Here is a 469911-nt window from a genome sequence, read left to right as displayed (position 1 = left end):
CTCGGCATGAAGGGTCAATGAGGCTGAACCACTGCCAAGACACTTTCATGCCCACAGCAATCCTCCCCTCCTCCCGCCTTCCCGTCCCTGCTTTATGCGGCCTGTCACTCGTCTCCAAAGTGATGTGGCCAATTTTCAGTCAAGCAGCCAACCTTTTCAGTTCTAAGTTCCGGCAAACCTCCTTCTTTCCAAAGGTTTCTACCGTGACTCTGAAGTTTAAATTTATCCTGAGAATTGTTGATACAAGATAGATCTGCTCTTCAATATTCCTGGAAAAAGGGTAAAAGTCAGATCTACACAGATCTTCAGGAATTCATATGATTTTTACATTGAAATGAAATCAAACCACTATAATTCTATAGATCCTGTCTTAGACTATAGACAGGACCACAAAAATCATGCTTCCATGGATTCGTGGCACTTCACCAGTGCAAAAGCAAGGTTCCAAAGCACAGATCCTCCTGAATTCATATGATTTTTACAGTGAAATGAAATCAAACCACCATCACGCTGTAGATCCTGTAGTAGACTATTCGCAGCACCGGAAAAATCATGCCTCCATGAATCTGTGGCACCACAGCAGTGGAAAAACATGTTTCGAAACCACAGTTCTTCATGGATTCTCATGATTTTTGCCTTGGATTCCCCCAAACTCACCATGCAATCATCATCATCACATCACATTTTATTTGTATCCCGCCCTCCCCGCCAAAGCGGCTCAGGGCGGCTAACAACAAGAACTTAATGCATACATTGTACAATAAATAACATTTTAACTACAATTGATTAAAATCTATTAAAATTCTAAAAAAGGACATCATCAAATATCGTGTCCATAGGCAGAGCTTGCAATACAGATTTCATGGATCCACGGCTTCTTGGCAGCGTGGTCCAATACCAAAACTTGGTATTGGACCACGGAACCTCATGGATTCTCATGATTTTTGCCTTGGATCCATAGGCAGAGCTTGCAATACAGAAATCACGGATCCACATCTTCGTGGCAGCACGATGGACCAAAAACTTGGTATTGGACCACGGATCCTCATAGATCCTCATGATTTCTGCCTTGGCATCAGAAAGTTCAAAATGCAATTATTTGCAGTGAAAGGTGTGGACATGATTTTGATTTCTCATGTTACTGCGGTGTTCATGGTAGAACCATTACAGATACTTTTTTGTTTGGTCATCTTTTTTGTTTGGTGTGATGTCATAATGCACAAGCCTCAAAGTATTTGAAGCAGTGTTTTGGCATCTTGGCAGTGTCCTGAGGTTTTTGTGGTTTATTCCTTGGTCATGGACGTGCAGTGAAAGAGACCTCAGGGAGACCACGCATGATGAGCCCAACTATTCAAAAATGAAAAGTCACAGGATTTATGAAGATTAAGTGTTTCAAAGTATGTAAGCACACTGTGACAGCATACAAGGTACTCGAAATCCAATTTGTATTTTGCAAGCGCTGGACATAGACGTGACATTTGGATGGATAATGAGTGTGGTGAACAATAAAATTGTGGATGTGTGATAGTTGTTCAGCAAGCTGTGACCATGGATATTACATGTGGTTTAATGTCGAGTTTTCCTTGATCCAACGCAAATACCTTTAGGGTCAAGAAGGATCTGCACTTCGAAATCATATTTTGGCTCCTTGGTGCCGCCACAAAGCCATGGACCTGTCATTCCTGTGGTGCAAGGTCTGCCAAAAATCATGGTGGGATCCAAGGCAAAAATCATGAGGATCCAAGAGGATCCGTGGTTGAAGTCCAAGTTTTTGTTCCATGGTGCTGCCACAAACCCATGGATCCATGATTTCTGTGGTGCAAGCTCTGCTTATGGACATGATATGTGATTGGATGGTGTGCTTGGGGTGGCCCAAAGAAGAAATTATGAGGATCCATGGTCCAATACCAAGTTTTTGGTCCATGGTGCTGCCATGAAGACATGGATCTGTAATTTCTGTATTGCAAGCTCTGCCTATGGACACGATATGTGATTGGATGGTGAGCTTGGGGGGATCCAAGGCAAAAATCATGAGGATCCATAAGGATCCGTGGTCCAAAATCAAGATTTTGGTCCATGGTGCTGCCACAAAGCCATGGACCCACGATTTCTGTGGTGCAAACTCTGCCCATGGACATGATCTGTGATTGCATAATGAGCTTGGGGGGAATCCAACACAAAAATCATGGGATTCCATGAGGATTTGTGGTTCATAACCAAGTTTTTCATCCTTGGTGCTGCCATGAAGCCATGGATCCACAATTTTTATGGTGCAAACTCTGCCCATGGACATGATATAAGAATTGATGGTGAGCTTTGGGGGATCCAAATGAAAAATCATGAGGATCCATAAGGATCCGTGGTTCAAAACCAAGTTTTTGGTCCATGGTGCTGCCACAAATCCGTGGATCCATGATTTCTCTGGTGCAAACTCTGCCCATGGACATGATATAAGAACTGATGGTGAGTTTGGGGGGATCCGAAGCAAAAATCATGAGGATCCATGAGGATCCGTGGTTTGGAAACATGTTTTTCCACTGCTTTGGTGCCACAGATTCGTGGAGGCATGATTTTTCTGGCGCTACCTATAGTCTAAGCCAGGATCTACAGAATAATAGTGGTTTGATTTCATTTCAATGTAAAAATCATATGAATTCATGAGGATTCGTGCTTTGGAATCCTGTTTTTGCACTGGTGAGGCCCCATGGATCCGTGGAGGCATGATTTTTGTGCTCCTGCCTATAATCTAAGACAGGATCTACAGAATAATAGTGGTTTGATTTCATTTCAATGTAGAAATCATATGAATTCATGAAGATCCGTGTAGATCCGACTTTTACCCAGACCCTTTCTTTCTTCTTTAATTCAGACCACAGTTTAATTCCGGTTACTTAGCAGCATGACTGATCTTTTTTTTGGTACAAAAGTTTTTATTTTGCAATACATTGAGAGATATTCTACTATCAAAATTTAAATATAATTCTTTAATACATTACATAATTCCCCACCCTCCAATTTATAACATCCGCCGGTATAGAAAACAAATTAAAAACCTTTTAAAAGTAAAAATTCACATATATAGAATCTTAACTAAAATTTATCATTCACTTAACTTTATCTTAACTTCAATATAACTACTATTATTTCTTAACTTAATTCTTAACTCTTATTCATCAATGTTGCATATTTAATCAAATAACCCTAATCCATTCTTCTTTCCACTTTAAAAGTTCAATTAATACTTATTAAACATTAACCATAAAGTTCATAATCATGGAGTCACCACTAAAAATGATTCAAATCTTAATCTTATCTTAACTCACATAAGTTTACTATATTGACTCAGCTACTTATATTCCACTACTAGAACAGTACTCAATAATCAGTCCTTCTTTCTCCTTTAAAGTTCAATTGTTATTAAAAACCACTCTTCACCTTCCATTGTATCTCCACATAATTTTGGAATTTATTCCAGTCTTCTTTAAATTTCTCCAGATTACAGTCTTTTAAGATTCTAGTAAATTTGTCCATTTCACTCCAATTAAGGACCTTTAAGATCCAGTCCCATTTTTCAGGTATTCTGTCTTGCTACCACATTTGTGCATACAATGTTCTCGCAGCTGAAAGCAAATACCACAACAATGTCCTGTCTTGTTTCGGAAAGCTTTCCATTTGTAATCCCACCAAGAAAACACCTGGAGCTGTCTTGATATTATATCCCAAGATTTTCGATATCTCTTGTTGAATCATAAGCCAGAATTGCTTCGCTTTTTCACAAGTCCACCACATGTGATAGAAAGAATTTTCATGTTTTTTACATTTCCAACACCTATCAGAGACTTGATTACTCATTTTTGTTAATTTTTAGGCGTCATATACCATCTGTACAGCATTTTGAAACAGTTCTCTTTTATATTATAACACGCTGAAGTTTTCATATTCTTCCATAGGTGTTCCCATGTCTCTATTTGTATTTCTTTGTTAAAGTTTATTGTTCATTTAATCATTTGAGGTTTCACAACCTCTTCTGTAGACCATTTCAGTAACAACTTATAAGTCCTTGAAATCAATTTTTCATTTTCACCCAACAGCATTTTTTCCATTTCTGTTTTTTCATATCTTATACCTGTACTTCTGATATCTTTTTCTACCAAGCTTTTAATTTGAAGCAGTTGAAACCAATCAAATTTTCCCTGCAATTCTTCAGCCGATTTCATTTCTACTTTACCTCCCTGAAATTTTAGCAGTTGTTCATATGGTACATATTTCTCTTCTCATGGACTTTGAGACAATTTTATAACTTCAGTTGGCACTATCCAAAGTGGTTTTCTCTCATCACCATATTTATTACATTTTTTCCAAATAGTCAACAAGTTCCTCCTTATATAATGGTGTGAGAAAAATCCATCCATCTTCTCTTTCCCATAATACAGATATGCATGCCAACCAAAAGTACTTCCCTGACCTTTTAGAGCCAATAATTTTTTATTAGTCAAAGTCAACCAGTCCTTAATCCATACCAAACATACTGCATCATGGTATAGCATTAAGTCAGGTAATTGGAAGCCACCTCTTTCTTTTGCATCCATCAGGATTTTCATAATTCTTGGTTTCTTGCCTGCCCATATAAATTCTGAGATCTTTCTTTGCCAAAGATTAAATTGTTTCTTATCTCTCACAATTGGAATGGTTTGAAAAAGAAACCTAATTCTTGGTAGAACATTCATTTTAATTGCAGATATCCTCCCTAAACACAGATAGATTCAGTTTATTCCATTTTAGCATATCTTCTTCAATTTTATGCCAAAGCTTTTCATAGTTATTCTTATATAAATCAATATTTCTCATCGTAATCACACCTAAATATTTTACTTTTGAGGCAACTTCACAACCTGTAACATTTTGTAACTCTTTCTGTTTGCCTAAAGACAAGTTCTTAGTAAAGATTTTCGATTTTTCTTTATTAATATAAAAACCTGCTAACTCACCATATTCATTAATTTTCTTCAACAACAGGGGTGTTACTTGTAACGGATTTTCATTAATAAACATCACATCATCCGCAAAGGTCCTATATTTATATGAAAAACCTTTCAACTTCAAACCCTCAATCTCCTTATCTTCATCAATTTGAGACAACAAAACTTCTAGGGTCATTATAAACAACAACGGAGATAGAGGGCAGCCTTGTCTTATGCCTTTGCTAATCTTCATTCGTTCAGTCAAGTCAGTGTTCACACAGAGTTCAGCTTGTTGTTCTGTATATATTGCCTTGATCATCCTTATAAAATCATCTTCTAATTTCATTGTTTCCATCACAGCAAGCATAAAGTCCCAATTAAGATTATTAAAAGCTTTTTCCGCATCAGCAAAAAATAAAACCACCTCTTTTTCTGGATGCTTATCATAGTATTCTACAATGTCTACTACTGTTCTGATATTGTCTCTTAGTTGCCTTCTGGAGAGAAAACCTGCTTGTGCCTCTTGAATAGAAATGTTCAAATGCTATTTGAGTCGTTCTGCTAGAATTCTAGCAAATATCTTATAGTCATTATTCAGTAGTGAAATTAGTCTGTAATTTTTTCCATTCGTGGAATCTGTCGTCTTTTGGAATCAAAGAAATAACAGCTTATTTCCATGTATTTGGCACCCTCCCATCTCGCCTAATACAGTTCATCAATTTTTGAAGTTCTGGTACTAATATCTCTCCCAAGACTTTATAAAATTTTACTGAAAAGCTGTCAGGACCCGGAGCTTTTCCTAATTTTATTGAACAAATTGCTGCTTCTATTTCTGTTTTTTCAATTGGATCATTCAGGATTTTTTCCATATTTTCACTTAAGGATTGTACTTTAATTTTTTGCAAATAGGCATCAATTTTCTCTCTGTTTACTTGTTAACCTTTAAATAATTTGCCATAGAATTTATAAAATTCCCTTTTAATTCCAGCTTGATCCACAATTTCTTTACCTTCCAAAAAAATCTTGTTTATGAACTTTTTCTCCCTTTTTTTTTCAGTTGCCAAGCCAAATATCTCCCCGGTTTGTTGGCACCTTCAAATGATTTCTGCTGTAGCCTTTTTAAATTCCACTCCACCTCTTTATTCAATAAATGTCTCAGTTGATTTTGTAAAATTGTTATCTCTCACATTATTCCCCCCCCCCCCCCGGTCTTTTTTTCAACTCATTTTCTTTTCTGCCTATTTCTGCTTGCAAGTCCTTCAATTGTTTTTCCTTGGCTCTTTTATCTTTATTATTCAATGTAATTAGTAGTCCTCTCATAATAGCTTTATACGCATCCCATACAGTCTGAATGTTAACCTCTTGGTCTTCATTAGCCTGGAAGAAAGCTTTGGTTTCTTTTTCAAGAGATTTCACTACTTCAGCTTTTAACAACAGGTCTTCATTTAGTCTCCATCTTCTTCTCTTTTCCTTCGCTGACCACATTAATGGATTGTGGTCTGCACCTATTTTCGGAAGAATCTCTATTTTATTAGTAATAAGTCCCAAATCCTTCATAGTCCATATCATATCAATTCTTGAGAAGGAGTCATGCCTTGCTGAAAAAAAAGTATAATCACGTACATTAGGGTTATATTTTCTCCGTATGTATTCCAAACTTTCTTGCTTTATTATTTCAAAGAAAGACTTTGGCAGTTTACCATCTTTTTTCTTTTTATTCCTCAATCTATCCAGAGTTCTTAATTGTTCCATTAATGCCTCCCATTAACATTACCTGCTCATAAGTCATTGGATCCAGTTGTTGCAAAATGTCTTTTAAAAAAGCATCTTTTGCCCCATTAGGAGCATATAGTCCCAACAATAGAGTCTTTTTAAATTCATAAACATCTCCACAGCAACGTATCTGCCTTCATTGTCTTTAAAAACCAATTTTGGCTCCAATTCTTTTTTTTTTTTTAATCTCCCCTTTTCTCCCTTTAGCTAATGAAAAAAATTCTTCCCCCAAAGACGTATTCCACAAAAAATTATAATCCAATTGCTTAATGTGTACTTCTTGTAAACATACTATATTACATTTCTGCTTTTTAATCCAATGAAAAATTGCTTTTCTTTTTTGGGGTGAATTGAGTCCATTTACATTCCAATAAATTAATTTGTAATCCATAGTGATTTTTCAATTATTTTGTATTCTCAAATTCTTTATTGTCCGCCAAAAATTCATTTATGCCTTGTGTGTCCACTATTGTTTTTCTCAGACTTTTGTATTTAAAGCTAAGACCTTCAGGTAAAATCCACCTGTATCTTATGCCTTCATCTCTTAACTTGTCTGTCAGCTTCTTGAATTGTTTTCTGATCATGATGACTTTCCTCGGCAGCTCCTTCATCATTCGCACTCTACTTTCCTCCACCACTAGCGGGCTTTCAAACTGCTTACTTAAGATCTTTCCCACCACGTCCCTTGTGGTAAACTTTACAACCACATCCCTAGGTAGCTTACACTTTCTTGCGAAGTCTGAATTGACCCTATAGACATAATCACACAAACGTCCCATCTCCACAGGGTCATCTTCCATAAAGTCAGCCATTATTGTAACAATATAGTTCTTTAAATCCTCTTGGTCAGTCTCAGGTACTCCCCTTAGACGGATAATGTTCTCCATCAGCTTACAGTCTTGTAGTATTGCTTTATCCTGTATCTTCTTAATGATAGCATCTTGATCTTTTATTTTTACTTCAGTCTCCTCAGTCTTTTAGCTATTGCATGAGATTCTTTTTTTAGTTCATCAATCTCTTTTTTAATATCCTTCTTTACTTCTTCAGCACTAGAATTTATTTCTTTAGTTATTTTTTTAGTGAATTTCTTTTCAGTTCCTGTTATTAATTCCTTCATTGCTTTTAACAGTCTTGCTTCCATAGCATCCAGTTGATCTTGCACTTGTTTAGACATCTTTCCCTCTCCCAACAAGGAGGCTCTTAACCATGTAACTCTTGCTCCCAGCTTCTGATCAGATATTACTGACTGCCCATTGCAAATAATGGGTCTCAAGTTGGTCTCCCCAATCCACAATCTGATGGTTGCATTTGATAGATTGGAGCATGCCTTTTCCAGCAAGGCCAAAATCACCATCCTCAGAGCTCCCTAGGTCAAGAAATTCTTTTTAAAGTTTTTAAAAATCCAAGATGGCGGCCGCGATATTTCCAAGCCTCTCTTTTTAAAAACTTTTCCTTTTTTCCCTAGGGCTTTTTATTCGTTTGCAAACATACAGTCCAAATTGTTTCGCCTTTTGGGGAGTATTTATGTTAGTCTTGAGTGTTATTACAGTACAATTTCAGTTTATTTTATTAAAAAACTTTGACCTTTCTATAATGGCCTCCAGTCTTTCTCTATGGTTTCTGGTTCTTGAAAATACCCGGATGTATGGAAGTTCCTCTTTCTCTCAGCAATTACTTCCTCACTCTCTGGCAATGAAGTCTTGTTCTCACTGGTTGTAGATCTCATGATAGTTGAAACACACGTCACTTCCTGCTTTGTAATAGGAGACTGCAGTTTTTGTTATGGCTGTTTTTTTTTTTCAGAAGCCGCAGGAATTTTCAACAGCAAGTATTTTTCTGCACTTTTCTGCTTTCTCTTAGTTCCAAAAATTCAATTTTCACCCCCTTCCACTTCTCTTTAATATCATATTGTAACCCATAGATTTGGATCTTAAATCTTTATTTGTTAACAGTCTTAGTTTAGTCCCGAAGTGAAAGATAAGGATCTTTTACCTTAACGACGTTTATCATCAATTATACCATCCACTCTGTCTTCAGATGTTATTGTAGTCCATAGAAAGCTGGAACCTTGATGAGTTTATGTCAATTGAATGACTCCAGAGATTCTTTGTAGACGATGGAATGCAAATTCTCATCGGGGATCCTTCAAAGCTGAAAAAAAACCCTCCTGAGATCTCTCATCAGCCAAAGTAAGTCCCCTCAAAAAATTTATGCACGTCTTAGATTCCCTTACTGGAAAATGTAGGCAGCAGGCATTAAAATGCCTTTTATGCCCAAAACAAAGATCTCGGTCTGCTCCTCTAAAGAGAAACAGGTCAGCTCCGGAAGTCACAGCACGACTGTTCTTTATATTTATATTCTAATTGCTGAGAGCCACAGCACGACTTTCTCGAAAACAAAGGAACAAAGTTTGAGTCCGATGGTACCTTTAAGACCAACAAAGTTTTATTCAAGGTATAAGCTTTCATGTGCAAGCACACTTCTTCAGATAAAAGCTTTACCCTCCCTCCATACAGTTTACCTCCACTCCTGATTGTTCAACGAAGGCAATCTACATTCACTTCCCACACTTCCCTGTAAGAGCTGCTAGAGAATTAGAATTACCCTCTTCCAGCAACACAAGGAAGCGTGAACATTTTAACCTGCAGGGTGTGAACAGTCTAGCAATGAAGTATGTAACTGTGGTGCTTACTATAAGGCTGAGCCTTCTGATGGTAGATTATTTGAAATAACTTGCCATACATTTGGTGGCAAGTATCTAATAAATTATATCTGCCTCAGCATTAGTAGGCAAGGCAAGACGCTTGTTGGGAAACTGCTGCATGTACACTGTACATTTTCACACACGTAGACTACAGCAACTTACATGCAGTCTAGTGGGTAGACTGGACTCTAGGAGAATCCAGTTCAGATTATCATTCTGCCATGGAACTTCACTGGGTGGCCTTTGGTCAGTCACTCTCTGACACATCACAGGATAGTTGTGAGGAGAAAGCAAGAATGACTTTGTAAACTACTCTGGATCTCCATTGGAGAGAAAAGTGGGTTCTAAAAATAAAAAAATACAATCACCACACTTGTGGAATAGGGTGGGATATAAATTAAAAAAATTAAATTAAAACTATGATTTATAAAGCAGATAGTATTGTAACAAGATGCAGTCTTAAGCATGAGAGCTTGTTCAGACATTATGGATCCCCGACTTTACCTCTGGGAATCCATCCCCTGGCTTAACATTATCAGCAGCCCTTGCTGTGCCTGCCCTTTGTCTTGGTTTTCCAACTTTCCACCCTCCTCCTTCATTAGACCTCCTGTAAGATCTCCCCTTTTGCACGTTGGACCCTAGGATCCTCAACTTCCATGTCTCCTGGTGCCAACCCCCATGGCTTAACATCATCTTATTTATTTATTTGGCTTATAGTCCACCCTATCCCAAAAGTGGGCTCAGGGTGGCTCTCAGCAATTAGAATATAAATAAAATAACAGTAACATATAATAAGAACCAAGTTAAAACAATCAAAGGCAAGATGGCAGCAAACAAAGACAAAACTTCTGACTGCTCTCAGATACAAACAGGTCCATAGCTAGGAGGGGGTCTAGGCGGCACAGCTCCCAACTTCTGGTAGGCCCCGCAAGAACTTCCCTTTCCTCCCTGCCACTCTTGCTGCTGCCACCTTCCTTTTCCCGCCACTCAAACTGTGTGCGAAACGGGTGGCAGAAACAGCACCAGCCTCTGGCATGAGTTAAAAGACCTGTTGATCAGCTAATCGGCTGACCCTTTAACTCACGCAGGAGACTGGGGGCGGGGGTGCTTCTGCTGCTCACCTTGCATGCAGTTTGAGTGGTGAGGAAGGGAGGGCAGTTGCGGCAAGAGCAGCAGAGAGGGAAAGGAAAGTCACTTGGGATGCCAGCTGGCACAATGGTAGTTCGGGGTGGCCAGGAGAGCAGCTGGGAGAGGGGTAGGAAGGGAAGACCTTGCAGCAGCTGTGGGGAGGAGGGGAAGGTCCTGGGGAAAGCTAGCAGCCCGAGAGAATCCTTACTTCTCAGGCAGCAGTGGGAAGGCTACGGGAGTGGGGCTGAGTGCCCCCCGAAAAAATTAAAGGCCCTCCAAACTTCCAAATCCTGGCTACGGGGTTGGATACAAATGATCCTGTCACCCTCTCAGTGGCAAAATTCATATGTGCAATAATCAAGTACAAGTGAAATAATACTGAGTAAGGTCTTTTAAAATATTTTGATTCTAACTTCTTAAGGCAATAGCCATATATGCAGTACTAGACAGACAGACAGACAAAAGCTTCAGGGTAGTCCATAATGTCTCTTGCAGGATGATGACGTATTTCTGTGGGCAGAGAAGGCTGAGATGGATTAAATGTCCGCCACCTCAGCCAAAGGTCTGGTGGAACAGCTCTCCATTTTACAAGCCCTGCAGAACTGTAACAAGTCCCATAGTGCCTGCTTGTTCTCACATGGTAGCATGTTCCAACAGGGCTAAGCAGACATCTTTCAGGCCAGGGACTCCAATATCATCCGCCCATGCTGCACCTGCCCTTCATCCTGATTTTCCAACTTTCCACCCCCTCTTGCACCAGGCCTCCTATTTGATTTTCATGCAGCTCTGTATGTTCCGCCACCCAATCTGCCTGCTGGCGGGCTCTCACTATGGCTTGGAGTCCCACCCCAGTAAAACTTGGCAATAAGGGAGCTTCTCAGCTTTGAAAACAGTTTTCACAGTGACCAATAACAAAACAGAGAATTCACTAGCAACACAAAAAGGGAGCTTAGCAGCCGTTCTAGTCAGTTTCTTTCACAGGACTGAACAAGGAGGATTTACATGGAAGGTGGTTACTGGATGCTACTGAGCAGCTGCAGTAGGGCAATTGCATAAATTAAAAAAAACTTTGGACTCTACTCCTCACATGTCACAACAAGTACTATTCCCACCCCAATTAAGCAAAATATGCGGGGTTTGGTTGTAGATGCAGAATACACTGGAGAAAAAAGAATGGTACATATGGTGGGCACACAAATCTAAAGTCAAGCTTAAAGGCTTGACTGCTTAGATTCTCTAGAGTAGGTTGTCAGTGCATAATTGGCCTGCGTTACAGAGAAGCGAAAATTTAAAATGAAGTTGAGATAAAAACTGTAAGATTTTGTACGCTGAGAAATATCGTATAAATCAGGGGTGTCAAACTAATCTGTTATGAGGGAGGGATTTGACATAAATGAGCCCTTGTTGGGCTGGTGTCATGGGTGCTGGGGACCCTGCAGAAGAAACCGAGCCTGCAGAGCCTGCAGAAGGAACTGTGCCCCTGCCACCTGCACCAGTGCCCCTGCCTCCTGCTGAAGAAGGTCCAAGCCCCCCTGCCTCGCCCTCTCGGGTGGCTCGTGTGCGTGACCGCCTTCGTCAGGACCTCAGGGATCGGAGGAGGGCGGCACGCTCACAAGCAAGACGCTCCCTGAGCCCTGAGTGGTGAAAGGATTCTGGCCCTTCTAAGTGTGAGGATGCTTAAGTTTCGGCAGGATCCTGGCTGCTGCTCTGAGACAGCAATTAGCCCAAATGAGCAACAGGCAGCAGAGGGCTATATAGCTGTGGGCTTTGGGAGGAGGCTTTGTGGAAGCAACTAGTCACATACCTGACATCCTAGCATCCACTCCGGCTCTTGACTTTGGCTTTTGGATTCCTGACTTTGGCTTGGACCTCTGGACCCCCTGACTTCGGCTTCTGAACCTCTGACCTGTGATACCTGGATTACGATTCTGTTTTGGCGCCTTGGACCCTCCTTGCTCACGAGTTGCTGACCTTGGACTGCCCCTGGACTTTGCCTGACTCAGCCCCAGCTCGTGACAGATTGCTTCCACCCACAACCAACACCCATTCCACAGGATGGATGCTGAAGCAAGTGGAACCACAGGACTACTGGCTGCGCTCCAAGCCCAGGTACAGCAGCTGACACAGGCAGTAGTACACTTGCAGCAACAACCTGTGGCCAGTGCTCCAGCCAAGTGCCCAGTTCCCCCACCTGACAGATTTGGGGGTGCCGTGGAAGAATTTCCTGCTTTCCTAGCGCAGTGCCGGCTGTACTTCGAACTAAGAGCTCGGGACTTCCCCAACGACAAAACAAAGGTGTGTTTCATCATCAGCCTGTTAAAGGGGCAGGCGGCCAAATGGGCCACACCCTTGCTGGTTGCGTCCTCTCCCCTGCTGACTGATTACCAGGGGTTTGAGGCCCACCTGTCTGCTGCCTTCTCAAACCCAGTCCAAGCAGCCACAGCCAACCGGAAGATCAGGGCGCTGAAACAAGGCAAATCCTCAGTGGCTCAGTATGCCACCGAATTCAAGCTCCTGGCCCAAGACTTGGCGTGGAATGAGGCTGCCCAGATGGACCAGTTTACCGAGGGGCTGGCAGAGGAAGTCCTGGATGAACTGGCCAGGGTGGAGTCGCCACCCACGCTCCAAGGACTTATCACCCTCTGCCTCCGCATTGATGGCCGCCTGGAAAGTCGCCGCCAAGCCAAGACCAGAGGGCGCCAGCTCCCTGCGCCGTGCCACTTGGCTCCTCACCCATCCCCAGTTAGTACCAGAGCCGAGGAGGAGCCTATGCAGCTTGGAGCTGCTCGACCCCGCCTGACTCCAGAAGAAAAGGCCAGACGCCGCACGCAGAATCTGTGCCTTTACTGCGGTACGGCAGGCCACTATGCCTCTGGCTGCCCTGCTAAGCGTCGGATACCCGGACCCTCGTTGCCACCGCCGCCAAAAGAGCAGCCCCAGGCGTAAGTGGGCCCTCCAGCCTGGGGCGACTAGCTGGGTCCTCCGAACAGCAGACTGATACCCCGGGCCCGTTCCTGCTACCAGTCAAACTCCGTCTGCCTGATGAACGCTGGCTGTTTGTATATGCCATGCTGGACTCGGGAGCGGCCCACTGTTTTGTAGATGCTGCCTTTGTAAAGCAGCACCAGATACCAGTGCAGACAAAAGAGACTCCAACGCTGGTGGAGGCTATCGACGGGCGCCTCCTCCGTTCTGGCCCCGTCACCCAGGAGACCTGCCCCATCACCTTCCACGTCCAGCAGCACCAAGAACAGCTGCAGTTTAATGTCGCCCGCATGCCTCGCTTCCTGCTGATTCTGGGCCTTTCCTGGCTGAAGCTGCACAACCCCATCGTGGACTGGGCCCAGCAGGAACTACGTTTCCGAGACCCATGCCCCCATCTGACTCCTCCCACCACTCTAGCAGCCGGCATCCCGAGTGGTGGTCCTCAGCTCCCTCAGAAGTATGCGGACTTCGCCGATGTCTTCGAAGAGACAGGAGCGGATCAGCTTCCCCCTCACCGGCCCTATGACTGTGCCATTGACCTAGTACCTGGGGCACCACTCCCGGTGGGGCGTCTGTACCCGATGTCGGAGCCTGAGTTGGCAGCTCTGCGAGACTACCTGGACAAGAACCTGAAACGCGGATTCATCCGACCCTCAACCTCTCCCCTGTCTGCTCCAGTCCTCTTCGTGAAGAAAAGTGGGGAGCTGCGGCTGTGCAATGACTACCGGGCCCTGAACAAGATCACCATCCGCGACCGGTACCCTCTATCACTGATCCCTGAACTCTTGGATCGCTTAAAGGGGGCCCAGATTTACACCAAGCTGGACCTCCGTGGAGCGTACAATTTGGTGCGCATACGGCCCGGAGACGAGTGGAAGACCGCGTTTGGGACCCGATACGGGCAGTACGAGCACCTGGTGATGCCCTTCGGATTGACCAATGCCCCCGCTGTCTTCCAGAGGTTCATGAACGACATATTCCGGGACCTGCTCGACCGCTTCGCGATCATATACCTGGATGACATCCTAATTTACTCCCGCAATCCTGCCCAGCACGCCGAGCACGTCCGCCAGGTCCTGCAGCGCCTACGAGCCCATGGCCTCTACGCCAAGCTGGAGAAGTGCGACTTCGACCTGCGCTCCGTCGAGTTCCTTGGGCACATTGTGTCACCGCAGGGGATCCTCATGGACCCGAAAAAAGTAGAAGCGGTCCTGACCTGGCAGGCTCCTCAGAATCGCAAAGACCTGCAGCGGTTCCTTGGTTTTGCCAACTACTATCGGCAATTCATCCCGGCCTACGCATCCCTGACCACACCCCTGACTCAACTACTCCGCCCCAAAGAACCCTTCCGCTGGTCCCCAGAGGCCGATAACGCCTTCTCCACCCTGAAGACTCGCTTTGCCACCGGGCCACTCCTGAGATACCCTGACTCCCAGCTTCCCTTTACGGTGGAAGCTGATGCCTCCAACGTGGCCCTGGGAGCAGTGCTGTCCCAGCGCGAGGAGCCGTCCCAGCCACTCCAGCCCTGCGCCTATTACTCGCGCCAGCTCACTGCTGCAGAGAGGAACTATACCATCTGGGAGAGGGAGTTGCTCGCGATCAAGGCGGCGTTTGAGGTTTGGCGACATTACCTCGAAGGGGCTCGCCACCCTGTTCAAGTGCTCACCGATCACCGGAACTTGGAACACCTCCAGACCACCCGCCGTCTCAACCAGCGCCAGATCCGGTGGTCCCTATTCTTCTCCCGCTTCGACTTCCGGATCTCCTACATCCCCCATACCCAGAACCGGAAAGCAGACGCGCTCTCCCGGAAACCGGAATACGCCCCTGCCTCAACTGAGACCGTGCCCGCTGCTCCAATCCTGCCACCCTCAGTATTTGCAGCCACCTCCACTTCACCAGCACTCGTGGAGGACATTCGGGCTAGCCAGGCCAATGATCCCTGGGTCCAGCAACACCTCCAGGCTCTCCAAGATGACCCAACAGGCGAGTTCACGACTCGAGGCGGCCTCTTGCTACACCGCGAACGCCTCTATGTGCCGCCCGGGCCCTTGCGAGCAGAAGTGCTACGCCTGACCCACGACTCGTTACCCGCCGGGCACTTTGGACAGCATAAAACCACCCACTTGCTGACAAGGGAATTCTGGTGGCCACGAGTTCGCGCTGATGTTGCCCGTTATGTCAGCTCCTGTGACGTCTGCCGACGGGCCAAAGACATCCCAGCCAAACCCTCAGGGTTGCTACAGCCCTTGCCCACATCTTCAGGACCCTGGGAGACCATCTCGATGGACTTCATCACGGAACTTCCGCGCTCCAAGGGTCAGACTTGTATCTGGGTGGTCGTCGACCTATTTACCAAGATGGCCCACTTTGTTCCGTGCCCGAAACTTCCCACAGCTCAGGAGACGGCCCAGCTTTACCTGCAACACATCTTTCGTCTGCATGGACTCCCAGCCCATCTGATCTCCGATCGGGGCCCTCAGTTCTCCTCTCGGTTCTGGCAAGCCCTCCACTCCAGCCTGGGTACTCGAGTGCACCTGTCCTCAGCCTACCACCCACAGACAGATGGCCAGACAGAGCGCACCAATGCCACGCTAGAGCAATATCTCCGCTGTTACACCTGTTACCAGCAGGATGACTGGACCACTCTATTGCCCCTAGCGGAGTTTGCATACAACAATGCGGTCCATTCATCCACCCAAATGACCCCGTTTGCTGCAACCTACGGGTACCACCCTCGGTTCTTCCCGGCAATCCTACCACCCACGAATGTCCCCGCCGTCGATGCCTACCTGCAAGAACTCCGCGCCAGCCAAGACTTGCTCCGAGAGCAGCTACAGCAGGCCAAGGAGGCATATAAACGGGCTGCGGACCGAAAGAGGCAAGAAGGCCCTCCAGTGCTGCCGGGGGATCAGGTGTGGCTCTCAACTCGCTACCTGCGCCGGCCTGGTCGGTCTCACAAGCTGGATGCACGGTTCATTGGACCCTACCCCGTCGTAGAACAAATAAACCCCGTCGCCTTCAGGCTCCAGTTGCCACCCCACCTCCGCATTCACCCTGTGTTCCATCGCTCCCTCCTTGTTCCAGCTGCACCCCCTGACCCAGCTCGGCCTCCTTCCCCACCGCCGCCACCACCGGTGTTGGTGGATGACGAGGAAGAATATGAGGTGCGCCAGATTCTGGACTCCCGGTACCATCGTGGAGGCCTCCAGTACCTTGTGGACTGGGAGGGATACGGCCCAGAAGACCGGTCCTGGGAACCTGTGGACAATCTTCATGCCCCGGACTTGGTGCAACGATTCCACAGCGACCACCCCGACCTTCCAGGCCCCTCGACGGAGGGGAGCCCTGGGGGGGGGGGATAGTGTCATGGGTGCTGGGGACCCTGCAGAAGAAACCGAGCCTGCAGAGCCTGCAGAAGGAACTGTGCCCCTGCCACCTGCACCAGTGCCCCTGCCTCCTGCTGAAGAAGATCCAAGCCCCCCTGCCTCGCCCTCTCGGGTGGCTCGTGTGCGTGACCGCCTTCGTCAGGACCTCAGGGATCGGAGGAGGGCGGCACGCTCACAAGCAAGACGCTCCCTGAGCCCTGAGTGGTGAAAGGATTCTGGCCCTTCTAAGTGTGAGGATGCTTAAGTTTCGGCAGGATCCTGGCTGCTGCTCTGAGACAGCAATTAGCCCAAATGAGCAACAGGCAGCAGAGGGCTATATAGCTGTGGGCTTTGGGAGGAGGCTTTGTGGAAGCAACTAGTCACATACCTGACATCCTAGCATCCACTCCGGCTCTTGACTTTGGCTTTTGGATTCCTGACTTTGGCTTGGACCTCTGGACCCCCTGACTTCGGCTTCTGAACCTCTGACCTGTGATACCTGGATTACGATTCTGTTTTGGCGCCTTGGACCCTCCTTGCTCACGAGTTGCTGACCTTGGACTGCCCCTGGACTTTGCCTGACTCAGCCCCAGCTCGTGACAGCTGGGCCATGTGTGTCATAAAATGTAATGGCAGGTAGTGGAGATATAAACACAATTAAAGATGTTTTTTTAAAAAACTTAAAAGATGCTTAAAAGATTAGCACTCTTGCAATATTTTGTTTATTTAACCGTCTCTGATAACAGACACTTCTTGGTCTAAATTATTGCATCAAATCTGGGGAAAATGTCTGTGCTGTAGCAATCTTGAGTATGCTGTTCAGGTGTTCAAGTATGTGTGTGTAAGTTACAAACCTAATTTTTATTTATTGATGGATATCTCATGGTCAGTGCTTTGAGCCCAAGACCCAGGGGAAAACATGAAGTGGCTGAGCATTGTGAGCTTTTCTACATAAGTTACTTCATGTGCTGGTCAGTCAATGGAGAAAATAGAGGCTTCATTCTGTAGCTCTTTTATTTATTTATTTGGTTCACTTGTATTCCGCCCTTTCCCAGAAGGGCTCAGGGCGGATCATATTCAGATAAAAAACCAATCACCTACAATAAAATCAATAAAGCCAATAAACACATTTAAAACAATAGCATTACAACAACATTAAATAGCAGGAGCAGCCGGCACATAGTGCAACTTTAGGTGTAATCTTTCAGTGGCCCAAATATAAAGATTCAGATGATAGATTGCTGTGGTAGATCACTGTGTGTGGGGGTGGGGAGCCGATGATATAGGCAACAGAGTAAAGGACGCCCACCTGCCTCAACTAAATGCCTGGCTCCGTCTTGCAGGCCCTGTGGAATGGTAACAAATCTGGCAGGGCCCGCACCTCCACCAGGAGCTGATTTCACCAGGTTGGGTTCAGGGCCTGTTGGGGCCATGGCCCTTTTGGCCCTGGCCCTAGTCGAGGCAAGCTGGACATCCTTAGCAAAAGGTGTTGGTTGGCCGATCGCAACATCCTTCGGGGCTCATATGCGGAGAGGCAGGTATGTTAGTCCCAGGCCGCGTAAGGCTTTGAATGTCAATACTAAAACCCTGAAACGGATCCGGTACTCAACCAGTAACCATTGCAATGCGTACAGCATCAGTCAGCTGCTTGCCCATACAGGCAATCCAGGTAAGAGTCGAGACCTTATCTGTGAAATAGGTTGTAAAAGCCTCACAGCCTATATCCAATTCTTTAACTATTGGATTGCCAGTTGGCAGTGTAGTCAATGTTCAAATCGTTCTAAATAATTGGGCCGGGCGTGATTTCGCTAACGCAATGGAGGCCGCATAGAATTTCTTCTTAGCAAACTTCACTGCCTTCTCATAAGCCTTCATGAATGCTCTATAAGAAGTTCTAGACTCCTCGTCATAAGATATCCACCACACTCGCTGTAGCCATCTAAGTTGCTGTTTCATCCTTTTCAGCTCCAAAGTATACCATGGGGCTGATTTGGTACAGTGACGTAGAGGGCATCAAGGAGAGATGTCGTTGATGGCAGCAGAGAATCGGGAGTACCATTGTTCAACTAGCTCATCTAACGACCCACTAGGGGGCATCGGATCCTGCAGAGCTCTGCAGGAGAGCAAAAATCTGCCTGTCACCTAAATAGGAGGAGGGCTGCAGGTCAACTCGGACTTTCAGGGTATAATGATCTGACCATGGAACTGGAGTGGCAGCTATCAGATCAGGTATAATCCCAGCCCCAAAAACCAAATCCAGTGTGTGACCAGCCTGGTGAGTGGGGGTTGATATAATCTGGCTGAGTCACAGTGTCTTCATGGAGGACATTAGGTCCTGTGCCTGCACGGACGCTGCATTGTCAACGTGGACATTGAAATCCCTTAGGACCAATAACCTGGGGAAGTCCAATGCTCAGGCTGATACCGCGTCTAGCAGGGCAGGCAGGCTCTCTGGGGGTGTGCTAGATGATTAATTAATAAATCTAATCAAGCATTTAATTGCAAATTAATTAAGCCTTTAATTGCAAATCTAATTAGTCAATCCAATTAATCAATCCGTTTAATCAATCAATTAAATCTAATTTAATCAATCTGGTTAATCTAATTAATCCAATCTAATTAGTAACACCACCCTCCCAAACTACTCGCCCCAATTAATTAGCAAAAAGCCAAATTCAAAATATAGTAGCAATTAAATGGTTCAATTCAACTAAATCCAATATCACTACTTAATCATAGCCCTCCCCCAATTCCAAATAACTAATCAATCACATATAATCAATTAGCGCAAACCAATTTAAAAAACAACCACATAAATAATCCAATTCCTATAAAGTGGAGACAAAGTGCTAGTGCTAAATGTTAAAGTGCAGTCATATTACAGTCATAACGTAAATGGGGTTGATAATCTGTAAATGGCATCAGCAGCTGGAATTGGGCTCATAGGGGTTCATTTGATGGAATTGCCTTTGAGTATGGATGTCTTGAACTGTTGTCACACCCCACGCTCCCTGCCGTGCCACCACTGTGCCCCAGACTCCCTGCACTTTACCTCTACCTTCGGTCTTCGTCAGCGTCCGTTGAATCCGACAGAGGCCAGCCCCGGTGTTCTCCCGCAGGGGATTGGGTACGTTTTCTGCGGGGCGCCGAGGTAATATCATTCCTTCGTAGCATGGCCAGGCCAGCTCAGGTTATGTTGCTCCTCCGTAGTGTGACCAGGCTGACCCGACAGGGTCTCACAGCTGCAGCCTCCGGTGTTGTGCTCAACCTGGCTTATCCAGCAGATCTCATTTCCGGGGTATAGCCATTCCCGTGTTGCCGCAATGTCCCCAGCCACTCACCCCCTTCAGCTTCCCTTCAGCATCTAGCAATGGCCAGCAACACCCAGCAGCCAGAGGCTTGCGTCAGTATTCTGCGGATGGGCATTGGGTGAGTTTCAGCCCAGCGTCGCGGCTGCTTTGGTTCTCTGCTGCATAGCCAGGCTGCGGTAGTAACGCTTTTGGTCAGTTTCGTAGGTCCTGGCGCGCTTGCAAATGGAACCTCCATATACTTATTATAGTTCTTAAATTCCGTAGAAGACTGCACTGGCACCTCGGATTGCAGGAGGTTGAATTTTAGGTTAAATTTAGTCGATGTAGAGTGTGTAGAAAGTAATAATCACAGAGCTTCACCACCACTGCTCCGCCCACGCCGCCATCTTGTGTGATTGAGCAAGCCTGGCAAAGCAAGCTGTGATGCAGAAGGAAGCAAGAGAGAGAGAAGAAAACAGCTGACAGCACAGTGTTTGCAGGCCTCATAAGAGCCCTCCGAGGGCCTTATCCGGCCCTTGGGCTGCACGTTTGACACCGTGGTATAAATGATAGAGAGCATGAACCTTGAAATCCACATAAACTGACATGTACTCAGGATAGGGATGCCAGGCCTCCCCAGTGGAGGTGGGGTCCCTAGCTCACAGGCCCCACCTCTCTGCTGCTCCCACCAAGGGGGACTTACTGAAAAAAAGGGAGGAACACTTGATGTTTTAGCAAGGTGCCTATGTGACTCCAACATGATTCAAAAGTGATGTATGCACGTCAGGGACATCAGGGTAATGCTTTGGTTTTTGGGCGAAAATTCCATAATAGAAGCTAATTTTATTATAGAGTTTTTGCAAAAAACCAGAGCATTACATCACTTCTGGGTCATGTTGGAAGTCATGTGGGCATATTGCTGAAACATCAGGTGAGACTCCCTGCTCCTGGTAAGCCCACTCCTTATCCCTCACCAGCTGCCAGGAGGGACCTGGCAACCCTTACGCAGAACTGCCTATGAAATAGCAATTCCTAGGAGCCACGGCAGCATTGCAACAAAGTAACAGAATAACATCACAAAGTGACCTACTCTGACATTCTTCAAAGAAATGCGAGTGTGACAGTATATTTGCCTTTCTACTTTCAGAGAGGAGGTATGATTTACTAACTGGCTTTGTGCATACAAGTAAACTTAGAAGTTGGCTTTCATTATACAGAAGTTTATTAATTAATTGGATTGTACCTTCTGTGACCTCAGCCTGTCCTGTCTACAGTGACAAGGTTTCTGCTTTATCTGTTATAAAATATGCAGTGTATCTGGCATAATTGTTATTCTAAGTAGGTACATTTGACATAAAAATCTCACTTTTGTAAAATCACTTAATGAAAAAACGTGTTAGCAAATGCTGAAAAATAAAAAGTTAAGACAGTATTACAAGGGAATGAGGTGTTTTCTAATCTTTCTCCCACCCTCCCTTCCACCTGGTACAACGGTAAACTTTGCCTTTTACTACATTAAAACACTATTATACTCTAGATACTCTCCTCTTGACATTATTAAATTAACTACTATCGAACGAGTTAATTATAACTAATATTCAACTTTAAATATGGATAGGAATCTGATAAAACCACTGCCCAATAAAAATGTCTGTTATCGTCACCTTATCTATAGCAAGCAACTACGCAATATGCACAAGGACTTCACTTGCCCAATCTTGGCTTATTGAGCAATTAAACAGGGATTTGGATCAGATTTACTCATTTCCAGCTGTATGCCAGCAGAATGCTAAACTGCTCCCTTCACAATGTACAAATATGCAGTTTCATTTTTTCTTATACAGAGATGAAGTTGATTCCGTCCTATTACTTTACTTGGATGAAGCATGATATATTGAGAAACATTCCTATATATCACTATTTTATTAAATTCTGCGAAGAACACTAATACAAAATTATCAACCACATTATTTCATCAATCTACTTTAATGTTCATCCGCATTTTTACAATAGAAAACATTATCCAATTATCAAAGATTTCAGGTCAGAGCGCCTGCTCCGGCTGCAACGCCACTGAGGATGTTCTCCGCAGCTGAGAACGAAACGTCTGGAAGAAAAACTTTCTTCAGTAGAACACGGCACTTGAGCCCGAAAGATTCTACAAACCCTAATTATCCAATTAATCTACGTACAGTTAATACACCCATTTGCTAGCCAAGAGTCATATTCTATTCTGAATCTTATTATTTTATATCACCCATTTCCTCTATACCATTCAGTCCCCCAATTTCATTTTATCATAATCATCATAACAATACTCATATCAATCTGATTACTTTCCTCCACTATCATTGCTTTCCCCTGATCTATTTATTTTCCAAGAAGTCAGCTTCACTTAGATAAAAAAACAAAACAAGAACCAAATGGCTGCCTCTCATTCTGGAGCCGAGAGAAACATTTTAAAAGGATAATTTCATCCAATATTTTCTTTCTTCTTCTTCAGATTTCCCAGCCAACAGCTGGGATAGAAAGTCCAGCTCTGCTGTTTCTAGAATTTTTCCCACCGAGTCCATTCTCATGGGAATCTCCTGAGATTTCCATCTCTGTGCCAGAAGAATTCTAGCTGCTGTGTTAAAGTGTGGCAACAAATGTCTCATTTCTTTGGAATAGTCCTCAGGAAATATGTTCAATAAAAATAGTTCTGGTTTGAAATGAATCTGTGTCTTCATAATCTTTTATACTATTTCATGCACCATTTTCCAATAACCCTTCACCATCTCACATGTCCACCACATATGGTAAAAAGAACCAACCTTAGTGCATTTCCAACATTTGTTAAGACATATTAGTATAAATCTTACACAATTTCTGTGGAGTCAGGTACCATCTATAAAACATCTTAATTTTCTTTAAAAGTTGCTGACCTAGTTAATTTAACGTTAGGCTTCCACAATCTCTCCCATTCTTTTAATGTAATATTATGACCAAAATTTTTTGCCCATTGGACCATACAATCTTTTACAACTTTGTCTTGTGTCTTCATTTGAAGTAGATATGCATATAATTTGGAGATTAGTTTTTCCAGTGGACCCAAAAGGATTTTATCAAATAGATATTGTTCTGTATTGAAACCTGTCACCTTGTCTTTGGCATATCTGGATTCAACTTGCATTCTTAACCACCAGTTCATTTTAACATCCATATTTTCCAGCTCTTCTCTGGTTTTCAATTGATAATCTTTTCCTAACAGATCTTCATACCTATAAGTCTGTAGGAGATTTGGATGAGTAAATGCTTCTACTGGGGAAACCCATTTTGGAATTTTTTGAAAAATTCTAGTCTTTAGCCATGACCATGTATGATATAAGGATTTTCGAAACGAGTGATTCTTAAAATAGGAATGGCCTTCAAGTCTTTGATACCATAAATATGCACGCCACCCCATAGTAAGATCATGTCCTTCTAATGACAATTGTCTCTTGTAATTCAGCAGTATCCAGTCTCTTTCCCATAGAAGCGCAGAGGCTTTATAATACAATTGCCAGTCTGGAAGACTCTTAATCTAGAGTCTTGTAATTGCTTTAATTTAGTTTAAGGTTTTTTGCCTTGCAAACATATTTAGCAACCATCTTGTTCAGTTCTTGAAAGAATCCACTATTTAAAAATATTGGAATTGTTTGAAACAGGAATAGTAACCTTGGAAGGATATTCATCTTTATTAAGGCTATTCTTTCCATTAAGAATAGTTTCAAGTCGTGCCATTTTTCCAAATTTTTTAAAATTTCTTTAATCAGTTTGTCATAATTATCTGTTTTCAAATTACTACACTTATTTGAAATAACAACACCTAGATATTTGATTCTTATTTCATACAAAACCCCTGATCTTTGCTGGAAGGATTGAATTTGTTCCATCATCATATTCTTTGTCAGAAATTTTGTTTTATGATAGTTAATATTTAGTTCTGCCCAGTGACCAAATTGTTTAATCTTATTTATAAGACAGTCTATTGAGTCCATCAGTTGTTCTAGTATAAAGACCAGGTCATCTGCGAAAGCTCTAAGTTTGTATTGTTCATCTTTTATCACAGCTCCCTTTATACTTGTATTTTTCCTTATTTGATTATTTAATACCTCTAGAGATAATATAAAAAGTAGAGGTGACAATGGACAGCCTTGTCTTGTACCTTTTTGAATGTTAATTACATCTGTTAGTTTGCCATTCACTGTCACCCTTGCATTTTGTGAAGAATATATTGCTTCCACTGCTCTCAATAAGTTTTCACTACATTCTATGCCTTTCAGTCGCTGCAGCATAAAATACCATGAACATTATCGAAGGCCTTCTCAGCATCTAAACAGATTAAAGCCATTTGTTTCTCTGGATGAGTCTCATAATATTCCAAGTTATTACAAACTGTTCTGACATTATCTTTCAAATATCTTCTAGGAAGAAATCCTGCATGATCATAATGTATTATAGACTGTAGAACTTTCTTCAAATGTTGTGCCAGTATTGTAGCAAAAATTTTATAATCCACATTTAAGAGGGAAATTGGACTATAGTTTTTAATACCTTTCAAATCATTATTTTCTTTTGGAATCAAAGATATTGTAGCTTCTTGCCATAAAACTGGTATTTGGCCTTCTTCTTGAATCTTTTCAATAAGACGCTTAAATGGTAAGAGTAAAGACTCTTCATAAGCTTTGTAGAATTCTGCAGGTAATCCATCTGGACCCAGAGTTTTACCATTCTTTTGAAGTGCCATTGCATCTCCAAGTTCCCTTATTGTTATTGGCTCATTTTAATTTTTTTGTTGTTCTTTTGTAAATTTATTGAGATTATTTTGGTTGATATATTCTTCTAAATCTATTTTATGAACTTGCTTATCTTCATATAATTTTTTATAGAACTGTTCCACAATTTGACATATTTCTTGCTTTTGAGTTTTCTCTTTGTTGTTCTCATCTTTAAGTGTCATAATTATTCTTTGGGCCTTTTCTTTTCTCATCCTATAAGACAACCACCTTCCTGGCTTATTGGCATGTTCAAAAATTTTTTGTCTCGCGTACCTCAATTTAATCTCCTTCTCTTCCATCAGAATTAAATTCAATTTGTGTTGCATTTCTTTCCTTTTTTTTTGAAATTCATACTTCGTTGGCTGTTTTTTAAGATTCTTTTCAGCTTCTCCAGCTTGTGACATTAAATTTTGAAAATTTTCAGTTTTCTTTCTTTTTCTTGAATACTATATCTAAATCCAAGGCCCCTATAATAAGCTTTAGCAGTGTCCCAAACTACTTGCATCTTTACCTCTGGTGTTATGTTCTGTTTAAAAAAAGATTCCATTTCCACCTTAGATTCTTTGAGAAAGTCTTTATCTTTCAACATTGAAATATTTAGCCTCCATGATCTTCTCATCCGTGGACCTTTAAGCTTTATCATTACAGGGCTATGGTCTGAATTTTTGTGTCAACTAAGTCTTTAATCATACTTGCAGAAAGCCAACACATCGATTCTTGACCAAGTTTTATGGCTAGAGAAATAGTAAGTAAAATCTTTGGAGTTGGGATATCTTGTTTCCCATACATCAACCAGATCAATTTCTTCTGCTAATTTCCAAAAACTTGTTCGCAACTGAATATTTTTACTTTTTATCTTTGTGCATTTTTTTGTCCAGTTGTCTGTCAGAAACTGCATTGCAATTGTGGGTTAAATTTATCTTTAATATATATTGCCACTCCCCTTTTCTTCTTATTCATGTCTGATGCTGTAAATAAATTACCAAGTCTTGTGTTTTTCAAAAAATGTGGATCTTTAAAATATGAGTTTCTTGCAGGTAAATTATGACCATTTCAATTTTTGTCACATATCTAAAAGTCTTCCTCATTTTGGCAGGAGAGTTAAGTCCATTCACATTAACTGAAACTATTGAAGCCATTATGGGTTTTGTTTATCATTATCTTTTTTTGGAATGCTGTCTTGTATATCTCCGAGGTTCATTTGGATTTTCTTCACCAGAACTTTCTTCCTCCAGCACCCCACCACATTGTCTACACACCCTCCACCTGCACTCTTTATATTGGTGATTCATGTCGATATAAGACCTGCATTTTTTACACCAAACCCTGGAGGAATAGGCAATTTCATTCTTGGCAGCCAACTCCCTGTGTAGTTTTAAACAAAATTCGCTGCTACAGTAGAAATAACAGTTGGGACATTTCAGAGGTGCACTGCTGATGTTTTTACATTCAGAAGTCCCACACATTCTGCAAAATAAAGAACAATCGTGCTTATGGTGGTACAGGGTGTGACAATGCTTACAGAAATTCCTAGATCCCATGAACCCCTGCACAATCAATATGCCAAGATAATGATCTTGATACAAAAGCATAAAATTAGTCTCTGCATATCTTGGAGTCTATGTTTTAAATAAACCCCACCCATTCTCTGAACACTGCACCACTTGGATGTTCACTTTTAAATGCTCCTCAACAATTGATATGTCATTGAGACCCACTTGTTTCTGATCAGACCACCGCAGTTCAGCGTGTAATTTCTTAGCTAAGACTTCTGCATTGGTAGGACTCTCTGCTCTTTTCATAACACCCATTAGCCCTGTCGCATAACAGAGGTTGTTGTCGTAAAAGGAATAATCTAACAGAAAGCGCCTCTTTTTTTCAATAATTGAACTGTAAGGAATAGACTTGATTTTACGGCGTGCACCACCACCACCCCTGGGAGGTTTGGATATGGTCACGATTAAACATAGAGTATCATTGCTCAGAACTTCCCTGTTACTTTGGAGCATATTAACTACAAAATCCAGAAAATCAGAAGCAATTAGCTTATTTTTTTTTAAATGAAAAGAGCGGATTCTGTAGCCCTCCTCCCTCAAGCCTGAATTGAACATAGTCACCCTCCTCTATGCACCCATTTATCTTATCCAAAACCTCCTGAACCCCATGTGTTAACGCTTCAATGGCATGAGCAAAGGAAAGCACATGTTCTAAATTGACAAATCTGAACTCCTCACTGATTACCAGGGATCTGAATCTATCATAGGGTCTTTGCCACCCTCTAACACACTCCACATAGACTTCTGGAGGCAGTGGGGAGGCTGCTACCATCTCCTCCTCTCCCCCCACCCCGTCAGAGCTAGCAGAGACTTCTGGAGGTGGTGGGGAAGCTGCTACCATCTCCTCCTCTCCCCCCATCCCATCAGAGCAGGTAGAGACTTCTGGAGGTGGTGGGGAGGCTGCTTCCAACTTCTCCTCTTCCTCTCCCCCCACTCCATCAGAGTTAACAGAGCCTTCTGGAGGTGGTGGTGTGGTGTTTGATGCCTCAGTGGCATTCTCTGGCAGAAACCCCCTCCCCTGCATGCTGGGGACCCCATGCTTAGATTTTTCATTCATTTGGGCAACATAATTCTCAACAAATCAATTGTAGTTCCGGTATTTTGCATCCAAAATAAATTTTTCAGCTTCCATCATGAGGACGTGTTTTGTTAATTCAATACTCTCTCAGTCTATCACAGTCTCATGGTTATTTATCTCCGTCATGAACTCAGAGATCACTTGGCTGAATTCCTTGTGCTTTTTTGAATCAGGACCCTTCCAGGCATGGTCTGGCAAAGGACGCTTCTGGGGGTTGTGGCTGACCAGCATGGAAGAGGTTCCACGGACATCTAAGGGGAAAAATATATAATTAAAATATATAGTGGAAACTTTACCCTTCCTCCCACTGTTTAAGAACTTTTAAACTAGAATTAATTTATCCCCTCCAACTACACATGCAGGTACCATTTTGGTCACCACACCACAAAAAAGACTTTGTAACTTGGAGAAACACTGCCTGAGGATGGCCGGATAGAGAAAGAAGTACTTTTTCTCCCTTTCTCACAAGAACTCAATGACATGTGGAATTCACTGCTGCAGGAGGTGGTGGCAGGCTTCAAAAGAAGATTGAATAAACATGTGAAGTTTGCTCTGGAGCCAGTATCCTGGCCCCACTGTGTGACACAGAATGCAGGCCTCATCCTACATGGCTGTTCTGCATTTTTGCTGACTCCTTAAGTTGCATCAGACACACACAAAAACATAGAACAAAAATTGTGTTAAAAATTGGCTATTTACCCTAAACACAATGGCAAAACTGTTTAAGAACTTTTAAAAATTTTACCAGGTTCCACAGCTGGTTCTGGAACAGGCCAGGCTGTCACATGTTGGTCAGCTGTACCAGGTATATTTTTCTCCAGGGAAGCTGGAGATCTCCAGGGTCTGCCTGGAGGTCCCTGCTTGTCCCACTCTCCACATTTAATAAAAAACACCTCTGCATAAAATGTTACAATTGGGTAAAAGACTTTTAACTTCTCCCCCACAATGGTCAAGCTGTTTAAGAACTTTTAAAAATCTTACCAGGTTCCACAGCTGATTCTGGAACAGGCCAGGCTGTCACATGTTGGTCAGCTGTACCAGGTATAGAAGCCACCTGCTGGGGATTGGCACTGCCCACTGAAATTGGCATTTCCACTGTTAAAAGAAAGGAAATTAATCCTTTGAACTCAATGCCATAGAGTCTACCCTTTTTCTCCAGGGAAGCTGGATATATCCTGGCTCTGTCTGGAGAATGGCAACATTGCATATACCCTCATTCTCAGCAATGTATAGGTCTTCTGCAGAAAATTGGAAAGCATCTGTGGCATAGGCAATGTTGTGAGCAGGTCCCTGTGTGTTCATTTCTCCATTTAGAATGTCTGTAGACAGAAAATATAAGTGGACTGAGAAATAAAAGAACTCTGGCACCCATTCGCATACAAATTTTTTGAAACAGGGGCATGACACATACTTTCAGAATACTCAAAAAGCTGCTGCTTTGGGGGGGTCCATGCTGAAATTTTGTTGCACAGAAATCCTGGAAAGCTACAGCCTTGTTTAAAATGCAACTGTCTGAAAGCCCCCCTTTATCCTCATGGTTGACCCACGCCCATTCTTATCTATGCAGTCTGAGACAGCCCTGTGCCTGCTCTGCAGGGGGGCTGTGCCAAATGTTTTCCACACAGCTCTATGCAGAGTTTAATTTTTATTTTTAAAAGCACCCTAGCAGCCACTATGCAAACTTTTAAAATTGTGAAACGTGTGTTTATTGTTTCATTCAGAGCCCGTTTTTTGGTTTACCTTTGCTTTATTGCTTAAAACTCCACCACTTGCAGCTGTTGGAACAGCCATGGGTCAGCTGTGGCTATCACAGAGCTTGTCTTGAAAGGGCTCCTTTTAGGAGGGCTCTCTCACATCCACCTGCCTCACAGGGTGTTTGTTGTGGGGGAGGAAACTAATGTGAGCCGTTCTGAGACTCTGTGCGCTGGGCAGAATATAAATCCAATTATTATTATTATTTATAAAGTGTGTGTGTTTTTAACAAGTCAGAGAGACGGCAGCAAACGATGGGGAAGTGTTCCTCTTCAGCGTTAGAAATGCAGGATGAAGGGTAAGCTCCCATAGGGTGAAAAGGCTCATGTGATTCCCTGCTTTCTGATTGGATAAAACCCCCATTTCACCCGGGATAAATTCTGTCTGGTGAGCTACATTGATTGGCCCAGGCTTCCTAGTCCCACCCTAGCAGCAGCGTGCTTGTTCAAGTGTTTAGTAAGCTCCCTGCCTCGCCTCCAATACACATCTCAAGGGGGGGGGGGGTGCGGCTGTGATTTAAAAGCCATTTTTTTTTCAAAGCTGTGGTTGGTAAGCAATTGCATTCTCTCTCTCCTCTGCTGAGCTTAAAAGGGGGGTGGGAGGTTGGCTTAAACTTAAAAGGACAGTGAACCTTACAAGAGCTCTGTGTCTGCTTGCTGGGGTCTGGAGAAACGGAAGCTTGCCTGTTTGCAGTCGCTCTCGCTCTCTGCTAGGGTTGCCAATCCCAAGGTGGGGGCAGGGGATCCCCGGTTTGGAGGCCCTCCCCCCGCTTCAGGGTCGTCAGAAAGCGGGGGGGGGGGAGGGGAGGGAAATGTCTGCTGGGAACTCTGTTATTCCCTATGGAGATTTATTCCCATAGAAAATCATGGAGAATTGATCCACGGATATCTGGGGCTCGGGGGGGGGGGCTGTTTTTTGGGGTAGAGGCACCAAATTTTCAGTATAGCATCTAGTGCCTCTCCCCAAAATATCCTCCAAGTTTCAAAATGATTGGACAGGGGGTCCAATTCTATGAGCCCCAAAAGAAGGTGCCCCTATCCTTCATTATTTCCTATGGAAGGAAGGAATTGAAAAGCTGTGCCGTCATAAGAACATAAGAGAAGCCATGTTAGATCAGGCCAATGGCCCATCCAGTCCAAACGTCCCTTTAAATGTGATAGCCAGAACTCCCTTTGGAGTTCAATTATGCTTGTCACAGCCTTGATCTTGGCTCCACCCCTAATGTCTCCTGGCTCCAACCCCAAAGTCCCCAGATATTTCTTGAATTGGACTTGGCAACCCTACTCTCTGCTTTAGGAAGCTGAAGGGGTTTTTTCCTGAGAAGTACTAAAATCCTGAATGAACCTGTGTGTAACTGTATTTTAAAATAGATCTGAAGCATTCTATGGCTGGCTGAAGGGATAACAGGTATCTCTCTGTCTCTCTCTCTCTCTCTGTTTTAACAGGAGTTTCTAAAGGGACTTGAAACACTGCACGCTAAAATCAGTTTTCTCTGTCTCTCTGTCTTAGAATGCTTGAATGGTTAAACTTTGCTTTATTGCTTAAAACTGTGCTGAAAACTTTTTGCTCTTGTGCTTTGCAGTCTTTGGAGCTGCTTGTATGAGGGAAAGCTGTCTCTCTCGGCATTTGTGCAGGCTTTAAAAAATAAATGGTGTCTCTTCCTTGCAAAAGAGAACACTCTCAAGGGAAATGGCTGTGTTTTATAAAGAGAGGAGCTGCTTGTATTGCAGCCTCTCCATTCTAGTGCCTTTAAATTTAAAAATTGTACTGTTCCTTGTGGGGGAACCACTGGGGCTTGCAGGAAGAGAGAGCTCCTAGCAAAACATTCTCCAGGTGGGAACTGGAGATTTCCAGGAATTTGTGATTTCAGCTCTCTCTCCTTTTCAAATACAGTTTTCAAAGCACACTGAACATTTTCCCCACAATGTACAAAAGCACATTTTCCAAAAATAAGCTGCAAACGCACAAGTTTAAACCCACTTGCATTTCCATTGTACAAATGCACAGCTCCCCCCAAAAATAAAGTTTGCACCAAACAATTTTTCACCTAATAAAAACACCCCCACTGTAGCCATTTTGCTACTTTTTCTTCCCAGAAGTCCAAGCCCCAGGGGGATGGCTCCACCTACCCCTGACAGTCCCTGGTGGGTGGGAGGGGGGAGCCAGGAAGGCGGGACTTATCTCCTCATCAAATCTTGATTTGACAAAAGTGTGTCTTAGTTCCTCCTGCAGTATCCCAACTTCACCCCACGACATGGAAGATGGCATTTGAACAATCGTGAAATGCAAAGCAGGAAGATCACAGTGAAACAAGTAAAGCTCAATGAAAATAAATTTTGATCACAAAGCACTAATAAAGTACAATGGCATTTACTAGTAAGTAATAGGCAAATTAGTTCTCTTGAATAATCTCACCAGTATATGATAGTTACAATAATCAAGTCCATACAAAGTTTTCAGCAACATAACAGCAATGTATCCATATGAGTCCTATGTAGTGCAAGAGCAATTGAATATAAACATGCATAGGATTGGGCTATTCAGCTATAATCCTATATAAGCCCATTGGTAAGGTCATAAGGATAATTTATAATATATGTTTGTTGTTTGTTGATGGTTTTAGCAACCAGCTCCTCTCTTTTTGCATATTTAATTATTGACTTATATTTCTTTAGAAGATTATTTAGTCAAAATAATCTTAATAAATTTACAGAAGAAAAACAAATTCTAAATGAACCAATAACAATAAGGGAACTGGGAGACGCAATGGTATCTCAAAATAATGGTAAAGCCCAGGGGCCCAGATGGATTGCCTGCGGAATTTTATAAAGTTTATGAGGAGTCCTTACTGTTACCATTCAAACATCTCCTTGCAAGACGAAGCCCAAATACCAGCTTCTTGGCAAGAAGATACAATAGCCTTAATTCCAAAAGAAGGTGCAGATTTGAAAGATATTAAAAATTATCGCCCAATTTCTCTTTTGAATATGGACTTTAAAATTTTTGCAGCAATATTGGCACAACGCCTGAAGAAAGTTCTACAGTCCACAATACATCAAGACCAGGCTGGATTTCTTCCTAGAAGATATTTGAAAGACAATGTTAGAACATTCTGTAACATATTGGAATATTATGAGACCCACCCAGAGAAACAACTGGCATTAATTTATTTGGATGCTGAGAAGGCCTTTGATAATGTTCGTTGGTAATTTATGCTGCAACAATTGAAGGGAATGGAATGTGGTAAAAATTTCCTGAGAGCAACAAAATCAATATACTCCTCCCAAAGAGCAAAAGTGATGGTGAATGGTGAATTAACAGAAGCAATTGATATCCAATTGATTGCCCATTGTCACCACTTCTTTTTATTTTATGCTTAGAGATATTGAATAATCAGATAAGAGAAGATACAAGTATTAAGGGAGCGATGGTAAAAGGTGAACAATATAAATTGAGAGCCTTTGCGGATGACCTCGTTTTTATACTACAGTAACCAATAGATTCAATTGACTGTCTTATACACAAGATTAACCAATTTGGTTACTAGGCAGGAATGAAGATCAACTACCATAAAACAAAATTTTCGATAAAGAATATAATGATAGAGCAAACTCAACTGCTTCAACAAAAATCAGGATTCTTGTATGAGAAAAGAATCAAATATTTAGGTGTACTCATCTCTAATAAATGCAGTAGTTTAAAAATGGACAATTATGATAAACTATTCAAAGAGATTAAAAAAGATTTGGAAAAATGGCATGTTTTGAATTTATCTTTGATGGGAATAATAGCTTCAATAAAGATGAATATCCCACCAAGACTGTTATTTCTATTCCAAACTATCCCAGTGTTTTTAAATAGTGGGTTTTTTCAAGAATTGAATAAGATGGTTTCTAAATATATTTGGCAAGGCAAAAAACCAAGAATTAAAGATATTGCAAGATTCTAAACTGAGAGCAGGTATGGGGCTTCCAGGCTGGCAACTGTATTATAAAGCTTCTATGCTCTGGACTTCCGGGCTTGGATCATGGAGAGTTAGGACGCTTCTCCAAGGAGCGGACCAGAGTCTTTGTTTTGGGCAGCGAAGGTGACTTCAATGCCTGCTGCCTACTTTTCACAGACAGGAAAAAGACCAAGATATGCTTTGGAAATTCTGAGATTTACTTTGGCTGACGAGGAGTTCCAGTGGGGCTCCTCTGAGGCTTTGAAGGATCTCCAATGAAGGATTGCATTCCAGCAACTACAGAGGTTTCCGTGGTCATTAAATTGACTTAAACTCATCATGATTCAAGCCTTCTTTGGACTATCTTAATATCTATTCATTTATCTTTAGTAAGTACGGTATTAAAGAGGATATATTGGATGCCAAGGTAAGAAGATTGTTATCTATCACTCCAGGACTCAAACTATTTGGGAAATAAGGACTAAAATCTGGAATTAACGACAACTTTCTAAAGTTAAGAAGAAGGGAAGGGGGTAATTTTGGGACTATTGGAATTTAAGAAGTCAAGTTAAAAGTAAAAACAACAACTTACGTTTGGAATACCTGTGGTTTCTGCAAAAATCCCCATCGTCACAGAGTTGCAGCACTGGCAGACATCACAGGAAGTGGCGTAATAAATAAAATCGTGAGAATACCTGATCATAGAGAATGGGACTTCATGGCAAGAAAAGCAGGAAGGAATCATTGAAAGAAGGGCAAGTTTCTAACTTCCTGGACTCCTCTAGGACTAATTAACCATAGAAAAACTTCGGCGGCCATTAAAGGAAGGTCAAAAATTAAAAAGCTTTTTTAAAAGAACGGAACTTTAAAATTTGGTGGAGCCAGCAGAGACTGTCATAAAAAGGTGAAATACACTGAACTATATAAGAATTAATTTTGGTGAGCCCAAAGAGAAAAAGGAAAAAAGTTTTTAAAAGGAGCCAGAAAAACCGCAGATGCAATTTTGAATGAATTAAAAACTTTAAAAATATCTGGAGCTAGGAAACTCCAAGAACGGTGATTTGGGGCTTATTGTAAAGGGTGTGCTCCAATCTATTACAATCTGTGTTTTAATTCTGAACTGTAGAGACCAACTTTGGAGCCTATATTTACAATGCAAGGACAGTAATATCTGAGCATAAGTGGGGATTGAAGCTTCATCCGAGGTCTTTGGAAGAGATAAAGTTGGCCAAAATAAATGAACAACTTGAAGCCATGGAGGCGAGATTGGCCAAAGTGGTGAAAGAATTAATAACTGAAAATATTAAAGAATTAAGAAATGATGTTAAATCAAGTGCAGAAGCGGTAAAGACAGAAATTAAAAAAGAAATTGAGGATCTCCGAAAAGACTCACAAGCAACGTTGAATAAAGTGCATGTGGTTGAAAATAAAGTAAAAGACCAAGATTCCATGATTACTAAACTGCAGGAGAAAGTAGTTCTACAAGACTGTAAGTTAATTGAGAACCAGGTACGTCTGAGAGGAGTTCCTGAGATTGAAGAATCTGATTTGAAGACATACATAATAGGAATCATTGCAGAGTTTTTAGAGATGGACCCTGAACAATCTAGTTACTCCTACGACTACATATATAGGGTCAATTCAATGTATGCCAAAAAAAATAAGCTACCAAGAGATGTGGTAGTAAGATTTGTATCAAGAGACATGGTTGGAAAACTTTTAAGTAAACAATTTGAAAAAGCAATGGAAGTGAAGGGAAGCAGAGTAAGAATTATGAAAGAGTTGCCAAGAAAGGTCATGAAGACTGTACAAGAAATTAACTGACAAACTATGGGACAAAGGACTGAGATATAGATGGATATTACCAGAAGGTCTAAGTTTTGAATCTGAAGGAAGGAGGATTACAATTAACAATGTTCAACACCAGAGGAAATTTTTTGAGGAACATAGTGACTTTGGGGATACAGAATAACTGAAGAATCATTATGGATTACAAATTAATATCTTGGAATGTAAATGGACAAAATTCAATGCAAAAAAGAAAGGCTACATTTCATTGGGTCAAGAAGCAAAAATGTAGTATAATTTGTTTACAAGAAGTGCATATTAAACAAATGGATTATAAATTTTTATGGAACAAGCAATTGGGTATGGAATTTTTTTCATTGGTTAAAGAAAAAATAAAGGGGTGTGATTTTTTTTATATCAAACAAGAACTTAACCCGAAATTGGTTTTTAAAGATGATGATGGGCAATATGTAGCAGTGGAAGTGTCATTAAATGACAAAAAGACATTGTTAGTGGGATTGTATGCCCCAAATGGGGCAAAAGACTCTTTTTTAAAAGAAACTGTACAGCAATTAGACCAAGTGGCATATGAACAAATAATGGTGATGGGAGACTTCAATGGAACAGTTAAAAATATTTTGGACAGATCTGGAAAAAGAAACAATGAAGGGAAATTACCAAAGTCTTTCTTTGACTTAATGAATCAAGAAAGCTTGGAAGACATTTGGAGGAAAACTACTGACGCTAGAAGGTCATGGAAATATTTTTGGTTGGCATGCTTATATGGGACGTTTCTTTTTCACATCATTATATAAGAAGAAATTTGCTGAACATATGATCAAAATACAAAAGATATGGGGATGAGAGAAAACCGCTTTGGATTGTGCCAACAGAAGTAATAAAATTATATTCAGATACCTCTGAAGTGAAGTGGTTATTATACAATCAATTGTTAAAGATGCATGGTGGGAAGGTTGAACTAAAATCGGTAGAAGAATTGGAATATAAATACAATTGGTTTCAAATGCAACAAATTAAGAGGTGGTGGAACAGGATATTAAAAATGAAGGCATAAGACAAGAATAAACAGAATTGGAAAGAATGTTGTTTCAACCTCCAACTCCCGGACGGGAGGTTTCCGTGGCCTATTATTTGAGGACCCTGACCCCCACGAAATGCAACTATGCCCAGATAGACAAGGAGGCCTTGGCAATAGTGGCGAGTGTGCATAAATTCAACGACTACCTGTACGGTAGGCATTTCACAATTGCCACAGACCATAAGCCGCTACTGGGCCTCCTTGCCCCAGACCGCCAGACACCGCAAATTCTGTCACAGCGTATCCTGCGGTGGAACCAGTTCCTCAACTCGTACAGATATGCCCTGGTCCACCGCCCCGGCAAAGCTATGGGACACGCGGACGCCCTCAGCCGCTGCCCTCTATGGACCCAGATCCCGCTTCCACCCACCATGTGATGCTTATAGAGACTCTACCAGAGAGGCCCCTCCACGCCGCTGAGGTAGCTAGGGCCACGGGTAGAGACCGCATCCTCGCACGCGTTTTATACTGGCTGGGAAGGGGTTGGCCCACGGGCAAACTGGATGCAGAATTCAGGGCATTCGCATCACGCAGAGAAGAACTGTCCATGCACAAGGGGTGCCTTCTCTGGGGTAGCAGGGTGGTGGTCCCCCCCCATTGCGGAAGCAAGTGCTGGAAGCCCTACAAGAAACACCCCCGGGGATAGTGCGCATGAAGGCCCTGGCACGTAGCTATGTATAGTGGTCGGGGATGGACAAAGAGATAAAAAGGTGGGTTCGAAGGTGCCAACCCTGCCAAGAGTTCCGACCTGATCCGCCCAGTGCCCCTGTCCATAGCTGGGAGTCCAACAGGAGGCCGTGGTCCCGGTTACACCTAGACTTTGCGGGGCCATGCCAGGGCCAAATATTCTTCATCTTAGTTGATGCATACACCACGTAGTTGGAAGTGATTTCCGTAGCTTCAACCTCCACTGCGGCGGCAGTCAGAGCCTTGCGAAGGGTCTTTTGCACGCATGGGATTCCCGAGACCCTCGTCACGGACAATGAGACCGCTTTCACCTCCCGGGAATTCTAGGAGTTCTTGAATCGGTACCTCATCCAGCACATTCGGTCCGCCCCTTTCCATCCAGCCACCAACAGCCAAGCAGAGCGCATGGTGCGCACCACTAAAGAGGTCCTGGGTCGCATTGTACAGGGAGATTGGGATCACCGCCTGGCAGCCTTCCTATTTGATAACAGAATCACCCCCAACCCTGTCACCGGGTTAAGCCCTGCTGAGTTACTAATGGGGAGGAAGTTGATCACGAGGCTAGACAGGTTGCATCCTGACCAGGCTACGGACCTCCGCAGTTTCCCCGAAACCAGGGAAGCCGCTAGGGGGTTCTTTCCAGGGGATCTGGCATACGCAAAGAACTTTGCAAGTGGGCCAGAGTGGTTAGGTGCCCGGGTGCTGTAGGTCACCAGGTCCCACTCCTACGAGGTCTCGTCGGAGGGGGGCCAGATCCTAAGGAGGCATATCGACCAGCTGTGCCGTCGCACATTGCCAGAAGAACCGACGGCGATCGGGGGAGTACTAACATCAACACCCCTGGAAACTGCCCAGCCTATGCTGGCCGCATCGACTATGTGGGCGGAAGAGCACCACAGCAGAGGGAGCACCCCCTCCCGAGCGGAGATTTCAGAACAGCAAAAGGCGATGGACAGCCCTTTTCCAGCGTCACCCCACCACGAGGAACCAGCCACCCCACCAGCCACGGTGGCCACTCCAACTCCCCAAATAACCCCGAGGAGGTTGACCCGAGAACACAGGGCACCAGCCTACTTGAAAGACTTTGTGTCTTGAACTAGGGAGGGAGGAGTGTTGTGTCTTGCATTTCAGTCCCGAAATTACAACACAGCGGACGCTACAGAGGTGACCAGTGGAAGTCCACTGGTCCCCGGATGTAGCTCCGCAAATACGCTCCATCAATCAACGTCTGTGGTGGGAAGTTTAACTGGCCAGGATTGGACCTGGCCAGACTGAAGGTTGTTCTGGGGTATGTATATAATCGGGACCCGGCCCACGTTGCCTCGCCTTGTGATGTACTCGCTAATAAAGCATGTTGCCTTCAACACGTCTCGTCACTCAGTACATTACAGTTATTATCACGGCTCTTTTTGTAGCAAAAGCCCAGCAGGAGCTCATTTGCATATTAGGCCATACCCCAGATGCTAAGCCAGCCAGAACTGTGTTCCTGTGCAGCATAGTATCTATCTGCTTTACTCACCTCTTTTATTTCCTTCTCAAGATCAGCCTCAATGGTACTATCAGGTGAGCCTCACTTTTAAGTAGCCTTTAGCATCCCGTATTTGCATGCACATCACTTCTGTTAGGAAGTTTATTCGCCTGAGATTTTCTAACTTATTTGATTCTATGTCCTCTTTGATGTACAATGCAACATTTCCCTCAACCAGTCCCTCCCTGTCCTGCCTATAGTGCTTATATCCAGAAATGACCGTATTCCATAGATTTTCCCCTTTCCACCATGTTTCTGAGATACCTACTGTATCTAAATTGTCATTGAGCACCAAGTACTCCAGCTCTCCCATCTTGGCTCAGAAATTTCTAGTATTGGCATATAGACACCTATAACGTGTTTCCCTCTCCAGTAATGCTTGCCTCCCTTGGCCCCTTAGTTGCCACCGTGGCCTTCATTCTCCATCCCACTCTCACCTCAAACTGCTATTATGTTTCTATCAATCAATCAACATTTTATTTATATCCCGCCCTCCCCGCCGAAGCAGGCTCAGGGCGGCTAACAACATCAAATACAATAAATTATACAATAAGTATTTAAAAACAGTAACTAGTTTTAAAACAATCTAATTTAAAATTTCCTAAAATTAACATTCTGGTGCTATTTCCAATAAGCATAGTGGTGAAATCACTTAGGCGAGTCCCTCTGTCATTTAATCCCTCTGTCCCTCTGTCATCCCACTCTCACCTCAAACTTCTATTATGTTTCCATTAATGTTACCCTGGGTAATATTGCCAGGGTAATGAAAGCATCCCTTTGGATGAACTTTTCCTGAACTGGAGGATCCTCAGCTCCTGTTGGCTTCCCCCTTGGGATTAGTTTAAAATTTCTCTGCCACCTTTTTGATATTATTCACCAGCAGCCAGGGTGCCCTTAGTTCAAGTGATACCCATCTCTGTTGCACAGGTTTGGCTTGTCCCAAAAACTTCTTTGGTGCCTAACAAATCTAAATCCTTCCTCCAAGCACCACTTTCTCATCCATGCATTGAAACCTCTGACCTGTGCCTGCCTAGCTGGTCCTGTGCATGCAACCAGCAGCACTTCTGCAAATGCTACCTTTGAGGTCATGGCCTTTAACAATCCAGGTGAGGGCTGCTTCTCTCTTACAAGACAGAAATAAATACCGTTTTCGCACACAGCTTACCTCGCAGTCACAATCCTGTTCCCTCCGCAGAGTCCGGTCGGATTTCCCACCATCTGCGGCAAAGTTACAGGAAGTGCCGTGGCTTCTGCGTAGCTAACGTAAAATGCTAAAACCCAGTTTACGTTTGCTACGCAAAAGCCGCGGCACTTCCTGCAACTCTGGCGCAGATGGTGGGAAATCCGACAGACGCTGTGGAGGGAACAGGATTGTGACTGCGAGGTAAGCTATGTGCGAAAACGGTCAAAATGAAAGTGAAGAGATTCTTCTGAATCTCTAGTAGAAAGATAATGTGTGAAAGCAAGCGCTTAAGTCTTCATTCCACTAAATATTTATCTACATAGGGAGCTGTTAATCCACTCAATTGTGAGTTACCAAATTATTTGTAACTGAAAGATCATATTATATTTTAAAGAATGCTTTCCTTAATATCTTTCAGAGGCTACTTTTCTCACAGTGATCATATTGGAGAATTCATTTTTAATCCCCAACACAGCTGTTCTTATTGTTAAGTAGTGTCTCCCTGATGGTCAGAATGAGAAGAAATGGGGCTTATGCCCACACTTATATAGGCTTCATCACCCCTCACCCAAATTCATCATAAAGGCAGCAGTATCATGCTGTTGGGCACTTCCTTTTGTCTGCTGTGGCAAACTGGTCTCCTTTTCCAGGGCCTCGGTTCAAACAGTTGCCTTTTATGTTACTGTTATTGTCTGTAGCCAGCAAATAAATCCTAGGTATTGCTACTCTCACTCCTGCCCAATTTACAGCCAAGAGGACTGTCCAATTTTATTTTTTTTTAGCATGCAGGAAAAGTGTTCAGCAACCATTTGATTGGATGAAAAAAAATACTGCCACCTAGTGTGCACTAAAAAGCACACTTTTACAGAAAGCATCCAAAAGACGAGTATCATAAAGACATAAGACAAAAGAGTACACTATGGCTCCGTGAAAGGAATTTTGAATGTGAGAGAGAAAGCAGATGAAGGTTGCGAAACTGCCACAAAGGTCTAGATTTCTCTCATCCTCTTCTGTGAATTATTTTCTTCTGTGGAATTACTGTCCTCTTCTACTGGTTTGGAATCTTCAGTGACCACCAGCAGAATATCGGAACTTGTTTCTTAGCTACAAGCACGGAATTGCCTAGAAACTTTTCAGTTTAAAAAGCCAGTATATTTCAGTATACCACAGGACGACGGAAGCTATTTGTCATTAACTTTTTAAAGCTGTACTTATTGCATTATTTATTGTGTGAAAGGGTGATTATATAATTTGCATTAAGATAACATGTTCATTGTTTAAAATATTGTTTATTTCAGTGAACTTTTATTGTTGTGCTGTCTACACACCAAAACTATCACTGTGATATGTCTCCCTCTATGGCTGTCTCCAACCAGCAGATGAAGCCTTTGTTATTTGGTTTGGCATTCCCTCACTAACTCTATTTAGTCCTTCTTGTCTGTGTATTTTTATGCATTTATGTTTTCACTGTTTAAAATTGTGTGTTTGTGTGTGTGTGCGAGGCTTTTCCCCTTGGGGGAATGTGGTGCAACAGAGTTCCAGAATCTCTTTGTGCAAAAAAAAAAAAAAAAATTAAGAAAAAGTTTAAAAGTTCATGAGGGGCACCTGTGTATTTCTTCTTAATTTCCCTCTTGAGAGTTCTGGCACCTCTTTTTCCAGGAAATGCCCCCCCCCCCCCCCCGTATATGTATATATGTATTTTAAATGTTTTGTAGTATCTGAAATGTTCTAATGTTTGACACGTTGGGGACCATGAACTGGCTGGAAAGCCAGCGTAGAAATGCTGTAAATAAACAGAAAGTTTCAGCAGAACGTGATTCAACTGGCATCAGTGATAGTAGAAAAGTATTTTGTCACCATTACCATTCTCATAAACTGGTAAATAGCCTCTATGCCACACTCAGTAAGAGTTCCCAATAGTGTCCCTGCTTCACAAAAATATTGTTTTTCCATTGAGAAAATAATTGATTAAACACCAAAATCCATACAGCCTTTGTTCACTGTCTCATTACTGCCATCTGGTGTTTTCACACAGAAAATACATTCACTAAAACTCCTAAACAAAAAAGTTAGAGAAGTTTCACTCCCTGTATGTGTGTAAAAACTTACATATTGGAAGAATCCTTAGATGCAAGCTGCACAGCTTTTGATTATTTTTTGTATAAAAAATAAATTTGAGAAATAAACCCCATTTGACATGGCTGCATCACATGAAAGTTAGCAGGCTAATTTTTAAACACAAGTTTATTTTTATTCATTTATTAACGACATGTACTTGATATGAATATCACCTGGAAAATAATACAACCCTCTTAAAAATGTTACACCCCCCAATATTACTAGACTTAACTTTAACTTTAATGCTAATGCAAGACAACCCCCCCCCCTTTTTTTTTGATTGCATACATGTAAGAAAAAATCCTAGGGATTCAAATCTAATCATCCCAGATCTTGGATTGACACTCTAACTAATCACTACACTACACCAACCCTGGACTATGGTCACACATAATATAGAAATATTTTCAAATCTAGAAATTATGAATCAATAAATAAAAATAAATTTTAAGTTTGGCTTGAAACAGCACTATGTCCCTTGCATCAATTCTCTCTCTATTAGACTGCAAGTCTGCAATTTGATTACTTGGATTTTAGAACATAGCAGCTTCAGGTACTTGATTAGCTACATTCATTATTACAAATAGTACCTTACAGGCATCTAATGTCAACCCCTGATCAAAACCCTAAATTCAGATGTAAAACCTTTCCCTTTTATGTTGATTCTGCATTGTGATATAACTTTTCACACATATTCTTCTCTGATTGGGCAAAAAAAGCAGAATGTAAATTTTAATAAAATATTAAAATATATATGCTTCCATAAATATACTTCCAAAAATATTACACAGAGAGAAAAGAAAGTGTATTTTAGAGAAAATTGCTGAATATTCAAAATGATCAAATGATTTACTGCACCCAGATAGCAGTTTAATGCGGCCATAATCCAGCAAAGAATAATCCAGCATTTACTCCAAGTCCCATTGATTTCCATGAGCAAAACTGATAGTATAGTCCTATGCAGAGTGTAAAAACAACTGAATATAATCATGCATAGGATTGGGTTATTCAGTTATAATCCTATTTAACTTTACAGCTGAGACCAATACAGCTAGGTCCATCAAAGATCACTGGTAGGGATAATTTATAATACATTATAAATCATAATATAATATAAAATATATTAATATTGCATTATTTGTTTCTCTCTAAACATACATAGAATCAGACTGAACACCTCATGACAGTCAATGGGAGTTATGAGTAAGCATGCCTAAAATTAAACTGCTTAGTCCTTAACATAACATGGATCATAGAATGGGTCCGATCAGTTTTTCTGCTAGTGAAGAAAGGAGCTGTCCTTTCTGACTGCTTAGAAAGGCTGTGGCTGAGAATCCTGGGATCTGCATGTACCATGTACAAAAGTCATGTAGGATGACAACAGTAGTTTGGGCAGAATTGAGTTAGACTAAAAACTGTCCAGATCCCATCCCAGTTCAAAAACACTGAAAACCTCTGTGCTAGTAAGATTAATAATATTGTATGCATAAGGGAACTTCAGAGAGCATCCATGAAGCCTGATATAAGTCTAGAAAAGAAGAAAACTTTGCAAAAAGCTAGCAAGATAAACTAGCTAGGCACAAATCTTCACTCCTGGGCACCCTCTTCTCACCTCAAGGTTACATGCCAGTATTTTGTTCATGAATGGGAATGTAAATTTCATCCTAAATCCAGTGTTATATATGTCTTTTGGTATGAGTACCACAGATCCCTTTATTTTGAAAGAAAAATATCCCAGCAAGATATCTGGAATAAAATGAAAAAGTACTACATCTTCATCTGAAAAACCAAAACGCTGACTTGCCACAGCTGCCAAGTTGGGAGGGGGAAGAAAATGTCACATCTTTACATATTATTACACTTTAATGTGTTTAAGAGTTTTCAAGTGTTTTCTGAATTTTTAAAGTAACCTGGAAGCTCCTTTACAAGTGTGAGTCTACAGTTACAAAGGCTATTACTTTATTATTATTATTATTCACAGGCTTCAAAGAATTCCTCAGTTTGGCAGCTAGCTGCTTAAAGAAGCAAGTCCACCTGGTTATTGTCTTCAAGGTTCTGAATAACTTGATTGAAAGGCAGGGCATAGATAGGTTTGCACTTATTTTACCATGTAAGGATAGCTAGTGCAGCTTAAGACATAAACAAGGACGTGCCAAGTGGATGCACATTGGGTTCCATACTAGTATGCCTGTTCTTACAGTAACAATGCCACAAGAGCATAAAAGGACAATGCCTTTTGACAATTGTAGTGTTGAAAAGCTAATTTTGTTAACAAGGGCTTATGAACCGAAATTACTTTGTGGAAATAAGAAGTCCTTGAGCTCATCTGGCAACCTTAAAAACCAGAAACCTGATCTAGAAAAGCTATCCAAACACTGAGGGTGGGAGAAAAATGTCATAGCATATGCTCAAAGGCACAGTATTTATTTTATTCAAGTTATAGGTGCACTGTGACATTGAAACCATATTTTGGCTGAAAGTTAGATTTAAATTAGCAAATGTAATGATTTTTTTTAAATAAAAAAACACTAATACCATTTCACATGGACACAAGTGTTTGTGTGGGAAGGAGTCAAGTTTGTTAGTCTGAAATACGGAGGTTTTAAAAATAGTTTTCTGTAGAGCGCCCTTTTTTTTACTTCAGGTGCAGAGCGCCCTCAAGTTTTTACTTCAGGTGTAGCTTCAAAGCGAGATCATGGCCATCTGGCATTTGTTTATTCTGCAGAATTCTTACCTGCCTTTCCTAGATTTATCATTAGGCCGACGCGAAAGGCCAGCTGGCGCAGGGCAGACTTGCCACTAATCTCAGCAAGCCTTCCTTCCTGCCACCTGCCACAGCACCGCTTGACTCCCAGCGCCGAGACTAGCTCAGCCAAGCCGAACTGACGGGTAGTGAACAAGTGCGCACGCGCAAAGCAAGATTTCAGGCAACCAGGCGCGCGCTACCTGACGCTGGGTAACCGTCTGTAATATTCAGTGATGGTACAGCAGTCAACGACATTCAAAATCGCTATGCATCTCAGCCTTCTTTCATTCGTGGCTGTCTCTAAAAACGAGCTGCTATATCCCTCATGGCCAACCCATGTGACGCCACAACCTCAGGATTTCTCCTTTCTTTTCTAATCCCTCTCCCGGCCCGGAAAACTTTAGGGATGCTAAATTTGCAGCAGAGCGCAGGTCGGCGACTACTTCCTTAAGTCACGTGGCCCCAGAGGCGAGGAGGCCAATGCGAAAGCGTTTTACGTCACGTAACGCCACAGCGTTGCTTCCCCAAATCTCTCGGCAAAAAGGGGGAGGGAGGAGATCTTCACGGAATAGTTTGCGCGTGCGCAGGTCCTAGCTGTCAACTGCGGACGGAACAACAAGTCCCACCAAAGGAGGGAGGGGGAGATTGTGGGGACGCAAATAGTTATAATTGCTGAGGAAGTGCGGCGGTCTTGGCCGGTAGCGTTCGGTTCGTGCTCGAACGCTCTGGCGCTCTTCTCTCGCGCTCAGGTAACAGGGGAGGTGGGGGAGGAGATACTGGCTATTTGGGAGGATGAGGGAGGTTTGGTTGGAGAGCGGTCGTGTTGCTCCTGGGAGAGAACAGTAATCACAGGTGCAAGCAACAGGTAGAAGAGGAAAGAAAGGAAGCCCAAATTGGAGCACTGGCTTAGATGGGCTGCTGGGGACTGCTCTAAGCTGGGGGTCGAAGGAAGTAGAGTGATGGGCAGAGGGGGTGGCCCTGCGGTAGCTGGGTCTGAGGAAGCGGGTTGCTGGTGGCACTAAGAGGGATGGGTGGCAGAGAAAAGGAACATGAAGAAGGTAGATGAGAGAGCACATCGGGAATGTGCAAGGTGCTGGCTGTGGTTCATCTGAGTGGGATACAGGAGATGTGTGAAGGGGTTGGATAGGGCAGGATTTATGCCACATCAGTAAGTGGAGAAGGATGGGGTGAGTGTCGTTGGAAGTGTCTGAGGAAATACAGATCTGTGTCCAAGAAGTTACACAAGCTGGTGGAGTGTGTAGTTCAAGTCTCCCTCTCTGGCACAAGTTCATGACCCTTTGGTGTCTCCAAGGGTTATCCTAATAGTAAGACAAATTCAGGAGCATTGATTCCTGAAGAGTAGCTAGGTAGAGAGATTTGATGTTGATAAAATTCATTAAAATAGAGAAATGGTTGGTAGTTGGTTTTGTTTTCAGTTTCTTTTACTGAGAACCTTCAAACATAAATGGGTGGAGAAATCACACAGGAACACAGTCTATAACATCCAGCTGTTAATTGAATTGCCTTTGTCCTCAAGATTCAATGAAGTGTTGTCTCTAGGTATTTATTTGGGTGCAATTCCTGAAAATAAGAAAATACGTAGTGAGGGTTTGTCTTAATGCTATGGGAAGGTGCGACTGATGCATTGATTTGCTTTTCCAGATGTCCCTTCAAAAACTGTTCTCCTTTTGTGTTTTGAAAATCTGACTGGCAGGATTTTTATTTAAAGAATAATGCTTTGTCTTTCTGACCTCCCCTGGCCCATCAAGGCATTTTTTTTCACCCCAGTGTTGATCACTGTAACACTGAATCTAATTTGTTATTGTGCTGTCCATTCTAGTCTACTTGGGTTTTCATCTGTTTGAATAATTGAATGTCATCCACGAGTTTAGCTCTTTTGCTTTTCAGCCTCAGTCTCTATGATTACATGTGACTAAATCAGTAATACTAGTCCTAGTATAAGTCTTTGAAGGACCCTTCTCACTTTCCTCCAGTTGTCCTTTTAACCCTTACTTTCCACTACCTTGTCTTTAAATCCAGTTACTGGTCAGTGAGAGGACCCTGCTATTGTCCCATGACTGCTAAGTTTTTTTTAAAAGAAATCTGGGGAAAGGGGGGATTTTGTCAAAAGCGTTTGGAAATTCAAGCATATAATATCTGCAAGATCAGGACTGGCTACTTCAAGGGTGTGTGGTGTAATATACGAAGGAGTTCCTGCTACAAAAGAAGTCCTGATTTCAATAATTATTTATTACTTCTGATGAATTTCAAGATTTTTTTAGTTGTTTGTATATTCCAGCAATGTGCTTCTTATATGTTTTGTTTACCTTATACTCAACTTAGTTTTCTTTTGCCAACATCTATGGTATTTGTTCTCTTGACTTGTCCAAGAGTTCTGTTTTTAAAAGGGAACCATTTTGCCTTTTCTAATTTTCTTGACTCTGTGGACTGTTGGATTTGTTGACATTTTTTGTATATAGTTGTGAAAAGATTTGACCTTGAATCTTTTAAAATCAAATCTCACTTTTGATAATTTCAGTAGCTTAAACATGACTGTATTAGTTCTTTGGGAGAATCTGCACATATAAATGTTGAATTTTAATGTAATTATTTTTATTTACTTTATTTTACCTACACCCCCCCTTCCTCCTATGTGGGAAACCATAGTGTCTTATAACATTCTCCCCTTCTCTATTCTGTTGTAAGAACAGCACTATGAGGTACGTTAGGCTGAGAGTATACAGCTGGTCCAAGTTCCCTCAGCAAACTTTCATGGAATAGTGGGGAGTCAAACCAAGGTTTCCCAGATCATAGTATGACACTAATGACTACATCATGCTGGGTCTTTCTCTCTCTCTCTCTCCCTCTCTCTCCTATTCTTATCGGTTTGACACTTGTGTGCTTCACCAGATCATCAGCTCCATCCTGATGATAAAGTCCAGGGTTACCTTTCCTTAGCTGTGTTTTAACAAACTCTTCCAAGGCACAGTTGCTTATTGTGCTTAGAAATGTAGCACAGACCTGAACCTGAGCCAGATTCTGGACTGGACTTTGACTCATGGATCAAAATCGTGATCTCCTTCCCCCAAATGCTCATTGAGCTTCTGTTTGGTTTGGGAGTTTGGACCCCTGACGTGCCCGCATCACTTCTGGGTGGCATTGGGCACTGTCCCTGGTGCACCCATGTCATCCAGAAGTGATGTAAGCGCATTGCCTAGACATGCTTGTGTCACTTCTGGATGACCAAATGCCACCCAGAAGTGATTAAGAATGTCAGGGGGTGATGTGCTTGCAATACTTTTGGACTACATAGGTACCACCTGGAAGTGACATGAGCACATCGTCAGGGGACCCAAACTGGTTCAGTCAGGGGTAGGGTTTTTGACTCAGCAGGTCTGGTTCAGGCTTTCATGGTCTGTGCCCATTCCTAGTAGTCTCTTTGTAGCCTGAATTTACGCTTAGTGTGTATAATATAGTGGGTTCAGTGCAATTAAGAGATGCTGTTGCTGTGATCATAGCTCTTTTATTACGTACAGCATGGTAAAGGCTGAACTCTAAGACTGAAGAACTGGGGCAACGGGGCCAACTATATACACTTCAAGATTCCCATGCAAGGATGCCATTGGATCATTCAAACCAGCAAGAGGCCCGTGATTGGAGCAGAGGCCCATGATTGGAGCAGGGTAGCAGGGATTTGGATCCTACTGCCCATTGTTCCTGAGTCCCCAAGCTCAGTCCTAAAGGCTCCATTGAGCCAGGCAGTAGCACCATTAATTATACACAACCTAGTCCCCATACACAGCAGTGTGAGACTAGCTTAAGTTCATTAGCAGGGTTGACAAGAGCTACCCTAGCACCCCAAGAATTTCCTCAGCCCCGTCCATATATATCTGCTTTACTTACGTTCAGAAAATGCACAAGTTTCTAAAATCAAATAGGTATTCAACGGCTATTCTCACCAATACCTTTCTTGGCCATCTAGAGTTACATGGGCTCTTAGAATGCTGATGTCCTCCTCTCTCAGCAGCCCTGCCCACTAGTATAATTGTTCATTTGGTTGATTTGCTGTTGGAACGTCAAGATTACCTTCAGAATTTAGGAGTGGAGAAGAATATAAACAACATTCTAAATATTAATTACCGTAATTTTAATTTTTTATATCCCCACAATAGGGTGACCATAATGTCTGAAGGCCAGCCAGGGACACCTGGGGGGGGGGGGGAAGGTAGGGGTGTGCGCGTGCGAAGCCGGAAACAGGAAGTGACGTCACTTCCGGTGATGTCATGCCACCGCCGGAAGCAGGAAGTGACACCACTTCCTGTGACATCATTTCCCCGCGTCACCTGCCGGAAACGGGAAGTGACATCACTTCCCCCAAATGACATCATTTCCCCCAAATGCCACTGCCGGAAACAGGAAGTGACTTCACAGCACTTCCTGTGACGTCCCCAAAAATCCCCCAAATATCACCGCCGGAAACAATTTTGTTCTCAAATCCTGTATATACTTCATCAGTATATGGGATAAGGCACTTTCTCAACTGTGCTGCATAATGCAGCCTATTTATTTTGTCCTGTTTGCTCTGTTGGCTCTATCTGCGCCACCTTCATCACTTTCGGGGTGTGGATCCCCCAGTGGGGTGGTCTCCCGACTCCCTCCGCCGGCTGTTTCCGATAGCCCTGCGCCCCCTCTTTCATTTGATATGTGTCCCGTGCGGGTGCCACCCTCCCGCCGGGAGATGCCGCAAAATGAGCCCCCTTGAGGCTTATGGCGGCAGGGCTCGGGGGAAGCGAGCTAGACTGCTGTTCTTTTGAGGGGTTATAGAGTGTTTCGAGCCCGTCCCTGTGGCATCGGTCTCATCGTTGTGGGACCCAGGGGGCCGGCGCAGCGGCCCGCCGAAGCAGCCTGTCACTAATAACACAGGTCGAGATGCAGGACAGGAACCCGGAAGTGACCGACAGGCTGCTTCAGCAGGCCGCTGCGCCGGCCCCCTGGGCCCTACAACGATGGGACCGATGCCACAGGGACGATGCCACAGAGACTCTGGAGGGCCTCCAGGGACCAGCGGAGGCCGCGGGGAGGCCTCCGCCACCGCCGCCGGGCCCCGCACGCGGGCAGGGAAGGCGGCGAGTGAGGGAGGGAGCGTCCCTGCGCAGGCGCAGGGACGCTCCCTCCCTCACTCGCCGCCTTCCCTGCCGGCGCCCGCGGCCCACCGCCTCCGGGGCTGGCTAAACCGGGACCTTTAATGGTCCCGGTATAGGCAGCCCGGGAGCCGGGATTGGGTGGCCAGAACCGGGAATGTCCCGGGAGACCGGGACGGTCTGGCCACCCTACCCCACAATCATGTGGAAAAGTTTATTCCTCTTTTGAGCTCTGAGTTTGTTGGACCTTATGCTTTTGTTGCCATACATAAGTGACACCCCCCCCCCCCCATATTCTTCACAGCTTTTTCTATAGATTTCATACATAGGTTATCATATCTCATTCCGTCTCTTATACTGCCAGGTTTCTCATGTATCCACCATATCCATATACTCTTTTAGTGCTGGAGCACTCCAGTGCCTGTATCTTGGCTTGGGGCCTGCTAGCATTAGCCTTTAAATGCATACAGAGTCTTTCTACAGTTGTCCTTTTTGTGTCCATTTGCATCTATATTTGTCTAGTCTTTTAAAACTGCTGCCATTTTTTCTGTAGACATTGCCAAGTACTAACTTGTCTCCTCTTTAAAGATCTGAAATGTTGGAAAATTCCTGGTGATTTGGGGATGGAGCCATGGGAAGCCAGGATTTGGGGAGGGACCTCATCAGGATATAATGCTGTAGAGTTTGCCCTCCTGAGCAGCCACTTTCTTCAGGGGAACTGATCTCTGTAGTGTGGAGATCAGCTGTAATTCTGGAAGATATTCAGACCCAACTTGGAGGTTGGGAGCTGTAGTCCTCATACAGGGAGCAAGCAGCAGTCAGCTGACAGGAATGCATACCTCAACAGAAATTTTGGAAGAAATTGGAATATATGCAGTATTTACTGTCATATCAACCCTAAGCTAATTTTACTGCTTTAACAACATAAAATGACTCATTTATTACTTAGTATGTAAAATTGTAATATTTGACATTTATGGAATTTAAAAGTTATAATACCTTAGTTTTCTACAAGCAAAATTGCAAATATACCTAATATTTGAGAGAAAACTGCAAGCTGGTAAATCCTATGTTGTCTTAGTGCATGTACCTTAATTTTTACTTTTTGATTAGACAAAGGTCAGCTCTCAATGAAACTTTCAGAGCTTTGTTCTATGGCTTTGGTACAGTTTTCGCCCTATCTCATTTTGATCTTTTTTCTTTCCAGCAAGGTAGGACAATAAGCTAGTTACCCAGTATGTAGGGAGTCCCGAGTGCAGAGTGCTAAGCTGTAGTACTGCAGTCCAAGCTTTGCTCATGACCTGAGACTGATCCTGGCAGAAACTGGGTTCAGGTAGCCGGCTGAAGGTTGACTCAGCCTTCCATCCTTGTGAGGTCGGTAAAATAATGAGTACCCAGCTTGCTGGGGGTAAAGTCTAGATGGCTGGGGAAGGCAATGGCAAACCTCCCCATAACAAAAAATCTGCCAAGAAGACATTGTGATGTGACATGGATCAGTAATGACTTGGTGCTTGCACAGGAGGCTACCTTTACCCAGTATGTGGGTTTATATGTCACAGTGGTTGGAGGCAGAGTTGAAAAGCTCATCCACAAATGGGGTCAGAATGAGGCATATAACAGTTGAAAAACAGAGGAAGCCCTGCTTGCTCCTCTCCTGAAGATTAAGAACTCTTCTAAGTGCAGAAAGCTTAGATATAAGAGCAGCATATGTCTTAGGGTTGCCAGGTCCAACTCAAGAAGTATCTGCGGACTTTGGGGCTGGAGCCAGGAGCAAGGTTGTAGCAAACACTATTGATCTCTGAAGGAAGTTCTGGCCATCACATTTAAAGGGACTGTGTTCCTTTTAAATACTTCCCCTCCACTGGAAATAAGGGAGGATAGGGGTATCTTCTTTTGGGGCTAATTGAATTGGACCCCCTGGTCCAGTCTTTTTGAAACTTGTGAGTTTTTTTTAGGAGAGGCACCAGTTGCTATGTTGAAAATTTGGTGCCTCTACCTAAAACAAAACAAAACAAAAAAGCCCCCCCCCCCCAAGCCACAGATACCCAAGTTTGAGTCTCCGTTATGGGGTCTGGTCTCCATAGGGTATAATGGAGTGCCCAGAGGACATCCCCCCTGCTTTCTAATACCCCTAAAGTGGGGGGAGGGTGTCCAAACCAGGGGATCCCATGTCACCAACTGTGTACTGAAAAAGAAAATTTTATTACTATTTATTGATGCTGTGCATTGGAAAGTGAATGATATGAATACTTGGATGTGTAATTTGGAACGACTCCTGAGGATACCTGTTTGTGAAACACTATCCTGAGCTAGCGGAAGTGTTGAGGAGTGGTTATTTTCTTGTGGAAATTTTCTTTCCTGGAGCAAGTTGTGGTAATTCCAGTGGACTTTAATCAGATTTGCACCTAGCATTTTGTTGTGAATTTCAAAGTGACTTTGAGAAACAACAGGTGTAAAATCATTGAGTTTGGAAATGGACGATCTTTTTCTGTAGTGAATAATGTATGCCGTTTCTATTGTTTTATGAAATAATGGAAGTGAATTTTTCAAAATTGTAAACAATTTTATTTTCCATATTCTTGTGCACAGTGGTTTTTATCTTTCCTGTTTGACACACTGTGTATTCCTGTGAATTGTTTGTACCAACTGTGGATTAGCAACTCTAATATGCTACAGCATGCCCACCTTGTCTTTAAATGCATTTCACTCATTCAAAAAGAGAAAATATTTCAAGTTTTTTTCAGCATTCCTCACATTTCCAGAGAATATTTATTTTTCCCTTGAATTTTTCCGGCCCTTCACACCTGCCAGCTCTAGGTCGAGGAATAACTGAAGATTTTGGGTGTGGAACCTGAGAAGGGTGGGATTGAGAGGGGAGGGACTTCAGTGGGATTTATTTTATTTATTCAATTTCTATCCTGCCCTCCCTGCAAGTGAATGCAGGGCGGGTTAAAGAGTGATCTAGGAAACATGACATATTACAATAAATAGAAATTTAACCATAAAATGAATGCTAAATAAACTATAAAATAAACCAGAGCAAGTCCTATCCATTGCTGCCAACAGGAACAACTCCCTGCCCTCCTCTAAGTGACAGCCTTTCAAATTTTTAAGGAGACCAATTATGTCCAACCTCCTGTTCTCCAAAGTGTTTCCTTTTCTCCAAAGTGTCCCTTTCTGCATAGGTTTCCAGTCCCCGATCATCTCCAAGGAAACACCGCCCCCAAAGAGGGAGATTGTCATATGACATCCCTGACACAATGACATCATCTGGAAATTATACTCCTCCAACATCAGTGAAGCAATGATGCCACTCCCTGGTGATGTCATCACATTGGGGACGTTGGTGGCAACATTCCTGTTTGGGGGTGAATCAAAGCCATCAGAAGCGAGGGAATACCCATCGGGACCTGGAGGCTGGGAACCCTGCAAACCAATAAGCTTGTCACTTGATTAAAGAAGGAAAATGCGGTTGGTCTGGCAGGACCTGTTGGGGACAAATCCATGCTGATTTCTGTGGATTACCAAATTGCCTTTTAGATGTGTGCAGAATGATTCCTTTAAAATCTGATCCTATGTCTTCCCTGAGACAGAGGTCAGCCTGTCTGGTTTATAGTTTCCTAGGTCAACCTTCCTTCCTTTTTTGACGATTGGGTTAACAGAAAAGGTCCCTGACTCTCCAGCTTTTTCTCATGGGAAGGATGCTCCACCTCCTTAGTCATTTTGGTACATATTGTTACTAGGTTGTTGTGAATAATCCAGATTAATTGGCTGAATAATCAAACTGCAACACTTTGTTTTTAGTTAAAAATGCAACACGTCTCCTGAAACACATATTGCAATAGTAAATACTATATAAAATGTAGTACTGGATATATTGTTAGTACTGTGTATGTTGTATGGGACCTAGAGTTGCCAGGGCTAATGGGAAAAACCTGTCCTGTTCCTGTAGGAGTTCCTTGATATTCAGAAATTAGTAAATTAAGTTTTTTATCATGGCATATTGTCACAAGCAGAAGACCAAGGAGGGGCTCTACTGGCTGCCACCACTCTGGTACCCTTCTCAGCAAACACCTTTTATCTGTGACCAAAGACCCAGGCAGTATAAAAATAATGAGATTATTGTAAGTGCTCCTGAACAAACAAGTGGGTTGTAACTTTTAGTGCAGTAGTAAACATGGAAACAGTTAAGGTGTTACAAAGCAAAATAAAAACCCTGATTAAACTAACTATACATTCCCTTCCTCTAATTCCAACTGACACCACTCTTTGGATGAGGGAGCTCTTATGTCTTCAGCCTTCCTCAAGCCCAGCCCTGCTTCCTCTCCAGGTAGACCTTTTATTTCCTTCCTTCCAGGTCCCCCCCTGCAACCCCCCCCCCCCAAACTGCTGCTTCCCTAGAGCCTGTGGGCCTCAGTAGGCTTAGGGCAGGGGTGTCAGATTCATTTGTTATGAGGAACGAATCTGACGTAAATGAGACCTTGTTGGGCTAGACCATGTGTGTTATAAAACTTAAAATACACAGAGGTACTTTCTTTTTTCTTCATTTTAAAAAGATGCTTTCTTTGTATCTCATGGGATCAAGGGGACTGAGCAAAGAAAGCTCTGGCTCTTTCCCTCCCTCCCCAGGAGACAAGTATCAGCCAATAGAAGGAAGAAGGGGTTGGCTCAGAAGCTCTGCTGTGTGATTGAGAGAGCCTGGCAAAGAAAGCTATTCCCCAATGGAGGAGCCTAAGCCAATGGAGAAAATAGAGGCTTTGCTCTGTGGCTGTTGTGTACTTGAACAAGTTGTAATACAGAAGGAAGCTGAGCAAGTTGAAGGAAGCAAAAGAGAGGGAGAAGGAAGCAGATTTTCTTGAGGGCCTGATAGGAGCCATCCAGGGGCCTGATTCAGCCCCTGGGCCACATGTTTGACACCCCTGGCCTAGGGTCATTCAGTTATAGATATATAGATTAGATATAGATACACACACACTACCAGCTGTTATTATCTGCAGAACAGGAATCCAGGTCAAGAGTGTTAGCAACCCTATAGGTATTTATAGGATGAACAATGATACCGTTCCTCTCAAATTCTGATAATATGCTAGTTGAATTATTCAGTAAATGTAAAGATTTAAAAACATGTTATTGCTACTTCTCTGCCAGAAATATAGACCAAAACATCTTCAAAGGGAGAGTAGCAACAGAATCCATTCAAATACAGACCTAGAGTAAAGTAAAGATAATTGCTCTTTATTGCTCTTTTATATGAGACTAGGAATAAGGCCCATTGTGAAGAAAAATACAGTGGGTTCTAGAAAGAGGCTCTGGGCGAGTACCCTCCACTTGCTGTCTTCCCACCCACCCAAGTGAAGGCATTCACTCCCCTCTACCTCAAGGGGAGCTGATCTCTGCCACCTGGGGAGCAGTTTTAATTCAGAGTGATCTCCAGCCCTCGCCTGAAGATTTGCAACGGTGGTTCCACAGGAGGAAATGGATGGCTTGGAGGGTGGAGTCTGTGGCATTGTACATGTCTGAGGTCCCACCCTGTCCTCAAACTCACCGTCTCCAGGCTCTACCCTTCAGATTGTCAGGAATTTCCCAACCTGTAGTTGCCAGCTGCTAAGTCACATTGACTGTCATGGGGAGGGGGCAGCTGCCGAACAGAAGCAAGCAGCCGGGCCTAGTTAAGTCATGTCAGTCAGAAATATAATTATGGGAAGTGCGGGGGGCATGATGACAGTCACACAGATGCTGAAGCTCAGTATTCCTTTTGTTTGCAATGCATTGTTGCCACCTTTTCCTGTCATGTTCAGCCTTGCAGTGCTTAGCAGCATGAGCGTGTGGCATAACCTGGGTTTTTTTGGCCTCACCTGGTTGTGCTATGGTATACCATAGAGTATACACCTGAAGGTGGCCATTTTCTGTAGGGCCATTTTCTGATCTGACTTCAGCTTTCAGTCTTCTCCCTACTTCTTACAGCCTCTACCTAGGAAAAGTACAGTATTTCTCTACAGTGGGGACCAAAACAGGAGGGAAGCAACCTTAGGAGGGTATAATGACACAGGGTCCAACGTGTGAAGCAACCATTTTTTCCAGGGGACCTGATTTCTGCCATCTGGGAGCAGTTGCAATTCTGAGTAATCTTCAGCCTTTTTGCATATATAATCACAGTTACAATGGTATCCTGAAGCTGAAATGACTCTATTACTTGAATATTCTAGAAAAAAGTTGTTTTAAAAATCCAAATATAGAGGCCTCAGAGTCACCAGGAGCTCACAGGAGCATAGCTCCTGAACCTTTCTGAGGGTTCCCCCTCCTTCCCACCTATCTTGTCCATTGAATAGTAGGTGCAGCTGCATAACAATCCCTGAATTAGGAGAGTGGCCAGCCACCTCATTAATTCCTGGAGAAGCCCATACCACCCTTTCTCCACTTTTTATGTGATTTTGGGCAGTGGATGGCTTGCTGGTCTTTTGAATGGGGGAGCAGCACATTAAAGCCCCAGGCAAGCGAGGCCTGCTTGGGCTGGCTGGATCTCTAGCCAGCCCAAGCAGGCCTTGCTTGCCGAGGGGTTTCCTTTGTTGCATCAGGTTGTTTTTGGCTGAGGGTGGTGGCATATGCTAATGAGCTCCACCACCTATTTTTCTACAAAATGACCCCTGCAAATATATATTGCATGATCAACATAACTATCTAAGGAAGCAGGGCTTTTTTTGAGCAGGAACACACAGGAACGCTGTTCCGGCTGGTTTGGTGTCAGTGTGTGTGGCCTAATATGCAAATAAGTTCATGCTGGGCTTTTTTTTACAAAAAGCCCCATGTGAAACATTGGTAATGTCAGAGGGTGTGGCCTAATATGCAGATAAGTTCCTGCTGGGCTTTTTCTACCAAAAAAGCCCTGTGAGGAAGTATGTGCACATGGAAGCTCATACCTTGAATAAAACTTTGTTGGTCTTAAAGGTGCCACTGAACTCAAACATTGTTCAACCACACTCATGTAGTCTGTATTTTAACTACATTATGAACCCCACTTATCTGTTTGCCTTTTGTTCTGTTTTCTAATGGTTATATTTTTTGTTCTTAGAATTAAAAAAATAAAGATCTCTTGCCCCCATTTTCCTCTATTTGCACAACAGAATTAAAAACGAATAAGCACAAGTAATTTAATAAATTAATGTTTGGCAAGGCAGGTGGCTAAGAGGTATATCAGATTCTGAGGTGGTTTCCCTTTTAATGAGTTCTTTATTATGCTTTTGGTATAAGCAATGTGGTAATGGTGTTTACTGCCATGAAGGCTACTAATGCTTGAAAAGTTCTGTGTCTAATACTGACTTGAAATTTTCTCATTTTAATATCTAATCATAGCATTAATTTCTTAAACAATGTAGTCAGTAATCTAAATTTTTAACAAATTTTGAGATATCCAGCGGACTACTGTACAAGCTTGACATTTAGCGGTGTGTAAGTCAAAAGTATAAAAAAACCTCTTACTGCTTCTGCTAAAAATATATGGATTTGTCTAAGTAGCATCATTATGTGTGCTTACAACCTATGTATGTTTTTCTATACTCAGATGGGTTTTTAGTATCAATTCTATAATTCATATAGTGTGGCATCTGTTGCAGTGCTTTATCTGAGCTGTATGATAGGGCGTGTCATAAGAGGCATTAAAAAGCATTTGGAAAAGAAGAGTCTTTTATAGCGGTTTATATGGAACGGATTTCTAAATGTGCTAACTATGGTCACAGGGAATTTATGAGCTTCACTTTCATTCTGTCACATATGGGAGAGGTTTTAAAAATAATATTTAAAGTTACTGATGCAAAATAAGATGTTCTTTCAAACTTCTGGAGCATTAGTTGTTCTGAGAATGAAGGGAGTATCATGGAAACGAATAGGCAACAGAAGAACTCTTTATCCTTGGCAAATTGAAAAAGTGAAAAGCTTGTAAAATACTAACACAGACAACTTGCATTCTACAAGCCTAAGTACCTTCAAGGCTGCCAGTAAAATAAACCCTGCTACGCTAATTAGATTTATAATCATAGATATTGCTACAAATCCCTCCTCTCACCCCTGCAGACCTACAACTTCTTCAGAACTTCCAGAACCTAATAGGATGAGTTACCATATGATAGAGAGCTGACCTCTACCGTGAGGCAATGTTTGTGGCTGATATTTGGACTGTTACAAGAGAACTGAGCGCTTTTCACAGCATAAGTGCAATATTGCAACCACAAAGCATTAATAACTTTAAGAGAAAAAACATGAGCCTATACAGCCCATATCCCACAGGATGACAACTAGTTCATACCTGTGCAAGTGCTGACGTAGCAGCAGAATCTGCAGCTTTACAAAGTAGCATGATGCCAAGATACCTTGAATCTATTTTATTTTTATTTGTTTATAGCCCACTATCTCCTTGAAAAGTTTGAAAACAATGCAACCAATCAACTGCCTAAGGCATGTGATGTACCAAAATGCAGAAAAAGGTTTTGGTAGTCTAAGGAATAAAAGTACTATGGACAGGGCTTATTTTCTGGAAAAAGAGGTGCTGGAAGTCTCTAGAGAAATGAAAAAGAAACACATTCTTTGAAACAATATTATTTTCATGTGCTGTGGACTTATCTCTACTTTAAAGCAGTTTCCAAACTTTAGACATGTCACCAACTTCCTCAGTTCTTTTTCGGGGCTTGTTTTGGTGCCTATTGCTGAGGGTGATATGGGTGTAATTTGGCTGTTCCAATATCCCTGATGTTGTCATTGATCTTGCTGAAACATGCAGCCTCTTGGATGTGTGCAGATACTACATGCAGGCTTACTTTTTTCCTGCTTTGTACTGAATATATTTTACTTAAGCCACGTTAAGTAATATTTCTTTTCTTTGTCTTCCACTATTTTAATTGATTCTTATGGTAGTACTGCTCAGTCAAGACTTATCACTATAGAGCAGCTTTCATTAGTCCTTATATTTGGTAATATACGTCACAGAAAGCTAAATGCATTTGTGTAGTGTAGTTTCAGATGACTTTCAATCTACTGTCACATCAGTGAAACTTAAGGTATTCTCTCATTTCCTTGTGATTTGAAAATGCAAGTTGCCATAGGATATTGAATAGCTTGGCAGCTTTGACTCTTGCCAAGGTTTTTACTCAACAAAAGATGATCCTCTTGGCTCTCCTTGTTTAGAAGAAAGTCACAGCTGGTGCACGGTAATTTGGACATGTGAGATTTGGTTAACTATGGTTGAGTCTGGAGGGCCTTTTTTCTTTGTTATGAGATAGAGAGGCAGTGTAACGTTATATTCTGCTTTGCCCTAATTGAGATTAAGGCACTTAATTCAACATGGAATATAGCATATTTTAGATGTTCTATAAACCTAGATGACTGTTACTGTACATCTCTTGCTGGTTTGTTTTTCATCCTCTCACTGACAGTTTCTGGTGTAGCTGAGCTTTCAACACTTTCAACATCTGCAAAATGGAAAACTGTAGTGACTATAAACTAAACAAGCAATATGTAGAGCAATATGTAAATCTGCTGTCTGCCCCTGGCCCAAAAGAAGCCAGGCTATGCACAACAAGATCTAGGGCCTTCTCGGTGGCAGCACCAGAACTCTGGAACACCCTCCCAGAAGCTATAAGGGCCCTGCGGGATCTGTCGGCGTTCCGCAGGGCCTGTAAGACCGAACTGTTTAGACAGGCTTTTCTGGTTGACTGAAAATGGGCTGCCACCGGACATCCTACAGAAGCTGGTGGTCATAGTCAGAACCCAATACCGCCAGACTGGATTGAGATAGCGTAATAGTTTTAAACTGATAAATGTATTATGGTTTTATATGATTTATGGAATTGATTGTTTTTATGATACTGTAAGCCGCCCTGAGTCCGCTTGCGGAGAGGGCGGGATATAAATGCAAAGTAATAAATAAATAAATAAATAATAGAGAAACTCAAATGGTAATTATACTGTGTGAAGCTTAAAACCATTCAGCAGTTTTTGGGACTCATTTGCAGGTCCAGTCTAACAACTGTAGCAAGACTAGTTAAATTAAGCAAGTAAAATGATAAAACAAAGCAAATAAATTATTGATAAAATGAATCAAATCGACATGGAGGTTTGCCTTGAATGAAAAGACGTTAAAGTAGTATTTCATTTTGGTTTGTTAAAACTGGTTAACACTTTATTTACTTTTAGAATGGGAGGGGAGGGTTCAACACTGGGATGCTATAATCTGTGGACAATGGAGGTTTTGTCATAATATCATTTTAAACAGTAACTGCCTGTAGTTCTGATAAATGAAGTTAGTGTACTTTTTGCCAGCGGCAGGGCTTTTTTTTTTTAGCACAAACACACAGAAACACAGTTTGGGCTGGCTTGATGTCAGGGGGTGTGACCTAATATGCAAATGAGTTTCTGCTGGGCTTTTTCTTTAAAAAAAAAAAGCCCTGGCCAGTGGTACATAGAAACATAGATGCTGGAGTAAGGTTACCCAGTGTTGCACTCGTGGGCACCTTGGCCCTCATTAATCCTGTTAACAATAAGCCCAGGGGGACTGTTAGACTAGTGTGGCACTTGAGCCAGTGAGTCACACCAAGGCTGGGATGCAGGTTAGCAGAGAGAAAAAACCCTTTATTAATAAAGGGTACTTTTTTCAGAAGGCGTTTCAGCTTAAGAGTTCAACTTTGCAATGGTACACCATATTTTTTTGTAGAACAGGTTGATCCACCCACTATGACATGCCAAGAATTCCTTTTTACATTATTTGGGCATGCTCAGTTGCAGTTTTTTTGTTTGAAATCTGGGACATGTGTAGTTACAATTTCTTTTGTTGAATTTACACATGTGTACAAGAACCCTACTCATTAGTATTTTTGGACCATGGCACCATGGTAATAAAATGTATTTCCAGACATATAGATGCCACTTAATGAGCCAAACATGAATACTGGCTATCTGCAGGTTTGTGGAAATTTTGGCTATCACCTATATGTTTTCTCATAAATAATTCAGATATAACCAATTAATATGCTTAGGATATCTAAAGACATTTTGGAACATATAAAAGCTCACATAAGTTGCATTTAATAGAAGCACTTGGCTCCCTTTCAAAAGCCAATTATTTCTCTGTCCTTTTCAAGACACGTAGATATCTTATAAACAGATTCCTTAATTAAGCTGTTAGGGGTGTGTGTGTGTGTATACACACCCACACACCAGTGTTATTTCTCTAGCATTCGAGCATCTTTTTTAAAAAATTAAAATCATTAGTGTTCTGTTTTAACATCAGGGAAGGGAGGAAAATTTTACTGGCAAGTAGCCATCCATAGTCAAAGCTGAAAATACATTTAAAAGAGTTGCTTGATTTTCTGGCTTTAACAAGCTCATATCAGGGTTTCTAGCCTGCTTCACAATACTTCCCTGGCACCCACCAAACTCGTCACGAAGTGGGGCCATTGTAAGGTGGAATTTGTTATTGTCCACTCTTACTGAAATGAAAGGATTTTCCAGCGAAGGATCAGGAGCACTAGTAAGCAAATGGAGGATATTCCTTAGCCAGTGTGTGGCCATTTCTCCTTCAAACTTTCCTTCACAGGAGTTTTGAGAAAGATGGTATTCTGTTTGGTTCTGCCTCCAGAAGCAGCCATATTGGGTTGGGCTTTACTTCCTGTGGCAGCCTCTCAAAATTCCAAAGGTACTTGGAGGCTTAAAGCTAGTTTGGTGTAGTGGTTAAGTGTACAGATTCTTATCTGGGAGAACTGGGTTTGATTCACCACTCCCCCACTTGCAGCTGCTGGAATGACCTTGGGTCAGCCATAGCTATCACAGAGCTGTCCTTGAAAGGGCAGCTTCTAGGAGAGCTCTCTCAGCCCCACCTACCTCACAGGGTGTCTGTTGTGTGTGTGTGTGTGGGGAAAGTAAAGGAGATTGTAAGCCGCTCCGAGTCTCCGAGATTCAGCCAAACCTACCTCACAGGGTATCTGGTGTGTGTGTGGGAAGGTAAAGGAGATTGTAAACCACTCTGAGTCGCCGAGATTCAGAGTGTAGGGCGGGGTATAAATCCAATTTCTCCCCCTCCTTCTCCTTTCCTTCCTTCTTTCTTCTTCTGGTGACTGTTGATTCTTGGAGAATATTAGTATCTTCACACCAGAATTCAAAATGCATTTGGTATCATGAGCAAATCCCTAAGGTAGAACAGTAACAATTATACCTTCTGGATATCAGTTGCATGATAGCTTTCAAACAATCTTTAATTGGAGTTTGCTTTATAGTATTTTATTGTCTACATATTCAGATTCCTCACATTAGTTTTTACCAGTTATTTTTAATCGGCTCCAATGCTTAATATTTTCAATTGTCTTCTGCTGACTGAAACTTTTTCATAATCAAGTAGTTAATAAATTTATGTTTACAGAATTGCTCCATTTAAATTGGTAAAAGTATATTGCTAGATTTGTAAATTTATAACAACTTGCATTGCTGTTTGATAAATCTTTCTTTGTTTTTCTTTGCACATAGGTGGAACTAGACTGACTTTGATGCAGAAGGTAGATCTTGAATTAGCAGGTAAAAGCTATACTTTTAGCCTCTCCATTACCTTTACTCAACCTATATATTTATTCAGAATTGTTGAGGGCACTAAGCAATGTATTTCCTTCTGTTTGTTTCTGAATAATAAGTACACAAAATGCAGGATATACAATTATAGCTTGGATTTAGCAGGGCACAAATGGAGCTTGCTGTCAATAATTTTTGGTATAAGTTTTTTTATTTAAACTGTACCCTGCATTTCAGAAAATATGGTAATGCAGCCCACAATAAAATCTTAGAAACAGCAATTTCATTGGTACATTTCAAATGAAAGCCATATATAAACAATTGATAAAATGCTATGAGGTAAGAGAAAAGCTGCATAAAAATAAAATTGCCTTATATTACAATCAGCAATTCAAATTCAGATTTAAAATTCAAAGCAAAACCACTATAAAAAAAGATTGTGCAGCCATGATGGGAGGGGAAGGATGGATGTTGCTGCACTCAACAAAAACATTTCACATGCAAACTAGATGTCAAATTCTACAGATTATATGATACTGTGTTTGTCTGTAAAATATCATGGAAATAACCACTGGGACATCAAGTTAAATCATACAGTTGGTCAGATTTATCCAGGGCTTTTTTTGTAGCAGGAACTCCTTTGCATATTAGGCCACACACCCCTAGGGTTGCCAAGTCCAATTCAAGTAATATCTGGGGACTTTGGGGGTGGAGCCAGGAGACATTGGGGGCGGAGCCAGGAACAAGGGTGTGACAAGCATAATTGAACTCCAAGGGAGTTCTGGCCATCACATTTAAAGGGACAGCACACCTTTTTAAATGTCTTGCTTTCATAGGAAATAAGGATAGGGGCACCTTCTTTTTGGGCTCATAGAATTGGACCCCCTGCTCCAATCATTTTGAAACTTGGGGGGTACTTTGGGGAGAGGCACTAGATACTATACTGAAAATTTGGTCCCTCTACCTAAAAAAACAGCTCCTTTAGAGCCCCCGAAACCTCCAGATTAATTCCCCATTATACCCTATGAGAATCTATCTCCACATAGGGAATAATGAAGTGCTTAGCAGATGTTTCCCTCCCTCTTCCCCCCTCCTCCTGTTTCTGGCGACTGAAGGAGGGATTGGCCTCTCTACTCACGAGTTGTTGCCAACTTCTTCAAAGTAACACAGACACACCATCCCAAGAGGAAGCCTTGCAATCAGAAACTGAAGCCTCCGGAGCTGGAAACACACATGGCCCCCTGGGGGTGGGGCTTCCCCCCACCAGCCAGCTGACTGGGGGCGGGAAGTAGCCTGGGAAAGCGGAAGAACCCCCACTGGGACCTGGGGATTGGCAAGCCTACACACCCCTGATGGTAGCCAGTCCTCCTGGAGCTTAAAGTAGGCCCTGTACTAAGAGCCCTGTAATCTCTTGGAGGATTGGGTACATCAGGGGTGTCTGGCCTAATATGCAAAGGAGTTCCTGCTACAAATAAAGCCCCCTGGATTTATCTGCCACAATAATCACATGAAATAAGGGAGGTGAAGATGCAAAAACATGTAAGCAATGTAACCATCTTTAAAAGTTCAAACAAAACACCATTGTGTTTTGTTCAGTTTTAAAAAAATGTCAAGTATTGTTCCTGTGTTCTGAGGGAGACAATGTTCCTTTTAGGGTTGTCAGCCTCTAGGTGGGTCCTGGAGATCTCCCGGAATTACAACTGATCTCTAGATTACAGAGACCAGACTCCTGGAGAAAATGGCTGCTTTGGAAGGTGGACTCTATGGCATTATAACTCATTGGTCCATCCTCTCCCAAAACTCTGCCTTCCCCAGGTTCCATCCTCAAACTTCCAGGAATTTCCTAACCCTGAGTTGGCACCCATAGTTTCTTATCTGTTTGCAGTATGCATGGGCAAACATCAATACAGCAAGGTATCAAAAATCGTCACTTCACTTAGATATAACTGTAGTGATATTGCACATTAATCAGTCAGTTTAAATATTTTCACTCATTTCTGCCTAATGGTTTGCTTGTTAGCAGGTGTAACTTTGAGTAGTCATGGCTGCTCAATCATTGGACCCCCCTCCAAATGCAAGTTGTAAAATTATGACTTTTCGACCTTCAGTGGATGAATTCCGGGAGTTTAACAAGTACTTGGCTTACATGGAATCAAAAGGTGCTCATCGTGCTGGACTGGCAAAGGTAAATACCTTAAGGGTGTAAATCAAAGTATTGTGAGGTTTGATGCATCTTTCTTTATTAAAAGGTTTTGTCTAAAGCTATTCATGGCTAATGCAAATATATTAGCATCAGAACTTTTGATACTTAGCTTGCTAACTATAGTTTGAAGAAATCTTGAGTTCTTGTTGCAGGCGTGGGGCCTCAGAAGTACACATGGAGTTGTCTTCACATGCAAAGAAGTGCTGAAAAAGTGAAAAGGGCAGACTTCATGTTGGGGATTAAGAAAGAGACTGAAAATAGAACAGCCTATATTATAATGTTTCTATATGAATATATGGTATTATTCCACTTGGAATACTGCGTACTTCAGGTCACTGTATTTAAAAAAAAGGTATTGAAGAGCTGGAAAAAGCATGGAAGGTGGCAACCAAGATATTGAAAGGATTGTTGTACATACCTTTCCTATGAAGAAAGGCTTAAACTCAAAAGAACAGGCTAAAAACAGTTTAGCAAAAAGATAATGAAGTATAGATGTAGAGATGTGAGCCCTCCCCACCCCCCCAAAAGAGAGAAATATTCAGAAAAAATGACTATTTTCCCCAATACCTTTTTTGATTTTTCAAATGGAAAATTTGGGAGAACAATGAAAAGAAACTCTTATGAGATATTTCCTCTTGTATAATGAATGAAATGCTTCTTAAGGCAAGGTTTTTCACATTCTTAAGTGAATAGCAAGAAAAGTTAACTAGCAATTTTCTCAATTTTGAGGAGCATTGAAAAAAAATCTTTGAAATATTTTTGCTTTTCAGATGTGAGAACTCCTGTCTTAATAAAACAATTCCACTCATTGCAAAGGTACATTCTCAGTTCTTTTAATGGAAAAAATGGAAACATTTTTGGGGAAAATGAAACACTTGCACTATAGACTTAAGTAGTTTTATCAAGATAACAAAGTTTGGGTTAAGTGGTACCCTTAAGATCAACAAAGTTTTATTCAGGGTATGAGCTTGAAAGCCACTTTATTCAAACTTTGTTCTACTACTTCAGACCAACACAACTACTCTCCTGGAAATATTTTCAAGGTTTTTGGTTTAAATATAATGATTTTGGCAACAATAAGCCGTAATATTTAACATTGCTACATTCTTAAAGAGTTCAGTGTTTGCATAAAATTAATATCCAGAGATGGTGGCAGTCCTACCTATTGAGACTCAGAATTTCTGTCTAAATAATACTTTGAATTTCTACAGAAGTTGTTTTTTACCTTAAACTTGATTTTTTTTAAAACTCTTAAGAGGTTGGGACACTTAAGTTAAATGTACTATAGTTACATAGGATGAAGCCCTTTCTCAAGTATTGGGTATACTTGCAATTTTTCTTGTATAAAATAAAAACATTTATACTTTTAAATTTCATAAATATGCTATAAGCCAAATTGTACAATATTATATGCTAATTTATAAATAATGCATTTCATGTTTAGTCACTAAAAGTAAATATTGTGTATATTTCTGCTTCCCTAAATTTTTTCATTTTTTTTCCTGGGGGGAAAATGAAAAAAAAAGTGTTTTGCCCATGGCTTCAAAATTGGTGGAAATGTTGCACTTCTAGGAGGGCATGATGGGGGTTTATAAAATTATGCATTGGGTGGAGAAAGTGGATAGGGAGCAATGCTTCCTCTGTGGAGTCTTGTGGGCAAAAATTCTACTTTGGTAGCTACTGGCATTAAACTTGTGAGTGAGCAATTTGGCTCCTGCATAAATTAGTTTGTTCTGGGGCCATCCTTCCTGAGCTAAGACAAAAATGTGTGAGCCAGAAGCTAAAAAACTGTGAGCTAGGTCACACTAACTCAGTTTAGAGGGAATGCTGATAGGGAAAACTCTTTTGGTTCTCCCATAATATTGGTATTTGAGTGTTGATAATAGATTTAGGACGTTTAAAAGGAAGTACTTATTTACTCGTTGAATAATTTAAGTTGTGTAATGCTGCCAGTGGATGTAGTGATGCCCATAATAATATGTGGGTTTAAGAGGGAGTTAGAAAGATTAATAGAAAAGAGAATAGAGAATAGAGAAGAGGAGACTGGATTTATACCCCACACTTCACTAAGAGTCTCAGAGTGACTTACAGTCTCCTTCCCTTCCTCTCCCTACAAAAGACACCCTGTTAGGTGTGTGTGGGGGGCCCGAGAGAGCTCTGAGCAAACTGCTCTTGAGAGAACAGTTCTGAGAAACTGTGGCTAGGCTAAAGTCACCCAAAATCTGCATGTGGAGGAGTGGGGAATCAAACCCGGTTCTCCAGATTAGAGTTCTCCATTCTTAACCACTACACCAAACTGGCTCCCTAAAGGATAGGTGCATTAATGTCTACTAACCAGGACAACTAAAGTCTTCTATTACTGTACTTTCTGTCTGATTAAATTGTATGCTGGTTTTAAGACTGTAATAAATCAACAACAACTAAAGTCATCCTCCACAACAAGACAGTAAATCTCTGAATAACAACGCTAGGAGGCAGCATCAAGGTTTCTGTGGCCTGTTTCTTTGCCCTCCAGGCCAAGTGGTTTGGCAGCTGTGTGAATCAGGATGCTGGACTAGATGAACCTCTGGTCTGATGCAGCTGGACTCTTATGTTCTTTTGTTGTGTTAGGCCTTCTGTTCACTTCACTTGAAACTGTATCTGCACTCCAGGGAATGTATTATCTTTAGGGAAATTTTTAAAGCAAAATAAGGATTAGATTTAAATTAATATTTTATTTGATAGCTGTGTTGTGTGTATAACAGGTTTCAGACAAATTGGGATGGCACTCTTGGGATATGGTTTTATACACTGGAGACCATAAGTCTAGTTTGCAGGGTGGGGAGGTGTGTGTGTGGAGGGTACGATGGGATTCAGGTAATGAGGTCTGAACTGCTTAGCTTAAGTAACAACCATACAAAACTGATTGAATAAGGCCTCATGAGGCCATTTTGCTTCAAGTTTGTGACCTAAACATCTTGGAGCTTATCTGTAGTAATTATGACATCTAATTTCACATTATGCCATAAGAACAGTAGGAAAGTAAATACGGAGTTATTCCTCAGCTTTTATGTGGCAACAAAATTAATTAGCTGTACACTATTGAATATAATTTGTACAATTCAGTATATCTTCCTGTTGCACAGACATCTGACAATGTCTAGTTTGCAGGGTGGGGAGGTGTGTGTGTGGAGGGTACGATGGGATTCAGGTAATGACAATGCAAAAAACCCTCTAAAATCCAGTTTTGCCTTCTAACTTTTGATAGCTGTCCTACATCCAACTTTATTTTGAAATCCTTAATCAATGTGTCTGAGTCCTACTGCAGTAATGGAATGGTTATGATTTTCAATAGATTATTATGAAGGTAACTACAGTTGTTTGTATTGAATTTGTCCATTGTCTGTAGTCTTCTGATAGGAGACCCAATATTAGCCTTAAATACTGAAGTACCCTGGATATTTTGTATAAAAAGCCTACTCCTACACTTCTGCAAATATTGACACATCATCTGAGCAAGGGAAAATTAAATAAAAAATAAACTCTTCTCTTGAGCTGAAAACTTAACCCCATTAGCCAGTGAAGCAGGAACTTCAGAATGGATTGTTTGCATTTGTTCTCTCTGCCACTTTGTTGGCCTTCTTCTTTCTAATCAGGTGCTCTCATATTCTCCTGTTTATCTATGTGCATTTTAGTTTCCCCAACGACTAGGGTTGCCAATCCCCAGGTGGGGGCAGGGGATCTCCCGGTTTGAAGGCCCTTCCCCCGTTTCAGGGTCATCAGAAAGTGGGGGGGGGGGGGGAGGAAAATTTCTGCTGGAAACTCCCATTATTCTGTATGGAGACTTTTCCCCATAGGAAATGATGAAGAATTGATCTGTGGGTATCTGGGGCTCTGGGGGGGGCTGTTCTTTGAGGTAGAGGCACCAAATTTTCAGCATAGCATCCAGTGCCTCTCCCCAAAGTACTCCCCAATTTTCAAAATGATTGGACCAGGGGGTCCAATTCTATGAGCCTCCAAAGAAGGTGCCCCTATCCTTCATTATTTCCTGTGAAAGGAAGGCATTTAAAAAGGTGTGCAGTCCCTTTAAACGTGATGGCCAGAACTCCTTTGGAGTTTGATGATGCTTGTTACACCCTTGCTCCAGGCTCCGCCCATGATGTCTCCTGGCTCCACCCCAAAGTCTCCTGGCTCCCCCCCCCCCCAAAGTCCCCAGATATTTCTTGAATTGGACTTGGCAACCCTACCAAGGACAGAGATTCTCTCTAAAATGCCTGAAGCCACTCCTCTGTTCCTATGACAAATTATTAGGTAGAAAATTATTAGAAGATTCTTTTTCCATGCACTATTTTCTTTCCATGCACCTTGTGCTTGTGAAATAGCATTGTTGGTGGGCTTGGGGGGTGTTGCTGAATTTCCTGGCTATGATACACACTGCCAAATGAGATTTCTCATCAACATTAGACTGTCAGGAGCTCAGGGTAATTGCCTTCCCTGGGTTTCTGTGCTGCAATTCCTTCCCCCCACCCCCATTTGTTTCCCTGTTACAAAGGGTGTGACTGCTCTCCCCCCCACACACTTCTTTTTGGCTTGTCTGTGCCTGAATCACTTTGGAGTGACTGTTTTGGATTTCCTCAATCTTCTGCATCTCAAATCCTCCCCCTCCTTTCTCCTGGGTTTTCTGCCAGAATTGTCCCACAGTCATTGCCTTGGCTTTGTCTCCTACCTCTGGATCTCCCCCCCCCCCCACCAGTTGTTGAAGTTTTGCTGTCTGGGGCACCCTTTTTGCTTTTCTCCAATACCCTCCGCTTCTCCATGGATTCCCTTTCTCACTTGTTCCACAGTTATCGCATTGGAGTTGCCTCCCTCATCTGCATCTTTATCACCCACCCTTCCACTTTCTGGGTTCTACTGCCTGTACTGTTCCATAGTTGTTGCCTGGGGCTTCCTTTCTGTTCTTTTCCAACACCCCACCTTCTCCTAGGGTTCCTGCTTGAATTTTTCCACAGTCATTGCCTTGGAGTTCCCCCCATTTCCTGTACATCTCTAACACCCACCCCACTGCTTTCTGGGGTGCTGCTGCCTGGGGTTTCCTTTCTGCTCTGCTCCCATGCACCCCACTTTCTCCCCACTCCACACCAAGCATCTCTCCAAAAAGTACCTTTCTGGGGTGCATGAAAAAAGTACCTTTCTGGGAAGGAACCTTTTGCTTGGGGGGTCTATAACTTGGACCCCCCCAAATCTAACTTGCATGTAACTTGTTGAGCATATGGAGGGACATCCCTAAGAGGCACTCTGCAAGGTGTATGTTAATCAGCATGAAAAACCTCAGTTTGAGACCCTGGAGAGCCACTGCCAGTCTGATGTAGACAATACTGACTTTGATGGACCGAGGGTCTGATTCAGTATAAGGCAGCTTCGTATGTTCATATGCTTTTACTTCACGCAGGATCTGTTTTATATACTCCTGAACAGGTGCATGACCTTTCACTGAAAAGCATTGTATGGGGGCACTTGTTTCAGGGTCTGTAACTTGGACCCCTGAAGTCCAATTTGCACCAAACTTGGTGGGCACATAGAAGAGAGTCAGCTAGGGAGCTCCTGTGATTTTGGAGCCCCTAAACCCCCAGGGGCATTTTTCATTTGAACCAGTTTGGGTTTGGTTTGTGAACCAATTCAGGAATTGAGCTGGTTATGTTCATGGATCCAACCACAGTTTCCCAGTTTGTGCCCATCCTTAAATAAGTAATATATCAGAGTACAGAAAGAAAGATGTTACATGTCTTGTAACTGGAAGGTAGAGAGTATTTCTGCTCAGGCTTCGCTTCTTTATACATTTTTATTCAAGATGTTACATTTAAAACTTATTTTTGTTCTGCTTCTCCTTTTCAATACACTTGTGTACAATTTTTTTGAACTACTTCTCTTTCTAAAATTGTCTCTTGCTTGCATAATATACAACTATGTCTCTCCTCAAATTTTGTGATAATCTATTTCTCAGATGTTAATTTTGCTGTTACTGCATATTTGGTGAGTAACTTGGACTCCTCATGTCCAACCTGCACATAACTTGTAGGGCATGTGGGGAGGCATCCTGGGGAGTAGCACTGTATGTTGGATATCTCTAGCTTACACAGGGTCCACTCTGTATGCTCCTGAAGCTGTGCCTGATACCTCCCCGAAAAGCACTTTCCTGCTGGTGCCTCGCTTGGGGTTCTGTGACTAGGTCGGTGGGTAGAGGAGGATCAGCTGGAGATGCCCTGTGATATTGGAGCCTCTAGGACCCAAGGGAGCCACCCTGTGTCCTGAGGTTCACAAACTGGTTCAATTCATGAACCAGGCTAGTTTGAGTTTTGGGTTAGTGAACTGGTTTGGGACACAGGCCATTTTGGTTCATAAACCAAAATGGGGTTTCCTGGTTTGTGCCCATCCCTAATTGAGAATTTACAGATTATAGTTAATGAAAAAGCACAAATTGGAGATGAAAACACACACAGAGTTTGAATACACATTTTTAAAAAATCATACAATTCAAAAAAGAGTTAAAAGAAATGCAGCCAAGTTTGTTGGAACAGATTTATCCTCTACCAGAGCTTTCAGGAATAAATGTGTGTTACGTGCTTTCCAAACTGTAGCTAATAAAAATGCCTTCCACATATATTTTGGTCCCAAAGAACTGGACTCATCATGAAAAAAGTCTGTGACCTACCTTTTGCCATATGAACAGTGCTATGGGAGGTTACCGTGAGAAAAAGACTGAAGAATGTAGTCGGCATGTGGGAGTTTAATAAGTATGAGGACCCTAGACATAAAGGACTTAAAGTCATAACCAGAACGCTGAATTGGGCCCAGAAGCAAATATGTAACCACTGTAGTTGACACAGTTCTGGAAATGTGTTCTAAGCTGCTGACCCCAGACAGGAGTCTCACTGCTGTGTTTTCTGCCAGTTGAAATATTCAAGACAAAAGGCAGCCCTTTGTTACAATAGTAGGATGAGTAGTTTCCCCTTACATTAGCTCCTATGGGATCTTTGTGAGACAGGCCAGGGTTTTGGTGTCATAATATGTAAGCAATGAGGGTGTTCTTGGGCCTAGGAAGTCAACTACACCCTTCTCCAACCATGACTAGGCAGGCCATGTCTCCTGCTATAGCAGGAGATGTCCTGCTGCTTACCCCCTTTCCCAGCTAGCACTTCCAAAGCTGGTGGGAGAGAAAGGGAAGGGGGCTGAATGCAATGTCACTGATGGCCAAAAACTGGAAGTATCACCATTACATTGGGGTGCTGCTCTAGGATTTGCCCCAAATTCTATCATTTAGCAATAGTTTATGGTGAGTTCTAGAGCAGAGGTGTCAAACTCATTTGTTACGAGGGACCAATCTGACACAAATCTCACTTTGTCGGGCTGGACCATGTATACCAAAATGTAATGCCAGGTACTAGAGATATAAACTTTATAAAGGACACAGGCAAACCCAATTAACGATATTATTTTTTACTCAAAATACAAACATTCTTACAGTATTTCCTTACAGTATGTCCCTGATGCCCAGGCTCCCATTTCCACCACCTATTACTCATTAGCACTGGGACAATACACAGGGACATCATGCATAGCCTCTCTCATCTGGTAATGAAGTCAATGATCAGTTGCTTGTGGGCCAGATGAGAGCTCTGGAAGAGTAGTTTCCATCCCACTAGCCGTATGTTTGGCACTCCTGCTCTAGAGTGATGGCATTTAATTTTTTTTTTTGTTAGAAGTAAAATTGTGTAATGCTAGTGTGTCTATCCCTGCCTTAAAGTTCTTCTTGGGAGTTTCCTGGATGACATGTCCCTAGTGCTACCTAATTCTGTGTTGGTGCAGGGGTTATACTGACATGATACTAGCATGGTTTTCCATCATCATCTCTAGATATGCTGGCATACGTTTGAGTTGTGTCTGCATAGGGCTTAGTCACCATTCTATGAGAGGGGTTTACTGTTGCATGACAAGTTACCAGATCATAATTTTATATGGCTGAAAGCTTGAAATCATGGAATGTGTGAGGAAAAGCCCCCTTACAGAACATCGTGATTACCAGCTTGGTTGCCAGAGCACCTGGAGAAGTGACTCGCACATGTCTGGCCAGAGAGTGTGGGTAAACCTATCCAGGGGCAAAAGGCACTTATGCAGTACAAGCAGCCAGGATGCTACTAAGACACTCTAAGAATGTCCACTAGGAGAATGGATGGTTTCCCGTCGTTCTGTATAACAGCCATCCCAGCATTGGAGTGGAGGAAACTGCGCCGCCAGGAGCTATCCAGGCGAACGGTTATGAAGTTCTGACCATGGAATCCACCATGGAGGGCTAACACCACACGCAGCCATCTTCCTAACAGGCTTGACTCCATTCCAGCGAAGCGAACGGCTCGCGTACAGACCTGTGCCTGCAAGCAACCCACCCACCTCAAGAGTGGTTAAATCGTCCAACCGCCACTTTCTTTGTTTAACGGAACTCTAGACAAAGACTGGTGCCCAGAATAAAACAGAAGAGGAAGACCATCTTCAGCCAGAGCCAAGTTCCTTTGTATAGACTGGGTGTTACTAGGCCATGATTTGACTCTCTATTGTCACCCTTTTAGACAAGTCCAATAGTACTAAGTATCTCCCCACCCAAGTAATCTTTCCATTCTTCTCCCCAACTGTCACTTTGGAGCCTCCCCCTGGTCCGTTTCAACCTGGAAGTTCTCTCAGGTATCCAGGATCCAGGCAAGTCCATTGGTCAAGAGCAAGCACCAAATTAGGTGACACCAATGAACTTCCCATTGGCTATCGTAGTAGTCCAGCCCTTATGGTCACTATGAAGCCTCCCCTTTTTGTGAGGTCACGCACCAGCTGACCCCCTTCCTCCTCCCTCGTACCTCCCATCTCCTAAGGGCTCAAGAGAGTCCTTATAATCTGTGGACTAGCTACCCACAGCTGTGCTTCTATCAGTATCCCAACTTCTGCTGCATAGATCCATCCCCGATTCCTGATCAGTTTCGGGCCCCTTCTCCCACTTCCTCGCTTGTCGCCATTGGAGCCTTCCTTGAAGACTATGATAGGTAAATATCGCCCTGTTTGTCTACCCATGTGTTCCCCTATCTATCTATGTTTCCTAGGACTGAATGTGTGTTTTGATGAGTATTTTATCTTGTATGGAAGCCTATATTTTTCTTAATAAATTATAATTGCAAAGGAACTGGATAAAATAGAGAAGTTGGATTGACAACTTCTACCCCAGAGTGAGCATTTTATAAAGTGTATTTCCTGGAATGTGTCAGGCTGGTTTAATAAAACCCATGACCCCCTGTTTTTGCAATATATAAGGAGCCATGATATAATTTTTATACAAGAGTCCTGGCTAACAGTTAAATTGATGCTAAATGGGTTTATTTCCTATTCACTTAATGCTCTCTCTACCCCAGCAAAAGGTCGACCTAGTGGGGGTCTGGTTTGTCTGGTTTCAACCGCTTTGATTTGTGAGGTGTTATTGTTGCCTTCGCTGACCTCCATAGCCATGGCTTGCCTTTTTAAATTTAAGGAACCGTCTATTTTGGCAGTCAATGTTTATATCCCACCCTATACTTCTCATTACTGTGATAAGAATTGTTGGACTGATTTGGAAAATTATATATGTGACCTTGAAGCCAATTATCCCAATGCACAATTGATTTTAGTAGGTGATTTTAATGCTCAAATAGGTATGGGGTCTATTGGCAAATTTTATAATGGTAAGAGGCGCTCGAAAGATTCTGTTGTATATAGGCATGGCCTGATGCTCAATCATTTGATTGATAAGCTGGGACTACTGGTTGCAAATGGTAACCTTGAGGGCGATAAATATGGTGAATTTACTTATTTTAGCCATAAGGGGGCCAGCGTGATTGACTATTTATTAATTTCCCCTTCTCTCTATTGTAAGCTAGTATACTTCGAAGTTGGGGCGCTACCAGAGAGCGACCACCAACCTCTTATATTTTTGATTTTGGCTCGGGAACCAATATGTGCTGAGGTTATCTCTCCTGATATTGAGATCACGACAAATATACGATTGAGATGGTCAGTTGCACTCCAAAATGAATTACATCAAGTGCTTTATAGTGACCCACTCTTGGAAATTAAAAGAAAAATCTTGGATTCAGATGATTGTGAGACTATCTTGTCACTTTACGAAGAATTAACTGGGTTTTTAAAACCCTTCTTAGTAAAGAAAGGCAAACCATCTGTTGTTAGGCAATATATTAACAATGGATGGTTTGATAGGGAGTGCGCTGAAATGAAGAAACAGCTTAGGCGTGCTGTCAGAAACCATAAGCAAAAGGAGGAAACCTTTTTACCAAAATCCTTCTTTGAGCTTTGTAGTAGCTACAAATCTTTAATCAAAGAAAAAAAATAACATCAATAAGAGATTCTTGGCAAGAACTCGCCTTGTCTCTAAATCAGAGAGATATGTCAAAATTTTGGAGACTTCTAGCATCTATAGAAGGGAGGGTTCAATGTGAGTCTGATTCTTATGTTTCTAAACGCCAGTGGGAGCACTGTTTTTTTTTTAAATTATTCAATCTACTTAATTAGAGTCCCTAATATTTTAAGCATTACTTTTCTGGACGTGGTAATCCTGTATACACAGGTAAAAAGATCCTGAGTGAGCCAGGTGCCCACCTGACAATTTCCCAACCTCGTTTTGAGGGCATGTTGGCTTACAAATGTGTATTGGGAATTTCTATAGTCTTGCAAGTACAGTGTAGGGTAGGGAACTTGTCTTGATTGGTGAGTCGGAACCTATGGTTTCTCTTTGGATCTTGTTTTTCCCCACCCAGAATCACATAATACTGCATCTCTTCATTCTCCACATTGTTTGGGATGGAGGCTCTCCACTTGTTTTCATAGAGGGCAGAGCCCAATGGTATATTGCTATTACATAAATTACCAGGATTTTATTCCTCTTAACTCCATGGGGAGATATTTTGAGAATTAAAGTAGTGTGAGCTTTGTAGCCTTCAAAAATAATCATTGACCTTGAATTAAAGAAAAGAAATGCAAATGTTCTCTTAAAATATTCACACTGTGTAGGCCAAATCACAAGTGCATGCTTAATAGTCATGAAAATGAGAATCACTATGCACATATTTGATTTTTATGCATACATCTTAAATGCATGGCTTCTTTGCCTCCCAAAGCAGCATTTAGGTCCTTTTTGTGTGTGCATACATTTTCTGAAAACTTTCTGGATTATATTAATAGAATTGGAGAGAATCTCATTGAAGTGGGTAAAGCTCCTATCATATGCACGCACCTGCTGTACATAAAACAGTAAACATGTAGTAATTTCAAGGCTGTGCTTTTCTAAATCTTTGGCATTACTTTTACTTGGTAATATTTGAAATGAAACCATGTAGTTAAATTATATATTTATTAATATAGTCCATTTATTGATATTTATTAGGAAAAAAAATAACTTCTGTGCCCAGGAAGGACTCATTCTGCGACCTTAAACCAAGATGCATGTATCTGATTATTTTGCTGAATTCTGTAAACCATGGAAGAGGAGGAACAATGTGCTGTGTTGTGCAATGAAGCACCACTCCTGATATCAGTATTTATGCTCTCTCCCCAGTGTATTGAAACTTATTATCTGCAGCTATGAAATATTGTTGGTCTAATTGAAGATGAATAGAATACAAACATATAGATCAGAACAGAATAGAAACATATATACTAATCCAGGGTGGCAAAACTGTGGCTCTTCCACACATGTTGTGTGGATCTCAAGGCCCCCTCCATCCAGTCAGCCTGCTTGGAAAAGACATTTCTCTCTTTAAATCACTTCTCCAAGCCAGCTGGTGGCTTGGAGAATGCATTTAAAGTTAAAATTGCTTTCTTTCCACCTCTCCACTCTCCCTCATCTTCTTCCCTTCCTCCCTCCCTTCCTTCCTTCTCACCTACCCACCTACCTACATCTGACATTCATGTCTTGTGGCTCTCAAACATCTATAGCTCTTAAATTAAAAAAGTTTGGCCACCCCTGTACTGGTCTGTTTTATATAGATCACAGATAGCATTGCAATGAATTAGGGTTGCAGCATATCCATTTTGATTTCTGTTACCATCTCTGTAACATGTAATAACACCTACCCTGTGATGTGGTGACATCATGCGTTTCCCTGGTCATGTTCTACATTATTTTTAATACTGGTGAGGCAGGGAAGATGCACAATGTGGTGACAATCATGCTATAGTATTAGTGCTACTTGGGGTTGGCAACTCCAGTTTAGGGAATTTCTGGAGATTTTGCAGTGGTACCTGTGAAGAATGGTGGTTGGGGAGCAATGGAAATGTGATACCACCTCTATGGTTGCCATTTTCCCGGCGAATTGATCTGTGTAGTCTGGAGATCAATAGTAATTTTAGGACAATTCCACTTTGAGGTTGGTAACTGTGATGAACAGGAGGCTGTCCTGTCCCCATGAGGCAAAGCAGCCATTCAGCTGAGTCTATGGAAGTGCTGCTCCAGTGTTCAATCATCTTTCAGAAGGGGAATGGAATTTTCAAGGGAAGCACAGCAGGAGCCAGTTCAGGTCTGCCTTAGGGAGAGTGCAGAGAGGAGTTCAGGTCTGCCTCAGTAAAAGATAGGGTTGCCAAGTCCCCAGCTTCCCACAGCAGGGGACTCTCATGTGCAGAGTGCGTACGTGACATAATGACATCACCCGGATGTGATGTCATAAAAATGGCAGCACCCATGCGGGGCTGCTCTAGGCGTTTCCAGGAAAACTCTATGGTTTTCCTGGACGATCTAGCCATTTGGGAGATAAAAACTCTATGGTGCATCATCGTGCCAGCGTTGTTGGGGGAGGTTCCCCCCACTGGCCCAATGTGGGCCGGCGAGTTTGGAACCTCCCAGGAGGGAGAACCCCCGCCCGGACCTGGGGCTTGGCAGCCCTAGTGAAAGAGCAGACAGTTAGAAGGATAGCTCTGCCTAGTAGTGTGGCAGAGTGTTTTAGCTCTACATTTAAGAGAGAATAGAATTCCCAGTTGTTAGGTTTATCTTTGGTAATGAGCAGACCCTGTACCATTTAGTCTGACTCTTGGGCAGGCTGGTATGGATGGAATCCTGTGTGTGGGAGAGGATCCAGCCTAGTGGTTAGTCAATAAAAGTCTGTTTCTCCATGGAAGTATTAAACAAAATTCAAACCATCCTCTGAAGCCATAACTATCTTAAATTTATGTGCCTCAGCCAGGTTTTTCCTCTGTCAATCTTGAGGCACGTGTTGTTGATCTGTTCCAGTCAACAGGTTTAACCAACCTGTAAATAAATAACTCGTAGGTGTTTATATGCAGTTTTGCCTTAGTGATCTCCATATTCTACTTGCACACCACAAAACATACCTCATGGCAGTGAATTCCTCTCTATACACTTGCTATCCTAAGAATACTTGCTAACTGAGGGGAAGATTTATAGTTGAAAACAAACCTAGTTTCCCCAAATCATAGGAGACTATGTGAATCCCCTCAGCTGGCAGAAAAGGCCTGTCAAAATAACCCCAGTGCTACTACATGTTATGGGCAGTCTTGGGTTTACTTTATTCAGAAATACAGTGGGTCTGTGTCTTTGATAAAATGTAGTTCTACCCTTAGACATTCATGCAATATATGCCATGTTTGTGGCGTGGGAGCAATATCATGGTCTGTTCCCTTGTAGCGGTGCAGCAGTTGGTAGTTTATGGTAGTCGGAATGTGTAAAAGTCATTGAAATTGGTATATCATTCTGTTCACTGTTCATAAATTGGAGAGAAATTTAGCGAGAGGAATAGTGAATGTGGGCTAGACTAAACGTGATTCTTAGTCACATGAATATTTTCCTTTTTCAACTCACAGATGTTGCAGGAATTTGCAACATGAAGTGGCAGTTTGTGCATAGAGAAGGAGGCTTAATTTTCCCCCCTCTCCGAGACATTTTTCTTACCAAAATTACTCCCTTCCAAATTGCTTTTTTCCAGATCAGGAGAAAATATGAGTACCTAGCTCATCAGGTTAGCCAAACACTTCAGTACCACAAGCAGAATACAATATAAATAACAATTTTATACAATACAGTTACTGCATAATTAGCATCCAGTGGAGTAAGCATCTATCGGCTTCTCCTCTTAATTCAAAAGTCACAGGAAGATCAGCATGTAGGTATTGTAACACCATTATTATCACCTCCTTGGCTGCTTATGCAGAATATTAGTAGAATAATACTTATCCTAATACAACTTGTATTATGTGGAAATTAAGTTTCAGGGTTAAATACTGGGTCTGTTAACATATTTGGCACCATGGCTATAAACTGAAGAACACACAACAACTTCTGCATGTTCAGCAAAGTTTAAAAAAAATGAATAGCATTTTGCTTTGAAAACTCAAATTTCAAAGGCAGACTCTACTGCTCAAAGAAAAAACATTAAAAACCCCACTGTTGGGTTGGGTACAACCCCCCCCAAAAAACATTGAAGTGCAGCCCAATATATAGGTCAGTCTTTATTCATTTTGTATGAACTTCCTTGCTTTATATGTTGTCAAACAATTTTTGTTCTCTGTCGTCTTATAAATATTTTGGTTTTGCTGTTGTGTTCCTCTTCGGAATTTCTAGGTGATTCCTCCTAAGGAATGGAGCCCAAGGAAGTGTTATGATGACATTGATGATTTGATTATCCCTGCTCCAATTCAACAAATGGTCACTGGTCAATCGGGGCTCTTCACTCAATACAACATTCAGAAAAAGGCAATGACTGTGAAGGAATTCAGACGACTTGCAAACAGTGACAAGTATGTATCCTCATTTGGTGCTTTAAGTTAGATATTGTGGCTTCCCATTTTACTACAGTTTCTGTCCTGTTGGGCATCAGTCTTTAGACATTTTACTTTAGAACACTTCTGTGCTGAGTGAGTGGCTTACAGTTTCTGGTTTCTGGGAGAACACTCATTTAGAGAAACATGCCAGTTAAAACAGCACAATTTCCTAATCTCCATACAGCTTGTTATAACCTAAGGGAGGAGTAGCAAAATAATGTGGTAGTACAGTGGGCCTGGGATTATATGTAAAGTATTCATCCAATAACATCATATAAAGTGTTCATCCAATAACATCACTTCAACAGTGGACTTCCACTGTTGATTTCATGTACCAAACCATGCAGTATATGTTAGTTATTCCTCACAAAGTATATTTCCACTGACAGCACATTTTGCTTTGGATATTGCATCACTGAATATATTTTGATCCATTTTCATGCTATTTGTTCTGATATGAAAACATCTGATTTTTTTTGGTCATAGTTATAATAGTTTTAGATGACCTTTAAGCACTTTAGAAGCACTGAACTACCTGGCGAAGAATTTTGGGCAAAGCAAAGCTAAAACCAGTATTCAGTTGAAATATGGATAATCCCAATGCTTCTTTAAAGAGTGTTATAATGAGAATTCAACGCTTTTGTTATTGCACATAATCTCTAGCTATAATTCTGGTTTTCATCTCTACATCTGCAGCTTTGAAATAAATATACAAAAAACTGACTAATAGTACAAAGTTAAAAGGGACTGGCCGTGACCTGGATAACCCAGGCTAGTGTGATCTGGTCAGATCTTGAAAGCTAAGTATGGGTGCTATTTGGATAGGAGACCTCCTAGGAATACCAGAGTCATGATGTGTAGGCGGGCAATGTTAAACCACCTCTGAATGTCCCTTGCCTTGAAAACCCCACAGGGTTGCCATAAACCAGCTATGACTTGATAACAAATAAAGAATAGGGATCTGCCTCTACTCCAGACAATCTTATATATATTTTGAGATGTATATGGTACATACATAATCTCTACAAAATTTGCTGTATTAATATTAATATCATGCTTTGTTTTCAGTTTTCTTTAGCCGGGTATATTTATGCAAAATTATGTATGTAACTGATTTTCAGGTTGTATTGCCATCCCAAAGACTCCTGGAACTGCTTACAAAATATTAAAAAAAACATATCAAAGCAATTAGGATTCTGTGTTAAAAATTTAGGTTTATAAAAACAGGCCCGTAGCTATGAGGGGGCCTGTGGGGGCACAGCCCCCCCAACTTCTGGCCGAGGCCCCCTGACTGGATGCCCCAACCAGCCCCCGAGGCCTCTGCCATGGTTCTGGGGCTGCGGCTGGCCCCGTGAGTGATTTGGCGGACTGGGGCAGAAGCAATCTCAGCCTCCCGTTGGAGTTAAAGGGCCCACCAATCAGCTGTTTTGCGGGCCCTTTAACTAGCACAGGGGCTGGGGCTGCTTCTGCCTCCAGCTCCGCACGCTATTTTAATGGTGGGGAAGGAAGGGAGGGTGGTGGCGGGGAAAACAGCAGGGAGAGGAGGGAAGAGAAGCTCTTCCTTGCCTGCCATTGGCCACCACCCTCCCTTCCTTGCAGACTCCACATGCAAAACTCTTCCAACTGCCACCTCTTCCTCTCCCGCCTCCAAGTCCTGGCTGCTGCCTGCCTGTGCAAAGACATTCCCACACAGGATCCTCTGGGCACTGGTGCTGCCTTCCCCCTCTCTGCCCACTGCAAAGCCACCTGCGGGTGCCTTTCAGCCTGGCAACAAGCTTGGAGCCACCCAGCTGCGCCGGCGCATGCTGTCCTTTCCCCAGTGGCCAGCAGGCAGCAGTGTGCCTATTTTCTCAGCTGTACCAGCATCCCCTGATTATGTCCAGGCTAGTGATTTGTCTTTGGTTCAGGAGGGGGCGGAGTGGGAGCGCGCGGCAGTAGCAAAACCCAGTCTTCAGTGTTGAGAAAGCTCTGTTTGCCTCTCAAGCCTGGCCGCCTGGAGGAGTGTCTTCTTGAACCCCCTTTTCCTGCATTTCTCCTCTGGCTGGACTTGGTCCTTTCCTTTGTGCAGTGGGAGGCTGACAGGAGTGTCCCCCCGTACCTGCCCTGGAAGAGGCAGAGCTCCTCTGGCTGTGCTGTTCAAAGTGAGCCAGGCACCTCTGCCACTCCCCTTTGTCCCAACAGCACCGCCCCTTCTTTTGGGCTCCCCCCCCCGTGGGAAGCAGCGGACGCTCCTCTGAAGATCCCTCACCCTCCTTCTCCTGCTGCTGGGTGCCACTGGCACTGCCAGGCAGGACTTGCAGGGAAAGATGTCCCTTTTGGCCCCCCCTGCCCTCCCCTCCTTCCTTGTACATCTGGAAAATTCTGCAAAACTTGCCCTGAGCACTTCAGAAGTTCAGCTGTGTGCTAAAATTCTGCCAGCATTGGAGCCTTGACATCTGGCTTGCCCATTTAAGAAGCCCAGGATCACCCTGCTGTAGCAATGCGGTGTCTTGGTTGGGCATCTTTTTGCCAGGATGGGTCAACCGGATGCTTTCAGGAAACCCAGAAGCAAGGCACAAAAGGCAATTACCCTCTCCTGAGGTTCCCTCTTCCCAGGAAATGGTGCTGAAGGGTGAACTGCCCCTGAACATGGAGGTTCTACTGTTTTAGTTATGGTTAACGACTACCGATACCCCCCACCCCTTTTAAAGCCTTCTGAGATCTGCTCAGCATACCTCTTGGTGGTGGAAAATGCTGTGAAGTCACAGCTGACTTATGGCAACCAAGCCCCATGGGATTTTCAAAGCAAGAGAACAACAGAGGTGGTTTGCCATTGCCTGCCTTGTTGTAGCAACTCTGGACTTTCTTGTTGGTCTCCCATTCAAGATCTAACCAGTGCTCCCTCTAAGTTATGGAGTCTTGTGAGCAAAATTTCAGTTTTGTGAGCTATTGGCATTAATTTTGTGAGCTACTGCATAAATTAGTTTGCTCTGTAGCCATTTTTCCTGAGCGAAGACAAAAATGTGTGAGTCAGAGGCTAAAAAACTGTGAGCTAGCTCACACTAACTCAGCTTAGAGGAAACACTGGTTCTAACTCTGGACTTCCTTGTTGGTCCCCCCTTCCCAGGAAATGGTGCTCAAGGGTGAACTGCCCTTGGGGAGGGAGGGGAGGGTGTCGGAGAGGGAGAGCAACTAGAGGGAAGGTCGTGTGGGTGCTAGGGGGCATCAATGCCCCCCAAATGTAAATGCCCCCTGACCTTTCAAATCCTGGCTATGGCCCTGTATAAAAATGTATTTTTATAGAATTTTTCAATAGTTTGGAATTATGCTGAATGACAGGCAAGACTCCACAAACTCAATTAAAACCTTCATAGAATAAGAAAAACATTTAAGCTGGAGCTGAAAACTAAGTTTCTTCATTGACCTAACAGCTGTGTGTATGGGAAAGATGTATAAGTTTAGAGTATTTGTATGGCATTTCTCTGGTAAAACTTGAGGTAACTTACAGCAAAAACAATGATATAATCAAGAACAAATAAGCAAAATATCAATGCAACAGTCAGTAAACGCAAGCTACAGTGTAAAAGCAGTTAAAACTGTCTAAAACTATCTAAAACAACTTTAATAAAACAGTCTGCAGGCTCAGAGCTGCCCATCAGAAAGCTAAGCACGTGGAACCTCAGAGTTAAGTCTGGGAAAAATAAATGTTTTGCCCAGTGCACAAAAGATTAAGGTAAGGCCAGACAAGTCTCAAAGGGGGAGAGCATTCCACAGCCTGCATGTCACCACTGAAAGAGCCCTGTCTCTGGTTGCTGTCTACCTTGTCTTTGTAGTAGGGACACAAAGAGCAGGGTTTACAAAGATGATCTCAGCTGGTGGGCTGGCCAATATGGGAAGGAGGTGGTCCTTGAAGTACCCAGGCCTAAAGCCATTTAAGACATCACAGGTATGAATCAGCACTTTGAATTGTGCCTGGAAACAGATGGACAGCCAATGTGATATGATCTATGTATCCAGCCTCTCACTGTAACTTGTACAATAGTAATGATAAATACAACTGGAACAGGTGTCAATAGTGAGTTATATATGAATAAAGACCTCTCTATAACACCATATATGATATATATGATAACCACTTCCAGTGGTTATCATATATATCTCACTGTAACCTGGCTGCTGCATTCTCAGCCAATATGGTGACAAGTTAAATTACAGAAATCTTCCTCCCAGAACTATGTAATCCTTTCTTGATACAGAAGACAAAACTGAGTACATTATTATTTGCCAATTGTGTAGGAACCAAGAACAGCGCTAAATTACGTAGTTATGACTGTCTTTGTTCAGTGAGGAAGAGAAGATTTCAAGCAGCATCATGAGCAGCTAGGCTACTTTTTGTAGGCTATGTAAACTGGTAGTGGCGTCAGACCCAAGATTCTTCAGTCTAATAATTTGGTTTTGCAACAGGCCTCCTATATAACATTCCATGATCACTTGAAAGGTCATGACACATATCATTTGGATTTTGAACAATTAGTTGCAGAGGGACAATTCATAGATATAACCAGGGCTTTTTTTTGTAGCATGAACTCCTTTGCATATTGGACCACACAGCCCTGATGTAACCAATCCTCCAAGAGCTTACAGGGCTCTTCTTACAGGGCCTACTATAAGCTCTTGGAGGATGCCTACTACAAGCATGTGTGGCCTAATATGCAAAGGAGTTCCAGCTACAAAAAAGGCCCCGGATACAATGCAAACGTAGTACGTATGGCTTTGCTATCAATGATCATGAAAAAGACAACTTGAAAACCTTGTTTGCCTTCAGTAATTATTGCCTTTTTGTCCCCTGTAGATACTGTACTCCAAGGTATATAGACTATGAAGACTTGGAACGAAAATACTGGAAGAATTTAACTTTTGTGGCACCAATATATGGAGCTGATATTAATGGAAGCATATATGATGAGGTATGTGTTCTATTCTACCCTGATAAATTATCTGATTATTTTGCATTGCGGAAGAGAATCATAGTCTGAATATTGTCTGTAATTCCCATTTCTGAGTTTCAATTTTATTGTAAGCTTCTGTTTTCCCAGTGAATAGCATGGCCTCTTAAGGCTGTTTGGTGGAAGGAAGATTAAAGTATAGTGGAAAGTGTTTATTTTAAATCAAAATTAATGTGTCCTTAAATTCTGAATTAAATATTAACAAAAGTTTGTATTTACAGTATCTTAAAACGAATTAATGACCATTTGTGAAACACATGAAGTAAAGCTAAGACTGCTTTGGCATTAAAAAAGGAATCTTGATAAAGATTGGACAAAATAAATATGGTGTTATAGAGAGGTCTTTATTCACATTGTTATTATTGAGGGCCCAACATTGATTTCTGGCAAATCATCACAAGTTCTGGGATTCAACACAACTCCAAGAAATAGTTCAGAGAATCCATATTCTATGGCCACTATTTTATGCACTCTTAAACTATCCAGGCTCTAAAATTTGCTCAGTTCAATCTGATTTGAAGTTGTTTGCTATGTGCAGAGAGATTCCTTCTTTCATCTCAAAATTGATAGTAATACTGCAGTGCAAAAGGTAAGCAAGGGTTGTGGATTACTGTCCTGGTTAGTTTAAGTATTTGGCTGCAAATCAATGTATTAATGGTTATTAGACCAAGGCAGGGGTAAAACCTAAGAGAGTAATGTAAAAAATCCAATATGTGCATATGCTACCTTGTAATTCTGCAGAATAACAGTGGTTTGGATTGAAAAGATCTGAGATTTTCCTATTTTTCTTTCCTACCTGAGTTCCTAGATCCTCTAAGAACCACCGCTTTTGAATGTTGCAATGCAGCTTGGGGAGTGGATGCAGCTAATCAAAGGCTGCTTCCTTAAGACATTAGCAGAAATGGTTTCTGCCTGTGAATAGAGCACTTTGGATCCAAACTTGACTACCAAAGTGATACATTACTAGTCAGGATTTTTTTAAACTAGTGATTTTTCTCTAACAAGCAGGCTTTCTCAAGCCTTTGCAAAATCTCCTTGAGTCCAGACTGTGAAAAGAAAGGCATAGTTTTTGTCTGCATTGCTGTTCTCTTGGAAGTTTAGCAGCACTGCTAAATAAAGGTGCTTTGTCCAGCAACAGCTCCAGAGAGGTGTGGGTGGGGAGAAAATTCAAATGTAAGAAGTATCAATGTTATGTGGAGGCTTCATGTTTTCCTCCCATTGTTAAACTCTTTATTGGCTTTTGTCATCCACGTTGATTCTTCAGTTCCCTTTGTATTAGCAGTGGGGTGGGTGGAAAAATGGGCTCAAGAGTACTGCAGCTTTACCACACTGTGCCATGGGACTCTTGTTAATAATCTTGCTAATGAATATTAAAAATCTTTGTTGTACTTTTAGGGAAAAAAAGGGGGGGGGGATACACTTACCTTAGAACGTGCATAGATGTTATTCATTGCTAAGCAAACTTACCTAAATTAGACACAAAAGATTGAGTTTTTATTGAAATAAGACATTATACTATTTTATAGATTATTTGTAATGCTTTATTTATTACTTGCTCTTTGTATGTAAATATGTTGTTGTTCTGTGTTTTATTGTTTTGTTTTTGAAAAATATAAATTATATTTGAAAAAAATAATTATCACTAAAATATTTCATAACAGAAATGTGAAACATCCCAAATGTAGAATAAGTGACTGGCATTAGAGCAGCCAATGGGAGAGAATAATCTTAGCATGAGAAGAAGAATAAACAGAAAAAAAGACAGGCAAAAAAAAAGTAGCTGAAGAGAATTTTGAAAAAATCAAGCAAAGGGAGGAAGTGGTGGTAGAAAAGAGGGCAGGGATGCTGCAGCCTGTAGTGCAGAGTGAGGGTATAAATGAAAAAGGTGAGTCCTGGCATCTGTGTGTTTAAGAAGTGGAATCTTGGAAAACAATTTTTGGTTTTCCATTTTTGTTTGCACGTGTCAGTTTCTTATTCTGCCACCAGATGGTACCCTAGCACAAGGATTCATGTTCATGTTTTTTATGCTGTTAGAGAAATCTCTTCTAAATTTAGAATCAGGATCTTTCATATTTATTCACTGTAGGGGTTTTCATATATTCAGTAAGGATAGATGAAATGCAGCTTGTCTAGAAATGAGGCAAAGGATGAGCAGAAAGTATATGGTGTAATTACGGCCTCATGAGAAACATGTGATAAATGAAATATGTGAATTGTATTAATGTAAAAGCAATGTAGACAAATATAATAGAGGCAGTGTAGTTTCCACAATGTGATAAATTTCTTATTCTGTAAGTTTTCTGTATTTTTAAAAGTCCCAGCCAAAATACAACAATTCTGCATATTATATAGCATTTTGTGTTACGGATCTTTGCTGTTTTACCAAACCAGGAAGTCATTAAGATTAGTACAGAATCTATATCTAACAAGCCATTGTTATTTTAATGGCTGAGCTCCAGAAAAATAAACCCAGTAGAATTTTGGACATCTGCTCAGCACAGTGCAAGTCATATCAAATCTGCTGTTTGTGATGGAATAAGCTATGTTGCACCAAACTATTTTCAGTCATAAATTTTCCATGGAAGTAGATAGGACAGTTAAATGAGCAGTTAAATGAATGATAGTTAAATGAACCCCTTCCCAAGCACAGAACATCCTGCTTTTGTAACTTCCCTCTGTTTAAATTCTTTTGTGACATGGAAAATGCTGTTTGAGCAACATGAGTCCAGTGTTTATGGAACCAGTTGTACAGTTCTTTGAATCCTAGCTATTTTCTTGTTTGGCAGAGTTGAACTGGTTCAGACTAAATATCAGCACATCCAGCAATCTAAGTCCAAGAATGGTGCCATAACAAGGATGGCATAATAGTCCTTTCTGGCTCTGAAGCATTACAGAGCTACTACCCCAAGTATAGTATTCTAGCGTAGCTCTCATGGTTAATAACCATTGATAAATCTGTCTTTTGTGAAGCTACCTATTTTGTTTGGAAAGAATGAGAAGCACTATAGTAAAACTTTTAAACTCTATAAAATAACATGGAGTAATGTAAGGCATAAACCTATGCTTCCCTTTCTGCAACGCTGCAGAATTAAAGCCAGTGTTTCTCTCTTGATCTACTGTGGTACACCCAGCACTTCTTGAATGCATTGATAGCATTGTACTTCATAGATATAAATGTGTGTTTTGTTCAGTTATGAAGGTATCTTCTGTATATTTCAAGGGTGGCCAAATTTGCTTAACATAAGAGCTACAAAGAATACACATCAGATATTTGAGAGCCATAAGACATGAATGCCATGTTTGAAAGCCGGAAGGCAGGCAAATAGATGCGGGGCAGAAGCAGTAGAAAGAAAGCAACTTTAATGCATTCTGTAAGCCATCTGCTAGCTTGTTGTGAAGAAATGATTTAAAGAGACAAATGCCTTCTCCAAAGAGAGCCCATGGCGATCTTTGTTATCATTATATTTTTGATAGGGATTGTAAAATCTAACATGTTTTTATACCTTCAGCTGCAGAAAATCAAATGAGTCAGCACATTGGTACTTCATTACATAATGTTTAGCTCCATACTTACAACTGCAGTCCTTTAGTTACAAATTTACTATTTTCAGCCTGTTCCAAGCAGTTCTTCTATACAGTTCCCCTCATTCAGAAAACCCATTTCACTTTAGCCTTTAAGCTGTCAGCGTCTGTGTTGCTAACCTCTACTGTCATTTTTCAACTGCTGTCTTCATGTCTTCTGCTCTCAAACTTTCCATCAGCTTTCCTTGGTTGCTGTTGGAGAGAAGTGGCACCTAGCCTGTCCAACATACCTTTTAAAAAAGATCTATTTCAAGATATTAGGGCTGCCGATCTTCAGGTGGGGCCTGGAGTTCTCCTGGAATTATAGCAGATCGCCACATGGCAGTTCAGCTGAAGGAAATAGCAGCGTTGGAGGGTGGATGTTATGGCATCTGTCCTCCCCAGGAAACACTTCCAAATCTCTAGAATTTTCCTAAGCCACAGTTGTCAGCCCTACAAGAGCCACAAAATGCCATTACATGGAAGTCTCATGTGTCCTTCCTCTCTATTGTTTCAGTGCAAAGCTACCAGGGTTATGGTCCTCATCCCCCTGGGGTGTGGCTAGAAAATAGCACAGCTGTGGGCAGGACTTTCTAAAACATCCACTTCCCATTCATATGGCTTGCTAACATGCCTGGAGTGCATCTTATCTAGAAAGATCATAGCAAATCAGATTTGAAGAACATAATACAGCTGGGGAAAAGGACAGTTAGAGCATGCCATTGTGTGGGTGTTCAAAAAAGAAATCTTTCTGTGAATGCAGCCAAATATATGCAAAATGTGGATTTCGATTTCTAAAGTAGTAAAATTCTAGTCAAAGCTCTAGAATTATAAATTAAACATAGTTTTTGCTTTAAAAAATTAGCAGCTCAACTAACAAGGGGCCAAGAGGTTACTTGTTACAACACCCCATGTATATGTGTCAAAATAAAGTTAGCTTGGTGTTCATGTTTGTTTGTCTCCATGGAGATTATGTCTGTGTGAGAAAAATGTGCGCAAAGGCCCTCGTGAGTAGCCAGTAGTACATCACTCGGGGGGGGGGGAAGGGGGAAGATAGGTAATGCTAATAATGGAGAAGACTGAGTGTCACAACTCCAGAGTAATCCCCTTGAAGGAGAAGGGATGGAGCAGGGGCATAGCTCTAAGGTGGGCTCCAAGGAGAGCACACACTGCTGCCCTGCTGCTCTTGCCTGCATAGACCTGGGAAGAGAGAGTGATGGGGAAGGGAGTGCCTGGCAGTGTGCCTGTAGGCAGGTGATGTGCTAGGCGGCCATCTACCTGGCCAGCTCCTACATGCTCAAAGCCATCTCATTTCACAGCAGACGCACAGCAGATAAGTTAATTTTTTTCATCCAGGGCTATGGCATCTGTGGCAGCCACCAGGACAACCTTCTGGCTCCAAGCCTTGCAAACCGACTTCCTTGCCAAACCTATAGTTACAGCTTACCAATTTCAAGGAGACTGTTTGGGGTTGCCTTCAACATAATGTAACTCCCACCCACCCATTTACATGATGCCCTTGAATTACATGCACTTGGTGATTACTCTGTTGGCTAAGATAAGTCTTAGCAAAATGTCCAGTCTTCTTGCAATATTTGCATTTATTCTCCTTTTGCAGATCAATTTATTCTCCTTGTGCAGATCAATTTATTCTCCTTTTGCAGATCAATTCTCCATTATACCCTATGGGAATCAATGAAGTTTCCAGCAGACATTCCCCCCCCCCACCACTTTCTGATTACCCTGAAGTAGGGGCGGGCTCCAAAATGGGGATCCTCTGCCCCCAACTGGGGATTGGCAACCCTTTTCAGTATGTTCCTTCAGTTCCTTTGTAGCATCTTGAGTCTGTATTGAAGCTTTCTGCAACATCCACATTTTGTATTTTATTTCTAGTTCCCAAACTTATCATCTTAGTTTCATTCAAAGTTGCCTTGGTTTGAATTGCTATTGCTACAGATAGCTTTCTCCAAAGAGAGTTCTTCTAAATGCAGCCATTCTTTTATATGAGATATACTTGTATTTTCAACTTGCTGGTCTCTAATAATCATCTCATCAGCCAATGCTCCAAACTCACAGGGGCCAATTAAGTGTCACAAAACAGCAATATATTGTAAAGTTGACTCTCCTGGCTTCTGTTCATGCTGACAAACTTTATGAAGATTAGCTACCACATTAACTTTGGGCACAAAAAAATCCTTTGGTGCAGTAAGGGTAGTCTCATATTTGCCATCTGCAAGAGGAAGTGTGTAAAAAAAAAATGTTCTACTCCCAAGGAATGAATAAGCAGTGCAAGTTTTCTCTCTTCAGACACATCTGTGTCACTAATTGCAAGCATATAATAATTACAAATACAAATCCATGAAGTAGAAGCAATTGGAGGCTCACCTGGACTTTTCAAAAAGGGTGCTGGTGGATTCAAATGCAGAAAAGTCACCCCATCTTTGCCGCCAATTTGTTATGGCTGTTCAGTAATGCCTCCATCAAATTTAATAACCTACTTTTTAAGGTCTCAGCCAAATAGCAGTTAAAAAATTCTACAACTACATGGTCTCCTTCTTCCTACATCAGAAAAATACAACTCTTTCCATAACAACAGTTTTCTTGAACATATACACAATTGCATCACAGTATTATATTCTGATGTGGCAGGGATTAATTCCTACATAACTCTTTCTACAGAACTCCTACACAACTACATAACATTGAATGTCAGTTACCAGTTACTTTTTGAACAATTATTTTAGTGAGGCATTTGATAGCTTAATGGTTTTCTTTTGACAGTTAAAACATAGGCCGTTTTCCCACTGACCTTACTCCGGAGCGACATCCCTCTTCACTGCGCAGCGTCTGCGCGGATTTCCCACCAACTGCTGCGCACAACCAGGAAGAGCGTTGCAGATGTAAACTGGTTTTTAGCGATTTACATCTGCGACGCAAAAGCCGCAGCACTTCCTGGTTGTGCGCAGCAGTTGGTGGGAAATCCACGCAGACGCTGTGCGGTGAAGAGAGACGTCGCTCCGGAGTAAGGTCAGTGGGAAAACGGCCATAGTCTTACTAGATCAAATGTTTTGACAATGTTTCAATAAATAATAATTATAATTGGCATTTATATAGTGCTTTGTGTAACTTCAACCCTTACAACAATCCTGTAAAGTGGGTTAGGATTATCTTTATATTGCAGATGGTAAAGATAGTAGTTTACCTAAGCTCACTGAATATCTTTGTAGGAGAGGCAGGATCTGAAGTAGCATTTGGTGGCAAAACTTAAACATTTAGAATACTGTATACTATTCTAGTTTCAAAGTTGGAAGTAGATACCAAATAGGGCAATCAACATGATCAAGGAGTTGGAATACCTTCCTTATAACGGAAATGCCTTAAAACTTGGACTTTTCAGGGGTTTTTTGGGGGTGTGTGTGGAATGGTAGGGAGACACAATAGAGATTTATAATATTGTGCATTTATTTAGTTATTAGAACACTTACCTTGTCTATCTCATTAAAAAAATAGATACAGAACAATCCTGTGGTGTGCAGGCACCGTGTCAGCTGATTGCTGTGTAACCATAGTGGCGTTAATCCATTCTCTTCGGGATAAGTTACACAGCAGCCAGCAGACAAATTTGATGGATTTGCAGTGTTTTGTGAGCATCACTGGGGTAGCATCTGTAGCAACTGCAATCAGTGGAGGTCTTGTGTGGAGATGATGGCACTACGAAAGACAGAGCTGCCAGAGCCAGTCAGGGGCCATGTGATAAGGGGGTGGAGTCCAGCATCCATCTCAGGTATGGGGCAGTGAGGGGCAGGCCATAAGAGTTCTGCCTCATTGAAAGCAGCACCCCCCCCCATTCTCTTAAGGAGACCAACTTCTGTCAGATGATCCAGGCATCTGATAATGGGAAGGGGGTTTGAGCTCCACCCCACAGGCATCTGCAGGTGCCTCAATGTCCACACAGAGCATAGGGTCCCTAGAGGGCAGAAAAAGAAGGGGGGTTGTTATTACCACCCTACTAACTTGGGGTGTCTGTTGCTCCTGGCCACATAGCTGAGGGCACTCCTGCACCACCCCTGCAAGTGCCCTCTCCAACCCCCTCCAAAGACATCAAGTCCACCTGCTTCATTGGCTCTCCCTCAGGCACTGACTCCAGGAACCTCTGCGATCCCCTGCCTTCACAGGTATCTTCTCCCTGGATGGCAGAAGTTCCTCCTTTCCTGGAGTGGACACACAGTTAAGAACTTCATTCACTCTATTCATTTCCTAGTGTTCTGCTCCATGGAGATCACAAGTGGCTTCCATCATTCCCCTCTCCTCCATTTTATGCTCATAACAACCCTCAACAACTCTGAGAAGTTGGTTAGGTGGAGAGTGTGCAACTGGCCTGAGGAAATGCACTGAGCTTCCATGGCACAAGTGGGGGATTGGAATCTCATGGCTGCAACAGGGGAGGGAACTTGATTTTTCAGTTCAGTTGGTGCCTATGGACCACCCCATGTTTTTTGATGATGTAATTTTCCATCTCTGATGGAGGGCATTCCCAGGCTTATAGGACTCAGGGAGCCAGCTAACTTTGGCCTTGCCCCTGAAACCATCCACAACTGCATGAATGCCTTGGTTGCACCAATGGATGGCCGTCTCTGGCTTCTGCTGGTCCCCAAGAGCCACTGAGAGGTGTTGGAGGCCTGCACCATCATTACTGGCCCTTATGCTCTGCTATTTTGGAGTTATGGCAGTGTATGTATCAGCCAATTTATCCCCAAGAGAATGGATTAATGCTGCTGTAATTATACAGCAGTCACTGACACGGCACAGGTACAGCACAGCATTGCTCTGTAAGCCACCTTGAGTATCTGTTTTTAAACAGAAAGACAAGCTAAACCCCCCTTGGGATTGCACTGTTATTATATTAAATTCTGTTCAAAACCATTAAAATAGGTAATAACTTAGAAATTTACAAGCACAAGATTTCATTCAAAAACATTCGGAATAAAGAGGCTGGAAGGCCTCTAGGGCAGAAACCACCTTCAGTACAGTGGAGATCAAGTTCCAAAGAGCAGGGATAGTAGTTCCCAAGAAAGCCCTCATGGAGATTCTTATTGATCAGATTTCTCTGACCAGAGTTCCTGGAGTAAGACTTCTGCATTTGACTCAGAATACAAGCTGGTATATACAGATTGAGGTGGTCAGTCAAGTACTTTGGATTCAAACCATTTAAGGCTTCAAACATGAATACCATTAGTTTGCATTGGGCCTAGAAGTACACTGGCAGATAACATAGTTGGTGCAAGATGGAAATAGAATGTTTGCTGCAGCCAGAACCTCTAAACTGTAACTGTGTAGCTTAGAAGTTACTGCATCTTAGATCATCTACTGTCATCTACTGTCAAAGTGATGAGATCATGTGACTGTGATCACAGGACAGGCTGATGCAATGCCCGGTAATTGCCTGTAGTCACAGTGAGTCAGCATATTTGCTGATTAGTGGGCTGAGCTATAAAAGTGCTAACTAGCAAGGTTACTTTCTCTCTCTGTATTGATGATTGTCTGGCGTAGCACTTTGGAGCTCTGGATTGTAATTATACTGCACTTATCTGTAAATACTTGTAAATACACTGATAGTTTTAGTAGAACCAGTGTGAAGTCTCTTCTTATCTGCGTTACCATTTTTATCAGCCTAATAGCACACCGCTCTGCTAACACGCACTGTCCGTCATAAACATCCTAGCTGCTGTATTCTGAACCAATTGAAGTTTCCAAACTGTCTTCAAAGGAAGCTCTATGTAGAGCTTATTACAGTAGTTCAGCCTGGATGTTACCAAGGTGTGTATACTTGTGACCACCTCTGTCCAGAAAAGGCTGCAGTTGCTGAATCAATCTAAATTGGACACACACTCCTGATTATCTCTGTTACTGGGATATCTAGGATCAATGAGGTATCCAAGAACACGACCAACTGCAAGCCTTCACGGGGAGAATAAGATCTAATGGTCAGTCCAAGTTGAGAGCTGGTGTAGTGTAGTTAAGAGCGGTGGACTCTAATCTGGAGAACCAGATTTGATTCCCCACATGAAGCCAGCTGGGTGAGCTTGGGCCAGTCACAGTTCTCTCAAAGCTCTCTCATCCTCACCTACCTCACAGGGTGTCTTTTGTGGGGAGAGGAAAGGAAAGTGATTGTAAGCTGCTCTGAGACTCCTTTGGGTAGTGAAGAGTGGGGTATAAAAACTAGCTCTTCTTGTCCTTTGCTCCTCCTCCTCCTGTTGGATAAGCAAGTGGGAGCTGTGGTCTGGAGTGCCTTCCACCAGCTCCAGCTGGTGAGTCAGTTGAGGCCTTCCTTGGTAAAAAAAGACCTTGCCACTGTGGTGCATTTCCTGGTAACATCTAGATTAGATTACTGCAGTGTGCTTTGTCTGGGACTGCTCTTGAAATGTGTCTGGAAACTACAATTGGTACAGAATGGAAAATGCTGGTTGGAATGGATTGTAGAGACCATACTGCTCAAGTCTTTTTTCAATTACATTAGCTTTCAACTTGCTTCTAGACACAATTCAACATATGGATATTGACATTTAAAAAACGATATGACATGGGGCCAGAAAATCTTTCTGGAGGACAGTAGTGGAGGGAGGTTTTGACCTTATTGCCCTGTTGTGGACCTTTGACCAGCCATGGTGGAAAAACAGTATACTGGAAACAATTGACCTTTGGTCTTATCTCACAGGGATCTTATTTTATGATAGTAACTGCCTGCTTATCTAGGTATCTGGTTTTGTTTTTTTAAATTACCTGAATCCACTGTTTGACATAACATAAACAGTTAGTTATGTTTAAGTCCCTACTTTTCACTAAAAAAAGGCAAAAGGGCTTTTGGTGCTTTCTGTGTGCACTTTATAAGAGCCCCGTGGCACAGAGTGGAAAAGCTGCAGTACTGCAGTCCTAAGCTCTGCTCACGACCTGAGTTTGATCCTGGCAGAAGCTGGGTTTAGGTAGCTGCCTCGAGGTTGACTCAGCTTTCCATCCTTCCGAGGTCAGTAAAATGAGTACCCAGCTTGCTGGGCGGAAAGTGTAGATGACTGGGGAAGGCAATGGCAAACTACCCTGTAAAAACTGTGCCATGAAAACGTTGTGAAAGCAATGTCACCCCAGAGTCAGAAACAACTGGTGCTTGTACAGGGAACTACCTTTACTTTTATGTGCACTTTTAACTACCCTGCTCTGAACAGAGGCCTAACTTGTCCAGTGAAGTCACTTGGCCAAATTATTCAGAGAAAAGTAATTGTCTCCCATGATGCTACAGATGTTTTTGCCTTTTTAGTGAAAAGCTAATTGTATGGGTTTGCATTCATTTATTTGTATCCTACTGATCAGATATAATGTCTTTGTTCCAGAATGTTAAGGAATGGAATATTGCTCATCTCAATACTATATTGGATGTTGTAGAAGAAGATTGTGGAATCTCTATTGAGGGTGTCAACACCCCATATCTGTACTTTGGTATGTGGAAAACAACGTTTGCATGGCACACTGAAGATATGGATCTCTACAGTATAAATTATCTTCACTTTGGAGAACCAAAATCATGGCAAGTTAATCTGTTTATGAAAGCTAATTTTGGTAAAGATTTTCTTTGTTTTAAAAGATTAAAGTATACAAAAAAGCAGTTAGTTATGCTTATTGCTATATATGTGTACAGAAAGATTTAGTTAAAAGTTGCAATAGTGGAGGCTGAGATTTGTGAGGAAAGACATGCCTTAAATTTATTAAAGGCTACCCATGCACAAAGTAGGGGGTTGCTGCTGCTGTGTGTGGAAAAAGTGACAATAGGTAAGAACAATAGATGATAAGCTTATCTCACTTTCTGCATCCCATTGAGTCTGAACACAACTGCAGCAGTGAAGGACATGTCTTGTTGTGTACGGTGTCACTTCCCTACTAGTCCAGGTGGTGGGGGAGGGAAGTAACAGACCACCGTGGGGAAGTGACAGTGCTGCTGATACTGGGAGCAGTTCTGTGTGTGTGGCTGTGGGCCCTGAGCAATCACCCCTCTTTTGCCCATTGGATAAAATTGCCTTGATTATTCTTTGTATTTGGAGTTCCCTGACTATGGAGAAATTCCCACCAGTCAATGGGTAGTTATGTTACACTATCCTGCTGATAGGCTCTCAACCTTAGTATTGTTTGTTTTAAATTGACAAGTGGAGGACTTGCAAGAGGGAGATGTGATTTGGGAAACCTTGCCCATGCCCAGTGTCTCTCTGTCTCTGGGATTTTATAAGTTCTCGGGACATAGAGCTGTCTAATTTTCCCTTTCCCTCTGGGTTATTTTCTCCTTAACTGTCTGCCAACTGCTCTCAGAATTCTGGGCCTCTTGGGATATGTCCAGCCATGATCAAGCTGGTTTGTTTGTTTTGGAGAAGTGGACTTTTTGTTAATTTTGTTGATGGCGCCCCCCTCCAAGTCCCCTCTCCTCCTGATCTCCAGCCACTGGCCGACAACTCTACTCAGCTTTTTACTTGCTGCAGAGCTGAGAGGTAAGCCTAACTCACTGGATTTGGGCAGCTGTGGGAAATAATTACTAAATGTTTGGTATAGCCTGTCCCTTTTGACAGGGAAGGCAATGGCAAACCACCCCGTAAAAAGTCTGCCATGAAAACATTGTGAAAGCAACATCACCCCAGAGTCAGAAATGACTGGTGTTTGCACAGGGAACCTTTCCTTTCCCTTTGACAGTGAGCAGTAAGATTGTTAGTTTTTGTTGGAGTCATAATTCTGTTAGATTTACCATAGTGTTGAACAGAATCTGTAGCCAAATGGCAAAGAAGGTTCTTACTCCCCCCAACACAAACCATGTCCCCAATTAACATAAACCATGTCCCCAATTAAGAAAGGATAATGTGGCCCTGAGAATAATATAGCTTTATAAATTAAAAAGAACAAGAAGTTATTTTTCTCTCAAAAACACAAGGTGCTGTGAATGCAGAGGGCAATGGGGGGCAAACAATGGGAGATGGGGAAATAGATCTGTTCAAGTGCAAAAGAGCTTATAGTATCCTGGAGGGAGAGATTTGGGTCAGGGAGAAGTTTCCTAGTGATTTATTTCTCCCTTGATTCCTTGTGGGTCCTCAACTTGTCAATATATTGATAGCAAAGTCACAACTTGTTTTTGGATGAACAGTTAATGCATTTCTTGCAGTTACAGGAGTATGAAATGTGTCAAAATAAAGCACAGAACACACAGGTTTTCTAAAAAGTAATTTTGCCAAGAAAGTCCAGAGGAAATTAAAGCAAATAAAAGAGATGACTGCAGGCTTGAGTCCTGCAAAAGTTCCCTGCCTCCTCACTCAGCCATTGGCTGATCATCTGACTGTGAAGGAATTACCGTAAGTTGTTAGGTCCAAGGACCTAAGGACAGAATAGGCTGCTGGTGGCAGGGGACGCAGAGCAACACACAGCAGCACTATCACAGGGCAGTCAGCATATGCATGTCTGTGCAAATGGAATAATGAAGGGTTTAGAAAACAAACACTAAAAATGATTGGAGGTTTCTATTCAATCATTTAACTTTAAGCTCATATCTAATTGATGTAACCAGGGCTTTTTTGTAGAAAAAGCCCAGCAGGAACTCATTTGTATATGCCCTGATGCCAAGTCAGCCGGAATTGCATTCCTGCTCAAAAAAAAGCCCTGGATGTAACAGTAGCCAATGTTTGCTTTCTGGGAAGGGTCTATTTAAATACAAGGCATTTATTTCCAAAGAAATATCTGTGTTCTGCATAAATGGAATTCATATAAATGAGATGCTACTCTTGATTTTTTTTTTTAAATTAAAGCGTATCAGTGCCAACCTTATGTACGATTTCAACACTTGCAGTATTGACACTTAACCCTCAGTTGCTTTCAGGTGAAGTAATAAAGCTAAACCAATTAACTATGTAGCATTTCTGTTTATTTAAGCTACTAGCATGTTGGCCAGGTTTTATTTCAAGGCTAACTACTTTGATTTAAGGGAGCAAAAAAGCGATTATATTTTCTGTCAGTAATGATGTAGCATGACATCAGTAGTGTAACATACAGTATGTCACAGAAGTGAGTACACCCCCTCACATTTTGTAAATATTTAATTATATCTTTTCATGTGACAGCACTGAAGAAATGACACTTGGCTACAATGTAAAGTAGTGAGTCTACAGCTTGTATAACAGTGTAAATGTGCTGTCCCTTCAAAATTATGGAACACACAGCCCTTAATGTCTAAACTGCTGGCAACAAAAGTGAGTACACCCCTAAGTGATAATGTCCAAATGGGGCCCAAAGTGTCACTAATTGTGTGGCCACCATTGTTCTCCAGCACTGCGTTAACCCTCTAGGGCATAGAGTTCACCAGAGCCTCACAGGTTGCCACTGGAGTCCTCTTCCACTTCTCCATGACAACATCACATAGCTGGTGGATGTTAGTGACCTTGCTGGAGACTGGTGATTGGTGACTCTACTTAATTACAGTCAGAGGAAAACTGCTTGCTCCTGGCCTAATCAGTCACAACCCCTCACATCTAATAACTCTTTAAACTGCAAAGGGCATACAGCTCTAACTAGTTAAAGTAAATTAGAATGGGAGATTGTGGATCAAGGAAGTATACCGTAAGGTATATATTCTCCAGTACCCCAACCCTATGGAATGGGAAAAGGAAAGGAAAGGTCCCCTGTGCAAGCACCAGTCGTTTCCAACTCTGAGGTGACGTTGCTTTCACAACGTTTTCACTGAATGGGGAGGGAGTGATAAAACAGAGGCTTCTTCAGCTGAAGCTTAAGTATTTCTTTTCTCTCTTAGCTTTTAACCCCAGCAGTCAGAGCAATTATGCTAGACTGTAGAACTTCATGCCTAGGTGAGCAAAAATCTTCAGATCTTGCTCAGAACTCCATAGTGTTGCACAATGAGAAGGTGGACAGAAGTGTTATGTGAGAGATTTCCTAATTATTTCTCCTCATACAACTTTAATGATTTTAACTACTCATACAGTGGGATTTCAGATAAACAATATTTGTCAGCTTTGCTTTACTGTTTACTTGAATTTATTTTATTAAAGCATCAAGATGCATTATTACTTGTGTTCTTTTTTAAAAACAAAACAAAACAATGTGTTGTTCTTTCAGTTGCTCACCATAATTTAAGCCAAGCTATTCACAGCAAAATGTGAAAAGGATGAAAGAAAACTCCCAACCATCTTTTAGAGTAATAACAGATGAATTTTACCCCCATCCTTCTAAACTGGAAATTAACAATGACTATTTTGAGATGCATTTTTATCACTGTACTTAGCTCCTCGATCTTTGTATGCCGTGTATACACGTTGGTCAGTTTATCGAGGTATTGTCTTTCCTGCCTATTGCATTTATACAGTAATAATTGGCTTGCACATCATTTGGATTCATTTTCCCCCCTGGAGAAAACAGATTAGATGTAATAGGTATAAATGCTTTCTTCTTAAGTATTTTTAAAGGAAGTTAAGCAAGAGAACCGTTTTACTGGCTTTATAATTTGCCTTGTTTCAAACTGAGATTTGAAAATGCTGTGGAATTTTTCACAAATATACTAGACTACATAGATTACTTGTAGCCCATTGATTGTCACTGAATGCTATTGCCCTTAACAATGAGTGTCTTCAAATTCAGGTGTTCCAACCAAAAATGTTGGAATGCTAGTTATCCTTGAATGCTATAGTTTGAAGATGCTGAATGGACATTGCATTAATTTAAATATAATTCACTTAGAGTGTCCCAGATATTTTCAGTCTAATATTTCTTCTATTACCCATAAACAGATTTCATACTTTGCCTTGAGAACCAAGAAGATGTATAATCTCCTTAGCGCTTCTGCTATCAAGAGAAAGACTCACTGACTTGTTGTCATATTAGATTTCAGTTTTCTTTACCCTTCCTGCTAGTGATGCACTGGGGTTATACATGATAATGTTAGGTCAGTTTCAGGATATATATTATTAAAATGAATTCACTTTCATGTAAACTTTACACTAGAGTGACAGAGAAGTTGGTACAATATTAGCAATATGCATTGCAGTAGTATGCTCCAAAGAACTTTCTTGACTGGTCTTGTAATGTTTGCTTTTCAAGCATTTAAGGAAACTTAATGAACAATCCTAAACAGATTTATTTAGAATTAAATTCCGTTTTAATAATGGGGCTTGTCCCAGGGAAGTAGATTTAGGACTGAAGCCGTAGATATGGAAATGTTTTTCAGTATTTTGGTTGCACAGCCCTATACTGCACTAAAACTGAAATGTAACAGAATGATGCATGTTTTGGAGAAATTACTAAGTCCGTTAGTAATTTCAGTTTTTGAAAGGCAACACTTTCAGTCTATATTTTTCCCCATACCCAGAATTGCTGTTTCAGCTCATTGTCAGGTATGGCTTCTATTAATCCCAAAGCAACTTTGATGACAATAGTTTTAAAGAAAAAGTTGCTATTCGGAAAGTTTTGAATATTAATGCTACAAATTTCAGTGAATGTTTGTTTAGGACTAACAATGCAATAGGCAGGGAATTGTCAGATTTTTTCTCTTTTTTGGACAAGTGCAGGGGTATAAGAGCCACATAGAATAAATATCAGATATTTAAGAGCCACAAGACATGAACATCAGATGTCTGAGAGCATGAATGAAATAGATGGGGAGGGAAGGAGAGGTAAAAAAAGCAACTTCAACTTTAAATGCATTCTTCAGGCTCCCAGCTAATGGGGCTGTGGAGGCTTCGAGAACCGCACAATATGTGTGAAAGAGCCACATGTGGCTCCCAAGCCACAGTTGGCCAGCTCTGGATAGTGGATACTTTATGTGCTACGTTTAGAAGATTATGTGGGTGCATCCCAGCTCCATAAAATCAGCTGAAGTTTTGCCATTCCATTAATTTGACCTAGCCATGCTATGTGCAAGTGCATATCATTGATTCTGAAGCCCCCTTTGTTTGTTCAGTGAAAACCACTTTGCAATAGGCAATCTGAGGAGAAGAAATGGCAGAGGAGAGTGCTCTATCACTTGTCTACTTCACCCCCCCCAGCCGCTTTCCCCCCTAAGCGGTTTCAAATAATGTTGTTACATCACCTCACCCGAAGCAACGTTTGTTGGAAAAGGCAAGAGAGCATTCAGATCTACATTCATGCATTTGTCCTTCAACATAATATAGTTTTGGAGTCCTTCAACATAATATAGATTTTATCCTGCATTATTAAAGGCTCAGCATCACCTCATGTTATTTAACAGGTAACAATACTAATAAGCAGAGTTTGTAAGCCCATTGATTTTAGTGAACTTAGAAGGGCGCAGCTTTGTTTAGGATTGCACTAAGTTACGTAAACAATCTAATTGCAAATAGCTTTGCTTGTCTCTTAGGGGGGAAAAAATCCAAAATCAGTATTTATTAATTACATTTATATCTTGCCTTCTGCCATGGAACTCAAAGTGGCACACCTAAGGTGCTCACCCAGGCAGCTTTACAAGCTTAGCTTCAGCAATTATGCACAGTGGTTATGTAATCTAAAGGGGCATGGTAACTTTTAAGTCATTGTACACAGGTACAAAATGCCAGTGAAACTTCTGGTGGGTAAGGCACAAGTGTTTCTATCTGCTTAGGGAGAAATGTTGGCTAGAGGGCCAGTAGGTATTGCTAGTCTGCCTTTTCCCCTTTCTAATACTTTAATTGAGGAATTTGGGAAATTGTAGAGGACTATTTATTTAAAATATTTTAATGCTGCCTTGCCACCTGATAATGTCCCCAAAATGTCCTTGTTTAATAAGCCTTGTTTAAGATACACTTGTATGGACAGAGTGCCTAGGATTGCCAGCTCCAAGTTGGGAAATTCCTGGAGATTTGGGGGTGCAGGCTGGAGAAGTAGGATTGCCAGGTCTTACCACAGTCCTCTTCCTGGAAATCTTCAGTGTGCATACAAAGCACACACACTGCAATGACGCCACCAGGAAATGATGTCATCATGCCAGGCACATCATGCAGGGGGCACTCTATCATTTGGGGTGAACTCTGTGGTCACCATAGAGTTTTATCCAAATGCTAGAGTGTCCCCCCTGTGGTGTCATCTCTGGGTGATGTAATTGTGCTGGGCATGATGGGTGCACCAGAGCTCTTTGGGGTGGGGCTCCCCCACCAGCCAGTTCCATGGTAGTGAATTGAAGGCCTTGAAAGTAGGGGAAATCCCACCTCCATCAGGGGAGATGGTAACCCTATGGGGAGGACAGGGGTTGGGGAGGGGAGGGACTTCATTTGGGCATAATGCCATAGAGTCCACACTCCAAAACAGCCATTATTCTCAGGGGAACTGATCTCTGTAGTCTGGAGATCTACTGCAGTTCCAGGAGGTCTTCAGGCCCCACCTGGAGATTGCCAACACTAAGGGATCCTCATGATAATCAGCTTATTTGTTTGGTATGAAGGATTTCCCATGTATGTGATGGGAATTAATGACAACTAACATAAGAAAATGTTATGCTTTAACTGAATGGCAAATTAGCCCTAGTTCACATTGAATTGCTAAAACTGTGCCCAGGCTGTACCACTCTAGATGGGGCTCATATAACTGAATTGTCATCGAAAATTGAGAAGCAGGATTTTACAATGGTTGGAAAAATCACCTAATATGTGGCACTGCATAGTCTAGGTATTGGTGATTTGTGTCCTATTTCCCCTTCTCCCTCAGCTGTGTGAATACTTTTGGATTGTAACCACGCAACATACATTCCTGGAAATACTAATTGCCTTGGTTTTTTTGCAGTTACTTCAGTAGAAATTTAGTGGTGAGGCCTGACCTGAGGGGGGGGCGGTGTGGGATGGGGGAAAGTCCATATTTTTGCAGATTTGAACACAATAACATATTTTCAGTTTGTTAATAGCCAAGCAGTTTCTAAAAGTATAGGCTGATTAATGAACAAAATCAGACTTCTGTATCTTCTCAACAATCATATCAGGGCAAACATTCATAAAGGGAAAAGAAGAAAATATAGATCTGAATTGTATCCCCTGTGAACTTCATAGTAGGAAAATATCTTAAGTGTCAGCATTATTGTTCATGTGCTTTGCACTCGACAGGCACTTAACATTTGAAACTAAAAGTAATTCAAAATAAAACAAGCAAGAAAAGACTGACATTTTCACTGCTGATATTTTGGTACTCATTATGCCTGCAAACTGACACTTGTCATCTAAGTTGTCACTGGATACATGTAGGCTTAAACAATTCAGAGAAAAAGAAAAGTTAGCTTAAGATAGCAGACTTGTATTCCCTAACCTCCCTAACAGATATGAGACATTACAACACATGGTGTAACATATAAGGGTTTTTTTAATGATTGCTTGGTAGGTTATTTTATTTAATTTTTCTGCTCTAAGTTTCCACCTTATTTAGGATGAATTTAAGAAGAAACATATTAAGCATATTAAAGCAGGGGTAGACAATCCCTAGTTGCCGGATCTTTTTGAACTGCATGCAGGGTTGGTTCTCTGGCCAGCTGAGGCCCGTCCCTTTAGATGCAAGTGGCAATGCTAGGACCAAGGGCATAAGAGTTAGCACAATGCTCAGCCCCTTTTCTGTTTATCACATCAGTTCCACTTAGGTTCCTTCAGCCCTCCCCCAAGGTTTCAAGAGGTGTGTTTATTCCTGTAAAATATTTGGAAGGTTTTGGGTAAACCTTGAAACATAGAAGCAGCCAGGTAAAGGGCTGAACATAATCTATCTTTGCTATTCCTCCATCCTAATTAATTCCAATATACATTTTCACATTAAAAAGGCCACACAGATGGAATGTTGAGTTGGGTCCATAGACTGAGTTACATCCATAGCAGGGGTGGGCAATGGGAGCTCAGGGAGGGACATCCTCTGCCCCAATAGGGTTCCCATTCCCTAGGCAGGGGTGGATGATCCCTTGAGTTTTGGGGCTTCTGCCTGCCATTGGCCACCTGGCTGGTGGGAGAAACTCTGTCCCCAAATGGTGACATCCCCAATGTGATGTCACACTGAAGTGACATTATGTCGGGGACATCATGCAGTGATGCTGGCTTGAGGGCAAAACTCTTGGTTTTAAGGCAGTTTTACACCTAGTTTTGCCCTCAAATCAGAGCATTATTGTGTGACACTCCTGACATGATGATGTCACTTCCCTGTTATGTCATCACATCAGGGACATTGCTGTTTGGGGGCATTCCCAGACCACTCCCTCCCACCCCCGCTGGTGAGTCGCAGGAACCTGGCAACCCCTGCTGTCTGGTTAAACCTGTGCTAGCATCTGCTGATGATTCCTTCATTGAGCACATCTGCATTGCCTCTGCCAAGGCCATCCTCCCATCACCTTCTTCCCTTTTCCACCTCTTACCCATGAACAACCCAGACTTTGCCATTGTGCCTGCCTGAGACAAACAAGGAGTAAATGGTAAGAAAGGAACATGTGTGAGCTGCTTCCTCACTTAGGCTGCCTCAGAACATAGTGGTAAGTCTTGCCAACTCTGGGTTGGAAAATTTTGAGGTGGGGTTTGGGCAGGGAGTTCAGTGGAGTATAATTCCATAAGCAGTGGTGCTGAACTCATTTGTTATGAGGGCTAGATCTGACAAATGAAATCTTGTTGGGCCATGCCACATGTGTCTTAAAATGTAATGCCAGGTAGCAGAGATAAAAACTTTATAAGGGACACAAACACAATTAAAGTTTTTAAAAACTTACCTCTTGCTTAAAAGATTAGCACTCTTGCAATATTTTGTTTATTTAACAGTCTCTGGTAACTAACACCTCTTGCTCTGAATTATTGCATCAAAATCTGGAGACAATGTTTGTTCTGTAGCAATCTTGAGATTGCTGTTCAGGTGTGTGTAAGTTTCAAACCTACTTTTGTTTTGTTGACATTCATGTCATGGTCAATTCTTTGAGCCCAAAACCCAGAGGAAAACGTGAAGTGGTTGGGCATTGTGAACTTTTCTACATAAGTTGCTTCTTGTTCTTGTCAAGAACAGGTGAAGGCACCATAACACAGACTGAAGGCTATGTGTTTGTCTACAAAACTATAGTCTTCTCCAGAGAATTATCTACAGTTCCTGTGAGGTAGCTCAAGAATAGACAGACAGCCATGTATAGTAGTCAGTATCAGCCTACAATCTTGGAAGTCTTAGTTCAGAATCCCCAGTCTGCGAAGGAAGTCTAAGTTCAAAATCCTCAGGCTGCTGGGTGAACTTGGTCTGGACATGCACACTCTCAGGTCTTAAAGGTGCTCCCATGGGATCAAGGGAACTGGGCAAAGGAGACTCTAGCTTTTCCCCTCATTCCCCAGGAGACCAGGAGGGGGAGGAACTTCAGTCAATAGAAGGAAGAGAAGCTTGACTCAGTAGCTCTGCTGTGCAATTGCGACAGCCTGGCAAAACCAGCTCTCTCTCCCCTTTTCTTCTTCTGGTTGGGCCTGGCAATCTTCTGCTTTTACAACTGATCTCCACTTGTAAAATCAGTTGTAAGAGAGCCAGTTTGGTTTAGTGGTTAAGTGTGCGGACTCTTATCTGGGAGAACCGGGTTTGATTCCCCACTCCTCCACTTGCACCTGCTGGGTTAGCCATAACTATCTCAGGAGTTGTCCTTGAAAGGGCAGTTGCTGTGAGAGCCCTCTTAGTTCCACCCATCTCACAGGGTGTCTGTTGTGGGGGGAGAAGACATAGGAGATTGTAAGCCTCTCTGATTCAGGGAGAAGGCCAGGGTACAAATCTGCAATTCTTCTTCCTCCTCCAGCTGGCAGAGGTCATCTCCCCTTGAGAAAATGGCTGCTTTGAATGGCGGACTCTGACATTGTACCATGCTGAGGACCCTCCCCTCCCCAAACCCCCCCTCCCTCTCCTGGATCCACCCACTAAGTCTCCAGGTATTTTCCAAGACAGACCTGGGAACCCTATTCCCAAAGGAGGAGCATCAGCCAATGGAGAAAATAGAAGCTTTGCTCTGTAGTTCCTGTGCGATTGAGCAAGCATGGCAAAGCAAACTGTGACCCAGAAGAAAGCAAGAGAGAGGGAAAAGGAAGCAGAGGCCAGTGAATTGCTAGCAGGCCTGGCAGGAACTCTTCAGGGGCTGGATATGTCCTGAGGGCCACACATTTGACACCCTTGCCAGAAAATCCACTATCCAAAGCAGCCATTTTCTCCAGGGAACTGATCTCCATAGTCTGAAGATCATTAATTCTGGGAGATTCCCAGGATTCACTTGGCGATTGGCAGCCCTAGGCCTTTATAGGAAGGGCCTCACTTAGCTCTTCTGTGTGATTGTTGGTTGCAGTCTTCCAGTGTGTGTCTTAATATTCTCCACCTGTAAATCTTCTCTCATGTGAAAGCAATAGAGACCTGTTACTGAAGCTGCCACAGTCTCCTGTGTGCTGGTTACTGAGTATAAACTGAAGAGTGGTTTGATAGTAAGTTTATCCCAAGAGTTGCTGACTTCTGGGTGAGACCTGGAGTTCTCCTGGCATTACAATTGAAAATGGCAGTTTTGAAGGGAAGGGATTTGACTGGAATCAGATTCCCACTGAGCTGCTGTCCCTCTCTGAACTTCACCCTCCCCAGCTCCACCCCCGCAATTTCCTAAGCTGGAGTTGGCAACCCCAGAGTAGCATTTTTAAAATTCCTTTGCAAAATGAAACTAGGGTTTCCCACATGCAGAAAAACACTAGGACCTAAAACTGCAAGGCTGTACAAATATTACAACTTTTAAAATGGGTAATGATGCCATATCCCAGGGATGGGGAACCTTTTTTCTGCCAAGGGCCATTTGAATATTTATAACATCATTCGTAGGCCATACAAAATTATCTACTTAAAAATAGTGCTCTGTCGAGGGAGAACGATTCAGGCTGTCAAGATTAATGCAAATAATTGTTTTTCTATTTGAAGTCAATTGGGGAGAGCCTAATTTGGCGCGCGTGCGCGCACACACACACACTACACCACCACCCTAGGCAAATGCCTAGGTCCTGGGCTTTTTTTGTAGAAAAAGCCCAGCAGGAACTCATTAGCATATTAGACCACATCCTCCAATGTTAGCATATTAGGTCACACACTCATTAGCATATTAGGCCACACCATCTGGGATAATCAAGTGCAAATTGAACTGGTGGTAGCTGGGTAATAAAGGAAAATAAAAGGGGGAAGAAAGGGAAATAGATGGGGGGAGTAAAATGGGAATAAAGAGAAATAAAGGTGGGGAAGAAATGGAAATAAAGAAATGGGGGAAGAAAGGTAATAAAGAAAAATAAAGAAGGGAAAGAAAGGATAATAAAGAAATGAGGGAAGAAAGGGAAATAAAGAAAGGAGAATTAAGAGAAACAAAGAAATGGGGAGAAGAAATAGAAAAGGAAATGAAGAAATGAGGAGGAAACTTACCTGAGCTGTGACAGTGACTTTTCCAGGCCCAGCAGTGATCCTAGCCAGCCAGCCAGGCCCCAGGGAGGCCACTGCATGACTGGCCCCCATGATCCCTGCCGGCCAGCTGGCCCCCGTGGAGGCTGATGCATAGTGCTGCTGCACCTCACAATCCTCACCAGCCAGCTGGGCCTCAGGGAGGCTGCCATGTGGCTCGGCTCAGCCCAGCAATCCGTGAGGGCCAGACAAAGTGGTCTCGAGGGCTGTAAATGGTCCCCGGGATGGACATTCCCCACCCCTGCCATATCCAATACACAACATTGATTAAATATGCAATACATTACGTAGTACTCCTTGAGCGCTTTCATCAGCGCTGCCTTCGCACCATCCTCAACATCCACTGGAGTGACTTTGTGACCAACACTGAAGTCCTCAAGCGGGCAGAGGTTACCAGCATCGAGGCACTGCTGTTGAAGACGCAGCTGCGCTGGGCAGGGCATATTTCTAGGATGGAAAACCACCGCCTTCCCAAGATTGCCCTGTATGGCGAACTCTCCACCGGCCATCGAAATAGAGGGGCACCAAAGAAGAGGTACAAGGACTCCTTGAAGAAATCCCTTAGCACCTGTCACATCAACCATCACCAGTGGTCTGACCTAGCCTCAGATCGCAAAGCATGGAGGCACACCATCCACCAGGCTGTCTCTTCCTTTGAGAACGCACGCATAGCTGGTCTTGAGGACAAAAGGAGATTGAGGAAGAATCGCACTGCTACAGCACCAACCCCAAATCAGACTTTTCCCTGCAGCCACTGTGGCCGGACCTGCCTGTCCCGCATTGGTCTTGTCAGCCACCAGCGAGCCTGCAGCAAACGTGGACTATTGCACCCTTCTTAAATCTTCGTTCGCGAAGCCAAGCCGAGAGAGAGAGAGACATTACGTAGTTAAGACTACACTGTCACACTGGGTTGCAGGTTAACAGTAGCTAATCTCACAAATGATACATTGCACCTGAAAATGCACAATACCACTTTTCACATCTGAACTGATGCTTTTTAGATAAATACCTCAAACATAAAAGTACTAGCATATAAAACCTGTAAACTGAAATGCGTATTGACTTCAAAGGGAATGCCGCATTTTCAGTGTAAAGAGTGTAAGCTGTTAATAACAGTAGCTCCAATTTTGCATTATGATGTGCTTTTAAATGAAGTCTGAGAGTAGTCTTGTTTCATTACTAAGATTTTGATCATGAAGGCATTCAAAATGTGGTGTTATCCATATTTGTTTACTTCTGTAGGTTTGAGGAAAATCTCAAATAGTGACAGTTCTTCAAATTAAGAGTGAAAATATCTACAGATGCATGCTTTTTCATGAATAGCATCTATTTTACTTCATTTATAGATCTGCATTTACAGATTGCAAGCTGAGTTACAAATTGAAACATGATAATTTAAAAAGAAAATATAGCAATGTCTGATTGCATTCATATTGAGAACTTTTGCCAGGGAATCTCTGTAATGGAAATAGCATTTCCTGAAAATAATAATTAGTCAGATTCATAGGGTTTTGAAAAGAATCTGATGGTTATGAATATACATAAATACAAAACTGACATGCATGATCTGATCCTGTTTATCAGTGCTCTGGAATAAGACCTAGTCCTATAAGGTCAATGAGTTCTATTCTGATTAAGTGTTCATGGAATTGCTGACCTGGAGTTTAGCATTTATACGTGAGATTTTTTTTAGAAAATCTTAAATGAAACGTAACTTTACTCACAATTTTAAAATGAGGTGCATTATTATTTATTTAGCAGGCTCAGGGGCGGATAATAGCAATAGAGTTATAGAATCATTAAACACCAGTTATAACAAATAAATTAGTTAAAACAATTAAAATATCAGGTAATACAAATGGTAGACGGTTACAGCAATAATAAATGACTGGCAGCAACTTGGGCCACAAACCAAGAAGTGATGATAAATTTTATTAACGTGGACCATATTGGGAGGTTTCAGCAAGAGAGGCTAAAGAATTGGGTGCCTACCGCCTCAACCAAAGGCTTGGTGGAACAGCTCTGTTTTGCAGGCCCTGCAAAACTATAATAAGTCCTGCGTAGCCCTGATTTCAAATGGGAGCACATTCCCCCAGACCAGGGCAGCCCTGGCTAAGGCTAAGTAGACATCCTTTGGGCCATGGACAATCAGTAAATGTTGTCCACCAAGCACAAGGTTCTCTGGGGGCACATATGGGGGGGGGGAGAAACAGTCCCTTAGATATGTTGGTCCCAGGCTGCATAGGGCTTTAAAGGTTAATACCAGGGGTCATTTTGTAGAAAAATAGGTGGTGGAGCTCATCCAGGGATTGTTATGCAGCTGCACATACTATTCAATGGACAAAGAGGTGGAACTCTCAGAAGGAGGAGGAGGAACTCTCAGAAAGGTTCAGGAGCTGTGCTTCTGTGAGCTCCCACTGAATCTGAGGCCTGGTTAACACCAACACCTTGAAGTGGATCCCATACTCAATTGGTAACCAGTGCAACTGGTGTAGCACCGACTGAATGTACACCTGCACAGAAGTCGCAGTCAGCAGTTTCTCTGCTGCATTTTGCACTAGCTGGAGTTTCCGGACCAGATTCAGAGGTAATCCCATGTAGTGCAGGTTATATTAATCAAGCCTGGAAATGATCATTACATGGGTCTCTGTAGCCAGGTCCTAGGAAGAGAGATGGGGGAGGTTATCTAACCTGAGTTGCAGTGGAATTGAATAAATGTTTAAGTAGAAGTGAGTAAATTCAGTGGGATTTATTCAATAATATGAACTTTTAATTCCCATGCTGAACTCACACACACTGAAGTAAGTGAAACTGCTTAATTTTGGCTAGATCATGCCTGCAATCTATGTAAATAAAAATAAAATAAGTAAATATATGCACACAGGGCTTTTTTTGTAGCAGGAACTCATTTGCATATTAGGCCACACACCCCTGATGCAGCCAATCCTCCAGGAGCTTACAGGGATCTCAGTATAGGGCCTACTGTAAGCTCCAGGAGAATTGACTACATCAGGGGTGTGTGGCCTAATATGCAAAGGAGTTCCTGCTACAAAAAAAGCTCTATATGCATAGTATCTTTACTTATTATATTTGTGTGTTTTATTAGCTTCATTTGGACTTTTCGTTTGTTAATGGTGGTTGTAAATTCTTCTGTGTTTTCTCTATGTGATTTTAGGTATGCTATTCCTCCAGAACATGGAAAACGACTTGAACGGTTAGCTCAAGGTAAGCCTTTTAACACACACTTTGCTTTATCAAAGATGCGTTTTTAGTGATCTCTTATTTTAGGAAAGTCATCCCACAGTTAATGGTGTAGTTACAATTTTAAAAGTGCTGCCTTTTCTGTACGTGTTTGATTTCTTAGAATCATGTAGCTGAATGCATGAAAATATGTTATAATTTTTTAAAATTAAATAAAAAGCTTTATTTAAAAACTTCAAAAATTTACAAAATATTTGGCAATAAGGTATATAAATAGGAGCAAAATAAGAAACCAGAATGAACAAAAAGACCTAAAAAACAGATACTGCATATAAATTCAAGGCATAAATATGCAGTTAAGGATAACAACATAGATAAAGCATCATAAAAATTACAATCATTGTTCAGACTTTTTATCTCTCTTGTTTCTAAAAATATACCATCTTGCTATACAAAGGGTTAATTGGGAGTATAATTTTGAGTATTAGTTTGTATCTATTGTATTGCCATGAAATCAAAAGATGTTTGCTTGTTGGGAGGACAGCTATGGCGAACCTGGGCTGTATAATAAAAAGTAGAGGCATCACCCTGCCAACAAAAGTCCATATAGTCAAAGTGATGGTATACCCAGTAGTAATGTATGGCTGTGAGAGCTGGACCATAAGGAAGGTAGAGCGCAGAAGAATAGATCCTTTTGCGATGTGCTGGAAAAGATTCTTGAGAGTCCCTTGGACTGCAAGAAGATCCGATCAGTCAGTCCTAAGGGAAATCAACCCAGACTGTTCACTGGAAGGACAGGTGCTGAAGCTGAAGCTCAAATGCTTTGGCCACCAAATGAGAAGGGAGCACTCCCTGGAGAAGATCCTGATGCTGGAAAGACAGAAGGCAAAAGATGAGATGGTTCAAACATGAATTTGAGCAGACTTCAGAGGATGGTGGAAGACAGGAGGGTCTGGCATGACTTTGTACATGGGGTCGCAAAGAGTCGGAATTGACTATGCGACTGAACAACAACAAAGCTGCTTCCGGCTTCTTATTGTACCCACATTCTTTTTTGTGAGCAGACAGATATAAATATTGCATCTGTAAGCAGACTACATGTTATTCTGTAGCTATGTATACTGAAGCCCCTAGTGGCCTTTCAAAGATGGACTGTTTGCACCTGAGTAGGGAAGGAACAGTTTAATCCTTCCTTTGCCTGTGACTTTTCCTTGGAAACTTGCTCCCAGCTCATTTACGTCACAGGTACAAGTCAGATGACCGACATACAGACCATGAATGGAGACAGTAAAATGGGAAGCATTAGAGTAGAACTATGCTAGCTTCATTACAATACATGGTGTTTCCAGACTAGGGTTGCCATGTTCAACTCAAGAAATATCTGGGGACTTTGGCTGGAGCCAGGAGCTAGTTTGTGACAAGCACAATTGAACTCTGAAGAGAGTTCTGACTGTCACAGTTAAAGGGATTGCACATCTTTTAAATGTCTTCCCTCCATTGGAAGTAATGGAGGATGGGGGCATCTTCTTTTGGGGCTCATAGAATTGGACTCCTGGTCCAATCTTTTTGAAACTTGGGGGCTTTCGTGAGGAGAAGCACCAGACGCTATGCTGAAAATTTGGTACCTCTGCCTCAGAAGGCATCTCCCCAGAGCCCTGGATACCCATGGATCGATTCTCAATTATACCCTATATGAACCAGTCACCATAGGGTATAATGGAATGCCCAACAGACATTCCCCCCCTATTTTCTATTAACCCTGAAGTGAAGGTAGAGCCTCCAAACCAGGCGATCCGCTGCTCCCAACTGGGGATTGGCAACCTTATTAAGAATGACTATTCACACTGCTTCAGTTCTGTAAAAATTAAGAAATGGAAAAAATATGTTCACAGCACTTTTATAGAATTTTTGATTATTCTGGCTGTAGCACAGAGCCTGTTCTCACATGTATACTGGATTTTTCCTTTATATCAGAACATCAATCCCCTGAGCCATTTCATGAGATCTCTTGATGTTTAATAACGGCTTGCTAATTGGTGCACTGGTCCCTCTGTGAAGCTTGCTGAATGTAGTTTTCCATACTCTTTCGTCTGGGTGTTTTAAAATGAAGGCATCACATTAACAATACATTGTTACCTTGATTTTTGTCTAGTTTTTTTTCAAATTAAGCATGTGTTCCATGGTCTTTCTATTTAAGTACTAGAACAAATAATTAGATTTTAGTAATGCTTTAGTAAGAATTCTGACATTCTTCTAGCTGCATTCTTCTTTCCTTTTGCATTTTTTGGGGGAGCACTTTCCTGTTTTGCTACTAACAATATGGGAATGAGGTGTATGTGGTTTTCATTCTGTAGTCACTGTCCATAAAAATCACAATGGAAATTTTAGAACAAGCTGTTTTAAAATGATGAAAATGTCATGACAGCCTCACAGCTACAATTTGCATAATCAGCAAAGGTTAATAAACTTGCAGAGTGAATAGATTTCAGGCTTAATTACATATTTATATTAAAACTGTTGTGCAGAATTGCGGTATCTTAAAAAAAAAGCTGTGAGATGCAGGAAGGTTGGTCCTGCTTACCAGATGCCTACTGAATTAATTGAATTTCCCTAAATAATTAAAATGCTAAAATAATGCAGTAAATGTGGTGAAGCATTGCAGGTTATCTAGGTCAAGTCAGTACTTGATACATAAAATTAAAGGAAGGCTAGGATTTTTTTCCATTATCATGTCTGCCCATCATAATTATCACATTGCCTTTTATGCATGAATGCTTTCATCTTTGGAATCCATTGAAAACTTGATTGACTATGGCACCTACAAATATTTTATCTGAAAGACATTAGACTTGCATCTAATAAAGGCAGCAGTTTGATTTTGCCCTTCAGGTGCTTTCTCATTTATGTAGTTCTTTCAATTTTATGTAGACACAAATGTAATAAAAATCTCTAGTGAGTTGTTATTGCAATTTTGAAACTAGTTATGGAGCTTTGTATTGCAACAAAATTCTTAAGGTATTGGATGATATAAACTATTGTTGCTCTTCCTTGCATTTTCTAAACAAATTAATGATTTTTCAGATTTCTTAACTATATCCTTTAATACTATGGTCAACTTTCAAAGAGATACCTTTTTGAGATGAGCAATTATGTTCACCTAAGTTGCAAGTGAAGCATATTTAATGTTCTGTATTGTGTGTATGAATAATAATTTAGAAATCTGTCTCAAATGTAGATATGTCAGTTTGTTCCATAAAAGACATTTTGTACATTATATTTTGAGATTTAAGATAATGTTTCTTGTTTTCATTGGCCTATGTTAACGTATGTTGTACTGGTAGGATCTTTAAATAAAAACAATTGGGCTGTGATGCAGCGCATTAAGCCTTGGTTGGTTTGTAGGTCAACAAGATTTTCCTTTTTTTTTGTGGGGAGGAGGAAGAGCTGTGAATGCCTCATATTGTAGAATTCTAGAAACTGAAGCAGGCTTGCCAGTTCCCAGGTCTGGGTGGGGGATCCCCTAGTTTGCAGGCTCCTCCCATCCACCAGCCCACTGGCTGGTGGCTGGTGGGGGAGCTCTGTCTCAACAGCCACAATATGTCTGTAAATCTTAGAAAGGTTCAGAAGCTTGCAACTGCTTCTGTTTTGGAAGGTGTGTGAGTGCCTTTACATCTCAGCAAGACGGAAGCTCTGGGCGGGGAGAGGGGTGGGCACGCAGGAAGACCAGTGTGTGTGTGTGTGTGGGAAGTCAGAGAGTTCAATCTCTGTGTTTGTTTTCTATTCCTTTCAGGAGCTGTTTTGTAGTAAAAGGGATAGTAAAGAGTTAACTGGAACCTGAGTGGGATAGAGGAAAACTCTCCCCCCTAGACCTCTCCCTTTCTGTAAAAAGAAGAGATTGGATTTATACCCTGCCCTTCACTCAGAGTCTCAGAGCAGTTTACAATCCCCTTTCTCCACAACAGACACTCTGTGAGATAGGTGGGACTGAGAGAGCTCTCCAAGAGTTGCTCTTGAGCAGAACAGCTCTGAGAGAGTTATGACTGACCCAAGGTCATCCCAGCAGGTGCATGTGGAGGAGTGGGGAACAAACCCAGTTCTCCCAGCTAAGAGTGTGCACACTTAACTGCTACACCAAACTGGCTCTCTTAGTTGAAATATAGCAGATTGTTACATTCAGCAACTCCAGTGAGTGAAACTATCTATACCATTGCCCCAAGGAGATCACAAAAGTGTGGGCATGTAAACTGTTATTTTGGCTGTTTTGTGTCCGTGTGAGTTCACTTTCATTTTAGTTCAGCTGCTATGGGACCATTTGAATGCAAAAATAGAGGAGGAGGAAATGAAAACTGTATTCAGGGGAACTGCAGTGCTGTGTTCTTTAAATTTATTTTTAGGAAATGGAAAAGTCTCTTGGCTACACCTCCAAAGTCCCCAGATATTTCCTGAGTTGGACCTGGCAACCCTAAACTGAAGCAAATTTGACGAATTGTGCAACTCTCAGTGTTGCTGTCTTAATACAAGTCATTCAACAGTGCAGTTCCCTGGGAAGGGTGCAGCCAACTAGTTTTGTACTGTTTGCCAAAAAATAGTTGCCCCTTCAGCTACTATGGCAGATATCCCTAAGCTGGTGGCAGTTTAAAATGTAAAATGGTTACTGTTTTAAAGAAGTTGTCAATCATGTGAAGAGGTAACTGAAATAATGAAAAGGAAGAAATCTGTTATTTTTCATTACTTTTAACTAAGGCACGCATGCACACAAAAGCTCATACCCTGAATAAAACTTTGTTGGTCTTTAAGGTGCCACTTTAAGGTTGGTGTTTAAAAGTGAAGAATATAAGAGCAGTGCAAAGCAAGGAGAAAATAATAACACCTAAATAACTAACCTAAAATATTTAGACAGGCTTTTTAGTCATCTGACCCAGATGTTAACAATCTGATCAAGCTGAAATAGAGTCCAGGTAAATTTTCAAAGATCAAAGTCCTACAACAGATATTTCAGCTATGTGAAGCCTAACCCAGACAATCATGGAAAACAAAACATGAAAGTGGGTAGTGAATCCTCCCCACTATTACCCCACTACCCACAAAACATGAAAGTGGGTAGTGGGGTAATAGGCTTCTTCATTCTTCACCACTCTAACACTACTTTGCACAACTAACGTTAGCATATCTATTGATAATTTTTGTTTTTTGATGCCATTTAGGCTCAGAACAGAATACTGTTGTCTATGCTGTATTAAAATTTACATGGAGTGCATATAATATGCCCTTTGTAAACACTATGGCCACAAGTCATTAAATTTTAAGCATGTTTATGTATGATACATGGCTAATTTTGCTATGATTTTGCAATAAAATGGAGTTTTACTTCTGTTTCAACTCTTAGCATGCAGCTGTCTAAAGGTAAAGGTGAAAGCACCAGTCGTTTCCGACTCAGGGGTGATGTCGCATCATGATGTTTTCATGGCAGACTTTTTATGGGGTGGTTTGCCATTGCCTTCCCCAGTCATCTACACTTTACCCCCAGCAAGCTGCGTACTCATTTTACTAACCTCAGAAAGATGGAAGTCTGAGTTAACCTCGAGCCGGCTACCTGAAAACCCAGCTTCCGCTGGGGATCGAACTCAGGTTGTGAGCAGAGGTTAGGACTGCAGTACTGCACCTTTAACACCTCAGAAGGATGGAAGACTGAGTCAACCTTGAGACAGCTACCTGAACCTCTGACAAAACCAGGGTGTTTTTTGAGCAGGAACACAGATCTGTCTGGCCTGGTGTCAGGGGTGTGTGGCCTAATATGCAAATAAGTTCTTGCTGGTTTTTTTCTACAAAAAACCCTGTGTGAAACAATGGTGATATCATGGGTGTGGCCTAATATGCAAATGAGTTCCTGCTGGACAAAACTATTTTTCAACGCTTTCTTCTTGCAGCCTTCATGCTTTTAGGGTATATTTGTGTGGTTGCTTCTAATTGCTTCCCGTAATCTGGACTGAAATGCTCCTTCTCTGTTATAGGAGTCTAGATGTGCAATTGACTCTTTCAAGAACTGACATTTTTATGCAGTCTGTTTGTTCCTTTAAATCTGTACTCATCTACTCTAAAGAGCTTTCACTTTTTTTCCTACTGCTGATCTATTTCTATGTCTTCCACTGCCACTTTTGGAGTATATGTTTTATACACTTTAAAATATTTTAATAAGGTATGTAGCAGGAGGAACTGTGGTTTTTAAATCATGATGGTGATTTTTATTACATTGTAATGATTGTGCTGGGAGAAATGAAATATATATTCTGGGTCCCATGGTTATTTATCTAAATTGTGCATCAACAGTTACTTCAGGAGTGGAATAACGTAGAACTCTGCATTTGTGGAACTGCTTTTGATTTTGTGAAGAGATCTTTGATTTTGTAATTCCAATGATTAAAGAAGTGCATGCAAATTAATTAGCTCTGAATTTTAATAAAATTTGACACAGTAATTAGCTCTCACAGACTCCAGAGAATTTGATCAGGCTTCATTGTTCTCCCATTATTGATGTGGTGACATCTCTTCTGTTATCTCAATTTACCATGCTCTAAAGAATATTATGTTGCTGAGATTGTAGAGCAGGTCACAACTATTTCCTAGTTTTTAGCAGTGCTAAGGCAATACTTCTGTTAGAGTCATGTCAGATGTGAATAAATGTTTTGCTGATATAATGTAAGTGTAAGTACTTAATATGTCCAAAATAAAATAATATCCAAAGCACTTTGGATATCATCTCAGCAGTTATTACAATAAGGTATGTAAGCCGAAATGCCCTCAAACGAGGTTGGGGAATTAGTCAGGTGGGTACCTGGTTCACTAGGGATCGTTTCCCCAATGTATACAAGATTAACCAACCAGAGAGTAGTGCTTAAATAATGGGGACTCTAATTTAGTAAAACAATTACAATTTATTCTAGAAAATATAGACATACATACAAGATAGAATACTCATACAATCATACATACAGTCCTAGGAAATATAGAGAGATATAGAGACAACACATGGGTAGACAAACAGGGTGATATTTACCTATCATAGTCTTCAAGGAAGGCTCCAATGGCGACATGAGAGGACGGGGGAAATGGACCCAAAACTGTGGCCAGAATTGGGGATGGATCTAGACAGCGGAACTGGGGTACTGCTGGATGCACACATGAGTGGAGTTGGGTCAGATGTTAAATAGACTACCTTAGACCCTCAGGGGCTGGGAGGTATGAGGGAGGAGAAAGGGGAGGCTCTGCAGTGACCATGAGGCTGCACTTCTGCAGTAGCCAATAGAAAGTGCATTGGTGACACCTAATTGGGTGTTTGCTCTTGACCAATGGACTTGCCTGGATCCTGGATACCTGAGAGAACTTTGAGATTGAAATGGACCAGGGGGAGGCTCCAAAGTGATAGTTGGAAAGAAGAATAGAAGTGATTACTGGGTGGGGAACACTTAAGATTAAATAGACTTATCTAAAAAGGTGACAATAGAGAATCAAATGTTGGCCTAGGTAACACCCGGTTTACAATGGAACTCGGCTTTTGGCTGAAGATGGTCTTCCTCTTCCTTAGTCTTCTTTCTGGCACCAGTCTTTGTCTTGAGTTCCATTAGACAAAGGCTTGAGCGGTCTGGCAGGATCCATGCCTGGATAAGCTTGATTGCCTTATGCAGAAGTTGAAGCAGCTGTTGGATATGGAGTCAGGAAAACAAGATGGATTCTGGTGGTGTTAGCCTTTGGTTCATTGAAACAGGCTGGGAACATGGTGGCATGGCTTCTTCCACTGCAGCGGCCAAGACTGGGCACACAAGGAGCAGCTGGAAGCTCGTCTGTAGTTCTGGCTAACACCTATCCAGAGATATAGAATGCTGCTGCAAAGCTGAGGCTTATAGTATCCATATAAGCCTTAGAAACTGTGGGCAAAGTCCACTTCTTAGAGCAGATGTGTGCGAGTTAAAACTCCAGGCACCCTGGCAACCATACTGGTGATCACGATGTCCATATGTATGAAAAGTAGAGGGCTTTTCCTTATAGGTAGGTCAGTACTATTGTCCCAGGGACTGAGGTTTAGAGACAGCAGCTTGCTTTTGGCATTTTTCTGCAAATCTGTTAAAATGTGCCTTACTTGAAATTTGAAGATATCCCCAGGTGTGCTGCAAAATCTCCCATCTCTATACATGGCTCCTTTGCATGAATTTCTTCATTTACTTTCTGGAGCCACTGCTCAAAATGAGATATAAAGATGGAGATTGCCTTTTGTATGGTGGAATGATGAGTTCTGCGATTATCATATACACATGATCACATACTTAATCTGGAATAATTTACCCATCTCCCATTTCATATTCCCAATTTTTCTTCATTTCCCCCTTTTCTAAGTGTGAATAAGACAAGATAGTTTAATGGCAGCATCTAATAGTATTATTGTTTTGTTTTATGTTTGTATTTTTAATGTGTGTGTGTGCGTGTATCTAGAAGTCATGGCGACCTCTGGTGACTGACCCCACTGGGGGCATGGAGGATATTCATAGAGGTGGCTGAATAAAGCCTGTCGCCCTCCCAACTTCTTGTATTTCAAGGAGGTCTCCCATCCAAGTACTTGCCAGAGTCGATCCTGCTTAGCTTCCGAGATCTGACAAGATCTGGCTTGCCTGAGCTATCCAGGTCAGGGTTAATAGATTACCTTGATGATCTGTATGTGTAAAGAGTGATTCCAAATTTCACTAGTGATTTACAGTGTGTGGAAATTAAGCGTGGCAGCTTTTTGGTATTAATGTGAATTATATAGTACAACTTTGTATCAGTGGTATTTGTATATACTTTTGCCTAACACTGTAACAAATTCTGGTGCCAACTGTGTCCTCATATACTATCACAGGACCCATTAAAACTAGCTCTATCATCAATAACTCATTCATTTGCACATCTTCTAATGCAGGGGTCCCCAGTGTGGTGCTTCTGGGTACCATGGCACCTGCCAACACCTTTCCTGGTTCCCACCATGTATCTGTGGAAAGTGGGTGAGGCCTGGTTGGTATTTTGCATAGCAGGGCTTCTGATCGGATATTTGGTCAGCTGTGCAGATTTTTTTAAAAAAATCTTCTGCCAGATCTGCCATCATAGCATAGCATAAGGAACTTCACTTCATAGCAAGAAACGATTTAAAACTATATGTTCATTTTGAAAGTCATTGTTAAGCAGAACTTCTGCTTGAAATGTTAAAGGAATTTTATATAACCTCACATCCTGACATTTTGTGGTTGACTCCACCTCCTGCAACAGCCATTTTGTAGTTAGTTGCCTCTGACTTATATAGAAGCCATTTTGTGCTTTCTGTCACCACCCTGTGCCAAAAAAAAGAAAAAGAAAAAAGGGAAACCTCTGATTAACTGAAAAAAGCTTGTGTATTAACTACCAGACCCTCTGGTACCTATTATCCACCTTTCCCCAGAATTCTAAAGGTGCCCACAGGCTTGAAAAGGTTGGGGACACCTACTGCAAGAGATATTTTCACTTGCCAGGAATGCCACTCTTTTGTTAGCCTAGGTCAAACTGGACAGTTTGTATATGAGAGAATAAACAAGACATGAGTCAGGTGGAAAATGGAAATACTCAGAAACCAATAGTGCATAATTTCAATTTCCTGGACATTCAATAATAGAGTTAAAAGTTGCAGTACTTCAGCAGGAAAGTTCAAAGGAAAACTCCAGTTAGAACTTGCTGAATTGGAATTCAGATGTAGATTTGATATTATCATACTTGGACTCAGTAGTGACTTGGGATGGTTAGCTTACTGCAAAAAATTACTATCTTACAGGTTTGTGTATGCTATCATTCATTCTTCTTTGTCAGTTCGTGAACAGCTGTGAGTAGTCCGCATCTTCTGAGTATACCTTTTATGCTTTTGATTTGATCTTATAGTCACCTGAGCCCTGCATTATAAAGTAGCTAATAATGTTTGAGTGCATGCCATTTCACTCCACATCCTGCTCACCCACCACCCCATGTCCTGCTCACCCATTACAAATAGGGAGATTGATTCTTTAGTCAAATTCAAGCAAATTCAGATGTGTCCATTTTGTGCGATTACTACTTTCTACATATGTTGGAAAGCATAGTGGTTTCTTTACAATCTCTAAAAAGCTCTAAAGCAATACTATTGTCCTTATTATCACTAATCCTGCAAGATTGAGATCTGGGATGATATGGAATGTGAGATGCAGCAAATTCTTCATATACTTTGTTTACTGACCAGGGTCACTAAACCCTGTGGGTTTATTCCTGATCTCATGCACATGAGTGTCTCTGTTTTCATCTGTGAAATGCAGGGAGGTATATCATTTATTTAACCCTTACCTGCCCACAACCTTCTTTTGTTTTACAAATATAACCTTAAATATTCACTGACGACTGTTTTTCAAAAGGTATATCTTGCATTGTACATCATGTGTTTTTTCCCTGCTGAGATGATATAGGGTATTATTTTCCAGGGTCATTTTAAATATACATTCTATGCTGATATGCTGGGCTTAATATACTGTGCATTACCTTACTCCAGTGGTTTTCCAATTTAAATTAACTTATGACCAGTCACCACATTTGTTCAGGCTCTGATTACAAATCCATATAGAAAAAGATTTAAATAGACTCTTCTTTGTTCATTGATTTTAATTTAAAACTTAATTTATTTAATGCAGCTCAAACCTACAGATTTTTTAAAGTGTGATGATTTCTTTTGAAGTATAGGACTTTGACTTTCACTTTTTTGCATTTCAAAATAACCAATCTTATCAGTACTGTTCATATCTAATGCTATATAGGATTTTACTTAACAAATGGAAGAAGTTTTATAGCGTTCTTTTGTTCATTTTCTTTGTATTAAGCTGTCTGCAATTAATTGTTCTGCTGACATTGTTTTATAAGACTACAATCCTACACCCATATAGAAATCTTTTGACTTGGTGGAAGGAAAAAAGTAACTGAAACAATAACTACTTTGACTGAATGCCCTAATCTAGCTCTTTAACAACACTGTAAACAACTTGTACATAATGTATTTGGGGTATATTTCTACCTTCTACCCTAAACTTAATTCCAATTAATCTTGGGGTAGAAGAAGTCCCAGAAAACATTTTTGTTCGTGATGGCATGTGTTTCACAGTACTAAAACATCCAGAGTTTAATATCTGTTAGAATTCTTCTATGTAGATTCACTCCTCCTCTTTTGCATCACACACACACACACACACATTCCCCTATACATATCCCCCTTTCATCTTGGCATCACAGAGCAACCTGATTGGTTGGGACTGGGTGGGAATGTGGTGCATCAACCTTTGGCCTGTCAAACCATTAATCAATTGCCCTTGCATTGCATTGGCTGACTCTGCTCTCTCCCTCCACCCCCACTGCTGGCCCCAGGAAACTGGGAAAACTGCTAGGCAGGGGCTGCTGCTAGGCAACCAGCATTGCTTCTCTCAGTAAAAAAGCAACTAAGCTTGGTTCTCTCACTAGAAGCCAGTGGGGGAGGCCCTTTTGAGTCCTATTTTGACCTTTGAGTGAGAACTCATTGATTGACTCTGTTCCTCTCTCCCACACAAGTAGCAGTTGCTAGTCAGCCAAACTGATTATGTCAGTAAAAGGCAATCAGCAGTTCTGGCATTTGCTGCCTTTCCCTACTTTCCCATTGGCTAAGCTGCCTGTTGCACTGCTTTGCAGAGGAGAGAAAGAAAGCCTTCTCTTGACTGGCTGAGGGAGGGGAGAGGATAGAAAGAGCTATTTAGAAAGCCTTACCACGATTGGCTAAAGGAGGAGGGAAGGCTTTCTTTCGATTGGCTGAGGACTCCTCCTTATCCTCCCCTGGGAAGGAAACACCCAGTGATGGGGGAAAAATAGTGCCCTGTCACAGTAGACCAGATACAGAGAGACTGATAGGGAAAGTGAGAGACAAGAGAAACTGAAGTCAGTGATAAGAGAGAGCAGAGTGTTGTTCTGAAAGGTATCACTAAAGGCCTCTGAGGGAGAACTCATTGGGGCCAGTTCTGACTAGGACTGCCAGTTCCAGGTTGGTGGGAAATCCCTGGAGATTCTGTGGTGGAGTTTGAGGAGGGCATAGGAGTTAGGACTTCAGAACGGGGTCTGTCAGACCCATTTCTGTTGTGGAAGCTGACTGTGGAAGTGTCACACACTTCCAGCCTCACCTACCTTGCAGTGTTGTGGTGCAGTTCGATGGGGGGAGAGAAGACTGATGTAAGCTTCTTTGTCCCCCCCATCCCACTGTGGAGAAATACTGCCCTTTTCCTATGTAGAGGCTGCAGGGAGGGGGTAGGCAGTGGAAAGCTGAAAATCATAGGGGCAGATAAAGGAGATAGGGTTGCCAACTCCAGGTTAGGAAATTAACTTACACCAATAGGATTGCTTTACAAAGCTAGATTTTTAAAATTCAGAACAACAAACTATGGTTTAAATCTAACATAGTGGGCAACTAACATAAGCTTTCCTGAATTTAAAGGAAAATCCTAACCTTTTTGATGTTTGGAGTATTTTTTTTTTTGCCCCAAAATAACATCTCTGTGTGGTATCATCATATAGATAATAATTCCTCTATGGTCATGGGCAAAAAGAGTGCTCCCATTGGCTGATGGGTGCACTCAACAAACCATTGGCCCATCATGCATCAATCACCACCTCTGGGTTCCCATTGGCTGACTCCCCTGTCTCCTACCTACTGTAGGCCCAGGAACACTGATCAAACAGCCAAAACAGTCTTACCTCAGAGATAGACACATCTTCTTTGTGTCCTCTCCATCAGCTGGCCTCAAAAGGGGCTGCTGCTCTGCTGCGGCCCCATGAAGCATTTCCTCAGAAGCTAGACGGCTGTTTCCTTCCTATCACACCCTCTCTCCCTCCTCCCACCAGCTTTGCTCCAGGACAGATGAGGATTGGGCCACTGTGGAAGCTGCTAGCCAGAGGCTGTTGCTAGATAACCAACTTCTGTCAGTAAACGGAGAGCCCTAAGCTAAATATAATGCCATAGAGTCCACCCTCCAAAGCAGTTATTTTCTCCAGGATGGGGAGAGAGATCTGTTGTTTGGAGTTCAGTTGGAGTCAACTCAGCATATGCAAAGGATAAAGACCCGCCAAGAGACATTGTTATAAGACTAAGATCAAAAGATCTGGCAGGAAAAATTTTGAGCAAAGGTTTCCAAAAAACTTGGACCATAGAAGGGAGCAAAATTAAAATAATGAAAGAGCTACCAAGACAAGTGATCAGCGATAGGAAGAAATACAAGAAGTTAACCGACCAGCTGTGTGCAGAGGGCACAAGATATAGATGGATAATACCTGAAGGTCTTGGATTTGAACAACATGGAAAAAGGAACAACATGGAAAAAGAGAACAAAAAATCAACATTATAATGGAGTACAAGCTACTATCTTGGAATATAAATGGACTAAATTCACCACAGAAAAGAAGAACAATATTTCATTGGATTAAAAAACAAAAATGCAACATAATTTGTTTACAGGAAGTTCATATACAACGTAAAGACAGTAAATTTTTGTGGAATAGAAATTTGGGATTGGAATTTTTTTCATTAGCAGAACAAAAGAAAAGAGGGGTAGTTTTTTATATCAAAGAACAACTTGAGCCAAAACTAATATTTAAAGATAAAGAAGGAAAATATATTGCTGTAGAAGTGACAATTGAGGCGAAAAAAATGTTATTATTAGGATTATATGCGCCCAATGGAGCGAAAGATAATTTTTTTAAAGATATAAATCAGCAATTGGATGAAAAGACATATGATCAGATTTTGATGATGGGCGATTTTAATGGGACAATACAAAATAATACTGACAGATCAATCCAAAAGAAGAATGACAAAGAAGGAAAACTACCAAATTCTTTTTTTGAATTGATTAAACAGGAAAATTTAGAAGATATCTGGAGAAAATTCAACCCTGAAGTAAGAGACTATACATTCTTTTCAGCGGGACATAACTCTTTCTCTAGAATAGACATGTTATGGGGTTCCAAAAGTTTGGGCCTCATAACAAAAAAGATTGAGATTCTACCAAAGGTTTGGGCGGACGATAATCCAATATGTTGGTCTACAAAATTGCAAAAGAAAACGAGAAGATGGAGAATTAATGAGGACTTGCTACAGGACAAAGACATTGTGACATTTTTAGAAAAGGAGACTGCAGCATTTTTCCAAGTAAATGAAACTGACGATATGGAATTTCAAACAGTATGGGACACTTACAAAGCAGTAATGAGAGGACTATTAATCACACTGAACAATAAAGATAAGAGAGCCAAAGAAGAAAGGTTGTCAGCATTACAAAATGAAATAAATAAAAAAGAAAGGGATTTGAAAAAAAGGCCAGGAAAAAAGAAATTAATAAAAGAAATTACGATATTACAATCCCAAGTCAAACATTTGTTGAACAAAGAATTAGAATGGAATTTAAAAAGTTTGAAACAGAAATCTTTTGAAAGTGCGAATAAACCTGGAAAATATTTGGCCTGGCAATTGAAGAAAAAGAAAGAAAATAAAACCATAAATAAAATTATGGTAAATGGGAAAGCAATAGTAGATCAAGAAGGAATCAAAAGAGAATTTTTTAAATATTATGCAAATTTATTTAAAGGTGTGAACATTAGGAAAGACGGCTGTTTCCTTCCTATCACACCCTCTCTCCCTCCTCCCATCAGCTTTGCTCCAGGACAGATGAGGATTGGGCGACTGAGGAAGCTGCTAGCCAGAGGCTGTTGCTAGATAACTAACTTCTGTCAGTAAACGGAGAGCCCTAAGCTAAATATAATGCCATAGAGTCCACCCCCCAAAGCAGTTATTTTCTCCAGGATGGGGAGATAGATCTGTTGTTTGGAGTTCAGTTGGAACCCCAGGAGATCTTTAGGCTCCACCTGGAGATTGGCTACCCTAGGCCTGGCAGCACCCTCTGGGTGTCTTGATGCCACCTGAATAGCATGACTTAACTAGACCTGGCTGCTTGCTTCTGTTCAGCAGCAGCCTCTCATGACAGCCAATGTGACTTAGCAGTTGTCAACTCCAGGTTGGGAAATTTCCAGAGATTTGAGGGATGAAGCCAGGAGAGGGTGGGTTTGAGGAGGGGTGGGACCTCAAACACAATACCATACCAGACAGTTACAATACCAATACCAGTCTCCAGGTGAAGGCTGGTGATCACTCAGAATTACAACTGCTCTCCAGATGGCAGAGATCAGCTTCACTTGAGATGGGGGGAGTGAATGCCTTCACTTGGGTGGGTGGGAAGACATCAAGGGTGGCCCAGAGCCTCTTTCTTGAGCTCATTGTATTTTTATTCACAATGAGCCTTTTACCTAGTGTTAAATATTCTCCAGGTTGTTGGACAGACTCTTCAGGCTATCACAAAAGGCTGTATCTCTGCAGGAGGCTATATCTATGGTGGAGCCTGGGGGGGGGGCAAGGCCCCTCAATTTAACCCCCCTTGCATGTGTATAACACCCCCCCCCCCATATGGTGGCAGAGCCAGCTATAGGACCCAAGGAAAAGGAGGCGGCAGCAGGAGAGGTGCTGAGCAAGGCACCAGCAGTGGGAGGAGGAGCCAGAGCTGCCATCACCGCCTCAGCCAATTTTCCTCAGTCAGATCTTATTGGAGTTGATGAGGAGGGGCCGGAGTCAGACCATGAGGCCCTGATGGCTTCCCCGGCACTTGCTGCTGGCCACCCTTTCCCTCTTCTTGCTCTCTTCCTCCTTCCTCTCCTTCGTCTATGTGGCACCTGGCATTAGTGAGGGAGCAAGAGAAAAAGACCCTGGCAAGGGCACAGAGAGAGAGAGAAGGAGGGAGGGAGGGACTGGCTGACTGAGGCAAGGAATGAATTGATGGGGCATGTGGAGGAGGATCACGTTGCTGCCCCTCCAGCTTAACAGTCAATGGGGGGAGGGGAAAGGAAGCCCTTCTCTCTTTGGCAGTTCTTGCTGCTGGGGCCTGGCTGGCCGCTGGAGGAAAGAAGCAGCCAAGTCTCATGGGGCTCTCCCTCTAAAATTTTCTGGCTATGGGCCTGCTCCTCAAATAACTTTAAAAGTTTCCTAGACCAGAGTTTTCTTAGTGAACTCTTGCGTTTTTTTTACTCCAATACATTAAATGGGTTTGGGGTAGAAAAATTATACCAATGGCAACATTTCTAAGATTTCTAAGGTTGTTTTTTCCTGCTGTATTAAAAAAAAATACAGAAGGCAAACTGCCAGTGAGAACACTGTATTTTGGAGACATTATTTATTGCTGTACGAATGATAATGTCCTCAGAATTCTAGCTGCATGTGGATCTGCTGACCTGTGGGGCCAAAAGACATGGGAATGGTAAACCTGTATCACATCCTTCAATTCCCAGTGATCCTAAGTCAGCAAGTGATTGCTTTAGGGTTCAAGCATATCCCAAACAATGTTGAAGTCTTTCTTGTGGTGTCAAGAAGGAGATGATTCACACAGTCCTCCTCCTTGCAGCAGTTCCCCATGTTTCATGGCATTTTGTTAAGAAGGCTCCCTGTTCTCCCTGTGTCAGTTTTTCATGGGTCATGGGATAAAACAGAGAGTCCATCTGTACAAGTGTCTTCTGTTTCTGCTTTGTAGTAGGCAACCCAGAATGCCTGACATCAACCAAATAGTAATTTAATGTATTTATATTATTTATTTATTACATTCTATTTACCAGTGCCCCCCAACCTTTTTGGCCCCAGGGACTGGTCCCAGGACCGGCCTGCCCACCACGGTCCCAGGGCTGGCAGGGTGGGGACACCCAATTCGACCTCCCCACCGCCCCCCGTTTTCACGATTTTAATGCCAGGGAAGAGGCTGTGAAGTTCCTCCCAGGTTGACCCCCCCCAGCCAATCAGGTGATCGGAGAGGAAAATGTGGCAGCAGTTGCGAGCGACCCACTGAAAAAGCGGTGCTCCCAGTGCCGCTCTTTCGCCACTGCTGCATTTTCTTTGCCAATCACCTGATTGACCAGGGAAGGGGTCAGCCTGGGAGGCACTTCACGGCCTCTTCCCTGACCTTAAAATGGTGAGCATGGGGGGCGGAGGAGGCATTGGGGTGGGTGAGGCTGCACGGAGGGGAGTGGCAAGGCTGCGCAGCCCTTTGGAAACAGGCCGCAGCCCGGTACTGGTCCCTGGCCCGGAGATTGGGGACCCCTTCACTAGGCACCCTTCCCTGCAAGCAGGGCTCAGGGCTGCTTACATCAGGAGTGAACACAATACATGGTAAAAATTAGAACAATGTTAAAATTCATTAAACAATTAATAAAAAAATACTATATTAATAAAAAAATACTATATTATAATCAAGATGCCGGATAATTTCAGTATTCACCAGCCCCCTGGGTGGAGGGAGACAACGAAGAAAGGGGGGAGGTGGGAGAGTGCCAGACCATCACTGTCCTCAACCAAATGCTTGGTGGAACATCTCTGCTTAGCAAGCCCTACTGAAAGGTAATAAATCCTGTAGGGCACAGATGTTCTCTGGCAGAGAGTTTCACCAGCCTGATCTCTCTCTGGCCACGACCTCTAGGAGATTCTTGTTACTAGAGCATAACGCTCTTCCAGGGGCATTTTGAGAGAGGCAGTCCTGAAGATATGTAGGTCCCTGACTGCTAATGGCCTTAAAGGTTAAGACCAGGACCTTGAACCTTGAAGAATGTACAGTTCTTGATAGAGTGAAAATATGTGGTGGTGATGGTGGTGGTAATAATAAATAATAATAATTAATAATAATAATATAGTGTGGCAGTGTCATGCACCACTAGGTGGCAAGCTAGACTTGTTTTTAAGGCAAGAGACATTTCAGAGGTGGTTTGCCTTTGCCTGCCTCTGTGTCATGCCACTGGTGTTCCTTGGAGGTCGTGCATCTAAATACTAGCCAGGGCCGACCCTGCTTAGCTTCTGAGATTTGATGAGATCAGGCCAGCCTGGGCTATCCTGGTCAGGGTTGAACATATGTAACTGTATATTATGAATTAAGCAAAAATGTAAGTGATCTATACTTACTGGGTTTGTTATGATTCTGTTGTTGTTGGTTTTTGCCTTACCAGGATTCTTTCCAAGTAGTTCTCAAGGATGTGATGCCTTTCTGCGCCATAAGATGACATTAATTTCTCCCTCGATTTTGAAAAAATATGGAATTCCCTTTGACAAAGTGAGTTTTCCGTAAAATGTTTGTTCTTTATTCATTATATTTAAGTATGAACAGGGGGCTTGGAAACATAACTTATTGACACGGATTTCAACTCAGGGACTGAGTTAAAGCAAGATTGGTAGCTCTTATTACTGAAAGAGCATGCATCTAATCCTCCTCTTCCTTCCCCCATCTCTAATGCAATTTTATTTCACCTGTCCTCTAGACCGCAGGGGTGGCCAACAGTAGCTCTCCAGATATTTTTTTTGCCTACAATTCCCATCAGCCCCAGCCATTGGTCATGCTGGCTGGGGCTGATGGAAGTTGTAGGCAAAAAACATCTGGAGAGCTACCATTGGCCACCCCTGTTCTAGGGAGTTCAGAATGGCATTTTCTCTGCATGAGGATATGTATGTCTGAACAGTAAAATTCTTAATCTTGGTCTATTTATTGAATAATCATTAAGATTCTACTCTTTATATACACCGATATCATCATTATCCTGTTCTAAAATGGCTGATAGAATTCAGTTCTTTGGAGTTGAGTTCATTCATTTCCTTGTAAAGATGCTCAGGGTTGGGGTATAATATCAGTCTGCATTTGTAGTACTTTTCCCATTATGACAGAATGGGCCCACTGTGGCCTGGAGGCCCTGTTCCACCATGTCCTCCAAGGTTTCCACAACACCTAAAGAGGCTGTTCTCTCTCTCCAGTAACCTGCTGCCACCACCTGACCTTTGTAGGAATTGCCCACTGGGAGGGCCAGGACTCCCAGCTTCCCTTTCAAATTCTAGGGCCTTGCCTCTGAGTCCCCTGCCCAGCACCTGGTCACCACGTGGACAATTTACTATCTTATGCTCCCTGGAGGAATAGCTGCTTGCCAACTATCTTCTCTCCCTCTGGTGCTCCTTTTAAAATAGCATGTCCAAGATGGTAGAGTTTTGTGTGGTACAGAGAACCACTACCAGCATCAAAAGGTATAAAGTATTTATTGAAACAAAAATGTTCACAAGCATACTTTTAGCACAGCACCAGATTCAACAGAAATGTGTAATATGCAGTTCCTCTGTCCTTCTTTCTATTCAGATATTAGTATATAGGACAAGCTACTTTACTTAGGTAGTTACAGGTCTCTACAGAGTTATCATTACTGTGAAGCTTGCCAGGACTGTGCATGGTGAAATGGCTGCCTCAGTTCAGAGTTCTGCCTGCTCTGTTGGATTCTGCACCAAAAAGAGCTTCCTCCCCTGTATTTTATCTCCTCTCCTTGCCCCACACTGAGCAGGCCAGGCTGGGTCAAAGAGGCTTTTCCTAGAGATCTTCAGTATTTTCCTTCCTGAACGCTCTCTAGTATTGAATTCTTCCACTTCTCTTTTCCCTGCTTGAGATAGGGGGAGAGCTTGATCCACCCATTATATTCTCTGCTATAATTTATTTATTAGCTTATGTATGAAGATGGGCTGAGGTACAGCTGGAATATACAGTAGAAGACAGAGACGTGATGATCTTGACAGACTGGAAAACTGAGCTAAAACAAATAAAATTAATTTTAATGATAAACATAAAGTTCTGCATTTAGGTATGAACAATCCAATGTATAATTATAGGATGGGGGAGACTTGTCTTGGCAGTAATAATATCATTTATTCACATTCTAAGCCAGCATTTAAAACAGTAAAATCATACAAAATTAAAATGGAATGACCATAAAATGGTACATAAAAGGCATAAAATACTGTTGTAAAACTACAAATATAACAGAACATGGCAGTGTCTTGGCAGTAGTATATGCAAAAAGGATCTAGGGCTCTTAGTAGACCATGCACTGAACATGAGTCACCAGTGTGATATGGTAGCTAAAAAGGCAAATGTGATTTTGGGCTGTAGCAACAGAAGTATAGTGTCCAGATCACATGTAGCGATGGTATTGTTTTACTCTGCTCTCGTTAGACCTTGCCTAGATATTGTGTTCAGTTTTGGGCTCCACAATTTAAGAAGGATGTAGATAAGCTGGAATGTGTCCAGAGGAGGGCTATGAAGATGGTGAGGCGTCTGGAGACCAAGGCCTATGAGGAAAGGTTGAAGGAACTGGGTATGTTTAGCCTGGAGAGGAGATGATTGAGAATGATCACCATCTTCAAGTACCTGAAGGGCTATCATATAGAGAATGGTGCAGAGTTGCCCCAGAAGGTTGGACCAGAACCAATGGGTTGAAATTAAATCAAAAGAGTTTTAGGTTAAACATGAGGAAGAATTTCCTGACAGAGCTGTTCCTCAGAGGAACAGGCTTCTTCAAGAGGTGGTGGGCTCTCCTTCTTTTGAGGTTTTTAAATAGATAGCCATTTGGCAACAATGCTGATTCTGTGAAATTTAGGTAGATCGTGAGAAGGAAGGCAGGAAGAGTTGTGTCAGTGCTTAGTTCTCACAGCCCTTTCTTACACACCCAGAGAAATGCTGGTTGCAACTTTGGACTCAGTCAACAATTTTTCTCCAAACCAGTTTGGCCAGAGATCATGGAGTTTTTTTGCCATCTTCTGAAGCAGCCATTGCAGCATTGGAAATGTATGGGGGAGATATTTGTTAATTTCCTGCATTGTGCAGGGCGTTGGACCCTGGACAGCACTGGCCTGAGGGTGTGTGGTGCCCAGGCAGGTTCCCTGCCCACTGCCCTCTGCCACTGGCCCCCACCATCCTCCCTCCTGCGCTGCGCCAAGTCTGGTCCCTACCGGCTTTGATATGGCTCTAATCTAATGGTTTGAAAAGCCCATGGGAGGAGACTTTGCTCCCCCTCCTTCCTGGAACTGGAAGTGAGGGGGAGCAAAGTCTCCTCTAGTGGGCTCTTAATTAGATGCCGCACCAGCCACATTGAAGCAGGTAAGGACCAGCCTTGGAGCGCTCCTCTGATCACGCTGGGGCGGGGGGAGAGGCAGACAAAGCTCAAGGGAGGTGGTGGCAGTGGTGGTGGGGAGGGATGCAGGTAGGCGTTTGCCATGGGCACTGGAAGGGGGGGAGCCCAATTTGGCACCTCCACCTCCAGGTGCCCTAGGCAACCACCTAGTTTGCCTAGTGGACAAGCTGGTCCTGACCCTGGAGGTCTCTTCCAACTCTGTGATTCTATGATTCTGTGAACTGACTTCCATCCTTCTCTGCCCTGGGGGAGACTTTTAAAACCCAGAGCGAAGATTTTGTTCATTTCAAACCTCCAAAGAGAAAATGCATTTTTTAATGCTCCCTCCCCAGATAAATTGGACTTGCAAAGGTGAATGAAGGCGTATTCAAACAAAACTGAATTTCAGTACAGCTTCTCAATTTCCATTGAAATATCTAAAATCTTCTAGGTCATTAATTTTTGTAATATGCATCCCTTTACAGTTTTAAAAGGTTTTAAGTTATGTTAGTTTCACAGTTACGAGTTGATTGTTAAATGCTCAGTTTCTAAAACTGTAATAGTGATATTATTCACAATCTTAATTTATCTAAAGTTCAACTTGATCAGGAGCTATTAGATTTTGATTTTTAACCTCTTTAACCAGACATGTAACCTGGTGTCTTGGTATCTATGTGATGCATATTTTAATCTTCATGAATGGAAAAACAGCTGGGAACTTGAGAAGCTCAGCTGTAATTTTTCTTTAGGTAGACTAAACAGATAATTGTGAAATGTAGCCATTGCAACATTGGAAACATATAAGGCATAAGATGTTTAGAGTGTAAGTGAATAGAGCAGGCTGACCCAAGAATTATCAGTTGTAATGGTAATCATTGTCTCTAGAAAACAGATGCAATACTCCCATGATAATATTGTTTAGTTTAAGTATTGGATATGTGTGTGTGTGTGTTTTAAAGAGGAGTCCTAGTGTATTCCCAAACATAAAACCAAATTGTCTGAGAGTAGGATTTAACTGTGCCAAAGAAATGAGATTATATCTTCCGGGACTATCTAACATACTTTTGCACAAAGGCAGCAACAACAAAGTCTACTTTTTTGGTATATTTTTTAGGATTAAAAGTATATAGGAAACTTTCCAAATCAGTTAAAAAAACCCACCTTGTGACTAAAAGTTTGCTTAATCTCTGATAGGAGTCTGTCCATAAGAAACTTGTACTTTTATAAACTAGAACTAGTTTCTGCATGACTGTCTACTTGATCATTGCCATCTGGATTCCAGGCCTTGCTGAGACAGTTAAATAGGATACTGATGGCAAGTTCTCAAGAGATTGACCATCTCACTATAAAAGCAAGTGAGAGGAGGAGGAAAACTTTAATTTAATCAAATCCCTTTCAAGGTTTGAGATAACTGGAGCTACTTCCTGTAGTTACATACAATATTTGTATTATTTCCCCTGTTTTCTAAATCCTGTAATTTACTACTGGGAACCATTTTTTTTTTTAGAATAAATCTTTGCTTTACCTAGGTGCCAGGCAGTAGAAGAGATAGTTTTCTTGCAGTAGAATTTCATATCATGCGAAGAAACCTTTCAGTAAAGTCAGTGGAGGTTTAGCTGTGCAGTGATTTTACTCTTCTTATTCTGAAGATGGGGCAACTCTGAATGTGCTTCATTGGATTTAGGAATGGTTGCTGTGTCCTGATGTATCAACTGGAAATACCACTCTTCTGGTTTGGCTGGGACAAACTGAAGTGTGTACTACTTACAAGGCATCACTAGAAATTCCTAGTCAATGAGTAGTTTCTTTATGTCTTTTTTTGTCCAAGGCTGGAAGATGTAATGGTCTTAGAATGCCTGTGATGGAGGCATGACAGACCAGAGAAGATTAATTTCACAAGACTCTCTTACAGCCTTGATGTGGATTATATTGTGATTCTGTGTTTTTACATAGGTTGAAGTGATTCACCACTATCCTGAAACTACAGTTGGGTATCACTTATTTAAATACAATTGTAACAATATGATGTTTAAGTATTGTCACTTACAGGCGGGGACCCGGTTAGACTTGCAGGTACTGTTTTTTTACCTTCTTCCTCCCGCCCTCTCCCCAGCGGACCTTTTCTCTCCCTTTTTCACATTTCTTCTCTTTTTTCCTTTTTCTGCCCCCTACTGACATCTCCTTTGTAGCTCAGTTGGTGATGGCACCTCTCTCGCTCTTAACCACCTTCTCCTTCTTCCTTCCCTGCATCTTCTCTGGTCATGCCACATGCATATACACACATACGGCACCCCTGCCTACCCACAAGCAGCACTGCTGCTTCTGCCTCTTCCCCACTACCTCCCCCCTTTCTCTGTCTTCTGTACTATCTGAGAGCAGCACTTTCCAGTCTCTCTGGCTGCTTTTGGTTTCTGTAGCATTGCCAATTGCAGCTGAGATCTCATGATGTAGTGTCATAAAATATCAGTTTCCCCACCCAGTAAGTAAACATTTTTAACACTTTACAAATCCCCCACCTCTTTTTGTATTTTTGTGCAAAGCTGGGAGCTGACCCAGGTTTGTACAAACATCACTCCAGCCTGGACTTGACTGCAATGTGTTGGGTTTTGATCTATACTCCTAGGTCTATCCAGGTTCAACATTTGATACATGATACTGATTATGGGGAGGGTGGGGAGATGAGAGTCATCTATGAACTATTTTTAAATGATTTACATAAATATATAGTTGCTTTATTCATATATTGTGGGACACATTTTCCTCATGTCTTGTATATTCTCACATATAAACTAAAGCCTTTCAATTCAGATTTTTCATTTTGTGCTGAGCATCCAGAAGTCAGAGCAGTGTATCTTCCATAGAGAAATGGTGAGGCTATCAAATAGCATAGGCAGATAGATTCCTATTAACCTCTTTAGATTAAGTTTTACAGGAAGTGAAGGGTATTCAGTGCACAGAGGTTGCCTTATTCCACTGCTTTGAACTCTCCAGAATTCCATTTAAACATTTCAAATAGTTAAATATAATTTTATGTCACCTTGTGCCACCAGAGAGCAGTATATACCCAACTGTAGCTCTAATTAATAAGCTTCTGTGAGAATGTGAATAGAAAGAATCAGGCTGTGATCTCTTGTGGCTTAGACTGATAGAACTGGAAACGTGCTGAACACAGATAAGCCAGCCTACACCTACGAGGTGACAGCTGAACTGCCGGTTATTGCAATAGCACACCTGCTAAACTGTCATCAGTGGGGTGAGTGACATGATAAATTTGGGAATTGCTGACACAGAAAATGTTCATACTTATATGCACTCTCACTACACTCTTAAAAACTCCAATCATGATCTCAGCATGTGCATTTGTGTGCGATCACTCTTATTTGTGTCCTTATGCTTAAAGCATGCAATTGCTACCAATTTGTAATGGAGCTATAGGAGATCATACATATATATTTAAAGTATCCCTTTTGCTATCATCTAGTATAAACTTTCAGTTTCATTCTTTTCATTTAGTTATTTAGTTGTACGTGCACACACACACATCAGACAAAGATAGAATTACAATATTACCTGTCATCACATCAGAACACACACATGCACAAAACATCATGCAGGTTTCAAGAAATTTGCTAATGGTTTTCTGTTTTTCTTCTTTCAAATGAAAATTAAAAGCCAAACTATATTTTAATACCATAACGTAGGTAATAATTTGAGTGTATACGTTTTTATTAAGTATTTTGTTGCCCATCTATAGTAGTCCTCAAAGGAAATATAAAATGTCTACCATACGAGGTAAACTCTACTGCTGTGATGCTTGCTCAGTTTGGAAGCCATGCTAACTGTGGTGCTTGTTCAATGTGGCACCCTTCCCTCATTCCAGGAAAGTAAGTGCTTGGGGTTGGCAGATGGTTCCCATCTTGAACCAGCTGCCACTGGAGGGTGTGGAGGATAGGTAAACAGTGAGCCTTCCTAAGCTGTGAACCTTGCTCCAGGGATGGAAGTAATGGCCCATCCTCTCCAGCATCTACCCCACTTCTCTGCAACCTCTGTGCTCTCATCTTAGCACTAGGGCAACTGCCAGTGCAACAGCAAGTTGACTGTGGGGATGAGAGAGTAAAACCATCCCCATGGCAGCCACCCAGGAAAACAGCAAGCTGATCACAGCAGGGTGATGATAGTTTTACTCCCCTTTCTCCATGGCCAGCTTGTTCCTCTGGCCACCTCAGCAATCTCCATCTTTTGCCAGAGGTGATGCACCTCATGCTATAGAGGGAATAGGAATGCAGATGGCCTTTCCCCTCACTCCAGATACACAAAGGCTGGCTACGTTTCAGCAGCTATGGGGAGAGACAATCCTACATGCACAGAGGTGCTGTGGTAATTAAAAAGTTATAGTTGCACACAATATTAATAATTATATCTTATTGTTGTGTGTGTGTTCCAAAGGGCATGGCTATTTATTTATTAGTATTTGTGTGTGTGTATGCATGCATGCATGCCTGGAAGTCACTTTTGGCAACCTCTCTCAAGGCTACGATGTTTCAGAGAGGTTGCTTGATATTGCCAGCCTCTACATTTTCGGCCCTGGTATTCCTTGGAGGTCTCCTTTCCAAGTGCTTGCCAGGATTGGCCCTGATTAGCTTCCAAGATTTGATGAGATTAAATTTGCATGAGCTATCCAGGTTAGGGCTGTCATGTGGTTCTTTTGACTGCTGTTAATTGCAAATGTGGCTCTCTGTGAGATGCAGAGTGAGAACCATTGACTTAGTGTCTTTGAATATTTTGCTCTTCTTTTAAATAATAAAAAATTACATGACAAAGGCACATTAACTTCTTTCTTGATGATATTGACACCTAAAAACTACCATCCTGTTGATCTCTGAAGAAGTCCTCGGGTTCTCCACAAGGAAGAACAAGGACTGGTTTGACGAGATCAAGAGATCCAAGAATTACTAGCGAAAAAGAGATCTGCCTACCAAGCACATCTTGCTCAGCCCTCCTGTCCCGGGAAAAAGCAATCTTTTGCGCTGCATGTAGCAACCTCCAGCGCAAGCTTCGAGACATTCAGAACGAGTGGTGGACCAAGCTTGCAGAGAGAACCCAGCTGTGTGCAGACACTGGTGATTTAAGAGGGTTCTACGAAGCCCTGAAGGCAGTATATGGCTCATCATATCAGGCTCAGAGTCCCTTGCGTAGTGCAGACGGCCAAGTGCTCCTCACAGACAAGGCATCCATACTGAACCGGTGGTCGGAGTATTTTCAGGTTCTCTTCAGTGCCAACCGCGTAGTTCAAGATTCAGCAATCCACCTCACCCCACTTCAACCAGTGAAAACAGAGTTGGATGAGATCCCCACCCTAGAAGAGACTGTTAAAGCCATCAAGCAACTGAAAAGTGGCAAGGCAGCGGGAGTTGATGGAATCCCACCAGAGATCTGGAAGCATGGGGGCACAGTACTACATAGCACACTTCACAAAGTACTTGTCACCTGCTGGGAACAAGGCAAACTACCACAGGACTTTCGCGATGCAATCATCATCACTCTACACAAGAACAAAGGGGAAAAGTCAGACTGCTCCAACTACCGGGGGATAACCCTGCTCTCCATCGCAGGCAAAGTCTTTGCCAGAATACTCCTGAACAGACTGGTGCCCACCATTGCAGAAGAACTCCCAGAGAGCCAGTGCAGCTTCAGAGCTAACAGGAGCACCACCGACATGGTATTTGTTCTCAGGCAGCTCCAAGAGAAATGCAGAGAACAGAACAAGGGTCTATATGTGACTTTTGTTGACCTTACCAAAGCTTTCGATACCGTTAGCAGGAAAGGCCTGTGGCAAATCTTGGAACGTTTAGGATGTCCCCCAAGGTTCCTCAGCATGATCATCCAGCTACATGAAGACCAGCGAGGCCAAGTCAGACACTGCAACGACCTCTCGGAGCCCTTCCCAATAGGCACAGGTGTCAAGCAAGGCTGCGTTCTCGCGCCAACTCTCTTTACAATCTTCTTTAGCATGATGCTTCAAAGAGCCGCAGTAGATCTAGATGATGACGATGGTGTCTACATCCGCTATCGCACCGATGGCAGCCTGTTCAACCTGAGGCGACTAAAGGCTCACTCCAAGACAATGGAAAAACTTATCCGAGAGCTACTGTTTGCTGATGACGCTGCACTCGTCTCCCACTCAGTATCAGCTCTGTAGCATATGACGTCCTGCTTTGCAGAGGCTGCCAAGCTATTCGGCCTAGAAGTTAGTCTGAAGAAGACAGAAGTTCTCCACCAGCCTGCACCCCAGGAAGATTATCACCCTCCCTGCATCACTGTGGGTGAATCAGTTCTGAAGACAGTCCAGCAGTTCAGCTACCTGGGGTGCATCATCTCCTCAGATGCCAAGATCGACAAGGAGATTGACAACAGGCTGGCAAAGGCAAACCGTGCATTTGGCCGACTGCACAAAAGAGTGTGGAGCAACAAGCATCTGAAAAAAGGCACAAAGATCAATGTTTACAAAGCGGTTGTGATGACAACCCTCATCTACGGCTCCGAATCGTGGGTTTTATACCGTCATCACCTGCGACTCCTTGAGCGCTTTCATCAGCGCTGCCTTCGCACCATCCTCAACATCCACTGGAGTGACTTTGTGACCAACACTGAAGTCCTCAAGAGGGCGGAGGTTACAAGCATCGAGGCACTGCTGTTGAAGACGCAGCTGCGCTGGGCAGGGCATATTTCTAGGATGGAAAACCACCGCCTTCCCAAGATTGCTCTGTGTGGCGAACTTTCCACCGGCCATCGAAATAGAGGGGCACCAAAGAAGAGGTACAAGGACTCCTTGAAGAAATTCCTTGGCACCTGTCGCATCAACCATCACCAGTGGTCTGACTTAGCCTCAGATCGCAAAGCATGGAGGCACACCATCCACCAGGCTGTCTCTTCCTTTGAGAACGCACGCATAGCTGGTCTTGAGGACAAAAGGAGATTGAGGAAGAATCGCACTGCTACAGCACCACCCCCAAATCAGACTTTTCCCTGCAGCCACTGTGGCCGGATCTGCCTGTCCCGCATTGGTCTTGTCAGCCACCAGCGAGCCTGCAGCAGACGTGGACTACTGCACCCTTCTTAAATCTTCGTTTGCGAAGTCAAGCCGAGAGAGATGATATTGATGATATTGATAATGCTGCCTGATAAAAGTAGTACTCATAGAGCCATTATATTCTGCAAGCATGGCTAGTCAGGTGTCCCCAAGTGGTATGGAGGGTTGATAATCAACAGGAGCTGGAGGCAAGGAACTGGAAGCAGGGAGCTGAAACAGGGACACAGACTTATACCTAGTGGACCAGTTGATCCGGAAATCTTCTCCTCTTAGCCAATAGGCTGACAGGACAGGATCTCCACCTGCTCTGGAAGGAGTACCTAAGTCATCTAGCCAGGCTTAACTGGGGCCAGAATCCTGCAGTGGATTGCATCCACCATTCTCTGGCCCAGGAGATAGAGTACGGGCTGCCACTGTGGCACTGTGCCTTTGCTGGGCTATCACAGTCCGAGTCCTCTGCCTCCATCACTCATACTGGGTGGAGACAGATTCTGGTGGACTTGTAGGCCATGTCTTGGACTGACACTTAATTGTGCCAGGACCTGGAGGGAAGGTCTGGTAGAGGAGCTTCCTCTATATGCTCCTCAGGGACAAGTTCTGAAGGATCTCCCACTGTAGGTTCCTTGGGATCAGTTCTGGAGCAGATGGGCCAGGAGTATCTGCCATGGATGGGTTTTCTCCTTTCTTCCAGGCCATGCCTCTATCTTCTTGGAAGCTTCCGAGTTGGAGGTCAGTGGGAAAATGCATGACATTTTTTCCTTTGTGAGGTAATGTGCAAGAGTTATACAGCAGACCCAAACCGAGTCCCTTCTTGAGTGTTCATACTGTCTTTTATCAGCACATCTCCAGCAGACTTGCAGAGCAATCCTAAACAGAGTCACACCTTTCTAGGTCCGTTGAATTTATTGGTTTTTGAAGGCTGTAGCTCAGCTTTTGATTGCACTATTTATTTGTGAGACTTGGCAAATATGTGCTAAACCCATTTCACTAGGTGAAAAAAACTAGTAAGGTGAATTTTGGGCAGCTAATGAAATCGAGGTGTAGGTATGAGATGTTTGGTGCATATCTGCAGATCTAATTACTGTCAATGTTGTTCTCATTGCAATAGTAGGGTGGTGGTGGTAGTGGTAGAAAGTGCTGTCAAGTCATAGCCAAGTTATGGTGACCCCATAGGGTTTTCAAGGCAAGAGATGAACAGAGGTAATTTGCCATTGCCTGCTTCTTTATAGCAACCCTGGACTTCCTTGACAATCTCCCATTCACGTGCTAACCAGAGGTGACCCTGCTTAACTTCCGAGACCTGATGAGATCAGGCTAGTGTGGCCATCCAGGTCACAGCTACAGTAGTGTAGCCTACACATATTCAGAGAAGCAGAAACTGCTGCCTAATATTCATGTGGCATGGCTCCATAAGAGCTCTGATGCAGAGGATCAACTTCTGAATGCCACATTCTGAAATGGACTTAAAATAATTTGTATTCATTGTTGAGGCTAGTGCTAGTTTTACTGCAGCATTTTTATTGTATTGCATGTTTTGTCTTAAAACCTGTGGTTCTTTTTGCATTTTATATCAATCCTCCTAGCTTCTTTGGCTGTTCATTGTGTTAAGACAAACACAATATAGTGGTGAGTTCTTGTCATAAAATCCTAATTTTCCATGTTCTCCATGTCATGTATGTCCACTCTGCCTATTCTTCTTCTAGCCTTATAAATTGTACTTTTTAAGAAAAAGTCAAGCCTTGTATCAAACAAACCCTTTTCTGAATTTGTAGGTTAGTTTTTTGTGATGTTAGAAGGCTGTGAAATAATTCATTCTAGTTCCTAATTTCATACACTGTCATGACACTGATATAACATTAGTATTTCAAATAGTTGCTTCTAGGCAAATGCATATTTTGCAATGGTAATAATAAGTTCATTTTGAAGACATATTTTCTAGCATTAATATAACAGCGCTTGAGTTATTTGTCCTAGAAGAACACTGTCAGTACAGCTCAGATGCACTATATTAGTTATTCCATCTAGAGCTCAAATAGTTCATAAGGGTCCATTTTATTAGGAAACCCAGTAGAAGACTGACCAGGTAGAGAACTCTAGTGCACTACAACATTAGGAAAATGGGCTTACTGAAATGTTAATATAGGAAGAACTGCTTGGGCAGGTGCTGAACAGATTAGAGAAATAGCATAGAAAATTCCTGTTGAAAAGTTGCTTGGGCAGAATGAAAAGAGGAAGGGAGGCTGGGCAACAATGAGAAAGTATCACAGATTGTTGAATTCTAATTCTGTAACTTCTTGCTCCAGTTCTCTCTCAGATTTCCTTTTCTATAATAACCAAAATAAGTAAGGGAATGTCTAGTAATGAAATCCCTTGAAATCTCCCCCACAGTTCTTAATGTCCTCATTTTATTGCCTGATTTTTGTAAATTTATTCTGTTGTGCAGAGTTATGTCTAAGTCAAATAACTGTTACATGAAAAAGACCTGCTGGATCAGTCCAACCTGTTGATCTGGGGGACCAAGAAACAGGGCACAGAGTCCAAGGCCTTTACCTTTAAGTTGTTTAGCACTAATATTCAGAAATTTATTGCCTATAGATGTTGAGGTGCCCTTTAGTCATCATGGGTAGTAGCCTGGGATGGCTTTATCCTGCATGAATCTGCCTTGACCCTTTTTGAAGTCATCTGTGCTAATGACCCTCATTGTGCCCACTGTGTATTCTGCAATTTAATTACTTGTCAGGTGAACAAAAACTTTCTTTTCTGTGTTCTGAATCTATAACCCACCAACTTAATTGAGTGCCCCTGTATTCTAGTATTACATTCTAGTAGAGGGAGAAAAAGTTCTGCCTGTCTACTTTTCCTACCCATGCATAATTTTATATACTTATATATAATCCCCACCCCCTTTAAGGACCATGCGGTGCGAAGGGCGGGGTATAAATCCCAATATAAATAAATAAATAAATAAATGACCACTCCTCCATCTGAGACTTCCTTGGTCAGTGAGACCCCCCCCCCTTATTTTGGACTTAGTTGTTTGAATAGGCACCCCTTTTTAGAGCCTAGGTGCCAGGGGATCTGCAACTTAGGGAGTCTCCTAAAGGATCTTGGATACAGCCATGAAGGCCCAGGGAAGAGGTAGGGTGTGTTGGCATTACAAACTGCTTAAGTGCAGTCTCCCCCAGCTCAGGGTTCTCTGTAGCAATAAGACTTAACTACATTCTCAATAATAAAAACTTCCCTAAAACTTCCCGATTTCCTTACTTTTCCTTTTTATCAAGTGCACCCTCTTGAGTCTGTGTAGGTGCATTGGAATATCCTGGTCTATCCCAGAGGTGTCTGCCTAGCCCAAGGAAGTTGCTATTTCATTAACTCATGCTCAGTTCATCTTTTCTCTTTTTTTGCTCAATCAAGAAGGGCACTCAAGTCACTAATTTGCACTGCAGCCTGTTTCAGGAGCTATCCTGGCTCACTCAGACTTCGTGTCAATGAAGATCTGGCTCACTTCATCTTTAAGTATGACCGTTTTCGCACATAGCTTACCTTGCAGTCACAATCCTGTTCCCTCCGCAGCGTCTGTCGGATTTCCCACCATCTGCGCCGGAGTTACAGGAAGTGCCGCGGCTTTTGCACAGCAAACGTAAACTGGGTTTTAGCGGTTTACGTTTGCTACGTAGAAGCCATGGCACTTCCTGTAACTTCGGCCCAGATGGTGGGAAATCCGACCAAACACTGCAAAGGGAACAGGATTGTGACTGCGAGGTAAGCTGTGTGCGAAAACGGTATATGTTTATCATGTTTCCTCACCCAGGCTCTTTGTTCCCATGCAGATTTGGCCCACAATTGCCTAATCAAGGTATTCCACCCCACCCTACTTTTCCCCACCAATGTTTGACAGCAGTAAACTTTAAACCAGCCAGTGAGATTCAAACATTTTATCTTGGACCAATCCTGTTCCTGGGAAAGTGGGTTCCCATGTCCAGATATCTTCCCCATTAAAAGACTATCCCAAGTTAGTGAAAAATGTGCCAGGTTTTCCCCACTACCTGAACATCCCTGAAACTGTGCCTTGGACCTTTCCAGACCTCAAGCCCAGGATTTCAGGTTGTATGTCTCTTCCCTAAAACTTCCCAATTTCCTTACTTTTCCTGTTTATCAAATGCACCCTCTTGCTGGTGAGTATCTATATAGGTGCATATTTACTTAGATAATTAGTTCTCAGGTGCTCAGTGTAGGTTCTTTACATTTTTACCTATTTTATATACAGTAAAATTGTCTGTATTTAATCAGTCTCACTCTCTTTCTTCCTAATTTTATTTTGGGATATCCCCACTGAGATCCACTCTGGTAGACACAGACCTACAAGGACCTGTGTATTCTTTTCTGGGACCCCTTTAAAGCTAACCCTCCCTTCTTTGGGTCCAGTTTGGGTAACATCCCCATTATAACTTTTTTCTGTACTGCAACACACATAAATATGCCTTATGCTGAATCAGACCATTAGCTCATCAAGGTCTTTATTGTCTATTCAGACTGGCAGCAGTTTTATAGAGCAGAGGTGTCAAAGTCATTTATTACGAGGGCCAGATTTGACGTAAATCACTTTGTTGAGCCAGGCCATGCGTGCCATAAAATGTAAAACTAGGTACTGGAGATATAAACTTTACAAAAGTGATTTCAGATGTCAAATGGCCATGGTTGGCACGTGGGAATAGATGAGGTAGGTGGCTGCCTGAGGCGCCACCTTGCCTACAGAGTGCGGCTGGGTGCCCCCTCTACCCTCCTTGCTGATCTCAACTTCCTGGGAAGCTGAGAGCAGCTGGATGGCATGCCAGTGTGTGCTCTCCTCTGAGCCTGGCTTTGTAGCAGGGCTCGGAGGAGAGTGACCTTACTCCAAGGCTGCCTCCTCTTGCAGGTGAGACAGCCTTGGAGCAAGGCAGAACAGCCCCGCTGCCCTTTTCACCAGCCCGAGACTCGGGCAGATGAAAGAGGCAGCATGGCCTCCCGGCTGCCTTCCCTTGCAGGGGAGAGAGCCTCAGAACCAGGCAGAATGGTTCTGTGGCCCCTTTCACCTGCCTGAGACCTGGATGGACAAAAGAGGCAGTGCAGCCTTGCTCCTGGCTGCCTCTTCTTGCAGGGGAGACAGCCTGCGAGCCAGGCAGAACATCTCTGCAGCCCCTTTTGCCTGCTTGAGACTTGGGTGGATGAAAGAGGTGGCACGACCTTGCTCTGACCCCCATAGGGGGTGCAGGCATGGGGGTGCCTGGGGCAGCAAAACCTCCAGCGCCACCCCTGCAAATGCCAATAGCAGGTGAATTACAATAGCAGGCTTGATTGGATTAGGTATGATATGCAGAGGGGTAATAAGTGTGGACATACCAGCACTGGTAATGAGAAAGGAAACCTAGGTCTCAGTTCCATCCAGGAGGATTCAGTCCAGGAGGATGCAAAGAATAAATGGACATAATTTTGACATTACAAATCACAGCATTAGGTTGCTGACCTAAAAGCAACAGTGCTCTTACAAAGGAATTTTAAAGAGTTAGAAAGAGAGACTGCTGAATAGCAATTGATAATAAAGTTCAAGACAATGACTCTTCCTGGACTGAATTGAGATTTAGTTTTCCTGTCTCATTATCAATGTGAGGTATTAGCATTTAGCATCTGAAATCACTCCAATCTCCAAGATATAAGGACCTATGCAAATGTTCTAATTCCTAACCAGGGTCTTTTGGGAAGAAAAGAAATCCAGATAGGAACAAAGAAATTAAATCTTTTTTAAAAAGCTTTTCAGAATAAGCCAAAATAATGTCCTCAATGTTCATTGTGCTTGTCAGAAAAATCCACCCATGCTCCCTGCCTCCCTAGAGGAAGTGTGCTTGCATACAAAAGCTTATACCTGGAATAAAATATTGTTGGTCTGACAGCTGCCACTGAACTTTCTTTCCTCCTTCTCCCTTACTTCTCAAAAAAGGAAGCAGAATCTCTCTCTCTGACAGAGAGAGACAGAGAGACTTGTCTTTGTATCTCTCAGCACAAAGCAGGAAGCAGCTACTGAACTCTCTATGTGCGTCTGTATGTGTGTGTGTGAGAGAGAGGGAGGGAGGCAACAGGCAGGCAGCAGGAAGCAAAGAGCCACTGAAGGAACTGGAGGAAAAGCAAGCTATGGTGTAGCTGTAGAAAAGGAAGCAAGAGAAAGAGATTGCTTGAGGGACAGATTTGAGCCCTGCATAATCTGGGTCCATCCCATGAACTGCATGTTTGACACCCTGCTCTAGCATGTGAGGCAGAGATCTTTTACATCAGCTGCTATCTGATTCTTTCCATGTGAGATGTCAGGGATCGACCCTTGGAACTTTTCTGATGACAGACACTCTACCAGTGTCTGCTGTTTTATTTTCAGTCTCTTTCCTAATAATCCCCAGAAAGGAAATTAACCTTTTCCACCAGTTCTGTACACTGAGGCAACACTTTCATTGACAACATTCCAAAGATCTCTGAGCATCTACCAGTACAGACCTGATCAGCAAATATTGTTAGGAGTTTTTGCTCTGATGTGCATCATTTTGCAGTTTTCTGCACTGAACTTTGCCACATTCTTGCCCACTGACTCAATTTGGAGAGATCTTCCTGGAGCACTTCACAAACTGTATTTGTTTTTACCATCCTGAATAATTTAGAAGCATCTGCAAACCTGGCCACTACATGATTCGTCCCCGATTCCAGTTCATTTATGAACAAGTTGAATATCACTTGTTCTGATATTGATCTTTTTGGGATTCTCCTGCTTAGCTCCCTTGTGAGAATGATTTACTTAATCCTAGTCCTGTTTTGCATTGTTTAATCAATTTTAATTCACTTAGTTCTTTGAGAAAACAAAAAATAGCCCTATGAATCAAGAAATATGCAGGAAGGTCTTAGGTTAAAAAACTCAAGATGTCTGCATGTCAAAAGCAGGATCAAGCATGCAGAAGCAAGAGCAGAGTCATACATCTGCACAGGTAAAGAGTGGAATCAAGAGCAGAATCATAATCATGCATCTGCCCTAGGAAAGAGAATCCAAGAAAAGAAACAAAAAGGAAAGCTCAGGGGAAGCATGGATTGTACTGCTAATGCAGTTAGAGGATGTTGACACATTGTTGTTTGTTTTAGATCACTCAGGAGGCAGGAGAATTTATGATCACTTTCCCATATGGATACCATGCCGGATATAACCATGGTTTCAACTGTGCAGAGTCAACAAACTTTGCAACAATCAGATGGATTGATTATGGAAAAGTAGCTAAATTGGTAAGTCAAACTCTCTTTTTAAGAACTAAGCTATCTAATTAGAATTTGCTAAAAGGAAATTATGCATTTTTAAGTATAAGCATGATACAATGGCAGAATTGCTTGAAGAACTAGCAAAAGTTTTAAACTAGCAAATTTAATTGTTGCTGGTTTGGTGATGGAGTTAGGTATATCTTTGGGATTATTGATAGCCAAATATTTTAGGCTTTCTTCTTGCAAATGTGATGTCTCTATCTGTTTTGATACACTAATTATTTCAGTTAGTGGTGTATTCTACCAACTCAGCTTTCTGAAGCAGTGTCACTTTAAAGGGTTCAGGTAATTTTTCTATTCTATTAATGTGAACATTCTGTTCAGCACATAATACACAGATCTTTGTAGAGATATGTTTCTTTTCTGTTTGCAAGCATCCAGTGTTAGTTCAAACAAACAGCAACTTTCTAGATCAGGGAATCCTTTCTCCATCACCGAACCTGCTGAGGAATGGCTGCATATCTGCCATGAAACCTTTGTGTATTGAAAGGATGCAGTGTTCTAGGAGAAAGTTGTAGAGTGCAAACTTAGTTCATACAAGGTACTAGACTGACTTCTCAGGTCAGAAGCTTCTTGTGGCTGTGGTTTTCAGGTAAAGACTGGTTGTGCTGGGAAGCTGATTTCTGTGACAGCTTTGATCATCTTCCAAGGAATAACAAGGTGGCCCAGAATGCAGTTTTAAAGATATTCTGTTAAAGCATCCCTGTTATTCACTTAAGCACCAATATGCCTAACTGTTGCACCTTATATAGCACCAAGCAAAAGTTTACCCACATGATTTGCCTTTTGCCATAATGCACCTTATACAACCCCAAACCATTTTATGTTCTGTTTTGAATGAATATTTGTTATACTGAGGCCCCTGAGTGCATAGAGTTTATCAAATGCTAGGTTTGATAAAAGGGCAGACTTCAGTAGGTTTCAGTGTTTGCTCTATGGAGTTTATATTCATCTTAGCTAGCTGGAGCTCTGCCTTTTTGTGGACAATATTGAGTGCATTTTGTTAATGTTGGTAAAACGGATGAACCAACCATGATTACTTTGTGTTTTGCTTGGGTCTCCCTTCATTGGTGCTGATCTGGCAATATTTGTGCTGAACAGTATGCAGATGGTAAAAGTGCCAAACACAAATGTTTACATACCATTTTGATTATTTTTCTGTTTGAAAAATTCTTTGTATTCTTTGTCTTTAAAAACCATTACTTCAATCGTAATCAAAGCATGTAGGTTTTTCTATAGCCAAGATATACTATTTCATAGGGCTTTTTTTAAAAAAGAGAACTTTGTGGGAAATCACTGCCTTTCCCCAACTTTTTGTAGTTATAAGAACATAAGGGAAGCCATTTTGGATCAGAGCAATGGCTCATCCAGCCCAACATTTTGTGTCAGACAGTGGCTAAAACCCAGGCACCTTCAGTAGATCCACCAGTGGGACCAGAATTTCAGAAGCCCTCCACTGTTGCCCTTCAAGCACCAACTTAGCCACTTCACTTCACAATAAACACTATACTATCAAAACCAGGTTAGAATCTGGCATTTATTACAAGAAAGGCAAAAGGCATTTATTACAAGAAAATAATAGGGTGATGAGAAAAACCTGTGGTCTCTACTTCTAAGTAGCTATAATAGAAAATGTTGGGAATTCTTCTTAATTGCCAAGATTTTTAGTGAATTATCTGCCATGACTCCAAGATCTCTTTCCTGGTCAGTCTCCGCCAGTTCATATCCCATCAATATGTATTTATACTTAGGATTTTTTGCTCCATTGTGCATTACTTTGCACTTGACCACGTTGAACCTCATTTGCCATTTTGATGCCCACCTGCCCAGCCTCAACAGATCCCTCTGAAATGCCTCACAAGCTTTCCTGGTTCTCACCACCCTGACCAACTTAATGTCAGCCCCAAACTTAGCCACTTAACCCTAACTCTCAACTCCAAATTATTAATGAACAAGTTAAAAGCACTGAAGCCAGTACTGAGAGCCCTGTGGTACCTCACTGCTTATCACTATCCACTGTGAAAACTGCTCACTCTCTGTTTTCTGTTAATTAATCAGTTTTTAATCTACAAGAGGACTTGGTCTCTTGTCCTATTACTGCTGTGTTTACCTTTGATGTGCCTTTGATGTGGTATTTTCTCAAAAAGCTTTCTGGAAGTCTAGGTAAACAATATCTAATAGGTCAGCCTTGTTCACATTTTTGTACACCCCCTCAAAGAACTCTAACAGGTTAGTGAGACAAGATCTTCCCTTACAAAATCCATACTGACTCTTTCTCAGTAGGTTTTGTTCTTTATTTTATTTTAGTATATTTCTATTCTGCTCATTCCCCGTAGGGTTCAGGGTGGAGTACAACATATGATAAAACAATAAAATACAATAAAAACATTTTATAAACAGATAACTCAACAGCACTCAGAAAATTTATCATAATCACATATTGTCCAGCCTGGCTGTCTCACATCATGATATCCCATAGCGATGGCAGATATTATTCCATTTTATAGCACAGCTGGCAGTGCTGGCAGGGGAGGCCAGCCAGATCAAGAATAGATGCCCACAGCCTCAACTAAAAGCCTGGCGGAACAACTCCATTTTACAGACCCTAAAGGAAGGCTAGTAAGCCAAGTAGGGCCCGGATCTCTGTAGGGAGCTGATTCCACTAGGTTGGGGCCAGGACTTAAAAAGCCCTGGCCCTAGTTGAGGCAAGGTGGGCATCTTTTGGACCGGGGATGGCCAACAGATGTTAGGAGGCCGAATGTAATGATCTCCCAGTCATATATGGGAGGAGATAGTTTCGCAGGTATGTTGGTCCCAGGCCGCATAAGGCTTTAAATGTTAAAACTAAAACCTTGAAGCGGATCTGGTACTCAATGGGCAGCCAGTGCAGACTGCGGAGTGCTGGCAGAATTCCCACTCGTAAAGGTGGTGCAGTCAGCATTCTGTACCTGCTGCAATATGCCTGCTAATTCTGTCTTTAATAACAGATTCTATAAACTAACCTGGTATTGACATTAGATTGACTGGCCTGTAAATTCCCAGTTAATGTCTGGAACTTTTTTTTTTTAAATAGTGCTTACATGAGCCACCTTCCAGTCCTCAGGAATAAAGGCAGATTTTAATGATAGCTTGCATATTTTTGTTAGGAGACTCACAAGTTCACGTTTGAGTTCTTTCAGAACTCTTGGGTGTATGCTATCTGGGCCTGCTGATTTGTCAGTTTTTAATTTGTCTATCACTTTGTTGTTTATTTTATTAGATTTGTATATTCTTTTAAAAAAATTATGTTGTTTTTACTTGTTGTCAGCCGCTCTGAGCCTGCCGGGAGGGTAGGATATAAATGTGATAAAATAAAATAAAATAAAAAGTATGGCAGAAGATGCAGAACGGGCAGACCAACCTCAGTGTCGGTGGGAAGTTACTTTTGAGGGGTGTCAAAAGGATGGGGGAAGATTTGAGGGAATCTGCAAGCTTTTGAATTACCTTCAGCTTGGAAGGAAAACAAGGGGGAAATTGGTAAAAAAGCACTCTCAGAAAACCTGAGGAAACAGCGGCCAGGAAGTGAACTGAGTACTGAAGCAAGGCAAATCAGTGCAGAATGACAAAGAAAACCCAACAGACATGCATGGGGAAATACCCATGCACAACAGCCCTATGTCAAAAGTTGTTGCTTTTTCAACTCTTAATTAGGGTAATATTTTTTTATTAATCCTGGTTCAATTCTATTCTTATTTGGGATTACACTATGAACTGGAAGCGGGCTGCTTATCTCAAGGCAATATAAAATTCAGTTCCTATCCCCCTTGCAGCTTCTTGGCTACACTGTTCCAAATCATAATAAAGCCATGACGAAGAACCTTCTAAGCAGCTCTTAAAGGTGGAGGCCCTTGTACTACTTTGATTTCCTGGTCAGGTTAGAGCTGGGGAAGATGTTTCTCAGCTCAGGATCCTGGAAATCTTCTACCAGTCAACACAGATATTATTAATAGCATGGAGGGGCACAAGACTCATGGGGGAATTCCATCTCCTCCCCATCACTGAGCCCATCATGACTCCAGGTCCCACACTATCCACCTTTGAACTTCTGGAGTGAGAAGAACTTACGGTGATAGAATCTCTTTCATTGTATGAGTACACTTTCATGAAATTTATGTAAAATTTACCTAGTTAAGCGTGTAATCCATTTCCTATTGCAACTGAAAGGTCAGTAGGTGGTATGCTAAGGAACTTGATAATGAATTATGACTTGTCTTCTCCCCAAATGGAAATAATTGGAATCAGAAAGGACATGAAAGAAAATTCAGAACAGTTCTATTTCTTTCTCTCCCTCTGCATATCTTTTTCATCTTTGCCACTTCTTCAGATTATTATCAATTCTAGTTCCAGGAGCAAAATAAAATAAAATATTCCATGTTCCTTGCCTGCTTTGTCTAAAGCCAGAATTGAGCCTTTTGTGGATTTTTTTTGTTTGTTTAGGGCAAAAATATTTTACAGAGCATATAGGTCTTATTTCCAAGAGTGTGGTTACGATGTTTGCAAGTTTGAATAACATACCTTGACGTATTCTTATAATCAATTTGTAAAACTTCTTCCACCTGATCTGATTTTCCTTTTCATTATGAAATCTGATGCCCTTTCTCTTATAGCATGACAGAGTTTTATAACGTATTTTCAAAGTGGTCTAAATGGACTAATAAAAGTAAAAAGAATATGCAAATGTGAACACACAACTATTAATTTTTGGACTTTGATTGTTGTTAATTATAAACAATAATTTATAAAGTGTAATATCTGTATCTTTTCCTTGTTTTAATGTACCAGGATTAACTATACAATGATTACTGTAGTACATTGTATACTTCAAGTGAACTTCAAAAGATTTTTTCCCCGTATGATTATCTCTTATTTAAATTACTAACTTGTGCCTGAAAGAAGATATTTGGCAGTTTTTTCTTTTGAAATCTTGCTTGCTAAAAATGATAGCTCCTTTTTGTGAAATTTAAGTCTATAATTACTCATGCATATTCTACAACAGAAGCTGTTTAGAGACTTTGTGTGTGTGGATAGGTTAGATCAAAGTGCTGGCCTGCAGGTTGTATTTTGTGCCCCCCCCCCCTTTGGTGGGATGAAGTGCAGTTGTTTTGATGTTAGGTTTGATGGATTTGTTTGCCACTGCATTCATTAGCTTCACATCAAAAAACTGACAGGCTGTTAAATGAAACTTTGGCTTAGATTTTCAGCTTGACTGTTTGAGACATTTGTGAAGATATTTTGTTTTTGTGCTGTTGTAGCCTCAAGCACCTATGACTATCTCTAAAGGGAAGAAAAATTATTTACGTAGTTGATTTTTTGACTTTAAAAAGTGTCTTGAGGACAGCCACATCTCGTTTGTCCTATCAGTAGCAGAGCTTTCACTTATGCTATTTGTAATACCATGGCATACGTCTGAATACATAAAATGTTAGAATTGACTGAAATTTTACCAGGATTGATACCAGCAACAATAAAGCTTGTTGATCTTTTTTTGGCAATGAAAGCTTTTACGGCGTTTATTTATTATACAAGAACATCATAATCCCTTATGCTCTATTTTTTTAAAAAAACTCATCCTTGACATTTGTTTCATTTCTAGTGCCTTATTGTTTTAGGAACTTAAGACTAATGCCATTTTACTGTACAAAGACTGCCCGCCTATAATGTAAATATATGATTTTTTACTGGTGGCACTGTAGCTTTTCCTGGCACTGTAGCATATGTAAAAGTAATGGGGAAAGCTGAGTACTACAACTGAGATGTCTCTTTGTCAGTTACACGATTTAGTAATTTGGTTGCAAGAACTGATGACAATTAGGAAATAAATCCAAGTAGGCAGCTGTGTTGGTCTGAAGCAGTAGAACAAAGTAGGAGTCAAGTTCACCTTTAAGACCAACAAAGTTTTATTCAGAATGTAAATAAGATTTTTCTTTGTTCTGTTTCTTAATAAAATCCTGTGAAGAATAGATGGGCAATAAGAGCGAAGCATGGCTTTTCTGGTGATAAATTTATGAAACAGTTTCACTTTTGAAATGTTTCTTGACTTCAGTGGAGATTGCATCTGGTCTGATACTGTGCCTTTCAAATGCAAATATCTAATGCTGCCTATGAGGAAGCTACACCTAAATACTTTGAACACTGGAAATGTTCTGTACAACTATTAAGGAGATAATCCAACCCTGTGCATGCCAAGATCAACAGAGCCCCCTTGCCTGTTGTCTTTCACTGCATGCAGCTTTCTTGACCCTTCTGTAAACCCATAAGAACAATTCTTCTGCATTACAACTTTTACATGACAACTGCCTCAGGGTTACCAGAAAGTATGTGTGTGTGCAGGGTTGAATGTCCACTGGGCACTTCAGTATACCCTCTGAAGTCTGCTCTCCATAGGGTATTATGGAGAATAGATCTGTGGGTATCTACGGCTCTGGGGGAGCTGTCTTTTGAGTAGAGGCACCAAATTTCAGCATAGCATCTGATGCCTCTACTCAAAAAAAGCCCCCAAGTTTCAAAAAGATTGGACCAGGGGGTCCAGTTCTATGACCCCAAAAGAAAATGCCCCCATCCTCCATTATTTCTAGTGAAGGGAAGATATTCATAAGGAACACAGTCCCTTTAAATGTGATGGTCAGAACTCCCTTAAGACTGCTTGTCACAACCTTGCTCCTGGCTCCACTCCCAAAATCCCCAGGTATTTCCTGAGTTGGGCCTGGCAACCCCGAGGAGAGGCACAAACAGCTATGCTACAAATTTGATGCCTCTGCCTAAAAGCCCCCAGCCCCTTAGCCCTAGATACTCCTGGATCAATTCTCCATTATTGCTTATGGGAACCATTGACTATAATGGTTCCTATCATCATAGATAATAATTTCCTAATGGAATTGGAAATACGATGTCCCCATTGGCTATGGTATGCACTCCCATCAGTGATTGGCCTATCAGCTGCCACTCAAGAGAACTTGGCTGGGTCCAATTCTCTCTCCTGCCCATTGTTGCCTACTCAGTCTCTGTGACATTGTAAAGAGAAAGCAGACAGCAGCAGTGGGAAAATGGTGAACTTTAATAAAATGTTAATTAGTAATTTAAAAAAATTAAAGGCAACAGAAAGGCAGCATCAAAGAGAGAGAGAGAAACAGGGAATGAAAGTAGTAATGCAGCTAGGCAGCAAGGCCTGGCCCTGCTGAGAGCATTTCCTCAGAGATCATGGTGGCTACCACTTTCTTGTAACTCCCTCCCTACCTTCTCCCCTCAGCTTACCCCAGGACAGATGACAATTGGACCACTGGGGAAGCTGCTAGCTAGAGGTTGTTGCTAGACAACCAAGCTTGGTTCTGTCAATAAAGCCTCAGCTGAATAGAATGCCATAGAGTTGACCCTCCAAAGCAGTTATTTTCTCAGGGGAAGAGAGATCTATTGTCTGGAGTTCAGCTCTGATACCAGGAGATCTTCAGGCTCCACCAGGAGGTTGGCTCCACCAGGAGGCTGCTTCTGCTTCTGAGAAGGAGATAGGTTGCCAACTCCAGGATGGGAAATTCCTGCAGATTTGTCTCCATTCTGGGCCTCTTTCAGGGCTTTGAGTCACCACAGACACCGGAACACACACACATGCGGGAGAGGAGCCCGCATCTGTTTCAGCTGTGGGTTGGGTGGGAAGTCAGGATGGGGGGGGGGGGGCGGTGAGTGAATGCCAAGGGTTGGCCGTGGTTGGTTCAGTATAGCTGAACCAGAAAAATACCACTTAGGGTGTGTGTGTGTGCCTAGATATTACCATCACCAGTCTGGATCTTGACACCAGTGTGGCATCAGAAACACAGAATGTGCTTGTTCGTTATCATAATAAACAGTTAAGCTTGTGTATCACATGATCCTACTTTTGAATAGTTACGTACATTCTATAGTGACTACATATGGTGATTTAAAAAAAATGAATTCTGTTTCTTTTTCTAACATCTGACAATTTGATCAGAACTTTGAGGGAACTGGTCTATTTCATATCTGCAGCAGAGTCAATTTCTGTTTTGTAGGTAGAAAGCATGTTAAAAGTGACTTCAGCCTCTGTTTCCCCATGGTAGTACACTTCATATTACCTCTAAGTGATAAGATGGCAAACTATAAAATCCTGAAAATCAATATTTTTTCTAATTTTTCAAGGTATAGTCATAGTGCTTTCAAAACCCTTTACAATTTGGAATGGAGGGAAACAGTCATCCCCTGACTCTTTCACCTAAGACTGCTCAGTCCTGTATTCATAATAGCTATGCAGAAGATACAAATAAGTTTCAATTTTAATGATATTAAATATGGGAGAAAAACAGACTTCTGCTTTTTATTAACTGTATGTTTGGGGGAGGCTATGTTCATAATCTATAGGTATATGGATTCTGATTTTTTAATGAAAAAGAATGATTCACATATTTTTTATATGTTGTGGCTTCCCAGTATTAGTTTTTTGCACGGGAGTGGAGTTACTTGCCTTACTGTGGATCATGAAAACCTCTGTCTATATATCCAGAATTAATATGTTGGATTCAGGTAGGCTGCAAGCTCTTGCTTTTTGTATAGCTGAATATTTGAAATACTTCAGAGAATAAAAAAATTTGAATATATCAAAATCTTAGATCTGTCCATTTGTGCAGTGTTACAGAGTGTATAATCTGTATGCGTGAATAATAAACAGGAATTTTTTTTCCCCTAAAGTCAGATTTTATATATGTATACTGCTATAAAATATATGGGGATTGAAATAATAGGGTCTAATTTTTCATGGCCCATTCAAAGCTTAAAAATCATAAACACTTTGTTTGTCAAGTTAAGAAATGTACTGAAGTTGACAGATTATTAGGAACTGCTTTTTAAGGCAGCTATAACTCAGGATCAGCTTTAAAACATACAAGCGGTCAATAGTTGTTAAGGATTTCAACTTGTATTTATGTATTTATTCAGTACATTTAATCCCATGTATCTCTGAAGAGTCCAGAGGGGCATACATTGCACTCCTGCCTTCCATTTTCTCCTCACAACAACTCTATTGAGATAAGCTGTGAAAGGATGACCAGCCAACAGTTTATGGTGAATGAGGATTTGACTTTGGGTCTCCCTAGCTTTAGTTCAGTACTCTAACCATTACACTCACAATTATTCATATTTGAATAAAATTCAGGGAAGGTCAAGCTGTGTGTCTTTTTTCCATGTAATACCGGAAAGATGAATTACTATGGCTTGATTTGTAGCCCTTCCATACGTATCTTTTGCAGCCTTTAGAAGGGCATTTTTGCTGCTCTTAGGCATTAAAAAACCCTTTTGGTGATTGAAACAAATATACAACATGATAACACGTCATATGAGCCCAGAAGGCCATTATGATTGGCCAGTCACTATCTTCTGACCATCCCTGGCCCAAAGGACATCTGGCTTGCCTCAACCAGGGCCAGGGCTTTCTCGGCCCTGGCCCTGACCCGGTGGAATCAGCTCCCTGAGGAGATTCGGGCCCTTCTGGATTTGTACTCTTTTGGGTAAGGTCATAGAGCGGGCGGTGGCGATCCAGCTACAGGGATTCCTGGATGACACTTCCACACTGGATCCATTCCAGTCCGGCTTTCGGCCAGGTCACAGGATGGAGATGGCTTTGGTCACCCTTATGAATGACCTCACGAGACATCTGGACCGGGGCAACTCAGCGATACTACTACTATTAGATCTGTCAGCTGCATTCGACATGGTTGACCATTAGTTACTGTCTAGCCGCCTCGCTGACATGGGTATTCAGGGGTCTGCCTTGCAGTGGCTGACCTCCTTTCTCCAAGGTCAGGGACAAAGGGTGGTGATAGGGGAAGAATCATTCCAAAGGCACCCACTTATATGTGGTGTGCCGCAGGGTGCAGTTCTGTCCTTGATGTTATTTAACATCTACATGCACCCCCTTGCCCATATTGTCAGGAGGTATGGGCTAGGTTGTCACCAATATGTAGATGACACCCAGCTCTATCTATTGATGGGTGGCCATTCCTGGAAAATCTAGACCTGGCTCTTCACGCCATAGCATCTTGGCTCAGGCTAAGTTGGTTGAAGCTGAATCCGATGAAGACGGAGATCCTCCATCTGAGTCACAGTGGCCCGGAAAAGGTGTTCCCCTTGCCGGCTCTTGATGGGGTGCCACTAATACCGGCTGCTAAGGTCAAGAGCTTGGGAGTGCTCCTGGAATCCTCTCTGACAATGGAGGCCCAGGTAGCAGCCACTATCAAATTCACCTTTTTTCATCTTCAGTGGGTATGGCAGCTGGCCCCTTTTCTGGAGCATGATGACTTGAATGGGAACACATTCTGCCAGTGTTGAAAGAGCTGCACTGGCTGCCTATTGTGTTTCAAGTCCATTTCAAGGTGTTGGTTATGACCTTTAAAGCCCTTTATGGTCGGGGGCCTGCCTATCTACAGGACCACCTTTCTCTACATGTTCCCCAGAGAGCACTGCGTTCAGGGACACAAAATCTATTGTCCATCCCTGGACCAAAGGGAGCCAGGTTATGCTCCACTCAGGCTAGGGCTTTTTCGGTGATGGCACCAGAAATGTGGAATGCCCTCCCAGAGGCCATAAGGGCCCTGCAGGATCTTTCACAATTCCACAGGGCCTGTAAAACTGAACTGTTCTGGCAAGCCTTCAACACCTGAATCTGGGAGAGAACCACCACCTCTCACCGCTGAGGAGCTACGAATATCACGGGTTCATCAATAGAAAAAGAAAGATCCCGCCATATCAAAATGTATAGCACCACAAAATGTTTTGAATGTATTTTATTGGTTTTAAATTATTTTACATAATTGATTGTTAGCCACCCTTGAGTCCGCTTGCGGAGAGGGCGGGATATAAATTTAAATTAATAATAAATAAATAAATAAATAAATAAATAATAAATTACCATCCTGGAGGGCCTGTAAAACGGATCTGTTCCGCCAGGCCTATGGTTGAGGCAAGTGGGCATCCTCATCATCTTTTTACACCATCTAACTGGCCTCCCAGCAATAATTTACACCTGACTGGGGCCAATACTACTGATATCTTTGTGCAATCTAAGTTGCCTACGATAATTATGCCTTATGTGCTTACACCATCCAGGCTGTCCTAAATTTATTCTGATCTGTTGTTTTAATTGTGTAATTGTACTGATGTTGTATTGTTGGTTTTAATGGTTTTATTATGTTGGAATCCACCCTGAGCTCTCATTGGAAAGGGCAGAATATAAATTTATGGAAATAAATAACAACTGCAGGTGTTAGGTATTGATTATCTTGGAATTAAAAGAATATTTGACACAGGCCTTGATAAATTTCTTTAGTTCTAGTAGCCAGCCAACAAATTAAAAAGCCAGATTCATGTTTCAGCTGTCAGGGTTTTGTATTTTAATGACTGTATTTTCTGATAATTGTACTCCAAAACTAAAGTCTAACCTCTTCAGTTTCCTGTAATTTTATGAAAGTTATGACAAAAATGTAGTATATAAAAAACAAGTGAGGGACTTGTAGGGGAATCTTATGTTTTTCTTTCTTCTTGCTTTCCTTCCACCCCTGGCAGTTCTTGCAGTCTCTCTTCTCTCCCATCTACCTTTCCTACATTTCCTTTCTCCACAAGAAGCCTCTGTCCAACACCGTACTTTCAACTCTCCCTTTTTACTTTTTCTGCGTTTTCTCCAGTTTTACTTTTCCTCCCCTACTGTCTTATCTTTTTAGCTTTCTTTTTACTGTCTCTTTTCCCCCTCCCCTGCTTGGACTCTTAACCGAGGCTTGAAATCCTCAGCAATGTTTGCAGGTTACTTAGCAATCCCTACAATGGCCTTGAGATCTCACAATATGGTCTTGAGAGATCTCAGTGACATATTTTTTCTTCCAGAAGTAGATATTACTTCTTTTGGGTTTTTTTTTCATCCCCAGCATATTTTTTATTACATTTAATATTTTTCTGCAAACCTAAGTTGTAGAACAATACTGACTAGTCCCCCCCCCCTTTTTTTTTTGTTTAAATCAACACTCTGTGGTCTGGTTTAGATTAAGTATAATGATAATGGGGTTGTCATCATCACAGCAATAAAACTTACCTCTAACCCTAACACAACTTCTCCAATTTCTCATAATTCCATTATTGCTTTAAAAGCCTCATTTAGTTGAATGTTGCACGCAGTATGGAAAGCAACTGATTAAGAAATTAATACACCAGTCCTGAATTGCATAAAGTTAAGTTTACACAGGAACAAACAATGTCAAGAATTTCATGTAACAGTACAATTCTAAGAATTCCTTTTTTTCTTGAGGCTTTTACCGAAGGATTTTTAACTTTTAAATGTTTTATGGTCTGCTTCTGGCTGAGAGGGTAACATCACTCTGGGTTTTATATGGCAAAAATACTCTATGAAAGAGTGACTCATTCTTACACATGCACACAACTCACAATCACAAATACACAGGACTTCAAGAACATGCATGAAGAACAGTCCCTTGACCCACAGGAGCAGTGGGGAGGGCTGTCTAGGAGTCTGTAGAAGCATACAAATTTGTATCCCACTCTGTTCTGGAAAGTCGTCTGACCTCCAAGAGCGGCTTGGGGGGGGGGGTGCTGTCTAGGAGTTTGTAGAGTGAAGAGGGAGTGATAGAGTCTGTTCTTAAAATTCCTTTTGTTCATAGCTCATAGTACCTAACTTACTATCTTGTCATGAAGGGCCATAAATGGAACAAACACAGCAAAAGCTTCTCAGTATAGCGAAGTCCATGACTCACAGCAAGGTGCTGAGAATAAGATTTGTCAACATGTCTGTGGACAGTTTTCCAGATCCTACAGTATGTGATACTTTCCAGATAGTATGGAATTTCTCTTCAAGTAGTAGGTTATCTGTCATGTATCCAAGGCAACAGAAATTTGATTTCTTCTAAAGGATTGTTATCTAAAAATGTCATTGACTGTTGGCAACACTTTGCCATATGACTATGATTTTCTTAATTTTCTTAATTTTATTAGATTTGTTGTATTGCCCAATCGTGGCCACGGCCAGGCTCTGGATGATGTACATAGAATCATAGAGTTGGAAGTGGCCATACAGACCATTTAGTCCAACCCCTTCCTCCATGCAGGATTTGCCTAATGTATTACATCAGGTGAGGTGATACATAATTTTTAAAAGCACAACAATACAGATTAAAACAGCAAAACAATAAAAATTCCAGGAATCCCGATGGTGTCCAAAGTATTACTCTTTCAGATGGTCAAAAGCAACACATACTGGAGGGGGGAGGGAAGAACTTTGAGAGGGATGGGGGAAAAGTCAGGTGTCCTCAATTGAAAGTTTAGCGAAACATCTCTGCCCTGCAGGTCCTGTAGAATTGCATGAGGTCCCGCAGAGGCCAGACGTCATCTGGCAGAGAGTTCTACCAGGTTGGAGCCAGGACTGAGAAGGCCCTGGCCCTTGTTGAGGACAGCCAGACTTCTATAGGGCTGGGGATCGCTAGTAAGTGCTCTACCAGGGACATAATGGAGGAGTTATTCCCACAAATACATTGCTTCCCATGGATACATTAGTTTCAGACTATTTAAGGCCTTGAATCTGACTTGGTACCCAACTGGATACCAGTGTAGCTGGTGCAGCACTGGTTGAATGTATGCTGTCTGTGACATTCCAACATCACTGAACTGGTATTAATTAATTGTTAAAATTTTAATTGCTTATTTACTGTTTTATTGTTTTAGTTTGACTGTTGTGAGCCGCTCTGAGACTGCTTCGGCGGGGAGGGCGGGATATAAATCTGGGAAATAAATAAATAAATTCCTGACAGAACTTGTGCCATTGCATTCTGGGCTCATTGGAGTTTCTGAGTTAGCTTCAAGGGTAGGCCAGCATAAAAAGTGAGTTACAGCAGTCTAGTCTGGAGGTGACTGTTGGATGGATCACTGTGGCTAGGTCCAAACAGAATACGAAGGGAGCTAATTGCCAAGTTTGGCGAAGGTGAAAAAATGCATCCTTGGCAATTGCATGACCTGGGCCTCCATTGAAAGGGAGGCATTCAATGTCATGCCCAAGCTCTTGATAGATTGTGTCTGTGTTAATGGCATCACGTTAAGAGCTGTTAATCTGCATTCCAACTCCATCCTCATTACCCCTAGCCACAGGACCTCTGTCTTTGATGGGTTCAGCTTAATTAGCTCCTTCTTAGCCAGTCCACCATGGCCTCTAGTACCGTGGCCAGATCTTGTGGGACAGTGGGTGATCAGTCACCCAATAATAGAGGGAGAATATAGCAAATATTTTATGAAAGCAAAGTTTTAACTGATATTTTTATATAATCACTCCTCTGTATTTTTATTTTACTAGCATAACCTTAAATTTTATTCCCTCAAGAAAAACAATCTCATTTGTCTCCAGTAGAAATTTTCGTAGTGGCAGTCCTGCAGGATCTTGTTTGTCACTTATCACCAGAGACTTCACTCATCTGCTTAATGGAAATTAAACACCATGCATGATTGTAATAATCATTAAGAGTGGGACTGCTCAGGCAGGAAACGAAGAGAAGACTGGAGTCTGAGTATTTCATCAACAATAACTGCACAAATGTGCTTCAAGTGATAAGAATATTTGAAATTCCTTAATGTTTATGTTGATGGCATTAAATCATACACAATGTGTCATGTGGTAGATGGATGTACCTAGATAGCGCAGGCTAGCTTGATTTCGTCAGATCTTGGAAGCTCAGCAAGGTCTGCCTGGGCTAGTATTTGGAAGGGTGACCTCTAAGGAATACCAGTGTCATGACGCAGAGGCAGGCAATGGTAAACCACCTCTGAAATATCTCTTGCCTTAAAAAAAGTCTATCTCACCCCCTAGTAATGCATAATGCTAAAAGAGCTAGAACTTCTGGCTGCCAGACAATCTTAGGATCTCCTGGCTATACTACACACAAAGAAATAGTAATAGTAATAATAATAATAATAATAATAATAATAATAATAATAATAATAATAATAATAATAATAATAGCAGTATCTTGTGAAGAAACTTTCATTGCCTGTGTTACATGCCAGAATGCTGCCAGAATTTGATTTGTAACCTACAAATTGTCTGATGGGGAATTTGGTCAGGGAGGCCAGATTTACATATAGTAAAATGGATAATCTCTCAGTTGATTAAAAATAATAATATTGAGGTGGGAGGTGGTACTACCGCAACACATATGGTTAAATATCTGGCAGAAATGGCTAAATTTTTAAGATAGATGGATAGATGGATAGATAGATAGAGCTGTGGTGCTGGAGAAGAATCTTGAGAGTCCCTTGGACTGCAAGATCAAATCAGTCAGTCCTAAGGGAAATCAACCCTTACTGTTCTCTGGAAGGTCAGATGCTGAAGCTGAAGCTCAAATACTTTGGCCACCAAATGAGAAGGGAGCACTCACTGGAGAAGATCCTGACGCTGGGAAAGACAGAAGACAAAAGAAGAAGGGGACGGCAAAAGATGAGATGGCTGGACAGCGTTACTGATGTAACTAACACAAATTTGAGCAGACTTTGGAGGATGCTGAAAGACAGGAGGGCCTGGCGTGACTTGGTCCATGGGGTTGCAAAGAGTCAGACACGACTGTGCGACTGAACAACAATATATATGTGTGTGTGTGCGTATGTGTATAAAACTGTAAAATGAACAGATGGATTGCTTCACATTTCCTCTGATCTCTCACATTCATCCATCCCTAACACCAGTAGAAGGAGGAGCAATAAGAATTAAAAGAATAAAGCCATTGACTGCATTTAGTATTTCCTTCTGAGCAGATTGCTGAAAGGAAGTATCTAAATAATTGTTTCTTATCTCTACCAATGCATTCTGTAATAGCTGGATTTCTTCGAAGAAAGATGCTACTACACTACAACCGTATGTTGCAGTAAATAGCCAAATCTGCACAGTCCTCAGGAGGAAGCTTTCAGTGGTTAGGCATTTGTCATTGAGATTTCAAGGAGATAGCTGCACTGCCTTTTCTCAATCTGCACCATCATCACTTTTAAACAATGAAAAAGCATACTTTAATGTTTTTGTTACTTCAGTGTTTTTTAAAAGTGGATGGATTCTCTTAAAATGCCAGTGGGAGTGTTCATACTGAAATTATTCCCTGTTCCCACCCCAGGCTCTCTAACCTGTCTACCATTGGCCATTCTGTATGAGAATTAAAAGGTCTGTACAATTTGGAAGCCTTCTTTCTGTTTCTCATACAGTTGTTAAGCGAGAATGTAAAAGTGCTCTCAGAGAAGCACTGGAAAATGAAAAAGCAATGTGATACTGCTTTGTTTCAACTACACATTTTGTGAAGTCTGCTGTTTATCTTGTTTTGCGGGCGAGAACTGTTTGGGGTTGGAGAGTGGCCAGATGATGGCTTATATTTATAGTGTGTATGAATCTTCCTTCATCAGGGGATATGACTGCGGAAAGGGACAGAATTTCATAAGCGTCTTCGTTGATCAGGGGATGTGACCAAGGAGAGGGACAGGCAGGGCTGGCCATAGACTGTCTGGCCCTCTAGTCAAGGCTAACTTCTGGTGCCCCTCCCCATTGATAACATCACCAAGTCACATGGGGGCACCCAATTTGGTGCCCCCAGAAGGCCAGCACCTGTGAGAATAATACCCCTATTTCCAGAACATAGTAGTAACCCGTTTGGTTGCCAGGGTGCCTGCAGACTCAACTCACATACATCTACCAGGAGAACGTGGGTTTTGTCTACCAGACTGGAAGGGACTTATGAGTACTAACAGCCACAACGTTGCAGCAGCACTCTGTGTCTCTGGAGGAGTGCTAACCAGGAGAACAGATGGTTTCCAGTCGCTCCGTGCGATCCCCATCTCGGCCATAGCAGCGGAAGAAGGTGCGCCGCCAGGAACTGTCCAGGCAAGAAGTTTCCAGCCTCAACCATCTTAGGAGGCTAAATCCACCAGCAGCTATCTTCCTGCAGTGTCAGACTCCATAACAGCGAAGCGGGAGGCTCACATACTCAACAGATGTCACCTATGCATAAACCCATCAATCTTATCTTAGACATGGATCCTGTCAGACCACCTAAGCCTTTGTCCAACGGAACTCAAGACAAAGACTGGTGCCAATAGAAGATCGAAGAGGAGGAAGAACATCTTCACCCAGAGCCAAGTTTCTTTGTATAGACTGGGTGTTACTTAGGTAGCAATTTGGCCATCTATTGTCACCTTTTTAGATAAGTTTGATAGACTTAAGTACCCCCCCACCTTAATAATTTTTCCCATTCTTTCCCTTAATGGTCATCCTGGAGCCTCCCCCTTGGCCCATTGCTACCTGGAAGTCCAATCAGGTAACTAAGGCCAAGTCTGCTCATTGGCTAGCTATGAGCATCCAATCAGGGACTGCCAATTAACTAGCTATTGGCTACTGCATAAGTCCAGCCCCTATAGTCATTGCAGAGCCTCCCCTTTTTCTGAGGTCATGTACCAGCTGACCACTGTCATCCGCCCCTGTACCTCCCATCCCCTAAGGGCTCAAGATAGTTCTTATAACCTGTGACCCAGCTTCACACAGGTGTGCATCTAGCAGTAACCCAGTTCCGCTGTCTAGATACATCCCCGATTCCTGATCAGTTGAGGGTCCCCTCTCCCTAGTCCTCATTCATTGCCATTGGAGCCTTCCTTGAAGACTATGATCGGTAATTATCACCCTGTTTGTCCATCCTTGTGTTGTCTCTGAATCTCTCTCTATTTTTCTTAGGACTGTATGTATGTTTTATGAGTTTATTGTCTTGTATGTGTGTTCTATATTTTTCTATAATAAATTTTAATTGTTTTTACTCAGTTAGTGTCCTGGTAAATTTAAGCAATAATTTCTGGACGTGTGTCTTGTATACATAGATTCAAAGATCCTTTTTAAACCAGGTGCCCACCTGTTAATTCCCCAATCTCGTTTTGAGCACATTGTGGCTTACACACCTTTTAAGGGGTGTTCTGATCTCCAAGCCCCATCCTGGTTCCCCTCTTCTAGTTTGTTTTATAGAAACAAAGAGTTGGAAGGCTCAGCAATATTATTGTGATTGCCTTGCAATCTGCCAAATGGTCCTGAAATCTCAGAGTATCAACTTGGTTCTGTTTTCATAAAGGTACAGGTGTTGTTTCTGTTATTTGGTGAGGGAGCCAATCCCCCAGTTTTTTAAATACCGTATTTTTCTGTAAACCTTGGGCTCCCTTCAAGTCTGTAGAGAAATCTCCCCTGTCTTTTGCTGACTCAATTTTTTGGATTTTTTGATCCACTCTTAGTTTGGAATTTAATATGGATAGGATTTTATCAGCAGATGCACTTGCTTACAAAAGGTGTTTGTAATGCATGTCTGGAGTATTGTTTTGCTGCCTGGATATTTCTATATTCTTTATCAATGTGCCTGGATCCATACAATCATGCATCCAAGGGGGGCTTAGACTTGTACTTCTCAAATACCAGCGTTACTACTAGTGGTCAGGTACATGTGTAGTCCAGACACATGCTTATATGAATATATTTCTCTTTAAACATAGCCCAAATTCACAAAACTGGTGTCAGAAACTCAGTATGACAAAATTGCTACTTTCCTGCTTGCTTTGATTTATCATACTCTAAGACAAAATGTTTTGGGAAGCATTTCTCTTGTGTGGTTCTACATACATATGATAGTAACCTTAACATTGGTAAATTTTTATTTATGTATTTTTCAGCTTTCTTTCTGTCCTCCCCAAAAGGGCTCAGGGTGGTAAAGGTAATGACTCTCATTCCAGCAGTAGTGATTTTTTGAAAACTTGATGATGAAGCACTGCCACAAGGTTGGAAGTGGTACATAGAGCCTAAATAAAATAACAGTAAGATAATAAACTACTGATCCTGGGATCTAATGGCAAGTCCAGTAACTGATGCTGGTGTCCTGGTGGCTAAGCAGCCAGTAAATCCAGCAGGGAAAATGCAGAACTACACATCGTGCATCAGATGTGGTTCTGCAATTCATATGACTTGTGCAGTTTTTGGGCAGGCAGTAGTGTGCTTGGGGAATTTTTCACCCTCCTATTGTAAGGTAACCTGGCAGGGATCAGAAAGGAAATATGAGTTCTTTCTGGGCCTGGAAAACAAAGGAGGGGGAGGCAGGGGCCAAGTATATGATGCAGTTGTGTATATGGGATAGAATTGGGTTGATCCTAGAGGGGAGAAGAAGACAGGACATGAGGCCTGGAAGTCTGTGTGAGCAAAGAGAAGAAAGTAAGCAAATCCCACTGGCCATGCCTAAAAGAACTATATGAAACACATCCATGGACAGCAATGATGCCTTCTTCTGAATCTTTCTCTTCACAAAAGTACACCTTGCCAATTCCTTTATATGTTTCCATATAATAATAAAGGCATTTCATTGGTAGATGAATATGTAGTTTTTGCTTTTGACACAGTTTTTAGAAGAATTGATTCATCCTGCTAGCTGCTTTTCATGCATGTATGTACTAATTTTGGGGGAGTTTTCTGTGTATAATTTTATAGGCCACTGCAGGAGCCCCATTGTGACCTGAATACTATGAAACAGAAATATAAAAATAAGTGAAATAATAAATATAGTGCTGTGATGCCTACATTCTCAGTAAAAATCGTTTACTGTATAGGATTGTAGTTTTTAAAATAAAGGTTTAATTGAATAGGGACAACAAGAGTGTACATTCATCCTTGGATCGCTACATTTGGGCAAAATAAGAACTGCCCTATGTATTACATAGTATTCTGAAATCAATTATGAAAACTATTAGAATGTTGGATTTATTTTCAAAGGGCTCACATATTACTGTATTCTGTGTGAATGGCAAATACTCAATGCTTTTCCTCTTCTATCATGGCGAATGCTCATCCAGGAAAGTTGAATACCCCACCGATTCAGAGCAATAGCCAGAGTGTGCATCAACAAATAGAAAGCAGTGGTACCTCTGAAGAGAACCAATTAATTTATTTGAATAATATGGTTCTTGGTAATGAACCTATGGATGGGAGTATGCAGAATTAGCACTGAGACTAAACTACATTGAATGTTTACTAGTGATGTATTGCAGTTGAACTCCTACATGGAGCAGAATCAATATGCTGCTATGCTCAGATAGTATGGATGAAGTATAATTGCTCATTAAGAATAATACAGAATTCTGCTTCACTGTTGTGTTACTCAGAAAATTTTTACAAAACATTTTAAGTTTGTATTTGCTGGAATTCAAAGGAAACAAATTTAGTGTGATTTCTTTAATTAAATGTCTGTATATAAATAATGTAATTTTTATTGATTATATTGCAGTGAAAGAGCTGGGCTTTTATTTTTAATTAGGATCTGATCATCTTGTTTTACTTTTCAGAGCTATTCCCAAAATGAACATGTAAAGAATTCATGTTAATTAAATTAGAATTGGTGTATATTACAGTAAAAATAGACCTTAAATTTGCCTCTTTTTCTGTGTGGAGGGGAAGAAATTAGGATAGGGTAATATACTATAATTCAACATGAGAACTCTGTTGGTTTGTGTTCCAGTTTAGGGAAAGTATCGGTTTGCAAGGGTGCAGTTGTTATCCTAAATCTCAGATCTAGCTCTCTGAAAATTAACATATGATAAGAAATGTGTGCATATGAACATGAACATATGAACATATGAACATATGAAGCTGCCTTATACTGAATCAGACCCTTGGTGCATCAACGTCAGTATTGTCTACTCAGACTGGCAGCGGCTCTCCAGGGTCTCAAGCTGTGGTTTTTCACACCTATTTGCCTAGACCCTTTTTTGGAGATGCCAGGGATGAACCTTCAGCTTACCAAGCAGATGCTCTACCACTGAACCACCGTCCCTCCCCAACATATAAGGAGCTTTTGTTGTTGTTTTATATTTGAATTTTAGATTATCTAATGCTGAATATGGATGTAGGTATAGATAATCAAATCCATTTATTAGGACTATGTTCAGAGGAGATCTTTCAACAAACTTGGGGAAACACTCAGATTTGCAGAAAAATGTTACACTGTAAAACAAAAAGAAGACAAAATGGTAAAATGATTTAAAATGCTGACATCTAACAAGATATCTTCACAAAATATTGGCAGACATTTTTTTCATTGTCTAGGCAACTCTGCTAAATCTTCACTTCAGAATTGAAGGTGAATTGGGCAAAGGAAAAGTGAGCAGGCAGGCAAGGCACAGGACAAGGTATGGAAAAGAGAAAGGAGAGAAAAATCAGGGGAAAGTGGAGCATGGGAACTACAGACCACAAGCTAAGCTGGGCATCACATTGTAATGTGAGACCATCAACTTGGCTAAATGTTCGGTTGCTCAGATCAAACAATTTTTCTTTGCTGGGGCAACCAGTTAGTCCTGGCAGCAATTAAAGTGTTCAAAGCTAAATGCTAGCCCAAATTCTCTATGGTATCTCTCTATGAATCTCAGCATTTACTAGGAAAGTGGAGGACATTCAAGCCTCATTCTTCAACAAATTCTTGGTATGCCAAAATGTGTATCCTACTTTGCTCTCTGCTCTGAAGTGGGTCAGTCTTTGATGGAGACAAAAAGCTTGTATCGCAGCATTTAAATTCTGGCTCAAAATTCATTTTAGAACAGATCCCAACAGCCTTCTTGATTGTCTGAAAAGAGATCCAAAGGTCTCATCATGGTCTGCAGTTCTTATATCCAGACTTAACCAGTTGGGGATAGTGGTTGATGATTTTCTTACATCTGATGAGTCATATATCTTCAGATGTATTAAACTGAGATTGTTGGAGTTGGAGGAAATGAAACTATGCCCAACAGACCCTTATATCTGCTCCCCAGCTACCTTAGGTCTCAAAGTTTTTTGTGATAAAATGCCCCATTATCTATCAGATTTAACCAATCTTCTTCGTGGTCTCTGTGCATCACACCGATGGGAGAAGGCGCCAGCGCCGATCATGATCGGTAAACTTCAAAGCTGCGGATTTCCGCGCCTCCCGACGCAGTGCGCACGCCCAGCCGCCCCACTGCGCATGCCCACTGAGACGGGAAGCGGACATCTCGCCAGTTCTCTTCTGACCGCCGCGCTGATCAGTCGATCTTTCCGGCTACGGTCGGTGAACTTCGTTTTCTCTTATTGTTAGCTGTAGTTAGTGTAGTTATAGTTCCTAGTTAGTGTTAGATAGTATAGTTAGGAATTTTTTTGTACCGCGAGGTGGATTCTCCCCTTGTCGGGGGCTTTCCCCTCCTCGCGGTTTTTTCCCGCCTCGCTCTTTCCTTGCGTATGGAAAGACGGTGGGGTTTTTTCACTGGCGCACGAAGTGCAGTAGCAAAATCACACCACCCGACAGACATTCCCTTTGTCTGCTGTGCCTGGGGAAGGGCATAAGCCGGACGCTTGTGGGCACTGCGCCAAGTTTTCCAAACAAACCAGGAAAAACTGAGCGGCGAGGCTCGCGGCGGCGCTCATGGAGCAAGCCCTTTCTCCCCGCAAGATGGCTGCGGAGCAGACCGATCTTGAGGAGCCATCGACATCGAAGCCTGTCGACACCGAACGGCCCTCACTGGATGCTGATCACCCCCGTAAGCGTGCGGGCCCGGCAGCTGCTGCAGAGTCCCCCGTGCCAGCTAAGCAGCACAAGGACGATAAGGCGACTTCTGGCAAGAAAGTCAAAAAGCCTAAGAAGGTCGAGAAGGAGAGGCCTCTGGTATCGACGCTACTGACTTCCCCCGAGTCGCTTCTGGAACCAATAAGCACTGTTCCTCCACTGAAACTCTTCGCTGCGAGCTGCGATAGTCCTCCTCGTTTAGCTTCGGCACCGACACAACTTGTTATAACGGACTCGGATTCCGAGATCGAGTCGGCCCAACGCACCGGCAGAAGCCAGGACCGCCGCTCGTCGTCGGGTCGAGAGAGTTCCCGATCCCGAAGTCCGGTTCGGAGTCGATCAGATCGGGATTGATCTAAGGGGCGTTCGCCACGGGACGTCGGTGCAGATCGCACTCCACATCAGCCGGTGCAGCAAGTGCCTTGGGATCAGCGCCAATGGCAATATCTATACGGCGCTTATCCTCTGCAACCCCCTTTTCCTTGGTTCGCCCCAAAACCAGCGGAATGGGACCAGCGTTCAGCGTCTTCTTACCAGTCCCGCATGTCCTACCATCCTTCGAAGCACTCATCGGCGGCAGCGGCGGCGGGGTCGGCACTGGCAGTGCCGTCGGTCGTGAAACCACCCGAGACCGAGCATCGCACCCGAAGCGACCCAGCTCCCCTGTCGACACCGGTCGAGCAGGCGTCCCCTCCTAGACGCAATTCATCCGATAGATCGGAGTCTGCAGAGGCATCCCCCAGATCTTTGGATTCATCACATGAGGAGCTGGAGGAACCATCTCCTGGGGAACCCTCCCCTCCCCAGAAGACTTCTGATGAGCAGCCTATCTCTCCATCAGAGGACCTCAAGTCCTATGGGGATCTGGTTCGGCGTATGGCCCAGACACTGTCCCTGTCAACAGAGCAGCCACAACCAATTATAATGGACACTGTCTTCGACATTGTTCAGAGGGATACGTCCACGGCTGTGGCGTTACCTCTCACCAACGTTATGCTCCAGACAGTGAAGTCCTCCTGGGACAAACCCGCCTCCACCCCAGTGTCCTCTGGGCGCCTGGATTATATGTACCGGATCCAGGAGAGTACTGTCGATTTTCTTTACACACACCCTAGGCCCAGTTCGGTGGTGGTGTCCTCCTCGTCGAGGGCAAAGAAGACACACTCCACGCCACCGGATAAGGAAGGCCGGAAGTTGGATTCCATGGGTCGTCGGCTCTATTCCGCAGGCTCCCTTGGGGTAAAGATAGCCAACTACTCGCGTGCATGGGAAGATACCAGTACGCTTTGTGGGAGCAGGTGTCTTCTATCTTGGGTGTCCTCCCAGAGCAGAGTAGAAGCGCCCTTAGGAAGTTGCAGAAGGAAGGGATGCTGCTAGCTAAGCAGCAGCTAAACTCTGCCAAGCACTCCGGGGACGCTTGCGCCAAGGCACTTACTACGGCCATCTCCCTTTGGCGTCACTCATGGCTGAGATCCACGGCACTGCAGCCGGACACTCAGATGTACGTGGAGGACCTTCCCTTTGATGGGTCCGGATTGTTTAGCTCCACGACGGACTCTGTTCTCCAGGAGCTAGACAAAAGCATAAAAACCTCACGTAATCTTGGTGTTTCGGCTTCCCGCCCCCAAACGAAGAGGCAGTGGACGAAACCGTGGCAAAAGAAGCCGTATGCAAAGTCTCCGGAACGCTCTTGGAGGCCCAAGCCCTCCGCATCCTTCTCACGCCAGCAATACCCGTCTAAGCAGAAGTACTCTCCCACTGCTTCCCAGCCTCGTCAGAAAGGTTCCAAGCAGGGTAAACAGAGCCTTTGACTCCCCTTCTCCTCCAGTAGTCACGGACTCTATTCGCCTCTCCTGCCACCTGCCGGCGTGGTCCCGTGTTACGTCGGACCAGTGGGTGTTATCCATCATCCAGCGGGGATACGCGATAGAGTTTCTGCGTTACCCTCCAACCCCCAAGTTCGTCATCACTCCTTCGTCCCCATCCCTCCGGTAGGTGGACTCCCTTCTTTCCAAACATGCTATCGAGGCGGTACCGGTGGACGAACGGGGCCACGGGTTTTATTCCCGTTATTTCACCGTTCCAAAGAAAGATGGCGGTCTCCGCCCGATAATGGACCTTCGGGCTCTGAACTATTTCGTCCGCTGCGACAAGTTCCGGATGGTCTTGTTGCAACACATCCTTCCCCTGCTTTCCCTGGGCGACTACATGGTCACGCTGGATTTGAAGGATGCGTACTTTCATATCTCCATCCTTCCTGCCCATCGGAGGTTCCTGCGCTTCGCCATTGGAGGGACCCATTTCCATTACAGGGCCCTCCCTTTCAGACTGTGCACGCCTCCGAGGGTCTTTACCAAGACCATGGTCGTAGTTGCCGCCCACCTGTGGCTGCAGGGGGTGACGGTCTTTCCTTATATCGACGACTGGTTGATAGTAGCGAACTCGAAAGAGCTCCTGGAAAGGCACATCGACCTCACCCTCGAGTTGCTCGTGCAGTTGGGGCTGCAACTCAATTGGACAAAATCCCATCTCCTCCCGTCACGAAAGGTGCAGTTTATCGGTGCGATCCTGGACACAGAGGCCTGCAGGGCGTTCCTTCCTCCAGGCAGAGCGGATGTCGTCATTCAGACGGTTCGCTCCTTCGCGAGAACCCGGTGGTTCCAGCTCGGCAGGTGCAGCGACTACTGGGGCTCATGGCGGCCACGACATCAGTGATTGGCATGGCGAGGCTTCGCATGCGGCCTCTGCAGCTCTGGTTCCTCGGGGCTTTTTGGTGCAATGTCGACTCCCTCTCTCGCATATTAACGATTCCACCGGAGGTTCTCGCGTCTCTACGATGGTGGGAGGTCCGCTACCACTTGACGGAGGGCGTGCCGTTCCAGTGCCCACCTCCTTCAGTGACGGTTACGACGGATGCCTCCCTCTGGGGGTGGGGAGCGCATGCTATGGGACTTTGCGTGGGCGCACCGTGGCCCAGTCGTCATCTTCAATGCCATATCAACTTTCTGGAGCTTCTGGCTGTGTATCATGCACTTCAGTCTTTCCAGACCATTCTTCGGGACAGAGCGGTGCTTGTCATGACGGACAACACCACAGCCATGGCATACATCAACCGACAGGGGGGGCATGGTGTCCCACAGGCTCTGTCTTCTTGCAGTGACTATCTGGAATCTCTGCGAGTCCTTGGGGGTATCGCTGTCGGCGACCCATGTCCCCGGGGAGCAGAATGTTCGGGCGGACTTCCTGAGTCGGGGAGGGGCATTGCTCCACGAGTGTGAGATCAATTGGGACTACCTGCGCCCAGTTTTTCGACTGTGGGGGACTCCCAATCTGGACGTGTTTGCGACCAGGGAGAACAGGAAGTGCAGGCTGTTCTGCAGCAGAGGGGGTCAGGGCCTGGGATCCCTGGGCGACGGGCTCCTCGTCCCTTGGAGCCATCACAGGGTGTACCTTTCCCCCCCGATCCCGCTCATAACCAGAGTCATGCAGAAGATTCTGTACGACAGGCCGGTGGGGATCCTCGTCACCCCTTGGTGGCCGAGGCAACAGTGGATCTTCTTCGTGGTCATCTGTGCAGTCACACACATGGGTCTTGCCGCAGGCAACGGATCCATACCTCGGAGCTCCAATAGCTCGCCTATAACGTCTTTTGGCGCGCTTTCCTCCCGCCCTGGGGAGCAGGCAGCGACCGCGCATGCCTAGAGCGGGGGGAGAGCGCCCATTCCACTCAGTTTCTTTCCTACCGCCGCCCGGACAACACCCTCCTCGCTGCGTTCCTCCTTAGCTCGTCCGTCACCTCATCTTTCGTCTTCCTTTCTTCACCTGGTATTTCTCTTCTTCTTATATCCCCCTTTCGTCCCGAAAAAATTAAAAAAAAAAAAACCCCGCTTTCTGCGCTATCTTTCCCTTTTTCTCCCTTCCCTCCCCTCCCTTGTCCGGAGCGCATGGAAGGGAAAGTCACCTTTAAAAAGTGCACGCGCTGTGGGACCAAAATCCCTTCCTCAGACGGCCACAGCCACTGCCTATTTTGTTTGGGGGAAGCTCACCGAGTCGACTCCTGCCCTCACTGTGCGAACTTCGGCAAGCAGGCCCGTAAGAACCGTGCAGCTAGGCTCCGGAGTTTCCTTATTGAACTGTCCCTGAGGGCTATGCCCGCGTCGGACTCGCCGCCTCCCCAACAACAAGCGGGAGCTTCGGCCTCTACGGACGTGTTTCTCTCTAAGCAGAAGCACAGGTCCGAGAAAAAATCATCGAAGCACGCCGATACCGGCCATAAGGCTTCGAAAAAATCGCGCCATCTTGAATCCACGGATCCGGCGCCCAAAAAATCTCGTCCTTCCGAATTGGCTGATTCGGCCCCGAGGAAACTCCACCACTCACACTCGGCTCCTAAGAAGCCTCGGGCTCCGGTTTCGACGTCTATGGATCCCGCGGCCCCGACGCAGCCCGCACTTCCGCTTGAACTGTCGACTCCGTTGGACGTCATCACCGACATGCCGCAACTGACACCTCACTCATCCACAGCAGTAGAGGTTATACCAGTCCACTCTCGTTCACCTTCGGTGCACAGCGTGGTTCCTTCCGACTTCTTGCAACCCGACCTGACTACCGATTCTACTCAGGCCTACTTTAAACCTCCGCTTCGGATCGGATCCTTCCGAGACATCGGGATTTCTCCCCTGTATAGGGACTCGGCTACTCAAGCTTCAAACGAAGGTCGCTCTCGTTCGCCTCCTCATCGAGTCCAATCCGGGTCGCCGCCTCTTAGAGGCCGCTCCAGATCGCCACGTCGGCGTCGAGACTCCGACTCCTCGGGGTATTATCAGGACTACTACGCCCCTTCAAGGTACGACCGCCACTTTTCTCGGTCTCCTTCACCTAGACGCCGGCCTTACCATCATCCTTCTCGGTCCCCATCAGTGGAGGGTTCAGGTTACTCACCGTACTCTGCAATCCGGTACGAGGACTCTCCCAGACCCCGTGATCGATTCCGTGATTCCCCACGTCGACTCCGTGATTCCCCACGACTCCGGGATTCCCCACGACTCCGTGATCTCGATCGGTTTCCAGATTCACCTAGACCCCGTGATCGATATTACCCACGGCCCCGTGGTCAAGATCGGACCCGAGAACCTGATTACTCTCGCTATTCCCCTCGACTCCGTGAGCGACTTCGGGAATGTGTTCGCCACTCCAATCTGCAGCGATCCCGGGACCACAACCAACGGGAAGGTGCTAGGCCTCGCACTCCGTCAGCCTCGGCTTCGATTGCTCCCCCGGTTTCCACTCCTACGGACCGGCGCAATCAGATAGCAAAGCCTACGACCTCCCCTTCGGACCCGATCCCGCCTCCACATCCTCCTTCGGGTGAGGATTCCCGCTCCGACGCCGATTCCTTGGCATCATCAGACTCCGACGACCATCCAGACTCTGTAGTCTCGGACTCGGCGCCACAGCCCCGACTCTCTCCATCTGATGCCTCCAAGGCCTATCTCCATCTAATCACCACTATGGCCGAAGCCTTGAACATTACCCTTCCGTCGGACTCGCCTAAGGTCTCGGACATCGTACACGACCTCGTACAAACGGACTTTCCACCTTGTTCATTGCTTCCTATGCTACCGGTGCACCTCGAAGGCCTCCGTGAAACCTGGGACAAACCTGCTTCAATCCCACCTACCTCTAAGCGCTTAGACTCTCTTTACAGAGTTCATGCTCCCGAGGCTAAATTTCTTGCTTCTCATCCAGCACCCAACTCTATTATTGTGCACTCAGCCACCAAGGCTAAGCCCTCCAGACATCCGACACCTCCAGACCGAGAGGGCAGGAAACTGGACACTTTGGCCAGGAAAATGTTCAACCTTGCCTCCACAAATTCCAAGCTGAACAAATATCTAGCCTACTTTTCGGCTTACATCTTCAACTTGGCCAACCAATTTACGCCTCTCATCCCTTCCCTTCCGGAACCTTCTCAAAGGGTGGCCTCTGGATTGGTATCAGAACTGTCTAGAGTGTCGAAGCAACAGATAAACACCATACGCCACGCTGTCTCCTGCTCTTCCAGGGTTTTTGCGTCCTCTGTTGCCTTGCGCCGCCACGCCTGGCTAAGGTCCACCAACTTACAACCGGACATTAAGCAAAAGATCGAAGACCTTCCGTTTGATGGCCTGAGCCTCTTCCATGCTTCTACCGACGAGGTTCTCACCTCAGTGGATGATGGGCGCAAACGTGCGAAGCGTTTGGGAGTCTCCCAACCGTTTTCCCAACAGTCCAACCGTACAAAACCCTGGAGACCATCATTCCAGAGGCGTCAACGGTCACCCAAGCGTAATGACTTCTGGAAAAGGAAGAGTGGACAGCAGAAGCCTCAGTTTCAAAAAAGGCCTCGGTCACAACAGCTCAAAAAGTCCTCCCTTCCTTCTAAACAGTCTCTTTGACTTTCCTCACACCCTACCGGTATTCCGCACCCGTCTCTCACCATTCCTTCCCACTTGGAACTCGATAACAACCGACTCCTGGGTGCTGACCATCGTGCGCCTAGGTTACGCAATCGAGTTCATTTCTCCACCTCGCCACCACTATTTCATAGCTACCCCCCCGTCTTCTCTCCTACACCAGGAGATTCTGGACTTGCTCCACAAGAACGCCATAGAGCCCGTCCCTCCCCTACACCGAGGGACAGGCTTCTATTCAAGATATTTCCTAGTCCCCAAGAGGGATGGAGGCAGGCGTCCCACTCTAGATCTGAGGAAGCTCAACAAGCACATCCAATACAGGAAGTTCAGAATGATCTCCCTGCAGTCCATCTTGCCCCTTATTCCCAGGAATTCCTGGATGGCTTCCCTAGATCTTCAGGACGCTTATTTCCATGTGACCATTCGACCTCAACATCGGAAGTATCTGCGGTTTGCCATGGGCCGGGACCACTACCAATATGTGTCCCTACCATTCGGCCTCTCCACTGCGCCTCGCGTCTTTACCAAGTGCATGGCAGTGGTGGCAGCTGCGCTTCGCATCCGGAACATCCCAGTCTTCCCATACATCGACGACTGGCTTCTTGTAGCTCCGACCCAACAACAATTGGAGCACAACCTCGACACAGCTCTCACTCTCCTGAGTTCCCTGGGCCTCCGCGTGAATGCATCAAAATCACACCTCACACCTACCCAGGACCTCAAGTTTATAGGCGCCCTTCTATGCACTTCCCTGCATCGTGTCTTTCTCCCCGAGGATCGGGCACGGACTATCATTGCCCTAGCCAGGTCAGTTCAACAACAACCCTGTCAGTCTGCGTTCACAATCCAGCGCCTGCTGGGCCTTATGGCCGCCACAACATCTGTCCTTCACTTTGCCAGGTTACGGATGCGACAACTACAGATCTGGTTTGTACGAGCCTACCACCCTCAGACACAACCACAAAGCTTTTTGCTCACTGTTCCACAGAGAGCGCTTCTATCCCTCACGTGGTGGACGGTACCCAACAATCTCCTCGAGGGCAAGCCGTTTCTACCGACTTCCCCGATGGCAACAGTAACAACAGATGCCTCCAAGTGGGGATGGGGAGCCCACCTAGAGGACAAAACTGTCAGAGGACTTTGGACAACCTCCGAGACAGCCATGCATATAAACTGCTTAGAACTGATTGCGGTACACAGAGCTCTTCAATCCTTTCTCCCACTGATAAGGGGCCGGCACGTTCAGATCTCCACGGACAATATGGCAACGGTTTATTACATAAACAAGCAAGGCGGCACCAGATCCCTCCGTCTCTGCCGTATAGCCGTAATGCTCTGGGAATGGTGTGTCAAGCACAACATATACATGACTGCCATTCATCTCCCGGGTGTGGAGAATACTCTGGCCGACTCCCTCAGCAGGGTTCGCATAGACGACCACGAATGGTCCATCAATCCGACCTACCTTCGGCGTATCTTCCGATGCTTCGGAACACCCAAGGTGGACGTCTTTGCATCCAGGGACAATGCCAAATGTCCTCAGTTTTACTCCAGGAGGGGCAACGACGCCTTCCTACACAACTGGACAGGTCCCCTTCACTACTTCTTCCCACCGACCCCCCTTCTGACACGGGTGTTGGTGAAAATAGCTCGGGATGGCACAGACTGCATCCTCATTGCGCCATGGTGGCCTCGGCAACCGTGGTTCACGAGGCTTCTTCAACTGTCCCGCCACACTTACCGCCGGCTTCCTCCTGTGGGCGACCTTCTCTCTCAAGTCAACGGTCAGGTTCTTCATCACAACCCTTGAGTACTGGCCCTGGCAGCCTGGAGAATACATCCACCTACCTCTCTACAGAGGTAGCCAACATCATTCTCAACGCAAGGAAGCCTTCCACGAGACTTTCCTATCAACGTAAATGGAAGCGCTTCTGTTCCTTTGCGACATCTAATCATCTGCAGCCGGAATCAGCACCCCTTAACCTGATCCTGGACTATCTGCTTTCTTTACAGAAATCAGGACTCTGTTATTCCTCCTTAAAGGTTCACCTTTCTGCAGTGTCTGCTTTCCACAATCCGATTGATGGCAAAACTGTGTTTTCCCATCCTTTATCTAAGTCCTTTCTTAAGGGCATGTTGCACCTCAACCCACCTATTAAGCCCTTTGTTCCGACTTGGAGTTTATCGTTAGTCCTTTCCTGCCTGATGAAAGCCCCTTTTGAACCTATGGCTACCATAGACCTCAGCCTTCTTTCCTGGAAGACAGCATTACTCGTAGCCCTTACCTCAGGTAAACGGGCAAGTGACTTATGCGCTTTCCGTTACGATCCTCCCTACACCATTTTCCACAGGGACAAAGTTGTTTTGCGACCGGACCCGACGTTCCTGCCTAAAGTTGTCTCCCAGTTCCACTTATCAACCTCAACCTCTCTACCAACGTTTTTCTCCAACCCATCTGACCAGGGACAACGAGCCCTACATTCTTTGGACGTTAGAAGGGCTTTATCCTTCTACCTTGATCGTACACAACCTTTCCGTAAGGACCCTAACCTGTTTGTGGCCTACGGGAACCCTCACAAGGGACTAAAAATTTCTACCCAAAGACTGTCTAAATGGGTAGTCAGTGCCATCAGGTTGTGCTACGAACTGGCTAAACAGCCTTTGCCCGAAGGTCTTAAGGCCCACTCTACTAGAGCGGTCTCGACGTCTTTGGCCTTTCTGCAAGGCGTTTCCCTAGAGGACATTTGTGCGGCTGCATCGTGGTCCTCTCCATCCACGTTCGTCTCCCATTATGCGCTAGACGTTCGTGCGAGACGTGACGCCTCCTTCGGTCAAGCGGTCCTCAGATCCATCTTCCACTGAAGCCAGGGGTGAGTGCATCCGCTTCCATCTCTACGTTGCATACCATGTCGCATAATATCACGTGATTGCATTTGATGTGATTGCATTTGATCTGATTGGGTTATGTGACTAACTTTCTTCTTTACCAGCACCCTCCTCCAGGACATTTAGCTGGCTAGTCACCCATGTGTGGGACTGCACAGAGACCACGAAGAAGATAAACAGGTTGCTTACCTGTAACTGATGATCTTCGAGTGGTCATCTGTGCAGTCACACACGCCCACCCAGCCTTCCCCGCTGCTGGCCTCTTGTAATTGTTGCTTAACCTTGTATAGTGTCAGTGCCAACGGCGGCTGGAAGAAACTGAGTGGAATGGGCGCTCTCCCCCCGCTCTAGGCATGCGCGGTCGCTGCCTGCTCCCCAGGGCGGGAGGAAAGCGCGCCAAAAGACGTTATAGGCGAGCTATTGGAGCTCCGAGGTATGGATCCGTTGCCTGCGGCAAGACCCATGTGTGTGACTGCACAGATGACCACTCGAAGATCATCAGTTACAGGTAAGCAACCTGTTTTTTCCGGTAGTCTCTCGCCTGGCCAACGGGAACTTCCACCACTTCCCGAGGGCCCCGGACCTCCTTCTTTACCATCAGGGCCAAGTTCTCCACCACGATGTTCCCCACTTGAAGCTCACGGCTTGGTGCCTGGACGGTTATCCGGCTATCCGAGCGGGTGCAATTCGTCATGCTGAATTGTAGGAAGGAGTCCACGAGGAAGTCGTACTTTTACAAGTGGGCTCGGTTCGTGAAGTTTGCTATGGACAGAGGGGCTGCACCCCACGAAGCGGGCTTACCGGTAGTCTTTGACTTTGTTTTATCGCTGCTTGACGGGGGCCTGACGGTACCTTCCATGCGGGTCTTCTTGGCAGCCATATCATCGGAACACTCTAGGGTGGACGGTCACTCAGTTTTCGCTCACCCGGACTCTAAGAAGTTCCTTAAGGGGATGGCTAGGCTATACCCAGTCATCAAGGTACCTGCCCCTGCGTGGGACTTGGTGTTGGTCCTTAAGACCTTGACTGGGAAACCCTTTGAACCCATGGCCACTTGTGCGCCGCATCTTCTGGCTTGGAAGACGGCGTTTTTGGTGGCCATCACATCGGCCAGGCGGGTGGGCGAGCTGGTTGCACTCCGTAGTGATGCCCCTTACTTGCGTTTTACCCCGGAGGGGGTTTCGCTTGGGCTGGACGTCACCTTTCTGCTGAAGGTTGTCTCTTCCTTCCATCTCAATGCGGAGATTCACTTGCCTTCCTATTTTCCGGCTCCGGCCACCGAGGCTGAGCGCAGGCTGCATGCGCTAGATGTGAAGCGGTCGCTGTCCTTCTACTTGCTTCGGACAAAGGGTTTCCGGAAGGATCCCCGGCTGTTTGTGCCATACGCAACAGCTTCGCTGGGCAAGAGGATATTCTCTCAGCGACTGTCGAAATGGATTATTGAGACCATTCGTCTCTGTTACCTCCTCTGCAAGATGCCGCTCCCGGGGCCAGTGCGGGCCCATTCCACGAGAGCCATGGCGGCGTCGGCGGCCTTCATGAGAGGTGTTCCTCTTCAGGACATCTGCAGGGCTGCGACCTGGGCTTCTGCACATACTTTCGTGTCCCATTATGCGCTGGACCTGAGACGGTGCCAAGATGCCTCGGTGGGCCGTGCTGTCCTGCAGTCTATGTCTTCGTGATGGACCGTTGCGCCCTCCTCCAGGTAAGACCTTGGCTTGCTACTCTCCCATCGGTGTGATGCACAGAAACCACGAAGAAGATAAACAGGTTTCCTACCTGTAACTGATGATCTTTGAGTGGTCATCTGTGCAGTCACACTACCCGCCCTCCTTCCCCTCCGCTGCCGGTCCATCTGCTTGGGCTATTGCAGCGGTCGGAAGGAACTGGCGGGATGTCCACTTCCTGTCTCAGTGGGCATGCGCAGTGGGGAGGCTGGGCATGCGCACTGCGTCGGAAGGCGCGGAAATCCGCAGCTTTGAAGTTTACCGATCGTGATTGGCACAGGCGCCTTCTCCCATCGGTGTGACTGCACAGATGACCACTCGAAGATCATCAGTTACAGGTAGGAAACCTGTTTTTCCTAGTCATTGCAGGGCATTTATGTTGGCTAGATTAAATGCGTTTACCTCCAAAGTTTTACAGGTTAGATATCATCGAGTCCCTTTATGTGATAGACTCTATTCCTGTGGAGAGCATATTCCCAACTCAATTCAGCATATCATAATCTCCAAAAAGAACTATTTTGCAAGCTTTCCTTCTGCCACCATGTCATTATTTACTGAATGATACCGAGTAGAAGGTTAGCGAGGCTGTGGCAAAATTTTTGGTTGAAATTCTTAAATTTAAATCTGACCATATATGAATGTATTTGTAATCTCTGTTTCTTTTTGATTTTATCTCCAATGTTTAAACTTTTTACATTCCATGTGTCTCATTTGTAATTGTTATGCCATTAAAGGTTTGGTGTTGGGAGCTGTAGGCAGCCATAAAAACAGGAAAAACACAAAAACTGCAAGAGGGGAAGAAGGAAGGAAAAGAGAGTGTGTGGCAGATGGGGCATGCGACAAATAGGGAAGGAAATGAGTGAAACTGGGGGGGGGGGAGAAAAAAAAAGAAACCGTGGAGATGTGATGAGAAGAAGAAGGGGAAAGGAGACAAGTTGTGAAGGGAATGAATTCCGCTAATCCTTGCAGTTCTAGCATTGCCAATCCCCAGGTGGGGGCAGGGGATCCCCCAGTTTGGAGGCCTCCCCCAGCTTCAGGATCATCAGAAGGTGGGAGTGGGGGGAAATGTCTGCTGGGCATTATTCCCTATGGAGACCAATTCCCATAGGGTATAATGGAGAATTGATCCTCAGGTATCTGGGGCGCTGGGGAAACTGTTTTTTGAGGTAGAGGCACACGATTTGCAGCATAGCATCTGGTGTCTCTCTCAAAACACCCTCCAAGTTTCAGAAAGATTGGACCAGGGGGTCCAATTCTATGAGCCCCCCCAAAAGGTGCCCCTATCCTTCATTATTTCCCGTGGATGGAAGGCAGTTCATTTATTTATTTATATTTATTTATTTTAGGCAATTTATAGTCCACCCTTTCCCAAGGATGGGCTCAGGACGGATAACAACATTCTAAAAACAGTATAAAAACAACAGTTAAACCTAGAGTGATGTGGACAATACAGTTTGACAGAAGGCATTTAAAAGATGCGTGGTTCCTTTAAATGTGATAGCCAGAACCCCCCCTGGAGTTCAATTATGCTTGTCACAACATTGCTCCTGGCTCTACCCCCAAAGTCCCCAGATTTTTCTTGAATCAGATCTGGCAACCCTACGCAGTGCCCTGCTTGTTCTAATTTTATTTTCTACCATTCCTTTTCTGAAAGGCACAATTCAAAAAAGCAACAATAACTGCATCCCAGCAAAACTAAAATATAGTTTTAGTGTTCTATATATAATGATTTAGAACTACAGTTAAACTACCACAGAATGAAATCAAATCACAGTATGAATAAGAAAATTCTGAAGCAAAACCATTTTTGCATTTTTAGTTTGCTGAACAAGTAGTAAATAAATTTAGCCTTACAATATTATTCAGCATTCAGAAGTTGCACTGTTACTACAATGGCCATGTCATGTCATACTGGTACTTTGATAAATATTATACCGCTCATAATTCACTTGAGTAAAAGCTAATTTATTTCTAAGTATTGTCAGCACTCCTGACAGCATTTACAACATGTGTGCTATGGGCACTGGTTGTTTCAAGATCAGGCCTTGGATTCAATGGGAGCTCACAGGAGCACAGCTCCTGAACCTTTCTGAGAGTTCCACCTCTTCCTTCTCACCTTGACTATTGAATAGGCTTCCCACCCACCCCCCGCCCTGCCGGAGGACCCCTAGATTAGCAACCTCCTCCCCCACTCCCCAAAAATCTGGAAGCGGGGGTGGGGAAACGGCGCCGTGTCTCTTTCCCTGGCTGCCTCCCTCCCTCGTAGGCTTCAGGCTTCTCCCTTCCTCCGGGTCACAAAGACCCGCCCACTGCTGGCCTGCTATTCGCTCCAGTCTGGCCTCCCTTCGCGAGGTGCATGCTGGGACTCGTAGTCCTTGCGTCCTCTCTGACTGCCACAGGCGTCTCCTCGGGGAGTCTGGCCGGTGGGGGGAGGGAGCTCCGCCCCCAGAGGACCATGTGCGTTTCTACCTCTGTTGCTGATTGAAAGGCTTCCTCTTGGGATGGGGTGTCTGTGTTACTTTGAAGAAGTTGGCAGCAACTCGTGAGTAGAGAGGCCAATCCCCCTTCAGTGTTGCCAGAAATGGGGGGGGGGAGTCTGCTGGGCACTTCATTATTCTCTATGTGGAGATTGATTCTCATAGGGTATAATGGGGAATTGATCTGGAAGTTTTGGGGGCTCTGGAGGCGCTGTTTTTTGAGGTAGAGGCACCAAATTTTCAGTATAGTATCTAGTGACTCTCCCCAAAGTATCCCCCAAGTTTCAAAATTGGACCATGGGGTCCAATTCTATGAGCCCCCCCAAAAGGTGCCCCTATCCTTCATTATTTCCTATGGAAGGAAGACATTTAAAAAGGTGTGTCGTCCCTTTAAATGTGATGGCCAGAACTCCCTTAGAGTTCAATTATGCTTGTCACACCCTTGTTCCTGGCTCCACCCTGATGTCTCCTGGCTCCACCCCCAAAGTCTCCTGGCTCCATCCCAAAGTCCCCAGATATTTCTTGAATTGGACTTGGCAACCCTACTATTGAATACTAGGTGCAGCTGCATAACAATCCCTGGATGAGCTCCACCACCTATTTTTCTACAAAACAACCCCTGTTCAAGATCAATAGTAATTTTAAATTGTGTCATGTTTTGTTTCCTTCTTGGTTAAATGATCATTATGCACATCCCCAGCACAAGTCTTTTTGTGGCTGTTGGTTCACAGAACTGGATCCAGGTCTGCCGTGTCACTCAGCTTCATCTGTCATTGGAAAAGCCCTTTTGTATACAACACTTTAGGCTACAATTTGTTAAAGCAATATTTGTGTTGTTCAATGCAAAGGCTAAGCATACCTCTGTCAGGCTTCCCAACATTCATGTATGAATGTTTATGTAGTAAGGTGTTCAGTGCAAAATAGATACAATTGGTTAACTGCAGTCATTTGGCATGTAACCAGTATTTAAATAAGATATGGCAGAAACTGCATAAGCAAAGTAAAATATTTTATGTGAGTAAGAATAAAAGATAGCTTTCATAAAGCAAACCCCCCCCCCCCACTTATCTTTCAACCAGGTGGGGACTCCTAAGATTGAAGACAGGTATTGGCTTTGCATAATTATGTGACAAGACCTGTCCTTTACCAAAAGTTTTAGAAGAGCAGACTGTGTGAATTAATGCAGCTGAACAGCATTTTATTTTCTGTTTAATACTCAGCTATTTCCCACTGTTCTTCTGTAATATCTGGCAAGTTAATTTCTGTTGACTGAGAAGTCACACATATATGTAGAGGTAATAGCAAGCCTTGAGTTGGATCCAGCAGAAACTTCCGCTGATAGAAGGAGAGGGCTGATTTTTTTTGTTGATTCTCTTTGTATGCTGTTTCTGCAGGGGCCTTGTGCCCAGGAGAATCTTGGGAGAGAGGGCATTTGGGTTGCACTGGGAAGACAGAAAATCCCATTTTGCTGATGGAGTTCTCTTCCATTGGTGGAGATATTGCACCACATCCTATTCCTGGTCTTCAAATTATTAGCCACACAGACGAGTACTTGTTTGCATGGGCTGGTGTACATTTACTCTTGCAAAACTTTTGAGCAGTGACATATAATTGTAGAATTAGAGAAGAGCAAGAGTCCAGTAGCACCTTAAAGACTGACAACGTTTGTGGCAGGGTATGAGCTTTTGTGATGCAAACAATGGCTCACAAAAGCTTATACCCTGCCACAAATTTTCTCAGTCTTTAAAATGCTACTGGACTCCTGCTCTTTTCTACTGCTACAGACAGACTAACATGGCTACACATCTTATAATGTAGAAATTGTGCTATGAAATCAGCTTGTTGTGTATTCTCTCTAGAAAATATAATTTATGAGCAAATATAAAGTACTAAAATAAACCCGTTTTTCAATCTTTCCTCTTTAGTTTCTTGAAAACTTTTGCTGCAAAATGGCATATTTCTACCTTGTATGATAACTGTTTTTAAAACAAATGACACCCCTGAAGGAGCCATATTATATGTCAGGAATAACTGGTTTAACAAAATTTATATAAGGTTTTCCACCCTTGTTACACTAATTTTGGTCAGAAGGCTTTGTCACTAGGTAGTTCTTTACAATACCCATGCTGTTGACTTCCTTTGTATTCTTTGTTTAATCATAACAGAATGTGCATAACGTAATTAAAGATGACTCATGACACATTGTACATTATTCTCATGATATTATGCCCCGCAATACTTAGATACTTAAAAGAAATATAGCAATGTATGACATCATGAGAAAAATGTGCATAATACCACAATTCCAATCTCTCTCATCCAACTGCTCATATTCAGCACAACTCTGTTCTTGTCCTGATTTGGTAATTTGTGGGTAATCAGCAGAAAATGGTGAGTAGCTGTTGATACAAATGTTAATGTAAGTCAATTCAAAATGTTAATGTAATTCAATTCAAAATCAGAAGAATGAACTATGGCCTTTTACCATCTGTGGCTGATCAGGCAGTTGGCCCCCTACCTCGATCGCAGCAACCTGGCTACAGTGACCCATGCTTTAGTCACCTCTAGGCTGGATTACTGTAATTCTCTCTACATGGGGCTGCCCTTGACCCTAACACGAAGCTCCAGCTAGTGCAAAGCACAGCTGCAAGGATTCTCCTTGGGGTCACTAGGAGGGAGCATATTTGATCAGTGTTACAACAACTGCACTGGCTGCCTATAGCATACCGGGTTCACTTCAAGGTCTGCTTCACCAGCCTTTTCAGCCATGGCTCTCAAGCTGTGTAATACTGAGGAGATCAGGCCCCTGTGGGACTTGCTACAGTTATGTAGGGTCTGTAAAACTGAGTTTTTCTGGATGACTTTTGGTTAATATCTTGAGGCCACCAGCAAGAGTGATCTAGCTCCCTACTGATGTTACTGTAAATAAGAACCATTTATGTGGATATGTCACATGGCCACTACCACCACCTATAGCCTGTACAGCTTTGACGTCTGTTTTATGGTATATTTTGTTATTTTGTGCTTTATTGTATTCTATATGATCTTAATTATTATGTTGGAAGCTGCCCTGAGCTGTTCGCAGGAGGGGCGGGGTATAAATAAATGGAAATAAATAAATAAATGATAATTGAAGGCTGTTTTCAGTTGGATAATCCCATGTCTGCAGACCATGGCAATGTAGAAGTATGTATTTAATCAGTGTTACTGTTTGTTAGACTTCTGCTAGGCTAAAATACGAATAACAAAGAGGGACTTTTCTTTTTTTGCCAAATTCTGTTTGAAGTGAAGTCTATAAGACCTCAGTACAGAGATAAGTATAGAAATAAGTATTGCCTGAAGATTAACTTTATAAATTCTGTGGATGAGCAATGCATTTAAACTTGTGCAATTATTTCATCATGTATCTGATAACCAAGAAAACAGGTTTTTTTTCTATTTATATTACTTGTTAAGAACTGAATCTCTGGCATGTAATAAGAGACTTAAAAGTAGTAGGAATCTGTGTAAGATTTAATTGTTGTTCTTCATGTATATTCACTGCTGCTTTATAGCAGAAATGCTTACTTTGCATTGCCTCACCTCTTAAACACAACTCATTTGTGGTGACCTGTGCAGACCACCCCCCTTCACCAACACAAAACTTTGATCTGTCATGTTTGTTATGGTTGCTTTCCCCCAAAAATTATTCCTGCTGATTTGCATTCCAAATCATTAACACAGGTTCACATTTCCAAACTTGTATTCTTTTCCACCATGAGAAAAATAAGCAGCACAGATTATTTTACAAAAACATAACTTTCAGTCAAAATCTCTTGAATTTTGTGAACATAACTATGAAAACTTGGACAGCATTTATAGTGCACACTACAAATCACACATTAGATTGTCTGCTGACTATTGTTTGCTTGTTTAATTAGATGCCCCTGGTGGCACTGAGATGAAGCTTTTTGTGATGTGAGAATGGTATGAGACACTGGAGGGAGTGAAGGTGGAGGAAAACGAATAGACTACAGACACCTTGGCCAAGCTTTTATTGAGTACAATCACAGGAGCAATTGACAGCACTGAGCCTAGCATTGGGTGACCCTCCTGCCAGCTGCCAGGAAGCCCTGTCCCCCCAGCCACCTTTTGGAGCCAGATGAAAGGCAAGCTCTAGCACCACCATCCACTAGCTGCTGCTAATAGAGCTAGGAAGCATCCTCCTCCCTTAATCCGCCCCCAGGTTGCTGGCCACAACAACAGCCTTTGGTTAAGTCTGGGGCTGTTGCTTCCTGCTGTATGATGACTTCTACTGTGAAGGGAATATCAATGATGAGATTGATTAAATGGTTACCAATTGCTTTTAAACCTTGAACATTAAAAGCAGTTTCTATAGCTGAAATAGGGCTGTTTACACCAGACTAGACATTGCTGCATCAGGTAGGAAGAAGGAAGACAAGCTGTCTTCCTGGAGTTTGTCACTTATAAGAAAAGGCTAGCTCAGTGCTTTCATACTCAGCCAGAGACACTGAACCAGTCACATACCGTAAGCCTAACCTTCACAGGGTTTTGTGCAGATAAAAACGAGATAATAATGTAAGCTGATTTGGTCCCCATTATGGAGAAAGACCTCAGTTTTCCTAGGAAGAGGATGAAGGGGAGAGAAAATGGAAAACTGAAGACGGGGCCAGATAAAGGAAGGTTGGCTATTGGGTAGGAGATAGGTTTGCCAACTCCAGGTTGGGAAATTGCTGAACATTTGAGGGGTGGAGCCTGGAAGAGTGGGGTTTGAGGCGGGGGAAAGAGCTTAGAAAGGTATCTCTCTCGGCTTGGCTTCGCGAACGAAGATTTAAGAAGGGTGCAATAGTCCACGCCTGCTGCAGGCTCGCTGGTGGCTGACAAGACCAATGCGGGACAGGCAGGTCCGGCCGCAGCGGCTGCAGGGAAAAGTCTGATTTAGGGCTGGCGCCGTAGCAGTGCGATTCTTCCTCAATCTTCTTTTGTCCTCAAGTCCAGCTATGCGTGCGTTCTCAAAGTCACTCCAGTGGATGTTGAGGATGGTGCGAAGGCAGCGCTGATGAAAGCGCTCAAGAAGTCGCAGGTGATGACGGTATAAAACCCACGATTCGGAGCCGTAGATGAGGGTTGTAATCACAACCGCTTTGTAAACATTGATCTTTGTGCCTTTTTTCAGATGCTTGTTGCTCCACACTCTTTTGTGCAGTCGGCCAAAGGCACGGTTTGCCTTTGCCAGCCTGTTGTCAATCTCCTTGTCGATCTTGGCATCTGAGGAGATGATGCACCCCAGGTAGCTGAACTACTGGACTGTCTTCAGAACTGATTCACCCACAGTGATGCAGGGAGGGTGATAACCTTCCTGGGGTGCAGGCTGGTGGAGAACTTCTGTCTTCTTCAGACTAACTTCTAGGCCGAATAGCTTGGCAGCCTCTGCAAAGCAGGACGTCATATGCTGTAGAGCTGATACCGAGTGGGAGACAAGTGCAGCATCATCAGCAAACAGTAGCTCTCGGATGAGTTTTTCCATTGTCTTGGAGTGGGCCTTTAGTCGCCTCAGGTTGAACAGGCTGCCATCGGTGCGATAGCGGATGTAGACACCATGCCTTAGAAAATTATAATGCTTTCACCCTCAAGAGCAGCCATTTCCTCCAGGAGAACTAGCATTGCCAGCCTCCAGGTGAGGGCTGGAGATCACTCAGAATTACAACTATCCTCCAGGTGACAGAGATCAGTTCCCCTGGAGAAACTGGCTACTTTGAAGGATGGAGTATGTGGCATTATACCTGAAAAGGCCACTTCCCTCCCTAAACCCTACCATCCCAAAGCTCCACCCCAAATCTCCAGGAATTTCCCAACTTTGAGCTGGCAACCATAAGGAAAACTAATCTCTGCAGTTGAGAGATCCATTGTGATTCTTGATGAGCTGCTGTTGCTGTCTGTGTGTGGGGGTGAACAGGTGGGCAGCTGGGAGCATTGCTGCCACGACTTCTGCTGTGGGTAGGAGGAAGCAGGCGGGAGGCTGGGAGAGTGATGGGGGAAGAAAGAGAGAGTGATTGGGTGGAGGACAGAAAGAGAAAGAGTGATGGGGTGGGAAACAGAAAAAAAAGAAAGCATATGTGTTGGGGGGGGGGACAGAGAAAAAAAGACAGTGATGTTGTAGGGAATCAGAAAGAGAAAGTGACAGGCATGGAGGAGAGAAAGAAAAAGGGTGGCAGGAGAGAGAAAAGAGTGTGAGAGAATTGGGTGGGAAGGGTGGAAGCAAAGGTGGGGGGAAGTTTTTGTGGGTTCCCACTTGTTTAGATATAATAGCCACATCAGTGCAACTGCAGTCCGCAATCATATTATAGCTGGTGATTCTTAAAAAAATATAATGTATGTAATATGATAATGGGCTTCTGCACTGTAATCTTATAATAGTGAAGTTTACCACATCTTTGGATACTTAAATCCAGTGCCTGAAATTGTGAACTAACCAGAGCAATCTTTCTACAAAGCTAATTAGAACCCTAGGTTTGCAAAAAAAAAAAAAAAAGCGAAATCTTAGGGGAAAAATACTAGGGAGTTTTAAAAAGCTGAAAATTATAAAGGAACACTTGTAACTTTAAGCAATGGATTCTGTCAGTTGCTGTTGCTAGGCAACCACAGCATTCCAAGTCTTGGTTCTGTCAGGGTAAGCAACGGGGAGGGGGTAGAGCTGTTTCCAGACCTATTTGTTCTTTGAGGGAGGGCACCTTTGCATCTGTGGAGGGCAGGGTATATGGAGGGAGAGGCTTCTTCTGAATATAATGTCATAGAGTCCAAAGCAGTTATTTTTTTTCCTCAGGGGGACATTTTTTTGTCATCTGGAGTTCCATTGTAATTCTGGGAGATCTCTAGGTTCTGCATGAAGATTGGCCACCATAGGCCTGAAGGCAACCTCTGAGAGACCTGATACCATCCAACCCCCAAGAATCAACTAGGCCTGACTGCTTGTTACTGTTCAACACTAGGCACCCTATGAAAGCAAGTGTGGTGAAGCAGGTAGAGCATCAGAGTAGGGCCTACAAGACCCAGGTTTGAATCCCCATCTTGATGTGGAAACTCATAGGGCGATTTTGGATCAGTCACATACTAACAGCGGATAAAAAAGAGGAGAGGAGAATAATGTAAACTGCTTGGGTTTACACTGTGAAGAAAAATGAGGCATAAATGAAATAAATAAATAAATAAAGAGTAGATTGCTGAATGGCTAAGAAGGAGAGAACGAGGCCTGGAAAGGGTAGGGGATATGCAGATTGCCAGAAGGGAAATAGGAAGTAGTGTGGAGAGAGGAATAGAGAGGAAAGTGAGGTGCTTGCTATGCAGGTGGGCCTTGCCAGTGACTGGCATAGGCTTGCCAGCTCCCAGGTCCCAGCAGGGGATTAGGCTTCCCAAACCCCTGCCCTGGTCGGGGACCCCCCGATTTGGAGCCTCCTGCCCTGCTCGCCAAAAATCCAGAAGCAGGGGAAAATGGCGGCCCTTCCCTTCCCACCCAACCCCGATTGCAGCAGCTTCTCCTCACCCCTTCCCACCCAGCCCCATTGCAGCAGCGTCTCCTCACCCCTTCTCTTCCCACCCAACCCCGATTGCAGCAGCTTCTCCTCGCCCCTTCCCTTCCCACCCAACCCCATTGCAGCAGCGTCTCCTCACCCCTTCCCTTCCCACCCAGCCCCATCGCAGCAGCATCTCTTTGCCCCTTCCCTTCCCACCCAGCCCCATCGCAGCAGCGTCTCTTCGCCCCTTCCCTTCCCACCCAGCCCCATCGCAGCAGCGTCTCCTCGCCCCTTCCCTTCCCACCCAACCCAGATCGCAGCAGCTTCTCCTTGCCCCTTCCCTTCCCCTCCCACCCAGCCCCATTGCAGCAGCATCTCCTCGCCCCTTCCCCTCCCACCCAGCCCCATTGTAGCAGCTTCTCGCCCCTTCCCTTCCCCTCCCACCTAGCCCCATCGCAGCAGCTTCTCCTTGCCCCTTCCCTTCCCCTCCCATCCAGCCCCATCGCAGCAGCTTCTCTTTGCCCCTTCCCTTCCTCTTAGGCTTCCCAGTCCCCAGGCCCCAGCCAGGGATTCCAGGTTTTACAGGTTTTCCCCAGCCAGCTGGCCGGTGGGGGAAGCTCCTCCCCCATAGCCACCCTGTACTTCTAGATCTTGGGCAGGACCTGCAAACTGGTATAGTTTTAAAATGTGTGTGTGCCTTTAAATTGGAGCAGGAAGTACTTCATGGGGAAGGGTTAGCAACAGCAGACCTCATGAGAGTGCAGCCCCTCTGTTTTGCTTTCCTTTCGGACAAGTGAGTGTGTGTGCAAAAGAGCAGCATAGCCCCTGTACTTTTCAGACCTGGTTGTGGAGGCACTAGAAACTCCTGTTTTGTTCTACTGCTTCAGACCAACACGGCTGCCCACTTGCACCAGAGACAGTTAAGTGTGTGTGTGAGTGAGAGAGAGAAAACGGGGGGAGGGGAGGGAACTCTATTATTCCCTATGGAGACTTATTCTCATAGGAAATAATAGAAAATTGATCCGCGGGTATCTGGGGCTCTGGGGGGCCCCCCTGTTTTTTGAGGTTGAGACACCAGATTTGCAGCATAGCATCCAGTACCTCTTCCCAAAATACTCCCTAAGTTTCAAAAAGATTGGCCAGGTGGTCCAATTCTATGAGCCCCCAAAGAAGGTGTCCCTATCCTTCATTATTTCCTATGGAAGGAAGGGATTTAAAAGATGTGTGCTCCCTTTAAATGTGATGGCCAGAACTCCCTTGAAGTTCAATTATGGTTGTCACACCCTTGCTCCTGGCTCCACCCCAATGTCTCCTGGCTCCACCCCCAAAGTCTCCTGGCTCCGCCTCCAAAGTCCCCAGATATTTCTTGAATTGGACTTGGTAACCCTATAGGAGATTCCTTGGTTTTGCGGACTCCTTCCCACTGCCAGCTGGCTGGCTGATGGGGGGAAGCCCACCCCAATAGCCACCATATACTTTTAGATCTGTGCAAGCTTAAAAGAAGCCTACAAGCTGCCTGTGTTTAGGACTGTGTATATGTGTCATTAAATCTAAGCAAGAGGCAAGCTGAACGTGTGGGGCAAGTAGGCAAAGCCATGTGGGTCTTCCCAGTGAGTGTGTGAAGTATGTGAGAAAGGAAGAGAAGCAAGCAGAGTCCCTCTGTTTGTTTAGAGGAAAACTCCATCCCCCAGGCTGCTCTGCTTTCATTTTCCTATTAGTCTGAAGAAGTTGGTTGAAATGCAGCAGATGGTTACATTCAGCAGCTTCTGTGAGTAAATTGCCCTGAGATCACAAAAGTGTGTGCATTGTCACGGCTGGGGCCGGGTCAGGCAAAGTCCAGAGGCAGGCCGAGGTCTGTAGCCAGCAAGCAGGAGTGTCCGAGGTGCCAAATCCAAATCGCTGTGCAAGTATCGCAGGTCCGAGGTCCAGAAGCCGAGGTCAGGGAGTCCAGAAGTCAAAAGCCAAAGTCAGGGAGTCAGGAACCAAAGTCAAGCCGGAGTGGATGCTAGAACGTCAGGGAGATGACCAGTTGCTTCCACAAAGCCTCCTCCCAAAGCCCACAGCTATATAGCCCTCTGCTGGCTGTTGCCTGTTTGGGCTAATTGCTGGCTCAGGGAGGCAGCCAGGATCCTGTTACCACTCAAGCATCCTTGCTCTTAGAAGGGCCAGAATCCTCTCAGAACTCAGGGCTCAGGGAGCGTCTTGCTTGTGAGCGTGCCGCCCTCCTCCGATCCCTGAGGTCCTGCCGGAGGCGGTCACGCACACGAGCCACCCGAGAGGGCGAGGCAGGGGGGCTGGGATCTTCTCCAGCAGGAGGCAGGGGCACTGGTGCAGGTGGCAGGGGCACAGTTTCCGCATCAGACTCAACTTCCTCTGAAGGGTCCCCAGCACCCATGGCATGCATGATAACTCTGTTTATTTTGGCCGCTTTGTGAGAGTGTGTATGTGTGTTCACTTTCATTTAGTGGAAGTGCAGTTGCTGGGGATTGCGGAATTGAAGACTATTCAGGGGAATTGCACTGCTGTATTTTTATTTATTTATTTTGGGAAATGGGAAAGTCTCCTGGCTCCACCCCCAAAGCCCCCAGATATTTTCTGAGTTGGACTTGGCAACCCTAGACTGACAACCCCCAGCTGGGTCACAGTTTTCTTATGTAGAGGCTGCTGGTATGTGGAGGGGAGATGAAGACAGAGGGACAGATAAAGGTAGGTTGGCTGTTGGGTGGGAAGGAGATATGGTTGCCAACTCCAGGTTAGGAAATTGCTAGATATTGGGGGGGCTGGACCCTGAGGAAGATGGGATTTGAAGAGGGGAGGGACGTAAGAAGGGTATAATATGATAGACTCCACTCTTCAAAATATCCATTTTTTCCAGAGAACAGTGATTGCCTGTTACACCTCAACTAACTTTTTATTGGGGGATATTAATATTTCTTAGCTCAAAATGGTGAGTCTATGAGAGGTGAGGTGAGCAGGGATCTCTGTCAATGTCTACGGAGATAGACCACTGAAGATCCTTTGGTTAATAATGGATTTTATTATAGGTATAGGGTTTCAAATAGTTACATCCCAATCAAACAATTTCAAGCATACAAGAGGAATACAGAGATTAGCTGAATAGGTATGGATGGGGGGGGGGGTTATACAATACCTAGATCTTGCAGGGTAGGCTCAGTCAGAGGAAATGCAAGGCCTCTGGAGGGAGATTTCTCTTGAGAAGAAAGGGGGGTGAGGGTAGGAAGGGATGGAGGGAGGAGAGGATGGAGGAATTCCCTTTTCTTTTCCGACGCCTCCTTTTCTCTCTCTCGATCCCAAACCTGACAAGTGGGATTTCCTGTTTTCTAGGGTTAATTATGTCACATCAAGTGATTCAATTACCCAATGAGGAGGCAGAGTGTCACACCAATGGAAAATCAGAATGTCATATGTGGAATATCCAATCAGAGATCATTGTGTCATAGATCCATACCCCAACATAGGAATTTTAATTACACTGGCCAAATGACTTTTTATGGCCCTGTTTTCCCAAACTGATTCATTTGAAGCTCCCCAAAAGTGATAGATTTCTCTCTAAGTGTTAAACATGGATAGGCATCCATCAAGTGTTCAGGAGACTGGCTGACTTTGATAGCCTTAGCAGTGATTAAAGAAAAATAGAAATTTTGTTAAAAGTCAGAAATGTGAGATCAGTTTGCAGTTATACCACTCATTCACAACAAGATGAGCACTTAACCTTTAACCTTTGTGTTTCTGCTGTCTTGTCCTGAAGAATAACAGAACGTGTATATATATATACAAGCCATTTATTTGTGTTGCAGGGTTCCTGGTCACCCTTATTTCTTTATGCTTTGATAACAGAATATAAAAGGTTGCCAAAAGAGTGAAGGAACTTTTACAGCTCTGCCCACCATTTGTCCCTCTCTGGGCCTGGAATTCTTCATTTCCAGGAGCAGAAAGATGGATGCTTCTCAACCGTTCAGCATTTGGCCACCATGTCCACCTGTGAACCAGACTTGACATCATTCCAGCCTGCCTGGGGCCGAGAAGGAATTGGATTTTTCTCCCTTATGTGCAAGAAAGACCATTCCAATTCAAATGGGCATTGCTGTGTCATATTAATATTCTAGGGTTACATTGCAATATCACATTCCAGGGGTGCATGGCTTGGGAATCAGTACAGGGGTGTCTTTCTGGATATCATGCCAACCTCCAGGTGGGGAATGGAGATCACCCACAGTTACAGATGCTCCCTAGATGAGGGAGATCTGTTTCCCTGGAAAAAATGGCTGCTTTGAATGGTGGACTCTAGAGCATTTTATCCTGCTGGGGACACTTCACTCCCCAAAGCTCACCCTACCAAGACTTCACCTCTAAATTTTCAGGAATTTCCCAGTCTGGAACAAGTAATCCAAAGGGGTAACTGATCTGTGTAGTTGGGAGATCTGTTGTGATTCTGGGAGATCTTCAACCTCCACCTGGAGGCTGGCAACCATAGAAGAAGAGAAGGGAACATAGGGAAAAGAGGAAATAGTGGGGGATATTGGGAAAAGAGGAAATAGTGGGGGAGAATGAAGTGAGATGCCTCCTGCAAGGCCTCACTTGAAATTTATATAAATGTTTTAACGTTCTTTCATTTGCCCTAAATCTTTTCAAGCATGTTGTTTTAAACAATATATTTATGTATTTCCTTCCAACTCTACTCACATTGCAAAAACAACATACAACTCTAATGGGAAAATCTCTGCAGTAATAATTCAATACCTCTTTGTTGTTTCAAGGAGAATCTTTATTTTAGTTTAGAATTAAGTTTGATCAGTATATTTTCTAACCCACAAAGCAGAAAGTCTAAAATTACATGTTTTCCCCTTTCTTCAGATCCACTTTGTAGTACTGTATTTTGTGATTTTCCCTTCTAAAATAGAACTGACAGTTGCTATCTGTAGGAATTATATTCAAGCAGCAGATACTGAATATCCTTATAATGCTGCATTTAAGAAGAGGTATTCTAAACAAGTCTATTAGGGTCTGTATTCTGCTTTCATATCATGTTTTACTGATTCATCAGCAGAGGGCAATATAACATCATGGATTTGTCGACAATAAAGACTATTTATGGTTGGACAGAACTTTAAACTGTAAGGACAATACGTAAATATAAACACAGAACATAGCATGCAAATGTGATGATGAAAAAGCATTGCACTTTCAGGGTAATATAATTAGTACTACTCAGTGGTATAGTGAAGCTTACTGAAGGTCTTGTCTGTGAAAAATGTGGTTTAAGTTAACTAAAAAACTGGCAGCTTCTGCCCAAGCTTTAATATATAAATACAGAAATTTATCACTGTTTAGAAATACAACTTGTAACCAGTTCTTGCATGCATTATAGAATTACTCTTTATGTTCATTAATCATGCAGTCAGATGTGTGTTGGGCATCTGTTTTGATGTTCTAGTTTGTTCCTGTGGTCTACAGTGTTATTACAGAGAGAGAGAGAGAGAGAGAGAGAGAGAGCAGTAATCTCATTCTCTCCCTTTTGCTTCCGCACCTCTTCCCCTACTTCTCTCACACAACATACAACTCTCCCACTTACCACTCTGTTTCTTTCTCTCTCCTTCATGCCTGTCATTTCCTCTCTCTTTCTGCCTCCCCACCTCATCATTCTTTCTCTCTCTTTCTTTTTCTCCCTCAGCCCCATCCCTCTTTCTTTCTGCCCCCATCATTCTCCCAGCCTCCTGAGTGCTTCTTCCCCCTGCACAACAGCATTGGTGGCAGCAGCACTTCCAGCGGTTCACCTACTTCCATCCCCCACAGTACCAGTGGTGGTGTTGGATCTCCAGGAATCACAATTGATCTCCCAACTACAAGTTTCACTTAAGGTTGCCAGCTCCAGGTTGGGAAATTCCTGCAGATTTGGGGGCGAAGCCTTGGGAGGATGAAGTTTGGGGAGGGAAGCAACCTCAGCAGGGTAAGGAGACCATTCTGCTTATCATATGACCAGTGTCTTGGTCATTGATAAGACTTCCTCTGAGCAGGCACAAAAGACAGAGCTTTAGAATTACTCCCTCCCACAACCCTCCCCCCCCAAAAAATTATAGTGAGTGTGAGCAATCTAGGCATATGGGTAGAATATGAATAGCAATCTGCTTTCTTAAACAGGAAAGAACCTTTATTACTACAGATTAAGTTATAGCACATACATGGAAAATAACTGTCATGTATAGTATGTAAAGAATAGAAATGTAAGTTTAGTTGAGTTACAATATAAGACAGTTACCTCTGGTGAAGCAAGCACATTCCCAGACCCCTTTACTGTGCTCTTTGCAGAGAATTCTGGGTCCCAATGTATGGGTCACAGCATCTAGACAAAACATTTGAACAGATAACAAAGGAAGGTTCCACCTTTTAAGCCTGCCTGTCAAAGGTGGAACCTTCCCCAATCCAGATTTAGGGCTCCTGCCTTCATGGGAGATTCCCAAAAACTCTTCCCCACTTAGGTTAGATGTCATGGACTACATGCTCCATACCACAGATCATGTTTTACACCAGTCATCCTCTCCCTTGTCATGTAAATCAAATGGCTGTCTCTGAGCTGAAATCCTGCTTGCTCTGACCTTCTGATGCATTTTAATGCCATTCTTTTGTGGAAGCAAACAGTTTTCATGGTTTCAGAGATTATTCAATGGACTCTAAAGCACTCTATATCTTTGAATACGATTCCACATTATAGGTTGTGCATCAAACAAGAGCTTGCACAGTTCTGCAGGGCCTGTAAGATGGCGCTCTTCACCAGGCATTTGTTAATTAAGATCACAGGCTACAACAGACTTTGAAACATCTAGACCAGGGATGGCCATACTTGCTTAATTGAAGAGCCACATAGAATTGTAGTGTATCAGCAGCGCGTCAGGCCTTGCGCGACGGCGACCAGGTGGCTGGACGCCCAGCGCAAGGCACGACGAGCCCCGCCCATCACCAGCAGCAGCAGGAAGTTCAACAGGCCACTATTGGCCTGACCTGTCCAGTAGGCTGAACCGGGGTTTTGTATATAAGCGGGGCCCGGCCCGCGTGTTCGCTCTCTTGCAACGTGCTCTCAATAAAGAATGTTGCCCGACTCGCGTCTCCTGTCCGAGTACGTTACAAGAATAAACATAAGATGTTTGAGAGCTGCAATTTAGGAAGGAAGGCAGGCTTAGGTTTCCAGCCTCCAGGTGCGGCCTGGAGATCTCCCATTTTTACAACTGATTTTCAGCTGGCAGAGATCAGCTCCCCTGGAGAAAATGGATGTTTTGAAGGATGGACACTATGACATTGGCCTCTCCTCCCCTCCCCACACCCCACCCTCTCCTGGATCCACCCTCAAAGTCTCCAGGTATTTTCCAACACAGACCAGGCAGCCCTAGGAAGGCAGGAATCATGGCAGGAATATGGAGAGGTGAGGTAGAAAATAAAACAACTTTAAATGTGTTCTTCAAACCACCAGCTGGCTTGTCTTGGAGAAGTGATTTGAGCGAAAGGGCTTTGAGAGCCACACAATATGTGTGAAAGAGCCACATGTGGCTCCCGAGCTGTAGTTTGGCCATCCCTGATCTAGACCACCTCTAGCATGAACCTAAGATCTGTTTCTATATACAACATCCAACATTCCAGAACAGTAAAACGTGATATAAAAACAGATTAGGCAACTATTAGGTATCTTATCAAACAGATGACCATCCAAAGATTAATTAATCACCTGAAATGTTTTGATTTTTATGATTTTATGTTTTTATGTCTTAATGTACTTTTATATTTCATGTATATACATGAACATATAAGCCGCTCTGAGCCTGCTCTGGTGTGGAGGGCGGGTTATAAATAAAACAAAATAAATAAAACAATCAGATGTTGTAGCGCACCCATTCATTTAAAACAAACTATAGCTTTTCATGATCCACACAGTGAAAAGCTTTACTGTAATCTATGAATCAGAAACTGATTTTTTCCTGAAATTGTCTTGTATACTCCAGTAAACATTGTAAATTTGCAGAACGATCTCTGGTGCCTCTTCCTTTTCTGAACATCTGCCATCCTCTTCACACTCTTCAGGAATGTTGCTTAGATTGTATTTATGATGCTATGAATGTTTCGGTGTTTTTCTTCAGCTTTATTTTAATTTTCAATATTAACAATTCATAGTTTGTACTAGAATCAGCTCCTGATCTTGTTCTAACAGAGTGAATAGAGCTTCTTCATCTTCTTCTTCCAAGGATGTAGTCTGTTTGATTTCTGTATTGGTCATCTGGTGATGTTCACATATGCACTTGTTTATTTGCTTGCCTGAAACATGTTCACTATTAACAACTTCTTGTCTTCACAGAATTGTGTGAGTTACAGTTTTGCTTCATTTCGTGCTCCTAGACCAAATTTTTGACAATATTTGATTCTATTTTGTTTCTCACTTTTGCATTCCAGGCACCTATGGTTATCAGCACATCCTGTTTAGGTGTGTGATCAGCATCTTCCTAGACCCTTGTATAAAAGCTTTCAATATCTTCCTCATCAGCTTCTGTAGTTGGGGTATAAACTTGAATGTGTGTTACGTTGATAGGCTTACCATGATTGATATTGCATTATAGCTGCTGTTTGTCTTACATTCGCCTCTCTATGATAGCAACTCTGTTTCTTCTGTTTGTCTTTGCCAGTGTAAAACAGTTTGTAATTTTCTGACTGAAAATGTCATTATCTAGTGTGCTTTAGTGAACTCACTCCTATGTTTGCAACATGTTTCATTTGTATTCCCAGCACCTAGAAGAAGGGAGAGGGCAGTGAAGGTGAGGACCTTTTTTACAATGTCACGTCAAAACAGGGCCTCCCATCAATGTGAGATATCTGAATGCTGAATCCTGTGGCCCCCCATTGCCTTCATTCTCCTTCCCAAGCCTCTTGTGCCTTGTTACATCCAACTTTTTAGGGCTTTCAGCCCCATGTCAAGAGTGCTGCTCCAGCTAGTTTGATAAAATGAATGTTGTGGCTGGGAGCTCCATCTGTAAAATCCTCAAATCAACCTCCACATGGTGTGCCAAGTCAATGCCTGTGCGGTCTCCCAGGTCATTCTCACCTAATTTTATCACCAATGCATTCAGGACCAGTGCTGTTCCCTGTGACAATGGACCATAGGCAACAGTGCATTCCATCACATTCGCCTTATGCTAACCCAGGTGATTTGTAGTTTCTACTCCAGACCTAGGTCCCTGTCCCATCTTGACAAGGCCGCATAAATTTCCACCCAATGCACCATGCTGCGCCTGCAGATTCATACTAATTTGCACTGCCTGCCCGAATCTGAAGATGTGGCCTGATGTAAGTCTTGTATGCCTCAGAAAGCCATCTCCCAATAGTCTGGTTGCATGCTGGCTGGAGGACCAAGCTGGTGGCTGTTGCTGCCATCCCAATACAAAAGGAATGTGGCCCACACTCCTCAAAAGGGAGGCCCAGGGCTTCTATGCTTGGCCTAAAGACACCCGCAAACTGATATCTCATAAACAGACAACTATCTCTGTGACCTTCTTTACTCTTTACTCTATTCCATCCATCTTTTCGTCATTAATTTTACTTCTATTTTCATTATTATAGACCAAATGTTAATTTTATAGACCAAATGTTATTTAAAAATGAAAAGCAGTCATTTTGACAGGCACAGGTTCAGGAGGTTCAGTGTAGAAAGGATCCTGCACAAGCCAGAGAAAACAAACTCTTATCATCTGTTTTTGGCATGATCTCTAATGAAGATTCAGGTCTTGTTCAGATCTTCAATTGGATCTAAAATATGATACTCTGTGAAACTTGGTTAGCTATTTGAATTAATCACAAATGGCAGAAATTCAGAGTTTGGCACTGTCATGCAAACTTACTGGCAGAATTTAATTTTCTCTTGGTCAACTCTTCTCCAATACTTTCTCTTTAGGTTGTCAGACTGGAGTGACTGTGTAAATACTTGCAAATTGTGCAGTGTGACACGATAACTGTTTTAGTATGACATAGATCTTTATTCTTTTTAGCAGAGAGCCTTAGAGTGCACAGAAAATAGTTCCATTTTGTCTTCTTTTTTCTTTTTTTCTAGGTGATCCAGAAATGACTCTAGAAAGTGAGGGCAGACATCCTAACCTATCAGGATCATTCATTCTAGGTGCTAATTAACTGTGGACAATTATTACTGTTCTGCTACCAAGCAGGGCATGGAATAATCAGTATTAAAAATGCTTGGGGTCCACTTGTTTTTCACCAAAGGAAGGGGCTTCCACTGATGGCTATATAGAGCAGTGTCGATCACTTGCAAATACAAGCTATGGAGCATGGTGTAACAATGCCCTGTACTAGAGACAAACATATAGCAAGTTGACTGAGACAGATTCAGCTAAAGATCAAAATTGTTTGAAAGAGCAGTTGGTTAATAAGACCCAGTCCTGGGTCAGGCAAGGTCTGATGATTCAAAAAGATTTGGTCAGAGACAGGCATATCAGTCCCCTGGACGGAGCACAGAGATCTTGTTGTGAGAGCATCCCAGGTGTAACTGATCTCTCCCTATATTCAATGCCCTTTCTACAGAATGGAGTGCCTTACAGGCTAGATGTGACTAGGGATCATAATTCTCTTGATGGTGCAAGTGATGATGAAGTCTCAGGACTGCTGTCTTTGGGGTACCATCTCTAAGGCTTTTGGCTAGGTGCCCCCCAACTGATGGGTTTGGGTTGCTTATTCTGGTAAGGATCCAGTGCTCTGCAGAGAGCCAGTATGGTGTAGTGGCTAGAGTAATGGACTAGGATCTGGGAGACTTAGGTTCAATTCCTCGCTCTGTCATGGATGCTTACTGAGTGACCCTGAGCTCACATACTCTAAGCCTAACCTACCTCACAGCGTTGTTGTCAGGAAAAATGGAGGAAATATAAGCCACTTTGGGTCCAAATACAATTTCCCCCCCTCAGCAGTGCTGCCCCCCAACTGTGGACCATCTACCACTATATTGTAGTCTGGGTCACTGCTTTTAACCGTTCACTTTATCCAGACTCAGTTAAACATTTATTAAAGAATTTATTAAACCTTTACCCTAAGGTAATTTAAGTGTATAATATAATATCAAATTTTATTTCATCCTAAACTTTATGTAGAAATGATTAGAATAGGTTGTATCATGTTCATCAAAGTTTTTAATTTTAATGGTGTTGGAAATTTGTGACAGCTGATAAAGATTAATTTCCAATTCAAATTCACTTCTCTGTTCGAACTTATTAGAGCATGTTAAGGAAATACTACTTGAAGCATGTTCTCTGAGGCTGTAGTCTGATGTCATTCCTTTCCCCTTCTGCTGTCTTAATGGAAGTAATCTCAACTCTGCTGGGTTCCTGACATTTTTGAATCAAATCATGGCCTTTATTGCAGGAATAAATAGTTACAAAAAATTGGCAGCTTTTTATTATATTACTATAGAATATAGAGGCAACTTCTTGCAAATTTAAAGCTGTTTTAGCAATAAAAATATGAGGAAATCTAACACACCTCAAGACTGAAGCCAGTTCACTATACAGTAGGGTTTTTTGTAGTGAATTCAATTTTTATTGTTTAACATTTAAACAGTATTATTGTTGCAAGTAGAAAATGTGACTGTGACAATGGAATGAATGTAAGTAATACAGCATTTCAAGGTATGGATTTATCTCCCATTTCTCTTTCAGATCTCTCTTCCCTCCTGCATTTTATCATCACAACAGCCCTGTGGTTTAAGTTGGGCTAAGAGAATGACAGGCCCAAGGTCACCCAGCAAGCCTCCATGGCAAAGGAGGGTTATGAGTCCTAGTCTTCCCGATCCTTGTCCAGCATTATTAACTACTTCATCACTCTGCCTCTTAAAGGGCAATGAATGATTTTAGTATTCTGATTGACCAGGCTTCTTTTGTTTAGGACTGTTCAGTCTGTGATTTTAAAACTGGCATTAAGAGTTGTATTTCTGAATTTATATGCTGCCTGCCCAGAGTGCTTCTTGAAGCAGCTCACAAATTGAAACAATACCTTAACAACAACACAAATTATCAGGATCATTAAATTATCTCCGTACTTTAAGCAAAACCGTAGAAATGTTATTGAACAAGTTAAACTGATAGTGTGTTTTTATAAATATTAAGGTCCCTACATAGTATATATCAGGGGTTTCGAATTCATTTGTTATGAGGGTCGGATCTGACATAAATGAGACCTTGTTGGGCCGAGCCATATCGAGTTGGGTCAAGCCATGTCGGGCTGGGCCATGTGTGTACCTATATAATATTAGGTAACAGAGATATAAATTTTGCAAAGAACACAGACAAACACAAATATATATTTTTAAAAAGCTTAAAACATGCTTAAAACGTTAGCACTCATTGGTTTTAAAGATGCTTTGTATTTCTCCCATGGGATCCAGGGAACTGAGTAAGGGAAGCTCTGGCTCTTTCCTTCCTTCCCCAGGGGACTGGGGGGAGGATCATCAGCCAATAGAAGGAAGAGAGGCTTGGCTTAATAGCTCTGCTGTGCAAAGCAAACTATTCCTCCCCAAGGGAGGAGCCTCAGCCAATGGAGAAAATAGAGGCTTTGCTTTGTAGCTCCTGTGCAATTGAGCAAGCCTTGCAAAGCAAGCTGTTATGCAGAAGGAAACAAGAGAGACGGAGAAGGAAGCAGATGACAGCCAGTTGCTCAGGGGCCTGATAGGAGCTCTCTGGGGACCTGATTTGGCCTCCGAACTGCATGTTTGACACCCCTGGTATATGTAGCCTGAGATAGAGGCGAAAGTAGAGCAGGCAAAATATTTGAACATCAGCTAGACTCCACAAATTCTCTCAGATGCAGTGCTTTTTATATTGACATATTACCTTCAAAAGAAGAGTGAAAACTTCAAAAAAAAGTTGTTTATACGTATAATATTTACAGTTGCATCTAGAATAAACTTTCAAGTAGTTTTTTTTAAATCTTTGAAAGAAGAATATAGACGTTCCTGTAATGTTTAGGAAAAGTGATAATGTATACAAAAACACATTGTGCCTCTGCTAACCATAATGAGAACTGTTTTACTGGTTTATGTCATGATTAATTGGTTAAACTCCAAAATTGTCTGGGTTTTTTTCTAGCTGCATGAACCATGAACAGCTGGAAGTTTCTTTGAAGTTTTTTTTTACCACTGAACCTCCTAGTGCTTTAAATGCAAGTTACTTCTAAAACGGGCCATACTAATGACATTTGAAAGTCTATTTAAGATACTGACCCAGATCCAGAGTCTGTTGGTTATATGCACTAGCAGTAATGCAGAGATATCTTTTCAAACTTTTGTACACAGCAGGGATTCTAGCTTTTATTTCTTGAGACAGAATTCCTTGTGCTGTTTCTGATACCCATCACCTATGTTTCAGGAGATGCTGTTGTTAATCCCCCTCCATAACTTCTTTTATACATTCAGCCAGGTAGCTGTGTTGGTCTGAAGCAGCAGAATAAACTTTGAGTCTAGTGGCACCTTTAAGACCAACAAAATTTTATTCAAAGTATAAGCTTTCATGTGCAAGCTCACTTCCTCAGATACTGAAGTGTGAATGCACACAAAAGCTTCCACCTTGAATAAAACTTCGTTGGTCTTAAAGGTGTCACTAAACTCAAACTTTGTTATTTTATATATGTACATCTTGCCACAGATATTTCTAGGTGACAGGCAATGACTTCTGCTTTCTTCCCCCTTGCAGCCAAAATATTCTTTTATTTCTATGATTGTAAGATAAGAAATGTACATCGGACTGGAGAAGTACAGTTTTTGTATTTTTTTTAATTACAGTGTAGGTAACTTCATGGGTGTCAAGAGGTTACGATCAACTTAGTTAGCAAAATGAAGTCACCCATGACAATCAGAAGGGTGTCAAACCAAGACCACTCACAAGTAAGAGAGTAGCTTTTTCACACAGGGGAACACCTATGCTGATTTCTCCACAGTTCCCTTAATGCCCTACTCCAGTGTGCCAGAGAACTTTGCATGCAGTATTCAGGCTGCCCAGATGCCATTTGACTGAAAGGAAACCCATTTCCATACCCTGCCTCTCTAGAATTCTTGAAGTTGTTAGGAGTGTCTTTAAAAAATTCCTAAGGGTCATGGGGTACATGCCTTCAAGTTGCAAACTACAGGGCAAGTGTAATCTGTGCAGATTTGATCTGGTGCTATTGCCATACAGCACAGGGAAAGGGGTTTAAAATATCCCATTTTTCTTATAGCAGTAGAAAAGAGCAAGAGTCCAGTAACATCTTAAAGACTAACAAATTTGTGGCTACAGACAAACATGGCTACCCATCTTGATCTATCTCCATTTCTCTTGGTATGCTACTTTGGGGCTAACTGTTCAGCCAGCTGCAGACCTGGACAATTTAGAGTTCTATTGCCAGAAAAGCAGAAAGGAATGTTTCACGAGGCATGAAAGGACATCTTTTTTCTTTTCTTTCCTGCTTTCTATTGCTGAGCTATATTAAACATAAAGTATTCAGTTTGTCAGCCCTGAGACTTCATGAATTGGCACAGGCTTTGGAGGGCGGGAGGGACAAGGAATCCCTTTGGAATCACTAGGGAAAGGTTTTCTATGTCTTCTCCCCACAGCCTTGTAGAGAACCACTGCACATTCTGTATGCATAAATCTCTTTGTCTCTGGCTAAGGTGGCCCTGGAGCAAACTGGCTAATCTCATTATACTTCCAATTTAGAAAAAAGTTCCTTAAGAATTATTTTCCTGGCCCTCCAGCCTTTGTCTTCTGTCAATAACACCTCTGGGTGTATCTGTATCTATATTTCCTGGCAACACCTTGTCTCCGATTCTTGATTCTCCTGCTCCATCTCAGAAATTGATGTCTTTTCTGCTCCTATTCAAATTATCTAACCCCCCCTGCCTAGTTTCAGTTCTTCTTGCTCCACTTTTGCAGCGGTGGGCTATCAACACCTTTTAGCTCCCTGAGACCCTTTGTCTGTCTCCTGGTTCCATTATCTGAGCAAACATAGAACATTACACTTTTGTGTCCAGCACCTGGGTAGCATTCTGCTCACCCTCACTACACAATGGGAATCCCATCAACCTATTGTGTAAACCACGTAACACACCCAGCCATACCTCCAGGTTATGTTTTTTACTATTTAAGGAAGCATTCTGGACATGGTCGGACCTTCAGACTTGCACCCTCAAACTCTGTTTGGGTACCTTCCACAGTAGAGCGCTGGTTGTTCTGCTGCTTTTCTCCATGGAGTTCAACTGTCCAGGACAGATAAACATAATCTCTTCCCCCCACAAATCTTACTCCCTATTGGTTTCACTAAAAACCTATTTTTCCAGTGTTCTTGTGCGTGTGTTTAATTGTGTGTGTGTTATCATATTATTTCAATTTAATAAAATTCCTTTCTTAATGACAATTGGCTTGGTCATTTCAAAATCTCTCTCTCTCTCTGAACTAGTACTGATAGACACTTTGTGAAATCCCACTCCTAAATAGCTCTACCTAGATCTGCCTCTGCTAATTCCCTCCATAAAAAGTGGAGGCCCCCAGCATTTCTGGTAACAATAGGAGAGACCAATCAGGTGAAGGGCCTGTACCACAACAGTTGGCTACAGGGCCAAATTATGTTGTTCTAATATTATCCCTTCTCTTTATGTTATTGAATAAATACTTGTTCTTGAAACAAACATGAAGCTAAATATTTTGTCAATGAAAGCTATCTGTTATGACATGTCATCTAAATATTCTTAAAGTGAACAAATTATATAGGCATACACTCTAACAGCAGCAAATGGTGTTTAGACATTTGAAAACAAATGATTGTCCTTCTGCTCAAGTTGATGCACTCACTAATAGCAGTAAAAATAAATCATACAATAAATACAGCTCAGAGGGGATTATCCCAATATTAGTTGAAGTATCTAAGAACTAGTGAACAAGACGTTCTTCACAGCATCTTAAACTATGTAGGAAACTTATTTGGTGAAACTTGGATGACTCTGTGGTCACTCTAACACAGCTTATACCAGCTGGGTATAAAGTCATTTACTAACATCGAACGGGAGGTTTGGGGGTGGGTGAATGGGTAGCATTTCTTTTCCATGAACATTTCTCCATCACTAGATACCCAGTACAGACAGAGGCTGATTTTGATTGTATGTACCTGTGTTGGGCACTGGGGTAAGATTAGGGACCATCCACCTAGTTTACCAGCAGGATCTTTGGCTGAGCTGATGAAATAGGTGTTGGACATGGTACTGAGAGCTCCAAGGATGATCGCCCTTGGGGGTTTCCGTTTACACAATGAATCTGTCTTATTGGGTCAGACTCAGGAATTCATGGCCTCCATTTCACCAGTGGGTCTGTCTCAGATTGTAATGGGTCCAATGAATGAAAAAGGATATGTACTGGACCTTCTTTTCTACACCATGCAACTGATCTGATTATGGGGCTGGAGGTTCAGCTCTTGTTGTGGTCAGATCATGGTCTTCTGAAGGCATATCTGAGCTTGTTGCCTGCTTGTAGTAGTAGTAGTGCCAAGGCTTTTTTTTTTTTTTTTGTAGCCAATGATGTAGCAAATCCTCCAAGAGCTTACAGGGCTCTTAGTACAGGGCCTACTGTAAGCTCCAGGAGAATTGGCTACATCACGGGTGTGTGGCCTAATATGCAAAGGAGTTCCTGCTACAAAAAAAGCCCTGGGTAGTAGACTAATTCAGATGGTCTGCCCCTGATGATTAAGGAGTCCTGCTGGTTTTCAGATGGTTCTGGGGAATTTTGGGAGCCTCCCCAGTGGTTCTGTAGAGGTTGTTGTAGCTGCATGGAGTAATAGGCTAACTGGGGCCATAAACAGTTGCTCCTGTTCCATGCTCTGTGAGCAGGGCTGGCCCTCGACTGTCTAACACCCTAGGCAAGGCTAACTTCTGGTGCCCCCCTCTGCACTGATAGCATCACCAAGTCTCATGGGGGGGGCACCCAATTAGGCACCCCCAGAAGGCCAGCGCCCTAGGCAATCGACTAGTTTGCCTAGTGGCAGAGCCAGCCCTGTCCGTGAGACCCCTACCTTTGTGGTTACCAGGGAGCTGGGTGACATGAAGCAAACTTGAAGATGAGTAGAGTGGCATTGATGGATGACTCGAGATGAATCAGATACATCCTAAAGGCCATTTGCAGATCTATGAGGTGGCAATTATGGCAGTAAGGAACATTTTCTTCTCTGCCCCCATTGCGTGAACATACTCTTATCCAGCTCATTTGTTCAAAGTGCTGTGTGAGACTTGATAACACATAAGTTGGACCTTGTGGGAGATGAAAATTTGGCCCCCAGCTGTGATGTTCTTGCAAGTTTTTTGTGCAGACATAATCTCTCTCATCTGTTTCAACTTGAAGACCAAGTTAAGGGAGTCCTGCTGCCTGAGGTGTCAGAAGTGCCTGCTTGTTCTTCTCTTATGGATAGTTTCAGATTGATCCTGCCTAAGGATGCTGACAGGGTTATTGGAAGTGTGAGGGCCACCATTTGTGCTCTGGACCATCATGGTTTTTAATGTCTTGCTGGGAAAAGGTATTTGGAATCATTAACGAAAATCATTGACTCCTCCCTGATTGAGAGGGTTCTCCCTCTATCTTGAGGGAGGCAGTTATTAGACTTCTACTTTTAAAACTCCTTCACTGGGTAGGGTTGATGTTGCCAATTATAGGCCAGTCTCCAGTTTATCTCTCTTTTTTAAAAAATATAATTTATTTACAAAGGAGGAAAGCATTTATATAGCATGGTTGTTTGTCAGCAATTCAAAATATCGGTTTTAAAGAATAAAAGCTCCCCATACAACTTATTCTCTGGCATTACATCATTCAAAGTTAAATATTCTACCACTGGATGCCACAATGCAACAAATTTTTCCTGCTGTTTTACATAGTGTGCATTGAAAGTGTGTCTAGTACATTTACTTTGCACAAACATTTCCCATAACTTATTCTGCCACATTGAAAGTGAAGGTACTCTGTTCTCTTTCTACTTATGGACAAGAGTTATTCTCGCTGCCACTAAAAGCAAGGAAATCTGCTTAACAATAAATCAACCAGAAAGAGATCCAGGAAAAAGACTTCAGATAGAAAAGGTAAGTCTGTATCCACAATTAATTTTATCTGCGTAGCGATTTGTTGCCAAAACGATGTTACTTGAGGACACGACCACCACCAACAATGAAAAAAAAATCTGCTTTCTGTTCACAAAGTTTCCAACAAAGTCCATTCATTTTTGGGTTTATTGTAGCTTAGCCTTGGGGTATTAAATACCATCTAGTTGTTATTTAAATTTGATTAAATAAATAAATAAAATTTAAAAATTGGAAGCTTATTAAAAAGATCTTTGTTGTATTACTAAATGAATGCCAGTTTTGTGCCCAAGGATCGCTCTTGAATCTATTTTCACAATCCATCTGCCAACGGGTCTGAAATTTTAATAACTGTTGTTTTTTTTTTTGCTATAGCTCCTGAAAGTAGCAGTTTGTACAATTTTGAAATTAGGCCTTTTGTTTGTACTTCACTTTGTTTGATTAAAAGTTCAAAGTTCAATAAAAGTCTTTTCAAGGATTGTTTAATTGGGGCGTTGTGTTGAATGTATAGAAATCTTGTCAGGTAATATATTTTGCTATAACTTAGCATTTTCATATATTGACTGGATTTGAAGGAGAGATGTATGAAAAACGCTTATAGAAATATATGATTATATGATAAGAATCTTGCACACTCTACACATTGACATGTATTAGCATATTCTGAATATTATAAAAAACAATTATCAGTAGATGTTTGTTTGGAGACTGCCTCCTCTGTATATTGTCAGGTTCTGTCAGATCACTTTCCATAAACATTAGCTGTAGGGTTCTTCCCCACAACTAGTGCTTGCAGTCTGTTGCTTCTATGCCCATTCTAGAGTCTCCCCCAGGCATGTGGAAACTGTGGCTGTAGCTGACATTTATGCTGTTTTTTGTGTATGAACTGTTTCAAACAACTATGTGAGCTAAATCTTTAAAAAATAATAATAATAAGGAAGCAATGAGCCTTCTTTAGTTTAGGTAGGAACTAAGGCAATGGGATTACAGGACTGTAGAATTCAAACAATCTGTTAAAAAGGCTAGACAGTCTTTGCCATGTTCTTCTGTTATGTTACTGAAAGAGTAAGAAGTTTGATCTCTGTGTTTTATAATACAACTATGTGGTCTTTAGATTATTAAGATGGAAGGGTTCTTAGCTAGTCTGATGTATTTATATTTTTATCTTTTGTCTTTGTGTTTTGAGTGAGAATTAAGTTTAGAATAAATAGGGTTGCCAGGTCTCTCCTGGCAAAGGGCAGGGAGATGGGAGGGCTTACAAGAAGATGGCTGGTGTTGCATAAGAAATGACATAATCATACCAGTGACATCTGGATGATGCTCTGGTATTTGGGCAAAACTCTAGTAAAACTAGCTTCTTCCATAGAGGTTTTGCCTGAATACCCAAACCTCACCCAGATTTATCTGGGGTTATGACATCACTTCCTATGCAACATTGGCCATGAGGCCTTGGTTTTCAGCTTTCTCCTGGTATGTCCATCAGCCAACTGATCAATGACTGGAAGTAGGATCTGATGGTGATGGATCTCTTTCTCCACCTGGTGTGTGTGTCCGGCAGCCCTAAGAATAAATTCTTAAGCTGTTTCTTTGAATATTTACCATGTATTTCTCAAACTACTCTAAATGCTTTTGATGATGTATAATTTTTTTTGCCTTTGAGTCACTATTCCAATTAAAGCAGTATAGAATTTTCTAAATGGAACACGGGTGTTATTCTCTTCATAGCCAATTGACTATTTGGAGAAAAGAGTAAGAGCACTTTAAAGATTAACCAAATTTGTGGTAAGGTTGAATATTGATACTGATCTTAGTAGAAAAGGTGACTGAACAAGGCACAAAAGTGGTATATGGGCAGTCTGAGGCTGCAATTGAAGCCAGTCTTGATTACCCCTTCAGATTCCTTCTTGCTTTTTTCCTGTTGCTCTTCTTCCTTTGGACCACTCTTCTTTCCAATCCTTGTTTCCTAGTTTCAGCATTAATTACTTATGGTGTTAGCATAAAACATTTTACTTTCTTTTTTTTTTAAATTTAGTTTTGTTTTAAAAACATTCTTGCTCAAGATACAGTGGGATAAAAAACAGTTCAGGTACTAGTCAAATCACTTTGAATCAGTGGCTTTTGCAAAAACCCCATTTTTTTAAAAACAGTTCTGCTGTTTTTAAGATGCAGTTGAGGAAAATCTAAAAAATATTGCCCCTAAAACAAAATATAGGCCCAAACAAAAATAAAACTGCTGTTTGGATTTAAGGAAAGCTGTATACTTTACTCTTCTGTTTTATGTATATGTCTGTAAAGGACTCTTAAACTATAACTTTTAGTCATGGTGTCTTGGTTTAAATACAAAGCTGGCAGTTCAGTGCCTTGAACTTTTTTGAACTGAACTGTAACACTTAATGTATGAATATATAAATATTTATGTATCATAACATAATCAGGCCTGATCCTGCCAATACCAGCTCTTCTGAGATCCATAGATATCAATGGAAAAGTTAAGCATATGTTTATATCTCTTCTATTAAATCAGTGTGATGTAACAGTGCTTAACTTTGGGTAGATTGTAAATATTGGTGTGTGTATGTGTGTTTACAGTCAGTACAGTCAGTGCATCTGCTTCTGCATGCATGCCAAAATGATGATGGAGATTTTGATCTGGAAGAGAATGAAAGTTGTAACCAGTGTTCCCTCTAAACTGAGTTAGTGTGAGCTAGCTCACAATTTTTTCACCTCCGGCTCAAGGATTGCCCCAGAGCAAACTAATTTAGAAAGTAGCCAAATCACTCACTTACAACTTTAATGCCAGTAGCTCACAAAGTAGAATTTTTGCTCACAAGACTCCACAATTTAGAGGGAGGATTGGTTGTAATTTAAGGATTGCTGAGCAGCTGAACATATATCTGTTACAAGGCTGAACCACATAAGACTATAGGTGGGAAACTTCTTCTTTGTGTGGTATCCTACTTCAAAAATCTGCCACACCCATACAAAAATAGCATGCCATGTTTTAGTCTAGTCTTTTCAAATGATTATCTTCCCATGTATTGAAATGGCCTGTACATATCACAGAAGGATGCTCAGCTATTTTGCTGAGCCTTACTTTTGTAGAAATTTGCAAATGTGTAGCAGTTTTTTTCTGGTTTAAAAATATCTATGTATGTTTTCCATTGGTTTAAATAGGAAACACATTCTAGACCAGGGATTCCCAACACGGTGATTGCTAAGTGTTTTTTGGAAGTAGGTTTTGCCCAGCAGGAGAGCCAGTTTGGTGTAGTGGTTAAGTGTGCGGACTCTTATCTGGGAGAACCGGGTTTGATTCCCCACTCCTCCACTTGCACCTGCTGAAATGGCCTTGGGTCAGCCATAGCTCTGGCAGAGGTTGTCCTTGAAAGGGCAGCTGCTGTGAGAGCCCTCTCCAGCCCCACCCACCTCACAGGGTGTCTGTTGTGGGGGAGGAAGATAAAGGAGATTGTGAGCCGCTCTGAGACTCTTCGGAGTGGAGGGCGGGATGTAAATCCAATATCTTCTTCTTCTTCTTCTGATTGGCTGTGGAGATTTTTAAAAAGTTGTTTTAGGGTTTCCAGCCCCCAGATAGGGCCTGAGATCTCTTGCTTTTACAACTGATCTCCAGCTGACAGGGATCCGCTCCTCTGGAGAAAATGGGTGCTTTGAAGGGTGGACTCTATGGCATTGTATCATACTGAGGCCCCTCCCTTCCCCAAATGCTGTCTCTCCCTGATCCACCACCAAAGTCACTGGACATTTTCCAACCCAGACCTTGGCAACCCTATTAAACAACAGGAGTCGCCACAGCACAAGGATCTTCGCTATTACTGTGTGTGTTCAGATTCAGTTTTAGATTTATTGTATGGGGCCAAAGGCCATCAGAACTTTGGTATACCACCAGGAAATAAAAACAAGGTTAAACAACACTAGCAAAAAACATTAAAACTTGGTTGCTTCCAGAAAATATTAAAACTATTTAAAAAGACAATTTTAAAACAGCTAAAATTGATTTACTAAAATTAATTCTATAAAACCTGTAAATATTCTGCCATTAATAAGAACAACTATGGTAAACAATTAGCTTAGACTGCAGGCTCTAATGTTGACTAAAGGGACGTAGGGCAAAAAGAGCAACCTTGTTAGATACTGAAGTCACTATGTCCACAAGAATAAATAAAATTTTCTCTGTTGCAGAACTCAGTCCGAAGCTGGCCAAGATTGAATCTAATTTTTTTTGCCTGGGATAGGGTTGCAAGGTCTTAGGCTTTTTGGCGGGGGATGGTTCTTTCATGCAGCACAATGACATCACCTGGAAATGATGTCATCATGCTGGGCATGTTGCAGAGGGGGCACTCTAGCACTTGGGTAAAAAAACCCTCTATGGTGCCATAAAGTTTTTACTAAATGCTAGAGCTTCCCCCCACCTGACATGCCTGGTGTAATGATGTCGCTTCCGGGTGACATCATCATGCCGGACACATTGGGTGTTGACAGAGCTCTTTGGGGGTGGGGATCTCCTACCAGCCAGCTCCATGCTGGTGAGTGTGTGGAGGGTACCCCCTCCTCCAGTAGGAGGCTGGGAACCTTACTTAGGGGCTATATATAGTGGACAAAAAAGCAGATAGTGGGAAAGATCTGCCAGTTCTGCACAGATGCATAAATGCTGTTCCACTGGCTCATTTGTGTAATGTCCTATGAGCATGGTGGATTGCTTTGTTTGAAAATGAATAGCTGTAAGCAGGGCTTTTTTTGAGCAGGAACGCACAGGAACAGAGTTCCAGCTGGCTTGGCACCAGGGGATGTGACCTAATATGCAAATGTATTCCTGCTGGACTTTTTCCACAAAAAACCCTTTGTGAAACAATGGTGATGTCAGGGTGTGTGGCATAATAGGCAAATGAGTTCCTGCTGAGCCTTTTCTACAAAAAAAGCCCTTGCTGTAAGGGTTAAACAAAGTTTGTAGAAGATGATCTTGGTTAGATAGTTCTATTATGATCCCTTTAATTAACGAACCAAGGATTTGTTTTTCAGACAGTTTTGAATTAAACATTCAAAGACTGGTGCTTTCCCCAAGTTCACTTGAAGCTTAAGAATGCAAAAACAAGGAATTTCGAATAACTTGTCTCTCAAAAATGGCATCATGTGCTAATATCCAGGTCTGACAGTTAAATTCAATTGGATAGGTCCCACAAATAACATCAGGCAACGTATACAGATGAACATTTTTAGTTAGTAATCCAAATAGGGTCTTGTTGGAATAAAATACAACAGAGACTTGAAAGATGACTAGTTGGCACTCTCTTTAGTTTAAGCCAATAATTAAGAAATGTGCAAAAACATCTCTTTTGAACTAGCTGAATGGTTTGGCTTGCAGGTAAACTATCCATGTCTGTGGTATATAGATTTCTATTAGAATATTTTATTCTTACATTAAATGTTTAGTATGAGTAAGCCTTAATTCTGCCTTCCTTTCATGTATTTTACATGAGTCTTGTTATCATCTAGTTGATTTTTGATAATGTCTGACTGGATGGTTGGAAGAATATCTGGCTAGTAGAGGCTGGCATGTTTTTGCTATGTTAATATTGTTACATGCATCTCACTTTTCCAAGAGTTGAAAAGCTCCAGAGACCTACCCAGGTAGGCTTCCTTTGAATACTTACAGGGCTATTTTTGTAGGAAAAGCCCAGCAGGAACTGATTTGCATATCTGTCTATCTATTTTATTCATTAGGTCGCACTCCTTGGCATCACCATTGTTTCACATAGGGCTTTTTTGTAGAAAAAGCCAGGCAGGAACTCATTTGCATATTAGGCCACATCCCCTGACACCAAGCCAGCTGGAACTGCATTCCTGTGTGTTCCTGCTCAGAAACAGCCCTGAATATTTATAGGCACTCATCTTACTCCGCCCTCACGTCCGTCTTTTCTGCGTGGCTTCCTCCCAATTTTCCACTATTTGCGGCAGGGCTGCAGCAAACATCGTGGTTTTTGCGTAGCAACGGAAACTGGTTTTTAGCAGTTTCCATTTGCTGTGCGAAAACCGCAATGTTTGCTGCAGCCCTGGTGCAAATAGTGGGAAATCGGGAGGACGCCGTGCAGAGGACAAGAGGGCGGAGTAAGATGAGTGCGAAATCAGTCATAATGTATTATAACTTACAATGTTTTGTGTAGAATTTGCTTTATTTACAGTAATGCAAGTGGAAGCATTGAGGCACTTCCACCCCACATCAGATTTCCATGGAGAGTTGCTCTCCCAAGGTGCTTCTGCCTATTCCAAGCACAGTCTGTCTGCTTCTCTCTCCAGCATCAGAATTGTACTTTCTTTGAGTATTCATACACACACCTTTGCCCATTCCCTTCAGCCAAGGAGTGAGGTGACACTTTCTCCAAGTCCTTATGGGCTGTCTGATCAGAGCCAGAGGTGCATTGAGGAAGATATCTGCAATCGAGCAGTGTCACTAACTTCATACTGCCTGTATTGGGGATTTGGCACAGAGCAGAAGTATAATATTGGAATTAATTTAAAAAATATATGTATATATGTATATGTAACCTTGTAAGAGTATTCCGGTTGGTTATAGGGTTTGAGCCTCGAAGAAATTATTGTTAATCTAGAAGACATTTTTGTCAATGTTATACCTTTAAGAAACTCACAGGTAACACACAGCTGCATGGCATTATCAGAATTGGTCTTTAATTTTTCAGTCTTTTGCATAGGGCAATTGCCAGCAAATTCTAAGAAGTTTTAGGATACAGGATAGGCACAGTACTGACCTGCTTAAAATCATACACGTGACTTTGAGCTAAATTTGCTTTCAAAAGAATGACTTGCTTGCAATTAAAATTAAGAATGTACAATTTATTATAAAGAGTATAAGAGCACTGGCCATCTAAAGAACAGTTTGCCTTTAATGTATTGTAAAGAGCTATAGGCCAGCAAACTCCAGAAGGATTGTGCATCTGGTTAAATGAATAAGTTTGGACTGGCTCAAGCTCCTATATAAATATATATATATACACTTAAGTGTCATTGAGGGGTAAGTTTTTTTACAATATAAAAACTTAAGAATTTTTTATTTCCATTCAACTTTGCGGTATCTTTTGTTATTATCTTGGTTTATTCCAGAATGAGAGAGATGTTGCAGAAGCACATTAACATTTGGTTGGTATTAGAGGCTGTGAACCCTGGAAGAAATATAGAAAGGATTACTCCCGAGGAAGTCTATTGACAAAATGAACCTATATCCTGGTGCTCATAGGACTTTTATTGTAATATGAGAATATTAGAATTGGACCTCTGTTACAATATGAAGTATTAAAATATATGAAGGTTTTTAAATGGTTTTATTAAACTTTGGTAGCCAACATATCACAGTAGTTGTTTAACTTTCATTGCTAATCCCCAAGTGGGGGCAGGGGATCTCCCGGTTTGGAGGCACTCCTCCTGCTTCAGGCTCATCGGAAAGTGGGTGGGGTGGAGACGGAAATGTCTGCTAGGCACTTCATTATTCCCTATGGAGACCGATTCCCATGGGGTATAATGGAGATTTGATCCACTGGTATCTGGGGAGGGGCTGTTTTCTGAGGTAGAAACACCAGATTTTCAGCATAGCATCCAGTGCCTCTCCTCAAAACATCCTCCAAGTTTCAAAAAGATTGGACCAGGGGGTCCAATTCTATGAGCCCCAAAAGAAGGTGACTCTATCCTTAATTATTTCCAAAGGAGGGAAAGCATTTAAAAGGTGTGTGGTCAGAGCAGAATTTTTTTGGGACTTCACTCAGATTGGCTAAGAGGGAGGCCTTTTTCATCTGCTCTGCATGGCCAGAGGAGGTGAGGTATAAATAGGTCTGGTAAAGCTGATTAGACTCTAACTGGGAAGTGGGACAAGCATGGATTGAGAGGATTTTTAGTTGCAAGCACCCCAAGATATCAATGATGGGGAGGGGTCTGCAAACTGGGTACCTGTGCGTGACTCAGCTGGGGGTCTCTTCATGGTTGGGGGAGCATATGATGAAGCTTAAGGCTTTGCAGTCAAAGGCTAGAATGTGCCCTCCCTCCCCTCTATGCACTGGCATGTGGGCCATGATGTAAGGTATGGAAGGACCCAGGACCTGGCTCTGAGCTGTGGTGGGCTTGCAAGCATAATACAACCCATGTTTTAATGTGTTAATGAGATGGTGCAGATCAGCTTATATATAAATAAAATTCCCAGTTTAACCCATAACTTGTGTTTTATTCAAGGGGTGATGGACAGGCGAGTAGCAACTGCAGTTCATAGTTGAAATATTTTTCTTTCCCCAAAAAGAGCACTAAATCAAAGGTACCAAGGAATGAACAAAGAATAGTTTAAGACTGACTTACAACATATATTCCTTGTAAATTCTCTGAAATGTTCTTATATTTAGGCAATTTATGCTCAAAGCTTGAAGCAAGCAAGGGGACTTCACTGCCACCGTTGATCTTAGTAATGTGCCTCTTCAAGGCAGTAATATTTGCTTGTTGCATTTTTAAATATATAATTTCCATTGAAAGAATTAGCTGTGTAATAATGGTGCCTGTATTGCCATTTCTGATAGCTCAGTCTCATTTTTTTTTAAGTGTACCTAATTTCCAGAGAAATATAATTTTATGGAAATTGAGAGATTTCCTTCTTGATGCATGATCTTTAGGATTTTCCCTCTGCTATACGGATGTTTGCCATGTAGTGTTGTTGTTTTTTTAAAATCCTGGAAGATCTGTTTGCAGTGTTCTGAATGCTTGGCATCTCCTTTTGATTACTTCTCTCGTTTTCTTAAATCCTTACTTTTGCTTTTGTTTGATGATTTATCATGTATGCTGTCAATAATAATCTGCAGTTCTCAAGCAGGCCTCTTTAACTAAATGTGGGTTGTTAGGAGAGTGTGCCAGTGGGAGAAGAACAGAAAAATGGAATAAAATAATTATGGTGGTGGAGAACAGAACAAAATGTGCATAGGAAACCTGTCTGAAAGTGTTGAAATATTGCTTGGGAACCCCTCAGTATGAGGTCATAGCCAAAGGTCTATCAAACATTTTCTTTGAGAAATCACATTTAGTATTTGGTACTTGCTATATACTAAGCATCAATGTCTTTTAAAATTTTTCAGTGGAAAAGAGCAGTGTGCTATCTCCCACTGCAAGAATCTTAATTTCTTCTCAAGCATATGTCATTGAATTGTCATCTTAAAGATGGAGGAATGTGGTATTAATTTGGAGATGTAGCATCTGCACAGTAAAATAACATGCTGATTACATTGGAACAGTTAATGCAAAAGTTTTATTCCTGCTGTTCTGACATCATCAGAAAACCGTTATCATTCCTCTGTGGAATGTTAAAATTTAATGATCTAATTTAGCCATATCATGTGTAGTGTAAATAAAAAATAACCCTATTAAGTATTCAGAACCCATGCCAAATACAAATGTTTAAGCACTATATTTCAAAATGGTATTTAAACACTAAACACATTCACTGAGGGAAAGAAAAAACTAACATTTTATTAAAAATGGGATGACTTTATGTTGTTTAACATGTACTTATATGAGACCGATTCCCCACTAGCCTTATGCTGCTCTCACATTCCTCTTCTCCGCGGGGCTTCCATCGGATTTCACACTAGCTGCCCCAAGGCTGCAACTCACTTCGCCTCTTTTGCGCAACAAACAGAAACCAGTTTTTAGAGGATCTTGTTTGCTGCGTGAAAGAGGCAAAGCAGGTTGCAGCCTTGGAGCAGCTAGTGTGAAATCCGACGGCAGTCCCATGGAGAAGTGGAACGCGAGAGAAGCATATGGCTAGTGGGAAATGGGTCTGAGAACCAGGTATTCTTACAGAGAATTCTGTAGTTTTGCCATAGTCAATAAGCCAGACAGAACACAGAGCTATAATACTAGTGCCTTAAACCACACTTTGAAGCCTTCATTACAGAAAGAAACTTCGAGAAATTAGGATTGTCAGCACAAGGTTTGCAACCAGCAGGAAACTAACCTAATAAAGGGTGCTTAACTTCCAGGGCAACCAAAAGTAACATTATTGTGTCACCAAGGATGCTTTAGTATTAAGCCCAAACTCTGTGTTTTAATTGTGAATGCTAGAGTGCCCCAGTGATACAATGTCACTTTGGGCCATCTTGGAAGAGATGTCATTGTACCCCTGATAATAACTGATGCTGTGTCTTCCCCATTTTCCTCCTGCTGCCTAGTGGGAATGGCCAGTAGGGGATGGAAGTTCTCCTGCTGAAGCAGAAAACCTGGTAACTCTGAAAGAGTTTTTAATTTTCGCAAAACTTCTGGGCTATCCATTTCCACCTCATCTTCCTTAAAACTTGGCAACTTTGGAAAAGTGGGAGGTAGAGAAGCCAATAACTGAGAGGATTAAGCCAAAATTTAGAGATGTAGGTGAGCAATTTCTAAATGAGTCAGCTTGTTTCTAATCCCTCCCAGCCTTCTCTAAAGTTCACTGCCATCACTAGTTTCTTCCACAAATGATGGAGGGAGATAGGTGAAAGCAACTTGTGACACGGCGGCAGCAGCCCCAGGGAAGAAAACAGGAGAGAGCCAGTTGCTTGCAGGATGGATAGAAGCCCTTGGTGGGCCAGTTCCAGCCCACAGGCCAGATGTTTGACACCCCTGCAAGACATCAAACAAGGGATATTGGTCGCTGGGGCCAGGCATCATTATGCTACTATTGCAGATTGACCAGGCAGCTACCAGTCTAGAAGGAATAGAATAACAGCAGAAGCCAATAGGATCCCATTTTGCTTTATAAATTTGCTGATTCTGAACTGACTTTTTGGTCTTACCCACTTGTCATTCAGGAGCATGACCTTCTTCATTTGCCTTACCTTCTTATTTCCTTTCTGCATCTACTGGCCTCCAGATTACCAGCTCTGACAGGCAGTTACCTCAAAGATATATCTGCCAGATTCAGTCTACTCATGATGTTGTTTTATTTTTTCTGTTCTAGCATTTCTAAAAAAACCAACAACCATTAATTGGGGGAAGGGGGATGAAACTAGGCAAGACTATGGATATATGGAGAAATGATGGGCATTGTTTTATGTAGGTTGTACATTTTTTAAAAAGTTTTCATTGTTGATACAGTGAAGGCATTATGTCCAGTAGGGGAGTGATAGATCTCCCTCCTTTAGTGGGCCTTCCCATTGGCATTCTAGTGACTGGCAGGAGAAAAACAATTAAAAATTCGCTGTTGATGAAAGTGTGATGTCACTTGCAGATTTTCCTGCAAGTGACATTAGTCCTCTCCAGGAATTGCTGAAAACTGTGATTTTACCATAGAGTTTCTAAGCATTCCTGGAGGGGTGTGACACCATGTCTGAGTTTCCCACGTGACATTATGGCATTGCTGATAGCTGCTCCCATATCTCTGATCCACCTGGTCTCCCACTGGTTGCAAGGCTGGACTTGGCCTGGCAACCCTGTACAGAGCTGAAGAATGGGTATGAACCTTCTGACCTCCATAATCTGTTGTCACCGGCTGCTCCCTAAACCTGGTGTGCTAACATTAAGGTGTCAGCAATGGAGTAACTATCCATCTTATACTTTGCTTGGCCTTCCTTGATTAGGCTTCCATTGACTACTGTTTTGCCTTGCCACTGCAGACTTGCATATTCATAGGTGCTTCACAGTGGAGGGAGAATGAAGCAGTAGGAAACTGAAGCTAGGCATTGTGATGTGAGGAGTAAGAGCAGTTTGTGCGTTACCACATTGTCTAGATTTCCAAGGACGCTGTCCTTTTGTATCCTCACATGCAGAGCACAGACATATTTATATGCCCTCGTCAGAAATCAGTTTACTCAGACTGGATCACTTTGCTCATGATGCTGTGAGGAGGGGGACCAAGGAGTAATTGGACTAAGATGAGCAGTAGTGGGATCTCTGCTGCTTGCAGTCACCCCCTTACCATAAGCAGTGATTCCACTCACCTTCTTCCTTTAAGCATCCCCCGTGTTATTTGCCCTATATATATGTGGGAAAGCTTTTAGCAAGAAAAGATCAATGTGCTTTCTGTCATGACTGGGTTCAAGAAGCATGCAGACATAAAGTGAATGTGAAATGCCATAGGACTCAAGCTCTGGCATGCTTTGTTTTCTTTGGGGTAGTAAGAATGGGTTTAAGCACATATAGTCAATGTACTTTTTAAAAATGCCTTTCTCAAATTTCTTATTGTGAAGGTAGGACATATTTCTTCATGTTTCTCTCTTGGCTGTGAATAGACCACAATAGGCAGCCACGTTTCAAGATGTACATAAAAAGGCTGTCACATCATGATTTCTTCTTTACACATCTATATTAATAGCCTTTCTTTTTTTGTTACTGTATATTGTGTACAAATGTCTCTTCTGGCATCAGAAATCCAATTGCACAGAGGAAGATAGAATTGTCTTAAAATGGTCTTTACTGCTTGCCAAAATACTGAACTGATATCAGCTGGTTTATTTATGGTTGATTTCAGATAAGAGCAACTATGTATAAAAATACTCCTTTCGAAATCTGTAAGCCTGAAAAATGAATTCATAGTTGAAATAGGATTTATTTTGGACATCCTGAGTGATTAATGGGCATTTATAGACTAAGAATAGCTTGCATGCCATACAAAACATTTTGCCCAATCTTATCAGCTGCCTTCATGTTAAGATATAGCACAACTCTGAAAGCTACTGCTGAAATTCACACAGAAATGGTATAGTGAACAATAGTATGTGCGTATTATCTTGGATATAACATAGGCAGAAGTTTATCTAGATGTTGTGACTGAATCTGAAGCAATGAATTAGTATCAGGAAGCTGAAACCAATTTTTAGTGGATATAAAAATATGAGTCTTAACCAGGCCTCTAGCTACAGGAGACATGTGGGGGCCCTGCCCCCTGACTTCATTTGGGTGTCCCAACTCAGGTGCCACTGTCTCTCCCTCCCTCCTCCTGCCACCGTTGCAGGGGTGAAAGCTGAGAGGCTGGGAGTCACAACCCCCCCACAATTTAAATTGCACAGGAGGGGTACCCAAGAACAGCTGCTGCCCCTCCCATGCCATTTAAATTGGGGGAGGGAGGGGGTGGCCCCCAGCCTTTCAGCTTTCACCCCTGTAGCCCCTCAAGTAGTGGTGGCAGTGGTAGGAGGGCATGGGTGCGAGGGAAGGTCAGTCACCCTGACTTGGGCACCCTGAGTCACAGCAGTGGTGGCCAGGGAAGGGGAGCCGCTAAGTGCCCCCTGACTTTTTCAAATGTTCCCCAACTTTTAAAATCCTAGCTACAGGCCTGAAACAACTGCAATCTTTTAATGCGTAAATGTCCAGGTCTGTGGATAAAGTAGTGAATAAAATATGTAAACTCTATAGAAGCTTTGTTAGAAAGATTTTTACAGTATGCACAGTTATTTAAAAGGAATTTATTAATGGAATATATTTAGACAACCATAGTTTTGTCTAAACTTTGTGTATTTTAGGCGGGCTAGTCAGTCTGAAGCACCAAGAGTGCTGACCAGTGAAAACATGGTCTTCTAGGCTCTGTAGTTTCTAACATTTCCTTTGTCCCTGAATGAATATATTTTGACAACCTGACATCTCTTAAAAATGGAGTTCATATCTCCAAATAAATAACTATACAGGCTTCAGGAAGATAACTAGAAGTACTTCAGTTAAAATTATTGTCAAATACCAGTGCATTTAAAATACACACAACTCTCTTTCCACCCTTTCTTCAAGAGAAAATGAGAACATGAATGTTGTGTCCAGGGTTTTGTGCACACATGCGCTCCTGCAGAGGTTCATTGGAGCCATTTACCGAGCTTGGGACTACCTTTGACAATAGAATCAGGATCCTAGTTCCTGTGCTTCCACGACCAATCACAGGTTCTCAAGCTGGTTCAAACTGGCCTATAGTGTGGCAGCACGGGAACCCGATGTGTATATAGTTGGCCCCGTTGGCCCCTAGTTTCCCAGTTCAGTTCATGCCTAATATGCTGTAATCACTAATAAAAAGCTGTGATCACCATGATCAGTGCCTCCTCATGTATTGGACCCAGTATTTAACTATGAGTATATCAGAAAAGAGAGAAGGCTAAGATTTCTAGAGGGCTTCTATAAGTCCTCTTAAAAAATCTGTTTATTCAGGAAGAAAATGGTTCCAGAGATTAGTTTTTGTAACCCAGTCACCACATTGATATTTTTCTTACTAAAAGTTTTCCCACATATACATATGGCAGTATCCAAACTGAACTCATCACTGATTTCCAGATCTGAAATGCTGGATGCATTCACACTTTGGAACTGGTTTTTACTGTGTATGAATAGCAAAATCCACTTGCAAACAGTAATAGGCATTTCAGAAAAGAACTATAGGATTATTTAGCTGGCATCCAGCGCTTCCCCCCAAATCCATAAATTGGCTCAAGAATTGTGAAAATACTGAAAATAATTTTGTTGTATTGAGGAGGGACTCTACCTGGATAACCCCAACCTAGCATGATCTCATCAGATCTCAGAAGGTACACAGGGCTAATGTGGAGGCAGGGAATGGCAAACCAGCTCTGAACATCTCTTGCCTTGAAAACCCTACAGGGTCACCATAAGTCAGCAAAAGAAGAAAAATCCATCACACCACTCATGTTCTGAGCAGGCATTTGGAAGGGTTTCTGTTCTCCATTTTGAAGCTCAAAAGCTGACCATCCCAAACATTTACATGGCATTTTTGAGATCTAGAAGTATACCTTTGTACTAACTTTTACTATCTAACATTAGCCAAAGCATCACAAAATAATTATTACAAGCTTCACCCATCCTCTGTTGTTTCCAAAGGTCTAAAGTCAAACCAGAGAATCTCTGCACTAGAAACTGAAAAGGGGGAAGGGACTTATGAAGCCCAGCAGGACCAGTGCAATGTACAGAATACACAGAAATACCAGTGCAATCTCAGGGTGCCCATCAGAACCCAGTGTCATAATGGCAATGCCAGCTCAGCAGGACTGATATCAAGCACAAAATCACAGTCCAAGCAATGGGTTGTGTTTTTTTAAGCCCAGCAGAATCAGTGCAATGTACAGTGCTCAGCAATCCCAGTGCCTTCTGTTCATAATATTATCAAAGGTTTTCTACATACTACTCTTAAATACATTCTGTTCTCAAGCAGAATAAGGATAAGAAGGTCTTGAGACCAAGAAGTGAAAATAGGGCTGGGGGCACAGAAAAATTTGGTGAAGGTAGAAGAAATGAATGAAAAAGGTGCGGAGAAGAGGGAGAAAAATTAAGAAAGAGAATGGTTGCTTTATCTTGATACAACACCCTAAGTACTGCTTTGCAAGATCTGGCTGAGCTGGGTACAAGGAAAGGAAGAGAGAAAGGTTAGGCTATTGAAAAAAATGACCTTCAGGTTTGCAGTGACTGTAGCAGCTATCAGCATGATGGCTTTGGTTGTTGTTAAAGAAGTTGCATTAAGTGTACATTTTTTTGGGGTAGAATCTAAACCTTGGTCTTTTGGCTTTCAGAAGGTCGCATTAGCACAGTACGGACTGCTGTGCCTGTGTGTCAATCATGAAACATCCCCTCTCCCTTTCTACAGCTGGGTTGTGTACTCAGCACTGGGTGGTCCTTATGGCAGTAGCAAAGCTCCTGAAAATCTGAAAAGATTTTTAAACTAGTGTGAAAAATCTTAAAATGTGTTCTTCCAGTACTCAACAAATATTTGATGGGAAAAATGTGGCACATACTTGAAGAAAACAGCCTAATGAAGTGGCCAGTCTGCTGAAGTATAAGTGAGGAAGGCAAACAAGAAGAAGCAATCAGAATTTGATCTACTGGCGGTCTTTACAGGAATGAAACAGTGAAGTGTCAGAGTGAATCTGTGTGTGTTGTGCCACTTCTGATGATTGTACAGTTGGTGGGACTTCCCTCATGGGTTCCCTCTATTCTAGGGGAATAATGGGAATTGATCCGCGGGTATCTTGGGCTCTGGGGGAGGGGCTGTTTTTTTAGGTACAGGCACTAAATTTGCAGCATAGCATCCAATGCCTCTCCTCAAAGCACCCTCCAAGTTTCAGAAGGATTGGACCAGGGGTTCCAATTATATAAGCACCAAAAGAATGTGCTTCTATCTTTCATTATTTCTAATGGAGGGAAGGCATTTAAAAGGTGTGTGGTTCTTTTTAATGTGACGGCCAGAACTCCCTTTGTAGTTCAGTTGTGCTTGTCACAACCTTGCTGCTGGCTTCACCCAATATCTCCTGGCTTCACAGCCAAAGTCCCCAGATATTTCTTGAATTGGAACAGCAATCCTAGGTGCTGAAGTGTTTAAGCATTTTAGCAGCCTGGTTCACTCTGCCTCTCTTCCTTGGAAAACACCGTGGAAGTGCAAAATCCTTACATGCAGATTTGCATGACAGTAGCCCCACTGGCTTCAGTACATTTACTCCTGTGTCAATCACAGGAGGCTATCAAGTGGCAACTCTGAAACAGAAAAGTTAATTTATTTGCTCAGTCACATTGATATTTTAAAACTGAAAACAGCTTGTTTCAATGTAGGCACCTTCCCATAGTTATTTCTCCACTGGGATGCAGATTAAAAAAAAACAAACCCAAGCCTGCTGCCCACCCCTTTCTGGGCAGAGCTTGGAGGGTGGGTTGTGCTGGACGTCACCAATGCAAAAAACTTAATTCAGATTATGACCAGAGGTTTTGTTGAGAATACATTTCACATTGGAAAAAAGTGTGAGAGAAACCGATCTTATTAGGAACAGGAAACGCATGAGATAGTGGTGGGATGTTTACAAAGTTGTGTGAACACACACAAAATCAGGTAATGCAAGTGGATTTTTAAGGCAATGTTAAAGATGGCTCTATCACCAAAACCCTGAGATACTATGCCTTTTTTTACTCAGAGGAAGAACAATCATTCAAACATCTCAGCTATGACACTGAAAAGGCATTTATTTGTGATTGAAATTGCACTTGCAGTGCACTTAAGAAGAAATTGGTCTAATTTGGTTCATATTAGAATTTGAAACAATGTGTTGAGGGGGAGATACGTGTGTAAGAGTCATACACATTTAGTATTTGCAACCAAAATTCCATATCCTGAACAGTGGAGGGCCTTTCAGTAAATTATACTTTTCTACCTGAAGGCATTTATGTCTAGTTGACTTTAATGAAATTTGAAGCTTGTTTTATGCTCAGAGAATTTCAAGTGGAAAGAGTTTGGGCTAATCAGACAACATCCATGAACCAGCATTTACAATGGAAGGTTGTTTTGATTGTTGAGGCTTTGGTTTTAAGAGCATAACAGGCATTACTTTCACCTCTTGAAAACATAACATGTACTTTTTTGCTAAGAAACCAAAGCAATCTCCAAAGTGAACCAGAACTGTATTTACTGTTTTGGTAAAGTTTTTCCAAATGAGCTTTCCTCTGCTTAGGATCCAGATTTTTCAGGGGTGGAATTCTAGCAGGAGGTCCTTTGCATATTAGGCCACACACCCCTGATGTAGCCAATCCTCCAAGAGCTTACAAAGAAAAGCCTTGTAAGCTCTTGGAGGACTGGCTACATCAGGGGTATGTAGCTTAATATGCAAAGGAACTCCTGCTAGAATTCCACCCCTGCCTTTTTTCCTTATACAACATTGTTATGTATTGACAACATACACGTCTGTATACTCTTTATGATTGTTTTAAATTTTTAGCTATTTAAATATGAATTCATTTTTACTATAAGCAAGCTGTTTTTGTTTTGACATGTTGATAATAGCTTGTATTTTTGGTAGCAGATATGGTAACATGAAAAAGTAATGATTTTTCTGATGTTGGCAGTAGCAGAGAATTTTGTACAAAGTGGCAAATTTTGAGATGTTTGTTAGGTGGGAGAAGATACATGGACCAAAGAGAGAAAGAAATGCTTGCTAGCTGGAGATGCTTGCCTGGGCTAGTTCTGGTGATACTATAGTTGGATGCCTTAGATTTGAGTCTGACCTGCCAAGGATAACCAATTCATTTGCATTGCTTTCAGTGATAGCAGTTTAAACACAACATTTACTTTTTCATTCCTAGCGATTGCATAAAAACTCTAAAATATGAATAAAATTCCTCATTGGCCTGTTTCCATAGGTCATTGAACAAACAAATGTTTCTCCAATCTGCAGTAGGATCTAAATAGCATCTATTTGGAAAGAATTTCCTTTTTCTACATCCTGGATGTCAGAATTGAAAGGAGTTTTTTCCTACTTGTGATGGACTGGAAAGCAGTCTGAGTGAGTGACAGTTGAGACATTCACTGTGATTGGCTAACCCCCTCCATGGTAACCAATTTAACAAATTAAAGGAGGAAGGGAGAGAGAAACCTCCTGAGTTCCAATTTAGTTCCAGTGGAGATCAGACTGAGAAGTCTGAGTGAGATTGCAGACTGGGCTGTCTGAGATAGAGATGGTTGTTTGATTAGAGCTCGTTTGTGGAGAGTTTGTTTGTCAGAAGGAGCGAACAGTGGCTCTTTCTGGAAAGATTCTCAGAGTTGTGTCACAGAATGTCACAGGGGAGAATGAGGTTAAAGACCCTGCTGATGAGGTTAAAGACTCTGCTGAAGATTTCTGTCAGAGCCAAAGGGCAGACTCCTGGTTCTAAGAAAGAACATCAAAGCGCACACTGTGAGGAGGACAAAAGGGTTCTTGTGTCTGTGTGAAATCCCAGAAGTCAGACAGATATCCTAATGGCCTGTTTCCATTGGGCAGGGACAAAGGGTGGCAATTGGGGGAGAGCTGTCCCAGAGGCACCCACTAGTGTGTGGGGTGCCACAGGGTGCAGTTCTCTCCCCGATGTTATTTAACATCTACATGCGCCCCCTTGTCCAGATAGCCCGGAGGTTTGGGCTCGGGTGTCACCAATATGCAGACGACACCCAGCTCTATCTGCTAATGGACGGCCGGCCTGGCAGCGTCCCGGAGAACCTGGACTTAGCATTGCAGGCCGTGGCAGGTTGGCTCAGGCTGAGTGGGTTGAAGTTGAATCCAACGAAGACAGAGGTCCTTTGCTTGGGCCGTGGTGCTCGGGGGGGGGGGAATCCCCCTTCCGGCTTTTGATGGTGTACCGCTGAAAGCGGCCCATAGAGTCAGGAGCTTGGGAGTTCTTCTGGAGCTTTCATTATCAATGGAGGCACAGATAGCGGCCACTGCCAAGTCCACGTTTTTTCATCTTCGATGGGCGAAGCAGCTGGCCCCCTTCCTTGGGCGCCAGGACCTAGCAACGGTGATCCATGCTATGGTCACCTCGAGACTGGACTACTGTAACGCCCTCTACATGGGGCTGCCCCTGTGCCGAACTCGGCGGCTGCAGCTGGTGCAGAACGCAGCGGCTAGGCTGCTGTTGGGGCTCCCAAGATGGGAGCACATACAGCCGGGGCTACGCGGACTGCACTGGCTGCTGGTGGCATACCGAGTTCGTTACAAGGTGCTGGTTATTACCTTTAAAGCCCTATATGGCCGAGGACCTGTCTACTTGAGGGACCGTCTCTCCCCGCATGAACCCCAGAGAGCGCTGAGGTCCGCTAGAAAGAACCAGCTGAATATCCCTGGGCCAAAGGAGGCCAGATTGAAGTCCCCCCCCCCTGATCAGGCCTTCTCTGTAGCGGCCCCCCTACTGTGGAACCAACTCCCGGAGGAGGTACGGGCCCTGCGATGCTTAGATCAATTCCGCAGGGCCTGTAAGACCCACCTCTTTAAAATAGCCTTCACATAAACCGAACCAAGAAAGTCCTGTTGGATATGTTCTATGTTTTATGTTTTAATCACTGGATTTTATGAAAGATCTTAATTATAGCACCATAATCTTAAGTTTAATGTAATTTTAATGATTTTAAGGATGATTTTATATTGAAATTGTATATGAATTTATAATTGATTGCACATGGTTTTATTGTATACTGTATTCACATGTTGTGAGCCGCCCTGAGCCTGCTTGCGGGGAGGGCGGGATGCAAATAAAAAGTTGTTGTTGTTATTATTATTATTATTATTATTATTATTATTATTATTATTATTATTAATGTTGGAAAGGGACTTGGCACGTGTATGAGCTGTCAGTGTGAAGAGCCCTCAAGGGTGTCAGAGTCCAGGGTATAGCTCTTCAGACAAGAGGATACCTAGTTTGCTAGGGGAAAGGGTCTGTGGTGGGAAGGTCTGTCACAAGTTCAGTTAGTCCACTCGGTGTGTGAAGAAATTATAAAGCTAACACCATCCTTCTAAATGATCTATAGTTTAAGAGTGTTATCCAGTTGAGGGAAAACACTGAGAATTGTGAGAAAAATACCCCTAATTCCAGAACATCATAGTCACTTGCTTGGTTGCCAGGATGCCTGGAGATTCAACTCACACACATCTGCCAGAAACTGTGGGTTTTTGTCTACCAGAATGTAATGGACTTATGTGAGTACTAACAGCCACAACGTTGCAGCAGCTCTCTGTGTCCCTTGAGGAGAGATAACCCAGGAGAACAGATGGTTTCCAGTCGCTCCGTTCAATTCCCATCTCAGCCGGTGCAGTGGAAGAAGTTATGCCGCCAGGAGCTGTCCAAGCAAGCGGTTTTCAGCCTTGACCACAGAATCTCTAGGGAAAGGCTAACAGCACCAGCAACTATCTTTCTGCAGTGCCAGACTCCATATCAGCGAAACGGGAGGCTCACATACTCAACAGACGTCACCTGTACATAAAGCAATCAAGCTCACCCCAGGAGGGGACCCTGTCAGACTGCATAAACTTTGTTCCACGGAACCCGAAACAAAGGATGGTGCCAGCAGAAAAGTAACGTCTTCACCTAGAGCCAAGTATCTTTGTGTAGATCGGGTGTCACTTTAGGTAGCAATTTGGCCATCCATTGTCACCTTTTAGATATGCTAAACAGTCTTCAATCACCCTCACCCTAGGAGTTTCCTCCCATTCTTTCCCTTAATGGTCATCCTGGAGCCTCCCCCTTGGCCCATTGTTACCTGGAGGTCCAATCAGGTAACCAGGCCAAGTCCTCTCATTGACCAGGAATGGGCATCCAATCAGATGCCCCCTCCAAGCCGGCCATTGGCTACCGCACAAGTCCAGCCTTTATGATCACTGTGGAGCCTCCCCTTTTTCTGAGGTCATGCACCAGCTGACCACCTGTCATCCATCCCTGTATCTCCCATCCCCTAAGGGCCCAGGATAAGCTTTATAACCCCTGACCCAACTTTTTACACGTGTGCATGTAGCAGTACCCCAGTTCCGTTGTCTAGATACAACCCTGATTCTTGGCCAGTTGAGGGTCCCCTTCCCCTAGTCCTCATTTTTCTGCCATTGGAGCTTTCCTTGGAGACTATGATTGGTAATTATCACCCTGTTTGTACATCCCTATGTTACTTCTATATTCTTCTCTCTGTTTTTATTAGGACTGTATGTGTGTTGTATAAATTCATGACCTTGTATGTGTGTGTTCTATATTTTTCTGTAATAAAGTTTTGATGGTTTCTCTTAGTTAGTGTCCTTGGTAATTTAAGCAGTAATTTCTGGAGGTGGAATCCTGAATACATAGATTCTAGGTCCTTATTAAGCCAAAGGTGCCCACCTATCAATTCCCCAACCTCTTTTGAGGGCATTTTGGCTTACAGTATTCATATTTATATGTAACAACAGTCTGCCAGTATAAAGTGTTCTTGAGTATTCTTAGTTTGATTTTTTGCCTGCCATTGATTTTAATATTACAAACTTCTGATATTTCCTCCCTTCCCAGCCTATCTGTGTATAATAAAACTTTTGAATGTAAAAATGCTATCTGTGCCATCATTTATTTTTGACAAGGTTAATTTTGGTTCGCCTGGGTAAAGGTCTGACAGGATTCAAAGCGATCCCCTTTGCGTGCGGACCCTGGCTCCCGCACACTCCTGTTTTGGGTAAAAGTATTGTTTGTATTTTTTCATCTTCACATTTTTATTGATAGTTTTTTTCTGATTAGGGATTAGAACAATTTTTCTTGTTTGTTTTAACTTTAAACTTTGGAATTGTGATATTATACATTTTTTTCTTTATGGATTATTTGGTTTTCTTGGGTTTAGTGGAAAAACATCTTCTATATAACTGCCCATACTCCATCCAATTGGGATGAAATTCTTAGTGATTATACTTGTTATCCAAGGGATGCACTCTGCCAAATTTCAAGTAGATAGGGTAAAAATGTCTCTTTATATAGGCAATTAAAATGCTTGTGACAGGAATTGTTTTGCAGATTCCCCTTGCCTACTGTCAATCAAATCAATCTGTCCGTTTGTCATTTTTTTCTGAACAACCCTAATTCATAAATTACCTGTGCTGTAGCAAAATTCTTGGCTGTTATTTCTTAACACAATTCTGGCTATGTTTGATTTTAGGTCTAACCTAAATTTAATTCTGATTTATTTTGTCCATTTAAATCCTTCTGTATATCTTCTATATCATGCCATTAAAGGTCTGAAAGTGAAATTGAATTGAAATTGAAAATGCTTGCTTGAAGATCAAGCTAAACAGATGCTTGGAAATCAAGGAAATGAGAGGTCACAAATAACGCATAACTTTAACAGGGTATTCTTTCTAACTGTGTGTAAAACAAAAACAAAGCATGCAGATGATGGATGCTAAACCCTAACCTTATGCATGGAGACTGTTAAAGTTGAATGGAAGAACTATAAGTTCAAGAGAGCTTTTAGTAGCCCTATCCCTAGCTGCAACCACCAAGAATGCATCAGCAGAAAAGAGCAAGAGTCCAGTAGTACCTTAAAGACGAGCAAAACTTGTGGCAGGGTATGAGCTTTCATGACAGCAGTGACTCATGAAAGCTCATACCCTGCCACAAATTTTGCTAGTGGAATCTTGTTCTTTTCTACTGCTAACATGGCTACCCATCTAGATCTATTAAGAATAAATTGCTTCACGAATGGGCATCTCTTTGTCCTGAAAGATATTCATGAAAAACTAGTATTGTAAAAGGATTAAATCAGTAAATATGTATTAACTAGGAATAAGGCCAATTGTGAAGAAAAAAACAATGGGCTCTAGAAAGAGGGTCTGGGTGACTGCCCCCCCCCCCACCCTTGCTGCCTTCCTACCCATGGCAGCTGTTTTTCTGTAAGGCAATTGATCTGACTTCAGATTTCCATCTCCTCCCCGCTCCCTGCAGCCTCTACCTAGGAAAAGTATAGTATTTCTCCACAGTGGGGACCAAAGCAGCTTCCATCATTCTCCTCTCTCTCTTTTGATATGCACAACAACCCTGTGAGGTAGGTTAGGTTGAAAGTCTATGACTAGTCCGAAATCAGTGTGGACCAAAGTATGAGGAAAACAACCTCAGCAGGTTATAATGACACAGATTCCACTCTGTAAAGCACTTCCAGGGGAAGTGATCTCTGCCATCTGGAGAACAGCTGTAATTCTGAGTGATCTCTAGCTCTCACCTAGAGATTGGCAACAATGGTTCCCCAGGAGTAAATAACTGGTTTGGAGAGTGGAATGTATGGTATTGTACCTGTCTGAAGTCCCACTCCTCCTCAAACACCACTGTCTCAAGCTCCACCTTCCACATCTCCATGAATTTCCCAACCTGGAGTTGGCAACCATATCTCTTTCCCTTTATTTGCCCCTATGATTTCAGCTTTCCATCTTCTCCCCACTGCCTGCAGCCTCTACTTAGGAAAAGTGCAGTCTTTCTCCACAGTGTGTGTGTGGGGGAACCTAAGCAGCTCACATCATTCTCCTATTCCTGCTTGGATCTACACAACAACCCTGTGAGGCAGGTTAGACTGAAAGTCTGTGACTGGTCCAAAATTATCCAGTTAGCTTCAGTAGCAAGAACTTGGGTCCAGTAGACCCTGCTCTGAAGCCCTAACTCCTATGCCACACTGGCTGTCATGGGGGAGGGGTGTTGCTGCTACAGTAGCAAGCAGACAGGCCTAGTTAAGCCATGCCATTCAGGTGGCATCAAGTCACTCAGAGGGTGCTGCCAGGCCTAGGGTAGCCAGCCTCCAGGTGGAGCCCAAAGACCTCCTAGTATCACAATTTAACTCCAGACAACAGATCTGTCTCCCCATGGAGAAAATAACTGCTTTGGAGGGTGGATTCTATGGCACTGTATCCAGCTGAGGTCTCTTTCCTCCCCAAACCCTGCCCTCCTCAAACTCCACCACAAAATTTCCAGGAATTTTCCACCAACCTGGAACTGGCATCCTAAGTCAAGACTGGCCCTAGTGACTTCTCCCTCAAAGGCCTTTAGTGATTCCTTTCAGACCAACACTGTCTCTGTGATAATGTTATTGGTCTTAAGCACAAGACTTTCTCTTTTGCTTTCCCTCCCCCCTCCCTGTTTCTCTCTGTATCTGGTCTACTGCAACAGGATGTCATTTCCTCCCCTTTCTCTGGCTGTTTTCCCTCCAGAGGAGGAGAGGGAGGGGCCCTCAGCCAATTGAGGGAGGGTTCTCTCTGGCTTTTTCCCTCCTCCTCCCCGAGCCAATTGAGGGAAGACTTTCTCTGGCTATTTCACTCCTCCTCCTTCCCTCAGCAAATTGAGGGAAGGGTTTTTCTCTCTCCTCTGCAAAGCAGTGACTCAGTCCTTGTCTGTCCTGGAGCTAGAGGATGGGGTTTCTCCCCATTGAGATTGAGTGACAGGCAGCTTAGCCAGTGGCTGGAGGGAGGGGAGTTGCTCTCCATTGAGAATGAGTGACTTTGGCTGAGTGCAGCTCAGCCAAGGAGGTGAACTGTGACCAGTCTGTCTGGAGAACTGTATTATAGGGGAGATTAGTGTAAAATGTATCTGCTTCTGGTTCTCCCTCCACTGATTATAGAAACAACTAATAAGATATTATGTTGCCAACCTCATTTTCAAAATTTATACTGTACATCATTATCTAAATGTATCATATTAGCATTTTTTCCCTGAAATAGACCTAATCTTTAACATTTCAGGGCAAATTCTAAATAGCAAGCTGAATATTTTTCTGTCTTTTTTGTGTGACTGGCTGTGTCAGTGAACAGAGTGTACTTTTCAAGATTTTGTACCAAAGGAACACTTGTTTTATTGAAGCTTGTACAAACGGATAAGTGATATCAAAGGTTTCTGCAGCATTGCCTACATGTTGCCAGAAGGTCGGTGTAAAAATATATCACTTTCTGATTCTGCTAGGGAAGAATGGCTATTGTTACAGCATGCTCTAAATCCTTGCCACGTACGAACAGTGCCTGTCAAATGTTCATTCTGTAGGTAATATGGGAAGTATAACAGTCTCTCTGTTACAGCTCCTGTAACAAGAAGTTTATCAGGCTATATCTTTTGTACTTCCTTAGGTATTGTGAAACACCTGCTGGCTATAAATTAAGGAGTCTTTAGCAGAATAGCCTCTTTGCAGCTCTTAGCAATAATTGAACTTTTATTCTTCTTTTCTTCTTCAGTAAAAGCTTTGATTAGTTAATTGGGAATAATTTTTTGATTCCTAAAATCTCTTTTAGCCCTGTTTTATATATATATTTTGAGCCTGTATCATATACAAAGTCTGCATATCTCTTTCTGTCTAATGTACATTTAGCCAAATATTTACCTTTATTTGTCGAGAGAAGAATGAAGATGGATTGTATCAATTGAACTTCATAGGAGTCATTGTATGTAGATTCTCATGTTGCCATGCAAGTTATTTTTTACTGCATACAAAAAAAATATTTTACTTTGAATTTGCCGGCCTGCCTACCTGAGAGAGGTTTATAATATTCTGAAATATGTTTGGAACCAAAACTGTGACCTTACTGTAAGAAACCTAAGTTATATAATTTGTCCAGATTAAAAATAGTAAGCTTCAATAAGTAATGGCACTTCCTTCCTCCTCCAGTAATATTCATTACAAACCCTTAATTCATTCTTTGCATTTTAATGCATCTTGACTCCAAGCTACTTGAAAGATTATTTTGCAAATGCATCTGCATTTCTATCAAACATTAACTGTGGGGAATTTGAGCCAGAGGGTCACATGGAGATCTTCTATGCCTGTGCCAAAACATTTTAGACTTTCTTTCAAGCTTAGAATGTGTCTTGGCACCCAGGAAGATTTTCTTAGAAGAATATCTTATAGGGCGACATTTAAGGCAACAAGAGGAACTACCACTGTGGGAGAAAATTATAGAAACCTCTTGATGTTTGGAAGTGTTTGGGCACGTATACACATGGATCTTTGGAACCCAATTTCTGTAAGAAAAAGGTCATGTTTTAGTTCATTTTAAAATGATATTAAATGGCTACAGTACTTTTTAAAAAGGTGTTTCTGATAATAAGGCCTCTTGAAGATGATGTCCCTGAATAAGGCCTCTTAAATAAATTTGGACTTAAGTCTGACTAGCTCTGCTAAGAATTGCTCCCAGAATTGTATAAGTTTGGTTCTAGAAACATAGAATGCCCGTTACAAGAGAAATGTGAACTCAAAATATGGCCCTTTTCACACTTACCAGTGGAAACCGAAAGGGAGTCGGTATTGTGCCGCCTGCAGTAATCCGAGACAGGGATGGGAGTTTTCAGACACATGTTTTTTTTTTCCGGTAGGGTTCCGTGATTGAAGCGAGCCATTTCACACTGTTCCACTCTTATCTTGCTTCCACCAGCGCCAGCCGTTTTTGCCTGCCGGCTCGCGATCTCCAGCTTATTTTTTTTTTTTGGAACGTCGGGCTAAGATCGCTATAGCGCTATAGCGATGTATCACAACAGCAACACCATAGAGATGGCTAGGCTCTATTGAGATAAGTTACCAGGTTTCAGCGGTGGCGATATCTGGCATCTTAATGGAGCCCAGGCATCCCTATGGTGATGCTGTTGTGATACGTCGCTATAGCGCTATAGCGCTATAGCGATCTTAGCCCGACGTTCCCCCCCCCAAAAAGCCGGAGATCGCGCACGCCGGCGGGCAAAAAAGGGCGCGAAAACTGCTCCTGGGTTAGATACTGGACATTTCACACAGCACCCCATAGCGATTTCAACCCGGAAGGAGGGGTTGAAAAGTGGAAGAAGCTGCTCTTTGTTTGTAACGACTCAGGCACGCCTCACTACCGGGACAGCCGCGGGAGTGTGTGAAAAGGTGAGAGTATTCCGGTAGCAGCCAGTTACTGAATCGGGTCTGTCTGAAATGCCAGCAGAAACCCGTTACTGTTCAGTAACTGACCAGCTTCCATACCGGAATACATAGACTGTGTGAAAAAGCCCATACTAAAGGAAAGTAGTATGTTATCACACTAGAAAAAAATTTTTTGGCAATTGTCACACAGAGAGAGTTCTTATGTGGGTTATTCTACATGTGGCTTTATTTAATGGTTTTTAATCATTTTCATGATTATTGTGTGCTCATCAGGGTTTGGTGGCACAGCTTTGGAAGCACAACTGTTGAAAATAGGAAAAGGAATTCCAGATTGACTATAAACAAATAAAGCATAATCCAGCAAAAAATTTTTTTGCTAAAGATGGGGAAGGGGAATTTTAAATCAGAAGTTCAAAACTAAAGTATCTGAAAAAAAGCAGGGTAGTTTAGAAATTCGTGGGAGAAATAGTAGAAGATAGAATGTAAATCAGCATATTATGATAGCAAGTAAAATCACATGAAAAGGTGATGCTCTGGTATGTATGCCCATAGAGAATATCACAGCTAAACTATGAACTACTGAGATATTGCTGAACTCATTTCTTGTATGGCAGCCTTTCTTTGGAACATCAGCCCTGACAGAATATGATGGAATATTTTCTTAGGCTGCTGATTAGTTATGACAAGAAGACTTTGGAGGCTAGTTTTGTAAGATGGATGTAATCTATGTAATAAGAAAAACACTTTCAGAATTTATAACATGTTTAGAACTGTGTTGAAAACTATTTCAGTGAGGTGAATATTTTTCCTAAATCTATTTATTGAATATTTCTCCTAAATATATTCAGTCACCTTTTTATCTTCCTCAGTACCGGTTTCCTGCTGATGACTGCTACTTCTCCTTTAGGTTAGGCAGTTGGATGGTCATGTAGTGAATAGGATATTTTAATGCTACATATACATAGATGTGAGAATGTTGTTGTACACAAGTAAAGGCACCCTGACCTGGATAGGACAGCCTAAGAAGTTGATGGGGAAAACAGGAGTCCTCTTGTTTTACTCTTTAAAATGGCACGTCAGATGGCATCAGGGCTTTTTTTGAGCAGGAATGCAGAGGAACGCAGTTCTGGCTTGTTTGGTGTCAGGGGGTGTGGCCTAATATGTAAATGAGTTCCCACTGAGTTTTTCTACATAAAAGCCCTATGTGAAACAATGGTGGTGTCAGGGAGTGTGGCCTAATATGTAAATGAGTTTCTGCTGAGCTTTCTCTAAAAAAAAAAATCACTGGATGGCATAACATTTAAACAGAAATCTTAAATTTATTTAACAGGCGGTGGATGAATAGGTGTAGTCAGGGATTAGAAAAGCTGAGATAAAACTTGTTGGTATTTCAAAGTACACTTCTTTTAACAGGCAAAATAGTGATCTTGAAGCTTGTTTGCATATATTCTAATGCTATATATTTAAACCCGGTTCTCCCAGGTTAGAGTCCACGCACTTAACCTCTACACCAAACTGGCCCTCCTTTCTCACATCAGACTAGTTAATACAATTCAGGCTATCCCTGTAGTTTCCAAGGGTAGCCATGCTGGTCCATAGTAGAACAACTAGATTTGAGCCCAGGAGCACCTTAGAGACCAACAAGATTTGGGGGAGGGGGCACAAGCTTTCCAGCATTAGAGCTCCCTTGATTAGATAAAAGGGGCTTTGACTCTCAAAAAACTTGTTCTCTAAGGTGCTGTTGGACTCAGATTTAGCCATATAAATCAGTGGACTCCTTTCATCAATTTAATTTATTAACTAACATCATATATCCCCTGCCTTTCTCCCCCCAAAGGACACTGAAGTGGTTTGACACACTCTCCCCTTCTCTTTTATCCTCACAACGAACCTATGAGGCGGGTTAACTCAGAGTATATTACTGGTCCAAGGTTTTTCAGCAAGCTGCCAGGGCAGAATGGGCATATGAATCAGGACCTCCCATATCTGATTTGGGCACCCTAACTACCAGCTCCTACTAAACACACTATATTTTAGTGTATTCTTTTTTTTCCTAATGGCAAACTAGAATTATGTTTATAATGTATGTTACATGTTCAAAAGTAAATTAGGTGGACTGGAATACCTCTGGGAAAGGCATGTTCTCAGTTTAACCCAGACTTGCAAGCAACAGAGCAATTAACAGCCTCCATTTATTGCCTTATGACACTCTCACCATCATTCTCCCATTCTGACATGTTACTGTTTTGTTGGTTTCCTAAGCAAATGCTATCCAGACCAAATGTTTTTTCAATTTGTTAATTTTACTATGAGTTGTTTTTTCTAAACTAAAACCTCAGTTATTCAGGTTAAATTGCCATGTTGGCACTTTGCGATAAATAAGTGGGTTTTGGGTTGCAGTTTGGGCTCTCAATCTCTAAAAGATTCGCCATCACTGTTCTAAGCTCTTAACAGTGAGAGATGTTTCACTTAGTATTTTAGTTACACCAACAGTGTTTCTTCAGGGAGTTTCCTATGATAGTGCAGTTATTCTGGAGCGGATCTCTATCTCTGAGCACCTGACTAGCTCCTTTCTTGAAACTACAGTATTTCTGTCTCTTGAGTTGTCTAAAACTATTCCCCTTCACATCAGACCTAGGATCCTCCTCAGGGCCAAATCACCAGAAAAACTGGGCAGGAATTAATCTTTTGCTTTTGGCTAGAAAGGGAGTTTCAATATACTACCCAATCACTCTCACGAAATCACCATTGCAGTTCCAGTGTCTGTGTAAAGCATACTTCAGCTTAGGTTGACACTTAAGACTCTCAATTTTGTTAATGAATTCTTCCTCAGGATAGGAATATTATAGTTAAGGCAAAGAAGTCTTTTCCCTTTACTCTAAGGTGAACTTGTCTGACTTTTCCTGTCAGGCTCACTAATTCCAAACTCTGTCAGAAACTGACTGCCTTCAGAATGGTTCCAACTGACAGAACCTCTGGAAAGGAATGAACCAAACTGAACTGTCTTCAGTGCTTGACTGATCATATAGCTTTTCTCAGTTGGCACCGGCCAATCAGAAATTAGGAACAGCCCATCACTCAACAGAGTGTTCACCTCCCGTATCTCTGATTCTGCTGCACGAGGAACCTGGATTTTAAGTGCACTCTGTCACACCAGAGTGCTTAGCTGTCTGTCTGAGTGGGTAAGCAACAATGACTTCTAAGAGAAGTAAACTCTTCTACCAACACTATGCAGGGGGAGAGAATAGGTGAACTTATACCTTCTTGCTACCGCTGATCACTCCTTCACCCAGCTAAGCAGGATCATGTGTGCATTTGTGTGTACATACATGCATTTGGCTTGAATAACACAAGGACACAAACTTACTGAACACAAATTCTAATTTGCAGTAGTAACTGCTGCTTGCTCACCTGTTCTTTTCTTGTGGGCAACAATGGTGGCTACTGTAGCTCCTAGCATTCTTTACATCTCATTTGTGAGCTTCTATCACAGGAGGAAAAGGGAAATCCACTGAATGGCATCTTACTGTGCCTTTCCTACACTGTAGTGAGCCCTGGCAAACATCAAAATCATTGTGGTAGTTAGGCAAATTTTGTGTGGAGTACTTTTGTGGGGCAGATAGTTTGTGGAGTACTTTCATGGTTTGGATTTGGATTTTCCTGTTGCTTATAAACTTGTTTAAACATATCCATCTCTTTTGTTTTCTAGTGTACCTGTAGGCAAGACATGGTGACAATATCAATGGATGTCTTTGTGAAGAAATTCCAGCCTGACAGATACCAGCTGTGGAAACAAGGAAAAGATTTATACACCATTGATCATACAAAACCCACCCCTGAAATGACACCTGAGGTAAAGGCCTGGTTGCAGAGAAGAAGGAAAACAAAGAGATCTTCCAGGTGATAACGAACATCTTGTGCTCTGTTTAGTTTAAGTTAAATATGCTGTGATTTCCATGCTTTTTAGTGCTTTACCCATATACTCCCACCTCTTCTTCCACCCATTTCATTTGAGTTGTTCATTTATTTTAGTCACAGTTAATTTGTGTCTTCTTAAAACCTAGCAGTGAGCTTGAGGGAAAGAGAGTCATATTTCATAATGATAATACTAATTGAAGAAATGTATTCATTTTTTAAACTTTAATGAGAATGTATTATGGAAGCTTATGTATGTGGAGCTTTGAGCATTAATATTTGTTCTTTTTCTTACCATATATATATATATATATATATATATATATATATATATATATATATATATATTGCTGAATCTTGGTTTGTTTCAGTGCTTAAAACAGCAGCATTGGAGAGAGTTGGGTTAAAAACTAATTTCTGAACATTACAAGAAAAGTTTTCAAATGCTGCAAAATCTTTAATTGTTTATATATTCTTGAGAGTTCTGTAGCCTCTGGCCAGAGTCCTGTACAGAGGCAGATATCTAGTTGGCAGACTGTTCAAATGCTTGTGCCAGTACCTGGATATTCAGGAGGATTTGAATTGTTTTACTGAAAATCCTAATGCTAATTGTCAATGCAGATTTTCACAGTTAGTAATCCAAAATATTGTTCTCATTATGTATGCAGGCTTTTCCACAATTGGGCAAATTCTGGAATAATTTTTTGTGTATTATGAGAATCTTTTGACTTCATTTAAATTGATATGATTCATTAACATCAAGGTCAGAAGGGGTAGTAGACATTTTCTGAATCATACTTTTGAACAGCCATACTCTTGACCTATTATTAATTTATCAAGGCTACAAACCATTTCACTTTCCAAAGGGACTTCATATTATTTAACAAGTATTGGAACCTCACCACCTGTTTTGGCATCCCCCGCCCCACCCGGAGAAAAAAAGCACCCTTTCTATCTTCTATTTGCCCTACTTTACACTGCATTCATAGGGTCTTGTTATACATTTTCCTATTACTTCCTATTACTAGGAGGCTATTTCCTATTTCCTATTACTAGAGGCTTCAATATCCTGATATAATGCATTCCAAGAATGTTTCTTCACACAAAAAAAGTTTCTTTAAGCACTCTTTACCACTTATTCAGCAATAATGCTTTCCCAAGCAATATATAGACTCAACTCCTCCAAACTACAGTAAGCCTAAAAATAAACAATAGTCCCCCCTTGTCCCCCTGACATTTTCTAAATATATCATATTATCAGATTATGACTCCTTGTGGTTTTGATCTAGAAAGAAGAAAAAGTGGGGAGTAATAGGTGGCACTGACTGATTCCTAAAGGTTGGATTAAGTGAATTCATAGTCATTTCTAGCTACAGTCATCTCTAGCTATACCAATTCATGATTCATGGATTCATACTAATCTGTGGCCCAATTTTAGAGCCTGGGGAGTAGCAGCTGTCATTAGAGTTGCTATACCTTTGTTTGTTAGCAATCCCTTACATGGGGTGCTTAATAAATAAAGGAAATGAAAAAGCAGTGGTGGGAAGGAAATAGGCCTGAGGAGGATTTTATATGGGCATTTGAAGAGGCTTTTCAAACAGCTCAGGAGCCCAGTCATTGGCATGGTTGTGCTTGTGCAGTTTTCCTTTGTAAACTGCATGTCCAGAAAATGGACAGCTTTGCAAAAACTAAGTGGAGAATGCTGCATTAGATTTTGTGGTACAAATTATTGTGAACTTTTCAGTCTTGGCTTACCTCTTACTTCCTGGTTTATTTATTTTTTAAAGACTGTCAGAATTATCTGCTTTAAACAAATGTATAGCATTTAATTACCAGTCCACATATGTCCTTTCCATTTATGACTCGAGAACCTTCATTTTTAATATATATGTCACATAACTGTTCAGTGATGTTCTTGTATTGCCACAGAGCTTGGAATCTTTATTATACAACTGCCATTTGCACTTGGCAGAGAAATTATTTCCTTGTCAGTACAACCCTTATTTATCTGAATAGCCAATTTAAAAGTTAAAATTAAAAATGGAGACATTATAGTAATTATGTTGAAAGTTTTATCAGATGAGTGCATGCACTGAATTTATTCACTGTGCTAAACTGGTAGATGCATTTCTGTGCTATTTAATTAGTAGAATTGGCACAAGTGCAAACACAGCGAGAGATGTGAATCCCCCAAATGAAGATAAAATGTTTGTTCAGGTTCACCTCTGCTCTAATGTGTCAAAGAAAAATATGATGATTTTAGTTTTGGGAATAGTATAACTTCCCAGTAGAAATACAGAAGTATCAACTCCAGGAAATTAGTGAGGTGATAATATTTGTGTACTGGGTTGCATGTTGTTCTGGTACTGTGTTGCTAATGAAGTACTTTTACATCACACCTGCAGCAAGAACCAGCCTGGGGTAAGGATCATGTGTGCATGTGTGTGTGCATACATGCATTTGGCTTGAATAACACAAGGACACAAACTTACTGAATACAAATTCTTTGGGTTTTGTGTAACCTAGGCAGGGAACTATAAATGGTACTGACAGTGGCTGCTGACAGTGAAATCCCCAAGCTGCTGGTTGGTGATCTCCAGGGGAGAAATAGTAGGAGTCACTGTTTATGCCCATTACCAGCAACCTTGGCAGCACAGCTCACATATAAGTATTATCCTTAAAGAGCCCTGCTTGCAGGAAATGGAGCAGGATAGAAATCGAATAAACTATAAATCAAACTAAGTTCCTTAAGTGAACCCAGTGTCATGAGCCCTGACGAGGAGGAGTTGGAAGGGTTAACAGACCTGGAAGAGTTGCCGGCCAGTTCCTCAGCTGAACAAATAGCAGCTGGCCCATCAATCACTCTCCAGGCACCAATGTCAGCTGTTGATGATCAATCTCCTCCAAGCTCTCTTCCTCCCATCCCAAGAGTTTGAAGCAGGCTCCAGAAAGAACTTTCAGAGCGAAGACATGAGGCACGTCGAAGCTTCAGATCTCTCAGCCCTGAGTTCTAGCAGAGTCACTGCCACCCAGGGAGCAGGCTGATTGAGACTCCCATATAGCTCCCACCCAGGACCTGGTAACCTTGTGGAAGCAACAAGTCTATCCTTTTTCTTGCATCCATGCTCCTTCCTGATCCTGACCTGCTTGATTTCCTTGGCACCCTGACCTTTTGGCTTTTGGACATTGACTTCTGATTCCAGATTGTGATTCTGTATTGGTGACTTGGCTCCTGCTTGACTTCCTAGACTTTGACCTTGGACTGGCTTTGGATTCCTGCCTGCCTGCACCCTTAGAACGTGACAGATTGCTTCCACCCACACACTCACTCCACAAGATGGATGAGAAGGCAAACAGAGGCTCTGGGCAGCTAGCAACCTTGCTCACTCAGGTACAGCACCTCACTCAAACGATGGCTCACCTGCAACAGCAGCAGCAAGCCACGTCGCTGCCCCACCCAAGTGCCCGGTGCTTCCCCCAGAGAAGTTCGCTGGGAAGGTGGAGGAGTTTCCTGCATTCCTGGCACAGTGCAAACTGTATATTGAACTACGTACCAGAGACTTCCCCAATGACAAGACCAAGGTATGCTTCATTGTCAGCCTCTTAAAGGGGCAGGCAGCTAAATGGGCTACCCCCTTGCTTCTAGCCCCATCGCCCCTGCTGATTGACTACCAGGGCTTTCTGGATCATATGGCGGTAGCTTTTGCTAACCCCCAGCAATCGGAAGCAGCTATTGCCAATCGGAAGATCCAGACCCTGAAGCAGGGCAGAGACTTGGTTTCCCAGTACTCCACTGAGTTCAAGCTTCTGGCCCAAGACCTGGCCTGGAATGAGGCTGCCCTCATGGACTAGTATATGGAGGGGCTGGCTGATGAAGTCCTTGATGAGCTGGCACAAGTAGACCAACCGGCCATGCTTCAAGGCCTATTCACGCTGTGTCTCTGCATCGATGGCTGCTTGGAAAGCTGTCGCCAAGCGCAAAGCAGCATCCGTCCCTCTCAGCTGCCCCACCGCCTAGTGACGGTGACAACCTCAATGCACACCAGGCCCAAGTGATGACCCTGAGCCCATGCAACTTGAGGTTGCACAGCTGCGGTTCACCCCCGAGGAAAAAGTACGGCACCGCTCACAGAATCTCTACCTGTATTGTGGAGGGGCAGGGCACTTCTACGGCTGCCCTGCCAAGTACACCCAGCCCAGTACCGTGCCACCGCCGCCAGTAAAAGACCAGCCTCAAGTCTGAGTGAACCCCCCCCCCCCCGACTTGGGGAACCTAGCTGGGCTCCCTGAATCCTACGTTACCAGCCAGGGCCCATTCCTTGTACTGGTCACACTCAGCTTGCCAGGTGGGCGCTGGCTGTTCGTCTACACCATGGTCAACTCCGGGGCCACCTGCTGCTTCGTCAACGTGGCCTTTGTGAAGCAACACCAGATCCCGGTGCAGGACAAAGACACCCTGACCCTGGTCAAAGCCATTGATGGGTGCCTCCTCCGCTCCGGTCCAGTGACCCAGGAGGCCCACCCGGTCACGCTCCAGATCCAACACCATCATGAGGAAGTACAATTTGATGTTGTTCGCATGCCCCGCTTTCCCCTCATTCTCGGACTCTCCTGGCTCGTAAAGCTCAACCCCCTTGTGGACTGGGCACACGGAAAGCTGAGCTTCAAGGACTCTTGTGCTCACCAGGCCCGGTCAGCCATTCTGGCCACCGTTGCCCTGGCTGCTGGTCCTCTACTCCCCCTGGCCTACACAGACTTTGCCAATGTCTTTGAGGAAAAGGGGGCCGACCAGCTCTCCCCGCACCGGCCTTGTGAATACGCCATCGATTTCATACCAGGGGCACCCCTGCCTATGGGGCAGCTCTATCCCATGTCTGAACTGGAGCTAGCAGCCCTGCGGGACTTCCTCGCCAAAAACCTGGAATGGGGTTTTATCCGGCTATCTGCATCACCGCTGTCCACCCCTGTTCTCTTTGTCAAGAAGAAAGGCGGCGAGCTCCGGCCCTGCAATGACTACCGGGCCCTGAAAAAAATCACCGTCCGGGACCGCTACCCTTTGCCACTGATCCCAGAACTACTGGATTGCCTTAAGGGGACTCAGGTCAATACCAAGTTGGACCTCTGGGGCACATACAACTTGGTGCGGATCCGCACAGGAGAGGAATGGAAGACGACTTTTGGGACCCACTATGGCCAGTACGAGTATCTCTTGATGCCCTTCGGCCTGACCAATGCCCCTTCCAAAGGCCGATGAACAACATCTTCCACGACCTGCTCGACTGCTTTGTGATCATTTATTTAGATGACATTTTAATTTATTTCCAAAGCCCCACAAGGCATGTCTGCCAGGTCCTGCAACGCCTGTACAAGCATGGTCTCTAAGCCAAGCTAGAGAAATGTGCCTTCGACTTAACAGCAGTCAAGTTCCTTGGCCACATTGTCTCACCCCATGGGACTCGGATGGACCCGAACAAAGTCAAGGTGGTCCTGACCTGGCAGATGCTGCAGAACCGCAAGGACATACAGCAGTTCCTTGGCTTTTCCAATTATTACCGCCAGTTCATCCCTGCCTATGCTGACATAACCACGCCTCTGAACCAGCTCCTCCAGCTCAAAGAGCCATTTCACTGGACTCCAGAGGCAGACCATGCCTTCACTACCCTGAAAACCTGCTTCACCACAGAGCCGCTCCTGTGTTACCCAGACTCGCAGCTGCCATTCACAGTAGAAACTGACACCTTCAGTGTGGCCCTTGGCGCAGTACTATCTCAGCAGGAGGACCCCTCCCAGCCGCTCCAACCCTGCACATACTACTTGCGGCAGCTGACACCCGCAGAGCGCAATTACACCATCTGGGAGCAAGAACTCCTGGCCATCAAGGCTGCCTTTGAGGTTTGGAGGCATCACTTTGAAGAGGCCTGCCACCCCATCCAGGTCCTGACTGACTACCGGAACCTGGAGCATCTACAGACTGCTTGACGCCTCACCCAGCATCAGATCCGGTGATCCCTCTTCTTTTCCCAGTTTGACTTCTGGATTACCTACATCCCGCAGAACCAGAACTGGAAAGCAGATGCTCTCTCCCGAAAACCGGAGTACGCTGTGCCTCTAATGGAGGAGACCCCAACTGGGCTCATCCTTACACCCTTAGTCTTCACTGCCACCACGACTTGCCCGCCCTTGGCTGCAGACATCTAGGCCAGCTAGGCCCAAGACCCCTGGTCTCAGCAATGCTTCCTGGAAGTGCAAGATGGCCTGGCCGGGGACCTCTTTACCCGCCAAGGTCTCCTCCTGCACTGTGGGTGCCTATATGTGCCTACGGGACCCCTCTGGGCTGATGTGCTCCGCCTGACCCATGACTCCCCTTTTGCGGGGCACTTTGGCCAACACAAGACCCTGCACATGCTCACGTGGGAGTTCTGGTGGCCTCGCATCCATGCCGATGCGGCCCGCTATGTCAGTTCCTGTGAGGTCTGCCGGCAGGCCAAGGATGTACTGGCCAAGCCCCCAGGGCTTTTACATCCCCTACCCACGCCTGCAGGACCCTGGGACACCATCTCCCTGGACTTTATCACCAAGCTCCCCAGGTCCAAGGGGCACACTTGCATCCTGGTGATGGTGGACTTCTTTACCAAGATGGCTCACTTTATTCTATGTCCCAAGCCGCCCAGCTCTACCTCCAGCATGTCTTTTGCCTGTATGGGCTCCCGGCACACTTGATCTCAGATCGAGGCCCCCAGTTCACCTACCGATTCTGGCAAGCCCTGCACTCCAGCTTAGGCACCCAGGTGCATTTGTCCTCAGCATACCATCTCCAAACAGATGGGCAAACTGAACGCACGAATGCCATGCTGGAACAATACTTGCATTGTTACACCAGCTACCAGCAGGATGACTGGGCCGCCTTGCTACCCCTGGCCAAGTTTGCCTACAACAATGCCAGACATGTGTACAACAATGCCGTACATGTGTCCACGCAACAGACCCCATTTGCTGCCACCTATGGGTACCACCCTCGCTTCTTCCCTGCAGTGCTGCCCCCCACAGCAGTCCCTGCTGCTGATGTGCACCTGCAGGAACTCCGGGCTCTCCAGGACTTGCTCCGAGAGCAACTCCAACAGGCTAAAGAGGCCTACAAGATAGCCGCCGACTGAAAGCGACAGGTGGGGCCCCCACTGAAGCCCGGGGACCACATCTGGCTCTCCACCCATTACCTGCATCAGCCTGGCCGGTCTCACAAGCTGGACCCTTACTTTGCGGGACCTTACCTGATCAAGGACAAAATCAACCCTATTGCTTTCCGGCTATAGCTGCTGGCCACCCTCCACATCCACCCGGTCTTCCACCGGTCCCTCCTTGTTCCTGCTACACCACTGGATCCCACCTCCAGCACCGCCGCCTCTTGTCCTGGTCGATGATGAGGAGAAATACAAGGTCCACCAGCTCCTGGACTCCCGAATCCACTGCAGGGACCTCCAATACCTTGTGGACTGGGAAGGCTGTAGCCCCGAGGACCGTTCATGGGAACCCACGGACAACTTACACACCCCAGACTTTGTGCAGCAGTTCCACACAGCCTACCCTGACCGGCCTGGCCCGTCTGTTGGGGGGGGCCCTGCGGGGGGGGGGGGTAGTGTCATGAGCCCTGATGAGGAGGAGCTGGAAGGGTTAACAGACCTGGAAGAGTTGCCAGCCAGTTCTTCAGCTGAACAAACAGCAACTGGCCCATCAATCACTCTCCAGGCACCAGTGTCAGTTGTTGACGATCAATCTCCTCCAAGCTCTCCTCCTCCCATCTCAAGAGTTCAAAGCAGGCTCTGGAAAGAGCTTTCAGAGCGAAGACATGAGGCACGCTGATGTTTCAGACCTTGGACTGGCTTTGGACTCCTGCCTGCCTGCACCCTGAGAACGTGATACCCTCCAGATAACAACATGAAATCCATAGGCAAGAGTCAACAATGGATACTGCATTGCCTCTTATCTTTCTACCCTTCCCTCTTAGCCAATCACAGTAGGATGCCTTTATTTACCATTGGGAACCAGCCATATTGAACATAAAGGATTTCAATATCTGCGCTATATATATTTTTTAAAAATATACTGACCACAGTCTCCAAATTCTTGCATTCCAGAGTGGTAGCTATGTTGTTCTGAAGATGCATGTTGCTTTAACTTTGACTTGCAGATTATGAATACATACATTCATATTCACATATATGTATATAACTACAAATGAAAAAAGAGAGAATAGTTATGGGTATAGGTATAAGTATGTTGCATATAGAGGCAAAGAATAAAAATGAGATCTAGGCATAAGAGTAACATATCAACTGTCAATTAATGATGAATTAGCAAAGCAAAAGGAATAGTGTACATAAACCCTTTGTATATATAACTTCCAGACAAATGATTGGCATGATTAGTTTTTCTTAATCACTTGCGAAAAGATGAAAAGGTGTTAGCAATAATTTTTTTTTTAGAGTACCATAGTCTGGGTGTCAGATATTGCACGTGTAGTCTCTTTGAAGCTACTTCTAGAATTAAAAAGTGCCAGAATTCAGTGCAGTATAGAAGTTTTTGTTTTCTGACTTGGAAGCACTTCTCCCTAGTCCCAGTTTTATTTGTTTTTTTAATGATATACATTCTACATATATTCAGAAAAGCTTAATACTATATTATCCTTACCTGGGCTTAAGTAACAAAGCCCCTTCAAACTGGTTTTGAATAGATTTTTAAAAATGTATTTATTTATTTGTTTGTTTTTTAGTTATTTATCTTAAAATTTATAAATCGTCCAATCCCTGCTGCTTCTGGGCTCTGGGCGATGTACACAAAGCTTTTTTTGTAACAGGAATTCCTTTGTGTATTAGACTACACCTCCCTGATGTAGCCAGTCCTCCAAGAGTTTATAGGGGTCTTCTTAAAGAGCCTGCAGTAAGCTCTTGATGGATTGGCTACATCAGGGGGGTGAAGCCTGATATGCAAAGGAACTCCTGCTACAAAAAGGCCCTGGATGTACAAGATCCATAAAAAATGCAGTAAAACTAGTTTAAAACTTCAGCAGAACATTTTAACAATCACATGGTGACTAGAAAACAACCAATTCTGACTGCTGGCTACATTTATGGGCAGGGGGGAAGAGGACAAGATAGATGCATTTAGCAGGGGAGGGTGTCGGCCAGATGGAAGCCATAGCTGTCCTCAAAGGCCTGGCAAAACATCTCTGCCTTACAGACCCTATGGAATTGCATCAGATCCTGCAAGGGCCTGATGGTGTTATGCAGAGAGGTTGGGGCCAGGTTGGGGCCAGGGCCAAAAAGCAGCCAAAGAGACAGAGGTCATTAAAAATATGTTCCAGGGGTCACAAGATTGTTCACATGAGATCCTGATGGCAACAATGACAGAAAAATGACTAAAATTTTCCTAGTTACATAGCTGCCTTATTTATTTATTTATTTAAGCATTCTTAGGCTGCTTTTCTCCCCAGAGGGACATGGAACAATTTATTAAAAAAAAGGGAAATAAGTTTCAAATCACAAATATAGATACACACACACACACACCTCTAACACACAAACACATCAAGTTTATTACTGCTTTTAATGTGGATCAGGCAATGTAACAGAAGATTTGTTTCACTTACCATGAATTTTCCTTCTCAGTGGTCCAGGGGATGGGCAGTCTCTACTTTTGGGAGAAGGCAGGTTCACTGAACTTGTGTGATTCCTGGAGAACCTGGTTTGGTCATACCCTCTCAAAACAACAACAAAACATTAAATGACATCTGGAAGAAACAACCGACTGAACATTTGAGAAAACAACATAACTGTTCAAAACACCAACATGACTCCAGACAACTCCTAGAGAAGCTCACCAGGAAGAGGAAGGACGGTAATCAGAAATCCATACATCATGCCCTCTCCACACCAGGATCCTCATCAACTTATTTATCCTTGGGTGGGAAGAGATTGCCCCACCCCTGAACCACAGAGGAAGATTCATGATAAGTGAAACAAATCTGTTCTCCAGTGGTCCAGGGTGGGGCAGTCTCTGTTTCTGGAACATAGAAAAGCAGTGTGCCCAAGGGAGGGTGGAGACTCAGCTCCTAGACTGAAAGGACTTGCTGCAATACTATTCTTCCAAAAACAGCTTCCAAAGAGGCCAGTCTATCAATCTTATAATGCCTGGTGAAAGCGTGGACAGACCTCCATGTAGGAGCCTTGCATATGATCTTTAAGGACAGAAAGGATCTGTACGCTACTTAAGTTGCCACCCCTCTAAGGGAGTGTGCCATAATGCCCAAAGGAAGGTCTATGCCTGTGGACTTATAGGCAAGGAGAATGCATCCTCTAACCTACCTACTATTGGTGGACATAGAGACTCTGCAGCCCAAGGAAGCTTTCCTATAAGAGATAAACATAGAATCAGTCTTATGCAATGGCTTGGCCCTATAATGTAGAAACTCAGAGCCCTCCTCACATCCAAACAGTGCTACTTTCTCTCTGAAGATGTTTGGGATTGGGTCAGACAGAGGGGACAACCAAGTCCTCCGACCTATGAAAGGCTGAATTTACTTTCAGGAAAAAGGCTGGATGCTGGGTGAAGAACCACCCTATTATTATGAAAAATACAGAACTCCTTGTCCAGAGAGCTCCAAGCGCTGACACCCTCCTTGCTGAAGTAATGTCCACCAGGAAAGTGACTTTAAAGGTAAATTCCCCAAGGGGACAAGTGGCCATTGGCTCAAAGGTTGTCCTGGAAAGAACCTTGACAACTACATTCAGGTTTTAAGTGGGGAAATGATGGACCTGTGGTGGAATGATCAGGGAAGTCCCACTCAAGACCCTCGTAATGGGGTGCTGATATAAGAACCTCTGTTTCTTAATTCCCTGATGGCAGAGATAGCTGTCACCTGCATCTTCAGGGTGCTGGTACTAAAACCTCTTCCCAACCCTTCTTGTAAAAAGAAGAGCACATTTTTCACTTTAGCTGACAGATGATGAAGAAGTGTTGGATTTATACCCTGCCCTTCACACAGAGTTTCAGAATGGTTTACAATCTCCTTCAGTTTGGTTTACAATCTCTCCTTCAGAGAGCCAGTTTGGTGTAGTGGTTAAGTGTGCCGACTCTTATCTGTGAGAACCGGGTTTGATTCCCCACTCCTTTACTTGCAGCTGCTGGAATGGTCTTGGGTTAGTCATAGCTATTGCAGGAGTTGTCCTTGAAAGGGCAGCTGCTGGGAGAGCCCTCTCAGCCCCACCCACCTCACAGGGTGTCTGTTGTGGGGGGAGAAGATACAGGAGATTGTAAGCCGCTCTGAGTCTCTGTTTCAGAAAGAAGGACGGGGTATAAATCTGCAATTCTTCTTCTTCCCTTTCTCACACCACAACAGATATAGGTGGGGCTGAGAGAGCTCTGAAAGAACTGTTCTTGAGAGAAGAAGCTCTGAGAGAATTGATGTTAGCTACTGGCTGCATGTGGAGGAGTGGGAAATCCAGATTAGAGTCTGCTGCTTTTAACTACCACGCCAAACTGACAGGGTTCAAGCCCCCGGCTGGAGCACCATGACTGGAAAATCTGCCAGCAGTTATTGTACACCCTGTTGGTGGAACCTTTCCTTGAGGGTATCGTAGTGTCAATATCTGTGTATCCTGTTTCTTTAAGTTGCTCCCACTAAACCTCCAGGCTATGAGGCTTAGTAACCTGGCCTGGGGGTGAATGATGGATTCCTTGCAGAAGGATTGATTGGTAGTAGGAGGTTCTTCCTGATACATAAATAAGCCTTTTACAGATCTATGGATGTGAGAAAGTCACCTTTCTGTACAGGACAAAAATGTATTTGGGTGTGTCCATTGTGAACTTTTTCTTGATTCTCCTGGGGTACGTTCAGACGTACCATTAGTGGCGACACAGCTCCGTCTCACTGACGGATTAAATATGTTCGTCCAGACATCCACATCTGGCAATCGAGTGTCATCTGGGGTCATCCCGTCTTGCTCTAGATCAATGCCACATTAATTTGATAGCGCAGAAAGTCCGGCCCTTTTTCATAAAAGCGGCACACGATTGGTTTTTTCCTGTTTGGACAGCTCATACGCAATACTGCCCCTTGGAATGTTTATTGCTCCTCCCACCTTTTTTTTTTTAAAAAAAGCTCCAGCAGACATGCGCATTGCCAGATCATCCGGGAATCTGAGATGATGCTTCTGCTTCTTCGATCAACACAGGATTGGAGGGGGGAGAGAACATTATCCCACTATTCAGAACAGAAAAAAAATCTTTTTTTTCAATGTGGAGGATTTCCAGATATCATTGTCACTGCCAATTTCCAGGAAAGTAGTTCCTGGCAGTCCCCTGGTTTGAATTGGCAACGTTAATTCCGGAAACTTCCCCCCTCCCCCCCCCACCTCTTAAGCAACATTTGATTTCTCACCTCCAAACAGTTGGGTGCATGTTCAATGGACCCACCCCCCTCCCAGGAATCACCAGCTGATTACACATGCTCCAAGAAAAGAGCATGATAGTATTGGATGTCTGATCGCTCAACAACAGGATGAGTTGCATTCTTGGATGCTCGTCTGATCAGCCCTGCATTGAATCAATATTCAGTGGTTCAAATTTGAGTGCTACACGCCCACTTTTAATGTGACGTGTGACCGCACCCCTGGTCAGCCATTTGAGGTCTAAAATGTCCCTCACATCCCTGTTCTTTTCTGGGACTATGAAGAAGACTGCATAGACCACCAAAGTCTTTTGTTCCTCTGGGACAGGTTCTATAGCCTCAGTGTCCAATAGAGGTTGTATGGCATTGTGGAGAAGATGTTTCTGTGGATGGGGATTTCTTGGAACCTGCAAAAATCTATCTGGTGGAAGCATACATAGTTACAAGGATCAGTCATTTGACATGGTGTATAAGACCCACCTGTAACCTACTGTAGTCTCCCAGTGAGCTTCAAGAAGCTGAAGATGACCTCTATTTTTGTTCAGTCTGTGATAGTCATGCTGAAGAGGTCTTTTTGGGTACATGTGGGTTCAATCCTGGTGTTCTGGAGAAGGAAGAACTACTAGTACCCGACTGCATAGGCTGCCACTTCCCTTTTGGGGTTTTGGAAGACCAAAATCCGGGGGTGTGCTTTGATTCAAGAAAAAAAGGGAAGTGCTTCTTAGGCTAACTGTCCTTGCAGGATGGCAGTGACTTCTTCTTGTCCTTATCCTCCAGTAGGTATCTGTCCATGCCTTCTCTGAAGATACATACTCCTCTGAACAGTACACTGGCTACTCTAGCCTAAGATGAAGGGTCCACTTTCCAACTGTGAAGCCAGGTATTTCTTCTGGCAGTCATGTTAAAGGCCATAGTTCTGGCTGACAGTTGGATTGAGTCAAAGGAAGCATTTGCTGAAAAAACTGCTGCAATCTTCTTTAGCTTGTCCTTCAGTTATTTGGATATGCCACTGTCTGCAGCTGATAAGTTGAAGCCCAGGAATAGATGGCTCTGGCAAACAGGGAACTTGTGGTGGAAACTCTGAGGGAAGTTGAAGATGCTTTAAAATTTTCATGCAAGGCCTCTTCAATCTTCTTGTCAGGCCATCTGTTCTGCAGGCAAAACTGAGTTGGAGCACAGACTAGTAGTCAATTACCAGCAGAAGTTTGAAGCGCTCTGCCACATCTGGTACCAATGTGCAGAATTTGGAAATGGTGGGGTGGTTTGACTTAAGCCTGGCTGGTGGTTCCCATTTGGTCTGAACCACCTTATCAAAAACAGCTGGAAATGGAATTCTAAAGGGGACTGCGCCCGCCTTAAGGAAGGCTCTGGCAGAACTAACTAGCTTTTCTGGGTTGGTGTCTCCACCTGTGTATTATTAAAAGAATTTCCAGAATGTGTAGCACTTTCAGAAAATTTTTGTAAAAGGCTTTCTGTTGGAAGAGACATGTCTGCATAGTGGTGATTATGGGGTCTTCCTCATCATGAAGCTCACCCTCTTTTTTCTGTGAGATCAGAGCTTTCCAATTCCTAATACTCATGGCCCAAGAGGGACTTGTCTCTCTGCTCTGCTTGGTAAAAGAGTTTAATCTTTTTTGGCTGGAAGGAAGATTGAGAAAGTCTGTTCGCCCCTCTGCTATGGGAGGCAGTGCAGGAGGAAGAATAATGATCATGCCTACTTGGCCCTTTACAGGAATTGCTGGAGTTAGAACATAAGAACATAAGAGAAGCCATGTTGGATCAGGCCAACGGCCCATCAAGTCCAACACTCTGTGTCACACAGTGGCAAAAAATTTTATATACACACATACACTGTGGCTAATAGCCACTGATGGACCTGTGCTCCATATTTTTATCTAAACCCTTCTTGAAGGTGGCTATACTTGTGGCCGCCACCACCTCCTGTGGCAGTGAATTCCACATGTTAATCACCCTTTGGGTGAAGAAGTACTTCCTTTTATCCGTTTTAACCTGTCTGCTTAGCAATTTCATCGAATGCCCACGAGTTCTTGTATTGTAAGAAAGGGAGAAAAGTACTTCTTTCTCTACTTTCTCCATCCCATGCATTATCTTGTAAACCTCTATCATGTCACCCCGCAGTCGACGTTTCTCCAAGCTAAAGAGTCCCAAGCGTTTCAACCTTTCTTCATGAGGGAAATGGTGGGGTGTTTTGACTTAAGCCTGGCTGGTGGTTTCCATTTGGAAGAGCCTGGGAGATGGCTTCCCTAATTTTTTTTGCATCTCCCCTTTGATCTATGCTAGGAGATTAGACTGAGCATTATCTCCTGCCAGATCAAACAAGAATCAATGAAGACAAGACAAACACTAACAACTACTTGAGGGTAAGTGGGAATCATAGCTCTCAGTCAAAGCACAGCTGATGGCATCCTGCTGCCTTGAGGCAGGGCCAAAGACTGGGTTCTGGGTGAGAAGCCCCTCCCTTTTCAGGAATCAAGTTCAGCAACTGTGCCTGCCCATAGGGAGGAGCTTCTCCTAGAAGTCTAGGCTACCCCAGAAGTCTCCCAGAAGTCTAGACTAGCAAAAAAAGAAGAGATTGGATTTCTACCCTGCCTTTCATTTGGAGTCTCAGTGGTTTGCAATCTCATTTCCTTTCCCTTCCCCACAACAGTGTAAGCCAAAATGCCGTCAAAACGAGGTTGGGGAATTAGTCAGGTGAGCACCTGGCTCCCTAGGGATCTTTTCCCAATGTATACAAGATTAACCAAACAGAGAGTAATGCTTAAATAATGGGGACTCTAATTTAGTAAAACAAATTAAAATTTATTAAGAAAAATATAGTCTTCCATACAGGATAAAATGCTCATACAATCACACATACAGTCCTAAGAAATATTATTAATAATAATAATAATAATAATAATAATAATAATAATAATAATAATAATAATAATAATAATAATAATAATAATAATAATAATAATAATATAGATGGATAGGGGAACATAAAGGGTAGACACACAGGGTAATATTTACCTATTGTAGTCTTCAAGGAAGGCTCCAATGGTGACAAAAGAGGACGGGGGAAATGGACCCAAAACTGTGGCCAGAATTGGGGATGGATCTAGACAGCGGAACTGGGGTACTGTTAAATGCACACATGAGTGGAGTTGGGTCAGAGGTTAAATAGACTACCTTAGACCCTCAGGGGCTGGGAGGTATGAGGAAGGAGAAAGGGGAGGCTCTGCAGTGACCCTAAGGGCTGGACTACTGCAGTAGCCAATAGAAAGTTCCTTGGTGGCACCTAATTGGGTACCTGCTCTTGACCAATGAACTTGCTTGGATCCTGTATACCTGAGAGAACTTTCAGGTTGAAACAGGCCCTGGGGCGGCTCCAAAGTGACAGTTGGGAAGAAGAATAGAGGTGACTACTGGGTGGGGGACACTTAAAATTAGATGGGCTTATCTAAAAAGGTGACAATAGAAAATCAAATCTTGGCCTAGGTAGCACCCGGATAAGACAAAAGACTTGGCTCTGGCAGGAGATAGTCTTCCTCTTCTTTAGTCTTCCTGGCCCCAGTCTTTGTCCTGGGTTTCGTTAGACAAAGGCTTGAGTGGTCTGGCAGGATCCATGCTTGGATAAGCTTGATTGTCTTATGCAGAAGTTGAAGCAGCTGTTGGATATGGAATCAGGAAAACAAGATGGATTCTGGTGGTGTTAGCCTTTGGTTCATGGAAACAGGCTGGAAACATGGTGGCATGGCTTCTTCCACTGCAGCAGCCAAGACTGGGCACACAAGGAACAGCTGGAAGTTCTGGCTAACACCCATCCAGAGATGTAGAATGCTGCTGCAAAGCTGAGGCTTATAGTATCCACATAAGCCTTAGAAACCGTGGGCAAAGTCCACTTCTTAGAGCAGATGTGTGCGAGTCAAAACTCCAGGCACCCTGGCAACCATATTGGTGATCACGATGTCCATATGTATGAAAAGTAGAGGGCTTTTCCTTACAACAGATGCCCTGTGAGGTAGGTGGAACTGAGAGAGCTCTTTTGAGAACTGCTCTTTCGAGAACAGCTCTGATACAACTTACGGCTGACTCAAGGTAACCCAGCAGGTACATATGGAGAAGTGGGAAATCAAACCCTTTTCTCCCAGATTAGAGTCCATGCTCCTATCCACTATATCAAACTGGCTTTCCAGTGCAGAGTCACAACAGTGGGCTGTTAAATGGAATCTTAATCCTCGTTAGACAGAGGTACGGTTGGTAAATGAATGATTAGTTAAGCATGGGGCTGTTCCCCCTGTTCTGAATATAGTTACACTCATCCTTAGGGATCAAATGCATCTATTTGAAGCACTTTTAGATGCAGCTTTAAGAGCTGATGCTCAGGGAGCAACTGTTGCATAAAGCATTTTACGTTAGCTTTGAATTGTTTGTCAACTGTGGCTCTTATTTGGTAGGACTGATCTTTCCACACTTATTTCATATAACATCCCAGGTGATTACAGAATGATGCCCCATGTTCTATGTGAAGCTACCTTCATTTGAAAAATGTGCAACTGCTCAAGGATTGAGCAGTCAGACTGTATAATTTCTGTTATACAAAGATAAATGTTCTAACGTCTGGTTTATTGAAGGTCACAGTTCAAGAGTATTGATATTCACTGATAAAGGCCTAAATTATCTTGGAATGGGGGTACCTTAAGATCCATTTACTCCTGTATGAACCTGACCACTGAAGCAGAGAAATAACGAGGTCTGTACAGACTTACTGGTTTGAAGTGAGGTTTACTTTATGATACCATAAGCAGAACCCAGTCGGGTACTCTAAAACGACTGAGTTAAAATCCTTCTACATACAGACAGTTTTATTCACACAGAAAACCAACAGGCAGGCACTACAGGCTTATCTGATTTCAAAGAGTCCCACCTCCACTAAATTCTCCCTGGTAAAATTCCATGATGAAGTTTCCTTATTTATCTATATATAGCAAGTCGCCTGTAGGAGGCTGTTCCCTTATCTAATCTTACAGCTGGAGTCACAGGAGGAGGAGAGACAGTGATTAAAGATGGGTCACGGGAGGAGGAGAGACAGTGATGGGATTATCCATTCACACTGGCACATCCCAGTATTTTTCCATCTAGAGAAGATGTGTGTGTGTGAGGGGGGAAGGGATACATATGCAAGGACATCTGGGACATATGCAAGTGACATGCTATAAACTGGATCAACTCATGTGTCTTTATGGCAAACACCTTGTTGTAATCTGGGTGATTAAGATACACACATTCAGACATAACTGGAAACATTGCCAGTTGCAGGCAGTCCACATTTGGCCACAATATTTACAATAGAAAAACCATTCCCTGACTAATTCCTTGTTCCCCTCCCCCCTTAGTCTAACAAAAGGTCTTCTTTCTTGAGTTCATGGAGGGTTTGTGTGCTCTATGCATGACAGTCTTTTCACAGGGAAATCTGTTTTTATTGCAGCCAAAAGGAATTCTTTTTCTAGAAACACAACTTGGCAGTGGGGCTGTTGTTGTGATCAGCTGAGGCAACTAGCCTTTTGCTAGGCAGAGGAATTTCCCTGGAAATTAGTTTTCTCCACAACTCAGTTTGGATGGGGTTCTGAGGGAGGCCTTCCTTCCAACATCAATGAGGCATGGCCAGGCAAATTTCAGGACCTCTGGATAGATATGGAAGAGCCTGGAAAACATACTTGGAGAAACAAACAAACAAAACAACAATAGTAGGTGCTTTTCCCCTTTTAAGCTTTCCTTGGCTGTCCACAGATTGACATAACTTGAGTCCAATCCCGTTGAGATAGGGTTGCACACATTAGCTAAATTACCACACTTGCTTTGGACAGGAGACTTCTCCTCACATGGAGTTTCAGTTTGACAAGGTCTCTACCTTCCAATGATAAAGAGCAGATTTCATACACCATACATTATGCAGGACATAAATCCACAATATAAACCTGTGCATCACTTCTCATAATTCAGGCTAGTGCACATCCATATAGAAAGCGTGCACCTAGAGGTTCATGAGAGGCTTTTTACTTTGTTGCAACAAATATGAATTTTAAAAAAGAAAACATGAAATTGTGCACAAGATTGGAACTCCAAGAAAAGATTACCAGAGTTGGTAACCCCTGGATTATGAAAATGGTCACAAAAAAGGAAGAAAAACTTTTGCTATAGCTTTGGAATATATGAAATTGTCAAAAATAAGAAAAACTTCAAAAACAAACAAAACAAAACGGAGGCCTCAATAGAACAATGCCAGCTTTAACATACATGTATGCGAGGGATCAGACCCAAAATGATTAGAGAACTGGATCAGAGAATTTAAACCACTGGAAATCAGTGGGGTGATTAAGTCCCACTGAACCCCATTTTTCTCTGTGCCAGCTCATCCAAAATTTGTTCTGTGAGTCTCACATAGGTGTGAGAGTGGGTAACACTATCCTCTTCCTTGGGTAACAATATCCTCTTACCAGTGACCCAGTTATTCTCAGTGTCGTGTTTCCCATAGAAATACCTTTTCTAGATTTGTTGGTAATTCACTAGGCAGAATTCCTGAAAACTCTTAGTCTTCATTAGAAATCTGAACTTTAATAATGCTCTGCATTCCTCAAATGTATATCTTCATTTGCTCTCTTAATGTCATTTATAGTTATGTTCCATCTATGAACTGTGCATATCAATCTTCCTATTTAAGCTATTTGGTGAACCTCTTACCTGTGGAAAGAGGCATCTACATGCTTATCTATCTTATTTTATGCCTCCACCTATAGTATGTTGTTAGAGCTTGATCTTTTCTGAGTGTTTTGTTTAGAAAATCCTTTCTATGTTTCGTGTTGAAATAAAAAAAAAACACATTTCTTATACTTTATAAAGTCCCACCCAGTTATTATAGTTCACCTTTTTTCTTCTTCTGAAAACCTAAGTGGTATTCTCAAAAATCACCCAATGTCCTTTTACTTTCCATTCTTTTTCTATACATCTTCTGAATTTATCCCAATCCATTTTAAATCCCTCTAAATCATAGTCTTTCAAGATTCTTGTAAGTTTATCCATTTCACTCCATGACATAACTTTTACAATCCAACCCCATTTTTCTGGTATTTTATCTTGCTTCCATAACTGCGCATATAATGTCCTAGCAGCTGAAAGCAAGTACCAAATTACAGTTCTATCTTCTTTTGGAAATTTCTCCATTTGTAATTCCAATAGGAAAGTCTCTGGAGTTCTCTTAAATTCATATCCCAAGATTCTAGAAACTGTTGAATCATTTGCCAAAACTGTTTCACTCTTTCACAAGTCCACCACATATGGTAGAAAGAACCTTCATTCTGTTTACATTTCCAACATCTGGCATCTGGGGGAGCTGTTTTTTGAGGCAGAGGCACCAAATTTTCAGTATAGTGTCTAGTGCCTCTCGCCAAAGTACCCCTCAGGTTTCAAAACGATTGGACCAGGGGGGGTCCAATTCTATGAGGTGCCCCTATCCTTCATTATTTCCTATGGAAGGAAAACATTTTAAAAGGTGTGCTGTCCCTTTAAATGTGATGGCTAGAACTCTCTTGGAGTTCAATTATGCTTGTCATACTCTTGTTCCTGGCTCCGCCCCCAATATCCCATGGCTCCACCCCCAAAGTCTTCTGGCTCCACCCCCAAAGTCCCAGATATTTCTTGAATTGGACTTGGCAACCCTACCCTACTGGGAACTGTGCAAGAGAAAGTCCCTCTCGCTTAGAGGCTTCGTCTCCTCTCTTTCACACAGGCACACACACCACAGAAATCCTCCCAGATCCTAGCTTCTGTGCTTCAGCTTCAAAGCGGAGCCTAATAGACAGAGCTTAAGGGGTGATCAGGCCCTTCGTCTCTCCTAAGGAGAGGTAATCAGAATTCCCAGACAGTTCATACTCACAATCCTAAAGATCTTCCAATTCCCTGGACACGTCGGTTCAACCAGGCATGGGATCTTGGTTGGCGAACCGGACACCTTCTCCCACTGGGGCGGAGAGAGCTGGACTTGATAAAAAATGTGACCGTGGCGCCTAGTCCGGTCTTCCTGCCATGAAGGTGGAAGGCAGATAGCTATGCAGCCACCCCAAAGGGAAGGAAATATCCTACCCCATTATTCCCATTGGTCAGTGCACCAAAATGAAGCGAAGAAATAACAAGGTCCGCACAGACTTACTGGTTTGAAGCGAGGTTTACTTTATGGTACCATAAGCAGAACCCAGTCACGCATGGGTCCCCAAAATGACTGAGTTAAAATCCTTCTACATACGGAAAGTTTTATTCACACAGAAAACCAGCAGGCAGGCACCACAGGCTTATCTGATTTCAAAGGGTCCCGCCTCCACTAAATTCTCCCTGGTAAAATGCCATGACGAAGTTTCCTTACTTATCTATATACAGCAAGTCGCCTGTAAGAGGCTGTTCCCTTATCTAATCTTACAGCTAGAGCTCACACCCGCTGGGCGGTATAGTCAGTTTCTAACGACAGTTTTACAACAGACCCCTTAGTTTGAAGACAAAGCATATTTTTACTCAATATGATAAATATTATTATTATTGGGGGTATTAATTAATTAATGATTCAGAGGCTGCCCCTTCACCACCATCTGAGATCTGTGTCAGGGGCATTTTACTGTGTAAGGCAGGTGACTATGAAAGCAGACCTTTCCTGTGTTGGTGTTTTGGCTGTGGGATTTCCCTCTCAGTTCTGCCATCTACATCAGTGTCTTTTAAGCACCGGGTGAATTTGTCCTGTTTACTCATACTTTTTTTGGTCACACATAGAGGGCATCTCTGTTTCATTGTTATTATGCCACTCTGTTCTATTTTTAATTGTTATTCCTTTGTGTTTGCATTTCATTTTTTAAAAAGTCATCTTTGAGAGCCTTTGTGACAGCCTTTGTGGGGTATAAATGGATTAAAGAACAATATTACTGGTTAAGAATATTACTATCTCTGTATGTTTCAATGTATAGTATGATTTCCCCTAATTTATATTCTGATGGCTATTATGAAAACTGTATGTACAACTGTTGAAAATAACACTTTTTTTTGCAAATGAGACTATGGAAGAATACTCAATCAAAATATTTTATATATTTAGGGGTTTGATATCATTGTCAAACTTTAATGCAAATGGGAGATTACGTTAATGTATGTTAGTCTTTGTCATATTCTAAAAAATGGTTTGCCAGGTAACTAGCTTTCAAATTTGATTCGACTGAGTTATTTGAAGTTATTTTAGTTAATAACTAACTTTAAAGATTAACCTGTGTTAACTGATTAAGAGGTTAAATCTAGTCAGTTGTTAATCTGTTGTTTAATAAATTATGAACACTATCTCAACACAAAAAGATGAAAAAATAAAGTTTTTTTTTTTAAAAAAGCTTCTTTAGGCAGGTGAAAGGGACATTTATATTGGAATCTATTTTATCTTATCCTAGCCAGACATTCTGTTCTGACAGCAGTATCTCTTATAACAGCTTCCAGCATACCCAATCACGATCAAAAAAGCTTAAAACTTCAGAGGACAAGAAAGTGTCAACCATACTGGTTGGTACAGAAATCACAGCCACTGAAGCACCTATGGATGGCTTCAAGGTCAATGAAAAGCCATTAGAGAAAATAAAGACAGTAAACACTGAAGTGTCTTCTGGGGCAGAACAAGACACAAGAACGATACAGATGGATCAGAATTTATTGGATAGCAAAAAGGTCTCAGGTGAGGAAAATGATATTATTTCCTGTAGAATTCATAAGTAATTGATACTGTGTGATTCTATAAATCTGTGTGACAATCTCCATATTATGAGTTGATTCATGTAACCAAAGAATGTCTCCTACATTGTACTATGGTGTTAATACACCCATAAGCCCAGGACTTTTTCTGTACCAGGAACTCCTTTGCATATTAGGACACACACTTCTGATGTAGCCGATCCTCCAAGAGCTTAAAGGGCTCTTACACAGGGCCTACTGTAAGCTCTTGGAGGATTGGCTACATCAGGGAAGGGGGGTATGGCCTAAAATGTAAAGGAGTTCCTGCTACAACAAAAGCCCTCTAAGCCTATTAGAATGTAAAGACATTGTTCATTTAAAGTGAACCTTCCCTTTAAATGATTGGGAAGAAAGTGGAAGTCTGCCCTGCAAGTGGAAAATTCGCTGCTTGCAGGGTAGATGCACGTGGCCCTCACTTGAAAAGAGTGGGCATCCTGAGCACCTGCCCTGCAAGTCATGAATTTGCCACTTGCATGGCAGACATGCATGGCACCTGCTCTTTTCGAGCGGGGTTGTGGACAGTTGTTCCCCCACTGGCCAGCTGGGTGGTGTTTGGGGAAGCCCCAAAATCAGGGGATCTCCAGCCTCCACCTGGGGACTGGCATCCCTATGAGGACTAAACATTAACAATGGCATAATGCTGTTGTAATGTAGGTGTAGTAGTGCAGGCCTCACTATTTTAGTATTTTTGTCAACTTCTGACAGCTATTAAAAATAGCTACAAATGTGTATCCTTCTGGATTCCTTCCAGTTACTCCATAGAGGCAGCTATCTTCTATAGAAGTTTCCTGTATTTAGCATCCATTCTTTCCCCCATCTGTTTTACAGTTGACCTATGCTCTGTACTACTCCATCCCTCCCAGAGACTGACACAAGCAGCAGGGTTTTCTTGTCAGTTTTTACCTCTATGCAATGGGCAATGGGCTTTTCCTGCTCATTTGGCAACAGTTGCCAGGACTAATTCTAATATTAAGCTAAGAATGAAGAGCCTTGTGACACCTTCATGGCTAACAGTAGTCTTCTGGTATAAACCACTAGTTTTGCTGCAACACAATGACCTGGACATTATGCTGGAGCTTAAACAAAGAATTGGAAGCGTATATAGAGAGAAAGAAGAGAGAAAGTTTCATAAGGATTAGTTACCTATGCAGACTTTTAGAGGTAAATCCATTAAAAGAAACCTAAGATCATTCTCCTGGGAAGTTTAATGTTTGCATAAAGAGGTACTCAGATAATTGCTTTAGAAACTTTGTCTATGAGCCCCAAATGTTATGTTGGAAATACCTCCTTGTTTAGTACCAGAAAATCAGTCTATTGTATATAGAAGCTGTGTTTTATTCATTTTGGAGGCCTGTGTAGAAATCCCATTGAAATGGGTGGAAAGTGCACAGCATCTGCTGGTTTAGATGAATTTGAGCTCTAAATAATTTGCAATTCTTTAGTTACCAAAGCTGTTTTTTTTATTCCAGATTTCACCAGTGGTTCTCAAGTATTGTTTTTTCACTCTTTGAATTTTGTCTTGTTAGCTCACAACTCTTCAAGCACACATCCTAACCATGATCCTGTAATGAAAAAAGTACAAACTGAAGATGAAGAGAAAGAAAACTCTGCCTTTGTTCAGTTCTGTCCTGAGGAATCTGGACTGGCCTTGCTTTCATCTGCTAGCTGTAATAAGGAAGGAGATTTAAAATCTTCAGTTTCTTCAAGGCAGGCTGTAGAGTATGCTTCTTCTGAAGCTGAGAGTTTGGAGAAAGAAGAAACTATCAGTGTATCTACAGAAGAAGATGAGATCAGTGACCTTGAAAGCAGTGAAAGTGGCCTGGAACCTGGAGAAATATCACTAGTAAGAGAAGGGTTTGGGGAGGAGTGAATAAAAATATCTATCCATTGTTTTTGATAAACTCCATTTTTTTGTTTGTTTCTTGGAATATGTTCAAAACTCTATGAACAGACCTTGGTTTTTTAAAGTGCCTGGTATGGCATTAGACAGTTTTTGTTTGTTTTATTCTTATATCTAAATATTTTCCTCCTCTTTTTAACACTTTTGTGTGTCGTATACTTAACACTCTGTCTCACCCAAGTCTCACAACAGCTATGAAGTCAGGGCTTTTTTTTGAGCAGGAACACACAGGAATGGAGTTCCGGCTGGCTTCGTGCCAGAGGGTGTGGCCTACTATGCAAATGAATTCCTACAGGGCTTTTTCTACAAAAAAGCCCCATGTGAAACAATGGTGACACCAGGGGTGTGGCCTAATATGCAAATGAGTTCCTGCTGGGCTTTTCTACAAAAAAGCCCTGTATGAAGTTAATTATTTGTTTTCAAATAGGTCTGAGAGGAAAGTAGAGATGTGTTGGGTCTGGTTTAGGATGGCTGGTCAGGTCAGGCAGCCGTCCTTGCCTTCACTTAACAGAGTGCTCCTTTTGAGCTTCAGCGCAGCAGTGTGGCCTAGTCTAATGGTTACCACACTATCTCACAAATTACACAGAGAGCCTTTGCTTTAGTTAAGAAACCAATACTGGTGGATTTATTTAAAGAAACATAACATATAAGTGTAGTGGAAAGAAAGAGCGTCTACTTTAACTAACTGCAGATGGCTTTGTATTGATAGTAGGCCATCTGCTTAGTAGAGATCAGGAGCAGAGACACCATGCTGTTCCTCCTGATGCATGCAAGGAAGAAGAACAAAAAGTAGGAGAACAAAGAGGAAGTTCCCTGAGATTACGTTCTTTTGGGTAGAGATGTTACGGCCAGAAGGCCAATCCATTTGAAAGAAAGGAGTTCTGGACGTGTGGGTCAAAGAAGCAAGCTTTTATTTCATGATTTGCAAATCAAGGAGAGATCAGGCAAGCAGTCTCACCCAAATTTCTGAAGTCTGTGTTGGAGTGCAGCTCAAATTAAACTTCCCCTGTCCCGCCTATCCTGACTATGTAGACCAATCGGTCAACAGCCTCACAATCTTCCTGCCCTATCCCGTTCAATCTAACACACACACCCCTTTCCCCCCTCCCCATCTTCCTAAGCTATACGTGACGCTTGTACGGTCACTACTTCCGTTTCATCAGTTAACTCTCATTTCCCCATTTCAGCATAGACTAAGTTTCGTCCTACCCTTTTATGGCTAGGCAGTGTTTCCTGTACATAAACTTTTGACCCTGCCTGTTGCATAAACTTCTGACCTTGTGGTGTAGCTGCATTCCCTGCTTTGTACAGCCAGCTATTCTATAACAAAATGAGACACAACTTATCAGAGAGAGTGAATGAAAGCAGAGCAGACACAAAGGAAACTGATATTGTCCTAGCTATCTAGCTTATTCTGTGGCAGAGATGTTGAACTCATTTGTTATGAGGGCCAGATCTGATATAAATGAGACCTTGTTGGACCAGGCCATGTATGTCCCAAAATGTAATTCCAGGTAGCGGAGATAAAAACTTTATAAAAGACACAGACCAAACACAAATAAATATGTTATAGATCATAGAGTTGGAAGGGACTCCAAGGTCATCTAGTCCAACCCCCTGCACAATGCAGGAAATTCACAATTACCTCCCCCCACAAACATAACCTTTTTTTTTTTAACTTAAAATATAAATATGCTTAAAACATTAACTTTCTTGCACTATTTTGTTGCTGATGCCCCCATGCTGCCTGGAGTGAGGAGTCTACAAAACTAAGCTGGAGTGTTGGCTACAAAACTACAGTCTGCTGCAGAAAAATAACTACAACTCCTAACAGGCAGTGCAATAATAGGCAAACAGCAATGTATATTGGTCAGTATGAGCCTACAATTTGGGAGGCTTAGTTTCAAAATCCCAAGTCTGTAAAATGAAATGTGCTGGGTGAACCTGGTCTGCACAAACACTCTCAGCCTAATGTCCACTTCAGTGGCTTGCTTTGCACACACACAGACCCACTGGATTAAAATTTGGCTTCAATCAAACAAAGACTTGAGGGGGAGAGAGGGAAAGAGGAACAGACCCAGCTCCTATCTTAAAGAAAACTCTGTCAGTTTTAAGGTGCAACTAGACTCAAAACTGGCTTCGCACACACAGAAATGCAGGGTGGGGGGAAGGAATCAGACTCAGCTTCTCTCTTAAAGAAAACTCTGTTGGTTTTAAGGTGCAACTGGACTCAGACTTGGCTTCAATCACACAAAGATGCAAGGGAGGGGGAGAGAGAAAGAGGAATCAGACATGCTCCTATTTTAAAGAAAACTCCATCAGTTTTTAGATGCAACTGAACTCAAACCTGGCTTCATACACAGAGAGACGTGCGGGAGGAGGGAAAGAGAAAGCAGACCCAGCTTATACCTTTTTAAAATCTTAGTTGGTCTTAAGGTGCTGCTGAACTCAAACTTGGCTTCGCACACACACAGACCCACAGTAGCAAGGTGAGAGGGAGGAGTATCCAAGTAATAAGGGGGTGGGATTTGCATGGGAAAACAGTAACTAGCTGATCACAGCCACCTGGAAAAAGCCAGTCATGTGGAGCTGCCAATCTTACTGCTGACCCCAATAGTAATTGGCAGTAAATCTTTAATGGGAAGGGGGATTGTGTGGGGAGCACTCTGCACATGGGGTGGATTAAAGACCTTGGGGGGCCAGTTCTGGCCCATGGGCCATATGTTTGACACCTTTGCTCTATGGTGTTTATGGTCTTGGAGAACTGAGCAAGAGACATTGCCAGTCTATTCTTCTAACAGGATGTGCAATATTTTTAATCCATATTTTTCAGTTTGGGTCTTATATGTTTGAAAGGTTTTTGTGTTATGGTTTTAATTTTAATAAATGGTTTAAACTTTGGAAACAGCTTTTCTCTCTCTTTCAAATTATGGGGTTCTTGCCAGTCATTCCTCACCCCCTTACTGAACCCGGTGGGAATGGGAGTCCTAGGAAAGGTTTCTATACTCCAAAAACTCCCTAACAGAAAGCTCTGACCTGTCTGTGCAGTGTGTATATTATGCCCCCATTCTTTGTGTTAATTTGGAGAGGACTATCTACAGCAACCTGAAGAAATTAAACTACATCAAAATAATTAGATGACATTTTTGCAGTGCCTTTGAGCATTTATCGTAACTATATATTGCTTTTGTTGAGACAGAGCAGTATTATTTAAATTCATGGTGTGGGTGGCTGGCTGAAGCTGAAAGGATAGTAGAAGGCCTAAGGACTGTTTTTGGTGCATTACACTCTCTTAGCCACCATCCTGCATAGAAGTGCTGTTCGTATCATCCCATTTACAAAAGCCATCTAATTCTGATGTCTTCCCATTGAACTTGTAAATATTCATGTGACTGAGATGCCAGGAAATAATAGCATAGCTGTATCCACTAACTTGGGAGGCTCTATCTGCTCCTGGCACCCGCAGAGAACAGCCCATTTTGGATGCCAGATGTTCCTAGGAGAGTGGAAATATACGTTTGAGCTAAGAATAAAACAGCACTTGCCCTTTTACAGACATAAATAGCAAGCTCATCATTGTTTTACAGAGAGAGGAGATTTACCAGTCCCAAAGCCGGTCATTCTGTTTTAATATAAAGTGCTAATAAGCATCTTCTCAATGGTGAGATTGTATATTGCAGCTTATGTTTAATTCATTTGCTTGGGTACTTTTTAGCTATATTCCTAAGTGGGTTTTCAAATATTTGCCAATATGTTTACATGCTGTGTCTGTCTTGTAGTAGCACAAAAGCATTTATAGGAATGTTGTTGAAAAAGCTAACCCTTTGTCATTCTGCACAGCAACCTTTTGTTGTGTAATGAATCCATCCTATTTTTTAAATCATGAAAACAGCTGCACAGCATTAAACCAATGATCCTTCTAGGTCAACATCCTGTTTCCTCAACTGGCTATACCTAGCAGTGTCAGGAAGCGATACAGCTCCAGGGTACTAACAGAGTATTCCATTTCATATTGCTCACTGCCAGTCTCATGAATTCCAAGCTTTATAGGCAACTTAACAGTTGGAACAGAAGTTTGGAGCTATTACCTAATATCCACTGATATTTTTTCACCTTCAGTAATAAGCAGAGTTTGGACATTCATACAAAATCCTAGGAATCAGTAAATTCGAAGAGTTTGCTACAGTTAAAGGAATCTCAGCATGTATTAAATGAAGAAAACTGACTGATTCCTAGGGATGTATATTTGGATCTACCCGAGATGAAAATAAACCTGAAAAATACCTTGTTGGTATTTTTCTGGTATGTCACACAGCAGGGGACCAGGGAGGGCCTCTACTGGCTGCCACCACTCTGGTAAGGGTCTGTCTTGGAGAGTGCAGAGCACCTACCCACCTCTGGCTTCCTACTTAACAAAACACCTTACCTGTGACCTCATGAAGAGACGTGAGGATCTAAGCAGTATAACAATAAGTTTATTGTAACTGCTCAAAACAAAAAGTGGGTTGTAAAAACTTGTGTAACAGTGAATATGAGAATAACAACAACAAAGGTAGTGCAAAGAAATAAAAGCCCTGATGCAATTAACTAAACCAGGGGTGCCAAACATGTGGCTCGGGGGACGAATCAGGCCCCCAGAGGGCTCCTATCAGGCATCTGAGCAACTGACTGTTGTCTACTTCCTTCTCCCTCTCTCTTGCTTCCTTCTCCATCATGGCTTGCTTTGCCAGGCTTGCTTAATTACATTGGAGCTATAGAACAAAATCTCTATTTTCCTCCACTGGCTGAGGCTCCTCCTTTGGGGGAAGTGTGGGGGAGGGAGAGCTTGCTTTGCCAGGCTCTCTCAATCGCACAGCAGAGCTACTCAGCCAAGCCTCTCTTCCTTTTATTGGCTGAGGCTGCTCTCCTTACTGGCCCCCAGGGAAGGAAGGAAAGAGCCAGAGCTTCTTTTGCCCAGTTCCCTGGAGCCCATAGGAGAAAGTTACAAATAAAGCACCAAGTGCTAACGTTTTAAGCATGTTTTAAGTTTTTTTTAAAAAATCTTTAATTGTGTTTATCTATGCCTTTTATAAAGTTTATATCTCTGCTACTTGACATTGTGTTTTATGACACAAATGGTCTGGCCTGACAAGGTCTCATTTATATCAGCTCTGGCCCTTATAACAAATGAGTTCAACACCCCTGACCTAAATGTTCCTTCCTCTAATGACAACACCACCCTCCTTGAATGAGGGATCCCTCCTGCTACAGGTTCTACTCAGCTTAGCATGCCCAGAGAGAACACTGTCTGTATCTAGCCTTTCTATGTTTCTGCCCAAGTCCCATTCCTCTGAGCTAGTTCGCCCACCCAATCAGAGGGACAGAAGGAATTATGGAAAATGTAGGCCCCATAGCTACTCTGACACTGGCTTCCTTGGAGCTTGTAGGCCTCACTAGGCCCAGGATCATAAAACAGGGTATATTTCTGCTTTCCAGATATTTCTGGGTTTTCTCAGGAGGGGGGAATCCCAAGGAAATCCCAGATGTAGTTGGGAATTTCAAATAGATCTGAAAACAGTTGTTTGTTAGGCAGGCTTATGCATTCCCTTTAAACTTCAAAGGGTCTGCAGACATCAGCCCACAAATCAGCTGTTTAAACTGGACTGCAAGAGAAGCGAGCCCAAGATCAGCTGGGCTGGTGGGCAGTTGAGAGCTCCCTGCAGGCGCAGCTCTGTGCTGCCTTCTCTTGTCACCCAGTTTAAACTGGGTGGTAGGAGAGAGCAGCCCAGCTGAGATGGGTGTGATCATGGGGAGCTCATTGCTCCCTATAGGTACAGCTCCGTGCTTCCTTCTGTTGCTGCCTGGTTTAAATCAGGTGGCAGGAGAGGTCAGCCCAGTGGAATTGCCTGGACACACAGGAAACTGATTGCTCCCTGCTGGTGCAGCTCTGTGGTGCCTTCTCCTGAAGGTTGGTTTAAACCAGTCTGCAGGAGAAGCCAAGCTAACCCCAGGATTAGGCTGGTATTTTTACCTGTATATTTCAGTTTGAGTCTACTGGAAAAATACCAATTTAAAAATTGCAGGCCTTTATTCAGTCCTCAACACTGGGGGATGTAATCTTGAAAGCATTTGGAAAAATAATTGCTTCACTAATTTAAATTTTGAGTAGTCGCTGTTGCCTCTATGAAGGAATAGTATGGGCATTTCTTGACTCAGGGTTCTCTTGTAGGGCTGCCAACTCCATGTCACTCTGATATGGACTTATTTAACTCCATGTTGTGAGACACTTCAGCTGTCCATTTCCACATGCACTTCTATTAAAAGGACAGGGTGTTTTTCTTCAGGCCTGTTGGAAACTTTATCCACTTGTTTTGTATCATTAGGAGAGGGCATTGCTGAATGGCATCAACGCACAGGTCACTAGAAAAGTTTTCAGCATCTTCAGACACAAAGTTTGAGGACCATTGCCTTAAACAGCGTTTCTTGTATGCAGTCAGCTGTCAAGGCCATTTCAAGTGCTATATATCCTTATAAAATCTCACAATTGCCTAGTGTTTTAGTAAAGTATGCTCTACAGGAAAAAAGAAGGCCATGAAACCATCCCTAAGAATTCCAAATTATTTTATCAGCCACAAAAGAGATTTTCTTGTGTTCCCTGTTTTTTGGAGGGGACCAGGAATGGCAGAAGTACCAAACATGGGGAAAAGGAACAGCAGGACTCCCACTTAAACTGCTCATCTGGCTGCCTGATAGTAACCATGCTAAGCCAAAGTCCCACAGAATCAGCTTAAGAAAAGCAATTCCCAAGTGAGACTTGGAGCCCTGATGGTTTTGTGACAAAACTGAATTCTGAGATTCTCAGCACTGCTGATCAGAAGTGTCTTTTACTTCAAAACCCCTGTACAACTGCAATTTCTGTCTTTTTCTCTTGAGGAACACCTGGCTGCATTAGCACTTAAGGTTTTTGTCATAAAGATGTGTTCTGTTCTCTGGCAATAATGTCACTTTCATTATGCTTTCTTGACTGTCTTCTAATTCTAGTCAATTTTATTTTAATAATATTCATCTTGTTTAATGATAACATGTATATGCATGTAACATTTTTTACAGGAGTAACCTTATGTGTATATACTCCCTCCCCCAATTTGCTAAGCACATTAACAAAGCCTATGTTATGAACCTGTATGGCAGCTTTGTTTATTGTACTAGTCTCTCCTCATTGCCATTTTTCATAGGGAATTTTGGATGAGGGTTCAACAGCGTTGCAGGGATTGTGCTGATGCCCTGGAGTGGTCTGTTAGTGGAAGTGAGAACTGTCTCCTCCCTGGTGGTTTTTTGAAGAACCTGTAAGGAGTTTTATTTCGTTGAGTTCTCTGTTTTTATCTTGGGGACTTTTATGATCATGGTACAATTGCTGTGTACTGTTGGCATTTTATGCTGATGTTTCAACTGTGTCTTTTGGCTTTTGAAGCTTTTTAGTTGCATCAATTTTGTTGCTATCAGCCTCTTTTTATTTATGCTATTAAGTGCCTTGAGCCCACATTTGCAAGGAAAGGCAGTATAGAAATATTTTAATTAAATTATCTCTTTTAGAGAAATCAAGGAGAGCGATCAAAAGCATCTAAAAGCTGGCGACATCCACTAAGCAAACCCCCTGCCAGATCTCCTATGACATTGGTTAAACAGCAGGCAACAAGTGACGAAGGTGAGCATGCTTTTACCATCCTCTCAAAATAATATATCTTTAAGCCAATATAAATACATTGGCATATAGACGAACATTTTACAAGGACCAAAGATATTTTGAGTAAGCATCAGAAACATTGCTGCTGTAAATAAACTGCATCAAAATCTTTCAACATAATGTAATTTTTAAAGTACATTTCTACCTTTTTTGTCTGTTAAATCCTTCTAAACGCATTAAAAGGAACTTGTAAGAAGCTCAGAACAGTACGTAGTTGCTTACATACTACATGGAGGATATAAGCTCATCCTGCAACCAGCTAGTCTTTGCTGGATTTCTCAGCAATTAGCTTTAGCACAGAACATTGCACTTTATTGAATGAATGCAAGCAGAGCTAAACAGACCACCTCTGGGCCTTCTGAACCAACAGCGAACTGCTTTGCTCTCTCTCTCTCTCTTTTTTAATATGAGCATTCTCGTTGGATCTTGAAAGAAATCTGATTCTCCAGCTGACCTTGGTTATTATCTGGTTTGTGAAAGAGACACTGTTTTTGTTCTGAGCAATATCAGAATTACCAAGTTTCTTTCATTAAACTTTGAATTCTGTGTGCAAGTGCTTTGCTTTTGTCAGTCTAGTTGAGAAAAGCTTCCCCATGGTGTGCATTAATGTTGATCAGTCTGAGATGCTGACAGCATGTTCTACACAGCATCTTCCTTTTTTGTGACTTGTCTTCAGCAGTGCTGCTACACTTATGATAAAAGAAAATGCTAATCCAGATATCAGGTCAGCTGGAAGGTAAAAGGTAAAATAGAAGAAAGAATAGGTTAGATGTCAGCCATTTGAGGTCTGAAATTCCTTCATCTTTCAGTGTCGGTTGAGCATCCAGTCCTTGCTGACAAAACATATGCCTCCAAATTGATTGGCTTGATTTTGTCATGAATGCAGATTTCTTGTTGGTGCTGCCATTGATTCTGAGAATTGTGGCTTGATTGTTCAGTACTTTGGAAATTCAGTTTACTCAGAATTGCTGAATCAGGTGAACATGTCTGTTCAAATTCTTGATGAAATAGAAAAAGGGTGCATTTTGCAACTGCTTATGCAAATATTTAAATCTACCATGGTTATTTTCCTTTATGATGTATTTGCAGTGTAAGCTATAGTACTGTCCATCAGATTGTATCTCTGTTTTGACAAATCATGCTATCAGAATCATATTTTATCACAGCAATATGTATTATATCAATTTTCATGTGATATGAAAGTATTTTTGACCTCTCTGAATATACTTTAACTCCAAACAATGTAAACGTAATTCTGTGATGTATAATACATTTCAGATCGTCAGGGCAATTCTGCATTTCTTTTGTCATTCCTTTTTTCAAAAAAACGTTTCTCTTCCTTAAACTATCTCTTAGCAACTCAATTAGCTGCTTTTGTGTATCTTTTTAAAAAACAGATTGTATTATTGGGATTTAATATTTAAACCAATACAAAGCATTATTTCTCTTGTAACTAATTGTATGAGGTCACAGGGGTAGTTATGAAGTGAGATTCTGCTTTGTTGGGAGATATTAAAGCTGCTGACTTGATAAAAATTTTGTTCTCCTTCTGCCAAATGTTAATTATTTTAAAGACAAAGGAAAACCGATAAATATAGAGTTGACTATTCAGGCTTCATTCCTATGTATACTAATATACTTTAGGCTTGGTACCATGTATGTGATTACTTGACCACAGCTATAACAAAAATGGAAATAAGCAGCGCTGTTGTAACCATCTTCATTTGAGCCCATCTATATTCAAGTCACCTCTTGCTCTTACAATAGCAAAGAAATGACTAAGAAACAGAGAGAAGGTGATAAAGGAAAAAATAAAGCAATCTCTGTGGATATCATTGTTCAGTTAATTGTTTTCTTTTGAGTACTGTGTTAATATAGTGATTCTGAACTATTTCCTAATGAGATAGCCATAATTTTTTAAAGGCTGAAGCTCCTAATAATGAGGAAACCCAAAGCAATGACAAGCAACATAGCATGAAGGGTACCTGCCCAGATTTATTTTCAGTTTACTCTGCCTAATTGGATTTTTATCTGTTGAAATGCCCCACAGGGAATGCCACATCACTCAAATTATAAATTTGTATGGGTAGAAGACTGATTATTTATTTAGAAAATTTAAATGCCACCTCTCCAGAGATTTGCTCAAGGCAGCTCACAAAATCATATACTGACAACATAAATACAAGTCGTAAAATAGTAAACTCCCATCTCCTGGCTAGGTTAATACAAAGGCTTAGATCTTATACTTTACTTGAGCATGCACAGCACTTTCCTCCATTGTATTGCAGAGTGCATTCCACTGGCAGTAGTCAGATCACACTCATGCAAGGCCAACATATTGCATGAGCAGAATGTGCCTAGTACTCAAGGAATTTATTCCACATAGAAGGACAGCACTACGTGAGTGGTTTCACTAAGTGAGTCTTAAGCAATAAGTGAGTCTTACAATTTATGGCAGATTTATGGCAGATCAAGATCTCCAGGAATATACTGGAACAGTCCTCTAACTCTACTGAGCAAGACAGGAAGTGCGTCAAGCAATCTATAAGGTTGAAGGTGACAGAGACAGGAAGCAGTAAAGAAAAAAGCCTACTCTACATCATAGAGAAACATCGGCAGCCATTGCTGGGAGGTCCAATTTAAAACATCCAGCTCTGACGCTTACAGCAAGCGCCAGGATCGCTCCCTCCACCCTCTGAACCCAGCGCTTGCTTTAAGCATCAGAGCTGAAGCCATGCAAACAGGCAGGGAGAAAGCATGCCGCCCCCTCCACAGCCGACGCTTGCAAAGCGCTGGGTTTGCGGAGGGGGCGGGTGTTTCCTCTGTTCCTGACTGCCTGGCTTCAGATGCTGCTGATAGCAAGGGCTGGGATCAGAGGCAGCCAAGGGCTGGGATCGGAGGGGATCGGATCGGAGCAAGGGCTGGGATCGGAGGTGTTTGCGGAGGGGGGTGTGCTTCCTCTATTCCAGTCTGCCTGGCTTCAGCTGCTGCTTATAGCAGGGGCTGGGATCCCAGCCCCTGCTATAAGCAGCAGCTGAAGCCAGGCACAGAGGAATCACCCCCCTCCGCAAACCCATCGCTTCACGAAGCGCTGGGTTTGAGGAGGGGGGGGCTTCCTCTGTTCCTATCTGCCTGGCTTCAGCTGCTGCTTATAGCAGGGGCTGGGATCCCAGCCCTTGCTATAAGCAGCAGCTGAAGCCAGGCACAGAGGAATCACTCCCCCCCTCCGCAAACACAGCGCTTCGCGAAGTGCTGGGTTTGCGGGGGGGGGGTGATTCCTCTGTGCCTGGCTTCAGCTGCTGCTTATAGCAAGGGCTGGGATCCCAGACCCTGCTATAAGCAGCAGCTGAAGCCAGGCAGATAGGAACAGAGGAAGCCCCCCCTCCGCAAACGCAGCGTTTCGCGAAGTGCTGGGTTTGCGGGGGGGGGGGTGATTCCTCTGTGCCTGGCTTCAGCTGCTGCTTATAGCAAGGGCTGGGATCCCAGACCCTGCTATAAGCAGCAGCTGAAGCCAGGCAGATAGGAACAGAGGAAGCCCCCCCCTCCTCAAACGCAGCGCTTCGTGAAGCGATGGGTTTGCGGAGGGGGGTGATTCCTCTGTGCCTGGCTTCAGCTGCTGCTTATAGCAGGGGCTGGGATCCCAGCCCCTGCTATAAGCAGCAGCTGAAGCCAGGCAGACTGGAATAGAGGAAGCACACCCCCCTCCGCAAACACCTCCAATCCCAGCCCTTGCTCCGATCCGATCCCCTCCGATCCCAGCCCTTGGCTGCCTCTGATCCCAGCCCTTGCTATCAGCAGCATCTGAAGCCAGGCAGTCAGGAACAGAGGAAACACCCGCCCCCTCCGCAAACCCAGCGCTTTGCAAGCGTCGGCTGTGGAGGGGGCGGCATGCTTTCTCCCTGCCTGTTTGCATGGCTTCAGCTCTGATGCTTAAAGCAAGCGCTGGGTTCAGAGGGTGGAGGGAGCGATCCTGGCGCTTGCTGTAAGCGTCAGAGCTGGAGCCAGGCAGGCAGGCGCGGGAAGCGCCGGGACGGAGGCAGCGGATCCCCCCCCAGGAAGGTATGTATGGTACCTTCGCTCCATAAGACGCACACACTTTCCCCCCCACTTTTTTGGGGGAGAAAAGTGCGTCTTATGGTGCGAAAAATACGATAATTGCTTTTGAGAAATTGGTGTATTAATGTTTTTACTTCTGTAGATTCTATGCCTTGATTTCAATTAAGTTTGGTGGTTGGGGAAGGATGTATAGGCTCCAAGCCAAAGCTCACAGGTATGCTGAAGAGGGGTGAAGAGAACAGTGCATCTTCTCTATTACAAATCCTCTCTTGTTAGAATAAGTAAGGATTAATACCATATCTAATTAGCTGAGAGGACTAATCATCTCAGGTAGGCAGGTATTTATTCTCTTGGATAAAAATTACTAATAACTCTGATATAGCGCTATAGAATGGTTTTAAAGTTGATATGTAAATTATGGTTTTATATGTTTTATTGGACTGATTGTTTTTATAATGTTGTAAGCCGCCCTGAGTCCGCTTGCGGAAAGGGTGGGATATAAATGGAAAGTAATAAATAAAATAAATAAATAAAAATAATAAATATAGTCCAGAATGGAGGATGATGTTTCAAGAATAGGAACTAATGAATACATGAAGCTGCCTTGGTCTGTCAGTATTGTCTACTCAGACTGGAAGCAGCTCTCCAGGGTTTTAGGTAGAAGACATCTACCTCACTTACTATACCAGATCCTTTTACCTGGTCTTTAGTACTTGATCCTTTTACATTCATAGACCTCAAGGCTGCTTTTGACTCAGTAGCTAGAAAAGGCTCTGGGAGAAGTTAAGGACAGAAGATTATTATTTTTGATTCATCAACTCTAACTCCCCTTCTGCTCAAGTGATTAATGATTTGTGGTTCTTCCTGTCCTGCAATGATTTTCACACACACATATAGCCTCCAATAATTTGCCATCACTACTATATGCCGATGATATAATCTTGCTTGCAAGATCAGTGATGGGAATGTGTATACTCTTACAATCCTACTCAGATTACAGTTCTGAAGAAGGCCTGGTTATTAATTACTCGAAAACTCAAGTTCTCCCTTTTAGTAAGAAATGAGGGCACAGAAAATTCAAATGGTCAGTTGCTGGTCACAATATTGATCAAGTTGAGCAGTTCAGATATCTGGGAGTAATGTTTCAGGCTAATCTTTCTTGGAAGATCCATCTGAGTTCAGCAGTAAGAACTGTCATTAGTTCAGCTAGAGCCATCACAAGAATTTTTTTTATACTGTGGGATTTTTTTATATTGTATGTCCCAGCTGCAATTCATGTCTTCAGTGTTAGGGCTTCCCTAACGTTATTGTATGCAGCAGACATTAGGATTAATATGGTAACATAAAATATTGACTGCCCTTTGTTAATTTTATGCTGCATTCTGGGAACCCCATAATGTATTGCTTGGACTAGAAAGAATGTCTTTGGAGGCTAAAGTGTGCCAGACAGTATTTAATTTAAAAATCAAAAATTTTAAAATATAATAGTGAAACAAGCCTTTTGAGGCTTGTTAGAAGTGATCCTTATAAATTCAGTTGGGATAGGATGGTGGAGAGTAAGTTGTTGCATCTAAATATAACAAATAAAATGATGGCTGTCCTGGGAAGACAGGAACTGAGCAATTGGATAAAAATTATTTTATTTATTTATTTCATTTGATTTGTTGACTGCCCTTCCCTGCAAGCAGAGCTCAGGGCAGCTTACATCAGAAGTAGAATACAATAAATAATAGGTTTAAAACAACATTACTTAAAAACAGTAATCAAGCAATACAATAGCCAAGATGATGACAAATTTCAGTTTCCATCAGCCATGGGTTGGGGTGTGTGGAGGAATGAAGGAGAAAGGTAAAGGTTTTGAGAGTGCCAGGCCATTGCTTTCCGGAACCAAATACCTGGTGGAACATCTCTGCCTTGCAAGCCCTATAGAAAGATAATAAATCTGGTAGGGTATGGATGGTAGAGAATTTCACCAGGATTCTGGTTGAGGACAGCCAGATCTCTCTCAGGCAATAAGAACCAGAAATTTCTTATTGCTGAAGTGTAATGCTTTTCCAGGAGCATATTGAAAGAGGCAATCCCAAAGGTATATGAGTCCCTGACAGCTAATAGCCTTGAAGGTCAAAACCAGAACCTTGAAGTGGATCTGGTGCTCCATTGGAAGCTGGTGCAGCTCACATAGCACAGGTTGAAAATGTGCTGTCTGAGGCGTACCTGTGAGGATCCGCACAACCACATAGATCAGTTGGAGCTTTCAGGTCAGGTGCAATTGTAGGGCCACGTACAGTGAATTACAATAGTTTACCCTGGATATGACTGTTACGTCAATTATTGTGGCTAGGCTGGGGTGAGACAGTTTCCTAACCTGTTGCAGTTGAGAAAACACCAGCTTTACAATTTTTGTGGTCTGGGCCACCACTGCTCCATCCTCTTTTGCTCTCCGCCCCCACAGATTGACATAACCCCTTCCCCTCATGTTTATGGAAATGGGAGGAAATTTATAAATTTTGCCACTTGATTTTAAACTGATGTATTATTTGCTTGTTACTGGTTTATATGGTTTTACTGTATTAGAATGTTGTACATCACCTGGAATCCCACAGTTGTGGGGATTAGATGATTTATGAATGTAATAAAATAAATAAATAGACAAGGGGGAGGGACGGTGGCTCAGTGGTAGAGCATCTGCTTGGGAAGCAGAAGGTCCCAGGTTCAATCCCTGGCATCTCCAAAAAAGGGTCCAGGCAAATAGGTTTGAAAAACCTCAGCTTGAGACCCTGGAGAGCCGCTCTCAGTCTGAGAAGACAATACTAACTTTGAGAGACCGAGGGTCTGATTCAGTATAAGGCAGCTTCATATATATGTTCAAGGTGGCATCCAGGATCACACCCAGACTCTTGATGGTCTTGATGGGTGAAAAAGGCACCCCCGCACCAGAGAACCTCCATCTTATTCAGATTCAGATGGCTCTGCTTTAACCACCCAACCATGGCCTCTAGATCTTTGTCTAAAGTCATGGGAGTGGCATCCGGTCAGCTGCCCATCAGCAGAAATAGCTGGGTGTCATTAGCATACTGAAGACACCTTAGCCTGAAACTCTGCACTAGCTGGCACGGGGGTGAATGTAGATGTTAAATAACATTGGGGAGAGAAGTGCCTCCTGGAGGACCCCGCATTTCAACAAGTACCTCAGAGACACCCTCCCAGCACCACCCTCTGTCCCTGACCATGGAGAAATGAGGTGAGCTATTGCAGGGCTACCCTGACCCCCTCCCCCATCAGCAAGGCAGTGAGTTAGTAGATGATAATTGAGTGTGTTGAACACTGCTGTAAGATTGAGTAGAATCAGTAGCACCACCCCCCGCCTTGGTCCAGCTACCTGCGGAGATTGTCTGTAAGAAGATTAGAAACTGGGCGGTAATTGGTCAGGTCCATAGGATCTGAGGTTTTCAAGAGTGGGACAACCACTGCTTCCTTGAGCCCCCACTGGAAAGGTCCCTGTACTATGATCTGAACGTCATCTGAAGGATCTAGATTAAAGAAGCATGACCACTAGAACCCAGAGAGTGTGTTCTACTTTTGCTAATGGCATTCCCTCTCTGATGGAATTGCCAAGATATTTTCTTCTGCTGATGGTATCAAGATATAGAAGGGCATTTATGTTAGCACAGTTGAATGCAGTGCTGTCTGCTGTTTTAATGGTAAGATACCAAGGTGTACCATTTTCTGATAGATTATGTACTTGTAGTTCAAATCAAATAGACAGTATTGACCATATGGTAATAGATTGTCCTGTACTTTCAGGTTTAAGATCAAACTTAATTCTCTTATTACTTTGGAACCGGCTTTGACTCTTGGTTACTAAGTGTCTTGGTTACTAAGAGATGTAGAAAACCAAGTCACTGTGCAAGTGACCAAATATCTGGTGGCAGTTAATAACATAGAGTATTTAAAGAATCACATGACTGGTATGATTTACCTGATTGTATGCTCCATCAATACAGTGGTTGAAAGAACAACCACTGGGTTGGATTTAATTTAATTTAATTTGTGATTTATACCATGCCCTGTCCAGCAAAGCGGGCTCTGGGCAGCTTACGTCATTAAAAATCATTACAATAACAATAAATGAGGCATATCAAATTAAACATATCAAAATTAAGCTATCTCATAAATATAATACATATATATAAAATCTATATTTGTCACTCCTTGCCGTTGCTGCTGCATTAGAGCCTGATATGGTTTCTTTCATTTCTTCCACTGCTAGTGCTGTCAGTGGCAAGCCCAGGATTGCTCCTTGTGGGCCCACTGAAGCTTCCCTCTCCACCTTGGCTGCTCTCAGTGCTGGTGCAGTTCCTGGTAGGCACACTGAAGCTCCCCACCACCATCACCACTGTCATTGGTGACCCCAGTATAACTCCTGGTGGGCTTTCTGTGCCCCCCCCACCAGGCCCACTAACAGGAGGAGGAGGAGGTAAGAGCATTGCCTATGCTCACTCAGACAATGTTTTTGTTTGGGGGATTTACCCCCCCCCCCCAATTTATTTTTTAGTTAAATTTTTCCACAAACCTGTGGAGTCCCCTAAGTTTGCAGAAGTATCTTTTTTCTTTCTATGTGCCCCTAATTACCAGATGTAGATGACTTCAGATGGGGCCATACTTTCAGTGCTAGAATATATGATACAGGGTTTGGAGAAAGTGGACAGATTTTTTTTTTCTTTCTCTCATAATATTTCTCCACTTGAGGTCACCTTGTGAAGTTGATGGACAGTAGATTTCAAGACACAAAAAGAAAGAATTGTGTTAGCAGTATATAAATAGCTTAGGGAATTATCTGCTGTAAAATGTAACAATAATCTCCAGTTTAAATAATTTGAAAAGGAAGCTAAATAGATTTATCTGTTCAATACCAATGGTGGTGAAGGAAAACTATGTTCAGAGGCAGAACTCCTCTGAACACAAGTCACAGCATGGAGGAGGCTGTTGCCTTCATTTTATCTGTATGGACTTTTTAGAGGCTCTGTGAAGCAGCATGCAGGACTAGATAGACATTTGGTCTCATCCAGCAGGGTGGTTCATATGTTCTTATCCAAAGGAAAGTATACCTTGTAGTATTGCCCCAGTACTTATTGGGTATGGAAAGCGTGCACAAGCATTGTCCTATACTGTGTGATATTTCTTGTCATTGTATTTTACAGTCATAATGTTTGCTTAGCTATTTAAAAGATTGCTGAAGGATTGTCTATTTCATGAAACTATTTGTCCTACTAAAAATCCTTCATTCTTTCCCATAGTTCTGTGAATAATTGATAGATCTATAGTTTTTGGTCTGGCCCACAAATTTACCAGCTACAATGCTTCAATTAGCTGTTAAGCATCTCTCCTCAAATTAGAGACAGCTTAGAGCCATGATCTATATCTATGTAATATTTGCATGTCTTGAGGGGACAAGATTGAGTGGATTTCAGAGTGTTCCAGTAATTTATACAAAAAAGGCTACATTAACATTAGAATCCATCTGGTAAAGTAATTAAAAGATTTAAATATGGGAGGGTAAAATGAAATTGCTGCATTTTTAATTAGAGATTATGTAGTTTTGTGGCTGGGGATGGCTGTTAACCTTGGTTATAGCTAAAATAAAACATTTGAAAATTATGATTACCCATCTCCTTCAGAATTGTCCTTGTCAGAGTCATCTAGGTGAGCTGTGAATGTAATTGCTATGGTGCATTTTTTCATGGTAGTACCATGATCCCCAAACTACTTTTACCAGATAGGGAGTTGGATCCAGACTACATTTTCATATGGCCTGCCTCCTCCTCTCACTGATCTCCACGACATGCTGCTCCTGGGAGATAGGGGAGCCTGAGGAATAATTTGAGGAGGTTCTGCAGTGGGATCAATGGAAATTGCTGATTTAATCTGGATCCATCCCACTGTAACCCTACCTTCTGCCCACCCAGGTCATGGATTATGCTAACTTGTCATTAGGCAATAGATATCTGTTGTACTTAACCTGGAAAAAGAGAAACATTAGTTGGCATATGCACCAGCACTAAAATTCAAGTTTTTAATTCGAATTGGGACCTTTCAGATGTTGTCCTTGTAAATTAAAAATGTGGAATTTTTTTTAAATATATATTTTTAAGTTTACATTACAAAGCAAAGTATAAACTATAACCTACAAGTCTCTAAATCATATATAAAAATTAATACATAGGTGATCATCTACTACAATCTTCTACAATATCCCAATCAGATCTTAAATGTCTCTCGGCTTGGCTTCGCGAACGAAGATTTAAGAAGGGTGCAATAGTCCACGTTTGCTGCAGGCTCGCTGGTGGCTGACAAGACCAATGTGGGACAGGCAGGTCCGGCCACAGCGGCTGCAGGGAAAAGTCTGATTTAGGGTTGGTCCTGTAGCAGTGCGATTCTTCCTCAATCTCCTTTTGTCCTCAAGACCAGCTATGCGTGTGTTCTCAAAGGAAGAGACAGCCTGGTGGATGGTGTGCCTCCATGCTTTGCGATCTGAGGCTAGGTCAGACCACTGGTGATGGTTGATGTGACAGGTGCTAAGGGATTTCTTCAAGGAGTCCTTGTACCTCTTCTTTGGTGCCCCTCTATTTCGATGGCCGGTGGAGAGTTCGCCATACAGGGCAATCTTGGGAAGGCGGTGGTTTTCCATCCTAGAAATATGCCCTGCCCAGCGCAGCTGCGTCTTCAACAGCAGTGCCTCGATGCTGGTAACCTCTGCCTGCTTGAGGACTTCAGTGTTGGTCACAAAGTCACTCCAGTGGATGTTGAGGATGGTGCGAAGGCAGCGCTGATGAAAGCGCTCAAGGAGTCGCAGGTGATGACGGTATAAAACCCACGATTCGGAGCCATAGATGAGGGTTGTCATCACAACCGCTTTGTAAACATTGATCTTTGTGCCTTTTTTCAGATGCTTGTTGCTCCACACTCTTTTGTGCAGTCGGCCAAATGCACGGTTTGCCTTTGCCAGCCTGTTGTCAATCTCCTTGTCGATCTTGGCATCTGAGGAGATGATGCACCCCAGGTAGCTGAACTGCTGGACTGTCTTCAGAACTGATTCACCCACAGTGATGCAGGGAGGGTGATAATCTTCCTGGGGTGCAGGCTGGTGGAGAACTTCTGTCTTCTTCAGACTAACTTCTAGGCCGAATAGCTTGGCAGCCTCTGCAAAGCAGGACGTCATATGCTGCAGAGCTGATACCGAGTGGGAGACGAGTGCAGCATCATCAGCAAACAGTAGCTCTTGGATTAGTTTTTCCATTGTCTTGGAGTGTGCCTTTAGTCGCCTCAGGTTGAACAGGCTGCCATCGGTGCGATAGCGGATGTAGACACCATCGTCCTCATCTAGATCTACTGCGGCTCTTTGAAGCATCATGCTAAAGAAGATCGTAAAGAGAGTTGGCGCGAGAACGCAGCCTTGCTTTACACCTGTGCCTATTGGGAAGGGCTCCGAGAGGTCGTTGCAGTGTCTGACTTGGCCTCGCTGGTCTTCGTGTAGCTGGATGATCATGCTGAGGAACCTTGGGGGACATCCTAAACGTTCCAAGATTTGCCACAGGCCTTTCCTGCTAACGGTATCGAAAGCTTTGGTAAGGTCGACAAAAGTCACATACAGACCCTTGTTCTGTTCCCTGCATTTCTCTTGGAGCTGCCTGAGAACAAATACCATGTCGGTGGTGCTCCTGTTAGCTCTGAAGCCGCACTGGCTCTCTGGGAGGAGTTCTTCTGCAATGGTGGGCACCAGTCTGTTCAGGAGTATTCTGGCAAGGATTTTGCCTGCGATGGAGAGCAGGGTTATCCCCCGGTAGTTGGAGCAGTCTGACTTTTCCCCTTTGTTCTTGTATAGGGTGATGATGATTGCATCGCGAAAGTCCTGTGGTAATTTGCCTTGTTCCCAGCAGGTGACAAGTACTTTGTGAAGTGAGCTATGTAGTACTGTGCCCCCATGCTTCCAGATCTCTGGTGGAATTCCATCAACTCCTGCTGCCTTGCCACTTTTCAGTTGCTTGATGGCTTTAACAGTCTCTTCTAGGGTGGGGATCTCATCCAACTCTGTTTTCACCGGTTGAAGTGGGGTGAGGTGGATTGCTGAATCTTGAACTACGCGGTTGGCACTGAAGAGAACCTGAAAATACTCCGACCACCGGTTCAGTATGGATGCCTTGTCTGTGAGGAGCACTTGGCCGTCTGCACTATGCAAGGGACTCTGAGCCTGATATGATGGACCATATACTGCCTTCAGGGCTTCGTAGAACCCTCTTAAATCACCAGTGTCTGCACACAGCTGGGTTCTCTCTGCAAGCTTGGTCCACCACTCGTTCTGAATGTCTCGAAGCTTGCGCTGGAGGTTGCTACATGCAGCGCGAAAGGTTGCTTTTTTCCCAGGACAGGAGGGCTGAGCAAGATGTGCTTGGTAGGCAGATCTCTTTTTTGCCAGTAATTCTTGGATCTCTTGATTGTTCTCATCAAACCAGTCCTTGTTCTTCCTTGTGGAGAACCCGAGGACTTCTTCAGAGATCTGCAGGATGGTAGTTTTTAGGTGTTCCCAGAGTGCTTCTGGAGAAGGGTCTGTGGGGCAACTGAGGTCCTCAATTCTTGACTGGAGTTTTGCCTGGAAGGCAGCTTTAACTTCGGCTGACTGGAGGCTGCCAACCTGAAACTTCCTCCGAGGGATACCTCCTCTCCTGGGTGTGGGTTTAAAGTGAAGACGGAGATTGCAGCGTACAAGACGATGATCCGTATGACATTCTGTGCTGGGCATTACTCGGGTGTGTAAGACATCTCGAAGGTCTCTCTGGCGCACCAGAATGTAGTCGATAAGGTGCCAATGCTTGGACCGTGGGTGCATCCAGGTTGTCTTCAGACTGTTCTTCTGCTGGAAGATAGTGTTGGTGATGGTGAGCTGGTGCTCCATGCAGAATTCTAGCAGGAGGCGCCCGTTGTCATTGCAGTTGCCAATGCCGTGTTTGCCAAGTACTCCTTTCCAGGCTTCCGAGTCTTTACCTACTCTGGCATTGAAGTCGCCAAGGATGATCACATGATCTATATCATATAGTTACATGATCTATATCATATAGTTACATTTACTCAGTGCTTTTTTGTAGCAGGAACTCTTTTACACATTAGGCTACACCCCCCCTGTTGTAACCAATCTCCCAAGAGCCTACAGGGCTCTTTTTACAGGGCCTACTTTAAGCTCTTGAAGGATTGGCTACATGGGGGGGGGTTAGCCTAATATGCAAAGGAGTTCCTGCTACAAAAAAAGCCTTGCATATACTTATTTAGAACTTGCTTGAATATATTCTTATTTTAAACCTCTATTTAAGTGTTTTTATTCTACCCTCCCAACTATCTTTTTCACTTCCTATTTGATAGTTTATTATGACAATGACTTGGCTTAGATTTGTTCTTAATTTGATCTCCCACTCCTCCACATGGACCTGCTGAGTTACCTTGGGACTTTCACAGAGACATTAAAGCTCTCTTAGTTCCACCTACTCACAGGGCATCTGATGTGGGGAGAGGAAGGGAAAGGCAATTGTAAGACACTCTGAGATTCCAAGTGACATGCAGGATATAAATCCAATCTCTTCCTCCTCCTCCATTTCCAGCTATATAATAATACATTTCCCCCCATTTTTCTTGAAATTCTGAAACTGGTTTATCACATATATATTAGTTGCCGTTATTGCATATTCATATAATTTATCCATCCCTTCCTTCAGATATGGGCATTTTTCTGCATATCAATTTGCTGAATATAATACTCTTGCCACCGTAACCATATATTTAAATAATTCACTATAGATTCTTGGGATTTTATTTGGCAACATATTTAGCAGAAAACTTTTTGGATCCATTACGAACTTAAATTTCAATATCTTTTGCATTTCGTCATGTACTTCTATCCAATATTTTCTTGCAGTCTTGAAAGTCCACTACATATGAGAATGTTGCATTTGTATTTCCAGTGCACCTCCTTGTATTCTTTATTAGTTTTAGTAGGGTCCTTTGGCGTTATTTACCACCTATAAAACATTTTATACCAATTCTCCCTCAATAAAAAATATGGAAATGTTAAATCACCAGAATTCAATGAAGTGATAAGAAACAGCTATATCCCTCTAAAAAAGGACAAATCACATTTTGAAAGACCCATAATCTTTCAGTGCCTGTGGTTACCCCAAGGAACTGAATAGATGTAGCAAGATGCAGCAATAGCAACACTTACCAAGCAGCTATGCTGGCATTGGTAATTGGCTGCAATCTGGATATTAAGGATAACACATGTGTTATCAAGACAGCACTTGATCATGGTACAAGTCAAGCAGAGGACAGCTGGTACTGGAGGTGGACATGCCCCGCCTATTATGGAGCACCATGTTTCACTCTCTCCAATACAAGGGGGGTACTTTGGGTTGGGCTAGAAGTAGGAAGTTTATCTTAAGGAATACCAGTTTTTCCACCAAGCCAGGTTCAAGGCATTTGCACCGTGGTAGTTTGGTGGAGCGTGAACTCAGAGCAGTAGTTTGTGGCCAAGACATCACTCCCACTGACACCCTGGATAAACCTCCCTTTCTGAACCCAGTAACCCAGGGATAAATGTCCTTTGGCTTGCAATAGAAGCAAGTAATGGTTATGCAGCATTCCCCATACATCACTGACCTCTATCATGCATCTATTTCATGATATGCCACATATGCATACTGCCCCCCTAAAAGCAACAATAATATGCAGTGCAGTAAAAATGCAGATAGAAACAAAATTAAAAGCTCTATAGCACAATCTATAAATCTATTCTATAAAACTAAATCTTTCTAATGATCATATATATAAGAAAACAAAAAGGATCATAGCATTACTATATTAGTCTACATAGTCTAATTAATGTTTTTATTGTTCATTATTACTTTATTTATACCTCATTTTTCCCCAGTTGGGACACAAAGCAGCTTATATAAATTCTATAATTTGTCCACATAACAACCCTATGAAGTAGGTTCTACTGAGGGTTTGTGGTTGGGCCAAGATCATCCAACAGACTTCCATGACATAATGGGGATTCATGTCTAAATGTCCCACATCCTGGTCCAACAGTCTAACCACTATATCACACTGGTTACGTACATGTGAATGGATCCCCATTTTATGTAATTTTTATCCAGTGTAACTGGAAAATAAATAACTTTGTTACTGAAAACAAATATCTTTTAATTTTGTGAGTTCAGCAACCATTCAATATACCAGGGGTGGCCAAGGGTAGCTCTCCAGATGTTTTTTGCCTACAACTCCCATCAGCCCCAGCCATTGGCCTGCAATATACATATGTTCTATTTACAAAACTTACATTGTGTTTCACAACTTCTAACTTCTAATATTTTTTCTGGGTTTTTAAAAAAATGCTTTTTTATCTCTAAGACCATTTTCTGAGTCCTCAGATTCAACTGCAAAGTCTACATCTATTTTTTCTGGTTGCTACATGTGTGTAATTTATGCATAGCAGTGCAAGTATGTCCATCGGACAGCCAGGAGCAGTTTAGAAGATGACAGGAATTCACACATTTACATGATAACATCTTCAAAACTGCAACTGGTGGTGTCACAACTAAGGGGGGTATTACCAATTGCTGCCACCACTCTGAGTTAAGGGTTCCCCTTGAGAAGGCCCAGAGTTCCCTCCCAAGCCTTCAGGCCTCCTTTAAATTAGGCCAAATAATAGGCATGAGGCCAGGCAGAGTGAACAACAGAAAAAAAGGTTTATTTAAAAGATCAGTCAGTGCAATATAAACAAGGTGCATTAACCAGTAAAAGGAGTAGGGTTGGCAAGTCCTCTTCATCCCCCAGCGGTGGACATTCGCGTGTGTGATGCGCATGCATGATGAAATGACGCCACCTGGAAGTGACATCATAAAAATAGTGGACCTGTGCGGGTCCAGTCTAGGCGTTTCTGGGAAAACTATGGTTTCCCCGGATGCTCTAGCTATTTGGGAGGTTAAAACTCTGTGGTACCTATTGTACCATAGAGTTTTACCTCCAAAATTGCTAGAGCATTTCTGGGGAAACCATAGAGTTTCCCCGGAAATGCTTAGAGCGTCCCTGCACGGGCAGCACTATTTTGATGGTGTCACTTCTGGGTGATATCATCACGCCAGTGACACAGGGGGAGGTTCCCCCCACCGGCCCAATGTGGGCCGGTGGGTTGAGAACCTCCCGGGCAGGAGATTCCCCGCCCAGACCGAGGGCTTGGCAGCCCAAAAAGGGGTGAAGGAAAAATAACCAAATGCCCTAACATGTCTGAACTTACTGCCCCTAGACTGTTTCAGTAAGACCTGAGCCTACTCACCCTTCCTCTAAGGGCAAGGGTCTCTTCCTTGCAGCAGCTCTTTCTCAGCTTTGCCTCCTAGGAATAGAATACACCCTGCCTAGGCTGGGCCCTTTTATGTTCTCCTCCCAGACCCCACCCCTCTCTGGGCCAGTTTCCCTCCATAAACCTTGCCACTCAATCAGAGGGGCAGAAGGGATCCTGGGAAATGTAGGCTCTTTTATAACTCCTAGGCAGGCTTCTCTGTGGTCTGCAGGCCTTGCTAGGCCCAGGATCATGAGAGGTGGTTCACACATCCAATCAATGACAAGATTGTAATCTCTCTCTGTCAACCATCCATAATCTTTCAACTAGGTGCATTATGCTGACTTTGCAAACTGTGTTGTCACATTCCTGCCTACCATTTGGTCCAAAGTACATGCATGAATAGACAATCTTTGCATGCTGGAAGCCGGCTGGACTTCACCTTACCACTCTTGGCACAAAAAAAGTTCATAGTATAGCTCATTTACAAAAGTACTGCAGGTATTTGGAACATACATTTGACAAGTGAATTGCTGTACTTTCTCAAATAACTCAGTAGAGATTTCCCATTTCTTCCCAGTAGACTGAATGCATCCTGGTAGGCTTTTCTCAACTGTTTCAAGGGAGTGAATTTAACTTGACCTGCAAAAACACTCACTGTGTCATAGCCAATGAAGGTATGTAGTCTAATCAAGGCAATGTACACATTCTAACTAAGGGAACTTTTGAGTTTGCTTATGTCAATCTATTTTATATGATTCTTTGTCCCATGCTTATCAAACATCGGACAAGGTGTTTCACTTGCAAATCCATGGCAGAGTATGAGTCTTTTGAAACAACAATAGATTTTGTCCAACACTTTGCTGCATGTAAGGCAGTGTCAGCTTCTTGAGCAGAGGTCATCTCATATAGTTCGTCCCAATGGTTTTAGTGATCTTGAAAGAAAGCTCATAATTTTTTGCATAAAGTGCTTCCTCTTCCAACCTCTTCATGTATTTACTCATCCCACTGCATCAAGAACTTGTTAGATAAGCTGCAGACTTAAATTGCTGGATTTGTGAGGTGGTGCAATATTCTTCACCTGTAGGCAAACACATGTTCCTTGCTTGCATCTTTCAGCATTTTTAAATAGAATTTTCCAGGTATACATCCAAAATAGCATCTATCCCTTCACTATAGGTAGTTCTGTGAAGAATAACACAGAACAGAGATTCCGTGAATAGTTTAAATGTCTTCTCATTTTTCTTCATCGTCTGCATTAAATTCATCCCATCAATAATACAGGTAGGTGGAACTACTATATTTTCTACTGTAGATAATTTTTTCCCAAACATTCTGGCAAGCATAGCTTAGTTAGTCTTCCAGGTTGATCCATCTGCATTTGCAAGTGCCCAAGGCAAAGGTCCCAGAGCTAAGACATTTCTTATATGCAACTTGTCTTCTTTGGGCAATAAGGACAATATGGTTAAAGAGGTTTCAGTCAGCCTTGAGTTCATCTTCCTTAGTTTTACTATTACTGTGTTTTATCCTTTTATTGATACTGAAATTGTTCTTAGGTTCCACTTGGACATTTTGTCATGAAAATTAGTTGTTCTAAACACATCTTGAATTACAAATATGTAGTTTCTCCATCTTCATGAGCTATAAGAAGATCCCTGGCCATATCAGGGGAGCTCTTACATCAGTGAACAACCTAGCCGAATCTGCCTGATCATGGTTTATTGGATTCATCCAGCAGGTCAGATAAAGCCTGGACATTTACTTCATCTTTTAAAAAAATTTAGTCAGATGGAAATCTGAATGTGTTGTACTGCTACATTGACAACTCCTGGAATGAGGCTAAATGTTCTTGGTGAATGAATATCCTTGTTCACTGTTTCTTCTGTTGTCTGGTCTACAGGAATTTGCCCAGATCAATTTGGTAGATCCTAACTGCACTGAAAATCTGTCTTATGTGAATTACTCATGTTTGTCTGGGTGTTTAAGGGAAAGAGTATCTTGGCATAATAATCTGGAAGATAGCAATCATAATTCAGTCTGTCATAGGCAAAAACCTTGGGATCATATCATATGAAGATCCTGTGAATTTAGGGGGTGATGTTTGTGAGTTTCCTGCATTGTGCAGGGGACTGGACTAGATGACCCTGGAGATCCCTTCCAACTCTATGATTCTATATGGATGCTTGTCATCCAGTCATCTTCTCATGATGCCCAGAATGATAATAGACGTCTGTTTTCATATCTGAGGTAATTATTGTAGTCTTCAAATAGCTCTATAATCCTTGAACATGATTACATGGTTTATCCAAAATTTCCTTCAGCAAAACTGTCCATGAATCTTGGCAAAGGTTACTTGTGTCCAAATACAAAATGTCTTCGCTGTGAATGTCCTTCAACCATGACTGGAAATCCTGCCACGCTAGCTGCATGAGAGCTTCATAATCTAGTTTGTGAAGTCTGACTGCATGGTTATACTTGTGACCATCAATTCTTCCAGCTACTGAACTTTCTGAAATTGTACCTGAATCAGTGTGGAATCCCACAGTCCTGCATCTTGAAATGGCTTACTGATTATAGCCAAAAGGTGTATATTGAGTGAATTCTAATTCTAATTATGATAGCTTAAATTTTTCTCAATGCTACCATATGATTTCATATGATGTCACCCAAGAGATGGCCCATCCATTTCTTGATGTTACAAGAAATTGGTTTTTTAATAGTTTATGCAGAGAATGTGGTATGGTTTGGTTTGCTTATGTCAATCTATTTTATATGATTCCTTGTCCCATGTTTAACAAACAGCTGAAAGAAAGTATGCCAATCTATTTTATATGATTCTTTGTCCCATGTTTTTATATGATTCTTTATATGATTTACATGATTCTTTGTCCTATGTTTAACAAACAGCTGAAAGAAAGTATGTTGTTGTGAGACTTTTGGGTTGGCTTTTAAAAATATTGTCCTGACCTTGATGGCCCAGGCTAATTTGATCTAATGAATTTTTGGCTCCTAAGCAAGGTCATCCCTGGTTAGTACTTGGATGGGAGACCACTAAGGAAATCCAGAGTTGCTACACAGAGGCAGGCAATGGCAAACCACCTCTGAACATCTTGACAACCCTACGGTGTCTCAACTCCTTGAAAACCCTATGGCATCACCATGACAGCTGTAAATTGATGGCACTTTCCACTAACACATTGTTATTCTTAATGTCCATTTAAGTTTTTGTGACAGGTCATTGTATAAGTTGTCATTTTGAGTTTCATGAGATCTTGTGACTATGTTATAGGTGAAAAGTTACACGTAGGCACTGTTGCTTTGATTAGAGTGGCATAATTTCCATTTTGAGTCATGTTTTCTTTGTATGTTTGTGCAGTGTTTCCAGGAAAATGAAGCACAAGCTTCTGGGTAGACAAGGACTAAAATAGACTTCATTTATATTGATGAGAAAATTTGAAAAACTGAAAATAGTAGGTTTTTCATCACTTTAATCTAGCACTAGCATATAGGTAGAAAGTTCTCTACAGCTTTGGGAAAGATTTTTTGTACATTTTGCATTCAAGAAGACACAGAGAATTCAGATGCTAATAGCCTGGGGAATCTACTGTTTTCATAACGTTTTATTTTGATATATAAACTCTTGATGCATTGTTGCCTTATTTTGAAAAATAATAATTATAGCTGAAAGTATTGTGCCTATCAAAGTACACCCAAGAGATTTTGAGTCACAAAATAATTTGGTTAATTCCCCACAAAATTATTAATCCAGAGTGGCAAATTTAACAATATGTAGGTGTGTTGGGGATTTTGCTGTCAGATTCCAGTCATATACTCAGATCCATGGCAAGTTTATAAGAAAAATGAGTCTGTAACCTGATAAATGCCCTAAGAGAAAAAAATGATGGCTACATCTATCCAGAAGAAGAATAACATAATGGTTCCTTGTGTGAAAATACTAGTTGCTTGCATTATCAAGTAACTATACACATAAGTAAAGTTTACATAAATATTTAGCTATGTCAGGACACTAGAATTAGGTATATTATTATATTTGTGAAAAGTGGGGATTTTTAGCTCTTAAGCTTTTCTCAGTCTGTGGCTTAAAATAAAGTATCACATTAACTGGCAGAAAAAGATGCAGTAAAAATCAGTTTAAATATGAAATAAACTTTTGTTGCAAATATGAATTGCCTAAACTACATAGTTTAAAGATGATGTGCTTTCTTCATCTTTTTTATTTTGTTTTACTCATTATGCCATAATGAGCAAAAACAATTTATTATACAGGGGTACTGTGGACCTCAGTATTCATAAGTCTGGAAAGTAGTTAAAGGATATAATATATGTGTAGTTTCTCATTATGAAAGCAGTCCAATTTCTTTATAGTAGTTACAGTTAGAAATTGTTTGAGGTCGGGTTTGCAAATGGTTGTCACGTACTCCCCACTTCTCTGCAGATACCATGGGTATCCATATCCTGTGATGCTTTTCCTGTTTCTAAATGTACATGTGGGATAAAGAAGAATAGTTGTAGGCAACTACTTCATCATTAAGGATAAATTGTTCAATAAGCAGTTGAAAGAAGAACTTTGTTGAAAACTTGTCTATGCGACATTTTCTAGACTATTAGGAAAAGAAACCATGCCATTTTATAATTGGCTTACTGTACTTCAGCCGAAATTAAGGGCAATTCATCATTAAAGATCTATAAAAACTTTCTTTTGTCAACTAGATGTGTGTGGTCATGGTCTGATGGAATCTGATGTTTCAGCATTCTGAACAACATTAATTTTTTCTAGGCAATAGAAGTGTTAATCAGAAGTAAGTTCATCTCATGCTGCTTTATGAGATACCCATTTCTTTAAAATATATTCTTTGGTAACCACGTCTCTTTTGAGTCCTTATTCCCCAAATAGTATACTGCTTTATGTAATAGCGATTGGCATGTTGGCATGTTGCTTTGAGCACCTGTGATAAACAGGGGTAAATTATCCTTTCTACTTTGTAATACAGGCCTGTTCTTTATTCTGAATATATCTATTCTAATGGATTTGTTTTCATATGTGGAATTGCCATCCATTTGCTTCTTACTACTGCTTAAATTTTGCTTGCCATAATCCTCAGTACACAGCATTTTCAGTTGTCATTTTATTTTAAGAATCGCCTGAAGCTCTCTTAAATGAAGAAGAAATTCAAGAAACAGAGTCCTGGGCCAAACCTCTTGTCCACCTTTGGCAAAAGAGGACACCAAATTTTACTGCTGAAAAAGAGTACAATGCAGCTGTTGCCAAACTGGAACCATATTGTGCTGTATGCACACTCCTCAAGCCTTACTATAAGGTAAGGAAATTTCATACATGAGAAATACTGACAAATATGCTTTGTGGTAAAATATGAAAAATACAAAGCATGTGCAAATGCTTGCAGAATGCTAGCTTCTGACAGAGCCACAGAATTTTCCTGTCTTTATTAAGTAAGAATTGAAGTATAACTCATCCCTCAATAAAAGTGGATATTATGGGTTGCATCCATTGAAACATGAACATAATGAGTCCACAGAATTGATCTATATCCTTTCCCTCTGCAGCCATTTATGCTGCCCACCCCCAGCTGCTCCTAAGTTTTAGGGAATCTGTAGGAACAGAGCAGGATGTGGCATGTGATGCTGAAACAAAAAAAGGGAATTGGTAAAAACTGCACACTCTTCCACGGGCACTTGCTCTGTTCATAGGACAACTTGTGCAAAGGGGAGTGCCCCTTTCTGCCAGTAGCATTTTTTCAGAGGGTGTGCAAGGGTTACAGAAACAAGAGAGATAGGAGACAAATCCATTCTATGAACCCATTTCTTTCATGGTTAATTGGATCCAATCTTATGATTCCAAGTAGATAGTTCTTTCAGTTTTAGTTTCAGTTTATTATAAAGTCTATGGCCAGCACAAATCATGTGACTACAATTCTTATAAAATATAATCGTACAGAAAAGGAGAGATACAGTTCTTAAAATCTTACAAAGGTACATCAGTTTAACTTTTTCCAAGTTGTACCACTAGGTCAAAGGGGTTAAGATTCTAAATTGTTAAAATTAATGTTGATTCAAGAATTTTGCAGGCAGCTGTGAGGAATCTTGCATTGAATACTAAGATCTATTGGTTAAAACTCATGAAGCATCCTAGTAATCTGTAAATGGGAGTGATTGGGATACCTTCTATGTAGGGGGGAAATGATCTTTAAGCAAATTTCTTGATTGAACAATCGAGTTAAACATGTTCTAAAGTTTCAACTTTTCTGGTGCCACAGAGGCAGACCCTTTCCAGCATAGGAATCTTTCTATATCACCCCTTCACCACTGCAGAAGGAAGTGCTCTCCATCTGGCTAAGTAGATATTTCCATGATTTCCTTCACTAGAAAGCAAGTAAATGAAAACTCAAAATTTCTGCCCTTCAGTAAGATGTTTTTACTATCTCAGTTCATGGCACAGAGCTTGGACTATCCTAGTAGCCATGGAGAATGGTAGTTCCTTAATCTGCTTCCTTGCCCAATGGCAGAAGCTGCCACTGGAGATGGCAAATGTTTGCGTGACCAGGATTCCTTATGTTCTTCCAAGTGCTACAGTGCAGTAATTTGAATATGTTCTAATTAAAGTTCTGTTGAGAGGGTAGATGGGTTTCTTCAGCAGTTGCAGTACAAATTTCAACCCTGCTTACTCCCATCTAAATTGAATTAAAGCAACTCTGCATAGAATTGCACTGTAATTCATCATAAATACACTCAGTTTTCAAATTGTATTGCACTGTATATTTCACCCATCAAACAATGTGAGTAGGGTTGCCACATCGAACCCCAGAAATACCTGGGGACTTTGGGGGTGGAGCCAGGAGACTTTGGGGGTGGAGCCAGGAGACACTGGCGTGGAGCTAGGGGGAGGGGCGGAAACGGTGCCGGGGAGTGTGGCGGACCGCCCCGCAGCCTCTTCTCCGCTCGCCGTGCTGCTCCTCCGAGATGGGCTCAGGCTGAGCCCATCTCGGAAGAGCAGCCACGGAGCGCAGCAGAGGCGGCAGCGGCGCGGCGGCCTCTTCTCCGCTCGCCGTGCTGCTCCTCCGAGATGGGCTCAGGCTGAGCCCATCTCGGAAGAGCAGCCACGGAGCGCAGCAGAGGCGGCAGCGGCGCGGCGGCCTCTTCTCCGCTCGCCGTGCTGCTCCTCCGAGATGGGCTCAGGCTGAGCCCAACTTGGAAGAGCAGCCACGGCGAGCGGAGCAGAGGCCACCGCGCCGCTGCCGCCTCTGGGGTAGAAGCGGAGGTGGGGGGGTGGAGGCAGGCCGTGGGGCGTGGCGAGCCGCAAGTCCGGGTCCTAGAAGGGCCCGGATTCACGGCTCGCCATGCTCCTGGCCTGCCTCGCCCTCCACTGCGCTGCTGCCGTCTCTTGGCTGCTCCTCAGAGATGGGCTCAGCCTGGGCCCATCTCGGAGAAGCAACTGTGGTGGGCGGGGAGGGGGAGGGGGCGGCAGCGGTGCGGTGGCCTCCGGGGGACTCGTCATGCTCCCCGGCGCCATTTCCCTCCTCTTCCCCCGCTTCCATTTTTGGGGGGAGCGGGGGAAGGGGGTGGAAATCCTGGGGTGAGCCCGAGTGTCGCCGCCCCCCCCCCCCCCCGATTTATGTTTCTGTTAGCTGTGGATCAAATTCTACTGTGACTTAAGACTGAAGCTTCCTCACTTTAGCCCATACTCCACAACGGAGGGAAGGAGGCCATACTTCACATGATCAATATGTAGTTTGATGTGTTACTTCCTCCCATAATTTCTCTAGAAGTGCTGTGTCTATTTGTTTAAAGTAATTATATGCTGCTTTTCCAAATAAGTACAAAGCAGCTCGCACAAGCAAAGTATCAGTTTAGTGCAATCAAAATAAAGCAGAATGAAACCAACAGAATAGAACTCTTAACAGCTCTTTAAAAAGTCACTGTAATCCCCCCCACAGATCAGTCAAATGTTTCTTTGGAAACATTTAATGACTTTTTAGAACACTGAGAGAGTTAATATCTTTGAAATAGGAGGCTCCAGAGTAGGAGCCACAATAGATTAAACTATCTAGTATTTGAAATAATCTGGGCTAAGGTTGCCAACCCCCCTCCCAAATTGGGAGAGGTATCTTCTGCCCCAGTTTCCATTTCCTGCTGCTGCTTTGAGTGGTGGCAGGAAAAAGCTTTAAAAAACCTTAAAACTTAAAAATGCTGTCTTCACCATGTTCTTACTTCCCCAAGTCTCCTGCTGGTTGCCATTGTCCAATCTTCATTTTTGTCCAAGAACAGCAAGCAATGTCTTGGATTACAGTAATCCCCTCTATCAATGTAGAGCAGTTCCAGGCTGGTGATGGGGAGTACTGGATTACAAGTGGAAGATTTAAGTTACAGCAGCCCCAAAACAACCTGTAGCTTTAAGAAATGAAAGCTCTCATTTGTTGTTGGTAGGCAACCACACAGTATTTCCAGCCTTGGTTTCTTTTGGTAAAAAAGCAGGAGTGGTAGGGCTCTCAGGATTATTTTGACCTTTGAAGGAGGATTAATTAGGGCCAGCCCTGGTATCAATCACTACATCAGCTTGATACCACATGACTTGCATGACTCACCTGGGACTGGTTTACTGTTTAACAGCTGCCACCCCACAGAAGCTTGTGTGATATAGTATGTAAAATTTCACACTAGGGTCTGAAAGACCTGAGTTTGAATCAGCACTCTTCTGTGGATACTCAGTGACACTCTTGGTCTAAACTACTTACAGGGTTGGTGTGAACATAAAATGGAGGAGAACTATGTTAGTTACTTTGAGTCTCTATGATGGAGAAAGTTAGGGTATAAATGAAATAAATAAAATACATAATTTTAAAGAAGGGGAATAGATACAAATGTAATGTTGGTGGGTGGGTGGGAAGGAGAGAAAGAAGCAGGTGGAGGAAGAGGGAAAGAGTGTAGGAAGGGGGATACTGGGGAAGGAATATGGGGGAAAGAGGTACCCCCCCATACAGGTTCCTCATAGCAAAACTGGGCCTGCTTCAACTGGCACTGAACAACTTGGCCAGAGTTTTTCCAGGAAGCAACTGTCAGGGGAGGAAAGGAGGGAAAGCTGAAGACAGGGACAGGTAATGGTAGGTTGGCTGGTGGGTGGAAAGGAAAGAAGGAAGCAGGAGAAAGGGTAGAGGTGATGGCGGCTTTCAGGAAAGGGAAAAGGGAATTGTGGGAGAGAAGAAAATGAGATGCCTCCTGCAAGTATTTGCAGAGCTCATCCACATATTTTACTTTGCTATTACAGTTAGATCAAGAGTTCTGCAGAATCTCTAGTTTGTATATGAAGTTCTCAGAATCCATTGTGATTCTAGCATGGCTCTATGCCTGCAGTATGGATGTTACATGTTGTGTGTTTTGAATGCTGCCTGATAGAGAATGTTTTTGATTTGTTTCAGTTTAGCTTTTGGTATCTATAAATGTTATAAAGACTAATAATAGGAATGTGATCTGAGTACTGTGATAGCCGTAAGGATAGAAATGATTGCTAAACTTTAAGCTGCTTAAATGAAATTCTTAATTTTATAGCCATCAAAATAGCAAAACATTAAAAGTGATTGGTGAAATATATTTTAGAAGCAATCACTTTTAATGAGAATTGGATTTTATTAACATTTAAGGAGGATGTGGAAACATATCGACAAAAGTAAAACAAGGAATAACTTTCCATTAAAATGTATTTTTCAGGCTGACAAATCTAATGAAGGAAACTATACTTACTCAGAAACAAAACAAAAAGAAATGTGTGAGACCAAGGAAAAGACAAAACCACTTATTCCAGAGATATGTTTTATTTATAGTGAGGAGAACAATGAAAACTATCCATCAAATGGCTTTATTGAAGAAGATGGAACAAGTCAACTGATTTCCTGTGCAAAGTGTTGTGTACAAGTTCATGCAAGTAAATTGATCACTGTTGTCTCAAGTCTATTAGACATGCCTAATCCAGTAAATAAAATGTGATCTGCTGATGTTGGTAGGATTGCCGGCTCCATACTGGGAAATCTCTGGCTATTTGCGGGTTGAGCCTGGGGAGGTCAGAGTTGGGGGTAGAGGCTCAGCATGGTATAATACCATAGAGTCCACCCTCCAAAGCAGCAGTTCTCTCAAGGGGAACTGATCTCTGCAACTGGGAGATCAGTTATAATTCTGGGATATCTCCAGGCTCCACTTAGATGTAGGGTTGCCAGCCTCCAGGTGGAGTCTGGAGATCTCTCACTTTTACAACTGCTCCAGCTGGCAGAAATCAGCTCCCCTGGAGAAAATGGCTGCTTGGAAGGGTGGACTCTAGTACCATGCTGAGGCCCCCTCCCCAATCGTGTCCCCTCTCAGATCCACTTCCAAAGTCTTCAGGTATTTTCCAACACATACCTGGCAACCCTACTGGAGAGAGAACTGTGAAAAGTAAAAATGATATTGCACAGTCTCAATGCGACTTTTGAGCATTAGCCAAAGCCCTGGGATATTTGGAAGTCCAGGGTGTTGACCCACCTTGCTGACATCACATTCCATTTTTTTTACCCAAATGCTGGGTGGCAATCTGGCAGCTTAGCTACACACAATGGGGGTGAGGTCTAGAAATCATATAAACACTGGTTTTGGTAGAATTCAGTGCTTTTGCTGCTAGGGTTGCTAGGTCCCTCCTAGCAGCCAGTAGGGAATGAGGGTAGGGTTGCCAGATTCAGGTTGGGAAACTCCTGAAAATTTGGGGGTGGAGCCTGGGGAGGACAGGGACCTAAGCAGGGTATAATACCATACAGTCCACCCTCCAAGGCATCCATTTTATCTGAGGAAACTGATGTCTGTAGTCTGGAGATGAGCAGTAATTCCTGGGGCATACCTGAAGGTTGGCATACCAGCTGCTGCTACTATTACCACCACTAATAACAATAAAGCATTCCCTAACTGCTCAAGGAGTGTCACATAAATTATTTCAGTGAGCCTTGTCTTTCAAGGCAGGAAGTATTATGTCCTCTATGAGGGAAGGGGGGCTGAAATAGCAGCTTTTCCTAAGGCCGCTTGATGATTTTATGACTAGGGTATGGATTTGAATTATCTAATATTCTTAATTACTCAACTGTACTAACTTTCTGTTATTAAAAATTATTGCTGCAGTACTGAAATGGTGATTTTATCAAATGAAACTGTAATCTATGACAGTAAAAGGACTATTAAAGATAACACAACTGATTTTTAGGAATTAGTGTAGTTCCTTACATAGATAAATTCTCAACTGAAGATAAGCCAACCAACTTACTCTTGGGAAAATGTTCATTTTTCACTTCTTTTTATAACAGAATATGCCAAGTAAATATCTTATTTGTCTGTTTTGCCAGAACAATAATGAACTATAGCCTCTGTTTATCACCCTGGTTCTCTTATTATAGGTTGCTATGGTGTTCCTTCTCATGAAATTCATGATGGATGGCTGTGTTCGCGGTGTAAAAAAGGAGCCTGGACAGCTGTAAGTCATCTGTTTTATTCAGTGATGGTTCACAGCGCAGACCAACTAATCCTCCCAAATAACTGATTGTATCTGAGATAACAGATGTAATGGGGCATTTTTCCAATATGTCCACTTATAGTTGATAGCAGAATTCACATTTCTGTTTTTATAATAACTTCAGTGGAAGTTGTGATAGGATTTTCAGGAAAGTGCTTTGTACATAAAGGTAAGGTATTTGATTCAGTGTCATCTAAGGAAACAACTAACATCTTGGTGTGTTATAATTGAAAATAAATCCCCCCAAATCAGAAAAAAACTTCACATTATTTAGGCAATTGTCTTTGCCCCCTACAGGCTCTGTGTCAGCTGTGATGCTGCTACCTTTGAAAAGACTAAATGCCTTCACACTTTACTCAGTGCAGCTTAGCTTCTCTGACACAGCTTGTCAAAATGCTGTGCATTGAGCAGGTCATTTTAATATTGCATAGGCAGGTCAGTCAGAAAAGTGAGATGAACCATTAATGTTATCTCCCCTTGTGGCTCCAGGAGTGGTTCGCAATTCTAGGACTGATCTCAGTGAAGGTGATGCTTAGGGGTGTGTGCATTTGGAGAGAAACTAACCAGAATCAGAACCAAAAATATATATTTCAATTTTAATGTGATAAAGCATTGCTTTAAGTGCCATTAAGTGCTTTCTCATATAAGCACAGCATGTTTGCAAAAGTCCCACCCATGCCAAATATTTTCTTACAAAGAGTGTGTGTGTGTATGCGTATATGTCTATGTATGTTCTTTGTAATTGTTTTCTTTATATTGGTATTGCTTAACAATTGCAAAATTTACATGTGACAGGTTGACTTGATTTGCTGACCTTATGTTATTTAGGCTGCAGTCAGACGTACATTTTTATCCGACACAGCAGCAAATGCTCTTTGGATTTAAAGTGCATGTCCACATGACAACATCTGGGAGTACATATGAACATATGAAGCTGCCTTATACTGAATCAGACCCTTGGTCCATCAAAGTCAGTATTGTCTTCTCAGACTGGCAGTGGCTCTCCAGGGTCTCAAGCTGAGGTTTTTCACACCTATTTGCCTGGACCCTTTTTTGGAGATGCCAGGGATTGAACCTGGGACCTTCTGCTTCCCAAGCAGATGCTCTACCACTGAACCACCGTGAGTTGTGGGTATCCTGTCATGCTGTGACTTACTGTCGGACTTTTTTGATAGTGGATAAAATCCAGTCTTAAATGCTTGATGATGGGCCAAAAACAGATTTTCCCTGCCTGATCACACCAGTGTTACTGAGTCATCGCAACTTGTATCCCAGATTGGTGCCATTTTCTTTTAATCTTAGTGATACACGCATAACCACAGAATCAGCAAAAGGTGGCAGGGGCTCCCGGGTGCCTTAAGCACCACAACAGATGCATTCTGAGCAACTGCAAATGTTTCTTTTAAATTATTTGGATTTAATTTTGTGACACAATAATTATTTAGTCCATGCTTCTAGAAAATAGTCCCTACGAGGTTGAGTCAATCAGCGGCATTGTTTATGCACATGCACAAAGGCTGGGCCGTTTGATCAGTCAATGACGGGACAGGCGCTCTGCAATGTGGATTATGTTTGGGATGTCTGATTGGGCAACGAAGTTTCAAATAAGGATGGACAAAACAGGAGCACCTTGCTGATGGATTAAATGGTATGTCTGACTGCAGCCTTAATAGATTATACAGTATGTCACATGTACTGTGTGAACTCATACTTTGTGATTCTCCCTCCTCCCCAGTTTTATTAGTAGAGCAGTGTTTCCTTCCCCCAAGAAGGTATTTTCACTCATTGGGAACACAATGAGTAAGTCATGGGGAGCTATGTCTTTACCTAATAAGAGAAGGAAGATGCGGGAGGTGGTCCCCTCAGTCTGGGGAAGTGGGAAAGGGCACTTTGGGTGGTTAGGCAGATAGTCTGGCTGATGCCATTGGCAGCAGCCCCCCCACCCCCTCAAGCTTAATTGTGTGGGTTTTTAAAAGCTGGGGGTGATGGCATACAGTCCCAGTCTGAATCTTCCCCTAGTGTTAGTGGCAGTGAAGTTGCTGTGTGTGTGTGTAAATGCATTTTGTTCAACTCTTTACAGCAGGAAAGTCTGCTTACTTCTCAGATGCTTGGCCAGATTGTTCCCACCCATTTCTTTACCAGCATGGCAAGCAATAGTAGGAGGCATTTATTCTTCTGGGGGAAGCTTTTGTTAAGTAGGATATGAGGAGAGCCAGTTTAGATCTGGATCTGTAAATATTTCCAAACATCTTATCGATGGGTCCCTCCTTAATGGAACTTTATTTGCCTTCATCCTCTGAATGTTCAAATGGTTGCACCAAATTTCAAGAAGGCTTACTGCTTATCCCTTAATAATAAAACCCATGTCATGGTGGCAAAATGGAACAACCTAATTTGTTGGGACTGGTTGGGCCTGTAGGGCATCAACTATTGGTTCATCACATGTCTGTCACCTCCTCTGTCCTCACATTGGCTGACTCTGCTCTCCCCTGCCCACTGCAGGCTCAAGAATGTTGAACAAACTCCCACATCTCCAATTCTTGTCTGTGTCCTCTCTGTCAACCAGCCTCAGAAAGGGCTGCAGAGCTATTGTGGCCTTACCAAAGGTCTCCCAGCACACATAGTCTCCAAAGGCCACAGAAATAGCCAGGGAGGCCAGACCCTGCTGGGAGTGTTTCCTTAGAAGCCATGGCTGCCACCTGGAAAGTACTAGCCAGAGGCTATTGCTAGGCAACCCAGGCTGCTTTTGTTAGTAAAAGGAAAGGCCTCAGGTGAATAGAATGTTTACCCTTCAAAGCAGTTATTTTCTCCAGGATGGGGAGAGAGATTTGTTGTCTGGAGTTCAGCTGTAATCTCAGGAGATCTTCAGGCTCCACCTGGGGGTTGGCTACCCTACATCTGGTTGCTTGCTACTGTTCAGCAGCTCCTGTATGACAGCCATTGTGGCATAGGAGTCAGGGCTTCAGAGCAGGATCTGCCAGACCCAAGTTCTTGCTGTGGAAACTGAGTGGGTGATTTTGGACCAGCTACAGACTTTCAGCCTAACTTACCTCACAGGGTTGTTGTGCAGATCAAAGGGGGGGAGGAAAATGATGTAAGCTGTTTTGGTTCCCCCCCCCCCATCCTTTTCCTATGTAGAGGCTGCAAGGAGGGGGAAGGCAATGGAAAGCTGAAGTCAGAGAGGCGGATAAAGGGAAGGAGATAGTTTTGCTAACTCAGGTTAGGAAAATCCTGGAGATTTAAGGGGTGGGACCTGGAGAGGGTGGGGTTTGAGGAGGGGTGAGACCTCAGACAGGTATAATGCCATTTCCTCTTGGAAATCACTGATTCCCTGTTAGAGGGCTGCCTTCTATGCAGGAGGCAGTCAGGTGAAGATAATGGGAAAATTCACAAAATGTAGCATTGGGCACAAAATCCAGATACCTGAAAATGCTGGATTGAATCCTTTTTTAAACGTGATTTTATGGCCCTTACAATCATGCCAATATGTCTGAAAGGATATAGGCAATTTCTGGTGAAATCTCAGAAGCAAGGAGGGAGTTTGTTGAATGTCCAGTGGTCAGAGAGCAGGACTCGAATTACCTCCATGCATTTTGTTGACATCAGTTCTTTTGCTGAATGTTTACTTCTTTCATTTAAATAGTTGGCCTTCCCAAATAATACAACCCTCTTCCCAGAACATTTTCCTATTTCCTCATGAACTGGAAACATGCAGCACAACCAGTAGCAATGAACACTGTAGACAAGTTTTTCAAAGTACATAAATAGTGACCTCCCCCCTCCCCCTCCTCAGAATGATAAAGCTGGAATATATTGGTATTTCTCTCAGCAATGTAATTTCTTACCATTTTATGAAAAATAAAAGAGAGAGGTAGGAGGAACAGGTTGGAAGAGGAGATAATGTAAACAGGGTTTTTTAGGTTCTTATAGCTGTTGGTAAAGAACAAAACAAGAGGCAGCAGATATGGTGTGCATATTAACCAAGGCAGGGAAATAAAATGGCAAATACCAATTTAGAACAGATTAATACAAAAATAGTGATTCACATATATAGGTAGTTCAGTGTTTGCTCGGTGAATTGCTATTAAAATGTGCCCAGAGTCAATTTCTGTATCTGTAATATGTTTTCATTTTAGCAGGGTAGGCATTCTTTCCAGGCAAAATTGAATTTTTCCTCTCTTGCTGGCCACCAGAGAAAATTGTGAAAGGTTCCTTATCAGGCAATCAGAAGTTCCAGGACTTATGAAACTACCTTTGTTATAGCTCCTGCAGAGTTGTGGGTGGGTGTAGAGAGGTGGGAGAACAGCAAAAGTCAATTCTAGGAACTGACAGGGTGTCTTTTAAGTCAGAATGTAATTATCAGTTCAGTTCAGTGAACAGAGTTAGACAGCACTGCTGTTCTAACAACAACTTTGTCTGTTTTCTTTCAGCAGAGAGACAGGTGTGGCTCCCCTAAGTATTAGCAAGGTTATTATCATGTGCCTCCTTGTGAGGGGAGCCTCCTTGTGGTAATGTTCAAAATGGAGAGGGATATCTAAGGGACCTGGACCTTTCCTAGCAAACCCTCTTGTCTTTCCAAATTGGGGTGAAGTTATATAGACAGAACCCAAACTGGGTTCACTAATTTCAATGCTGGAACATCAAAGCCACAATCTACTAGCTTGTTAAATTAGGCCAGGAGGCATCTGGAAACAAAACCCTTGGAACTCACGGGAAAGATATGTGCCCTGTCTCACTAGCCCATGGAAAATGTTTTGGTTGCTGGTGGCTAACAGATTTTTTTTCAAAAACCCAATTCAGACACCACTATTTTTTCCGCTGATCCTAATGGATTTTTTAAAACCATTTCAGACAATCATTTGTGTCCCCTCCAAATTCAGGGTTGAACTGGTTTTGGTTTTTTTCCTGAAAACCCCTTTCTCCTTTTCTGTAGGGTCTGGTGCACTTCTGAATTGTTGCAGAGTGGTGTGTGAAATTTCTGAAGCGGTTCTGAAAGAGCCATCTTTTGCTTTTCATGTCCTTTCCCGGCATATTCTTTTTCTCCTAAAATTTCTTTAAAAAAATAAAGATTTTGTATATAGATTTTTGCTGTATCACAAAAATTGGAGCCATTTTTTAAAAAAAAGCACTGTAGAGCCAGAATAAAATCTCTTTACGCAGGGCACCAACGGGAGAAAAAACAACAACCCTGGGGTTAAAATGAAAACGTGAAAGTGCCCTTGTGTGTGCAATGTACATAGATCAGTGACTCAATCAATCAATATGCTCAGTTTAGATATTTTAGGATTTGGTTTTATTTAAAATATACATCAAAATATTTAGGCCTAATCCTTGACATTATAAGACTTGTCACAAGCAAACACGGTGAAGACCACAGATTTATGTTCGTCTGTAAAAAGCAAACTGGATGTGCTTGAAGCCCCAATTCCAATCAAGGCCAGATGGAGAATGGAAAACCAGTTTAACCCAACCACTTGCACTGAGTTTCTCTAATTGAAAATGGGTGGCCCATGCTGTTTGTATTTTAAAGGGGAAATGGCAAGTTTATAAGGACATACCTTTTCTCCCTATTAAAATGCTAACATGGAGCCCAGTTTTATTCAGTAAAACTATGCAGTAATTAAAGGGTTAAGTCTCTTATCCCATTCCTGTGCAACTCTGATCTGAGCTTGGGTTGCACATGTGTGTAATTTGCTTTTTATAGAGAAACCAAAATACATGATTTGGGTCACATCTCTTTGTGAATTTCACTGCAGTTGAAGTTCTCCTTCCAGGAAACTATACCAGAAAAAAGAGGCAGATCTGAACTGGGCCAATTAGTTCTTTTTGGTAGGAAATATCCAATAGGAACTGAACTTGGCCAAATAATATAAGCTTCAAATTTGTACCACATAGATGCAGACCAGAAAGATAGAGGTAAATTTTGAGATTACAGCTGTCAAATATGTGTACATGCTTCTTGCAGAAATAGCTTTGTGTCTTCCAGCAGTCATATATGAAGCAGCACTCATGATATGAGGAAGTGTATGTATGCGGACTCTAGTGAGAACTGAAAGCGTGCTCCTGCCGAGCTCATTGGAGCCAGACAGTCAGAGCTTGGGGACTTGGGAACAATGGGCAGCAGGATCCAAAACCCTGCTCCAATCACGGGTTTTTTTGGTTAAAACAATTTTATTTAGTAACATATGGTAACAATTTATATTTCTTGCATCATTAATAACTTTTTATCTATAACATATATTACTTTCTACCCACCCCACCCCGCTTTACTTGACCCCCGCTGGTGTTATGTACTTAAAATATTAATATTTAAAGGTACCCTTAACTAATTAAAGCAAAAAATAATATTCTCCTTTTTTCTAAGACTTAATCATTATCAAAAAATGTCCAATGTCCTTTTACTTTCCACTCTTTTTCTACATATCTTCTGAACTTTTCCACTCCATCTTAAAAACTTCTAAATCATAGTCTCTTAGAATTCTTGTTAATTTGTCCATTTCACTCCACATCATAACTTTTACAATCCAGTCCCATTTTTCTGGTATTTTTTCTTGCTTTCACAACTTGCGCATATAATGTCCTAGCAGCTGAAAACAAGTACCAAATTTTCTTGTTTAACCAATTCAAAAAAAGACTTTGGCAATTTTCCTTCTTTATTGTTATTGTTATTTCCCCCCCCCAGACCTATCCAGTGTATTGTTAATTGTTCCATTAAAGCCCCCCATTATCAAAACTTGGTCATGTCAGTTCATCAAATTGTTGTGTAATGTCTTTTAAAAAAGCATCCTTTGCACAGTCCCAGTAATGTTTTTTGCATTTAATATTTCTACTGCTACAAATTTTCCGTCTTTATCTTTAAACACTAATTTCAGCTCCAATTCTTGTTTAATATAAAAAAAATCACTCCCCTTTTCTTTTGTTCAGCCAATGAATAAAATTCTAATCCCAATTGTTTATTCCATAAAAATTTGTAATCCTTTTGTTTAATATGCACTTCTTGTAAACAAACTATATTGCAATTTTGCTTTTTAATCCAATGAAACGTTGCCCTTCTTTTTTGTGGTGAATTTAGTCCATTTACAGTTCAAGACAATAATTTGTAATCCATCATGCTGCAAATTCTTTATGTTCTTCATAAAATCTACGCAGTTCCTGTGCATTTGTAATTGTGGTTCTTTTCCCCTGAAGTTCAAAACTCAAACCTTCTGGTATTATCCATCTATACCTCATTTCATTTTCCCAGAATTTTTCTGTCAGTTTTTTATATGTTCTTCTATCATTTATCACTTGCCTTGGCAACTCTTTTATAATTCTTACTCTGCTGCCTCCCACTATCAATGTCTTTTCAAAGTTTTTGTTCATGATCTTTCCCACCATTTCTTTTGTCATATATCTTATAACAACATCTCTTGGTAAGTTTTTTTTTTGGCATAGAGTGAGTTCACTCTGTACATATAATCATACATGTTCTTAGTCTCTTCAGGATCTTCCTCCAAAAATTCTGCAATTATTTTTATTATATATTCTTTTAAATCACCATCTTCCTTCTCAGGTACTCCTCTCAGACGTATCTGAATCTCCATCAATTTGCAGTCATGGATTGCCACCTTTTCTTGTATTTTCAACAACGTGGAATCATGTACTTTCATTCTCCCTTCTACCTCCTGCACTTTCTTAGATGTTTCTTCTGTCTCATTTCTCAGATCTTCAATATCTTTTTTAATCTCTTCTATAATTTCTTTTTTAGATGCAGTTATCATCTCTTTCATGCCTTTCATCATTCTGGCCTCCATTGCCTCTAATTGATCCTGCATTTTCTCCAATGAAGTAGCCCTTGCATGGGTTTGCTTGTGTTCTGGCATTTAAAAACACCGAAAATTTTGATCTCACCAATTTCAGATTTGACTGTCAAGTTCAAAAGATTAGAGCTTGCTCTTTACAACAAGCCTAATTTCGCTGTCCTCAGAGCTTTCCAGACCGAGGTATTAATTTTTAAAGTTTTTTAATCCTTCAAAATGGCGGTTGCGACTTTTTGCTTCTGTTTAATTTTTTTTCTTTTTTCTTTTAAAGGCTTCTAAAGTCCATTATAAACAATATGTCCAATAGTATTTATCTTCGTATCATCACCTCAATTATTTCCAACAATTTTTAATGTCCCGAACACTTTAAAAATATTATTTTAATTTTAACCTCCTTGCAATGGCCTCCGATGTTTCTCTATGGTATTATAATCCTAGAGTAGGCTTTTCATCTACTACTTCCTGCTTTACTTGCCACCAAATCTCGTTTTCACTGGTAAAGAGATCTCATGATACTTGACTGACTTCCTGTGTTGATTGTATATACTGCAGGTCTGTGACGATGGTGCTCTTTTTTCAAAACCACAAGTAGACCAAACAATAAATTCCTTCCCACTTTTTAGCACTGTCCTTTAAATTTACAAAGTCCAAATTTCACCTCTTCCTCCTCCTTCCAAGCTTTCTAGATTTCCAATTCCCACCTTCTGAGTTTATTCTGTTTAACTGTAAATAGTCCTGGAATGAAAGATAGTCATCTGTACCTTTTCTGCCAATTATCCAGATCCACACCGGTCTTGTGTAGCTTTAGATGTTTAGTAATGTCCAAGAAGGTTAGGATTCTGTCGAGCTTATGTCAAATAAATGACTCTGAGAACTCCTGCAGATGATGAAAATGCAACTCTTCCCAGAGACCCCTCAAAGCCTCAAAGGAGCCGCCCCCCCCCCGGGACTCCCTTTTAGCCAAGATAAATCTCTTCAAAGTTTTCTGTGCATATCTTGGACTAAGTAGGCAGTAGGCATTAATTTGCCTTCCACTACTCCAAACAGAAGTTCCAGCCTGCTTCTGTTATAAGAAGCAGCTCAGCTCAACATTTTCCTCCCCCGGAAGTCTCGGGCCCCCTGCTGGTTTGAATGGTCCAATCACACACTTGTGCAGGAACACGAGAGTGTATATAGTTGGCCTTGTGGGCCCAGTTAGCCAGTCTTATATGTATGCCTCAAGATGCAGTAATCAATAAAAAGCTGATGATTCACTACCACCTCACCTCTGCCATGCATTGAACCCACTATATTATAGTGGCGACGAGGATGGGATCCTGGTGAATGGCTCAGCTGGCATAGCATCGCGCATCGCTGTTCGGATCCAGCATCACGCTTGGCCTGCTGCCGCCACCGAGATGGCCGCTACGCCAGGTCCGATTCAAGCCTTCAATGTGAGCCGCCCAGAGAGATGGGAGACCTGGTTAGAGCAACTGGAGAACCACATTGACTACAACGAGGTCATGGGGGTGAAAAAAGAAGTCGTTGCTGCTCAGCTCCTGTGGCATGGACATCCTGGAGTTGGCCCAAAGGCTAATGGCGCCTGTGACCCTCAATGAGATCGTCATGGCCCTCACAACACACTTTGCCCCACAACCAACCATCCTGGCCCTCCGCCTCGAGTTCTTGGAGTGCCACCAACAACCAAACGAGTTGGTGGCAGTGTTCAGTGCCGCCCTCTTCTGGTTGCCGCTCCGATGTGAATTCCCTGTCCTCGATGAAGCATTAAGGTTCATCTTCGGCCTGCAGGATGAGAAACTGAGATGGAAGTTAGTGGGAAAGGACAACACCGACCTAGCCAAGGCCATCAAGGAGGTTACGGCATAAGAGAAATCGAAAAAAGAGTGAGCCACCGCCTCTGTGCATCGAGCTACCACCTTTTCATCCGAGTCAGAGGACTCCAGGGAAGACAACGCACACAAGCTATGGCATGCGGCAGAGAAGAAACCGCCAAGCTGTTCATTCGAGACAGCGCCTGCTCAAGAGTGCGCCAGTTGCGGGAACCCCCATGAGCAATGTTCCTGCTGATTCCGAGACACAGTCTGCCACCAATGCGGGAAAATGGGCCATCTCGCAAAGGTCTGCCGTTCCCGGCCCAAGCGCTCCACCTCGAGAAGTGCCAGCCGGTGGGACCCGGGCAGAAACCAGGATGCCACCATGGCGGAAGACCTCCACTACATCACCACTTCGGAAGAGCAGGTATGCCAACTTCCCCTGCCCTCTCCCGGGAAATTGCAAGTGACTGTTAGCATCGAGGGCATACCATGCAAAATGGAAGTAGATTCAGGGGTCGGACAGACTATCATTTCTCTGAGGGCTTTCCGGAAGTTATGTCCTGGGGCAGAAGCCAAACTACAGCCATCCCTGTTTATAGTTCGGGAAACGGAAGATTGCAGTTAAGAGAGTGGGGCTCCCGAGGGTGAATTACGGCAACTTCTCTGGATGCTTGCCCTTGATAGTCGTGGAAGGGGACTTCTGCAGCTTGCTGGGCCGAACATGGTTTGGGCCTTTAGGAATCCAAGTAACGGGATTACATCAGGTCTCCACATGGCCCAGAGACTCTCAGAGCATCTGTGGGGAGTTCCAAGCAGTTTTCAATGGGACCCTGGGGACTTATGCGGACCCTCCAGTGTCCCTACAACTGGACCCGAACTTCCAGCCAGTAAGGCTGAAGGCACGGCGAGTTCCCTTTGCCCTCAAACATAAGATAGAGGAGAAGCTAGACCTCCTGGTAGTGCAGGGAGTGCTAGAGCAAGTCGCTAACGCACACTGGGAAACACCCATCGTCACCCCAGTGAAGCCTGATGGCCGTGTCCGCCCATGCACGGATTATAAGTGTACCATAAACAAAGCACTGCGAGGCCACGCCTACCCGGTGCCAGTAGTGAGCCACGTGCTGGTCTCCCTAGCAGGGGCAAAAATTTTCAGGAAATTGGACTTGGCCCAGGCCTATCAACAGCTTCCGGTGGACACCGCCACGGCCAAGGCGCAAATGATAGTAACGTATAGAGGCATGTTCAAAATCAAGCAGTTTGGGATCAGCGTGGCCCCAGGGATCTTCCAGAACCTAATGGACTCTCTTTTGAAAGATATCCCTGGGGTCCAACCATTTTTCGACGATGTGTTAATTGCCGCAGCCACAGAGGACGAGTTCGCCTCCCACCTCCGCTCAGTATTACAACGTTTCAACTCAGTGGGCCTAAAGGTGAAGAGGGAGAAATGTATGCTGGGGGTGCCCAAGATCGACTTCCTAGGGTACTCGGTGGATGTGAACGGAATCCACCTCTCGAAGGAAAAGGTGGAGGCCATTTGGGACATCCCTGCCCCCACTAATAAAGTGGAACTACAAGTCTTCTTTGGCCTCCTCAACTTCTACCACGCCTTCCTTCCCCACAAGGCAGCGGTAGCGGAACCCCTCCACCTCTTGCTGGACAAAAGGTCCCACGGGTGTGGGGCTGCTGGCAGGCAGCCGCATTCCAAGCGGTGAAGGACCTGCTGATGTCAGCCTGCTGGCGCACTTTGATAAGCCTGTGGTCTTAGCCTGTGACGCGTCTCCTTACGGGATGGGGGTGGTCTTAGTGCATGTGCTGCTGGATGGCCAAGAGGTTCTTGTGGCTTACTATTCGAGGACATTGCAGAAACTGGAGCGCAACTATGCGCAAATAGATAAGGAAGGGTTGGCTATTATAGCCAGGGTTAAAAAATCCGATGACTATCTGTACGGTCGGCCCTTCACCATACTCACTGATTATAAGCCCCTCCTGGGATTGTTTGCCTCCGACCGCCAAACTCCCCAGATGCTGTCGCCCAGGATTCTAAGGTGGTCCATTTTTCTAGTGGGGTACCAGTATGACTTGCAATACTGTCCTGGAAAGGCTATGGGCCATGTGAACGCCTTGAGTTGGTTGCTGCTACCATCTGGGGACCTGGATCCAGTGCCAGTGCACCAGATAATGTTGCTAGAGTACCTCCCAGACCATCCAGTTCACACAAAGGACATTGTGCGTCTCTCGGCCAAGGACAAAACCCTCTCCCGGCTTCTCAACTGGGTGTGGAGGGAATGGCCCACAGTCCAGGTGGGCTCAGAGTTTGCAGCGTTCACTTCCTGCCAGGATGAATTATCAGTCCACAAGGGCTGCCTGTTATGGCGGGGTTGGATAGTGGTGCCCCCTACTCTACAGCAAAGAGTCCTCACTGCACTACACGATCGCATCCGGGAATAGTGTGGATGAAGGCCCTTGCCCGCAGCTATGTCTGGTGGCCAGGAATCGATGACGCCATTGAGTCTTGGGTAGCTAGGTGCCAAACATACCAGGAGACCCGCCCAGCACCACCCAGAGCTCCAGCCCAGCAGCCCAGTGGGAGTCCACATGTAACCCGTGGTCCCGCTTGCAGCTGGAGTTCGCAAAGCTGGTCCAGGGCCAGCTATTTTTCCTAATCGTGGACTCCTACTCTAAGTGGTTGGAGGTAGTCCCAGTGGCCTCCACTTCTTCCTGGGCTGCCATTACAGTGCTCCGCAAGGTTTTCGCCACCCAGGGGCTCCCTGACATTCTCGTCTCAGACAACAGGACCACCTTCATGTCAGGGGAATTCTAAGATTTCTGCAGCTGGAATCTAATTCGGCACATCAGGTCAGCCCCTTTTCACCTGGCCACCAATGACCAAGTGGAGAGGATGGTGAGATCCACAAACGAGTCCCTCCGCTGCATCATCCAGGAGGACTGGGAGGCCCACCTTGCGGAATTCCTGCTAGCCCAGCATGCCATTCCCTGCACTGCCACCAGCTGCAACCCAGCTGAGCTCATCATGAGCCGGCGGCTGTCTACACTTCTAGACCGCATGCACCCCGATTGGGCCACATACATGCAAGAGATGCCCGACATGATCAGAGCACTGAGGGGTTTTGATACAGGGGACTTAGTGTACGCAAAGAACTTTGGGGGTGGCCCAGCATGGCTTCCAGCCAGAATCTCCTAGGTGTTGGGGTCAATCATGTACGAGATCACCACCGAAGGGGGGTTCACAATGCAACAGCACATAGACCAATTGAGGTCATGAGAAGAACCCAGGGAAGAGGGCGAAGAAGACAGTGGATCACAGGACCCGCTGGTGGTTCCAGCTCCAACAACCCTCGGACCGGCAGGGGCTGCAATTCCAACCCCCGACCTTCTGCTAGAGCAGGAAACAACTTGGAGCTGCCAGCAGAAGCTTCCGCATCCCCGGCTCCTCCGTCCACCACGCTTGAAGCGGCCGCCGCACCGCCACCCTCTCCGGCAACCAGGCGGTCAACAAGGGAGCATCACAAGCCGACATACCTCAAAGACTATGTATGTCGGGGCTCATGAACTAGGAGGGGAGGGATGTAATCTATGCGGACTCAAGTGAGAACTGAAAGCGTTCTTCTGCCGGGCTCATTGGAGCCAGACGGCCAGAGCTTGGGGACTTGGGAATGATGGGCAGCAGGATCCAAAACCCTGCTGCCCTGCTCCAATCACAGGCCCCCTGCTGGTTTGAATGGTCCAATCACACGCTTGCGTGGGAACTCGAGAGTGTATATAGTTGGCCCTGTGGGCCCAGTTAGCCAGTCTTATATGTATGCCTCAAGGTGCTGTAATCAATAAAGAGCTGATGATTCACTACCACCTCGCCTCTGCCATGCATTGAACCCACCATATTATAGGGAGGAAACACTATTATAGATCCATTGCTTTCCAACCCCATGTCCTTTCCTCATGTTCCTGTTCATTTTAGAAGTGACAACTGCAGATAAACAGTATACTGAAGATACATATGATTGAGTACTTTGTCTTCCTACAGACATTGCCCCAGGCGTTCCCTTTAGCAAAGCTCACAACACCTAATTTCAGCTCCTGCATCATTCAGCATGTGTCACACCCACTCATAAGATTATGCACATTTTAATTTTACTGTGCGTTGTTTTCTATAATAATTGTTGAAACAGTAGAAGAGTGACATTGAATCCATCCTTGTTATGTTGTTGCTTTAAAGAGAGATAGAGAAAAGACCCTAGCATCATCCCAAGAAATAAAAAGACCAAATAAGATTTAATAATTCATCTGTCTTGCTTTTGAAAGTGAAAATATATTCACCACATAACTTCTTGATTGAGAACAAATGCCTCATTAATCTTAAATATTTCAAGCAGAAAGTGCTAGTAAAGTCAAGAAGAATAATGACTGACATTCTAGGGAACACTGCATACTGTACAGTGTGTGGAACAATTTCTCCTGCTGGCATTTTGCTCAAACTCTGATGCCTTTCTTGAACAAAACTTTAAAAAGATTTAGAGAAGAGAATTACATACTACATGTACAAGAAGGGGCTTATGTTAAAATGTGAACATCAGTAAAATGTTTTAAAGTATAGAATCACTACAATCCATGGTCTCAACCATTTGTTTTACCTCCTTGATTCCCTTTGTAATTCTGACTAGAATGAAATAATTAAACAATATAAACAAACAAATATTTGATTCTTTAATAAATTATGTGTGGATCTTGATGAATAAATGCTTTAGTGCTTTTTCTGCATGTAGTACTATAACTTCCTGACAACTGTTAGAATGTGAAAAACTGACTACTTTTGAACTCATTGGTTCATCAGTGTGTGTTCTAATGCAGTGCTTAGGTTGTGGGGGTCAAGGAGGGATAGAGGGTGAGGTGTTGAAAGGAATAAACACATATAAAACAATTCTTTGGTAAAACCTACCTTATTAAATACAGAGAAAGAAGCATTGGCATAGCATGGGCATGTATCCAAGCATTAGGCAACCATCTGCCCCCTGATAACCCTCCAGCCCCTCTGCTGGGGGATGAACCATGGAGTTATAGGACAAGGGCAACTTGTCTTGGCAATAGTATGTGCAAAAGGATCCAGGGGTCTTAGTGGACATACACTGAACATGAGTCAAAAGTGTGATGCAGTGGCTAAAAAGACAAATGCAGTTTTGGGCTGTATTAACAAGTATAGTGTCCAGATCATGTGAAGTGATAGTATCGCTTTACTCTGCTCTGGAATACTGTGTTCAGTTTTGGGCACCACATTTTAAGAAGGATATAGACAAGCTGGAATGGGTCCAGAGGTGGGCAATGAAGACGGTGAGGGGTCTGGAGACCAAGTCCTATGAAAAAAGGTTGAAGGAACTGGGTTTGTTTAGCCTGGGGAGGCGGCGGCTGAGAGGTGATATGATCTCCATCTTCAAGTACTTTAAGGGCTGTCATATAAAGGATGATGCAGAATTGTTTTCTGTTGCCCCAGAAGGTAGGACCAGAACCAATGGGTTGAAATTAAATCAAAAGAGTTTCTGGCTCAACACTAGGAAGAACCTCCTCACAGGGTGGAACAGGCTTCCTCGGGATGTGGTGGACTCTTCTACCTTGGAGGTTTTTAAACAGAGGCTAGCTGGCCATCTGACAGCAATGCTGATCCTGTGAACTTAGGTGGAGGTATTTGTGAAGTTCCTGCATTGTGCAGGGGGTTGGACTAGATGACCCTGGGAATCCCTTCCAACTCTATGATTCTATGAGTGACATGATCCCAGGACACACATGACAGCCTCTACATGGTTCCCCTGCCACCTGATTGTGGAAGCCAGCCAGCAGCCCCTGCCTGGGCATATAGCTGAGTAACTCCCACACCCCAAGGCTTCTTATGGGAGCCCCCAAAACAGGGGAGGCAGGCACACAAACTCATCCTTCCCCACAGAGGATCCATTCCAATGCCCAAACTGCCAAAGAGCAGGGGACTTCCATGCTCCTCTCCCACCAACGCTCCTAAGCCTGCAGCTGACAAGAACAAAGCATCCGAGATTCCATACAAACAGGTATCCATGCCCCACTACAAGAGATACACACCATCACCCCAAAATAGAGCAGGCTGCCTTAAAGAAATGTCAAAGTCTCACTGCCCAGAGACTGTGATGCAGCCTTGCACAAGTCCACTTTTTCTGGTGAGAGCAACCTCCTCCACTCATGGCTCAAGCAAACAACAAGACCAAAGCATCATTACTCCAAGGAGTCCCTGTTGCAACATCTGGAGGTTGGTGATGATGAAATGGGATAAAACAACACCTTTCTGAGCCCAAAGATCATTCTCTCCCAGCTGAATGATGATGGCCACTTCATCCCTCTGTATCCTAAACAGTTGGACTCCCAATCAGATGAAACTGCATAGCTGCCTGTTCAGAACATGTCCAGCAATCAGAACTGTTTTGGCTAAAAGGCAAGTTGGTTAATATATAAGCCCTATGTGTACATATAGCTTATAGGCAGAAGAGCATCAACAGCCAATAGTCATTATCCCATCTGATGTGAAACCACATTTGGATACAAGCATAGCTGCACCAATACTAAATGAAATAGACCTCTGTTTTCAATAAAATTACTGTATTTTAATCATTGGTAAACCATAAAATCATCGTATGCTCAAACACACATGAAACATATAAACATGTAAACACACATGGAACATATACACGTTTAAACACAAAAAACTGGAGGAGCACTAATATGAATTACTGAGGGAATGCCAAACAGAACAGTCTTCAGCCAGAACTGGAAACACCCAGAAATGCCAAAGAAACAAGAACTGATTGAAAAAATACTAGAAATGGCTAAACTGGATACATATGAAAACCTACAATTATGGGTTCAGCTATCTTTTGCGGTTAGCAATATCCTGGGTCCCAGGCTCAGGCCTGGGAATTGTTCCGGGGAGGTACTATCTTCAAAGCTGGCATTCCTGCATTTGTTACAAGAGGTGTGAACTAGAGAATTGGTTACATAGTTTTAATATGCACCAGCAGAGTAAGAAAGTAAAAAATACAGCTTTATATTAGGAATGACTTGTATGCTTGACATACTGCCCCCCTAAGCCTCGGCTTGGGGTTTTTCTGGGTACAGTAGGTAAAACTTCTTTAGTAACCTGGGCGCCCTGACATTGGATGCTTCTACCCACTCGTCATGACTTGGGGGGAAATGTTTCCACCTTATTAGAAAGTAGAGCCACTCCCCTTTTCAACCTTGCATCCAATATTTCTTGCACCTCATAGTGACTCTGCCCCTCCTCTTGAATCAGTTGTGGCGCCGGCGGACGAGGGTGCCAATTCGTAGCCCCCGGGTCCCGACGCAAAAGGCTGCAATGAAAGACAGGAATGATTTTACTAAACAATTTTGGTAACTCTAATTCCACTGTCACTTTATTTATCACCTTTTTATTTTAAAAGGCCCCAGATATTTATAAGCCAGTTTCTTGGATGTTTGTGGTAAGGGCAAGTTCTTTGTGGACTGGAACACCGTCTCCCTCACCTTGAAGTCCCACATGGGGGTGTGTTTTTTACCATAGTGTTTTTTGTAAGTCTCTTTGGCGTTTTCCAAATTTTCCTGTATTACCTTCCATCCTTCACCCAACGGCCCCCACCATTGTTTGAATGAGGAGGGGATTTTAGTCTGGTCGTCTCCCGGTAGTAGGGGAAAGGCTTCCCCTCATAGCTATTCACTATTTTGAAGGTGAAGTTTTGGTCGAACTGTGGATGCTGTTGTTATATCCATACTCAGAAAACAGTAGGAGTTCCACCCAATTGGACTGCTGGTGGTTCACATAACACTGTAAATACTGTTCAAGAAGCGCATTCATCCTCTTAGTCTGCCCGTCTGTTTTGGGGTAATATGCAGACCTCAACCCCTGTTCCATACCGGTTAGTTTACAAAACTTCCGCCAGAAGTTGGCAACGAACTGCGGGCCCCTGTCACTTATGACCTTATCGGGGAAGGAGTGTACTTTAACCATGTGCTGAAAGAATAAATACGCCAATTTCTTTGCATTAGGTAATTTAGTGCAAGGGATAAAATGGGCTTGTTTGGAAAAGGTATCAATTACCACCAATATCACTGTTTTCCCTTGGGACAGTGGTAGTTCGACAATAAAGTCCATGGACACAACGGACCATGGCCTCTCAGCTGTCTCGATGGGTTGTAGTAATCCGGGGGGGTTTCCCTCTCCTCTTTTTTGCCATGATGCATACGGGGCAAGTGGAGACATATTCTGAGATGTCCTTTTTCATTTGGGGCCACCAAAATTGTCTATTGACCAAATGCAGTGTTTTCACATACCCAAAATGTCCAGAAAGTTTACTGTTGTGGCAAAATTGCAAGACTTCTTTCTGGAGGCTTTCTGGTACGTAGAGTTTTCCCTCGCAATACCAAAACCCCCCTTCTCCCTTTTTGACTCCTTCTGGCTTTGTCTTACTTTCCGCCTCCACCTCCTCTATCAAGCGCTGCCCTCCCCATTTGTCCTTTCCCTTCTTGGACCTGGTAGTAACCATTCTGGTCAAGTGGTATTGAATCAATCACTTCCTCTTTTTGACTATCATGCTGGGGCAGCCTGGAAAATGCGTCCGCTAAAAAGTTCTTTGAGCCCGGTATGTGTTTTAAAGTGAAATCAAATTTGGCGAAGAACCCCGCCCACCTAATTTGTTTCTCAGTCAGTTTTCGGCGTCCTGTTAGGGCTTCTAAATTTTTGTGGTCAGTCCAAATCTCAAATGGGACTCTTGCCTCTTCAAACCAAGACCACCATGGTTTTAGAGCAAACGTTACGGCAAATGCCTCTTTGTCCCACACCGACCAGTTCCACTGCTCTTGTGAGAACTTTTTAGAGATATAGGCGCATGGCCGCAACCTCCTGTCCTCATCGGTCTGCATCAATATTGCTCCCACGTCCACGTCGGAGGCATCACACTGGACCACGAAGGGTCTTAGCTCGTCTGGGTGGCTCAGAATGGGCTCACTGGTAAACAGTCTCTTTAGTTTGTTGAACGCCTGCTGGCACCCAGGCATCCATTTTAATTTCGCCCCTAGTTTTTTCGCCTCTGGACCCCTCCCCTTGGTCTTTAAAAGATCAGTGAGGGGCAACATGGTCTGGGCAAACCCCTGAATGAAGTTATGATAAAAATTCGCGAATCCGATAAATGATTGGCGCTGTCTACGTGTCCTTGGGGGTTCCCAATCTATTACCACCTGGATTTTGGCTGGGTCCATGGCTAACCCCTTTCCAGACACCTGAAACCCCAAATAGTCCAGTTCCCATTTATGGAATTCGCATTTAGACAACTTGGTATACAGTTTATGTTCATACAAGGTGGAGAGTACCTTCCTTACCAATTTTACATGTGAGTCCATGTCCTTTGAATAAATAATTATGTCATCCAGGTACACCACCACTCCTTGGTACAGGTGTTCCCTTAGGACTTCATTGATGAAATTCATAAACACCCCATTCATAATCCAAATGGCATGACTAGGTATTCAAACTGGCCCATTGGTGTGTTGAAGGCCGTTTTCCACTCATCCCCCTCCTTTATCCGCACTCCAAAGTAAGCGTCTCTCAAGTCCAGCTTAGTGAAAATTTTCCATTCGGAGACTGTGCTTAATAGATCTCTGATTAGCGAGATGGGATAAGCGTTGGAGGTCAAAATCCGATTAATCCCCCTAAAATCTGTACAGAGCCTGAGGCTGCCGTCCTCCTTCTTCCGGAAAAGCATGGGTGTGGAGTGCGGGGCGGTTGCAGGTCTGATAAAGCCCCTTTTTAGGTTTTTGTGTAAAAACTTCCTCAACTCTGCTTTCTCAGCCCACCCCAAGGAGTACAGTTTCGCCTTGGGTAATTCCTGGCCCGGGATGAGTTTGATTGCACAGTCTGTGCTCCGGTGGGGGGAGAGTTTATTTGCTTCCTCCTCACTGAACACCTTTTTCAGGTCCCAGTACTCCTTAGGGATAGACTGGACCTCCTCCACGGCTAGGCACAATTTCTCATTTCAGGGGGGGGGGTGTTTCTAATCCCCACGCCTTGATCCATTGGTGCCATTTGCATTTACTGTCCGTAAAGTCTATGCTTTGATCCCTCCACCTAATGTCCGGTTCGTGTTTGGCTAGCCAGCCGACTCCCAGGACCGCATCGAAGGATGCGAAGGGGGCGATCACAAACAATTCTATGTTCCAATGTTCCTCTATACCCACAGGCTCTGCCTGGGTTTGTTCTATGCATGGTTCCCCCTTCATTACAGAACCATCCATCTGCTCAAATTGGATGGGATGGGGCAAGGGGGTTCGTGAGAGACCAAGGGCTTCTACTAGCTTGGGGGTAATTATCTCCCTTGTGCACCCAGAGTCAATTAGCGCTCTCACATGCACAAATCTTTTAAGTCTTGGATTTAGTAAAGTCAATGGGACAAAAAACAAAGATCCAGTTATTCTCACCCTCAGTGGTGCCGTTAGATCCACGACCTGCTGCTTGGCACCTTTCAGTGCAGGCCATTCTCATTTTCCGCCGGCTCTTCCTCCCAGGACATCTCACTCAGCTCGTCCAGGATGATGGTTTCTTCCTCGGTGATGGTTGGAGTGATGGTGCTCCCTTTCGCCGACCCCCTTGTGCACGCTGGTGCATTCTTGGGTGCCACTGCGATGGGTTTCGGAGTCAGGGGAGCCTTGAGGTCTCTCTGGGCAATTCACTGCTAAGTAATTCGGGTCCCTGCATCGATAGCACTTATGTGCCGGGGGATCTTAGTGGTTTCCCCCACTTGCTAAGCTTTCCTCACTCTCGTCTTTGCCCCTGACCGAGACTCACATCCTCCCTTTCCCCCTTCCTGCTGTTGCCGTTGTAGGGCCACCCTCTTCATGTTGGTTTCTACTTCTCCCGCCAGCTGCACCCACCAGCATGGTGGGGCGTGCTTGCTGGAGGGCCCGATCCAGTATACTCGCGTTCAGGCCCCTCTGGAACTGCTCTATTTTTATCAGTTCGTTCCAACCCCAGACTTTGACTGAGTTGGCTCTAAATTCGGCCGCATACTCACGCACCGACTCCGATCCCTGCTGCATGTCCCGCAAAGCGGTTAAGGCTCGAGTCTCTTGCAGTGGGTCTTCGTATTGGGTGAGCAGGGCTTGCAGGAACGCTACTACCATATCCAGCTCTGGGCTTCTGGTCTTGTACAGACTCACATACCATCTCTTGGTGGCCCCTTTTAGCTTGGTAGTCCACCCTGCTGAATTCATCTGGGAACGTGTTCCCCCAATAGTGCATGTAACTATTGGCCTGAATGGAAAAGTATTCCTTTTCTTTGAGGTCCCTGTCAAAGGTCGCATCAAGCTCTCTCCCCCTTCCATAGTTGCGGGGAGCTGGCATCGCCAGCGGTTGGGCCGGTGCTACTGGCGGCACGGGGAGCAGTGGGGCCAGGATCGGAGGTGGTGCTATCGCTGGCTGAGCGGGCAACTGGGGGGCTAGAGGTGGTCTCCCCCCGGGATCCCGGTATCCCTCTCGGGTCCCCCGGTCTCAGCAAGTGGTCGATCTGCCTCTGCATCTCTTGGGCCATAAAGGCAGCATTGGCCTGGATCTCGTCCCTCAAGCCTCTCGCCATGGAAGCTATCTCACCGTTTTGAGGATATCTGGCTCACCGGATCCCTTTCCTCCGTCTTTGTCCTTGGAGTCGGAGCCCCCTGGTGCTCCGCCGCCGTCATCGGGTCAGGGCTCCCTCCGTTCATCGTCTTCCCCAGGTGGGTTGCCCTCTCACTCACCTCCTGGGGCTCTGCCACCGCTTCCTCCACGGGTATGCCTTGTCAGGATGGCATCTCGTCGGACTGGGGCCTCTTCCATCAGGGTGGTTGAAGTTTGCGCCTCCCACTTCTGTGGGGTGATGAAAAGTTGTTGTATGTGTAGAGGGGACCCGTGCCCCGCGACTCTCGCATCCAAGACGTGCCACGGGGGGGTCTGCACCTCTATTCTGTCTCCCAGCCCTCTCTCCAGAGGATTAATAGGTTCGCTGTTATCTGGAACACCTTCAGCCATTCGGTTCGAAAGTTGCCAGGTCAGCTGAACTTTAACGTGGATCACTTTCAAAATGTCAAGCATAGGAGATTCATAAGAACCAAGCGATGATTTGGATACAAAGTTTAGTTTATTGATAATCCATTGTGCTCATGGAAGGAACAGGTTGGAAGTGATCAAGTATAACACATAGCAGCTGGCTTTAAAGGATACATCAAAGAGATACTAGAGATCGCTAGGAATTCTAACATAGGCATCTGAAAAGCTACAATTATGGGTTCAGCTATCTTTTGCGGTTAGCAACATTCTGGGTCCCAGGCTCAGGCCTGGGAATTGTCCCAGAGAGGCACTATCTTCAAAGCTGGCATTCCTGCATTTGTTACAAGAGGTGTGAACTAGAGAATGGGTTACATAGCTTTGTTATGGACCAGCAGAGTAAGAAAGTAAACAATACAGCTTTATATTAGGAATAACTTGTATGCTTGACATAGGACCTAGTCTCTTCCTCCTCCCCCCTCCCCTCCTGTCTGGAAGCAGCAATTCTGAGGAGGCCTCCTAGAGAGACAGGAAATCTTTCAGCTTGGTCTCCCAGAAGGCTGCAGGTGGGTAAACCAATTCCTGGGCAGGAACTGGGTTTGATATTGGAGATTTTGGGTGGGAAGCCTGCAGTTTGAGTTTGAGTTCAGTCAGTTCAGTTGAGTTGGTAAGTCTGTCTGTTCAGGAAGGTATGGTCAGGGCAAGTATTAGAATAGGGAGAGGAGCGTTTTTTCCCTACTGTGATTTGTTGATTCTGTTCCCTTTTTTAAAAAACGTAAATAGTTATATAGTGTAAATAAATATTTGTTTGTTATAATCTTGAGTTCCTCTGTGTCACATAGTTTCCTCAACCACCTTAGACTATGATACTGTAAGAGGGGAGTCCAGGGAAGGAGGAAGACATGCAGTTGGCAAGGGTGCCAATCCTCCAGGGGTCTCCCAAAGAGGGACTTTGGTCTCTGTGATAGCCAGGTGCTGGGTTGTCAGAGGACCTTGAGGCCGGACTTCAGAACTGGCAAGGGGGATTGGGAGTCCATTCCTCTCATTCAGGAACCTCTAAATTGAGCAGGTGGTGGCAGCACACCCAAGTGGCAGGAAGAAGATTAGCTCCCTCCAGGAGTTGGCAACCCAAAAGGGAGTTGACGGGACTGGGTCTGAAGGTCAAATTGGGCCAGTTCTGTCACAACATTCATAGATCACAAATGACCTTGTTGTATGACTTACAGTTACTATCTTTTTTTATACCTGATATATGGGCTTTGCTAATGTAATTTTTCTATATGAATAATGCAGAAATGTAATGGTGAAATTCTTGTTTTTTCCTTTCCTCTTCCCTTCCCTCTCCTATGCTTTAAACTGAATAAACTATTTAAAATGAGAAAAGAATAGTCTTCAACTGCTGATAGAAGACAACAGAGGGGGATAAACTAATATCCCTTGAGCGAGTATTCTAGAGTTTCTGTGCTGAAACTGGGAAAGTCCTTTCTCAGATTGCTTTTCATCTAGACTATGATGCCAGAGGCATCTGCAGTTAGGCCTCAGAAAATGATCAGAGTGGTTGGGTAGGTTCATACGAAGTAGGCAGTCTTTCAGCTTTGAAGTTCAGTATCTACACCTTGAATTGGATCTGGCAGCAAACTGGGAGCTAGTATAAACAGAATGCGACTGATGTACCTACTACACACTCCAATCAGTGTTCTGACCACAGCATACTGTACTAATTGTAGCTTCTGCACAATTTTCATAGGCAGCCCTGTGTTGTTTGCATTGTAGTAATCTAATCTAGATGTTACCATGGCATGCACTATACTGACAAGATATTTCCTACCCAGGAATGGCTGCAGCTGACAGGTATGCAGTTTTCAGATGTTATTTGTAATCAGGATGTCTTAGGACATCATGTGTATGAAAGGTCAGCACTCTAACTTATCAGGAAATACCCTACAAATTTTATTACCCCTCTAATGCAGTTAGTCATTTGGTGATGTTCAGACAGTCCTATAGATATATAAATATAGTAGGATGAGAAACTTCGCTATCTGGAAATAATTTGATTGATTCCTTTCAAGGGAAACAGGTGTTGGGTAGGAAGGAATTATCACAGTAGTAGAAGAAGAAGGAGAAGAAGATATTGAATTTATACCCCATCCTTCACTCTGAATCTGAGTCTCAGAGCAATTTACAATCTCCTTTACCTTCCTCCCCCACAACAGACACCCTGTGAGGTGGGTGGGACTGAGAGAGCTCTCACAGAAGCTGCCCTTTCAAGAACAGCATTGCAAGAGCCAGGCCTCAGATTCAGTCGGAGCTCACAGGAGTGCAGTTCCTGAACCTTTCTGAGAGTTCCACCTCCTTGTCCATTGAATAGTATTGCAGCTGCATAACAATCCTTGGATGAGCTCCACCACCTATTTTTCTACAAAACGACCCCTGGTGAGAGCTATGACTAACCCAAGGCCATTCCAGCAGCTGCAAGTGGAGGAGTGGGGAATCAAACCCGGTTGTCCCACATAAGAGTCTGTGCACTTAATCAGTACATCATACTAAGAGTCTGTGCTCTAATCCATGCACTCCATTTACAGCCTGGCCATCACTTTTGGAGGCAATTGATGTAATCACTCTATGCCATAATTGAGCAATGGTGGAATAGTGCATCTTGAGGAGTCTTCCTTCTTGTGGTTAAAAATGGCATGAACCATTTCATTTTATTTCATAAGGGTAGCTATTCATACAACTGGGCACCCATATTGTTTGTCTTTTAGGAAATACATTTTTCTGTATTTAAATTCCTGGTTGGTTTGTTTTTTACTTCTGAAGCAAAATGTAAACTGTTGGTATAGAAATTCAAATCACTGATATGCAGCTAAATTCCTGAGGAATTGTAGGTCATGATAACAGTAATGACTAAGAGAGCAATTCTAAACACATCTACTCTGAATTCTACTACAGTCTATTCAATGGTGCTTACACCCTGGAAAGTGTCTTTAGGATTGCACTGTTAGTGTTCCACACACCAGATTATAATATTGTCAATAGCAGTGCTTGGATTTCTCTTGTACAGTAGTTTTTCTTAGTTATTTTAGCTAAATGCATTGATTTTAAGATTTTTTTTTAAGCATGGCTTTATATCATTGCAATTTCCTATTAAAGGAGTCAGTGTGCACAAGTTAAGACAGTTCTTGAAACAAATCAATTTCGTCTTCAAAATGCTGAAGAAGAGACCATTTACTGCATATACAGCAAATTGACTTTAAAAAGCTTTGTACATGTGAAGCTATGCGACAAGGCAGTTTTTATATGGACAGTTCTTTAATTGATGTCTTTTGAAAATTCCATTGGAACTTCATTATTTTTAGCAGATTGAAATCAAGTGTGACAACCTTGTGATGATGCCCTCTCTTCTATAAAGTACTTCCATTGCAAACCCATTTTCAGGAACTTATAACGCAGCCATAAGATTAGCCACATATGCAAAATTCTTGGTCTGTAGGCAATCTTTATTCTTTCTTCCAGCAAAATTGGTTATTAAAACTCATGGAGTATTGTACCTACAGGAAATGTTTGGTCTTCACAGTGGATTCTGAATTTTTATTTTCATTCAGCTGCCAGAAAAATCATTAATGAAAAAAAATCTATTTACAAATGAGAATCACATTTGTTTTTGTTTATTTTAATAGACTTTATGTTTTCACTCCATAAACTTCATGTTTTTTAATCAAGCTATTTAAATTGAAGATTATTTTCTGATACAATCATGACAGCATGTGCTTGATGAAGAAATAACCTTCTGACCTTATGTGATAAGATATACTTGTAGAGAAAATGGAGGTTGTTCTTTAGCACTTGACTAGGGCACTGATTTTTAGAAGCTTTCCTGACAATAGATAGCAATTACTAAGGTCACAGCTCTTTGACGAGATGACAGAGGTGAGTTATCTAATATACAATTTGCTGGGCACCTAATCTAATACCTTTAGTCTTGGACACATACTAAGTACTTGCACAGATACTGCATACACTTACTCAATATGAGACTAATATTCACCTAAGTAAGTTTGTACTCCTGTCTCAGCTGTCAAAAGTTCCATTGTCTCTGCTTTTATTGCAGATGCTACTTACAGGTTATTAATTGGTGTGCTATAGGTATCATTATATGCTTATTTATTTACATCTTTTATACCCTCCCTTTCTCACTGAGACTCGAGGTAGGTTATAAATACTCTTTTTAAACTGATCTGACGGTTTAAGAAATCCGTTAGAAAAATAATGCACTAGGATTACAACAATAAAAAACAATGAAAACAAAACTGTCTAAGGTGCATGGTATGCCATAATGCAGAAACCGGGTTATGAAGGTAGAAGGCATAACACATTTGAAATTTTGCACAATTTATTCAGGATTGTGCTGAATAATAAACAGTATTTATAAGTAAACTTTCTTTGTATTTTAAAATTTGTCTAGTGGTAAAAAGTTCTTTCTCCATTGTATTTGCTTTCTGATAATTCTTTTATTTTTTCTGTTCTATGTTCTATGCTTTGTTTTTAAAACTCAATTTGAAGCATTATCTACAAAAATATACAATTAAGAATAAAGGAGGGAAAAGAGAACATGCAACGCTATGGAGAACATGCTAAAATAATCTTTTAGTATTTTCTTTTTAAAGCATAGCTATTTAACCAATATGTTAAATGTCCAAGTGTCATTTGGAGAGTCTGTATCCCTCTATTTACCTGAGTGGGGTTGTATGTGTAACACTTACTAAATCTGATTACATGGGTATATGCATTCTAACTTCAACACTAAGACTAAATTGTCCCTAAAATCCACAAAATATCAGTAGCTTCAATCACCTGTTGATTTAAAGATAATTTGAACATTATGGAGGAGAGATGTAACTGGGGGTGCTAAGTTATGATTGTGCCAGTTTTTAATCTCCAGTCACTCAATTCATTTGGAAAGTTAGCATACATTTTTTCTATCATGATTCATGGTATTGTGAGATGATCTTTTAAATTATTATTTTAAAATAAATGTATATCTATTTTTTTCTCTTCTCTCATATATTTTTACAGCAACAACTCTGTGAGATAGCTTAGGCTGAGAGAGGGTGATTGGTCCAGTCTCTCAGCAGTCTTGTGTGGCAGTTTGGGGATGAGTCTCCCCCTAGCCAAGCAGTCTAACAACTATTCCACACTGCCGTAATGATAAGATTTCTTAGAACCCCTCAAGAGTTCAGATGTTTACTTAATGAGGAAGTGAGATTTACTAACAAACTTTTAAGATTTCTGTCAGGGAAATAAGAAAAAAAATTATTCTCGTTCCTAATATTTGCCCAAGCTAATACAATATTTTATTAATTTGCAAAATCTATATTCTATCTTTCTATCCTTATAAGGACTAACAATTTAAAAAGCATACATGATGAAATCATGATAAAATCCATTTTAAAACCATTAAAATTTTAAAACCATTAAAATCAACCCCCCTGAAACACACATCATTGATCTATAGCAACACAACTCATCTGTTTGCTTCAGCATGAAGACTTCCCCCTTATTGCCTACTGATCTACCACCTGTTTTGAACACAGCAGTAATATCATCCACTAAAGTGATTGAGCCCATGTCAGAGTTCAACTTCAAATTCAACATACACTCAGGAGAGCATATTTGATGCAGGGGGATCTAGCTAAACAAAAACTTATAACCCTTCTCACAGAGACTATAGAGACAAATAGTACTTTTAAGGGTTCTGATTCTAAACTCACCAACTGACAACATTTGCAGGAGAAAAGCTCTCATATTAACTTGCTCTCTTAGATCTAAGAAGAAACAATTCTAGCTCCCAATAATTGTCCAAGCTACTATCATATCTAATTTATTTATAAAATTTATATCCCATCTTACCGCCCTTACAAGGGCCAGCGAGATGGCTAACACTTTAAAGCATACATGATAGAAATCACATTTTAAACCCATTAAAATTAAACCCTCTCCAAACAAGATTATTAAATAATTTAAAAACTAAGTTAAAATGCACATAGCACATAAAACATAAAAACAGCAATTAAAACAAGAATGAGGGATAACTGAGAAAATTCCAAATGAAACAAAAACATTTTCACCTGCTACTGGAAAATAGCTACAGAAAGGGACAGATTGATCTCCCTGGGGAGAGAGTTCTTGAGCTTTGGTACCATGATCAAGAATACCCTCTCCTGGGTTGTCACCTGCCTGATCTCTGAAAGCAGGTGAACATGGAGCAGGGCCTTTGAAGATAACTGTAGTGGTTGAACAGTTCATAGGCGGTCCTTCTGGTATGTTGGTCACCATACAGGGCTTTGAAGGTCAAGACCAGCAGCTTGAATTTTGCCCAGAAACACATTAGGAGCCAGTGTAGATGGGCCAAGAAGACTGGACTGATACAGTCCCTATGACCCCCTCCAGTCAACATCCTGGCTGCAACATTCTGTACCAATTGACATTTCCAAACACTTTTCAAGGGCAGCCCTACATAGAAGGCATTGCATTAATCTAATTTAGATGTAATCAAGGCATGCACCACAGTGGCCTTTTTTGCCCAGGAAGGACCACAGCTGTTTTAACTAGTCAAAGTTGGTAAAAGGTACTGTTGGCCTCACCTGCCTTCTGCTTATCCAGCAGTAGGTCAGGGTCCAAGAATACCCCCAGACTATGGATTTGTTTCAAGTGGAGTGCAACCCCCTCCAGAATGGGTGACACCTTAAATCCTGGGTCAGGTCTTCCACCCATCAGTAGCATTTTTATCTTGTCAGAATAAGCCCAAATCAACTCCAAACCTGCCTCAAGGCATTGGTTCAGGGTTTCTGTAGCCTCCCTGGGATCAGCTGGAAGTGCAAGATGGAGCTGAATGTCATTTGCATATTGATAACTGTCCTGTCCAAATCTTCTTATGACCTTTCCCAGCTGTTTTAAGGGATGCATGATCCCAGGTGGGATCAGGGGATCCCCCCTGGAGTGGCCACCTAGTGGCCACCCCTCTCCCTCCATTCCTGCAAGGAAAAAGAAAAGCGTGGGTGCTGCTTTCCAAGTGGGAGCCACCAGCTCCTACCCTCCAAGAGGCAAGGTCACCTCTTGCAGGACAGCCATGTGTGACACCCTCTCTTTCCAATCTCAGCTCTTGCAGGGCAGGTGCATGGGATGCCCACTCTTTTCAAGCAGAGGCCACCAGCTCCTGCTCTGCAAGAGGCAAGCTCTTCTCTTGCAGGGCAGGCATGCACCTGCTCTTTCCAAGTGGGGGCCACCAGCTCCTGCAGGGTTAATCTGAGGGTGTATAAACTAGAATAATTTTCTTCCTATTTTCTTCCTTGTTATTTTCTTGGCTGAAGGTTTTGGAGGTTTTAAAATACAGTTTACTTCTTGATTAGGAATGGTTCTCTGTATAGATACACTTATTTATCTACCCTATATTGACAGTTTTATACTTTGTAATGATTATTCAGTGTATTAAATTCCATATAGTTAGCTCACTCTGTCTGTTTGTCTATCTATCTGACACCCTCTTTTTTAGTTAATCCACACATATTCAGTGATGTCTATGCAACCTTGTTACGTAGAACTGAAACCTTGGTCATCAGATATGGACTAATTCAAAAATCTAATATGTTATATTACTTTCTTTGGCAACCAGGGAATTCCCTTTTTCTTGTTTAATCTAACAATAAATGTCTTCCTTAAACTTAATCAGACTAATTTCCGACTCACTTTATGCCACTCTCACATTCCTCTTCTCCGCGGGGCTTCCTTCTGATTTCACACTATCTGCCCCAGGGCTGCAGCTAGCATTGGCTTTTTCATGATGCAAACAGAAACCTCTAAAAACCAGTTTCTGTTTGCCACTCGAAAACGCCGATGCTAGTTGCAGCCCTGGGGCAGATAGTGTGAAATCGGAAGGAAGCCCCGCTGAGAAGAGGAATGTTAAAGCGGCGTAAGTTGAGTGGGAAATCAGTCTTATTTATCAACTCTATGTTAACAGTTTTATACTTTGCAATGACTATTTAGTGTATTAAATTCCACATACTTCGCTTTTGGTATTAATTGCATAATAACACCTTGGCTGCCTAATTCAATTTTAAATAAGCAAGCAAGCCACTAGTTTCAGGGAGAACAGGGGGGAAATAAAGGAGTAAGTAACATTTACAATACTTGGCTTAATTATTGAGCAGTATAGTTGGATCTTTGTTTTGTTCTGTGTACTTGACTATCAGCCAGGACATTGTGAAGAAAACTTGGGAGCTTAATTGTCAGTAGCAAAAGAATATGAAACAAAGCAGGAGTCAAATGGCACCTTTAAGACCAACCAAGTTTTATTTAGAAGTAAGCTTTCTTGTGTTCTCTAAGCACACTTCATCAGATGAATATGAAAGGCACTCAAGCACAATCACATAAATTTTTTAATTTGCAAGTATTCACAGATCATTTTACATCTCCAGTGATGATTATTTATTTATTTGCATTTTTAAAAAGACAGCTGTGCTTGCCAGCATAGTAACCAACCATAAATTAAAAATCAGACTGTGAACACAGAGAAGGCCAGTTCAAAATATATTTGCCTCAAGGCATACCTTCCTGAACACCATAACAACTGGTACTGAAGTATTCTCAAAAAGTCTGTGTGAAATTTCTGTTCAATTATAACATTATTTCAGCTAGCTGTATTCCATATCAAATGCTATAATGACTAAAACCTGAAGGTTAATTTCTAGTTTTTAGTGACTTGAATGAGTATAGTTGATTGTATGTTGTAATTTCCAGAGTTATACAAGTAACATATTTCTGTCCTGAGAAGTTTAGAATCTAAATTTATGTAGAAGGATTTGACCTGGAGGTGTCCTTGGGCACTGGTAGAACTCGATGAGCAAATGCTTTAGCAGGGATACATAAGTAATGTGAGTGAAGAAACATGAGATGAAGCCATAGAAAAGGAATTTGTGGTGTGTATGAAAAGGAAGTTAGTTATAGGGCAGGAGAGAAAGGACTACATTACAAATCCACGGCTTTGTGATTGCTTTATAGTGTGGACATTGTCAAGTGAGGTGGAGGAAAAGGTTTGAGAAAAAGAATGAGCAGTTCATTCTTGGGCATGTTGATTTTGGGATAACAAGGAGATATTCTGGTAGAAATACCAGAGAGGCAGATGGTGATATGGAACTGGATGGGAGGGAAGAAGGGACCAGAGCAGAGGGTAGTATAAGTGTGTCATGTTTGGATGTTATTGAAAATTATGTAATTTCTCATTCAAAGACATTATGTAGAGAGAGGAGAGGACTAATAACAGATCCCTGAAATCAGGGCTTTTTTTCCTAGAAGAAGCCCAGCCAGAACTCATTTACATATTAGGCCACACCCCTGACATCACCATTATTTCACACAGGGCCTTTTGTAGAAAAAGCGCACCTGGTCCTCATTTGCATATTAGGCCACACCCCTTGACACCAAGCCAGCCAGAACCGCGTTTCTGTGCATTCCTGCTCAAAAAAAGCCCTGCCTGAAATAGCCCAAGACACCATAAAGTAGGGAAGGAGTTTCTCTAGTTGCAGGAAAAAACTGACAGAAGAGAAATAACTGAAAACATTGTCTTGGAGATCTAAACCATGGAGAAAATCAAAGAGAAGTTTTACAACTCTATCAAAGGGATAGATCTCAAAGGCAGTGAAGATAGAGTTAAAACCCTTTACAGTTGGTAGTTAGGTAGGCTTCCCAACCCTCCCGCCCTGGCGGGGGACCCCAGGATTTCCAGCCTCTTCCCCTGCTCCCCCAAAAAAACGGAAGCGGGGGAGGGGGGAAACGGCGCCAAGGAGCGTGGCGAGCCGTCCCATCTCGGAGCGGGCGACGCTGCTGCGCTGAGCCCATCTCGGAGGAGCAGCTAAGATGAAGCGGAGAAGAGGCGGCAGCAGCGCAGTGGCATCGCCCGCTCCGCCTCTGAGGTAAAATCAGAGAAGGGGAGGGTGGAGGCAGGCCAGGAGCATGGTGAGCCGTGAATCTGGGTCCATCTAGGACCTGGACTCACAGCTCGCCATGCTCCTGGCCTGCCTCCACCCTCCCCTTCTCTGATTTTACCTCAGAGGCGGAGCGGGCGATGCCACTGCGCTGCTGTCGCCTCTTCTCCGCTTCTAGCTGCTTCTCCGAGATGGGCTCAGGCTGAGCCCATCTCGGAGGAGCAGGTACGGTGAAGCGGAGAAGAGGCGGCGGTAGTGCAGCGGCGTTGCCCGCTCCGCCTCTGAAGTAAAATCAAAGAAGGGGAGGGTGGAGGGAAGGAAGGCATTTAAAAAGTTGTGAGGTCCCTTTAATTGTGATGGACAGAACTCCCTTTGGAATTCAATTGTGCTTGTCACACCCTTGCTCCTAGCTCCACCCCAGTGTCTCCTGGCTTCACCCCCAAAGTCCCCAGATATTTCTAGAATTGGACTTGGCAACCCTATAGTTAGGACATCACAGTAATTGTAGTGAAGCAATTTCAGTCTAAAGTCAAGAGTAGAAATCAGGTTATAAATTATAATGGTATGTGTTGGTGGCAGGAAGTGGTTTCTGTTACTGGGGCTGCAGCAGTTCAAATGTCACTTCCTCCACATGTAGCAGGATTTCAAATGGCTAAGCCATTCCTGAGAATGAGCCTTTAATATTGAATATAAGAGACATGTCACATCTGTTTTTGAAACTAGTTCCTCTGCTGTTTTCTTGCTTCTTTACTAGTGTGTGGATCATAATGCTGATAGTGCTGTGTTAAGAAATAATGCTTCTCAACAGAGCTTCAGTATAGCTACACTGGAGCATACACCTGTCTGGATTACAGCACCTCATTATGATAGCAACACAGATAGATGAGAATGAATATATACAAGAGCAGCAAATATTATGGAAGGATTAAAAATGACTGAGTTCACATAAAGCTAGAGGGGCTTAACATATCCAGCTTGGAGAAAAGGAGATAATGTGGGGACTGGGAGTATGTTAAAAGAACCTGCAAATATTTGAGAGGCAATAATATAGAGAATAATGGAATTATTCACAGTGAGTAAACATCAGTTTGTAACACGGTAAATTTAATCCTAAACAATTATGTTTACCTTGTAGATTAATACTGAGTGATGTCCTTAATTTCAGTCATAGGATCATAACTCATTACTCAGCTCTTGGTATTTCAGAGAAGTCATAGGAAGTATGAAGAAAACCCCAGCCCTTTCTCCTGAATATGTCACAATTGATGTATTTCAATTGCTAAGGCATAATAGCAGGCCTCAGATTCAGTGGGAGCTCACAGGAGCGCAGCTCCTGAACCTTTCTGAGAGTTCCAACTCCTCCTTCTGAGAGTTCCACCTCCTTGTCCATTGAATAGTATGTGCAGCTGCGTAACAATCCCTGGATGAGCTCCACCAGCTATTTTTCTACAAAACGACTCTTGGATAATAGTAATATAGAAATAAAGTATCTGGTGAATTATTTTCATATTCTGTTTCATTGGGAAATATTCTCTAATTAGATGGATTAAATCTTTTGAGTATTTTTATTTTTGTTTATGTCACTTTTTGCTGTAATTTCCCCCCACCTCCATTTAACTTGACAATAAAAATACTATGATGGGCCCAACATCACCCTTTGGGCTTCCATAGTAGAGTGAGGATTCTAGCTGAGTTGTCACAGGTGCTTGCTAATTTAACCACAGTGCCCCACCAGCTCTATGTAACTGCTAAGTAATCCTGTATGTTCTTGGATATCCTTTGAACGAAAGGGGCAACATGGGACAGAATGTGATTAAAGCAGAAAGTGGGAGGCAGGAAGGTTCTTATGTGAGTAGAACTGTGAATATGTCCAATCTGATGACAGCTATGCATATATGGTGGCGAAAGATTAGTCTTGTGTCTGGTTTGTATACACCAAGGTGGAAAATCCACATTGCCTCTCAACGTGTGTTGCGGGGAGGATCAGTTATAGTTAGTGTTCCCAACTGGGGATGGGGGGGGGGGTTTGAAACTGGGAAGAAAGGACTTGGGGAGGGAAGAGAATTCAGCAGGACCTGTAAGACCGAACTGTTCAAATTTGCTTTTAACGGTTAAGGGGAGGTGGCTATTATTCTACAGTACTGACAATCTCACTGAACTAACATAACTGAAACAAGAAACATCAGAATAACAAGAACATTCATGTGCATCTTGGACTTTTAATGATTATATAATGGAAATGATTTTATTGTATATTTGTTTCTAATATTTGATGTTGTTTTTATTTGTTGTTAGCCGCCCTGAGTCCATCAGGGGAGGGTGGGATATAAATTTGATTAAACAAACAAACAAACAAACAAATAAATCATAGAGTCCACTTGCCAAAGCAGTCATTTGCTCCAGGAGTGCTGATCACTACCATCTGGAGATCTGTTGTAATACTAGAAGATCTCCAGGCCCTACTTATACTGGATGCTCCCTGTATGTATGATCACAGTGCCAGGAATGTAATGACTGCTAAGGGCGAGAGTTACAAGCAGTTATACTAGCACAAATACTTTGGATTTGGGATGGGCACGAACAGGGTAAATACAGATTTGTTTTGGGTCATGGGGCTGCATGAACCATGAACCTTCACGAACCTCCCCAGTTACCAAACCATTTCATTTCATGAGGTTCATGACCAGGTAAACTTGCCACTTGGACTTGACTCATGACTTTGCAAGGTGCACCATGTGCTAGTGAAGTCCAAGTGGTGAGCTCGCTCACTTCCAGGTGAACTGGCTGCTTGGGCTTCACTAATGCACAACGCGCCTTGCAAAACCATTTAAAGGGAAGGTTCGCTTACAGAGTATTTTTCTTGTTTGATTGACCCCCATATTTGAAGGACGTTTATGTCAGGCCGTTTTAATGTGCTTCCTTCTGCCATGTTATATGAGAGGTTTAAAAAAATACCATTCTTAGATAGGCTATGTCCCTATGGGCTGAAGGAAACTGAAAGAATAGATCATGTACTTTTATCCTGTAGATTCTACTGTGATTTACTTGCATCTTATCTAGATCCTACTAGCCCCGTGGCACAGAGTGTAAAAGCTGCAGTACTGCAGTCCTAAGCTCTGCTCACAACCTGAATTTGATCCCAACGAAAGCTGGTTCAGGTAGCCGGCTCGAGGTTGACTCAGTCTTCCATCCTCCCAAGGTTGGTAAAATGAGTACCCAGCTTACTGGGAAAGGCAATGGCAAACCACCCCGTAAAAAGTCTGCTGTGAAAGCGTTGTGAAAGCAACATCACCCCTGAGTCAAAAATGACTGGTGCTTGCACAGGGGACCTTTCCTTTCCTATCTGGATCCTGTATTGCAATCCCTGGAAGGTAAATCTGATGAAAGCAAGATAGTAAGCTTACTAGCCTCAAATAAGACTGAAACCATTGAAGTAGTGGCAAACTTCCTTTACTGTGCTTATAAGAGAAGTCTGTTTAGAATGTTTAATTAACCACCTTTTTTTCCTGCTTCCTTGTTTTGATACTGTTGTTATGCCAAGAAAAGGTCTGTGACTGTCTCTTTAAATGGCTTTTGCAAGGCATGCTGCCTTGACTGGGGCTCTGCTGGGCAGCCTGCTTCAAACTGGAGTGCCCAACAAGTCATTTCATAGATCCCTTGAAAGCAGGAAGGAACAAAAGGGATTTCTGAAATGGCTTGCATCTATTTCAGCCTCACAGCTGATGGATGCACCAGCTCCACAGTTACGTGGAAATGGATTCAAGCTATTTCAGCAATCCCTCTTACTCTTCCCACTCCGGCTTCCCACCAGGAGCCCCATGCACCTCCAAAAAATCACACAGAGGCTCATGGGAGAATTGTGGGTAGGGATGGGCATGAACCTCAGTTCGTGAATCATGACCTGGTGATTTTTGTGATGAATCTAGAGTCGTGGGGAGGTATATGCCCATCCCTATTGTTGTGTATGTGGACCAAAATGTAGACTAGTATGGGTGTTCCTGCCTGGCTCATTGGAGCCATAAGGACTGAGCTTGGGGACTCAGGAACAATAGGCAGCCGGATCCAAATACCTGTTGCCTTGCTCCAATCATGGCCCCCTTGCTGGTTTGAATGATCCAATGGTGTGCTAGCGTGGGAACCTTGAAGTCTATATAAGTTGGCCCCATTGGCCCAGGTAGCCAGTCTTAGAGTGCAGCCCTATACTATGCTGTACTGAAATAAAGAGCTATGATCACTACCACCTTGCCTCTTCCTTACGTTGAACGTACTATACTATACCTATCTTGGACCAGAGAAATCTTTCCTTCTAAAATATTTGAATAGGTGTTCTAGCCACTGCTTCTCACCAGTCATATGAACATATGAAGCTGCCTTATACTGAATCAGACCCTCGGTCCATCAAAGTCAGTATTGTCTACTCAGACTGGCAGTGGCTCTCCAGGGTCTGAAGCTGAGGTTTTTCACACCTACTTGCCTGGACCCTTTTTAGTTGGAGATGCCAGGGATTGAACCTGGGACCTTCTGCTTACCAAGCAGATGCTCTACCACTGAGCCACCATCCCTCAAGTCTTTATAAAGGAGGACTTTTGAGTTATATTCAGATATGGTAGAAACAGATGTTTATATCCATTCTGAAAGTGGTTGTTTGCTCTGGTATTTGTCAGTGTTGGGAGCTGATGGACATCCAGTTTTCTGTCTTCTGCTGAAGACTGACTGTGCAGTACAGTCCTTAAGCATGTTTATTCAGAAGCAGGGCCTTTTTGTAGAAAAAGCCCAGCAGGAACTCCCTTGCGTATTAGGTCCTGACAGACTGTAAGCATGTCCCGCCCCTGTGGCGTTGTTTTACCCTCGATTGAATGATTGGCCGGGGAGGGGGGGGGCTTTAGATAGGCGGAACATGGCGCTAGAGCTGGTTCCGGCATTGAAATTGACATGGGGTGGGGAAGGGTCCGAAGGGTGGGAGGAAGGAGGAGGTGTGGCAGGGAGGGGGGAGAATGGTACTGCGGAGGGAGGTGAAGGGAAGCGAATGGAGGGGCGGGCAGAGGTGGTGGTGGGCGGCAGTAGCAGCCGGGGGAGGCAGGCAAACTACGTGCTTGCCTGGGGCACCTGGAGGGGGGTGGGGAGCCCAATTTGGCGCCCCACCCTCACGGCGCCCTAGGCAACCGCCTAGTTTGCCTAGTGGGCAAGCCGGCCCTGGGTGCCAGATAAATACAGGAGTGGTAATTACAACTTATATCAATTGACTTGTTATGCTTAAGGTTCATTAAATATGCTTTCAGACAAATCTAGCATATACTTTATTTTGAGCCAGTTGGGAAATAGGTACCTGATTGATACCTTATCAGGTGGTGTTGTCATTTTTAACACCGCAGTCCAAACTCTGAGGTGCTTAGTATTTTAAAATTGTGACTTCCAAAATCTGTCAGTTGCAACATTATTTATGTGTGTGTGTATATATATAACAATCAGCAATGTAGCTATAGCTTTGCCGGTTTAGATTGATTATGTCTTTTTATTTCCTTTGTAGGAATGTTGCCTGTGTAATTTGAGAGGTGGAGCACTCAAGCAAACTACTGACAGGAAGTAAGTGATTTATCCAGTTTGGTCAAGGTCATTCATTTGCAGCTTTGTCAGCTTACAGACTGCTAAAATCCTCTACAGCACCTGCTATCAACTGTCCATGTTTTCCAATGAACTGTTTGTTAAAGAGATTATTTTTTGCGTGTATCAAAGGATGGTTATCATGTTCATCACTGTGGCTTCTGTGCAGGCCAGGCACACATGAGACTGTGCAGTCACAGGCCAGCTGCTGGAAGAGCTACCAAGCTTTTAACGAGATTTTTCTGGAACCTCAGAGCAGCTCCCTCTTCTCTCTGCTCACAGTGTATCATTTTTCTCACTCAAAAGATCAGGCAACAGAAGCAGGGACAGCACTCTTTCCTCAGTTCTTTCCTTGTTGCCACTGTGAACAGAGCGTGAGCCTTTACAGTCTCTGTTCTTCTAACTTTTCTGAGTGTTGAAGGACACAATGTCTTTATTTTAAAAATATGAGAAATATGGGGCCAGAATGGCCCCAAAAGACTCTTAGATCATGCCTGCTTTGTTTGTGTGAAGGGCACAATTCAGCCATGTGCTCAACCTGCCACCATTTGACACTGAAAGGAAGAGATGGGAGGGCGACTTGGTTTAAGGCTGCCTTGTGCAAGAAGGCTTTGGGTGTTGCAGATCCCCAAGCTGAAAAACAGACGCAGCCTGAAAAGAAGGCTGAGGGCCTCCTCCGTAGCATTGATACTGATCCCCTCGGCCTTCATACTGATGAAACCATGAATGCTTACCTGCTTGTCATTGAAGAAGTTGAAGAAGACTAAATACTGAGAACATCAATTACCTTTGCCTCAATGCTGATCTTCCTTCCCTCAGCATTGAAAGACTGTCTCTTTGGCATTGGAGTTCACTATCATCTCCAGCTGAGGTGGAATCTTCCCCTTGACTTTGAATCACTGATTCACTTTGGAGCTGAGTGTCTACCTCCAAAAAACCACACAGAGGCTCATGGGAGAGTTGTGGTTAAGGATAGGCATGAACCTCAGTTTGCGAACTGGGTGATGCTTGAAATCGCCTGAATGCCAATTAGGGGTAGAAAAATAGGTTGTGGGGCTCATTAGCATAACTCATCAGCATATGCAGCCCCCAGCCAAAAGCAACTCAATGCAAGAAAGGAGAGCCCCGGGCGAGCGAGGCCTGCTTGGGCTGCCTAGAGATCCAGCCAGCCCAAGCAGATCCCGTTCGCCTGGGGCTTTCCAGGGCCAGCACCCCCAGTCAAAAGGCCAGTAAGCCACTCACCACCCCAAATCACATAAGAAGTGGAGAAAGGGTGGCGTGGGCTTCTCCAGGGGTTAATGGCTGCTGGGTGTGTGGCAAAGCTCCTGGTGGCTGGCTGGCTGCCTGCTCTCCTAATCCAGGGATTGTTATGCAGCTGCACCTACTATTCAATTGACAAGGTAGGTAGAGAGGAAGAGGGGGGACCCTCAGAAAGGTTCAGGAGCTGTGCTCCTGCTGAATCTGAGGCCTGACGCTGACCATCTCCACTTTCCAATTCCAACACCACTATTGGGACAACAACATTGATCCCTGCTTCCGTCCAATGATGACATTTTTGAGGTTCTTCCTCGTTAGAAGGAGCCTCCAAGGGATCAAGAACAACAACCCCCTCAGTAATCTTCTCAGCAGTTCTTCTGGTTCCCCTTTCCCATGATGTTCCCACTACAATTGGGCTCATGGGACCAGCAGGGTCATTATACTGCCTTCCTCTGGCCTACCTTTCAGCCACAGGACCAGAGAAGGAACAAGGGAAAGCATACAACTAGTCATTTTCTAGTGAGCAACACAGCTCACTAGAAAATGATATGATAATTTATGATATCCTATACGGGATATCATAAATAGATCCCTACTGGAGGGGCGTTTTCCATCAGCGCTTAAGGAGGCGGTGGTCCGTCCCCTCTTGAAGAAAACAACATTAGATCCGGCCGAATTGGCACACTATCGGCCGGTCTCGAATTTGCCCTTTTTGGGCAAACTTATTGAGAGGGCAGTGGCGTTGCAGCTACAGAGTTTCCTGGAGGATGCTTCTATCCTTGATCCCTACCAATCTGGCTTCCGCCCGGGCCATGGGACGGAGACGGTGCTGGTCGCCCTGGTGGATGACCTTCAGCGGCATCTGGATCAAGGCGGCTCGGCGGTGCTGATGTTGTTGGACCTATCGGCAGCGTTCGATACGGTCGACCATCGGCTTCTGGCGCGCCGCCTTGCCGACGCTGGGATTCAGGGGCTGGCCTTGCAATGGCTTTCCTCTTTCCTTGATGGTCGGGGACAAAGGGTGGCGATTGGGGAGGAACTGTCCCAGAGACACACGCTTGACTGCGGCGTGCCTCAAGGGGCGGTACTTTCCCCGATGTTATTCAACATCTATATGCGCCCCCTTGCCCAGATTGCCCGAAGGTATGGGCTGGGTTGTCATCAATATGCGGATGACACCCAGCTCTATCTGCTTATGGACGGCCGGCCCGCCTGCGTCCCAGAAAATCTGGACCGGGCGTTACAGGCAGTGGCTAGGTGGCTTAGGCTGAGCAGGCTGAAGCTGAACCCAGCGAAGACAGAGGTCCTTTGCTTGGGTCGCTGCGGCCCGGGAAGGGAAATCCCCCTGCCAGTTTTTGACGGCGCGCCGCTGACAGCGTCGGGCAGGGTCAAGAGCCTGGGGGTGCTATTGGAGCCTTCTCTGACGATGGAGGCTCAGATAGCAGCCACTGCCAAGTCCGCTTTTTTTCATCTTAGGCGGGCGAGACAGTTGGCCCCCTTCCTGGAGCGCGATGACCTAGCAACAGTGATTCATGCTACGGTCACCTCGAGGTTGGACTACTGTAATGCCCTCTACATGGGGCTACCCTTGTGCCGGACCCGGAAACTGCAGTTGGTGCAGAACGCTGCTGCCCGGCTGCTATTAGGGCTCCCAAGATGGGAGCACATTCGGCCGGGGCTCCGGGATCTGCACTGGCTGCCAGTAACATTCCGAGTCCAGTACAAGGTGTTGGTCATTACCTTTAAAGCCCTGTATGGCCTAGGACCTGCCTACCTTAGGGACCGTCTCTCCCCACACGTTCCCCAGAGAGTACTACGTTCCGGCTCACAAAATCTGCTGGTAGTCCCTGGGCCAAAGGAGGCCCGCCTAAAATCCACCAGGGATCGGGCCTTCTCAACAGCGGCACCTTACTGGTGGAACCAGCTGCCGGAGGAGGTGCGGGCCCTGCGGGACCTAGGGCAGTTCCGCAGGGCCTGCAAGACAGCCCTCTTCCGGCAGGCCTATAACACCTAACTGATACTTTGGATGGAACAAAATGCTCTTATAGACCGCTGGCTTTATTTTATCTTGTTTTATTAACTATGCTTTTATTGTATCTGTAAATGTTTTAAATGGAATTGTATGAATCATTATGTTGTGAGCCGCCCTGAGACACTTCGGTGAGAAGGGCGGGATATAAGTCCATTAAATAAATAAATAAATAAAAAAATAAAGCTTCACCCCTCATGTTTGATCTTGAAGAGTAAATGGACCCAGGATCAAAATCTGAATTGATGAATACCTCCATCAGTGTTCCCTCTAAGCTGAGTTAGTGTGAGCTAGCTCACATTTTTTTTAGCCTCTGGCTCACACATTTTTGTCTTAGCTCAGGAAAAGTGGCTCCAGAGCAACCTCATTTATGCAATAGCTCACAATATTCATGCCAGTAGCTCACAAAATAGAATTTTTGCTCACAAGAGTCCACAGCTTAGAGGGAGTATTGACCTCCATGCCTGGAAGTCCAGTCTCTGCACTTGACAGCATGGTTCATTCGATCCGCGCTAGTTTTTCTCAGAGGGCAAGAGTGATCATTAGTGCCTGTAGGAGACCTTCCACATGAAAGCCCAATGCTGCTAAGTGGCAAAAATTCTCTAGCTGGGCTGTCGATTAGGGGGTTGTCCCTGTCACTTGTGTCTTACCTAATTTTTTTGATTACTTATTATTGTTAAGGCATAGAGGTTTAGACTCCTCCTCTGTTAAGGTTCATTTAATGGCCATTTCAGATTTCCATAATGGTATTGATACCTTCTCAGTATTCTCTGCTTTAGAATCCGATGCATTTCTTCAAAGTTTTGCATAATTTGTTTCCTCTGTCTAGTCTAAGTTGATGTATAAACAGGGCTTTTTTGTGGCAGGAACTTCTTTGCATACACCCCTGATGTAGCCAATACTCCAAGAGCTTACAGGGCTTTTAGTACAGGGCCTACTACAAGCTCCAGGAGGATTGGCTACATCAGGGGTGTGTGGCCTAATATGCAGAGGAGTGCCTGCTACAAAAACCTTTGAAACCCATGGCAAAGTCTGACATCATTCCTTTCTTACAAGACTGCCTTCTTGGTAGCAGTCACTTCTGCATGTAGGCTGGGGGAGCAGAGTGCATTAAGATGCACCAAATTCCCTGTGGACAAGATGGTTTTGAGACCCAATCTAGATTTTTTTGTCCAAAGTGGTCTCTAGGTTTCATATCAATCTGGATGTAGTCCTTCCAGGGTTCCCTTTCCCCAACCCTCACTACTGAATAAAACTTTAACCCACTGGATGTCAAGAGGGCACTCTTTTTTATTTAAAATTAACAGAGAAATTTAGGAAGGATAGGAAGTTCTTTCTTTGTTTTAAGGGTCAAAATAAGGTAATAGCAGCAGCATCCCAGTTACTGTCTTGGGGGGTAGTGGCTGCTATCAAAACATCATATAGTGAAGTTGGTATGTCTTGCCCATTCCACTAGAGCACAAGCCATGATGATGAAAACAGGGTTGCACTTACTTGTAACCACTGTTCATTAAGTGGGCCTTTTGTGCAGGCACACATTCCTCCCTCCTTTCCCTGCTGTGGGCTGACCTGCTGTGATCTCTGGCTCCTCATGGTGACAAAGGCAGAACTGAGGGAAGAGTGCTTGCCCTGCCTCTGTCACATGATCGTTTTGGGACATGATGCTGGGGTACAGATTATCAATTGCTCAAGCACTGACCCAAGAAGATGAAGATATTGGATTTATATCCCGCCAGCTACTCCGAAGAGTCTCAGAGCGGCTCACAATCTCCTTTACCTTCCTCCCCCACAACAAACACCCTGTGAGGTGGGTGGGGCTGAGAGGGCTCTCACAGCAGCTGCCCTTTCAAGGACAACCTCTGCCAGAGCTATGGCTGACCCAGGGCCTTGCTAGCAGGTGCAAGTGGAGGAGTGTGGAATCAAACCCGGTTCTCCCAGATAAGAGTCCGCACACTTAACCACTACACCAAACTGGCTTTCCAGAAGGACATGTCTCTAAATAGTAAATTCTATCACCGCACCTCTCAGATTCTGTTAACAGACTGCCACAGTTGGAAAGCACTTACAATACAGTCAATGGTACATAAATGTATCATGTAATTCCTATTACTGATCTCTGCCTCCTGGAGATCAGTTCTAATCCTAGGTCTCCAGCCAAGCTTTTAACAAGATTTAAAATGTTGGCAATTCTACATGAACTCCCATTCCAATGGAAAGAAACCAGTTTTGGCATGGGTGTTGGTAGCCCAGAACAGTGAGTCTTGGTGATTTCATCACTCTGCTGGAGATCAGTTTGGCAAGAATTTGGAAGAAGAAATATGATGGATTGATATTTTAACTAAATCTCCTACCTAATCTGGGATTCCAGGTCAGAAGCTGTTCATAGTGGGCGTTTTCGCACTGACCTTCAAGTGGCGCGACCACCCTCTTCACACCGGAGGATCTGCCCGGATTTCGCACAAGAAGCGCCGGCGCACCCAAAAGAGCCGGCTACTTCCGTCGCGAAACCCGCTCAAACGTTTTCCTGCTTCTTGGCGGTTTCCGTTTGAGCGGGTTTCGCGACGGAAGTAGCCGGCTCTTTTGGGTGCGCCGGCGCTTCTTGTGCGAAATCCGGGCAGATCCTCCGGTGTGAAGAGGGTGGTCGCGCTACTTGAAGGTCAGTGCGAAAACGCCCAGTGTGTTTTCAGAAGATGAGCCTTTTTTCCTGATTCATCCTATTTACTTGTGTTCCTGTCAATTCAATTGAACAACTTTAGTTTGTTAGAGAAACTGAGTTTTACTGCATTTGAGAAATGCCCCCAGAGCCTTTCGTAAAACATTGATGCCACATTAAAACATTCTTATGGAGATACCAAATTTCATGATGGGTTTCATATTGCAGTTAGTCTTACACAAAGACAGCTTCGGAATGTAATTTATATTCCTTTATCTTTGCAAAAATGAGCTACCATAAGAGCCTTACTTCTTCTATTGAAAGGCACAGGTAGCTTCCAATTAAGTTACTAAGTTAAGTTTCTGCTACTTTGTGAATACATTTTATGAGCTAAAGTGGAAGTTTTGTTTTCTTACCTCTACTGGTGCTTAAACATTCCACACTCAGTTTCTGCTGATGACAGTATAAAAGAAGCAAATGAAAGCTCATTTGTCATTGTTTGCATGGGCAAGTCTTGTAGTGTTATCTCACATTTAAGTGTATTTTCTTTAGCTCTGGAATTTTGTGATTATGGTGGTTGGTATTACTAATGTTTTGTTAGAAATAAGCATACCATTAACAAAATAATCAATCTAAATCAGTTTAATATGGCTCTGGATCATGAACGACTTGAGTTCCTTTTATAACATACTCCTAAAATAGTACTGAAGCTGATATAATGCTGTTCACCTGACCAATATTTTGTTTCCTAACTATAAATACAGCATGTTTAAGATTCTCAAGGGAGAAGGCTGAAGTTTTTCCTCCATGTACTGTTGTAGAAAAAAATCAGTTTTGCATTAGGGTTGCTAGGTCCCTCCTGACTGTCAGTAAGGGATGGGGGTGTATAGTTGCCAGATCTCGGTTGGGAAACTCTTAGAGACTGAGAGTGGGGAAGGCAAGAACCTGAGTGGGGTACAATGCCATAATGTCCACCCTTCAAAGCATCAATTTTCTCCAGGGGAACTGATCTCGGTAGTCTGGAGATGAACTGTAATTCTGGGGAATTCCCAGGTCCCACATGGAGGCTTGCATCCTTAGTTGTACTATTACTTTGAGGCTTTTATTCTGGTAGTATATGGGCTTGTGGGTGTGCATGCATGTATGAAAACTCTGCATTAACAAAAATACTTGTTAACTGGTAGATGATTCACACTGTGTTCCTAGCATGTGCACTGTCCATATGATGAGGAACAGAAGCTCACATACCTTCACCATGTTAACTTTGTGTATGAACTGGTGACTGCATGAATAGTCTTCACCCATGCAGTCCTTCTCTTTCCACAAAGTGGGGGTTAACTGATCACACGAGCTGTGATTTACTTGCCTAAGAATATGTGTGCATTGATCACTGACACCTCTTGCTCTGAATTATTGCATCAAGATCTGGAGCCTGTTTAAACATTTGTTTATGGGAGTACAGTGCTGGCAGATGAAAGGAAAAGGAACTCTCCACTCCCTGGATTCTGCCCATCAGAGAAGGAAGGAGAGTGGGCAGGGCACCCAGCAACACTGAAGTCATACCCACCCATTTATGACCCTCCTAGAAAAAGGCAAAGGATCTATTCCATACACACCCTTTTCTGACAGTTGGATTACAGCTACATGAAGGCACAGAACAGCCATAGAATACAGACTATCTATTGTTAGGACCAGCCAAGTGTCATATAACAGAGTTTCAATTCTTAAGGCTAGATGCTGCCAAAAAAAGAAAAGAAAGATGCTGGCTGGTACTCCACTCTGGTAAGATCTCACCTGGCGTATTGTGTTCAGTTTTGGGCACCACATTTTAAGAAGGATATAGACAAGCTGGAATGGGTCCAGAGGAGGGCAGCAAAGATGGTGTGGGGTCTGGAGAGCAAGTCCTACGAAGGAAGGTTGAAGGAGCTGGATATGTTTAGCCTGGAGAGGAGGTGGCTAAGAGGTAATATGATCACCATCTTCAAGTACTTGAAGGGCTGTCATAAAGAGGATGGTGCAGAATTGTTTTCTGTTGGCCCAGAAGGTAAGACCAGAACCAATGGGTTGAAATTAAATCAAAAGAGTTTCTGGCTCAACATTAGGAAAAATTTCCTGACAGAGTGGTTCCTCAGTGGAATAGGCTTCCTCAGGAGGTGGTGGGCTCTTCTTCCTTGGAGGTTTTTAAACAGAGGCTAGATGGCCATCTGACAGCAATGTGGATCCTGTGAATTTAGGGGAGGTATTTGCGAATTTCCTGCATTGTGCATGGGGTTGGACTAGATGACCCTGGAGGTCCCTTCCAACTCTATGATTCATAGTCTTGGTGTAGTATGTGTTCTACTAGGTGTTAGATGCATGAAGGGTGGAGAGATGCACACGTTTTTGTTTTTTTGCTTTTTGAACAATTGCATGGGAGAATGCAAGTGCCAAGGAAAAGCAGTTTGCACTTTCTCAGGTAGGCTCATCCAGACCAGGGCTGAAAAAGGGTTTTTTGAAGGGAGTAAGAGTGGTGGGTCCCAGGAGAGAAATTCAATACTTGGCCAGTTAAGTCAGCCAGAACCGAAGAGCAGCTTGACCCTGGCCAGCCAAGAGCTATGCCTGGAAATCGTCTTCCCCATGTCTGGATGAAGAAACCAGGAGCACCAAAGAGGAACTGCATGCAGCCCTCAGTTAGCCAAAGGTGGCTCCTGGCTCTTGTGCAAGCTTAGCAGAGGATGGGGGAGGGGAGGAGAGGCTAGGCTTGCCAATCCCCAGGTCCCAGCGGGGGATCCCCCGGTTTTGCAGGCTCCTTCCCACCCCCAGTCAGCTGGCCGGTGGGGGGGAACCCCGCCCCCACAGCCCGCATCTGACTTTCTACTTTAGAACTAGAAGAACCTTGGAAAGGCTTGTTTTCTGGATGGTGTGTCTGTGCCTTTAAATCTAGGATCCAGTCAGGCTAAATGGGGGTGGGGTAAGCCAGCAGAACAAGATGGCTGTTCCCAGTTAGCAGTGAAGCTATAGCAGTCCAGAGACCCTCTGTTTGTTTCACAATCCTTTTAGAAGACGTTTGCATAGTAACGGAGGAACTAGAACCTTTGCTGTAGCAGTCCAGAGACCCTCCATTTGTTTCACAATTCTTTTAGAAGTTGTTCGCATAGTAAAGGAGGAACTAGAACATTTGCTTTCCCTGTGTTAGTCTGATAGAACTTGGAGCTTCAGCAACTCGTGAGTAAATTGCCCCAGTGAGACCACACAAGTGTAGGATCTCAGACTGTTTATTTTGACTGCTCTCTCTTTCTGTGTGTGTGTGTGAAAGAGAGAGAGCGAGACAGCGTACAGGACATGGGCTGCTTGAGTACGAGGAAATGAAGGCTATATTCAGGAGAACTGCACTGCTGTATTTTTATGTATTTATTTTGGGAATGGGAAAGTCTCCTGGCTCCATCTCCAAAGTCCCCAGATATTTTCTGAGTTAGACTTGGTAACCCTAGGAGAGGTGATTGTCAGTGGCTATGGGTGCTGGGGGCACCAGACAAGTGGGAGTTGCTGGCTTGTTAGTGAGAAGGGATTGGGAGGGAGATGCGCTTACAAGACCAGACACTGGGCAGACTCTGCAGGGTTGAGCTGAGAAGCAACCTACCAGCTGACCAAATAGCTAACCTATCTACCACTTCCTCCTCCTCCAGAACACCAAAAGTGAAGAAAGGCCATGTGCACTCATTTTTAAGGCTGCAACATAGTCTCTATAGAGACTATTTGGGGGGGGGGGGGAAGCTTTAGACAACTGGTGAAACATATTCTTAGTGATTTACCCTATCAGAAAACAATGTCTTATATTTGTGCATTCTGTACCTCATCATTTTCTCTATGGGCAGCCCCTTACAGAGTTCATTTTGATAGTGCAGCCCTGAAAGTTATGCAGGCAGGAACCAGATCTACAGTGTTTGAATCTGAACTAAGCCTCTCTGGGCAGACTCTGCAGGGTTGAGTTGCCTCTCCCTCTAGATGTAGCTTGCGCAAAATCTCTTTTGTTCACTTCCAAGAACAAGATTAGCATTATGTTTCTTCAAATATTTATATCCCACCTTTATGGCCAAAGCAGCTCACAAATAAGAGTTTTTAAAATCAAAGTAAGAACAGTAATATAAATAAAATGTTAAATGTCACACTCTAGAAGAAGGATAGAGCACAAAACCACCATCGGTTGGTGAAGTTAAAACAGGTATAAAAAGAGGGCATTTTTATTTTTCTAAAAAATAGAATTGTAGTTCAAGTTCATGTTAACCTTTATTGGCATAAAAACGGTAGTTCAGTGTAACAGTTTAGGACAAGGGTTCCCAATGTCATGCCTGTGGGCACCAAGGAGCTTCTGATACTTTTTCTGGTGCCCACCGAATGTTTTTAAGAAATGAGTGGGACCAGGTAGACGTTTTGCCCAGCAAGGTGTCATACTGACTATTGGATATTAGATTGGCTGTGGAATTTTTTTAGAAAAATGTTGCCTTGTTCATAGCTGCCACCAGAGCACAAGGATCTGCACTGTGTTACTGAAGTTATGCTTTGGCAATCATTTAGTGGCTGGCTTGACCTCCTGCAGCAGCCATTGTGTGGCAGTCATTTTGTTGCTGCTCCTACCATGCTGTGTCAGAATTCCAAATGTGTCCACAGGCTTGGAAAGGTTGGGGATCCTTAGTTTATGAGGTGTCTTTTATAAGGGAATTGGATTGTGGTCCATTGCAATATTTATTATATGTAAACCTTTCTTCTACTGCCTTGTCTTCTTTGTCATCAACTTTCTGCATTATACTATGTCTCGTCTTAGTTTTTTGTTTGCATTGTTTTCCAGTTCCATAGTTCTAATCCTGCTGCATTGTTTGTTGGATGTTTCATGCTGTCTGGTTGAATTACTTTTTATATATTGTAATCCATCTTTAGTCCCCCTCATGGCACCCTTTTTATATAATTTTAATCTGTTTGAAAAAATATATGCATATAATTATTACGAAAGTCATCTAGTATTTCAGAATTTTAATACAATGCAAAGCTAATTTTTTATGTCTCAGTTGAAAGATTAAAAAATATTATCTGAGTCACTAGCAAAGTACAGTATTTCTTCTCTAAATAAAATCCTTCTGTTCTCTGGGTTTTGAATGTCAAGTTTGTAGGGCTGTGGGGGAAACTGAGATGAGAGCCAGCAAGTATTGCTTGCTGCTGTTAGGTAGGGTGATGTGAGAATGGGCAGACAATAGGAATAAATGGGCTGTTAGGTAAAGTTTCAGTTCAAACTTGACAATAAGAGCAGATTTCTCTGCTGAAGTCATTATAATCTGAAATGTGGGGCAAACCCAGAGGACTTCCAGTTCTGGGGTTATATTTTCAGTGACTAATATGAGAAAAAGATCTTATCATTTCAACAACTCCAACATAATACTATTTTTGTCAGTGTTGATGTGACCTATGTTTAAGAAGTATATTGGGAACATGATCATATGATGATGGATTTCTTTTGCTCCTAATTCATTACTGCTTGTATTTCTTTCTGTTGTGTGTGCTGCTGTTCTTTGCAGGTGGGCTCATGTCATGTGTGCAATTGCTATTCCAGAAGTCAGATTTGGTAATGTCACAGAAAGAACACCAATAGACACAAACAGGATACCTTTGCAGAGGTTAAAACTGGTGAGTAATAGGGTCTAAGTTTCTGTTTTACATATATAATTTATCACTGCAAGAATTTGAAAAGTTCATGTCCAAATAGTAGAGATGTTACACATTTTGAAAAAGAAGGGGTGGGGGGAGAGAATTTTTTGGTATCTTCTGACGTAAGTTTCTGTCAACTAGTGCCTAGTACATCAGATGCATAGTTTGTTCTCAGTTCACATGTGTGTAAAAAGAGGAGGAGAAGAATTTTTTGGTACCTTCTGACATAAGTTTTTGTAGGGTTACCATGTTTTGAAAAACAAAAAAGAGGACAGATTTCCCGACTGACCATAGTGAGTGATCACTATGATTAATATTAAATACCCCTAGCATTTATGCTGTAATAATTGCTACTAAGAGCCCCATAGCACAAAGTGGTAAATTACAGTACTGCAGTCCAAACTCTGCTCATGACCTGAGTTCGATCCTGGCGGAAGCTGGGTTCAGGTAGCCAGCTCATGGTTGACTCAGCCTTCTGAGGTCGGTAAAATGAATACCCACCTTGCAGGGGGCTGGGGGTAAAAGTGTAAATGACTGGGGAAGGCAGTGGCAAACCACCTTGTAAAAAGTTTGCCCTGGAAATGTTGTGAAAGCAATGTCAGCCCCTGAATTGGAAATGACTGGTGCTTGCACAGGGGATTATCTTTACCTTTTACTTTAATTGCTACTAACTTGGAATATTCCTAACTTTCCAACCCCAAAAGTGGACATTTTCATCAGTTTTTTTACAAAGATCCCAAAAGAAGATGGGCACACAAACAAAAGAGAAACATGTGGTAGCCCTAGTTTTTATTAACTAGTGCCTAGTTCATCAGATGCATAATTTATTTTCAGTTTATGTGTTTGTATACACACAGAAGTCTGCATACACACATGCGTATACATAGTGATACAACCTGCTGTGCTTCCTTTGGTCGTACTCTAGGAGCCTCTTGTAGGTGCCTGGACCCAAGATGTCTCAGTTCGTTCTCACCAGGGGAAGGGCCTTCTCAGTTGTGGCTTCTGGCCTATGAAATACACTCTCTGATTACACCTGTGCTCTGCCAGGCTTGTTTAGTTTCTGCATTGCATACAAGGCTAAATTGTTTAGAGTAGCCTTTGAAGTGTAATCTTCATATTTGGGTTATTTTTGTTAGTTGTATGATGCTAGACATACATATTTTAATAGTTTAATATTTAAAAGATAATATTTTATATTAGCTGCTTTTTGTTGTTTTAAATTTATGTATATGGATTTAATGTTGTAAGTGAGATCCTTTGGGTGAGCAGAGACTGAAAATAAATAATAAATTAAAGAACTGTGAACTGTGGTAATGGAATGCATTTCTACATGAACCTCAAGTATGTACAGAATAAGCAATGTAAAGACCTTTATCTAGATTGCAGACTAGAGTAAATGCTTTTGATAATTATTATTCTCTTCACGTCTGTAGCCAAGTGGTCCTGAATCTGAAATGTTCTTGCCCAGTTTCTGTCTGTTGCCATTTTCTATGTGCAGTTTGTATATTTGGCTTAGAGGCTGACTTGTCTGATCTATGTAGATAGCCCAAAGATGTTGTTGGCATGTGATGGCATATATTAGGCTGGAGGAAGTGAATGGTCTAGCCAGTGATGTTTGCTCCTGTGATAACTTTGCTTGAATAGGCAGAGGTAGAGTTTTATTTGATTAATTTATTTCCAACATTTTAATCCTACCCTTCCTACAAAAAACTCATAGCGAAAGGTATTTTATCCTCACAGAAGTCTTGTGAAGTAGGTTAGACTGGCTCAAGGTCAGCCAATGAGCTTCCTTGCTGAGTGGGAATTTGAATCTGAGTCCTAGGGTGCAATCACATGAGAGATTTGGCCTGACTTAGCCATTCCTCTCACCTGGATTTAATGTGTGCAATCACACGCACACATCTGCCCCTTTAGTCCTACCTAGTCTTAGGACAGGACAGGACTTGATTAAATAGCTACCGGAAACTTCCCAGTAGTAAACTTCTAAAATGTATGCAGGGTGTGTTTCCCAGATGTCTGAATGTTCAGGTGCATGCTGCACCCACCCCACAAGTGCATGAGCAGTCCGAATGCTCCTCTTATGCATGTGCAGCTCGTGCCTCTCCAGGCAACAGGCTATGTGAATGCCACAGTGCAGATAAAAGAGAACTGGCTTTTTCAGAGCTGAAATACTGCCACACCAAATGTCTCATGTGATCTCACCCCTAATCGATTATTGTAACTACTATGCAATGTTAGCTCTAGAGTTTGCATCTGGATTGGTTGTGGTATCTGGCTCTGGACTTGCATCTCTGTTTGGTGACGTATCAGCATTGATAAGTAACTGTTTAGATTAACGGTTCATCTATGAGCATGGACAGATCTACTGAGCATGGCCTGAAAGAGAGTATTATTGTCCAGTATGAGTTATAAATCAATGATGAACTAAAATACCTAGAAACTAGTATTTTGCACTGTCAGTTTAAAAATAACGTGGATATTCTTCATTCTTGGATCTGTCTGAAGAGTATCTGTTCTGCTGTTCTTGGGGATAAATAGTTTTAAAGATTATGACATGAATGTGTCCAACCAATAATTTCCCCCCTAAGGTTGGTCCTTAAGGAAGCTTCTGAACCAAAATAGATCATAACATCTCATTGCATATATGGCTTTTGTACCCTTATTCTCCTTTCAGAATCATTTATCACTGAGATACTACTTCTCTATAGCTTAAAAACAAGAAAATTGCCAACAGTTGTTCAGCTCATGAGCACAGATGTTTATTGCACACATGAAGTGTTTGTTTAGATCACATAGGACCGAAATAGTATTTTATTTTTTTAAAAAAAATCTAATGTCTTCACACCCCTTAAGGGTTGAAAGGGACATAAACAAACAGATTTTTATTTACTCAAGCAATGAACAATTGATACATTTTAGACTCTCACATTGCCAGCATCCATCGTCATAAAAACCCCAGATGTTTTGAATAAAGCTTTGATATGCATATGGGAAAAAATGAAAACAGTTTTAAGATCATGACCAAATACAAGTGAACAGTAGTTTCATTATGCAGTTCAAAGCTAGTCTCCCCTGCAGTGAACTTTTAATTTCGTTTTAAAAATCCCTTTAACGAAGAACAGCTATGCAAAAACTAATAGTGCAGGGGTGGCCAGCGGTAGCTCTCCAGATGTTTTTTGCCTACAACTCCCATCAGCCCCAGCCATTGGCCATGCTGACTGGGGCTGATGGGAGTTGTAGGCAAAAAAAATCTGGAGAGCTACTGTTGGCCACCCCTGTGATAGTGAATGCTTACATTTTTACGTGCGTGCATGGTATTGGCTAACATTCTCTAATGTACCATTAATAGGAAATAGCAAGAACCATAGAAAGCACATTTGCTTATAACAAAGTATATTGTAAAGCCTGCAAAGCCTATACATAATGCTGTATTTGTTTGGCTCAGCTGTTATATGCATGCATGTTGAAGATTTTTTTTATGAATGAGATCATTTCTATGACATATTCTACTCTTGAAGCAAATCCAGTTATGATTATAGCATAAGGAATATGTTATCATATAATCCCATGGAATTTCAGGGGGGGGTTGTGCTGCAAGTTGATCATTAGTTTCCTGATAATTGAGCTTGTGTATTTTCATGTTTTCATATAACAGTAAAATATCTACAGGAAGGGTGTCAAACATGTGACCTGGGGGCTGAATCAGGCCCCCAGAGGGCTTCTTTCAGGTCCCTGAGGAATTGGCTGTCATTTGTTTCCTTCTGCATCACAGCTTGCTTTGCCAGACTTGCTCAATCACACAGGAGCTACAGAGCAAAGCCTCCATTTTCTCCATTGGCTGAGGCTCTTCTCCCTTAGGGAGGAAGGGGGGAAAGGGATAGCTTCCTTTGCCAGGCTCTCTCAATCGCACAGCAAAGCTACTGAGTCAAGCCTCTCCTCCTTCTATTGGCTGAGGCTCCTCCCCTCCTGGTTCCCTGGCGGAGAGAGCCAGAGCTCCCTTTGCCCAGTTCTCTGGATCCTATTGGAAATATACAAAGAAAGCACCCTTAAAACCAACAAGTGCTAATGTTTTAATCATGTTTTATTTTAATTTTTTTAAAAAATCCTTAATTGTGTTTGTGTCCTTTTATAAAGTTTATATCGCTGCACCTGAGTTGCATGTGGTTTAACTTCAGGATGTAAATTTATTCAGGTTTGCACTAAAATGCTTAATTTCATCATATGACATAATTTCCCCCTCTTTTTTTTCTGGCATGCACCCTGTCTGGTACATAAAAAACAGCACTTTGTATAGGTTATTTCAGCTTTTTCTTATATTGACAGATAATTGTATTTGTAAAATTAAAGGGAATCTATATAAAAGTTTGTCAAAAAGGACAGTATTTTATACTTTTGATAAGATGTAGTTTGTAATTTTTTTTGTTCTTGTGATGAAAATTTCTTTAAAATAAATTAATCTGCATTGACTGCATTTTATGACACACATGGCCCAGCCTGACAAGTTGTCATTTATGTCAGATCCATCCCTCATAACAAATGAGTTCAACAACCCTGATCTATAGTATTTCCAAATTCAATCCCAGGTGCCTAAATATGTATATAGGAAACTACGGCTGGGCAGAACATACCTTTTATCATTTAATTTATCATTTAATTTGAATTATAGTTGGCTGAGTTTGACATAAAAAATATGCAACAGAGATGAAGAGCCTTCCCACTTGACCCACCCTTTGAAAAGAATTCACCCAAAGGCATTGTGGCAAAGGAAGGAGAGAAACAGTTGGAAAAAAAGTTTCTTCCTCTTTCCCTCTGTAATATCTTGCAGATCCTTCTCTGTTTTTTTAATACAAATAATGTGATCTGAAACCTGATGTCGCACATCAGCATTTTGCTGTAAATTAATTTTGGTTGAAGTACATAGTTCAGACCGACAAAAAGTTTTGTATTGCACATTCTGGGTAATTATGAAAGCACTGGCCCATCTAACATTTCATAATCTTGTGACAGTTTTCATACTATCACTCCATTGTTATATTTGTTTATAAAGCTATCATAAGACTAACACAGGCTTGCTGTCTGGCAATACATAACTAAAAACATTACATAACGTTGACAAATAGAGCAGATATAGTTTGATCCTAAACTCAGAATGCTGGTCTACTCAGAATACCACTCAGGTTTGTTTAATGGAACTTACTTCCAGGAAAGTGGTTGTAGGACTTCACTCATGTTTTCATATAACACTAAAATATCTGCAGGAGGAGTGTCAAACATGTGACCTAGGGGCTGAATCAGGCCCCCAGAGGGCTCCTTTCAGGCCCCTGAGGAATTGGCTGTCATTTGTTAGATCCAAAGTCATGAATTAGATCCAAAGCAGGCCTATTGGAGTAAAAGTTGTGCTTTCCAGCTTACGTGCTGGGGTCTGCACTGCTTGTGACATGAGCATATGACTTGGGGAGGCCCTCTGGAATGTTATGAACTGTATAGAGGCCCCAGCAGGAAAGGGGGCAATATGCAGAAACAGGAACTTCCCCCTTGTGTAATCTTTTTGAGCCAGCAATGTGATGTCTGATTGTATTGTCATCAGGCCTGTAGCTACAAGAGGGCTCTCTCACTAGGCAATGCCCCGTTCCCAATTTGTCCAGCCTGGCCAGAAGATTGATTGTGCCATGTCTGCTCTGGTAGGAGAGACAGAGAGGGAAAAAAAACATTTTGTAGGTATAAGCTATTCTCATTTCCCCACTAGCTGCCAACTTCTAGCTGGAAGTGTCGATAGACCATCATTGTCTGGCCAGGGAGATCATTAGCATTCATAATGAAGTGTGCTTAGAGAGCACACAAAAGCTGACATTCTGAATATTTATTTATTTAGATATATATCCCGCCCTACCCCACCAAAGCGGGCTCAGGGCGGCTCACAACACAAAAATTCTAACAATAAAATTAAGAATTAAAATGCATTAATATTTTACACAATAAAAATAAACAACAATTCATCGAAGTGCTATTTATTTCACTTGGTTGACTCCTGCTTTGTTCAAAGGTTTGTTGGATGAGACTGAAACTATACTAAAAAATGGAAACCTTTTTTTAAAAATGAAGGTGACAGTTTTGAACAATCCGAACTTCCGAAATATTCCACAAGTAAAGTTAATATGAAGTTTCCTATAAATGTTTGTTTGCAAGCCCTGACTTGGAATATGCACACCAGCTGCTCAGTCAAAACAAAACAAGAGCAGCTTCTCCATTCCTTTGCACAGCCCAATCTGCTTAGCAGGTTTCCTCTGAAGTAAGCTCCACCACGCTAAACTGCCTCCTGCCTGCCCCCTCAAGAAAAAAATCCTGATTGTCATTATTTAGCATTGGATTGGGGTTTTTAAAAATTCCTTTTGGTTTTCAGCAGTGTTTCTTTTTATCTCAGCTAATGAAACCTTATCTTTTCCCTGTACAGCATCTTATTATTTTTACATTCCAGATCTATTTCTCCAAAGGTAAAAAATGAATTTTGCAGTGGCTGAAGTTGCTCTTGGGCTTTAGATTACCTCCAATTTGTATTGTATGAGTTTGAGTATATTCCGAGTGAGGAGCCTTATTTTAAAAATAGAATTGTGCAATAGTGATGACTGATCTACAAAACCTTTCAGTATCTGGATAAGGTCAGAGCAGTATATGTAGAATCTTATATACTTGAAAATTTGCTCTTAACAATAAATATCAGTAAGTGTGAAAACCAAAGATTATCATTTTGACCCCTAATAGCTGAATCAGTTCTAAAAAAGAGAGATTTCACTCAGTGTAAAGAATGAAATCGTGGGCAAATGCATGTTAGCTTTAAAAGTATTGGCAGGTTCAGTCTCTTTAATGTTACATTTTCAAAGAGAATTGAATCAATTGGACTATAATTTTTAATCTAATTTACTAGAAAATAATTTTATATAAAGTTGAGAGGTGTTGTACAGGGTTGTATTTTGTGGAAGTGTAGAAATGCTTGACAGTGATGTATACTATTGCTGTCATGCAATTCTTGAACTTATAAGTAAATATTGATTAACTTTCAGCTTTTCAAGAATATTGCTGCAGGCAGTAAAATCAAGGAAAGTCATTATACTGAACATTAACTTATGCACTAACTAGCTGACTTGTACATTTTCAGTTTGGGGCAAACACTTAGGCGTGTTCAACAATTTCTCCATCGGTATCAAAATGATATTAAAATACTATGAATAATAAATGCTTCCTTTTTAATGAGATATTTGATAAAAGTATAGATGATATGATAACTAATGAACCCACTACAATTTATGATGTCAGTTTAAAATATATGTGTTTATTAAGACTATGCACAAACACTATGCAGGTTTTTTGACACTATCTGCACTGGATTCTCATAAGCTGTCTAAAAATGTACACAGAAACTTAATATCAGAATGATATTAATAATATCATAATATCAGAATGAATGCTACAATGAACAGATTTTAATGCAAGCTGTATATTGAAGTGACAGCTAAAACATTTTGTATAAAGTAAAACGTTTAACTTGCTGTAACTACAAACAATAGTTTCTGAAATCTAAAGATCAGCAAAAATAAACAGTCATAGTATTTATAAAATCTATATATCTAATTCTTGTCAGTCCCCTCTGCCTGCGGATACCTGTTTCTGCAAACAGAGGGCACACTCTTCTCCAGCAGGTTTTTCTACAGACTCAGGGGATTCCATGAGCCTGCAGAAAAATCCAAGAAGTTTTTAAAACAAACTCAGGGAGAGTTGAATTCCCCCTCCCCCCAAAAAAATAAAACCTTTGGTACCTTTTGAAATGGCTGCCACAGGAATCTATTCCAGGCCCCACTGCATTGAGAGAGAGACTGACTGACAGCCAGAGAGAGAGGGGAAGAAGGGAGAGAGATGAGTACGGGAAGCAAAAGCAGAACTGGAGCCGATATTGTGGGAGGAAGAGTCCTCCTCTAATATGAATGGCTACATAGTAGGGGGACATTTTAAGTGGACATCTGAGATTCTCATCCCCAGTTCTTTTGCTGCAGGCTCCACTGTTCTTTTTAAACTTTCTTAGGGCCCTTCAAACAGTTGCTTTTGGCAAGAGCACTCAGAAGGAGAGTAGTACAGGTCACCTGTAGCGCTTCAAGACCTCCAGTATCCAGTACAGCAATCTTTGAAATCTCGCCTCACATAAACAAAGTGATTTTAATTCTCAGGCAAACTCCTCTTTGAAGCCAGCTTCAGTCAGCTGACTGACTATGCACAAGGGAACTGAGCAAGGCTAGATGGCTCTCTTTCCAGTGTTCAATAAAGGAAAAAAAAAGGCCGGTGGTGGTGGGGGGAGACAAAGGGAAAAAGAGAAAAGTGGACTCCAACTGCCACTCCCTTCCCTTCACAGAAGGCTGTCACAGAGCTGACTTCTCCCTTAAGAGGGCACCGGTCAAAACAACTGAAAGAATCTCTGCCTTTTTTGTGAGAAATAATCCCTCATCAGTACCATACAGAACAATTCAATGCCAAAAGTACCTCACAAAAGAGGACACCCTGCCAAAACTGAAAAAAACCAAAAATCTAACAAATCGGTTACTGCAAGAAAGCCATTTAAACAGTAACCAATTATACTATGAAAAAGTAGCCAATAATCAACTATACTATGAAAAAAATTGATGAAAACAATACAGAAAAAAATGTGTTCATACACAACCAACAGGAACAAGGAAAATATGGATATTGATATTTTGATGCATCATGCCAACAGTGCAGCTGGAGCACACAACATACACTTCAAAATAAATGCCTCATGTCTCCTATATAATTACTTATAATATAGGAGACATGATACATATCTGTCACCATTTTTCTTCAAAGCATTTCATAACTGAAAAATCAAGAGATCACTATCAGAGCTGCTGCCACAATGGAAAAGTAACCATTTTGCGAGTACAGTGCCCAACATTACATAAAACATTCTTAACTGGGCAGCATCCTCGTATACATTTAGTATCAAATCCTACACTTCAATTTAGTACAAATCCTACACTGCAATTTTTTAAAAAATGCAGTTACAACTTAAAACAAACTACAAGACATTACACAACATTTTGTTGCAAGTCCCCTCTTGTTATTTTTAATGTTGTTCCTTCTTACATAGAGATGGTCATGGTTACATGGAAATTTATTTAAAGTTCTATCAAAACCATTCAGTGCTTCAAATGATTTTGACATCTGTGTGTCCGTGCATGGACTGAACTACTAGTGAAACAGTACTTTAAAGAAATCTGTGCAGAAAAATCAAAGTTTTCTTTCTCTCTTACATCACTTATATACTGTATTAATTATTATTCATTTCTAGTAAGTTGTTAACTAACAATTAAAGCCTAATTTTGTTTATAGTCATTAATATTTTTTTTGGCTGCTGCTAAAGCTGAAATATAATATCTAAAACAGAGGTGGCCAAACTTGCTTAACATAAGAGCCACATAGAATAAACGTCAGATGTTTGAGAGCTGCAAGACATTAGTGTTTAAGAGCTGGGTGGGAGGAAGGAAGAAAAGCAAATATATGAGGGTTAGAGAGGTGGAAAGAAAGCAACTAACTTTAAATGCATTCTCTAAGCTGTCGGCTAGCTTGGCTTGAAGAAGTGATTTAAAGAGACAAATGCCTTCTCCAAGCCAATGGGTTAGGGATGGCTTCAAGAGCCACACAATATGTGTGAAAGAGCCACATGTGGCTCCCAAGCCACAATTTCCCCTGATCTAAAGGCTCATCTTCATAGTTTCTGTGCAGGCAGATATAGGACTGCCCTTGTGCAGGCCTGTAATGGAGATCTCTTTTAAAGCCCTCTACAAAGTTTGGAGTGCTCAACCCCCTACCTTCACAGGCCAAATCTTTCCCACAGAGCTGGGGCAGAGCAAGCACTCCTTTCTTCATTCCTTTCTTTTCCACCATGGAGATCAAATGTCTTTGCTCTCTTCTGATTTCTCTGATTATTCGCTCTTCTCTCTTTACTTTTCACCCTACATTTTTTGTATAAAGGGGGATTGGATGGAGGATTTAGAACTATGGCTCTTATTTTTAAAAATGCATCAAATGCTGCCTAAAAATGACCCAGTCAAAAGACCATGACCATTGCCTTCAATGCTTGGATGAAGCCCACTACATCTCAGTTTGCTCTTTATACGGTATAATGGAGCTGAATAAATGCAGATATTGGGATTTGGAAATACAGATATTGGAATCTGGAAATATTAGGAAATACCAATATTTTGGGGGGTCCAATAAACCTGAATCTGGAAAAAAAAAACCTTCCCGCCCCCTGCATATCCCTAGTGCTAATAGCCATAGACAACACCACAACAAAGTTCTACATATACAAGCAGTTATTGGCTAACACTCTTTCTGGAAGCTTCCCTTCTTTGGCACTGGGTCATCCAACACACCATCTCCATGGAGGCTATTGTGACGGGCACCATCTCCATGGAGGCTATTGTGACAGGCAGCAAGCAGATGCATGCTTATAGGCAGTGCTGCTTGGGAGAGAGTGAACTAGCTAAACTGATTGACAGTTTGTGGAATTTGCTCAGATTGGAGGGCTGCAGCTAACTGTAGAGGGGAGTATGATTGTTAGGCAGATTAAGAGGGGGCTGGAGAACAGAGAGCATCCTGGGAGACTCTAGTGAGAGGAGTCTGAAATGTGGAGTCTGATTCAGAGCCAGAGTGTGGTGTGGTTTTGTGAAAAGGTGAGATTCTAGAGGAGGCTATTCAAATAGTTTAATCAGTCTCTCTGTGAAAAACAAAGAAACACAACCTGAGAAGGGACTTAGTTATCTATTTTATATAGGGTTGCCAAGTCCAATTCAAGAAATATCTGGGGACTTTGGGGGTGGAGCCAGGAGACATTGGGGCAGAGCCAGGAACAAGGGTGTGACAAGCATAATTGAACTCCAAGGGAGTTCTGGTCATCACATTTAAAGGGACAGCACACCTTTTTAAATGTCTTTCTTCCATAGGAAATAATGAAGGATAGGGGCACCTTCTTTTGGGGCTCATAGAACTGGACCCCCTGGTCCAATCGTTTTGAAACTTGGAGGGTATTTTGGGGAGAGGCACTAGATACTATACTGAAAATTTGGTGCCTCTACCTCAAAAAATAGCTCCCCCAGAGCCCCTGAAACCTCCAGATCAATTCCCCATTATACCCTATGAGAAATATTTCACATAGGGAATAATAACGTTTCCCTCTCCTCCACACACACCCCTTCTCGCAAATCTGATGTAGGGGATTGGCTCTCTACTCACCAGCCAGCTTCTTCACAGCAACAAAGACACAGAAAGTTGAAGCCTTTCACTACCTCCGGAGGTTCAAAGGCACATTGTCCTTTGGGGCAGGGCAGGAAGCAGCCTGGGAAAGCTCTGTGCAAAGGCACATGGTCCTTTGGGGCGGGGCAGGAAGCAGCCTGGGAAAGCTCCGGCTGCTGTGATGGAGCTGGGTGGGAAGGGGAGGGGCAAGGAGAAGCTGCTGCGATCGGAGGTGAGGAGGTAAGGGAAGGGAAGGGAGGAGGAGAAGCATCAGGGATTGGTGGGAAGGGGAGAGGAGAAGCTGCTGGGTTCTAGGCTGCGTGGGAAGGACCGCCATTCCTCCCGCTTTCTGGATTTTTGCCAAGCGGGGGGAGGAGGAGGCTCCAAATCGGGAGTCCCCCGCCCAGGCGGGGGATTTGGGAAGCCTAATTTTATAACCTTAATACCTAGTTTGAAGAGACTATAAATCTGGAAGATAAGAATTTAGCAAATGGTTTGAAGTGGCATTGAGAGGCCCTAAACCCACCAAAAGACCAAATTATTAATCTTAAGGAAAAGATAATGATCTTGCCAGAGAAAAGGGTCTTGCCAGAGATAAGGATCTTGCCAGAGAAAAGGTAGGGAAACCTTAGTCTTAAAAACAAAGGTATAATACTGAGTACATTCTCAAGTCTGTGTGACCAACAACTATTACATTCAAAATACTAAATTCAAAAAATAAGAGGAGTAAAAAATAACAGTGATATTATGGTGGGGGCATGCTATAGACCACCAAGCCTGAGATACTCCTACAATAGATTGCAAAGTTCTCAGAGAGAAGGGACACAGTGGCCATGGGAGATTTAAGTTACCCAGACATCTGTTGGAAGTCCAACTCTGCAAAAAAGGAAAGGTCAAATAAACTCCTGACTTGTATTGCTGACAACTTCATTTTCCAGAAAGTAGAGAAGGAAGCAAGGAGATCTGCTACCTTGGATTTAATTCTCACCAACAGGGAAGAACTTGTTGATGAGGAGGAAGTAGTGGGTACCCTGGGTAGTAGTGACCATGTGAATTTGGAATTTACAGTCTTGGGAAAAGCTGTACATAGTCTGATGTAAAGATTGGACTTCAGGAAAGCAAATTTTGACAAATTTAAGAGTTATGCTGGGTATAATCCCATGGTCAGAAGTACTTAAGGAGAAGGAAATTCAAGAGGGAAGGGAGTTCCTTAAAAGTGAAATATTGAACAAACAATTCCTATGAGAAGGAAGAATGGGAGGAGCCTAAAGAAGCCAAGGTGGCTCCATAAACAGCTCTCCAAAGATTTGAGAAATAAAAAAGACTCATTTAAGAAATGGAAGGAAGGTCTTATGATGAATATAAACAAATGACCAGTGCTTGTAAAGAAAGAACTAGGAAAGCTAAAGCTCAGCATATGCTTAGCCTAGTGAGAGATGCTAAAAACAACAAAAAAGGGTTCTTTTCTTATGTATAAAGTAAGAAGAAGAACATGGTAGACCCATTGCAAGGACAGGAAAGTGAAATTATAACAGGTGATGAAGAAAGGGCAGAACTGCTCAATTTCTACTTTTCCCCAGTTTTCTCTTGTGAGGAAAACAGTGCTCAATATTGCAAAAACAGAACATATGATGAGGGAAGGGAGTTGCAGCCTAGGATCAGCATAGGAGTAGTGCATAAACACCTAATTTCTTTAAATGAAACTAAGACCGATTTCCCAGTCACCCTACGCTGCTCTGATGTTTCTCTGTTCAGCGCGGCGTCCTTTCGATTTCCCACTATCTGCCCCGGGGCTTCAGCTTGCGTCGGCATTTTTGCACAGGCAACAAGAAACTGGTTTTTAGCAGTTTCTGTTTACTGTGCAAAAATGCCAATGCAAGCTGAAGCCCCAGGGCAGATAGTGGGAAATCAGAAGGACGCCGTGCTGAAAAGAGGAACGTCAGAGCGATGTAGGGTGAGTGGGAAATCGGCCTAAGTCATTGGGGCCAGATGAACTGCATCCAAGGGTATGTGGACATAATTTCTGAGCCTCTGTCCATTATTTTTGGGAATTCTTGAAGAACAGGTGGGGTGCCAGAAGAATGGAGGCAGGCAAATGTCCTCATCTTCAAGAAGGAAGACAAGGAGGATCCAGGTAACTACTGACCTGTCAGTTTGATGTGGTGTGTGCACTCAGAGCCTACCCTCCCTTGCCACAGAAGGCTTCCATGGCAAGGGTGGTCAGTCTACAAGCACCTCTGAGCACACATGCCACCCTGCCGCCCCTACTCAACCTTCCCTGCCCCAAGAGAGGTTCAGATAGTTCAGGAGAAATCCCCTTCCCACCTGGTGATTTTATTTAACAAAATAAAAAAGTTGAGTTCTAGACATACTACAATAATGAGGTAATAAGCATCTAGACTACAAGAGACTGTTTTTATGATTTCTACACTGATGAATTGACTGTGTGTAAACAAACAACATAGTGCAGGGAAATATTTTTCCTGTGAAAGGTTCTCATTCTTTATTTATGAAAGCCATGGTAGTGTCAAAACTTGTAAGTGTCATTTTGTGTGATTTATTTTGATGTCAATTGTTGACATGTTTAGAGATTCTTGAACCATGTTTAATGCTTAAAACTCTAAGTTTTCTGAAATGTAATAAATCAGCTCCTGATATCTTTATTTTAAAAAAAATTAACCACAACACATATTCTTGTAAGCTTTCTCCTTACAGAACTGCGCAGGTTTCCATTAGGGACATATTTCCTCAATTTATTAAAAATATTTTTAAAAAAACTTTTGTGTCTTACTGAAAATTGAACATTTAGATGGCGACAGAATGACTTTTTTATATACAGAGGCCCTTCCTTCAGTCCTATGGACACTTACACAGAAATGAGTACCACTGATTTCAGTGGACTTGCATCTGAGTACACAATACAAAGCACACTGTAAGTTAAGTAGCCAAAAAGAAAAATCGATATGATATTTTTACCTGCTTTTGGTATCAATGTGCCACACATTACCCATGATTAATATGACATTCTAGAACCTAAGTCTTGGGCTGAATGGCTTTGAAGGAAGGAGTGTGCTCTGGAGGCAGACACCATGCTTAGTGGGACAGAATCATTGGATCCAGCTCCCCACTCGTCCACATGCACTTGCTGATGTAGTTATGAGTCAGTCACAAGTTCTCACAGAGCTGTTCCTCTCAAGAGCAGTTTCTGTTAGAGCTCTCTCAGCTCCGCCTACCTCACAGGGTGTCTGTTATGGGGAGGGGAAGGAAAAGGAGATTGTAAGCCACTCTGAGGCTCCTTCGGTTAGTGAAGGGCCAGGTATAAATCCAATCTCCTCCTCCTCTTTGTAGAATTTTTAGTGATTTTTCAATAGTTAGAGATATAAAATAATTTTTGTAGTCCACTGGAGTGGTAAATGCACCTATTGCAATCTCTTTTATTTATAAAAATACTGATATAGTACCTTTTTAACACACTGTGAATCCAAGGCAGTTTACAATACATCCACTAATTTCAAAAACTTTCAAAAATTTCAACAGCATAAACATCTGCAGACTAAAAAAAAAAGGGGGGGGGGAAATCTATATATAATGTACTTTGATTTTGACGGTTACTGAACATAGGAGGATGAGGAGTTAGCACAGAACTCAACTATTTATTTATTACATTTATAATCTACTTTTTGTGCAATTAAGATGAGAGGTACCACAGCAAATTATTTGTATTTCACCGTATTCTGTATTACATGGGAAACTGTTCTCTTGAAACAGAGACATTGCAGTCTCTTAGTATTTTGTACTAAGTAAGTTCTGTCTGTAGGTCAACAGGTCTATTTGTATGCATAGAAAAAACATTATTTAGCTTGTATATATTTTTAAATTTTTATTTACTAAATTTATATCCCGTGTTTCTCCCTAATGGGGACCTGGAACAGCTTACATCATTTTCTTCCCCTCCATTTTATCCTCACAACAACCCTGTAAGGTAGTTTAGACTGACAGCATGTGACTGGTCCAAGACCACTCAACAAGCTTCCATGGCAGAGTAGGGATTTAAGCCTGGATCTCCCAGATCCTTGTGTGTCACTTTAACCATTACACATGCTGTCTTGTCATCCAGGTAATAACATTTATCTGATTCTCTCTGGGTTACAAGACAGGAACCTCCAAAAGTTACATAACAGAACTTGGGGCGAAGTTACTGATCCGATTTTTAACTGGATCTGTAACACGGACAATAGCATGTAGTATCAGCAGCTAAGTTCCCAGCACAAGACTCTTTGTTGTAGCAAACAAACACAGCTACTCTTCTAGATCTTGTGAACAAGTCCCCTTGTGTTCACATAAGTTCCAAGTGTAGCACTGACACATGCATTGGTAACATTAAGATCATATTGCAGAACATACTTGATGTGAGGCTGGCTATGAAGGAGGCTACTGCTGTGAGCTGGCTGAAGCTCCATAGGGTTGCAAGATCGCTCTTTGTTGTGAGGTGGGCCTGCTTCCCAGTGGGGCTGCCTTTCTGCCTCCACTTGTGTTGTATGTTTGTAAATAATGCAAATAAGTCTCTAGTGCTGTCTCCTCCAAAGGGTAACAATCCAGCTAAACAATAACCCCAATAGCTGCTTGAAGAAATAGGTCACATACAGCAGTATTTTTTATTTATGCTATTTACAGCAAGCCTTTCTCACAGGGACTCAAGGCAGATTACACATAGTGAGTCAGTAAAATCAGCAAAATGGGACATTCAGTAACCAACGCATTAGGATTTTAGAAGTCTGGAATCACCAGAAAGAACTGAAGCATAGCAGAAGTATTAACATGACACATTAAGCTGTACGGAAGTTATATAATAGGATCCTACTTGCAATAAGTTATTTGTAGCAATATAGACCACAGTCCCGATCATTTACCCAAGTAAATTCATGAACTATTTTGTACAGTGTACCCCTAATACATATGCAGAAAAGCCCCCTTAAGCAGTTCAATTTTGCATAGTTTGTGGAAGGCCAGGAGAATGGAAGCTTTCCTGACCCCTCAAGGAGATCATTCCACAAGGCGGGAGCCGCAATAAAGAAAGCACATGTGCTTTACTTATATATATTATTTATATGGCAAATTCTCCTCTCTTACTTTTTTGCTTACATTTGTCCAATCCATTTTTTTTTGTAGATATAGCTACTGTGCTGAACCAAAATGTACACACTTGCTGTCCCTTTAAAACATGAGCATACAGTATCTCAAACACCAGGTGCTTTCTTACATGTAGTAATTCAGATTGTACTGCTGTTTCTAAGTTCTCCCATATTTTTCTTTTAAAATAGTTGGTGTGAGAGGCCTAATTTATTTTGAAAAGCCCAAACTTTTTATTACATAGGTGTTAAGAAAATTAATGGACACTAAGTTTTCAACTAGCAGATCCAGCAAACTTTAGGGAAAATATTACTGATAAGGAATTATAGGTTCCCTTAATTTTTTTTTTCAAAAATAGGGTATATTTTCCTTATTGTTGTTATGAGTCTTGAGAATGCAATATGACTCTATGAATAAAAGCACCACTTTAAGTTTTTAAGATGTCTTATGTAACTGCACCAATTTTTGATATTTCAAGATGTCTCTTCAGCAACAACAATGATAGAGACATTTCACCTACTACTTTTTCATAGTATACATTATATGTTATTAATATATGTCTTGAAAGGCGAAGTGTGAATGCAGCTAAGATTTACAAACAGATACATCAGAGGCATACTCATGAGGGTGCTATGTTTAGTTGCATCTATCTGTTGAGTGTACACTTAGCCCTGGGTTTGCTCCTGTATAAAAATGATTTCTGGAACCAAGGAAAAATAAACACAATTTCTAATTGAAAACTGCAAAAATGTATTAGTCAGTAGCTGCCTGTCTACTGAAGGTATATAGATATTTCTGGATGCCCAGGGTGCCTCTAGGTATCACATACAGAATACATTCATCCTATATAGGAAAGAACCTTTTCTTCCACAGGAGAAATTATTCCATGAAATGCCTTATATAAGAAATTAGGGTCATTAGGCAATTGCAGTAGTTCCTTATTATGGCCTTTAGAAACATGGAATTCTATAGAGTATTTACAATATTTAGTAGAATAGTACTATGATGGGATGAAGTTCGTATAGTCAAAGCAATGGTATTCCCAGTAGTAATGTATGGCTGTGAGAGTTGGACCATAAGGAAGGCCGAGCGCAGAAGAATAGATGTTTTCAAATTGTGGTGCTGGAGAAGACTCTTGAGAGTCCCTTGGACTATAAGAAGATCAAATCAGTCCTAAGGGAAATCAACCCTGACTGTTCCTTGAAAGGTCAGATACTGAAGCTGAAGCTCAAATACATTGGCCACCAAATGAGAAGGGAGCACACACTGGAGAAGACCCTGATGCTAGGAAAGACAGAAGGCAAAAGATGGGGACAGCAAAAGATATGGCTGGACAGCATTACTGATGTAACTGACATGAATTTAAGCAGACTTTGAAGGATGGTGGAAGACAGGAGGGCCTGATGTGATTTTGTCCATGGGGCAACAAAGAGTAAGACTTGACTGTGCAACTGAACAACAAAAATGATGGGATGAGCCTGTGCTTGGGGTGGGAAAAGGGATCTCAGAACAGACTGGCTAGACTTCATAATTTGTTCCAGGTGGTTGATGATGGACTAGCCCTGAAGCACAAGTCAGGGGAGCTGACATGAAATGCACTAGAAGGAAAAAGAAATTTGAGTGAAATTGCATCTGCTGATATCTAGCTGAGCAAAGATCAGATCGCTACGACTAGGGAAAGCATTGTGCTGTATCTACTTCTGTTGAATGGTCTGTTCAGAGAAAAAAAGGATCAAGGCTCTCTTAATGGTTCATGCATAATAACCTCACAGGATAGATTTATTCCGTAACTTATTTATTCCGTAACTTATGGGGAAGACTATAAACTTGTTATAGCCAGTTTGTTTATAGCCAGTTTGGTGTAGTGGTTAAGTGTGCGGACTCTTATCTGGGAGAACCGGGTTTGATTCCCCACTCCTCCACTTGCACCTGCTAGCATGGCCTTGGGTCAGCCATAGCTCTGGCAGAGGTTGTCCTTGAAAGGGCAGCTGTTGTGAGAGCCCTCTCCAGCCCCACCCACCTCACAGGGTGTCTGTTGTGGGGGAGGAAGGTAAAGGAGATTGTGAGCCACTCTGAGACTCTTTGGAGTGGAGGGCGGGATATAAATCCAATATCTTCTTCTTCTTCTTCTTTGTACCTTGTGCTGGATGGACTCTACAAAAAGCCCATTCCACAAGGCAGGAGCCACAACATAGAAAGCACATGTGCTTTTCTTATATATATTATTTATATGGCAAATTCTCCTCTCTTACTTTTTTGCTTATATTTGTCCAATCCATTATTTTTTTGTAGATATAGCTACTGTGCTGAACCAAAATGTACACACTTGCTGTCTTTAAAACATGAGCATACATTATCTCAAACACCAGGTGCTTTCTTACATGCAGTAATTCAGATTGTACTGCTGTTTCTAAGTTCTCCCATATTTTCCCTTTAAAATAGTTGGTGTGAGAGGCCTAATTTATTTTGAAAAGCCCAAACTTCCCTCAAAAAAATTCCAAAAATTTACAATCAACAATTAATCCAAAATTTTTTTCTCCAATGGAGGGATTAGTGGTCTTCATAACTCCTTCCTTCAATAAGCAAAGTCCATAACACAGTCAATGTATTCTAAAATTTACACTACATGACGTTTTTAAATCTAGAGGTGATGCTTTGTGAAGGCTGTAGAGATTTCCTGATCCTTCTACTTGGAAGAATTTTAGAACATGTTACTGACTGTGTTATGGTCTCCTTTTTGATGGAAGGATTTATGAAGACCACTAATCCCTCATTGGAGAAAATATTTTGGAATTATTGCTTGTAAAGTTTTATAATTTTTGGAGGGAAGAAAGTGTAAAGTTACGTTGAATTTGAAATTGTATAAAAACATAATTAAGGGTTTAATTATACATATATTCAGTAGTATTGTAACTGAATCCCTAGTTGGGGGGGCAGGGGATCTCAAGTTTGGAGGCCCTCTCCCTCTTCAGAGTTATCAGAAAGTGGGGAGGGAATGTCCACTGGGCATTCCATTATTTCCTATAATACTTCTCCAAGATGCTCCTGGCTCCACCCCCCAAAGTCCCCATGTATTTCCTGAGGTGGACCTGGTAACCCTAAGGGTGTGTGTGTGGGGAACATGATAGAGGTTTATAAAATTATACATTGGATGGAGAGAGCTAACAGAGAAAAAAAATTCTCCCTTTCCAAAAATACTAGAATTTAAGCATCCAGTGAAGCTGATGGGCAGTAGTTTCAGAATGGACAAAAGAAAATACTATTTTACACAGAGAGTGATTAAAATGTGGAATTTGCTGCCAGAGCATGTAGTGATGGCCACAGGAATAAACAGCTTTACAATGGGATTAGACAGATTCATGGAGGATAGGTCTACAGCCATTGTGATTGAGGGGAACCTTTATATTTAGAGGCATTAAACCTCTGACTCTCAAAGCCATTAGGCAACACTGGGGGAAGGTCTTGGTCTCTATGCCTTGTTGTTGGCTGTCCAGAGGAACTGATTGGCCACTGTATGAGACAGGATGCTGGACTAGATGGACCATTGGTCTGATCCAGCAGGCCTCTTATCTTCACAACACAATTATTCTGATTCACAGTACTCCAAAGGAGTGGGGACGGAATCTAGCAAAACTGTCTGTCTCTCAGTTAGAATGGCCTCTCTTAGGAGCCCTTGGGTAGAGGACAGACTGTGGTATAGTGATACATTTTGAAATACAGGAGCTCTTTATTACATACACACACACATATACAACTGACTGAAAGTGCTGGGCAATTTCATCTTCAGTACACTAGGTGAGCACTGAGTCTATAAGTTTGGAAGACTGCAGCCTAAGAACCTGAATGAAATGGTCCAAAACATTCTTAGCCGTAAAAGTGCTCACATTCAGGAAACAGATAACAGTATTTTTGAAAAAAGAAATTCAAGATTCCTGGCTATGAAGAGTGCAGGAAGATGAGTAAAGGGAGGAATTCCAGTGACTGATAAATGTCATCTGTGTGGGAATAGAGCACCCAACTTAGCTACTTTTTAAAAGAGGCATTCCATGATTACCTGGGGCACAGTAATCAAGAATGTATGATCAGCAGCTTCTTGGCCAGCTGCCATACTAAATGCTGCCATTGCACAGAAACGTTTCACAACAATGCTCATTTTGAATTGTGAACAAACCTTCAAGACAATCAAAAGAGAAGCTCCACAAAAACAAGCATGTCAAGCAATACAAGCCTGAATGCTTATCATTTTTTTTATTAAATTCTCTGCATCCTTGATTGATTATTGTTTTGGGAATCTGTGTTTTAGGAGAATTTTTCTTATATAGCTATGGACCAAGAATGTGTTTTGAAGGAACACTCTACAAAAGTAGTAGTAAAATTTATCTTGATGGCACTAAAACATCATGATAGAATCCTGAAGATAGCCTGGTAGACTGGATCATGTGATTTTAATTTTTATGTTAGATATGTATGATACTTTTGTTATGTGACAGTATTTTAAAACATAATTGTATTACTCTTTAATTGTGTGAAGTGTTTTACACCCTTGATTTGTATTTGTAGTATGGTTTACTCAGTCTTTAACTGGGTGAACAAGTTGGAAAAACTGCTATTTATTGTGTACTATTTTAAATAAAAATTAAGAAACATAAGCTCTACTGCCCAGATTCTGTGCAAGTGTATAGGTAAGATCTCATTCTTCCTCCATGTCTTGCCCATATGTAAAATACTTGTCCATCTTTCTGAAGCAATTTGTGCTTTGTTCCAACAGCTTAGGAAGAATTGATAACAGGGAGAAAGAACCGAGTGGGCAGCCGTGTTGGTCTGGAGTAGTAGAACAAAATAGGAGTCAAGGTGCACCTTTAAGACCAACTTAGTTTTATTTATTAAGCTGTGGTAATGTCCCAAGGTGTAGGAGATTTGTGTGTGCCTGATGGAACTCTGTGCCAGAGAACATCCATGCCCTGAGGGAATTACTGCCTTTCCACAAGGCGCATAGGGCAGAGATGTTCCACCAACTAAGAAAACAAAACAAGAAATCCCCATGTGACAATAAATATATACAATACCACTGAGATGTGCTTGTTTTTAATATAAATATTTGCATTATATATATATATATATATATATATATATATATATATATATATATATATATATATATATATATATATATATATATAAATATTGTATTTATATATAACTCTATTATGACTTACAACATCCCAGTACTACATCTCCAAAATAACTTACAATGGCAGAAAATTTATAGTAGGAACCAATGAACTGTTAAACTGGATCCTGAATATCATACATAATAAATCCAATGGATGTAATTAACTATATATAGTCTATTTCAAACTCCATGTTCTTTTTCAATGGTTAATTTCAGTCGATTTCCAAAAATGTATCCAGCATTCAAGATCTCATCAATCACACTGGTTGCAAGGAGCTGCATAGTATCACACTGGCTTCAAGGAGCTGCATTGTTACTTTAATGGGCTCTTTGTAGGGTGGCCAGATCGTCCCGACCAGCCGGGAAAGTCCCGCCCCTGCGCCCAAATTCCCGCCTCCCGGCTTGCCTCATCCGGGACCACTGAAATCCCGGGTTTGCCAAAATCCCGCTCTCCCGAAGGCCTCGGTGCCTTCGGGAGAGCGGGCGGCCAATCAGGGCCATCCCCTCATGGAGCCCCCTCCTCCCCACCCGGAAGACCGCACGCCCTCTCCGCCCACTTCCCACCGGGCTCGCCTTCCCTCCCTCGCAGCCCCGCCGCCCCTTGGTCCCATCCCTGTGGCTACCCTAGGGCGGCGGCGGCGGGCGGCGCCCACGCGAAGGTGCCTTTCCACGCCCCACCGGACTCGCCCTCCCTCCCTCGCAGCCCCGCCGCCCCTTGGTCCCGTCCCCGTGGCTACCCTAGGGCGGCGGCGGGCGGCGCCCACGCGAAGGTGCCTTTCCACGCCCCACCGGACTCGCCCTCCCTCCCTCGCAGCCCCGCCGCCCCTTGGTCCCGTCCCCGTGGCTACCCTAGGGCGGCGGCGGGCGGCGCCCACGCGAAGGTGCCTTTCCACGCCCCACCGGACTCGCCCTCCCTCCCTCGCAGCCCCGCCGCCCCTTGGTCCCGTCCCCGTGGCTACCCTAGGGCGGCGGCGGGCGGCGCCCACGCGAAGGTGCCTTTCCACGCCCCACCGGACTCGCCCTCCCTCCCTCGCAGCCCCGCCGCCCCTTGGTCCCGTCCCCGTGGCTACCCTAGGGCGGCGGCGGCGGGCGGCCACGCGAAGGTGCCTTTCCAGCTCAAGATGCAGCCCCACCAGGAACGGAGGCGGCGTCCCGCGGGCCCCTCAGTCAGCCGCCTCCCTCGCGCACCGCCAACCCGACGCGCCTGGGGAACGGCAGCGGCCCCGCAGCGGCCGCCGCCTCCTCCTCCTCAGCGGCGTGCGGCAGCCCCACGGGCGCGGGAGCCCGCCTCGCGCCCACCACCACCAACTGCCGCCGCCCCCCGCCGCCGCCTCCTCCTTGGCGGCGGCCTCGAGCCCCTCGCCCTGCTCCTCGCCAGTCTCGCCGCTCCTGCCCGAGAGCAGCGCCTGCACCGCCGCCGCCTCGGGGGGGAAGGATCCGGCATCGCCAGCGCCGCCGCTCCCCGGAGCAGCAGAACAGCAGGGCCTCCCCGGAGAGGACGAGCCCCGGCTCCCCCGGCTGCAAAGGTGAGAGAGAAGGGGAGGGGAGCCCTTACAACCCCCCCTCACGCATTCCACTCATTGTGCAAAGATCGATGCTACCACTCACAAGACTCTGGAGCTTAAAGTCCTTTCCAGGCAGGACAGTTTGGGCGATTTAAAAAAAAAAAAATCCCCAAAGCAATTGCTTTCCAAAAAAACGGATCCTCGAGGGAGCGCCCTCGCTGCCGCCTAGGAAGGATCAAGACGGCTTGTGCATTTTGCAATGCTTCAAGGTTTGCTTTTTGAAAAAGACGCGGCCGAGCCTCCCAGTGCACGCCTGCCTTTTCTTTCTCCTCGGCTCTTCCGTCTCCATTCGCCTGGGCATGCTGGGAAAGATAGTCCAGCTGAGTCCGGCTACGGGTGCTCAGGAAGGTCAAATTTCTAAACCCAATTCAAATTTGCCTTTTCTCCTTATTAATGAAGACGCCCGCCTCAGGACCCATTTGATATAATTTCATGTATAACCCCTGCCTTTCTCCCCGATGGAGACCCAAAGCGACGTACCCCGTTCTCCTCTCCTCTACTGGATCCTCCCCAAAAACCCTGATGAGCCAAGTTCGAGTCCAGCAGCACCTTTAAGACCCAACAAAGTTGCATTCTGGCTATAAACTTCGGTTTGCAGGCGCTCTTCTTCAGATATCGAAGTCACCAGTCCACAGGTCGAGGGTGAGCAGCAAATTAGTACACAGCATAATAAAAGGTTGTTTAACAGGTGCAAGGACCAAAATGGAATAACAAACTTAGGGAGGGGGGGAGGGTGCAGAGTCTGGTGAGCAAAAATTCTACTTTGTGAGCTCCTGGCATTCAAGTGGTGAGCTACTGGCATTCAAGTGGTGAGCTCCTGCATCAATTAGTGTGCTCTGGGGTCATCCTTCCTGAGCTAAGACAAAAAGGTGTGAGCTGGAGACTAAAAATCCTTAAGCTAGCTCATGCTAACTCAGTTTAGACGGAACGCTGGTCTAGAATGAGGCCTGGGAAGGGCTTGAGGGAGTTAGGAAGGGGCTACTGGCATTAAAGTTGTAAGCTACTGCATCAATTGTTGTGCTCTGGGGTCAGCCTTCTTGAGCTAGGACAAAAAGGTGTCAGCTGGAGGCTAAAAAGCTGTGAGCTAGCTCATGTTAACGCAGCTTAGAGGGAACACTGCTGGAGATGTGCAGGAGGCTGCTTTGATTGGGCTTCCATACGAGGCTGGCTTTAATTTGGTGGGGGGGAGGTGAGGGGGAATTCTTCAGGTGGTTAGGGAAGAAGCTGTTCTGCCCCAGGAACAATGACCGAGGCTGTGGTCACACACGCTGAATAATGCACTTTCAATGTATTTTTCTAACTGGATTTTGCAAGTTCACACAATAAAATCCAGCTGGAAAGTGCATTGAAAGTGCATTATTTAGTGTATGTGATCCCAGCTTGAGAGCCTGTTTAGGTTTTGCATCCTGAGTGTGGCATGTCTGGCTGCTCCAGGAACCTGAGCCCAGCCAGGAGGCGGGGGAGGGCTTTTCCCAGCACTTGGTGTACTTTTTTCAGCCAGGCCCCTTCCCATTGTTTGAGAAACTGGGGTGTTGTGTGTGTGACTGTGTGGCACCTCATCCTACTTGTTTGCATCTCTCTTCTGCAGGGTTTTTTTTTTTTTTTTGTGGTTTGGGGAGAAGAGGTGGCTTCTCTCTTAGGCCGGCCTCCCATAACTTGAAGACTAGTGGGTTTCTCCATACCTTTGGAGGAATTTTGTTGGATGGTGTGTGTTGAGTCTGCCTTGAAACTTTGCAAATTAACCACCTTTATAGCCTGGAAAGTGTAAAATGGAAATAGAGGTGTGAAAGGACATGACTAGACATGTCTGACTGGTTACCATGCAGAGTGAAGAAGTGTGCATGCACATGAAAGCTTATACCCAGAATTAAACTTTGTTGGCTTTAAAGGTGCTACTGAACTCAAACTTTGTTACGATTTCCATGCATTTTTTGTGGACGGCTCTGAAAAACTTGCCAAAATGCTAAGGAATAGATGTCAGCTTTTCTTTGCTCAGCTTCACTAAGGAAAGGAAGGAAGGAAGTGTAACTGTGTGACTCTTGGTTTTGGACTCCTCTTGTTTGTGGCAATTAAAAATTATTACAAATTACTATGTAGCAGAGGAAATAATATAAGACATTTTGGGAGGTATCATAGAGCGTGCCTTGCTGATTAGTTAGAATCATAGAGGTGGAAGGGATTTCCAGGGTCATCTAGTCTGACCCCTCTGCACAATGCAGGAAATTCACAGATACCACCCCCCCTCACACACATACCCAGTGACCCTCGTTCCAATGTGCCCCACTTCACTCTCTGGGTGCATTCACACTTTAAATCAGGATTGTCAAACTCATTTGCCCCCGGTTTCCTGCCTGATCTGGATGGAATTCGAACCCACTCCTACACTGCTTTTTCCAAGAATGAAGGGGAGGGTTCTCTCTCCTTTCCTTCCTTTTTAAAAAAATTAAACAGCAGTGTAGTGGGCCTCCCATGGCATAGGATGATACCTGTAAAGTGATGATGGACTCATTTGAGGATCTTTTTTGTTCCTTGGGGCAAGAAGTGTGTTTTGTGTGTTATTTGTACATTTATGTTCTGCTTCTAGTAATTAATATTACTGTGAACTTTATTTGCTTTATAAAGTGCAGAAAACTAAAAGCTCACAAATAGGCAAGGTAGCTATTTTTACTGGATTCTCCTGCCAGGAGGCTAGCAAAATTTATTCCAGCTTAAGCTTTTGTGATTCAGTGCTTACTTCAAAAGATGCAGCAAAGTGTATATCCGTTAAATATATGCTCAATAGAAAGATGAGGAAGGGAGTGGGAGGATGTTACAAACAGGGAATGATTTAAAGGAAGATACATAAAAAGGAGAATCAGAGGGAGTGGAGTCACTACTAACTGTTAGGCAAAGTAGAATGTGAAATCAAAGGCCTCATGATGCCAGCTGTGCTGTGAGAGAGCAGCTTGGGTATTCTGTGGAAAGCTTTCTTTGGATTTAAATTGATTCAGTTTTAATATTCTTGAAGTGCTTCTGGGAAGATGGACTTTTAGTTTTTGTGTAATATTGGCAGCAGAGAATGATTTAGAATTTTTCACAATAAACGTTTTCTTGTTTGGGTTCTTACCTTTTTGGCATGCTTTTCCTAAAGTTTGGCACTATCTTGTGGCAACTTAAAAAAAGATGAGATCTATTGTTTTAATCACAGGCTGCAATCACACCCACTAAGTAATGCACTTTCAGTCCACTTTCCAACTGGATTTTTACTGTGTGAACTGACCAATTCCGCACTAGACCTTTAATCCTGGTTTAACCCTGTCCCCAAGCTGACATTCTGTACAAAATCATAGAATCATAGAGTTGATTTCTGTGATGATAGTGTGGAATGTCAGTTTGGGGACAGGGCTAAAATAGGATTAAAGATCTAGTGTGGAATTGGTCTGTGTGTGATCTCAGAGAGAGATCCTAAATCAGGGACAACAAAGTTAGTTTAGTTTCTGATTATAATATACTGTGCTGAATATGCTGTGTTTTTGAATAGTGCTGTTTGCATCTATCTGTGAAAACCCAATTCTTTATTAGTCCAGTCAATTATATGAGGTTTCTTTTGTTAATATGCTTTTATCTTGATGACCTTCATTCTGAGCTATTTCTCATGGTCAGATTTTGCATTACACTGTACAGAATTGCAAGTAACTAAATGGCACCCTGATGATCCTGAAAACATTTTACTTGGTTCAAGGCTGCATTGACTTCACTGTAGTGTCCATACAATTGCACTTATGATTTCAGCCAGACAAAAATTATGCCACACATCTATATTTGTATGAGAGAATCAGTTAATGCATTCAGGCTACTCCAGCAGACTGATATTTGGGGGATTTTTGGGGACGTCACAGGAAGTGCTGTGAAGTCACTTCCTGTTTCCGGCAGTGGCATTTGGGGGAAATGATGTCATTTGGGGGAAATGATGTCACAGGAAGTGATGTCACTTCCTGCTTCCGGCAGGTGGCGGGGGAGATGATGTCACAGGAAGTGATGTCACTTCCTGTTTCCGGCGGCGGCATGACATCACAGGAAGTGACGTCGCCGGAAGTGATGTCACTTCCTGTTTCCGGCGCCGCGCGCGCTTTGCGCGCGCACGCACACATTTGTTCCCCCATCAAGGTGTCCCTGGCTGGCCTGCAGAAATTATGGCCACCCTAGCTCTTTGCCACAATTGTCTCTTTGAATCTGCTGCCAAAAATTCTTCAGTACTTTCTACAATAAAGCCAGTAATGAGTTTGAAAATACAATATCAGAAATATAGACAATGAAATATGTTAATGGACAGATTTGTTTACTCTTGCAGAACCCTCGTAGAGTATCTTTGTATGTTACTTTTGTTTATCTGAGATGTTCCACCAGGCATTTGGTTGAGGACAGCAATGGAACAGTATATGACCTGCCCCATCCTCCCTGAAACCCTCCCAGGCAGCTTCTGGATATTAATTTTTCCCACCACCTTTGGACATCTACATCAATAAATAGCTACATCTCTTCTAAGTTTATATTTCTATAATTAAATAGCTACATCTGTATTTAAATGCAATAAAGAAGAAGAGCTTTAACTTCAAAGATTGTATAAATGACAACTCAGTTTCTTTTAAACTATTCAGCCTTTGGATTTCCAGTACTTATGGTATGAAAGATCCTGTAGAGATTCTGTTATTTCAGACAGCCCTCAGATACTGTAATGGTAAGCCTTTTCTGTATAAAGTTGGAAGATCAAAGCAAGCTTCCTTGGAGATCTATCATAATCCAATGTCAGAGCCTTGGGGCGATCTTTGTCTTTGTGGGTAATTGCAGATATTATGTGGTGGTTAAGTAGCTGTCTGGTGAGGTAAATGATTGATGTTTTTCTGTACATAGAAAAATATACAGTAGTGGTATTATATAAAAAAACTGAAAGACAAATCTACAAGGATACTAAATTACATGTTTTGAGTTAGATTCAGTTAATGGATAAGTATATGTAACTGTGCATAGTGTCACCAGTTTGCTAATCTACCAAGGACAGAACCAGCTTTCCAGTCTTGTGGCCAAACACATTTATTTATTTAAAATGTTTATAGACTGTCTGTACAGAGTTGGCCCAAGGTGTAGCAGAATTTCAGTGCTGAGGCAACAGTGGCCAAACACATATATGATTCATGCAGAAGCATAGGACCAAAGCAGTTCTGTGAATGGAAATACCAACTCTTTTCTTTAAAAAGCAAGTATATATAGCTCTAATTTCAGTTTGGGCCACACCTCAAAGGAGAGAGAGATTGAAACCTTTTCCCCACACCAGTTTTCTGACCTGAAACAGCATTACAGAGCTTTTACTTTTCTCATTAGCAAAAAAAATAAATATGCCTACTTCTGTTACATGTGTATGTTTTAGCAGTACAGCAAATAGCTCTGAGGGACTCTGTCAGTTGGAAGAATAGCAGGGAGAGTGTTTTAACCTCCTCCACCCGTTGCACTGTGATCCCAATTAAGCCCCTTGTACTTACTGTGAGTTCCATTCACTGGACTTCCAGACTCACTTCAGTTTTTGGCCTTAATCTGTAAGGGTATCTGGCAGGTGGTGGCCTTAATCTGTAAGGGTATCTATGGCCACTTACAGTTGAGGATTTCAGGGCTTCAATACTACAAGTTTTTGAAGAAATCAGATTCCCATTTGAAAGCATAATATAGATCAATAATGTTTGGAAATAACATATAGCCGCAAAGAAGACAAGTCTGTGTAATGCCAGGACAAAGGCTTATGGCTTTCCCCTTCAAAATACCAGGGAGGAAACTGCAATTTATACACTTGTGTGCATGCTGTGTTTTGCCTTGTAGGTAGTCACCAGATCAATTAAAAAGTGGTACAATTGGAATCCTAAACTGAAAATTTAGAATGCAGACAAATACTGTTTTATTACTTATCAACAGAGTCTGAATGACTCTGTTGCCTCTATGAATTTTGAACACTGGTAATCTCCAGAAGTGCCTACATATTCTGCCCATTGTAGAAAGATGCATACGTAGCTAATGAAATTGACACACTTTTGAAATATCTCTTGGAGCAGCCTAGTCAGTCATAGTACTTGCCACTGAAAATGGTGCTGACAGCTGTATTAGTGGAAGGAAACGGTTGGTTACACATTTTCTGTTAACTTCCAGTTTGGAAACTTTTCTTTACTGCTTTGTATCCAGTTCATTAAAATTATTCCAAAATTCATTTTCTGGGGTCACTGAAACATTTGTAAGTAAAAACAAAAACAAAATACTTCTGTTTGCCTGATTATTTACAGTCCAGCCTTTTATGCAGTTATCATTCCTAGCTCCAGATTACTCAAAGGTTTAGCTCCAAGTGCCTTCAGGGCAGGAAAACCTTTAGGGAATAGTGTTAAACTCTGTCAGACATTTGCAGCAGACCACACAGCCAACAAAGCTGGAACTGCTTTAAAGAATGAATTGGGCTGAAATTAATAATTTTTTTTCTGGGGGAACATGATGGAACAGAGTTCCAGAACATCTTTCTGGAAACAGAATTCTCAAAAAAATGTTTAAAAGTTCATGAGAGGCACTGATGTGCCTTCATTTCCCTCTTGAGAGTTCCAACACCTCTTTTTCCAGAAAAAAACACACTGATAAAATACAAGCATTCCAGCAAATAGAAAATAATTGAACACAGCCCAAACACTCTATATTTTGTTTTTCCTTAAAAACAACCTCATCAATTTCTCTTTGGTAACTTGGTGATAAATATAATCTTGAATCTGATAATATTGTTTGTATGAGCCACCTTCTGACAGCTCTTCACATAATGGAAAAGAACCAAAACATGAGCTATAAGCTCTGCTGCTTCTTTCAATGTTTCTTGAGTAATAGACATAGGAAATCTCAAGCTAAGAAGAAGACGGCTGCAAATTTATACCCCACCCTTCTCTCTGAATCAGAGTCTCAGAGCAGCTTACAATCTTCTTAATCTTCTTCCCCCACAACAGATACCCTGTGAGGTGGGTGGGGCTATGAGAGCTTTCACAGCAGCTGCTCTTTCAAGGACAACCTCTGTGAGCGCTATGGCTGACCCAAGGCCATTCCAGCAGCTGCAAGTGGAGGAATCAAACCTGGTTCTCCCTGATAAGAGTCTACACACTACACCAAACTGGCTCTCCTAACCCAGCTAGTGATGCCTGTATATTTCAAGTGGGGAGGGGCTTTGCAATGTAAGCTCCCAATTCAAAAGCCTCACCAAAAAATCAGACTCAGACCCATATGAATTTGGTAGAGGTAAGGGTAGACCCCTGCACAAGCACCAGGTCATTATTGATCCATGGAGTGATATCACATCTGGACATTTTCATGGCAGACTTTTACAGGGTGGTTTGCCATTGCCTTCCCCAGTCATCTACACTTCCCCACCAGCAAGCTGGGTACTCATTTTACTGAGCTCGGAAGGATGGAGGGCTGAGTCAACCTTGACCAGTGCCAGGACCAATGCCTGGTCACCACAGGAACTGTTTACTGCCTTCTGCACCCTTGGAGGAATAGCCGCTTGTCAAGTGACTACCTTCCCCCGGCACTCCTTTTAAAATAGATGTACAAGACTATGGAGGTCTATAAGGTACAGAGAACCACTACAAGCATCAAAAGTTATAAAGTATTCTTTAAAAGAAAATATTCACAATAGCATATTTTTAGCACAGCACCAAACTGAGCAAAGGATTAAAAAGAAATGAGTAAAATGCAATTCCTCTGTCCCTCTCTCCTTACATGTCCTATTAGATGTTAGGATATAGGACAGGCTCCTCAGCACAGGTAGTTAGAGAGTTCTATTACCTTGAAGCTTCCTCCAGCTCTCCAGAATAGCACATGGTTAAATGGCTGCCTCCTTCAGATGGCAGTTAAGAGTTCTGTCTGCTCTGATGGACTCAGCACCAGAAAAGAGCTTCCTTCTTGCTCCCCTGAGTTTATCACCTCTCTTTCCCCAACCCAATGGTCACAGATCAGGCCAGATGAGAAAAGCTTTTATTGAAGTTTCCAGAATTTTTCTTCTTTTCTCCAAATCTCTGTTCCTTTCTTGATGCGTGTGTGTGTGTGTGGGGGGGGGGGGGAGTTCAACACACCCATTATCTCTCATGCTAGATCTATTAGCATCTGTTTGAAGGTGGACTGAGGTAAGTCTGGAAAGCAACTGAACTGACTTCCCACTGCCTGCCTGTTCTCTGTCCAGAGAGGGGGGAAAAACTTAAAAAACTAAGAGCAGAGGTTTTGTTAATTTCAAACCTCCAAAGAAAAAAATGCATTTCTTCACAGCATGTAATGTAGGCCCTGCATGGACCTATCCTGTTTAATGAGCCCTTCCTGCTGCTTGTTATTACTTCTTCCCCTTTACAAAGGTGAGGTTCTATTGGGAGGAGGATTTGCAAGGGAAGATCACCTGTTTAGGGTGGCATGGAATTGCAGCTGAAGCTGTCAAACAGAAGAGGCACCCGTCATGAATCCAAACCAGACAGAGACATTCAATTCTCCGCTTCTTCTGCACTCTTAGTAAATGGGAGAAGGAATAAAACTAATTTGTGTTTCCTGTTCCAGAACTTGTACAAAGCCACCTAATTAGCAGCAAAATGTTTCTAACAGATTAATCAATATCCCAATTATAGTATTTTATAACCAGAGTTTGGGAAGAAAACATACAAAGCAGCACAGTGGAGGGGCTATGATAGAAGAAGGCATCATGGGGTTAACCATGGGAGCAATCTGAGTGCAAATGCATGATTAGTTGTAAGATGTGTCCAGATTGCCTACAAAAGAAAGTACACTTTTGAGAAAGGATAGATAGCTGAAGCAAAAATCTAGGTGATATTGCTTCAGAAAAATAGAAACATGAGCATTAAATAGCCTGGATTAATAAATGGGAGACTTCTTTTCCATCCCTGCTGTGCAGAAGCATCACCATTGCCCCCACATTTACCATTGGAGGAACCAGGCTGCAAGAAAAGCTGCAGGGAGATGGCTGGCTTGCTTGCTTTGGGGGGAGGCGGGGAGCTCAACTGTGCGCTCTGCACCAGAGATGTCCCAAGGCTAGACCAGCCAGAGTGTTGCAGGCTGACTACAGAGCTCAGAGGAAAGGGAAGTAATTGGTGGGTGGGAGGAGATGCACAGCAGTCGTGCCAACATCCCCTGATGCACCTGCAGGGAGGCGGTATGGGCTGGCAAACCGATGGCCCCTCCCCATGCTAGCCCCACTAATGCTGAGACTGGGAAAGGGTGGTGGTGGTGGAAACAGGAAGCCAGTACTCCACTGGACTCGGGGACTATCACTTTCCCAAGTCTCAGTCCAGAGAGGTGAGGATTGGCGAGTCCTCTGAGATCACACTTGGAGGGGGAGATTTAAACAGAAGGCAAAAGGGATGCCAGGAAAGAAGAGCAAGGAGAAGACCCGAGGTGCTGGGAGAGCACTTGGGCTGTCAGCAGGGGAGAATGAACCCCCTCCCTCCTGTATTATTTGAGGCTAGCCCAGCCTGTTGGTTAAAAATTGAGCCCTGGAAGGCTCTAGCCAGTTGGACTGCCTCATGATCCCCAGACTTTGATACCTACATTTTTCAAGCTGATTTGGTAATGGACATCTCTTCCCCATTTCTACTGATCACTTATAATAAAACTATTTATAACAGAAATTTCCAAAAGTCCAAATGAAAATATTCACAGAAGGGTAAGTCCAACATCTTTATAAGTGGAATGTGAATTCTTATTGTCAACTCTTTTATCTTGCAAAAGATATCTTCATTTGGTTCTTCTGGAATCACTTGAAGGTTGTAAATGTGGGTAGATTTCCAACAGGTAGAACAATGCAATGGCAATGTACCAGGCTGGCAAAATGATGCTCAAACAGCTGGCAGCTATATTTTGTATTATGGCCCCTCCAGCACCAAGGGAAGGGGCAAGAGGTGGACACCCTGAACCAAGTCCTCTATAACTACATATTCTATCTTAAGATATATATCTGAGTTGAAATGACACCAAAAACACAGCGTTTTCAGAAAAGTGGGATAAAATTGGCCACAACTTTTATTGGTTACAGCTGTAAGAAACCTTGGCACCACATGGGATAACGATCCTGTCCATCAACTGCTACTCCTGCCAGTCAATGGTCAGCTGGTTGCTTTGGGGTGGCAGGTTTTTTGGATCCCACTGGGTGGAAGCCCAGAGGTGGTCTCCCCTGCCACCTGAGTGTGAGGGTGATCCCCAGACATGCCCCTGGGCTGGGTGCCTTAGCTGCCCCTCACACAAAGATTCCTTATTGGGATCTCTGCACTCAGGAAATGAGCACGCAGGCTGATTTTCCTGAGAATGGATCCAGCCCCATGCTGATACTGCCAAGATGTGGCAAGAAGGAACATATAAAACATAAATTGCATGCAACCCCTAAAACACATACTTACAACCCCCTAAAACCCCTTACATTTACAAACCCCTAAAACACTTGGCTGGGTGGGCAGGCCAAGTCACCAGGTGGCCAAACAAAGACAACAGCAGTGGTTTGGCACCCTAAGTAATTGCAGGTAATTACCCCACCCTCTGCCCTCCCCCAAAGAGACCCCATAGGTCTGAAAGGGGCTGGGTGGGCACCCAGCTTCCTGCACTAGGCCCCCAGCTTGCCTCCTCCACTCCCCTTGCAACAAAGCAGCAATGGCAGCCCTCACACTCCACCCTCCCCGCAGCACTGCAAAAGGTACCCGGATAAGTCCAGATCCTCTCTTACCAGGCTGGCAGAATGATGTTTGAGCATCATTCTGTCAGCCTGGTACATAGATGTTGCAAGGTTCTACCTGTTAAAAATCTACCTACCATATACCCACTTATAAGGGTATTGGACTTACCTTTCTGTGAACATTTTTATTTGAACTTTTGGGATCTTTGGTTACGGTTTTGTGGATTAATACCTATTTATTGCTCTTCAGGCTTCAGATTCAGCAGGAGCTCACTGGAGCACAGCTCCTGAACCTTTCTGAGGGTTCCCCCTCTCCACCTGTTGTCTATTGAGAATAGTAGGTGCAGCTGCATAACAATTCCTGGATTAGGAGAGCTGGCAGCCAGCGAGCCACCAGGAGCTTTGCCACATGCCAGCAGCCCTCATTAACTCTTGGAGAAGGCCACACCACCCTTTCTCCACTTCTTATGTGATTTTGGGCAGTAGGTGGCTTGCTGACCTTTTGGCTGGGGGAGGGGCAGCCCAGGTGAGCTAGGTCTGCTTGGGCTGGCTGGATCTCTAGCCAGCCCGAGCATGCCTTCCTCACCCAGGGCTCTCCTTTCTTACATTGGGTTGTTTTTGGCTGGGGTGGTGGTGGCAACATTTGCTAATGAGCTCCACCACCTTGGGGTCAATGGACCATCCTCCCCTAGCCAAGGCCAAGCTGGCAATGCTGTGATGTTGGGAAAAAACTGCCCAAGAGCTTCCTGGCTGAGAGTCAATGCTGACCACAATTGCTCAGAGAGTCATCCTGCTTTCCCCTCCCCAGGGTTGCCAGGCCATGCCTAGCTACTGGTGGGAGCTTTGGGGGTAGGGACATGAGGGGCACCAGTGTTGTGTTGTGATGTCATTTCAAGGGGAAATCTGGAAATGATGTTATATCACTTTAGGAAGCTCCTGAAACACTGTGGTAAAACCACAGAATTTCTGGTGATTTCTAGAGCAATGTGACATTACTTCTGGGCTTTCCCTAGAAGTGACATTATGCCACACATGGTGCTGCCAAGTTTGTTTTATTTTTCTCACACCACTGTTTGGAGTGATGGCAGGCATCATAACCCTAGAAGTGTATTTAAGTTTAGCTCTCAGTCTTAAGTTAGAGCACTACTTGCTCTTGGGTGGAGGGTAGTGAGTCAAAAATCATCTTTCCCCCATCCCCCCCCTTCTCTCTGCAGCTTCCCTCCTCCCACAAAAGCTAATCTAACTGGCTGTGTAATGCTGTAGCTCTGAATGAGAAAGCAGTGCACTATCACATTTCTTTGGTCTCTGACTGTCAAAATTGTTTAGAGAAGAACTTTTTTTACCACTTGTGAAAGTGTCCACAAAAAAGAAGCCCCCATTTCTCAGTAAGCACAGCCTTACTGAGATTCAAACCATTGTTTAGATTCTTATTGGCAATGTTACACCACCACTGCATGCTCCTTGGAAGTACAGTCGTCTATTTTAAAACATTATGGGTTATGACTCATTTGTTTCCCCTCTTCTGCAGCTTCACCACCCCGGGCTGCTCCAGAATGTTGGGGGACCATGGGAAACAGTGGGGTATGGTATGGGCAGTAAACAGGGTGAATTAGCAGAAATTATCCCTCTAGCTCTTTTCCAAGCGCATGCTGCATTTACAGTAGACCATATTCAGGAGAGGAGGAATGACTTATATTTCTCTAGTTCCTTCTCCTTTTGAGGCCTGTTTATACCATTCCAGCTTTTGTGGGTGCAGGCAAGCTGCAGAGAGAAGGGGGGGGGGGGATAAGGGAGAGAAAGATTATTTTTGACTCATAGATTTTTAAAATATTCTATATAGCTGCGCTGTCGTCTCTCTACCTAAGTTTTCCTTGATAATTCTGTAAATTATGTTGAGATTCGACCATGTTTCAAAATACTGCTTAAATCACAAGAAAAAGTACTGTTTTCCTAAGCTTATTTAGGGTTGCCACGTCTTTCACTATGCTTCTCACATAATAAAAGGCATTTACAAAATATCTTGAAGAACTAAATTAATATGAGAAATTACATTAAAGATCTACAGAGGGTGGGTAGATGATATTACCTACATGTAAACAAACTGTGCATAGTAACAACTGCGAATCTCTACCTGGACATTAATTTAAAGTCCCATATTCAGTTTCTTATTATCCCCAACTCAAGATGGAAGATGTAATGTACTGAGTTGAGAAACGGGTTGAAGGCAACATGCTTTATTCAGTGGTACATTACAAGAGAGAGAACACATGGGCCGGGTCCCGCTTATATACATTTCCCGGAACTGCCCCCCCAGTCTAACCAGTCCAATCCTGGTCAGTCAAACTTCCCGCTACAGGTCTTGATGGGTGGGGCGTCTGGCGAGCTACATCCGGGGACCCGTGGGGTCACCTCTGTAGTGATCGCCATGCGGTACATCGCTTATGTTTCAAGACATAACACTCCTCCCCCCCCTAGTTCAGGACACATAGTCTTGTAAGTAAGGGGGGGCCTTGCGTTCCCTGGTTGACCTCCTTGGGGTTACTTGTGGAATAGGAGCGGTCACCGGGGCTGCTGGGACCGCGGCGGATGGGGCGGCGGTTTCCCTGCGTGGGAGTAGCGCTGACCTATGGATCTTCTTCGTGGTCTCTGTGCAGTCCCACACATGGGTCTTGCCGCAGGCAACGGATCCATACCTCGGAGCTCCAATAGCTCGTTTATAACGTCTTTTGGCGCGCTTTCCTCCCGCTCTGGGGAGCAGGCAGCGACTGCGCATGCCTGGAGTGGGGGGAGAGCGCCCATTCCACTCAGTTTCTTCCCTTCCGCTGCCCGGACAACACCTACCTCGTTGCGTTCCTCCTCTGGCTCGTCTCTTGGTATCGTACTATCTCTCCTATTTTCTTCTCTACTTTCCTTCTTCGTCCCATTAATTAAAAAAAAAAAAAAAAAAAAAGGTAACCCGATTCTGCGCTTTCGCCTTTTTTCTTTCTACCCCCCCCTCCCAACCCCGTCTCTCCCTTCCCTCCTTCCCCTGTCCGGAACGAATGGAAGGGAAAATCACCTTTAAAAGGTGCAGGCAGTGTGCTTCTAAAATTCCGTCCTCTGACGGTCACTCACTCTGCCTCTTTTGCTTGGGGGAATCCCACAGAACCGATAACTGCCACCACTGCGCTTGCTTCGGTAAGCAGGCGCGCAAGAACAGAGCAGCTCGTCTCCGTAGTTTCCTTATGGAATCCTCTCTCCGCGCAATGTCTACCTCAGATCCGCCGCCTCCCCCATTGAGAGCGGGAGATTCGGCAGCTTCGGCCCTTCCTATCGTACCTAGGAAGCATAAGTCCGATAAAAAGTCTTCTAAGCACTCTGAGGGCCACAAGGCGCCTAAACAGACTCGTCAGGGCGAATCGAGCCTGTCGAAGCCACACCACTCGGGTCCGAAAACCTCCAGCCCGACCACTTCGGCACCTAAGAAGCACCACGACCCGTCGGCTTCTACCTCCGTGCATCCCAGTACTTCCGCCTTTGCTACGGCTGCGCAATCGGCTTCGGCGGCTGCGCAATCGGTTGCGTCGACTGCGCAAGCGGCTTCCGCGCAGTTGAATCCGATTCTACCTATCGAACTCTCGGCTCCTTCCGATGTCATCTCGGAAATGCCCCGCCTCACTCAACCCTCTATTGAAGTGATCCCGATTGGCTCGAGATCGCCCTCGGTGCACAGCCTTCCTCCTAGTGATATCCTCGACTCCGAGGCTCCACCTCTCAGACCAGAATCCTTCCTCGACATCACAACGCCAGTGCTGAAGGACGTTACAACTCCATTGCTCAAGGACATTACGACTCCATTGCTTAAAGACAATGCAACACCACTGCTAAAGGAATCTTCTACCCAAGTTTCCTCTCATCGGCTCCGATCTCGATCTCCGCGGCCCCGCTCTCGCTCGCGGTCTCCGCTTCGTCCGAGGTCTCCGATCCGAGATCGTCCCAACTCTCCACATCGACACGACTACCAGGACCTTCGCCGCGATCGCTCCCGGTCCCGGTACGGTGACTACCATCGTGACTATCCACGAGACCGCTCTCCATCCCGGTCTCCGTCACCTCGGCTTCACTCACGTTACCATCGGTACCTGCGTTTGCCATCGCGCCACAGCTACAGGCATCTCTCCGACTTCGATCCCGAGTCTTTCCCCAGAGATGTCTATATGCCTCGACTCAGGGATTATTATTCTCCCGGACCCCGCGACTACTATCGTTCACGCGACCAGCGATCTCCTTATTACCGCCACCTGTCTCCAGATTGCTACGATGATTACCAGCACCACTACTACTCTTCCCGAGAAGAGCCAAACCCTCGCACCCGAGATGATGCGGCAGCCCTACGGACCCGAGACGCTTTCGACTCCCAGACTGCACCTGGTTCCCACCACGTTGTGCAGCCTCCTGTTCTTCCTCGGAACCGAGATTCTCCCAGAACAGCATCCGCATCGGTTTCCAAACCGCCTGCTTCGCCGCTAAAGCGTCCTCGGGACCCTTCACCTGTCGAGCCCAAGTCTCCACAACATCCCGTCTCGACTTCGGATAGAGACACTTCTGATCACTCCGACTCCGAGGAGGCCCCAGCCTCGCCCTCATCGGACCAACCTCCTAGGCTTTCACCATCCGACAGTTCTAAGGCTTACCTTAATCTCATCACAACCATGGCTTCCGCACTAAACATCCCTATGTCCTCTGACTCACCTAAAATTTCGGATGTGGTACACGACCTGGTTCGCGCAGACTTCCCGGATAGCTCTACGCTTCCTATGCTCCCTGTACACCTTGAAGGCCTCCAGGAAGCCTGGGAGAAGCCGGCCTCGATCCCTACACTTTCCCGCCGTCTGGATTCTCTTTATAGGGTGCACGTAGCTGACTGCAAATTCCTCGCATCCCACCCGGCACCCAACTCTATTGTTGTTCATTCCGCCACCAAGAACAAACAATCTCGCCACCCCGTTCCCCCGGACCGGGAGGGCCGAAAATTGGACACTCTGGCTAAGAAAATCTATAGCTTCTCTTCAACCAACTCCAAGTTGAACAATTACTTAGCCTATTTTGCGGCTTACTCCTTCAACTTGGCAAACCAGATTACCCCTCACATCACATCCATGCCTGACTCATCTCAAAAGGCTGTGTTGTCTCTCGTCTCTGAGCTCTCCCGTGTCACTAAACAACAAATCAACTCTATCCGCCATGCGGTTTCCTGTTCCTCCCGAATCTTTGCAACCTCGGTGGCTTTACATCGCCACGCCTGGCTGCGCTCGACGAACTTGCAGCCGGACATCAAGCAGCGTATAGAAGACCTTCCTTTCGACGGTCTGGGACTGTTCCATGCGTCCACGGACGAGGTCCTTGCTTCGGTCGATGACGGCCGCAAAAGAGCGAAACGTCTTGGGGTCACACAACCAACCTCACTGCCCTCTAATAGGCAAAGACCGTGGAAGCCATCCTTTCAGCGCCGTCAACGGTCTCCTAAATCTCAAGATTTCTGGAAAAGGAAACCTCTCCCAAAGCAGCCTTTTCATCAGAGGCCATGGGCTCAACCTTCTAAGAAACAATCCCAGACAGGCAAGCAGTCTCTTTGACTCTCCCATCAGGCATACCAGACTATCCCCTTTTTACCCAAGTTGGAGTTCCATCACCACCGACTCTTGGGTCCTTACCATCGTGCGTCTAGGTTACGCAATAGAGTTCGTTTCGCCACCACACCACCACCACTTCATAGCCACACCTCCATCTGCACTCCTGCAACAGGAAATTCTGGACTTGCTCCAGAAGAATGCCATAGAACCCGTTCCTCCTCAACATCGAGGGATGGGATTCTACTCAAGATACTTCCTGGTCCCCAAACGCGATGGAGGAAAGCGCCCTATCCTAGATCTTCGGAAGCTGAACAACTTCATCGAATGCAGGAAGTTCAGAATGATCTCCCTACACGCCATCCTGCCTCTTATTCCCAGGAATTCCTGGATGGCTTCCCTAGATCTTCAGGACGCTTACTTCCATGTGACAATCCGACCTCATCATCGGAAGTATCTGCGATTCGCTATGGGGCGAGACCACTTCCAGTACGTATCCCTGCCCTTCGGCCTCTCCACCACGCCAAGGGTATTCACCAAGTGTATGGCGGTGGTGGCAGCGGCTCTCAGGCTTCGAGACATCACAGTCTTCCCGTATATCGACGACTGGCTTCTCATAGCACCGACTCAGCGTCGTTTGCAGACCAATATCAGTACAACGCTCTCTCTTCTCGATTCCCTGGGGCTTCGTGTGAACACATCCAAATCCCATCTTGAGCCTACTCAGGACATCAAGTTTATAGGGGCTCTCCTACGCACTTCTCTCCACCGTGCTTTCCTTCCAGAGGATCGAGCAATTACTATCATCACCTTAGCCAAGTCAATTCAACGACAGCCTTGCCAGTCTGCATTCACAATACAACGCTTGCTGGGCCTCATGGCCGCCACGACTTCCGTCATCCACTTTGCCAAGCTACGGATGCGACAACTACAACTTTGGTTTGTAAGAGCCTACCATCCTCAGTTGCAACCGCAGAGTGTCTTACGGTTCCCCAGAGAGCACTTTCATCCCTTACGTGGTGGACGGTACCCAGCAATCTCCTCGCGGGCATGCCGTTTCTACCGACGCCTCCAGTGGCGGTTGTGACAACGGATGCCTCAAAGTGGGGGTGGGGAGCCCACTTAGAGGACAAGACCGTCAGAGGCCTTTGGACTCCCTCCGAGAGGGCCATGCACATAAACTGCTTAGAACTGATTGCCGTGCACAGGGCCCTCTTATCCTTTCTCCCGCTGATCAACGGGAGCCATGTCCAGATTTCAACGGACAACATGGCAACTGTCTACTATATCAACAAGCAGGGGGGAACCAGGTCTCTCCGGCTTTGCCGTATAGCCATCTTGCTCTGAGAATGGTGTCTGGAGCACAACATTTACTTGACCGCTGTTCACCTCCCAGGTGTCGACAATGTTCTGGCCGACTCTCTGAGCAGGTTTCGTCTGGACGACCACGAGTGGTCCCTCAATCCGACCTACCTCCGACGCATTTTCAGATGCTTCGGAACACCCAAGGTGGATGCCTTTGCTTCAAGGGACAATGCCAAATGCCCACGCTATTTTTCCAGAAGGGGGAACGACGCCTTCCTACACAGATGGACGGGCCCTCTTCATTACATCTTCCCACCTACCCCTCTACTGACTCGGGTACTGATGAAGATCACACGAGATGGCACGAACTGCATCCTGGTAGCCCCCTGGTGGCCACGGCAACCATGGTTCACGAGACTTCTCCAGTTATCTCATCACACTTACCGTCGCCTCCCTCTCGTGAGCGACCTCCTGTCCCAAGCCAACGGTCAGATATTGCACCACAATCCTCAGGTACTGGCCTTAACGGCCTGGAGAATTCGACCTCCCACCTCTCCGCAGAGGTAGCCCACGTTATTCTAAACGCCAGGAAGCCCTCCACACGGCTTTCGTACCAAAGGAAATGGAAACGCTTCTGTTCATTCGCGACTGCTAACCATCTACTTCCAGAATCAGTACCTCTCAATATGATCCTGGAGTATTTACTTTCTCTACAGAAATCAGGACTCTGTTACTCATCCCTGAAAGTTCATCTGTCTGCCATCTCTGCGTTCCACAATACGGTAGACGGCAAAACAGTTTTTTCTCATTCCTTGTCCAAGTCCTTTCTCAAGGGCATGTTGCACCTCAATCCACCCGTTAAACCCCTTGTCCCAACTTGGAGTTTATCCCTAGTTCTTTCCTCGCTTATGAAAGCACCATTTGAACCTATGGCTACCATAGACCTCAGCCTTCTTTCCTGGAAGACAGCATTGTTGATTGCCCTTACCTCTGGAAAACAGGCAAGTGACTTATGCGCATTCCGCCACGATCCTCCCTACACCACTTTCCACAAGGAAAAGGTTGTCCTAAGACCGGACCCTGCGTTCCTTCCTAAAGTTGTCTCCCAGTTCCACTTATCTACTGCAACCTCTCTGCCGACCTTTTTTCCCAACCCAACCGACCACGGACAACGGGCCTTGCATTCTTTGGATGCAAGAAGGGCTTTATCTTTCTACCTTGATCGTACACGGCCCTTCCGTAAGGACCCTAATCTATTTGTGGCATATGGAAACCCTTGCAGGGGACACAAAATCTCTACCCAGAGACTATCTAAATGGGTAGTTAGTGCCATTAGGCTGTGCTACGAACTGGCTAAGCAGCCTCTGCCCGAAGGCCTTAAGGCTCACTCTACTAGAGCGGTCTCGACGTCTTCGGCTTTCTTGCACGGCGTCTCCCTAGAGGACATCTGTGCTGCTGCATCGTGGTCCTCTCCTTCCACGTTCGTCTCCCATTATGCGTTGGACGTTCGTGCAAGACGTGACGCCTCCTTCGGCCAAGCGGTCCTCAGATCCATCTTTCACTGAAATGGGGGTGAGTGCATCCGCTTATGTTCCTATATCATACAATCTTTGCTTTGGGCCACGTGATTAACCTTTTCTTTTCCAGCACCCTCCTCCTGGACACTTAGCTGGCTAGTCACCCATGTGTGGGACTGCACAGAGACCACGAAGAAGATAAACAGGTTGCTTACCTGTAACTGATGATCTTCGAGTGGTCATCTGTGCAGTCACACACGCCCACCCAGCCTTCCCCGCTGCTGGCTTTTGGTACTTCTTGCTTTAACCTTTCTAGTCTCTCTGCCAGTGGCGGCTGGAAGAAACTGAGTGGAATGGGCGCTCTCCCCCCACTCCAGGCATGCGCAGTCGCTGCCTGCTCCCCAGGGCGGGAGGAAAGCGCGCCAAAAGACGTTATAAACGAGCTATTGGAGCTCCGAGGTATGGATCCGTTGCCTGCGGCAAGACCCATGTGTGTGACTGCACAGATGACCACTCGAAGATCATCAGTTACAGGTAAGCAACCTGTTTTTGTCCGCGCCCTGCTGCTCTTCTGGTGTCCCTACTCTTGGGGTTTCACCCCCGCTCCGGTGTGGCCCTTCTGCCCGATCAGTCGGAGCGGTCGGCAGGGGCGGGGTGGCTCTCAGCGGAGATGTGGCTTCTGGTTCCTCCTCGTTTTGTACTGCAGCCGGCTCTTCCGGCAAGGTGCGGCGGCACATCTGATCTATATGCCTCCGCAGGATTTGGCCCCCCTCCGTTAAGACGTCGTAGTGGCGGGACCCCGTCACGCGCAGCACTCGACCCGCTACCCACTTGGGGCCACTAGCGTAGTTCCTTGCGTATACCGGATCCCCCGGAAAGAACCCCCTAGCCGCTTCCCTGATCTCGGGAGAGCTGCGGAGATCGGTGGCCCGGTCAGGATGCAACCCATCCAACTTTGTGATCAGCTTCCTTCCCATTAACAACTCTGCTGGTTAAACCCCTGTGACTGGGTTGGGGATGATTCTATTGTCAAATAGGAAGGCGGCCAGGTGGTGGTTCCAGTCCCCCTGTACTATGCATCCCAGGGCCTCTTTAGTGGTGCATACCATCCGCTCTGCTTGGCCGTTGGTGGCCGGATGGAAGGGGGCAGACGGTATGTGTTTTATTAGGTATCTTTGCAAGAACTCCCGGAATTCCCGGGAGGTGAACGCGGTCCCATTATCCGAGACGATGGTGTCAGGAATCCCGTGTGTGCAAAGGACCCTGCACAATGCTTGGACCACCGCCACCGTTGAGGTGGAGGCTACGGGGATAACCTCCAACCACTTGGTGTAAGCGTCCACCAGAATGAAGAATGTTTGGCCCTGAAATGGCCCCGCAAATATGTAACCTAGACCACGGCCTCCTATGGGCTTCCCAGCGGTGGATTGGGGCACTGGGCAGTTCAGGCCGGGACTCCTGGCAGGCTTGGCACCTTTGAACCCACCCCTCGATCTCCTCGTCCGTTCCCAGCCACCATACATAACTGCGCACTAGGGCCTTCATCCATACAATCCCGGGATGAGTTTCGTGTAGGGCCTCCAGCACTTGTTTCTGCAATGGGGGGGGGGAACTACCACCCTGCTTCCCCAGAGAAGACACCCCTTGTGCGAGGAAAGTTCTTCCTGTGAGATGTGAATGCCCTGAATTCTTCGGCCTGTTTTCCCTCAGGCCATCCCCTCCCCACCCAGTCGAAAACCCGCGCGAGTATTTTGTCCCGCCTCGTGGCCTTCGTTACCTCGGCAGCGTGTAGGGGTCTCTCTGGTAGTGTTTCAGTGAGCATCACATGGTGGGCTGGGGCCAGGGCCGGATCCATGGAGGGCAGCGGAAGGCGACTGAGGGCGTCCGCGTGACCCATCGCCTTGCCCGGGCGGTGGACCAGGGCATATGAATAAGAGTTCAGTAACTGATTCCACCGCAGGATGCACTGCGACAGAATCTGTGGCATCTGGCGGTCTGGGGCGAGGAGTCCCAGGAGTGGCTTGTGATCCGTGGTGATCGTAAAATGTCTACCATACAGGCAGTCATTAAATTTATGCACCCCCGCCACGATTGCCAAGGCCTCCTTATCAATCTGGGCATAGTTGCACTCTGCGGGGGTCAGGGTTCTGGAGTAATATGCTATCGGGACCTTCCTCCCGTCTGGGAGTTGGTGGCCCAGGATGGCGCCCACCCCATATGGTGACACATCGCACACTAAGACCACCGACAGGGCTTCATCAAAATGGTGGAGCACGTTATTGGCTATGAGGAGCTCCTTGATTGCCTGGAAAGCGGCTTTCTGCTTCTTTCCCCAGACCCACGGGGCGTTTTTATCTAAGAGCCTATGGAGGGGTTCTGCTAAGGCTGCTTTGTGGGGCAAGAACGAATGATAAAAATTTAATAACCCCAAGAAACTTTGTAGCTCCGCCCTGCACATGGGGGCCGGGGCCTCCACAATGGCCTTGGTTTTGTTGGCCGTCGGGTGGATCCCTGCAGCGTCCACCGCAAATCCCAAGAACTCAACCCTTGGCACCCCGAGGGAACATTTTTCCCGCTTGACTTTCAGTCCGGCCGCCTGGAACCTGCAGAGGACCTCTCGCAGCTGGTTGCTGAACTCCTCTGCGTCTGGTGCGGCGATCAGAACATCGTTGGAAAACGGTTGCACCCTGGGGATCCCTTTGAGGAGAGAATCCATCAGGCTCTGAAAGACCCCCAGAGCCACACACGCCCCAAATTGCAACCGCCGCACCCTGAAAGCCCCCCTGTGGGTCACTATGGTCTGGGCTTCCGCCGTATCGGCGTCCACTGGGAGGTGCTGGTATGCCTGGTCCAGCTTCCCAAAACTTTTTGACCCCGCTAGTGCTGCCAAAACGTGACTGACTACTGGGATGGGGTAGGGGTTATCTTGTAGTGCCTTGTTTATGGTACACTTGTAGTCGGCGCATATGCGCACTTCCCCATTTGGCTTCACTGGGGTTACTATGGGGGTTTCCCATGTGGCATAGGAAACCGGTTCTAGCACTCCCTGGGCTATGAGGCGGTCCAGCTCTGCTTCGATTTTGGGCTTCAGAGCGAACGGAACCCGCCTGGCCTTTAGCCGTATCGGTCGCACGTGGGGGTCGAGGGGTAAAGATATAGGAGGACCCTTGTAGCACCCTAGGGCCCAATCAAACACCTCCAGAAATTCCCTGCACACATGCTCAAACCCTTGCGTCCCCAGCTGCTGCACCCCCACGATCTGAATTCCCAACAGATGAAACCAGGCCAGGCCCAGCAGTGTGGTGAGCTGGCGTTTGACCACCAGTATATCCAGTTTCCCCCTAAAGCTCTTAAACTCCACCCTCACCATGGCCCATCCCAGGATCTGTACGGGGTTCTTTTGGAAGTCCCATAGTATGAAACCAGCCGGTCGCAGCCTAGGCCGGCCACGTGGGCACAGTTTTCTTAGGGACTCCTCCGAAATTATGGAGATGGAGGAGCCCGAGTACAGTTCCATCAGGCAGGGGCTGCCCTCGATCCTGATCGATACCTTGACCTTGTCGGGGGTATTGCTGGGCAAGTTCATTACCTGCAGGCTGGTCTAGGAAGTCGAGTAGTCCTCGGTCGAGTCTTGGTTGTTGGACTGGCATCTGCGGCCAGCCTTGGCCCTGCAAGCCCGCGCAATGTGGCCCATTTTTTCACAGTTCCTGCAGTCCACGTTGCGATAGGGGCAGTCCCGACGCTCATGCGGGTCCCCGCAGCTTGCACACTTGGTGCTGGTTGGTTTCTCTGTTGTTCGTGGCCGCTGGGTCTCTCTCGGTCCCGTCCCTGGTGGGCGGCGTATCTGGTGTGTCTCCACCTCCTCCGGGAGGCTCTGGGCCATCTCCTCCTGGTGGCCGGCTTCTGCCATCGGGTTGTGGAAAGCGTTAGTGGCTCTCTCGAATGCTGTGGCCTCATTGAAGGCGCCCTGGAGGGTGAGCTTTTCCTTTGTGAAGAGCTTCTGCTGTAGTCTTTCATCCCTCAGGCCCCAGGCGAAACGGTCCCTCAAGGCCTCCTCTAGCTTGTCAAAGCTACAGTTTCCCGCTATTTGGCTGCCGTCTCTCCCGTCTCTTGGTCCCTCTTGTGGAAGAGGAATCGGCGGGCGATGATTGAGGGCTGGGGCAAGAAGTGCCCCGTGAGGAGTCGGACTATCTCCTCATACGTCTTCTCCGTGAGTCTCGCGGGGGCCGAGAGACCTTTGGCGATCTCAAATGTGGCCTCTCCGCAGACGCTCAGGAGCACGTCTCTTTTCCGGCTGTCGTCTGTTATCATGTTTGCTCGAAGGTAGCAATCAACCCGCTCCGTGTAGGTCTCCCACCTCTCCGGTTTAGTGGGGGTTGAACTCTTCAAGGCGACCAGTCGCTCCGCTCGTGTTAGCCATGGTGGCTGTGGCGGCTGATGCTTCTGTTACCCTGGACGGCGTGCCTTCTCCGTCTCCAGCCAGCTCCGCGAAGGTCTTCTTCGGGAGTTACCTGGCTAGCATCTCATCCTTGTCGCCGCTGTAATGTACTGAGTTGCGAGATGGATTGAAGGCAACATGCTTTATTCAGTGGAACATTACAAGAGAGAGAACACGCGGGCCGGGTCCCGCTTATATACATTTCTCGGAACTGCCCCCCCCCCAGTCTGACCAGTCCAATCCTGGTCAGTCAAACTTCCCGCCACAGGTCTTGATGGGCGGGGCATCTGGCAAGCTACATCTGGGGACCCGTGGGTCGCCTCTGTAGCTATCGCCATGTGATACATCGCTTATGTTTCATGACATAACAGGAGATTATATGGTTACTTAAATACAAGATGTGCCCTGATCTAGAATAATAATAATAATAATAATAATAATAAATTTTATTTATATCCCGCCCTCCCCGCCTAGGCAGGCTCATGGCGGCTAACAACAAGTTCAATAAAATTATACAATATATAATAAGTTTAAAACAGCATTTAAATTGTACAATAATTTAAAACAACAATATCTAAAACCAGTTCCGGTTGTCTAAGCCATTCCATAATCTAACAGCGGCAGTGATGTTCCTGATGTTATTCTGTGCATTTATATAATGGCAGAGATCACTAGATAAATCGTTTGGTGGGTTGAACAGCCATCCTATCAGCGGTCTACAAAGGCCTGCTTGAAAAGAATGGTCTTACAGGCCCTGCGGAATTGGTCCAGATTCCGCAGGGCCCACACTTCCTCTGGGAGCTGATTCCAGAGGCACGGGGCTGTAACAGAGAAGGCCCGTGCCCGGGTGCTCTGTAATTTTGCCTCCTTTGGCCCAGGGATAGTCAGCATGTTCTTCCCTGCTGACCTCAGTGCTCTTTGGGGCTCATATGGGGAGAGACGGTCCCTCAGGTAGGCAGGTCCTCGGCCATATAGGGCTTTAAAGGTGATAACCAGCACTTTGTAGCGGACCCGGTATGTAACTGGCAGCCAGTGCAGTTCACGCAGCCCCGGCTGTATATGCTCCCATTTCGGGAGTCCTAATAGTAGCCTGGCTGCTGCGTTCTGCACTAGTTGCAGCTTCTGGGTTCGACACAAAGGCAGCCCCATGTAGAGGGCATTACAGTAATCCAGTCTTGAGGTGACCGTCGCATGGATCACTGTTGCCAGGTCCCGGCAACAGGTTAACCCTTTTATGAAATAACAGTGGGATACTCCAGTTGAGAGTTCTATCCCTACCTTGCTAGAAGTGGTAACCAGGATTGGTGGGTAGTATATACAAAATCTATGCCTGGTCTCTCCCTGGGAAAGAAGCAGGACTATCTAAAGATCTCTCATCTTGATTTATTTCAAGTTTATGTGAAAACTGTTGATAGGTAGTTGCCTAACCCCAGCAATTCAAAAAGCCATCCCACTCTAATATATGGGAGATTTTTTTGTCGTATACTAGACAGTTGTGCAAAGCTGCTGTCTGGTAACAAAAGTATCCTAAACCAGGTTATCTATATTCTTCGTATAATATTGACATGCATGGTTTACATCTGTATTAGAACCACTTCAGCAGATGTCTAGAGGCATTTTGCCCTGCCATTACCCTTGTGCTTCAAAAGTGTAACCTTTTCTCATTCAGAGGCAGAGAGCATTCACCTACATAATTGACCATGGCCTCTTCTTGCCCAGAGCATAGGGACTCTGGTCTGTTTCCATTTCAGATCTTTAAGAAACATTGCAGCACATTGTTGAAATGCCAGTAGGCCAGCCTCAAGGTAGATGAAATTTTGATATGAGTATTTGTATCACCATCAGAGTTCTCTGCCTGAGCTTGACAAGATTCCAGTTTCTAAATATTTGAACATGCAAGTCTTAAATGTGACTGACTGTCTCAGGACGGTTTCCATCTCTGGCTGTAGGGAGGTATGTGTGTGTGTTTTTAATTTAAATTATCTCTTTTGAGGTTTGTAGCAGAAAAGAAAATATTTATCTTTTAGCTTATTGATATCAGCAGGCAGGCTAGCTAGTCTCAGAAGGATGGAAGGTTTATTGGTTAAGAGATGCAGGAACCCAGTTTGTGATAAAGAATTCTTTGCATTTTTTCCTCAGCAAAGTAAATTGCTTGTACAGTATTGCTCAGAACTTAATCCTTTCAGAGCTGCATCACAGTCAATCAATTTTAAACCACTGTCTGCTATTAAATAGTTAATATATTCTCTCTTGCTCTGTGTATGCATATATATGTGTCTGTACACAGAAGGGGGATAAGAGGATGAATAATATTAGGGTTGCTGTCCAGAAACCTTAGTTTCCAGACCGCTTGCTGCTTCCATACAATGAGAATTCCAGCAGGTGAAAGGACCTTACTTGGAGATGTGGGGTTGGGCAGGGGACAAGTCAGTACTGAATGTGTTCACTGTGAAATGTTATGCCTTTGCAGGATTTGTGTTGCATTGCAGTGATTCTTCCCCTACTAACTTTTCAGTGTATGGAGGAATCAGGTGTGTCTGCTCATTTCATTATTTGCACAGTGTTTTACCTCATTCATGGTTGTAAGAGCTCTGAATGAAGTAGGAAGGAGTTTTGGAGGAGAATATAATAGGACTTGGATTCTATAACCAGAGTGTCATAACAAAACTACATACTGTTTTGTTTAAATATTATTTACAAATAATCCAAATAGGCTTTCCAGCCCCCAGGTCCAGGTCCACTAGTTTTGCAGGCTCTTCCCCAATGTCTGCTGGGGGGAGTCCCACCCCAGCAGCCATGATGTGCCTTTAGATCTCGACAGGTTTAGAAGAAGTTTTCAAATTGTGTTTTGGAGTGCATGTACCTTTAAATCTCAGCAGGATGCAAAAGCTGCAGGGGGAGGGTGATCAGGTAGAGCCACATGGCTCTTCCCAGTGAGTGTGTGAGAGAGGAAGAGAGAACAGTCCTTCTGTTTGTTATGCATTTGTTTTAGAAGTCACTTGTACAGTAAAATAGATAGTAAAGAGAACTAGAACCTGATTATGGGATGGTGGGAAAGCCCACCCTCTAGACCTCAGTCTCCTTACTTTTGTTTCCCTGTTAGTCTGAAGAAGTTGGTTGAAATACAGCAGATTGTTACATTCAGCAACTCCTGTGAGTAGAGAGATTTATATAATTGCCCCAAGAAAATCACAAAAATGTGGCTTGCAAACTGTTTATTTTGGCTGCTTTGTAAGTATGTATGCACGTGTTTACTTTCATTTAGTGGAAGTGCAGCAGCTAAGGATGAGGAAATACTCTATTCAGGATATAAATACTCAATGGCAGAAACCTATGTCAGTATTTACATTTTTAAAAAGGTTTATTTGGATTTAGGGTTGCCAGGTTCAATTCAGGAGATACCTGGGGAATTTGGGGGTGGAGCCTGGAGACTTTCCCATTCCCTAAAATAAATAAATAATAAATAACACTGAAAGAACTCAAAGTTGAACTTGTGGATCTCCTGACAAAAATATGTAATCTTTCATTGAAATCTGCCTCTGTTCCTGAGGACTGGAAGGTAGCAAATGTCACCCCCATCTTTAAAAAGGGTTCCAGAGGAGATCCGGGAAATTACAGGCCAGTCAGTCTGACTTCAATACCAGGAAAGTTGGTAGAAACCATTATCAAGGACAGAATGAGTAGGCACATTGATGAACACGGGTTATTGAGGAAGACTCAGCATGGGTTCTGTAAGGGAAGATCTTACCTCACTAACCTGTTGCATTTCTTTGAGGGGGTGAACAAACATGTGGACAAAGGAGACCCAATAGATGTTGTTTACCTTGACTTCCAGAAAGCTTTTGATAAAGTTCCTCATCAAAGGCTCCTTAGAAAGCTCGAGAGTCATGGAGTAAAAGGACAGGTCCTCTTGTGGATCAAAAACTGGCTAATTAATAGCAAGCAGAGAGTGAGTATAAATGGGCAGTCTTCGCAGTGGAGGACGGTAAGCAGTGGGGTGCCGCAGGGCTTGGTACTGGGTCCCATGCTCTTTAACTTGTTCATAAATGATTTGGAGTTGGGAGTGAGCAGTGCAGTGGCCAAGTTTGCAGATGACACTAAATTGTTCAGGGTGGTGAGAACCAGAGAGGATTGTGAGGCACTCCAAAGGGATCTGTTGAAGCTGGGTGAGTGGGTGTCAACATGACAGATGATGTTCAATGTGGCCAAGTGCAAAGTAATGCACATTGGGGCCGAGAATCCCAGCTACAAATACAAGTGGATGGGGTGTGCACTGGTAGAGGCTGACCAAGAGAGAGATCTTGGGGTCATGGTAGATAACTCACTGAAAATGTCAAGACAGTGTGCGATCGCAATAAAAAAGGCCAACGCCATGCTGAGAATTATTAGGAAGGGAATTGAAAACAAATCAGCCAGTATCATAATGACCCTGTATAAATCGATGGTGCGGTCTCATTTGGAATACTGTGTACAATTCTGGTCACCGCACCTCAAAAAGGATATTATAACATTGGAAAAAGTCCAGAAAAGGGCAACTAGAATGATTAAAGGGTTGGAACGCTTTCCCTATGAAGAAAGGTTAAAACGCTTGGGGCTTTTTAGCTTGGAGAAACGTCGACTGCGGGGTGACATGATAGAGGTTGACAAGATAATGCATGGGATGGAGAAAGTAGAGAAAGAAGTACTTCTTTACAGATAAAAGGAAGTACTTCTTTACCCAAAGGGTGATTAACATGTGGAATTCACTGCCACAGGAGGTGGTGGCGGCTACAAGCATAGACAACTTCAAGAGGGGGTCAGATAAAAATATGGAGCAGAGTTCCATCAGTGGCTATTAGCCACAGTATGTATATGTGTGTCTCTGTGTGTGTGTGTGTATATATATATTTTTGGCCACTGTGTGACACAGAGTGTTGGACCGGATGGGCCATTGGCCTGATCCAACATGGCTTCTCTTATGTTCTTATGTTCTCTTCACATGCCTCCTCATCTCAGAGAATTTACCCCTTTTAAAGTTAAACATGGTTGTGCTGGTCTTTTGGGGCAACTTTCTATTTATACAGATGGTGAAATCAATAACGTTATGTCACTGCTCCCAAGCGGTGCTATCACTTTTACATCTCTCACCAAATCCTGGGCATTACTTAGGACCAAATCCAGGATCGCCCCACCCCTGGTAGGTTCTGTGACCATCTGCTCCATAGCACAGTCATTGAGAGCATCTAGAAACTCAATCTCTTTCTCTTGACCTGAACACATATTGACCCAATCAATCTGTGGGTAGTTAAAATCGCCTATTAAGACACAGTTTTTACATTTAGCTGCTATCTTTAATCCTTCCATCATATTATAATCATCCTCTATCTTTTGATTTGGTGGGCGATAACAAACTCCCATAGTTAAATTTCCTTTTGGGTCCTCTATTTAGACCCAAAGCATTTCTAGAAGGGAATGTAATTCTTTGACCTCAGTCTCACTGGACTGTATACCCTCTCTGACATACAGAGCCACATCACCTCCAACCTTTCCCTCCCTATCCTTCCGATATAACTTATATCCAGGAATCACCGTGTTCCACTGATTCTCCTCATTCCACCAAGTTTCTGAAATTCCCACAATGTCTATGTTTTCCAACTCACCAATTTTACTTAGAACACTTCTAGCATTTGTTTACAAACATCTATAATTTCCCAGGCAAATTAGGCCTGCAACCTTCCTCCTGCCACCTCGAGATTTTGGCAGACACTCCATACTGTTTGTCACCATCTCAGTGGACAACTCTGATCCATTACCCTGTGATGCAGCCTGGCTTTCCCTACACAAGCTCATGTTTAAAAAGGGCGTATAGGTATGGTGACAATGCTGTGTGGTAGGTTAGGCCAAGAGAAAAAGAGTGGCTAACCCAAGGGCAGAGTGTGGATTCAAACCTAGATCCTTGTCCAACTGTGATATCATGCTGGCTCTTGGTTTGGTATAGTGGTTAAGTGTGTGGACTTTTACCTGGGAGAACCAGGTTTGATTCTCCATTCCTCCACTTGCAGCTGCTGGAATGGCCTTGGGTCAGCCATAGCTCTTGCAGAGGTTATCCTTGAAAGGGCAGCTGCTGTGAGAGCCCTCTCAGCCCCACCCACCTCACAGGGTGTCTGTTGTGGGCAGGCCCGGTTTGTGGGAGTAGGCCATGTAGGCAACTTCCGAGGGCGCCGCATGGCGCTGCCTCCCCGCATGCCAGCCGGTGCAGCTCTGTCTCTTTCCGCTGCCTGAAACTCGGGCGGAGGAAAGAGGCAATTCAACCTTGCTTCTAGACAGCCTGGGAGTGAGGATGAGCCCCTGCACCAGGTCTTTCCCCTCCTGAGATTTGGACAGAGGAAAGCGGCGGCTCAGCTTCGCTCTCAGGCTCCCTTGCAGGAAAGGCAGCCTGAGAGCAAAGAGGAGTTCCTGCGCCGGCTCTTTCCCCTGCCCGATTCGGGCGGAGGAAAGAGGCATCTCAGCCCCATTCCTGTGCTGCCTCCTCTGCAGGAAAGGCAGCCCGAGAGCAAGGATGAGCCCCTGCACTGGCTCTTTCCCCCATTCAACTCAGGCGGAGGAAAGAGGTGGATGGGCTTCACTCTCGGGCTGCTTCCCCTGCAGGAAAGGCAGTCTGAGAGTGAAGAGGAGTCCCCACACTGGCTCTTTCCCCTGCCCGAAACTCGGGAAGGTTGAAGGGGGGTGTTTGCAGGGAGGGCTCCTCTTGAGTAGCCCTCTCTGCAAATGGCACTCGTGGCCCTCCTGCACTGGTGTGGCGGTGGAACCCGCTGCTCTTCCAGACTTTGCCAGGGTCTCCTGAGGCTTGGGAGGCCGTGGCAAAGTCAGGGAGGGAGTTGAAAGTGATGTCATGTAACATCACAAGTGTGCATGCTTCACACACGATAAATAAACTTGGGGGGGGGGTGCAAAGGACCACAGTTCGACCTAGGGGCGCAGGCATCCCTAGCACCTGACCTGGTTGTGGGGGGAAGAAGACAAAGGAGATTGTAAGCCGCTCTGAGACTCTGATTCAGAGAGAAGGGCGGGGTATAAATCTGCATTTTTTTTCTTATATAAAATAATGCAAAACTCATATGAAAGCAGTGCCCACAGAATACTGTGTAGAATTCTCTTTCTTGGGCTTAGTCCAGAGACGATTAAGCTGTTGTTTATTTAAATTAATAAACAAACAAACAGGGAAGGCAATAGCAAACCACCCAATCAAAAGTCTGTTGTGAAAACATTGTGATGCAACGTCACCCTAGAGTCGGAAACGACTGGTGCTTGCACATCTTTACCTTTTTAAAACCTTATTTAAATTTCACTTGTTTGAGCAGAACATATTCTTATTGTATTATTATTAATAGTGCATGCAGTTCCACCGGTATAGCCAATGTTACAGTTTACAGAACCTTAACCTTCTCTAGATTGCATTTGAGAGATACATGTGGACTAAGAGCAGAGATGTGTGAAGTTTGCAAAAAGGAAGTAAAGCAAAACAACTTATTTGTCAGCTATTCATAGTCAGGTTCATTAGATTTCTCTCTTGCACCTACAGAAATGTATCTTCTGCCGACAAAGAGTTAAGAAAATATCTGGTGCCTGCATCCAGTGTTCTTATGGACGGTGTCCAGCATCTTTCCATGTTACCTGTGCTCATGCTGCAGGAGTGCTGATGGAACCAAATGACTGGCCTTATGTTGTCTACATCACATGTTTCAGACACAAAATCAATCAAAGTGTGGTAAGGTTCTACATAATTTAATTATAATATTTATTGTGATTAGATTTATTTACATTATTTCAATTAGAAACAAGAATTACCAGAATGAAGATAAGTCATGGGGTCTACTGTCTATTAATAATTTAGGTACAAAATTAGTCCTTGGCCAGGTTATGAGAAAATGCTTAGACTACTTGGTCTGGGTTGAACTGAAATTAATGGTAAAGTTACAGTATATCCAGTGAATAAGTTATGGGGAAAGTGCTGATTTGAAAAAGAAGTCTTGCAATTTGGATTCTTCCTCTATGTAGGGATTGCCTCTGTTTACTTAGCATAAGGGTAATGACAATCTGCCCATAGTCTGAAGCACTCCCTTTCCAGTTTTTTTTTTATTTTTTTTGATCCAGATCTGAGCCTTAGCTCCAAATACATAGCCTGAGGAGAGCCGTAGCTCAAATGTAGTTCAAGTTGCACTTTAGCTTTTCATGATTTCACCTAGGATTGCCAACTCCAGTGTGGAAAATTCATTGAGATGTAGGGGGTGGAGCTTGTGTAGGGTGGGGTTTGGGACTAGAGAGCCACAATGTAGGCGTGATCAAGATTGGGCCCTTGCAGTGTGTTAAAATAGTAGTGTTGTCTTTATGACAGCCACAAGGACACTGTCACATCTAATTTGGCCCTTCATTAGGCACCACAAGTATAGGAAATTCAAAACGCTAATAGCAGGAAGTAGTTCTGAGAAATGGTTGCAGGTGCCTGTAATTGAAGTTCCTCCTTCCAGCCCTTACTTGTCTTCTAGCAAAGAAAGAGCTGTCAGTGCTACTTCCTGCTTACCAAAGGAATACCATTTTTTTCTCTTGCTAGAGGGTACAATGTGGTTATTGTCCTAAAGGTTTTAAAACTGTCCTCATTTTCTGTAGAAAATTGTTTTCCCTCTTCCTAATTGTAGAGAAGAGTAGCCAAAACCAGGGAAACTGGTGAGGAGGGGGAGGAAATTGAAGAGTAAGGTTTTGTTCTTCTAGTAAAGGAAGGAGAGATTACTGCCTAATAAGGAAGAAGCATCTTGCTTCAAATCGCATGAAAAGGGAAAAGGACCAGATGTGGGCCACTGTCTGGCCATTCCTTCAGCAAATTATTTGTATCTATCCAAGTAAACAGTGAAGAGAATTAGGTACCAGTCCTCTGTTGTCAGTGTTATGTCTTCTAAGATTGTATTATGTTTGAGAAACAAAATAGGATTATGTCTGAAAGACTGTCTCCTTCCAAATGGTAAAGGTAAAGGTAGCCCCCTGTGCAAGCACCAGTCGTTTTTGACTCTGGGGTGACGTTGCTTTCACAACATTTTCACGGCAGACTTTTTACGGGGTGGTTTGCTATTGCCTTCCGCAGTCATCTACACTTTCCCCCCAGCAAGCTGGGTACTCATTTTACCGACCTCGGAAGGATGGAAGGCTGAGTCAATCTGAGCCGGCTACCTGAACCAGCTTCCGCTAGGATCGAACTCAGGTCGTGAGTGGATATAGCATTCAGTACTGTGATTGCTTCTGAACCCCAGCTAATATTAACATCCACACTGCCCCTTTGAGTGCAATTAAGAATCCATAACCAACAACAAACTCACCACAATACTTCATGGGTAGAGTATGATCTGTATTTTTAGTATCAAATCCCACATATGGCAATTTTAAGCCATAAAAAGTGGCTTAATCCAAACATCTCACTTTAATGTTTCATTTTATTTCACTATATTCATTTTCGTGGCGCTTCTGCTTTAGCCCGATAAAGACACTGAATGGTTTTCTGTCTTCAAAGGTTACAATAATTAGGTAACAAAGGGCAGGGAACAAGTAATCAGTTTATATATGTCACACATTTTTCAGCTAAGTAGATTCTGAATTCAAAATGTTCTTCCTAAATCATGTGATCAGTTTAACATCTCCTGCTGTCTCTACATTTGATAACCCGGTTACAGCCATAGTCCCAATAAATTTTTACAACATACACATAGCACATAATGAAAAGAGTTGCAACCAATGAGAGGTACTGCTTCAAAAATGGTCTTTGCTTTTATTAGGGGAATGAGAAATGTCATGTTTTATGTTATGGGACATAACATAAGAAGGGGGAATGTAAGAAGGGAGAGCATGTTTTTTATAGAGTTCCTTTTTTTATTCTGACCTAAGTAAGACAAGAGTGAGGTTTTTCCTTCCTTTTGGATAACACGAAGAAAGCCTCTGCCATTGTTGGAAAACTTCCATTGTTTATCTGAGGATATGAAATAGTTATATTTCTATTCCTAAAATTCTGTGCATGCTTACCTGGGAGTAAGCCCTATTGAATAAAGTGAACTTTTGAGTAAATTCACAGGATTGCACTGAACATAAATAATAAACATTTTCTCATCCATTTTTTGTAATGAATGCGGGTGGTAATCTCGAGGTGAAAAATTGATACTCATGTTCGGTCAAAAGGTGATTATAGAAGAATGTACAAGAAAATGCTGTTAATGTCAGGCTTTTCAAGATGCATGGAAAGTGGGAACTTCTAGAACCTTGTGACATTTGATTATTTGTAAAGATGCTTAAACACATGCCAGCTCCATTCAGTCCCTGCTCATCTGTTGCAAACAGGGAACTGACCCCTCAACCAGCTACCCATGAGTGGACCAGTAGTGTTCATGGGGTATCTCCTCATGTACAGCATGGCACCATATAGAATTACAGAAGAAAAGCCATCTACCCAAGAGTCCCAGTTGACCTTTTTTCTAAGTAGCATTCTGATTTGGGATAACTTCTGAAATCCTATTATATTGTATTTCTCAATTGAATAAGAATCCACCACTACAGTAGGCTCGCCAGTCCCCAGGTCTGGATGGGGGATCCCTCAGTTTTACAAGCTCCTGTCTGCCGCCAGCCAGCTGGCTGGTGGGAGGAAGCCCTGCCAAACAGCCAATGTGTCTTTAGTTTCCTGAGCTAAGACAAAAATGTTTGAGCCATGGGATAAAAAACTGTGAACTAGCTCACACTAACTTAGCTTAGAAGGAACACTGTAGCCCAATCCCTCTGTTGGTTTTGCATTCCTTTCAGAAGCTGTTTGCATAATAAAAGAGATAGTAGAGTTAACTAGAACCTGAGTATGGGATAGAGAAAAACTCCACCCCCTAGACCTCCCTTGCCATAAATTGGTTGAAATACAGCAGATTGTTACATTCAGCAACTCTGGTGAGTAAAACTATCTGTACCATTGCCCCAGGGAAATCACAAAAGTGTGAGCATGCAAATAGTTTATTTTGGCTGCTTTGTGAGTGTGTATGTGTGAATTCACTTTCATTTTAGTGGAAGTACAGCTGCTGTGGAACCATTTGAATGCAAAAAAGAGGAGGAGGAAATTAAGACTATATTCAGGGGAAGTGCACTGCTGTATTTTTATTTATTTTTAGGGAATTGGAAAGTTTCCTGGCTCCACCCCCAAAGTCACCAGAGTTGGACTTGGCAACCCTAACATGGACTGCCCATTAAATCTAGGGTTGCCAAATCCAATTCAAGAAATATCTGGGGACTTCGGGGGTGAAGCGAGGAGACTTTGGGGGTACAGCTATAAGCAAAGTTGTGACAAGCACAACTGAACTCCAAAGGGAATTCTGACCATCACATTTAAAGGAACCGCACACCTTTTAAATGCCTTCCCTACATTAAAAATGATGAAGGATAGGAGCACCTTCTTTCGGGGCTCATAGAATTGGATCCCCTGGTCCAATCTTTTTGAAACCGGGAGAGCATTTTGAGGAGAGTCATCAGATGCCTCTACCTAAAAAAACCCTGCCCCTCCAGAGTCCCAGATACCCCCAGATCAATTCTCCATTATACCCTATGAGAATTGATCTCCATAGGGAATAATGAAGTGGCCAGCAGACATTTCCCTCCCCACCATTTCTGACGACTCTGAAGCAGGGGATTGGCATCTCTACTTATGAGTTGCTGAACTTCCAACTTCATCAAAGTGACACAAAGCAACCAAATTTCACCTTTCCTATGCAAATGACCTCTGAAAAGATTATGCAACCAACAGAGGGTCTGGGCTGCTTTCACAGCCACTGGGAGCAGCCATATCATTCTGCATCCTCCCCCTTCCCCCATTCAGCCTTAAAGTCACAGACACACTATCCCAAGAGAAAGCCTTTCCAAGTAGAGTCTGAAGCCTCCAGAGGTGGAAAGGCACATGGTGGCTGTGTGGGCAGGGCTTCCCCCCACCGGAACCTGGTAAAGCAAGAGAACCCCGCTGGGTCCTGAGGATTGGCAAGCCCAATTATATCAAATCCTATTCCAAAGGACTTCTGATAAACAGTCAATTAATTTCAGTTTTTGTGGGGGCTTTTACCTATTTTCCCCAGTCTGAAAACTACACTGAGGAGAAACATTTTTTCCTAAGAGCTGTGGGAATACATTTGTTTGATCTTACAATTTATTGACCCTGGCAGATATGCTTCCATGATTTCTCTGAGGTTTGGGGAATATTAATATTAAGAAAGCTGTGGAAATGCATTTGCCTGGTCTCTGTTAAACTGAGAGACTGCACAAATACTATTCCATAGCACTTGAAAAAAAATATTTTGTAAGGCAGAATCTCTGCCAGAAGTGCAGCTGTAGGCTAAAGGAAGTGATTCCACAATTTACAGATTCCCGGAGTCCAGAATTGCATTTTCAGAAAGGTCTATACGTGTCAGAATCTCTGCAAACACAGTTGTGGTCATGGACGTGCATTTGGCAAATCCATTGAATTATGACATTGCACAAGTGTGCTTCTATGGTGGCAGTTGCTCCCAGGTTAACTGCAGACACTTTGGGACTAACAATGGGCAGCAGGACAGGGAAAAGGATTGTTGCTGGGGGCTCTCTTCCACTGAAGATTGTGTGAATTTTGACAAAAGTTGGCTCCCTCAAGAGTAGAGAGGAATTGAATCTAGAATGAAACTGAACTGCAGGGATTTGACACTTTTAATCCTGAACAAAGCTTTCAGTCTTAAGTGGAGGGGGGACTCATATATAGCAAGATGCACTTCTTTAAGGTATGCTGGAACTCATGGAGTAAACAATGTAGTGTTGTTACTATTGAAACTGTGTTTTTTCATCTTTGTTTTTAAGAAGATAAAAGTGCTAGAGAAAGCAGTTTCAGCTGGGCAAACTGTCATAGCAAAACACAGGAACACCCGATACTACAGCTGCAGAGTAATAGGAGTTACGTCTCAGGTTTTCTATGAAGTCATGTTTGATGATGGTTCCTTCAGCCGGGACACCTTCCCTGAAGACATTGTGGTAAGTATTTATTTTTAAAAACTGATTTTAATTTTTGTGGAAATTTAAATAAGTAAAAATTGAACTATTTCTTTTGACCTTTCAACACGGATAATTAACTTAATATTCGATTCATGTTTGTTATTTCTTGCTGCAATGAATTATTGCTTTCTCAGGGGGTTCCCAACCTTGTTTGTTCTAATTAGTATCCACCATTTCACCAAATGATTCAAAACTAATCTTCCAAAGTCTTTTAATTAAATAAGAAATATGTTTTTAATAAAAGATATTAGAGTGGGAATTCTATGTATTGTAATCTGTCTCTGAGAGATAATAAAACAAAATTCCTAGGTGAATTGAAAAAAATTCTGTGTTCAAATATGTAGCAGTAAGAATGGCCCTCATGAATCTAATATGACAACTTGTTTCTGATGTGTTCATATGATTCTGTTGTCCAGTGAGAATAAACCAAAGGGGAAGGATGGTGGTATTGCAGTATTTCTCAACATGCATTTTAGTGCATACGTCTGTCTCACTTAAGCCACCTTTTTGCAAGGAAAGTGAATTTTACCAGTTCATGTTCTTATGTGGGACAATATACCTGATACTCTGCATCCCTTTTTAAATTCTGGATATCAATCTGACTAGTTTTGCATGTGATGCAACTTGCATGCATTCTTATTTGGAAGCTGATCCCTTTTCACTACTCTTATCCTCGGAGTGCTGGGTCTTGGGTCTTCTGCCAAAATTCTTCAGGCTCCATTACATCAGTCAAACATTGTCAAGATACAGCAGCAGGCTTTTCTTTTACTATCCCTTGTCCCCAGGGAAACAAAAATAGATTCATAGTTCTCTTTCAGATATTTGAAAATATAAAGAGGGTGAAAGGGTGGGCCCCATATCACTACATTATATACCAGCCCAATAACACGCTTTTGAACTCCGGAGCAGGCACAAAATATATAATTTGGGACAATTACACATTCAAGAATTTTTTTTCCAATGTTACACACTCAGGACAATGTCAATATCATATCTTGTTGAATTATTTTGTTGTGACAGAACTTCTGTAATTTATGATATATATGTTTGAGTCACCATCTTGAATCTTGCGCAAAAGACCTTTTAATGCTTTTTAAAAATCATCTGACAGTTTATACTAAGTATTGGGGTGGATTTGTACATACCATACTCTCTCAGATATTTGTTATAGTTTCTTTGTTTGGCTTGCCTATCAGTTCCTCCACATATGTTAGGAGACTGTCAGAGGTCAATCTTGCAGTCCAGTCTTGTTTGATTTTTATAATTTTTATTGATTTTAACTACAAAAAGAAGAAGCAGGAGCAAAGATACATAAAAGGGGGAAAGGGCATATACAGAGTGAGAAAAACAAAAACAAAGAAAAATACAAATATATCAATTATAATTCTACCTCCAAATAAAATACCCAGTTTGTTCTACCTGCAAGTATGAAGTTCTCCATATATTTTACCATCCTTGTCTTTCATTATAATTTTTTTTTTACTAAACTATTACTAGCAATTTAAGTCTAAACAATTCTTCAATACAAGTAGGTATAAACAATTCAAAGCCATCTCGATACAAGATTGGCTGATTTAGCTTAACCATGCTAAGAGCACAGACTAATTTGTTAACTTGACAACATCCTTATTATGAACATATGAACACATGAAGCTGCCTTATACTGAATCAGACCTTTGGTCCATCAAAGTCAGTATTGTCTTCTCAGACTGGCAGCGGCTCTCCAGGGTCTCAAGCTGAGGTTTTTCATGCCTACTTGCCTGGACCCTTTTTTTGGAGATGCCAGGGATTGAACCTGGGACCTTCTGCTTCCCAAGCAGATGCTCTACCACTGAGCCACTGTCCCTCCCCTTAAAATAAACACATAAAAATCATATCTTTAGCCTTAACAAGTTACAAAAATACAGCATAATAATTTGTCTATCTCAGTATAAGCAATTTCTCCAGAGCAGCATATTAAAAACAAATCTGCCAGATTACAAATTAATTGTACTATCTGCCTTTTTAACAATTAATCCAACTCTTATATTAGTATGAGCAATTTCTCCAAACATACTAAAAATAAATCTGCCATATAAGAATAAATGTGTTGTCTGCCCTCTTTACCATTGATCCAAATTAACTGTATATTTATCTAATATTTTAACAACACCCTTCCATCCTTAGGATCTCCCTTGGCCTTTTAAGGACACATGTCAGTTCTTATTAATAATTCCATATTTATTTACCCACAAGGAAAACCAGAACTCAGGAATCCTTCTTCCCAGGAAAATTTTTAAATCTTAATTTAAACTGCTTAATTTAGCCATATTAAAAAAATACAAATTCACTTATTGGTTCAACAATATCATCATTACAGTAGGCATAAAAAACTTATATCTTTATCTATTAGATGCAAACCAAATTGAAAAATAATTATATTATCTATCTACCTAAGTATATAGCCCAAAAATCCCACCTAGCCTTTTAAAATCATATATGAGTTCTTACTATAAGTTCCATATCCAACTGCTCTCCAAGTTACAATTTGATTACGTTATCTTCTTAAAATTTAAAAACTTTTTGATCCCTTTTGCTTTTATATCGATATTACTCCAAATAAAACCAACTTGATATAACCCAGACATCAGACTTTGCCTTTTAAAATCGCATGTCAGTTCTTATAGAGAGTTCCATTTCCAACTATCTACAGAGAGGGGAAAAGTTCAAGAGTTCTTCTTCCTGAAAGATTTTCACATCTTAATTTGTTGGTTGGGATGCACCTTCTTTCTTCTCAATGCGGCCACCCATCTTGGTAATGAGGAGAATTCTGCGCCATTTGTTCCTCTCAGCAGGATTTCACTCAATCTTGATTTCCGGTCTTGTTTTGTAACTGCGCCATAAGGATCCATTTTGGTTTTCTTTTGTTTGTTTTCGAACGATCACTTTCCCATTCTGATTCTGCAGACATCGCCAAAATCTCTTTAGCATTCAGCTCATGTAGATTTGAAAATTCGCTAGCTTTCAACATAAAAGCTCCCATTTGCTTTCTAATCAACTGCATTAATGAACCAAGATCCTGTTTCAGAGAAGTAATATTCCATAATATATCTTTTTTATAAGGCATTTCGCTTGGCGGTGCCATTTTTCTCTGTCAGCAAACTCAGTCTCTTAATACAAGTTGAAAAGTAGCTTAAAGATCCTGTTAGATCATCATTCCAAATCAGCTCCAGCTGAGATTTCAAATGTTATCATTTCAGTTATAGTCGGACGATAGGGACAAATCTCTCTAAAATATATCTCTTTTATGTTCAGACCTTATTGCAGCCAAATAATAATCTCTTTAACATACATCCAATTATAATCTGGGTTGATTTAAATATTTGTATTCAGTCCAATTCAAGTTATTACCAATACTTAAAATTGCTCTGACTTTTCAAGGCCTCATTCGCAGGGAAAGTAGGCATATAGTCGACCTCTATCCCTTCCTTTGAGGTGCCCGCTCGTTGTTATGTAAAACGACCCATTAGCCAGTGGTATTGAAAGCTCACTTACTTGCAGAGTAGAATTGCCATGCTTGGAGTAGAGAGGCGATACATCAAAAACTTACTGAAAAAAGCGAAAGAAAGCAGTCGGGTGTTCACCTTTTTCTGCTGAGTCAGCTATCATGGGGGCGGAGCCTTGGGACATGCAAGAAGAACAGGAGCAGCTGCTGCTGTACCCCTAACTTCCCGCAAAAGTCCCATGCAGAAGAAAAACCCCTCCAGGGTCTTCCTGTGGGGGTGCCACATCTGTGGCACCCCTCCAGCTGCCTGATTCAAAGGTGCCGCAGGAGGACTATCTGCGGACACCTCTGAACTCAGGGCAACATATCCCGGAACAGTCCAGTCTTGTTTCATACCTGCCCATATGTTTCATTCTCATGGAACCTTGTCTGCTGCTTTAAACAGATATATTTTGGGGAAATAAGAATTTTTGTTAGCGTTTGTACCCATTTTTGTATAGGAGCAGGGTTGGCCCTACCATTAGGCAAACTAGGCGATTGCTTAGGGCAGCGGCTTTCTGGGAGCCCCGAATTGGGTGCCCCCCATGTGATGGTGATGTTATCAGTACGGGGGGCAGGGGGCCAGAAGTTAGCCTTGCCTAGAGTGCCAGAAAGTCTAGAGCTGGTTCAGTACAGGAGGCTACATGACCTATGTCTTATCATAAGTACAGCTGTAAGGAATAGGAATGCTGTGCTGAAGTGGAATCAGGCTCTCAATTGTGATTCCAATGCCAAATGCATTACCAGAAGTGCAGGGTTTGTTCACAGGGTGGAAATGACAGCATAGAATGATACTGATTGGTATTGTGCATAAGAATTGTAAAGATAATGAGATGCTGGATGCAGTAAGATGGATGACAAGAATGAGTGGAAGTTGTTCCTTTGGTCCTCGTATCCTAATTTGGCAGATAGATAGTACTGAGGAATAAAGAATAATTGGTCACTCATTTTTCTTTGCTAACTGTAGACAGAATTTGCACTAGAAATTCTACTATTTGAGAACATGTTGTGTGTGGGGAAAATTAAGCTCTGCACTGGCTAGAGCAAGTTCAAGGGAAGAAGAGTGAGATTTGGCCAAGGTGATGGCACTGAGCCAGGACCAGAATACTGCAAGCTTGTTATATCAGGAAAAGGTGTATGTGGAGAACAAGATGTGCTGGGAGGCATTTGACCATAGCGGTGCTTCTTCTCTCACCTATAGATGTGCCTGCTGATCTTGGTTGTTGTCTTACAGGGTTTTTTTTCAGGATGTAAAGCTGTTCTTCAAACATTATTAGCAGAGATTATGCTGTGTTCCCTGCTAAGTCTTTCCTTATAAAATTGACTAATGTCGTTTTGGAAGTATAATACTCAAAGTGGAATATTTTAAAGCAGTACGTAAAGGATTTAGCTTTTCACCTCCCTCTGGTGATAAGCGAAGCCATGCAGCTAAATCCCTGCTATGTCCCTTTGAACAGCTCCTCCTTAGTTTAGGGTATTATGAACAGCATCATTAATGATTGCCTTGATTTGGGAACGTCCAGATATTTCATACACAAAACTATGTTCTTATGAGAAATCTGTTTGCACTTGCATCAAAGCTTGAGCTCTGCTTACCACCCATGTGGGATAGCTTGATTTGGAGCAAAGAAGAAATGTAATCAGGCCTGGATATGCCTCAGTGCTTCTCAGATTGTAGAGAAGCAACATATAATTGTTTGAAGGAAACACCAAAGAACTTTCAGATTCCTTAGAGAAATCTTGTTGTGTTTCATTAGATAATATACCTATAGCATCAGTAACCAAGAGGATTTCCACCACCGTCCTCCTGCCTAATCTGTGCAATGTGCCTATCAGGTGTTAGTGCCACTGGGAGGACTTATTTATCAAATTTTGTGTGAAGACAATGTTGCTGCCTGCTGAAGAAACTATTTCACTTATCTGTTTCCCCTTTTTGGCTAGCTAACAAAGACAGCAAAAGCTTTCGGTTTTTGCATTATGTGGTCAAGCCACTGCAGTTTCAGTTGAGTTCACAGTTACATTTATGCAAGACATGCCAGTATTTTGTTTGTACACACTTAGAAGTGCTTGCAAGGAGAAAGAAAAATCACAGTGTTTTCACCAAAACTTTGTGTTGCAATAATTACAGATAATAATAATATAATAAGTAACTATGGAAACCATTTAGTTTGTTGCTATTATATACTTTAAAGTTCATATTATATACTTTAAAGTTCATATTAACATGCAGTTATTCCACATTCATAGTTTATTACTTCTAAAATCAGAGGGACAGATTCATTTGTGTTTGTTTTTAAGATTCCAGTTATTTTCTTATGCTTGTGTTTCTAGGCTTGGCTTTGTGATCAGTGATCACTGTACACATTTACCTTACTGGGCTTTTATAAACAATATCCATTCAGTTATGTTCCCAATAAAAGGTAAATAAAAGTAATTTTGGAGGGTTTTAAAAAATGGAACAACATAGCTACCTGCAATGTTGTCTTCAAAAGAATTGCTGTTCCCGCCCCTCCCCTAGTATTAATACTTGAAATAATCTAAATGAAAAAGTAATAATCCTGTATAGTAATTGTATTTAATCTACATTGGTCTGGTACTATTTCAATCCTAGTAAATGTGAAGAAGGAACTGGCAACCCTACCTAAAATATCAATATATTGCTGTAGTGTTGGAATTATATTTTAAACAGGTTCTCTGAATTCCCACCTTTCATTTAAAAAACAAGTTAGTTCCTTCTCTCAGAGATATGCCTTTTTTCTTTAAAAAGTGAGGGTGCTGTGATGCCATCGATAATGACACCAATGACACCAATGACAACAGCATCTTCATTACCCGAAGGAGTCTCTTAGCAGCTTACAGTCACTTTCCCTTCCTCTCCTCACAACAGACATCCTGTGGGGAAGGTGGGGCTTTGACTGACCCAAGATCACCCAGCTGGCTTCATATGGAAGAGTGGGAAATCAAACTGGATTCTCCAGATTAGAGCCCACTGCTCTTAACCATTACTCCAAACTGGCTCTCACACAGTGACACATTAATTTTTTTTTGTCAACTACCATTTTCAAAATGGATGTTACCTCCCCCAAGAAGAGAGCACAAACATGAACTAAAGTATAAGGGTTTTCTCCTTTTAAAAAAACCCTGATGTGTGGAGCCCTTAACAGAATTATGCTGACACAAATATAATAACATCCTTTCTGTAGTGGAACCAATAGAGCCTTCAGTAAGATAAGAATGGTGATGATTAAGCCCCCATCACTCAGCACTTTAAATTCATCACCAGCCATGAAAAAAGAAAGAGGGCCATTTAGAAATGTGACAGCAAAAGTACATCACAGAAATTTTCTAAAAACTGCTGCTTTTCCTTGTGCACCTAAATTTCACAAAACATCCAAATTACTATCTTTGGCTTTCTTTGTAACAGAATTGGTTGCATTTTTGTGATTGTGCTTCTGAACAAAAAATGGCAATATAATAACATGACAATTTGAGTTGCTATTTAAAAATAAAAAGCCCAGCTCCATCCCATCCTGCCATCCTTCACAGGTTACCAGTACTGAACATGTAAGGGGCTATGTCTTTAAAACTTTTTATGAAATACACAATATTAATTCCCAGACTATGTACCATGGCATACCAGTATACTATGAGAACTAAACAAATTAGCCTTACAATCCCTGCACAGGCGAAGCTGCTTTCCGCATATCTTCGTGATATACTGCTCTGGCCTGGCCTCTTTGCAATCATCTTCTGCTGAGAGTACCATATTGGTGTGATTGGTTCACTTAGTCAAAACTGACAGACAGTACAGAGCAGTTTTCCCCACTGAAGTACTGGGGGCTGGGAGGAGGAGCACAGTTCTTACTCCTATAGATGCTAAAGTAAGCCCTTTCCAATATGTGGGAAATGGTTTATCATATTTTAATTCAGGACAAAAAGCTCCTGTGTCTAAGGTATTAGAATACTGATCTTCTATATATGTATCTATAGACATTTCTGTATCTTGCACTTTTTAACATATACATGATTTACTGATTCTGCCTGTGCTTTTCTCTCTTGATGTCATTTGCACATTTTAAAAAATTGCTGTCAATTTGAATTGGCAAGAAAACATCTGTGTGAGAATATGTATGAGGTTTTTTGTTTTCCTTTAAAACATCATGCAGTCCCTTTTTTATGACTAAAATTATTGATGTTATGAGGCTGGGTTGGGGTCATCCTTCCATGCCGACAACAAACTCACTCTCACACTGGCTTGCTTCCATCAACAGTATATTATTTGTGGCCTGATGGCATGGTTACAATCATCTGCTATGTTGCAAGGTGTCCAAATGTTCCTCCTCCATCAGCCACTTCCAGGAGCATCTGATTACTGCTTTTAAGGCCTGGCCCTAAATTGCCCCCACCCTTGGAACCTTCCCATTCCCTGACCAACCCAATCTGGCTCACATGTGACCAAAGGCACCCCCTCTTCTGCTAGAGATGCTGAGGCTACAATCCACCCTTACCCTACATTACACATATCAAGCCAAACATGGCCCACTGGCCTTTTTTGACCCTGCCCCCCCACCTCTGAGCCTAGCCTGCTTCACCTCTTTGGGCTGCCCCACCAACCTGCTAGCTGCATTCCACCAGGGCCTGGCTTGCTCAGTTGTCCCAGGTTTCAGCACAAATATGCCAGCTATTGCTCAAAAAGTTTTACTCAAGAACAGATAAGTTGTTTAAACTGAGCAGTGTCGCATCTGTGCTGCAGCAACAAAATGCATTGTTTTTATTTTGGTAGCATAAAACAAAAATCTCATAGAATTACCACTGTTTTACACTTCTTTCATCACGGGCAGTTTAAAAACACATGTAGAACTCAATATTTTACATGTGTACCACCAGCAGGAAACAGGGAAGGTTCTTTCATTGCTTTGAGGCCAACAAAGGAATGAAGCAAGGTCTTGAATCTTTGAGCTTCACACAGGTAGTGCTTTCTAGCTCAGATAACTCTGCTTCTGAAAGAGGTAAAGTTGATATGAGAGTCAAAAGTTGGTTTAGATCCTTGGGGTCCATTAAGAGCAAACCAGTGGACTAGAGAGCAAGGCTCCATCTCAGTTCCAGCAGGCACTTACCTGACATATCAGGTGCTTAATAAGGTATTTTGAAAGTCAGTTTTTGCCATCCAAAGTGGTTTTTGATACATATAGCAGTATGTATTCAGTTCTCATAAGCTAGATATTTTTAAGCAACTTCTGAGATACTTCCAGTGATTCTGCCCCACTCTTTTTCTTGAAAGTTTTAATTGTGTGATGTGCGTATTGTTTTAATTATTCTGTGAGGCTCCTCCTGTCTTCACTGTTTTGGTCAGGGATGGGTAGAGTTCCCCATGGGCCTTCAAATGAGGAGAGGGGGTTCTGTCACTCTGGTCCTCCTCCTTCCCTGGACTGGCTCACTCCCACTCTTTCTCACTTTGTGTGCTGATCTGTTTCTGGGTAAATTTTTTTCTTAGAGATGTATTCTGAATTTATCTGAAATTACCATCAAGAGAACTGGGTAGTCACTATTCATATAATTTGTATGTTTTTTGCCACTTTGAAAATATCTGTCTCTGGAATTTGGATTTGGCATGCCTTATAGGTGTTCAAAACTGGAAAGTGGAAAGGAGGTTTTTTGGGGCAGGGAGGCATTCAGCTGAGCGAGAATTAAAAGGAGATGAGAAGGGGAAGGCAACTTCATTACATCACTAGCTTCACAGGTATTTCTCTAGCTTCCTACAGAGAAGGGAAGATAATGGCATTTTCACAGGCCATGCCAAGATCACTTTTTAGTCTGGATCACATCACCATGAATGCTAAATATAGGACAGAAAGCTGAAGAGAGTAATTCTTAAATCTGTCATAATATACATTCTAGCTGGTGTAGGTTTGAATTAAACATAGGGAACCTGCAAGCTGTTTTGTCATGTCAGAAAATGGCTTAAAAGAATGAAATCATGTATGTTGATTAAAGAGCAAGGAACATGATTATCTGAGCTGTCCATAGGAGGGTGACAATGAATACTGAATTAAAAATAACAGAATGTGAAGTTAAGAAGAACACTGGGATATTGGTCTTCAAAGTGATTTTCAGAATATTAGTGAAAATTGTATAATCCATATTGAAGCAAGCTGGATTCAGTAGATAAAAACACGACACTGCTGTGCTGAATCAAGTCACAGGCCTTGGCTTAGCATTTTATTTCCACCTTCATTCTCACTGTTTACCACTGACTCCAAACCATTTGTGAATAAGTTATGACATCAGTGAACTCAACACAAATCCTTAGGGAATTCTGCTGCTTATTTCCCTTCATTCTAAAAATTCATTTGTGAGTTTCAGAAACCTTTTTACACAAAATTAATGTGGAGATATTTAAAGGAGTCTCCCAAAGGCAAGTTCATTATCTCTTGTGATAGGGTAGTCGTTATGTAAAAATCCTCAGTTTTGTAATATTTTGATAAAGGACACTGCCATTTTCTAACAGAAGGCGTATGGGGAGCAGCCCGTCACTTACAGAGCAACTGCAGGAAGGCAGGAGCTAATGGACTCAAGGGAGGTTCTTTGTTATTGATGCTTACTGTTAGAAGACGATGGTAGAGATTGCCTCAATACATAGATACTTTTTGAAGAAGTTACAGTTACTCACAAGTAAGAGAAGGGAAACATGGGCAAAGGGGGTTTTTTAGTACATATACCCCTTCATGTCTGCCTCTGAGCTTCTCTTTGTGCTCCAGTTCTCCAGTAATGGCTCACTAAGCACAACTGAGGCAGCTCCAACCTTCTCAAAGGGAAGTTTAAAACACGTGATGAAATATCTTGGTTGATCCTTTATCCAGTTTGTCAATGTACACTGTTGAAATTGTTTAACAAAAATCTTGTTACAGTCAAAAGCAGTTCACAACCCACCTACTGCTGTACCTTCCTTCCTATAGAGAGCTCCCCTTTAAATCCCTTTCTATAGCTCGGGTGTGTGGGTGTGTCTGTGTGAGAAAGGGAGAGAGAGGGCCATGTTCAGGTGTTCCCCTCCCCAAGCTTTTATTTCTGAGAGAAAACCAAGTTAGTGAATGTGGTAAAGCTGAAGAGAGATAGTGGAGGGTGAGGGCAATAAAAGTTTTGTTTGTTTTTGGAGTTTTAAAAGTTTAGGGAATGCAGTGAAATGGCTAAGAAGGAAGGGAATCTCTGAGCCTGCTCTGAGCTTCTTTGCCCCTCTTTCCATCCCTTCTACGTTGATTTATTATGGCAGACCAACAGCAAGTAGGCTGCAGAAAGCATGGCGTTTTGCCAACAGTCATATCATGCAGGTTCTCTGTGGAGGCAGAAAAAATGGTTTACCAACTTATTTGTATGTACACCTGACAGACTGGAAAGTGTTTGTTCAGCAATCCATGGTTTATCTCATGATATATGGCTGTTCATGTGAAACAGGATGTGGATGCTGCTTAGGAGCTGTTGATAAAAATGCAAAGGAATTAAGAGGCTAAGGAAGCCAAAGCACTGCCCTGAACTGAAGGAAGGCGTTAGATAGCCAAGGACAGGGAGTGCTTGCTAGCCCCCTTCTATTCATCTAAAGTGGCTGTGAACTACTGTGGGAATTAGAGAACAAAGTAATGGCTGACAGCGCTCCCAGTCTCCATTTCCCTCACAGCAGTGTATGCTAACTTGGAAATTGCTGTTAAAACCTGTCCTCATACAGACAGTGTCATCAATGCAAATTGGAGAGGTTTCTTTGTCAAAACAAAAACTTTAAAATGGTAGAACAGTGCAAAATAGAATGCCTCTGAGAGACTGTTCTTCAGAACACTAGTCAAGATGGGGCTGATTTTAAGGATTAAGATAGAATTCCCATACTAGACATTTAATCCTGGTTCAGCTCTGTCCCCAAACTGACATTCTACACTTGAATCATGGAATAATAGAAACCAACTCTATGAGTTTATGATTCTATGATTTTAGTGTAGAAAATCAGTTTGGAGACAGGACTGAGCCAGGATTAAAGGTCTAGTGCAGAATGGGCTGATGGTTTCTAAAGTATATCTCATTTAGAAAGTATATATCATTTAAACAAAATTAACACTTTTATTAGTGCTCGGTGTAGAATTCAGCAGCACTAGGGTAGACTGCAACAGTCCCATCAGTAGTTATAGCTCTTCTCTCAGTCACAAGGCCTGTTGGATGTCATTATCCCTCCCCTGTGTGGATTTTATCTTTGTTAGATCACCTGTATAGAATTCCTGATGCTGCAGGTTCATACACAGCCAAATAACACTGAACACACAGTCCATATCTCATTAATTTAGAGGACTGCTCCAGAGACAGAGCTGTCAACTAAAGATTGTCCAAAGTTTATGATACTAACAGTGTAATCCTAAAGAGAGTTACTCCAATCTAAGACCATTCATTTAAATGGTGTTAGATTGGAGTATTTTCTTTAGGATTGCATTGTTACTTTCCTACAGAAGGTCAGAATATATATTTATTGCCTGAAAGGCTTTATTTGTTTTCATGAACTACAGAAAGGCTTTCTTCATCACCACTTTCCTCTCCTAATTAGTGCAAAATATATCCCTTTCCATTTACAGCCACAGTTATTTTCATTCATGGATGAAGAAAGATTTTGAGCGTCACGGGAAAAGAAACACTTAATATTTCCTTACTAATCAGTAATGCATGCTGGTTCAGCCCACCGGAATGACAAATGCTGGGCAGATCTCTTCTAAAGTAACATGTCAACCTTCCCATCTATTTCAAAGCCCCACTGCTGCAGAGCAGCTTGTAGAAATGAGTTTAGCAATCATCTGCAGAAAGGAGTTCTAATCTTATCAAGATAGGAATTGATTTTCTTCGTCTTGATATAAGGGGTTTCACAGCATGCACATGCAATAGTATCAGTGGGATGGAAAGTACAGCTGCTCAGGCAAGATTATTAGTTTGGAAAACCTGGGGCTGCATCCATGTACACATCACGTCATTGGCACCTCAGATCATCCTTGCCCAAATAAACCATTCACTGATTTTAATCTTGCTTGAGTCTGCCACCAGAGGGGGCTATGTTCACAGGACACACAGGAGCATGAAGAATGCAGGCTGGTTAGAAAAGCTTTAAGAACCATTAATATGTTGTATCTGAGAAAGCTGTTCTCCTTCACTTTGAACAAAACTTGGGATGGCATTTTCTCTATTGGGATTAAGATCATTTTCAGGTAATACATCCTGCACCACTTAAATGTAAATATTTCATTTCTCTCCTATTTCTTTGCCGTCTTATAATTGACTCTTTTTTGTATTAGGGGAATTCACAAGTGTTATTGAACGCAGTGGTTTTGTGCTGATGGTCTTCTCTTGTTTCAAAAGGGAAGTTGCCAATCACCAACAAATGGAGCAGGGACAATCTGTGCTGTTATTCAATATCTGGGAGATAATTCTTTATTTCTAGATATAAAATCGGCTGTCCTAACTTAAAGTTGCCAACTGCCTGGAAAGAAAATTTACTGTCCCTTGAATAGGGGTTAATGAGATTTCTTTACCAGGTGATGTTATTTACTTCATGCCTTTGAAAGGGGTGGGACATTTTTCTTCAGACCTATTGGCAACCCTATTCAGTGTGCATGTGCCACATTTGGATACCATGTTGTTCTCTTGTTAATAGATGTTTGTATTTCTCCCTGTTTTGGATATACACCTTAATGTGGTGTGGGGGTTTGTGTATATGAGTGAAGTTGAGATAAATATTGTTAGGAGTTTGGGTTCTGTCAAGAGGCTAAACTCCTAGCAGAGTCATTCAAAATGGAACAGCCACAGCTGAGTTATCAGACTCAGATGCATCCACCCATTTCAGGAATCAACAGCCACATCAGCAGAAAAGAACAGACAGTTCTAAGGCTGATAAGGTGAAGGAACCCTTGAAGGGTAGCTATTGGGCAGCAGCAGTGTGGGAAGCTGACAGTGGCAGAGGATCTAGCATAGACAGCAGCAGTGACACTTCAGGTAACTCTACTTAGTACTGTGCAGAAGGAGACAATGGTAAACCACTTCTGATCACTGCATACCTTGAAAACCCTTTGATGAGACAATCCAAAATGAAAAAAAGACAGTGCTGGAGGACAGGACTCCCAATCAGATAGCTCTTTATCAGTTACTGGGGACGAGCAGAGGACAATACAAGTAGCACTGTTCTTAATGATGCAACTGGATTAAAGGACATTCAGTTGTTGAGGTGAGCAGATTTGTTTGACACATATAATAGGAACACGGAACATGAGAAGTATGAATCAAGGTAAACTCAAAATCATAAATGGAGAAATAGAACATTTAAATTGCAATTCTGAGACTGATTGAACTAAAGTGGACTAGATTGGGACATTTTCAGCCAGAAAATTAGAAAGTGTTTTGCTTAGGAAATTACAGATAAAATTACAAACACAGAAGAAATGGAGATGCTCTAATAGTGAGTAGAGGTGTAACACAAGCAATCAGCACTATAATGCAAAGTCTGACTTCATAAAAAACCTACCACATAGCCTTCATTCAAGTTTACACTGCAGCTATTGAAAAAGAAGTGGAAGAAATTGGAAGTATTTATGCAAGTGGCCAGGAAGAAACTGATCACACACCTAAACAAGATGTGCTGATAATCATAGGTGACTGGAATGCAGAAATGGGAAACAAAGTAGAATAAAATTAAAATTTGGGCTAGGAGCACCCAATGAGAGTGACTCATAGAATTCTGTTAAGACAAGTTATCTACTATAAGCACGTTTCAATCAACCAAACAGACAAGTGTATATATGGACATTACCAGATGGCCAATAAGAAATGAAACAGATTACATAATTGGAAACAGAAGATGGAGAAACACTGTTCCCTCTGCTAAATCAAGATCAGGAGCTGATTGGTACCACAAATTGTTAATATCAAAAGTGCGGATAAAGCTGAAGAAAAACACCAACACTTTCATGGTGTTAACATACAATCTAAACAGTATTTCTGACGAGTTAAAGATCATGTGAAGAATAGACTTGCATTACTATGTTCAGATGAATGGGAACTGGTTGCACTGTTGAAACCAGACACATTATCAAGGAAGAATGCACAAAGAGTATTCATGTAGCCAAAAGAAATGAAAAGCCTCAATGGATGACTGATGAAGTTCTTAAAATTTTAAAGATAGACAAGAAGTGAAAGGTGACAAATAGAATCTCAAGTCTAAATGCAGCATTCCAGTGAGTAGCACTTAGAGACAAAGAGAACTATTATAATAACCAGTGTACAGAAATAGAAGAGAAAAAGAAAAAAAGGAAGAGCAAGAGATCTGTTCCACGAGCTCTAAGAAATCAAGGGGAAATTTAAAGTACAATTAGGCATGCTGAAAGACCAACACAAGAAATGCATCAACTGAACAAGGCAATATAAATGGAAAGATGTGATCAGTGCACCAAAGAACTATACAGAAAAGATAAAGGATGATAGATTCCTTCCAAGAAAGTGAAGTGAAAGCTGCATGCAAAGCAATTGATAGAAACAAAACACCAGTAGTAGATGTGATGTCAGTAGAACTGTTTCACACTGCAGAAACAACATCCATCAGAAGAATATGACATCAAATCTGGAAAACAAAACAATGCCCACAGACTGGAAAAGCTCAATCTACTTTCCAATTCTGAATAAAAGGAGACATCCCAGACTACAGCAGCTATAGAACCATCACATTAATCTCTTATGCAAGTAAAGTGATGCTCAAAATCTGACAGACTGTTACCATGTATGGAATAAGAAATGTCAGATGTTAAAGCTGAATTCAGAAGATACACTTATGGATCGTACTGTAAATTTGCTGGAGAATATGAGAGGATTATAGAAGAAAATCAGATCATGTTCTATAAATTACAGCAAGGCTTTTGACTATGTGAATCCTGAAAAGCTATGATTAGTTTTAAAAGAAATGGGCGTGCTACAACCTCTGATTATTTTGATGCACAATCTATACTCTGGATAAAAGGCTATTGTTAGGACAGAATATGAAGAAACAGTGATTTCCAAAGATGTTAGACAAGGATGTATTTTATGTCCCTATCTCTCCAATCTCTATGCACAACATATAAAGAAAGCTGGATTAGATTTCGATGAAGGTAGAATGAAAATTGATGGAAAGAACATTAACAATTTGAGATATGCAGATGACACCACATTACTGGCAGAAATTGGGAAAGACTTGAAACAACTACTGATGAAGGTTAAAGCAGAAAGTGCCAAGAGGAAAAAACTAATGACTACTGGGGAATTACACAACTTTAAGGTTGATAATTATGACATTATTATTATTCATACTCTCCTCAGTCATTAGTTAGGGTATGAAGGCTTCTTTCCTTTGTGACATCACATTTCTCAGAGACAGTAGATTGTATGACAAGGCTCTTATTTGAAGTAGATGCCTGTGTCGTACTCAGATTTCATATTCATGTATCATGAATTGTATTTTGTAAGCATGATGTTATTTTATTTTTGTACAATTATTAGGAGTGTGGGTTTTTGTCGCTGTTTCTCACAAAAGAAAAGAATGTGTTACAGTTATAAGGTAATCAAATTGTGCAGATCAGTTTCCAACTTTACCTTCTTGCTTATTAATAGAAATAAATGTTGGTGATGTTTTGAAACAGAGTAGAGATTGCCTAAAGCTGGGCCCACCTGCAGAGGGAGAAGTTGTTCAAGTGAAGTGGCCTGATGGAAAACTTTATGGTGCAAAATATCTGGGAACCAACGTGGCTTATATGTATCAGGTAAGTTTGATTGACTGATGTCTTTGTCAGAAGCCTTCATTGTTTTCCACCCCAGATTCCTTATATTTGTATGGTTTTATTGGCTGTACTGGTTGGAAAACTTAATAATAGAGATAAGTCCCTGTCATCTTGTAAGATGACATTCCTTGGCCTGTATGATAGTTCCTATGATTCTGCAGTTCTGTTCTGAAGAGAGCATTTCCTGACTTCACCTTTACCTTGAGAAACTGGAACTCTGGCTTCCTAAGAGCGGGGGGTGGGGGAGGGATACATCACACAGATCATTTTAGGTCAGTCAAGGTGAGTTGATTGTTCTAACATATTCCTTATCTGTAAAAACAGCATATGAACTTGGGTTTCCACCTGCTTGGACCATATTCCAAAGTATACAAGCAAGAAATCTCATTATCTATAACAGAAGTTTCAGACATGCAGAGCAATAGTGTATTTAAGCAATCAGATTTTATAAGCACAGATCACTTTAAGCTGGAAACAAAACCCTGTATCATGTTCAGTGTTAATTATAATGATAATCGGTCATATACTAGTCCTGGGCAGGTGCTGAGTTTCGAGTAAGAAAAACTAAGATAACAAAATGTCAGATTGAAAAGTCCACACTTTAGGCTCCAACTATACATAATTTTGCACAAAAGTGTGTAATGATAGCCCAGTTGTTGTTTTAGAAGAGGAAAGGCTACTTCTGTAAGGAGTGATCAACATTGGAGAAACACTTGACTCTTTCTCTGTCCGCCATTTCTTCATTTCAAATCCCACCCCGCAGTTGTTTCAGTGCGTGGTGTGTGACATCTTGCTGTGTGTGAACATCTAGCTGAAGTTCACAGTGGGCATTGCTCAGCTGAAGCCATAACTTAATGTATACTTTTACAACATTTCTTCTGTTATCTGGCCCCAAATTTTTACAATATCTGTCAACAGCTATGGATTAAAGCTGGCTAGGAGCAGCACCTTGGGCTGACTATCCTGCTGTCTTCTGGTGATTGACCACTTACACATGGACATTTCCCGTTGGAAGTATTCAGAGTGCTGTGATAAAAACTCCTGAACAGAACATTTTCATCAGAATTGCATATATGACAGCAAGATTCTAACATATAAGCTGGTAAAGAAAAACGTGGGGAAACTGGTTCTGTTGGTTCTTCAGAAAGGCAAATGAAAGGAACTTGAAACATTGGTTCAAAATTCTTTTGAGGGCCACAAGATTAGATATTGTACAATTGGCCATTGTTCTTGTCACCTGTGACCATCAACAGATTGCATGCATACCTCTACAATCAAAGCTTGCCTTAGAGGAATAAATTTATTTCCTATCGGTTGTAGAAACATAAAGGTATGTTAAATGACCTTTCTAAGGTCATGTGCAAAACATTAATAACCAGCTCTGTTCCACAGTGATGTGTCCTATCTTCTAATTGTTAAAAAGGTCAGTAAAAATGTGTTATCCTGCATGTAATGATCCAGAATGCTTAGTTAACTCTCATCATCCAGAGGGCAAGCCCTTTTCCCTCAGCCACTATAGTAATTTAAGAACATAAGAACATAAAGAAACCATGTTGGATCAGGCCAATGGCCCATCCAGTCCAACACTCTGTGTCACACAGTGGCCAAAAAAACCAGGCACGATCAATTTGTCTTTGACTGTGTAGGCATCCCACTCCTGGCATTGCCAGCCAGCCAGTTTGATGCCTCCAGCCATAGCTGGGCTTCTTACAACCAGCACTGTCAGCTAACATCCTCCTCAGGCACCTCCTTCCTGCTAAACCTGCTTCAAGCTTTTGGGACCCAGTTCTGCTGGAAGGCTCTTGGGCAGCTGGCTTGCTTGTCTGCTTGCTGTGTGGGATAGCTCTGTGGCTCAGGAAGAAGGGAAAGGGTTCTGCCAGATTTTTTTTTGGGGGGGGGGGGCGTGTCATGGCATTCCTGATGATGGAGTAAGTTGCTGCGGATTATTCTGGTTAGGGGCTGGAACAAAGGAATAAACATCATTATCTAGCACATTTAATTAACCAGCTGCACCCATTCCTCATGATTGTTGTGTAACAAAGCTTTCACTGAAGCAGAAGGATCTTATGATGTGTTATATAAAAAGGAAGAAAAATATCTGGTGTGATTTAAACAAGCCACTCATAATGATAATATGGTATTCAGGAGGCATTTCTTTGTGAGGAAAAAGAAATGGCAGTTCAAGAATGGTTTATGGCACCTTTACATATTATGGATACCCCACAGGGAAATCCTTGCATAACTCTGGGGAAATTGCACATTACCTTGTAACACAGAACCATGATGGCTTGGAAGGAATGATTTGCATCAGGTAGATAGGAAGAGCGCTTCAGTTGTTCCTTACACCAGTTGATGTTCCCTTGAACACCCCCCCCCCCCAGAACTATGAGTAAAAGCAAACTTGGAATACTGGCAAAAATAAAAACAGCTGGGTCGGGAGACTTTCAGGAGAAAAGCAACTGGCAAGGAAGGTTTAACTATTCATTTCCTTCTTCTTATCCAAGGTAAATCATCCCCTCCCTTGATCAGTTTGCAGTCAAAAAGACTATTAGGACTTTGTCATTACAGCTTTAATGTAAGATGTGGTTTGCCTTGATCATTCGCAACTAAGACCAATTTCGCACTCACCCTATACTGCTCTGACATTCCTCTTTTCAGCATGGCATCCTTCCGATTTCCCACTATCTGCCCTGGGGCTTCAGCAAAGATCGGCGGTTTTGTGCGGCAAAGAGAAACTGGTTTTTAGCGGTTTCTCTTTGCTGCGCAACAACGCTGACATAAGCTGAAGCCCCGGGGCAGATAGTGGGAAATCAGAAGGACGCCGCACTGAAAAGAGGAGTGTCAGAGCGACGTAGGGTGAGTGTGAAATCGGTCAGAGTCTAAAGTGCCTGCATGTGCATGATCAGTGCTTTGATGTTGCAGATATAAGCAGGTTTTAAGATCTACATATAAAAAAATATTTTTGCACAACTATTCTATGAATTCAGATAAATTTACAAAGTAGACAGAATGCAATTAATACAATTCTAAATAAGGATCCATTTAAGCAACTGTTGTGAGCTTTGTATGTTTCCCTTAATCACTTTGAGACATAGTAATAATTGTGTGCAAAATCATGTCTATCTGTTTGAGGGAAACTTTGATCCCTAAGCATTTAGGGCCTTGCTTTCGTGTTCCTTTTTAATATGTATGTGTGAGCTTATGAAGATGACTAAATTAATCAAATGTTTTCTAGCAATTTCAATTAAACCACTAATTTATGATGTCCTAATGCAAGAAAATCACATGGAGAGAACTAAATAGCAAATGTTGGTCATATACTAGTAACATCCTCAGTGGCGTTGCAGCCGGAGCACTTGAGCCCGAAAGATTCTACAAACCCTAAGTTTGGGAATGGTTTCTAGCACAGGAAGGATAGATTTTGACTTCCAATTAGCAGAGAAGACAGATGTAACCAAATCCTCTATGGAAGGGGAGAAGGGATATGGCAAAAACCCCATGGTTTCTCTACATTGCCTTGGATGGTTTGTTTTGTCTGTCATACTTAAATGTGATTTTTTTTCCTTTACCTACTGGAAAGAATACTAAAAAAATGTACTAGAACAGAACTGGAAAAAAGGGTTATCACAACAGGCTTTCGCTAAATTGTGGGCTGTTGGTGATGTCCACCACTTTGAATCTTTGAAGCCGTCTTTATTAAGCCAAGATGTTGTTAGATCTATCAGCTGCATTCGATACTGTCGACTATCGGCTGCTGATCCGCCACCTCGCCATTGCAGGGATTTGGGGGCTGGCCTTACAATGGCTTTCCTCCTTCCTTGACGGACATGGCCAAAGGGTGGCAATTGGGGGAGAGCTGTCCCAGAGGCACTCACTAGATTGTGGGGTGCCACAAGGGGCACTGCTCTCTCTGATGTTCTTTAACATCTACATGCGCCCCCTTGCCCAGATTGCCCGGAGATATGGGCTTGGGTGTCATCAATATGCGGATGATACCCAGCTCTATCTAACTGCGTCAGCCTAACTGCGTCCCAAAAAATCTGGACCTAGCATTGCAAGCCATGGCAGGTTGGCTCAGGCTGAGTAGGTTGAAGCTGAATCCAATGAAGACAGAGGTCCTTTGCCTGGGTCGTGGCAGTCTGGGAAGGGAAATCCCCCTTCCAGTTTTTGACGGTGCACCATTGAAAGTGGCACACAAGGTCAAGAGCTTGGGGGTTCTACTGGAGCCTTCCTTGTCAATGGAGGCCCAGATAGCAGCACTGCCAAATCCGCTTTTTTCCATCTTAGGCGGGCAAGGCAGTTGGCCCCTTTCCTAGAGCGTCACGACTTGGCAACAGTGATCCATGCAATGGTCACCTCGAGATTGGATTACTGTAATGCCCTCTACATGGGGCTGCCCTTGTGCCGAACCCGGAAGCTGCAGCTGGTGCAGAATGTGGCGGCTAGACTATTAGGGCTCCCGAAGTGGGAGCACATACAACCGGGGCTCTGCGAGCTACACTGGCTGCCAGTTGTATACCGGATTCATTTCAAAGTGCTGGTCATTACCTTTAAAGCCCTATATGGCCGAGGACCTGCCTACCTGTCTCTCCCCATATGTACCCCAGAGAGTACTGAGATCAGGTGCACAAAATCGGCTGACAATCCCTGGGCCGAAGGAAGCCAAACTGAAGAATACACATGAAAGGGCCCTTTTGATCACAGCTCCACACTGGTGGAACCAACTACTGGATGAAGTGTGGGCCCTGCGGAGTCTTGATGAATTCCACAGGACCTGCAAGACTACCCTTTTTCAAATGGCCTTCACTTAAATGTGGATTGATCCACTATTTTCGGCCATCATAAACTACCAAGGAGAATATCTAGAGTATAGCACTGCAAATGTTAATTTTATTGTAATTTGATGTTTTTAATTATAATGGTTTTAATTTGTAAATTATATATATCATTTTGACAATGTTTTATATTGTAATTTGTAAGTTTTACATGTTTTGAGCCGCCCTGAGCCTGCTTCAGCAGGAAGGGCGGGATATAAATAAAATATATTATTATTATAAGAAGGATTTATAGAAGTTGCTTATTTGATTAGAAAATTTGCATGCCACTTGAGGCAGTTCACAACCAAAACAGGTTCAGCCAATAATAAAAATGAGTCAATAAAAACAAATTTCACCAATAAACAAACAATCAACAAAACCAAACAAATCAATAAAACAAATAAAACTATGCTAATAAAAACAAGCTAGGATATAAAGACACATAAAACAGTGATCTAAAATGGTACTGATAAATCAGTCCTCTGGCAAGGAACAGACTATAAAACAGCTAAAAACAGATTAAAGGCCTGGGCAAAGAGATGTGTCTAAAGAAAAGCGAGATAGGTGGCAAGCAAGCCTCGACTGGAAGGGCATTTCAAATTATTTATTTATTTATTACACTTATATCCCACCCTCCCTGCAAGTGAGCTCAGAGTGGCTAACAAGCCAAACTGGCATCTCAAAGTACAATAATCAATGATCAGCTGATAAAAGCATTAAAACCAAATGTTTAAAACCAAATGCTGGTGCTAAATCCAGTGAAACATGGCTAGGTGGCATTCTCATAAGTCTCAATTTCTGATGGTATCAGTCTGGCAGAGTTAATGGCTTGCAGGAGTCCAGATTTATAAAAGGAACAATCAACCGTCAGGCGGCTCAGCCATACTCTCTCATCTTAAGTTCCATAAGCCAGTTGGAATAAAACAGTTTTGCAGGCCCTGCAGAACTGAGAAGCGTTCTTCAGGGCTCTGATGTTCTCCAGGAAAGTATTCCACAGCACAGGTGCTGCCACAAAGAAGGCCCTGGCCCTGGTGGTATGCAATCTGGCCTCCTTTGGTTTGAGGATTGACACATTCAAGGACCCTAACCCTAAAGCAAGATGCCACCACTGAAAAGCTCTGACTCCACACACCCAACCTGCAGGTGCAAGCACAGAGAGCATTTCTTTAAAGGAACATCTGAACTGGTGGGCTGGATAATATGGGAGGAGGAGATTCTTCAAGTGCCTTGACCCCAAGTCATTTGAGACCTTATAGTTAAGAACCAGTACTTTGATTTGTGTCTGGAAACAGCAGAGTAGCAACTGCACCCCTTTCGCAGCACAGAGGTCATATGCAGACCTCAGATTCAGCAGAAGCTCACAGGAATGCAGTTCCTGAACCTTTCTGAGAGTACCACCTCCTCCTTCCCACCTTGTCCATTGACAAGGTGCAGCTGCATAACAATCCCTGGGTGAGCTCCATCACCTATTTTTCTACAAAACAACCCCTGGTCATATGATTTCTGTGCCTTGTCCCCAACCCTAACTTGGCTGCTATGTTCTGGACCAAACAAAGTTTCCCAATGATTTTCAAAGGCATTCCCACACAGAGTACATTACAGTAATCTAATCTGAATGTGACCAGAGCATGGATCACTATGGCCAAATCATGTTTTTTGAGGAATGGATGGAGCTGGTGTATCTGCCCAAGCTGGCAAAAACTGTTATGTGGCACAGAGAAGACCTGATCCTCCAACTCTAGGGCAGGATACAGTAGCACCCCTAAGCTATGAGCATGTATCTTCAGTTGGAGTGAAATCCCCTCCAGGACATGCTGATTTCTAAGCACTTGAGCAGCTTCACCATTGGCCACCAGTATCTCTGTCTTGCCTGGACTGAGCTTCATTTTATTGACCCATATCCATCTCAGGCACCTGTTCTTCAATGTCCCCACCTGATTCAGCTGATAAGGGCATACAGAATTAGGTGTTAGCTTCCATATTCATTTTATATAGGTGTCACGTGTGAGGGGGCACTAGAACTTGTGGTCATTTGCCCTGGTAGGTTTCATGTCTGCACTTTGGGCATGACTTTTGAATAGAGATATATGCCTAATAGCATCTTATATATGTAGAGGTTATGTCTTCCTACTTTACTATAAAACATCAAATATACTAATAGATATTTGGTCAGGAAGTCAAAATGCAATTGTAAATAATGCTTTGTCAATGTCTGACAGGTGAAAGTTCATGTCAAAAAGTAACTTATAACTTCGGATATAGCTAGTGCAGCAGCAGAGTAATTTAGCATTCCCTGCACTTAGCTGCATTTCATTTCTCATTTTCTGCTAAAGGGGTTCATGCTGGATTAGATCTAAACCTAAGCATGATAAAGCTTTTCATCTTCTGAACCAACCATTTTAAGGACATTCCATCAGATTCAATATAATTCTGTTAACTGGCAGTTCCTTTAGAATCACTCATAACTTCCTCCTTTTGACATAAGTCTTCTGCTACCTTGAAAACAGAGAGATTAATTCTTATCATTTGGAAAATTAGAGACAAATATATCAGACTGTTTTAATATGCTATATAATACTTGGGTATATAGGCATTCTTCAGAATGTCTAGGATTTTTGTTTTTGCTGTTGTTTCTGATCTGTATTTTTGTACTTCTAAGTTCTAAGCTAAAGGTTGCCAGATTTCATGCAGTTATTGTTTCAAGCCTGTATAACAATGCAGCAAATTTATATGAAAATTCCCTGAAATCTCTTCTGTTTCTAAGAACCAATTCAAGAACATGTGTTTGGCTACCCATGATAGCCCATGTGAATATCAGAATAATGATAATTTGATTAATTAACTTTAAAAATTAGGTTGAGTTTGAAGATGGTTCTCAGATTGCAACAAAGAGAGAAGAAATCTACACTCTTGATGAAGAGCTGCCTAAAAGAGTGAGAGCCCGATTTGTAAGTATCAGTGAACAAGTTTGCTCTAGGAACCAGGCAAAATACTACCAAACCAACCTCTGGAATTCTTTACATCTCTCACAAATGTTGTGAAGATTTAGCATATATATGATTTTTTAAAATGTATGTCATAGCATGTAAGACCTTTTTTGACCTGTGAAGACTTCTCTCCTGGATCCTTTGGTATCATTATATGGTATTTCACTCACAATTTGGTCATTCAGGGGAAATTGCAAAGGGATTTACTTTAACCACATTAACCCTCACCTGGATTACTAATCTGATCTTGTTATGTTAGTCTATGGTAGAGAAGTGAAACAGAAACCCAGTGGCACCTTAAAAAGTAGCATTTGTTTTCCCCAGGGAATCAGCCTTGGTGAGCTTTATATTGCCTCCCTCTGTTGTGTACTCCAGATTTTACAGGGGCTACAAAGTTTAATTTTGCATTCGATATGGTCGATCACTGGCTGCTGACCCACCGCCTCGCCGAAGCAGGGATCCAGAGGTTAGCCTTGCAGTGGTTTTCCTCTTTCCTTGAGGGTCGGGGGAAAAGGGTGGCGATTGGGGTAGAGCTATCCCAGAAACGCCTACTTAATTGTGGGGTGCCTCAGGGGGCAGTTCTCTCCCCGATGTTATTTAACATCTACATGCACCCCCTTGCCCAGATTGCCCGGAGATATGGGCTGGGTTGCCACCAGTATGCTGATGACACACAGCTGTATCTATTGATGGACGGCCGAGCTGGTGATGCCCCTGTAAATCTGGACCAGGCGTTGCAAGCCGTGGCAGATTGGATCAAGTTGAGTGGGCTGAAATTGAATCCAGCAAAGACAGAGGTTGTTTGTCTGGGTCACGGCATTCCAGAGGGAGGGATCTCCCTTCCAGCTTTTGACGGTGCATCACTGGTACCAGTGCGCAGGGTCAAGAGCTTGGGAGTGCTACTGGAGTCCTCCCTGACAGTGGAGGCCCAGGTGGCAGCCACTGCCAAGTCCGCCTTTTTTCATCTTAGGCAGGCGAGGCAGTTGGCTCCCTTCCTGTCGTGACCTGGCAACAGTGATCCATGCAATGGTCACCTCGAAGTTAGACTACTGTAATGCCCTCTACATGGGGCTGCCCCTGTACCGAACTCGGAAACTACGGCTAGTGCAGAATGCAGCAGCTAGACTGTTAACGGGACTACCTCGGTGGGAACATGTACGGCTTAGGCTGTGGGAACTGCACTGGCTGCCAATTGTGTACCGAGTTCGTTGCAAGGTGCTGGTTATTACCTTTAAAGCCCTATATGGCCGAGGACCTGCCTACCTTAGGGACCGCCTCTCCCCATATATTCCCCAGAGAGCACTGCGATCTAGTTCACAAAATCTTCTGGAAATCCCTGGGCCAAAGGAGGCCAAATTAAAAACAACTAGAGAGCAGGCCTTCTCGATACAGTTACCCCAATGGTGGAACCAGCTACCGGAGGAGGTGCGGGCCCTACAGATCTCAATCAGTTCCGTAGGGCTTGCAAAACCGCCCTCTTCCAACTAGCTTTCTAAAATAGAATCTGGTAGTAACATCAAGCCATCTTATACATACTGAGATTGTGGCACTATTAAGTTATACTGGTTTTAGACTATTTATTTAATATATTTAACCTATGAATTGTATTTTAACTATTTTGTTTTTATTGTTATAACATGGTCTATACCATGTCCTGTAAGCCGCCCTGAGCCTGCTTCGGCGGGGAAGGCAGGGTATAAATAAAAATTTATTGTTATTATTATTAATTTCTTTTGGATGGGAAAGCATCAGAGTCTTCATAATATTTGTTTTACTTAGCAGAAGTGACTAGAGTTTCCTACAATTGACCCCCAGTCAGATTTCCAAAGGATAGATGCTATAACCCCTGGAGTAAGGCTGAATTTAACTCCAGATGAATGTTTAGCTCACTCCATTTTAACTGCCAGTTACCTTCTATTCATATGTGTGTATGTGCCAAACACACAAACACTCACACTCCTTGCACAGCACTTGTCTGTACCCCCCTTGCCATGCCTTCTAGGTTAATTGCTCATTGATTAATAACATTCAGGCTATGTTGTAAAACACTTGACTCCTAACAGCTGACACTATAGGCAAAACCAACTCACGCTAACAAGATGGACAAAATTCCTAGCAGCGTACTGGGTAATGATGGTTCATATTTCAAGACAAGTAAAGACTCATTAAACAGAGATGACAGCAATGTCTCACAGCTGTAGACAAGCAGAATTGTGGTAGATTCTCTGATAGGCCAAGAAGCATTAAGGTGAAATTTATTCTGCATAAACTAGAATCATGTCTGTAAAAGTGGTATACAAATGGAGTGATTTTGTCAGGGCACAGTGTCTCTAGTCTAACTAGTTTCAAAAAGTTGGTTTTATATTGAACTATGACGAGATAGTTCTTTGATAGTATAATAATGTGTATAGTTTCATGGTCCACCCCCTCAGCTTACAGAACTCTCAGATAAGTGGTGTCCATAACTTGGGAGAAAGAAAAAGGCATACAATTGAGCAGAGAGGAGCCATAGAGAAATCAGTACCCTGCTATGGAGGTGGTAAGTGGTTGCCTGCCATTGCCAGTTCCACCTGTTGGCCAATTCCATTGACACTGACAGAAACCTCTTCTCAAGAAATATTCTGCTCATGAGAATATGCCTGTTTTGATAAAAGGTCTATTCATTGAGCAAGTCACGTGACAGAAAATTGCATTGTTGGAGAACCAATTACACAAGGCAAATTAGGAGAGGTGCGGAGAAGAAAGGAGACTCTGTTCATGGTCAGAGAGGGAACCAGGAGAAGTAGGAACTGAGTAGAAATTACCCCTCTTCCCTTTAACTAAGTTAAAAACTTTCTCCACCCCTTTTCCTTAACCATGTTTTAATGTATCTTTTACAAGAGATTGCTGCTGTCTTGATTTTGAAGAAATTTAGTTATACCAAGGTTATGCCACGTTAGTTATACCACAGGAAAAAAAACGATGCTGTTATTCTGTGTCATAATATAATTAACACCTGTTTTTAGTCTACAGCGTCTGATATGAGATTTGAAGACACATTCTATGGAGCTGATATCATCCAGGGAGAAAAGAAGAGACAAAGGGTTTTGAGTTCCAGATTTAAGAATGAATATGTGGATGACCCTGGGTACCGCAGCTTCTTGAAAAGCTCATTCCAGAAAAAGTGCCAGAAGAGACTATGAGGAAGAAACAAACAAAAAAAAACTCATGAACAGTTCATCTGCTTCCTTTCTGTGTATGAGCAGGCTGTTCAGTATGGAGTAACCTGCCCTTCCAAAACACAGATGTTGTTATTAGTCTGAAGATCTAATTTTGTTAAGCTTCTGGTTGAAATACTTGAGTGTCCCAAAAATTCCACCAAGAAATATTTCAGGTCCATAAACCTATCCTAAAATGCAGTGCCCCTGTTTGGGGTTTCTTGATCTTTTAAAATCTGAATGTTTAATTTCATCCAAGGACTAGACCAGGGGTGGCCAACAGTAGCTCTCCAGATGTGTTTTGCCTACAACTCCCATCAGCCCCAGCCAGCATGGCTAATGGCTGTTGTAGGCAAAAAAACATCTGGAGAGCTACCGTTGGCCACCCCTAGACTAGACAATGCCATATTAGGAATTAGAGGTCCTTTGAAATAACAAAATTATGTACAGTACATACAGTAGGATACATCAGTGGGGCAACAGTCATCCCTCCATGGATATCAATCACAAGCTCCCATAGACAGCTGTTAGGGAAAGATCAGACCAAGGCATAGTATAATATCTACACTGGGATCTCTTTTTCTTCCTCCAAAGAATAGGAATTGGCGTGACTTGTCTATTTTCTGCAGACAGGAAAAGGGATTCCACATTTTTGCTATGAGATGGTCTCTTTTTAAAAACAACATTATTCTCTAAAACAAATGCAGCTATAAATGGTACTGAGATCTGCAAGTACTATACTATCATAACTTTGTACAATGCTGTCCACGTTATTTATGCCTTCACTGCTTTCTGTACTTTCAAATCAATTTAGCTATTGAAATGAGATGGGGTGCTGCTTCTAAAGAAGAAAATCATCAATAAAAGGAAAGGAAGGGGGTATATTTAAAGAGGGAGATTTTTGGCATCTATTTTTAAACTTTTTTTCATGGGGGGAAGCAGTTTGTACAAAAAAGTCTTTTGTTGTGTTTGTAAAATTAGAGTTTGCATATCTTTGTTTGGCAGGCTAGTTTTAAACTAATGTAAAGAGTAATATAATATGGTCTTCCCTTTTTAAAGAATAGTCTGCTAATGTAATGGTGTTTGAAATAAATAAATGATGTCTCTTTGCTTATTAATTGTGGGGTGTGGTATTGTCGTTAAATATTCAACCTATATGGACAAACAAACAAAAATCTCTGTCCTTCAATCTATGTGTTAGGCCCCAGTGTTCAGTCAGGCATTTGTATTCAGGGCCCCTATAGCTGCTGTCTCATTTAAATTGGGTTGCCAGTATCTATTAGGGATGGACATAAACTGGAAAAATGCAGTTCAGTTTGTGGTTCATGGCTGAACCACAAACCAGAACAGGAGGCTTGTTCACAAACCGAACCATTTCGCGGCCCTGCAAGCCCCATTGAAAGGGACCACAGTTCATTTAAATGGGGTTTGAAGAAAGCCCCCAAAATAGCAGAGTTGTTTTGAGCTGTCTTCTGCAGTCCCTTTAAACTTTTAAATCAGGCCAGAAGCTTTCCTGAAGTCTCCAGAATTTTTCTTCCTGAAGTCTCTCCAGTATTTAATTCCTCCAAATACCTGCTCCCTGCTTTGGTGGGGGAGGGGGGGCTTGACCATCCCATTGTCTAGACTTATTAGCATTTTTATGAAGGTGGGCTAAGGTAAGTCTGGAAAGCAATTTAACTGACTTTCTCCTCTTCCTGACAGTTTTCTGCCAGAGAGGGGGAAAACTTTTAAAACTCAGAGTGAAGGTGTTGCTCATTTCAAGTTCATTGCTTCACCCATGTACCTATTTTAAACAGGTTCAGTAGAACATCCAAGTCTTTATCAGTGGAGTTTTCTTTACTGAGCATATCAATTGCTATTTCAGTGAGTTTCTTTCTCTGACTAGATTTTTTTGTTCAAATAGGTTATCTCCTCAAGAAAGGAAATAAAAGTGATTATGTTTTTTTTTAAAAAAAACTCTAAGAAACCACAAAAGAGTAATTATTAGGTAACTGAGTTACTTATTTTTTCATAAATGTTAAGGGAGTGACACAATAACCACTCAAAGAACTCCCAGGAGATTAGAAACCCCAAAGTTCAAGGGTTTCCTCAGTAACTAATCATTTGGCAACTACTCATATGTCATTATTTATGCTATTTAAACTATAAAAGGAAGGAGCAGAGCAGCTCTGATAGCTGAGACAGCTGGAGAAATTGCTGAGAATTTCTGAGTTTTGAAGGACTTCATTCTAAGGTTTGTGGGGCTGCCTAAAATTCTAAGGTGTGATAGCTGGGGAACTGCTCTTTGTTTGGTCGACTGCTCTTTGTTTGGTTGACTGGCCTAAGGGTGAAAGAGATTGAGAGTGATTGCTGCTGATTGCTGAGGAGTGCCTCTGCTCCACCTCTTTGCATTTTAAGCTGTGCCTTGCCAAAGGCTGAGCACATCTCACAGAGGTCTGAGAGGAGCAGAGCAGCTCTGATAGCTGAGACAGCTGGAGAAATTGCTGAGAATTTCTGAGTTTTGAAGGACTTCATTCTAAGGTTTGTGGGGCTGCCTAAAATTCTAAGGTGTGATAGCTGGGGAACTGCTCTTTGTTTGGTTGACTGGCCTAAGGGTGAAAGAGATTGAGAGTGATTGCTGCTGATTGCTGAGGAGTGCCTCTGCTCCACCTCTTTCCATTTTAATCTGTGCCTTGCCAAAGGCGCGAGCCGAAGGGCGAGAGCTAAAGGGCTCTTGGCCTGTGGCTCTTCGCCTAGGGGCTCTCTAAGGACCAGGAACACAGATCCCTGATTTCCTTGTTCTCCAAATAAGGTAAGTTCCCAATAAGGTAAGTTGAGGTTAGGTAAGTTGACCCTCCAGAAGGGGAGCCACTTAAACAAACAGCATTTAAAGAGGACTGTATATTTTAATATATATATATATATATAAGATAGAATGCCAGCAGGGGGTTGGGGGCTTTCCAGTGTTTTGCACTGAGTGTCACATGTATATCTGCCCAAAGGACAGAAGTCTTGGGTGTGTGCTCGATGCAAGGAGCTCCTGGTCCTCAGGGAACGAGTTCATACCCTTGAGGCCGAGGTGACTGCCCTGGAGAAGCAGAGACGGTCAGTTAGGCACTTGGGGAAGACTCTCGGGGGCGCATTAGATGAGCCCCGCTCTGAACGTAGCAGCCCTGTTGCTGCCAGAGAGTGTGAGGGTCGAGAGGGAACAGGGCACCAGGCTGAGGACAAGGGGAATGCGCCCTTAGAAGGGACCTCTTCTTTGGTTGGTGAGCGGGTATCCTTTCGCGCCAAGGAACCATCCCTGAGCAGGGGGGGAGGGGGGGTTTGGTAGTTGGTGATTCCATCCTTAGGCAAGTAGACAGCTGGGTGGCGAAACCGCATACTGACTGTATGGTGACTTGCCTGCCTGGTGCGAAGGTAGCGGACATTACGCGTGTAGTAGATAGACTGATAGACAGTGCTGGGGAGGAGCCTGTGGTCGTGGTGCATGTTGGCACCAACGATGTGGGGAAATGCAATCGTGAGGTCCTGGAGGAAAAATTTAGGCTGCTAGGCAGGAGACTTAAGGCCAGGACCTCCAAGGTAGCCTTCTCATAAGTGCTACCTGTTCCACGTGCAGGGCAGGAGAGACAGGCACAAATTAGAAGTCTCAATGTGTGGATGAGACGATGGTGTAAGGAGGAAGGGTTTAAGTTTGTTTGTTAGGCACTGGGATGCTTTCTGGAACAAGCGGGAGCTGTACAAAAGAGATGGTCTCCACTTGTCCCCGGATGGAACCAGGCTGCTGGTGCTTAAAATCAAAAAGGTGGCAGAGCAGTTTTTAAACTAAATCTTGGGGGAAAGCTGACAGGAGATGAAATGTCTCTGGTTCGGGAGGACTCGTCTCAAAGAGATGAAGGGTTAGCTGCTATTTTTCTACCGGGTAACGGACCAGAGTTGTCCACTGTGAAGGTGAAAAACAATATGGACTGTCTGCCAGAGTCTCGAGGCGGCAGGAGGAAGGTGGCGGGCCTAGCTTGCCTGGGAAATTATAGATGTTTGTATGCAAATGCTAGAAGTGTCCGAAGTAAAATTGGTGAATTGGAATGTTTAGTGTTGGGAGAAAACATAGACATTGTGGGAATTTCAGAAATTTCAGAATGAGGAGAATCAGTGGGACACGGTGATTCCTGGATATAAGCTATATCGGAAGGATAGGGAGGGAAGGGTTGGAGGTGGGGTGGCTCTGTATGTCAGAGAGGATATACGGTCCAGTAAGACTGATATCAGAGAATTAGATCCACTTTTAGAAATGCTTTGGGTTGAAATAGAGGGCCCAAAAGGAAATTTAACTATGGGAGTTTGTTATCGCCCACCAAATCAAAAGAGAGAGGACGATTATAATATAATGGAAGGCTTAAAGATAGTGGCTAAACGTAAAAACTGTGTCGTAATAGGTGATTTTAACTACCCGCAGATTGATTGGGTCAATATGTGTTCTGGTCGAGAGAAAGAGATTGAGTTTCTTCATGCTGTCTGGGTCGTGACACATGCTCTCAATGACTGTGCTATGGAGCAGATGGTCTCAGAACCTACCAGGGGTGGGGCGATCCTGGATTTGGTCCTAGGTAATGCCCAAGACTTGGTGAGAGATGTAAAAGTGATTGCGCCACTTGGGAGCAGTGACCATAATGTTATTGATTTCACCAGTTGTATAAATAGGGAGTTGTCCAAAAAGACCGCCACAACCACGTTTAACTTTAAAAGGGGTAAATACACTGAGATGAGGAGGCATGTGAGGAGGAAACTGAAAGGAAAGGAACATACGGTCAAAACCCTTGGGGAAGCTTGGATGCTATTTAAAACTATAATCCTAGAAGCTCAGATAAAATACATACCACAAGTTAGGAAAGGCACAAACAGGCATAAGAAAAGGCCTGCGTGGTTAACAAACAAAGTAATGGAAGCTGTAAAAGGTAAGAAGGACTCCTTTAAGCGGTGGAAAACCAGTCCAAGTGAGATTAGTAAAAGGGAACACAGGCAAATCAAATGCAAGACTGTGATCAGGCAGGCAAAAAGGGACTATGAGGAGCATATTGCAAAAAACATAAAGACCAACAATAAAACTTTCTTCAAATATATTAGAAGTAGGAAACCAGCCAGGGAGGCAGTGGGGCCCTTAGATGACCATGGGGTAAAAGGATTACTGAAGGAGGATAGGGAAATGGCTGAGAAGCTAAATGAATTTTTTGCCTCTGTCTTCACTGTGGAAGATGAGAACTTTTTGCCCGCCGCAGAACCACTAATTTCGGAAGGGGTATTGAAAGACCTGAGTCAGATTGAGGTGACAAAAGAGGAGGTCCTACAAGTGATAGACAAATTAAAAACTAATAAGTCACCGGGTCCGGATGGCATACATCCGAGAGTTCTGAAAGAACTCAAAGTTGAACTTGTGGATCTTCTAACAAAAATCTGTAATCTTTCATTGAAATCTGCCTCCGTTCCTGAGGACTGGAAGGTAGCAAATGTCACCCCCATCTTTAAAAAAGGTTCCAGAGGAGACCCGGGAAATTACAGGCCAGTCAGTCTGACTTCAATACCGGGAAAGCTTGAGAGTCATGGAGTAAAAGGACAGGTCCTCTTGTGGATCAAAAACTGGCTGAGTAATAGGAAGCAGAGAGTGAGTATAAATGGGCAGTCTTCGCAATGGAGGACGGTATGCAGTGGGGTGCCGCAGGGCTCGGTACTGGGTCCCATGCTCTTTAACTTGTTCATAAATGATTTAGAGTTGGGAGTGAGCAGTGAAGTGGCCAAGTTTGCGGATGACACAAAATTGTTCAGGGTGGTGAGAACCAGAGAGGATTGTGAGGAACTCCAAAGGGATCTGTTGAGGCTGGGTGAGTGGGCGTCAACGTGGCAGATGCGGTTCAATGTGGCCAAGGGCAAAGTAATGCACATTGGGGCCAAGAATCCCAGCTACAAATACAAGTTGATGGGGTGTGAACTGGCAGAGACTGACCAAGAGAGAGATCTTGGGGTCGTGGTAGATAACTCACTGAAAATGTCAAGACAGTGTGCGTCTGCAATAAAAAAAGGCCAACACCATGCTGGGAAGTATTAGGAAGGGAATTGAAAACAAATCAGCCAGTATCATAATGCCCCTGTATAAATCGATGGTGCGGTCTCATTTGGAGTACTGTGTGCAGTTCTGGTCGCCGCACCTCAAAAAGCATATTATAGCATTGGAGAAAGTCCAGAGAAGGGCAACTAGAATGATTAAAGGGCTGGAGCACTTTCCCTATGAAGAAAGGTTGAAACGCTTGGGACTCTTTAGCTTGGAGAAACGTCGACTGCGGGGTGACATGATAGAGGTTTACAAGATAATGCATGGGATGGAGAAAGTAGAGAAAGAAGTACTTTTCTCCCTTTCTCACAATACAAGAACTCGTGGGCATTCGATGAAATTGCTGAGCAGACAGGTTAAAACGGATAAAAGGAAGTACTTCTTCACCCAAAGGGTGATTAACATGTGGAATTCACTGCCACAGGAGGTGGTGGCGGCCACAAGTATAGCCACCTTCAAGAAGGGTTTAGATAAAAATATGGAGCACAGGTCCATCAGTGGCTATTAGCCACAGTGTATGTGTGTATATAAAATTTTTTGCCACTGTGTGACACAGAGTGTTGGACTTGATGGGCCGTTGGCCTGATCCAACATGGCTTCTCTTATGTTTTTATGTTCTTATGTAGCATCTCTGTTTTATGGGCTCATACTCTGATAAGTAAATTATTCCTATGTGTAGTGAAAGGTGAAGAGAGTAATGGGGGGAGGGGGGATCCATTAGTATTAGGACATTTCAGGCATTTTACAGCAGAAGAATGTATACCTGGTACATTCTTTGCTATCTTTTAGGTACTAGATAAAAATGTTTCTCTTTCCCCAAATTTGGGGCAATTGGTTCTGCTGTATGTGAAATTGGTTTTCTCTCTTGGTTGGGTTCCTAGTGATCTTCGTAGTCTCTGTGCGTCACACTCATGGGATAGAGCGCTCGCGCCGATCCCCAAATAGGTACTTAAAAAGTCTGGGATTTTTTCGCGCTCGGCACCAGTGGGCATGTGCAGGCGTCCCAGTACGCATGCTCACCAGAGCCAGTGCAAGGATCTCGCCAGTTCCTTCTTGACCGCTGTGTTGAAAGGATCTGCTTTTGACTGCTCCGGTTGGTGCCTGGTAATTTGTTGTATTTCCTCTTCTTGCCCGTTTGTTGTTTTCCCCCCTTATAGTTAATAGTTGTTTGAAGGGGGAAAAAAGACTTTGTGTTGGACTTTGCCCTTCAAGGCTTTATTTCCCCCTTCTGTGGTGGGCTCCGGTTCTATGGAAAGGCGTTGGGGGTTCTTCAAACGCTGCTTGAAGTGTGGTAGCAAAATTGCACCCCCTGACAGTCACTCCCTTTGCTTGTTGTGCCTAGGTGAGGGACACTGTGTAGTCTCATGCCCGCATTGTTCGAGGTTTTCGAAACAAACTTGAAAAAATCGTGCGGCAAGGCTATTGGCGGCCTTAGTCGAATTGGCTCTTCACCCGCCTAAAATGGCTGCCGATCCGTCGGCATCAATGGGGGATGCTACTCAGGCTCTGGCTTCGACATCGGTTAATCCACCCTCACCAGAGTGGTGCCAACCCTCAAAACGACCCTCTGAAGGGTTAGTGGCGCCCACACCATTGAAGAAACATCAGGATGAGTCGGGGACCTGATCGTCTCTCCTTAAGAAGCTCAAATCGAACGAGAAGCGGAAGAAGGACAGACTTTCCCGCACTCCTCCTTCTCGGGATGCCTTGATGGAGTCAGTGTCGGCGCAAGTTGCTGCACCTCAGAGGATTCTGGTGTCTCCCAGTCCTCGAAGCCCATCGGTATCGAGGAGCCGCAGCTCACAGCCGCTTCACCTTTCAGGATCAGAGCATGAAATAGACCTAACGCAACAGACTCATTCGTCCAGGTCGGGGTCGTATCATCGGAGCGACAGTGGTTCATTGGAAGTTGAGGCTTCAGCGCCGAATAAACCTCTAGCACCATTGCTGCCTATTACAGGACAAAGAGAGCTTGAGCCGAGTGCTGTGATGCGTCGCTTCCCGCCTCCTCCATTGTGGGACCAATGCCAGTGGCCTTGCTCAAATGGACCATACTCATATCCATCACCATACCCATAGTACCCTCCCCGGGAGTTGCTGGAATGGGATCAGCGGTCGGAAGCCTTTTTCTCGAGGCTTTTGCATCGGTCAGCCACTCGACGTTCACCTTTGGCATCAGTGTTGATTCCACCCGAGAGACACAGAGAACGATCTGGGGACCGGCAAGCTCATCCGTCAGTATCGCTCAGTTCGCCCAAATGTGCTTTGACCCCGGGGTTATCCGAACACTCTGCAAGGAGAGAGTCTTCGACATCGGACTCCGAAGTCGATACCGATGATCTGGACAGAGCAGCGGAACCTTCTCCAGATTCTCATATTGCTAAGGACCTTCCCATATTACCTTCGAAAGATCTCAAGTCTTATGGGGACCTGGTGAAGCGGATGGCACAGTCTCTCTCCCTTCTAGTAGTTCAACCATAGCCAATTGTTGATGACACTGTGTTTGACATATTCTGCAGGCAGTGAAGGAGCCCTGGGCGAAGCCAGCATCCACACCAATCCCTACGCGTTGCCTGGACCACATGTACCGTGATCAGGAGGCTGGTGCTGAGTTCCTGTTCTCCCACCCAAAGCCTAATTTGGTGGTGGTTTCATCATCTTCAAAGGCACGTAAGACCCACTGTTCCCCACCTGACAAAGAGGGCAAGAAAATCGACAATGCTGGCAGACGATTCTACTCAGCGGGAATTCTGGGAGTAAAAATCTCAAACTACGCTGCATGTATGGCTCACTACCAGTATTTGATTTGGGAGCAGCTCACACTGTTGATGTCATCCTTGAGTGAGGAGAAGCGGGCTTCATTTAAGAAGCTACAAAAAGAGGGTTTTGTCGTGGCCAAACAACAGCTGGCTGTGTCAAAACACATGGGGGATGTATCTGCCAAGACACTTCTGACGTCTCCCTGCGCCGTCACTCTTGGCTACGGTCTACAGCTCTTCAGCATGACACCAGGGCATATGTTGAAGACCTTCCTTTTGAGGGTGAAGGTCTTTTCAGTTCCACCACTGATAGTGTCCTTCAAGAAATGGAAAAAAGTATCAAGACCTCAAGGAACCTTGGCGTCCCTGCGTCTACTAGAGCTGGCAAGCCTAAGCAGTGGCACAAATCTTGGCCCACGAGGCCTTATCAGAAATTTTCCCCTGACCAATTGTGGAGACCTTGCTTTTCTCAGACGGAGAGATCTCCTTATCGGGAAAAAATAAGTCCAGGTTTGCCTTGTTTGCTGTGTCCACCAACAAATCTAAGGGCTCTCGCCCTCAGAAGCAGGGCCTTTGACTTTTCTGCCGCATGCACCATCGCCCCTCCTTCTTTTCACATCTGCTTCCATCACCATCTACCAGCTTGGGAGTCCATCTCCACAGACAGATGGGTTCTTTCCATCATAGCAGAAGGTTACAAGATAGACTTCGTTCAGGTTCCAACTCAGTCAGTGATTGTTACCACACCTCCCTCCCTCTGCTAGAGGAAGTGAGCAACCTCTTGCAGAAACAAGCCATAGAATCGGTCCCGATAGTGGCCAGAACGGGGTGTGTGTGTGTGTCTGTTTTCACTATTTCCTGGTTCCCAAATGGGATGGGGGATTGAGACCAATCATGGACCTTCGAAATCTGAACAAGTTTATCGTGTACCAGAAATTCAGGATGTCTACTTTGCAAACAATCCTTCCCTCATCAACCAAGGGGACTGGATGGCAATGTTGGATCTCAAGGATGCCTAATTCCATGTCAGCATCCATCCAGCTTACAGGCATTTCCTCCAGTTTGCGATAGGCTCCAACCATTTCCAGTTCAAAGCCCTTCCATTTGGCCTGTGTACTGCACCACGGGTGTTTACCAAGATGATGAGTGTTGTAGCCGCACATCTCCGGCTTCAGGGCATAGTCGTTTTTCCATATATCGACGACTGGCTCCTCGTGGCGGATTCGGAAGAGTGTCCATCCGGCCATATTGCAACCACTCTTCATCTTCTTCACACCTTAGGTCTGCAGGTCAACATGAAAAAGTCCCATCTCATACCATCAAGGACAGTTCAGTTTATCGGGGCTCTGTTGGACACAAACCTTCATCATGCTTTTCTGCCTCAGCAGAGAGCGATGGACATTTTCAATCTCATCATTCTTTTTTCAAAGCCAGAAATGGGACACAGCAAAACAGCTGCATCGGATGCTGGGGCTGATGGCGGCGACTACCAGTATGTTGCTGTTTGTGAAACTGCATATGCGTTTTAAAACAATTTTATTACAGTAACATATGGTAGCAATCAATTCTTCGCATTATTAATTACTTCTTTTTATCTAACCCATATATTATTTTTCTAATCCCCCTCCCCCCGTTACTTGACCCACGCCGGTGTTGTATACTTAAAATACAAATATTTAAAGGTACCACTAATAAAACAAAAATTTCTATTTTTCTTTCTTTTAAGGCTTAATCATTATCAAAAATTGTCCAATGTCCTTTTACTTTCCACTCTTTTTCTATATAACTTCTAAACTTCTTCCACTCCAACTTAAAAGTTTCTAAATCATAGTCTCTTAGAATTTTTGTTAGTTTGTCCATTTCACTCTATGTTATAACTTTTTAAATCCAATCCCATTTCTCTGGTATTTTCTCTTGCTTCCACAACTACGCATACAATGTCCTAGCAGCTGAGGGCAAGTACCAAATTATAGTTCTATCTTCTTTTGGAAATTTTTCCATATATAATCCCAACAGAAAAGTCTCTGCAACTTTTTTGATTTCATATCCCAAGATCCTAGGTATTTCTTGATGAATCATCTGCCAATACTTTTTGGCTCTTTCACAAGTCCACCACATATGGTAAAAAGAACCTTCATGTTTTTTACACTTCCAACATCTATCTGGCATCTTATTGTTCATCTTTGCCAACTTTTTAGGAGTTATATACCATCTATACATCATTTTGAAACAGTTCTCTTTAATACTATGACATATTGAGAGCTTTATAGAATTCTTTCAAAGATATTCTCAAGTTTCCATCTGTATTTCTTTATTTACATTGATTGCCCACTTAATCATTTGAGATTTCACTACTTCATCTTCTGTAGACCATTTCAAAAGCAGTTTATATAGTTTTGAGATTAATTTTTCATTGTCTCCAAGCAGAACTATTTCCATTTCTGTTTGTTCTTTTCTTATTCCTTCAGTTTTGATATCTTTTTCCACCAAGCTTTTTATTTGTTGCATTTGAAACCAGTCATATTTATTATTTAACTCTTCCACAGTTTTCAACTCTATTTTACTGCCTTGTATTTTTAATAGCTGATTATATGACAGCCACTTTTCTTCACCCAGTTCAGCTGTTATTTTTATCACTTCTGTTGGCACTATCCATAACGGTTTTCTCTCATCACCATATTTCTTATATTTCATCCACGTATTCAACAGATTATTTCTTATATAATGGTGAGAGAAAAAACCAACCATCTTTTTTTCCCTAGTACATATAAGTGTGCCAGCCGAATTTGTTTCCATGACCTTCCAACGCCAAAAGTTTTCTGTTTAGTAGCATCACCCATTCTTTTATCCACACTAAGCAGACTGCTTCATGATATAGTCTTAAATCTGGTAATTGGAATCCTCCTCTCTCTTTTGCATCTGTTAAAATTTTCATTTTAATTCTTGGTTTCTTCCCAGCTCACACAAATTCTGAGATCTTCCTCTGCCATCTGTTAAACTGTTTGTTGTCCTTCACAATCGGAATAGTTTGAAATAGATACATTATTCTTGGTAAAATATTCATTTTAATTGCAGCTATTCTTCCCAGCAATGACATATTAAGTTTATTCCATTTTATCATATCTTCATCCATTTTACGCCATAGCTTCTCATAATTATTTTTTAACAAATCAATATTCTTCATTGTTATCTCCACACCCAAATATTTTACCTTCGAGGTAACTTCACAACCCGTTAGCTTTTATAGCTCCTTTTGTTTACTTACTTGCATATTTTTACATAATTTTTTTTATTTTTCTTTATTGATATAAAATCCCACCAGTTCTCCATATCCTTGTACTTTAGCTAACACCAAAGGTGTTACTTGAGTGGGATTTTCATTTATAAACATTATATCATCTGCAAATGCTCATATTTATAAGTAAATCCTTTTATTTTTAATCCTTCTATTTCTTTGTCTTCTTGAATTTGCATCAGTAAAATTTCAAGTGTCATTATAAACAACAATGGAGAGAATGGACACCCTTGTCTTGTACCTTTACTAATTATCATATCTTCTGTAAGATCTGCATTTATACATAGCTTTGCATGTTGTTCAGTGTATATTGCTTTTATCATCCTTATAAAGTCTTCTCCCAACTCCATTTTCTCCATAACTGCAAACATAAAGTACTAATTTAGATTATCAAATGCTTTCTCTGCATCCGCAATGAATAATGCTACTTCCTTTTCTGGATGTCTTTCATAATACTCTACAATATTTACAACAGTCCTAATATTGTTTCTTATCTGTCTTTTGGGGAGAAATCCCGCTTGATCTTCCTTTGTAAAATTTATCAAATATTGCTTAAGTCGTTCTGCCAGTATTCTTGTGTATATTTTATAGTCATTCAATAATGAAATCGGTCCATCTCTCTTCCATCAGCCACAATCTTACTAGTAATTTTACTTTCTCTCTTCTTTTTCAATTGCCAGGCCAAGTATTTTCCAGGTTTATTTGCTCCCTCAAAAGACTTGCTGTAATTTTTTCAAATTCCATTCCAGTTCTTTATTTAACAAATGTCTCATTTGTGTTTGCAATATTGTAATCTCCCTCATAATTTTCTTTTTCTTTGGCCTTTTCTTTAGTTGACTTTCTTTTTTCTTTATTTCATGTTGAATGTTCAACTTCTGCTTATCTTTTGCCCTCTTATCTTTACTTTTCAATGTTATCAATATTCCTCTCATCACTGCCTTATAGGCATCCCTCACCATCTGGAATTCAATATCTTCTCTGTCGTTTACTTGGAAAAAAGCTTTGGTCTCATTTTCTAGAGATGTCACTATTTCTTTATTCTGTAATAAATCCTCATTTAATCTCCATTTTCTTGATTTTTTCAATGAAAATGCCGAGTTGAGCTGCTTCTCATTAAGGGAGCAGGCTGGAACTTCTGTTTGGGGTAGTGGAAGGCAAATTAATGCCTACTGCCTACTTTTCTCAGTCAGAGATTAGTCCAAGATATGCACAGAAAACTTTGAGGAGATTTTAAAAAAAGAGCACCATCGTCACAGACCTGCAACATATACAGTCAACACAGGAAGTATACAAGCATCATGAGATCTCTCTACCAGCGAAAAAGGGGTTTGGTGGCATGTAAAGCAGGAAGTATCAGATGAAAAGCTTACTCTAGGATTATAATACCATAGAAAAACATCGGCGGCCATTACAAGGAGGCTAAAATTAAAATAATATTTTTAAGGTGTTCGGGACATTAAAAATTGTTGGAAATAATTGAGGTGGTGATGAAAAGATAAATACTATTGGACATTATTGTCAATTATAAACTTAAGAAGCTTCTAAAGGAAAAAAAGAATTTTTTTTAAAGGGAAGTAGAAAGTCGCAACCGCCATTTTGAAAGAAATAAAAACTTTAAAAATTAATATCTCAGCCTAGGAGGCTCTGAGGATGGCGAAATTATGCCTGTTGGAAAAAGCAAGCTCTAATCTTTTGAACTTGATAGTTAAATTTCAAATTGGTGAGAACAAAATTTTTGGTGTTTTTAAATATCAGAGCGTAAGCAAACCCGTACAAGGTCTACTTCTCTGGAGAAAATGCAGGAACAATTAGAGGCAATGGAGGCTAGAATGATGAAAGGTATGAAAGAGATGATAACAGCCTCTAAAAAAGAAATTATAGAAGAGATTAAAAAAGATACTGAAGATCTCAGAAATGAGACTGAGGAAACATCTAAGAAAGTGCAGGAGGTAGAAGGGAGAATGAAAGTACATAATTCCACCTTGTTGAAAATACAAGAAAAAGTGGCAATCCATGACTGCAAATTGATGGAGACTCAGATACCTCTGAGAGGAGTACCTGAAAAGGAAGAAAGTGACTTGAAAGAATTTATAATAAAGATAATTGCAGAATTTTTGGAGGAAGATCCTGGTGGGAAAGATCATGAACAAAAATTTTGAAAAGACATTGATAGTGGGAGGCAGTAGAGTAAGAATCATGAAGGAGTTACCAAGGCAAGTGATAAATGACAGAAGAACATACAAGAAACTAACAGAGAAATTACAGGGCAATGAAATGAGGTATAGATGGATAATACCTGAAGGTTTGAGCTTTGAACTTCAGGAAAAAAGAATTACAATTACAAATGAACAGGAACTGCGTAGATTTTATGAAGAACATAAAGAATTTGCACCATGATGGATTACAAATTATTAAAGGGCAACATTTCATTGGATTAAAAAGCAAAATTGTAATGTAGTTTGTCTACAAGAAGTACATATCAAACAAAAGGATTATAAATTTTTATGGAATAAACAATTGGGATTAGAATTTCATTCCTTGGCTGAGCAAAAGAAAAGGGGAGTGATTTTTTATGTTAAACAGGAATTGGATCCGAAATTAGTACTTAAAGATAAAAATGGAAGATTCGTAGCAGTAGAAATAATGTTGAATGGGAAAAAACATTATTGGGACTGTATGCACCAAATGGGGCGAAGGACATTTTTTAAAGATATTACACAACAACTTGATGAATTGACATATGATCTAGTTTTGATAATGGGGCATTTTAATGGAATAATTCAGAATGTATTGGATAGATCTGGACAAAAAAATAATAATAAAGAAGGAAAATTGCCAAAATCTTTTTTTTAATTGGTTAAACAAGAACATTTGGAAGATATATGGAGGAAATTTAATCCTGAAGTACGGGACTATACCTTTTTTTCAGCAAGATATAACTCTTTCTCTAGAATTGACATGTTGTGGGGCACTAAAGATATGGGCCTTGTAATAAAGAAAATTTAGATTTTGCCTAAAATAGGAGCTGATCATAACCCAATAATGTGGATTACAAGTTTGGGTAACTGCATATGAAAGGCCTTCAACTTTGGTTCCTCAGAAAGTTTCTGCCTTTACAGGACTCACCTTGAAAGAGGTTCACGATTCCACCCTCGATCCTTTGGGCCCTGGAATGGTGGACATCCAGAGACAACATCTGTCAGGGAGCTCCCTTCCATCTGCCTGTTACGACAGTTACGATCACCACAGATGCGTCTTTATGGGGCTGGGGTGCTCACATGGATTCTCTCTGTGTGTGGGGTCCTTGGCCTCCACAGCTGACTCGTTGCCATATAAAATATCTCAAACTGTTGGCAATTCATTTCGCCCTTCGGTCCTTCTGTCCTCTGGTGGTGGGGAAGGCTGTGGCCCTGTTGATGGACAATACTACAGTCCTTTGTTAAGTCAACAGGCAGGGCGGCACAGTCTCCCGACGGCTCTGTGCACTAGCAATAGAACTGTGGATGGAGCACGGCATCTATCTGAAGGCTGTGCACCTTCCAGGAGTATTCCGTCTGCAGGCGGATTTGTTGAGCAGAGGAGCAGCATCTCCATATGAATGGGAGATGCAGTGGCGCTTCCTTCAACCTGTGTTCCAGCTCTGGGGGTATCCTCAGGTGGATGTTTTTGCCACAGCCCAGAATTGGAAGTGTCCCCTGTTCTGCACCAGGGGAGGAACAGATCCAGAGACGGCCTAATGTTCCCGTGGAACGGTTGGTTCCTCTACCTTTTTCCACCTCTTCCGCTGCTGTCAAAATTGTCAACAAAATAGCGAGAGAGAAACCAAGGTGCATTCTAGTCACACCGTGGTGGCCTCGGCAGAACTGGTTCCCAATTTTACTTCATTTAGCGAGGGGTTTTTTATCAGTTCCCGGTGGAACTGGACCTTCTGTCGGCCGAGGAAGGACACGTGTTTCATCACAATGTACCTCATCTATGGCTCCGAATCGTGGGTTTTATACCGTCATCACCTGCGACTCCTTGAGCGCTTTCATCAGCGCTGCCTTCGCACCATCCTCAACATCCACTGGAGTGACTTTGTGACCAACACTGAAGTCCTCAAGCGGGCAGAGGTTACCAGCATCGAGGCACTGCTGTTGAAGACGCAGCTGCGCTGGGCAGGGCATATTTCTAGGATGGAAAACCACCGCCTTCCCAAGATTGCCCTGTATGGCGAACTCTCCACCGGCCATCGAAATAGAGGGGCACCAAAGAAGAGGTACAAGGACTCCTTGAAGAAATCCCTTAGCACCTGTCACATCAACCATCACCAGTGGTCTGACCTAGCCTCAGATCGCAAAGCATGGAGGCACACCATCCACCAGGCTGTCTCTTCCTTTGAGAACGCACGCATAGCTGGTCTTGAGGACAAAAGGAGATTGAGGAAGAATCGCACTGCTACAGCACCAACCCCAAATCAGACTTTTCCCTGCAGCCACTGTGGCCGGACCTGCCTGTCCCGCATTGGTCTTGTCAGCCACCAGCGAGCCTGCAGCAAACGTGGACTATTGCACCCTTCTTAAATCTTCGTTCGCGAAGCCAAGCCAAGAAGAGAAGAAGAGACCTCACCTGAAGCTGACAGCGTGGTTCATCAACCCTGCGAATTCTCAAGCAGAGTCCAGCACGTCTTTCTAAATAGTGGGAAGTTGTCGGCCCATGCTTCCTATGACAGGAAATGGGGGAAGTTTCTTCAGTTTTTGGGCGATCCTACAGTTTCACCCCAACGGGTGGGTCTACCGGTGAGTTTTGACTTTTTGTTGTCCTTGGTGGATGCTGGACTTTCCTTTTCTTCTATTAAAGTTTATTTATCAGCAATATCATCATACCCCTGTTGAGGGGCATTCAGTGTTTGCCCATCCTCATTCGAAGAAATTTATGAAAGGACTGGTCAGATTGCATCCTTCGTCTAGATCACCTCCACAGTTGTGGGATTTGCCGTTAGTATTGGATAGGTTGACTCGGCGTCCCTTTGAACCAATGGCAACCTGTTCCCTACAGCTTCTATCCTGGAAGACTGCATTTTTGGTGGCAATCACGTCGGCACGCCATGTAGTGGAGCTCATGGCTATACGTTGTGACCACCCATTCTTAGTTTTTCATGAGTCTGGAGTGTTGTTGGCTCCTGAAGTTTTGTTTCTCCCCAAGGTGGTTTCCCAGTTTCACCTTAAATTGGACATTTGGTTACCTACGTTTTATCCCACGCCTTCCTCGGACGAGGAACGTTGGTGGCACGCTTTGGATGTTAAGTGTGCGTTACTTTTTTACTTGAGTCGTTCTAAGAGTTTACGTCAGGACCAGCACCTTTTTGTTTCCTATGCTGCTCCTAGATTGTGTTCAAAAATTTCATCTCAGTGGCTTTCGAAGTGGCTTACTGAGACTATTAAACTGTGCTATTTGCTGACAAAGAAGCCGTTGCCTGGACCCATTCGTGGACACTCTACTAGAGCGATGGCAATGTCGGTGATGTTCCTGAAGGGTGTTTCCTTGATTGATGTGTTCAAGGCCGCCACCTGGTCCTCTCCACATGCTTTCATGAAGCATTATGCTCTGGACGTACATGCTCAGCAGAGGACTCGTCTGGGAGATGTGGTGCTGCAAGCTGTCTCTTCTGGTTGACCGTCTTCCCTCCTCCAGGTATGTCTTGCTAATCTCCCATGAGTGTGAAGTACAGAGACCACAAAGAAGATAGACAGGTTGCTTACCTGTAACTGTAGATCTTCGAGTTGTCATCTGTGCATTCACACTACCCGCCTGCCTTCTCCACTGCTGACGGTCTCCCGATAGTAGGGGCTTCCAGTGGTCAGGAAGGAACTGGTGGGATGCTCGCGCTGGCTCCAGTGAGCATGCGTACTGGGACACCTGCGCATGCCCACTGATGCCGAGCGTGAAAAAATCCCGGGCTTTTTAGGTACTGATTTGGGGATCGGCGCAAATGCTCTATCCCATGAGTGTGAATGCACAGATGAACTCTCGAAGATCTACAGTTACAGGTAGGCAACCTGTCTTTTTATTGGTGTGGAATTAATTTTATAGTCATCTTTATTACTTTATTAAATCTGCTCCCAAATTTGTGTTTTAAAATTTTAACCGTTGCATTGATGCTTTAATGTTGTGTTTGCTATTGATTTTATTGCTTTTATTTGGTTATGACTTTTTTTCTTGCACATGGCCTTGTGAACATTACAGTTATGATGCACTTTCTAAAGTTAGTTTAGAACTAACAAAAACAGGACTATCCATTGAGTTAGATTTAGTAATCTGGCTTTTAAATGACCAGTTAATTAAACTTAAAACAAGTTTTCACATTATGAAAAATTTAAAATGGACACGTTTGAGAAAGCAGAGTACAGGATAACTCTTCATGAAAAGTCAGCACTTATCCATTAAAACAGTCATCTTTCTCAATTTTTTTTTCATTGTCTATTATAGTAGCACACCAGAATCTTAACTTCCAGCTCTATCAATTAAAAAGCGCCAAAACGGTTTAAAATGGATTCTCAGGAAGAGGCCACCACTCCCTTGCTTAAGCAATCTAAACTTGATGACTTTTACAAAATGATTCCACTGCAAAATAGATTCAAGTGCTTGGAGGCAGACATTGAGGGAGATGGGCACCCTATTCCACAAATTATTGCAGACAATGAACAAACTTCACCCAGCCTTTCAGTTTCTAGCTAGCAGCAGTCAAATAATGCTGTAGTCATTGGGCAAAACTACTCTGAGTCCTGGATGCTGGCATATCACTACTGTCAGTCCAGCACCATGGTGGTCTCAGCACAGAAAATATGCTATACTAAGAGTCTATGAGTATAACAACTGCACCATAACTATGTCACTCATACCATCAATCTCAGAGCAGCATGCTCTCCTGTGTTAGTCCCACATGTGTAGTGGAATTAACCAACCATAGACTGATCCTGGCACATATCCGTCATCTCACTCTTCCTACACTTCTAGACACAATACAAGGAGGAAAGGAACAAGACATATCACTAGCATTGTAGTAAGGATGGTGGCAGGCCAAGTAGGATTATTACAACAGACCAGATGCTATGCAAATATGGTGTTTAAATCCTCTCTTGCAATCCTTTTGCAGATCAACACACGAAGAAAGCATGGCCACTCCAGCCATATAATTGACATATCTACAGCTCTTTTTTAGCGAAATTCACCCCTGCAAACCCCATCTCCTTAGGATATAGCTCAGGTCTTGGAAGGGGAGTTTCCTAGGGGTTAGCTTTTTACATTGCTAGGGCACACAAGGTAATTGATCATTCACATAAAGCATTCCTGTTATCTCCCTATGTGGTAAACCTTCATGTGGTAAACAGACAGAAGGGATACAAATCCCACCAAGGAGGAAATTGGAAAAAAAAGGCCAAGTTCATATGTTGCAAGCAACAAGGTGAGAAGCGGAGGAGGCAGTGCTAGAAGGTGATTTTAACTACCCGCAGATTGATTGGGTCAATATGTGTTCAGGTCGAGAGAAAGAGATTGAGTTTCTAGATGCTCTCAATGACTGTGCTATGGAGCAGATGATCACAGAACCTACCAGGGGTGGGGCGATCCTGGATTTGGTCCTAAGTAATGCCCAAGACTTGGTGAGAGATGTAAAAGTGATAGCACTGCTTGGAAGCAGTGACCATAACGTTATTGATTTCACCATTTGTATAAATAGGGAGTTGCCCCAAAAGACCAGCACAACCACGTTTAACTTTAAAAGGAGTAAATTCTCTGAGATGAGGAGGCATGTGAAGAGGAAACTGAAAGGAAAGGTAAATACAGTCAAAACCCTTGGAAGCTTGGAGGCTATTTAAAACTACAATCCTAGAAGCTCAGATAAAATATATACCACAAGTTAGGAAAGGCACAAACAGGTATAAGAAAAGGCCTGCATGGTTAACAAAGTAATGGAAGCTGTAAAAGGTAAGAAGGACTCCTTTAAGCGGTGGAAAGCTAGTCCAAGTGAGATTAATAAAAGGAAACACAGGCTGAGGCAAATCAAATGCAAGACTGTGATCAGGCAGGCAAAAAGGGACTATGAGGAGCATATTGCAAAAAACATAAAGACCAACAATAAAAATTTCTTCAAATATATTAGAAGCAGGAAACCAGCCAGGGAGGCAGTGGGGCCCTTGGATGACCAAGATGCAAAAGGATTACTGAAAGAGGATAGGGAAATGGCTGAGAAGCTGAATGCATTTTTTGCCTCAATCTTCACTGTGGAAGATGAGAAGTGTTTGCCTGCTCCAGAATCACTAATTTTAGAAGGGGTGTTGAAAGACCTGAGTCAGATTGAGGTGACGAGAGGAGGTCCTACAACTGATTGATGAATTAAAAACTAATAAGTCACCAAGTCTGGATGGCATACATCCAAGAGTTTTGAAAGAACTCAAAGTTGAACTTGTGTATTTCCTGACAAAAATCTGTAATCTTTCATTGAAATCTGCCTCCGTTCCTGAGGACTGGAAGGTAGCAAATGTCACCCCCATCTTTAAAAACAGTTCCAGAGGAGATCTGGGAAATTACAGGCCAGTCAGTCTGACGTCAATACTGTGAAAATTGGTAGAAAGCATTATCAAGGACAGAATGAGTAGGCACATTGATAAACACAAGTTACTGAGGAATACTCAGCATGGATTCTCTATGGGAAGATCTTGCCTCACTAACCTGTTACAGATCTTTGAGGGGGTAAACAAACATGTGGACAAAGGGGACCCAATAGACATTGTTTACTTTGACTTCCAGAAAGCTTTTGATAAAGTTCCTCATCAAAGGCTCTTAGTAAACTCGAGAGTCATGGAGTAAAAGGACAGGTCCTCTTGTGGATCAAAAACTGGCTAATTAATAGGAAGCAGAGAGTGAGTATAAATGGGCAGTCTTCGCAGTGGAGGACGGTAAGCAGTGGGGTGCCGCAGGGCTCGGTACTGGGTCCCATGCTCTTTAACTTGTTCATTAATGATCTGGAGTTGGGAGTAAGCAGTGAAGTGGCCAAGTTTGCAGGTGACACTAAATTGTTCAGGGTGGTGAGAACCAGAGAGGATTGTGAGGAACTCCAAAGGGATCTGTTGAGGCTGGGTGAGTGGGCGTCAACGTGGCAGATGATGTTCAATGTGGCCAAGTGCAAAGTAATGCACATTGGGGCCGAGAATCCCAGCTACAAATACAAGTTGATGGGGTGTGAACTGGCAGAGACTGACCAAGAGAGAGATCTTGGGGTTGTGGTAGATAACTCATTGAAAATGTCAAGACAGTGTGCGACTGCAATAAAAAAGGCCAACGCCATGCTGGGAATTATTAGGAAGGGAACTGAAAACAAATCAGCCAGTATCATAATGCCTCTGTATAAATCGATGGTGCGGTCTCATTTGGAATACTTTGTATCCTGCCCAATAAGGACAAGTTAAGTCTATTCCATTTCATCAAATCTTTGTCCATCTTACACCATAATTTTTCATAATTATTTTTGAACAAGTCAATATTCTTCATAGTTATTTCCACTCCAAGATACTTGACTTTAGTTGTGACTTCACAACCCATCACCGTTTGCAATTCTTTAAGTCTATTTGGTTGCATATTTTTACATAAAAATTTCGATTTCTCTTTATTTATACATAGTCCTGCTAACTCTCCATATTCTTTTATCTTAGCTAACAGCAATGGTGACACTTGGATCAGATTCTCTATTATGAACACAATATCATCTGCAAAAGCTTTATGTTTATAAGAGAATCCTCTGATTTTTAATCCTTCTATTTCATTGTCATTTTGTATTTGTTGTAATAAAATTTCAAGAGTCATTATAAACAGCAATGGTGATAACGGACATCCTTGTCTTGTACCTTTGCTTACCTTCAACTCTTTTGTAAGATCTGCATTTATACACAATTTTGCATATTGTTCTGTATATATTGCTCTCATCATCTTTATAAAATGCTCCCCTAAATTAATTTTTTTCCATTACTGCAAACATAAAGTCCCAACTCAGATTATCAAAGGCTTTTTCTGCGCCTACAAAAAATAAAGCCGCTTCCTTTTCTGGATGTTTCTCATAATATTCCACAACATTAATAACAGCTCTTACATTGAAGCTTGACAAGATCATAATCTTCTTTGAGACTGCTAAGCATCTGATGCTGTACGAGACCAGTGTTGATCTGTATAACCTTAGAAAAAGGTACTGATTGTTATCTACCATTCCAGGACTTTTTTAAAACAAACAAAATAATATTAGAAGGTAGGAAAGAAAAAATTTGAAAGCTTGGAAGAAGAGGAGAAGGGGTGAATTTTGGACTTTGTTAAATTAAGGACAGTGTTAAAAATTGGAAAGGAATTTATTGTTTTGTCTACCTGCAGTCGTGGAGTCAAAGCACCATCGTCAGAGATCTGCAGTTTCTGCAGTCAACACAGGAAATACGTCAAGTATCATGAGACTTTGTTACCAGTGAGAACGTGACTTGGAGAAAGCAAAGCAGGAAGTAACTATTGAAGAAGTATGGTAATGTGAGACCATAGATAGGAGACCACGTCATCCACTTTGAAAGAACTGAAGTCCTTTCTACGGTCTCACATTACCATACTCGCCTGAACAGAAAAGCTATTGAGATTTACAAATACCAGCAAAATTTTAACAGAAAGGAAGAAGGCATTTTCATCCACCAATCTTGGTACCCAGCTCTGCAAAACACCCTACAGACTATAAATTGCAGAAAGTCTCAGAACAACCAGCAAATTCCACAGAACAATCAGCACAGTCAACAACCATCTTCCTTATCTTCAAACCCCTTCCAACCTTCCCAGCAATTAACACAGAACAATGGTCACATTCAACAGCCAGTTTCCTTATCACTACCCTTCCAGGAAGCCCCACCAAACAATGGGCACATCCACAAACCAATTGCCCTTTCATCACACCCCCTCCAGCCTACAAATAGCAGCTCTCCAGCAGCCCCGGCCCCACTCAATGCACAACAGCCAAGAAGGTCTTAGTGCCTGCTCCGGCTGCAACGCCACTGAGGATGTTCTCCGCAGCTGAGAACGAAACGTCTGGAAGGAAAACTTTCTCAAGTAGAACACGGCACTTGATCCCGAAAGATTCTACAAACCCTAAGGAAAAAGTTTTGCTTGGAGATAATGAAAAATTAATTTCAAAAACATATAGGTTACTTTTAAAATGGTCTACAGAAGATGAAGTAGTGAAATCTCAAATGATTAAATGGGCAATAAATGTAAATAAAGAAATACAGATGGATACATGGGAATATTTATGGAAGAACTCTATGAAACTTTCAACATGTCAGAGTATTAAAGAGAACTGTTTTAAAATGATGTATAGATGGTATATGGCTCCTAAAAAATTGGCAAAGATGAATAACAAGATGCCAGAAATATGTTGGAAATGCAAAAAACATGAAGGTTCTTTTTACCATATGTGGTGGACTTGATTAAAAAAAGATTTTAAAAAGTATTGGCAGAGGATCCAACAAGAATTTCTAGGATCTTGGGCTATGAATTCAAGAAAGTTGCAGAGACTTTTCTGTTGGGATTACAAATGGAAAAATTTCCAAAAGAAGATAGAACTATAATTTGGTACTTGCTTTCAGCTGCTAGGACACTATATGCGCAGTTATGGAAGCAAGAAAAAATACCAGAAAAATGGGATTGGATTGTAAAAGTTATGACATGGAGTGAGATGGACAAATTAACAAGAACTTTAAGAGACTATGATTTAGAAGATTTTAAAAGGGAGTGGAAAAAAATTAGAAGTTATGTAGAAGATGAGTGGAAAGTAAAAGGACTTTGGACAATTTTTGATAATGATTAAACTTTAGAAGAAAGAAGAATATCAATTTTAGTTCTTAGTAATTAAGGGTACCTTTTAATGTTAGTATTTTGAGTAAATAACACTGGCGGGGGTCAAGTAATGGGGGGAGGGGTGATTAGAAAGAAGCATATGGGATAGATGAAAAGAAGCTATTAACGGAAATTGTTACCATATGTTATCAATAAAATTGTTTAAAACAAAAAAAAAGACACACCTCAGGGCACTGGAATTCTCTATCAATCTTGGTGTCAAAACCAAGCATATTTGTCAGGACAAGAGAAAACTGCATAGAAAGGCATGGCTCTCTGGAACAGCCAAGGTGTACCATGCATAAGGTTCCCAGTTCAAGCCCTGCAACGGAATTGCTACTAGGCTACCCTGGAATTAGCCCCCATAATAAATGGGGGTGGCTGCTCCTGCTGGTTAAAACTGTCCAAGGTTCCAAACATTTTCCTTAATATTTTCCCATGTAGCCTTCCCTCCAAAGAATTCATAAATTTTATTACTTCCATCTATTATTTATTCCTTCAACCATTGTGCTCCATTGTCATCATCATATAGTTTGCATTGTTTGGTATTGTGAACCCAGGGGACATTTCTCAGAGTACAAAGCTGCCCTAAGGGTCATCATATGCTCTCCCAACCATGAATGGGCTCCCAAATGAGTCACCCTTAGTATAAAGCTCATAGGTATACAGTTTGCGGATCTCCCCAATTGGAGAGATCCTGGCATCCTTGCCAATTCAAAATCCCTTCAACCTGTGCTTTCCCCATCTTCCAAGTTAGGGCCTAACCAGCTTTGCCAGGCCTATTTATACCTCACCCCCCCCCCCTTCCGACCATGTGGAACAGGTGAAAAAAGGCCTCCCTCTCAGCCAATCTAAGGCCCAAACAAATCCTCAGCCCCAAAAAACAGCGACTAGCTAATTCCACATGGTCTTTAAAAAGGGTTAGCAGGTGAGGAGCTCGTGCTAGATTGAACTGAGAAGAGAGGACAGCCAGTGCCAGACCTGGCTGTTGAGCCAGCCCTTGATTGGCCAGTGCTCCTACACTGAGCCCCAATTGGCTCTTCCCACCCTCATGCTTCCTAGAAGATGTGGGTGGGCAAATGCTGATGCCTTCTCCATGGGCAGGCACTGCTCATGGAATGGTTTATACTTCTAAGTAACAAGCAGGAACCCACAAGGAATTCTGTGGTGAATTTCCCTGTCCCTCACTATTTCTTCTTTTCATATTTAAAACCCCCCATAGCCTCTCCCCCTTCCGCCCCCTCTTTCTCTCCTCATCTTCCACACAATCTATCTCTATATCTTCCCCATCTTGATTTTTCCTTATTTTTCTACTTCCCTGGCACTCTCCCTTTGGTGCCAGTGGGGAACTTGCAAAGGACACCCATTTCGCCCTCTCTCAACTTCCCCACACAATTTCCTCTATCCCTCCATCCAGCAACCGGGGGCCAGGGTCTGCCTCACCTGAAGAAAGCTGAGTCAGGTTCAGCTACCTCTCCCATCTGACCTTACCTGCTGTGACAGCTGTGGTGTCTGGAAATTGCCCTGGGCTTAGAGTGGCTCCCCTGCCATCGAGCCAGGCATGGCTCTAGGCTTCCAGGCCCAGCAGCAGTGGAGTCTATGAGCTATTTCTGGCCTGGACAAGCTCCTGAATGCTGCCACTACCTGGTTCTTTGATGCTGGGCCCAGAGCAGCTCCAGCTTTTGCCTGTGTGGTTGAGTCTGGAGCAGCTCCTGGCCACCAGTGCTGTCACTTGGTGGGGGGGATGCAATTTAATTCTCAAATGTATTTTTAAGGTTTCATCTCTTTTTGGCAAATGGGGGGGGGGGGGTCCTCCTGATTTGTAAGAAAATATGTTTAGCATCAGTGTGGCTCAGCATTTTATCCCATCAATCTATTTGTCTGTCAGTCTATCATTTTTGAACCAACTGTCATTAAAACAGCTTTTTCATACTTTGTTTTACCTGTTCAGAAAGATTAGTTACTCTGCTGCACATGTCTCTAATCTTCATCATGGTCTCTGTGCAGTCCCACACATGGGTTTTCCTCCTGGAAATGAACCCGACTTCAGAGAATTCAAAGCTAGCCTAGGCGTTTATTTTGGCGCACATTTCCTCTCGATCTGGGGAGCAGGCATCCTCTGCGCATGCCTGGAGTGAGGGGAAGGCGCTCCACCCACCCAGTTTCTTCTAACCACTTCAAATCAGTCCCTTTGACTTCCTAGAACCATCTTCTCCTCCACCACCACCACAACATCCATCCAGCATCACGAGACTGTTTCCTTTTTACCCCATATGGGAATCCATAACATCAGATTCCTGGGTCCTGTCGATAATCCGCAGGGGCTACACCATAGAGTTTGATTCTCCTCCAAAGTTCCATCGATTCATACGTACTCCTCCATCCCTCCCACTTCAAATGGAGATCTGCGCCTTGCTGGACAAGGCAGCCATAGAACCAGTTCCACTGCAGTTCCATCGCACAGGGTTCTATTCCCGATACTTCCTGGTACCAAAGAGAGATGGAGGACAACGTCTGATACTGGACCTTCGCAAGCTCAATTGCCATGTACAGTACAAAAAATTCTGCATGATTACCCTGCAGTCTATCCTTCCGTTGATTCCAAAAAATGCTTGAATGGCGTTGATAGACCTTCAAGACGCCTACTTCCACCTTACCATCAACCTGTTGGAGCAAGAATCTACATAAACCCAGTCTGACAGCCACAGTATGACAGCTGGTGATCTAGCTGCCAGGCTAGGTCACAGTGACCTGATCAGCAGACCGGCTTGAGCCGGCAGAAGCCAAGTGATGCAATCTGCTGAGTCAGCATGGCCAGGATTGGCTGCTTGGACTATATATGATCTGTGTGTGCATCACACAGGTCTCTCCCTGTGAGATGGTGGTTAGGCGAAGCACTTTGTCCGTGGAGGTGATATTGTATAGACTGCACAAGAGAGCACTTGTTGTGTATATATGTTAATACACCTTTTGGCACTAGTTGCACGTGTCTGCCTGATTTTCTTTCCTGAAGCCCTGTGTCGGGCAAGTCATCTCCCTCACTCTGCTACTCCCGCTCCGACAGGGTTATGGGCCCAGGGCGGTTCCGCTGCGCGGAGGAGAGAGTTGAGAGTTGAGCTGACTGTGAGTTTGGAAAGAGCCGGAGGCGAGGAACGCCGGTGAAGGACACAGAAGCACCACCGTTCTCTGTTTGAGAGCCAGAGGGACGTCGGCAGCCGGCCGTGAGGAGGAGTCGGCACGATGGCTCAGCAACAGCTTGGAGTAGCCGTTGAGAAGCTCACCTCAGCCAACTACGCGGTGTGGAGCCTGAGAATGCAACACTACCTCAAGCGTGAAGGGCAATGGCTGTTCGTGAGTAACCCCCCTGCTGACTTATCTCCTGCCGAGACTGTGTTATCGGATAAGGCACTGGCCAACATAGTGCTATCTATAGGAGATGACCAGCTGGTTTATGTGCGAGGGAAGGACACTCCCAAGGCTGCCTGGGACGCGTTGAGTGCGGTGCATGTTAGCACCACTGCTGGTTCCCTCATGGCCTTGACAAGGAGGATGTTCCGCACCGTTATGCCGGCTGGAGGGTGTGTGAAAGATCACGTCAAACGGCTAACGGACTGTTTCGTTGAGCTGGAGGCAAGAGGCAAGACTGTAGCTCCAGACGACAGAGTGTACATTTTGCTGTCGTCGTTGCCACCTGAGTACACTCCCCTGATAACTTCTCTGGAGACGGTGGACGTAGCGACCCTGACCATGGAATACGTCTGTGCCCACCTGCTTGACTTCCAAGAGAGAATTGCGGCCGTGAGCTGTCCGGGGGTGTCGGCCGGGCAGCGTGCTGTTATCGGTGTGTCCGGGAAGACAGCCAAGAATGAGCCAGCTTTTGCTGCTGGCAGGCGTCCGAAGGTGGAGGAAGTGGAGCCGACTGCGTTTGCAGTCCGTCGCTGCTATGGATGCGGGTCGTCGCAGCACCTGCTCCGAGCTTGCCCTGAGAGGGAGAAGAGGCGGGGGCGTGTGCGGCGAGAGCGGAGGACCGCCAGCCCGTGTGAGGAAGCAACCCGGCTGGTCACGTCTGCAGTAGAGAGCACAGGGTCTGCTTGGATTTTAGACTCCGGGGCAACGAGCCATCTCTGCTGCGAGAAGGAGTTGTTGAAAAACATTGACAGTCCTGAGCATAAGTATGTGAGATTGGCTGATGGGACCACTGCCAATTCTGTTTGCTCAGGCAATGTGGAATTTCCTGCACTGAAATGTATGTTGCAAAATGTGTTGTATGTACCCTCACTGCAGTCTAACCTGTTGAGTGTTAGCACACTGTTTGACCAGGGATACCAGGTGAGATTTGAGAAAACCTGCTGCAAAATCCTGGGAGGTGGGGGAAAGTTGCTTGTGACAGGAAAGAGGGAAGGTAAACTGTATGTGGTCCAGAGTGATTGTGCCCAGGTGGCTCAGGTGTCGAATGAGCCTGTGCACAATAATTGTATACATTTGCTCCATAGGAGACTTGGGCACTGCGGATTTAGGGCGTTAAAGAAAACCCTGGAGCTTGTGCCTAGTTTGAAAGTAAATCCTTGCAAATGTTACTTGGATTGCCAGGTCTGCAAGAAGACCAAAAGCAAGGCGTGTGCTGTTGCTAAAGAAAGCTCAAGGGAAAGCACACGAGCCCTGGAACTAGTCCATTTAGACGTTATTGGCCCATTGCCAAAGAGTCTGTCGGGGAGGAGATACTGCTTGGTGGCCACCGACGACCACACGAGGTACGCGTGGGTTTTCACCATGGTGCATAAGTCTGAGGTGTATAAGACATTCACCAAGTGGGTCAAAGCAGTGGAGAGACAATTAGGGGTTAATCTCCTAGCTGTACAAACCGACAGAGGGGGGGAATTCTTATCTAACCAGATGAAACGTTGGCTGGAGAACAAGGGCATTGCCCACCGTCTGACGAACCCAGCAACGCCCCAAGAACATGGGCTATCCGAGCGAACAGGCGCCGTGTTACAAACATTAATGCACAGCATGCTCGAGGATGCAAAGCTGCCAATTCGTTATTGGGCGGAAGCGATGCATTGCTCGGCATACGTACATAATAGGGTTTGGTGTAAGCCTGTAAATGATTTGCCTTATAAGCGGCTATATAACCACTGCCCAGATTTGAGCTTTCTGAGGGTATTTGGAACCCAAGCCTGGGTGAATATTCCTCTGAAACATAGAAGGAAAGGAGGTGACCGGGCAGTGAGCCTAACCTTTCTGGGCTACCAGCCAGAAACCAAATCATATCGCTTTTGTGATAAGCGGGCGAAGCTAACCTTTAGTAGGTCCGCTGGATTTAGTGAGTCCAGCTGGGCAAGATTGCACTCTACGGAAAGAGACCTGGGAATGCTGCCAAGTACTGATAAGAATGTTGGAGCGCAGCCCAGAACTCCAGCCCAGGAGGTGGCACCCAGTGGGGCTGGAGAAGGTGAGCCGAATGCTGGCACAGAGCCCGACGAGCAGAGTCAGGAGGCAGAGCCTCAAATGCAGGAACTGGAGGTAAAGTGTGAGAGTCAGGAGGTTCAACACCCAATTACAGGGGCAGAGCAACCAGCCCAGGAGGTGGGAACAGAGCAACCCGAAGAAGACAAAGCTGGTCCAAGCACAGGGCCACGGGTGTCTGCCAGGTCCACCAAAGGCCAACGTCCCGCTAGGTACAAGTGTCCCTATGTCACTCTGACTGTCAATCCAGACCCACCCGGATTTGAGGAAATGTTAAAAGAAAAGGCTAAGAAATGGAAAGCCTGGGTGGCAGAGTGCGAGGCAAGGGAGAAGGAGGCTGAAGCCAAGCGTCTGAAAGAGCTGGCTGAACAGGAACACGATGATGTGTTTTACAATCATGATGAGTTCCTGCACGAATTCCGGAAAGGGTTCCGAGCTACGTAAATATGAACTGTAATGTTGCTGGTGGACATGTATGTAAACTGTGTAAAGTGTTTTGGTGCACTGGGTTTAAATAGATTAGGAGGTGTGTTGGAGCAAGAATCTACATAAACCCAGTCTGACAGCCACAGTATGACAGCTGGTGATCTAGCTGCCAGGCTAGGTCACAGTGACCTGATCAGCAGACCGGCTTGAGCCGGCAGAAGCCAAGTGATGCAATCTGCTGAGTCAGCATGGCCAGGATTGGCTGCTTGGACTATATATGATCTGTGTGTGCATCACACAGGTCTCTCCCTGTGAGATGGTGGTTAGGCGAAGCACTTTGTCCGTGGAGGTGATATTGTATAGACTGCACAAGAGAGCACTTGTTGTGTATATATGTTAATACACCTTTTGGCACTAGTTGCACGTGTCTGCCTGATTTTCTTTCCTGAAGCCCTGTGTCGGGCAAGTCATCTCCCTCACTCTGCTACTCCCGCTCCGACACAACCATCATCACAAGTTTCTTGAGGTTTGCCATTGGGGATCAACACTACCAGTTTCGCTCCCTTCCCTTCGATCTCTCGACTGCACCAATAGTTTTCACAAAGTGCATGGCGGTGGTGGCGGCGACACTTCGCCAACAAAAAAATTTCCATATATCCTTACATAGACGACTGGCTCATTGTAGCCCAATCCAAAGAGCAACTCCAAAAAGACATCTCTACCACCCTACTTCTCCTGTCTTCGTTGGGTCTTCAGGTCAACTTGACAAAGTCCAATCTAATTCCAACGCAGGACATTCAATTCATAGGTGCACGCCTATCCATGGTATCCCACAAGGCCTACCTTCCTGTAGACAAAGGCCACCGCATTCAGTCTCTGGCCTCAACCATCATATTGCACCCTACCCAAACAGCCTTCATTTTTCAGCGCATGCTGGGACTTATGGCTGCTACAACCTCTGTCCTATATTTTGCGAGACTCCACATGAGATCTCTGCAACTATGGTTTGTGCAGACTTTCCATCCGCATTGACAACACCAAATGACTCTACTCACCGTTCCACATCACATTCTCCCATCTCTCGAGTGGTGGAACATGAAACATCATCTTCTGGCGGGAATGCTGTTCATGAGGACACCCCCGTTGGCCATTGTCACAACCGATGCTCTGAGGTGGGGTTGGGGAGCCCACTTCAGAACTCTAACGGTACAAGGGCAGTGGACAGACTACGAGAAGTCTCTACACATCAACTGTCTAGAACTCTTGGCGGTCCATAGGGCACTCAAGTCTTTTCTACCATCCCTTCGCGGTCTGCACGTCCAGGTCACCTCAGACAAAGTGGCCACCGTATTTTATGTCAATCGACAGGGGGGCACTGCTTCTGTCCGCCTTTGCAGATGGTCCTTATCCCTCTGGTATTGGAGCATTGCTCACAACTTATTCCTGACAGCTGTACACCTGCTGGGAATCCAGAATGTTCAAGCGGATGCACTAAGTTGCCACCTTGTGAATGATCACGAATGAACCCTCAACTGCCCCTATCTTCAGATAGTCTTCAGGACCTTTGGGGTTCCAGCCATAGACATCTTTACCTCTCCAGCCAATGCACAATGCCCATGTTTTTACACTCGCGGCCCTCCATCCCCGCAATCCACGGGAGATGCCTTTCTCCACTCGTGGTCGGGACCACTCCACTACTTATTTCCTCCGATTTTACTGATAACCAGAACTCTTCAGAAAATCCGACTGGATCGGACCAACTGTATCCTCATCACTCCCTGGTGGCCCCACCAGCCATGGTGCACCACCCTTCTACTTCTGTCAGACAATGTGTTCCATCATTTCCCCCCAGTTTGAGACTTAATTTCCCAACAAAACGGGAAAGTCCTGCAGCCCGACCCAGGACTTCTGCGACTGACTGCCTGGAAAATCAATTTCTAGATTTCCCCCCAGAAGTCCGACTGGTCTTCCTCGACGCCAGAAAGCTGTCTACTAGAAAATCTTACTCACAAAAGTGGAAGTGCTTTTCAGCATACGCTACTCAACACAACTTTCTTCCTGAGTCGTCCTCTATGGCCCAAATTTTGTCATACAACTTGTTTCTATCGAACTACGGTCTGGCCTACTCCTCTCTAAAGGTTCATTTGGCTGCTGTTTCAGCCCTTCATCCACACATTGAGGGACGCATTGTTTTCTCTCATTCCGCGACAAAAGCCTTCCTTAATGGCATTCTGCTTCTTCACCCTCCAGTTCGCCAACTGCAACTGACATGGAGCCTTTCTCTTGTCCTGAGCCAGTTGATGAAACCCCCCTTTGAACCGATGTCATCCATTCCACTGCATCTCTTGTCATGGAAGATGGTGTTGCTAGTGGCATTCACATCTGGCAGGAGAGCAAGTGACATTTTTTGCCTTTCGGACAGACCCCCCCATATACTGTGTTTTGCCATGACAGGACCCTACTTTCTTGCCAAAGGTGGTCTCACCTTACCACCTAGGGAAGTCGACTATACTGCCTTCCTTTTTTCAGAACCCCAGTGATGCTGGACAAAAAACTCTACATAATCTCGACGTATGTAGAGGCCTCGCTTTCTACATCGATAGGACGCGTCCCTTCCGCAAAGATTCTAGACTTTTTGTAGCCTATGGAACACATCATCAGTGCTACAAGATCTCAACTCAGAGGTTTTTGAAGTGGGTTGTATCTGCAATTGCCTTATGCTACCAATTGGCTAAACCTGAACACTTGTGAGCTCATTCCACTCCAGCCGTTTCCACATCATAAGCCTTCTGCAGAGGCGTACCAATGGAGGACATCTGTGCAGCTGCAGTCTGGTCTTCTCCATCCACATTTGCCACACACTACGCCCTAGATGTACGTACACAGCATGATGTATCCTTCAGGCATGCTGTACTTCGCTCCATTTTTGATTGATGCCTTCAGCTCCATGCCCTGTAAGTACAATATTTTCGTACCATTGATATGCATGTTTAACATGTGTTCTTTTATTCCAGAACCAGCATCCACCTACCGTGCACTTCAGCTTACCAGTCACCCATGTGTGGGACTGCACAGAGACCATGATGAAGATAAACAGGTTGCTTACCTGTAACTGATGATCTTCAAGTGGTCATCTGTGCAGTCACACACGCCCGCCCAGCCTTCCCTGCTGCTGGTTTATTCTTTCTACAATTTTTTTTCTCTATACAGCGGCTGGAAGAAACTGGGGGGTGGAGGCCTTCCCCTTGCTCCAGGCATGCACAGTGGATGCCTGCTCCCCAGATCGAGAGGGAATGCGCACCAAAATAAATGCCTAGGCTAGCTTTGAATTCTCCGAGATCGGGTTCGTTTCCAGGCGGAAAACCCATGTGTGTGACTGCACAGATGACCATTCGAAGATAATCAGTTACAGGTAAGTAACTTGTTTTTCTCTGTGTGGCAAAATATGCAAATCCCAGTCTCTGTACAGTTAAGGAAACTATGCCACTTCCTATTCTGCTTATACAAAACAGGACAACACTCTGCAAGTATCATGGGGGTGGCATAACTTTCTTTTCAGCCAATCCTCAGATTAAATTAACATTAATGGAAATTTCAGATACCTTGGCTTCATGGATGCTGAGACAGGGTGTGAATTGTAGCTTAGTTTGCCCAAGAGGGTTAAGGCAGTGCTGGAAAATAATGGTGGCCACACAAAATATTGACACTTTGGGCCCCATTTGGACATTATCACTTAAGGGTGTACTCACTTTTGTTGCCAGCAGTTTAGACATTAATGGCTGTGTTGCGTAATTTTGAGGGGACAGCACATTTACACTGTTATACAAGTTGTAGACTCACTACTTTACATTGTAGCCAAGTGTCATTTCTTCAGTGTTGTCACGTGAAAAGATATATTTAAATATTTACAAAATGTGAGGGGGTGTACTCATTTCTGTGACATACTGTATGTATGTTGGTGATAATTAGCCTTGATTTGGAGTTGGAGAAAGAAATGAGATTTTTCTTGCTAGTTTTGACGTCAGGTCATCTATGTGGTGCCAATGGAATGTTTTTGAAGAGACTCTGACTGGCAGAGAGGGAGAACTGGGCACATTGGTAGTCACTGTGCATAGAGTATTCTTTCCTCTCCCCACAGCCTTGCCACATTCTGCCTCCATACAGCATTGTGCAATGATGAAATGAATATCCATGCTCAGAGGCAACTGAATTGCAGAGAAGTATTATTGACAGCTGGGGAGAGGCCATGACTCAGAGGCAGAGCTTCTGCTTTTGTATGCAGAAGGTCCCAAGTTCAATCCTTGATATCTCTAGTTAGAAGGACCAGGTGGAATATGATGTGAAAGACACAGAGACCTGCTGCCAGTCAGAGCAAATGGTACAGACCTGTAGAGACCAATGGATCACTCTATCCAGTATTATCTGCTGTGCAGGTATTGCACTGGAGGATCTTCACCATGTAGCCACATAGCTAGTCTGTTCTTTCTCATAAGAGCAGAAGATCCTGCTGTATTAGATCAGTGATCCATCAGACTCCACCATACTGTTTCACAGAGCAGTCAAACAGTTGCTCTAGAGGTCCAGCAAACAAGGCATAGAGACCAAAGCCTTCCTCTGATGCTGCCTACCAGAGGTTTCCTGCCCCTGTATATGGAGGTGAGTTCTGAATATTTTCACTCTTTGACTATGAGAGGAGGCAAGGAGCGTCAACTGAACTCTGCAGATGACCCTCAAATTCGGGGCTGTCTCTTCTCCAACAGCTTTTTTCCCATGCAGCCAAGGTGGGATTGAGCTATTTTTATCCCATGTTTTGTCTTTTCTGTATATACAGTGTACTCTGTTTAAACTGTAAGGACATATTATGGTTGGTGGCTGATACCAGAAGAACTCATTGTTATTGCTGACCATACATAATAGAAACAACTGGTACACGATCTAACTAGGCTTACTAATCCCCCAGTCCTAGTGGGTGAACCTCCAGTTTTCCAGGTTCCACCCCACTCCCACCATGTGCCTTTAGATCTCCCACAGGTTTAGAAACCTGCAAAGATACTGCATTTTAAAATGTGTGTGTGCCTTTACATTTGAACAGGAAGTGAAAGTTGCATTGGGAGGGGCCAGCAGCAGAGCCATGTGTGTGAGTGAAGGAATGAGAGCCAAGTCACTCTGCTTGCCTTGATTTTAGATGTCTTTGTGTAGGAACCAGAGCCAGTGTGTGTGTGTGTGTGTGTGAGAGAGAGAGAGAGAGCACAGTCTCTGTACTTGTCTTGGATTCGTTTAATACATCTTCGTATAGTAACCTGTTTATGGGATGGAGGAAAACTCCACCTCTCTCTCTTTT

At 43.0% G+C, this 469911-nt stretch overlaps 1 protein-coding gene across 3 annotated transcripts; it reads left to right on the top strand.

Moving 5' to 3' along the window:
• The first annotated feature begins 44948 nt into the window (after nt 1-44948).
• KDM4C (lysine demethylase 4C) lies at nt 44949-435765 on the top strand. 3 transcript variants are annotated; one of them, XM_060237364.1, is made up of 23 exons: nt 45045-45235; nt 62132-62179; nt 64191-64355; nt 79006-79181; nt 84037-84151; nt 95134-95327; nt 110379-110428; nt 128513-128616; nt 145725-145862; nt 238534-238724; nt 260697-260935; nt 262518-262834; nt 270464-270575; nt 292210-292391; nt 296794-297007; nt 298494-298570; nt 335818-335873; nt 347377-347485; nt 401811-401996; nt 407120-407287; nt 423509-423628; nt 431319-431411; nt 434456-435765. In XM_060237364.1, the coding sequence occupies exons 3-23, from the start codon at nt 64212-64214 to the stop codon at nt 434630-434632; spliced, it is 3162 nt and encodes a 1053-aa protein (XP_060093347.1). In that variant the 5' UTR covers nt 45045-45235; nt 62132-62179; nt 64191-64211; the 3' UTR covers nt 434633-435765. The 3 variants fall into 3 exon arrangements, with proteins under 3 accessions (XP_060093348.1, XP_060093347.1, XP_060093346.1); XM_060237363.1 differs by having other exon boundaries at nt 407117-407287; XM_060237365.1 differs by lacking the exons at nt 296794-297007; nt 298494-298570; nt 335818-335873; ... (4 more) ...; nt 431319-431411; nt 434456-435765 and adding an exon at nt 291784-291872 and having other exon boundaries at nt 44949-45235; nt 292210-292344.
• The last annotated feature ends 34146 nt before the right edge of the window (nt 435766-469911 follow it).

This window comes from Heteronotia binoei, chromosome 4, assembly GCF_032191835.1.
Source record: "Heteronotia binoei isolate CCM8104 ecotype False Entrance Well chromosome 4, APGP_CSIRO_Hbin_v1, whole genome shotgun sequence".
NCBI classification, from domain to species: Eukaryota; Metazoa; Chordata; class Lepidosauria; order Squamata; family Gekkonidae; genus Heteronotia; species Heteronotia binoei.
This window is presented reverse-complemented; position numbering and strand designations above follow the sequence as displayed.

Coding starts and splice junctions, on each gene's coding strand:
- KDM4C (XM_060237363.1), top strand. CDS start 64,212: ATGGCTGCTCAATCATTGGACCCCCCTCCAAATGCAAGTTGTAAAATT. Junction 423,629..431,318: donor ACGTGGCTTATATGTATCAG/GTAAGTTTGATT, acceptor TTTAAAAATTAG/GTTGAGTTTGAAGATGGTTC. Junction 431,412..434,455: donor AAAGAGTGAGAGCCCGATTT/GTAAGTATCAGT, acceptor ACCTGTTTTTAG/TCTACAGCGTCTGATATGAG.